Genomic DNA, 510,437 nt, shown 5'->3' on the forward strand with positions numbered 1-510,437 from the left:
ATTGGAGAGACCAAAGCGGCTTAGCTTCAGTGGCTCGGACACAGAGAGAATGGGAGAGGATCTTGCCGTGAAGAGAGCGTACTTGGGACAACGAAATGGGAGACACCCGATTGGACGTCCTAGGTACATCGTTGCGTCACCGTAGTAAGTATTGTTATGTCCAGAAAGGAAAATGGGGACTACCTACGTTTGTATAAAAAGGCGATATATGGGCGGTGGTCGTCCGAATTCGTCTTAAGGCGGAAATTAATCTACTGAACATTTTTGCTAACTGGACTGGGCTTATAAAAATAAATAATAATTTTAAAAAATACAATCTTGCCATCATTTTATCTTATCAAATGACATCATTTATTGAGAAATTTGCGAATTAATTTATCCAAATAACGGTTACAAATAAGAAGTCCCTATCACAGAGTTATGAACACTGGAAGGGTTGAATAGGTACATAATAATGTCGGTAATTAATGAAACATAAGACAAACTCTTTATTTCATTTACGCGAGCGGAGCCGCGGGCCCGCCTAGTAATAAATGATATTTGATTTGATTTGACTTGATACAACAAACGTATGGTTTCGATCGATGGCGCCATAACCTTTGGCCTACTATCGAGTAGATGGCGTTAATTTCAACATTTCACAAATTAACACATATCAGTGAAAGAATAAGGATCAAAGTCAAATGGAGTTGTAACAGTTTTCATCTTCTGTCGAAAGATGGCAGTAAATGTACTGTGGCTACATAATTTACCATGACAGTAACTCTCTATAGGTACACTTTATTCTGTTTGCTGTAAGTAGTAGCGGTAAAATGTCAAGGCAGAACCGGCTATGTAAGGTATGATGATTATCTAAACAACTCATACCTCACACATTTTCTTCCTAGCATTGTCGAGGATATCCTACGTGCAATGATTACATTACGGCGGCCGAGAAAGCTAAGTGTCTATTATGTTCGTTGCGTAATGAGTTTTCTTTCATACAGCCTCTTGTAGTACTTACTTAAGAGCCATCAACGTGCACACTAGCGCCACTGCATTTAAATTTAACGACAGGTATTCGAAAAAGGGGGGCGCTACGTACATTTTGTATTTAAGTACCTTTTGAATACATCATACTACTTTTTATGTTGCTGGATTCGTCAATCTATGCGTTCAAAGTTAAAACGGCCGTTTTTGTTATAAGTTCATAGATCTACGAATCCAGCAACATAAAAACTAGTTTGCTGTATTCAAAAGGTACTTAAATACAAAATACAGTACGTAGCGGCCCCCTTTTTTAAAATATCTTTCGTTAAATTTAAATAATCACGATTATTTAGCAGTGGCGCTAGTGTGCACGTTGATGGGCTCTTATCCACGGACCTAAAGAATAAACTTCATGCTCTCATCTTGGAGGTGGAGTAAACGTGTTTAATATGTATAGTACGCCTTCTATTCCGGCGTTCGCCAATCCTACCCCCATTAATCCGGCTATTAGCGACTCAGGTGATCCATTATTCACTATACAGGACAGGGTGGCTAAAAAATACTGCATTCGAGTTGCCAGCAGGCGTGGCTCACTCCGCGATTTCATCGCTTTGCTACAGGTAGCTAAAAGTACATCCGTTCCACACCAATTTTGGGGAAAGCCATAAGCCGCGCGTGGCGCTGTCGCCACCTAGCGGCCATATCTGTGCTGATCGTAACAGACGCGTTTTGTCAGAGAGTGAGTCTTCTGTACCTAGAACTATTATTTATTCTGTGTTGCCAGGGAGGTTTTGGGATTATACTGAGCAACTTATACGGACTAACCTCGAAATCGCGAAATTTGGCTGTTTCATACATTTTGGCTGGTCCACTTAAAGGGTAAATTTGTTTTTCGCGATTTCGGGGTTGGTCCCATAGTAAAAAATGCTCAGTATAATGCCAAAACCTCCCTGGCAACGGGAAAGCAGTTATTTTTTAGCCATCCTGTATAATACGACAGTTTACACGGCCGAATGCCGGATTACAGAGCTGCTGCGTTTAATATACTGTACAACCTTCAAATCAAGAGTGAACAAGCACCTACTGGGCGAGCTCGCTCCATCGTAGGCCACGTCTACGCCTCGGCTAGTCTATGGCCATGAGTAAGCCCATTCATAATAATAATAATAAAAAAGTTTTTATTTCCCATACAAACCCATATTGCAGCTCCAACGATCCGGTATGCGGGAAAATAACAGATCCGTAATCACCGAGCTCGTACTGTAATATTACTAGGTTGGTATATATATGTCTGCTTGAAAACAACAAAACATTTTTTTAACCCACTGCTGGGCTTAGGCTTCCCAGTTTTTATCCCACTGCTGGGCTTATCATTCACTCACTGCTGGGGCTCTATCATTCATTCGCGGGCGCTGGGCATTCTCGGCTCCGTTCGGCCCAGCATTGCTCCGAGCAATAATTAGGGTTAACACAACATGACGCCCCTTTGCGTGCACGGCCACAAGATAATGAATTCAATGTTGACAACCCTAAATAGCCGAAAGGGATAGTGCCATACATTAGAAAGGGGCAGCATGATTCGTCCCAGAATCGCTGTCAAACTTCGATTTTGTAGGAAGTGTCATTTCTGTACGGTAGTACCAGGGGTGCGAAACTCCTGACTTCGGCCAAACTCGGCTCCGCTCGGCTCAGCATTGCTCCGAGCAATTATTAGGGTTGGTACCACTTGACTTCCTTGTGCGTGCACGACCACAGATAAGATAATCACTTGAATTTTGACAACCCTAAATAGCCGAAAGGGATATTGCTATATATTAGAAAGGGATATAATGATTCGACCCTGAATTGCTGTCAAACTTCGGGTTTGTAGGAAGTGTCCTTTGTCGCTTAACTTCAAACTCGGGTAAATCCATTCGACTCTCTCAGCAAATGTCTACCCTATTACCTTTTCTTAATACCAAAATCGCATGATCTAACAGATGGATTTATCCGAGTTTGAAGTTAAGCGACTCATTTCTTCTGTGATGTCGCCCAATGGCGTAGGCATCATAGCGCCTGTGGAAATATTATATTATAGCAATGTCAAATATTGAGTTGAGTAAGTCGGACACCACAAACAAAAAGTCGGTTTTTTAACGAGAAACTAAATGTAAAGCAGCTTACACACCATCGCACCGCACCAAGGTCATTGTGCGACGCACCGATAAGTAAGAGCGAGAAAGAGATATCGCTTTCTCGCTCTTACTTATGGGTGCGTCGCACAATGACCTTGGTGCGGTGCGATAGTGTGTTACCACTTTAACAGTACATATAATACAAAATTAATAGTGCCATACATAAGAAAGGGACAGCATGATTCGTCCCAGAATCGCTGTCAAACTTCAGTTTTGTAGGAAGTGTCATTTCTGTACGGTAGTACTATTATTTATTCTGTCTCATTACAAAATTGGTAAACAATCTTTACATAAGTAACTAGTTTTATAAATTTAGACCAAGAAAAGTCTGCAACGATTTTGATAGCCCACGCAGTGCAAGTATTATTTATACGTCATAATTTCATAGAAGTTTGACGTTTAAAACAGGGATATTGTGGATATTCGCATCCGCATCCGCGAAACATCCGCATTATTTTCAACATCCGCATCCGCATGATGCGGATGTCGACCAAGTCGGTAACAGGAACGTATTAGCAGCGGCGCCGGCGGCGTAAGTGCTAGGTAATTTCGTCATTATATATAACGAAATCGTCTAGATCCCCAAAAGTCGGCCAAGTTACTGTTTATTAAATAAAACGCACCTATATTCTTGCTCAACTACTAAACGTTTCGTTTCTTTTTAAATAAAAAATGCTAAACATGTAATATTTGACGTTTTTTAAGTACCAAATCTTGACAACCGCGGATGTCAAAAAATCTGCATCCGCAACATCCCCTGGTTTAAAACAACACTCGCATTGCGATGGTATCAAAATCGCTGCAGACTTTTCTTGGTCTAACTCTATTATAACTTACTCCAACTCAGGATCAAGAAAAAAAAAACGCAATTTAAAATACCTAATAATTTATTCCACCATAAACTATAAAACCAAACAACACCATTATCTACACTCAGTAAATATACTTAAATAAAAACATTAATAAATGCCTTAAACAACCATTTCTCTATGACAATGCTTTGATTGTCTGTATGAATTCATCAGTACAATGGAGCCACAAATAGGGGATATTACTGCAATGTTCTGCCGCCAGAGTGCAGCACTACCGACTCAGTAAATTCATAGACTAACTTATACACACTATGCCTTAAACTGTTTTTTGACAAGTTTTCACAGACAATAAAATATGATATTGATGCATCAAGGCGGTTTGTTAACAAGGGCCTACCGGTAAACGAGAAAATCGAAATTTAGTTATCTGCCTCTTTATCACTCGAATATGCAAGAGTGATAAAGAGGTTAGATAACGAAATTTCGATTTTCTTGTTTCGCGGTAGGCCATGTGATTGACGTGACACATGTGTCAATGTGGTTTGTTTACTGTATGTGCCACAAAGGTGCCATTTACGCAGAGCTTTGCCTAATATTCCCTATTCATCAGTCATTTCTTCCCGGACGATAACTTGCAATGTGTAATGACATAGCACGAAAATGTGTAATGCTATTTTACGCACTATAGTGCGGGAAAATAGGACCATATGTACTGTAAATAATATTTTCAGTCATTTCCTCTCGATTGAGCCGCGAAAGTTGGTGCTCATGGACCTACATAATACAGAAAAAAAATGTAACAATAATTTCTTGTCAAATATGTCATTATGTTAGAATGAGGTAGAACCATCATGTTCTTGTCAACCTGCAGATATGTCGAATAGGGTATTTAACTACTAGTCAAATCAGTTTCTTTTTTCGAACTGTAAAACGATTTTGCTATGGAATTTATATGAAACACTAGCATGTGACGTCACGGTCAAATTACCTACTCTTTATAGTTTTATACGGGTTTTAAAATAGAAATTGTGTCTAAAAATAACTGCTGTCTACGTTTCTCTATTAATTTCTGATGCTCATGCATGTTGCAAAATAATTTATTTTAAACACAGTCAAATACCCTATTGTCGATACAGCAAAGTAATATGATATACATAGATTCTTCATGTGTGGTAACTTAAAAATATTTTTCTCAAAAATGGACGGCAAAGTCGACTTTGCCGTTTAAAAAATAGGTTGCGAAGCGCGTAGTTTATGGTCAGTCAAAAATTAAAAAGTTAAAAACATTGCAGTCTCGATTTTGGGACTGCAATGTTGCATACAAATTCCATTATTTGTCGAGTTCCAAACTTTTTAAAAGTTGAAATGGCCATATCAAATGAAGGCACAGGCCCATTAAACAGCCAAACAGATGTGTAGTACCGCGACTATTTAGCTGTCTCAAATAGGTTGGCGTATTTTCGGCAGAAAAATACACTTCTATTTTATTATTAAAAAAATAAAAAGGTGGCAAAGCTAATTTTTCAATTGTTTCTACTTTTTTCTGTGAAAATATATACGTAAGAAAGTTGCTTTTGTAAAATATTCTATGATATTTATATTTCTTGCACCATTTTTGAGAAAAGCACTATATATGACTCGGCTGGAAGGCTACTTGCTGGCTTCGGATTCAATTAAACGGACTCCCAAGGTCGTCCGTTTAAAACGAATCCTCAGCCTGCAAGTAGCTACTTCCGAGCCTCGACAATAATGTACTATTATTTATTTATTTAGGCAGTCAAGAAAGGCTTGTCTATGTCGGACCCGACTAATTGTGCGAAGAATTTCTTGGACATCTCGCATCTCTTGCTCACACAATGGGGACACCTGAAATAGAAACATATTTTACAGTTAACAAATATAATTTGAAAAATTAACAATTTTAAAACTTAGTTTCATATACAGGGTGGCTAAAAAAAGTGCATTCCCGGTGCCAGGGAGGTTTTGGGATTATACTGAGCAACTTTTACTATGGGACCAACCCCGAATTCACGAAAAAATATTTTGCAGTTTCATACATTTTGGTTGGTCCATTTTCTATGGGAGGGTAAATTTTTTTTCGCGATTTCGGGGTTGGTCCCATAGTGAAAGTGTGGTACTCTACTTGTCTCTTGTATGAGTACATTAACACCTGTTTAGGAATTGTTTAGAGACCCTAGGGCCAGATTTCATGTGTGACGACAACACGTCAGCTAGAGCCGATATGAAAGTCGGGTGCTCTACTTGTATCTTGTTTGACTACATTAATACCTGTTTAGGAACTGTTTAGAGACCCTAGGGCCAGATTTCATGTGTGACGACACCACGTCAGCTAGAGCCGATATGAAAGTCGGGTGCTCTACTTGTATCTTGTTTGACTACATTAATACCTGTTTAGGAACTGTTTAGAGACCCTAGGGCCAGATTTCATGTGTGACGACACCACGTCAGCTAGAGCCGATATGAAAGTCGGGTGCTCTACTTGTATCTTGTTTGACTACATTAATACCTGTTTAGGAACTGTTTAGAGACCCTAGGGCCAGATTTCATGTGTGACGACACCACGTCCGCTAGAGCCGATATGAAAGTCGGGTGCTCTACTTGTATCTTGTATATTAATACCTGTTTAGGAACTGTTTAGAGACCCTAGGGCCAGATTTCATGTGTGACGACACCACGTCCGCTAGAGCCGATATGAAAGTCGGGTGCTCTACTTGTATCTTGTATATTAATACCTGTTTAGGAACTGTTTAGAGACCCTAGGGCCAGATTTCATGTGTGACGACACCACGTCAGCTAGAGCCGATATGAAAGTCGGGTGCTCTACTTGTATCTTGTTTGACTACATTAATACCTGTTTAGGAACTGTTTAGAGACCCTAGGGCCAGATTTCATGTGTGACGACACCACGTCAGCTAGAGCCGATATGAAAGTCGGGTGCTCTACTTGTATCTTGTTTGACTACATTAATACCTGTTTAGGAACTGTTTAGAGACCCTAGGGCCAGATTTCATGTGTGACGACACCACGTCAGCTAGAGCCGATATGAAAGTCGGGTGCTCTACTTGTATCTTGTTTGACTACATTAATACCTGTTTAGGAACTGTTTAGAGACCCTAGGGCCAGATTTCATGTGTGACGACACCACGTCCGCTAGAGCCGATATGAAAGTCGGGTGCTCTACTTGTATCTTGTATATTAATACCTGTTTAGGAACTGTTTAGAGACCCTAGGGCCAGATTTCATGTGTGACGACACCACGTCCGCTAGAGCCGATATGAAAGTCGGGTGCTCTACTTGTATCTTGTATATTAATACCTGTTTAGGAACTGTTTAGAGACCCTAGGGCCAGATTTCATGTGCGAGGACACCACGTCAGCTAGAGCCGATATAAAAGTCGGGTGGTCGTTGGGTGCGCTCGCTCGCTCTATCTGTATCACGCCGGCCTGTCAACAAAAAACAATATCATAATAATTGACCGAGCTTTAGTGAAGGTCTCCGATTCAGCTTGGACAAAAAGACAAGCTAAAAGAGTACCAGGCTTGGAAGGGCAAAAAAATGTAGATTGCTCCAAAATTGATTGACACATTCAGAGCCAAGAACCCGACTGTCGGGTACACTGTTCGTAGCGACTACGCGCTCCATACCACAGAATAATTAATAGTACTACCGTACAAAAAGGACACTTCCTACAAACCCGAAGTTTGACAGCGGTTCAGGATCGAATCAAGCTATCCCTTTCTAATATATGGCACTATCTCTTTCGGCTATGTTCAGCAGTGGACGTCTTTTGGCTGAGATGATGATCTCTTTCGGCTATCTAGGGTTGTCAAAATTCAAGTGATTATCTTATCTGTGGTCGTGCACGCAAAAGGAGGTCAAGTGGTGCCAACCCTAATAATTGCTCGGAGCAATGCTGAGCCGAACGGAGCCGAGTTCGACCGAAGTGAGGAGTGTCTCCCACTGTCCATACGACAAAGACGTGGCTACGCGCTACGAGCGTAACCCGTAGCACTTAGTGGCAATTAATGTGTAATCACAAACGTCCCCCGTCTGAAGTCGGTTACTGCGAAATAACTCGCGCTTTGGCAAGAAAACTGTTGTATCGAGTTAACATTCTTTCTTTACTTATATTCTGACTTATATTACTCTAAAGCTCGGGAGGGTCCATGGGGTCCCGGACCTTTGGGAGGGGTGCGTGGGGTGGAAGCTAACAGCGCAGAGGCCCTTTAAGCCAAATTAATCTAAAAGCAAGCAAGGGATTATTATTTTTCTTCGTGTGCAATAAAGTTTAAAAAAAAAACCGGCCAAGTGCGAGTCGGTCTCGCCCACCGAGGGTTCCGAACTTTTTAGTATTTGTTGTTATAGCGGCAACAGAAATACATCATCTGTGAAAATTTCAACTGTCTAGCTATCACGGTTCATGAGATACAGCCTGGTGACAGACAGACGGACAAAGGAGTCTTAGTAATAGGGTCCCGTTTTTACTCTTTGGGTACGGAACCCTAAAAAAGCACCATAGAAAATTTTTAATAATAAATAGAATCATTTATTCCAGCCAACATCGATCCATAGAAGTACATTTACGATAAAAAAAAATTAGTAGTATATTAAAACAAAACAGGAAAAGTAACATTCGTCATTAGTACAAAGGCGAACTTATCCCTTTAAGGGATCTCTAGCAGTTAACCTTTGAGCAATTGAGGAAAAATTAGGATAATATAGGTATTTAGCACTCACCTCTTTGGCTAACTCGTCGCAGTACTCAATGTCCAACTCGTGCAAAGTTTCTATATGTTCGTTCACAAACGCTATGGGTACTAAGATGAGATGCTTCTTGCCCTGCTTAGAGTATGCCTGAAATTAAAAATTCAATCTATAGTTATTTGAGCGTTTCTTTTACTTTTGCCATTTTTATATATTGTGATTTTTTTGCCACTTTTGTGTTATTTCTACTCAGAATCACGAGCTCTTTCGATCCTCATGGGATAAAAAAATGTCCCAGAGTTTTTTTCCCTATTGTGTTACCATTTCCCCATATACTTTGTATGGCGGTAACAAAAAGGAAAGTTAGAAAAATGTATAGAAATTTTAGGACACTAATTTTCTCCTATAAGGAAAAGGGCTCGCGATCGCGGCGTGGGACTTTGTTTTATAAGGTGTATAGTTCGTTTTTTTTAGCATTAGAAAGAACTTGAAAGAAGGTAAGCGATCTTGACATGTCTTTTAATTGAAAAACGCTTTTTTTAAATCAGTAACTATTACTTATGAAAGCAGAAGAATATAAATGATCGTATTAGATTCATAGTTGTTACATATTTGCCGTAACTCATTTTTAAAATGTGTTTTTCAATTAAAAGACACATCAAGATTGTTTACCTTATTTCTAATGCTAAAAAAAACGAACTATAGTGATATACCTTGATGGCGTCATCAGTGTAGGGCTCGAGCCACGGCAGCGGGCCCACCTTGGACTGCCAGACGAGCCGGTGCGGGTTGGGGACTCGCAGCTTGGACATGGTGAGCGCCACCGTCGCGGCCACTTCGTGGGGGTACGTGTCGCCGCGGGATACCGCCTGTTATTAAAAAATTAAATGTGGCTTTCCACAGAGAAGGGTCCATATACTGCATGTGCAATAAGGACGGATGGAGGACTACAGACTTGTGTAGTGCATGCACTTAAATCAAAAAGACACTGTAGGGTATTTGACTGTATTTAAAATAAATTATTTTACACCACGCCAGGCGTGGCTTACTCCGCGATTTCGTCGCTTTGCTACAGGTAGCTAAAAGTACATCCGTTCCACACCAATTTTGGGGAAAGGCATAAGCCGAGCGTGGCGCTGTCGCCACCTAGCGGCCATATCTGTCCTGATCGTAACAGACGCGTTTTGTTAGAGAGTGAGTCTTCTGTACCTAGTACTGTTATTTATTCTGTGACCACGCATGAAATAAAGCACCAGAAGATTAATAGAGAAACATAGACAGCAGTTATTTTTAGACACAATTTATATTTTAAAACCCGTATAAAACTATATACATCACATGCTAGTGTTTCATATATATTCCATAGTATCAAAATCGTTTTGACAGATCGTAAAAAGAAAAAGATTTGACTAGTAGTCTACGTATACGTTACGATACATTTTTCTATTAATCTTCTGGTGCTTTATTTCATGCATGGGGGCTGTCCATAAATTACGTTATCTATTTTTGACGATTTAAGACCCCCCTCCCCCCTAAAATCATCCAAAAATCATGTTTCGAATGACCCCGTTTCCTCCTACGTCGACGTACGTCGTACGTAAAACGGGACCCTATTACTAAGACTCCGCTGTCCGTCCGTCCGTCAGTCTGTCCGTCCGTCCGTCCGTCCGTCCGTCTGTCACCAGGCTGTATCTCACGAACCGTGATAGCTAGACAGTTGAAATTTTCACAGATGATGTATTTCTGTTGCCGCTATAACAACAAATACTAAAAACTACGGAACCCTCGGTGGGCGAGTCCGACTCGCACTTGTCCGGTGTTTTCGCGATTTCGGGGTTAAAACACGGCTGTATTACCTTCAGAGGCAGGCTGTGTGCAGTGAACAGTATGAGCACATCGTCCCGTACCGTCTCGTTGAACTTGACCAGTTTCTCTCTGATTCTCTCCGCGAACACTTCGGCGAGCAGCGGGTGAGTCGCCCAGCGCTCGATCATACTAAATTCAATGTTTTTAGGGACCGATCTGAAATTAAAACAAACTTTTCCAGACTTGTTTTTACACAAGAAATTATAGTCTGTTTCTTTAGGTGTTTAAATAAAAGTAAACAATCAATTTGTACATTTTCGGATAGTTATAACATCTATTGGTTAACCAACCAAATACAAAACCGCCTGGGTCTGTCACTGAACGACCTGACTTTAACCTACATTATTTGGTCATGTAATGTTTTCATCTACCCTCAACTGGCTTAAGGAGTCATTTGAGGGTAGATTTTGTTTACTTTTATTTAAATACCTAAAGACACAGAGTATAAATTATTTTATTAAAATTTGTGTGATTTAAGTAATCATAGTCAAACTAATAAATTTAGACTGAAATAAATGTCATTATACTGAAGAAAAAGTCACTTTTTACAAGATTTTAATGAAGCTGAAAATGTAAGCTATTGGGTCATTCCAGGTGATTTCAACAAATCGAGTGTGCCCTATGATTTTTGATTTGAATAAAAAAAATTGAGGATATACTTCATGGTGGCAGAAGTGCTGAACCATCACCAGTTTTTTTTTTTATCTTTTATTTTCCAAGTTATGCCCATTCGAAGTTAACAGTGGGGTTAAATTCCTGCTTGTACAAAATCAGACCTAACTTTTTTTCTATAAAAGGTAACGAAATAACTATTACTTTTTTTGATTAGGTAAGAAATGTGGATATTATACTGTATGACAAAATGTATCTGAATTAACTACTAAAAAAATGGTGACCACCCGAAGTGTACACCTAATTGGTCAATTATTGCAATTTTAAATTGGTTCCTGTGCCAACCCTGGTGCATATCAAATATTACTTTTTTCTGGAATATAAAGTACTTGCCGTGTTCATCTTGTAAAATAAATATAATTGTGTAAGAGCAATAAATTCTAAAAGAAAAATATAAGTGAAAATTGAGAAATTCGAAAATTGCTCATGTTTGACTCTAAAAAAATCCATGTGGAACATAAAATAAAAAATTGATTTTAGTCAGCAAATATAGCTGATATCTTCGTTAATTAGATTTAGGAAAAACAATTTTGTTATTTTGCCTATTTTTTGAAATGTGATTTTTTTAAAACTGCACATCTCATACTATTTCGCTCTGCTGTTGTATTTATGCTGATTAAAGTACATATGACCTTAAACTTATAAATATTGGAAAAATATCAATTAAATCCAGACGATTGAAATTTACTTTATATATTTATACAAAAAAAAACATCATTTGCAAACCTTTGCTACTTCAAAATTTTCTCAAGTTGAATAACGTCGCACTTTTAATTCATTTTAATAAATGGGAACGAAGCTATGATAAGAACGTGTATTTTTTATGGTCCTTATATTTTTAAATCGCTCTGATAGATATACCTCAGCTTCTTCGACATCTGGTTTTGAGACGAAAAAGAACTTGATCCCATGAATTTTATTCACACAAAACTCGTAGCTTCAGGTGATAAAATGTTATAACTACCTGTGATGCGTTGCAGACTAGCTTTTCTAATCAACCGCTTAATCGTGCCGCCAGCACCATCACAGGGGGATTTGCCGTGAGAGGTGGCAAAAAAGTTCCACCCTGCTTTTAGTCCGAAGTCATCGTAAAGATGACACAAGTTTACAAAAGTCTTCTTGTTCTTATATTGTGCAGCTGCACCATCACTAAAATAATGTATCATTTCCAATTTGTCATATTATTGTTTTAGGCATTCAAGCAAAACCTTTTGGAAAGCGAAAAATGATACGGTGTTGTGAGTTAAACAATCGCTGATAATACAAAATGTTCTACACTGGATAACGTTATCCTTTTTAATGTAAATAACGAATGGATGCACCGTTGCTTGATCATTTGTCCAGTGAAATTGTCGAAGTAATTGAATTGTTAAATAAATACTTCTTCTTGTCAGTGATATATAACGAACAGTCAACTATTAATAACACAAGCACTTACTACAAAGAGTTTGCACCACTTCATTATCTCCTAGATAAATACGATTTCCTATAGAACTTCGATAAGGATTATTGGGCCGTTTACTTATGTTCGTAATTTAGCCATGTAACATGCAAATAAAGGTTGTTAACAAGTCAGGAGGCGTCGGTTATTCACTACACGGCTAAATTAAGGCGATATGATTCGACTCATCAACGAATCTGAGGGGGTGAGGTGCGCGGCAAACCGTGAAGCCCCGCCCGCGCGTCCCGCGACCCGTTCGCCGAGATCGTGAGCGCGCGCCGCGCACGGTAAACATAGCAGACGGGTCACAGTATAATGATCTTATGATGGCAGTATTTTAACTAGACCGGAAAATGGTCACGTTTTAGAGTTTTTATTGTATATGTACGTATGTATTTTTTGCATTACGTATTTCTGATCATTTCATGTAGAATTATTATTTGTATATAGACATATGTACTTATTATTGATCAGTAAAGAACGTTTTAATTTCATGGCAGCGTGTTCCTAGTTCCCAGTTAAAGTACCTAAAGGAAAGTAACAATTTTAAAGGAGACGGTCAATTAAGGGTTTCTATTTATAAAGAATATTAACCTACAATAATTTTACTTTACAGATTCCTTTAACTCAATAACGCTGCCGTAAAATTAAAACGTTGTTAGTGTTACTGATCAGTAGTACTTAAAAAAAAACAGTTTCAAAGTATATTTCTGATAACTTTTTGTCAGTGCAAGCCTTATGGTTTCGTCTTGGCAACATTTTACATGAAAATGTTTTTGGTGGGTCTCATTATCACAATTTCCAATACTTTTGTTGCCTAACTTAATAAATTATTGTTTACAATACCTATCGACTTTATACCTACTTTAATGATCACACAATTTTAACGAAACAATGTTTTCAAGAAAATAATTCAATTAAGTGCGAGTCAAACTCGCGCACCGATGGTACCTACATTTTATTAAGTACATTATATATATATTTTTTAATTAAGTTGTAACTGACTCATCATCATCATCTCAGCCATAAGACGTCCACTACTGAACATAGGCCTTCCCCTTGGACCTCCATTCCGGTCGGAAGCGACCCGCATCCAGCGTCTTCCGACGGCCTTAACAAGGTCGTCTGTCCATCTTGTGGGTGGACGTCCTACGCTGCGCTTGCTTGGTTATGTGAGGGTCGCAGTTCTAACCTAACCTAACCCACTTTTCTGGTAGCAGTCCGTTTCTGTGAGGGTCGCGGTTCTAACCTAACCTAACCTAACCCACTTTTCTGGTAGCAGTCCGTTTCTGTGAGGGTCGCATTTCTAACCTAACCTAACCCACATTTCTGGTAGCAGTCTGTTCCTGTGAGGGTCGCAGTTCTAACCTAACCTAACCCACATTGTTGGTAGCAGTCCATTCCTGCTGTTGTTATTGTTGTGTAGTAGTTTGTTTTCCAAAGGGAGAAATAAATAAAGTTGTACTTTTGATAGAAAGAAAAGATCCGCATGCGAGAACTTCATTCCCGCAGCTCGGCCTTCGGCCTCGCGTGCTTGGGAAATCGTAACTTTTCCTATTGGGTCGTGTTTCAGCTCCAACTTCCTCCTCACGTGTGACGCTTCGGGCCTTCGGCCCAACGCGGAGCTCGGCCTTCGGCCTTCGCGAGCCTTGACGCTTCGCTGTCGGGCCTTCGGCCCGCCGGCTCCGCTTATCAAGAAAGTTGACTTTGTAGGACGTTTGGAGGAACTGCATTCACGCAGCTCGGCTTTCGGCCTCGCGTTTTCGGAGTCGGGGTGGAGGCTCCGGGCCTTCGGCCATCCACTGGGGTCGGCCTTTGGCCTCCCTGCCTGAAGCTCGCCCTTCGGGCTCGCTTAACACACTTTTTGTATAGGATTTTGCTTTGTTCGTCATTCCCGCAGCTCGGCCTTCGGCCTCGCCCAAAATTACTGGGGGTGGAGCATGCTTGGACATTCGAGATAAAGCTCCGGGCCTGACGGCCCTCCGCGGGGTCGGCCTTCGGCCTCCCAGCCTGAAGCTCGCCCTTCGGGCTCGCCTAACCTACTTGGAAATTTGAATTTGGCCCGTGTCCGCCGCCATTTTGGATTTTTCCAAAAAATTTTTTTCACATGGTAATCTTGGGCCCCCAAGCTCGCCGCATGTCAAATCTCAGCGGGCTCGGAACAAATTGAAAAAAATTAAAAAAAAAGTCGGCCATTTTGAAAAATTTTAAATGCAGTTTGTTTTGTCTTGGGGCCCTCTATGACATTTGGTCGAGCACCCCCCACCCATCTCGCACCGTAATATGAATACTTTTTGAGATATTGGGGAAATTAAAGATCTCTACTTTTTCCCCCTTTTTTTGCTTATAACTTTTGATATTTTGTGTGTGCTACTACACGCTTCGAATGCATTTTTCTAGGCATTATGACGAATCTAATGAGGTATCACACGTATTTTTAGAAGTATTATCTCTATTTTTCACCGTGTTCAGTTTCTCGAACAAGACTAATACAACCAAGCGCAAGATGAACTGCCTGTACCTTGAACTCTCAATTCGGCATCCTCATACTAAAAGCGTAACACTATACATATATTGTAACATCCCCATACTGTATCAATCCAAATAAATAATTTCTGATTTTCAAAGGAGTCAAAGAGCACGAAGGAATGTAATCATTTTGCAGATCGGACGTAGGTATATCAGTAAAGGTGAAATACTGTAAATATATCATACTTACATACTCACAATTATATTATCTAGGAATATAATATTATTTACCTACATTGAAATTGGTTGCTGACCTAGTGAAAATACTGAAATATTTTAACTGTTGATGTAGGAAAGCTAGGCGCTTTCAAGCACCTCGTAAAGTATTAGATGCTTCTGTTATCAGAAAGTGTGTTTTTATAGCACTTAGTGACTTTTTCTTACGTTTCATATGCTTTGTTTCCCATTGTTTGTAAATGTTAAAATCACGTGACCGCGCGGAACACACTGACGCAGGTCCGTCCTCTACAAGCGCTGCCGCGCGACTGAAGAGGGCGTAAGTGCGTTCGCGAGTGATGGCGGTTGCGGATTTAGTAGGTATTGAAACATAGAAATTATTTTAATGATGTTACCGAGACAAAGTGATCCAAATCATCTAGATTATCTTATTACCTATACATTTATGTAAAAAACAAGTCAAAAAAGTTTGTATTGTAGCTCTGAGATTGATTTATTGTTAAAAAAAGGCGTAACTTTGGAATTTTTTTCTATCGAGCAAAGTTTATCTAATCATGTTTTTGAGATCCAAAACATATCTGCCAGATCCTTAAGTATAAGATATATTTTTTTCACAATTTTAAAACATTGTTTCTTATATTTCCGATGGATTCAAAAAACTGGTTCGCTTAGCTCGTACGGGAAAAGCACGCCTTAAGAAACATTCGCAAGTGATTCACAATCCTTGTCAGGTAACAGTGCATTGTCGAATTTCTACCCTCATTAAATTTACAAATGAAATTATTGTCATGTCAAAAAAATTATTTGAACATAAAAAACGTAAATAATATCCGTATGACCAATTACCGTCCCATTTTTATTAATTTATAACATAAAACATTTTGTATCGATAGTTGTAAAAAGTAGCATGTTAAAAAAATCATATTTCAAAAAATAGGCAAAATAACAAAACTTTCTTTTCTAAATCTAATTAACGAAATTATCAGCTATATTTTCGGACTACAATCAAATTTTTATTTTCTCTTCCACATGGATTTTTTTAGAGTCAAATACGAGCATTTTTCGAATTTCTCAATTTTTCACTTATATTTTTCTATTAGAAGTAATTGATCTAACACAATTATATTTATTTTACAAGATGAACACGGCAAGTACTTTATATTCCAGAAAAAAGTAATATTTGATATGCACCAGGGTTGGCACAGGAACCAATTTAAAATTGCAATAATTGACCAATTAGGTGTACACTTCGGGTGGTCACCATTTTTTTTGTAGTTAATTCAGATACATTTTGTCATACAGTATAATATCCACATTTCTTACCTAATCAAAAAAAGTAATAATTATTTCGTTACCTTTTATAGAAAAAAAGTTAGGTCTGATTTTGTACAAGCAGGAATTTAACCCCACTGTTAACTTCGAAGGGGCATAACTTGGAAAATAAAAGATAAAAAAAAAACTGGTGATGGTTCAGCACTTCTGCCACCATGAAATATATCCTCAATTTTTTTTATTCAAATCAAAAATCATGCGGCACACTTTTTAATTCAAATTTGTTGAAATCACATGGAATGACCCTATTATTTAACTTGCTATATCAATGTATGTTTGTATGGGTCAAATCTTACAAGTTAAATTTGACCCACTTCCCGACTTCCAATGAAGCTGAAAATTTGCATACTTATGTAAGTTGGGTGACAATGCGATATTATGGTACCATCGAGCTGATCTGATGATAGACAGGAGGTGGCCATAAGAACTCATTATCTCGATGTGTATTAGTTGCATGTGGAAAGAAAAGTACAGTCACCAAAAATGATTTTTTTGTATAAACTTATTTATATAAGTCACACACTGTCACACACAGAACACAATCAGTCAGAAACACTGTCAATTCGTTTTTTTTAATTATAGTGTATTTATTACGTTACCTATCTCTGTAGAAGTCTGCTATGGCGTTTAAACTGGATCCTGTGGTGGCACAGCTGTATTGAGGGTACTGCGAGAATATTACGGCGCGTTCTACTCCATCCCTGGAATAAATACATAATATAATAATTTAGCCTACGAGTATATACGTCCCACTGCTGGGCACAGGCCTCCTCTCAAGCACGAGAGGGTTTAGGCTATAGTCCCCACGCTGGCCCAATGCGGGTTGGGGACTTCACATACACCTTTGAATTTCTTCGCGGGTGTATGCAGGTTTCCTCATGATGTTTTCCTTCACCGAAAAGCTAGTGGTAAATCTCAAATGATATTCCGTACATAGCTTTCGAAAAACTCATTGGTACTGATATGTACGTAAAGGGCGATAGAAAGAAACACGAAGTGACTTCAATGGCGGTTTATTCTAAACTGAAAACATGGTCAAGCGCGAGCGGCCTACCCACATATTTATATCAATAACTTGTTAGTTATATCTACCTACATGTAGTATTGTGATGTATACTACACTACTTCCCCCCTTACCGATAGGTTCGATATTGTCCGTACCTATATGTACCTATAAGTATTGCATATAAGCATAATTAGGTCAGGCGAGCAACAGCTGTTATATGACTCATGTCGGACACTATAAGTAAGAAGGAACGTGGTGTTTACATAATTAGGCGTTAATTCTTACCTATTGACTAAAGTTATAACAAACGCAAAATAGTTTACCGGTTAAATCTAAAGATCGCTAGGGGTAAGTAACTGAAGTGACCAGTTGTACTGTATATACCTATTTACTCTCCTCTTAATCTATGTAGGTACAATAAAGAAAGAAAAAAAAATGATGACTTTAACTAGTGCTAATTATTAACAATAGAAAAATATCATAGTTTAAGCTCTTATGGAACACAATATTTATATGGTACTAATTATTAGTAACTAATATCTTTAATGTAATTTGAGTACCTGCTTTTCAATTGGAAAAGATTAGTGAAAACAATTTTTATTCGCGTGTTTACGGATACACTTCTTCAAAACCGTAACGCCTAACAGGCATGCGAGCGCGCGACGGTCTGGGGCTAGCGGCAGGTGGCGGTGGTGCATCCCTCGGGACCCCACAACCAGCCGCAGCCAGGGGAGCCACGCGAACGTCCGGGGTCACGTCATGGCGTGCCTCGCGCCGGCGACTGGAATCGTCCGTCGGCGCCGCACCAAAATCGTGGCGTGTGCGCAATTGATTTGTGTGCCGAGATATCATCACGCCTTCCTCTGTCTGAGCTTTAAAGTTGTTGTTACCTAATGTCTGTACAATCGTAGCCTCAATCCACTTATGACCCTTACGGAAGTCTCTAGCCCACACTAAATCCCCGACTTCAAAGGACCTACTGTTCTGGGGTCCACGAGCTATTTGTGTTTGCTTATTTTTTTCTACAGTGTCAAACAAACCGGTTTTGAGTAAGTCAAGTCTTGTTTTTAACTGACGCCCTAGCAATAAAGCAGCTGGTGAGTCGTCCGTGGTGCAGTGCTTAGTGTTTCTATAATCTAACAAAAAGCGTTGTAAAAATTGATTAGGGTTTGTGTTTTCTTTCGTTGCTTTCTTTAAACATTTTTTTATTGTGCGCACAGCTATTTCCGCTTCCCCATTAGACGCGGGGTGGTAAGGAGCTGACGTGACGTGTGTAACCCCATTTGTCAGTAAGAAATTTGCGAAATTTTCACTACTAAATGGGGGTCCATTATCTGAGACTAACTTGGATGGAATCCCAAATCTAGCAAATAACTCCCTCAACTTATCTGTGGTTGCTTCGGCCGTTGTGGTAGTCATAGGAAACACTTCTATCCATTTCGAATAACTATCTACGACTATAAGATATGTTTTCGCGTTGTATGACAAAAAATCTATGTGTATTCTATCGAATGCTTTTTTTGACGTAGTCCAAGGCACTATGGCTACTCGCGGGGGTGCGTCCGCTGTCTCCGCACAGACACGGCATGAGTTGCATAGCTGCTCGATGTCCAGATCTATCCGAGGCCACCAGACGTAGCTCCGCGCGATGCTCTTACACTTGACAATGCCCAGGTGTCCGCCGTGCACCTCGGCCAGCACTGCCGCCTGTAGTGCCACCGGTACCACGACGCGAGAGCCCCATATGAGACACCCACCTTCTATGTTGAGCTCATCTCGTCTTCTATAATAAGGGAGCAGGTCTGCTACCACTCCTGTCTTCGGCCAACCTGATTTGACATATTGCGACACTAGATTAAGCGTTTTATCGGAGGCAGTTTCCCTTTTGACGTCGAGCGCGCGAATCGGGAAATTATTTTCTATAAACTGTACAAAACTGCAATCATCGCTGGCGTCGCTTTGGTCAACTATGGGTAACGGTAAGCGAGACAATCCGTCTGCTAGGTTGTCTGCTGATTTTACGTACTCAATGTCATACTGGTAGCCCGACAACAGTAACGCCCACCTAATGAGCCGGCCAGCGGCGGTGGCTGGAATGTCTGCTTTGGACCCGAAAATGCTTACCAGCGGACGATGATCTGTGCGCAGGGTGAATCGCCGACCATATAAGTACGTATGAAATGTTTTTATGCCAAAGACTATACTAAGTGCTTCGCGGTGAATCTGGCTATAATTTCGCTCGGCCGCATTAAGCGCGCGCGATGCATATGCGATGGGCCGTTCACCCTCCGCCGTTCGGTGCAGTATGACGGCGCCAACCCCCGTCTGGCTCCCGTCACAACATAGAATCAGTGGCAGGCTCTCACTGTAATGAGTTAAGACTGGACTATTCGTTAAAGCGACTTTGATTTTGTTAAAGGCTTCTTTTTCCGGTTGGCCCCACTCCCACGTCTGTCCCTTTTTTAACAACCGGTATAATGGCGTCAAAATGTCTGTAAATCCTCTAATGAATTTCGAATAAAAATTAACCATGCCCAAAAAGGATTTCAGTGTAGACGTGTTTTCGGGTGCCGGAGCCTCCAATATGGGCTTAATTTTATCATTGTCCGTTCTTACCCCATTTTCGGAAATAATGAAGCCCAAATATTTAACTTCTTTGGCGAACAAGGTGCATTTCTCTTTGCGCAGTGTTAACCCCGCGGCTTCGAAGCGCTTTAGGACACTCTTTAAATTTTTAATGTGATCGGCTTCACTATTTCCCGTAATCAAAACGTCATCCTGATAAACTGTCACATTGGGAATTCCGGCCACTACCTGTTCTATGACGCGCTGAAATATTGACGCTGCCGACGCGACCCCATATACTAGTCTGTTATACATGTATAAACCGCGATGTGTGTTGACTACTGTGTACTTTTTAGACTCTTCGTTGAGTTCAATTTGCATATATGCTTCCTTCAAATCTAATTTAGAAAACAATTTTCCCCCATTAAGATTATTAAACAGCTGTTCGGCACGCGGAAGTGGATATCTGTCTACTTCTAACACGGGATTGAGGGTGGACTTATAATCCCCGCAAATTCTGAGGCTACCATTGTTTTTGACAACAACAACTGAACATGAAGCCCAGTCAGAGGAAGAAATCGGCGTAATTATACCTGCGCGCTCCATGCGCTCGAGTTCGGCGTCGACGGGCGCGCGCAGCGCCAGCGGTAGAGGGCGCGCGCGTCGGAACACGGGTTGTGCGTCCGGCCGCACGCGCAGCGTCGTGCGCGCGCTCGCATGCCTTCCTAGGGACTCGCTAAATACGCGGGGATGTTCGCGAATCAATGCTGACGTATCTAACACTTCACTGCACGTGTTATTACTATTGTCGATTTTTAACACTGAGTCTGTGACGATGATGCTCATGCCTAATGGTTTTATCCACTCCCGACCTAGTAGCGGTACACCACCGTTCACTATAATATAAAGGTTCAGTTCTTGTCTAATATTTAAATACTCCACGTTTACACGTATGAATCCAAGAGACTGGATCAGTACACGATTGTATCCACGTAACTTTGTTGAATCGTCTTTATGTAATGTGTGGTGTCCGAACAACTTTTTGTATAAATTTTCGTTAATACAAGCAACTGGTGAGCCCGTGTCAACATGCATGCACAGCTTCTTCCCGTCGACAATGATCTCGGCAACTACCGGCTCCCGTCCCGTCAGTTCCACATGGTACAGGCCCTCGAAGTCGCCACTCTGGCCTGGCTCCCAGTCCTCATCTGGATTGCTGCCTGAGCCGCTATCTTGTCCCCAATTATTTGTCGTGTGGGTGTGCGTAGTATAATTCATATCACGAATGTTGGGACACACTCTTTGTATATGGCCCTTTTTTAAACATATCTTGCAAACGTACTCCTTGAACTTGCATGTGGCTTGGTCGTGACCTTGGTCGCCACAGCAGACACACTGTTGCCGTGGTTGTCCTGGGCCCCACGAGCTCCGGGACGGCCGCGCCGCGCCCCCGCCGCGCCGAGCGAAGCGCGCGCCGCTGCCGGCGCCGCGCCCGTGTCCCGGCGCCCGCGCCGCGCCCCCGGCCCGCCGTGGCGGCCGCCGCGCCCCCGCCGCGCCGAGCGAAGCGCGCGCCGCTGCCGGCGCCGCGCCCGTGTCCCGGCGCCCGCGCCGCGCCCCCGGCCCGCCGTGGCGGCCGCCGCGCCCCCGCCGCGCCGAGCGAAGCGCGCGCCGCTGCCGGCGCCGCGCCCGTGTCCCGGCGCCCGCGCCGCGCCCCCGGCCCGCCGTGGCGGCCGCCGCGCCCCCGCCGCGCCGAGCGAAGCGCGCGCCGCTGCCGGCGCCGCGCCCGTGTCCCGGCGCCCGCGCCGCGCCCCCGGCCCGCCGTGGCGGCCGCCGCGCCCCCGCCGCGCCGAGCGAAGCGCGCGCCGCTGCCGGCGCCGCGCCCGTGTCCCGGCGCCCGCGCCGCGCCCCCGGCCCGCCGTGGCGGCCGCCGCGCCCCCGCCGCGCCGAGCGAAGCGCGCGCCGCTGCCGGCGCCGCGCCCGTGTCCCGGCGCCCGCGCCGCGCCCCCGGCCCGCCGTGGCGGCCGCCGCGCCCCCCGCCGCGCCGAGCGAAGCGCGCGCCGCTGCCGGCGCCGCGCCCGTGTCCCGGCGCCCGCGCCGCGCCCCCGGCCCGCCGTGGCGGCCGCCGCGCCCCCGCCGCGCCGAGCGAAGCGCGCGCCGCTGCCGGCGCCGCGCCCGTGTCCCGGCGCCCGCGCCGCGCCCCCGGCCCGCCGTGGCGGCCGCCGCGCCCCCGCCGCGCCGAGCGAAGCGCGCGCCGCTGCCGGCGCCGCGCCCGTGTCCCGGCGCCCGCGCCGCGCCCCCGGCCCGCCGTGGCGGCCGCCGCGCCCCCGCCGCGCCGAGCGAAGCGCGCGCCGCTGCCGGCGCCGCGCCCGTGTCCCGGCGCCCGCGCCGCGCCCCCGGCCCGCCGTGGCGGCCGCCGCGCCCCCGCCGCGCCGAGCGAAGCGCGCGCCGCTGCCGGCGCCGCGCCCGTGTCCCGGCGCCCGCGCCGCGCCCCCGGCCCGCCGTGGCGGCCGCCGCGCCCCCGCCGCGCCGAGCGAAGCGCGCGCCGCTGCCGGCGCCGCGCCCGTGTCCCGGCGCCCGCGCCGCGCCCCCGGCCCGCCGTGGCGGCCGCCGCGCCCCCGCCGCGCCGAGCGAAGCGCGCGCCGCTGCCGGCGCCGCGCCCGTGTCCCGGCGCCCGCGCCGCGCCCCCGGCCCGCCGTGGCGGCCGCCGCGCCCCCGCCGCGCCGAGCGAAGCGCGCGCCGCTGCCGGCGCCGCGCCCGTGTCCCGGCGCCCGCGCCGCGCCCCCGGCCCGCCGTGGCGGCCGCCGCGCCCCCGCCGCGCCGAGCGAAGCGCGCGCCGCTGCCGGCGCCGCGCCCGTGTCCCGGCGCCCGCGCCGCGCCCCCGGCCCGCCGTGGCGGCCGCCGCGCCCCCCGCCGCGCCGAGCGAAGCGCGCGCCGCTGCCGGCGCCGCGCCCGTGTCCCGGCGCCCGCGCCGCGCCCCCGGCCCGCCGTGGCGGCCGCCGCGCCCCCCGCCGCGCCGAGCGAAGCGCGCGCCGCTGCCGGCGCCGCGCCCGTGTCCCGGCGCCCGCGCCGCGCCCCCGGCCCGCCGTGGCGGCCGCCGCGCCCCCGCCGCGCCGAGCGAAGCGCGCGCCGCTGCCGGCGCCGCGCCCGTGTCCCGGCGCCCGCGCCGCGCCCCCGGCCCGCCGTGGCGGCCGCCGCGCCCCCGCCGCGCCGAGCGAAGCGCGCGCCGCTGCCGGCGCCGCGCCCGTGTCCCGGCGCCCGCGCCGGCGCCGCGTATACCGCATGAAGATCGTGCTCTTTGGAGCTAGAGGGTTTTTGTTCTACAACATTTGCGGCGTTTTTGGCCGCGGCCTCCAACGATACCGCCATTTTGTAGGCCTTTTTAAAGTCTAAGTCGTTTTCTTCACAAAACAAACGTTGACGAGTTGTTTCGTCTTTTAGGCCACATATGAACTGGTCCCTCAGGTTGTCATCTAAAGTGGTTTTGAAATCGCACGTTGTTGCTAGGTGCTTCAACGAGGCGGCAAACTGGGCAACCGATTCACCTTCGGTTTGTTTTGTTATGCGAAACTTGTACCGCTCGGCGAGATAAGATGGCTTCGGCTGAATGTGCGAGGCGACCAACGCGATCAAGTCGTCGTATTTAAAGTCCTTTGGTTTCTTTGGACTGCAAAGGTCTACCATTAACTCGTATGTGGCAGTGCCTACACACGCTATCAGTATAGGGACCTTCTTCGCGTCATTTACATCATTGGCTAAAAAGTATTGTTCCACAATCTCACAATATGTCGACCACTTTCCGTCATTAATATCAAATGCTTTTAACTTTCCCACAGACATATCCTTTCACTTGCACTATCCACTACACAAATACTTAGTAGATTCGCGACTGCGCCAAATGATATGTACGTAAAGGGCGATAGAAAGAAACACGAAGTGACTTCAATGGCGGTTTATTCTAAACTGAAAACATGGTCAAGCGCGAGCGGCCTACCCACATATTTATATCAATAACTTGTTAGTTATATCTACCTACATGTAGTATTGTGATGTATACTACAGGTACGAGCCAGGATTTAATTTGAATTTCGGATTTTTGATTGAAAGTCGGACATTAGATCCACTCGGCCACCACCGCGGCACCGCTTCAATTAAATACATATACATATCTATTTATATATTTCCTAAGGGGCTCAAACCACCCCCTGATTTTTATTTCGTTCGAGAGCACTTAAGAATATAATGTGAATTATTATTGTGGAACCATAGAGCTAGATGTCGACTACGAAATAACTCGCGTTTTGGTAAGAAAACTGATGTATGGAGTTACCACTCTTTGTTTACTTCTAAGGCCCAAGGCTTCTACCTATAGTACTTATTCAGTTCGATGCAATTTAAATCATATTCAATTGGAACAGAGTCGCATTTGTTGTTTCGTTCAATTTTCAAAAAAAAAAAAACAAAATCAACTCTATTCCCTGCACTAAAGGTTCAAATTTCTGTGGCAAATTATGGATTTTTCATTTGTATGGCTGGGCCTTAGGAGGATATTACTTTATGGTTTTTTTTATTTATTTATTATTTAACAGGACCTTTATACAATTGTACATATCGGCCCTATCACGTCCGCTTCTTAAATATAGCTTCAGAAACACAATTACATCCATATAAGTGAATATTTAAAATAAAAATAATTACAATCTATTTGTTAAGCATAACTTCAGCCAATCTATATACCATTTGTGCCGTGTCCGATATTGGGTTACTAAGAATGTGTATAAAGGCACCGATGTCATATGGCATTAGGTTGGCCGAAGTTATGAGCGCCTCCCTAAGGGCGCGATTTCTACTACACTCTACAAGTATGTGGTAGACATCTTCTACTGATCCACAGATATTGCAGTTAGGAGAGTCCAGTGACGAGTACGTGACCAGGCCCCAATTTCACCACGGTGACAGGTACGACAATTGTAAAATCACTGTTGCTGACGTCACAGGCATCCATGGGCTACGGTTACCACTTACCATCGGGCGGGCCGTATTCCTGTTTGCCACCATCATTGTATTATTTAAAAAAACTTAATTATATCGGAAAAAAACAGATATTTCTTTTGCGAAGTTTCTGACAATTGTCAAGATTTAGAAGAATTGTAGGTAATTCTTGACAGGTAATGAGTTATGTGTCGGAATTTCGTGACAATTGTAGTGTTTCTTGTGACAATTGTCATAAACTTAGTAAGAGAAATATCTGTTATTTTCCGATATAATAAAGTTTTTTTTAAATAAAACAATGATGGTGGCAAACAGAAATACGGCCCGCCCGATGGTAAGCGGTAACCGTAGCCCATGGATGCCTGTGACGTCAGCAACAGTGATATTTTACAATTGTCGCACCTGTCACCGTGGTGAAATTGGAGCCAGTTCGTAATCTATGCGCTGTTACAACAGTTTTTCGACCCATGTTAGCATTAAAGCACCAAGGAATTCGCGGAGGCTCACTTGCGATGGCCTTGTACCAAATCCCTTTTTCTTTAGAGTGTTCGTTAAAATATTCTTACGAGGTCGAGGTTATATTACTCTATGGTGGAACTGACTTTTCCAGCTGGCTAAAGGTGTCGGCGGTGAATGGGGGCACGTATCTGAACGCCACGTAGTGCTTATGCGGCGCTGTCTCTGGAGATAACTGGTCCAGTTTCTTTGTAAGCAGCTCACCTGGAAAATATAGCTAGGTAGGTGAGTATCGAGTTCATGGCGTTGTTATATTCTTGTCTAAAATTATCTAATTTAAAATATGGGGCATTATCTATGGTAAGCGCCATCGACAAGAAGGTCCCATTTCATAGATAACGTCACTTGGTTATACTTATAAGTTATAATTTGTTATGGTCAGTCAGCAACAGACTAAATGAAGGCTTGGCTGCTCAGCTACCATTTACCCATACAATTTACATAGCCATACAATTTTTAGCCACTTGATATAAGTGATAGGACTATTAGAATGTAATTTAGTGATATTCTCCAAATGTTTTATTATAATAAAATAAAGAACAATTTCTTCTGACAAAAAGTAAAAATTATACAAATAACAGTTTTTTGAGGGTACCCTTTTCCCTAAATTACGTCCAGTTATTAAGTTAAAAATAAGGTTAAAGGTGCCCCTTTAACCATCATTAGAAAGAGGCCTAAAAAAGACATTTGATAATAGAGAATAAAGTTTTACCTATAGTCTGTATCTTTAGGTATTTAAATAAAAGTAAACAAAATCTACCCTCAAATGGCTCCTTAAGCCAGTTGAGGGTAGATGAAAACATTACACGATCAAATAATGTAGGTTAAAGTCAGGTCGTTCAGTGACAGATCCAGGTGGTTTTGTATTTGGTTGGTTAACCAATAAATGTTATAACTACCCGAAAATGTACTAATTATTTGTTTACTTTTATTTAAATACCTAAAGATACAGAGTATAACTTATTTTGTAATTGTACCATTATACCAAAGATATATATAATTAATAATTAATTATACAGAGTATGACTACTAACCTTGTGTGTTAGTCCACTTGAGTATCGGTGAGCCGCCCCCGATCTCGCTGTATTTCTTCTGAACCTCCTCGGTCCGTCTCCTGGCTATCCAGGGGCCCAGCCTGCTCTGCACCGGCAGCTGGATCATGTCCCGGTCCGTCATGATGCGGAGGAGGTAGCCACCGACCTGCAGATTGCAATATTATAGTTGTTAAAACCAAAATATTATTTTGCTAATCCGCGAAAAGATAACGTGCTAGTCAATCAGTGCTAACCCGTTATACTTACTTGCGTATTTTTACATGCAATTAATATTCCCACCCTCCCACCGCAAAAATAAATACGCAAATAAATATAACAAACCACCACCAAAAGAATAAACCTCGACACGTGTTTCGCCTCTCTACGAGGCATCCTCAGGAGTCGTTGACGGTCTGACGCCCGGCAACGGAATGACCTGTCTAGAATGGTCGGCCATATTTATACCTTGACCACTCCCCCTACCGTGCAAGTGTGAGTGAGATGGAAAAATTCGTAATAACGGCGATGACGCAACATTCAATTGTTCGTTAAGAATCATGCCCCTATTGTTGTACCTAATTATTTCCAGTTGTTCCAGAACACCCAAACGCAATCCCTTTTCGCAAACATGTAAAATATCAAAAGAATGATTCTCAGATAAAGTGTGACCTGTATCTAATAAGTGCTTTGCAAAATTGGACTTCTCTGGATGGTTATGTCTATATGACGCAACATGCTCTTTATACCTAGTAGTGAAACTACGGCCCGTTTGCCCCACATACACTTTATTGCAATCGTCACAGGTAAGCTTATAAACTCCAGACTTTTTCCCATTCTCGATCTTATCTTTGCCATTGCAAAGCTTTGAGTGCAAAGTATTATTTGTCTTAAAGGCCACAGGAATGTCGTTAGACTTCAAAATTTTGTAAATTGCATCAGACAACTTGCCAACATAAGTTATGCTCGCTTTATATTTTTTAATCGGTTCAGAGGATCGTGCCGCATACAACATAGTGTTGACCATACTATTCCGCTTTTTCCTGATGATACCATCCACAACAGACTTATCGTAACCATTCGAAACTGCTAAGTGATAAATATTATTTAATTCAATCTGATAGTGTTCATCAGAAAGAGGCACAGTCAACATTCTATGCACATAACAATGAAAAGCAGCCAACTTATGCTGCCACGGATGCGTGGAAGAAGCCGGGATAACTGTATCGGTATGTGTAGGCTTACGGTAAATTTTGAACTGATGCCTGTTGTTTACTTTAGTGATTGTTAAATCTAGAAAATTCAATGAGTTGTCTTGCTCTAGTTCCTTTTTAAACTTAATTTTTGGATGCTTACCATTAATTTCAGCAATAAATGCATCCAGCAGGCCCATACTACCCGTCCAACAAATAATCAAATCATCCACGTATCTAAAATAGTATAATATATTATTGTTGCCCACAATATGCTGGTTCTCAAAATGGTCCATAAAAATATCAGCCATTAAAGGACTTAGTGGTGAACCCATAGCCAAACCATCACTTTGCAAATAATACTGTCCCCCAAATCTGAAATAATTTTGTTTCATACAAATCGCTGTTAGATCTATCAATTCATCTACTTCCCCTGGATGTAAACGTTGCCTTTCAAAAAGACCCTTAATAATCTCCAAAGTCTCTCCATATGGCACATTTGTAAACAAACTGTCTACATCCAATGAAAGAAGAACAGCATTATCTGGTATGTTAATGTCCTGGATCTTTTCTATTAACTGCAAGCTATTTTTCAAGCAATATTTCGGCTGGAACTGGGACTTGTCTCTTATAATGGAATTCAACCTTTTTGCCAGATTATAAGTTGGCGCACCCAAATATGAGACCACTGGACGAACTGGGATATTATCCTTATGAATTTTGGGAAGTCCATAAAGAATAGGAGCTCGTGGATTCATAGGCACAACCATACTCTTCTGATGTTCGGTTTCAAAAACAAACGAAGAATTCTTCACTGCTTGTCTAAGATCTTTCTGGAAACCTGGAGTTGGGTCTCTTTGCAATCTCGAAAATCCGTCACCTTGAATAAGGTCTAGCACTTTCTGATTATACTGTCCCTTCTCCATAATCACAATGCAGTTGCCTTTATCTGCCTTTGAAACCACCAAATCACTGTCTTGCACTTTCTGTTGTATAGATCTTAGCAGCAAAACATCAGAATCAACACACGCACTCTGTGCTGGACTAGTACTCTTGATAACATTAGCCACCATGGTCTTTGTATCTACATCACCACGGCCCCGCACTATTGCAACCTCAGAATCCACTGCCAAATTTTCTAATGTTCTATGAGTAATTTTTGTCTGGAAATTATACTTCAAACCTTTATCTAAAAGCCCAATTTCATTTTCTGAGAACTCCACATTAGTTAAATTCTTGACTCGAGGATGGAAAACATGGTGAGTTGTTACTTGCACATCCCTTCTCCTTAAAAATGAACCAGAACTCGACTCTGTTAACCTATGCAATTTGTTAAGCTGGGTAGTATACATCTGGTGTGCAAGTTCAGAAGCAAAGTATCTCGCCTTCTGGTCCAGAATATCGAATTCGAGATTATGCAACTTAAATGAAAGTTCTGAATATAACACCTTAAGATGCAATTTCAAATTATCCCTTACTGAAAACCAGTGGCGAGATTCTTCGTTCAACCATATTTTCTGAGCCCTATTAATAGCCAATTTAGCAGCCCTGGAAGTACTACTACAGCGGAAATGGATGTAATTAGGAACAACATTCAAACGCTTGCACTGTTGGTTAAACCAAACATTCTGGACAGCTGCACGATGTTGTTTGGTTAGTTTGACATAAAGTCGTGCCTGCTCGGCCACGCAAGCCGTTTTCAAATAGTGAATAGAATCAGGCGTTACTTTGCGGAAATCCATACTAATTAAAACCAAAATATTATTTTGCTAATCCGCGAAAAGATAACGTGCTAGTCAATCAGTGCTAACCCGTTATACTTACTTGCGTATTTTTACATGCAATTAATATTCCCACCCTCCCACCGCAAAAATAAATACGCAAATAAATATAACAAACCACCACCAAAAGAATAAACCTCGACACGTGTTTCGCCTCTCTACGAGGCATCCTCAGGACAGACAGACAGGTCATTCCGTTGCCGGGCGTCAGACCGTCAACGACTCCTGAGGATGCCTCGTAGAGAGGCGAAACACGTGTCGAGGTTTATTCTTTTGGTGGTGGTTTGTTATATTTATTTGCGTATTTATTTTTGCGGTGGGAGGGTGGGAATATTAATTGCATGTAAAAATACGCAAGTAAGTATAACGGGTTAGCACTGATTGACTAGCACGTTATCTTTTCGCGGATTAGCAAAATAATATTTTGGTTTTAATTAGTATGGATTTCCGCAAAGTAACGCCTGATTCTATTCACTATATTATAGTTGTACTAGCTTTTGCCTGCAACTTCGTCTGCGTGGTATTAGTGCCAGCAGTAAGATGTTGAGCATAATATGCTTAATTGCTTACACAAATTAACAGGCATATCATTAATTTTCTCATTTCCACCCCCATTTTCACCCTCTTTAGGGATGACTTCCGACATAAAAACTATCCTATGTTCTTCCCCGGAACTCAAACTATCTCTATGCCAAATTTAAATTAAATCTTTTTTGCAGTTTAAGCGTGAAGAGGTAACAGACAGACAGACACACTTTCGCATTTATAATATTAATAGTTATGGATTTGAAGTTAGCATAACTATTTGCATATAAACTGACGCGTGCGGCTCGTTCGTGCATTCCTACAAGGCCCAAGGTTCACGATGACGCGCCGCTCGCGCACAGGTGTGGCGTTCAAAGGCTTATGTATCTCAGACAAACATTAACATATATATCTAGGAACTGGCTTTACGGGCAATAATAATGAGGCATGACAGGGGCCAGTACAGCGGTGTGACACCGCTACAACGCGATTGGTTCGCATTCGCGAGTTCGCATTACGCGCGCTATTGGTCGCAACTAGTTGCGTTAGACTGCACGATTGGCTGGAATTCGTGAGTAACACTGCTGAACTAGTACCATTTTTAGTGCCCGTAACGCCCGTCCTTAGATATTATACGTCAATGCAGACAAACGGTTCGAATTTTCTTAAATCACCCGTAGCTGCTAAATGAGAGACGCGAAAATATTTCTCTTGACAAGACCTACATATACGAGTTGGACGGAATGCCTATTGGACAACATGTGTGTTGGACTAAATCCATGTTGGACGAAATACGTGTTGACGTAATACGCGTTGGACGAAATGCTGTTAGACGAAATGCATGTTGGACCAAATACTTGTTGGACGAAATTAAATTAAATTAAATTTATTTAAGACCAACAAAGGATCAATTTCGTTAGTGACACATTTTAATCTTACAACTAATGTTAGTAGGTACACACACAAACTTATTAACTAACTAACTAAATTACATTTACATATTTATTTATTTATGCACATGTGGACTGCACCACAGTGGTTCAAGTAGGCCCCATCTAACTTGTCGCGAAAAAATGCGAATTGAAATATCATTTCGACGAATTGGGTATTGGACGTACAGCTAACAAATCGTTTGTTAGGCCTTACAATGTTTGGCTGTGAAATATAACTAAGGATGGTATTCCACCTGAGTAATTTCTTTGTCCAATGAGTATTTGCGTGTCACATTTTGCTTTTCACATCACCTATTCGAAAAAGGGCTTTTTCTTCCCCGCTAGGAGGGATCAAAGTGGCACTTTTCTTCCCTGCTAGGAGGGATCAAAGTTGTGCTTTTCTGTTCTAGGAAACGATTTTTTCTTTCTTGCATATGTTAGAATATTGTTGTTCTATGTACAAATTGTATTACGTATGAAACTGACCTGTTTCTCTTTGACGTTCAATGTTAATAATATATTACACTATTTAAACACTTAACACAACATTACGTGAATTTTACAGAATTGGCTATTTATGTGGGTAGGTACGATAAGAAACCACCGTTGACAAGCGAAACAGTAAGTCTGTTAACTTACTACTTAAATTTGTAAACTACTTTGAAGTAATTATATTTTGAATTATTACTGATTAATAATTATGTATAACGGAGTTTATTGAAAATATATCCTAATAGTTTTATTCTGCATGATTCGATAAATGGACGAGGTACATGAGAAACTACTTCTGTGACGTCACTTATCGAATGACAAGTGGCATGATCAACCAGTTGCCAGGTAGAAATTGGTATAAAAGGGACCGACCCATCCATTACTGATCATTCTGCTTTGAGCATTCTGCTTTGAGCATTCTGCATTCTGCTTTGAGCATTCTGCATTCTGACTCTGCATTCTGCCTTGCCCTGCAGCACTGAGTTAATCATCGCCAAAGGAATATTGAAAGTTAAGTAAATACTATGTTGGTAATTATTGTAATAATTATGTACCTACTTGATTAATTAGATGGATTAATTAATTAATAATTAATTAAATAATATCTTACTGAATTATAAACTAATAGTGGTTGTATATAGTATTAGTTGTTGATGATAAGGTGAATAAATTGTATTATTCAATTTAATAAAACAGTTTTATTTTCAATTACATCTGTTTATTATTTTGTTTATCTTGCTTAAAACTTAAATAGTATCCATTGATTAAGCAGTTTAACATAATTATGAATCAAAGTAAATAAATAACATCCTGACAAGTTTTACCTTGAAAGTTAATATTGACTATCAATTTTGTGTTTATTTTTAATATTTAATATTTTAAAAATTAGTAATTTATCTAACACATACTATTTTTTTTTGTCAAATAATACATATTTTGGAACATAACAATTTCCTCATAGTTGATGTGAAAAGCAGTATGTGTCACACGGTATCAAAATTATTTCGTCTTGGGCGTTAACACTTGAATCCCTCATTACGCTCAAGATTCTACTATTGTAGAATCCATCGCTTCATTCAGGATTCAATGTACGCCCTTGACGGAAATATATCATATTGATCCCTTGTAACACAAACTATATACTATAGTGAGAGTGAGATGCAATACACATTGGACCAAGAAATTGGACAGGTCGAATCCAAACTTCATCAACAAGCCCCTGAGGTTGATACTTTATGTTTTCTGGCCAAAAACCATTATGTGTGTGCTAGTAGATGGGTGGTAGGGCGTGATATCCTGATTTCACAGTGCTTTCGTTTTAACTGTTATGGTTTGGATTACCAAACCGACTCAACCAAATCAACTTTTCCTTCAACTTGTTGGGTGAATCAACTTTCTTGTCACTAGTTGCCATGGTTACGGTCTCCTGGGTCACTCTTAAAATAGTTAAAAAAAGTAGTAGTAGTAGTCTTAAAATAGTTAGTTATTTCGTATTTAAATGATCTAAACTTGATTTTTTTGGTAGTTATAAGGCCTTTCCATAATGGGACATCTACTAAACACGTTTGTAGAACATGGTACAGCAGCTCTTCTAAGAAACTATGCTACTATTGTCTCCTGGCTGATGGGACAGAATAACAACAAGAAATACTTGATTGACCCATTTAATATGAATTATACACATATAACAGACACACACACACATACACATATTTATATATTAATATGATTTAAATAGCGAGTATGAATAAATAAAATATGAAATGAAGACCCATTGCATGGCATACACCTACAGTATTCCTGGACCGATACAACCTACAAACCTTCAAGAAAAGAGAGTACTCCCATCTTAAATGCTGGCAACGCACTTACAACCCCTCTGGTGTTGTGGGTGTCTGTGGGCGGTAATCGCTTACCATCAGCAGTCTTCAAAACACAATGCTTGCAAAAATCGTACAAAAAAGTAACATGCAAAGGGTAGGCTTCTCATTTATCTTCTAGCAGCCCAACAGTAGTTTGAATGCTCCATTCCATTTCATAATGATAGGAATTTCATTTCAGGGATGACGACCGATGGGGCCAGCGAGTACTGTTCTGGAGACCTCGACTGGGAAGCCGGAGGGACGGAAAACCACGAGCCAGATGGTCGGACGACATTAGAAAGACGGCAGGGCCAACCTGGCATAGACCCGCCGCATACAGAACAACATGGAAATCCATGAAAGAGGCATATGTTCAGCAGTGGACGCAAATATGCTGAGAAGAAGAAGAAGAAGGAATTTCATTGGTGGTAATCAGTATTAGTAATAGCACCTATAGATCAAGACGTAGCTATGTAGACCAAGTAACAAAAAAAGCTGGTGTCATATTGTATCAAGAGGTCAAGAATATGGCATATGAGAGGGAGAACTGGAAAATACTCCACCAAGGATACCTCTTAAATTGAAGAAGAGAAGAGAATAGGACCTTGGGACCCTAGAGGTTATATTATAAGTAGTATACCTGGTCCGTGGTCTCCGGGCCGCCCATATTCAACATTACTATGGCAGTCTTGGGCTTGGCACTGGTTGACATCCTCCGCGCCAGAGCTGCGCTTTTACCTGATCCAAAAATTTAAGTTTTTTACTAAAATAACAGGGAACGGTAAAGTAAACATAAATATTATGCATCTATACTGTAATACAAAGTTGTACACATATGAAGAGTAACTACAGCTAACAGACAGGCAGACGGATAGTAATAAGATTTCGCTTATCAACAAAACAATCAACAATTGTATTGTACTTATAATAATTTCCGATTTACATCTAATCCGGCATTCTAATTTTCTACTTTTATTACAGTACAATATTATATTACTATAAAAAGGTATGTAATATAATAAACAGCATTTTTTTTTTTTTTTTTTTTAAGCCTATAGGAGTGTCCCACTGCTGGGCAAAGGCCTCCCCTCTTTCCCGCCATTTGGTCCTATCCGATGCACACTCCCACCACTCTTTACAAAATGTGTCAAGGTCGTCCCGCCATCTCCGTTTTGGTCTTCCAACATAAACAGCATATATGTCTCTAATAAACGTACAACTTATTAACTTATAGCTTTCCGACTTACAAATTGAAGAAATCATTCTGTTATCTTCCAAACTTTATACAAGCCACAATATACAAACAAAATATATGGAATATATTGAGATCAACTAAAATTTCACTGTAAACTTGTTCATAAATGTTATCAAATGACGATTTTCATTAATAAAATAAAATTAAATACTATTTCACTTCATGACAAGTTAGTAAACCAAATTTTTGAATGATATGATTGTGATTGAATGTTGAATGAATGGTGAATGGTTAACACATAATTATTGTCATGTCATAATGACGTTTGCTTATATTTACATACGAATTTCTATTTATTTTCCTATTGAAATTTAAAAGGATTATTTAAATGAAAATACAGTGAAATGTATTTAAATCACATCATATTTTCATTTTCATCTAAATAAATGGTTCTCTATATGGCAATAACAAAGTGGTATTACATAGAAGGTAAGATCGTATAGAAGTGGTATACGCGTGCCTCCGTGAGGGACAAAACCATAGACTTATAATATATAAAGACGGTGTCTCAGCGAGCTGTCACTGTTGCCACTTTTGTTTAGTGTACGATTAACAATATGGCCCACCTTGCTGTAGCCATGTCGATAAAGTCATATCGATAAACTATCGACATTTCTTGCAATTTTAATTTTACTTCAAAGGCTTAACGATACCTAAAATGAACAAAACCGCTTTTATTCTTTATTGTGGTTATCGGATCACAATTTTATAGTCACGCCCCAGCAGGGAACCAAGGGAAAGTTCGGATATTTAATTAAAATACATAAATACCTCCTAAAATAGGTGTTCCGCAATAATTGAATTATATTATAATATATTCATTATCCATTAGCATTTCAATTATGTTTAACGAAGATATTGAAGCTTCAATTAATCTCTATTTCGTTCCGCTGTGTAGCGTCTATCGATATATAACATGATTAAAATCGACTTTTCACATCCCTAAAAGAGCACACATATACGCTTTTACGCACACATATACAGCCTGGGCGCATCAAGAAAGGCAACACTTGATTTGAAGTTCATCTTGTCAACAGTATGGTTGTCCCTTTTTGACAAACGGCATTTTTAAAAGAGCGAGGAGAGAGAAATGATACTAGTTGCTGCGCCGTGAAAGAGAACAGAAAACGTTGGGCCCTTGGGTATTACCATTATTACAAAACATAGAAGGTAGGATCGTATAGAAGTGGTATAAGCGTGCCTCCGTGAGGGACAAAACATACGCAAATGCGACACTGTGATTGGTCGAATCCATTTGTTGCCCACCATTATCCAATACTAAAAAAAAGGTGGGGAACAAATAAAATGTGAGACTGAGACAAGGACAAACAATAATAGCTCTTTCGCTGCTATCCTACTGAAAGTTACATAAGACTATCCCGTTCTGTCAGTTACCCCCACCACTCATGCCAGATCCAGGTATATCCTAGATTCATGTTACAAAACCATTCTTCTCTTCCATTTCCATTCACTCAACGCTCACCGATACATGATATTTGTGGATATTTATGACAGTCAACGTCAAAGTATTATTTTTGTGATTGTGAAGATAAAATTTCAACTATTCCGTTGTATTATTTATCTCCTAAATTTAGGATCAAATTAAAATGTCCTGCCGCAACGCTTCTCACGCTGGAAGCTGGTATACGGAGAATGGTATGTCACATTTCAGTATTATTAAATGTTGATTTGGTATTCTCAACGTAGAGGAGTTATACAATGATATTGTACATGCGTACATTGTTGTTTTCTTTAATGTGCTTTGTTTTTCCTGCAATACTGGATTCATCTTATTTTGATTGCTGTATTGTTAAATTTAATACAAGTTTTTTGTCTGAATGACTACGTAAGTCAAAAGTTCAGTGACCTTTTGTATGATTTGGTGGATTCGTCTCTTTGTTCTTTACCCCAGTCTGTCCTTCTATTTTAATAGAAACATTTTTTTTTACTCTTTTGGGATGTAATCTTACGCAGGAAGATGATAACGTAAATAAATACACATATTTTTAATTTTATTGTTAGCTTGACTGACTTCCGTTTAAAATTGCGTTCAGAAATTTGGTTTCATTGTTGATGTAAGGAGCACATTTCAAATTATTTGTTTTTGCTACTGTAATTTGAAAATAAGTTAGCAACTGATGATTTTATTAGTAGTTCGGCACGTATATTCTTAAGTTTTTCGGTATTCCTCTAAAATATAAAAAGTTGTGTGAAGTACGAATATACATTTCCGAACGAACCGGAAACGTCGGTTGCCATGACACTATTCAAACGAATGTCATTTTCTCGTAAACAAACGACCATTACACTCCATTTTATAAAAATAATCTCTAATAATGTCTGGAAAATCCAAATCGGTGTCGTCAACGGCCCCAAAAACGTACAAAAGTCGACCTTCTACCGTCGGGCCACCAACCACGCGCCGTTCCATCGTACCGTCGACCACAATGAAAGATCGCAACACGCGTCCCACGAAAATCAACAAAAACGCTACTTTGGTTAGCGAGGCCGATATAACAATGCGTCCGGAGTTCGCTATACCTGATTTCGAGACGGAAAACAAGCAAGTAGCGTACGGGAAGTTTCTGCGTTCGATGTTGGAAGACTGTTTGCTGGATGAGAAGATTGAAAGGGAGGAAACGGAAGTGGATAAAGAAATGGCGCTGTTGGCGGACAGGTTTCAGAAGACCATGTCGCAGTTGGACAAGACTAATCGGCGGCTGAAAGACATAACCTTTGTTCAGGAACAGGAGAGGTGAGTCACTTCTAGCAGTCCTCCTTTCGGGTAAACTCGCTCCGTTCGGCTCAGCATTGCTCCAAGCAACTATTATGGTTGGCACCACTTGACGTTCTTTTGCGTGCACGACCACGGATAAGATAATGCCTTGATTTTGACAACCCTTAATAGCCGAAGGCATAGTCCCATACATTCATAATCATATTCATAAGAAAGTGATAGCATGATTCATCCCTGAATTGCTGTCAAACTTCAGTTTTGTAGGAAGTGTCCTTTCTGTACGGTAGTACTATTATTTATTCCGTGATATAACACAGAATAAGTAATAGTACGCAAAGGGACGTTAAGTTGTGCCAACCCTAATAATTGCTCAGAGCAGTGCTGAGCCGAACTGAGCCGAGAATGCCCGGAAGGATCAGTTTCCCCTGGTGTCACAAGAAAACTGTGCAGAAATGTCTTGGCCTTGCCTAAGTAAACACATGCATGGTCAGAATTTTTCGCTGGAGGCATTAAATATTTTAAATTATCTATAATTAGTTCTTTGATGGCCTAGTCATAGTAATAGTAGTAGTAGTAGTAGTAGTGACCCTGCCCAGTGCCCACAAAGCAGGAGTTCCTGGGTTTGATTCCTGAAAAGGGTTTTCATTTGTGTGTTTGTGACAAATATTTTGTTCCTGACTTATGGATGTTTTCCATGTATACAAGTCGTTAGATGTAATTATAAATTATATTATCACCAAGTACCCTTGTGGGGACTGGTGTTGTCACCAGCCTTATTGAGCGTCCCGAAGGACTAGGTTGATCTGTGTCCTAATAATAGGCACAAATTTATTGGATTATTTATTTTTCAGACTAATCGAACTGCGCCACCAAGACAACGCTAAAATCTTTGAAGCAACTGCCAACAGCACTGCTCCGGAGATCCTGAACAGCCTGTCCAACACCGAGCAAGCTCATCTAGACAAGCTCGTTACAAAGAACGTTGATTTCGGCTACGACAAGAACAGCGGATACAAACAGCTACTAGACGCCGTACAAGATGCCATCGGAGGCTTCGAAGAAATCAAGAAGCATTCAAACCTAGATATGACCAAGTTTAAAGAATATGAGAATACGAAAACTATGTCCGAGCAGATGGAATTGAGTAAAATGGATCTGGAGATGCTGAAGACGGAGTTTGAGGTTAAGTTTCCGCAGTTTAGTGAGAAACTGTTGAAGGAGGCTTCGGAGAAGTTTGCTAAGATGGTAGAAGATGGAGAGGAATGAATTTGTATTGTATTGTATTTACAGTAGTACAGTACATATAGTGCTACTTTACCGCACTAGTGGGGTAATAAGGACTTTACGTGGCTATGTCGAAAATTTAAAGGCCTATATGTACATTGTACAGTCAGCAGCAGAAGTTACAAAGCGGCCGAGGTTTTCAAAATGATCTTGACGCGGCTTTATTGTTAAGAGAATAAGAGCGTGTCAAGGTAATTTTGAACATCTCGCCCGCTTAGCAACTTCTGCTGCTGACTGTACTGTAAAACGATGTACGATACACATGCGAATACGTAATTCGCAACTTGTGTCGATTTAAATCACTCCTTTTGGTTGTGTTAATTTATCGCCACTCGTTTCGAATGTCCTATTTTTAGCACTTGTATCGTAATGTACTATTACAGCACATATGGTGCTACTTTCCCGCACTAGTGACCAAAAACGGCACAAAAATGTGAAAAGAAATAAGTGTAAAGGCCTTTACAATAAATTCTGTAACATACCTTAATGTCTTATGTATTTTTATATCATGTATATTATATTTAGTTTGTTGAATACTTTTGTGGTTTTATTCATTTCCCTATAACTTTATATTATTATAAGTATGATGTGATCCCACAAAAATTTCCAACATTGTGAAAATTTCCACATGGAATAACCCAAAGGATAAAAACGGGACCCTATTACTAAGACTCCGCTGTCCGTCTGCCCGTCTGACCATCCGTCTGTCTGTCACCAGGCTGTATCTCATAAACCGTGATAGCTAGACAATTGAAATTTTCACAGATGATGTATTTATGTTGCCTTAATAACAACAAATACTAAAAAATACGGAACCTTCTATGCAGGGAGGATACCTTTTCTCTGGAGCTGTCTGTACCTTGGTCTGACTTCTGTTGCAGGTAACGAGCTGTCCCGACAGCTGGACCTCTGGCTGTCCAAAGCGGACCTCAGCCATGGACCCGCGCGGGCCATTATCGCCCCGTAAGTTTATATCATGTTTTTGAATTGAAAACTTCTTTAGCGGCGCTGTGCACTTTTTGTGATGGGGAAAAAATGTTAAACTCGCGACAGGTCATGTGACCTGATCGAAAAACTGTTACAATGTCATTGAGTTTTCACTTCTGCCGGCACTCCCGGAGTGCAACCCGTTGTTTTTTTTATTAGCCTGACACTAGAGTATTGTATTGTAGTTATTTTACTTATTTTTATATTTCCAGTCACGCGGGCTACTCGTACTGCGGTGCTTGCGCCGCCTTCGCGTACCGACAAGTCAGCCCTGTTGTTGTGTAAGTATGTTTACGAAATGAGGTACCTATATTTTTATCTTCAAATAGTAGTATTGGTATATCTTCATACCTCTATTTCTTCTCAAAAATACTTTCACAAAAAAAAACTAATCTATTTATACAAAATTCAGTATGACCGTTTCTAATTCAGAACATCACCAAAGAGAATTTGAAATAGAGAGTTACTGTCATGGTAAATTATGTGGCTACGATACATTTTCTGCCTTCTTTCAACAGACGACTAAAGCTGATAGAACGCCAATTGACTTTAATCCTTATTCTTTCACTGATATGTGTTAACTTGTTAAATATTAATTAATATTAACCCCATGTACTCGAGAGTAGGCTGAAGGTTATGGCGCCATCGCTCGAATGGATTGCACCATACCTTTGGCCTATAGTTAGTCGAATAAAAATAATATTTAATAAGTAACACATATCAGTGAAAGAATAACGATCAAAGTCAAATGGCGTTCTAACAGTTTTATCTTCTGTCGAAAGATGGCAGTAAATTTACAGTGACTACATAATTTACTTTGACAATCCGTCTCTATAATATTAGCTAAGTAATGTGGTGTGGTGTGGTGCGTCTATACTCTGTATCTTTAGGTATTTAAATAAAAGTAAACAAACAATTTGTACATTTTCGGGTAGTTATAACATTTATTGGTTAACCGACCAATTACAAAAGCGCCTGGATCAGTCATTGTACGACCTGACCTTAATCTACATTATTTGATCGTGTAATGTTTTCATCTACCCTCAACTGGCTTAAGGAGCCATTTGAGGGTAGATTTTGTTTACTTTTAAGCGGTATCCAGACGGGACTGATCAAATCGGTCGATTTGATCAGAAATGAAATTGGCGTCAATCTCCAATTTTAGATTTATGGTGATATTAGAGCCCTCTAAATTGAAAAAATGCCCCAGAACGAAAATACTGGCCTCACAAATTGGTATTCTTGCGTCCGCACCTCATTTTATCGGTAATATCGGTCATTATCAGCGGTTGAATTCGGCGAGCCAAATTGGCGTTTGCGTCCGCACGTCCTGATTCAATCGGGCAATTTAATAAGATTGGCGAAAAATTGATACGCCTTTATTTAAATACCTAAAGATACAGAGTGTAAGTACAAAAATAACTTGCATTATACTGAGTATATCTTTCATTTCAGCAAACGTATATTCATCCTGGGCCCCTCGCACCACGTGAGGCTGGGGGGCTGCGCGCTGTCGTCTCTCGACAAGTACCAAACACCTCTCTATGACCTCACCATAGACAAACAGAGTGAGTTTTGAATCTGAAACTATTTTGTCTATATTGAACCCTTCGTGCGCAAATCCGACTCGCACTTGGCCGGTTTTTGACTCGATCTGTCGAGGATCACTCCATTCGAGCGTCAAAATATCTCGTCAGAAATGGGAGACTCATCCCTTGGAGCTTTCCATGAAATTGTCTACCGTTTGTCCCGTACAAACGCGAATTTTCTGATGCAGGTATAAGAGTTTCCTTTTCTATGACAAATGGTTAAAAGTATGCACAGAAATATAAACGCCTGCTTTAAATGCCGAAAAAAAGTCGCAACACATGAAATAAAATCCGTTTGTACGGGACAGCCCGTGGAATGCTCCCCTTGGTTATTAATCTACTTTTTCACATCACCTATTCGGAAAAGGGCTTTTTCTTCCCCGCTAGGAGGGATCAAAGTGGCACTTTTCCTCCCTGCTAGGGGGGATCAAAGTGGCACTTTTCTGTTCTAGGACACTGTTTTTGTTATTTTTTGCATTCTTTTTTTAGCTTGAATAATATTTTGAAACAATAATTGTGTCAAGAGTAAGATTTTTTTATTGTCCTCATAGTTGATGTGAAAAGCAGTATGTGTCACACGGTATCAAAATTATTTCGTCTTGGGCGTTAACACTTGAATCCCTCATTACGCTCAGGATTCTACGTATTCTATGTATTGTAGAATCCATCACTTCATTCAGGATTCAATGTACGCCCTTATCGGAAATACATATATCATTTTGATCCCTTGTAACACAAACTACTATTTTTTTGTTTAGTTTACGTGGAGCTGGAGGCGACGCGGCAGTTCGAGTGGATGGACGTGCAGACCGACGAAGACGAGCATTCTATAGAAATGCACCTGCCGTATATAGCCAAGGTCATGGAAGAGTAAGTAGATAGATCACTACATGTAGACCGCGGGTCAGGAGCATATGTATATCGTCACTAGAGATTATAGATGCACCGGATATTCGGTTACTATCCGGTATCCGGCCATTATTTTATTATCCGGCCGGATACCGGATAGTAACATTGTTGATTTCGGAGTAAACAAATAGGATTTAAGAAACAGTTACGGTCTTAATCGTACTTATTTTAAAACAATTCAAACATTAGAAATGCAACGAATAGTTGTTTGGCCGGATACCGGATGTTCGGCCTGACCATCGGCCGAATATTCGGTATCCGGCCGCCGAATATTCGGCAGGCGGAACTATACCTACTTTTCGGTTTTTATACTATAAATCATAATTAGATTCCAAAAAAAGTAAGAAAATGTTGCCACTTCAATAATTTGTTTGTAAAATAGTAAATTCCTTTTTATAAATAAATACGCTAAGATAATTTATTTATTGGTAATTTTACTCCTACGATTTAAAAAAGTACTTTTATTTACTTATTTTTACATAAATACAAGACGCGCTAGTAAGAAGTGGCAACATTGTCTTACTTTTTTTGGAATCTAATTATGATTTAGAGTTTAGGTGCGCATTGTGCAGGTTTTGACCTGTGTCGTAGTGAACGTTCGCGCGGACTCTTTTCTAGGTACGAAATGAGTGCGCGTGCAAACGAGTGGAATGTTAAAATAATAAACGAGTACGATTATGACCGTGATGTTTCTTAAATCCAATTTGTTTACTCCGAAATCGAGCAAAGGTACTCACCGGTATCCGGCCGGATGTTAAAATAAGGGCTGGATAGTAACCGAATATCCGGTGCATCTCTAATCGTCAGTCATCGCCTCCCGGCTGATACTTTGTCAGACGATAGTTTAGATGCTATCGTGAATTAAAAAAATAGTCAGCCGGTTGCATCGCGGTGGAAAGACCGTCAGTTGATGACCTGAACATGTAAAAAAAATTGTTTTTCAGTCAACGCTCAATCCACCAACGGAGCGGCAGCTGACGTCCACGAGGATTCATCATAATCATCATACATAGCCGTTAACCAATATACGATTTTATCGCCCGGGAGGCGATTGGTCATGGAAACCTGTTCGTGGCTCGCGGTCTAATCTTGTAAAACAAAGTCCCCCGCCGCGTCTGTCTGTTTGTTCGCGATTAACTCAAAAACTACCGAACGGATTTTCATGCCGTTTTCACCTATCAATAGGCCCCGTGCATGAACTATAGGAGGCAGCATAGGAGCTGTCAGATTTTTTGGAGCGACGCGTATATGTGTGGTTTATGTTTCCGATGTAGCGCACTAGATGGCAGAACCTAATACTATGCACAAGGAAACGTACTGACGAGAACGGTAGATGGTAGCACTTGCTTTGGCAATGTCCATGTGCACATATGTTTCCGATTCAGGCCACAAGATGGCAGACCCTCCAACGCGCACGCTCCCTATAGAGTGAGCAAGGTTTAAATGTATAATTTGTTAACCCGTGCGAAGCCAAGAGTGGCGTTACCCACGTGTTTGACTTTTACGAGTGCTGTTAATATTTATTTTAATTTTTCAGATACAAAACCGGTTTCACGATCATACCAATACTCGTAGGATCGTTAACGCCTGAAAAAGAAGCCAAGTGAGTTAATTGTAGCCTTTTTTACACGCTTTTACAGTACATCTGGTGCTACATAAGCTACATTACGACACTTAGTGCTATAATAAGCACATTACGTAACTACGTCGAATTTAAAGGGCGATATGTACTGTGAAACGTTGTACGATACACGTGCGAACCTGATGACGATCTCCTATTTTTCGCACTTGTATTTACACATACAATATACATGACTGCATGTGAAGGGTGGTATTCCACCAGTCCAATTTCTTTGTACAATGTCATTAATCTCACTCTCTCATTAAGCAAAATGTGAGACGCAATACACATGGGACAAAGAAATTGGATAGATGGTTATTCCCAGTAGTTACCACCAAGTTGTTACCAGTGGTAACTGGATGATTAAATTTATCCTTACATTCACATTTTAGTTTTTGCACTTGTACCGGTTAAACTGTTTTAATATTTTTGATCACTTTTAAGGCAGTTTACTGAAACACTAATCGACTTATAATTATTTATTAAAAGCACTCTAAATTTATACAATACTATTTATTCTGTTTTTATTCATACTGAAATTTAACAAAATTTTGGTGGTAACTACTGGGAAAAAAATTCCCACCTTTTACCAAACCGAGTTGGTGGTAACTACTGGGATTTTTTTTCCAGTAGTTACCAGTGGTAAAAGGTGGGAAAAAAATTCCCAGTAGTTACCACTGGTAACAACTTGGTGGTAACTAGTGGGAATAACCCCATAGGTGGAATACCACCCTATAAGTCGGGTGACAATGCAATATAATGGTACCATCGAGCTGATCTGATGATGAAGGCAGAAGGCATGAGTATTAGTTGCCTGTGGAAAGCGAAGTACAGTCAGCGATAAAAACTTGTACCATAAATGACTTTTTTGCCAAATATTATTTTAACACATATTTATAGACCTGTCTATCTATCGCGAATTTATTTTATTACCTTTATTTACGGACGTTTCGATTCGACACAGGTTTCACTGGTCGTGGTCGCGACAGTATAGTTTTTATGTTGCTGGATTCGTCGATCTAGGAACTCAAAACAAAAACGGCCGTTTTAACTTTGGACGCATAGATTGACGAATCCAGCAACATAAAAACTAGTTTGATGTATTCAAAAGGTACTTAAATACACAATACAGTACGTAGCGGCCTCCTTTTTTAAATACCTGTCGTTAAATTTAAATAATCACGATTATTTGGCAGTGGCGCTAGTGTGCACGTTGATGGGCTCTTAATATGTGTTCAAAAGGCAAAAGTTTTAAATATTTTAAAAACTATTTTTATTTCTAGATATGGCGCAATTTTAGCCCCCTACCTCGCGGACCCTCAGAACCTGTTCGTGATATCATCAGACTTCTGTCACTGGGGCTCCCGGTTCCGCTACACCTGGCGGGACTCCTCCCGCGGACAGCTCTACCAGAGCATCGAGTGGCTCGACAAACAGGTGACACTCTACTTAAAGTTAGAGGTTTGATTCGATTTTGTCCTTTTAAAAGGACATCGGGATTTAGGTCCAGTTCAAAATTTGATTTGGTGTTGTGCTTCGAAAAGGACATCGTGACTTAGGAAGTCCCCCTCCTCCCCTCCTCGCGTCGGTTTCCTCAATGCTGAGGGTCGTGACCATCTCGTCGAAATAGTTTTGTGTGGACCACTCGGCGCCACACACTTCTATCTGCTGCCTCGTGAAGAGCGTCGTGTACGGTGGTGTCGAGGGTGGTGCGAACCTGGTCAGTCCAACGTATCGGGCTTCTGCCCCTAGGTCTGTTTCCTTCCACTTTGCCAGTTATTAGGTTTTGTTCCTTTAGAAGGACATTGCGGGACTTAGGAGAGGTAGTGTACGTGATATCATCAGACTTCTGTCACTGGGGCTCCCGGTTCCGCTACACCTGGCGGGACTCCTCCCGCGGACAGCTCTACCAGAGCATCGAGTGGCTCGACAAACAGGTAAAAAGGAATTCAAAATTGTATTGGGTGAATCAGCTTTTTAGGTTTACGTACCCAAAGGGTAAAAACGGGACCCTATTACTAAGACTCCGCTGTCCGTCTGTCACCAGGCTGTATCTCATGTACCGTTATAGCTAGGCAGTTGAAATTTTCACAGATGATTGCCGCTATAACAACAAATACTAAAAAGTACGGAACCCTCGGTGGGGGAGTCCGACTCGCACTTGTCCGGTTTTTTCTTTTCACTCGTTATCATGGTTACGTTACAGTGTAAAAAGTACCCGTAACAGTGGCCCGACGCCTAAGATGTATGCGTAAATGCACCGCACAAGAACACAGTAGGGTTGTCATAGACTTTTACACAACTGCCCAAGACTTACTATGAGACACGCTAGCCCTGTAAGTAGTACCGAGCAGGAATGTTGCGAATATTCGCATCCGCATCCGCGGAACTTCCGCATAATTTTCAACATCCGCATCCGCAATAAATCGATGCGGAGCTTATGCGGATGCGGATATCGAACAAGTCGGTACAGGAACGTCTTAGCGGCGGCGTAAGTGCTAGGTAATTTCGTCATTACCTATAACGAATTCGTCTAGATCCAGAAAAGTCGGCCAAGTTACTGTTTATTAAACATTCACACCTATATTCTTGCTCAAATACTAAACGTTTCGTTTTTTTTAATAAAAATTACGAAAAGTGTAATATTTGTCGTTTGTTAAGTACCTAATCTTGACATCCGCATCCGCGGAAGTGAGCCTTTAAATATCCGCATCCGCGGATGTCAAAAATCTGCATCCGCAACATCCCTGGTACCGAGCTACTAACAATGGCGATGTATGCAGCTCGGGTGTGCGCGACCCGCCCCGCGCACCCCGCACGACGACGAAGCCGTCGTCGAATGACTATTGTTTTATAGACGGTGGTTAAGTTCTCCTGCAACGGTAGCATGGTAGGATTTTTATCGCCTGTCACTATGCCTGTCACTTTCGCACTTACTTGTTAGAACGTGACCATGAATTTCACGGCGCTTACGACGTTTTGTTCGCGTGGTACAGGTTGCGATTACGACAATTTCATTGTTAGTATGGCTTGTCTATACAAAAAAAATATTATTTCTAACAAATGTTAGTCGTTTATTCAGTATAATTTGGATAAGTGATTATAAATATATACAGGGTGGAAAGGCACGACGATCCTTTCCGGAAATGGGAGATAGTTTAGCCTAAGCTCTATATTTTCTCCATAGAAACTATGTTAATATGGGCAACCGTTTCTAAATTATGACCTTTTAAACATCCACGCAAAAAACTACTTTGTTCTAACCCTAACAGGTGACAGGGTCAATGAACTTACTTGTAAACAATCAGTATTCGACAGGAAATTATGCTAATTTGTTGCCATCTAACCATTTTTAGGTCTGCTTACAGCACGGTAAGAATCATTGCAGGATTTTCGCTTTCTTAGTGGTTCCACTTGTTCAATACTTGAATGAAATAGTTATGTTATTCCTTAATATTAATAATACTAACCACAACATTGTTTACAACGACAGTTCAAATGGTGACATTGACAACCACTCAAAAGTACGCAATCGTCTTATAAATATCTCTGGTTTCCTTGACTGATAAAAAGGTTTTAGTTTCTTAACACGTTTCACAAAATTATTTTCGAATAATTGGAAACTATCTAAAATAATTAAAAATAACAAGTAGGTTGTGTTAGTTGCACCAAATGAACTTGCAAAAATTAAATACTAAGAATAAATCAAGAATAAATACTTCTTCAATACCAAACTAACAAACCTTCTTGCGTGGTAGGAAATAGACAAGACGTCTGATGTTTGAAATTAAATTTTCATTGAACTATACTTATTGAATGTCATATTCTTCAAATAAAAATGTTAGATGCTCGTGGCTATTTAAATTTGTGGGGCTGTGTAAAAGATATGGTGTACCAAACCAAACGGAATGTGAAACTGCGGACGAAATGAGACAAAGGCTAATTGGTGCTTTCTGCGGAGGATAAATGACGAAGAGCATACACTATATCGCATGTGCATCGACATACTCGGGTACGGGCTGCGGCGGCGTTGTAATACACGGAGGTACATTTGAACACCGTATGTGAAAAGAAGATAGTATTAAATATTGGAAAAAAGTAATTATCTAAGAAAGTAATAAAATTGTTTGTAATATTTTTGCATGCATTTGATTTATTTGACATTTATGCGTCATTCATACATCATTGCGATACTGTCAACGATCGGAAAAAAGTGTAAAGTCCCGAGCTTTCCCGACGGAGATCCTTAATCTAGCCGTCATGTGCACATGCTATAGGGTTATCACCACAGTTAAAAAGTAGTATTTTTGCAATTTTTATTTTTTACTCAATTAACGATTCTTACCATTACCAATAGTCTCTGTATCACTTAAACGACCTAATACTTCCGGGAAGGATCGTCGTGCCTTTCCACCCTGTATATAAATCTCATAATTTTTTAAATATATAATGTTTAAAATACTTGCGTATTTGTTTTTTTTAACCATACTTTGCTACCAATACAGCACGTTGATAACGATCACTAATAATAACCCAATGGATTTTACATGGAGCATAAGGACTAGGCTGGTTCACGTTTGTATGGGAAAAATTCAAACTCTAGTTAGAAGAAGCGGCACCCCCTCATTTTGTTACACTTGTTATGTTGACAAAATACGCCAAGTTTTGTAATCTTATCTCAACTACAAGGGGGTGCTCAAACAATTTGAAATTTTTCAAAGTTGTATGAAATCAATTTCAATTTCACACTATTTGCACATGTGATTTATAAGTTTTGAAGTAGAAAAACATTTTTATTTCTATTTTTTATTTATGATTTTTTTAGGTGTAATTCAAATAATCTTACTTTTGAAAAATTATAAATAATAGAAATAAAAATGTTTTTCTACTTCAAAACTTATAAATCACATGTGCAAATAGTGTGAAACCAGATACTTAAATAAAATTCTGAATAATAAATACTTTTTTTTTTTTGGATTTCGTACAACTTTGAAAAATTTCAAAGTGGTTGAGCACGGCTTGTAGTTGAGATAAAATTACGAAACTTGGTGTATTTTATCAGCATAATAAGTGTAACAAAATAAGGGGGTGCCCCGTCGGAAAATAAAAAAAAAATGATTTTTTAACCACCCTAATAAGGACCCCTTTCTGATGGACAGATGGTTTGTTCCAGGGTATGGACATCATAGAGACGATGGACCCCCGCTCGTTCACGGAGTACCTCAACAAATATGGCAACACCATATGCGGACGCCATCCCATAGGAGTCTTGCTACAGGTAATATATAACTACACTTTTAACCGACGCGACGCAATAAATAAGGTATCGTCTTGGGCGTCCCATTCGTTTTTCGTCAAGTTCTTAAATTAGTCCTATTCTGCTTTCGTCCCTCATTCTACATTGAAAGCCACCGACGATCACATACAAAACATCCTCCAGACTTAGCATAGTCGCGCTACCCCCTCTGCCACGCATACGGTAATTTTACTCCATGTTCGAGTCGAAAGTGTCTTTGTGTGACGTCCGTCTTTGAACGGACCAATCACGGCACGGGACTCGCTCACCTCGTCCCGCGCACCCCCGCATTTTTGGCATCATCGGTTGCATGAAATAATTGCTCTAAACTCGGTCCAGAGGATTCCTAGTCTATGCCGACGATTGTGACGAATGTAGAATGAGTGACGAAAGCAGAATAGGACTAATATAAGAACTTGACGAAAAACGAATGGGACGACCCAAGACGATACCATAAATAATAGTACTACCGTACAGAAAGGAACCCCGGCTCGTACCAATGAGTTTTTCGGAACTTATGTACGAAATACCATTTGATATTTACCAGTTTCTTTTCGGTGAAGGAAAATATCGTGAGGAAACCGGGCTAATCCCAATAAGGCCTAGTTTCCCCTCTGGGTTGGAAGGTCAGATGGCAGTCGCTGTCGTAAAAACTAGTGCCTACGTCAAATCATGGGATTAGTTGTCAAGCGGACCCCAGGCTCCCATGAGCCGTGGCAAAATGCCGGGACAACGCGAGGAAGAAGAAGACTACCGTACAGAAATGACACTTCCTCCAAAACCGAAGTTTGACAGCGATTCAGGGACGAATCATGCTGTCCCTTTCTAATGTATGGCACTATCACTTTCGGTTATGTAGGGTTGCCAAAACTCAAGTAATCACGTAAAGGGACGTCAAGTTGTGTCAACCCTAATAATTGCTCATGCTAGGAGCAATGCTGAGCCGAACGGAGCCGAGAATGCCCGAAAGGAGGAATGTCCCACTGGCGACGCAAAAATAGGGATGTTAAAAGTATGTGTCATTGTAGCTCCCAAACAGATGAACAGATTTAAGGGTTTTTTTTTAATGAAAAGTCTTGGGTTTCGAGATGGTTAGCCTTAAAGCTAGGGAATTGATTTGGAATAAGTTGTATCGGCGAATTAAAAGAATATTTATATTTGAATTTGAATTTATTTGAATAATATTTTTTACTTATTGTAAGTTGAAGTCGCAGCTATGATTTTAGTAAAGAGGAAACTGAACTACTTACATTATACTCGGTTTTAAATATGGAATTCGTTGAATAATTTTACGGTTTAGACTCACTTAAGTCACACGCGACAAGTGAGTCTAAAGCGTAAAATTATTCAATGTTCATGTCTCACAACAGTTTAAATTCGATTATGGAATTTGTTATAAAATATTTTCTTATGTGGTTGTTTTAAAATATTAACTGTTCCATCAACAGGCCGTATCGAAGCTGGCCAACTCCTCGAATGCGCCAAAGATGTCGCTAAAGTTCCTGAAGTACGCGCAGTCTTCGCAGTGCATGACGCCGCAGGACTCCTCCGTCTCGTACGCCAGCGCGTCGCTCGTCTTCGAGTAGGTACACGGGTATAGTGGGGTACACGCGTGTAGGGTACACGGGGTAGTACGCGCAGTTCACGCAGTGCATGCCGCTGCATGACTCCTCCGTCGCGTACGCCAGCGCGTCGCTCGTCTTCGAGTAGGTACACGGGTTTAGTGGGGTACATGCGTATAGGGTACACGGGGTAGTACGCGCAGGCCATGCAGTGCATTACGCTGCAGGATTCCTCCGTCTCGTCGCCAGCGCGTCGCTCGTCTTCGAATGGGTACACGGGTATAGTGGGGTAAATTACACGGGTATGTCGGGGTACATGTGTATCCGTACACGGGAAGTTTAAGGCTCTTGTCTACTTGTCACAGTTTTATTATTAGTAAATCTTACTGCAAGGAGATAGTCTTATTTAAGTCGGGTAATATTACGAAATACGCACAAACCTAGCAGTGCATGACGCCTCAGGACCTGGACGTCTCGTACGCCAGAGCGTCTCTTCGAGTAGACGGTTCATTGGGGTACACGCAGAGTTGTGCCGTTCTCGAGAACGTTTTCCATTTTGTATGGGAATTTTCTCGAGAACATGTCCCATAGTAAACGGAGAACGTTCTTACGCACAACTCTAGGTACACGGGTTTATCGAGGTACACGGGTATTTCATTGCGTAATCATAAACGCGATACAAGCTTCAATTACCGATTGACCGTGTTTGTCTTAATCTGTCTTAATGTATTTGTAAGAAAAGGATAAAACATAAATTAACCCTTTACCGCATACGAAGCAATATATGGCGGATATGATATTCAACTCTATTGACAGCTATTAAAGTTCAAATTTAAACAAATAATTTTTATTACATGCGGTAAGGGGTTAACTAATTGAGGCTTGTGAAGTTTTATGCAGAATGGGGTTAGTGTGTAAGTGTACTTTAAATACTCAGACGTCGCGTCACTCTCCCAACATACACGTAAAGCCTGACCATGAATATATGATCACGCGCCATGTTGCGGAATTTCACTGGAACTATTTTTTTCATTATATACCGAACTGTCACCCTATACATGAGAATAACAGCACAGAATAAGTAATAGTACTACCGTACAGACCGTACCGTACAGGGGCGGGAAGCGAGCCCGCAAACGCCCTGTACACACCTGGAGGCGCAGCGTAGAGAACGAGCTGACAGCCGTAGGACTGAGCTGGAACGAGGCCAAGACGGTTGCTCTAGACAGGAAGGCGTGGAAGGATCTTGTGGAGGCCCTATGCACCTCCGGGGTGCCCTAGGACAGTCAACAACAACTACCGTACAGAAAAGACACTTTCTACAAAATCGAAGTTTGACAGCGGTTCAGGGTCGAATCATGATATCCCTTTCTAACTTGGCATTATCCCTTTCGGCTTTTAGGGTTGTCAAAATTCAAGTAATTGTCTTATTTGTGACCACAAATTGTGTGCACGACCGGGCATGCAAAAGGACGTCAAGTTGTGTCAGCCCTAATAATTGCTTGGAGCAATGCTGACCCGAACGAAGCCGAGTTTGCCCGAAGTCAGGAGTGTCTCCCCACTGATAACAGCGGCCTCTTGACAATGATCATAGGTATATTACTGGTCAGGCTTTACATTCATAGACATAAAGGGGCCCACTGATTAACAGTCCGCTGGACGGTATCGGCCTGTCAGTTGTTCGGAACTGTCAAAATTTTGTTCTAACTGACAGGCCGATACCGTCCGGCGGACTGTTAATCAGTGGGCCCCTTTAAAGACCCTTTATAAGAGTACCCGTGTACGAACATACACGTGTAACCAAGTAGTCGGTGTCTATAAAATGTATGCAATCTATTTTGCAATATATGTACATATTTGGAGTCCGCCTACGCTGACTCTGCACCGATGTTGATAGAACAAAGTGTCATTATAAGCGTCATATTTTCATACAAATTTAACGTTTATAATGACATACACACAACTTGTTATTGCAAAGTCTGTGCAGATGCAGAGTTAGCTTGGTCCGATTCTACCTGTAGTATCTGTTTCTGTACGCTATTATTTTTTAAGTATGATAAATGGCCAAGTTCTTTAGGTAATAGTATTTTATACAATCGTGATATAATAGAGAGTTTTTCAGTCGAGTACCGTGTTTAGGCAACGAAGCTTGCTGAGTTGCCTAAGTAAGGTACGAGATTGAAAAGCTTGATTATATCACTATTGTATACAATACTTTTTCTACTAGTCAACAAAAATAATACTTTAAACTAGTAGAATCACACAAACAAACCATTAAGGGTGTCACATGCGCGTTTCTGAATTATGAACCAATTGTTTCTATTATACAACCTAAAATAATTAATTTGAGCTATGGTTTTGTTTCGTCCTCTTGATCGCGGCGAGCTGTGATTGGTCAATTTCATTATAGTGGACTAAACTGTATCGAAATGAATATTATAGTTGAGCTGGGAGCCCATACATTAAAAATACCCAATTGCAGTTTGGTATAAGAAATCTTAATTCAAGAATTACAGTCGGCTAGTAGAAAAAGTGTACTTATATTTACCCCATATAAGGGTAAAGAGATGTTTCCACTCCTCATTTTTAAACTTAGTCCCTTGTCCTAGGCCATTTATGTATAATTAAAATATAAGATAAGAAAGATGAATTTATATATAAGCTAGCATGGTAATATATTATATAGTGTTAAGAACTTATGTTTTTTTAATAAACACTCTTTAAAAAAAAAAAACAAAAAAAAAACACTCTTGTAATGAAATTATTAATCATAAATCGGTATCGTCACAAAATCGTTTCACACATTACTGAAATGTTAAACTATAGTTCGTTTTTTTAGCATTAGAAAAAAGGTGAACAATCATGAAGTGTCTTTTTATTGAAAAACACTTTTGAAAAATATGTCACGGCAAATATGTAACAATTATGAATCATATATGATTATTTACATTCTTTTGCTTTCATAAGTAATAATGACTGATTTTTAAAAAGCGTTTTTAAATTAAAAGACACGTCAAGTCTTTTTCTAATGCTAAAAAAACGAACTATAGGAATATTATCTACCTCTTACGTATATACCAAAGATTAATTGATTATATTGTATACGATGTGCAATGTCCCAAAGTCAAATTCATGCTTATTACAGCTAAGGGCCTATTTCAGTAATCTGGGGACCACGGTTTTTCTTAAGTTTTCCATCTATTTACATCTATTACAATCAATAACTCTTTGGTATGTATTAATGCCTTAAATCACTTTTCTATAACGTGCATTTACCGGATTGTTAAAAACCTCAATATAATTGTGTCTTTTTATATACTAGGCATAATGGCGGATGTAGCATATAGTAGTTATCATAAATTACATGTGTAAAAAAACCCATTCAGAATCTAACTATGCCTGAACGAGGTATGAATTCATATTAACTCACATTTATAGACGGGTCTAACGCGGATTTTATTCAATTACTTAATTGAGGTATGAATTGTTTTTAAACTGAAATAAATGTCATATACTAAGAAAAAGTGACCAAGGCCTCTAGTGCCCCAGGCTGGAATCGAACCAGCGTCCTCTGCTATCGCGGCAGGTGCCTAAACCACTCGGCCACCGGGCCACAGCGGCATAGGTCAAATTTTCCAAGTATATGCACTTCTTACTGAAGGCTTATGGCGCCCCCTGGCACCTGGTACTAGAGGCCTTGGTCACTTTTTCTTAGTATATGACATTTATTTCAGTTTATAATTTATATAGTAGTGTTTCTACTTGATAAAAACAAATTAAAATATTTTTCTGAAAAAAATTAATTTGTTCAAATACATTTGAATTGTTTTTATTGTCTAGATACTAAAATGACAGATGTACTGCTCTACTACCTAAACCTCTCGTCAAATGAAGGTCCCTATGCCATTATTGCCAGTAATAATCTAAATAATTAAGCGGTCATTTTAGAACAAAACCAGAGAGATTGGGCAATCGAACTGTAATTTTAGTAAAGATAATTTATTTTATTTTATCGAATCCACTACATCTTAGAACGATATTCAATGTTATTCCGGTGTATTCCCATCTATGCCCGCCCCCTGGATGAATCCTTCCCATTTGTACCCGCCGGGGACAAATGGGAATACACCGTTACGCCACACAAGTAGATAAGTTTTCTTTTGCATATGTATAGATGTCGGCGAACTCACTTTAAAGGTCTTTCTTCTTTGTATTTGTATATGTGGTGTTTCCATCGTAGGCCACGTCTACGCCTAGGCTAGTCTGTGGTCATGAGTAAGCCCATTTATTATAAAAAAAAAGGAAAACAATTATGCACTAACATCTGTACATAGATATTATTTAGGTAAGGGTAAGTCTCTGCGATAGATGAAATAAATACATTTCAATTGTATTTTTGTAATAAACATGTAAACCATAATTATGGTATTAAAATATGACTACTATTAAGTGCCAGTGCGTTCATCATAATTTATGGCAATGTATTTTTTTGTGAATTAGTATTCAAAATTTTCTCAGATGTATTTTTGGTCTCAAAAGCATTTATTTACATCTGAATATTGTGTCTCAATTATATTTAATTGCTAATAATGTGTTTTATTTGTTCCGCATCAGCCCTAATTAACTTTTTTGTTAAAAGTACTATGTTATTAGCTGGTATCGTCTTGGGTCGTCCCATTCGTTTTTCGTCAAGTTCTTAAATTAGTCCTATTCTGCTTTCGTCACTCATTCTACATTGAATGCCACCGACGATTGTGACGAATGTAGAATGAGTGACGAAAGCAGAATAGGACTAATTTAAGAACTTGACGAAAAACGAATGGGACGACCCAAGACGATACCTATTAGCTGAACTGTCGGCACAGAATAAGTAATAGTACTACCGTACAGAAAGGAAACTTCCTACAAAACCGATGTTTGACACAGGGCTCGGAACCGGTATTTTTTTAAAACCTCGAAATAGACCAATATTTTGAATTATTTTATGCTCTTTAAGTAGGACTGAATGATGTATTTAGGTAACGACTTTGTGTTATAAGATTGACCAATTAAAAATGAAATAATAAACCAAAGAACGAAAAAGAACGTAATAATACCGGTATTTTTGTATGGAGCAAATACCGGTTTCCGACCCCTAGTTTGACAGCGGTTCAGGGTCGAATCATGCTGTCTATTTCTAATGAATGACACTATCTCGGCTATTTAGGGTTGTCAAAATTCAAGCCATTATCTTATCTGTGGTCGTGCACGCAAAGGGACGTCAAGTTGTGTCAACCCTAATAATTGCTCGGAGCAATGCTGAGCCGAACGGAGCCGAGTTTGCCCGAAGTCAGGAGTTTCGCACCCCTGCTGTCGGCCCCTACAGGGCCGTCTATGCTGGGGCCCCTGGGCACATAAGAATTTGGAACCTATTTGGAAAGTAATGAAAGCGAATTATACTATCATTTTTCTACTATGATCTATTTATTATTGAGTAATCAAATTGTTACTGTCTCTCCTTCGGGCCCCCTGAGGATGGGGGCCCTGGGCACGGGCCCCGTGTGCCCTTATGATAAAGACGGTACCACAGAATAACTAATAGTACCACCCTACAGAAAATTCACTCCTTCACAAAAGTCAGATTTAGGTATAAAATAATACCTATACTCGCCGCCTGCAACAAAATTGAATCTTATAACCGCGCACGAACCGTGAATCTTGTTTGCGCGAGCGCCACGTGACACGACTATCGTGCGGTCGAGCGGCGCCCACTGCCATACGCCGGCCCGAGCGGCCCGCCGGCCAAATGTACCTAAACTGCGTACTGACACCCCCCTGACTGGGCTCCTATGATGATCTCGCTCTGCTTGTGCGTTCATTTGTGCGCGGACCGCTCGTGCGTCTTGAGCGCGGTGGCCTGCGCGAACGCCGCGGAGCAGCGCGCGCACGCGAACGGCCGCTCGCCCGTGTGCGTGCGGATGTGGTTGTCCAGGATGCGACGAGTCTGGAAGTAAAGGGAAAAATACATGAAAAAAAGGACAAGTGCGAGTGGGACTCGCCCACCGACAGTTCCGTACTTTTTAACCTTTTTAACGCCAAACGGCGCATCCATTTCCCGTGCCACTGACGCCACGGGGGTAAAATTTTGTTTTGTGAATAAATAATGCCAACCTAAAAGTGGGGTGTTTTTCAGTAGATTTTCATCAAAAAACGATCGACGTCAAATGCCGTCTTTGGCGTCGTTGTCACGATTTTGCGTTGACGTCGATTGCCGTCTGTGGCGTTCAAAAGGTTAAACGTGAATTCGACATAGGTAGGATATTATCAGATATTATAAGAATTATCGCAAACATAACTGACTTTGGAGTCAAATGGCTCTGTCTTAAAAAAACCAGCCAAGTGCGAGTCGGACTAGCGCACGAAGGCTTCCGTACCATTACGCAAAAAACGACAAAAATCGCAGTTGTTGTATGGGAGCCCCCCTTAAATATTTATTTTATTCTGTTTTTAGTATTTGCTGTTATAGCGGCCACAGAAATACATCATGTGTGAAAATTTCAACTATCACGGTTCTCGAGTTAGCCTGGTGACAGACAGACGGACAGCGGAGTCTTAGTAATAGGGTCCCGTTTTTACCCTTTGGGGTACGGAACCCTGATAAAAGCAGCTAGCTTTAGAGCATTTAGTAACTGGAGATGTCATCGCTGTCATTTTCTTTACGAAACAGTCTGCCGATTTTTGCGGGGGAGGGGACGTCAAATGTAATGCTATTTCTACATGATTTGTACGTAACGTACAGTCGCCATCAAATATATAGGAGCGGCCAAGGTGTTCACAATATCTGAACACGCGCTCTAACGCCCTGACAATAGAGGCGTGTTCCGATATTTGTGAGCACCTTGGCCGCTCCGATATATCTGATGGCGACTGTACAAATAGCCATGTCAGTCCATAAGCTCTTACAGGCGACTCCAGTTATTTAATGCTCTAAGCCGAACGGAGCCGAGAATGCCCGATAGGATCACATTCTCCGTCACTCTAATTACGTCTTAATGAGAGTAAAACAGAAAGATTTGCGAATTGGCTACTTTCCTACTAGTCAAATCAGCTTCTTTTTTAGAACTGTCAAAAGGATTTGCTAATATGGAATTTATATGAAAACTTGTGTAGTGACGTCACAGTCAACTCACCTACTTTTTATACTTCTATCCGATTTATTAAATATAAATTATGTTTAAAAATAACTGCTATCTATGTTTTTCTAATAATTATCTGGGGCTTTATTTCGTGCACGGTGTGAAATAATTTAAGTATAGGAAAGTACCCAATTTCAGTTTTCTCGGTAGACCCCCAGTTTCGTCCTGGTTAAAGCAGCTAGCATACGTACGTTGAAGCCCCTGCCGCAGTAACTGCATATGTGATTCTTGGGCTTGGGCGCCTTCTCGTGATAATACTTCAGGTGGTACCGCAGACGGAACCCGTTGAGGAATCTCTGGAAATAACCATTGAGTTACTTATACTGTAGTACAGTGTAAAGCCTATCCTAGCCTCCTAAATCAAACCACAAGATATTTTAAAAAATCGCTGAACAAATGTTGGTCAGTATGAGGAGTACAGCCTACAGTTTAATTTTTTGCTCATGTTACAGGCCACACCCGGTATAATAGCATTCCCAGACAAAGTAAATCAGAAGAAAATTATAATACATTTGTTAATAAATTGAAACAACTACTTATAAATAAAGATTACTATTCAATAGCCGAATTTGTGGAGGAATAACAATCTTATGTCCATACTTTCACAGACCTAGGTCCAGGGGCGTATTTTGAAATTTGGCGCCCCGGGCCAATACGTTTCGCCGCCCCTGAAGTCATATGCCGCCCCCGGGGGTTGGCGCCCCGGGCCATGGCCGCCGTATTTACCCGCCCCTGCCTAGGTCTATTTATCATAATCTTGCAAATACATCTAAACCTAATTAGAGTAATTGTTGGTTGATGTAATGTAAATTCTATACATTGTTATGTTTTTTGTATAAACTACGAGCATTTATTGTAATAAGACTTTAGTATAAGATTAATAGTATTTTGTGTTACAAGGGATCAAAATGATATATTTCCGTCAACGGCGTACATTGAATCCTGAATGAAGCGATGGATTCTACAATAGAATCCCGAACGTAGTGAGGGATTCTAAAGTAGAATCCTGAGCGTAATGAGGGATTCAAGATTTAACTCCCAAGACGAAATAGTTTTGATACCGTGTGACACATACCTACTGCTTTTCACATCAACTATGAGGAAAATATAAAAATCTTAATCTAAGAGGAAATTATTATGTTTTAAAATATTATTCAAGCTAAAAAAAGAATGCAAAAAATTACAAAAACAGTGTCCTAGAACAGAAAAGTGCCACTTTGATCCCCCCAGCAGGGAAGAAAAAGCCCTTTTCCGAATAGGTGATGTAAAAAACTAATTGCTATACCCTGTCCGGGTTCATGTGTATGTGTACCTTGTATACTTACAATGTTGTACATGATTGCAATGATTAAATGATAAATGATGATGATGAAGCCACCTTTTCAACGCCAAACGGCGCATTCATTTGCCGTGCCACTGACGCCACGGGGGTAAAATTTAGTTTTGTGAATAAATGATGCCAACCTAAAAGTGGGGTGTTTTTCAGTAGATTTTCATCAAAAAACGATCCACGTCAAATGCCGTCTTTGGCGTCGTTATCACGATTTTGCGTTAACGTCAATTGTCGTCTGGTTAAGAGGTTAATAAACGCAGTGTGACGCTGCCTTAACAAAATAGTCTATGACAGCTATGACATCTAGCCACGCCCCACTTTCGCTAATGCAAATAGAGTGTATAGAGGCGGATTGTGAAAGTAAATTATGTAGCCACAGTAAATTTACTGCCATCTTTCAACAGAAGATTAAAACTGTTAGAACGCCATTTGACTTTGATCCTTATTCTTTCACTGATATGTGTCAATTTATTAAATATTGAGATTAACGCCATCTACTCGACACTAGGCCAAAGGTTATGGCGCCATGAAGTGTTTACAAAGAGCACGACCACACATATGTACAATTTTACTTGTAAATTGCTGCGAATCCAGCAGCACAATGGAGTTGTATTCTACACTATTTTATACTACAATAACCCAAGAACACCCCTAAAGCTTAATAATCATAAATATTTCTAAAATACACGATTAGTGGTCCTGATTGTGGGCGCAACTGAAATAAGCGGTCGCTCTGCCATACTATATTTGTACGGGAGAGCATATATGTGGTCGATTGACTTATGTGCTCCGTCTAGTAGGAGCATTCCAGGAAATTGTCTACCGTTTGTCCCGTACAACCGCGAATATTCTCAAGATTTGCAGGTATAAGAGTTTCCTTTTCTATGTCAAATGGCCAAAAATATGCACAGAAAAATAATCGCCTGCATTAAATGCCATCGCCATTTTAATGCACTAGATTTAATAATAATTTGTATTTGGCTTAGATCCCCGCGTCACAGGCTAAGCCTAGTGTGGGGATCACTGTACTTCACCTACGTAACATCCAAGCTATGAAATAAATATGTTTTTAATTTGAATTAAATGCCAAAAAAAGTCGCAACAGGAAATTAAATGCGTTTGTACTGGACAGCCCGTAGAATGCTCCAGTAGTTGAGGTGGTCTGTGACAAGGACCCTTCTGTGTTGGAAAGGCACATGTCTCTTACCCTGTCGCAGACGGGGCAGACGAACTTGCTCTCCTTGAGGTGCTCCAGATTGAAATGGTTCATCATGTAGCACCGCTTGCTGTACGTCTTGTCGCACGATGGGCACGGCACTCTATAAACAAATTAATTAATTATAAAACTGTTACAAGGGATCAAAATTATATATTTCCGTCAAGGGCGTACATTGAATCCTGAGCGTAATGAGGGAAAAAAAAATAGTATGCAAGAAAGGAAAAGATCGTGTCCTAGAACAGAAAAGTGCAACTTTGATCCCTCCTAGCAGGGAAGAAAAGTGCCACTTTTATCCCTCCTAGCGGGGAAGAAGTGCCACTTTGATCCCTCCCAGCAGGGAAGAAAAGTGCCACTTTGATCCCTCCTAGCGGGGAAGAAAAAGCCCTTTTTCGAATAGGTGATGTAAAAACTGTATTACTATTTGGAAGTACCATGAATGAACTCGCCACTTAAATAGGAGCACAATAGGGTATTTGCACAGAATAAGTAATAGTACCACCGTACAGAAAGAACACTTCCTACAAAACCGAAGTTTGGCAGCGATTCAGGGTCGAATCATGATATCCCTTTCTAACTTATGGCACTATCCCTTTCGGCAATTTAGGGTTGTCAAAATTCAAGTAATTATCTTATCTGTGGTCGTGCACGCAAAGGGACGTCAAGTTGTGTCAACCCTAATAATTGCCCGGAGCAATACTGAGCCGAGAATGCCCGAAAGGGGGACTGTCGCTTACCTGGGTTTAATGCGGTGTTTCGTGCTCCGTTTCACGTGTTCATTGTACAGCAAACTGTAACAATATGTATAGGGTATAATATATAATTATCAATTACGTACACTAATATTCACAGAACACCGCCTCTAGAAACCTAATATTGGCCATTTTGTTCCCGACGCAAATCACCAAACTGTGAGGTGCGGGAGGGGTGCTCACGGCGTTGTGATTGGTCTTTTTAAACATGGCGCGCTGACACGTGTAAATGTAGGGATGGGACATGTTCATTACAGGTAGTGGGTACTGCTACCAGTGACATCGAAATTTATTGTGGTAAAATTGTTACCAATTTAGTATACTTAGAGTAAACTTACTTAATAATTATACTTATTGATTAATTGAATATATCATTAAGTAATTTAACAATGTACCTGAAATTTTTACTTAACATATTAGGGCATTTCTGTTTAAAGTACCCAGAACTTGAATTTTAAAGTTTAGAATTTTTATATTATTTCCACTCAGAATCGCAATCTCTTTCGATACGAGAAAAAAGTGTCGCCAAAATCTCATACAATTATTTTCTTTTGTCCGTTTTATTAAGGTCATAGAAGGTTGTATTGAAAACATATTCAAATGGACCAATAACATATGCCTATTACAAATCAACTCCGAGTTCTCTCGCACTTCTTTGAAGTTCATCATCAGGTCCATCTCGTGACATGAGACCTAACTGCTCACCTTTTTTTTTTTTTTTTTTTATTTTTTTTTTTATTGGGAGGAAAATCCGTTATGGATACCTCCGCACCGCAGGGACAGCGCGGAGGTTATGTCGGACTTTCACCGACTAAAAACCTCCCAGTAGTCTTCCTCGGCGCATTTCGGACGGCTCTGGGATCTCCAATGAACGCGCCAGTGCCGTCCTAGCGCTATGCCCCTTTGTGGGTCCCCTCTTTTTTCAGTCGCAGTCCCTAGCTGCGACCGTCTCCGACCCCGAGAACCCCTTTTAGTCGCCTTTTACGACAGGCAGGGGATACCGTAGCCGTATTCTTACGCCCGGGCTACAGGGCGCAGCGGCGACTTATTATCGTCGCCGTCTCCTCCTCCTAGCAGGATCGGAGCGCTCCCGTTCGCGCTCAGCAATCTCCTTTTGGACCATGACCGTCTCACAAAAGGTGACAGCTGCATCCCATGCTGAGGCACTTCTCAACATTGCTGCAATGAGGCAGGGTGGGGAGAGATCTTGCCCCACTTCTCTTACTAAGACCTGCCGCTCGGACTGCCACGCTGGGCATTCCTCGAGTGTGTGCTGCGCAGAGTCTAAGTCAGAACAGCAATGGTGACATCTTGCCGTCTGCTCCCGTTCTATTCTGTGTAGGTACTCACCGAAGCAGCCATGTCCGGTGAGTACCTGGGTCAGTCTATACGTCACGCGACCCTTCTTTTCCATCCATTGATTAAGGTGTGGCAGGATTGCAGTGACCACTCGCTGCCGCGTACATCTGGGTTCTTCCAGTTGCCCCCGCCAACGAGTGATGGCCTGTCTGTGGGCCCTCTCCCGAAGCACCTTAATATTTTCCGCTGCAGAGCTTCCAGCTTCTGCGCGCAAGGCGCTATAAACTCTGGCATCCATTTCCGCCATGATGTCTAGTGGCGGAGACCGTGCCAGGAGAGCAGCCGCCTCGTACGAAATTGTACGGTATCCACGAGCGACCCTAATAGATATCCGACGCTGAACGGCTAACACCTTCACTCGGCTTCGTCGGTTGCGAGTCAACCTTTCTGACCACACGGGTGCCCCGTATAGTGCAATGGACCGCACCACCCCTGCGTAAAGGCGACGTACCCCTTCCTCTGCCCCCCCGAGATTGGGCAGCAGTCTGTGCAATGCACCCGCTGTTCTTTGAATCCGAGGCACAAGCCGGTTAAAGTGCTCTTCAAAACTCCATCGACTGTCAAGCGTAAGGCCCAGGTATTTCATATACTGACCTACCCGGACTCTTACCTCTCCAACGCACACAGAGGTGGCTGAAGGTTCCCGGCCTCGTCGCAGTCCATGTAGCCAGATTGCCTCGGTCTTGTGTGGGGCAACCGTAAGACCCAAGCTGCGAATCTTATTTACAATAATTGCCACACCTAATTCCACTAGTCTGACGGTCCTTTTGAAATCTTCCCCTTCGGCAAGGACTAGGGTGTCATCAGCATAACAGACGAGGTTGACACCGGTGGGGAGTGCTGCTCGCAGCACTGCATCATATGCGAGATTCCACAAGAGAGGACCCAATACCGACCCCTGAGGCACCCCGCACTCGACCTCCCTCTGCATGATAACGCCATATCGACCAGGGTACCGGATGGTCCTGTCAGACAAGTACGCCTCGATCACGGTCCTCAGGTAAAGAGGCAGTTGATGGTAGACTAAAGCCTTCCGAATTGCACTCCAAGGAAGAGAGTTAAAAGCATTGACGATATCAAGGCTAATCGCCAACACTACTCTTCCTCGGGGAATTGCCTGCTCCGACAGCGCTCGAACGCGAAGGATCGCGTCCACTGTCGATCGACCTCTTCTCCTCCCCCCCTCCTCCTCCTCCTCCTCTTCTCCTCCTCTCGCACTTCTTTGAAGTTCATCATCAGGTCCAAAATCAGGTCTAAAATGGTACAATACGGTATGACGAAGCACGAAGTTTCCGCAACTGAAAAACCATCATCGTCACATCACTAGTCGAAAGGGAAAGGGATAGCGCATTGCATTTTCAAGTTGACGAAAAGGGACGGACATACTTCGCCTCTGCTTACTGACCAGTATAAAATGAACCCCGCGGACAAGAAACATTATTCAATGAAATAATGAATTTCGCTTTCCTGTGGGATGTTATTCCATCTGTTTTGTAAGTAGAAGTCTTAGATGACTTGCCACACCATTTTACGCTGCAATATCCCATGATTTCCCAATGAATTCAATAGTTTACGATTTATTTTCTTAGACTCGTGCACACTGCTAACAGGTCGTAACCTTGGGCGCAACTGATCGGAGCGGCGCGCGAACAATCTTATATTTGACCTATACACCATACGGGCGGTGACCGCGAGTCGTCCTATAAGCTCGGTCTATAGGGGTTGGTCTGTGCTAATATTACACTAGTATTAGCGTTCTTCCGAAATACATTTTGTTCTGATGGCGCCACTATAACAATCAATGACAGATATACATATAGAAATAAAGTGCGTGTGTCGCGCGTGTGAACCTACTGTACCGCACCGCGCACTGTATGCACCTGTTCGTGAACTGCAGGTCGCACTCGACGCAGTAGTTCCGCTCGCTGGTGTCGACGACGTGCTTGCGTCTGTTGTGCACGGTCAGCCCATGTCGCAGGGCTGCGTGTGTCGCGCGTGTGAACCTACTGTACCGCACTGTATGCACCTGTTCGTGAACTGCAGGTCGCACTCGACGCAGTAGTTCCGCTCGCTGGTGTCAACGACGTGCTTGCGTCTGTTGTGCACGGTCAGCCCATGTCGCAGGGCTGCGTGTGTCGCGCGTGTGAACCTACTGTACCGCACTGTATGCACCTGTTCGTGAACTGCAGAGCCTCTACCATCAGTTTTAACATTGACATAACGCTCACGTCTACGTAATTTACTTTCTGTACATCTCGCTTGCACTATTGCTCGCATATGCGAGTACGAGCGAGATGCATAGAAAGTAAGTTACGTAGACGTGAGCGTATATGTCAATGTCAAAACTGATGGTAGACGTACTGGTCGCACTCGACGCAGTAGTTCCGCTCGCTGGTGTCGACGACGTGCTTGCGTCTGTTGTGCACGGTCAGCCCATGTCGCAGGGCTGCGTGTGTCGCGCGTGTGAACCTACTGTACCGCACTGTATGCACCTGTTCGTGAACTGCAGGTCGCACTCGACGCAGTAGTTCCGCTCGCTGGTGTCGACGACGTGCTTGCGTCTGTTGTGCACGGTCAGAACCCATGTCGCGGCTGCGTGTGTCGCGCGTGTGAACCTACTGTACCGCACTGTATGCACCTGTTCGTGAACTGCAGGTCGCACTCGACGCAGTAGTTCCGCTCGCTGGTGTCAACGACGTGCTTGCGTCTGTTGTGCACGGTCAGCGCGTGGAACGAGCCCATGTCGCGGCTGCGTGTGTCGCGCGTGTGAACCTACTGTACCGCACTGTATGCACCTGTTCGTGAACTGCAGGTCGCACTCGACGCAGTAGTTCCGCTCGCTGGTGTCGACGACGTGCTTGCGTCTGTTGTGCACGGTCAGCCCATGTCGCAGGGCTGCGTGTGTCGCGCGTGTGAACCTACTGTACCGCACTGTATGCACCTGTTCGTGAACTGCAGGTCGCACTCGACGCAGTAGTTCCGCTCGCTGGTGTCGACGACGTGCTTGCGTCTGTTGTGCACGGTCAGCCCATGTCGCAGGGCTGCGTGTGTCGCGCGTGTGAACCTACTGTACCGCACTGTATGCACCTGTTCGTGAACTGCAGGTCGCACTCGACGCAGTAGTTCCGCTCGCTGGTGTCGACGACGTGCTTGCGTCTGTTGTGCACGGTCAGCGCGTGGAACGAGCTGAACCCCATGTCGCACGGCTTGCAGCGGAACTCAGAGTGCCGTATTCTGCAATTCGATAATTAAGATGAAATCTGCCAATTGCATAGTTTTCGATAAATTCTTATCGGATTTTGTGATTTATTCAATCGTGATTACTGACCGTGAAGTTCATTTCAAATGCATCTGACGGAATAACTGACAGGTGTAGAAATTGGTAGTGATATCTTGGACTATACGAAAAATCTAGGCAAGTAGACAAACGGGAAGGCTTTTCCAGATAAGATAAATAATAATTAGTATAGAAGACTTGTTTAAATTTGAACTTTATTAGCTGTCAATAGAGTTGAATATCATATCCGCCATATATGGCTCTGTATGCGGCAAGGAGTAAGGGACTATATTCTGTATCTTTAGGTATTTAAAAAAGAGTAAACAAAATCTACCCTCAAATGGCTTCTTAAGTAGATGGATGGAGGTAGATGAAAACATTACACGATCAAATAATGTAGGTTAAAGTCAGAGCGTTCAGTGACAGATCCAGGCGGAAAATTGTATTTGCTTGGTTAATCAATAAATGTCAACTCCCCGAAAATGTACCAATTATTTGTTTACTTTTATTTAAGTACCTAAAGATACAGAGTATACATGCAGAATCCATTTTTGGATTTGGAATTTTGAATAGTGCTTATCTTCTCACGCTAACAGGAATACGTCTCTTTGAGAAATTAACTTATTTTAAGACTTACAGTATGTGGTGCGCGAGCCTGCTCTTGGTGGTGCAGCGCATGCCGCAGTGGTCACACTGCGGGTGGCCGTGCATGTCGCGGTAGTGAGAGAAGAAATCGCGGGGTTTGTTACAACTGTAAAATAATAATATCGTTTATTGCTATACTTGGTCAAGCAAATCTTGTCAGTAGCAAAATCTTGCAGTAGTACAGCTTGGCAAAAAAGAGTAGAAATTGAAAAGTGGCAACACTGTAGTGTCGTCCCTTTTTCTTATATACATTGGTTTGAAAGGGACGACACTACAGTGTTGCCACTTTGTAATTTCTACTGTTTTTTGCCAAGCTGTACACACGATACTCACTCGAACCTCGCCCCGCACTTCTTGCACTCCATCTGCCGGCCGTGCGGGCCGTGCGCGAAGTGCACGTACAGCTGGTTCCTCGCGGGGAACTGTTGGCCACACATCTTGCAGTAGTACACGCACGATACTCACTCGAACCTCGCCCCGCACTTCTTGCACTCCATCTGCCGGCCGTGCGGGCCGTGCGCGAAGTGCACGTACAGCTGGTTCCTCGCGGGGAACTGTTGGCCACACATCTTGCAGTAGTACACGCACGATACTCACTCGAACCTCGCCCCGCACTTCTTGCACTCCATCTGCCGGCCGTGCGGGCCGTGCGCGAAGTGCACGTACAGCTGGTTCCTCGCGGGGAACTGTTGGCCACACATCTTGCAGTAGTACACGCACGATACTCACTCGAACCTCGCCCCGCACTTCTTGCACTCCATCTGCCGGCCGTGCGGGCCGTGCGCGAAGTGCACGTACAGCTGGTTCCTCGCGGGGAACTGTTGGCCACACATCTTGCAGTAGTACACGCACGATACTCACTCGAACCTCGCCCCGCACTTCTTGCACTCCATCTGCCGGCCGTGCGGGCCGTGCGCGAAGTGCACGTACAGCTGGTTCCTCGCGGGGAACTGTTGGCCACACATCTTGCAGTAGTACACGCACGATACTCACTCGAACCTCGCCCCGCACTTCTTGCACTCCATCTGCCGGCCGTGCGGGCCGTGCGCGAAGTGCACGTACAGCTGGTTCCTCGCGGGGAACTGTTGGCCACACATCTTGCAGTAGTACACGCACGATACTCACTCGAACCTCGCCCCGCACTTCTTGCACTCCATCTGCCGGCCGTGCGGGCCGTGCGCGAAGTGCACGTACAGCTGGTTCCTCGCGGGGAACTGTTGGCCACACATCTTGCAGTAGTACACGCACGATACTCACTCGAACCTCGCCCCGCACTTCTTGCACTCCATCTGCCGGCCGTGCGGGCCGTGCGCGAAGTGCACGTACAGCTGGTTCCTCGCGGGGAACTGCTGGTCGCACATCTTGCACGAATACTGCACGAAGTGCTCGTTGATGTGACGCTTCATGAGACGGCGGTACTTGAAACGGCACGCGCATATGTCGCATTCGAATTTGTTTTTCTGAAATTTAGGGAAAGAATTAAAGAAAGTCCCCTGACATGTTAATAGGTAGGATGTTTGGTCCTTTGACAGCATGAATAAATAAATAAATAAATATTAGGGGACATCTTACACAGATCAAACCTAGCCCCAAACTAAGCAAAACTTGTACTATGGGTGCTAGGCGACGATATACATACTTGTATAGCTAAATACATACTTATATACATAGAAAACAACCATGACTCAGGAACAAATATTAGTGTTCATCACACAAATAAATGCCCTTACTGGGATTCGAACCCAGGGCCATCGGCTTAGCAGACAGGGTCACTATCCACAAAGACATATGTAACTTCGTATAAGACGAATAAAGCCTAAGGAAAAAACGTGCCTCGGAATTCAAGTAAAAGTCATTCTCGAATAGGTGGCGCACACACCTTTAGCCCATCCTCGGCTAGATGGCGTGACGACACCGTTTCATATTTAACAATTTTAACACATAGATATCAGTGAATGAACATGGATCAAAATGATATAAAAATTATAAAATTATTTATCCATATATATACATTTTTTGATAACTTTATACGTTTTCATTTTGAGTTTTAGTCGTGTGTCGATAGATGGCAGTAAATTTACAGTGACTACAAAATTTACAATGACAGGACCCCTCTATACTATCTATTCTTTTTGCTATCCACTAGACCAGACCGGTCGTCGAATCTAGTATTTAACTGGATCAGGCATGAGGAGTTGGGGGGAAATGACCGAACGGGAGTCTTATGTATCCTTCAGTAGGAGTAGCAGCGAAAGCGCTATTATTGTTTGTCCTTGTCACAGTCTCACTTTTGTTTATTCCCCACCGTTAATTTATATGCAGAGTTACTGTCGTGGCAAATTATGTAGCCACAGTAACTTTACTGCCATATTTCGAGAGAAGATTAAAACTGTTAGAACACCATTTAACTTTGATCCTTTCTTTCACTGATATGTGTTAACTTGTTAAAAATTAATATTAACGCCATCGTTACCTGAGCGTGTAACAGGGTAAGGTGGCGATCGTAGAACTTCTGCTGTGAGAATCCGGCGTAACAGAGTTGACACTGGAATTTCTTGCTACTTGTGCGTTTCTTTTTCTTCTCGCGCCAGTGCAACACGGTCTCATGGTCTATCTTGACCTGAAATACATGAACAAATACAACTAATGTTACGTGGGGTAAGAGAAACTGTGGGACAAGAGGGACAAAAAAACAACACAACAAACAAATGAACGATGATGAAATGAATGATGATGAATGAATGAATGAAATGAATGAATGATGGAGTGAAAAAAAACAGTAAGAGATAATTAAGATTATTAAATACGAAATTAAATGATAATACTAAAAATAAACCGAATGCATAATTGACTTAAAAATACGTACAAGGAATTTTCTCATACGGTTTCCCGAGCAAAATAAAGTATGTTTCTCTAGCCACCTTAGGTGTAGATAAGTAGTTACAGAATTTGAGTGCTTAATAGACTCAACTCGATCTTTATTCTATCTTAAGTCTATCTATTTAGGTAAAAGGTATTTGTAATATAAACTTGAATAATATTGCCTTTACATAAACATAATTTATTTAAAAAAACTCGTATTTCATGGTTACATTCATATAAAACAAAGACTTGAAATAAAATTATATAAGTAGTCCGACAAGAAGTTGTAGAAAATTATTGAGGGCGCCACTTCCTACGTAACTAGGGTTACCAGATGACAGGAATTTTCCTGACATGTCAGGAATTTTGGCCTTTTGTCAGGAATGGGGGCGGAACACGAAAATGTCAGGAATTTTTAGACTTATTTATTTACTTAAATTAATCTAAAAACATTGTAAAAAAAAAATGAGATCCACTCAACGTTGTTATCAATAGCTTCGTAATTATTAATTAACAAATCTTTACTCAAGCATACATACATAGATGTAATGTAATAATACAATTGCACTTTTAGGGTCGTGTACCGCGTTGACGTGGCTATCGGCTCAATCGGGTGGCCATCGCTAACGGCTCTAGACCCCCCGGTCGTCGTAAAAAATATGAATGTCAGGAAAAATATTCGGAAATCAGGAATTTTGTCAGGAAATTCTAAATTTGTATCTGGCTGTCCCGTATCCTGCTTAGGGTTGAAGCACACCTATTTCGCATGATGGCATGGAATCCATCTATTCAATGTTTATATCAATCAGCAGTCAAACTTCATTGCCAATATTGTATATTTTTCTCATACACGAACATTATCTTTAATTTCCATTTGGTACATAAGAAAATATTTTAAACAACACTAATAACTAATACAAAAAAAAAACATTAAAAGTATCTATAAACTAAACATATTAAAACTAAACTAACATTAAAATAAAACTAATTAAAAATGACTTATTTTTCTCTACTTACTATATCATAATAATTCCTCTTATCCGGTATATCATCCAAAATAATAGTTCTATATTTCTGGTTCAACTCTGCCCGTCTCTTCCTTGGACGATCCACCTTTTTCTTTGTATTTTTGTCCAGCAAATCAATAGGAACTAATACTTCATCTAATTCTGTTATCTCATGATTATCATCAAAGCCTTCAAAGCCATCAATTTCATTTTTAACTTCCGCTTTGATTGCATCCAATTTTATATCATAAATATCATTATTTTTTATTACAATTTTGTTATACAAATCTTCGCTAGGTTCCTGCTTCACAGCAGGCACTTCTATTTCAGTTGCCGGAGTTATATTATTTTTTTCGTCTTCATATATTATTACTTGATAATCATCAATTTTCTTCGATGCAGTTAGGTTTGATAGGGAGTGCTGTGGCTGTAAATGTGTAAAAAGTATTTATTTATTTAGCCTTTATTGCACAATACAAGAAAGTACAAATGGCGGACTTAATGCCATAAGGCATTCTCTACCAGTCAACTTACAATTGGTGCAGAAAAGAAAATCAGTACAGAGAGATAAGTCACTATCTAAATACTACTTATTATTATCAATATACATACACAAATACATAGTATAAGTATCATTTATACTCTAAATTATAATTAGATTCCAAAAAAAGTAAGACAATGTTGCCACTTTTTACTAGCGCGTCTTGTATTTATGTAAAAATAAGTAAATAAAAGTACTTTTTTAAAATCGTAGGCGTAAAATTACTAATAAATAAACTATCTTAGCGTATTTATTTATAAAAAGGAATTTACTATTTTACAAACAAATTATTGCAGTGGCAACATTTTTTGGAATCTAATTATGATTTAGAGTTTAAGCTGCCCTCTCTCTCGATAGGCTCATAAAATGGTACCATTTGGGGAACTTTTGTGCTTGGGTAACATATATGGAATATTATGGAATGGGCCTAGATTTCGACCAAGATAAGTCTGCAACGATTTTAATAGCACATGCAGTGCAAATGTTATTTTAATCATCAAACATCTATGAAATTATGATCTCTAAATAACACTTTCACTGCGTGCGCTATCAAAATCGTTGCAGACTTGTCTTGGTCTAAGTCTATTATGTGATCATGTAACGTACACTTACCAAAGATTTATTGCTTAAAAGTTTCTGGGCTTGAGTTATCTTCATACGGAACGTCTGGATGTTTTTCAAGATTTGGTGGCATTCCCAACACATCATCAACTTCTTAGTCTGAAAAAGTATATAATGACTTATGAAATACAAATCTCGGATCCCAGTCTAAAATTATTTTGTACAGGTACGACAACAGTGTGTGTAGAGATCGAACAAATTAATAAATCTTACAGGAATACGTTTTGGTGGCGATTATTGATTTTTTACGTAGTTTTTTTTATAGCAGTGGATGATAACTTACTGTATGGTTTGATTTCTTCAACAGCAGTCGATTGTATAGTTTAGCGTGATCCTCAATTATATTTAACCGTCTTCCAACAGAAAGACAGCCATGACAACACTTTTTTGATGCCATTGTTGACTATTTAAATAATTACAATAATATTTGATGAAGTCGAATCTACAGTGTTGGCTCTCTGACAAGCAAATCTATAGCTGTCAAATGTGAATCCAAGATGGCAGCGCAGTTACGTTAGTTTGAGGCAATGTTTTAACCGTTGTAATGATGCGATATATAAGTCGAAGGTTTATCTGTGGACTTGATGGTTTTTGACATTGACAGATGGCGTGATGACGAAAATATCAAAATACTATGTTTTTGAGTTGGTTTTGTAGATATTTTACCAAAATGAGTGATAATACTAGCAATTTTTACATAAAATTCATTTGTGTAACATATTTAAGTCAAGACTGTAAGCCATTAGTTATGAGCGAGTAATAAACTGCGCGAAATTATTGCTAAGGACCCATGAGAATGACCTATGTTAAGTTTACAACGTATTATGTTCTTTTCTAGGGTTCCGTACCTAAAGGGTAAAAATGGGACCCTATTACTAAGACTCCACTATCAGTCTGTCTGTCACCAAGCTGTATCTCATGAACCGTGATAGCTAGACCACAGATCATAATAATACTAGGCCAAGGTGTACTGTACGGTGTAATAATGTAGGGGAAGATGGGGAGGATTCGTACACCGCACCGGGAGGCTACAAGCCAAAACACTAACTTTACATTTTGACCTGTTTTCCTCCCTTGGATAGAAGGTTAGGTCAGATTTAGATGTCACTTGCTTTCATAAAAAGTAGTGCCTGTGCCAATAGTTGGGATTAGGCTACCGAGTGGACCCCAGGCGCACCAAAAACTAGGAAGTAGCAACTTAGAAGCTTTTAGAAAACAAAACCCAATCTATTTTAACACATTCTGTGCCGAAAACCCGACTATCGGGTATTTTATTATGATTTCGTTCCAATGCAGGACGACCCAATAGTCGGAATCATGGAACTACTGCTTTATATGACGAAATTGTTGTGGCCTTTAGGTATTTGGATCAAAATCCTTTTTGTTGTCTTGTTTTTTCTCCCCAAAAAATATGACGGAGTGGAGCTTTTTGTTTTAGTATAATTTAGTTTTTAATTTTTCTCAAGTAAAATATAATCTACAGCTAGAAAGACATGCGAGAGCACTCTCTCTCTCTCTCTCTCTATCTTTAGCCTTTTTCTACCCTTCGGGTGTAGGCCTCCTTCATTTTACGCCATTCGTCATGGTCCTGTGCAACCTGGAGCCACTTCTTCTCTGCAGTCCTTTTGATGTCGTCGTCCCAACGCATCTTGGGTTTACTTTGAGGACGCTCTTCCCCCCTTGGTCGCCACTCGAGTAGTTGTTTACTCCACAAATCGGTCTTTCGTGCTATATGACCAGCCCATTCTCACTTTTTTTATTTATTCGATAAAAGACAGAAATACAAGCGTGACAGAGTGGTCAGAAACAAGACAACTAAAAGAATTTTGACCCATTTGAGTCATTAAATTCATTAAAATATACATCATACACTCCATTACACTGTTTTATTGAAAAACTGATCAATATCTATCTAGACTGCTCCTTTTTCCTCTTCCACTTGTTTTTCCTCCTCCACTCCTTTTTCCACTTTTTCTTCCTCTCCCTTTTTCGTTTTTATATTTTTCCACTTCATCTTGAGATGTTTGAGTCTGTTGTGGTTATAAAGCGCTGCGGAGTATGAGAATGTAGCGGGGCAGAGCTTGCACTGGAACGGCCGGATTCCTTGGTGGACCAGCAAATGCTCTTTCAGAGTTTTTGTGACCTGATAACAATGGCAGAAGGAATATACAGGTTGTAATCGTTAAGTGTAGCCAGGCTGTAATTCCGTAAATATAACAGATATCAGAAAACTTCAAATTGATATCGAAAGTGCGTTATCCAATGAGTAAAATTACATTAATAACTTTTTTTAAATAAAAGCAGAAATATCCCATTTATTTTACACAACTGACGATGACTACTTGGCCATTATTTTTGGCTGCTATTTAACTGATCACCAGATTTAGTAAATTTTATTTCTGTATCAGTCGCAGTTCTAACCTAACCTAACCCACTTTTCTAGTAGCATTTTGTTTCTGTAAGGGTCGCAGTTCAAACCTAACCTAACCCACTTTTCTAGTAGCATTTCTTTTCTGCAAGGGTCGCAGTTCAAACCTAACCTAACCCACTTTTCTAGTAGCATTTCGTTTCTGTATGGGTCGCAGTTCAAACCTAACCTAACCCACTTTTCTACATAGTAGCATTTATTTTCTGTAAGGGTCGCAGTTCAAACCTAACCTAACCCACTTTTCTAGTAGCGTTTCGTATCTGTATGGGTAGCAGTTGAAACTTAACCTAACCTACTTTTCTAGTACCATTTCGTTTCTGTAAGGGTCGCGGTGCTAACCTAACCTAACCCACTTAACTGATAGCAGTTTAACTTACTTTTCTAGTAGCATAACGAAATGCTACTAGAAAAGTAGATTAGGTTAGGTAGGTATGCGGTGCGGGCTACGGGGGGTTGAGCGGGAGGGGCTAGTAATTTTGGCATCAGTTTACTTTATTTGGTAATATGTATAAATTTTTTGGTAATCATAGTGGTTTATTTAGGTGAAAATATCGCATTAATTTGGTCTTCAAGATTTGGTGATCATTAATGATTTTTGGTGATCATTCAATATATTTGGTATTTGAATACAATTTGAAGTGCAGTCGTAATTAAAGTGGTGGTACTTTTGTATTTTTAGGCCTTATTTTTTTGGTGTTCAGTAATTTTTTTTGGTAAGCATGATTTTTTTATTTAGGGTACCAAAGTATTTTTTGGTGGTCATTATATTTGTAGCCATTATTTTTATACATAGCAGCAGCCATCGAATTGACTCCGAAGCTCGGGAGACGCTATAGTTCGTTTTTTTAGCATTAGAAAAAAGGTAAACAATCTCGACGTGTCTTTTTATTGAAAAAGTGAAAAATGAATTGTATACGATTATTTACTTTTGCTCTCATAAGTAATAGTTACTGATTTTAAAAAAGCGTTATTCAAGTCAAGATCGCGTAGTCTTTTTCTAATGCTAAAAAAACGAACTATAGTAGTATACCCTATAATGGACGTGGAACCGGTAATGGGACAAAAAACCACATATCCTCTAAAATAGGTATCTAAACACTGGCTATATTTTATCATAAATAAGAGATACTTAAATAAAAACAATAAAGACAATAGAAAATAGAAGAGGAGAACTAATTGGACATCTGCTACGACACGACATGTTCCTAAAGAACATCATAGAAGGAAAAATAGAGGGAAAGAGAGGAAGAGGAAGACCGAGAATCAATTATTTCAACCAAATAAAAGAAAAGGTTCAGGTCGTGTCATACCAGAAGGTTAAGGAGTTGGCAGAGGACCGGACGAGTTGGAGATAGCTCCACCGACAAGAGCACAGCTCTTAAATATAAAGAAGAGAAGAGAAGAGAAGAGATACTTACCGTGAATGACTTCCCGCAGAGGTGACAGACGTGCGGACGGCGTTTGGGGGCATGTTCGTGCGTGACTGCGACGTGACGCCGCAGCTGTGACGCCTTCGCGTACTGCTTGCCGCACGTCGTACATTTGTGCTGTTTCTGTAACAATAGCAACCCTTTAGGGCCACCTCACACTAGCGTCTCTCGAGCGTCGGCGTGTAGTCAACTCTATGCATAGAAGGTAGCATCCTATAGAAGTGGTATACGCGTGCCTCCGTTAGGGACAAAACATACGCAATGCTACAATATTAAAAACACGTTTTAACATTCCTGACAATATACCAAAAACAATCAACGGAATTCGGTCGGGTTATTTGTTGCCCACCATAAACCATACTAAATTTATGGTGGGGAACAAACAAAACGTGAGACTGTGACAAGGACAAGCAATAATACCGCTTTCTCTGCTACTCCTACTGAAAGTTCCATAAGTGCATCTCGTTCAGTCATTTGGCCCCTCCCCCGTTTCATCTCTATATTATTGTACCTCTATGACTCTATGGCTGCTGCTCGACGCAACGTCGTCAACGCAGAGACGCCATTTTTCATAGCGCTGAGTAGACGCTGCCGCTCAAAAGACGCTAGTGTGGGGTGGCACTTAAAACGCAAAAAATTGCCGAAGTAAGTTCATGCCTCCGCGAAGCTTGACTAATGATAATGATTCTAGTTAGGAAAAAATGCAAAAAGAGGGTCAAACGTTATGATAATAGGGGATATTACTGCAATGTTCTGCCGTCAGAGTGCAGCACTACCGACTCAGTAAATTCATAGACTAACTTATACATACTGTGGCTTAAACTGTTTTTTTGACAAGTTTTCACAGACAATAAAATATGACATTGATGCATCAAGGTGTTTTGTTAACAAGGGCCTACCGGTAAACGCGAAAATCGAAATTTAGTTATCTGCCTCCTTATCGCTCGAATATGCAAGAGTGATAGAGAGATTAGATAACGAAATTTCGATTTTCTTGTTTCGCGGTAAGCCATGTGATTGACGTGACGTGTGATGTGTCAATGTGGTTTGTTTACTGTATGTGCCACAAAGGTGCCACCTACGCAGAGCTTTGCCTAATATTCCCTATTAAATTCACAGTATTACATATTAAGACCCACCCCACACTAGCGTCTCTCGAGCGTCGTAGTCTAGTCAGCGCTATGGAATATAACGTCGCTGCGCAGTTGGTTGGTTGGTTCTACAGTGAACTAAACTAAGAAAAAATACCTACCATGGTATAATAATATACTCCGCCTGGTACTCCATTCCCGTCTTTTCTAGGTCACCTAACTGACACGGGCTTACGTCATCATGCGACAGCGCTATATGATAATATGCGATAGCGCTATATATAGCGGCCATGTTGTTGTGACGTAGCCCCGTGTCACTCTGGGAATGGAAGACCATGTTTTATTAGACTATGATACCTACCACATGAGTAGATACTTTTTCTCGGTTTCGTTAAACATAAATCTTCACTCCGCACTTCAAAATAGCGAGTCTATTTTACGAAATTTTGGAGCGCGTGGCTTTGACCGGTCGGATAGAAAATTTCAAAAAAATACACGTGAGGTTATGTCAATGTGGGGGAGGGGGGTAGCCAAAAACCTCCCCAAATATCACCAAGGGGGACATGGGGGTCAAAAAGTAAATAAATAATAAATAAGTAAATTAATAATAAATAAATAAATATAATATATAAATAACTCAGGAACAAATATTTGTGATAAAACACACAAATTAATGCCCTTACCAGGATTCGAACCCGGGACCTCCTGCTTCGTGGGCAGAGTCACTACCGACTAGGCTAGGAGGCCGGAGGCCTAGTAGCCGAAAATACCTCGCGTGATTTCTGCACAACCCCCAAACATCAAAGGCGTCGGTCCAGTGTTACTTTTTACACTGTGGTACCTTGTTGAGATGCACGACGTCGATGTGCAACTGCCGCCGCCTCTCGCTCGGGAACCTTCTATTGCACGTGTCACACACGAACCTGCAACAATCGAAATTGAACTTACTTTCATGGCAGTTAAGGTTCATTATTAACTGAGCTAGAGAGAATATATCCGTTTCAGAGGTATTGTCAAGTGACAATAGATGTACCTAGCACCGACCGGAAAGTCTTATGACGTTTGACTTTCCGGTCGGTGCTGCATCTACTGTCACTTGACAGGGTGGGGTACAGTGGCTCACGTGTATTGCTCCCGCGGTGTGTGCTTGAGACCCAATAGGTGCTGCTTGAGAGCGCTGCGTGAGGGGAGTAGGGTACAGTGGCTCACGTGTATTGCTCCCGCGGTGTGTGCTTGAGACCCAATAGGTGCTACTTCAGAGCGCTGCGTGAGGGGAGTAGGGTACAGTGGCTCACGTGTATTGCTCCCGCGGTGTGTGCTTGAGACCCAATAGGTGCTGCTTGAGAGCGCTGCGTGAGGGAAGTAGGGTACAGTGGCTCACGTGTATTGCTCCCGCGGTGTGTGCTTGAGACCCAATAGGTGCTACTTCAGAGCGCTGCGTGAGGGGAGTAGGGTACAGTGGCTCACGTGTATTGCTCCCGCGGTGTGTGCTTGAGACCCAATAGGTGCTGCTTGAGAGCGCTGCGTGAGGGAAGTAGGGTACAGTGGCTCACGTGTATTGCTCCCGCGGTGTGTGCTTGAGACCCAATAGGTGCTACTTCAGAGCGCTGCGTGAGGGGAGTAGGGTACAGTGGCTCACGTGTATTGCTCCCGCGGTGTGTGCTTGAGACCCAATAGGTGCTGCTTGAGAGCGCTGCGTGAGGGAAGTAGGGTACAGTGGCTCACGTGTATTGCTCCCGCGGTGTGTGCTTGAGACCCAATAGGTGCTACTTCAGAGCGCTGCGTGAGGGGAGTAGGGTACAGTGGCTCACGTGTATTGCTCCCGCGGTGTGTGCTTGAGACCCAATAGGTGCTACTTCAGAGCGCTGCGTGAGGGGAGTAGGGTACAGTGGCTCACGTGTATTGCTCCCGCGGTGTGTGCTTGAGACCCAATAGGTGCTGCTTGAGAGCGCTGTGTGAGGGGAGTAGGGTACAGTGGCTCACGTGTATTGCTCCCGCGGTGTGTGCTTGAGACCCAATAGGTGCTGCTTGAGAGCGCTGCGTGAGGGGAGTAGGGTACAGTGGCTCACGTGTATTGCTCCCGCGGTGTGTGCTTGAGACCCAATAGGTGCTACTTCAGAGCGCTGCGTGAGGGGAGTAGGGTACAGTGGCTCACGTGTATTGCTCCCGCGGTGTGTGCTTGAGACCCAATAGGTGCTACTTCAGAGCGCTGCGTGAGGGGAGTAGGGTACAGTGGCTCACGTGTATTGCTCCCGCGGTGTGTGCTTGAGACCCAATAAGTGCTGCTTGAGAGCGCTGCGTGAGGGGAGTAGGGTACAGTGGCCCACGTGTATTGCTCCCGCGGTGTGTGCTTGAGACCCAATAGGTGCTACTTCAGAGCGCTGCGTGAGGGGAGTAGGGTACAGTGGCTCACGTGTATTGCTCCCGCGGTGTGTGCTTGAGACCCAATAGGTGCTGCTTGAGAGCGCTACGTGAGGGGAGTAGGGTACAGTGGCTCACATGTATTGCTCCCGCGGTGTGTGCTTGAGACCCAATAGGTGCTGCTTGAGAGCGCTGCGTGAGGGGAGTAGGGTACAGTGGCTCACGTGTATTGCTCCCGCGGTGTGTGCTTGAGACCCAATAGGTGCTGCTTGAGAGTGCTGTGTGAGGAGAACTGTACTTCGCACTGCTTGCAATATAAATCCGGGTTCAAGTCATCCACAGTATTTATTTCCTATAACAATTAGATATGCGACGGATAGTTGTTTGGCCGGATACCGGATGTTCGGTCAGTAGCCAGTAGGTCACTATCCGGTATCCGGCCGGATGTTAAAATAACGGCCAGATAGGCCGGATACCGGATAGTAACCGAATATATCCGGTGTTACTCTAATAACAAATAACAATAGGCTGATTCAGTGTTGCCACATCAAGTATATTACCTATAGTGCGACATAAAATAGTAGAAATTAAATAAATAGGAATTAAAAAGATTTCATACTATATTGTTGCCATGTTTAAGCATTTTACGTCAAAAATGTGACAGTTAGGACGTGACGTAGGAAGTGGCGCCCTCAATAATTTGATTTTCCGTTATAATAAACAAGTTTAGTTGGTATTTTTATGAATTTTATGTCCCAATAAAGTAACCATTCATTATACTGCCCTCCTAAGCCGAATAGTGCTATCTCAAAAACGAATGATTTTGAAAATGGAATTCTCAGTTATATAAACTAAAGTATAAGTTAGCAATGAATTTTCTTTTGAGATAGCTCTATTTGGCTTACCAGGGCAGTATAATGTACCTCTTAAAAAAAATGTTTTACCTTTATAATAAATAATAAACAATATGTAAGTACCTTACTATGTTTGTTCTTGTGGTGCCACTTGAGGACGACATCGTTGCGACAAACTTTCCCGCAAATATTGCATGCGACAGGCTTGGCTTCACCGTGGATCCTGAAATGAAACCCTTTTCAATATCAGGGGACATCAGGGGGCATCTCACACAGATCAACCTAGGCCCAAACTAAGCAAAGCTTTTAATATGGGTTGCTAGGCGACGATATACATACTTATATACATAGATAAGTATATACTTATATACATAGAAAACACCCATGACTCAGGAACAAAAATTTGTGTTCACCACACAAATAAATGCCCTTACCGGGATTCGAACCCAGGACCATGGGCTTATAAAAATTATGTACTCTTTTCAATGGGTGGCTAAAAAATAAGTGCATTCCCGTTGCCAGGGAGGTTTTGGGATTATACTGGGCAACTTTTACTATGGGACCAACCCTGAAATCGCGAAAAACAATTTGTCTGTTTCATAAATTTTGGCTGGTCCCTTTTCTTTCTAGTAATTAAGTATGTATAGTAAAATTTGCACGCCATAAGTCGGCAGAATTGTGCTGGACTTATATTTCTATGTAACATCTGTGTTAACCATGATTCTAGCAAATAAATTACAAATTCTGTGGAAGGGTAAATTATTTTTACGCGATTGCGGGGTTGGTCCCATACTAAAAGTTGCTCAGTCCCAAAACCCCTGCCTCCCTGGAAACACTTATATTTCACATTTTACTTCATACTTCCTTCCGACATCCGATATCAGATAGGACAATGTGAAAACGTTCGTTATATAGTCCGTAGATTCGTAACAGGCCCCGAACTGCTAATTCTTTGTCTATTGTTAAGAAAAACCACACTTGCTACTTACCTGCAAAAAAGGGTCTTAATTATTCTATTTGGCACCTGAGCGCGGGCTAGTCCAACGCTCAAAAAAACAGTGTAGGTGCGCTCTCCGATAACGCGCCTTCGTTATGCATCTCGATGACACATTTTAGACTGGTTCGACTCGCCAGCACTCAGTAACCATAGAGAATTACACGACCCTTTTTTTACAGGTAGAGGCACGTGCGGTTTTACTTAACAATAGACAAAGGATTAGCGGCTCGGGGCCAGTTACAAATCTACAGACTATACATCAAACTCTAACAAAATCTGTCAAGTTTGTTTAAACATTAAGTTTGTTTGTCGTATGTAAACATTGTAAACAGTTTGCTAATCCGCGAAAAGATAACGTGCTAGTCAATCAGTGCTAACCCGTTATACTTACTTGCGTATTTTTACATGCAATTAATATTCCCTCACTCCCACCGCAAAAATAAATACGCAAATAAATATAACAAACCACCACCAAAAGAATAATCCTCGACACGTGTTTCGCCTCTCTACGAGGCATCCTCAGGAGTTGTTGACGGTCTGACGCCCGGCAACGGCCGTCAGACCGGATTCGCGCCGTTTTCGCGGATTAGCAAAGTAATATTTTCGTTTTAATTAATATGGATTTCCGCAAAGTAACGCCTGATTCTATTCACTATTGTAAACACATTATTTGCTATTCGTATTGAACTCCATTGTATTATTGTAATGCTTACATAGATATATTAGAAGCGCTGGTGGCCTAGCGGTAAGAGCGTGCGACTTGCAATCCGGAGGTCGCAGGTTCAAACCCCGGCTCGTACCAATGAGTTTTTCGGAACTTATGTACGAAATATCATTCGATATTTACCAGTCGCTTTTGGAAAACATCGTGATGAAACCGGACTAATCTCTATAAAGCCTAGTTTCCCCTCTGGGTTGGAAGGTCAGATGGCAGTCGCTTTGGTAAAAACTAGTGCCTACGTTAATTCATGGGATTAGTTGTCAAGCGGACCCCAGGCTCCCATGAGCCGTGGCGAAATGCCGGGATAACGCGGCAGAGGAGATGTATTAAACACATTATATTCTATTTGTATTGAACTCCATTATATTACTGTAAATGCTTACATAGATATATGTAATTTAAGGCCGTGTTTATCCTTCAAGGACTTGTGGCAGTGTGGGCAGGACACGCGCGGTCCCGCCTTCCTCTTATACTTCTTCTTTTTAGCCCTGAAAATTAATAGATTGTGTCACAAGAGAGTAAAATGACATAACTTTTTTTTAAACATGCAGATACGTCTGCGAGCGATATTCCAAACTTTATATTAAAGGAAAATATTGAAAAATTACGCTTCCGGCAGGACTTTTTTGGCATTTTTTCCTTTAATATAAAATTTGTAAAATTACATAATTTACGGCGATGGAGTATATTGAATACTGAACTAAGCGAAGGATTCTACACTATACTATACTATAGAATCTCGAGCGTAGCGAGGCATTTAAAAAAGAATCCTAAGCGTAGTGAGGGATTCAAGTGTTAACGCCCAAGGTGGAAATAGTTCTGCTACCATGTGACACATACTACTTTTCACATCACCTTTGAGGAAATTATTATGTTTCAAAATATTATTTAACCTAAAAAATATAACCTAACCTAGAACAGAAAAGTGCCATTTTGATCCCTCCTGGCGGGCAAGAAAAAACCCTTTTTCGAATAGGTGATGTGAAATAGTTAATTTTGCGTTGCAATTTTGCCTCGTTTGCAAATTGCGACAATATGCGGAGTCAAAGCCTTTTCCTTACTGCACACATTGCTGGACTCTAGTGTAATTAATTTTTCTGTCTGTGTGTATATAATTTCTCAGCTGTCTTTGCATAATTATTATTATTCTTTACTTATTTTTGATCATAAGTTAGGTTGTTTATAAAATGAATATAAAAGTAATATACAAAAGCATATAAAAAACAATAAAAAATACATATAAACACATTATACAAAAACCTAACCTAGGGTGCCGCCAGCAGCGGGGCTTGGCCCAAGCTGCCGGTGGTCAGGGCCGCAGAGTGAGGAACCGACGTACTATACGCGCCGTGTCCAAAATTACATAATTATTATTGTTATCCTTTTCTTTTACTTTGTTTTTCATATTTTTGTCCTGTGTATGTGTGCTTTATCGAATAAATGACTTTCTATTCTATATTCTATTCTAATTTCACGAAAAAGGGCTTTTTTTTTGTAAAGTGGCAGCTTGCAAAATTTGGCCAATACAAACATACAATAGCAAGTTAAATAAAATCTTGTAAAGCGCTGGAAGCCACCAGCAACATGCTGAGATGGGGCCATTTCGTGGCACTTTAATCTTATTTTGTGTTTTCTTTTATACAGGGTGGAAAGGCACGACGATCCTTTCCGGAAATGGGAGATAGTTTAGCCTAAGCTCTATATTTTCTCCATAGAAACTATGTTAATATGGGCAACCGTTTCTAAATTATGACCTTTTAAACATCCACGCAAAAAACTACTTTGTTCTAACCCTAACAGGTGACAGGGTCAATGAACTTACTTGTAAACAATCAGTATTCGACAGGAAATTATGCTAATTTGTTGCCATCTAACCATTTTTAGGTCTGCTTACAGCACGGTAAGAATCATTGCAGGATTTTCGCTTTCTTAGTGGTTCCACTTGTTCAATACTTGAATGAAATAGTTATGTTATTCCTTAATATTAATAATACTAACCACAACATTGTTTACAACGACAGTTCAAATGGTGACATTGACAACCACTCAAAAGTACGCAATCGTCTTATAAATATCTCTGGTTTCCTTGACTGATAAAAAGGTTTTAGTTTCTTAACACGTTTCACAAAATTATTTTCGAATAATTGGAAACTATCTAAAATAATTAAAAATAACAAGTAGGTTGTGTTAGTTGCACCAAATGAACTTGCAAAAATTAAATACTAAGAATAAACCAAGAATAAATACTTCTTCAATACCAAACTAACAAACCTTCTTGCGTGGTAGGAAATAGACAAGACGTCTGATGTTTGAAATTAAATTTTCATTGAACTATACTTATTGAATGTCATATTCTTCAAATAAAAATGTTAGATGCTCGTGGCTATTTAAATTTGTGGGGCTGTGTAAAAGATATGGTGTACCAAACCAAACGGAATGTGAAACTGCGGACGAAATGAGACAAAGGCTAATTGGTGCTTTCTGCGGAGGATAAATGACGAAGAGCATACACTATATCGCATGTGCATCGACATACTCGGGTACGGGCTGCGGCGGCGTTGTAATACACGGAGGTACATTTGAACACCGTATGTGAAAAGAAGATAGTATTAAATATTGGAAAAAAGTAATTATCTAAGAAAGTAATAAAATTGTTTGTAATATTTTTGCATGCATTTGATTTATTTGACATTTATGCGTCATTCATACATCATTGCGATACTGTCAACGATCGGAAAAAAGTGTAAAGTCCCGAGCTTTCCCGACGGAGATCCTTAATCTAGCCGTCATGTGCACATGCTATAGGGTTATCACCACAGTTAAAAAGAAGTATTTTTGCAATTTTTATTTTTTACTCATTTAACGATTCTTACCATTACCAATAGTCTCTGTATCACTTAAACGACCTAATACTTCCGGGAAGGATCGTCGTGCCTTTCCACCCTGTATAATGTATTAAATTGTACCGATTGTTTGTGCTTACGAATAAATCAATTCTATTCTATTCTATTCTAAAATAAAACAACTCACCGTTCTCTCTCCAACTTGTACTAATCAAGAGCGCGCGCAAACCCAGGGAATAATTCAAATCCACCCGCCCCTGCCTGAAACCACAGAATAAATAATAGTACTACCGTACAGAAAGGACACTTCCTACAAAACCGAAGTTTGACTGCGATTCGGGGACGAACCAATGCTGTCCCTCAACTCTGTATCTTTAGGTATTTAAATAAAAGTAAACAAATAATCAGTTAATTTTCGGGTAGTTATAATATAACATTTATTGATTAACCAACCATATACAAAACCGCCTGGATCAGTCACTGAACGACCTGACTTTATCCTACATTATTCGATAGCGTAATGTTTTCATCTACCCTCAACTGGCTTAAGGAGCCATTTGAGGGCAGATTTTGTTTACTCTTTTTTAAATACCTAAAGATACAGTCTATAATGTATGGCACTATCCCTTACGGCGATTTAGGGTTGTCAAAATTCAAGTCATTATCTGTGGTCGTGCACGCAAAGGGACGTCAAGTTCTACCAAAAATTGCTCCGAGCAATGCTGAGCCGAACGGAGCCGAGAATGCCCGAAAGGAGTGTCTCCCCACTGACGATACGCACACAATTTGTGGCTTTCCACCACAGAAGGGTCCTTATGTTTTAAGTGCAATAAGGACCTTTTTATCTGAAATAGCTAGCCTGTTGCTAGCCCTTAACATGCTAGCAACGAGAATTTAGTATAGAGGCGTATTGTCAAACTAAATTTTGTAGTCACAGTAAATTTACTGCCATCTTTCGACACAGGATTAAAACTTTTAGAACGCCATATGACTTTGATCTTTGTTCTTTCACTGATATGTGTTAAAATTGTAAAATATCAAACGGTGTCGCCATCTACACGAGTATATTTATTGGATAATCCATTATATTCTGTAAATGAATATATGGAAATGACATGTAACACAATAAACTGAATGTAATTAATTTTTCTTTGACCTATATTTCATTTTTATTTTAATTTGACGATCATTATGACATATCCATGCTTACTGTATTGACATTGTTTTTACATTTTATATTGTTTGACATTGTTAAAAAATTTAGTTAATTAATTGATTGCTTATAATAGTTATAATGGTTTTTAAATTGTGTACTTATTGCTTGACATTTGTATAATTATAATCAATTCTTATTTTCCTACTTGACGATCATAATATAAATTCGTATAGATTAGTGTAAAATAATTTATATTGTAATTTCATATTATGAAATAAATAAATCTAAATCTAAATCTATAGGCCAAAGGTATGGCGCCATCTTTTCGAGCATATTTTTTTCTTGATTTTCGGAGGCACGTTTTTTTCTCAGACTTTATTTATCTTATACGGTACGGAGTTATACAGGGTGGCTAAAAATAACTGCATTCCCGTTTTGGGATTATACTGAACACCGAAATTGCGAAAATAAAATTTACCAGCCAAAATGTATGACACAGCCAAATTTCTTTTTTCGCGATTTCGGTGTTAGTCCTATAGTGAAAATTACTCAGTATAATCCCAAGATCTCCCTGGCAACGGGAATGCAGTTATTTTTAAGCCACCCTGTATAGGTATATCTTTGATGCTAGCATGCGTGTTTACCTCAAAACTATCTCGTTTCGGCACTTTAGCTGCATTTTCCGCTATCATTCCCTTTGATATCGGACGCGTTATTGTGGCCACTTTTGCTGACGGTGGAACTTTTGCTGACCCTACATTCTTTGGTGGTACTATTATTACAACTTTTTTTATTTGTGGTTTTGGTTCCGGCTGAAAATATAAGTATAAAATGTTGTTTCAAAGAAAAATGTATAAGGTGTTACTTTATTAGTTGCTGATATTTTAACAGATGATAGTACTCGCTTCCTGGAGTATATTAAGTATGAAACATTATAGCTTTTACGCATAGTCTAATAAAACATGGTCTACTCTTCCCAGAGTGACACAAGCCTACGTCACAATAAGATTACCACTTTATATAGCGCTATCGCATATTATCATATAGCGCTGTCGCATGATGACGTAGGCTTGTGTCAGTCACGTGACCACGAAAAGACGGGAAGAGAGTACCAGGCGGAGTATATTATTATACCATGGCTTTTACGATGATTTTTTTGTGGAATAACAGGAACGCGTATTTGGCAGTCTGACGGCCTGACCGCGACATTGCGCGACTGGCTTCGGCTAAGGCGACAACCATAGGTTTTAGCGAGACAGCGATTGGACCTTTCCTTCCTATTGTTTTTGCCTTAGCGGAAGCCAGTCGCGCAATGTCGTGGCCAGACCGTTAGGGTTACAGGCTACAACTTACCTTTTTCGAAAACACTCTAACTTGACTATTTGAAGCATTTTGTGAAATAACCGGTAGTTTCTTTATTACATTTTGTGGAATAACCGGTACTTTCTTTATTACATTTTGCGATACAGGTACAGAAATAACTTTAATCGGTCTTAATATATTTTGTGACAGTGATGTAGATTCTCTTAATGGATCGGTAGACTCTTTCATGCCCAGGCGGGTTGTATCCGGATCCTGATGGCTGTCAGCATCACAACTCATGGTAGAATCTCTTTGGGAGTCATCTGTCTCAATTTTGATATTTACTTCTTTGTGCAGAAAGTTTCTCTGAAAAAAAGGGATGAATTGATCAGGTTCATATTGTTGATTTTTATAACATTTTATCAAAAACAATCTTGTATTGAAACTACATACATATATAAATGCAATATTTCACCGATAAAATCGCAATTTTCTTGTTTTCCATACTTCAAGATGCCTTCTCAGTGACCGTGACATCAAAAACATAGCTAAGAACAACCGCAACCGTACAAAAAAACCGGCATCGAAATCGGTCCATCCGTTGGAGAGCTACGATGCCACAGACAGACATTGGCGTCAAACATATAAAACCCCTCTTTTTGCGTCAGGGGTTAAAAATGGTCTAAGAAAAGTGTGAAAAATCAACTCACCTCTTCAGGTGCCAAAGAGCCCTCCAGATTGGTTGTGGGGTCAATTCCTGGTTCAATTTTGATTGTGACTGGCTCCGGTTTTGCTTCTAGAACCTAAAACAAAGTTGCTCATTTTATTATACCAATAATATTTGGGGTACAATCTGACAAAGATCAACTTAGCCGCAAACTAAGCAAAGCTTGTACTATGGGTGCTACTGCTAGGCGATGATATACATACATGTATATGTCGTAAGATCAGGCAGATCGTAATGTTCCTGTGTAATGTTTTGACGATAGTCACATTAACTCAATAGATAGGTAGGATAGGTTCGTTAGGTTGCTTCAGATGCCCGAAGGGCTCTGTCGACTCAGGGAAGGAGTCATAGATTTTCACGTTTCACGATATGCCTAGGAATTTCACGATATGCCTGATCTTATTACGATCGGCCGCCGACATATAGGTCAATCACGTCCCTTAGCCATGACGTTACGACAAGGAAGAAGACATAGATATCATACTAATATACATAGAAAAAACCCATGACTCAGGAACAAGTAGTTGTGTTCATCACACAAATAATAGTTATTTGTTTTACAAGGGGGCAAAGTTGTTGTTTAACCGCTCATGCTAATATTGATACCTAAGCAAGCGAAAGATTCCAAAATTGAACCACGAGCGTAGCGAGTGGTTCGAGAAATGGAATCTTGAGCGTTGCGAGGGTTTCAAAGCACGAGGGTTAAACAAAATTTGCCCCCTTGTAAAAACACAAAATTTTTCACTACACCAACCCGAAACCAATATTAAATGTAAAATATCAAACAAAATCAAACCAAATCAAATCCAAATGAACGTTATTAAATAATTATCATCCGAAATCATCATTTAAAAGTCAATTCTAACAAAAAACATAAGAAAACCTCCATGTGCTAGTAACGCTAGAAAACATTTCTTGCCGAATTGTGTGGTAAATGCGTGGAACTCTCTACCAGAAACTGTTGTTAGTGCACCGTCGGTCAACACTTTCAAAAATAGACTGGAAACATATTCTAGAACTTTAAAAAGTGCAAAATAAAATACAAGTGCTTTGATATACAAAGCGCTGCTAGTGTATCAAATAAAATAAAAAACAACTCAAAATTTGTATTTGATTACTTTGCCTCACATGTGCATAAAATGCAACTTTGCTATCAGTTTTTGAAGTGCAAAGTAAGCCTTTCCGAGCTGGTGTGGTGAAAATGCCCTTACCCGGATTCATGATGTAATTAATATCCTGGATATTCTTACCGGTGTTGCAAATGTAGTGTGTGCATAACTTTGTGTAGTCGCTAGTTTGTTGTGTTTACTCAGCAAATATTTAAAAGCCTTCACACCGTTGAACGCCCTTTGCTGAAGATTGTGAACTGCCCGCATCAACAACTCGCAATCGCTGCACTGCAGCCATTGGTAGCCTTTTAGCTCTGTCTGGAACATAAAAGGTAGGATCGTATAGAAGTGGTATACGCGTGCCTCCGTGAGGGACAAAACATACACAAATGCGACACTGTGATTGGTCGAATTCATTTGTTGCCCACCATAATCCATACAAAAAAACGGTGGGAAACAAATAAAATGTGAGACTGTGACAAGGACAAACAATAATAGCTCTTTTGCTGCTACTCCTACTGAAAGATACATAAAACTATCCTGTTCGGTCACTTCTCCCCACCCTCATGCCAGATCCAGTTTTAATACTAGGTTCATGGTCTGGAAGACATAAATTAAAAAAATATCTTAGGTAATCACGGTCCATATCCTGATCGATAAATCTAGTGAAACTAATCATGAATAATTCAAAAACCTACACAGAACCTAGCCCCAAAACTAAACAATGTTTGTACTATCGGTACAGTCATCTGTAAAAATATGGGTGCACAAATCATCTCAAAAATATGTCCCATAGCTCTTGTGTCAGCGAATTAAGAACTATGGGACATATTTTTGAATAAGTTGGCTACACCCATATTTTTAAAGTTGACATCATGAATCGTTCAAATTCCCACACAGAACAACCTAGCCTCAAACTAAACAAAGCTTGTACTATTGGTACTAGCCAATTATTTACATATACATAGATCAATACATACTTCTATACTTAGAAATCCATAACTCAGGAACAAATTTAATTATTATTTGTGAAGCAGGCAGGCAGTTGTAATAACTGATAATGCCTGTATCCAGAGCCATCAACCAAGTTTTCAGTGTTGAGTAGAGTTTGCATTCTATCTAGTTTATTCTTAAACTCATTGACACTTTGGGGCGATATTACGTCCTCTGGGAGTTTGTTCCAAGGTTTGACCACTCTGTTGCTAAAGAAGTGTCTATGTTCGTGATTACGCAAATCAATGCCTTGATCAGGATTCGAACCCAGGACCATCGGCTTCACATGCACGGTCACCACTAGGACAGACCGGTCGTCAGGAGTCATTTGAATCAATGGTATTAGAAAATAGAATTGAATTTAAAATCAATCCGTGGCACAATGCCGGGATAACGCGAGGATGAAGTTGATTGAATTGCAGCGGTTCAAATTGTTGATGGATTTCTAAATATTGCTTACCGTATTTGTTACTGGAGATACAATAAGTTCGAGTAACTGCCTGTGTTCGGCGCTCAGAGGTGTCAAAGGCGGTTGTTTGATCATGCAAATTATGCAGATGAACACCATCGTGCATTTTTTTAGATCTACAAATACCACGAGTAAATGGCTAAATGTTAATATAACAGAAGAAATACCATACACAAGGAAATTAAGGAAAATGAAACGAAACGAGGTTTTGACATGGTTTTGACGGAATGATGGACCGTTCAGATACTTAGGAGAGGTTGACAGGTAAGTCGAAGATAAACTTAGTAAAAAACTTTTCTTCCATTCCATTAATAAAAAAGGCTATATGAATCTGAATCTTTATTTATATTCAACTACAGGTTTTAACATTATAAATTGTTTTAAATAAAAAATTATAATGTATTTTTTTTTCATTCTAACATGAGTTAATATCGGAACGCACTTTCAGTCATGCAACATGACGCCATGACTGTCACTGTCAGCCAGTATCGCCAGTAGTATTGCCAGATCGTACCTTTTAGTACATATAGATGGTAGGATCCTTTAGACGTGCTATACCATAGATATAATATACATAAAGATTACGTCTAAGCAAGCTGTCACTGTAACCACTTATGTTTAGTGTACGATTATAGTCGCACCAATAAAAGTCTGCAGCGGATTTGATAGCCCACGCAGTGTAAGTGTTATTTATACGTCATAATTTCATAGAAGTTTGACGTTTAAAATGACACTTGCACTGCGTGGGCTATCAAAATCGCTGCATACTTTTACGGTCTAACTATAACAATGTAACCCCACCTTGCTGTAGCCCACCTTGCTGTAGCCATGTCGATAAAGTCATATCGATAAACTATCGACATTTCTTGCAATTTTAATTTTACTTCAACGATACCTAAAATGAACAAAAACGCTTTTATTCTTTATTGTGGTTATCAGATCACAATTTTATCGTCACGCCCCAGCAGGGAACGAAGGGAAAGTTCAGATATTTAATTAAAATACATAAATACCTACTAAAATATGTGTTCCGCAATAATTGAATTATTTTATTATATTCTAATATATTCATTATCCATTAGCATTTCAATTATGTTTATTACGGTGGGGAATAAAAAAAAGTGAGACTGTGACAAGGACAAAAAATAATAACGCTTTCTCTGCTACCCCATCTGACAGTTCCATAAGAGCATCTTTTCGATTATCTCCCGGCTCTACCATTTCATCTCTATACTCTATGCTTTTAGTACGATTTTTTACATGTAAGGTAAACGTACTAGTGCTCGACATGCTAATGCCCAATAGATGACACCTTGCTGTCACCTCTATTGACAATGACTTAAGTTTCAAGATGACATGTACTGGGACCGCGTAAATCGTACGCTGTCCTAAAACGTACTTTTTGATCAAATCGTATATTCCGACCGTCCGATTTTTGACTACCGGTCTGGCCTAGTGGGTAGAGTTAGACCAAGATAAGTCTGCAACGATTTTGATAGCACACGCAGTCCAAGTGTCATTTATACGTCATAATTTCATAGAAGTTAGCAGCGATTACGTGCGAACTATACATACAACGATTTTTGTATTTTCATCAACAAACTAAGCATTTACAGTTAAAAAGTGCCATTTGATAAAGTGAAACTGAAGTCGGTTTTACTTTTTTTTTAAGATTATTTTCACTCAAATTCAATGTTGACAATGGGGTTAGATCCATATAATAATTACGTATAACAATTAACATGTTCTGTAGGTCATAAAAAAAACTCATTATAGTGTTTAAATATATTGACTAGAATAAATGTGATAATGACTTGAATTTTGACAACCCTAAATAGCCGAAAGCGATAGTGCCATATATTAGAAAGCGACAGCATGATTCGTCCCTAAATCGCTGTCAAACTTCGGTTTTGTAGGAAGTGCCCGTTCTACGGTAGTACTATTATTTATTCTGTGGCAGTATCATATTTTGAAGTTGTAAATAGTAGAAATTACTCGTGTAGTTAACATCTGCTCGTTTCTGTATGAATACGTTTATGGTGTTTTAAGCTGCCCGAAGCTGCAAACACTTTGCTACAAATTTCGCACGAGTATGGTTTCTTGCCTGTGTGAATGCGCTCATGTTTCTTCAAATTGCCCGAATCTGAAAATACTCTTTTACAGACTTCACAGGAATACGGTTTTTCTTCTTTATGTACTCGTTCTTCGTGTCTCTTTAAATATACTAAACGGGCGAATTTTCTTTCACACGTTTCGCAATCGTAGGGCTTCTCACCGGTGTGGCATCGAATATGGTTATTCAATTGACATGATTGCTTGAATTTTTTTCTGCAAATATCACAGGAAAACCTCTTTTCATCTGTATGAACTTTTTCGTGTTCTTTCAACGTATCCAATTGTGCAAACTTTCTTATACATTTATCGCAATGATACGATTCTATAGTGTGGATATTACGTTTATGCAAATTCAACGCGCTCGATTGTGTAAAACGCTTTTGACATATATCACATACATAAGGTCTCTCACCAGAGTGTATTCTCTCGTGGGTCCTGAGATGGTCCGCTTGCGTGAATTGCTTATCACAGATTTTGCAGGAAAACGGTTTCTCGCCCGTGTGACTGCGTTCGTGTTTCTTCAGTTGGCACAATTGGGCAAACCGTTTGTCGCATATAGCGCAGGGGTAAGGTTTTTCACCGGTGTGAGTTCTCGTATGAAACTTTAAAGAGTTCAGGTGCGCAAACGTTTTTTGACAAATATCACATGTGTAGGGTTTCTCGCCACTATGAATACGCTGGTGTTTCTTCAGATCACCCGAAGACCAGAATTTCTTTTGACAGGCGCCACAATGGTGAGGTTTTTCTGCAGCTGCAGAGGTTTGAGCCTCACGATGGGGTTCTTTCTCTGAAATAACAGAAGTATAGAGAATTTAGTAAACACGCTCTAAAAAAACCATTTTGTAATACCTAATTTTCCAACTTAATAAAATCTAGAGATATGTATTAATATGGATTTTTAAAAGAAATAGTAACTTATTATTTAACAACTTTTATTAGAAAACAAAACATTTTGAGAACATTAAAATATACATATTAAATCTATAAAACAAGCATTGATTTCCTGAACTAGGAATATTTATGTTGCAAGAGTCCCTGTATAATAAATAAAACGTTAATATACATTAGATAAACTATTGATATGTTCGATAGTTAATGCACATGGACTCAATTATTGGTTTCAACTGCATGGGTCCGTGTATGTTTCTTCAAACTACCTAATTCTCTATACGCTTTCTTACAAATTTCACATGCATACGGTTTTTCACCAGTGTGAACCCTTTCGTGCTTTTTTAAATTTCCAGAATCCGTGAACTCCTTTTTACATACTCCGCAGGAATATCGTTTCTCACCCGTATGTATTCTTTCATGTCTCTTCAAAGCATCCATTCGTGGAAACTCCTTTTGACACGTTTTACACGTGTACGGCTTTTCCCCCGTGTGTACTCGTATATGCTGGCTGAGCGCGCCAGATTGCCTGAACTCTTTCCTACATATATCGCAAGAAAATCTTTTTTCACCAGTATGAATTTGCTCATGTTTTTTTAAAGTGCTCAATCGTGCAAACTCCTTTTTACACGTTTGACAGGAATAAGGTTTCTCACCCGTGTGCGTTCGTTCATGCTCTTTTAAAACTCTTAAATCTGCGAATCGCTTTTTACACGTTTCGCAGGTGTACGGTTTCTCCCCTGTGTGAGTTCTTTTATGTTGTTTTAGCGCAGCTAATTGTGCAAACCCTTTTTGGCAAATATCGCACCAATACGGCTTTTCCCCGGTGTGAACACGCTGATGTCTGGTTAATTCGCTCGGGGACGAAAATCGCTTATCACACACTTCGCAGGGAAGGGGAAGGGGAGTAGCGACGCTTTCTTCTAAATGAACTCGTTCATGTCTTTTCAAACCGATTAACTGTGTAAACGCTTTCTGACATATTTTGCACGAATACGGCTTTTCTCCCGTATGAAGACGTTCGTGTTTCTTCAAAGTACCCGAGAGCCTGAAACGCTTATCACAGTTTCCACATGCATATGGCTTCTCCCCAGTGTGAAGTCGCTCATGGTTCTTTAACGAGTTCTGTTTGGCGAAGCGCTGCTCGCACACATTGCAGGCGTACGGCTTCTCCCCGGTGTGTATTCGTCTATGCTCCTTTAAGTTGCTCAATTGCTTGAATTTTTTGCCACATTCGCATTTATATCGGTCCGAGTTGGAAGTGGCACGTTTATTTCTGACAGGGACCTCGGCAGAGCGGGAAACTTCCCCTGGAACAAAATACTGAAGTGACGCCAGGGTATTTCGTTTAATTTCTCATGTTTTGGACACAGTATAAATAGTAACAGTGGCCGAGGGCCTTTGACGTGTACCGAGCTACTAACAATGCGATGTATGCAGCTCCGGTACGCGCTGCCTCGTCGAACGACTGTATAGACTCTGTTTTGCAGATGGGCCAACGTATTTCTGGTGAAACTCACCTGAAACGTCGGAATTTAAGGTAAAAACAATGAAATTATATCGCGGTAGACCCGTTTGTGTAATTAAATATGCTTATAGACTGTATCAAACTGTACAACGGGACGTAATCGCGTATTTAAGTTTTAAGATTTACCTCTGACGTTTCGAGGACGGCGTTGTCCCCGTGGTCTCGGAGAAGACTGAAAAGACTGGAAAGTATTTCCGTGACCACAGCTGGTAAAACTCAGGTGAAACGTCGGAATTTAAGGTAAAAACAATGAAATTATATCGCGGTAGACCCGTGTGTGTCATTAAATATGGGCCGATCACTGTTTAACATCTGTTTCGTTAGTGATAGTGACAGACGTAGTAGTCTTTACCTAATGTGTTAGGTTTGTTTGTTATATATGGAAGCGTTGGTGGCCTAGCGACAAGACCGTGCGACTTTCAATCCGGAGGTCGCGGGTACAAACCCTGGCTCATACCAATGAGTTTTTCGGAACTTATATATACGATAGCTCATTTGATACTAAATAAATATGTGTCAGTGAAGAAACCAGACTGATCTCAATAAGGCCCAGTTTCGCATTTGGGTCGGAAGGTCAGAAGGCAGTCGTTTTCGTAAAAACTAGTGCCTACGCCAATTCTTGGGATTAGATGGGCGTTTCTTTTATTTTTTACCATTTTTATATATTGTGATCTTTTTTGCCACTTTTGTGTTATTTCTAGTCAGGATCGCGAGCCCTTTTCATCCTTATAGGAGAAAAAGTGTCCCAAAATTTCCATACATTTTTCAAACTTTCCTTTTTGTTACCGCCATACAAAGTATATGGGGAAATGGTAACACAATAGGAAAAAACTCTGGGATATTTTTTATCCCATTAGGATCGAAAGAGCTCGTGATTCTGAGTAGAAATAACATAAAAGTGGCAAAAAAGGTCACAATATATAAAAAAAGCAAAAAATAAAAGAAACGCTCAGTTCCCAAGCGGGCCCCAGGCTCCCATGAGCAAGATGTATGAACTCGTACTAAACACTAATCAATATGTAAACAGGCCCTAAGGCAAGTGTACACGCTCGTGGGGGCCTTGTCAGATAAAAATAAATTATAGATTATCTCCGAAATGTAGTTAATTAGAATACCGGTGTCTTTGAGAATCATGTAGGATAGCCAGAAGTCAGACCAAGATAGCCCTGCAGCGATTTTTAAGGCTCAGACGTGCAACAACAACAACGTTTTAATAACAAAACTTCTGTGAGACACAGACATATTAAATATATTAAAAACGGGTCACTCACGCATAGCGCGAGGCTGCGGCCCGCTGTCTGGGCCGGTCCGTCACCGTAAACGCAAGCTCCTGATGACACTACTCAGTACGGAGTGAAACATGTCGAGCGGTTTTCGACTTAAAATACGTGAGTGACCCGTTTTTAATATATTTAATATAACAACAACGTTATTTTAAAGTCACATTTTCATAGAAGTTAGATGTTTAAAATAACACTTGCACTTCTGAGCTGTAAAAATTGCTGCATAGTTATCTTGGTCTGACTCTACAATGCTTAGAAAAAGAGAGAGTTTGGACTACCTTGCGGTTCACCTTCCTCTGCCGTCTCGTTCTGGCATGGTCCTGCCTCTTTCTCGCAAAGATCTGCTGTCTCGTTTCCTCCTGCGCCCTCTCCCTCCTCGTCCTTTACAAACTCCGCTTCGACCTTGACGCACACTGGCAACAACAAGACTGTGTTATTGTTATTACGAGCCTATATTTAACTTGTAATGTTTGTTTGTTCAGGTCAAACCTTGCAAGTTTAGACCCACTTCACATAAAGCCAAATTAGACCCACTTCACATAAAGCTAAATTAGACCCACGTCACATAAAGCTAAATCAGACCCACTTCTCATAAAGCTATATTAGACCCACTTCACTTAAAGCTAAATTAGACCCACTTCACATAAAGCTAAATTAGACCCACTTCACGTAAAGTTATATTAGACCCACTTCACATAAAGCTAAATTAGACCCACTTCACATATAGCCATATTAGACCCACTTCACATTCACATGAAGCTAAATTAGACCCACTATCCATAAAGCTATATTAGATCCACTTCACATTAACATAAGGAAACAACTCAAAATTTGCATTAATATACTTTGCCACCCTTGTTGATAAAATACAACATTCTTATTCGTTTTTGTAGAATAAAGAGAACATTTACGAGCTGGCGTGGTGAGAAATCACTTACTGTGTTTTGTAAACACCAGGTCGTGGGGCTGCAGCACTCCGGGAACATTGGATTCGCTCAAGCCCCCCTCCATGGGTTCGAGTTTAACCACGGCAGACCCCGGAGGCTTGTCTTCTGTGACATCTGTTAACAAGCCAAAGTACACTGTAAGGGCCACTTGCATCTTTTCACTGACCTGGGGTTAACCATTTAAACCTAGAGTTACCATGGTTACCAGTATTGACACTGGGTTAACGGTTTAACTGGTTCAACAGGTTAACCCGCATTAGTGGGATGGTGCAAGTGGCGCTAAGAGTGTTAGTAGAAGTAGTAAACACTTTATTGCACAAAACAAGTATATAACACAGAGAGAATACAGTAAATGTGTACAAAGGTGAACTTATCCCATTAACCCATTGAAAGCCCACCATACAACAAATTGATGCAAAGCAATTTGACCCATATTGATATGTGGTAACACACGTCTGATACTGAGTTGCTACGACCAAAATTGAGTTAGTGTCACACATGTGATATTAGAGCGCTCCATGGGTTAAAGTTAAGTGTTTTCACACAGTTTTTATGTGAGTACTAACATAGGATGTAAGTTTTTCTGATTAACTAACAAAAATATGGATCAAATGGTCTGAAATAAACAAATTTTATTTTTATTTTATTTATTGTCTGAGCCGATATTGGATGTAAGAGCTTTTTATATTTATTTACTCATTATTTAAATGTGTTTTGTCCAAAAGATAACCAAAAATGAAGGACTTGATGGTTTTTTCCAAGGATCATCCAACATTGGACATTGGATTATACAATGTGAAAACGCTCTTATAGGCCCCCAGTACAAATCGTCTGCAAGGGAATATTATTGATTATAAGAAGTTAAATTTCTTCCTAGAAATACTACTTGGTCGAAACGCTAATTTCAGGGATCAATATAATGCATTTTGATAAATACACTATACCCGCGTGTTTCACCGTCCTTACATATCATCAAGTCGACATGCTTAGAATAAAAGACTTACCGTTCGCCTCCGTTTTCACCCACACGGTTTGCAGTTCACTAGACTCCATAACTTATTGACTTGCTCAAGTTGGCGGCCTATCTAATTATTTGGTTACTTTGAATTCTTTGAGAATTATTGGATTAAATAATAAAGATTAACATAACGTAAAACAGCTTTTTAACATCGATTTTTACTCTAATGCTCATAAAACCATAACATAACATAACACATCACGTGACCACGCTACATGACAGCTCTGACAGCTGACAGTGACGTTTAACAGTTCATTGCCAGCATAAAAAACTACTAACACTGCTAAATTAATAGGCCTGACACACTACCGCACCGGACCTCGACCTTCGTGCGCCGCACCCACAAGTGAGAGTGAGAAAGAGATATCTGTGACGGCTATAGCCTTCGAGTCTATTACATGTACTATAGACCGACCGCTTAAATGAGTACGGTACGGGGGTGACGGGGTAGGGCGACTAAGGGCGGCGCGGAAGGTGCGGGCGGCGGGGCAAGTCGCGCAGGCGAGGACTCATTTAAGCTGTCGGTCTATATAAGTTATTAATTCTGTCTATAGTTTGTCAAAGGAGTGTCTAATTTCAATCATAGACTCTTACACTAGTACTAGCACCCAAAAGAAAAGGATGAGTATAGTTTTCCCGGTTCTTACTGACTGACAAATTGGTTTGACCAACTATATGTTTGAAATGAGACAGACCTGTGCCAAACTATACATTGAATTCAAAACAAGGTATATTTGTCGATGGCAATTTTCTCACTCAACTGTCAGTGTACGACTGAAGGACTTGAATCCATGGTCATGAAATAAATAAAAAAAAAACTATAAGTGTCAGGTCAGCTGTCACTACACCTGTTACTGTTATTACTATTATCTTATTTATTGTATTGTAGTATTTGGTAGTGTTTGTACAATTAATATTGTAATATACCAAGTAATCGATCTGCAATGGATGCAGTGTATGTGAAGACAGAGCCTTTATGGGACGCGTCGGCCGCTTGCTCGCCATCCCCCCACGGTGAGCCGCACGCAGACCCTATAGCTGGTTTGTTAGTGCACACCGTTGTATGGGGACCTTGCACTTTGAGACTATGCGCTGAAACTTGGCACAGTTGGTACTTAGCTGGTCTTGAGCAGATACAGACCGGGAGACATCGGGAGCCACCTCTCATTTAGTGGGGGGGAGGGGGGAAGTTCGACGCTGCCGCGCTTCACTTGGAGCAACATTTCTCTAAAACTATACCTATTAGGGCATGTGATATATCATTTTCGGATAAATTAAGGATGAGGAATCTATTTTTAGAACAAAAACAATGCACTTTCTAACAAAAAAAAGCATAAAGTAGAAAAGACTAAAAACGTGTTTTTGATTTTTATATAATAACCATTAAAGCGTTGCAGGAACCTGAAAACAAAAAATATATTCGTAAAGCTACACTTATTAAGTTTAAAAAAATATGTGGTTTATTATACAAATCTGTTGATAAATGGGAGATAAAAAATTATATTAAGCGTGGGTCAGAGTGATCTCATATGAAGGTGGGAAGGTTACTTATAATTTGTTCTACAGTCGTTTATTTTTTTAGTTTTTCGTAAATAACTCTTAAACGGTAGCCCACAGCAAAAAAATATCTTTTACGTATATAATCTGTTTCAGATTTCTTATAATATAAGTGCTACTTTTTTTCGCTAGGATCAATGTTAAAAAAAATATTGAAGGGAGAAAATAAATTCTAAGTTCCCCTTTTTTAGTCATTCGTAAATAACTCGTAAACGATGGCCAAGAGCAAAAAATGTTTTATTACATGAATAATTTACATAAAATTTCCTACAAAAAAGGTCATTCAAACTTTTTCGCTACAATCAATATTTAAAAAGGGGACCTTAGAATTTATTTTCTCTCTTTAATATCGTTTTTAATATTGATCCTAGCAAAAAAGTTAGAATAACCTTTTTTGTAGGAAATTTTATGTTACCTAACTTTCCCACCGTAATAATATTTTGTATTGAGATCACTCTGACCCACGCTTAATATTATTTTTTATCTCCCATTTATCAACAGATATGTATAATAAACCATATATTTTTTTAAACGTAATAAGTGTAGCTTTACGAATATATTTTTTGTTTTCAGATTCCTGCTACACTTTAAAAAAAAATTGGTGATTAAAAATAAATCAAAAATACGTTTTTTTAGTCTTTTCTACTTTATTCGTTTTTTTTGTTAGAAAGTGCATTGTTTTTGTTCTAAAAATAGATTCCTCATCCTCCATTTATCCGAAAATGATATATTACATGCCCTAATAGGTATAGTTTTAGAGAAATGTTGCTCCAAGTGAAGCCCCGCAGCGTCGAATTTCCTCCCCTCCCCACCACTAAATGAGAGGTGGCTCTCGACGGCTCCCGGTCTGTATCTGCTCATGACCAGCTAAGAATCAACTGTGCCAAGTTTCAGCGCATAGTCACAAAATGCAAGGTGTCGTGCACTAACAAACCAGCTACTATGCATATCTATTATCAATTATTAATTTATTTTACCTACAAATATTTATTATTATTATTTCGTTTTAGACAGGCAGCTGATGCTGGTGCGTCTAAATCATAGTTCACTTAGCACGATTTCACTGTTTAGATAGTTTATCCAGTCTATTTTTAAATTGATTCACGCTTGTAGAGGTCACAACTTCAGAGGGTAATTTGTTCCAAGCATTTACTATTCGGTATTTATTGACTAAAATACGTACATGATACCTGGGTTCTGAGCTATGTGCCTAGTTTATCACCATTATTCCTACTCATATCAGGACCATCTCACCTGTTTCTTTTCAGGGCATATCTCTGAAGCTGAATTGCTGACGACCAATGCACCACGCATTATGGATGAGACTGATCAACGGGAACTTCATATTGACACGAAGCGAGAGGATATTCACATGAAGGAAGGAGACCTACCATTTGACGTGAAGCAAATCAAATATGAAGATGAAGTCAGTCAGATAAAGCAAGAGGTACGTATTTGCGGCGCTTGCTGTAGAAACTTAGGTCCTTGGGGGCCGTAGGTAGTGTTGGTTAAGACTCGAGTCCTTTGAGCCCTCTGCTTCAAGACTCGACTCAGTTATTGAGACTCTTATAATTAAGTCTAAACACGGGTTCTTTTCAACTTGTTAGAGACACGAGTCTTTTGCAGAGACTTGAGTACTTTTCAAGAACTCTTGTCTTTTACAAAAAAAATCAATAAAATAATGTGAATTTCGTGAATTAGGTACACAAATCATACAATAACGCCTAATTTCTTTACTGTTATTTAGGAAAAACCTATATAATTTTTGACAGAGTCTTTATTCAGAGCCTCGAGTCCTTATGAGTTGCTCTTAAAAAAGACTCAACTAAGGACTCGACTCGGGACTTAAAAGACTCAGAAGTTTTATAAGCGGCGAGTCTCGTAAAAACAAGCTGTGTTCTTCAAATTCAGACTCAGTGGACTCGAGTTCCTGCCAACACTAGCCGTAGGCACTGAAACTTGAAAAAAATTAAAATATCTTCTCATCAGTTTCACTAGTGACTGCAGGGCTGGCTTGTTCCTCGTTTAGTTCAGTTTTAATTGGTATAAGTATAATTGTGATTATTGAGATATTATATTTAAAAATGTATCTTCGAATAAACGTTTGGATGTTTTTTCAGGAAGATGACAATATGAAGAAAGAAGTCATCCCGAGTGATGAAGTTATCAACACAAAACTAATAACTGACACAGAGATAGAGGTCGCTCATGTAAAACAAGAGATCAACCTGTGTCATGATGTTAAACAAGATATTGAACTGCCAGATATAAATGTGAAGCAAGAAGTTATTGACCAAGATGTTATATATATAGACATGAAAAAGGAAGTAATTGATTTGCAAAAAGTTAAAGACACGAAGATTGATGTACATGAGAATGTCAATGATGCGAAGCAGATTGGCCTGCAGAAGGCGGTGTGGATGAAGAAGGAGGTAGAGGAGTTGTACTCGGGGCATGAGGTGCGGGAGGAGCTTGTGCTGGGTGCCGCTGGCGTGCAGACGCGCGCACAATCTAAAACTCAAGGTCAGTAACTAGAGAAAAAGGGACGGGACGGCCGCTTCTCCATACAAACGTAGTTGTTAGTGTTTGTTACAAGTTGACATTTTAGATATTTTTTTTTTTTTTTTTTCCCCTAGACTACTTTGGTGTCCCACTGCTGGGCAAAGGCCTCCCCTCGTTTTTTCCACTCGACCCTGTCATCGGCATTTTCCCACCATTTGGGGTAGAATGCGTCCAAGTCGTCCCGCCATCCCCTTTTCGGTCTGCCAAAACTCCGGCCTGCACCGTCTATTGTGTTCCGTGGGTTCCACTCAGTAACCCTTTTGGCCCACCTTTCTGGGTGCATGCGGCAGACATGTCCAGCCCAGTCCCACTTAAGCTTAGCGGTCTTGACGCCTACATCTACAACTCTAGTTCTGGAGCGTAGTTCCGTGTTTCTGATCCGATCAGTTCTGCGAACACCTAATATACTACGCTCCATCGCACGCTGGCAAACCTTGAGTTTCGATTTTAGAGCCTCAGTTAATGACCAAGTTTGTGCACCGTAGGTTAGGATGGGTAGGATGCACATGTCAAGGACATGATAATAATTTTTATAAAACAAATTTAATTAACACTATCATCACAATTGTAATAATATTTGACACAATTATTCAGGTATACCAACCAAAACTGTAATAATAATGTAATTGTTGCTTGCTCTTCTATACGGCCTTGTGGACCGTGAAGTGCCGTACTACAAGTACTCACCTGCACCAGTTCTTGAAAATGGTCGTGCCACGCTCTATTGGGATCGATCTGTCATCACTGACAGGACTATTGTCGCCAATAAGCCTGACATCGTGCTGATAGACGGATCGCAGCGCCGGGCCGTGCTCGCCGACGTCACCATCCCCCATGATGAGAATCTCGTGAAGGCCGAGAAGGACAAGTCCAGCAAGTACCTAGACTTAGCTCACGAGATTACCGCCATGTGGGACGATCATTGTTCCGATAGTCGTGTCAGCTAACGGTCTCATAGGGAAGAGTCTCGACCAACACCTAGAGAGACTCTCGCTGGGTGGTTGGATCAAGGGTCAGATGCAGAAGGCGGTAATTTTGGACACGGCGCGTATAGTACGTCGGTTCCTCACTCTGCGGCCCTGACCACCGGCAGCTTGGGCCAAGCCCCGCTGCCGGCGGCAATCTAGGTTAGGTTTTTTATAATGTGTTTATATGTATTTTTTATTGTTTGTAAGTGTTTTTATATTTTATTTTTATATTCATGTTATAATAAATAACCTAACTATTATTCTCCTTATTTAATAATAATAATGTACATAATTGTAAATAATGACGAAAAATAAATAAAGAGATAATAAATGTAATTGTAACATAATAACAATAAATGTAACTTAATTTATCTAATTTAATTTCCATTTTTGACGTGTAATATGTAATTATATTATAAATAAATGAGTATGAGTAGTTCCCAATTTTCCTCCCTGGATATTGACATTATGAAAAATATCAACCACAGCTATTCCCTTACGTTTGATTTTTTCGAATCTTTAGTTATTACAAAGAGAATAAAGTGTATAGAGGTGGATTGTCAAAGTAAATTATGTAGCCACTGTAAATTTACTGCCATCTTTAGACAGAAAATTAAAACTGTTAGAACGCTATTTGACTTTGATCCTTATTCTTTCACTGATATGTGTTAATTTGTTAAATATTCAAATTAACGCCATCTACTCGACTGTAGGCCAAATGTTATGGTTTAGTCTTCTGTCCAAAGATGGCAGTAAATGTACTGTAGCTACATAATTTACCATGTCAGTAACTCCCTATTTTAAATTCTCTATGGTTATTATAAAAGTTAAGAGCATTTAAAAATTTGTATTAATCTGTTTTTTAGCTCCTAAGTTTTACACAATTTAAAAAAATCGAATAAAGTCGAACATAGGGGCATAGCTATGGTTAATATACATCAAAATATGTTAAAATATTTTCCATAATGTCAATACCCAGAGCGGAAAATGGGAACTACGTTTGAATGGAGAAGCGGCCGAAGTGTTCCTCTTAATCTTCACAATAATGGTCACTTGATAAAATTACTTGTCCGCTATTTTTAAACGGGTTTTTAATTTCGTCACATTGCGTATATACTGTTTCTTTCTATCCCTCGCTAATTTACGCTTGTTGCAACTATTTGCTTAGCTTAGAGGCTAGATTGCAAATAGGCCTGACTTTCGTGTTTTGTTATAGAGACACACAGGAGAGGGACAACAGAAGACTTACTGGTCGTCGCGAGCGCGAGTAGAGCACCACGCGAATGCCGCATCTGCTCGAGAGTGTGCAAGCACCCGAGTGCCTTAAAGATACACATGCGAACACACACGAAGGAAAAACCTTTCTCATGCGAAACATGTAATAAACAATTTGCAGTACACGACACTTTAGTGAAACACGAGCGCGTCCATACCGGCACTAAACATTACTCGTGTAGCTCGTGTATCAAACAGTTTGCACACAAAAGCGGTTTAAAGATACATGAACGTATACACACAGGGGAGAAACCATACGCGTGCAAACTGTGTAACGAGAGCTTCACTAGTCTGAATAATTTGAAGAATCACAAACTAAAACATACCGGTGAAAAGCCTTATTTCTGTAGCGTGTGCGAAAAGAGGTTCACCAAGCGAAGTACATTAAACAGTCACGAAAAACTTCATACAGGAGAAAAACCACACTCGTGCAGTATATGTAATAAGGAGTTTTCAAAACTTAGTAATTTAAAAATACACGAGCGAAGTCACACAGGCGAAAAACCTTATTCCTGCGGAATGTGCGAAAAGAAGTTTGCACACCGCAGTCATTTGAAGACTCACGAGCGTACCCATACCGGTGAAAAGCCGTATTCTTGTCGAGTGTGTAACGAGACGTTTACTCAGCGCTCTACTTTAACAAATCATGAACGGATCCATACAGGGGAGAAGCCATACTCTTGTGGAACGTGCGACAAGAAGTTTGCTAACAGCAGCCATTTAAAGGTTCACGAGCGTATTCACAGCGGGGAGAAACCTTATTCCTGCGAAGTATGTACAGATAGGTTTATTGATAGGAGCTCTTTAAAGAGTCATGTACGGATTCACACCGGTGAAAAACCTTACTCTTGCGGTATATGTATGAAAGAGTTTTCACAGCTGACTGCTTTAAAGGTTCACGCACGCACTCACACAGGTGAGAGACCATTTTCATGCGGGACGTGTAAGAAGACATTCTCCCGCCGCTCCCTTTTACTTTGCCACGAGCGTATACACAGCGGGGACAAACCATATACCTGTGATGTATGTAAAAAGAGCTTTACGCAACGGAATACATTAATAATTCATGAAAGGACTCACACAGGTGAAAAACCATTCTCATGCGAGATGTGTGAGAAGAAGTTTACTAACCGTGGCGGTTTGAGGAGCCACAAGTGTGTATAATAGTCGTACGGTTTTTAAATGTCGGAATCCACTTGAGAGATTACCTGCCGATGAAATGCCATTCATCGTCTGGTAGTCTCTCAAGTGGATACCGACATTTTATAACCGTCCGACTATACACACCTGTTTAAAACATTTTTTTTGTGAATAATGTTAAGAAGGTATTAAAAAACGTCATCATCACCATTTTAGCCTCCTGTAGCCCACTGCTGAACATAGGCCTCTCTTAGTGTACGCCACTTATCCCGTAATTATACTCTGTATGTTTAGGTATTTAAATAAAAGTATTATGGTGTATTCGGGTAATACCAAATGTCGGACAATTCCGAAATTCAGATGAAAATCACCCTTAATTCCATAATAATAAAAGTCTCTTTTCTGAATTATCCGACAGTTTTCGACATTCGGAATTACCCGAGTAAACCTTAAACAAATACTACTCTACTACTTCTTTAATTTTCTGGTTCGAATTCATCTTTTTATATTATATATTGAGTACCTATTTATTTATGTTATATTTATATATGTATGCATTCTTGTATTGTTAGGTATATATCTATTTATGTATATTTGTAGTAATGTGTATTCAAAACTTGCATTTAATTGATTTTAATGATTGTACACTTTTGCTTATTGTTTGTCATTCATCGTTACTTCTGTCCTACTCATTTCCTCAAATGTTAACTGGAAGAGATCCCATACAGGGATATGTTCGCCTTTGTTGTATTTAATTCACTCTAACTGTGTTAGTCGTGTTTTTATTTCTGTGTACAATAAAGTATATACATACATACATACATACCTACAAATAATTTGTACATTTACGGGTAGTTATAACATTTATTGGTTAACCAACCAAATACAAAAGCACCTGGATCTGTCATTGAACGACCTGACTTCAACCTACATTATTAAATTTGATCATGTAATTTTTTCATCTACCCTCAACTGGCTTGAGGAGCCATTTGAAGGTAGATTTTGTTTACTTTTATCTGTTGTTACATATTCTTGTTTCGTACAATAGTGTTTAATTGTTTATTCGACGACCGGTCTGGCCTAGTGGGTAGTGACCCTGCCTATGAAGCCGATGGTCCCGGGTTCGAATCCTGGTAAGGGCATTTATTTGTATGACGATACAGATATTTGTTCCTGAGTCATGGTTGTTTTCTATGTATCTAAGTATTTATATATTATATATATCGTTGTCTGAGTACCCACAACACAAGCCTTCTTGAGCTTACCGTGGGGCTTAGTCAATTTGTGTAAGAATGTCCCTATAATATTTATTACTTACTTACCTTTAAAATTAAGTTACCGTGTGATTTTCTTCTAATAAATGTTTGAGAACAGCAAAGCTATTTATTTGGATTTGAATTATTATCAGTGTTATTTGTGGTAGGTACCTAGTTTGTTATTACGGTTCCAAATTTTAGGTATCTACGTCAAACGATCTCTGAGAAAAGCGCATTTTACCGATTTGTAAGACCGAAGTGATCCCTTAAGCCTTTTCCAGGCCGCACCAAACTACAAGGTTTTTCCAAAAACCACCACTTGCACCGTTAACCGGGTAAACCTGGAGTTGCCATGGTTACCGGTACGATTTGACAATGGGTTAACGGTTTAACCGCTTAACCCCGGGTTAGTGGGTTGGTGCAAGTGGGTCTAAGTGCTCCGTGAACAAAGTTTTGTATAGCACTAAAAGTAAAACAATCATATGTACTGTACATTTTATTTATCTTAATGAAATACATTTGTACTACCGTACATACAGACATCCACTTACCAAAGATCAATAAATAGTGGAGAAACAAGAAAATACTGAATTGCTAAACTTAAACTACAATTAAGGTTAAAGATATAAATAATGATAGTTAAATAAGTATGATCTGAGAAATCTCAGGCAGTTTACAAAGTTCTAAAGAAATAGAGCTCTTAAACGGTGGAGTTTTCTCAGATCTCCGATAGATGGCGTTATTATAAATAATTTAAATTAAATTCGTTACATTTAAAATCGTATGTTTCAAAAAAGATGCCGAATCAGTCTTTTAATTCCGACACCTTTTACGATTAGCGTTGCTCATTTCTAAATATATCCCTTACGGAAATAACAGTTTGTTAAATATTTTCTAAATAAATTACTTTTAAAAAGGGATATTTAGAAATCAGCAAATACAGATGGCATTTTAATATTCCAGTGAGCCTCTCGTGACGGTTAAACTAAACTAAACTAAAGTAAATCATTTAGAAAGGTATGACCAATTAGAAATACGTGACTTCATTCTGCCACTGAACCAAAAGTTATTTTCCGTGTTATGGCATCAAAATTACAATAAAGTGGTTCTATCTTTATGCGGACGTGATGTTATTATATTGTATTATATCGTATTTTATGGTCGATTACTATTTTGCTTATTTCATTAGCAAATAGTTCCTTTGTTTCTATGAAAGATTAACTTATGAATCCTTTGAACTCACTGTTTTACAGACTAGATTCTCCAAACATTTCCTACGATTCTTTCTTCTCAATTTTATCTCCGAACTCAGGCTCCTTTTCATAATCGCCTTCACTTATGCTCGTCGCTACTGAGATTTCAGTAACTTGCTCCTGTTTTTCAGTCACGTCGGTTTTCTCGTCGAAATAGATGGCTACATCGTTATCATCGATTTCTTCAACTGGCGCTACTTTATCCACGTTTGGCGGCGGCACCACAACGGTGTGAGTCACCGAGTTATCAGCTCTTAAATCGCATTCTGTGTGCGGAATGTCACCTCTGTGTCTGTGTATTATTTCACTGTTAAGTATCTGTTTGATATCTTTGTTAGTGCTTTGTATTTCTTGATCAATAGTTACGTGTTTCTCTTGAGTTTTCTCTTTTTCTTTGGTTCTATCGATAGGTTCGTAGCCGGCAGGCAAGATAAGGCCATCGGCGTCTAAGTTTGCCAAATCTAAAGTGCTGGCTTGTTCGAAATTTATGTTCTGATTTTGGACCTTCACTTGTCTCGGTTTCTGCGAAGGCTGCTCGATGGCTTGCAAGATACTTTGCAAAAGACCTTCAGATAGTAATTGCTCGTGAGGTATCGAAGGTTGTCCTTTGCCATTGTGGTCAGCGGAAGACTGTATTTGGTATGAATAGTTGTTGCCTCTGTTCTTCTCTCTCTGTCCGAATTGTGATATTTGTCCATTGACCTGGCTTAAGCTTTGGCTCGTCGATACAATTTTCTGCTGTAATTGTTTAGTCTCTTCACTCAAATTCCTGATTTTCTCAGAAGTTTGGAAGATCTGCTGCTGCAGACCTTCATTTTTGTAACTATGCTTTCCAGACTCGTCTTTTATCGATTTACCTTTCTGTATGCTCGTCTTTTCCGTCTTTTCGCTCTTTATGTTATTGGTTGGTAGAATAGTTTGAACTAATGTGTGAGAGGCAGTGTCTAGGTCTTTAGAATTGTATGATACTGACTCGCTTCCAGCTACAGGAGTGTTGAAGCTGTTCTGAGGCGATATTAAAGTCTGCTGGCTTTTAGATAAGGTTGAGCCTAAAGAGCTCAAGCTGGCGACGTAACTGGACGCTAACTCCGAAGGTATCTTCTCCCCCAATTGAGCCGCTTTAAGAATAGCTTCGTGATAAGGACAGTGTTTCAAAATGGCGGCCGCGTCCAAGTTCGAAAGATTGGCCAAGATCGTACCGTCTAAAGCAGCGGTTACTGAATTTGTATTAGAGCCTGAAGCTGTATGATCGGCTATAGTTCCGAGAGGTGCTGAGTAAGAGTCGATAGGAGAGCCGTATAAGCTGTTAGGTTGCTGTACTTGTTGGAAGTTGATAGGGTTGCCGGCGTGAGGCAGACTGAAAAGGCTCGAAGGCTCGATGGACAAAGCAAGGTTTCCAATGCCAAAGTTGCCGATCTGATGATTAGCGTCCTTCACTTCTCTGACAGGAGGAGGCAGATACGCCGGCCCTTGTTTGAGGTGATCAATGTTATGAGCATCCTTCACGCGCGTAGTTTGCCCGATGTTTTGGAACAATCCTTCAGGGACGGAATCCCTGAATTTAATTGGGTGACGAGGAGAACTGCCGCCTGAATGTCCACCGCCTGAGTGGCTTCCGTAAGGGATCGGGAGATTAGCTGGAGGTGGGCGTGGGGGGACTCCGTATTGGCTTCCAGGCGGGACTCCATAAACACCTGAAGGTGGAACTAAGCCTTTAGCGCCCTGTTGTCTAATAGACGTGGGATAGGATCCTCCTGATAGGGACTCCGCTGGCGGAGTGCCGTAAGTATCAAACGGCTTGGTCTGCGCTAGCGGCAGGCTCTGAACACCAAGATCTTGGTTCGGTTCCGTATAATGCGCTTCAAACACCGTCTTTGATTGATCAATATGATTAGAATCTCCACCAACGATAGCGTTTAAGTCAATATTTGCTAAGATATCCTGATGGACGTTGGAGTAGCCTGTAGATATTTGAGCTCCAGAGAAAGACGGTCCTACGTTCACGCTTGGTAGTGAATGACCATCTAAATTCAAATGAACTTCTTGGACGGGTGCCGGCGGAGGCGGGCCGTATTGGTCTCCGATATTACTGTCCAGGTTTTCAATTAGAGGCTTGGAGACTCCAGGGATCGGCTTCCATCCATCGTAGAGTACATGAGGGGGCGTGGGTGGGGCGGGGATACCTGGGTGCGGTGGCCTTGGGTTCGGATCAGGCTGTGGAGGACCATAATGCCCGATGTTACCGACATCTTGAACCACGACTTGCTCATTAGGTCCTATAGGGCCGATGGAGTGTCCAGGGGGTCCGTAAGTATCAGAAGGGATCGGGAAATTAGGTTTCAGGTCTAAAGGTAAGGATGGGATAGGGGTTCCGTAGATGGTCGCTGGTAAATCGATGTTTCCGATTCCTGTGCCAAAGTTCTGTGGTAAATTGATCGGTGGAAGCTCAGGTAAGGCCGGTAAGTGTATGCTGTTTACTGGGGCGCCATAATTAGTCTGTAATTTAGGCGGTCCATATATAGGTTTAGGGGGTCCGTACATTTGTTTCGGAACGCCATAAACTGGTTTAGGGAATTGAATTTTCGGTGGTTTGAAAGGTGCTCCATAGGTTTGTTTCGGGGGACCGTAAGTTTTCTTAGGGGGTCCGTAGATGGGTTTGGGGGGTCCGTATATTTGTTTAGGGGGTCCGTAGGTCTGCTTGGGGGGTCCGTAGATGGAGTGAGGCTTGCGTACGGGGGGTGGGGGGCCCTCGTAGCTCTGGCTGGGGAACACGATGGGCTGCGGGGGTCCATAGGCGCCAGGTGGGGTGTCGAAGATGTTGTTTTGGAAGTCCTGCTGCTGGAACACGGGCGCTGGGTGCTGGAGACCTGGAAACACGTAAAATAGGAGGTTTAATATAATATAATATTAACAACAAGCTCCTCTTCAACAAATCAAAGTGCTCTGTGATAACTTTTAGGCGTGCCAATAGTCCCATATTCGCTCAATACCTGCTAGGTCCTGATCCCATAACTCGTGTCGAGTCTATACGCGATTTGGGTGTTATCCTCGACACGCAGCTCAACTTTCATGAGCATATGAGAGCGTTGGCTACAAATTGCTATCGGAGGTTAGGGTTTGTGGTTCGGAATGCGCGAGATTTCGATGACGTCAGGGCTATTAAATTAGTGTACACTGCGTTAGTTCGGAGTAAACTTGAAGCCGCATCGGTCGTGTGGAACCCGCATGAGGACAAGTACGTCTTGCTTCTGAAAAAAATCCAGAAAGCCTTTTTGCGGGTCCTTTATAAAAAGATGCACGGTTATTACCCATACTTGTACCCTTCAAAGTTCCTGCTTGGCGTTTTAGGGTTTAATTCCTTAGAGGTAAGGCGTAACTAGGCTCTTGACTACAGTATGTAATGTCTTACGGGGGAACTCGGACTGCCCTGAACTGGTTGCACAGCTCGTACGCCTGTTCGTTCCATCTATGGCTAAGAAGGTCCAATTTAATTTTCGACCACGAAGTCATCACCTGTTAGATGTGCCTAAAACACGCACTATGTCCCATGGCAAATCACCACTTGTCCGCGCTCTACAATATATCAATGCGCTCCTCGCATCAGCACCGGAATGTGATGTATTTGCAAGTAGTTGGATGGATCTGTGATTCTGTGTAAAGAATGTATGAAGTTCTGTGAGGCGATGGATAAGCGTGAATCATCTGTCTTGTATTAGTTTTTCTTTCTGACATTTTGTTCTGTTTGTCCTTTTTAGACTGTATCACCTTGTTTGTATAAATACTGTCTATTTTAAATTTTACAGTGTATATTAGTCCGCTGTAATGCTGTGTAAATTTTATGAATCAATAAAATAAAAATAAAAATCGATTTTATTGGTGAAGTTAAAAATGACAGTAGGTAGTGAAAATAATTTGATTTGTGGGGGTACTCTGGGCTTGGTAACTTTTTCTTTGAGTAGGTGTATATTTATATGACATATGTATCTAACTATCTACTCTTATCTAATACCTTTAGGCCCCGTTCGCACGGCAGCTTTTTCAACGCGCGTTAAAAAAGCGTTTGAATGACGCAAATGGATAACCATGTATGTATTCACACGAAGGCGGTTTTTAAGCGCGGCGCTTTTTTATCGAGCACTGTTCGATTTTCGGCGTTGAGCGTTGGCGTCAAATTGAATAGAGCATACGGATCTCCGTGTATCTGTTCTCACAAGCGTTAAAAAAGCGCCGGTGCTGCTGTCAGTTGGCTGTCAAGTGTCAATTTTTGGTGTCAATCGTCAAGATTATTATTAGTTTCACCTTAAAAATGTCAACTTATGCTTACTAATTCAAGCTATATTCAAATAATACGTCGTAATAGCAAATAAAGTATGGCTTTGCTGAGATGCGTACGTGACAGTACAAGTGATTTTTAAGCGTTCGTATGAACACAAATATTGGAAACGGTAAAAAAGCGCCAACGTCGGGTTTTAACGCAACGCTTTTTAAGCTGTCGTGCGAATGGGGCCTTAAACGAGCAATTCTTGTTTATTTATATATATATTTCGGGGATCTCGGAAACGGCTCTCACGATTTCGATGAAATTTGCTATATGGGGGTTTTCGGGGGCGATAAATCGATTTAGCTAGGTCTTATCTATGGGAAAACGCGCATTATTGAGTTTTTATATGCTTTCCGAGCAAACCTCGGTCTCCCAGATGTTATTTCTTATAGTAAATATTTACCATTAGAGTTGTCTCTCGGGGGGCCGTACGCGTCGGACGGCAGCGGCTCTCCGTACGAGTTCGACAACGACGCCTCACGCTTCTGGGCTTGACCGCCTGAAAACGTGCGGAAAACTTTAGGAGCTGCCCCTCACAAATCAGGATGCTAGGAGTAAGTAATATTGAACAACATTTACACAGAAGACTGACATGATTACATACCTTGTCCGTGAAATAGGGAATTGCCAGCCTCGTTTTACTTAACGACCTCGCTTTGCTCACCCTCAACAATTCCCCATTTATCGGCCTGTGAAGTAAAGTTATTAAGAACTAGCTTCTAAATCAGTTTAAGCGTGAATAGGTAATGGAAGGTCAGATATACCTACTTTCGCATTTATAATATTAGCAGGGCTTGTAAGCCTAGAGCAGCGGTCGGCAACCTTTTAGCAGGCAAGGACCACATAGTATTTTGTTAACGAAGTTGACGCGGGCCGCACTTTGTTAATATGTGACATTTTCGTTTGTCAATATTACATACAAAATAGCCAGCCCGCGGGCCGCAAGTGAGAGGTTCGCGGGCCGCATGCTAGAGTAATAGCGAGAGCGAGGTCGTCATATATCACGAGGTTGGCAATCCATTTCCCTGTAGAAATGTTAAAGCAGTACCTGTGCATTTACCTGACTGCGTCGCTTCGGCCACGAGGTCCTGGTCGCTGTCCTTGGCCACCAGACCTGGTGGGGTGTCGTCTGCCAACGCCAGTCCGAGTATACACCATAGCAACAGCGTCTGGAACAGAACATCACAGGTTATATAAATACAAATGTAGGGTATAATTGTTTTCCTTCGTATTTTCTCGGAAACGTACGAACGTGTCTTGCTATTTCAGCCATTCTCGGTACAAAAAGTACTGAGGTTGACTGAAGTAGCATGACAAATACGAAAGTTTCCGAGAAAATACGATGGAAATCAATAGGGTATTTAATTACTAGTCAAATCAGTTTCTTTTTTCGATCTGTCAAAACGATTTTGCTACTATGGAATTTATATGAAACACTAGCACGTGACGTCATAATCAAATTACCTAATCTTTATAGTTGTATACGGGTTTTAAAATAGAAATTATGTCTAAAAATAACTGCTGTCTACGTTTCTCTATTAATCTTCTGGTGCTTTGTTTCATGCATGGTGTAAAATAATTTATTTTAAATACAGTCAAATACCCTATTATGTCAAACAAAGGGATGATCTTAGAGATCCGGTTTCAAAGATATATGTAAATAGAGCGTCTTCAGCTGTTTATCTTTTCATTATGGACGCAAACATCTCAACCAATCTCAACCTATCATTAAAAGCATTAAGCAGTCATCTGGCAGTAATTGTATTACCGTCTGACCATTTAAAGAATTATCTGAGGCACGGCTCGGAAACTAGAAATTATGAAGAGGACTTTCCTTTTTTATAGAGCACAATTCTGTTTATATTTGACTAGGTAGCTACGACTGCACGGGACGATGATGACGATTGATATAAATTTTTATAAATAAAATCATTTTTGGTACAAATTTTTACCGCTTTTCTTTCCACAGGCAACTAATACTTATCGAGACAATTATAACAACCCCAAACACAATTCGTTTGCGTTGTTTTATCACAGTTCCCATGGCCACCTCCTGTCTCCGTCAGCAGATCAGCTCCATGTCATAATAATATCACATTGTCATCCGATTTACACATGTATGCCAAATTACATGTCAATCGGAAACCGAGAAGTGGGTCAAATTTAGCTTCCAAGAATGGACCCACACTAACTAACACAGAGGTACCTACAAAGGGGAGAGTGGGGTTAAACGTGCCAATTTTCATAAAATACAAATTTAATCTATGAAACAGTATGAATAAGGTATGTTGCTTGCGCTATATTAAATAATGATTATTATTATCGTTTCTGAATAGTGATATTGTTTTGTGCATCGTTAAACTGTTTTTTTACCAGAATTTTTTTCATGAGATAGGTCGGAACGGAACAACTAATAACCCCGCTATGGGGCTGGTTGTTCCGTTGCTTAAAATTCTAACTTAGAGAGGTTTCGCACTACGTCCGATCCGAATCCGATCCGAACCCGTGAAAATATGGTCCTTAGTTCGTCAAATATTTTAATCTCGGTTCACACACGCTAAAATAGTACTTTGCAGTTCGTCGAAATATGTGATTATTTTTTGTGCACTATCAACAGTTAGCAAAAAAATCCAAAGCAAAAATGGAATTTTCCGTGGGGTTAGTTGTGCCCTCGTTTTTGATTTATTTTCCATAACTACTATTCTACTGTAATGGAAGGAACGAAAACGGCTCCTGCAATCGCATAGTGGTCTGATTTTTCGCGACAAACATCATACGAATCGCTCCATGGTTTACTTGCGTTCCTATTCCCATCGGAACAACTTACCCCCAGCAAGTTTAACCCCGCTCTCCCCTACATGACATCCGAACGTTACATTTTCGATACAGATGTAGTGCATAATTATTTTCCATCGTTTTTTCAAGGAAACGTACGACCGTGTCTCGCTGTTTCAGTCAGTCTCGGTACAAAAAGTACTGAGGTTGACTGAAGTTGACAAATACGAACGTTTCCGAGAAAATACGAAGGAAAACAGTACGGTACGATCCATAGTTTTCTAACTTACTTTAGTACTTTACTGTGCAAGATAAGGTCAGTGTATCGGCAATGACCCTGTATCATCTTAGACTAATGAGTAATCTCCATAGAGTACACTCTCGCCGCACAATGAGAACGTAAACTAGATTAGAGCGTAGTGCGGGGAAAAGTTGTCGATGGATGTTCATTTATTTACGTCACCCTAGGCCCGTAAGTGGGATTTTCTTCCCACGGGACGGGAAGAAAATCTCACTTCCTGGCCAAGGCAAGACGTAAAACTTTATGCAAACCACGGGCGGTAATTCGTAAAGCCCCAGATCGCATATTTATGGCCCTCACCTTCGGTTCGGGCCACAAACACCTGCGATCTGGAGCATTTACGAATTTACCTCCCTAGGTATGTAATGTACTACTACAGTACATATGGTACTACTTTACCGCCCTAGGGCGGGATTAAGGACAATACGTGCCTATGTCAAAAATTAAAAGGGCCATATGTACTGTAAAACGTTGTACAATAATACACGTGCGAAAAGGTAATTCGCAGTATTTCTACTTTTCGCACTTGTATCGTAATGTACTATTTCATCACACTTGCTCGTATGTGTTATTACACGTAGGATGTGCGGTCCTTAAATTTTATCCTAATTTAGACCTAGGGCTGTAATGTAATATAATGTAAATTTATTTATCATACTAAGCGATGGGGTCCGTAAATCCTAAATTTCGAGCTAAGACTGTAATGTAAGTAATTCAATTCAATTCAATATATATTTCTAAAAATATGGTACATACACATACAACGTTGTAGAAGGTTAAGGTCAGCATATTCTGCCGGCATGCATCGACCATAACGAAACGTACGAAATAAGTTTTTATAAATTTTATTTATTTCCTTTTTTTCCTCACAAGTGTGATGAAAAACATTATGTGTAGGTACCACGTGTGGTACAAGAATTACGAACTCATGTTAATAAAGCCCTCGCTTTCGGCTTCGGCCTTCAATTCACACTCGTTCGTAAATTCTTGTTTACGTTTCCGAATCAAAGTAACCCCAGTTCGCAGAGTTTTTTTCTTGGAAATTTATGTTGTTCAAGATTATTTTCTTTATCGATAGCTGCCATACACTACTGAGCGACAATGTACTTCCCTCTATTGTCTATTACGCCACAATAACCATAGACAATCGGACCCAATTAAAGACAAGCAGAGTTCCCGCGCTTTTTGCCGTCATGGGAAGTGTCGTGGCGGAAGTGAATGTAAGCATGCCTAGACTTAACATTTTTTTTGGGTTCCGTGCCCGAAGGATAAAAACGGGACCCTATTACTAAGACTCCTCTGTCCATCTGTCTGTCGGTCTAAAAATGAATGTTTGGTTATTAAGAATGCCTTAAAACCAGGGTTTTGATGGTTTTGAGAGAGACCCAGGCGACCGTATCCATGGCAAAGAACGAGTGACAAGAAAAAGTAACACTATATAAATGTCATTCATGTACTCGACCCATACTATACTCTAAATCATAATTAGATTCCAAAAAAAGTAAGACAATGTTGCCACTTTTTACTAGCGCGTCTTGTATTTATGTAAAAATAAGTAAATAAATAGTAGATTGTTAACCAAGGGTTGAAAGGCACCCATTTCTGTCGAGGTAGTTTGGCGCTCGAACGCAGTGAGAGCGCCAATAGTCCGAGACGGAAATGGTGCCTTTCACCCGAGTTAAACACTCTACTTTTCATATCGAATGCGAGGAAACCAAACAAGACAAGGCAATTTCGGAAAATCAGCAATTGAAGTACCTAATAGACCTACGGCCATGATTTTTTTCATTAGGACTTACTTGCAATCGGAGACTTTACAAGTGTAAAGATTAATAACCCCTAGCGAAAATCATTTAGATTGCAATATTTACGAAAATACACATTTTTTAACAAACTGCAGTAATTTTAAAATGGTTTGTACATTATAGTATGTAAATCAGCGGGATTGCCTCTTACTTTTTAATTTTATACTTTTTCGTTCTAAAAGCCGCAACAGGCTACCGGACCGCACCGCGACCTTGGTGCACCGCACCACGTAATAACATAATAAAAGTATTTTAAATATTAAATAACTATTTCATTAATAATATAACAAAATTTTTATCTTGTATTTTATTTTATTTTCATGAATATAGTGCTAAATAACTTTAAAAACCAATTTAATATCGTACAAAGGTTTAACTGTGGCTGTATAAGATTTTGCCTTTGCTAATTTACGCAAGTGTAAGGTTTAAAAAAATATTTTTGGTGTATTCCTGTTGGTTCCCGCCTTACGAAATCGAGTAAATAGAATTCAACGAAAGAAACAAGAAAAAATTGTTTTTAACAATTTACTTACATCATTTTTTATAAAAAAAGGATTAACGTAGGATTAGTAAAATTAAACAATTACCAATTGTTCCAAGCGAGGAAATAAAGACACTATTTTTCCATTTTGTTTCCACCCAGTTGTTCGTGGGACGGGGACGCAGAGGAGTACACTACTTTTCTGCGCTAGAGCATAAACGTATCACTTTCTGCGCACCTTTTAGAACAACAACGACCCACTTTCAGAGCATGAGATATGAAAAGTACTTTTTTAAATCGTAGGCGTAAAATTACCAATAAATAAATTATCTTAGCGTGTTTATTTATACAAATGAATTTACTATTTTACAAACAAATTATTGCAGTGGCAACATTTTTTGGAATCTAATTATGATTTAGAGTTTAGGGGATTTGCCAGAGTATAATAATACATTTTCGCCTTACTTCAAAAATTGAGGAGCACTGTGTGAGACATCGGGCTGTTAAGTTATTGTAACTAAGTGCATTTCAAACACAATCTTGTATCGTTGATGAATAAATATGATGATGATGGTATAATTGTACAGTCACCTGCAATAATATGTTACACGACGAAGGCCGCAAAAATATCTCGCACGATCTTATTTTGTAGAGCCATAAGAGCGTGTCACATATTTTTGCGGCCTTCGAAGTGTGACATATTATTGCAGGTGACTGTACAATGATAATGGCGGTCTTCCGAAAACGCTATAAGAAACTAATCTCGCCGATAATGGTTACATTTCCTTAGTTCAGTTGTTCTGCTAGTTTTCGCTTGTGAAGGGAAGTAATTAGTTCCGATTTATACAGTGTTGGAAAGATATTGATTTCCCATGCTGAAGATTTTAAGGATGACTCACGCTAGACCGGGCCGGGGCCGGGCCGGAGCTTCCGGCGCCTCGTTTTCTATGGAACGCACCACGTGATCACCGATCAGCTGTCATAGAAAATGACATGTCGGTCGCTTTGGCCTGGTCTAGCATGAGTCATCCTTAAGATATTATTTATGTAAGATTAATATTAATTATTGATTTAATAGGTACCTACATTCCTCCTTTTTAGGGTTCCGTACCTCAAAAGGAAAAAACGGAACCCTTATAGGATCAGTCGTGCGTCTGTCTGTCTGTCCGTCTGTCACAGCCTATTTTCTCGGAAACTACTGGACCAATTAAGTTGAAATTTGGTACACATATGTAAATTAGTGACCCAAAGATGGAAATGTTTTTTTATAATTTTAAAATACATAGGTTCGAAGTTATTTAAGAAAATAGCCAAAAAATTACCACCCTCCCCCCCCCCTTTATCTCCGAAACTACTGGGTCTAAAATTTTGAAAAAAATACACAAAATAGTGCTTTACCTATAGATGACACGAAAACCTATTAGAAATGTGCAGTCAAGCGTGAGTCGGACTTATGTACGGAACCCTAGAAACGCGAGTCCGACTCGCACTTGGCCGGTTTTTTTATATGTTAATAATAGTGACATAAAATATCTTGTTAGATTCAGGGACCGGAACCGGTTACCTTAACCGGGGTTTTTCATAGGGTTATTTTAAAAGTGGTTATAAAAACCCCTACCATAACGGTAACCGTCTGATAAGGTAACACTTTGATTCGGTAACCGTATCAGATCGAGTTAACCTCGGTTACCGGTAACCGAAATAAAAACCCAGTCGATTCAGTTACCTCATAATAAGGTTTTGAACCAGTTCAAACGATTGTAATCTTTACGCACACTTAAATTGAACTTATTATTGAATAACCGTGGTTGGCATGGGCGGTCTATTAAGTCTCCAGCACAAACATGTTTTTTTGTCGGTAACTTCGCTTATTGTCAATTCAAACAATATTGTACTTTGAGTCCTTAAGCTAAAATTGAAAACATTATTGAGCGATTACAGTATTACTTTGGAGCGACAGCCGCAGCGCGGCCATTCCTTTGTTTATCTTTATACCTGTGTGTTCTTATTGTTTTTGTTCATTTCGGAGCAATTCTAGTTTGGAATTTTTAGAAAAGGGCTTGCTGCAAGTAAACACCATCCTATCCTAGCAATATCTGCTATTATTTAGTTATATTTTTAATGCTACTTAGATATTATTTTTCTATTTTCGGGTTCGAACTTGGTATGTACATACAGAGTAAAGACTGATTTAAGGAAATATTTTAACCTAACTAGTAATTTTACTGGTAGGTATAGTTTATCTTTAGATAGAGTGATTAAAAAAATCACTTTGTGATAAAGATACATGCGTTAGCGGATTGTGGTAGTGTGGTAGATATTTAACCATTGTTGACAAATGACATAATAGGTAGTTATTATGGGCTTATTTTATAATAAGCAACTACTTTTAAACGTTTTCAGATGCGGTGAGTTGTGTCAGCTAAAAGTCGTAATTTACCTTGTTTTGCTTAATGCAGCGAGCAGAATATATATATATTATCTATAGCAGTGATAACCTTATTTTAATACTTCAAATCTTTCATTAATACCAGAATTCATTATATTTATTGAGTATCTGTAACATTGGTACCTAGGTGAAATAATTTTGATTAAATTAAATAGATACATACTTAGTAAGCAGTGTTGGGCATTCAAGAATAAAATCATTATTTGAATAAGAATTCCTAAGAATAAAATCATGTTGATTTTATTTCCGTCAAAATTATTCCAATAATTTTGATCGGAAATAATAAACGTATGTGAACAAATTTAATAAGAATAATCTCATTCTTAATCAAGTAAATGTAATCATGATTTTATATTCTTAATAATATTCCTGGATTAAAATGCAGTCTGGGTGCCGTATAGATAGAAGTAAATAATAATAGTTTCTTGTCTAATTTATACCTAATTTTATTACTTTAATTTACTGCCGCATAGTCTTTGTGTTGGTCGATACCCGTATTGCTTTTAATGTGATAACTAAATCATCAGGTACAATTCAGCTGATCTGACCGGATGGTGGATAGCGAAACACTTCAATGGCTCACTGTGCCTAATTTAATGTAAAAAATAAAATACCGGCCAAGTGCGAGTAGGACTAGCGCAGGAAGGGTTCTGTACCATTGCGCAAAAAACAGCAAAGAAATCACGTTTGTTGTATGGGAGCCCAACTTATATATTTATAATATTCTGTTTTTAGTATTTGTTGTAATAGCGGCAACAGCAATACATAATCTGTGAAAATGTCAACTGCCTAGCTATCACGGTTCATGAGATACAGCCTAGTGACAGACAGACGGACAGCCGAGTCTTAGTAATAGGATCCCGTTTTTACCCTTTGGCTACGGAACCCTAAAAAAGGTGTTTTTAAAGGTATGATAAGGAATAGCTCGATATGGTGTATTCCTATTTCTCTCCGCCGGGCACAGATGGGAATAGGCATTAGTATGTAGTTTCAGTGTCCGAGTTACTACCGAGACTCATTGTGTTTTTAAAAGTTCAGCTGATATTTAAAATTTGCATTAATTATTAGACGGAAATCAATAGGTATTAATATCGTTTCACACACCGCCTACCGCACGTGTCTCAAATCAAATGCTGTCAAAAAATTCACCACGCCACGATTAAATCTTATTGTTATTGCCAATGAGTAATAAATGACGGTCTCAAGTGGAAACACGCCAAATAATACAATACAATAATTCATGCTGCGATCTGCGACTTTCTGCAAATCTAGTGATAAGCGTAGGACTCTTTTCTTACCTGCTGTAATTTGCTATCTCATTCACTTTCCGTATGTGTGAAAGAGATAGCATACGTAAGACCTCAAGGCTGATAAGAATAATAAACAAAATACATACTTAATTGGCAAAGGAATATACATTGAACCATCATAATTATAATTTCGCAGTTTACTTTTTATGTAGCTTCATTATCAAATTATCATCACCGTTTCGAAAGCTCCTAAAAAAAATGTACCTACCTATCTATCACAATCACAACTTTTACGCTAAAAAAAATTCAAATCAATCCGACCATTGAAAAGAGAAGTGAAATTTATTTTACAAATTATATACATTGTACTACAAAAGTTCTATCACAATCACAACTTTTACGCTAAAAAAAATTCAAATCAATCCGACCATTGAAAAGAGAAGTGAAATTTATTTTACAAATTATATACATTGTACTACAAAAGTTAACTTAATTCAGAATAACATTCTAATTGAATATAATGCAGAAAGTCGCAGGTCGCAGTATGAATAACTGAAACCACATACTAAACAATACATGAAATGAATGAAATGAACGAAATAAACACAATAAATACAATAAACAAAATAATCAAAATAAATAAATAATATTAATCAAATAAATAACATTAATAAAATGAATATTATTAATAAAATAAATTACATTAATAAAATGAATATCATTGATAAAATAAATAACATTAATGAAATAAATGAATTATAGTAAATAAATAAACAAAAAAGTAAAAAAAACAAAATTAAGAAAGTTAACAATTAATAAAACAACTATTTTTTTTAGTATTCTACTGACGGCACATCACTAAATACGGATGTTGCAAACGTATAAGCAACCGATAATAAAGGTTACCATAACCGAATAAAAACCTGTTAAAAACCCCTAACAAAAACCCTATCGCGATGGGGTTTTGAATTAACTCGGTTAAAGGTTAAGGTTACCGTTTCAATAAGCTTACCATTACAATCAGGTAACAGTATGATAGGGTTACCGAATGATACGGTAACCGAATCGATTGGGTTACCGAATGGATAGGATTAACCGTAAAGAGGGGTTTTCCGGTCCTTGGTTAGATTAAAGTTTCCGACCTCAAAAGCCCACCAGGTTATTGTCAAATACTTGAAAAACATGAAATTGTTGTTTGGATTTTGAAAATGTTCCCTACCAAAGACTAACCTACATGTATATGTTGAGGCAAAAGTCACTAAAGAAGTTTTAAGACTCATGTTTTACATTATTAACTAGACTGTCATATACTCATGTATATGGCAGTCTAGTTAATAATGTAAAACATAGAAGATATTTCGATTAGTTGAAATTATCCCGCGTCACCTTATACATATGATACAAGATTAAACATAGTTTAGACCTGGCAACCAGTACCAAGTTTTTAATATTTTTGGGCATGGTATATACTTAAGTCTCTAAAACAGTTCCCAATAATTTAAATAGAGAAAATTACTAATTAATTATTAATTAGTAATTTAAAAAGAGAAAATTACTAATTAATTATTAATTAGTAGGTAAATAAATAATAAATAAATATTATGGGACATTTCTTACACAAATTGACTAAGCCCCACGGTAAGCTCAAGAAGGCTTGTGTTGTGGGTACTCAGACAACGATATGTGTGGAAAGATAAGTCAGGCCCTGGAGGGAAACTACCTTAAATCCTTAAGCTGGCTCATTTTGCTCAAAGGAGACATTCCTTTATTAAAAAAAAAAAAAGTGCATTGAAAGATTTTCTAAAACTCGCTTGCCTCGCCCGGGACTCGAACCGACTAAAAATTCCAAAAAATAATAACTCGCAATTTTATTCTACTAGTCGATACAGTTAATGTTAATGTTAACATTTCTCCAAGAAACTAATAGGTCTTACCACTCGTCCGTCGTACAAAATATCCATAAAATCTAATATTTAGTGCTCAATATATTTTTACACAATCCAAATTGAAGAAAAAAAAGAAAAACACTTTGAATGCAGTTTTGTTTCTTTTTAAAAACAAAGGAATGTCTCCTTTAAGTAAAATGAGCCAGCTTAAGGATTTAAGGTAGTTTCCCTCCAGGGCCCGACTTATCTTTCCACCCTCCCTGTATATAATATATAAATACTTTTTTAAATACATAGAAAACAACCATCAAAATGACAATCGTATGTGCCGTAGCGAACGCTCTCTCTCTCTCTCTCTGCTCTCTCTACTCTCTATCACTATAGTATGGAACAGCGATTGAGAGACATTATAGCCTTTCGTTAGCTATTGCGCAAACGATTGTCATCTTGGCTAGGCCCTCTGGCACCTTAATACATAGAATCTAAATTCCACTTTCTATATTTATGCATAAACATATAACAGTGGAACCTCGAGAGCACGAATTTCAAGGGAAACGCCAAAAACTTCGTGTTAACGAGGTTTCGCCTTATCGAGGGCATCGACTTAGGGAGGTTCTTATAGGCGTTTGTTCGTCTTAAAGAGGTTTCGAGTTACAGAGGTAAAACGCTTGAAAAAATCGTGTTAGAGAGGTAATCATACAAACGCAGAAAGTACAGTTTTTATTATCTGTTTCGAGCTACAGAAGTTTGTTAGTAAATAACTTCGACTTATAGAGGTGGTAAAACAATGTGACTATTTTTTCGAGTTGTAGAGGTCAAATTTCAGTTTTCGAGTTATAGAGGTAAAAAATGTACTGAATAGTCGTGAAGAGAATCGCTGCTTACCTCGTCTTAATGAGGTTGAATATTTCAAGTTATGGAGGTTTTGGGCTCTGAAGGGAAGGGAATAGTATTTCGTGTTAACGAGGATTTCGCCTTATCGAGGTACGAGTTAGCGAGGTTCCACTGTATATAATTTCTATATTATAATATCGTAGCTTTTATATCATACAAATGCAGACCAAAACGTTACCCATCTACGGCACTAAAAAGGCTATTATGTGTTTTCACTTTCTACATCACGACCAACTGCGCAGGCTAATTAAAGTCAGATAATAATCATTAAGATGATGATTTGATGATTCTTGGAATGATTTGTATTCATTAAGGTTTCGTTTTATATTTTTATGTAAATAATAGTCAAGTTGATGTCGCTAAAGATTCAACTAAAGTCTGTCAAGGCATTTCCGTCAGTACAGAAATGCGAAGGGTAATAGTTTGAATTTCGCGCCTTTTTCTATCTATCTATATATAATAGAGTATTTGACTACTAGTCAAATCATTTTCTTTTTTCGAACAGTCAAAACGATTTTGCTACTATGGAATTTATATGAAACACTAGCATGTGACGTCACAATCAAATTGTGAATTATGTAAATATGTATATATATTATACAGGGTGTTTGGTACATCGTTTGCCAAATTAAAACGGCAGACAGGTTGAGTCATTTGTTATCTACTCATGCCTAGAAAAAAAAATTGGCCATGGTTTTTTTTTACTACTGCTCAAGTAAAAATTTGAAAATTACGAAAAACTGGCATAGAGATGAAAAAAAACGTGCGCAAAATTAAAAATTTCTAGGCTTGGGAAGATAGCAAATGACTCAACCTATCTGCCGTTTTAATTTGGCAAACGATGTACCAAAATACTTGTATTTCCCATTTATTAATGTTAAAAAAATTGTTAACAATCCCGAAACCCCTGTACCTACCGTCAACGGTTCGTTTTGGCCTGTCCGGATTAAGAATGACTCACGCTAGACCGGGCCGTGCCCGGGCCGAGGCGTCCGACATGTCATTTTCTTGTGTGGTGTGTGGTGATCGCGTGGTGCTTTCCATAGAAAACAAAGCGCCGGAAGCTCCAGCCCGGCTCCGGCCCGGTCTAGCGTGAGTCATTCTTTATCCGGACAGGCCAAAACAAACCGTTGACGCTACAGGGGTTTCCAGATTGTTAACATTTTTTTTTAACATTAATTAATGGGAAATACAGGGTGTTTGGTACATCGTTTGCCAAATTAAAACGGCAGATAGGTTGAGTCATTTGCTATCTTCCCAGGCCTAGATTTTTTTAATTTTGCGCACGTTTTTTTTTAGCTCTATGCCAGTTTTTCGTAAATTTCAGCGCAGCTACATTTATTTGCGCAGTAGTAAAAAAAACATGGCCAGCGTCATCCTTTAGCGGGTCCTCCACTTGCCAATCGCAACCACAATCACTAAACAAGCAATCCGAAACCAATCATGTTTCGTTTACACTCGCAAGTTGGTTGCCCGCAACTTTCACTTATTACATTATACGTTACAAGTTATTATATTACCGATGGCTTTCCGTTCGTGAACTCGGGGTCAAATTACGATTCTACTCGGCAACTTTTTTTTATTAGGGGACATCTTACACAGATCGACCTAGCCCCAAACTAAGCAAAGCTTGTACTATGGGTGCTAGGCGACGATATACAGGGTGGCTAAAAAATAAGTGCATTCCCGTTGCCAGGGAGTTTTTACCCCGAACTCGCGAAAAAATAATTTACCCTCCAATAAAAAATAGACCAGCCCAAATGTTTGAAACAACCAATTTTTTTTTTCCCGATTTCGGTGTTGGTCCCATAGTAAAAGTTGCTCAGTATAATCCCAAAACCTCGCTGGCAACGGGAATGCACTTATTTTTTGGCCACCCTGTAAATACTTATATAGATAAATACATATTTATATACATAGAAAACTCCCATGCAGTCATGGAACAAATATTTGTGTTCATCACACAAAGAAATGCCCTTGCCAATTCAAACCCAAGGACCATCGGCTTCACAGGCAGAGTTCTACTTTAACTTTAACTTAATGGTTGAATTAAAACTTCTTATACCAAACAGAGTAATCGCATACTTTTCACTATGGGCTCCCGACTCGACTATAATGACTTATGGGCATTTTCACTTAACTGTGCACCTCTCGGAGTAATTAACAATGGAGCCGCCATTAACAGGCGTTCCCCTCTGTCGAAAATAGGCGGCCAATGGTCAACCACATGTCAACCACTGACGTTTATCTGACATGACGTACCCATACATTTGATGTGCCCCTCCCCCGCAAAAAACGGCAGACTATTTTGTACCGAAAATTTTAGACATGGCGTCTCCGTTGGTTATATCCTCTAAGGTGCATCCTTTAACGGCCGGTTAGCAATCGTTACAAAACTGACGGTCAATGTCAAATCCGTTTTTCAGTCATGTCAATTCCCGACATTTTGTCAGGAATGTAACGGTTAGACGTTACTGAAACACGACTTAAGTCGCGCTTTAAAGTACAAGTTAAATGAAAATGCCCTTATAACGAAACGCTTCAAACAAATTAACAAAAGACATCAACGGGCTACCTAATAATTTCGTTTAATTATTTAGGTACCATAGTATAGAAATAGTTATTTGTTTTACAAGGAGGCAAAGTTTCAAAGCACAAGGGTTAAACAAAATTTGCCCCCGAGTGAAACCAAAAATGTTCACCACACCAACCCGAAGCAAATATTAAATGCAAAATATCAAACAAAATCAAACCAAATCAAATCCAAAATAATGGTTAAAAATATTTATTATCCAAAATCATCATTTAAAAGTCAATTCTGGATTAATATCCGAAATAAAATGATTTTTATTTTTATTTAATTCTACCAGCAAACATAAGAAAACAACTCAAAATATGCATTTGATTACTTTGCCTCACATGTGAATAAAATACAACTTTGCTATCAGTTTTTGAAGTGCCAAGTAAGCCTTTCTGAGCTGGTGTGGTGAAAAAGTATTATTTTAGTCGAATCGTAGAAAAAGTATTGTATACAATAGTGATATACTTAATCAAGTTTTTTCATCGTACCTTTATTCACTCAGCACCTTTATTTCCTTCGCTTTTCGGTGAAGGAAAACATGAGGAAACCGGACTAATCCCAATAAGGCCTTACCCCTCTTGGTTGGAAGGTCAGATGGCAGTCGCTTTCGTAAAGACTAGTGCCTACGCCAATTCACGGGATTAGTTGCCAAGCGGACCCCAGGCTCCCACGGGCCGTGGCAAAAATGCCGGGATAACGCGAGGAAGATGATCACCTTTATGTGATAACAGCTGAAAATACACTCCGTATACTTTTCAATTTTCCACCCCGTATAAAAAGGTATTTATATAAGAGCATTTAGTAACCGGGGACGTCATGGTCATGGCTGTCATTTTCTGTACCTACGAAACAGTCTGCCGATTTTTGCGGGGGAGGGGACGTCAAATGATTGCTATTTCTACAAGATTTCTACGTAACGTGTCAGATGTCAGTCCATATAAAAGTTTGCACAATTGTGCAAGTTTTTCGGCAGAGGGGTAAGCTCTCAGGCGACTCCAGTTATTAAATGCTCTAAGGCAGCGGTCGGCAACCTTTTAGCAGCCAAGGGCCACATAGTATAGCGGGCCGCACTTTGTTAATATTTATCACTTTATCAGACATTGTTGTTTATCAATATTACATACATAATAGCCAGGGAGGCTCGCGGGCCGCAAGTGAGAGGTTCGCGGGCCGCTTGTTGCCGACCGCTGCTCTAAGGCAGTAACTTCAATCTCATCTCATAGAATATTCAAACGCCCGTGAACCTCAGGCCGTCGAACTCACCTGCGACCTCACGATACATTAGCATGTACCTATGTATACACGGAGAGAAAACGAAAGGCGACAACCATAACTAATCAATTTCAATTGGCGACTAGTGTAGGTACATAATTTATTGGTTAAGGTTATGTGGCATCACAAAAAATCCGGCCAAGTGCGAGTCGAGCTCGCCCACCGAGGGTTCCGTACTTTTTAGTATTTGTTGTTATAGCGGCAACAGAAATACATCATCTGTGAAAATATCAACTGTCTACCTGTCACGGTTCATGAGATACAGCCTGGTGACAGACAGTCGGACAGACAGACAGACGGACAGCGGAGTCTTAGTAATAGGGTCCCGTTTTTACCCTTTGGGTACAGAACCCTAAAAAATATTTTTCACCACACCAGCTAGAAAGGCTCTCTTGATTGAGCTGATAAGAAAGTTGCATTTTATTCACATGTGAGGCAAAGCAATCAAATGTAAATTTTGAGTTGTTTTCTAATGTAAAAATTGACTTTTAAATGATGATTTTGGATGATAAATATTTAATAACATCCATTGGAATTTGATTTTGTTTGATATTTTACATTTAATATTTGCTTCGGGGTGGTGTGGTGAAAAATTTTGTGTTTAGTGAAACACAAAATTTGCCCTCGAGTGCGAGGGCAAATTTTGTTTAACCCTCGTGCTTTGAAACCCTCGCAACGCTCAAGATTCCATTTTTCGAACCACTCGAGTGGTTCAATTTTGGAATCTTTCGCTTGCTCGGGTATCAATATTTAGCACGAGCGGTTAAACAACAAATTTGCCCCCTTGTAAAACAAATAACTATTATTTTAATACCTATATATTTCGGATAACATAAGATCCGTACATTGCAATAATTACATTACATACCTTACTAAGGTACCCTAAAACCTGTAACATGAACGAATCACGATCTTACGAGCGATGTAAAAGCGATCCTCGAGACACCCCGAGTCGTGAGTGAAAGAGAAAGCGTTATTTAATTTATGGCAGATAAGTATGGTAAACTGGTATTTGTTGACGTAACCGAGGTCACGGTGGAAAGTTTGAGAACCGGCTTTGGTTCGTCCTTAAAGTTGCTCAAACATTATACAGATCTGATGTAGGGGAGACCGAGGTGACTTGTGACAGAGGAGAGTTGTGACATCATCGATTTTTTGGAATCTAATAATTGTCAGCTAGCTCGCAACAGTGTGCGTTTGTTAGCTCGTAACTTGAACCAAAGACATATGTAACTTCGTATAAGACGAATAAAGTCTAAGGAAAAAACGTGCCTCGGAATTCAAGTAAAAGTCATTCTCGAATAGATGCCGCACACACCTTTAGCCTATCCTCGGCTAGATGGCGTGACGACACCGTTTCATATTTAACAATTTTAACACATAGATATCAGTGAATGAACATGGATCAAAATGATATAAAAATAATAAAATCATTTATCCATATATATACATTTTTTGATAACTTTATACGTTTTCATTTTGAGTTTTAGTCGTGTGTCGATAGATGGCAGTAAATTTACAGTGACTACAAAATTTACAATGACAGGACCCCTCTATACTATCTATTCTTTTTGCTTGAACTAACAAACGCGCATTATTGCGACCTAGTTTTTAGTTAATAGATTCCAAAAAAACGATGATGTCACAACTCTCCTCTGTCACAACTCACATCGGTCTCCGTCTTAGAGCGTTTAATAACCGGAGTCGCCTTTAAAGAGCTTACCCCTCTGCCGTAAACCTTACACAATTGTGCAAACTTTTGTATGGACTGACGTTTAACTGACATGGTTATTTGTACGTTACGTACAAAATAGCCATACATTTGACGTACCCCTCCCCCCCAAAAATAGGCAGACTGTTTTATATAGAAAATGACCGACAAGGCGTCTCCAGTTACTAAATGCTCTAAGGATGTAGTGCATAATTAATATAATTATTTTCCATCGTATTTTCACGGAAACGTATTACGAACGTGTCTTGCTATATCAGTCAGTCTCGGTACAGAAAGTACTGAGGTTGACTGAAGTAGCACGACAAATACGAACGTTTCCGAGAAAATACGATGGAAAATAATTATGCACTACATCCTGTACCGGCCAATAATATATCATAACCTTTGTGTTTTTTAGGGTTTCGTAGTCACCTAGAAACCCTTATAGTTTCGCCAGGTCTGTCTGTCTGTCTGTCTGTCTGTCTGTCTGTCTGTCCGAGGCTTTGCTCCGTGATCGTTAGTGCTAGAAAGCAGTAATTTGGCATGGATACATAAATCATGCATTGCGACAGAACAGTAAAATGAAAAGTGCAAAATATTTTTTTTTAGGGTACCTCACATACAAAAAGTGGTTCTTTGAAAATATTTCTTTGCTTTGTCCCGATAGTGTGGGGTATTGTTGGATAGGTCTTTCAAAATGAATAAGGGTCTCCTAAAACAATTTTTTGATATAATTAATATTTTCGGAAACATGCGCTCCGAAAGAAAAAAAATATGTGTCCCCCCCCCCCCCCCTCTAACTTTTGAACCACGGGTCCAATAAACATGAAAAAAATTGTGAAACAAGAGCTTAATAAATACTTTCAATGAAAACTATAGCGAATATGATCGGTCTAGTCGTTTGTGAGTTATTGCAAAAAATCTTCTTTTCTTAGTAAAAAGACGTAATGTACAAAGCGCTGCAAAGGTACTTATGAATCTTATGATACTTCTTATAGCCCCCGTTTGGCCTAATTTGACAGAATGATAACTACGAAACCGTACACTGAGCATGGCCCGACATGCTCTTGGTCGATTATTTTGTATTACCATTGTAATTTTTAGTTTTTGTTTTTACCATCTTACCGATCTCCGCCGCGTAATCTGAAACAAAATAAAAACCCATTATAAATAAAAGTAAATCCATACTTCCATACTATCCATACTAATATTATAAAGGCGAAAGTGTGTCTGTCAGTGGAATTAGTGACAGCAGCTAAAGTTGGTATAGCGCCTGGATAATGCTAATAGCAATCATTCAATTCGCGCATTGCTTACTTCAATTATTAGGCAATGCATTAACTCTTTCAATTACACCCCCCTTTGCACTCTCTTCAGGTATGATTTCCGACATAAAAACTATCCTATATCCTTCCCCGGGACTCGAACTATCTTTATACCAAATTTCAACTAAATCGGTTCAGCGGCTTGAGCGTGAAGAGGTAACAGACAGACAGACAGACAGACACACTTTCGCCTTTATAATATTAGTATGGATTAATAAACATGATAGTCTTACACAAATTGGCCTAGTCCCAAAGTACCTAAGAAGCTCAATAATTTTGCATTGTGGGTACCTAGTTACCTACTAGACAAAATAAAAGCTTTTATTGGTGTTCTGATACTTTAAATAAGATAATGTTGTTTTTATTTACGAAAATTATATACAAACACTAGTCCTAATGTAAGAAATACTGATTTCGGACAAACTCGGCTCCGTTCGGCTCAGCATTGCTCCGAGCAATTATTAGGGTTGCACGACCACAGATAAGATAATCACTTGCATTTTGACAACCCTAAATAGCCGAAAGGGATAGTGCCATACATTAGGGATATCATGATTCGTCCCTGAACCGCTGTCAAACTTCGGTTTTGTAGGAAGTGTCCTTTCTGTACGGTAGTACTATTACTTATTCTGTGATTTAAGTTCATAGCTCATAATAGCAGGCGTGGCTTACTCCGCGATTTCGTCGCTTTGCTACAGGTAGCTAAAAGTACATCCGTTCCACACCAATTTTGGGGAACGCCATAAGCCGCGCGTGGCGCTGTCGCCACCTAGCGGCCATATCTGTGCTGATCGTAACAGACGCGTTTTGTTAGAGAGTGAGTCTTCTGTACCTAGTACTATTATTTATTCTGTGATTATGATTATAGTCAATATTAGATGTCCAAAGTTCAAGCTAGAGCGGTCAAGCAGCATTCCGAGAGAGAAAGCGAACGAAAGTCGACAGCCAACCCATCCTTATTGATATTATATGAAAGCGAATGGACAAACCTGTGTTTTGGCCACGGTCACCTTACCGGTTTAGGAGTCGAAAAATAAGTGTCTAAAAAACTTAGACACTTATTTTTGGTAAGAACAGTAACACCACGACAAATTTTCCTGCCAAGTCTTAGAGCATTAAATATCTGGAGTCGCCTTTAAGACCTTATATACCCTCTGCCGAAAACCTTGCACAATTGTGCAAACTTTTGTATGGACTGACGTTTATCTGACGTGGCTATTTGTACGTTACGTACAAATAATGTAGAAATAGCAGTACATTTGACATTTCACGTGCCCCGCCCCCGCAAAAATCGGCAGACTGTTTTGTACAGAAAATGACAGCCATGGCGTCTCCAGTTACTAAATGCTCTAAGTCCCAAGTGCTACGTTTAGTATGGGATATTTATTGTTTTATGGTTCCATACCCTAAGGGTCAAAACGGGTTATAATCACACCTGTACAAAGATATTCGACTTCATTTTGGAACATAGTTGAGAGCTTTTAGACCAGTGGTGGGCAAACTTTCTTCATGGGGGGCCAGAAAGTTTAGATAATTTAAGTGGAGGACCAGAATTGTAGCCGAAATTTATTTTGATTTGTGATAAATTGATAATCGTGGGCCAATGCCATATACTAATTATTTCATAGGACCGCCGGCGGGCCGGATAAAATCCATTCGCGGGCCGGAGATGGCCCGCGGGCCGTACTTTGCCCACCACTGTTTTAGACTATAGTTGGGTGACAGTTTTGAATGATTCTCGGTTAGTTTCACTAGAATTATATCGACCGGGATATGAACCGTGATTACCTTTTGTATTGTTTTCGAGCTCCGGATATTTCGACGCAGTTACATATCTTGTTCACGGGGTAACTGATAATCTCTTTCTTCATCTTCCTCGCGTTGTCCCGGCATTTTGCCATGGCTCATGGGAGCCTGAGGTCCGCTTGGCAACTAATCCCAAGAATTGACGTAGGCACTAGTTTTTACGAAAGCGACTGCCATCTTCCAACTCAGAGGGGAAGCTAGAGGTCTTATTGAGATTAGTCCGATTTCCTCACGATGTTTTCCTTCACCGAAAAGACACTGGTAAATATCAAATTATATTTCGTACATAAGTTCCGAAAAACTCATTGGTACGAGCCGGGGTTTGAACCCGCGACCTACGGATTGAAAGTCGCACGCTCTTACCGCTAGCATACCAGCACGGGTAACTGATGATAGCGGGTGGGTGTCAAAGTTGTGTTGTGTAGTTGTGTAGGGATGTGTTGTGTAGTTGTGTTGTCTCGTTGTGTAGGGATGTGTTGTGTAGTTGTGTAGGGATGTGTTGTGTAGTTGTGTAGGGATGTGTTGTGTAGTTGTGTAGGGATGTGTTGTGTAGTTGTGTTGTGTAGTTGGGTAGGGATGTGTTGTGTAGTTGTGTTGTGTAGTTGTGCAGGGTTGTGTTGTGTAGTTGTGTAGGGATGTGTTGTGTAGTTGTGTTGTGTAGTTGTGCAGGGTTGTGTTGTGTAGTTGTGTAGGGATGTGTTGTGTAGTTGTGTTGTGTAGTTGTGTAGGGTTGTGTTGTGTAGTTGTGTAGGTAATCACGGTTCATATCCCGGTCGATATAAGTATAGTTGGGTGGTTAAGTATTACATAACACATTTACAATATTACCGCTCAATTTAACACAGAAATGCGTGAACTCAAAGTACCAAAAATACGTATCATTACACTCGTGCGCTCCCGAGTGTGACTTCTTCAAAATATTACGTAACATGGCAAGGGACCATATCCTACACACTTTAGTTTAAGCCCGATATAGTTCTCTACTAACTATTTTACTATTTTTTAGGGCTGTAGCCAAACAAAAACGTTATAGTTCTGTCATGTATGTCCGTTTGTCCGTCTGTCCGTCCTCCCGTTTGGCCGTTCGTCTAAGATATGTTAAGATGTGACGCTGATATATAATATCTAATGTGTCTAACGTAGGTACAGCTTCTTCCCTACCTGTCGTCTGTTACTGGATAAACAGTGTAAATTTCATTCGATAGCGTGACGTGATGTGCGCGTTTGCATCAAGTCATGGTCTAATAAAACATGGTCTTCCATTCCCAGAGTGACACGCGATTACGTCACAATAACATTGCCACTTTATTTCAACATAACATGTTACATGGGTACATTATACCTATGGTTAATAAGTTAAATATTTCTTTATAATTTTATAATTTTCATTTATATGTATTTTAGCTTAAATTTTACAATAACACGTCATTTTTAATTACTCGTTAGCAATATCTTCCGATTCACGAAAGAAATTTCAGACTTTCGGGTAATTCTGTTTATACTACTGGCAACACAGGATAGCGCTGTGGACATTTGACAATTCGGATCTAGATAACTTCATGCCCTGACCGTCATCCTTGTCGAACGCGTGTTAATTGTTATTTCCTTCTCGCTCAGTGTCAGCAGTCGCAGTGTTTTCCAAACTTTTCACGTCGTAAGCTTGGTAATTAATGTGTAACTGTGAATTAGTTTTTTAAACGTTTGTCTTGTATAGATAAATAAAGTTTAATTTAATACATTAGATTTGTTTTATTTTACTATGTTTCTACATGAATAACTTAAAATTAATGCCGTTAAAATAATTTTCACCGTTGGTTAAAATTCTCCCACATTTCAAAGTTTGAGAACCTGTAAACAGCATGATGACGTGCAGGCGCGTGTCAGTTAGGTCATACGCGAATCTCGGAATGGAGTACCAGGCGGAGTATATTATTATACCATGCATCATGTGTCATTTTGTATGGAATCATTCAAAATTCTACCAGACAATAAGTATAAGGAGACAACTCTAAATTTGCATTTGACTTCTTTGCCATACATGTGGTTAAAATGCAACTTTCTCATCAAATTTTGAATACCTAATCCAGCAAGAGAGCCTTTACCAGCTAATGTGGTGAAAAAATATTTCCCATAATGTCCAGAGGGAGGAACATGGTAACTACTTTTCTATGGAGAAGCGTTCTTCCCCTTTCCTCTTAAGATGACGTAAGCAGACGCAAGCCCGGGCGTGACTCCTTTTGTCCAATCCGTGACATTTTCGGCTCACTACTGTTGCTTCCGGTCTTTCGTACACGGAGGTCGCGGGTCATCGGCCGACAACGCTTTCACGAGCTTTGTACAGGAAATGTAGACTCTGTAATAAGCCTTCAACATCAATGACTTTTTTAAGTAATTCTTAAGAGCTGGAAAGGGTAATCTTAAAGCATCCTCAGGTAACTTGTTATAAAAATGAATGCATTGCCCAACGAATGACTTTTGCACTTTACGAACACGAAACTTTCTGATAGCAAGCTTATTTTTATTTCTAGTATTATAGTTATGGACATCAGAATTCTTAGTGAAGGAGTCTAGATTCTTAACAACTTACTTATGTTTACTATCATATATGTATTGGGAAGCTACAGTTAAAATATAAGTTAAAAAAAAAAAAAAAAAAAATGGGGCCAGTACAGCGGTGTGACGCTACAACGCGATTGGTTGATGAGTTCGCATCACGCGCGCGATGGTCGCAACTAGTTGCGTTAGGCTGCACGATTGGCTCGAATTCGTGAGTGACACCGGTGAACTAGTACCATTTTTAGGGTTCCGTACCCAAAGGGTAATTAGGGTTCCGTACCCAAAGGGTAAAACTGGACCCTATTACTAAGACTCCGCTGTCCGTCCGTCCGTCCGTCCGTCTGTCACCAGGCTGTATCTCGTGATCTGTGATGCGATGACAGCTGAAATTTTCACAGATGATGTATTTCTGTTGCCGCTATAACAATAAATACTAAAAACAGAATAAAATAAAGATTTAAGTGGGGCTCCCATACAACAAACGTGATTTTTGACCGAAGTTAAGCAACGTCGGGCGGGGTCAGTACTTGGATGGGTGACCGTTTTTATTATAGATAATGGTTCGGAAGTTCGGAACCCTTCGTGTGCGAGTCCGACTCGCACTTGCCCGGTTTTTAGTGTCCGTAAGGCCCGTCCTGAGATATACGACAATGTTGAGGTCTACAAAATTATCAAGAGAGTCGACCATAGTAGAAATCATCACATTGTCTAATCCGATATCGGATGGAAGAAAGTAAAATGTGGGTGAATATCCCAAGCAATAAAATTTGATGGCAAGACTGAAAACGCTGGTGCAGAAAGTCAAAATAGTCATATACTATTTTTTTTTGGAAACATCTCTTAGCTATCGACCTTGGGCAATAACTAATATTAAAATATGAAATAATTTAATCATTGAAAAAAAAAGATAAAGGCCCAATTTTTCATTCAGGTGGGTTGTCCGGAACCCAGTTATTCTTGTTTAATGCCGCATAACTCTAAAACTATACAAGATATCAAATTAGTTTTTAGTTCATTATAATACCATATCAATAAAGAACCCTTTAAAATATTACTTGCTTACTAACTCTTTAATAAACCCCCTTATTATGCGTAAAGAAATTTGTCCGGCAAAATAATCCTTATTACCGCGGACAAATTTCGTCGACGGTTATTGGCTAAGTTTGATTTCGTACGCCCCCCCGCCTCTTGCGCACTTTGAGAGTCAGTTGTGCCGCGGCTCTCACCGCAAGGAGACGTCGACGTGATGCCGAATAGATCCGCTACACACGTGAGTCATGTCATTTCGATGTTACGGGGACAAAAAAAATATCATTCCGGAGTTTACTATATGTTTTTTGTTTCATATTTGTTATTTTTCAAATATTTACAGATCGTGTATTTTGTACTTGTGAGTTTAAATGTCGCGATAGTTAAAGAATGTGGGATTTAGTTATTTTTTTATAATTTTATTTCACCTCGGTTTATCATTCCACCAATTTCATTCCGGTGATTTCGGTGTAGTAAAATGGCTTTAATACCCACCAGAATGAAAATAACACCGGAATGATATCAAAAGTAGCTTCACTTTTGTGTTTAAGTATTATTTGGGGGCACTGCCATGCCCCCGCCAAGTCCGGCAAAATAAGATTCCGGCTGTACCTTGGCGCCAAAAGTTCTGTGTCATCTTCTGTACTAACTGCCATCTGGTAAGTATATTGACTTTTTTGTGTTCGTAATTTAAGTCTGGTCTGGAACACTGACCAAGGGCTCACCCACTAAAAAATGTCCTGGCGTCAGTGGGACTCTTGTGGTACTGTCTATTTCACAAAGAGGACGACTATTTAGACATGCCTCGACCTGGGTCAACAGAGTCGCAAATTCTTCATAAGTCAGTTTAGTACCTATCCTTATTTACTCTGGCTAAATGTCGTTTGGCAGACTGAACTCCCGCTTCCCAGAGGCCTCCGTATGAAGGCATTCTTGAGGGTATGAAGTGCCACGTTGTCCCTTCAGTCGCTAGCAGTTCTGCCACCTCGCTGGCTAAATTGTTTTTCCCAGGTTCGAACATGTATTTCAACTCTTTAGCAGAACCAATAAAATTGGTACCATTATCGCTCCAAATATCTTTACAATGGCCTCTGCGCGCAACAAATCTTCTAAAAGCAGCTATGAAAGCTTGTGAAGTTAGATCCGATACAGCCTCAAGATGAATAGCTTTCGTAGCCATGCATACGATTCATACGAACAAACAAATGTATCCCTTGGTCGCATGATGTCCTCGGATTAGATATTCTCATTAAAATAGGTCCAGCATAGTCAACGCCACTATTTAAAAAGGGACGATTTTGGTTAACTGTGACTGTTGGCAGCTGGCCCATGAACTGATTCTTGACTTTAGCTTTGTCTACAACACAGGTCTTGCAATTGTAAATGCATTTTCGAATGGATGACTTTAAGCCGATAACCCAATATTTGGTTTTCACGTAAGTCATCATTAAACGGTTCCAACCATGAAGTGTTCTAGTGTGGGCCTCATTAACAATTAATTTTGTAATATGTTGGTTGCGTGGAATAATAATTGGATGCTTTGTCTCTTCAGACATTGAGGCATTTTGAAGACGTCCTCCCACTCTTAGCAAACCTTTCTCGTCTAAGAATGGTGCAAGTGTGATTAGGGTACTTCTTTTCTTAACTCTTCCATCTTTCTTCAAATCGTTTATATCTTTTCCATATACTAAATTTTGATAGAACCTTATACATTGTTCTTCCACTTTTTCCATTTCTTTAACTGTTATGTGTTTATTCTCTTCTAGTTCTCTTTTTATTTCGGTCAACATTCTTCTACAATAAGCTAGCACTCTCTTCATTCGTGACATTGTTGAAAATCTCTCCCATATAGGCTTTTCATCTACAAGTACATGACATGTCGTTTTTGATTCTAATTCTGTTTGTGCAATTTCTCTTTTTGCATATTCAACTTGATCTCTCTTAAGCCATTCTGGCCCACTCCACCACAGATCTTGTGTAGCTAATTCTTGAGCTTTGACTCCTCTTGTCGCGATGTCCGCAGGATTGTCAGCAGATTGCACATGTCTCCAACGATCATTATCTATCAATCGTGTAATATCTGCTGTCCTATTTGCTACAAATGTTTTCCAGCGACTAGGTTGAGATTGCAGCCAAGCTAGTACGACCATTGAGTCCGTCCAAACAAATATTTTATTTTTATGAATCTTCAGAATTTCTGCGACATCACTGTTCAATTCTGCTAATAAGGCTGCACAGAAAGCTCTAATTTTGGAACAGAAAGTTGCTTCAATGGTGCGACTTTAGTTATAGACGCGATCATAGAGACGTGTACTACACTACCTCTAACAACCTTCAAGTACGTCACGGCTGCATAAGCTTGAGTAGATGCATCTGAAAATCCGTGCAGCTCAATGTGATCATCTTCTCGTGTCATGTTTAACCAACGCTGAACCTTGACGTTTTGTAAATGTATCAGTTGTTCCCTATAGCAAATCCACTCGTCTGTCAAGTCCGATGGTAACTCATCATCCCAACCCAGATGACTCAACCATAACTTCTGAATTAAAACTTTAGCAGTTATTATTACAGGTGCTAGCCACCCAAAAGGGTCGAACAGACGAGCAACATCAGAAAGTACAGACCTCTTTGTTATAGGACTTCTCATCTCAGGTAAGTTTACTGTAATTTCAAACGTATGGTCTTGTATATTCCAGGTGAAACCAAGAATCTTTATTATTTTGTCCATTTTGATTTCTAGCGTGTCTCTTGTACTATTGTCTTCTTTCAAATATTCTAAAACTTCATCGGAATTACTAGACCATTTTTGCATTTGAAATCCTCCTCTTCTCATTATTTCTTTGATTTCTTGGCACATTTTCTTCGTTTCTTCTATGTTTTCATTTCTTACCATTAGATCATCCATGTAAAACGACTTCTTTATTACTGGCGCAGTTTCAGGAAATTCGTGAGCTTCATCGTCGTACTGTACTTTCTACTGTATTGCTTATTTCTATAGGCTTTGTATTGCGGTAACTCAAATGGAAATTCTAAAATTGTACCTATTAAATTTGTGGGACAATTTTTTCGTTTTTAAATTGAAAGAGCTTGTTATCTCGAGTAGAAGTACCATAAATTGTGCCCATAATTTAGTAAAAGTGGCACTTTTTAAAGAAATACTCGATATGCTAGATAGAACATGGGCATTCGAAATAAATTTTCGGTTAATTATTGAACTTGGCTGATTTAGGCAGTTCTTAGCATTTTTCTCATTTTAGTGTATAGATGTCATTCCTGTGTTTATTTTTTTCATTCCGTTGGGAAAAATGTCATTCAGGTGGAGTGTTATATCATTCCTTTGCATACTTATCATTCACGTGCGAGTCATTTTTTTCATTCCGGTGGAAAAATGTCATTCAGGTGGAGTGTTATATCATTCCTGTGTATACTTATCATTCACGTGCGAGTAATTTTTTTGAATCTCCGATAATTCTCAAAGGGCTTAAGATATCAAGTGCTCTGTAAGAGTAAGAGGCTTATCAAAGAACAGTCTGAGGTGTCGATTGACATTAAAAGAAACATCGAAGAAACGTAAATAAAGAATTACACCGGAATGACACAAAAAACTAGTACTGTTGAAATTGACCCATGTAAGAAATATGTGTTTCTCTGTATTTATTTATACATTTAATAAACCATTATTACTAAAAAACGATAGACAACACAAAAAAGTTGGACTTATAGCAATGGCTCTCCTGCAGCTGTTTTTGTCATAGGCGCCTTCCGACATCCGATATCGGTGCGGCGCAGTTCCGATAAATTCGGACCGATAATATTAGTTTGTGTGCGTATGTGTAGGCATAATGCTTGTTGTAGTGTGCGTGACCGCTATAAGGACGGCGTCCGGGCGCGATGTAGGATCCTACATCCGATATCGGATCGGACAATGTGAAAACGCTCTAAGAGGAAAGGAGACGGTCGCTTCTCCATACAAAACGTAGTCCCCATTTTGGCCATTTTCCTCTCTGGATATTGACATTATGGAAAATATTTTTACATAATTCCATGTATATTGACCATGTCTATGCCCCTAAGTTTGAATTTTTCAGATTTTTGATTATTGTAAAAATTTGGTGCGAAAAACTGTTTCCATACAAATTTTTAAATGCTGATTATTCTTATAATAATAAAAAAATCTAAAAAAATCATATCGATTTTTTGATTATTGTAAAAATTAGGTGCGAAAAAAGTGATTTCATACATTTTTTTCTTATTCTTATAAAAATAAAAAAAATCTAAATAAATAGCTGTGGCTGAAAAGCAATAAACTGTGTGTGAAATATTTTCAATAATGTTAATATTCAGAGAGGATAATGAGGACTACGTTACGACTAGCGAGCAATTTTTACTATGGCACCAACCCCGAAATCGCGAAAAAATATTTGGTTGTTTCATACATTTTGCTGGTCTGGCGTTGAAATTTCCTATGGGAGAGTTATTATAATAAAAGTAATAAACGATATATGTAAAAATAAAATGCATAATTTCATTAGTCATAACTTTCAATTAGTACCTATAATATTTATTTTGCATATCAATATTTGATTTAACACGGCTAATATTTTAGTTTTAGGTAATAAACGTCTATTTTCATAGCATACATTAAGTGTTATTTGGTGTTATGTTTTAATTACAACATGTAACGGTGTTTTATGTAATACAATGAATACCTTTAACTTCGGCGTACAGTCACCTGCAATAATATATTACCCAACGAAGGCAGCAAAAATATCCGACCCGAACTTATTTGTAGAGCCATAAGCGTGTCACATATTTTTGCGGCCTTCGAAGAGTAACATATTGTTGCAGGTGACTGTACATTTAAGAAAACTAAAGGGCATAAGGTGCAGGGGGCAAATTCGATTCGAATTGATAAAAGTCAATGTTTTACAAGTCAGTACAAATAAATTAGTAATAGTAGTAGCAAAAAGAATAGATAGTATAGAGGGGTCCTGTCATTGTAAATTTTGTAGTCACTGTAAATTTACTGCCATCTATCGACACACGACTAAAACTCAAAATGAAAACGTATAAAGTTATCAAAAAATGTATATATATATATGGATAAATGATTTTATTATTTTTATATCATTTTGATCTATGTTCATTCACTGATATCTATGTGTTAAAATTGTTAAATATGAAACGGTGTCGTCACGCCATCTAGCCGAGGATAGGCTAAAGGTGTGTGCGGCATCTATTCGAGAATGACTTTTACTTGAATTCCGAGGCACGTTTTTTCCTTAGACTTTATTCGTCTTATACGAAGTTACATATGTCTTTGGTAGTAGGTAGGTAGGTACAGCATTTGCACAGTAATTTTTATATTACTTATTAATCTATTAAATAAACAACGTGTTTTAAGCGAAACAAATCAAGTAAACAATCAGTAGTCAAATAGGGTCGCATATAGCTTAAACAAACATAAGTTATTAAATTATTGTGTATGTTTATCATTGTGTATGTAGGTATTTATTATTATTTATTATTTATTTCCAAATATGCAAGTTTACAGTTCTAGACCAAAGCACTTACATACTACAATAATTAACATTAAATTACATTATATTAATACATGCATGTCAAAGAATAATTCAAACCTTATTTCTAACATATATACAGCCATATTATTAAATTACATTATAAATAATTTACGAGTTAACATTATAAGAAATCATTAATTTTATTTTATATAAGTAAGTCAAATATAATACCATCATAATAATATATAAATCATGTCAAGTTTGAATTAATTGCCTACCTATATAGCTCTGCAATTGCCAAGATACAGCCTAACACGTCTCACGAAAACACCCATACTGTCGTGGAATATATCTGCATCAGCAACCTGCATGTACAGATTGTTCAGCAGCAGAAGTGCTCTACGCGTGGGAGCATTATCACCCCGTCGAGTGCGCGCAACGCTCCGCGCGAACGGGTGCGGGCGTCGCCGCGGCTCCACCGCAGCGCCACCTCCGCGCTTTAGAATGGGGACGTGCAGTCCTATCTGCCCCAACACACTCGGATTGTCAACTCTATAATTTAGAAGCTGGTAGTAGTGTACTATGAGCAGCAACTTCCTTCTCAATTCCAGAGTGTCCAACCTTACCATAGCCGAAACAAATAGTGACGGATACATATAGGGGTAGTATCCATATTTACGTCTGTATATAAACCTAGCAAATTTGCGTTGTATTTTCTCTATATTTAGGATATATTTTGATTCATGGGGATCCCAAACTATAGCGCCAAATTCCAGTCTGCTGCGAACGTATGCATTGTAAAGCCTTATGGCAACATTAGGATTAGGAAACTGGTATGCCATCCTCATGATAAATCCTAGTGTTTTGCTCGACTTCAGACATATGGTAGTGATATGTTGCCGGAAGTTAAGTTCCCTGTCAAGCGTTAGTCCAAGGTCACAAATCTCTGTGACGCGCTCCAATCGGATACCATGCAGAGTGTATGATGCATTTATCGGCTTGCGGATTCTGTTAAAAGTGATAGTTTTACATTTGTATAGTAGATTACAGTGTTGGCCGAAAGTTAATGTTGGCCATTAACCATCATAAATTGAATCGTAAACTGTAAGCGTCCGTTAGGGTTTAAGGTTCAATTTATAATGGTTAATGGCCAACATTTTCAATTTGGATTAACTTTCGGCCAACACTGGTAGATTACTTAGAGTCAGTGCACGTTTCGACAACTGCGGGATGATTTGATCTAATCGATCTAATCGAAATACCTTCCATGTTTTACATTATTAACGGCGGGGGACCGCCGCGTCTGAATGTGTGTACATATATGTTCGCGAAAAACTCAAAAACTACTAATCGAATTTTCATGCGGTTTTCACTTATAAATAGAGTGATTCTTGAGGTTTTAATTTGTTACGGACGTTAAGGTTTTGTGTAACCCGTGCGAGGCGGGGAGGGTCAGATAAAGATAAATGATCTTCAAAACGGAGCTAAAATAAGCATACCGGTGTGTTTCAGAAAATAACTTAATTTAAGCTCAGAAATGCATCACCCTTGAAATTAACGGAGTTAAAAAACCGACCAAGTGCGAGTTGGACTCGCCCACCGAGGGTTCCGTACTTTTTAGTATTAGTTGTTATAGCGGCAACAGAAATACATCATCTGTGAAAATTTCAACTGTCTATAGCTATTACGGTTCATGAGATACAGCCTGGTGACAGACAGACGGACAGACAGTGTGGAGTCTTAGTAGGTAATAGGGTCCCATTTTTACCATTTGGGTACGGAGCCCTAAAATACAGGTTATTTAAGGTATTACCTACCTATAGGTAGTACCTAGATTGTTACAAAATAAACTGCACATTGACTCGCCTGGTTTTATATAATTTGTAAATGGGTCAAACAGATCACTGTGTTATGTCTTTCCTGTAGACATACACAAGAGTTAAGGGCTATAAAGGTTAATTTTCTTATTTAACCCTTATCCACGTGAAAAGGTCCTCCTTTTATTTAGAGAACTATGATAAAATCATTGCTTACATGCCCACAAGCTGTTAACTATTGCCCACAGGAGAGAAAAATGTACTGTTCGCGATAACACACTAGTTTTCTCTCCTGTGGGCAATAGTTAACAGCTTGTGGGTATGTAAGTAATGACTTCATCATAGTTCTTTAAATAAAAGGAGGACCTTTTCACGTGGATAAGGGTTAAATAAGAAAATTAACCTTTATAGCCCTTAACTCTTGTGTATGTCTACAGGAAAGACATAACACAGTGATCTGTTTGACCAAAATATTAGCTATGTCACATTCCGCACTTGTGCATATTTGTTCTAATTATCTTTACGTAACTGTTTTGAGGTCACATATTTTACGATGTACGATGTACAGTCAGCGTCGTAGTAGGGTAGCATCCAAAGTATTCGAATAGTTCGGTACGCCATACAAATAATATGGTGTACCGAACTATTTGAATACTTTGGATGCTACCTACTACTATACTCTGTATCTTTAGGTATTTAAGAGCCAACAGGATTGGTCATTTCTCCATACAAACGTACTCCTCGTTTTCCTCCGTGGTTTTTGAAGCTAGAGCAATGTTTTTTTCAACACAGATTAATATTGTCAATATCTGTGTCGGACCGTTTTGCTTTTTTTGATATTTTTGTTTTTTAAGGCGCTAGAGCCCTTCAAAAATGGCCAAAATGGCCTAATTGACTATGCCGCAATGAGAAGCGTGGCATTCAAAACTGATATCAATTAGCCAAAACAGCAAAACGGTCCGACACAGATACTTTCATAATAATTTAGATTTCCAAATTTGGTTGCGATTGGTTAAGTTTTGGAGGAGGAAACAGAGGAGTACGAAACCTCGATTTTTGAGATTTTTACGCAGGATTTTTCGCCTTGTCCTTATCGCACTACTTTTAGGTGCCGCTTCCGTTAGCGAGACGGGTATATTTACCTAAAATATTTAAAACTCAGCTCCTGTTTCGTCTTAAATAACAGAAAACAAATAATTTGTACATTTCCGTAGTTATACAAGACGACCCTCAGCTATGAGGAATACGACTCAAGGAGGAGGAATGTTTTCATCTACCCTCAACTGGCTTAAGGAGCCATTTGAGTTTGATTAAAGATACTGACTTTTTTTTATATAAATCTGATACTGACTTAATATGACGCTGACTGTACACTGTAAACACACATATTTTGTCGTTTTCTCTTCCTATTGGTGACGTAAAGTAAGTTGACGCCAAACATGCGTTTGACATTATATAATGTAACTATTGTATTTCAATATTTCTTTAACTTTCGCTTTCTGTTTTCATAAATGTGTTTCATGCTCTTATGTTGAAATCTGATCCACTTTCTGGATGTTTTACATATGTATGTTACTCAAATGACAATGCAGTATTATGGAAGGTTTCATAATACATAGACTGGTTATATTTCAGCTAACCAGAGTGTAATATTGATAGAGTTGGACCAAGAAAAGTCTGGCATGAAGATGAAACCTGTCCCCGTACCCTTCGTGTTTCAAAAATAGGTACTTTAACGTGATATATCCTCTAGTCTTCACTGTGTCCACTTTAAACTTTCACCTTCAGCTTTCGCACGCTCCCGTGTTTGATTTGACACAGTCATGCCGATTTGACATATGCGTGACATATGCTCAATGACGTTTGACATTGCGTCACGAATGTTTGGAAAGTGATTGTTTTTGTTACGGAGGTTTTAAATAAACGTACAAAGCTGGTTTTCAATGAAATATTCTCAGAAAGCATCGCTTTTGTTCTTTTTTTAGGGTTCCGTACGCAAAGTAAAAACGGGACTCTATTTACTAAGACTCCACTGTCCGTTCGTCTGTCTGTTTATCACCAGGCTGTACCTCATAAACCGTGATAGCTAAACATGAGCTAGACATGAGCTAGACAGTTGAATTTTTCATAGATGATGTATTTCTGTTGCCGCTACTAAATACTAAAAACAGAATAAATTTTCCGTTTTTGCTTAATGGTACGGAACCCTTCGTGCGCGAGTCCGACTCGCAGTTGGCCGGTTTTTTTACTAGAATTTTAAATCAATCTTATAGCTTACTCGCTATTCCGCCCCGGGTTACACGGGTTACATTACCTTAGCGCCACTTGCACCATCCCACTAACCCGGGGTTAAGCGGTTAAACCGATACCCCAGTGTCAAATTGTATTGGTAACCATGGTAATTCCAGGTTTAACCGGTTAACCCCGGGTTAGTGAAATGGTGCAAGAGGGCCTTAATAAATTATACACCTAAACCTTCCTCAAGAATCACTCTATTGTAGGTGAAAACCGCATGAAAATCCGTTCGGTAGTTTTCGAGTTTATCGCGAACATACATACTAACACAAAAACAGACAGACGCGGCAGGGGACTATATTTTATATGGTGTAGTGATGGCAGACCGAGATTTGAAATATTTTACTCTGGCAGGCCACTGACGAGCCTTCCAAATGGATGCTGTTACAAGGCATTCATCCAAATGGACGGCATCCTAATATTAAACATTGTGATTGACACACGGACCGATTTTGGATTGCAGCCACGCTATTTGGACTGTTGGAAGGCTCGTCATTGGCTACCTAATTTGTGCCACAAAACAAGCGCGGACGTGGCAGACCCAGACGGAGATGGCGGGACGTATTGACATATAACAGATGTAGTGCATAATTATTTTCTATCGTATTCTCACGTAAACGTACGAACGTGTCTTGCTATTCCCGTCAGTCTCGGTACAAAAGGTACTCTGAGGTTGCCTGAAGTAGCATGACAAATACGAACGTTTCCGAGAAAATACGATGGAAAACAATTAGGTACAGATATAGTGCATAATTGTTTTCCATCGTACTTTCTATGGAAAATAATTATAACCTACGTATGCGGGCCATTTTATTTAAAGTTGTCCCCTACACTTTTTTTTTTATTTGTGAAATTTTATGTTATTTCTACTCAGAATCACGAGCTCTTTCTATCCTAATAGGAGAAAAAAAAGTGTCCCAAGGTTTTTATTTCCATTCCGTTACCATTTTTCATAGACTTTGTATGGCGGTCACGGAATGGAAAGATCGAAAATTGTATGGAAATTTTGGGACACTTTTTTTCTGCTTTTAGGATCAAAACAGCTCATGATTCTGAGTAGAAATAACATAAAAAATCCGAGATTTGAAATAAAAGTGTAGGGGACAACTTTAAATAAAATGGCCCATGCACTACTTTTTTTTTTTTTTCACACAGATGAAGCCGCGGGCAGATGTTAGTATTACATGTCTTAACATGGCTTACTTTCTTCCATCTTTGTTTTAACTTCGTGTATGACTGTGTCATAAGTGTCATAACCATAACGACCATAACCATTATTACTATCATTACTCACGTTCGGTAAAAACAAACTCATTTAAGTAGAATAAAACTCGTATTGTTGAAAGCCCGCTCAACACTCGTGCGCGTATCGCGCCGCGTTTCGCGCACGAGTGTGGAGCGGGCTTAAAACCGTTTTACAGTTTTTGAATGAATAGGTTAAATCACTATGACATAAGTTTTTGTGTTTTGTGTTACATTTATTACCCTACCCTATATCTAGCCTACGTGTAATAATATCTATCTTTAACGAGCAAGTTTAATGAAAAAATCTAGACGTCATTTATTTTGTCTGTATCGACGCGATAAGCTTGATTAATATTCCAGCAATTTGTTTCGATTTCGATTTTCATATAAGCTATCGTCAGCATATCGAATGGTTTCGAATTTTCGATACGCACCAGTTTATCTGGTTCGATTTCACTCGGAACGAATCGATTCGGCGCATATGTGACGTGGTCGCCAAACATATCGCTTTTTACTAATTAATATTGAGTCGTTGTCCAGCTACACTTGCTTAAATTTATAGAGTTAGACCACAGATCACTCTGCAACGATTTTGATAGCACTGACGGCTCCTCACTCTTCTGCGCTGCGTGATGGGCACCCTAGTCAGGGGCGTATTTACCCTAGGGCCAACCGGGCCATGGCCCGGGGCGCCAACCCCCAGGGGCGGCATGAGGCGGCATATGCCGCCCCTAGCGGATTGCATTTTGTTTTTCTTCCTTGACTTCTGGGGCGGCGCAACGTATTGGCCCGGGGCGCCAAATTTCAAAATACGCCCCTGACCCTAGTCTAATAAAAGGTCCAAGGGCGCCATATTTTGATGGGTATTTTTAACTTTTTAGCTTTAGTTAATTTTATTTTTATATTAATTTTATAGCACTTATTATATAATAACCGCGATATGATACATTCGGTAGAGAGACACTAGAAGAAAATGAACTAAGGGCCTCAAACTCAAAGATGTCCTTCTGTTCTGCAGGAAAACAAGAAGATTTGAGGAGAATAGTATGGGAATGCCGCCGGGACAGTAACCTGCAGCTCCAACTCCAGGGAACACGACAGGCGACACGCGATCTAGAGCCTGCCTGCTTCACGCCGGGCGTCCCTAGACCCGGGGGGGGGGTCACTACGCAGTTTAGGTACAGTTGACCGGCGCACCTCCCGGGCAAGGCAGGCGTATGGCAGTGGGCTGCCGCTCGACCGCACGTCTTGTCACGTGGCGCTTGCGCAAAGAAGATTCACCGTTCGTGTGCGGTTATAAGTTTCAATTTTGTTGCAGGCGGCGAGTATAGGTATAATTTTATACCTAAATCTGACTTTTGTGAAGGAGTGAATTTTCTGTACGGTAGTACTATTAGTTATTCTGTGCCTACACTACATCTACATCTACATAATAATTGAGTTTCAATCCCCATCGAAAACATAAAAGACGAATAGGACATTCAACTTTTAACGCATAGAGCGGTAGAAATTTTAAAGGTGTCGGTGAAATATCAAAAATATTCCAAATATTTCTCTTAAATAGTCAAGCTTTACTTAATCTGAACCCATACATACATACACAAATACATACATTTTCTTTAGAAATTCCCCAGCTACAAATTAGACATGACAATCTCAAACAAGTCCCATTAAGTTATTCAAATACTTTCGCTTAAAACTTGAATAGGTAGCCGAACGTCAAAAACATCTCAACACTTTTCCACCTAACTCGCTGGTATTAAGGCGGGAAATGTATAGTTATTTTTGACGTTGAATCAGTACAATCATTAATGCTTCGACCTTCACAATGAACTTGTGGGAACGATTGTTAACTCAAGTGTTTTGGACATGGTGATAATATGCAGTATAATAACTTGGCTCCGTCCGAAGTTATGGTTTCAGCTTGGGCACGGGCAGGTTACGACGCAACGGAGCCACGCTGTTACGTCATCGCCCAAATCTAATGTTTAGTTTTATTTTTTAATTTTTAACAAGCAGAAACGTCTGCGAACGATGCTATTAAGCTTAGAATAAATTTAAAAGTGGAAAAATTACTGTCTTGGGTGAGACTTGAACTCACCCAAGACAGTATTTTTTCCACTTTTAAATTTATTCTAAGCTAATGTTAGTTAATTAAATTTTTATGTGTATGGTTTTTCTTTGTCTTTTCTTTTATTTTGTAGTTTCACAGTGCCTTGGTTTTATACTGTAATGCTATGTTACTTAATTTGATCAATAAATAAATATAAACTTAAATAAAGATCATGTTTCGGCCTGTGTCCTACCTCCAGTGTCAGTTTGACGTGCTATTTTTGGGACATCCTGTATATCTATTAGGTAGGAAATTTTATACAGATTATTTACGTAACAGACTATTTTTTGCTATGGGCTACCGTTTACGAATTATTTACGAAAAACTATAAAAAGACATTTAGTCATTTAAACCCCGCCCTACCCGTTAGCTTCACCCCCAACCTCCGGTACTTTTAGTATGTTATTTAATACAACTATGCCAAAATACGCTTATACCTACACATATTATTTCCCCTGTTTTTCCTTCGTTTAGTGGCCTACTATTCTTGCGTCGGGGGTTAATGGGAGCGTAACTTCGATTGTATGGCGGCGGCTAATAAACTACACGTAAAGTGTAATAATAGTAGATTGTTAACCAAGGGATGAAATGATGCCTTTCACCCGAGTTAAACACTCTACTTTTCATTTCGAATACGGGGAAAGTAAAATGCATGTGTTTTTTTTAAAACACGACTAAGTATAATTTTTTACAGTGTTTTTTGAGGGTACTTTCAATTAACAATTCAGGCAAAAGTATCGTTATTTATGGAATGGGGAGTCAAATATCAGAATGGAAATTGTATAACAAATCCATTTATACCCAAATTTCAATTGCTTATCGTAAAAAAGTTAATAAAATCGTACTTGGAACCTAAAATGCTCTAGTGCAGAAACGTATCATTTTCTGCACACCTTTTAGAACAACAATGACCCTCTTTCAGAGAATGAGAAATGAAAATAAAATATATCCACTGTGATCTGAATACTGCCCATTACTTATACTGTGGCACAGTTAACCGGTTAGAAGCCTTTCTCGCGATAAGTTTCGAAACTTCCGGATCCGACTGATCTTATCTTATATACCTTATATTATTGAAATGACGCTTTTCTATTATATAGTTATTTAAAGTCGTACAATCTTCTTCCTCGCGTTATCCGATGTTGCCACAGCTCATGGGAGCCTACAACTAATCCCATGATTTGACGTAGGCACTAGTTTTTACGAAAGCGACTGCCATCTGACCTTCCAAACTAGAGGGGAAACTAGGCCTTATTGGGATTAGTCCGGTTTCCTCACGATGTTTTCCTTCACCGAAAAGCGACTGGTAAATATCAAATGATATTTCGTACATAAGTTCCGAAAAACTCATTGGTACGAGCCGGGGTTTGAGCCCGCGACATCCGGATTGAAACTATTGAAAGTCGCATACTCTTACCGCTAGGCCACCAGCGCTTGTTGTACACTAATCCGCCTATTCATGCATGCCCCTTCTGTTAACTTTTTAGGGTTCCGTACCCAAAGGGTAAAACGGGACCCTATTACTAAGACTCCGCTGTCCGTCCGTCCGTCCGTCCGTCCGTCTGTCACCAGGCTGTATCTCACGAACCGTGATAGCTAGGCAGTTGAAATTTTCACAGATGATGTATTTCTGTTGCCGCTATAACAACAAATACTAAAAACATAATAAAATAACGATTTAAGTGGGGCGCCCATACAACAAACGTGATTTTTGACCGAAGTTAAGCAACGTCGGGCGGGGTCAGTACTTGGATGGGTGACCGTTTTTTTTGCCGTTTTTGCATGATGGTACGGAACCCTTCGTGCGCGAGTCCGGCTCGCACTTGCCCGGTTTTTCTTCCGATTTTTCGATTATTATAAGAGTAAAGAGTGAAAAACAAATTCCATACACATTTGTAAATTACTGTAAATGCTTTGTGGTAAGCGGGGTTATGGCTGAATTAGAAAAAGATTTCCGTTTCTATATAAAATGACCCCTGAAGATCACAATGAAAACCACAAGTTATGAAATGGTTAGGTAAGTACCTACATCATTTACATTGTGTCAGTGGGGAGACACTCCTGACTTCGGGCAAACTCGGCTCCGTTCGGCCAGGGGTGTGAAACTCCTGACTTCGGGCAAACTCGGCTCCGTTCGGCTCGGCATTGCTCCGAGCAATTATTAGGGATGCCACAACTTGACGTCCCTTTGCGTGCACGACCACAGATAAGATAATGGCTTGAAATTTGTCAATTTTAGGGATAGTGCAATATTAATATCATGCCGAATTCGGCCCACAGCTGTCAAACTTCGGTTTTGTAGGAAGTTTCCTTTCTGTACGGTAGTACTAGGTATTATTTATTCTGTGGTTCGGCTCAGCATTGTTCCGAGCAATTGTTACGCCAAGCGCGCACCACGATTTTAGTTTTTGCGACACGATTTTAGAATCGCGCTGTAATATATCGCAGAAAATTCACTGCGCGCACTGCGATGAAAAAGTCGACGATTTGTTCATTCTCAACATGGATTTCGTACCAGTCGTTTGTCATGAAACGTTGTCTTTAATATGCGATCGCTGTGTGACTTTGAGTATTTATACCACAAAGGTGATCTTCTATTTCCATAATTAAATGGTCAACATCTAGCGTCTTCAGCAGCAGGTTCCGACATGTTGACGCTTGGAGAGCGAAATGCCGACTGAGGTCCGGGTGCGATTTTATTATCGCAGTGCGCGCGGGGCCATACAACTCCGTATGCTGCAATTCACTTTGCGACAATCGCGTCGCGAGCAGTCGCGGAAAAATGTGACAAATCACAATTTTAAAATCGCTGCGATTTTTTTGTCGCATATGCGCGCACTGCCGCATAAACTCATACGTTACATTTCTGCGACTAAATTATCGCGCGACAAAAAGTCGTGGTGCGCGCTTAGCCTTAGGGTTGGCACCATTTGACGTCCCTTTGCGTGCACGACCACAGATAAGATAATGACTTGAATTTTGACAACCATAAATAGCCGAAAGGGATAGTGCCATACATTAGAAAGGGATAGCATGATTCGTCCTGAATTCCTGTCAAACTTCGGTTTTGTAGGAAGTGTCCTTTCTGTACGGTAGTGCCTACTATTATTTATTCTGTGATTGTGTCAATTTGTGTCCGAAATTTGGATTGAAACCCGCAAGAGACAAGTGTGAGTCGTACTTTAAGTCCAATAATGAATGAAGAGATAAACCATTTTTAGGGTTCCATACCCAAAGAGTAAAAACGGGACCCTATTACTAAGACTCCACTGTCCGTCCGTCTGTCACCAGGCTGTATCTCATGAACCGTGATAGACAGTTGAATATTTCACAGATGATGTATTTCGTTTGCGTCTAACAACATGCGTATAACAACAAATACTAAAAAGGCCAGGCTTATCCTCTGGCCGAGGTCAGTCATTCCACTTGTGGTTGATATAAATTGAATTGCAATGGATACTATGCTACTTACAGTCCATATAAAAGTCACAATAAGTCACATATAAAATAATAGATTCTGCTCGCGACTTTGTCTGCTATGATGATGATTGATAAAAACTCTTAAAACTAAGGAAGAGGCTAGTTTAATTATACACGAGAAAACAGTAATTATTACGACAAAAGAACCGCGCTTAGAGTCCAATTTACATAAATTTAGACACAATGGTTTTAACTAGTTCTCACAACGCCGGTGATAAGTTCCGACTAGATGCTGTCTCGAAAGTTGATGGACATTTTTAACCAAATACTCGTATTAACCACGTACCGGAAGGCGCAGCGTGGGTAGACCCCCCACAAGGTGGACTGACGACCTGGTTAAGGTCGCAGGAGTCCGCTGGATGCGGGTGGCGCAAGACCGGTCATTGTGGCACTCTTTGGGGGAGGCCTATGTCCAGCAGTGGACGTCCTCTGGCTGATATGATGATGATGATGATGATGATGCTGATGATGCGGCCCGCGTCAACTTCAGTAACTACTATTTGGCCCTTGGCTGCTAAAAGGTTGCCGACCGCATGTTTAAAGGCTTGTAGGTACGAAATTCGTTAGTCATTTAGCGCCACTTGCACCATCCCACATACCCGGGGTTAACCGGTTAATCCTGGAATTACCATGGTTACCAGTACAGTTTGACACGGGGTAACAGTTTAACGGGTTAACCCCAAGGAGGTGCAAGTGGCCCTAAGTCGAGTAGCGACTGTTGTAATCACTACACCTTATAAAATAAAGTCCCCCGCCGCGTCTGTCTGTATACATATATGTATGTATCTTCGCGATAAACTCAAAAACTACTGTACAGATATTCATGCTGTTTTCACCTATCAATAGAGTGTTTCTTAAGGAAGGTTAAGGTGTACAAAAAGGTATTTCTTCACAACCTATATGGGTTGGATTCCTAATAGCCGGAGAGCTAGCCACGGATATAGGTATGCAATTTATAGAGCAACGAAATCCCTCTAGTTAGTGTGCCATACTATCATTATTAATGAATTCGGGCGCCTGGCAGCTGTTCAGTGGTGGGTGCGGGAGTGGATGGGCAACAAAGGGGTTGTAAAATCAATTGAAGGTGTGCAATTTATAGAACTCTTAGTTTGGTGTGATATAATAGCTGATTATGTATTTAATTCAAATATAACAATGCCAGGCGGGTATTTGGGGAAAAAGGAAGATCACGAGCAAATTGCACTGTCTGTATGTCTTCTACTTTTTCCTAACACTTACCTAGGCGTGATCTTCCTGCAGGCGCACAAGTGATTGTGTATTTTCATCACCAGGCACTACTTTTCCCCCAAATAAAACGCCTGGCATTGTTATATTTGTTATATTTGAATTAAATACATAATTAGCTATTATATCACACCAAACACAGAGCTCTATAAATTGCACACCTTCAATTGATTTTACAACCACTTTGTTGCTCATCCACTCCCACACCCACCGCTAAACAGCTGCCAGGCGCCCGGATTAATTAATAATGATAGTATGGCATACTAACTATAGCCAGACCGTAAAAAGTCTGCAGCGATTTTGATAGCCCACGCAGTGCAACTGTCATTTTAAACGTCAAACTTCTATGAAATTATGACGTATACATAACACTTAATTGCATACCTGTTGCCGTGGCTAGCTCTTAGACCATAATAATCCCTCTTGTGGTTCGCTACGGAGCGTAAACGACTGGCCTGTTGGCTACGCACCCTGGTCGCGTAGGTATTTCTGTATGAATGCTATTGACGGGCATAAGATAAGATAAGAAACATGATTAAATAAAGTTGGTACCATATGTTATTGTTAAGCATTCAATGAAGTCACTATGTCAAATTAAGTAAAGATGTCCCAAGCGACAACAAAGACCAGAATCACCTTCAATTGTCTATGGCAACAATGCGAAAATTGTCTTTGGAAATGCAACTTCCTGCCGAAACACGTCAATGTCATATTTTCGTCATGTCACTTTTGTATGTTAGAGGAAAGATCTTCGAGCAACACGGAAGGGTGGCGGCATTCGCACTATTTCCCCTCTGCCGAGGTACAAGATTAACGCGTCAATCTAATCTAGCGCGGGTAATAAAACTAGTTGCACTTGGATTTTTCACTAGACCGAGTCCAGACGCGCGCGTGAACACTGCTGCACAAAAATGCTTGTTTGCTCGGTTTTTTATTATAAAACGAGGTCGGGGACATCAAATATACAAAAAGAAAGTGTTACATTTTATATGTAATATTTTTTTTTACATATCATACGTTTAATTACATTCAAACACAATTATTATATTTTAGTCTCATGTAATTGTTGGATTTATCGATTTTGCTCGCTCAGTACAAATTGCGGATCGGTCGAGCGACAAATCCGACTTCTCATCTCACAGAATACAATAACATACTTCAACGAAAATGTGTTAGTGTGCGTGTTGTGACACTTGTCACTCGTCCGTACACAAAAAGAGATCGAGGTTTGCAAGATTTGTCTTTGACGTGTGTCATTTTCTATGTATTTGTGTCGTCATTACAGATTGGATTTTGTATGTAAGTGTGTGAGAAGTGCGACTGTGTGCACCTTTCCCCCCGCGAAAAATGGCAGAAAGATTTGTACGGTGAGATATCGCTTGGGCCCCTCCCTTCCGATGTGTCGGAAGCCGGTGTTGCTCGAAGGGAAAGATACATTGATTGAGTACTTCGAGCTCGAAGATTGAGTAAGATGCGTAAAATCTAAAACAATTTCGTGCTTCGAATTTGACAGGTAAACGAGATGACGCTGTACACTTCCATTCATTGTGCGGTAACTCTGATAGTCAAAAGTTGACGTTTGACAGTACTGTATTTAAAATAATTTATTTTACACCATGCATGAAATAAAGCACCAGATAATTAATAGAAAAACACAGATAGGAGTTATTTTTAAACACAATTACTATTTAATAAATCGGATAGAAAATAAAAAGTAGGTGAGTTCACCGTGACGTCACGATGAAATGTTTCATATAAATTCCATATTAGCCATAGAAGGTAGGATCGTATAGAAGTGGTATACGCGTGCCTCCGTGAGGGACAAAACATACGCAAATGCGACACTGTGATTGGTCGAATTCATTTGTTGCCCACCATTATCCATACTAAAAAAAGCTGGGAAACAAATAAAATGTGAGACTGTGACAAGGACAAACAATAATAGCTCTTTCGCTGCTACTCCTACTGAATGATACATAAGACTATCCCGTTCTGTCAGTTACCCCCACCACTCATGCCAGATCCAGGTATATCCTAGATTCATGCTTTTGTATGTTAGAGGAAAGATACATCGATTGAGTAAGATAGAGTAAGATGCGTAAAATCTAAAACAATTTCGTGCTTCGAATTTGACAGGTAAACGAGATGACGCTGTACACTTCCATTCATTGTGCGGTAACTCTGATAGTCAAAAGTTGACGTTTGACAATTCAGTGACCGCAAAACTATGGAAGGTAAAGGTAAGGAAAACAATCTCCATGTATCAAAAAGTGTCCGTTAAAAAACCTTAAATAGGTGGCGCTACAATACCTAGAATATTTGATAAAAAAAAAAAACAAATCATTGACAGCGCAGTTCACTCCGTCAATAACACCTACGTCCTTACCTACTCTAGCGCTACCGTACAGAAAGGAAACTTCCTACAAAACCGAAGTTTGACAGCGGTTCAGGGTAATCAGGGTCGAATCATGCTGTCCCTTTCTAATATATGGCACTATCCTTTTCGGCTTTTTAGGACGTCAAGTTGTGTCAACCCTAATAATTGCTCGGAGCAATGCTGAGCCGAACGGAGCCGAGTTTGCCCGAAGGGAGGAGTTTCGCACCCCTGGTTTAGGGTGCTAGGGGCAATGAGCGTTATTGGTACTTTTGGCAAGACTACTCGCGTAGCGGCCAAGAACAGCGGAAAACCGGACAAATGCGAGTCGGACTCGACCACCGAGGATTCCGTACTTAATACTTTTTAGTAGGTATTTGTTGTTATAGCGGCAACAGAAATACATCATCTGTGAAAATTCCAACTGTCTAGCTATCACGGTTTATGAGATACAGCCTGTTGACAGACAGACGGACGGACAGTGGAGTCTTAGTAATAGGGTCCCGTTTTTACCCTTTGGATACGGAACCCTAAAAATGTTTCATTTCCACCGTTTACCCGTACAAATAGAAAAGGTTTAATTATCGTTTCTTGCGACCTCCATGACGCGTCCGGATGTGGAGTGCGCGAGCAACTATCACTCGCTGTACCCAATAAACACGAATGTGACGACCGGGATGAATTAGTACATTGTGCAACATGGGGCGTAAGTTGAATATTGCAAACGAGAGTAAGTTAAATTTATGGGCCATTTTATTTAAAGTTGTCCCTTCACTTTTTTTTTCAAAATTAGGATTTTTTATGTTATTTCTACTCAGAATCATGAGCTCTTTTGATCCTAATAGGAGAAAAAAAGTGTTGCTATCAGTAGCAAAGTGCAACTTTGCTATCCGTTTTTGAAGTGCAAAGTAAGCCTTTCCGATCCGCATAGGATTCGCATATACATATATATAGTGTGATAAGTTGATAACCACTTTACACACGAAAATACGAAAGAAAATAATAGGTACCTACATAACTAATTCGCAAGCTGAAACTACAAAAAATGAGGATTTGACACGTACTACTAATTTCAACTTTCGCTGTATATTATTAATTTTTACTTAAGTCAAATTTTTTAGCAACCACACTCGATTTATGTATGTTTGAGTGTACCGTACGAAAGTTTTTGCTTGTTTTAAAAAATATCGCTTCCATCAAATTGATGATGATTTCGCCAATAGATGACCGGTCTGGCCTAGTGGGTAGAGTTAGACCAAGAAAAGTCTGCAGCGATTTTGATAACCCACGCAGTGCAAGTATTATTTTAAACGTCAAACTTCTATGAAATTAAATAATATAAAACGTATAAATAACACTTGCACTGCGTGGACTATCAAAATCACTGCAGACTTTTCTTGGTCTAACTTTAGTGACCCTGCCTGTGAAGCCGATGGTCCTTCGTTCGAATCCCGGCAAGAGCACTTATTTGTGTGACGAGCACCAATATTTATTCCTGAGTCATGGGTGTGATCCTCCACAGCCGGACCACCTCGCCTGATTGCGCTCAGTTTTTAATGGCGAAATGTACCTCTAATGTACTTCATGTACCTCGTCGGAAATTGAACGTACCTCTGTAGTTTGGCAGATATATGCGTTTAAAAGGGGTCCGGCTGGGGAGTAAAATCTGCAGCCGGACCACGCCTGGATCCGATGATATCTGTTATTTTGAGATATAATTTAAATAACAGATGAATGTACCTGTTACGTACCTCTGAATAAATCGTTTTTTTATTTAAAAAATGGTCTCATAAATGAATTTTCATACATTTAATTTTTTGAGTATACGCGTAAGCGCCTGTCAAAAAATAATAGCAACATAGTAGAAAACAAATGTATTCAATTCGGGCAAGTCATCTAACGTGTCAACTAGATACAAATGTGGGTGGTTATAGGGAGTATTTAAAACCGACACGAGTTGCGAATTACCTTTTCGCACGTGTATTGTACAACGTTTTACAGTCACAGTTGAAATTCTCAGAGATGTTGCCGCTATAACAACAAATACTAAAAAATAATAAAATAAATATTTACGAGGGGCTCCCATACAACAAACGTGATTTATTTTGCCGTTTTGTGCGTAATATATACATAAATATTAGGTATACGGACATTCTTATAGTAGACCAGCCAGCGAAAGAAAAGTCTTTTAGAAATCGATTTTCGCTCATGTCGTCCTGGATATGGGTGAATATGATATCGATGCATTCAGTGTAATGCCTTGAACCCAAATATATGAGATGACCAGCGCGCAAGTGGTGGGGATAGTTGCTGTGACGTCATAAAGTCGGCATTACGAACTTTTTTTTTTTTGTTTAAACATACCACGTGGGGTACCATATGAAGGGGCTTTGTGAGTAGATCACAAATATATAACATACTGTAACATTTTCAATACTTGGTCTAAAAAATTATTTGAAACGTTCAAAAATTTCACAATCCACAGTTAACTTCGAACTGCTATAAACTGAAAATGGCTGAATGGATTAGTCCAAAATACATACCAAGTGATTGTGAATTTCCTTTACATAATGTTAAAAAATAATTAACCAGATATATAACAACATAAGAAAAGTACATCAAGTTGAAAAAAAAAGTATAGGTTTCTGTTACATTACACTGCAACTATTATTAAAACAAACAAAAAAACCCAATGTTGACATATATTTTTGTTGTGGTCTTTTTACTAGCTTTCATTTGGTACCCATATTGCTATAGTAAGAAAAAAAACAAACCCCCCCTCCATTTTTTAATTTATTTACACAAAAGGTACATTCTCACAAACAAAATTTATAATATCGCGAAACTGTTACCAGTTTGCGGGCGTCATTTTCAAAATGTGTATAGCCTGATTAGCCTGTGTATATAATGTATTTTTATTTGACAAGCCCTACACCCCAAACGGCTGGACGATTTTTGATATATGAGGGGTGGTTGAATTCGTCAGAATTATGGTAGTCACACAGGCTATATACATTTTGAAAAAAAAAGCCCGCTAATGAAAAATGGAGGGGGGGGGGGAGATTTTTGTTTTCTTACTGCAGCAATATGGGTACCAAATGAAAGCTAGTAAAAAGACCACTACAAAAATATATTTCAACAGTCGGGTTGTTTTAAGGGGCTACTCCACGCCACTGACCTTCGATCTGAATCCCTTAGTTTTCTAATGTTTTTTGTAGCTTATTATATTAACAGCAACGGCTTTAAGCACTATCTATAGTATCCCATGTTTGCTTCAAAGTTCATTGTCTTCGAGATATTTGGCATCAAAGTTGAACAATTTTTGGCTAAAAAACTGGTTTCCTGGCCATAACTTTTGTGTTAATTAGTTTAAAATTAAAACCCTGGACACATTTTTCGACACGTCAAAGACGAACCCAAATACGTAGATTTCGTACATGTCAGATCCTTCACTGCAAATTAGATACGAAAAAAGTGTTTTTTTAGACAATGTTTAGAAAATTCATAAAAAATAAAGTACTTATTCATTTCTTTCAAAATCCGGTGGACAAGACCGGAGATAAAAGATTGAAAAACCGAATACCGTTTGTCTTGTAATTCTATCTGTAGTGCAAAAAAAGGAGATACGATTTCAAAACTTGTCAAAAATTGATGAAAACCTCGGGTAGCCCCTTAATAATAGTTGCAGTTTAATGTAACGGTTAATTATACTTTTTTTCAACTTGATGTACTTTTTTTATTTTTTGATATATCTGGTTAATCATTTTTTAACATTATGTAAAGGATATTCACAGTCACTTGGTATGTATTTTGGACAAATCCATTCAGCCATTTTCAATTTATAGCAGTTCGAAGTCAACTGTGGATTGTGAAATTTTTGAACGTTTTCTATTAATTTGTTAGACCAAGTATTGAAAATGTTACAGTATGTTACATATTTGTGATCTACTCACAAAGCCCCTTCATTTGGTACCCCACATGGTATGTTTAAACGAAAATTTAAAAAAAATTATACTGCCAAAATTATGACGTCACAGCAACTATCCCCACCACTTTCGCGCTTGTCATCTCATATATTTGGATTCAAGGCATTACACTGAATGTATCGATACCATATTCACCCATATCCTGGACGACATGAGAGAAAATCGATTTCTAGAAGACTTTTCTTTCGCTGGCTGGTCTACTATAAGAATGTCCGTATACCTAATATTTATGTATATATTACGCACAAAACGGCAAAATAAATCACGTTTGTTGTATGGGAGCCCCTCGTAAATATTTTTTATATTATTTTTTTTTTGTATTTGTTGTTATAGCGGCAACATCTCTGAGAATTTCAACTGTGACTGTAAAACGTTGTACAATACACGTGCGAAAAGGTAATTCGCAACTCGTGTCGGTTTTAAATACTCTCTATAACCACCCACATTTGTATCAAGTTGACACGTTAGATGACTTGCCCGAATTAAATACATTTGTTTTCTACTATGTTGCTATTATTTTTTGACAGGCGCTTACGCGTATACTCAAAAAATGAAATGTATGAAAATTCATTTATGAGACCATTTTTTTAATAAAAAAACGATTTATTCAGAGGTACGTAACAGGTACATTCATCTGTTATTTAAATTATATCTCAAAATAACAGATATCATCGGATCCAGGCGTGGTCCGGCTGCAGATTTTACTCCCCAGCCGGACCCCTTTTAAACGCATATATCTGCCAAACTACAGAGGTACGTTCAATTTCCGACGAGGTACATGAAGTACATTAGAGGTACATTTCGCCATTAAAAACTGAGCGCAATCAGGCGAGGTGGTCCGGCTGTGGAGGATCACACGAGTTCATGGGTGTTTTCTATGTAGGTAGGTATGTAAGTTGGGTCATGGGTGTTTATCGTCGCCTAGCACCCATAGTCCGAGCTTTGCTTAGTTTGGGGCTAGGTTGATCTGTGTAATAAGATGTCCCCTAATATTTATTTTATTTTAGGCACAATAAAAACTAGAGATAAAAAGCTATATTCCGATTTTTCAAATTCAGATCGTGTGGCATGGTTTAAAACTGTCTGATATTTTCGCGCGCTTTGGAGTGCAAAAAAATATGGTATACCATTATTTATTGTATTTACATACTGTACCCGCATATTAGTGACATAATGCAGCCTAGAATTCGAGTAACTTATACTCAGGTAAGTAATTCAGTAATATTGGTAACATATGTAAACTTCCTTTAATGTTGAATACTTATTAAGTAACAGTAGTTCACAAAACAAGTAGGTAGGTTGGTTAAATGTGTACAAAGGCGAACTTATCTCCTTAAGGGATCTCTTCCAGCAAACCTTTAACTTACTGAGAGAGATACATACGAAATGGTAGTCAAATTAAGATAATAACAGTTAGTCCCTCTAATCGGTCTAAACTAACTTTGCACCCGACTTCAACAGATTAAAGTGTGGGAATGTCATTATAAGCGTCATATTTTCATAGTAGTAGTAGTAGTAGTAGTAGTGGCTTTAATGATGACATTTCCTTTGTCATTGCAAACGCCAAGCAGATTTGGTTAAGGGTTAGCTTGTTCCAAGTCTACCAAATAAAAGCTTTATAAAAGTCTGAATCCCTAGTGTAAATTTCATTCGATCACGTGACGAGCGTTCGCGTTAGCGTTATGTCTATTTTTGTATGGGATTTTGAACAGCGCGCCAAGCGGGACGTTTTGGAAACTCAAAATTCCATACAAAATGAAACTTAACGCAAACGCGTACATCGTACGCTATCGAATGAAATTTACACTACAATATTTTTCAAATTTGATGGGTAGGATGACAGGTGTCATCTCCATATAATTTATAACCTAAAAACGCCAAATCTCGCAAAATTGTATTAAAATGATCCCTTTCATCCTGCCCATCGAGTGCGAAAAACGCTATAGGGGTACTGAATACAACTTATCAGACTTTCAACCGGAAAACTTGAGGAAATTCCAGGATAATGCATACGATGTTTTAATGAGTTAACCGTTAACTAATTAATTAATGATCATCGTTTACCATTGGCCGACACACCACATTGCATTTTAATTGCTGTGAGTGCTGTGACATCGTTTAGGCTGGGCTTGACCGACTTTTTAAGAAAAAAACGTCGCAAGCTCTATGACTTCCGGTAATGGAAAACTTTTTAAACAGGGCAGAAAATATTAAAAAAATGAAAAATATATTTATAGGTATTTGTTTTATTAATTATTTGTTGTTGTTTAGTAATTATTTAATGATAATGACTCACCATTTTTCCAATGAAAAGTATCCAAAATCCAGGCACAAAATGGTCTTAAAAAAAAACACCCACTAATGTCACACACTTTGGCGCGCTTGAACTTTTTTAAATGTTTTTTTTAACGCGACTGTCTGCCGCGTTCGAGTTCGAATCGAGACTGCGGTGTCAAGATCTCTGCCGAAGAAAGTGGGATGTTGTTTCCCATATGGCAGAGCGGTGTATGAAAACCTGTAGCCAATCTCTTATTAAGAAAATCCCAAGCTATTCTCGATCTTATTTCAAATGTATTAGGACATATTTTGTAATAATTTTGAGTCAACTTTGCTGTCAGTTGACATTAACACGTCAAGCGGTCAAATGTGAGTCCTAACCTCAAATCTTTAAAGTTTTAAATGTTTTGATTGTTATCTTCAGTTTGTTTTCGTGTAAAGCTTACGATCATCTTCGTCGATTTAAAAGCGATAACGAGTCTTAACTAAAGGTATTAAAGGCTTATTTGCTTTGGTTTGTAATAGTTGTAAACCAGGATATTTTATACGTACATTTTCTCTTTTATTTGTGAGCCGCGCCCGTGGCGGATCTGTGAAGAATTTTGCAAATTTACATAAGTGAGTATGAAAGTGAGTCGGTCGGGTTACGACATTTTTTAATTTGGGGCGCTGTTGTTGAATGCCGTGCTCTTTGATAAGGTTTCTAAATTAAAAAAGTGTGTTAATGTCAGTGGAATATTGACAATCGGTCGGTGATTGGATCGCTTTTCTTTCTAATAAAAACCGGCCAAGTGCGAATCGGACTCGCGCACGAAGGGTTCCGTATCATTACGCAAAAAACGGCAAAAAAAAACACGTTTGTTGTATGGGAGCCCCACTTATATTTTTTTTATCTTGTTTTTAGTATTTGTTGTTATAGCGGCAACAGAATGTCTAGCTTCATGAGATACAGCCTGGTGACAGACAGACGGACAGTGGAGTCTTAGTAATAGGGTCCCGTTTTTACCCTTTGGGTACGGACCCAAAAAAAAAATTAGATTTGGGATGTTGGTAGCAAGCTTACTGGATATTTGTATAAATGACTACTCCTTCTTTTCTTTGGGTATTTGACTAGAGTTAGACCAATATATATTGGTCTAACTCTGACTAGTCAAATCAGTTTCTTTTTTCGGACTGCTGAAACGATTTGCCACTATGGAATGGGGTTGGCAACTGTCAAAGGTTTGCATAGATGGCACCATCATAGCTTTCCCCTGTTTCTAGTTTAGTTCTATGAGATTTGGCTTAAAGCGCTGGCATCCAGGGCAAAAAAAAAACTTAAAAAGAAGGATTTGACACAATTGTAGGGATTGACTGCCATCTGCTAAATACTTCGACCCATGGTATAATAATATACTCCGTCTGGTACTCCATTCCCGTCTTTTCTAGGTCACCTAACTGACACGGGCCTACGTCATCATGCGACAGCGCTATATGATAATATGCGATAGCGCTATATATAGCGGCCATGTTGTTGTGACGTAGGCCCGTGTCACTCTGGGAATGGAAGACCATGTTTTATTAGACTATGCTTCGACCGGCCAACCCTTAATATGAAACACTAGCCAATGACGTCACGGTCAAGTTACCTACTCTTTATAGTTCTATACGATTTATAAAATAGAAATTGTGTCTAAAAATAACTGTTGTCTACGTTTCTCTATTAATATTCTGGTGCTTTATTTCATGCACGGTGTGAAATTAATATTTTATACAATCGTGATATAATAGAGAGTTTTTTAGTCGAGTACCGTGTTTAGGCCAAGAAGCTTGCTGAGTGGCCTAATAAAGGTAAGAGATTGAAAAGTTTGATTATATCACTATTGTATACAATAAATTTTCTACGAGCCATCTAAAATAATACTTTTCTACCTTAGAGGATATATACATGTCGTAGTCAGATCGTATAATCCGCCGTATTACATTACGGCTAGCCGTTATCAAAAACAGGGGCGTTTTGAAATGCGGCGGTTCGACGATTAGCCGGATTGTCATTGCGATACGTTCTTCAATAAGGCGGCCAACGTTTAGCCGCATCGTACTACTATTTTAGATTGTAGAGTGACCAGTTCTTTCGGTCGCCTACGTAACCGGAGTTTGACAATGTTTGCAATTTAATTTATTTTTACCATGGTCCCACCGCACTACATGTGTTTATTTTCCAAAACATTTCCTTCGCAACTTAAATAGACGGAGCCCCGCAAGCGGGGCTCCTATTTCTGGGCGGTTTGCCCTTCGGGCATCTGAAGCTACCTAACGAACCTAACCTACTTACCTACCTACGCTTTTTTCCCCAAAGTGTAATGTTTTCACGGACGTCTCACTAAATCAATAGGTAGGTAGGTTAGGTTCGTTAGGTAGCTTCAGATGCCCGAAGGGCAAACCGCTCAGAAATAGTAGCCCCGCGAAGCGGGGCTCCGTCTAGTTAAGCTGCGAAAGAAATGTTTTTTGAAAAGAAACAGTCCGACGAACTCCAGATTTGATGGACACCCCAGCGTTTGTCAGGCAGCGCCACGGGTGTTAAAAATGGGAACTAAAAACTGTCAAAGCGGCGGCTAATGACTCGCTGTATTACATTACGGCTAGCCGTGTTGAAGAACGTATGGCGCCGAATACATTCCGGCGGATTCTCATTCAGCCGCATTCAATCCGGCTAATCGTTAAACCGCCGCATTTCAAAACGCCCCTGTTTTTGAAAACGGCTAGCCGTAATGTAATACGGCGGATTATACGATCCGACTGCGACATACATATTACCAAACGGAGTAGCCATTAACAGGCGTTCCCCTCTGTCGAAAATAGGTGGCCAATGGTCATACACATTGTATGGACTGACGTTTATCTGACATGGCTATTTTTACGTTACGTATACATTTCACGTGCCCCTCCCCCGCAAAAATCAGCAGACTTTTGTACAGAAAATTACAAACAAGGCGTCTTTGTTTAGTTATATCCTCCAAATTTTCTACTATAAAACTTAAATAATTAAAGAAGATTAGGTAAGAAGTACAAAAGGCATCAACGCGTGCATGATGCATGATATATGAATAGGTATTACTTGGTATTACCTACTCATGAAGTCATCTCGCGTTGGTGTCTTTTCCACTGGACCGCGGCGCCACGTGATTGGTCAAATTCATTATAGTTGACTAATTAAACCGTTTCGAAATGAATATTAAAGTTAAAGAAAATTAGGTAAGAAGTACAAAACGCATCAACGCGTGCATGATATATGAATAGGTATTACCTACTTGGTATTACCTACTCATGAAGTCATGAAATAGTCTCGCGTTGGTGTCTTTTCCACTGGACCGCGGCGCCACGTGGTTGGTCAAATTCATTATAGTTGACTAAACCGTTTCGAAATGAATATTATAGTTGAGTTGGGAGCCCATACAAGAAAAGTACCCAATTACTGTTTGGTATACGAAATCTAAATTAAACCATTACAGTCGACGAGAAGAAAATTTTTTTTTACATAAGTACCTACAGTCTATATCCCTAATATTTGGCACAATAGAAAGTGGCTAATCATAGACAATCTACAGTGTGTCGAGAATGTGTCGAGTGTCGACCTGTCAATGAGATATGATCTAACATACAATTTGTTCTCTAACACCTGACATAAGAAAGGAGGCATTTTAACGTTATTAAATCCTAACAAAGATCCATTAAATTGATTCATTGATTGATTTGACGACCTGTCTGGCCTAGTGGATGGTGTAAGGGCATGATCCCGGGAATTCCCGAGACTGATTTTTCCCGAGAATTCCCGGGAACGGGCATTTTGAACTGGACCTGGTGAACAATACCCGGGAAATCACGAAATTTCGGGATTTTTTTAAATTTTATGTTATATCGCTAAACAATTATTAGCAAACCAGTAAGGAAGAGCGGTGTCTCTTGACACAGGTATCTTGTATACTTAAAAAGAGACACCAGCTTGCATATTGTTAAGCTATTAAGTTACTGAATAAATCATTTTTATTTATTATTTTTTATTATAGCTAATTTAGCTTATTATTATTTAGCTTAGTTACTTACTTGCATTGCATTTGATCGATCGATTGCAGTCAGTTTCATACGTTTTAAGCGTCCATAGGCTAGGGTGATCGCTTATCATCAGGCAGGCCATATGTTTTATTAACCACCAAAAGGTGGCAAACGTCACTCAATTTATCAAGGAAATTATAGCGCTGTATAATTTATATAAATAATTATATAAATTATACAGCGGTGACATTAACGCCGCCGCGGTAATGTCACAGAATAAGTAATAGTGCTACCGTACAGAAAAGAAACTTCCTACAATACCGAAGTTTGACAGAGTTTCAGGGACGAATCATGCTGTCCCTTTCTGATGAATGGCACTATCCTTTTCGGCTATTTAGGGTTGTCAAAATTCAAGTCATTATCTTATCTGTCGTCGTGCACGCAAAGGGACGTCAAGCTGTGCTAACCCTAATAATTGCTCGGAGCAATGCTGAGCCGAACGGAACCGAGAATGCCCGAAAGGGTCAGAATCGGCCCCCTGGTAATGTCGCAACATTACTTGTACTTGTATGTGTATATACTTGGATTTGACATACGAATGACAACTTTAAATGGAACGACACGTAACCTTCTTAATTCCGTAATTGTTTGCAGAACAGCTTTCTTTTAAAATAAATTTGGCAGTATGACGCAATTGTCACCGCCGTGCGCGCCAAAATATTATCAGATATTTTCTTTTCTTTCATTCACGCCTCATGACCTCAATTTATACAAAACAATAAGTAGGTACTTATTACATATAATATTGCACAATATTTTTAGGGTTCCGTACCCAAAGGGTAAAAACGGGACCCTATTACTAAGACTCCGCTGTCCGTCCGTCCGTCCGTCTGTCTGTCACCAGGCTGTATCTCATGAACCGTGATAGCTAGGCAGTTGAAATTTTCACAGATGATGTATTTCTGTTGCCGCTATAACAACAAATACTAAAAAGTACGGAACCCTCGGTGGGCGAGTCCGACTCGCACTTGTCCGATTTTTTTTCTTTAAGTGGGGGTTAACCTAACTTTAAAGATACGTAACTTTGACGACCTAGTGGGTCTTGTCTGGCCTAGTGGGTAGCTGGGTAGTGACCGTGCCTATGAAACCGATGGTCCCGGGTTCAAATCCTCACGGGCAAATACCATGAAAAATGCCTTAAAAGGTTAAAGTTGGCTCAATGGTAAAATAAGTTTTTTGTCAAGAATTTCATTTTTGAAACAAGCTTTTCGCTGACTTTATCTACTTTTCATTCAACAGGCAACTAATACCTACTTAATTTGTTTTTTTTTTAAGTTCTGGATTGTTATAACATCCCAATCGTTCAAGTTTCTTATTACAGCCGGTCAAACAACTTTGTCAGTAGAAAAAGGCACAAAATTAAAATTTTCTATGGGACGATAACCCTTTTTTCTACTGACGGAAACGGCTTGGCAGGCTATACTAATAAAAAACCTTTAGGAAGTATGTGTGAAAGCTATAAGCAAAGTTTAGCAAAAAAGGCAGCATGAGTGAACCTGTGATGACGAACTACCCACATCCTTTACGCGAAGCCGGCGGAAGTGAGTCAGTGAAATGCCTCTTTAATGTCGCATCCGTATCCGCCTGATTGGCTTAATTAGTCAAGCTATTTTTAGTTGCTTGGAATAATACGACATTTATATTTCGATTTGTAAAAAATCTATCTATCTATATGTACTAAAATAGGGTATTTATTTATTTATTTTAATCTTTATTGCACAATACACAAGTAAAAATTGCGGACTTAATGCCTTACTTGAGGCATTCTCTACCAGTCAACCAATGGGTCAAACCAGAAAGAATAAGTAGGTGCAGTGTCTTTTAAGTAAATGAATTTGTACACAAGACTATATATGAATATAAACTATGTTGATAAACTTACATATATAGAGGTATTTGACTGTATTTAAAATAAATTATTTCACACCATGCATGAAATAAAACACCAGATAAATTAGAAAACATAGATAGCAGTTATTTTTAAACACAAGTTCTATTTAATAAATCGAATAGATATATAAAAAGTAGGTGAGTTGACCGTGACGTCACGATGTAATGTTTCATATAAATTCCATATTAGATATTAGTAAATCGTTTTGACAGTTCTAAAAAAAAAGAAACTGACTAGTAGGAGAATACCCTATTGTTTTACAATAAATACCAGATTTAAAATGTAAAAAAAACCAATTGGTTAGTATAAAATAGCGCGAAATTAAAAACTATGGTAGATCGACCGGCCCACTTACGTATTTGCAACTTTTTATAGACAAAATTGGTTTGCCAGATTATTAATAAAGTCTGGCAAACACAACTTGTCCGTCAGTAAGAACCGGGTAAACTATACTCTTTTAGTGCTAGTACTAGCGTAAGACAAAGACAGTATGATTCTCTCTGTCTATGTTTGAAATGACAGTCCTGAGCCAAACTACCTATACCTATCTACAAACTAGGATTATTAAGAAGATGATCGAAAGATGTGATGTTATGTAAACGTCTGAATCGCCATATTGTTTTTAAATCTCACAAAACACGTAACATATCCGTCAGGTTGGCAGAATGCGGATCTGCTTTCTTTTTAAAAATATTTGGCAACGTGACGCAATTGTCTGTGGTACAATATGGCGTCGCGCGGCAAATGTCACGCATATTCGGCCCTTTGTTAATAAATTCCGCGTTTTGTAGGTTTGTATGTTTGTATATTTTAAGTTTGTGTTGGTTATTCAGTTTGGGGCTTTCGTTTTTATACAATGGTCTGAAATAAACGATTTTTTTAATAATACGTACGTGAGTACGTGAGTACCTATTGTATTCTTTGCTACGTACAGTCAGCAGCAGAAGTTGCTAAGCGGGCGAGATGTTCAAAATGATCTTGATGTGATTTTATTGTTAATTGAATAAGAGCGTGTCAAGGTAATTGTGAACACCTCGCCCGCTTAGCATCTTCTGCTGCTGGCTTTACCTACATCATATACAGGCTCTACCATTGCCGTATACACGCCGTATATCTCAGGACAGGCCTTACGGGTTACGGGCACTAAAAATGGTACTAGTTCAGCGGTGTCACTCACGAATTCGAGCAAATACTGCAGTCTAACGCAAGTATAACTATGTATCTTTAGGTAGGTACTTAAATAAACGTAAACAAATAATTTGTACATTTTCGGGTAATTATAACATTTATTGATTAACCAACCAAATATAAAACCACCTGGAACTGTCACTGAACGACCTGACCTGTACTGGCCCCATTCATGCTCCATTTTTAGTGCCCGTAAGGCCAGTCCTGAGATATACGCAATGGCCTCTACGGTTCCTGTTAGTACGGGGTATGAATTTAATTTCAGTCCCATTTCGTACAGTCGACGTCAAAGATATGTTTACACTTTTGCACCTTACTCCTTTGTAATAAGGCGAAAAGTGTAAACATATCTTTGACGTCGACTGTACCTTGTCACAGTGAGAATCATCACAATTATAGTTGCGCTCTCTCGAAAGGGTCTCCACGGAAGACCAGCGTCGGGGACCTCAAAGGTTCCTTGGCATTATGCTGAGTGGAGACCATTTCAGAAACGCTTTATAACCAATCTATGCCAGTATTAATTAAGTTTAAATTAAGCGTTTTTGAATAAAGCATCTTCTATAAGCATCTTCTAATCATCATGAAAGTCGCTACGCAAGGGAAGGGACCTCATTAATTGTAAGTATTGTGATTGTAACAAAGTACGAAATGGTACTGCAATTAAATTACTTCGCCTTACTTAAAGATTCAAAGAATAGGGTATTTGACTACTAGCAGAGCTACTAGTCAAATCAGTTTCTTTTTTCGAACTGTCAAAACGATTTTACTACTATGGAATTTATATGAAACACTAGCATGTCGTCACACTGACGTCACAATCAAATTACCTACTCTTTATAGTTTTATACGGGTTTTAAAATAGAAATTGTGTCTAAAAATAACTACTGTCTACGTTTTCTTATTAATCTTCTGGTGCTTTATTTCAAGCATGGTGAAAAATAATTAATTTTAAATACAGTGAAATTCTATTCTATTCTATTCTATTCTACTATTTGAACTACTACTATTTAATTAAGAAATTAATATGCCTTTTAGAAACGCCGTATGGCACGAATTTTGTAAACAACTCCTACAAACACAAGCAAATCACACAACTAAGTGGTTTGACTGCCTTTCGCAGTGAGAGTGGGATGAGCGAGCAAGTCACTTTTCAATTATGAATGGCATTGTGACTGAATTATGACACCTGCCTAATAGTACTAACAAGTTGGTGGGTGTATTGGGTTAAATATTCGAGTCACTTTTGCATCATACAATGTTTTTATAGCTTTCCAAAAGAAGAAACGACGACGCAAAAGGTTATGACATTTTTTTTTTTGGTGTTCATTAGGAATTCCACTTCACCAAATGTAAATGGTCCCATCCAATCCTGACCTGTGAAATACCTCCACTACCCAAAGATTGTCTGGAAGAGATCAATCTTATACACCTAAACCTTCCTTGATAGGTGAAAACCGCATGAAAATCCGTTCAGTAGTTTTTGAGTTCGCGAACATACTTACATACACACAAACAGACAGACGCGGCGCGGCGGGGGACTTTCAGCCGTATTCGAACAATGAGGTACGTCAAATACTAGATATTGAAACGATATGGATCGGATATTATGTCAGTGTGAAACAAACAAAAACGTCACTTTTGACACTTTGTTTGACATTGACATATCCGATCCATATCGTTTCAATATCTAGTATTTGACGTACCGCATTGTTCGAATACGGCTGTTTGTTTTATAAGGTGTAGGTATGTATGTTTTCGTGTTTTTTTTTTATCAAGCTAACTTTAAAAGCAAAAATTTGACACATTTCTAGGGATTGACCGGACAAGCTATGCTGGCGCCATCTGCTAAATACTTCAACCGCGGCCAACCCCATAAAAACGATAAAAACTACATTGCGTCAGCCCCCTCTTAAGCGTGGCGTCGAATTCTGGACATAAGTTGAACGCCGTACAGACGAGACGAAGTACAGAAAGGCCTTAGCGAACTCGGCGCCTGGACAGAAGCGGCTTTGGTCAGAGTATGGTATAATGGTATAATAATATACTCCGCCTGGTACTCTATTCCGAGATTCGCGTATGACCTAACTGACACGGGCCTACGTCATCATGCTGTTTACAGGTTCTCAAACTTTAAAAGGTGGGAGAATTTTAACCAACGGTAAAAATTATTTTAACGGCATTAATTTTAAGTTATTCATGTAGAAACATAGTAAAATAAAACAAATCTAATGTATTAAATTAAACTTTATTTATCTATACAAGACAAACGTATGAAAAACTAATTCACAGTTACACATTAATTACCAAGCTTACGACGTGAAAAGTTTGGAAAACACTGCGACTGCTGACACTGAGCGAGAAGGAAATAACAATTAACACGCGTTCGACAAGGATGACGGTCAGGGCATGAAGTTATCTAGATCCGAATTGTCAAATGTGACAGCGCTATCCTGTGTTGCCAGTAATGTAAACAGAATTACCCGAACGTCTGAAATTTCTTTCGTGAATCGGAAGATATTGCTAACGAATAATTAAAAATGACGTGTTATAGTAAAATTTAAGATAAAATACATATGAATGAAAATTATAAAGAAATATTTTAACTTATTAACCATAGGTATAATGTACCCATGTAACATGTTATGTTGAAATAAAGTGGCAATGTTATTGTGACGTAGGCCCGTGTCACTCTGGGAATAGAAGACCATGTTTTATTAGACCATGGTCAGAGTAGCATGGCGGTCTTTGGTGTCGGAGGCCAAGATCCACTTCGGGTCGTTGCGCCACAGCAGTAAAGTAAGTTGAACGCCCTATAATTGGTCCCATTTTTCGAGAATTCATTACGTAACTGATACCGTGGTATTACCATACCACGATTTATCAAGATTTAGAGTTCCCGGTTTGTTTCGAAACTTGAACAAAGTTATACTCTTTATTTGTTTTATGGTATTTCAAGTCCCGATTGCTCAATAAACTATCTACTTTAAACAGAATAATAAATTTTAAGACGTTAAATTTGGAGAAACTGGGGAGAGGCCTTTGCCCAGCAGTGGGCACAACATGTTCCAAATAATATTTTCTACGTGATATTATAGGCCAAATGGCTTCAACCTATAAGTCTGTATCTTAAGGTATTTAAAAAACCGGACAAGTGCGAGTCGGACTCGCCCACCGAGGGTTCCGTACTGTCGCGTTACGTGCTCTGCCAATGAGTTGGTAGAGCACGCAACTGAGCAGCTGGAAGGATGAAGGTTGGAGAAGGTGAGAAGTGATTAAAAGTAAGAACTCAGGGGTAGGTAACGTTTATTTTCCAGGTTTGTACGGGTGGGTCAATATGGCACTTCTGAGATTTCATCTTGCAAAATGTAAACAATGAAAGAATCCCGGAATTTTCACCATTAAAATTAATGAAATTCTCCTAAGATTACATAAAATAATTGGAAAAACCTAAAGGTATGTATTGAGGTGGCTTAGGGCCGCATTGCATATTGAAAGTCATAGAAATAATAGCCCAAAGTAAGCCAGGCAGAAGTCCCAGTCTTCCCATGTATCCCGAGGGTTGATAAGGACTTCGAGAGTCTTATTAACGTCTGTAAATTTCAGATATAATTCACGAAGTATCGTAATGTGATCGCAGACATAATAAGCAAGTCAGAATGATCGGATGTGGAAAGCTAATTGCTGGAATTGGAATATAGTACGCAGAAAAAGGAAGGAGGTATCCGAAGGTAATGCTACAGTACTTTTTAGTATTTGTTGTTATAACGGCACCAGAAATACATCATCTGTGAAAATTTCAACTGCCTAGCTATCACGGTTCATGAGATACAGCCTGGTGACAGACGGACGGACGTACGGACGGACGGACAGCGGAGTCTTAGTAATAGGGTCCCGTTTTTACCCTTTGGATACAGAACTCTAAAAAGAGTAAACAAAATCTTCCCGCAAATGGTTCCTTAAGTCAGTTGAGGGTAGATGAAAACATTACATGACCAAATAATGTAGGTTAAAGTCAGGTCATTCAGTGACAGATCCAGGCGCTTTTGTATTTGGTTGGTTCACCAATAAATGTTATAACTACCCGAAAATGTACAAATTATTTGTTTACTTTTATTTAAATACCTAAAGATACATACTATAGATGTCGACTACGAAATAACTCGCGTTTCAAACTGATGTATGGAGTTAGCACTCTTTTCTTACTTATATTTTTCTATGCTAGTATGGTTTTACTATAAATTTAAATATGTCCAACACCACAGGTGTCCAAAGATGGCAGATGATCCCGTGTGTGATTGGTTACGAGCCGCCATATTGTTTCTGCGTTTGGGCGAAAGCTTGCGTGGGCGCCGCTTTCACTGGTGCGAGAAAACGGACGGTGGCCACGAGAGAGGATGCTGCGGGACCGTCCCAACACCACAGAATAAATAATAGTACTACCGTACAGAAAGGAAACTTCCTACAAAACCGAAGTTTGACTGCGGTTCAGGGTCCAATCTTGATATCCCTGTCTAATATATGGCACTATCCCTTTCGACTATTTAGGGTTGTCAAAATTCAAGCCATTATCTTATCTGTGGTCGTGCACGCAAAGGGACGTGAAGTTGTGTCAACCGTAATAATTGCTCGGAGCAATGCTGGGTCGAACGGAGCCGACTTTGCCCGAAGTCAGGAGTTTCGCACCCCTGCCAACACTAATAGTTATTTACGATACAAGTGCGGAAAATTGAAAATTCAACGAGTGGCGAATTTTAAAACACGACTGAAGGGAATTCCCTATTTTTCGCACTTGTATCGTAAGTAACTATTACAGTACATTTGGTGCTCCATTACGACACCCAGTGCTATAAATAAGCACATTACGCAACTATGTCGAAAATTTAAATGACCATATGTACTGTAAAACGTTGTACGATACATTTGCGAAGGGTGTCATTCTGAATCCCTAACAACGTTTGTCCTAAAGTCACTTGCCCTAACTGGTTTGTCCTAATGGCAGGGGTGCGAAACTCCTGACTTCGGTCAAACTCGGCTCCGCTCGGCTCAGCATTGCTCCGAGCAATTATTAGGGTTGGCACCACTTGACTTCCTTTTGCGTGCACGACCACAGATAAGATAATCACTTGATTTATGACAACCCTAAATAGCCGAAAGGGATAGTGCCATATATTAGAAAGGGACAGCAAGATTCGACCCTGAACCGCTGTCAAACTTCGTTTTAGTAGGAAGTTTCCTTTCTGTACGGTAGTACTATTAATTATTCTGTGCTAATGGGCACATGCCCTAACGATCAATTGTCATAACGATTATTTTCCATAATGTAAGGTTCTGAAAAATGGTTAGGTTTTAGAACTTGCTGCCACAAAAGTGGGTTAGGTTAGGGTTAGAACTGCGACCCTCGCAAAACAGAAAATATGCTTAATAACATTAGGATAAGTAATCAATAATTAGGGAAAATAAAATTAGGGTTTTTAGTGTTAGGACAACTGATCATTATGACAAACAATATTAGGGAATGCAAAGATAGGAGAAAAGACTTTAGGGATTCAGATATAGATCCATTTGCGAATAGGTAATTCGCAACGAGTGGCGATAAATTAAAACACGACCGAAGGGAGTTCCAGTTCCAGAAAACAAACAAAACAAACAAAAATTTCAGTCCAGGTAGAGAGACCGAAGTTCCTATTTTTTGCACTTGTATCGTAAGTAACTATTCCAGTACATCTGGTACTCCATTACGACACCCTGTGTATAATAAGGACATTACGTAACTACGTCGAGAATTTAAAGGGCCATATATAGGTACAAACAGCAACTCTGCTAACTGTACATCAGTGAACCTTATGAAAAAAGGCATAAGGTCCACCGATGTACGGTTAGCAGTGTAGGTGATGGTACTTATTCATCATCATCATCATTTCAGCCTATATACGTCCCACTGCTCGGCACAGGCCTCCTCTCATGCGCGAGAGGGCTTGGGCTATAGTCCCCACGCTAGCCCAATGCGGATTGGGGACTTCACATACACCTTTGAATTTCTTCGCAGATATTATAGTATTTTTCAAACTGGAAGGGTACGCTGACAGGGGTCATTTCCGTACAATTTATAACCTAAAAATGCCAAATGTCGCAAAATTGCATTGAATTATGGGGACTCAACTATAATGGCTTCTTACGAAACTCTTTAGTCAACTGCAATGAAGTCGACCACGAAACACATGTCGCCAAAGGATAGAAAAAAATACTTTGATGTGTTTTGTACTTGTCATTTTAAATACTGAGATTCCTACCGACTATTGTTTTTTTTTTATTATTTTATTTTTTTATTCTCTTTTTTTTTTACATACAATACTATTGTTTAATTATTTATTTATGTTTAATAATTAAAGAAGTATTATTTTAGTTTTCATTGTTATTCACGACGACGGGATTTAATCGCGTAAAATTAGGTTTTAAATTTACCTCCAACGTTTCGATACCACGGGGACAACGAAGATTAATATTTTTTTAGCCTCGACGTGTGGACACCGCACTTTAATTACGTCAGCGCATACGCAACGCATTCCGCAGGTGAACGCCCATCCGACCTTCAGGCCTTTATTCGTTTATTAATTATTAATTAAAATCTTCTTATGTTATGTGTCAATTAAGAAGATGTAAACTTTTTTATGATATCGTTGGCTATGGGCCACTTACATCATTCACTAACCCGGGGTTAACCTGTTAAACCACGAGTTACCATCGTTAACAGTACAATTTGACACGGTTTAACCGAACAATGTAAATGAACCTGCTAAATCTGTAGCGATATGAATAACTAGACTTGTAATTATAATATAAGACTTTAATTTAAGAGATTATTCTAAGACCGAGACATGATATTAATAGACAAACATAGAGCATGCGTAATAGATATAAACTAGTAATCCATTTTTAAAGATGTTGTACCTACTTGTATATATAGTCGGTCAAGCAAATCTTGTCAGTAGAAAAAGGCGCGAAACTAAAATGTTCTATGGGACGATAACCCTTCGCGCCTACATTTTTTAAATTTGCCGCCTTTTTCTACTGACAAGATTTGCTTGACCAACTATAAGTATGTACAAGTTAAAAAATCAATCAATTTCAAAAATGGATTTAGCAGGTTACACTCTTAGCCGACGATATGTTAATCGCCTGTTGGAAAGCGATTACCGCCGCTCATGAACGACTGCAACAACAGAGAGGTTGTAAGTGCCTTGCCGGCCTTTGACATGGGAATACGCTTTTCTGGAAGGTTTGATTTTAATTGATAAATATACTTTGTTTAACCCCGCAACTCACGCAAGGGTTTGAAATCCTCGCGACGCTCAAGATTTCACTTTTGGAACTATATCGCTACGCTGTTTCAATTTTGGAATATCTTGCTTGCTCAGGTATCAGCACGAGGGGTTAAACAACAACTTTTCCCCTTATAATAGAAATAAATATTTTTAGGGTTCCGTACCCAAAGGGTAAAAACGGGACCCTATTACTTAGATTCCGCTGTCCGTCTGTCTGTCCGTCCGTCTGTCTGTCTGTCACCAGTTGAAATGTTTACAGATGATGTAGGTATTTATGTTGCCGCTATAACAACAAATATTAAAATCAAAATAAAATAAATATTTAAGTGGGGCTCCCATACAACAAACGTGATTTTTTTGCCGTTTTTTGCGTAATGGTACGGAACCCTTCGTGCGCGAGTTCGACTCGCACATGTCCGGTTTTTATTTCCTTCGTATGACATTTATTTCGGTTCGTAACCATTGTCATCTTGTTCTTGCCTAGGCCTCTTCATAACCCTAGTTTATTCTTATGCATAACTTTATTTCGCCAAACTGTAGGCTGTATAATGTAGTATAACCCCGCCTTTATTCTGTTTTCTCAACAACATATATGTACGTATGTGTGTCCGCCCGTATGTACAAAACCGGTGTGGTGACCGACGACCTTCCGTTTTCTATCCGGTTTCGCTTTCTTCCAACGAAAGGTTTAAGCGAATGGATTGGGCGCCATTTGTTATTTTATTTATTGGTCAGGTTTTCTAGCTTTGGATTCAGTAGTCGAGTGAATACCATTGAATTTATAGGAAAAAACTGAGGCGGTTGGTAATCAGTAAAAGCGTTTCCAAACGGGGACAATTTTTCACCAATCTGATTAAATTGTCCGATAAAATGGGGTGCGGACGCAAGAATTCCAATTTGTGAGTAGTATTCGCGTTTCGGGGCATTTTTTTAATTTAGAGCGCTCAAATATCACCATAAATTTAAAATTGGTGAAAGTGGCCAAATTGCGTCGCACGGCCTGATCGGACAATTGAATCAGATTCGCGAAAAATTGTCCCCGTCTGGACAGGCCTTATTTGTATTGTATAAGCAAGCCTGAGCTAGGCTAGAATATCTATAAACTAATACGGAAACAAATATTCCTAAAAATTTCACGACGAAGTTAAAAAATATTATTTAAATTAGCTTACTCAAATCATGAAATCCACATATCTCTGGCCCAATATTATTACAGGGTTCTATGTTACAATTTCAAGAAAGTTGAAATTCGACTTAATGTCACTATGACAATGTTCACAGTTCGATAAAGGTGAAACATAAAACCCTGTAATATTCGGGCAGCGATATTACGTCACGGCAACCAGTCATGCCAAGACGGGGGGTCTCATCCCGAAATAAGTATTAAGTATATTAAGAGCTGTGACAGTACAATATTAAATTAAATACCTATCTCTTTCCTATGAAAAAGTGTGACAAAGGAGATGATTCCGAACAGCTATAGGTACCATCGCGCATTTAAGGTCCGTCACCAAATAAGTGTATAGACTAGACATACGACTTGTCAAAACATAGGTATCGATCACAAGGTCTATGTTTAGGTTTATAAGGTTAATTTGAGGTACACTCAGGCGGACAGCGGCGGGTGTGGAGAGGGTTGAAGGATTAATAGATAGCGCCTGTTGAAATCTTAGCGGCAAATCCGCCGATCCTCCTGCGTATATATGTATCTCATGAACCGGGATAGCTAGACAGTAATTTTTTTCACAAATGATGTATTTCTGTTCCCGCTATAACAACAAATAAGTACTAAAAACAGAATAAAATTAATATTTAAATACAACAAACTTGACTTTTTCCGTTTTTTTGCGTAATGGCTCGGAACCCTTCGTGCGCGAGCCCGACTCGCATTTGGCCGGTTTTTATTTATTTATTTTTTGCATGCAAATACGCAAGTAAGTGTAAGTAACGGATTTTAGCACTGATTGACTAGCACGTTATTATTTCGCGGATTGGCATTGTAATATTTTATTTTTATTTTTATATTATATATAAACAAAGCGGCTCCACGCCTCCCTACCGACCTGTTGCATGCGCCACTGCTCACCCCGCCGCCATAATTAGGCGCCGCGATACGCTCACGAGCGACGCGGGGGCGGGAACACAGGCGGAAGCGAGTTTACAAATGCAGTAGGCTGGTATGCTGGTAATGATGTCGTTAACGCTCCGTAGCGTATCGTAGTCATCTATCTCTATCACTCTTCCACACTAGTGCGCCAGGGACAGTTGCGTTTCGTTCGCTACGGAGCGTTAACGATTGCACGTTGGCTACGCGGCCTGGTATCATGGGAGGCTACCGCGAAAACCAAAATTCGCAAATTGCGGGGATCTTTCTCTTTTACTCCAATGAAGGCTTAATTAGAGTGACAGAGAAAGATGCATGCAATTTGCGAACTTCGATTTTCGCGGTTATAGCCCTGGAGTCGTGAGTTCGTGTAGCTAAAGAATTATATACTTTTGAATTTCTTTCTTTATTTCCTTTTTCCGCCACTGAGATACTTTTGGCGTTATCATAAACGCGTTACTGGCCTGAATTAGCTATGAATCGTTTGTCTTTATCTGTCATTTTGACTTATGTATTCGTAAGAAAGGGATAAAACATAATTTAACTAAATCAGGCCCGTAAAGTTTTATGAATAAGGGGGTTAGTCTTTAGTTTTATATGACACTTACTTCAGTATATAATATAGCGAGATAAATAGGTAATATACAGGGCGATCTATCCAAATGGGTCCGTATGGAGAAGTCAGAAACTATGAGAGATATCGAAATCTGTTCTTAGGAACCATGGCTTCGATTTTAGATTTAATAATAATGGTATTCAATTTTTTTAGGGTTCCGTACCCAAAGGGTAAAACGTAATAGGGTCCATTACTAAGACTTCGCTGTCCGTCCGTCCGTCCGTCCGTCCGTCTGTCACCAGGCTGTATCTCACGAACCGTGATAGCTAGACAGTTGAAATTTTCACAGATGATGTATTTCTGTTGCCGCTATAACAACAAATACTAAAAACAGAATAAAATAAAGATTTAAATGGGGCTCCCATACAACAAACGTGATTTTTGACCAAAGTTAAGCAACGTCGGGAGTGGTCAGTACTTGGATGGGTGACCGTTTTTTTTTGCTTTTTTTTTTGTTTTTTTATTTTGCATTATGGTACGGAACGGAGTCCGACTCGCACTTGCCCGGTTTTTTTAACATAACCGGGAATCGGACCTGGTCGAAGTCTCTGTAAACAATGTTAGGTATACTTGCAGAATTTATACGGTACCTATAAATTCTGCAAGTATTTTCGTTGCTATTGTTGATGGTGCGAATCATAAGTCACAAGGAACACATTTTTACTATTGTTTAAGTAATTGAAAGAAAACTCAACAATGAGATAATTATTTTATTTTAGTAAATGTTCAAATTCATCCAAGAAATAATTGGCACGCTCGCTGAACGAATGCGTACTAATTTTAAACAAAACGCATTTTTAATGCATAATATCGATGCAGATAAGATATGCATAAGTGGTCTATTCAGATAAATGATTCATAATGATGACCGATTCATATTAATGACAACATTTAGCAAATTATTTAAATTGTGGGCATTTCAGTCTAATGTTTACACAAGATTTAGCAAAATTTTGTCCTTATACTTTCAGGATCAATTATACAAACGAATACTTCACGCGATTACATAAAGGATATTGACCAGGTTCGATTCCCGGTTATGTATGAGAGTTAAAAAAAAAGTTTGAATGTCATTATTATTAAATCTAAAATCGACGCCATTTAATTCCTAAGAACAGATTTACTGACCACTCCATACTGACTTACTGACCCATTTGGATTGATCGCCCTGTAAGTATACAGTAATATACTTAGATGCAGGGATGTTACGGAGCTCCGGTTCCGTTTCCGTTAAGGCGGAACTTCCGTTTGGTACTACACATCCGTTTCTGTTCCGGTTCCGTTATGTTTGAAACGGAAGTTATAACGGATGTCAATGCTTCGCGCGGCGGCGGCGTACATTTTATTCGTGTTATTAAAATAAAAATCGTATGTGTTCTGTTGTGTACTGACTACTGACAGTCAGTGTAGTGTGTGTGGTGAATTTTAGTGTGTAAAAAAACGCACAATGAAGCAGAAATCAAGTTCGATTTGGAACTATTTTGATGAAGTTAGTGGGGACACGGCTAAGTGTAAACTTTGTCTGAAGGTTTATTCTAGAAAGGGGAAAACGACTACATCGTTAAAAAGTCAGGCTCCGATTCTGGTTCCGGTTCCGTTTTCGTTTCCGTTTCTGTTTTCGGTTCCGTTTCCGTTTTCGGTTCCGTTTTCGGTTCCGTTAAAATAAATTGAAAACATCTGTTTCCGTTTTCGGTTCCGATAAAACCACATCCGTTACATCCCTGCTTAGATGTCATCAGCATCACAGTTACATATATATGTAGTGCATCATTATTTTCTATCGTATTTTCACGGAGACGTACCTACGATTGTGTCTTGCTATTTCAGTCAGGCTCGGTACAAAAAGTATCAGTATACTTTACAGGTTGACTGAAGTAGCATGACAAATACGAACATTTCCGAGAAAATACGATGGAAAACAATATTATTTTGCAATACACAAATGTCACAAATTACTAAAAACCGGGCAAGTGCGAGTCGGACTCGCGCACGAAGGGTTCCGTACCATAATGCAAAAAAAAAACAAAAAAAAAGCAAAAAAAAAAACGGTCACCCATCCAAATACTGACCACTCCCGACGTTGCTTAACTTTGGTCAAAAATCACGTTTGTTGTATGGGAGCCCCATTTAAATCTTTATTTTATTCTGTTTTTAGTATTTGTTGTTATAGCGGCAACAGAAATACATCATCTGTGAAAATTTCAACTGTCTAGCTATCACGGTTCGTGAGATACAGCCTGGTGACAGACGGACGGACGGACGGACGGACGGACGGGTCCCGGTTTTACCCTTTGGGTACGGAACCCTAAAAACTACCTTCAATCCTGAATCGCTACTCTCATGGCTCTGTCCACAGCCTTACCAATACTCATCCAAGCGTGTCGCGCCCCGCGCGCAGTGTAGCACCGCCCTTGCACAGCAGTTGACAGACATACATACATGTGAGTAAGATTTTGACTCCATATCATTTACTTTACCGGGACTCAATCGCCTATAGTACCGTACTTAAGCTTTAAAATTACCTCGGACGTTTCGTTGACGGCATAACCCCGTGGTCTCGGAGATATAAAATTTTCACTCTTAAAAACTGCACATGTACTATGTAGTGTATAATTATTTTCCTTCATATTTTCACGGAAACGTACGAAGGTGTCTTGCTATTTCAGTCAGTCTCGATACAAAAAGTACTGAAGTTGACTGAAGTAGCATGACAAATACGAACGTTTCCGACAAAATACGATGGAAAACAGTTATGCAATAAATCTGTGCTAGAACTGAATTGTCCTACCCTAAGCCTACACTATCCACAGCATTGCTCTATTATTATTTTTTGGCGTTTATTTACCTACTTAATTGCTAAACTAAGTCCAGGTTGAAGTTCTTTATATATTAGTAGTTGTAGTTTAGTCTCGTTTGTGGTGCGCGTGCCGCGGCCGCTGCTGGAAGCCATCGCGAGCACGGACTTCTGGCCGAAGGGTGTGATATTTCGGCGGTTCCGTGGGAATCTGCCGAATCCTACACCAGAGCAAGTGACGCCGCAACAGAAAACTGCGTCACGAAAATTATTTTTTAGTATTTAAGTTTTTTATCATTGTATATATATGTTAGTTTGTAAGGTATGTATCTATGGGCCTTAGTAGAGTAGCCTGAAAATAAATGCTTTAATTGATTGATTAGAGTGCAATTTTTAGGATTCCGATGCTCAAAAGACGCTTGTTTGAGTAGTTTGGGGTCTCTCTGAGGTTTTACTTTCCTTCTTTCTCCTTCTAGCATGCAGCGCAACGACCGCTGGCCGACGGACTACGACCCGGACCCGCGCTCGCGACGCGGCTCGGCGTCTTCTAGAGGCTCCAAGAAGAAGAAGTCCCCTCCTGCTTCCGCTACCTCTACCCCGAAGAAGGTTACCAAGCCGCAGAACTTGGACTTTGTTGTTACTGGGAAACAGCTGCTAAAGAAGTATGTATAATATATTAATTAGGTAGGTACAGATTTAGTGCATTATTGTTTTCCATCGTATTTTCTCGGAAACGTTCGTATTTGTCATGCTACTTCAGAATAGCGACTATGCCGCTTTGTTTTCCTTTTTTTTTATAAAAAAAATCCCAACGTATCTATTTAATCCATTTTGATAAAATATATCTAGAGCCAGTCCAAGCTAACTCGGCAGCGATTTTGATAGCACAAACTATGCTAGTGTTATTTTATTTTAAACGTCACAATTTCACAGAAATTTGACGGTTCATAAAAATCACGCGGCTGCTCGTATGTATCTAATGTATTGTGAATCTACACTATCGACAGCTTTGCTCTATTTTTTTGCTAGGCGTTTAGTTAAGTGATGGACTTAGTGTCTCTGTGACACCTCGTGGTAATGTGATAAAACACTTAATAAAATACTTGGATTTGTTTTCTAATTATATTTATGCGACAAAATATTTACAGGGCAATTTTTACACAAGATCGACCTAGTCCCACAGTTAAAGCTCAACAAGGCTTGTGTTGTTGTCAAGGGTTGTGTTGTGAATAAAACATTCTTTCTTTTTAGGGTTCCGTACCCAAAGGGTAAAAACGGGACCCTATTACTAAGACTCCACAGTCCGTCTGTCTGTCTGTCATCAGGCTGTGTCTCATGAACCGTGATAGACAAACTGTTAGACAGTTGAAATTTTCACAGATGATGTATTTCTGTTGCCGCTATAACAACAAATACTAAAAAGTACGGAACCCTCGTTGTGCGAGTCCGACTCGCACTTGACCGGTTTTTTATTTTATTTATGCAATAAAGTTGAATTATAAGTACTTCTTTCATTGACCAGGGGAGACCGCGCCAACTCCCTCCCGGGCTCGTACCGCCGCCGCCCCTCCCTCGACACCCCGAAGACCAGGAAACCCCCCTCGCCAAGGAGACTCAACGACTCCCAGTCATCCAAGAGCCGGGAGACTTCGCTGGAAGACGATGTGTCACTGGAGCTTAGTCAGGTAAGACTTGGACCTAGGATAAGGCATCACAATCAATTCACCACTTTTGAGACATTTTTACAAATCTGGCTAAATACTATTAGCCAGATTTGATTCTATCAAAGGAATCCAATCGGGGCAAATAATTATATTTCCCCCGATTGGCAATGTTTGGATTCACGAATGTGTACCTATAGCCAATTTTGGCATGGTTGTAGGGAATGGTGTATAGGGTATTTGACTACTAGTCAAATCAGTTTCTTTTTTCGAACAGTCAAAACGATTTTGCTACTATGGAATTTATATGAATCACTAGCATGTGACGTCCTGACGTCAGAATCAAATTACCTATACTCTTTATAGTTTTATCCGGGTTTTAAAATATAAATTCTGTCTAAAAATAACTGACGTTTACGTTTCTCTATTAATCTTCTGGTGCTTTATTTCATGCATGGTATAAAATAATTTATTTTAAATACAGTCAAATACCGTATTAAACAAGATACTAAAAGCACCGGGGGGTGGGGGTGAAGATAACGGGTACGGGGGTTATAAGGTCCCTTTTTCTAGTTTTTCGTAACTCTTAAACGGTGGCCATAGCAAAAAATGTTTTATTACATGAATAATTTACATAACCTACAAAAAAGGGCAATTCAAACTTTTTCGCTAGGATCAATATTTAAAAAGGGGACCTTAAAATTTATTTTCTCCCTTTAATATCTTTTAGTATACAGCGCGATTCGGGAAATGAATTAGAGATTCACTAGATATGAAATAGTAAAGATATGTGACGTTCCACGGCAAAAGGTACCCATACAACCATTTCCAGTCGCCGTTACGACGCGGTGTTGACACATCTTGTGTCGACACCGTCTGTTTCGGTCACAATTCCAGTCGCAGAGTCGTCGCCGTGTCGACACAGTTACCAGAAATGGGGAAGGGTCGACACATGACACAAAGTGACATAAAGTGTGGTCGCCGTGTGCACACATTGTTTCGGGTTTGCGACTACTTTATGCCAAAATCATTCGTTCATTCGTTCATTTTGTTCCTGTCAAATGGAAACTGTCAGATGGAAAAATACTTAAATAAAAATAAGTGACATTAATACGCCATCTCTAAAACGGATTACAAGACGTAATTATATATTGTTTGCATTTATATTACAATATGACTTAAATTATTATGGGGAATTAAACTGCTCGAGTGATTTGATAAACTAAGTGTAATATAATCAACGCGCCACCACATTGTTTTAGTTTAGCCGGAAATGAAATTGTTTACTTCTCAGTGCCTGTGTTCATAACTATATTATTTGAAGCATTTTTAGTACTTCGATGCGTATACTATACTTAAATAACAGAAATAACGCTTTACATACTACGAAACTTGTTAATTATGATGTATAAATATGGTTTAAGGCTGAGAAATATTGCAGTCACAAAGTAGTTGCAATGTTTCGACTTTGTGTCGACTCTGTGTTGACACATGACACGCGCTGTCAAAAGTAATAACAAAGTTACTGGTATGTTACTGGATTTGCAAAATGGCTCCTTGTGTTGATTTGTTTTCAGATATTCTCAAAGTGTAAAAATGCCGAGGTCAGAGATGGGCATTAATCGATTAACTGTTTATTCGACTAATTAATGGAATAAAAAAAGTTAATTCTCAAATTTTAATCGCGATTAGTTTAGTCGACCTAACATAGATTGAAATTGAATTAATCTGAATATTAATCGAATAAATTGTCGATTAAATCTCGATTGAAAGTTGACAGGGGGCCATTTTTGTACGTAAAAATAATAGAAATGTCTTGCATGCAGATGGTAGCAAAACACTTTGTCATAAAAGTCGAGATGGGTGTCGATATATAGGTTTTAGGGAGTGCCGATTTCGAAAATAATGACCATTTTGGAATCCGAAATGGCGGCCATGCACTTTGTCATAAAAGTCGAGATGGGTGTCGATATATAGGTTTTAGGGAGTGCCGATTTCGAAAATAATGACCATTTTGGAATCCGAAATGGCGGCCATGCACTGTGTCATAAAAGTCGTCATGGATGTCGTTTTATACGTTTTAGGAAGCCCCAATTTAGAAAATGATGACCATTTTGGAATCCAAGATGGCGGCCATGCACTATGTCATAAAAGTCGTCATGGATGTCGTTTTATAGGTTTTAGGGGGCCCCGATTTAGAAAATGATGACCATTTTGAAATCCAAAATGGCGGCCATGCACTATGTCATAAAAGTCGTCATGGGTGTCGTTTTATAGGTTTTGGGGGGCGCAGATTTAGGAAAATGATAACCATTTTGGATTCCAAAATGGCGGCCATGCACTATGTCATAAAAGTCGTCATGGGTGTCGTTTTATAGGTTTTAGGGGGCGCAGATTTCGAAAATGATGACCATTTTGGATTCCAAGATGGCGGCCATGCACTATGTCATAAAAGTCGTCATGTATGTCGTTTTATAGGTTTTAGGGGGCCCCGCTTTCGAAAATGATGAGTTGATGACCATTTTGGAATCCAAAATGCGACTCGCGCTTGACCGCACATTTCTAATAGGTTTTCCTGTCATCTATAGGTAAAGAACTATTTTGTGTATTCAGACGGACATACATACAGACGCACGAGTGATCCTATAAGGGTTCCGTTTTTTCCTTTTGAGGTACGGAACCCTAAAAAGATTTATTTTTATTTTGTGGAATGGTGTCAATGTGATATCTTAAATGGATTCAGCACCCCAGATTTATACGAAAACGATACCAAACACGGCCTAGCACCTTCACTGATATAGATATATCAAGATAAAATTGAGAGCCCTAAATAAACTTTCAAGAGCGGATATCTCAAAAACTATTCAACATATCGAAAAAATTGACTGAATAAACTTGTAACAAATTATATTAACTTTCATTTTGTATAAGTGGCCATGTCGCTGAGATGCATAGTTTCCGAGATATAATCGAAAAACGGGAAAATGGGACCTTCAAAGCCCCCTCTCTCCCCCCCGCTCAAGGGCTACGGCCGGGGACTTTTGATATGTTCACCTCCTAACTTGTCAAACCGAGTTACGGAGTCAAAAATTGTGTTCCGAGCATTTCCCTCTACAACTTTTGGAGCATTCGTTGCCTGACCTAAGTAGCTTATTGAATTTCTTTAAAAACTTTTCTGTAAAAGGTTGACGGGTGTTGGGTGTTTATATGGTTTCGGTCGATTATTATCATTTGCATTGCCCATGATGACTTACTAGAATTACGAGCACACGAGACACTAATAGTAGTTTGACAAACCTTGGTTTTCAAGAGGTATTTTATATTGACATTTGCTGTCACAAATTTGCTGTCAGATTTAGTCGCAAACCGCACGCAAAGTGCACACAAATGTGTCGACACCTTGTTACGGAAAAGTGTAGACACGGCGACGACACTTTGTTTCGAAACAATTCTAGACACATTGTGTGGACTCTGTTACGACACATCTGACATTTAGTTACCACTTTGTGATTCTGCGACTGGAATGGTTATATGGGTACCTTAAGGCGGCTGGCGCTTACGCTATTATTAACGCCGCTCCAATATTCAGCCGGGGCAAAGGTACCTTTTGCCGTGGAACGTCACATATCTTTACTATTTCATATCTAGTGAATCTCTAATTCAGTTCCCGAATGGCGCCGATAGTTATAGTCACCCACTTTCCATTTCACCTGTCATTCATTTCGCCTAGGTTTCCCTGGGGACCCCGAGGACCCAGAAACCATCTCCGAAGACCTTGTCCAACGAGTCCCGGTCTTCTAAGCGAGACACGTCGATGGAAGACATGACTTTGGAACTCAGTCAGGTACCTACACTTACATATGTGCAGTACATATGGTCAAGCAGATCTTGTCAGTAAAAAAAGGCGGCAAATTTGATAAATGTAGGCGCGGAGGGATATCGTCTCAAAGAAAATTTGAGTTTCGCGCCTTTTTCTACTGACAAGATTTGCTTGACCATCTATATATGCGGCAAGTTTAAAAAAGTTGGAAAAGTTCTCGGAAATTACAGGAAATTTTCGTAGGAAATTAAGGATACTTCCATTTTGGAAACGGAAAAATTTGGTACCTATACAAAATAGAGAGAAAAAATTTTCAATGTGGAAATTTCGCTATTTTTGAAACTTTCTAACCGCTTAACGGCCATAAGACGTGTTTGTAATTACGCAAAATTGAACACTATCATTATGTAATAAAGTTCAAAATCGTTGTGGGAAATATAATCCCTTATAGAAATTTAAGGCTGCCTTTCCACTGAGGCGGCGATGAGCGAAGATGAGTGGAGACGGGCGGTAACCAATAGCATTGAATTGGTTTTCTTCTCTACTCCGCTGGATTACAACTCACAACGGATGCTATACAGGGTGGCTAAAAAATAAGTGCATTCCCGTTGCCAGGGAGGTTTTGGGATTATACTGAGCAACTTTTACTATGGGACCAACCCCATAATGGCAAAAAAATTGGGCTATTTGATACATTTTAGCTGGTCTATTTTCTATGGGAGGGTACATTTGATTTTTTTCGTGAGTTGGTCCCATAGTAAAAGTGGCTCAGTATAATCCCATAACCTCCCTGGGAACGGGAATGCAGTTATTTTTTATCCACAGTTTATATATGTTGATTCCCGCACGCTCCTTTAAAAGGCAGCCTTAACGCATTCACTGCCAGGGGGCGTGGCCTAGGAACAAACATGTATGATGGTGGACGCACATGTGCGTCGGGGGCAGTGAATGTGTTAAGGTTGACGTTGACTCACGCTAGACCGGGCCGTGCCCGGGACGAGGCGTCCGACATGTCATTTTCTATGACGGCTGATCACGTGGTGCTTTCCATAGAAAACGAAGCTCCGAAAGCTCCGGCCCGGCCACGGCCCGGTCTAACGTGAGTCATCCTTTAACCAATCAATCAACCAAGCAAGATTCAATTAGGTTGGAGAAAAATGTATGAAAACGCGGACGCAGTCGCATGAAAAGCAGGGATGTTGCGGATGCAGATTTTTTGACCTCCGCGGATGCGGATGCGGATATTTAAAGCCTTACATCCGCGAATGCGGATGTCAAGATTTGGTACTTAAAAAACGTCAAATATTACATTTTTAGTAATTTTTATTTAAAAAATTAAACGTTTAGTATTTGAACTATTTGAGCAAGAATATAGGTGCGTTTTATTTAATAAACAGTAACTTAGCCGACTTTTCGGGATCTAGACGATTTCGTTATATAGGTATAATGACGAAATTACCTAGCACTTACGCCGCCGCTAAGACGTTCCTGTTACCGACTTGGTCGACATCCGCATCCGCATGAGCTCCGCATCGATTTCATGCGGATGCGGATGCAGATGCGGATGTTGAAAATATTGCGGATGTTCCGCGGATGCGGATGCGAATATTCGCAACATCCCTGATGAAAAAGGCTAGTCATTTTATAAATTATCATCTTTTCTGATTTCCAGGTATCAGATTTTGAAGACGCTAACTCAAAATACGGCGTAAATAAATTCAGCGCATTGGCAACATCCACCCCGAAGAAAAGAGCGTCTCTCCCGCAACCCTCCAAGTATAGTGGGCAGAGTGGGCAGGGTGGGCAGAAGACTGGGAGGAGCGTCAGCGTGGTTAGACCGCCTAGTGTCAGTTACAGGTGAGAGAACAGCTTGTGGGACCAGAGTGGGCAAAGTGGGCAGAGTTTGGGTGAAGTGTCAGCTCGTAACCGCCTAGTGTCTGTTTAAGGTAAGATCCCAGTAAATAGGACAAGAGTCCCATATATAATATTTTCGGAGTAATTGAGATAAAAGCTAATAATCACATTAAATACCTACAGAAAAAAAACCCCTTCGTTTGACTGTTATTTTTTTTGTAAGAATTATAGGAGCGAAACAGAAATTCTGTACAAATTTTGAAAAACTCCTAATTTTTATGATAATTTAAAATTTGAAAAAAAAAATAAACCATGGGGCATAGTAGCTGTGGTTCACATAACGACCTTCATCAAATTGTGTCGAAATATTTTCAATATGTTCTTAAAAACCGTAATATCCAGAAAGGAAACTACGTTTGTATGGAGAAGCATCGTCCCCTATCCTCTTAGGTTTATTGTATAATTCCACAGGCACGGACCGTCGACAGAGCCCGACTACTCCTCAGTGTCTCCCGAGTACTCTCAATCCTCGGTGGAGACCTCTCCAGCGCAGACCAAGATGGAGTGCAGTCAGGACTTGTCTAGGTAACCTTAAATCTATATCTATTAACAGGAGAGGCAGTTGAACTCCCTAAAGTTAGGGTTGCCATATGAAACAAAATATATCTTGACAAACTAGGATAAACTTAAGTTAAAGAATGTCATGTTATATGAACTTAGATATGTAACTTATACTAGTATCTAAAAATAGTTTAAATACCTAAATAAAGTAAAATAGCCTAAAAACAGTATGTAAAAAGAGGAGCCTATTTCTGCCAACAAACTGTTATACAGTTTGGCGGAGATTGTACCTATCATGTAAAAATATGCTGATCCGTGAATAAATGTTTTTTTTTACAAAAATGAGGACACTGCATAACGAAACTCTTGGCGTCTCTCTATCACTCTTCCATATTTGTGCGACATAGACAGTTGCGTTTCGATCGCTACGGAGCGTAAGCCATTGGCATGTTGGCTACGCGGCCTGGTACCTTCTTTACTCCTCCTAGTCCTCCTCAGCGCCAATTAATTCCCTTAATCCAAAACCCTTCGTGGCCCAGTTGGGCCACTAGCCTATGTTATGTAATAAATTTACGTCACTTTATTTTATTTACTCCAGTTGCTGCGTCAGCACCTGGCTAGAGGACTCGGACGACACGAGAGTGGAGGAGACCCGGCGGGCCGACGGCGAGTGGAACACATTCTGGGTCAACTATAACAACTCTATCGCTAAGGTAAGAAGGGGGTGTTAGTGGAGGGGACACGACACGAGAGTGGAGGAGACCCGGCGGGCCGACGGCGAGTGGAACACATTCTGGGTCAACTATAACAACTCTATCGCTAAGGTAAGAAGGGGGTGTTAGTGGAGGGGAGACGACACGAGAGCGGAGGAGACCCGGCGGGCCGACGGCGAGTGGAACACATTCTGGGTCAACTATAACAACTCTATCGCTAAGGTAAGAAGGGGGTGTTAGTGGAGGGGAGACGACACGAGAGCGGAGGAGACCCGGCGGGCCGACGGCGAGTGGAACACATTCTGGGTCAACTATAACAACTCTATCGCTAAGGTAAGAAGGGGGTGTTAGTGGAGGGGAGACGACACGAGAGCGGAGGAGACCCGGCGGGCCGACGGCGAGTGGAACACATTCTGGGTCAACTATAACAACTCTATCGCTAAGGTAAGAAGGGGGTGTTAGTGGAGGGGAGGAGAGGGGTCTATTAGGGGCGGGCCGACGGCGAGTGGAATACATTCTGGGTCAACTATAACAACTCTATCGCTAAGGTAAGAAGGGGGTGTTAGTGGAGGGGACACGACACGAGAGTGGAGGAGACCCGGCGGGCCGACGGCGAGTGGAACACATTCTGGGTCAACTATAACAACTCTATTGCTAAGGTAAGAAGGGGGTGTTAGTGGAGGGGACACGACACGAGAGTGGAGGAGTTAGAGGGAGCAAGTGATATTGCTATCTCATTCTACCGCATGGCTGCGTCCCTTGGAGTCCGCTGGCCCATCGTGTAGAGGAGCCATTATTAATTACACAAACGGGTCTACCGCGATATAATTTTACCCGTTTGTGTAATTAAATATGTGTACAAAACACGAGAGTTTAAAGAGTTATATGTATTGTTCTGGTCTTATTATTAAATTGTACAACGGTATTGTAGTACAATTGTACGACTTAATCGCGTATTTTAGTCACGCGGCTAGAAGATGTTGATGTCAACTTCAGCCAGTGTTCACTCTTCTCCGAGACCATGCGCGGGGACAACGCCGTCCTCGAAAAGTCAGAGGTAAATCTTAAAACTTAAATACGCGCCACTTGCACCATCCCACTAACCCGGGGTTAACCGCTTAAACCGTTAACCCAGTGTCAAATTGTACTGGTAACCATGGTAACTCCAGGTTTAACCGGTTAGGGGGGGGTGTCGTGGTGACGTGCTTGCGATTACACACCCCTCGCGGCATAGACGGAAACGCCGCAGGGGTTTTAGTGGGTATTCTTCTCCCCTCCCTCTGACTAGCAGAGGGAGTTACGGGAGGAGCGAGTCCCACATATCACCCCCCAATGGGCCTCCCCAGCCAGGGGGTGAATGCATAAATCCATTTCCCCTGCGTCAAAAAAAAAAGGTTTTACCTTGTTAACCCCGGGTTAGTGGGATGGTGCAAGTGGCCCTAAGTCCCGTTGTACAATTTAATAAATGTGTAACAATCGTGAAAGTTTAAATCAGTGTTTTGTTCTGGTTTGGTGGGGCTTTATAGGGGGGTGGGGAGGGTTTGGGGGGGCACTAGAGATGTACTAAAGTCCGTTTATATAGAGGCCACCTATCGCCAAAACTATTAATCTCAATCATTTGTTTCCAGGTTCCAATGAAGAGTTATTACGACCAGTGCCCGACGCCGTATCGAACGGAGAATATCGACTTGGCAGATTTAGGTAACCAACCACATTCACATTAAAAGGGCTCCGTAGGTAGGTACCCAAAGGGTAAAAACGGGACCCTATTACTATGACTCCGCTATCCGTCTGTCTGTCCGTCTGTCTGTCTGTCCATCTGTCTGTCTGTCACCAGGCTGTATCTCATGAACCGTGATAGATGATGTATTTCTGTTGCCGCTATAACAACAAATACTAAAAACAGAATATAATAAATATTTAAGTAGGGCTCCCATACAACAAACGTGATTTTTTTTGCTGTTTTTTGCGTAATGGTACGGAACCCTAGTACTATTCTTTAAGGATGACTCACGTTAGACCGGGCTGTGTCCGGGCCGGAACTTCCGGGTCTTACTTTTGAAATGAAATGAAATCGTTTATTCACAATGAGCATATGGTATTATAAGATCTTAAATTACAAGCATTGCGTCCCATGATACATTCAGTCTAGGCAGACGTGTGAAAACAGTTGTCAGTAAGATCGCTCTGTCATTTAAAGTTCATTATATTATATTTACAAGATTAATTATAATTTACCATCAACTAACAATATTTAAAACATGAAAATACTGAAATGAAAATGAAAATTTTAGTACAAAAAAAATACATTAAATAGGATAATTATAAAAGATCTTTAGATGTCAATTAACATTTTAAAACGTATGCAATAAAAATTCGTTTATACTGCAAAAACAATTGTCAATTAATATTTTATACAATGTCTTTTTGAAATCCTTAGTAGGCAATATCTTCATTTCAGCTGGTATTTTATTGAATATATTAATACACATACAATACGCGCTTTTTTTCTTGTTCTAACTTGCTAGTAGTTGGTAATGCTAACCTACAGCGTCTATGTGACCGTGTTGTTTCTTTGTCTAGGTACTATGAAGGTGAATAGTTCAATATTAAGTTTTACATGACAAGACAGGCGATCACGTGATGCTTTCCATAAAAACGATGCCCCGAAAGCTCCGGCTTGGACACGGCCCGGTCTAACGTGAGTCATCCTTTATTTTGTGTCTAAACCTAATACATTCCAGATTTCTCGGAAGCCCGCAAGCGCTCCCCGGAAGACCTGAAGAACGTGAACAGCATCATCCGGAACGAGGGTCTCCACCTCACCCCCCGGGAGACTCAGAACATCATCAAATGCGCTCATATCCTGGGCAACGTGCTGAGTACAGCCATAGAGAGGAGGTCCAGAGAGAAGGAAGAACCGGATAAAGTGCAAGAACTGCTCGTTGAGACTGAGGTATGTCTGTATAATTGTATATCGCTATTTTACATCCCCTTGGCTAGTCAAAATAAGAAGATACCTGTGAATATATATAGCAAGTAAGTTATAAATGTCTATAGAATCCCGCGAACACAGAAGATATACAGAGGCAGAATATGAAAATGTCCCCTTGAATAAAAAGATACTTAGATACCGATGTACATTATCTAGTAGCACAGTAGAGAACGTTTGTAAGTATTATAATTCTCCTAACTCCTTGAGAGACAGAGAACATCATAAAATGCGTTCATATATATAATATATATGTTCATATATGTATATATGTGGAAGCTTGTAATTTGCATATAGTAGTAGATAAGTCTATTAACCTATGTATAATTAGGCAGTAAGCATCCCGATTAAAATAAAAATAAAATAAAATAAAATATCCTGGAGAACGCACTTATACTCTGTATCTTCAGGTATTTAAATAAAAGTAAACAAAATCTACCCTCAAATGGCGCCTCAAGCCAGTTGAGGGTAGATGAAAACATTACATGATCAAATAATGTAGGTTAAAGTCAGGTCGTTCAGTGACTGATCCAGGCGGTTTTGTATTTGGTCGGTTAAAAGCAATCAATGTTATAACTACCCGAAAATTTACAAATTGTTTGTTTACTTTTATTTAAATACCTAAAGATACAGACTATACAGTACAGCCATAGAGAGGAGATCCAGAGCGAAGGAAGAACCGGATAAAGTGCAAGAACTGCACGTTGAGTCTGAGGTAAGTAAGATAAGATAACAGTTTATTCAGATAATGCACTCATTAGGTAGGTAGGTAGGTACACTAGGTACTTAAAGGAAAACATCGTGAGGAAACCGGAAAAATAACCAAATAGGTCTACTTTCCCCTGCAATGATAAAGACAAAGATAGTTTAGTAGGCATATTACAATGCGCTTATGAACGTAAAAATAAAGCTACACCGGCTCCAGCCCTACTCCTCTGCCTCGAGAAGATTTAAGTCCCCCCTCAATTGGAGAAGGGTATCCCAATATGAGACCGGCAACAAACTGAAACATACAAACAGCAACAAACAAAACAAAATGTGCCAATATTGCTGAAATGGTGACACTATTTGCAGCTACAAAGTGGGCAGTGCCTCTAAATATAATTTGTCGTTTAGACATGTGCACACTCTGCAGCTAAATTGGTGAAGACTTAGTTTTAACAAAATATTTAATCAAATTGTGCTCTCCTTGTTTCTTGTGTTGTTTGTTTGTTGTTTGTGTTCCTTGTTTGTTGTTGAGCTTACTGTGGGGCTAGGACGACTAGGTCGATCTGTGTAAAAATTGTCCTAATATTTATTTATTTATTTTATTTGTTTCAGGCTGACACAGAAAAAGGCCAAAGGAAAAAATCAATGACACTAAACCTGAAAGAGACAAACGTACCCGCCGAAGTTAAAGAGGCAAAGAGAAGCGAGACCGTCACCACACAGACGGATATTTCTCTACCGAACACGAAGAGTGCGCCGAGAATCTTCGAGAATATTCTCAGGCAGTTATCGAGAAGCTCCATAGACGAGGCGTCTTTGAGGAAGGCGAAGGAAAGTTTGGAAGTTGAGAAGAAGGAAGAGATTGATAAAAAGGAAGAGATTGTTAAAAAGGAAGAGATTGTTAAAAAGGAAGAGATTGATAAAAAGGAAGAGATTAATAAAAAGGAAGAGATTGATAAAAAGGTAGAAGAGTGAGACGAAGTAAAAGGTAATGGTAATACAATAGTTATTTGTTTCACTAGGGGGCAAAGTTGTTGTTTAACTGCTCGTGCTAATATTGATACCCGAGCGAGCGAAAGATTCCAAAATTGAACTATGAGCGTAGCGAGTGGTTCGAAAAGTGGAATCTTGAACGTTGCGAGTTGTCCAAGGCAAGGTTAAATAAATATTGCCACCGAGTGTTTTTTAAAATTTTCACCACGTCAACGCGAGGAAAATGTCACACGTCAAACTGTAAAACGTCAAACTCAAACAAAATCAAACCAAATCAAATCATTCAAAAAGTAAATTCTACCAACCAGCCAACATAGGAAACAACTTTGCATAAAATGACTGCCACTCTGTGGATAAAATGCAACTTTCTCATCAGTTTTTGAACAATAAAAAGAACCTTTACGCGTGTGGTGATAATTTTATGTATCTACAAGAGTCACAGTGTAAAAAGTAACAGTGGACCGACGCCTTTGATGTTTGCGTAAACAAATGCCGACACCGCACAAGAACAAAATAGGGTTGGCACAGACACAACTGCCCAAAAAACTGCACATTTCAAGTAATTGTAACACACGCCCTGTAAGTAGTACCGAGCTATTAACACTGGCGATGATGCAGGTCGGGTGCGCGCGACCCACCCCGCGCACCCCGCGCACTCGCACGATTGCCCTGCGACGACGGCTTCGTCGAATGACTGTATTGTTTTATATACTGTAGACTGTGACAGAGGCTAATTGAAATAAATAAATAAATAAATAAATATTATAGGACATTTTTACACAAATTGACTAAGCCCCACAGTAAGCTCAAGAAGGCTTGTGTTGTGGGTACTCAGACAACGATATATATAATGTATAAATACTTAAATACATAGAAAACAACCATGACTCAGGAACAAATATCTGTATCATCATACAAATAAATGCCCTTACCAGGATTCGGACCCGGGACCATCGGCTTCATAGGCAGGGTCACTACCCACTAGGCCAGACCGGTCGTAAAGAACTTAAGAAACACATTTAATAGTGCTTTCGTACTGTTCGTAGCTTATGTGGCTGTGGGAGACATATAAAACACTAGCGACCCGCCCCGGCTTCGCACGGGTTAACAAATTATACAGCTAAATCTTCCTCAAGAATCACTCTATTGATAGGTGAAAACCGCATGAAAATCCGTTCAGTACTTTTTGAGTTTATCGCGAACAAACACACAAACAGACAGATGCGGCGGGGGACTTTGTTTTATAAGGTGATGTAAAGCTAAGTACCTACTTACCTACCTACCTAGTAAAGGCGGGATTCCACCAGTGTGCGGTGCAATGGCTGCAGCACAAGCGTATTCAGTACAAAAATGCTTGTCGCGCACTCTGGTGGAATTCCGCCTTAACATTTTGGTTGACACAATGTGATGAGACTATAGTATTTAAGATAATTCCCTAGGTTAAAATTATATCTGTAATTTAATTTCAGTACCGTAAAATGGGGTGGGAAGGGATTGCGAGGAGAGTCGGATTATGAATGGGGAGAGAAGGGATGACAGGGGGTGAGATGGTTTTTAAAGGCTACTGCTCCCTAAATAACACATTCGGTGCGGTCGCGTAAAACCCAAACTTACTGCCAGTGCTATACGAGGCATATACTTCCCGTATTGAGAAAGCGAGATTTGCGGCACGACCTATATTTTCCCGTACCATGTCCTGACTTTAGAGGTCCTTACAGACCTGGAATATAATCGATTTGAACTAAATGTCTTTCTGATCAATAGACTATATCCTTGTGTATATACAGCTGCCGTCGCCCGCGGATCTGTATAAAATTCCAAAAGATATAGGCGTTTTTCAAAACCCTTAATTTTACGGGAATATACTTCCCTTGCCGCACAGGCCGTATATAACACCAGTGATGGGATACAAAAAATCGATAACGACTTTTATAATCGACAAAATATTTATTATCGTCATCGTGTCTGTACGTAATCAAAACAAATATTATTCATCCTCATATGATTATAAACAGGGGTTGGACTTTTAGAGTAGGTAATTTTCAATATAAAATCAAAAATCAAAATCAAAATATACTTTATTCATGTAGGCCTAGCAACAAGCTCTTATGAATCGTAATTAATCTTAAGCTAATCTTAGTCTTGCATTGTCGCATTGGGTCAAACAGATCACTGTGTTATGTCTTTCCTGTAGACATATACAAGAGTTAAGGGCTATAAAGGTTAATTTTCTTATTTAACCCTTATCCACGTGAAAAGGTCCTCCTTTTATTTAGAGAACTATGATAAAATCATGGCTTGCATGCCCACAAGCTGTTAACTATTGCCCACAGGAGAGAAAACTAGTGTGTTATCGCGAACAGCACATTTTTCTCTCCTGTGGGCTATAGTTAACAGCTTGTGGGCATGTAAGCAATGATTTTATCATAGTTCTCTAAATAAAAGGAGGACCTTTTCACGTGGATAAGGGTTAAATAAGAAAATTAACCTTTATAGCCCTTAAGTCTTGTGTATGTCTACAGGAAAGACATAACACAGTGATCTGTTTGACCCCATTATTAAAATGTCGTATCGACGTGGAAACGTGAACAATGCTCAGCACTATGACCAATCGGGGCGCTGCGTACCCGCCTTTCGGTGCGGTACGGGGTGATGGAGTACGGACAAATACTACCCGTGCCGCGTCAGAGAAAAAAAATACCTTTCAGTGCGTTACGCAAAAATACTTCCCGTACATTTTTTCTTTTGGAATAGAATATACTTGAAGTAAGAATATCGGGAGTATAGTCATCTTTCTCTTACTCACACGGGAACATAGAAAAACCACCGCCGCACCGGGGGTATGACAAGCGCAGATAGCTGCCGCACCGGCGGAAAGTCAAATACGGCCAAATGCTTCCCGTAACGCAGCGAATGTGATAATGTATTCCTATTACAAATATTCATAATAAAAAAAACGATTCAACAACGTTTCAAAATCACCTATTTGTATGAAATCCCATCTCACCCCAACTACGAGGGACGACGGGGTGAGGAGGGATTTTGTGTTTGTCGTTAAAGTTATGAAATGGAACTACCTAAAATCATAAAAAACTAAAATACAAACGGCCGGAACATTTATTAATAAAATTAAGTTTGCATAAAATGTAAAAATAAAATGTTATCGAGGTTTGTCCCTACTCACCCCATTTTACGGTATAGTTGAATCATCGAGAGCGTGGAATTGCATATGTAGTAGTATTGTTTGTTTACAGGCATTCTATATTTGAATTTTCTATTTTCTTGTACTATCAGCATACAACCACTACAAATGCAATTCCATCTTCTCGATAATTCAACTATACCTTGTCACAGTCACAGTGACAATAGTATGAGGTCCCTAGCGACGTAGCAGCCATAGTCTAATAAAACATGGTCTTCCATTCCCAGAGTGACACGGGGCTACGTCACAACAACATGGCCGCTATATATAGCGCTATCGCATATTATCATATAGCGCTGTCGCATGATGACGTAAGCCCGTGTCAGTTAGGTGACCTAGAAAAGACGGGAATGGAGTACCAGGCGGAGTATATTATTATACCATGGTAGCAGCGACTTTTATATTGTTTGTCACTGTGACAAGGTACGAAATGGTACTGGAACTAAATACTTTGACTGTATGTCAGTACAGTCAGCAGCAGAAGTTGCTAAGTGAGCGACGAGGTGTTCAAAATGACCTTGACACGCTCTCATTTTCTTAACAATAACGTCGCGTCAAGACATAGAAGGTAGGATCCTATAGAAGTGGTACACGCGTGCCTCTTTGAGGGACGAAACACACGCAATGCGACACTGTGATTGGTCGAATTTATTTGTTGCCCACCATAATCCATACTAAATTTACGGTGGGGAAAAAAAAAAAAAAAAAAAAAAAATATTATAGGACATGTTTACACAAATTGACTAAGCCCCACGGTAAGCTCAAGAAGGCTTGTGTTGTGGGTACTCAGCCAACGATATATATAATATATATACTTAAATACATAGAAAACAACCATGACTCAGGAAAATATGTGAGACTGTGACAAGGACAAACAATAAGCCAGTAAGCCACCATAAAAATATTTTTTCTAGTTTCTATTATTAAAATTATCACGAATAATATATAAATCAGTTACGCTGACAAAGTCGTAAAATATAAACTAAAAAAAAATATGGTGCCTGCCGTACATTAAAGTGGGGATGAAATTTATTTTCGCTTCAACCCTATAGTGTGGGGTGTCGTTGGATAGGTCTTTTAAAATGAATGAAGGTCTTTAAGGACCATTTTATGATCAACTTAATATTTTTAGAAATAATCGATTCGAAAGAAAAAAAGTTGTGTTTTTGACTTTAGTTCCCCTAACATTTGAACCATGGGTCCAAAAGAAATGAAAAAAGTCGTGAAAGTAAAACTTAGTAATGACTTTCAAGAAAAAATATAGCGTATATACCTAATCGGTGTATCAGTTTTTGAGTTTTTGCAAATAGTTTATTTTGACGGACGGGTAACTACGGAACCCTACACTGAGCATGGCCCGACATGCTCTTGGCCGGTTTTTTAATATTATATCAGCAGGTCGCTTACCTTGCTTATTCTAAACTATAATTTTTATTTATGATGAACAATTACGAAAAAACGACGTTTTCTTAAACCGTCTATTTTTTATCTCTTATTTAACTTTAACAGCCTGTAGCTCCTAAAGTATTGTACGCAGAGTAAAAATAAACATAACCAAATTTGTAGGAAACCCCCCTACACCCTCAGCACACCCCCTACCCTCGAGGACTTTTAGTATGTTTATCTGGACACCACAATTAGACCGGGAGATAGTGACACATTTTACTGGGTCATTTGTACCAGTATGGCGGTTCGTCAGGGGTCTAAGTGCGTAATGAAGGAAATAAAAAATATGGTCATAGCGCTGGTACCGGCGGCCCAATCGCGTGGGCGTTAGTCGAACGTGTCGGATAAAATACGAGTGTCGAACGATTTGTTCCACAAAAATCCTCGTATTTTCCGATAGTCCATAAAAAAGAAGTAGGCGGTAGCGTAATGCCATACTTCTCCGGTGTGACTTACAGCCCGCCATACTGAGGCGAACACATTAATTAAAAAAAAAAACAATTCAATCATTTGTGCCAAGCTAATTTTTGCACAGGTGATCATCGTCGAGCAGGACATCACCATGCCATACTTTTCGGATGGTTCCAAATGGCCGCCATGCCGCCGCAAGGGAGTTAATTTTTTTTATATTGCTAAACGATTTGTACCATTTTGAAATTTTTTTTCAACACTTTCTGTGTGATCATAAATGGAAATCTCATAATGCCATACCTGTAGGAGGTGGCAAATATGTACAATTATTATTTTTTATTTCAAGTATGGTGCCCCTTTTTCCCCCTATTAGAAGTATGGCAAATATAATAATGGTCACATTGCATCATATAATTTCCAAAAATCCAAATGCCATACTGGTACAAATCGTCAAAATTTTTTTTATTTATTTTAAGTCTTGGCTTAAGTCTCACAGTCGTCCGCCCCGTAGTTATAATCTGGAATATTTTTTTTAGGTATAATTGTATCCAAACAAACAGAATATGATGATGCCATGCTGTAAAACATTATTTTACGTATTGTATAGTCGTATTTTTGAAACGTAGCGATTAAATAAGTTTTTCAAGTATGGCAGCACTTTTTCCTCCTACTATAAGTATGGCAATTATAATAACGGTCACATTTTATCAAATACTCTCCAAAAATGTAAATGCAATACTGGTACAAATCGTTTATCAAAAAAAAAAAAAATTAACTCCCTTGCGGCGGTATGGCGGCCATTTGGAACCGTCCGAAGAGTATGGCATGGTGATGTCCATGAATGGCTGCTCGACGATGATCACCTGTGCAAAAATTAGCTTGGCACAAATGATTGAATTGTTTTCTTTTAAATTAATGTGTTCGCCTCAGTATGGCGGGCTGTAAGTCACACCGGAGAAATATGGCATTACGCTACCGCCTACTTCTTTTTTATGGACTATCGGAAAATACGAGGATTTTTGTGGAACAAATCGTTCGACACTCGTATTTTATCCGACACGTTCGACTAACGCCCACGCGATTGGGCCGCCGGTACCAGCGCTATGACCATCAGTTTTCTTTCCTTCATTACGTACTTAGACCCCTGACGAACCGCCATACTGGTACAAATGGCCCAGTAAAATGTGTCACTATCTCCCGGTCTAAATGTATATCTGTACCAATTTCCAAAACTACACGAATTATTTCCGCAGATTGCCCAAATTCGGCTTAATTTGACGTAGCTAGATTCATGCGTCAAGATCATTTTGAACAGCTCGCCCGCTTAGCAACTTCTGTTGCAGACTGTACCTACCTACGTACCATAAGCAAACTAATCTAGTCGCCATGAATAGTCATATTTTTTAAGCTTTTACCAGAATCGCTGTTGTATTTTACGTGTTTCAGTGTTGACATTTTTTGGAAATAAATATTTTATGCGTTTCAAAAATCTGTTTTTATTTATTCGCTATCGCTCGAAAAGATGGCGTCATACCTTTGGCCTATACTCGTGTAGATGGCGACACCGTTGCGTATTTAACCTTTTGGACGCCAATGACCGATATATCCGCACCGCAGGTTCAACGCCAAAGACTGATTAATCGGTCACAGACCACATAGCAACATAGACCTCCGTGCATATGCATAAAGTTCAATTTCAGTTTTGACACTTCGATGACGTGGCGTCCGTGTGACAGCTTTTGTGTTTGACACGGCGTCGAAAAGGTTAACAATTTTAACGCATATCAGTGAAAGAATAAGGATCAAATGGCGTTCTACAAGTTTTAAACCTGTGTCGAAAGATGGCAGTAAATTTACTGTGACTTATTTACTTTGACAATACGCCTCCAGGCGTGGCTCACTCCGCGATTTCATCGCTTTGCAACAGGTAGCTAAAAGTACATCCGTTCCACACCAACTTTGGCGGCTAGCCATAAGCCGCGCGTGGCGCTGTCGCCACCTAGCGGCCATACCCGTCCTGATCGTAATTAATAGACGCGTTTTGTTAGAGAGTGAGTCTTCTGTACTATTATTTATTCTGTGACGCCTCTACAGCGCCGTGCGTGAACTATACGATTTTTGGTAAGATATTTTTAATTGAATGAGCAATTTACAGCAATTTTAGGGGTAAATGTAAATAATACGACGTAATTATATTTTTATAATTTATTTAACTTAAACTATTCACAATTTATTTAATATATCGTGTTTATATTAAAGTCGCATGCAGTTAAAACCAAAAATCTCTTTCATTCAACACCTAAAATGTATGACAATTTATATGTATGTATGAAACGAAAAATCTAATAAACGAAATAAAAAGTAAGACTGTTGAAAAACCTATTTTCATTCAATTTGATATAATATTAACATAATTTAAATTCATATGTTTAAATTTTTTTTGTAACGAATGTTCACCTCTGAGCAGATCACTGGCATTTCGCAAAATTTTCAATAAACACAATCATACGTACAATCCAATCCGAAAATAATGATACAGACAAAATAGCCAAGAATATGTATTCATTAGCGTTCAGATATTTTTGTTGCTTTGCCAACGTATACATATTACGATTTTGATTAGTACTATTTTTATATGGTAGTAATATGTTTTTTTAAGAAAAATCAAGAATGGAGGTAAGTTTTATGTTATGACATAATATGTACAATACAAAAACTAATCGCAATTGACTGTTTATTGTTAAATAAAGGGCCCATTGACGAATAAAGCCCTTTCCTTTTTTTCATAAGGGGCTGTCCATAAATTACGTCATCGATTTTTGACGATTTTTGACCCCCCCCCCCTATAATCATCCAAAAATCATGCTTCAAATGACCCCATTTCCTCCTACTTTATGCTACCGTCATCCGATGTCCAGACCCCCCCCCCCTAATTTGAAATGACGTAATTTATGAATAGCCCCTAAGACATATGTGACGTTCCACTGGTAAAGGTACCTTACGGCGGTCGGCGCTTACGCTGTTAATAACGACACTTCAATACTAATGCGGTGTTAGAGTCAGATCAAGAAAAGTCTGAAGCGGATTTGATAGCCCACGCAGTGCAAGTGTTATTTGAAATGTCAAACTTCTATGAAATTATGACGTATAAATAACATTTGCACTGCGTGGGCTTTCAAATCCGCTACAGACTTTTCTTGGTCCGACTCTACACGACTTAAAGCGTAAGGTACCTTTACCGTGGAACGTCGCATATGCCCCAACTGACATTATGACAGGACAGTCACCTGCAATAATATGTTACACAACGAAGGCCGCAAAATATCTGACACGATCTTATTTGTAGAGTCATAAGAGCGTGTCACATATTTTTGCGGCCTTCGAAGAGTAACATATTATTGCAGGTGACTGTACATTTTGTCTCCTGGCCTTTTAGGAATACGTAGAATGCCTATAGCTATTACTTTTCGTACTGTACGATTTGACATATTAAAAAAAATGAACAGATATATGTAGATTCAATATGCAATACCCTTAACACATTCAATACCACTAAGTGCTACGGGTTACGCTCGTAGCGCGTAGCCACGGTTTCGTCGTATGTAGCGCGTAGTCGCTACGAACAGTGTACCCGACAGTCGGGTTCTTGGTGTTGAATGTGTTAAATGCATATGGTACGAAATGTATATCTATAAATTTGTTATACATACGAGCGATATTGAGTGATACCATGGATTTTAAGAGTTATTAGTGAATTAATTTTCCATAAAAGTAGTCGACAAAAATGAAAACGAATTATGTGAAATGAAATTATGCGAAATCGAAATTATAAAAACACAGATTTGAAAGTCCTGTTCAACATTAGGTAATTTATTAAAAACGAGAAGATATAAAATTTTATAATAACTTAATTTTTAACACCAGTTACAACAATACTATTGTCATATCGAAATCTTCTATCAATTTTTAACATACGTTTATTTCATAATAAAATAATTCTAGAATTATAATTATTATAAACAAATATTTACAAGTTAATAATAATTCTAGTAAGCGTACTTTCTCGAATTTTCATTTTATTCTCAGTCGAAGTATATGTATATGTGTCGTTTCACAGCAAAAGGTACCACATTGTCGCTTGCCATTAGGACGCTTTGACAGGTTATTCGTATAATGAAATAAGCAAATCTCGTCCTTACCGTAAGCGACCAACTGGGACCTTTCACTAGACTTCGACACATTTTACGAAATTTTACACAATTTTCATATGACAAAAAATACCTAATATGAATTTGATATAATAATAGTTTGTCATATTTTAGTTTTAATAAAAAACATAACTTCGACTTTGAATATATGTGACGTTCTCAATCAAAAGGTACCACATCGTCGCTTGCCTTAAGGACGCTATGACAGGTTATTTGTATAAAGATACAAGCGAATTTCGTCTTTATGGTAAGCGACAAAGTGGTACCTTTTGATTAGGAACGTCATATATTTGTGAACTTAAACGAGGTTGTCATAATCTCTTATTTTATCAATAATTATATATTCTTCTTTAACTTATGATATAAAGCGTATTTATTTAATAATATTGCCATGACGAACAATTTATTTACTTGTTTGCAACATTTATATTTGATTTAATCAAGCGTGAGTTAGACTCTTGTATTATTTAAATATTTTCGGATAAAAATAACTAAAAAAATATATCAACATTAAAAAATATACTGGAAATAAGGCCATCTAATAGTAGAAGATGGTAGAAGTATAACACTATTACGGTAGATGTCGCTAGGGCCCTAAGGCTCATATATGATGGAAAATATTCGCTGTAGGGGTAGGTCTTGGTAGCTCAGAAGAGCACCGGGTTAGCGATCGGTCGTGGGTTCAAATCCCACCCAAGTCAGTGAATATTTCCACGTTTTTGTTTCTAATAGCGTCAATTTTAAATAAATATAACTATTGCAAACAAGTTCTAGATAACTTATACTTAAAACACAAATAGCATAATTTCTAACTAGTTATATACAGTTTTTCTTTGTTTTTAAACGGCACATTTTTTTTATTAAAGCTTTTCACCTATACGAATATAAGGGAAGGGATGGGAGTTGGTATAACCAAAGAGAATAGTGTATAGAGAGTTACCATCTACTCGACAGTAGGCCAAAGGTTATGGCGGCATCGCTCGAAAAGATTGCACCATACCTTTGGTAGTGTCGAGTAGATGGCGTTAATTTCAATATTTAACAAATTAACACGTCAGTGAAAGAATAAGGATAAAAGTCAAATGGCGTTCTAACAGTTTCAATCTTCTGTTGAAAGATGGCATTAAATTTACTGTGGCTACATAATTTACTTTGACAATCCGCCTCTATTTCAAATTCTCTTTGGTATAACCTTGCGCAGAAAATTGTGTAATTTACCTAGCGTGTTCTTGGCAGTGAATGTTTTAAGGCCTGTGCACACCGGGTGCGTATGTGTGATGTAATATACAGATCCATATGAGAGACGGCACACCGCTTGCGTGACGTGCGTCTACGCACACGCAGTGTGTTCTGGCCTTTATAGTGGCTCTTCCACACATGTTAGACGGACTAATGTAACAATTCACACAACTTTCTATACAAGGTATATAACCAATTGAAAGGTTTTCATAGGACACTCAAATAAACAGTTCCGACAATTTGTATGTAACTTTCATACAAATAGGGAAGTTTAATGTGAATTGGATAGATTCCCGATTTTCCTAGACTATAACTATATTGCGTCAAATGAAAACTTACACTATGTAGTAACTAAGATAGGTGGGATATACTTTTTAAGCCTATTTTTGTACTAAAAACTTAGATTTTTTAACAATAATATGGCATTTTTCGTATTTACAAATTAGTAATTAAATTTAGTGTTAAACGGGTAAAAATTATTTTCGCTGTCTTGTTTCTGACGACTCTGTCACGCTTCTATTTTTGTCTTTTATCAAATAAATAGAAAAATTGAGTGCTATAGCATGTCTTTCTAGCTGTAGATTATAATTCTCTTAAGAAAAATTCAAGACTTAATTTCACTCCATACAAAAAGCTCCACTCCGTCACATTTTTGGGGGTCAAAAAACGAGACAACGAAAAGAATTTTGACCCATTATTAGAGGAGTCTTATTGCTTTATTTTAACCCAAATCTTTAAAAGACCATGGTCTACTGAAAAGACCAAGTAAACTGACGGTATATTCAGTAGACCAGTCTTTTCAATAGACCAAGCAACGAAAAGACCATGGTCTACTGAAAAGACCAAGTAAACTGACGGTCTATTCAGTAGACCAGTCTTTCCAATAGACCACGCGATGAGTACCTTAAAATCAGACCTTTTTCAATAATTTAGAATTGGTTTAGCGACAAAGGGGCCTAGTCAAGATTACAATTGTACATCGACCAACACCAAACGAATAGAAAAATGTATCGGGAGGATATTCTACGAAGTCACGTATTCCATACATTATTTAAGTATCGATTGGAGTTTTCCATCAATGATTGTCACCTTGGCTATGACCCCTGAACTCGTGATAGGAGTCGGACGTCTCATGCTACTAATAGACCTAAGGTCTTTCCAGTAGACCAACATCGTGTAGTATTTCAGATCATTCAGTAGTTAATGTTATGCAGTTGATCGTAGGTTTTTCAAGTAAACGAAGCTAGGAAAGCCAGTCTTTACGAAAGACCGTAGATTTTTTGAGTAGACTAAATCCAGAAACGCTAGTCTTAACAAAATCCCGTCGGTCTCTCTAGTAGACCATCGGTCTTTTCAGTAGACCATAGCTTTTTTCAGTAGACCATCGGTCTTTCCAGTAGACCAAATTTTTTTATCCTCTAAAACAGCAGCCGATTCCTCCTATGATGCGTAGAAGACGAGGGTTGCTGTACAGAGCGGTGCTGCCTCAGCAGATCCCTGTGTTTCGGATCCAACATGGCGGTGTATCCGGCCGGCGAGCAGAGCTCCGGATGTCGCTGGTAGAAGGCGCGGTAGCCCTCGTGGAGGAGGTAGACCTCGGGGTAGTGGAGGGAGGGGTAGTTCTCTTTATTCTTCTCGCGGTCGGAGGAGCGGAGGAAGCGAGAGCTGGAAAAAGAGAAAAGATTTCTAATACCTAGTACTTATATATTTTTAAACTATCAATAAATATAGTTTTCTTTTAAGCGGTTGTTGCGTAAGCATTTGCTAAAACAAGAGTTCGAATAATATCCATCATTATTATATTTATAATATGTATTGTATTAATATGTAGTAGTTTATATATATATGGAAGTAAACAAACAACACTAATTAAAAACTAAACTTAAATATAAATATAAACTAAATAATAATGACGAACAAAAATTAATTAAACTAATAACTAAAAATACTAAACTAAAACTACCTAAAAAATAAAAAACCTACAAATAAAAAATTGGCCCCAGGTCTGTGCCCTCCGGTAGGGTGCCCAGAAGTATCGATTGGAGTTTTCCATATATTATTATACTATTATATTATTATACTTAATATATTATTTATTTATGTAGTTTATACGTATAGTTTGCTTTTTTTTTATTCACTGAATAGGTATATTTCTCTCTCTGCACCAATTGTAGATGTCTGTTTGGCCCTATGGTTGACTGGTAGAGAATGCCATTTGGCATTAAGTCCGCCATTTGTACATTTTTGTATATATTTTGTGCAATGAAGTTTAAATAAATAAATAAATAAAACTTGGCAAAGGGTATAGAGCCTTCGACGGAGTAATAAAATGACATCAAATCACTTCGTGGTAAGTTATTACGTTACGTTACTACGTCCTTTTCGTATGACATATTGAGGAAAGAGATGCAAGTGTTCTTGTAAGAGGTATAATAATAAGATACTTAAAAGTCTTGAAACTGATAAAACAAAGACGCCTTTATCAAGAAAAACATGATAAATATAGAAATTTAAGAGAAATATGGTATTCGTTTTTATAAGGTCTTCTGAATAGACCAATGGTCTTTTGAGTAGACCACAGGTCTTTCGAGTAGACCGACCCAAAAATGCCTTGATTAAGGTCTACTTACAGCTTAGGCCCTCTCTCCAGGGAGAACTCGCAGTGGAAGACCAGCACCTTGCCCTGCGGCCTCGGTCCTTGGACGAGGGACAGGATCTGGGTGGGGGTGTACAGGTTCTGTGCTCCGGAGATGTGGCCACCTTCAAACTCGTAGGGGTATCGGCAGTCGATCACCTGCGGGAGGGGGGGGAGGGGTTATGGCGTGGAATAATAACGGCACAGATAAGGTGGTATGAGTAAATAATATTTAGTCGCTTCAATTCGTAAGAAATTGTTTTAACATACTTTTAAAGAGGTTTTTTTTCAAATAAACCGGCCAACTGCGAGTCGGACTCGCGTTCCAAGGGTTCCGTACATTAAGTCCGACTCACGCTTGACTGCACATTTCTATATCTATAGGTAAAGAGCTATTTGTGTATTTTTTTTTTAATTTTAAACCCAGTAGTTTCGAATATAAAGGGGGGGGGGCTTTACTGGTCTATATCTTTACTCTATGTCTTCTAAACTAATGGTCATTCATTTGTTTACGTTACATGTCCGTCTTTGGGTCACTAATTTACATATGTGTACCAAATTTCAACTTAATTGGTCCAGTAGTTTCCGAGAAAATAGGCTGTGACAGATGGACAGACAGACAGACGCACGAGTGATCCTATAAGGGTTCCGTTGTACCTTTTGAGGTAAGGAACCCTAAAAAACTCACGTAGTTAAAGTTTCTTAAACTTATATAAGTGAATTCTTTTTTTAGAAAACGTAATTGGGTTCGTTTAATATTTACCTGGAATTCGGTGACGTTATCAAAGTCGCCCCGTATGAGGCCGGCCAGGGTGTCACATGAGATGCTCTTCAAGTCTGAGTGGTTGCCTCTGGTCAGCGGCAGCGCAAAGGGCTGGCTGAAGTCTCCGATCAGGTCCGGGTTCACATCCGCTGTGGAACAGTACACTTATTAATAAAATCTGGCAGACCGAGCCATGCTCGGAAAACAAATAAAAACTCTAAAATGCGCGTTTTCCTAGAGATAACTTCGACTTCAACATTTATTCAGCAAATAGGCGACAAGGGCACTTTTACACGCCAACATTTAATTTACATAGAAGCAAAAATAATAACAATACATCAACAATTTTATAAAATACAACTAACTGCAACTACCAATTCAAACTAATGTATTACAATTACTTAGAGATGTAAGACCTAGGCTAGATCGATTTTTCGGCACCGAAAACCCCCATATAGCAAATTTCATCGACATCGTTAGAGCCGTTTCCGAGATCCCCGAAATATATAAATAAATATATATACAAGAATTTCTCGTTTAAAGGTATAAGATAAGAGCTTGGTTTTGGCAAAAAAATCATTTTTGGTATAAGTTTTTATCGCTGACTGTATTTTTCTTTCCACAGGCAACTAATACTCATCGAGACAATTCTAAAAACAATTAGGTTGCGATGTTTTATCACAGAGTTCCTATGGTCTCCATCATCAGATCAGCTCGATGGTACCATAATTACATATACCTCTTGTCTCCATCATCAGATCAGCTCGATGGTACCATAATTACATATACCTCTTGTCTCCATCATCAGATCAGCTCGATGGTACCATAATTACATATACCTCTTGTCTCCATCATCAGATCAGCTCGATGGTACCATAATTACATATGTATGCAAATTTTCACCTTCATCGGAAACCGGGAAGTGGGTCAAATTTAACTTACAAGATTTGATTATTATAGACTAAATAAAAGCTTGTAAATAATATATCACTAATTCACTATTAGTACTAATTAGTATCCTACCGATGTGGCAAATATTTTCTACTTAATAAAAAAAATACAAGTATACTCACATCGGTCCAAAGCTGACATAATCGAAGCGTTATTCTCAGAGAAGCACCGCTGCAGCACCGGCCTTATTTCCTCACACTTCCTCCTCTTACTCTCCCCCCCCTCCGCCGGCTCCGTCCTCTTCTGACTCCTCTTCTGCGGAGACTCCAATATGGACAGCAGAGACACCCTCGCTTTAGACTGGGCCGGGTTGAAACTTTTACTCCTATATAACGGCTGCTTAACATTACTTATAACGTTATTCTTAATCTGTCCCGATAGCAAATTATCAAAATTAGCTACTTTAGGAGAATTAGATTCTTCAATATCTAAAAGCTGGTCATCAAACTCGGATACAAAGCCGCTTTCCATTGAAGTAGTGCTTTCCGAAGTGAATAACCGCTTCATTGAGTCCTTCGTTGGTGTCTCGCTGAATTTGAGTGATTTTTTAACAGAGCCCGAGCTTGAGCTTTTCTTGATGACCGGTGAAGGGAATTCGAAGCTGTCCTCAAAGTTTAAGGCTCTCGCTGGCCGGTTGAAGGAGGTGGACTGTTCTGTGTCCGCTAAAGGTGCTCCGAAGACGAAGCTTCCATTAATTTTTCTGTTTGAAGGATTTCTGCCTCTAGATATGATATCCGGGCTGTCCGTGGAGATTATTTCATACTTGTTACATTGATCGAATGTGTCGTTATCAAATTCTTCCTCTAGGTCGTGGAGGGTGTCGAATTCTGGGTCCAATTCTTCTTTTTCTGGGACGAAAGTGTCTTCAGTCTTAAAATCTTCTTTGAATGACGTTTGGAGAACGTCGGTGAAGTCCAACTGGAAATGAAAAATATAAGTTGTATGTTATATTATAGTCAGATCGGGGAAATCCTGAAGAAAGGCCAACTCGAGCACCCTAAACCAGCGAGCGTGTATGAGGAATGTTATGAAAATGAAGGAAGCGAAAGAGGTATGTCAGGAGGTAGCAAGTGGAAATATGCATGTATGTATTATAGTTAGGTATGTTAATATATTATATAGTCTGAGAGGTCTAAAGGAAATGCAAAGTTTTACAGTAAATAAAATAAGATTTACAGTTAATTATTATAATCCATAATTACTTGATATAAAAATATTTATTATTAATGAGTTCATGTAATTATTGATTATAATAATGATAGAAAAGTATTCCAAATTGGAATATAATATAGTCTGTATCTTTAGGTATTTAAATAAAAGTAAACAAATAATTTGTAAATTTTCGGGTAGTTATAACATTTATTGGTTAACCAACCAAATACAAAACCGCCTGGATCTGTCACTGAACGACCTGACTTTAACCTACATTATTTGATCATGTAATGTTTTCATCTACCCTCAACTGGCTTACGGAGCCATTTGAGGGAAGATTTTGTTTACTTTCATTTAAATACCTAAAGATACAGAGTATAAAATGACATCTCACCTTAGTCGCAGTCCAGTTCTCCTGCTCAAACTGGAACGGAGCCCTAGTCTCCTCCTCAAACCTCTCACTCTCCATCTTGAAACGACTCCGCTCCTCGAAAATCCTGCTAATCTTCTTGAAGGACCGCTGGCTGCTCACCGGGGACTCAAACACTGGTGTATCTAGCAGCTTAAAGAGTGGAGAACGGGTGAGAGAGCTTAAGTCTTTCGGTGCCGGAGATGTTGGTGAGAAGTTCTGGAGTTCGCCGAGAACCTTCCTTGGTGTCGGATTGAATGGAGACTTTTGGTTCTGGAGTTCTCCAAGGACTTTTCTTGGTGTCGGATTGAACTGGGAGTTCTGGAGTTCTTCGAGAGCCTTCCTTGTGTTGAATGGGGAGTTCTGGAGTTCTCCGAGGACTTTTCTTGGTGTGGGATTGAATGGTGACTTTTGGTTCTCATATGTGTGTTGGCTTTTGAAAGGTTTCGGGGTGAGTGAGAAGTCTCTTGATTCTATCCTGTTCTCGTATGAGAGTCCTGGAACAAGGTATGGCAATGAATAACTTTGCCAAACGGTATGGTTACGTTAAATAGAATAATATTAAAATAAAACTTGACGACAAGGATAAGGTTTTACAGACTTAGCTCCACTTGCACCATCCTACTAACTCTGGGTTAACCGGTTAAACCGTTAACCCAGTGTCAAATTGTACTGGTAACCATGGTAACTCAAGGTTTAACCGGTTAACCCTAGGGTACTGAATGGTGCAAGTGACCCTAAAAGGTTTCCGTAGTGCGAGTGAGACATCGCTATGCATGTCTCGCTTGCACAGCAATTGGCTGTGCGAAAACTGCATAACTGCTGCTGCAGTGCCAGTTGTAATCAGCCATAGGCTACTTTACAGCTTCTATCATAGACACAGGCTTGATTACTCTGTAGTATTTTTTTATATCGAATTTCTATGAATTTTTAAAGTATTTTATTATTTCAATAAATATATTTAATTATTTAAATATGTACAGTCGACGTCATAAAATGTTTACACTTTTGCACTTGTCCTATGCAATAAGAAAAAATGTAAACATCATATATATAAAATTGAAAAACCAGAACGGGATAAAAAACGAGCGAAGAAGAGAGATGGCGCCTTACAAATTTCTAAAAAAGTTTTTGGACGTATCTCGAATACAACGCACGTATGATAAGAAAAAACTGTTTAAATCTATTATCTACATATGAGAATAAAACTAGAACATAAAAACTATCGCTTTCGATGCGTATTTAATTTACAATAAGGAAAAGAAATTTTCATAACAATCTTCATTTTACGACTTCGACCATTTCTCGGGAACTCTCGGTTGCTTTCGTTTGGCGGTGCTACAGATTAGACCAAATAATCCGTAAGTTAAAGTAAACTAAATTATGTTTGTCATGTTGATATACAGGTATTTCTGAGTTTTTTTACACGGAGTAAAATAAAAAGTGCTGCCAACCTCAACCTTAGTCCATAGCCCATTGGGGCTATTCATAAATTACGTCATTTCAAATTAGGGGGGGGGGGGGGGGGGGTGCTGACATCGGATGACGGTAGCATGAAGTAGGTGGAAATGGGGTCATTTGATGCATGATTTTTGGATGATTATAGGGGGGGGGGGTCCAAAATCGTCAAAAATCGATGACGTAATTTATGGACAGCCCCATACGAGTGAATTATGCCATTTATGACATATCAATCAAATTAATATTATCGTATGATTATCGTGTTAATAATTTGTATTTTATTGTTTTAAATTTCTTTATGAGTTATTATTATTCAGATTGATTTTCATGGCTCGGCAAACATTGTCATTCGTCCAGGGAAAGGGCTGCCGAGATGAACCAAAAATACAAAGTTATAGAATGGGAGACGAGCGTACTTGGGACAACAAAATGGGAGACGCCCGATGGCGAGAGCTATTGCAAGATCGCAAGAAACATAACGTGATCTGGTATCGGAGGCCAGGTGAGTCCTTTGGATCGTTGCGTCACCTTAGCCGTAGTAATGTTAAGATCCAGAAAGGGAAATGGGGACTACCTACGTTTGTATGAAAAGGCGATTTATGGGTGGTGGTCGTCCATATTCGTGGCTTAAAGCGGAAAATAAGTAATCTAATGAACGTTTTTGCAACTAGGCTTACAACAATAAGTAATAATTTTATGTTAAAACAAGTTTTAAATAAATACCTACGTACGTTATAAGAAATTTTCGAATTAAGTTATCCAAATAACGGCTACCTACTTGACAAATAAGAAATCCTTATCACAGTTATAAACCCTGGCAGGGATACATAATAATGTCGGTATTTAACTAAACATAAGACAAACTCTTTATTTCATTTACGCGAGCGGAGCTGCGGGCCCGTCTAGTATTATATGTAAATTTAAAAAATTTGAAAATTGTTATTGATGTTAGTGACCTTTGACGAACAGACGGACAGTGGAGTCTTAATAGGGTCCCGTTTTTACCCTTTGGGTACGGAACCCTAAAAAGAATCCTAACTCACCAACATTAGGCGAGCAGTTCTCCTTGGATCCCAACCTCCGTTTGGGCGGCGTCGGGGACTTGGGTGACAGGTTCAGGCTGTGCGGTGTCATCTTATTCTTGAAGCTGCTCAGGAGCGCCTCATCGCACCGGTTGCTGGCGCTGTTGGTTATCTCGTGAGCCAAGTCTAGGTACTGGACTTGTACTTTCACGAGATTCTCATCATGGATGGTGATTCTATTCATAACTCACCAACATTAGGCGAGCAGTTCTCCTTGGATCCCAACCTCCGTTTGGGCGGCGTCGGGGACTTGGGTGACAGGTTCAGGCTGTGCGGTGTCATCTTATTCTTGAAGCTGCTCAGGAGCGCCTCATCGCACCGGTTGCTGGCGCTGTTGGTTATCTCGTGAGCCAAGTCTAGGTACTGGACTTGTACTTTCACGAGATTCTCATCATGGATGGTGATTCTATTCATAACTCACCAACATTAGGCGAGCAGTTCTCCTTGGATCCCAACCTCCGTTTGGGCGGCGTCGGGGACTTGGGTGACAGGTTCAGGCTGTGCGGTGTCATCTTATTCTTGAAGCTGCTCAGGAGCGCCTCATCGCGCCGCCGCTTGCTGGCGCTGTTGCCGCTGTTGATGGTGAAGGTGTCTGTGATGAGGCTGGAATGATATAAATAAATATTAGGGGACATTAATCGAATTTAAACTGTTCTGAGACATAATAACAATAACATTGAACTGACGACCGGTCTGCCCTAGTGGGTAGTGACCCTGCCTGTGAAGCCGATGGTCCTGGGTTCAAATCCCGGTAAAGGCATTTATTTGTGTGGTGAGCTCAGATATTTGTTCCTGAGTCATGGATGTTAGCTATGCCAGACCGGTCACCGGATATGGTGGAAATTAAAGTGAGTTTCAAGGTTCCTAGTGTGACAAGACATAGAAAAGACTTTTTTATTTTATATAAAGTTAATAAAGTCATAAACTTATTATACAAATATTGACTTTATCAACTTTCGCTTAACATTAATTAATTACTATCTGTTAAAAAAATAAAACATTGATTTATAATATTCTCTCATACCTACTAGGGGGTCATCCATTAATTACGTCACACGTTTAGGGGGAGGGAGGGATCAAGAAAATGTAACATGTTGTGACATGGGGGAGGGGGGAGTCACTAACATTGTGACGTCACTTTAACTTCATCAGTAACCGAAAATTAATTTATATTTTTTAATGTGTTTTTGGAAGTAATTTTCGTTCCTAATTGGTTTTGTGTTATAAAATGACTTAAGTACTAATATTTCTTTTACCAAAAATATTTTTTTATTAAAAAAATTATGCCGAGTTAGTATTGCCGATTTCGTTGAAAACAAAATTGCCTAAAATGTGACATCACACCAGGTGGGGAGGGATTTGCAAAATGTGACCAAGTGTGACAAGGAGGGGGGGAGAGGTCAAAAAACCTAGAAATTCGTGTGACGTAATTAATGGATGATCCCTAGGGTATCTAGCTTCTAAAAATAAGGCTTCTTTGTTAGGAGTGGCAAATTACTACAGCAGTCACCCTATATACCTATACATACAAAACTGACATAATTATTATAACAAAACCGACTAAAGTATTATATAAGAACATTCAATAATTTAATAAAACACAAGTGAATATCAACCTTATTATTCAAGCTAGAAGATTCAAATTCCTTCATTAATTTGTTCCATTTAAAAATTGATAATTACTGTACCAGTGCATATAAAATGAATAATAAAATACATATAAATATTAATAAGATGTAGATAAATACAATATATTGTACAGTCAGCAGCAGAAGTTGCTAAGCGGGCGTGGTATTCAAAATGATCTTGACAAGCTCTTATTCTCTTAACAATAAAGTCGCGTCAAGATCATTTTGAACACCTCGCCCACTTAGCAACTGACTGTACTAACTTATGCTGTAAAAATTATACCTGCTTTTAACAATCCACAGATACGAAGAAACGTCACAAACCCTGTTTAATTCACAAAAAAATCCAAATAGCCTTCACCATTTTACCACCACGGGTGTAAATTTAAACAACGTGAAGTTTACAATAAAATTCCACCCTTAAGCTCATCGGGACCCTCAGCCATCAATATCCTATCAAGGGTCGTAAATAAATCGAAAAAAACCAGTTCCTTACCTCCTAAACCCTTCACTGTCCTAGCGTTATTGTGCACCTAAGATAACAAAAGAGTCAAAAGACATCGAAAGTTTTTAAGGTTATGAGAACTTTAAACCGAATTTTAAGGTCAATTTCTCGTGCGAACACTCGGTAATGATTGTTATACAAGTTATTTCACTGTAATACACGTTTTTTGAGTCGAACAGCGGGTTTTAAAGAGAATGTTTAAGGTAGACAGAGATTATGATATGAATCAGCTGAGCGAGATGCGATTCGCGCGCTTAATTTTTTTTTCGTCGAGCTGTCAAGTTGCGTTTCGTTCGGAAACGCGTTTTGTTGCGAAGTTATTTTATATTGATATTTTTCGTAAAACTTATGTTAATTAAAAATTATAACTTGGTCAAACCAAATTGTCAGTAAATAAGAACAAAAAAAACTATACTCATCTTTTTCTTTTGGGTGCTAGTACTAGTGTAAGACAAAGATAGTATGATTCTCTCTGTCTATGTTTGAAAAAAGACAGTCCTTTGACAAACTATAATAAATTATCCATAATGTTAAAATCAAATATGCTCTAATTAATAACGCAAATTAAAGCACATTTAAAATCGAAAGTTTTTGGATAGCCTACTGTACTCTCACGATTTTTTTTCTATTAAGTAATTTTTATAATAATCATAATTAATGCTATTTAATCGTTACTCATTTAGGTAGGTAAACGACTATCCAAACAGTACCTTACTTACTCAATTCTTTATCCATATCGCTGGAATTCTTTTAATATTAAAGGACTAGATATAAATATCATTAGCATAAATCAATGCCTCCCTTTATTAAGTAAAAGACGCTCAAAGAAATTAGCTTTTTATTGAATTATGTGCATTATTTACAATAGGTAATACGTTTAACAAGCAAATCGGTTACGCGACCAATATTTATCACACAAAATAGGGTTGGGGTGTCCCGCATTCATTAAGTATCGGTTTTTGAATAACCGTTTTGATTTTTTAACGGAAACTTTCTTGTTTATTTGCGGTTACGGATTTTCTTCAATTCAAAGGTTTTGAAACTTAATTTAACAATTAATTTTTGCAGTTACAGTATATTTAAGTGTAAAGACATTATTAACATCGATTTCATTTATAGACAGAAAGAAAAAAGTTAGTGTTGGACCAAGCTAAGTTGCCAGTGATTTTGATAGCCCGGACTGTACAAGTGTTATAGTATACGCCAAACTTCTAAGAAATTATGACGTTTAAATAACACTTGCGCTGTCTGGGCTATCAAAATCGCTGGCAACTTAGCTTGGTCTAACTCTAGAACTTATACATTTTTTTAAAGCTTTGCCTCATTAGCATAATCTGTCTGGTTGTGAACTAAAATGAAAGTTTGATTAGGTAATTTTTTTAAACCCTTGTATATTCGCCTTGTTCGTCTGTCTGTCTGTCTTTCCGAGGCTTTTTGCTCTGTGATGGTTATTACCTATACCAAAAATACTGAGATTCAAGAAACGATGAGACGACCTTACTTTGTTTTATTCAAGTCTGTGCAAAGTTAGAATTCTATGCAGTTCACTAGCGTAGATTGCTAATATGCATACAGTTCGATATAAGTCTAGTCTAGTATATCTAGGTTATCCAAGTGAAAGATAGCGTGAATTGATTTTTTTAAACGGCTTATCGTCTTCATTCAGCATTTCTCTTTGAGAAGTTATCAGTGTATAGAGTGGTCGACAATGAGTATAACATCAACGTCAACGGTTAGCGACACGAGGGTTGAACAGTCTGAGCAGGATTTCTGTCGTTGGACGGCTTTTAGGCCGATCTACAGTGACGGCGGGTTTATAAGCGAAAGCGATTTACCTTCAACTTTACAAAACTTACTTCACATTATAGAACGTGATCAACGATATTCATAGGATATAGAAGAATGCAAAGTGTTTTCGGTAAAACAAATGCAATAGGATATTTGACTGTATTTAAAATAAATTATTTCATACGATGCATGAAATAAAGTACCAGTTTATTATGAGAAAAACATAGATAGATAGCAGTTATTTTTAAACACAAGTTCTATTTAATAAGTCGGATAGAAATATAAAAATTGGCCAAGTGCGAGTCGGACTCGCACACGAAGGGTTCCCTACCATTATCTATAAAAACGGTCACCCATCCAAGTACTGACCCCGCCCGTCGTTGCTTAACTTCGGTGAAAAATCACATTTGTTATATGGGAGCCCCACTTAAATCTTTATTTTATTCTGTTTTTAGTATTTGTTGTTATAGCGGCAACAGAAATACATCATCTGTGAAAATTTCAACTGTCTAGCTATCACGGTTCGTGAGATACAGCCCGGTGACAGACGGACGGACGGACGGACGGACGGACAGCCTTAGTAATAGGGTCCCGTTTTACCCTTTGGGTACGGAACCCTAAAAAGTAGGTGAGTTGACCGTGACGTCATTGTGTAGGGCAAACCTTGGCTAATCGGTGATACTTGGTAATTCGGTGATACTCCGTTATAATCTTACACAGTTCTCACTATGAGGAAATGCGAGCTATAAAATCGTTGGCAGCTGTCAGTTTTGATGCTTGCAATCGGGTTGGCAGCAATTTAATTGCTTACATTTCAGCATTGTAAGCTCAGCCTAAGATAAAAACGCATTATCACCGAATTACCAAGTATCACCGATAAGCCAAGGTTTGCCCTACTGTTACATATAAATTCTATATTAGCAAATTGTTTTGACAGTTCTAAAAAAGAAACTGATTTGAGTAGTAGGAGAATACCCTATTATGATGATACGATTTATATAGTAATTAGTAATGAACAATCAAATCGGTGTAAAGTTAGCTTAGACGGACTCTTGTGTTTACACATCCACACCGAAATATAATAATAACATAGCCATGTAACAAGTAACTTCGTGGACCCCAGTGTCCGCTCCCGCTCCGCTCCCCGCTCCTCTCGCCAGCGCGCGCGCACCCTCACCCAACAATGGCTGCATTCGGTGCACTTACCGTTTTCTTATCACAAGGGTGGTTTTTTTAACGGCAAGGGGAGTTGCGGATTCTCAACGAATGCCGTTAAACTGTACTAACGGAATACATGAATGAATACAGTAGGACCAAGCTAACTCTGCACGCATCTGTAATAGTGTAGCAATGTTTCCATTAATGTCAATTTTTTTCGCGATTTCGGTTTTGGTGCATAGTAAAAGTTGCTCAGTACCTCAAAACCTCCCTGGCAACGGGAATGCAGTTTTTTTTACCCACCGAGTAGTATATTCTATTTTTTAAGCTTTCGCTCGGACCTTGTTTTTTTTATTAGGAATCTTCGGTTTCTAGTTTTTTTTTTTTTCAATATTTCTCTACAAAATGTCATTAATATAAATGTCTCTATTTTGTCGAGCTTAGAAAATACCAAGTCGAGTTTATATCTTGAAATTCTTGAAATAGGTTTATTACGAAAAGAATGTTGGATTCCTTAACTAACTAAAAAACTTATTTATACAGGTTCATTAAGTGTTCAATAAAAAACAAATTTAAAAATCAATACCCCATCCTATTGTTAACAAATCAATATACAAACCAGACCTAAAACCTATACTATTAAGGTTCTAAACCCTTTAAATCTCGTCGTTATTCAAATCAGAGTACGTTACGTCTTTTGTTTGTCTTCAGAATCAAGTGCATTCATAATTCAACTATAACGCATTAAGCGCTTTTGAACTACGCTGCATTTCCAACCTTATTACATGTAATTAGGGTTTAAAATTGTGTAAAAACTACCGGCGCTTACGCAGAAGCATGCGCGTGGGCAATATGGCGGTTGCAATGACATGACTTGTTGATAATGTTGATGCTTTCATGAACTTTAATTTCGCTCGGGTTCCGTAGTTTTTAGTGTTTGATGTTATAGCGGCAACAGAAATACATCATCTGTGAAAATTTCATCTGTCTAGCTATCACGGTTCGTAAGATACAGCCTGGTGACAGACGGACGGACGGACGAACAGCGGAGTCTTAGTAATAGGGTCCCGTTTTACCCTTTGGGTACGGAACCCTAAAAAGAGTGGTAATCGACATCTAGCGTCAAGTAGCAAAATTTATCAGTACTGCTAGTTGACAATGTCGCGGCGAACGAAAACTCTAAAGTTCAACAATTTTCAGCTAATATTATAACCGGATTAACCGGAACTTTATTTTCAACTCCTTCTGCTTATAATATTAGTTGTAAATTGTTTTAGCAGTAAGTACATTTTTCGTCAGTACCTACACTCAGTCAGCGACATTTGTGACAAAAGCGGTCTCGTATCAGTTAGGTAAATGTGGATTCAAAACGAGCCCTAAATCCTATAAATATAACTGAATGCGGTTGTCACATGATGAACGGCAAAAGATTCGGAAACCACATGTGTCAGCCAAATATAGATTCAAGGTTATAGGATATCGGCTCAAATGTTGCGTTGCTTCCTGTTTTTACCACATAAGAACACCTGCTGATCTGGAATTAACTGCCTATTTTGGTTTAACTACGAAAATAGTAGGCAAATCGAGTTTTACAACATTTTTGCGGTATGTAAAACATAACCATATAAAACATTGAATAGTATCGTACCAAGTATTCCTGTAGTAAGCTTAATAGCCTTGTGGTTTAAGTACTAGATGACGATATACAGACAAATACTAAAAAGGAGATACGGGTATGTACAGTAAGATGCAGAGATAACTGCCCCTCCTTGCATAGAAACTTGTTTGCAGGGGGGTCTGTTATCTCTGCAGCTACTGTACTTAGAAAACCACCATAATTCAGGAACATATAAAATTGTACCGAGATTTAAATTTAGGCACTACCACTACCGACTAGGCTACGGAAACCGATAAAATATCTTATAAAATTTATAGTTAATTTAAGTAAGATAACGGTAATTCCTTGTAGAATAAAGTTATATCGTACCTACTCTATTTATTGACATTAGTTAACTATACATTACAATATGTTCCTCATAGCAAAAACTATTAAGTAAAAACAAAAAGGGCATTTAAAGATGCTACTAATATCGTTAGTCAATTAGATGAAATCAACAAAAACTAAAGCATGATTAAATCAGATCCTATAATCCAGCCGAAACGCAATCAGATAAAACGTTGGGGAGAAAATCGATCGAAAAACCGTTACCGGCTGCACTGGTAATGCCCAACCCTAGTGCAACAGTAAAAAAAAGATTGTTTGCGATAATTATCGGGTGTTTTATTGGTCAATGTTTTAACGTGATTTACAGCCGTATTCGAACAATGAGATACGTCAAATACTAGATATTGAAACGATATGGATTGGATATGTCAGTGTCAAACCAGTGTCAAAAGTGACGTTTTTGTTTAAAGAAACGTCAATTCCTTCTGTAGAAATAAAATTCTGCAATCGTATTATGTTTTGAAATGAGTGCAAACTATTTCAGTGAACATACATAAAATTGCCAAAACCAAATACAGAACCTCCTTGGAATTGACGTCGCGCGCCAGTTAAAAAACGCAAAAAGTATAATTTAGATAAATGACATTGCTTAGTCATTAAGAACCTATAAAAATGATAATCAAGGTCAAAAAAAATACAATCGAATTTTAAGCTATAATTGATATCAACGCTACAATAAATAAGAAAAACAATTGGCCAACACCAATTTTATTACCACACGGCTATAAATTAAAAAAACCGAATCGATAAAATTCTAATCTACGCGAAACCCATCTGCTAAAGGTCATCGTTCCGCCAAAAAAAAATAGGGCAGAAAGTAACGCCTTCGTCTCAAGACGCAAAGGTGCGTTCGGCAGCTGGTACAGCTGCGTTCAGATTGAAAATTCACTTGTCGCATAATCTATGGTATTGTTACGTTAAGTTTGTAATGTTGGCAGATGTGGGCGCACGAGCCGTTACCTATGACCTGATAACGGAAGTCATTGTGAATTTGACGTCTTTTCATGGTTTTTATGGGTGCCGTAAGAATTATGTTTTTACTGTAAGGAGCTTGAGGGGTGTGCTGGACCTTTGGATACAGTAAGTCAATGATAAGAAAGAGCGTGACACCCACACACATTAGATATGCAGGAGATGTTATTTTTAGGGTTCCGTACCCAAAGGGTAAAACGGGACCCTATTACTAAGACTTCGCTGTCCGTCCGACCGTCCGTCCGTCCGTCCGTCCGTCCGTCTGTTTGTCACCAGGCTGTATCTCACGAACGGTGATAGCTAGACAGTTGAAATTTTCACAGATGATGTATTTCTGTTGCCGCTATAACAACAAATACTAAAAACAGAATAAAATAAAGATTTAAATGGGGCTCCCATACAACAAACGTGATTTTTTACCAAAGTTAAGCAACGTCGGGAGTGGTCAGTACTTGGATGGGTGACCGTTTTTTTTTGCTTCTTTTTCGTTTTTTTTGCTTCTTTTTCGTTTTTTTTTGCATTATGGTACGGAACCCTTCGTGCGCGAGTCCGACTCGCCGGTTTTTACTTACACCAAGGGCCTGTTGATTTAGATACATGTAATAGGGTATTTGACTACTATTTAGTCAAATCAGTTTCTTTTTTCGAACTGTCAAAATGATTTTGCTACTATGGAATTTATATGAAACACTAGCATGTGACGTCACGATCAAATGATCTACTCTTTATAGTTTTATACGGGTTTTAAAATAGAAATTGTGTCTAAAAATAAACTGCTGTCTAACGTTTCTCTATTAATCATCTGGTGCTTTATTTCATGCATGGTGTAAAATAATTTACTTTAAGTACAGTCAAATACCCGATTATTTTCTTATAATTATTAATCCCTGAAAAGAGGAGTCTTATAACTTTGGCAATATTTTGGACGAAAATACACTTAAGTACTTATAATTATTTTCATTAGAACAAGGGGTCATCCATTAATTACGTCACACGAATTTCTAGGTTTTTTTACCCCTCCCCCCCTCCTTGTCACACTTGGTCACATTTGGCAAACCCCTCCCCCCTGGTGTGACGTCACATTTCTTCAACGAAATCGACAAATATTTATTTACTATTTTATAAAAATATTTTTGACAAAAGAAATATTAGTAATTTTCTAACCCAAAACCGATTAAGAAATAAAATTAAACGAATAAAAACAATTATCGTTTCAAAACCTTGTTATTTAAATGATAATTAGCGTATAAAATAATTTAAATACATTTTCGGTTACTGATGAAGTTAAAGTGACATCACAAAGTTTATGACTCCCCCCTCCCCCTTGTCACAACATGTCACATTTTCTTGACCCCCTCCCTCCCCCTAAACGTGTGATGTAATTAATGGATGACCCCCAAGAAGAAGCTACTTTTTTATTGCTACTTATTCATAAAATCCTAATTTCTTTAAACTGCAGTTCAATAAGTCTAAATAAAGATTAAGTTTATTTATCAACCATGACTTTTCTATGTAACCTATTAATAATCCTTAATTAAGTAAGAAGACCGTTATTACAGAAGCAGATGATATTTCAAATAAGGAAGGAAGGAAAAGACGTTACGCATCAATATAAATCAGCATCTCCCAATATAACAATAAACACACATCAGGTCAAAGGTCTCACCAACGGTTTCCCTACATTACACCCTATTCTCAACTGCATTCAGTGCATTTTATCTTACAAGGGGAACGTTCGAATTTCAAAATCTCTTAAAGACTTTTATTAAGTTGAAAATCGAAGTTTTTTTAAACCATAGACAATCTTATTTGTAATCTTGGCGCGTGCGGGGGAGGCACATCTGCCAACGTAACAATAAGGTACAACAAGTGTATCGAGCAGCTGCTTGGCTGTATGATCACTGATCGGTGCCTACCGCGAAACCACGTTCGACGTGTTGCCTCTCTGTCGCACTTGTAAATTCGTACGTAAGTGTGACAGGGAGGCAACACGTCGAATGTGGTTAGCGGTAGGCTCTCTGTGCTTGATCCAAACACGTTAGGCTAAGCACGGACCACGATTTTAATTTTTGCGACACGATTTTAGAATCGCGCTGTAATATATCGCAGAAAATTCACTGCGCGCACTGCGATGAAAAAGTCGACGATTTGTTCATTCTCAACATGGATTTCGTACCAGTCGCTTGTCGTGAAACGTGTCTTCAATATGCAATCCCTGTATGACTCTGAGTATTTATACCCATTTTATACCACAAAGGTGATCTCCTTCTATTTCCATAATTAAACGGTCAACATCTAGCGTCTCATCTTGTGGTTCCATTGGAGAAGCAGGTTCCGATATGTTGACGCTTGGAGAGCCAAATGCCGACTGAGGTCCGGGGTGCGATTTTATAATCGCAGTGCGCGCGGGGCCATACAGCTCCGTATGCTGCAATTCACTTTACGACAATTGCGTCGCGAGCAGTCGCGGAAAAATGTGACAAATCACAATTTTAAAATCGCTGCGATTTTTTTGTCGCATATGCGCGCACTGCCATATAAACACATACGTTGCATTTCTGCGACAAAATTATCGCACGACAAAAAATCGTAGTGCGCGCTAGGCCTTATACCTATAATAACGTTACAATCTGAAAGGCATCTTATATTGTACAGTGCGCTTTCAAAAGACCATACAAGTCGCCCTAAGTAAAATTTTCTTAAATTGACATAGAATAGAATCGGACCAAGCTTTCACAGTGGCAAAGTGTGTCAGTGTCAGTGACAATTTTCTACTAAAATATGACGTTTGTTATGACACTGCCTCACTTTGTTATTTATTTATACATACTTTATTCCACAAAATACAAAAAAATACAAATGACGGGCTTAATGCCAAAAGACATTTGTTTTGTTCAAATCGGTGCAAGGTTCTTTAAATACCATTTTTTTACAAATACTTTTAAGTTAAAAGTACTAATAGACAAAAAAACTTTTTTTTTTAAACCGCAATTGAAAGCGAAAAAATGAGACCGGAAGAGCACGTGCGCTTCATTCAAATAATAGACGCATCCGATTCACTTTCAATGAATGTATGAAAGAGTTGTATGACAACAATAGTGTATGGTGACACTTGGTTATTGACACCTTTATAAGATAATTAGTTTCAGCCGTCAAATTAAGCATTTCGATTCATAGCCGTTGTCCAAGTATATCTAATACAATAAAAAAAACAGGACAAGTGCGAGTCGGACTCGACCACCGAGGGTTCCATACTTTTTAGTATTTGTTGTTATAGAGGCAACAGAAATACATCATCTGTGAAAATTTGAACTGTCTATGACGGTTCATGAGATACAGCCTGGTGACAGACAGACGGACAGTGGAGTCTTAATAATAGGGTCCCATTTTTACCCTTTGGGTATGTAAGCCTAAAACTATATAAAACCGTAAAATAAAATAAAATATATTTTGTTTAAATGAAAAACGAAAGAGTCGGTACAAAACAAACAACTTAAAAAATTTAAGTGCGTATGATAAAGTACCTTTTCAATCGAACATCTTATTGTTTCAACTGATTTCCGAACGAAACCAGAAACAATCCCGCCGCTTTTTTCTCATCCCCGCACCCGCGACCGTTAACGATCGATACCCGCCATTGTGCATTGTTCCCTATTCAAAATCGAGGGTGCATTATGATATTATGACGTATTGACTATCTGTGGTTCCACAAAGTTACATTTGCTGTTATGAGTTACTTTTTGTAACGAAGTGCGCGTGGGATTTGTATGAGGTTTAAGTTGGTTGGTAATTTGTTCGCTAGCAAGGATAAGTTGGTTTTATTGAACAAGTTGAGTTGATTGCGTTGGCCATTAATATTGTTTTTTTAGTACAATATTGTGGTTAATTGGATATCCTTAAACCATTGGTTATTCTTGTAATAACAACCGTTTTAGTCAAAACAATGACCCTCCTAAAAAACACTTTATTGTACAAAAAAGAAAAACAAAACCAGAAACGACACACATGAATAGTACAATGGCGAACTTATCCGTTTAAGGGGTCTCTTCCAGTTAACCTTTGAGCAATTGAGGGAGAATTGAAGACGTACTGTACAAATAGGCAAATAAAGTAGATACTCGTATCAGATAATGAAATAAAATTTAACTTCGCTATATTATTTTAAGTGTTCCATCTACCAAGAAAAGCTTAAAAACCGGAAAATATCACGCAATTTATAGGCGGAAATCTCCGTCCTGGTCGCAGCACACGGGGCAAGAAGCAAGCCAAGCTTGAATCCTGCGGTCGCCCACGACATCCGTTCTTGAGTACCCCCCCATTAACAACCTAAGTATCATAACTTTACTAAGGACATACGCCCTTTTTGAAACAAGCAACGGATTCATTCACTTCAAAACCATCTATGCCGTTTCTAGATCTATTAACTGACGTATCTTAAAGTTCGAATCGGGCAGTTAGTTCATTTACAGCAACAAAAACAATCTATACAACTTTGCCCCAACTCAAGTACCGCGTACTTAAAAACCCTTACCGGAAACTCAAAATCACCTGACATTTCTAAGAAGGCGTGTGTGGTCTTAAACCATAGACAAACACCATCCAGAATCCCGAACGAAAATCCAAATTGGTTCCAGAGCTGCAAACTTAACATCTGCTGTTGCTCAACTTAAATTTTGTATGAGAGAGTTCTAATTTTAAATTTTCCCGGCGACGCGTTAAGTTTGCGTTCCGTTTTTGAGCTTCGAACACGTGTTAGGTTTTTTATGGTGCACAGTTCAACGGCATTGATTAGAGCTTTTTTTTTAAACGTCTGAAGTCTGGCTACTGTTATTTTGAGTTAATGTTTTCAGTCATCGCACTCATCGCTAAAGATGCTACGTTATCATTTAAGAGATCTCTTCGAGATAACCTTTGCGGGAATTTAGATTTTAAACGACCGTTGGATCGTAAAATAAAATCAGTGATTTTGTGTTCAGTTAATCTTTGTCGCCATTTTAATGTTAGAGTCTAACCAATCTAATATTGCATGACATTAGTTATGTCAAAGAGTGGAAATGTCATCATTAATGTCAAATTTCTATGAAAATATGACGTCTATAATGACACTGTCTCACTTTGTTCTAACGAAGTCGGTGCAAAGTTAGGTTAGACGGACTCAAGTCATTTTAGTTTATGCAGATATCCTATTATCAGGGGAGACCGAGCTTTGCTCGGAAAACATATAAAAACTCAAAAATGTGCGTTTTCCCAGAGATAAGACCTAGCTAGATCGATTTATCGCCCCCGAAAACCCCCATATAGCAAATTTCATCGAAATCGTTAGAGCCGTTTCCGAGATCCCCGAAATATATAAATAAACAAGAACTGTTCGTTTAAATGTATTAGATAAAACATAAATGTATTGTCACACGCAAAGCGCTTATTCTAGTCTGGACGCCATATTGCATGTATGTATGTATGTATGTAAGAGACCTCCCACTCGCGCCCTCACGCGTGGCACATATGGCGTACGCAATGGAACATGAAATTTTGCATGTTTAGTCAAATATAGGCTTACACTAACGGCTATGAAGCCATACAGAGTTAATAACTTAGTCAAATGTTAAAATATACTCTGGTAAACACACTTTTTCAGTAGAAAAAGGCAAGAAATTAATAAGAAAGAAAATAATGGAAGTTATAAAATTTTCCCTCCGCGCCTAGAGTTAAGCCACGAAAAGTCTGCAGCGATTTTGATAGCCCTCGCTCGCAGTGTCAGTGTTATTTATACGTCATAATTTCATAGAAGTTTGACGTTTAAAATAATACTTGCACTGCGTGGGCTATTAAATCCGCTGCAGTCTTTTCTTGGTCTGACTCTATATCTTTTAAATTTGACGCCTTTTTCTACCGACGGAAATGGCTTGTCAAACTTTATTTTACAGTTGAACTATACAAAAAAAACATTGTCTATGGAGACTATCGAATGATTGGATTAGTGGAAATGTCATCAAAATAAAACTTTCTGAGAGACCGTTATCTTCCAAAAAAGGGATGTGATTTATTTTCAGATAACCTATTATGTTATTTAATGACCAGCCATATTAAAATTAAACAGTTAAAATGCACGGCCGTAATAACGTAAACGTTATTTAACTTAAATCATTATATAAATATTACAAAAAAAAATATTCAAAATCGTAAGCCGAATATGACAGGCCACAGATGAAAGACCATAAACAAGATAAATTCGTTCCCATTGTCCGTTGACCGGAAAGGATAAGGCGTTGATGCCACATCCGGTAAGTAATTGAGAACATGACTGGCTGATACGGAGATACAGAGGCTTCGTGAAGAACTTAATTATCTAAGGCCCGATGTCCTTTTAAAAGAACAAAATCAAATCGAATTTTGAAATATGGAATAAAAGAAGGTTCAAAATTCAAAACAGCAAAAATGACTTGATTACCGGACCGTTGGAAAATTGTAGCAGAAACTCATGAAAGACGCTATATCGTAAAAAAAAATCAATCTACCTAGACACACTACATCCAGAATAAAAAGACAACAATTTGAAAAAAACAAAGATTACGCATAGGTATCACCAGGAGAGATGAGGTGAATGATCATAGTCTAATAAAACATGGTCTTCTATTCCCAGAGTGACACAGGCCTACGTCACAATAACATGGCCGCTATATATAGCGCTATCGCATATTATCATATAGCGCTGTCGCATGATGACGTAGGCTTGTGTCAGTTAGGTGACCTAGAAAAGACGGGAATGGAGTACCAGGCGGAGTATATTATTATACCATGGTGAATGATTACACATACACGGCCCGATTCGAACTTTTAGATAAGTACGTCAATTAATATTGTTACGCCGTTTAGGGTTCTTGCTAAATCGAAAATTCTACAGCGTAAGTATTTAACAACCAATTTAGCTAGGACCCTAAATTGCGTGGCGCAACATTCGCGGAGACTGACGATACTATAGTATCGTACTTATAGGTATCGCTAATAGATTAAAGGTGAATGAATAATACACACACAGCTACACAGAGTACTAATCGCAAAAACAGTATTGAATGAATGAATGAGTGAAATCTTGCAGTTGGCGGTTCTACTTGGTATCGGTACAATCACCTGCAATGAGCCTGCAATATGTTACACAATATGCAATATGTTCAAAATATCTAACGATCTTATTTGTAGAGCCATGAGAGCGTGTCACATATTATTGCAGGTGACTGCAAGAATACTATTTAATTTCAAAAACACCCTGTCATTACATGGTGTTGTTGTTGTGTGCATGACATCTTGGATACTCCTGTAAGGCTAGTTTAATGAAACAACGACATCTTGGAAGTGTTCTTTATTCGTATAGCGCTATCTCTTTCTAACCTAAGTGTTTTTACATATGTCTATCCTTATTTCTCTAGTGTTGTTATTACCTATCGAATGAGAGTATTATGGTTCGACCTAAACATCGACTTTGCCCTTACATGCCCTTTGAAATTTAAATTGAAAATAATATTTGTATTGTTTTAATTTTAAATTTCACATTTATCTTACCCTTACACTACTTACACAATTACACATACACATTCTATAAAAACGAGAATTTTTATTGCTCTTTAATTGACACAACAGAATCGCATCTCATTTTAATAATGTGACCATACTTTGTTGGTGAAGCTGTATTTAATGAGGGCAACTTTGTAAGACAAATTGTATTTTAATGACATTTCTGGACTTTTTCTGCAATGAGCACATTTCATCTTTGAAGTAGGTACCATCAAACCTCCAAAAGCTCTTTAGACTCTATGATCTAAAATTAAGTTAAATATCTTCGTTAAGGTGTGACTTTCATCTAGACACGCGGTAGCGTGTCCAGCCAAGTTCAAAGAAAAAGGAACTGGCGACGCAGCAACCGTGTGTAATATTACACGAACCATTTCGAGCTACTTTTGACCCCTTCACAACTTGAAACCTACTTAACCTACACTAATGAAATCTGGCACATGTATTCAAGCCCCTTAGCTTGTCCAAAATACAAAATTTCATAAACGTAGCTCAAACAGTTACTGATAAATTAACGTTTAAAAACCGGCATTTTTGTGACTGACTGACATATAGATCATAAACCTAACCCACTTCCAGATGACCTAGAAACTTGAAATTTGGCATCAAGGTAGACTGTTAGGTGTATATAGAGAGAAAAATCTGAAAAGTGGAAATTATTGATATTTCGATGGAAAAAAAATAATTAATACTTATAGACCAAAAACCTAACCCACTTCTAGATCACTTAGAAACTTGATATTTGGCACCAAGGTAGACTATTAGGTGTATATAGAGGAAAAAATCTGAAAACTGGAAATTATTGATATTTCGAGGGAAAAAAAATAATTAATAGTTTTAGACCAAAAACCTAACCCACTTCTAGATCACTTAGAAACTTGATATTTGGCATCAAGGTAGACTATTAGGTGCATATAGAGGGAAAAATCTGAAAACTGGAAATTACTGAGATTTAGATGGAAAAAATAATAATTAATACTTATAGACCAAAAATCTAACCCACTTCTAGATCACTTAGAAACTGGATATTTGGCATCAAGGTAGACTATTATGTGTATATAGAGGGAAAAATCTGAAAAATGGAAATTATTGATATTTCGATGGAAAAAAAAGAATTAATACTTATAGACCAAAAATCTAACCCACTTCTAGATGACTTAGAAACTTGATATTTGGCATCAAGGTAGACTATTAGGTGTATATAGAGGGAAAAATCTGAAAACTGGAAATTATTGATATTTACATGTAAAAAAAATAATTAGGTAATACTTATAAACCAAAAACCTAACCCACTTCTAGATCACTTAGAAACTTGATATTTGGCATGAAGCTAGACTATTAGGCGTATAAAAAAGAAAAAAATCTGAAAACTGAAACTTTTTAACAATTGACCGCGCGTTAGCTAGGGTCTCCTTTTCAGCTTAGGCAAACTGCTTTTCTGATGAATACCTACTATAGTAATTTCTGTACAAAAAGTAATGATATCCCAACAAAAACATAAATGTGAAATGAGAGCCAAGTTCAATATTAAGAATATGTGTCGTTGTTGACTCGCTGACAAAAGAATTGAGATCTATATGGGTGCCAAGTTCTGTGTTGTGTAGAAAATCCTGAAATTATAAAGGAGTTGTCTTGGCTAGTTTTTACGTATAGGCTACTTTTCTAAAATTTGGTTTGTTGGTAAAAACTAGCCAAGTCAAATCCTTTATAATTTCAGGATTTTCTACACAACACAGAACTTGGCACCCATATAGATCTCAATTCTTTTGTCAGCGAGTCAACAACGACACATATTCTTAATATTGAACTTGGCTCTCATTTCACATTTATGTTTTTGTTGGGATTTGATATTCGAAGACATTTTTTTTTATAAATGGAAGAAGAAAAACCGAGATAAATCAATATGTAAATACTACTGATACTTAATTTCATATTAAACCTGTATGTTTACAATTCATTTTGTGTTTGACCAACATTTTCATCCCTGTAAACTAAAATTCTGAAAGCCGTTAAGACTGTCAAGAGATTATTAGTACCCGCAAAAACTACCATCACTCACGCAATAAAAAACCTTTTGCATATTTGCCGCCTTTTCAACTGACAAGACGCCATTTTGGAACCCATCCAAAACAGGATGCTCTCGAGACTCTTTGACTAATGTTTTAATTATGACTGGCTGAATGGCATCCTCGAAATTTGGCCAGTTTTTGTGACATTCCGAGGTACTTATTACTTTACAGGCAATTTTGCTTTAGAATCGCGGTTAAAGTACCCACCGAAAAAGAGTAATCAATGTTGAAATATATAAATAGACATATCAATATTTAATGCACATAATACGCATTATAACCTACCCGAATTTAGAAGAATAAATAGCGTTAAACCAAGAAAAGTCTGCAACGATTTTGATAGCACACGCAGTTATTTTAAACGTCAAACTTCTATAAAATTATGACGTACAAATAACACTTGCACTGCGTATGCTATCAAAATCGTTGTAGACTTTACTTGGTCCAACATTAATAATTTATCAAAATGAACTGTCACCCATTTTCTTATCTTGTCTATGGCATTGACAGCTTCCTTGGCCTAAATGTCAATTAAACTAAATGGGTCAGTATATCCGCTTATCAGTTGAGTAATTTGTTAGATCATAGGTTCATAGGCCAGCAACTGAACTTAGAAGCATTCTTTATTGCAATTGTCTATGAAATCGATTTAAAAAAGCAGAATAAAATAAGAACATTCCGCCCATCAAAATGTTTTTTACCTTAAATACTTAAGCAAGTGATCGTCCATACAAAAAGAGAAAACGTTTTTCCACTTCTAAATATTTTCCATTCTCCATGATTTAGAATGTTATTGACACAGTGAAAAACTAGGTTTATAGGTTTAATTTTTTTTTTCAAAATTTGCAATGCAAATATTCTTTTTTTTTTTGCTTTGCAAATTTAAAAAAGCGATACCTATAAACCTAGAATATATTATGCTGATCGACAACAAAATCAAAGTGATATTTTAAGATTTAGTTAGTGGAAAACGTTTTCTCAGGAAATGGAAATTGTATTAAAAAAAAAGCCATTTTGTCAGTACAAAGTTATACTTCCCTCAAGAATCTAAGTCCAAAATATAAAATGGGTTTTCTATTATTTTCCGAACTGTAGAAAGGACAACCACGCCTTAGCGCCCACATTTTTTTATTTGCCGCCAATTTGTTTTTCTTCTAACGGAAATGGCTTGCCAAACTTTAGAATACTTATTTTTAGTCTATGGACTTTAGCGTCGACCTCATTTCGAGTAGCTTCAGCGATAAAACTAATCACACTAAGTGCCCCAGTTAAACAAATATACAATGAGATCATTGTGACCATTTTAATATTTTTATTTCTACATCACAGAATAAATAATAGTACTACCGTATAGAAAGGACATTTCCTACAATGTAGACAATTTTAGGAAGTGTCTAAATTAATTAATTAATTAATTCTTTCTAGATTACATTAGACAATTTAGCGGCCTGCTTTCGCAGGCGGAGGTCATAGTCTAATAAAACATGGTCTTCTATTCCCAGAGTGACACAGGCCTACGTCACAATAACATGGCCGCTATATATAGCGCTATCGCATATTATCATATAGCGCTGTCGCATGATGACGTAGGCTTGTGTCAGTTAGGTGACCTAGAAAAGACGGGAATGGAGTACCAGGCGGAGTATATTATTATACCATGGCGGAGGTAAGCCAGCCGAAAAAGGTTCGCCAAGCACTATCAATATCTATTTAGAGTTGTCAAAATTCAAGTCATTATCTGTGGTCGTGCACGCAAAGGGACTTCAAGTAATGTCAACCCTAATAATTGCTCGGAGCAATGCTGAGCCGAACGAAGCCGAGAATGCCCGAAAGCAGGAGTGTCTCCCCAGTCCTTTATCCTTGATACTATCATGTCGGCGGGTGACAAGTAAAAGTCACTAACTAACACCATTGAAATTATTGGACAATAAACCGTGTTACAAGTGTAATAAAGTGCATTGTTACTTTAATTTTTTGATAGTACTTAGTGACTTTGGCTTGTCACCTGACGATGTATTATTTATGTTTATCTTTATATTATCATCAAACAATACTTTTTTGTTTACAAGGGGGCAAAGTTGTTCTGTAACTCCTCGTGCTAATATTGATATCCGAGCAAGCGAAATATCCCAATTCGAGCTACGAGCGTAGCGAGTGTTTCGAAAACTTAATAGCTACAGTCAAGTGTAAAAATATGGGTGCACACATCATACTCAAAAATGGGACATATTTTTGATATAGCTCGTATGTCAGCGAATTTTTTTATTTTTTTTTATTTTATTTATTTGGCTCACAAAACAAGTTACAGACATTTACAGGAATTTCATTAATAAGCTTACAGTTCAGATCTGGACTATAACTCCAAACATGTGTGCACAGAAGGATATGAACATTCAGTTAAAATATAACGCTAGAGGGATGAGATGTCAAAAAAAAATATATAAATTGTAGTAAGATTTACACATTACTTGAGTTATATAATTAATTATATTAGGTCTAAAAACTAAACAAGATAAGACTAATTAAACTAGGTCTAAAACTAAACAAGATAAAATATTTAAACATTTTAAACTAGACTAATAAGATGAGTGCGAGCGCAGCTTATGTACAGAAAGTCTTAAGTATTTTATTTAATTAAGAACTATGGGATATATTTTTTAAATAATTATATGCACCCATATTATTACACTTGACTGTACTTTTAAAACCTCTTAGATTTAATCCGAAACATAAACAAGTGACATTCTATTTATACTCATTCATCTTAAATTAACAACATCCATGATAAACCCAAAACATTCAAATATAAACTTTAACATTCTATAAATACAGTACTATTTCCAGGAACATATCGCACGGTTGGGGGTGCGGGCTATATCGTCGTCTCACTCGGGCCGCGTATATAGGAAAGAGACGGGAGACTCGAAACCGTTAGTGACGTCACCGCTGAAACGACTTAGTTTTAAACTTAGAACGACCGTTTGGGTTTACAGTTTGAAAATGGAATGTTTAGGCTTTATTATGAGTTATGACTGGCTAGGTTCATAAAGAGTACTTTATGCACGTGGTTTAAATAAGAAAACCTATAAGTACAGAATGTATACTTGAAATTGAAACAAAAAAAAATATTACACCGTCTTAAGGATTTATATTTTAGAAAATATTTATAGTGACTTTGAAAACTTTTTTTTAAAGCAACGCGCATGTTTCAATCAAAAAATTGCAATCGTCCATATACCTATGTACTACGATGTGCGCTTACCAAAAAGTGGACCCTATTTTTATGTATCCAGGTAATAATATTCGTTACTTATCTATGTATATTTTATTTTAGCCGAAAACAGAGTTATCTTACAGATGATTAGTCAAAATGAATTTAAACCTGTTTTGATATAATCACTAATAAAATATGTAAATCACCGATTCACCACATAACACTCCGTTCTCACGATTCCATACATACATGTTTATTTATTTATTCTCAATGGGACTTCGTAGAAATCGCTAATGATACTCTATAGGTCTCGTCACAATGAAAGATAGATTTATACATGCACTATGCACGAATGTACCTAGATCAAATGTCTAGACTTCAAAAAAATGTCTGTTACTCAAATATTTGAGCATTCTCTACCAATTAACAAAATAATATCTGCCTATAATAGATTTGATACAAATGAGACTCATACGAACTTATTTTCTACCAGTTACAGGTCTACTTATATTTTCTAGTATTTTTTAAACACGATGGGTACGGTGACAGGTGTCATCTTGTACCTATTAACACTAAGTACCTATCTTTCAGGTTAGAAATAAATAATTTAATTGAAAATTGTGTTGAGATTACACCTGTCACGTCGTGCCTTGTCGTCCCTTCGTCCGTGCTGCAGGTTTGGACCCTCAACCTCCTCAGTTAATGATGACTCACGTTAGACCGGGCCGGGTCCGGGCCGTAGCTTCTTTTTCTATAGAAAGAATCACGTGATCACCGGTCGTCTGTTATAGAAAAGTAAGCGCCGGAAGCTCCGGCCCGGACCCGGCCCGATTTAACCTGAGTCATCTTATAAACGGTAGACTTTTAAAACAAAGTAATATTTACATACGCATATTTATAATAATATGATGTTTTATAACTACAACAAAACAGGACGAAGATTACATAATCTAAACAAAACAGGGCGACCGTTATTTTATCGCAATAATTATAAACATGGCGGACCTTGTGATAAGGAACGGTCGACGAATGCAATATATGGGTCATTGGTGAATGACAAAACATACATTCAAATGTCAGTAAAATTATTACAAGTTTTTATTTACTAATTCACATTTATAGACGGGTCTATCGCGATTTATTTTATTACCTTTATTTACAGACGTTTCGACACAGGTTTCTCTGGTCGTGGTAAATAAAAACCGAATGACTTAATAAAATAAATTCGCGATAGACCCGTCTATAAATGTGAGTTAATATGTGTTCAAAACACGAAAGCTTTTATTGCTTTTATGCCTAATGCTAATCCTAATGCTAATGCTAACTTGCAAGGTTTGTAATATGTTTGTTTGGTTCAAATACTTCAAATCTTATGAGCTAAATTAGACCCACATCCCATTATTCGATTGAGCTGCAATATTATGGTACCATCGAGCTGATCTGATGATGGAGACAGGTGGCCATAGGAACTCTGTGATAAAACAACGCAACCTAATTGTGTTTGGGTTTGTTAGAATGGTCTCGATGAGTATTAGTTGCCTGTTGAAAGAAAAGTACAGTCAGCGATAAAAGTTAATATCAAAAATAAAAATAAAAACCGGCCAAGTGCGAGTTAGACTCGCGCACGAAGGGTTCCCCAAAAAACAGCAAAGAAAACATGTTTGTTGTATGGGAGCCCCACTTAAATATTTATTATATTCTGATTTTAGTATTTGTTGTTATAGCGGCAACAGAAATACATCATCTGTGAAAATTTCAACTGCCTAGCTATCACGGTTCATGAGATACAGTAAAGTAGATTTTTAACAGTTGAAATTAAATATCCCGACGAGCAAATTGATTGTATAAGTATAAGTAATGAATGAGTCTAAGTGCCACTTGCACCATACCACTAACCCGGGGTTAACCGGTTAAACCATTAACCTAGTGTCAAATTGTACTGGTAACCATGGTTACTCTAGGTTGAATCAGTTAACCCCGGGTTAGTGAATGGTGCAAGTGGCCCTAATGAGTTAAAATACTATTTTGCTCAACCCATGCCCCAAAAAAAAGTACGCAAAAAATGCTAATTATCCAGTCCCGTGAGAACTAGAAAAATATTTTAATGAATAAAAATGAATGTGTCAAACTAACCTGCTAGAAAGTTGTCTATTGTCCGCCTTCCTTAAAAAGGGTGCTCTATTGTCTATTCCGGACTCTATTGTGACGGTTTGTCTATGACAATAGAAACTAGTTTAGTTCAACGTTTTGCATATTTTTTATGCAATTTTTTTGTTGTAATTTTTTGCAAATTAAAGAGATTAGTTTTTTTTACATTAATATGATATACAGGGTGGCCTAAATAAACGTGATTTTTTTTTGTAATATTTTTCTTACATTAAAACCACAATTAAGTATTTAAGTGAAACATATCGTGTTATCTTCATAATGTTCTCCTGCAGCTTTGATACCTACACAAACGCAAACTTTTGTTAAAATTATCAACAATATGCCTCAGTAAAAAACCGGTCAAGTGCGAGTCGGACTCGCGTTCCAATGGTTCCATACATAAGTCCGACTCACGCTTGATTGCACCTTTTTAATAGGTTTTCCTGTCATCTATAGGTAAAGTACTATTTTGTGTATTTTTTTCAAAATTGTAGACCCAGTAGTTTCAGAGATAAAGGGAGGGAACGAGTGATCCTATAAGGGTTCCGTTTTTTCCTTTTGAGGTACGGAACCCTAAAAAATGACAACGTATTTTGGGCCAGCCTGTATAGAGAGTAAAGACAAAAATAAATTAAGGACCTTACACTTCTTGTTTTTTATTCAACCACGAAATAACAAACTCAGGATACGTTATCTAATAAAAAAAACTTTTCAACCGAAAGCGCTATTTGTATGGTGACATACCCGTACGTGTTGAAAGCTCAAATTAGCGGTCATTGACCCCGGTCTAACTTTATCAACGGCAGGATGTAGGCAATAAACATAACAAGCTTTGTTTTGTTTTAGGGCCGCCACACACTAGCGTCTTTTGAGCGTCGGCGTCTAATCATAGACTAGGAATCCTCTAGACTCTAGACGGAGTTTAGAGCAATTATTTCATGAAACCGATGCTGCCAAAAATACGGGGGTGCGGGGGACGAGGTGAGCGAGTCCCGTGCCGAGGATTGGTCCGTTCAAAGACACTGACGTCACACAAAGACACTTTGACTCGAAAATGGAGTAAAACTACCGTATATTTGTGGCAGAGGGGGTAGCGCTACTATGCTCAGTCTGGAGGATATCTTGTCTGTGCGTCTAATAGTCGACGCTATGGAGCGTCGCTGTACTTATTGCGCTTGCGCCTATGTTGCGTCGAGCAGCAGCCTAAGCTTTGCCGGTTCCATATTGGGATACCCTCCTCCAATTGAGGGGGGACTTAAATCTTCTCGAGGCAGAGGTGTAGGGTTGGAGCCGGTGTAGCTTTATTTGACGTTCATGAGTGCATTGTAATATGCCTACTTTAAAAAAAAGAGATAGATTAGATAGACTTGACTAGACGATGAAATGTTTTTTATGCCGAAATCGAAATTTCGGTAATAGGTACTTGTTTCAAGTTTCATTATAATATTGATAATATGCGCTGATAAACAATTGATTATTATGTCAGTAAGACATTATAATTAATAATAAATTTATATTATAAATAATTAATAAAAAATTATACGATTAGTTCCAAGTTCATTAAAAATGTAATTGTTTTTCTGATAATAAACAGTTTATATTTTAATTATAATTTTTTAATTAGCTAATTATCTTATTTACCATAAGACATTGCAAAATGAGTCATACAAAGGTGTAAAAACTATAATAAATAAGAAATCATTCCATTAAATTGTTTACTTTGACAGAACACTGACATCTGTCAAAAATTAGATCGAAAACATCTGTCCGAATCGAGATCTTGGTCAACCCTAACCCAGCTTCCTGGGAAGCTCTGACCATAGAGAATAGAAACAATTTCGCGCCTTTAAATTTATTGCCATTATCATAAAAACTTACGCAAACTTCGACCTTAAAGCTAAAGGAATACGAGTTATAATTGATTTAATCAAGAATGCCCCTAAATTTGCACAATGCGATGCGGAAGCTTGAGAAACGAAAAAAAAATAACAATAGACATATCAGATGATACAGATTCGCACGGGAAAGGTCGTGACCCCGGCGGTATAATGCCTTCGCCAAAAGCTGTCTACGGTTAGCCAAAAGTTCCCGCGCTCTGCGTTAGAAAAAATCAAAATGTCAATCATTAAAATATGGAGCGAGAAATGCAATAGCCTGTATTTAAAATAAATTAACTATATCACACATACACGAAAAACGTAGACAGCAGATATTTTCTTACACAATTTCTAATTAATAAATCGGATAGAACTAAAAAGAGTGGGTGATTTGACCGTGCCGTCACTTGTGCAGTTTTCATGAATAGAAATTCCATATAGGCAAATCGTTTCGACAGTCTGGAAAAAGAAACTGATTTGACTAATATTAAAGTACTCCACAGTAAAGTACAGATAGTATTGTAGCCAAATTATAAACCCTAAATGTTTGATGACTGACAATATACATATAAGTAAATAATAATAGGTCATTTATTTAAAATATACAGTCGTTATATAAACAGACTTTCTCTGAGTATGTCAATTTAAAAAGTATATATTTTCCGTCAAAATTAGAACTCAACAAAATTGACAGGTAAATAGTTACAAAACCCCAAATGGTGCCTTTTGTATCCTTTTCAAGAAAAATGTTACAACATTTTTTAACACTCGCCTCCCGTATTTGACACTTTAAAGTAACTTATTAAAAAAGTAAACGCTTTCGCCTTTCGAAATTCAAATCCCGTTCCTATTTCAAACGCCAACGTCTTAACTGCCTTCCTGTTCGAAGTTTGAATCCGTAGGGCCTTCACGCGTGATCTTTTAATGCGATTTCAACGCCTATCATTTGCTTTTTAATTAAGTTTTTAACCGATATCAGAAAGGCACGTTGTTATAAAATGTTCTTCTATTAGATACCCAATTGCCTTATCAACTAACGCTTGGCAAAAGCAGGAAATAATCACCATATCCTCGGTTTATTTATTTTTCAAATATCTACTAGGAAAAAGTAGTGTTCCTACGCTGTTTTAAACACTTAAAAAACAAGAGTTAATCTTAACTTAATCATATAAGGGCTAATTTTGACCTTAACACATAGTATAGTTCTCGATTCTAATTTTAGGTCTTTCACATGAATACTAGTATTTATACCTATCTCTATAAAAAATAATAAAAACTACAAACCAAAAGAAAACCACATAATTTTCATCCGATCACTTTGAACTCGCGCAACAGAGACGAAAGAATTAGAAAGAGATAGCGGACGACCGTTGAAGCCTGTTCCATAGAGCAGGTTGTTTTTTTCTAAGACACTGATTTTGTACTAGTCCTTTTCCCATATTCTTTTTTTAAAACGTGTTTAGACGTTACGCTGAGGCATTCAAATGAGTTCGCCCATCAGGATTGTTTAAAAAAAAGTTTTAATAGTAATAAAAGGTTATGAGACTCGCTGTGACTATTCGAGACGAGTTAGGAATATAAAAGTATTATTTTTATAGTTAGCAGAACTTAATAGTGATACAACATGGTTTTAAAACAGCGTAAGATAGACTGGACATGTGTCGAATGAATCAAATTTTGTCGAAAAATACAATAATTGACTGTATTTAATATAAATTATTTTAGACTATGCATAAAATAAAGCACCAGGATATTAATATAGAAACGTAGACAGCAGTTATTTTTAGACACAATTTCTATTTTAAAACCCGCATAAAACTATAAAGAGTAGGTAATTTGATTGAGACGTCACATGCTAGTGTTTCATATAAATTCCATAGTAGCAAAATCGTTTTGACAGTTCGAAAAAAGAAACTGATTTGACTAGTAGTCAAATACCCTATTATCAATATCATAATAGGTGTAGATCAAGACTGCAAAACTTTTAAAACAATTTTACCTTTTTTAACGTATTAATTAATATAGATGGTCAAGCAAATCTTGTCAGTAGAAAAAGGCGCGAAATTCAAATTTTCTATGAGACGATATCCCTTCGCGCCTACATTTTTCAAATTTGTCGCCTTTTTTTACTGACAAGATCTGCTTGACCAAGTATAATAATTGTTTGAGTCTTCATTTAGTTGAATGAAATGTATATCGGCACTACCCGTTCTATATTGTAAGTTCTTAGTTTCCTGCTACCCAAAGGTTGTCTGAAAGAGATCGCTTCTTAGCGATAAGACCTGTTGCTACGTAGCTTTTAACTGTATTTCATTTTCTGCGTATTTTAACACTAGGCTAGACCGGTCTAAGTATAAATATATCCTTGTGTATTTTACTAGCGGCATGGCTATGATGTAATAGGAAGTGACGTCACTACCCATACGAACGTGCTCGTCAAGTCAATTTGACTGTATAAGGTAATTTATTTGAAAAGGTTACCATTTCTTTGAATTTCCGCTTACAAAATAATCTATAAGTGTCTATGCCCTATGGAATAAGTCAATGCTTAAAGAAGTTGTTTTTCTTTTCTGGAAATTTAATATTCATGTCAAGTTTCATGTACTAAAAGCATCGTAATCTTCCTCGCGTTGTCCCGGCATTTAGCCACGATTCATGAGGAGCCTGGGGTCTACTTGGCAACTAATCCCAAGAATTGAAGTTATTACGAAAGCGACTGCCATGCCATCTCACCTTCCAACCCAGAGGGTAACTAGGCCTTATTGGGATTAGTCCGGTTTCCTCACGATGTTTTCCTTCACGGAAAAGCGACTGGTAAATATATCAAGTGATATTGGTACATAAGGTCCGAAAATCTCATTGGTACGAGCCGGGGTTCGAACCCGCGGTTTGTCTTTAGGTTTAGTCTCATCTAATCATACTCTCAACTACAGTTACATGGAACAACAATAACTTTTCCTTTCGATCCGACTTCACCCATATTCCCAATATGGCTACTTCCGCCAAATCATATCAATGTTATTGTGGCCTTGACACTATACAGGGAAACGGGAAGTGCATGTAATCTATCTAATTCTTGTTTATTTATATATTTCGGGGATCTCGGAAACGGCTCTAACGATCTCGATGAAATTTGCTATATATGTAGGGGTTTTCGGGAGCGATAAATCGATCTAGCTAGGTCTTATCTCTGGGAAAACGCGCATTTGGGATCTTGGAAACGGCTCTAACGATATCGATGAAATTTGCTATATGGGAGTTTTCGGGGGCGATAAATCGATCTATACTCTAAATCATAATTAGATTCCAAAAAAATAAGAAATTTTGCCACTTTTTACTAGCGCGTCTTGTATTTATGTGAAAATAAGTAAATAAAAGTACTTTTTTAAATCGTAGGCGTAAAATTACCCATAAATAAATTATCTTAGCGTATTTATTTATAAAAAGGAATTTACTATTTTACAAACAAATTATTGCAGTGGCAACATTTTTTGGAATCTAATTATTTAGAGTTTAGATAGGTCTTATCTCTGGGAAAACGCGCATTTATGAGTTTTTATATGTTTTGCGAGCAAAGCTCGGTCTCCTAGATATTATATAAATTATTATAAATGAACAAGAATTGCTCGTTTAAAGGTAATAAAGGTATTACATTAGATAGATAGATAAAATGTGTATGACCCTGATTTATTTTTTGCAACTACACATAAGCTTTTTTACACTTAAGACTTGAGTACATACATTTCCCATTCTTTTGACTGACGATTCTTAAACCTTAAATCAACTACATAAGGTCCTTTATTGATCAATCATTGCTTATACCACAGATAAAAAACAAAGATTACAAAAAGCTAGAACAGGCTTCATTCAGCCGTTATCTCGCGTCTCATCTTGCGTCTCTCTCTAAGTTTAACATTCCTGTTACATCATTGACGGCTTGAGCTTATAATATAATACTACAACATATACGACGACCGGTCTGACCTAGTGGGAAGTGACCCAGCCTGTGAAGCCGACGGTCCTGGGTTCGAATCCCGGTAAGGGCATTTATTTGTGTGATGAACACAAACCATTTGTTCCTAAGTCATGGGTGTTTTCTATGTATATAAGTATGTATTTATCTATATAAGTATATCGTCGCCTAGCACCCATAGTACAAGCTATGCTTAGTTTGGGGCTAGGTTGATCTGTGTAAGATGTCCCGCCTAATATTTTTATTATATTTATACTCGTACTACTAAAATTAGAGTATTAACTTATTGTAATGTTGGCAATAGTCTGACGTCATTGCTTATTCAAAACGAGATGTGACCATCGACCATCTAGGTTTTTTTTGTCGAAGTACTCAGTCCGGAATCTATACAGGTCCGTGGTCCATAGACAAAGGCTTGTTTTTTTTAGGTCCTTTATAGAGCCGCCTCACGACTCCCAATGCCCCCCATTATGGGAGATTACGTGATTGCCCCGAAGGGACCAGGGCTGCCAGTTACCAAAAAAATTTAACATGTGTAATATTTTTTTTTTTAGAATTTGTATCTTAATAATAACGTAAATATGTGTATTTAATAATTTTACATTAGGCTTAGCAATTTTATCTGTTTTGTAGTGATGTAAAGAAAAGTAAAAAAACACACACCACACACATAGTCACACATGTCACTCAGTGGCCGTATATGGGGCATTATCTATGAAAAGGGACCTTATTATCGATGGCGCTTACGCCGCACGGCATTGTATTTATATCGGAGCATCGTTAATAATGGCGTAAGCGCCGTCGACAATAAGGTCCCTTTTCATAGATAACGTCACATATATTTACTAAGGCACAGCATACACGCGATATTTTTTTTCAGAAATTCAAATCAAGTCTATAATATATGTTTTATGTTAGTTATTTCTTAAGGGGCCCACAGATTACCAGTTCGCCGGAGGATATCAGCCTGTCAGTTGTTCGGAGCTGTCACCTTTTGCGATTAACTGACAGGCCGATATCGTCCGGCGAACTGGTAACCTGTGGGCCCCTTAAGTTTTATGTGTATATTCTATACCCGATAACAAAGACATATGTAACTTCGTATAAGACGAATAAAGTCTAAGGAAAAAACGTGCCTCGGAATTGAAGCAAAAGTCATTCTCGAATAGATGGCACACACACCTTTAGCCTATCCTCGGCTAGATGGCGTGACGACACCGTTTCATATTTAACAATTTTAACACATAGATATCAGTGAATGAACATGGATCAAAATGATATAAAAATAATAAAATCATTTATTCATATATATACATGTTTTGATAACTTTATACGTTTTCATTTTGAGTTTTAGTCGTGTGTCGATAGATGGCAGTAAATTTACAGTGACTACAAAATTTACAATGACAGGACCCCTCTATACTATCTATTCTTTTTGCCGATAAGAACTATCTTATCGTATGGTCACGGTAAGGCACAGATTCCGTTTCTGAAACAAATGAGCTCGTGTTGATGTGCCATAAAGCATAACATAAAAACAAAGGCTCTGTGACAACCCTATCATGCGTGCGCGCAACCATTACGCCCTCCAGAGCCCTCAGCTCCGCTCGGAGTCCCCGTCCCATACACTTTGCCAGCCTCGGCATTCAACTCAAATCGTTAGATCCAAGATGGCGGACATTCAAAGGGATGAACGTAACATTCAAGTCCAAGCACAGAATAAATAATAGTACTACCGTACAGAAAGGACACTTCCTACTAAACCGAAGTTTGACAGCGATTCAGGGACGAATCATGATATCCCTTGCTAATGTATGGCACTATCCCTTTCGGTTATATAGGCTGGCCAAAATTTAAGTCATTATCTTATCTGTGGTCGTGCACGCAAAGCGACGTCAAGTTGTTTCAACCCTAATAATTGCTCGGAGCAATGCTGAGCCGAACGGAGCCGAGAATGCCCGAAAGGAGGAGTGTCGCCCCACTGGTCCGAGTTCAGATAAAGAAGCCTATAAAATAGGGTATTTGACTACATGTCAAATCAGTTTCTTTTTACAAGCTTTTATTTAGTTTCACCTGACCGTTGTCTGTCTGTCTGTAATCAAATCTTGCAAGTTAAATTTGATCCACTTCCCGGTTTCCGATTGAGCTGAAATTTTGCATGCAATATTATTGTACCATCGAGCTGATCTGATGATGGACCCAGGAGGTGGCCATAGGAACTCTGTGATGAAACAACGCAACCTAATTGTGTTGGGGTTTTTAGAATTGTCTCGATGAGTATTAGTTGTCTGTCGTAAGAAAAATACAGTCAGCGATAAAAGCATGTACCAAAAATGAAATTTTTGCCAAGAACTTATTTCGAACTGTAAAAACAATTTGCCATTTGAATGTACATAATATATGAAACATAATTATATGAAACACTAGCAAATGACGACACGGTCAAGTTACCTACTCTTTATAGTTATTTGGGCTAGAATCCGCCTAAGCGAACTTTGCACTAATTTGAACAGAACAAAGTGAGGTAGTGTCATTGTAAACGTCATATTTAACATATTTTCATAGAAATTTGACATTAACAATGATATGGCATATTTCGACTACATTTACTGATAGCATCACTATGGCACCATTATCTGGGGCAAATATATTGAAATAGATGCCATTTCAGTATACAAGGTGGCTAAAAAATAACCGCATTCCCGTTGCCAGGGAGGTTTTGGGATTATACTGAGCAACTTTTACTATGAAACCAACCTCGAAATCATGAAAAAAAACCCTCTACCCTCCCATAGAAAATAGACAAGCCAAAATGTATGAAACAGCCAAATTTTTTTTCACGATTTTGAGGTAGGTCTCATAGTAAAAGTTGGTCAGTATAATCCTAAAACCTCCCTGGCATCGGGAATGCACTTATTTTTAGCCACCTTGTATATGTAGGTATATACAAAAGCTGAGGTCATATTTTGATGTATACCCTACTTGTATTTGGGGAAGCGTTGGTATCGATCTAACAGCCCCTGGTCTACGACCCTGCGCGTGCGCCGTTCGTTCACCCCGACAGATGTACCCCTACCCCCGCCGTTATACTTAGCAGGGTGTGACGGAAAACTAGGAAAATAAACTATTGTTTCTTGGCCTTAGTAATTAGGTAAAATAATGTACTTACTTGCTAGTAAGGTTGGAAGAGATCGCTTCTATGGTATAAACTGATGACGATGACGATGATGATGATGATGATCCTTCCGGCCGATTTCGACCAAGGCGACCACTTCGTCTCCTATAGTTCGTTTTTTTAGCATTAGAAAGAAGGTAAGCGATCTTGACATGTCTTTTAATTGTAAAACGCTTTTTAAAAATCAGTAACTATTACTTATGAAAGCAGAAGAATATAAATGATCGTATTAGATTCATAGTTGTTACATATTTGCCGTGACTTATTTATAAAACGTGTTTTTCAATTAAAAGACACATCAAGATTGTTAACCTTATTTCTAATGCTAAAAAAAACGAACTATAGGAAAGGTTGGGACTTACGTAAAATTAACTATTGTAATTGTTGCAAGTAAGGTTGGAAGAGATCGCTTTTATGGTATAAACTGAAGTGTGTCTCAAATATACCAAAGTTGGAAGATCGTTTATGAAAGATATAAGAGCTACCCGCCGGGGGTTAGATGGCCTCCTAAGTCCAAGAGTCATTTTTGTACTAGAGTTAGACCAAGAAAAGTCTGCAGCAATTTTGATAGCCCACGCAGTGCAAGTGTTATTTATATTTCATAATTTCATAGAAGTTTGACGTTTAAAATAACAACTGCATTGCGTAGGCTAAAAAATAGCTGCAGACTTTTCTTGGTCTAACTCTATCAATTTGGAACGATCTTCTGTTTTATTATAGTTCAAAATTTGATTTGATTTTGTCCTTTTAAAAGGACGTCGAGACTTGCGAGGCTATAACAAGATCATTACTTTAAACCAGATTATAAACTGACCTACCCTATCCTTGTCTATTCCCACACTTCCTTCTAATCCAGCAACATTCCAGCCTCAAACCGGCCGCGGCCATTACCTCTATACTCTATGCCTTCCTTTTTTATTTTTTACAGAACGTGTTTTAGATTGTAACCAAACAGCCAAACGTAAACTCACACAGATCGATATTTGATGCAATAAATATAACAATAGCAATAAAAAGATAAATGTAAAACTATACCTAAATTAACTGTGATAAAGCACATTTTTCGGCTAACGGAAACACCCTTTGCGAAACGCAGGTGGTATCACCCTAAATAAAATTGGTGAATTTATTTAGCTAGCAACCCCGAGTGTGAATTGTTTCAAAGATATCGTATCTCATTTAATTTATCTCGAAACACATTACTGAAGGCGGCGCAGTAAAGAACCTTTTTAACTTTTTAAACCGCTTTCAAATTTCGAACAATAGCGAGCAATTTGGAATTCGAAATGTTGCACGCAATGTTGGCTAATAAGGAATACTTTCATTATACATATTTCGTACAAGTTTTTTAGTACAAAAGGAGTATTTGTAACGTGATTTTTGTAATGGCATCTCATACAAATGTAATAATATGTCTGGCTGTCTGTATGATGACACTTAAATGCTAAATGTACACTCGAATACCATGTGTGCACCGCATATGTCGATTAGGTTACAATGTATGGTGTATCATACGATATATCCAGATTGTTAGTTTAATCATCATCATCGGCTCAACATCGGCATATTTTATCAAGAGGATGCGTCATTAGCATTGAGGGATTTCAAACAACAAGCATCTTATTTTCTTAGCACATGTATTTTCACGATGTATTTATTTGTCGTAATTAGGCGACCACGCTAAAGTATCTGCTACAAACCAATCCATACTACTTAATATTATAAAGGCGAAAGTGTGTCTGTCTGTCTGTTACCTCTTCACGCTTAGGCCGCTGAGCCGATTTAGTTTGAAATTTGGTATAGAGATAGTTTGAGTCCCGCGGAAAGACATAGGATAGTTTTTAGTCGGAAATCATCCCTGAAAGAGTGCAAAGGGGTTGGAATTTAAAGAGTTAATGAATTGCCTAATGATTGAAGTAAGCAATGCGCGAATTGAATGATTGCTATTAAGCATTATCCAGGCGCTATACCTAATTTAGCTGCTGTCACTAATTCCACGCAGACGAAGTCGCGGGCATAAGCTAGTAGTTCTATAAAAATAGGCATATTTTAACTCACATTTATAGACGGGTCTATCGCAAATTTATTTCATTACCTTTATTTACCGACGTTTCGACACAGGTTTCACTCGTCGTGGTCGCGGCTAACTCGCTATAAAGTCGACTCGTCGGTAAATAAAGTTAATAAAATAAATTCGCGATAGACCCGTCTATAAATGTGAGTTAATAATTTAATATGTGTTCAAGAGCCATATTTTGTTTAATAAAGCTAATAAAGTATTTTTCAAACAGGGTACGGTGACAGATGTCATCCCCATACAATTTAAATAACCTTAGAAAGCAAAATTTCGAAAAGTTGTATTGAGATGGGCTCTGTCACCGTACCCTAAAAATACTATAAATACTTAACCTTTTCGACGCCGTGTCAAACACAAAAGCTGTCACGCGGACGCCACGTCACCGAAGTGTCAAAATTGAAATTGAACTTTATGCATATGCACTTAGGTCTATGTTGCTCTGTGGTCCGTGACCGACTAATCAAGTCTTTGGCGTTAAACCTGCGGTGCGTATATATCGGTCATTGGCGTCCAATAGGTTAAGAACGGTGACAGCACGAACCGGGATCGAACCCACACCATCACTAATGTTTATTAATGTTCAATTAAGTTAATATTCATCGCGGAAATAATTGAAGTAAACATTAAAGAAAAATCCGCAAAGAAAGGGCAAAAGTCGATGGCAACGGTTTGTTACGTCTAAATGGTTTGTGTATGGTCCGATTCATAAGTTAAGGGCGTCCGCTAGATGGCGCGATTGCACGGAGCGGGTTACCGAAAAATAGTAGACCAAGAAGTCTGCAATGATTTTGATAGCATACGCAGTGAAAGTGTTATTTTTACATCATAATTTCATAGAGATTTGACATTTAAAACAAGTAAAAGAACACTTGCACTGCGTGTGCTATCAAAATCGTTGCAGTCTTATCTTGGTCTAACTCTGTAAGGGCACAGAACAAATAATAGTACTAAGTACAGAAGACTCACTCTCTAACAAAACGCGTCTGTTACGATCAGGACAGATATGGCCGCTAGGTGGCGACAGCGCCACGCGCGGCTTATTGCTAGCCACTAAAATTGGTGTGGAACGGATGTACTTTTAGCTAGCAAAGCGACGAAATCGCGGAGTGAGCCACGCCTGGTAAGGGTTGCTAATTGGAGCGGACGCGGGCGACGCATTTTACCTACAATGGCGGGCGTGCGTGCGCAAAAGTCAACCCGCCCACGCGACGCGGACTCCCCAAAGCAATTAACGGTGAAAGTCAGAAAACCACTTTCTTTAGAGTGCATACAATATCAAAAACACGACCAGTAGAATATATTAATAACTCGTTACATTTTAAGAACTAATATAGGTTCATTCTTTCTCTCAAATACTGATGAAAAAATGCACATATTTTTGGTAAAACTACGTAGAAGGCGGTATTGGTCACTAAAAGTAAGTACCAAAAATAAAATTAGGCTCACATGTGTCAAATTGTCAATAAACCGGGGACAGAGGACATTACTTTTCTTCTGCCTAGCTAGTATTTATAGCCCAAGAAACTGCCCTGAATATGATTTTTAATTGATTTATAGTTATTTATCCTCAAAAGCGATTTAAATTCTCCCCGATTACACGAGTTAATTTCCCCAAACAAAAGCTTAGATTGCGTTCTGCATCGGCGCGCAATGAACCGCGTCCGCTACCGCTACCGCTTGTCGCTTGCGCACATGCGCCCGCGCACCGTGACGCGCCGTTAACGTACACGTTGTACGTTAGATAAACACATGTCATGCCGACTGTCAACAGTCAATCGACATTGACATTAGGCAATAGATGAAGTACCTAGGTTTGACATGAATTTGAAAACCATAGTAGTGCCATATGCCGAAATCTGCTTAAATCGAAACTTGAGAAACTTAGGTCGGCTACTAGGTACCTAAACAGCAGGGATGTTGCGAATATTCGCATCCGCATCCGCGGAACATCCGCATTATTTTCAACATCCGCATTATTTTCAACATCCGCATTCGCATAAAATCGTTGCGGAGCTCATGCGGATGCGGATGTCGACCAAGTCGGTAACAGGAACGTCTTAGCGGCGGCGTAAGTGCTAGGTAATTAAATTTCGTCATTATATATAACGAAATCGTCTAGATCCAGTAAAATCGGCCAAGTTACTGTTTATTAAATAAAACGCACCTATATTCTTGCTCAAATACTAAACGTTTCGTTTTTTTTTAATAAAAATACTAAAAATGTAATATTTGACGTTTTTCAAGTACCAAATCTTGAGATCCGCATCCGCATCCGCGGATGTGAGGCTTTAAATTTCCGCATCCGCATCCGCGGATGTCAAAAAATCTGCATCCGCATCATCCCTGCTAAACAGTACTTATTATAGGCCCCGTGCATGAACTATAGGGGACAGCATTGGAGACGTCAGATTTTTGGCGCGAGGCGTAAATGTGTCGTTTATGCTTCCGATGTAGCCCACTAGATGGCAGAGCCTACTATGCACAAGGAAACGTACCGACGAGAACGGTAGATGGTAGCACTTGCTGTGGCAATGTACATGTGCACATGTGTTTCCGATTCAGGCCACAAGATGGCAGACCCTGCAACGCGCACGGTCCCTATAATACCTATTTAATCCCTTTATTACGTACACAGTTAATAGACGTGTTGCATAGGGGCCCATTGTGGGCCCGTACCATAGACCACAGCCGTAAAAGTTTTGATGTCTATGGCTTTTTTTTAGTGGGGGTTGCAAGTGGTTATTTATATGGGTTATGTGTTTGTCATTGATTTGGATTTATAAAAGTAGGGTAGTTTAGCCGGTTTACCGGCCACCTCCGGTTCTCGGCCACTACGTTGTAAAACTGTAATAACATGACAACTTTACCGTATTTATTGAAAAAATGAGGGTAGTCGGATAAATTAAGTTGACATTGACATTTCCTAAATTTGTTAGCTTCATAACGTTTTGATTGGCTCGTCAGTGCACCAAAGCAATTTAGCAAGTGTGGATGTTGGACAAATTTGTAAAAAAAATTGTGATTCAATATGTTTTCAAGGTAAGTAAAAATATTGTTTTCGTGGGTGTAAGACCATTATTGATGTTAATGTGCATTGTGGATAAGTTGAATTTATGTTATTATGATTTAAATGTACGAATTTTTTTATATAAGTCAATTAAATTTGATGGTCGGGTAACTAAATGCAATTTCGCAAAGATATTTAGTTCTCGGCCGCCCGGCCGAGAACAGGATTGAGGCACGAAATTCTTAATTGATTATCTTCCCTATTAAAAGACAGCCAACAAAATAAATATTTCAAAGAATACTTATTTGTATCCAAGTAATTCATGTAGTTAGTTCTCGGCCGCATGCTTTTTAACAAATAATTGGTTAAAATCTGCTTTAAAATCTTTTATATTTGGCGGCCAAGAACAGGATTATAAAAAGTTAGTTTTCGGCCTAGCTAACTTATGACGGCCGAGAAACAAGTAAAATTTATTTTGTTTTCGGCCCTTGAAAAATAAATCATTTATACACTATTTTTATATTAACAAGATGCTTCAAAAAAAGAAGATGAGGTTTTGACTATCACAGCGACGAAGAATTTTCGTTATTTTAATGTAACGTCTTCATGATCTTCCTAGCGTTGTAACGACTCATAGGAGCCTAGTTTTTAGGAAAATGACTGCCATCTGACCTTCCACCTATGTGTCTATTGGAATTAATTCGATTTCTTCACGAAATTTTCCTTCACCGAAAAGAGAATGGTAAATTACTGCTGATAAGTAGTTACCGTAGCCTATGGATGCCTGTAACTTCAAGGATGTTACCGACCCATAAAAACCTCCAGACTTAGCACGCTGCTAGTTATGCTACAAAATGTCTTATTTTATAATATTTTGAGTATGTTTTGGAAAACTCTTTACGAGATGTAGGTACCATAAAAGTTCCCATTAACGTTCCTTAATGTAATACATTGTACCATTGAATATTTGTTGTTTTATTCAAAAATAATTCCTATTGATAGTGAAATAAGAGTCATTTAAAAACATAAATAACAGTGGCCGACAACTAGTTAACAAGCGGCCGAGAACCAAAAAAAGTGTCCGAGAACCAGCTAAATTGCTACTTTTTCATATTTTTAATGATATAAACAAAACGTTGTAATTAATAACGGATTTTGATACAAACATGGTAAGTGTATTATATTTTTAGTCTAAAAATCACAAAATGACCAAGATTGGTCGAATATATTGTTCATAAAATACATTTGAATTCGAAATTTTGCTTAACTGGCCGACAACCGGCTAAACTACCCTATATAATTGGTTCATTAAATATATAAGGAGCTTTCCATAAACTACGTCATCAATTTTTGACGATTTTTGACCCCCCCCCCCCTCCCAAATCATCCAAAAATCATGCTTCGAATGACCCCGTTTCCTCCTTCGTCATGCTACCATCATCCGATGTCCAGACCCCCCCCCCTAATTTGAAATGAAGTAATTTATGAATTAGCCCCTAAAGAAGCCCACTGATTAACAGTCCGCCGGACGGTATCGGCCTGTCAGTTGTTCGGAACTGTCAAAATTTTGTTCTAACTGACAGGCCGATACCGTCGGGCGGACTGTTAATCAGTGGGCTTCTTTATTCGAAGTTTGACCAAGCTAAGTTGGCAGCGATTTCTATAGGACAACCTGTTCAAGTGTTATTTTAAACGTCATATTTCATAGAAGTTTGACGTTTAAAATAACACTTGCACACGAGATTTTGCAACATTTTATGGAAATGACATGTTTCACCGTACCCATGCTCTTTGAAAATTACTATAAAAAACCGGACAAGTGCGAGTCGGACTCGCCCAACGAGGGTTCCGTACTTTTTAGTATTTGTTGTTATAGCGGCAACAGAAATACATAATCTGTAAAAATTTCAAGTCTAGCTATAACAGTTCATGAGTTACAGCCTGTTGACAGACAGACGGACAGTGGAGTCTTAATAGGGTCCCGTTTTTACCCTTTGGATACGGAACCCTAAAAAGAGGATACTATTGCCAACGTAACAGCTCAATGAAAGGCGAAAGTAAACTCTCGCTTTCTTCAACGAAACGGAAACATTTCTTTTAGCAAAGTTCAAGAACCTGCTCTATGGTCAAGATTACTAAAATGGCGGTGACGTAATGGCTGCTTATTATATAGCATGGTATAATAATATACTCCGCCTGGTACTCCATTCCCGTCTTTTCTAGGTCACCTAACTGACACGGGCCTACGTCATCATGCGACAGCGCTATATGATAATATGCGATAGCGCTATATATAGCGGCCATGTTGTTGTGACGTAGGCCCGTGTCACTCTGGGAATGGAAGACCATGTTTTATTAGACTATGATTATATAGCATTATTAGCGTTCCGTCAGTGGGGAGACACTCCTGACTTCGGGCAAACTCGGCTGCGTTCGGCTCAGCATTGCTCCGAGCAATTATTAGACTTGACACAATTTGACGTCCCTTTGCGTGCACGACCACAGATAAGATAATGACTTGAATTTTGACAACCCTAAATAGCTGAAAAGAATAGAATATGTTAGAAAGGGATAGCATGATTCGACACTGAATCGCCGATAAACTTCGGTTTTGTAGGAAGTGTCCTTTCTGTACGGTAGTACTATTACTTATTCTGTGCCAAAGGGTAAAAACGGGACCCTATTAGACTCCGCTGTCCGTCTGTCTGTCACCAGACTGTATCTAATGAACCGTTATCACGGTAGCTAAGCAGTTGACATTTTTACAGATGATTTATTTCAGTTGCCGCTGTAACATCAAAATAAGTACTAAAAACAGAATAATTATAGTAAATATTTAAATGGAGCTCCCATACAACAAAACGTTTGTGTTTTTTGCGTAATGGCACGGAACCCATCGTGCGCGAGTCCAACTCGCACTTGGCCGGTTTTACACGTGTATAACCAAATACTGAATTAAGATTGTTTTAAATTGTTTAAAGTTGAAAATCTAGGAATTTAACATAATGTAAATGTGGCCTAAGGAGTGCCACAGTATAAATTGTCTATTTCTGATGTAAGTGTGAAACAGATCTATAGATATCACCATGGTGAAGATAGGGTCATTGCGCTAGTTTTCGTCCACTTGACAGATTCGCAAATAATATATTTGATTTTTAATTTTCTAAATGCGAAATATCATTTTTATGTAGACAGATATATTGTTTTGACATTAAGGATTGCAATACGTACAAATTTGTACACTAATGTAGGTTTATATTCAAATTTCGTCAAGTGGACGAAAACTAGAGCTGGACGAAAACTAACACGCCTACCCTAGTTGTGATATAGGATAGGACCTAGTTTTTTAGGGTTCCGTCCCGGAGGGTAAAACCGGGACCCTATTACTAAGATTCCACTGTCCGTCTGTCTTCACCAGAGGTCACCAGACTGTATCTCATGAACCGTGAAGATACCTAGTTGAAATTTTGACAGATTATATCATTTCTGTTGCCGTAATGTATTTATGTTGCCGCTATAACAACAAATACTAAAAAGTACGGAATCCTCGGTGGGCGAGTCCGACTCGCACTTGTTTTTCATCCCTTCATGATTATTGATGAATAAAGTATGAAGATCATATAGTAGTTATTTACGATACATGTGCGAAAATTAGGAAATTCACACGTGTATCGTACAACGTTTTACAATACATACTTATGGCCCTTTAAATTTTCGACATAGTTACGTAATGTGCTTATTATAGCACAAGGTGTCGTAATTAATGGAGCACCTGATGTACTGTAATAATCTGTATTGCACGTTTTGTTAAAGGTATATTCGCATGGGGTTGGCCGGTGGAAGTTTTTAGCAGATGGCGCCATCATAGCTTGCCCCGTCAATCCCTAGAATTGTGTCAAATTTTTGTTTTTTTAATACCCTGGATGCCAGCTCTTTAAGCCAAATCTCATAGAAAAAGGGGCAAGCTATGATGGCGCCATCTAGGCAAACCTTTGACAGTTGCCAACCTCATTCGCAATAGGTCGGTCCTCAGCATAGGTAGCTACAGTCGACGTCAAAGATATGTTTACACTTTTCAATCAATCAATCAAATTTATTTCAGGCAAAAAATGTACCCATACAAAATATTATAATTAAAATTATTAAAACTACCTTTATAATTATTACAAAGGATTAAGGTGCAAAAATGTAAACTAATCTTTGACAGACAAATAAATCATTTGACATTTGACTTTGACGTCGACTGTACAAGATACGAATAACATAATACCTAGGAAATCAAATCCTAAAAAAAAACTGAATCATAATAATTGATCTACGTCCCGAGGAATTCCCACACTGATAATGTAATAAATGTAATAATGTGTGATTATAAAATACCTATTTAATAAAGTACACGTCAATATTCGTTATTCAAATTTATCGATATCAAAACGTCAACCGGCTATGTTTATATAGGTTTCTCTTTCACTCTCGCAACGACTAGCAAAGACCGAGCGAGACAGGTATGCAACCTTGGCGGGAACTTCACATAACCTTAAAAATGGTCTTTCAAAAACTGTTTTTCAACGTTCTTTTGTTTAATATTGATATGTATGCTTATATTTTTTAAGTTTTTTTAATATAATGTACATAAAAAAAGACCAATACCACCCACAATACATATATATATGTACCTAAAAGTCATGTAAATTGATAAAATGATGAATGAAAACTTATACATATCAATATGCATAAGCGATAATGTTATCAATGAGTCCTGGTTCACAAAAACCATTACGAGAATAACAATCGTGTCATTAAAAAAGTAGAACGAATTGATAAAATGTTAAAGCATGGCCTCCTAGTGTTGTTTTGACCAATTCATTACAAAATCGGCGATAACTTTTAATTTATAAACTTTAAGTATATCACAACAGGAACTTCAGGGGTCAATGTTTTTAATAAAAAAAAACTTTGTTGACGCGGATACAAAATTACAAGCCTATGTATATTTAAAAAGTTTAAAACATAAATTGACTTATCGTGTTAATATTTAGCATAGCATAGGGATATAAAGTTTAAAATAAACAGATAATATAATAGCATAGAGTAGTTTTTGAACCCATTAGTTGAGCCGGCGGCCGCGGCCCACAAACTTTCTTTTCTAAAGCTTTTAACTTACCCAGAGCACTGGCAGTTATTTTCACAACTCTGACTGCTTTCGCCCCACATTTTAATACACTTTAAAAGTTCTCACTACACAATTACAAGTCCATTATCAAATCAGTCTTTTTCTCTCTCACAGCTGATTTTTATTTTAGTAGCGCGTTGCGCCGTGACCCGACCCGAACCACGGTTGGCGAGCGACTAAGCGTAAGCGGCTGAACGAATTTGAATTCCCGTGCCTTCGGTTTTCGTCCTGTCTGCCACCCCTGCGATCTGGGAGCGACGTGGTAGAAAAAATATACCATTTTGGTAGCTTTTTGGATATGAGTAGTGGTAGAATCTTTAACAATTTTACTAATACGTTCATATTTTTTTAATAGGGTTTTGACGTGATAAAGTCTTCTTAATCGATGAACACCGGAAGCTTGCACGAAAAAGTGTCACGTTGTGGACAGATCTCCATGGTAACGTTGTGGCAGATCTCGATGGTAACGTTACGTAATGTAATGGTAATGTTTTCTTATGACGTTATCATGCAAAATTATCGTCCGTAAACCAACTTTACAGACAACCATTTTTTTTATTTACGAATATGATTATGATGATTTTATTTGATAAATTAAGTTTCTTCCTATTCCTGATTGGAAATAGATCGATAATGGTGTACTATTTTCACTTATGACTTAGGTACAAACAAAACGTCAAAATATTGCATTTTAAAAACATTATGACTATAAACGACTGCCATTTGTATTTACCCATGGGATTTTGATTTTAAGTGTTATATAGGAGTCGAAGTGGTTGCCATGGTCAAAATCGGCCGGAAGGAACATCAGTTAAGGGGCCCACTAATTAACAGTCCGTCGGACGGAATCGACCTGTCAGTTAGAACAAAAAGTTGTCAGATCCGAACAACTGACAGGCAGATACCATCCGGCGGACTGTTAATCAGTGGGCCCCTTTAGTTATTTTTATTGCACTTTAGAAATTCAGAACCAACCTGCATTATTGTAAGTAACAGAAAAATGTACTAACTTAACTAAAATGTAAATTTACTGAATCTATGTTTATTATGCAGATTTTTTCGTCCTGAGCAATAAAATGTTTATTGTCTATATAATTTCATTTATTTTAATTACGTACATTACCTACTTATTTATAATTATTATTTAATTAATTTTTACTTTCTTCTCTCTTAATAGTAGGGCCAATGTTATCACTTTATCAGTGACGAGAATTAAAATGATGTTTTAAATTATTTAAATCAAAAATATGTATTTTTCAACCAACCCATTCAAACCCAAAGCACTTAATATTTACACATAAAAAACTGAAATTCCATTTAATTATAAATTAAATCTTAATCTTATTAATAGTAACCAATATACTCTGAATTTAGGTGTAAAAACTGTTGAGATTCAAATATTTAGTAGTGATTTCGTTTTTGAAGCTGGCCACAAATCCTGCGCCTGGGCCCACCCGTCTGGCCTCACCACCTAACTAGATTGGCTATCTTGATCCTTTGTCACGCCAGTCGAAACCCTATTCGTATAGTCACAAAACCGAAACCATTGCCGTAATCATTGAAATGGAATGTCATACAAAAATCATATGGGAAACGAATCCTGTTTCCACTCACACAAAAACATGCCACGTTCATTAAACTGTTCCTTATGTCAATGAAGTAAAGTCTCTTTTTGAACAGAATGTGATTTTATCCCGCGCCGCACGCACACAATCTTACCGCATTCAAAGTTAAACGATAATGCGGCTCCTTCCACCAATTCAAACTAATTTAAACCTTAAAACAATGAGCACAAGGTATATAGTAATTCACAGAAACAGTAACCTAAGTCCATACATAATATACAAAGTTATTCTGCGAGCGATCAGCTGACAAGACAGCACTTACTGAAATGACGTAACGCACATTCTTGGTTTAACTTTATTTTGACAACTGCAAATGCTTTTTGGTTGTTCCTGAGAATTCCTGTCAAATCATATGGTTGTGCTAAGAGGAATGTCTCTGGTAAGGGCTTTATAGCGCCACAAATTTGGTTTTGCCGACAGTGAAAACTTTAGCTAACCATGCTTCGTTGTGTCTTCAATAATTCGCATCGGCTAAGCAACGGTTTTAGCCGCAGAGATAAAATTGTTAAAATAAGTATTGATGTTTTTGGACCACCAATGCTTCGAATTATGACATATGGACACATTAACACATTTAATGCCTAAACTAAAAATCTAGTTTAAAAGTTCAAGTCAAATATGTCGTTAATAATATTAAATAGGTAACTTTACAAGAGATTAGAAACCCGCTAGATAAACGTGCTAACGTGTTATCTAATAATCAGGTCCCCATGAAAAGAAAATCAAGGAAGAAGTTGCTATCTCAACTCCGAGGAAATAATTCGACAATATTCGGCTTAACCCAGCCAATACTGATATTATGTTAACTAAAATTAGACCTCCTCGATGCTTCATTAACCTTTTTAGCGATACTTCGTATAATTTTAGGTCTTATATGCGTTAAGGAAAGATTGAGACTTTTGATATCTAAATGCATGCCCAGTGAATGACCGTAAACTTATTCAAAATTGATCGCATAAAAAGAAGTGGTAGGTAAGGTGAAGGTCCCGGTGCTCGACATACTAATGCCCAATAGATGACACACTTTTGTTACCATGTCACATTGATTGATAACGGAGTAAGTTTTAGATGACATTTGATGACATGTAGGTGCTGTTGATCACACTGGTTACTTGCCAAAATATCAAATTCTAATTTTCCTAAGGGGCCATTCATAAATTACGTCATTTCAAATTGGGGGGGGGGGGGGGGGGTCTGGACATCGGATGACGGTAGCATGAAGTAGGAGGAAATGGGGTCATTTGAAGCATGATTTTTGGATGATTATAGGGGGGGGGGGGGGGGGGGTCAAAAATCGTCAAAAATCGATGACATAATTTATGGACAGCCCCTAAAAAACAGTCATAAAAATTGATTACTAGTATAGTCCGTAAACTAGACATACCTACAAAATACTTTACACGTGAATGTTCACTCTTTGTCAAATATACAAGTAATAATAAAAGTTATTTTATCACACATGGTAATAATAGCCAATCTCCATTTCGCTCTTGCTAAGTTATGCCGATAGCGTTGTCCGTTTTTTGTGACGGCCGCGGACGTAAGGAATAATACTAGATATCTTGGATTACCACGTTTTATCTATTTTAAGTAAGGTGTATTTGGGTAACTTTTCCAAAACGGTTATTGCTAAAATAAAGAACAGTATAACATCTGACAACATTTGCATATCATTAGGTACTAATGTAATTTTTATGCAATTTTTTGTATTTTACTTGCAAAAAAATTACATTACTACCTAATGGCCTCTCCAAACGTCAGCGATAAACGCATGTGATTTGCAATACATTACGACATTTGGTAGATTGATTGAATTCGATGCACCTTCTTATCCAGCAAGTATCTAAAATCGCATGGCATTTGTTGCAACGCCTATAGGAGCCTTAAAGCGTTACTGCAGAGTGCAGTGAGAGTATTCTGTTAAAACTTATTATTTAGATTAGATTTGTTATTTTCAAAATCACCCCGTTTTCGGACTTAACTCAACGTACACCTGTCGATATTATTAATATATAATATGCTCAGTTGTATTTAATTACCACTGATAGGCAAAGTCGGTGCCACACGGTCAAAATCACCGCGTTTTCGAACTTAACCCAACGTACACCTGACAATATTAGAAATAATCTATACTATATGCTGAGTTGTATTTATGTTGAGTTATATTAGTATTTTACAAATACTTTCATTTTGCTTGTTTACGACCAAGTACGGGTTTTATGCATAAATTAAGGAAAAACTGTCAAAAACTTCACCTAGAAAACAATTGTTCATTTATGCTACCTGCCCAGTAGTTTAAGAAGCAACAAAAAGATCAAATTACCTACAGGTAATCCAGATATTACGTGAGAACGCTTTAAAAGTCACCGAAAGATTAGCAGAGTTGTAAAAAACCTCAAATTGAATAAAAGGATAATACAACATTTTAGTTATGTTGCCTGTTATGTAATAAACTTATTAGTGTTACCTTTACATCTTCAATATAGCTGGCAGAAAGAACGCAGTATTAGCTAATTTTTTAATTTTTAATAAACGATGTTGGTAGTTTTTTGTTACTATATCGCTGGTAACACTTAATTTGTTTTTTTAGCGATGTCATTCGTTTTTTTTTAAGTTATATTTAACAGGTGTGCTTATGTTAGGCCTTTATCCGGGGAGCACGATTGATAATGATAGTTTATTATATGAAAAGTCCTATTATTGGCGGCTATTTTTTGGAGGTCTCTTAGGAATCTAATATCCCCCGAATATACAAGGTGTAACCTGTAGGTATATGGCGACTAACAAACAGACAGATTGTAAATTAATACATATACAGTATCTATAGTGTGTCAAAGGACTGTCTAATTTCAAACATAGATAGAGAGAATCATACTATCTTTGTCTTACACTAGTATTAGCACCCAAAAGAAAAGGATGGGTATAGTTTTGTTTGTTCCTATTTACTGACAAATTGGTTTGACCAGCTATACACACGATTAGGCTACATATCATAAACAACTACGTTTTGTTTTTTGATAGAAAATTAAATTAATTAAAACCCTTTTAATTAAATTTGTGAATCGTAAAGTAAGTTAAAGGTCAGTCAGCTATTTACTTAAGAAGCTTTTTATTTAACAATTAACGATAATTAATTACGATATCGTGATGTCGCAGCATCCACTGAGGGCCTACCGCGAACCACGTTCGAGAGTTGCCTCTTTATCGCACTTGTAAATTCGTACGTAAGTGTGACAGGGAGGCCTCTGTTTGTGTGTATCATCGCCCACACTGTTAACTGACAGTTCGTAGACCTTATTACAAAAGGCATTAGGTCCAGCATTGGTCATTATGTCACAGCACGTCATTATGTCAAAACCAGATGAAAATAACATATCTATTTCACATCGCAGGGCATAAGTGGCATAACAAAATAATGAGTTTTAACTCATTAACTTCTGGTGTTTAATAAAGCTAAAGAGCTATCGATGACCAAACGATGCTGATGATGATGATGACGATGATGATGATCAAACGATGACCGATCTGGCCTTGTCTGTGATAATCCTGCGTATAAAGCCTCTGGTCCTGGGTTCGAATACCGGTAAGAGCATTTACTTGTGTGATGGCACAGATATTAGTACCGAACCGACAACACAAGCCTTCTTCAGCGTACTGTGGGGCTTAGTCAATTTTTATTTATTTATTCAATAATATTTATGTATTTATTCATAAAGCGACCTCTTTATGTTATCGTATAAATTTTGAGCTACAGGACTAGGATTATTCAGAGGAAGTAGGAGGATTTTGAGTTAAGCAATACCAAAGCTAATAGTAACAAAAGAACCGACTTCATAAAAGATGAAATAACATAATTATCCATATAATGTTTGAAGTCGGGGCCAAACCACACCTTAAAAGAGTTAAAAGTGTCAACATCAAACCTCCTTTTTAACTGACTTCAAAAAAAGGAAGTTATCCATTTGACCGTTTCTTTTAATAAAAAAAAGGTCAACCTTTATAATTTTTGCCCTGTGACAATCCTCCCTCTGTATATTATATCGTAATAGAGCCTCGTGACACGTTTCCTGCACATATCCAGTTTTTGCTGACTAGCATCACATATATTTATAAATCTGTTCGAAACCAGTTCTAAATGAGTTTTTTAGTCCCAACAGCTGATTGCGTGGAGTAAATAAGCTTTTTATGATAATCGTGAGTTTACGCATTAATGAGTCTAGGTCTAGATAATTACGTCACATGTGAGGCCTTGTATCTCCTTAGCTGTAGGTATTTTAATAGCAGTTTATGTGTCTGCTACATAATGAAAGGCATTAAAAAAACCGGGCAAGTGCGAGTGGGACTCGCGCACGAAGGGTTCCGTACCATAATGCAAAAAAAAAAACAAAAAAAAAAAGCAAAAAAAAAACGGTCACCCATCCAAATACTGACCACTCCCGACGTTGCTTAACTTTGGTCAAAAATCACGTTTGTTGTATGGGAGCCCCATTTAAATCTTTATTTTATTCTGTTTTTAGTATTTGTTGTTATAGCGGCAACAGAAATACATCATCTGTGAAAATTTCAACTGTCTAGCTATCACGGTTCGTGAGATACAGCCTGGTGACAGACGGACGGACGGACAGCGAAGTCTTAGTAATAGGGTCCCGTTTTACCCTTTGGGTACGGAACCCTAAAAACGAGTATGGATTTAAACGAGTATAGAAAAAGAGCTTAGCTGTCTCTGAATAGTCACCGGACAACATCGAACGAATATCGGAGCGGCCAAGGTGCCCATAAATATCTGAACACGCCTCTATTGTCCACTATTTACAATCCTGCATCAAACTAACTGTCTCTGTTTAGCACAATGGTTGACTGGTAGAGAATGCCTCAAGGCGTTAAGTCCGTTGTATTCTTTTTGTGTAAATTTGTGCAATAAAGTTTAAATAAATAAATATTGTCAAGGCGCTGAAGTGCGTGTTAAGTCACTTATTTTTAGCACCTCGGCCGCTCCTATTTATCTGATGGCGATTGTATACCAACGGTATCGTACCGGGTACGGGTATCACGACATCCTAGCGTTCTTTATAAGTATCTTATTCTATTCTTAAGTATCCACCACTAAACGCCACAATGGCCCGTCCATGTCATTGTTAAGATGAACTGAGGTGTCAATTAATGGCCAGGGCCCACAGGAAGTTACAAACCTTGTAAACTTCTTGTAAACTTATTCAAGTGCTTTGAGTCCATTGTGTTTTAGAAAGTGTATATAAGCTGTTCGAAGACCGCTACTTCGGTTTTTGGAGTATTTTCAGTTTATGTTCTGTATTGTGCGCAAAGTGAACATAGAAATTAAAAAAATAACAATAAACATGGCGACGGGTGATCTTATCACTAGGTATAGTTGCATCTCTGGGACAACGTATGGATATACGTAATTATAACCACAAAAAAAGCATAACTATAGTCTGTATCTTTAGGTATTTAAGTAAAAGTAAACAAACAATTTGCACATTTTCGGGTAGTTATAACATTTATTGGTTAACCAACCAAATACAAAACCGCCTGGATCTGTCAATGAACGACCTGTCTTTAACCTACATTATTTGATCATGTAATGTTTTCATCTACCTTCAACTGGCTTAAGGAGCCACTTGAGGGTAGATTTTGTTTACTTTTATTTAAATACCTAAAGACATAGTCTAATAAAACATGGTCTTCTCTTCCCAGAGTGACACAGGCCTACGTCACAATAACATGGCCGCTATATATAGCGCTATCGCATATTATCATATAGCGCTGTCGCATGATGACGTAGGCTTGTGTCAGTCAGGTGACCTAGAAAAGACGGGAAGAGAGTACCAGGCGGAGTATATTATTATATACCATGACCTAAAGATATAGAGTATAAATTAAAAATAAACGTAGGTAACCAGTAACCACCTACATATGTATTTATAACACTGTATTACTATGTACTTACATTTATATGACTATTCTTGTCCGCTTTAATGCTTTGATATATGTATCTGACGGCGACTGTACGTAAACACAAACAGTACCTATTTAATACTAATTTTAACTCAAAGTTTCCCAAATAGGAAAATAAGCGTAGAAAACAGCTCACGTATGGCAGTTTAAACTATTTATATACTTCCTATACCTACTTGCAAAGTATTTATGCAATACTGTTACCATCTGGAGCGGTGTTCTAAGAATTCGTATTTGGTCATCGTTTTTATCTCGACGGAAATGCCTTTGAGAGTTTATTACTGTTAACACTACAGAAGCCTTTATGCCTTATGGACATTATATCCTTCCATAGACAGTCGTCATTGTGAATGGTTGGAAACAACACATATAGCCGTATATACACCTTAAAATTTCCTCAAGAATCACTTTATTGATAGGTGAAAAGTTGAAAACCACATGAAAATCCGTTCAGCAGTTTTTAGGGTTCCATACCCAAAGGGTAAAACGGGACCCTATTACTAAGACTCCACTGTCCTTCCGTCCGTCTGTCACCAGGCTGTATCTCACGAACCGTGAACCGAAATTTTCACAGATGATGTTTTTCTGTTGCCGCTATAACAACAAATACTAAAAAGTACGGAACCCTCGGTGGGCGAGTCCGACTCGCACTTGTCCGGTTTTTGAATTTATCGCGAACAATGCATCAGAGAGACGCGGGGGACTTTAGTGATGAAGAAATTAGCCACCGCCATACAATCAATGTTACGCTATGATGCATGAGGCTATGATTTTAAAAAGACATTACTTATGAATTTGAAAAACAAAATAAAAATGAGTTTAACATGATGATATGAACATTCAAGTAACATACATAATCCATGGATGCGGGTGGCGCAAGACCGGTCATTGTGGCACTCTTTGGGGGAGGCCTATGTCCAGCAGTGGACGTCCTCTGGCTAATATGATGATGATGATGATGACATAATCCATGTCTGGTTAATATACTAGTTATCGTTGCTAAGAATCTAAGATACAAAGTTTGACCATAGGCACCTATTGTGCTAATGTTGGTGCAAAGTTAGTAGACTAGCATATGTTTGACTTGATATCAGTCAGCCGTTACGTTATCAGTGACGTCACCACGGGGACAGGGACGTTCACCGGAAGTTTTGCGCGTGCACACCATGATGAATACAACACGTGTACTGAGGAATGCCTGAGATTTGAGATACCTATACTCTGTATCTTTAGGTACTTAAATAAAAGCAAACAAATAATTTGTACGTTTTCGGGTAGTTATAACATTTATTGATTAACCAACCAAATACAAAACCGCCTGGATCTGTCACTGAACGACCTGACTTTAACCTACATTATTTGATCATGTAATGTTTTCATCTACCCTCAACTGGCTTAAGAAACCATTTGAGGGTAGATTTTGTTTAACTCTTTTTTAAATACCTAAAGATACAGACTATAGTCCCTTACAAATAGAATAATATAGTTTGGCAAGCCATTTCCGAAGAAAAGGCGGCGAATTTAAAAAATGTAGGCGCGAAGGATTGTCCGTCTATAAACAATTTGAATTTCGCGCTTTTTTCTACTGACAAAGGTGGTTTTCCAGAGTATATCTTTTTAGCACACTAGCGCGTAAAGGCTATCTTTAGTCCTCAAAAACTGATGACAAAGTTACATTTTATCCATAAGACCATAAGAGTGGCAAAGTCATTTGATGCACATTTTGAGTTGTTTCATCGTGTTAGCTGGTCGAATTTTATTGGCTGTTTACATTTAATTGTTAAACATTTAAATAGATTTTTTATTTTATTTTATTGATACATAAAATTTACACAGCATTACAGCGGACTAATACACTGTGAAATTTATAATAGACAGTATTTATACAAACAAGGTACATGATACAGTCTAGAAAGGACAAACCGAACAAAATGTCAGAAAGAAAAACTAATACAAGACAGATGATTCACGCTTATCCATCGCCTATAATTTGTAATATTTGAAAATGTTTGAGTATCACTCGGCAGCAATATTTGTTTAACCCTCGTGCTCCATATTGATCCCATCGCAAAGCTAAAGATTCCACTTTTCGAACTACTCGCTACGCTCGTGGTTCAAATAACTACATATTGTGTTTCACTGGGTGGCAAAGGTGACTGACGGAAAGTTTTGTTTATAACAAATGCCAAAACTGTTTAACATTTTCTACTCGTACCTGTTAATGAATGGAAGCTGTAACTCGTCATAAAACGCCGTGCACCGTTTTGTGCCTGCTTATTATGTAAACAATATTTGCTGTAGGTTAAGCACTGTTAGTTTCTGAAAATCATTAAGCACTTAGGGGAAATTGGGGAAGACTCGTACGTGCATTCGTACAGTGGCTATATTCGTATTCGAGATTGTAATTCTATTAGAAGTATTAGAACAAATTAAATTATTTGCAGAAAATATTTTAATTTGTCGTTATTTCAAGTAGAAACACTACTATATAAATTATAAACTGAAATAAATGTCATATATGTACTAAGAAAAAGTGACCAAGGCCTCCAGTGCCCCAGGCTGGAATCGAACCAGCGTCCTCCCACAGCGTACCCTACAGGCACCTGCCGCGATAGCAGAGGACGCTGCACGCTGGTTCGATTCCAGCCTGGGGCACTAGAGGCCTTGGTCACTTTTCTTAGTACATGACATTTGTTTCAGATTGAGATTTTAATTATCTTGACGCCTTTTGTATTTGTATGGGAGACTCCCGCCCTACGCATAGGCTACCCACAGGAATGGGTAGTTCACCCACTGCTGGGCAAAGGCCTCATTTTCTCCACTCAACCCTGTTGTTGGTATTTTCCCACCATTTCGGGTATAGGAAATGCATCCAAGTCGTCCCGTCATCTCCTTTTGCGCTTAAGGCACAAGGGAAGGGAAGGTCATCCTTCATTCATGCTACTTTTGTATTGAAAGTCCTCGAGTAAAAAGTGTATGAATCCTCCCCACTTTCCCCTACATTTCGTTTTAGCGCAAAAACTTAATGCCGGAGAAATACGTGAGGTTGCATATATTGCCGTGCCACTTGTTAATTGAATTTATAGCTCTTAAAATATAAATTATTTTTATAAATAATGTTTAAATTGTACGCGCAATATATCTTTTTATATTTAATCACTAAGTAAAGTTTTTTATTCAGACATATTTGTTTAGCAATATGAATGAAAAGTTGAGAAGTCCCCAATCCGCATTAGTTCAGCGTGGACTCGTGGAGACTAAATCTCAAACCCGATGGCCGATACTGCTGATGATGATGATAAATGAGCGTTGAATTTATAAAAAAGTATAAGATTACTACCATAACGCGGTAATCATTTCCTAACACTAGTCATAAATCAAAATTATGTTGTATGTCATAAATATACTTGGTCAAGCAGATCTTGTCAGTAGAAAAAGGCGGCAAATTTGAAAAATGTAGGCGCGAAGGGATATCGTCTCATAGAAAATTTTAATTTCTCGCCTTTTTCTATTGACCAGATTTGCTTGACCATCTATATAGGTAGGTATCACTTTTTGTGTTCATATAATATTTTGTAGGTTATTGTTCTATCACAGTATATGGTAGAAAATGGTAGAAATAAAAAAATGTCGCAGTCAACCCTAAAAAGGTACTTTCAGGAGGCGTTAGCAAAAACAATTCAATTATTTATTAGTTTCATTACTAAATTATATGATTGTAAATAGGTTCTACTGATTATCATATGTAAATAGGTAAATACTTAATAAACACGAAGTTTTCCCTATGTAAAATATAAGTAACGAAGGAAAACAATATGTAATGGGCTATGCCTATTATTAAAAATAATACAAGGCCATTTGTTTTAAAAACCAATAACCAAATAGGCATACATAATTATAATAACAGTAGTTTTTCCTGTAATAATAGAATAATAATGTATCTATTAATTAAATAGTATTTAATAGTAGGGCATGTTTGCCTTTTAACATTCCGGCACAGATTTTGAAAACATTATTGCAAAGTAGGTACCTGTCTAAACGCATGGGCAAAAACGGATGTTCTTGTTAGAAAAAACACATGTTTCTCAGAAAAAAAAACTATCGCCTATAATCTGTTACGGTCATTGAAAAAAAGTATATCTGTCAAGTGGCTTAACAAAACGCTGTTCGAAAATCAACTGTAAATCTTGGAGATAGAGTGCATAATAAATCTTTACAGTTATCTCTGGTCGCGAAAAGCGCGCGAAACCGAATGGCCGTTGCGGTACCGTTGTAGGCGTTGACTTTCAAATCTGGAATGTGCAATCCTGAACTCTCCCGCCAAGTGTGACCACTGTATTCTATCAGCTCTTGAATTTTATTATCTTAAATTAAACTTTATTTATTATGTCTTAAGGTGTACTTTATGATCTGTTTGTAATATTAAGCGCATGTTTATCGTGGTTTTACTGAAATTGAGACAAATTTACTATTGCGTTTTGTTTATTAAACTCTGGTGCAATTTTGGTCCCTATTGCATCGTGTTTAAGTTCGATCGATTATTCTTATAGGTACTTTACATCTTAGCAAGGGGTCATTCAAAATGGTGGCAAAGATTAAGTGATTAGGAATATTTTCGAGAAATTATGGAAAACGTGTGTGGCAGCGGCAGCTATTCGATCACGTTTATTAATTAGTAATAATAATAAGGCCTACTTGCAAAAAAGTTACTGAATAAGGTTAATGTACCTACCCATATATCCATGGAACACAGCATGTCACTCCATGTGTCTTAGTCTTAAATCCTACCTCTAATAAATACATCATGGAATCAAGGAACCTAATAGGGTCATTGCGCTAGTTTTCGTCCGGCTCTAGTTTTCGTCCACCTGACGAAATATGAATATACTTAAACCTTCATTGCTGCACAAATTTGGACTTATTGCAATCCTTAATATCTAAACAATTTATATTATAATTAAAAATGAAATGTATTATTTGCTAATCCGTCAAGTGGACGGAAACTGATACTGGACGGTAAACTGACGCAATTACCCTATGTAATCTATGCATTATCAAGGACAGAAAGCACACGGGAAAGGGCTCTTTACCGTATTCTTATCTTATCTCGTACAAAACGGATCTATATTATTTATTACCGGTGCGTTATCGATTTTCAAGTTTAAAATGGTGGTTTCCGATATCATGTGTCTATTTTATAAAGATAGGCTAAGTAGGCGTTGTCCAGCTTTTCAGAGTCACATGAATCTAGCCGCAGCCACAGAATAAATAATAGTACTAGGTACAGAAGACTCACTCTCTAACAAAACGCGTCTGTTACGATCAGCACAGATACGGCCGCTAGGTGGCGACAGCGCCACGCGCGGTTTATGGCTTTCCCTAAAATTGGTGTGGAACGGATGTACTTTTAGCTACCTGTAGCAAAGCGACGAAATCGTGGAGTGAGCCACGCCTGCCGCCGCCATACAGATGTTACTCAGCCGTATTCGAACAATGAGAAATGTCAAATACTAGATATCGAAACATTGAAACGATATGGATCGGATATCGATACGTTACTTTTGACACTTGTTTGACACTGACATATCCGATCCATATCGTTTCAATATCTAGTATTTGACGTATCTCATTGTTCGAATACGGCTGACGCTCTCACTTTGAAACGTAATTCTCAAATATAACATGAAATGTGCAAGATGCAAGTGTTATTTTAAACCTATATACCTATAAGTACTTACCTAACACTTTCACTGCGTGTGCTATCAAAATCGTCTAACTCTACTCGCTCTATTTTCATACGTTAATCTTCATGCCAAGTTTCATGTAATAAGGTATTTGACTAGAATACTAGTCAAATCAGTTTCTTTTTCGAACTGTCAAAACGATTTAGCTACTATGGAATTTATATGAAACACTAGCATGTGACGTCACGATCAAATTGCCTACTCTTTATAGTTTTATACGGGTTTTAAAATATAAATTGTGTCTAAAAATAACTGCTCTCTACGTTTCTCTATTAATCTTACGGTGCTTTATTTCATGCATGGTGTAAAATAATTTATTTTTCATTTCTCATGCTCTGAAAGAGGGTCATTGTTGTTCTAAAAGGTGTGCAGAAAATGATACGTTTCTGCACTAGAGCATTTTAGGTTCCAAGTACGATTTTTTTTTTACGATAAGCAATTGAAATTTGGGTATAAATGGATTTGTTATATAATTTCAATTCTAATATTTGACTGCCCATTCCATAAATAACGATACTTTTGCCTAAATTGTATGCATTTTACTTTCCTCGTATTCGAGATGAAAAGTAGAGTGTTTAACTCGGGTGTAAGGCATCATTTCAGCCTCGGACTATTGTCGTTCTCACTGCGTTCGAGCGCCAAACTACCTCGGCAGAGATGAGTGCCTTTCATCCCCTGGTTAACAATCTACTATTAAATACCGTATTTAAGCATGTTGTTTTAAAACGAGAGCGTATTTAAATGGGTGAATCTAAAGTAAAGCACGCATCATTTCTGGCCGGGCCGACAAAGCCATACTTAGATTAGATGATTACCGATACCTTATCGTTTGTTTGTTCTGTTTGGGTAACTGTTAAAGATCTGGTTTTTAATGCAGGTGTTTTATTATAGTTACTGTTTTTCGTGGTCCTTTAGTTAGATAATATAACAATAGATTAGGACAAAAAGTACCTAGAGGCTAGCAGTATACCTGTACACATATAGGTACCTACTGATTACCTACCCAATTCCACACTTTTAGCTAACTTGTACTGGTTAGCTGGGTACGTAGCCAACATGCCAGTCGTTTACGCTCCGTAGCGAACGAAACGCCACTGTCATTGTCGCACTAATATGGAAGAGTGATAGAGAGACACAAAGCGTTTCGTTGTCTTAGCGCAAGCGATTGTCACGTTTGCTAGGCACCCTGAGGTTTCTGAAAAAACCCTGACACTCGCCAAGTTCCCCGCAATCCTGCCAAAGAACCAAAAATACTGACACGTCAGGGGAAATCCTGATGTATAGCAGAATCACAGAATAAGTAATAGTAAGTAAGCAAGTAACACTTTATTGTACGGAAGAGAGGAATACAGAACATAAATATAGTACAAGGGCGAACTTATCCCTATACCGTTACCAGTATAACTAAAAATCAAAATATCTCATAGTTTTCACATTATTTCTTTGATATTATAGAATAGTATTTAGGTAAGGATAACGATTGATCAGATTAGCTATATTAAGTTCAAAAATATGCATACGAGTAAACAACCAAGATACCGAAATTGAATACCGGTTAATTTGTATGAAAAATTCGGTCCCTGAGTATAGTACTACCGTACCTACAGAAAAGAAACTTCCTACAGAACCGAAGTTTGACACTGACAGGTTCAGAGACGAATCATGATCATGCTGTCCTTTTATAATGTATGGTATTATCCCTTTCCGCTATTTAGGGTTGTCAAAATTCAAATCATTATCTTATCTGTGGTCGTACACAGTCAAATAATTGCTCGGAGCAATGCTGAGCCGAACGGAGCCGAGAATCGGGCATTCTCGGCTCCGTTCGGCTCAGCATCAGTTTCGCCCCCCTGGCAGAATTAAGTAAGTACATAGATATATATCTCAAGTTTTAACTAGGTATTTGCGAATCCAAGATGGCGGGTTTAGCAAGAAGTCCCGTGCTAATGTGAACCCATACAACCATTTCCAGTCGCCGTTACGACGCGGTGTTGACACATCTTGTGTCGACACCATCTGTTTCGGTCACAATTCCAGTCGCAGAGTCGTCGCCGTGTCGACACAGTTACCAGAAATGGGGAAGGGTCGACACATGACACAAAGTGACATAAAGTGTGGTCGCCGTGTGCACACATTGTTTCGGGTTTGCGACTACTTTATGCCAAAATCATTCGTTCATTCGTTCATTTTGTTCCTGTCAAATGGAAACTGTCAGATGGAAAAATACTTAAATAAAAATAAGTGACATTAATACGCCATCTCTTAAACGGATTACAAGACGTAATTATATATTGTTTGCATTTATATTACAATATGACTTAAATTATTATGGGGAATTAAACTGCTCGAGTGATTTGATAAACTAAGTGTAATATAATCAACGCGCCACCCCATTGTTTTAGTTTAGCCGGAAATGAAATTGTTTACTTCTCAGTGCCTGTGTTCATAACTATATTATTTGAAGCATTTTTAGTACTTCGATGCGTATACTATACTTAAATAACAGAAATAACGCTTTACATACTACGAAACTTGTTAATTATGATGTATAAATATGGTTCAAGGCTGAGAAATATTGCAGTCACAAATGTTTCGACTTTGTGTCGACTCTGTGTTGACACATGACACGCGCTGTCAAAAGTAATAACAAAGTTACTGGTATGTTACTGGATTTGCAAAATGGCTCCTTGTGTTGATTTGTTTTCAGATATTCTCAAAGTGTAAAAATGCCGTGGTCAGAGATGGGCATTAATCGATTAACTGTTTATTCGACTAATTAATGGAATAAAAAAAGTTAATTCTCAAATTTTAATCGCGATTAGTTTAGTCGACCTAACATAGATTGAAATTGAATTAATCTGAATATTAATCGAATAAATTATCGATTAAATCTCGATTGAAAGTTGACAGGGGGCCATTTTTGTACGTAAAAATAATAGAAATGTCTTGCATGCAGATGGTAGCAAAACACTTTGTCATAAAAGTCGAGATGGGTGTCGATATATAGGTTTTAGGGAGTGCCGATTTCGAAAATAATGACCATTTTGGAATCCGAAATGGCGGCCATGCACTGTGTCATAAAAGTCGTCATGGATGTCGTTTTATACGTTTTAGGGGGCCCCAATTTTGAAAAAGATGACCATTTTGGAATCCAAAATGGCGGCCATGCACTATGCCATAAAAGTCGTCATGGGTGTCGTTTTATAGGTTTTAGGGGGCGCAGATTTCGAAAATGATAACCATTTTGTATTCCAAAATGGCGGCCATGCACTATGTCATAAAAGTCGTCATGGGTGTCGTTTTATAGGTTTTAGGGGGCGCAGATTTCGAAAATGATGACCATTTTGGATTCCAAGATGGCGGCCATGCACTATGTCATAAAAGTCGTCATGTATGTCGTTTTATAGGTTTTAGGGGGCCCCGCTTTCGAAAATGATGACCATTTTGGAATCCAAAATGGCGGCCATGCACTGTCATAAAAGTCGTCATGGGTGTCGTTTTATAGGTTTTGGGGGGCGCAGATTTCGAAAATGATGACTATTTTGGATTCCACTTTTATGACAAAATACGTAGCCGCCATCTTGGATTATAAAATGATCATCGTTTTCGAATTCTGCACTCCCTAAAACCTATAAATCGACATCCGTGACGACGCAAGTTATCTTTATTTTCAGATCTAACAAATTGCTACAGAATACAAAGGACAAAAAAGAAGCGAGGAGGTAATGAAACATGCAAAAATACAGATGATTCCTCGACGCAATTGGGTGATTCTTAAATTGTGTCCAGATTTTTATTGGCATAAAAGTTTATATTTTTCACATATTACTAAATCTATGGCAAAAGTTATAATATTGCAATGGATTCCATCGCATGTAGGTATAAGTGGCAATGAGACAGCTGATGCATTAGCAAAACAGGCATGCAGCGATGGCATTGAATTTCACTTGAAACATTATATGGGGGCAATAATGACTGTTTATATTTAGTCAAATTAAAGTGTCGCGAATTGTGGAAGGAATATTTCGACGAGAGATCTAGGGACAAAGGTATTTGGTATAAGACAATACAGCCACAACCCTTTAATTCTCCTTGGATTGATAATAGTGTGTTGTGTAGGCAGGATCTAGTTTTATTATTGAGATTGCGCTCTGGACACATTCCATTGAATAAGTTCGCCTACCTCATGCGTAAAGTGAATTCGGAATTATGCACCTTATGTAATCGCGTCGAGGATGTGTATCATATTTTAATGGAGTGTGTCCGAAATGAGCGACTTAGAAGACAGATATTTCATGACAATGACAGTTCCATTGGGTTATGTAATACCTACCTTTCGAACCCCATGTCTGAGGTTGTTGAAAAGGTACTAAATATTGTTAAGTGCGGTCTGAGGGACAGAAATGTGTGATGTAATTAAACTAGATGTAGCTATTTACTTTCTTTTAACTTTGTTAATTAAGTCTGTTTTTTATGGGGTGACATATTCGTTCAATCGAAAAAGCCCCTTAATAAAGGAAAAAAAAAAAAGTTCCGTGACATTTCGACCTTGTAATTTTTTAAGTAAATGTTTTTGTTTATCTATGAGGATCTCACTAGAATAGTATAATCAAGGTATGTTTATATTTGATGAATGAAATAGTAACGCAAAAAAAAAATATATTTGTGTCTTATATTCCTGCCGAAGACTTTTATTTTACCTTTTCCTTCTACACAAGTTTGGCCAAGTAATAAGAATTTAGGGCACTCAATTTTATTTTCACTTCTACAACAGTAAAGCTACGAGGCCATGTTTTGGTATCGTTTTCGTATAAATTCGCAGTACCAAATTTAGTTAAGGTATCACATTGACACCATTCCGAAGTAAAAACATATAAACTTATTAAAATACTTTCTTTTAAACTCCTCTTCACGCTTAAACTGCTGAACAGTTTTAATTTAAATTTGGTACACATATATTTTGAGTCCCGAGACAGGATATAATAAGTTATCTCAAAAATCACCCTTTAAAGGTGTGAAATGAGGTGTAGGGGGGAATTCAGAATTGACTTCTTGAAGTTAATACTGTTTAAGTTTAGGTTTGAAGTCATGTTTTTTCATCATTTTTAACTAAATCAAAGATGTAGACCGTCCCAAATTTCATATAAATCGGTTCAGCGGTTATTGATTTCCCGTTTTTTTTTTTTTTTCCCCGCCACTTTTCCCCGCCACTTTTCACACCTTCAAAAGATGATTTTGGTTATAAGATCTATCCTATGTCCTGTTCCGGGACGCAAACTATTTCTATACCAAATTTCAACGAAATCGGTTCAGCGGTTAAGCGTCAAGAAGAGTTTCAAAAAAACCGGCCAAGTGCGAGTCGGACTCGCGTATTAAGGGTTCCGTACATTAAGTCCGACTCGCGCTTAACTGCACATTTCTAATAGGTTTTCCTGTCATCTATAGGTAAAGAACTATTTTGTGTATTCAGACGGACATACATACAGACGCACGAGTGATCCTATAAGGGTTCCGTTTTTTCCTTTTGAGGTACGGAACCCTAAAAAGATTTATTTTTATTTTGTGGAATGGTGTCAATGTGATATCTTAAATGGATTCAGCACCCCAGATTTATACGAAAACGATACCAAACACGGCCTAGCACCTTCACTGATATAGATATATCAAGATAAAATTGAGAGCCCTAAATAAACTTTCAAGAGCGGATATCTCAAAAACTATTCAACATATCGAAAAAATTGACGGAATAAACTTGTAACAAATTAAATTACCTTTCATTTTGTATAAGTGGCCATGTCGCTGAGATGCATAGTTTCCGAGATATAATCGAAAAACGGGAAAATGGGACCTTCAAAGCCCCCTCTCTCCCCCCCGCTCAAGGGCTACGGCCGGGGACTTTTGATATGTTCACCTCCTAACTTGTCAAACCGAGTTACGGAGTCAAAAATTGTGTTCCGAGCATTTCCCTCTACAACTTTTGGAGCATTCGTTGCCTGACCTAAGTAGCTTATTATTGAATTTCTTTAAAAACTTTTCTGTAAAAGGTTGACGGGTGTTGGGTGTTTATATGGTTTCGGTCGATTATTATCATTTGCATTGCCCATGATGACTTACTAGAATTACGAGCACACGAGACACTAATAGTAGTTTGACAAACCTTGGTTTTCAAGAGGTATTTTATATTGACATTTGCTGTCACAAATTTGCTGTCAGATTTAGTCGCAAACCGCACGCAAAGTGCACACAAATGTGTCGACACCTTGTTACGGAAAAGTGTAGACACGGCGACGACACTTTGTTTCGAAACAATTCTAGACACATTGTGTGGACTCTGTTACGACACATCTGACATTTAGTTACCACTTTGTGATTCTGCGACTGGAATGGTTATATGGGAAACCTCAACGTCTGAAAGGATGTTACTGTTTGAACGCCCGGCCGTAGAACCTAAAGGTAAATAGGCCGAGGAAAAGTGTAAATAAACCGTCTTAGGTTTATGGGAACCAACTTGTATACTTACTTTTGGAATTTGCACTAACTAAGCGTCTACTAAAGTAAGGACGCAAAGCACAAAGAATTTCGTACATGGACCCGCCTGTTCCTATCTCCATCGCACGCGCATACTTTGCTGTCCCACTCGCAGAGTATCATTGAGCCGGCATCATGGGCAATAGAAATAGGAACAGGTGGGTGCAATGTACGGAATTCTTCGTCGTTAGCGTCCTTGCATTAGAGTCAGTATAGCCAAGTTAACTCTACACGAACTTTGAATCTTTCATACATTTTTCCCGCACTTTTGCGCATTTTTTGTGATACGGCAATATTCTTAAGATTTTCTCTTTAAGTACTGAAATTTAAGGCAACCTTAAAATTCTTAAAAGTGTAGTTAGGTACCTATCGGCATCAGTTATGCGGTGTCCGAAATGTCCGGATGCGGCGCCAATGTACAGTGTGATAATCGCATTAGACTCATTAGAGCCTCGTTTTTAGTCAAATGTACCTAAGTCTATTTATAATATAATTATTCCGGTTGTAGGTTTCTTAATAATCCTATGGTTTTCAAAGTACCTATGAATTTTCTTAAATTGAACATTTCCATACTAATTCTTTCGCCCAAATCTGTTAAAATACCGTTAATTCAAAATGAACTCTACGGCAAGCTAATAAAGTCAAAAATCGCTCGTATCAATCATTACAAGTACGGAGTTTTCCCGCGCTTTTTCAAGAGTTCATTGCCGGTCATGGAACAGGTATTTGGATTTAGCGCAATCCAATTTGAATCTTATTACAATGATTTTATAGTTGACATTTAATTGCGCTATCTTTTTCTCACGATCAGCATTCTGAATTCGAAAAGTACGAGTCCTTTGAGTTTTTTTAATTTTAAGAAGTGTTTTAGTTTTTGTCAAAAAATTTAAATATTTCTTAATTACTTCTTATTTACAAAAAATAAAATCCTCAATGCTTTCTCTCTATCGCTACACATCTATACACTGAAGTTAACAATATACCTAGTTTTTGTAATCATGAGCGTAGCGAGTGATCCTAATTAAGAAACCTGAGTATAGCGAGACTCAAGACTCAAATCAAAAGGCACAAAGGTGCAAATACATCTATCTATATGACTATGTAAGTTTATATAGACTTGTAGAGTCAGATTTGCGATATGATGATGATAGAGTTATATTTTGACCGCTGATTCTCATTTTTCAATTTAAAAATATTAAATTATCAACATGTAGTATGGTGGTATGGTAGTGGTGGGTACTTAATGTAAACTTGAATATGGTATTTAATCATGTCGAGCGATCTTTACGGATGCGACCATAAGTGTAGTTTACACCCAAATACCCAAAAACCATGAATCGCCAGTCAACCAATACATTTCACTTTAATTTCTACATTTAGTATCATTTTACATCAACACAACCAGAACGGGGCGTGTAAAGAAACGTCTTAAACGCCTTTATTTTAGTGGCTTAAATGACTCACATCCAGGCTATAATTGTTTAAAAAAAAACTTATTTCAGCACTGGCGGTTAAGGCGTTTTTAAAATTGAACTCGCGTGTTGAGCCTACGCCCACATACCTGTACCATAGCCATAAAGGTTGATTTTTTCCAATGAGGTTTCCTACGACTCTTCCCAGAAGTTGGAATAATGGAATGCGGCGCGACAAAGCCAACCTGTTCCGAAATTAAAAAAAATGGTCGTTGAAAAAAAGCGGGCTCAGCTGATTCGGCTTTGAGGCGCCCCTGTACCACGAAACGCTGGGACAGCGGTCTTATCGCAAAACTGTCGTTTTTCGATTTAATTTAAGGCTCAATAATTCAATTTTCTTAAGTTATTTCTGCTCTAGATTATTTCATTATCAATAGAAATTACTATAAACAGTTTATTAAAGTTTTTTTTGGTATTTTTCATTCATAAATCAACGCAAACATCTCGCAACGAAAAATGTACACTAAATGGATTTTAGGCGTTATTACTATGAATAGTGGTAATTACACAGTGAATTCTTGTAATTGACTAAGTTATAATAGTTTTAAAATGAAAGATACGACTTTATGTTTCATAATAAAGGCACCGGTCCAACTTGTTTTGCTGTCACAGCTGATTCCCGCCAAAAATATGGCGTCAGCCCGCCGGCGTCTGAAATACAATAAACCACTCTTTTATAATTGCTTTTGTTAGAAAATACATATCTCGTTAAATATCGTGTTTTGGTGTTAACAATGGACATTTAGGTCTCATTTTAGCGTTTCTCACGTAGCGGACGTCGATCAGCTGTTTTGGCGGGAGTCGCCATCTTGGATTCCGTTCAGACTGGTTTGTTGCCAGGCGATACGTAATATGTTTACTTATGAATTGGGGGGCTATTATCGAAGCGGCCGGAAAACAATATTGCACCTAAAATGAAGAGTCACATGAAGCCGCTCCCATACCGTAGAAGTTGCGCTTTTATTTTAAAACAAAACAACATGCTTTAATTATATGTAACTTGGCTTTAACAATTACTTATTTAAGAAAATAGAGATTTCTTTGTATGTACACACACACACACACAACACAAGCCTTCATGAGCTTACCTTGAGGCTTAGTCAATTCGTGTAAAAATGTCCTATAATATCTATTTATTTATTTATGTACAATATTACAATTCTAGCAATGAAAGTACCAGCCGCCGCCACACAAAAAAAATAAAAATATGCTCGCATTTTACAACGACAACCGATAATGTAAGTTTTTTATAATGTGTTTAGGGTATATGTATTTTTTACTGTTTGTTATGTGTTTTTGTATTTTACTTTTATATTCATATTATAAATGACCTACCTAGACTAAGAAGAAAAATGAATAAATGTGTATGTAAGTTTTTTTTTAATTAAGTACCTGTTTATTTTCAGACAAGTACAGTCCATAGTTGTTAGTAGATATTAACTTACAGGTATTAACTTTACTTACCTACATTAATTATATGTCAGGTAGAGCAAGTAGACGTTTTGTATGTAAAACTTCTACTCGCTCGAATTTCTTTGTATTATAATTTCTAGCAACGAAAACCAGTACCAGACATTATATATAGAGTTAGACCAAGCTAAATTGGCAGCGATTTTAATATCCCAGACTGTGAAAAGGGTTATTTTAAACGTCAAACTTCTATTAAATTATAATTTTATGACATTTAAATAACACTTGCACAGTATTGGCTATCAAAATCGCTGCCATTAGCTTGGTCTAACTCTATGATGTTATGAAAATGTTCATATAGGCTTGAATAGCCATAAGCGGAAATGCATTGGCCGTCTCAACCGCTCTTGACACAGCGTTGCAACAATCATCCGTCAGGCATGTAGTGGCTATTGATGAACTTCAATTGTATGGGAGCGGCGTTTTGCCAGCGAGTTCGTGTGACTCCTAAGCTGAAGTACCGTGTAGCGTAAAATGTATTAACTCTACTTCTTACCAATTTTTCTACAAATTTTGTACATTAGTGAAATCTAAACTGTGGACTCTTGGTGGACTCCTTTTAAAACACCACTAAAATAATTTAATACAATTGCACAATGCACTGTCCCTTTTAACGGTTATAACTGTTAAAACAAATTACTTTTCAGAAGCTTACTTGAGAAAGCCTTTGTCCCAAGCAACATTTAACTGGTCATAAGTGGACCTTATTTCTTAGCAATAAGGTTTAAGATGTCTCATTAACGGCATGGTCGACTACCGTAGCAGGTAATCCGCACTAATAACACAAATCCCTATTTTCGTTGGTCTGTCACGCTTGAAATGCGCTGGTGAAGTGACCACCCGGTATGGTTTAGTGTCACAAGGTCGATGTTTTTCCTATAATTATGGTCGTAATGAGGTCGTAACAATGTAGGTAAGCACGTTGCTATATTCTCATCCTAAGAACCTGAGTTATATACCCACCTCGATACTTCGTTTTTTAGCATTAACTTGTGGTTGCAAATCGTGCACTTTTTGCGGTAAAAATTGAAGTAAATTTTACAATTTACTTACGTATTGACCATGCTACATTAGATAATTCCATTATTATTAACAATTAAATAGCCTGATAGAAACTGCACGCTACCTTCTGTGGAGTTCTTTCTAATGCTAAAAAAAAAACGAAGTATAAAACACGCAAAAGATCCAGATAAAAGAACCACGAAAAAGATAGTCCGGATAAGCTAGAGTTAGACCAAGACAAGTCTGCAGCAATTTTGGTAGCCCACGCAGTGCAAGTGTTATTTTACGTCATAATTTCATAGAACTTTGACGCTTATAACACTTCCACTGTGTGGGCTATCAAAATCGCTGCAGACTTTTCTTGGCCTATCTCTAACTTACTTACAAGTTCTTGAATAGAACAAAGTGAGGGAAGTGTCATTAGACTCATTAGTAAACGGCATATTTTCATAGAAATTTGACATGGCGACACTTTGTCATTCATGCAAATGCCAATGACTCAGGAAAAAATATCTGTGACACAGATAAATTCGAATCCAGGCAGTGTCACTATCGACAGTAGATGAAAAAAATATCGATCGATAATACCGAGCGCTCAGCTAATAGGCCCCTCCGAGATTTAACATGGAGGTCATGTGCACTCATGACGTAACCGTGAGAAGGACGTAGGTATATCGCCGTCCTGCTTTATAACCTCCAAAATTCGCCGGTACACGTGTTTTAAAACATTTTCATTCACTAATAAATACAAAAATGTACAGTCACCTGGAATAATATTATACACAACGAAGGCTGCTAAAATATCTGCCACAATCTTATGGGGCTATTCATAAATTACGTCATTTCAAATTAGGGGGGGGGGGTCTGGACATCGGATGACGGTAGCATGAAGTAGGAGGAAATAGGGTCATTTGAAGCATGATTTTGGGATGATTATAGGGGGGGGGGGGGTCAAAAATTGTCAAAAATCGATGACGTAATTTATGGACAGCCCCTATGTGTAGGGCCATAAGAGCATGTCACATATTTTGCGGCCTTCGAAGAGTAACATTATTATTGGAGGTGTACTGTACATAGTTAAAATACAGTTATTTAAACAAGCAAAATGTTTATAAGTGTCATTTTGCATGGGATTTTGAGTTTCCAAAACGTCCCGCTTGGTGCGCTGTTCAAAATCGCACACAAAATTAGACAACGCAAACGCGAACGCACGAACGTTGGTCTAACCTAACTCTACTCTAGTAAAGTAAGCATTATTTTAGTCGCTTAACTTCAAACTCGGGTAAATTCATCTGTCATTATCATAGTCTAATAAAACATGGTCTTCCATTCCCAGAGTGACACGGGCCTACGTCACAACAACATGGCCGCTATATATAGCGCTATCGCATATTATCATATAGCGCTGTCGCATGATGACGTAGGCCCGTGTCAGTTAGGTGACCTAGAAAAGACGGGAATGGAGTACCAGGCGGAGTATATTATTATACCATGGTTTTAAGTATCCTCTTACACTTGCACAGGTATACCTACATTTATTTTATTTTTTATAATAAATAAATAAATATTTGGGGACAATCTTACACAGATCGACCTAGCCCCAAACCAAGCAAAGCTTGTACTATAGATAATAGGCGATGGTATAGACATAATATATACGTATATAAAGGTAAACACATACTTAATAAACATATAAAACTCTCATGACTCAGGAACAAATATCTGTGTTCATCACACAAATAATTGCCCTTACCGGGATTCGAAAACGGGACAATCGGTTTCATAGGCAGGGTCTCTATCTTCTAGGCGAGACCGCGCGGTCTTCTAACTTCTAAGAGTAGGAGTAGGTAGTAAGCAAAAGAAAAATGCTTATTTCAGTTAGGTTACCAACTCCAAAATTCGCACATTCCTCATATTTTTTGCAAAAAGGCCACACAACTCACACCCAAATCACGCGTCGGGAAAAAAAGTAACAAAGGAAATTGTCTATGGCCAAAACGATCGATATATGACCGCAATACATTTGATATTTCAGAATGGGTCGGTCATCGAGATGTTTAGAGATCCGTATTGACTTCAGTATTGAGTAGTAAAGTACTTACTTTTGAAAAAGTTTTTGTTATAAAGATATTTTCGACTCTCGTCTCGAGTGATCTCGGCTGAGTAGCAAATTTTACCGCGGACCAGACAGTAATCTAAGCCTTCTAAGGTAATTTATTTATAGTCTGGCAAGCAGCGTTGTAGTAAAATTACCAATAAATAATCATAATCATAATCATAATCATTTATTGCATCCATGGTTTACAAAGGTGTTAAAAAAATATATTGGGTACAGCATGGACCCTACAAGGGCGTGGCAACATATTATACGTAGTACTTAGGGTACATACTTTATATTCTATTGGGTAATTAAACTAACTAATTAAATTAAAATTAAATGATCTTATCTATTTAATTGTCCATAAACTCTTGCAGAGTGTATGGGCATTCGGTTAAAAGGTAAGTCTTCAGCTTATTTACAAAGCTATAATATTTATTTTCATTTTTTATACACTGGGGGATGTGGTTATATATTCGAATGGACATCGAGTAAGGACCTTTGTTGAAGAAATGTAGGTTGGCGGGAACTGCTTGTACAAGTTTATTGCGGATACGTAAGTTATGTAGTTGTGGTTTGGGATTTTGGGGTTTTACAAATAAGTTTTCGTGTTTTCGGACAAATTTGCAGGTTTCCATGATGTATAAGGATGTAAGGGTGAGAATATTTAATTTCGTAAAATGTGGTTTGCAACTTTCTTCATTACTTATCTTGGTTAGAACTCGTATGCATCTTTTTTGTAGTAAAAATAGGTCTTTAGCATTTACACTATTGCCCCATAAAATGATACCATATTGCAGCCATGACTGGGCAAAAGCATGATAAGCACATACAGCAGTTTTTAAGTTGGTATTTATTAATATTTGTTTGAGAGCATAAGCAAATCTGGATAATTTGACGGATATTTTATCAACGTGGGCTTTCCAGTTAAAGTTTTCGTCGATTGTCAGGCCAAGTAGTGGGCAAGTGTTGGTAAGTTCTAGATTTTGTGATAGGTATGAATAATTTATTTGTAAAGCCAATCTTTGGTAGGGTCTAAATTGAATTAAGTTCGTTTTCTGCAGATTTATAATTAGATTATGTTCTTCAAGCCAAGGTAAAATTGTATTAAATATTGTGTTTAAGGTGTTCGTAACTTCAGTGGTGTTCGCGCTGGGAAATATGATAGAAATATCATCGGCATAGAGTAGGGATTTGATATTAGTATTAAGTAATTTTGGCAAGTCATTAATATAGAGTATAAAAAAAATGCAGCCCAACACGCTACCTTGTGGGATAGAACAAGTTGTATTTATTGTGGAAGACCGAACTTTAGATAATGTTTTAGTATTGTCATTGTAGTATTCTATTTCGACTATTTGCTGGCGGTTCATTAGGTAAGAGGTAAACCATTTATGCGCAGTACCACGAATACCAATTCCGTATAGTTTATTTAGGAGTATGTCATGTCGAACTCGATCGTACGCTTTGCTCATGTCTAGGAGCAACCCGAACGCGTATTTCTTATTATCTATTAATTTTAACGCTTCTTGAACAAATTTATATACTGTTAGTGTGGTAGATAGCTAGCTAGCTACTTGTGCCGCTGATGATGATGAGGTCGAGAGTTTCTACCGCATCTTAGAAATTGCTATGAATGAGACACCTAATAGAGAACTACTTTTGGTATCAGGTGATTTCAACGCAAAAATAGGATCAACTTCAGCAGATGATGAACTGCGGGAGGTCGTGGGAAGATATGGCCTTGGGCAACGAAATGAGCGTGGCGTAAGACTTATACAGTTTGCTGCGGATAATGGTCTTACCATAACAAACAGCATGTTCAAACATCATCACAGGCGACTTTACACGTGGGTTTCACCGGATGGGAATTACCGGAATCAAATAGACTATATATTGATCAGATCCAGATGGAAGTCTTCAATTAAAAACACCGTAACTCGGCCGGGAGCGGATTGTGGCACAGACCACCAGTTGCTAGTGACAGAAGTAAAACTTAAACTAAAAACCGCGAGAACCACTACGAAACGCCCTCGAATAAGGGTCGATGACCGCGAAAAATTCTCTAAAAGGATAGAAGAACTGAGATGCAACTGGGCTGAGCTGAATTTTGATCAATATACAGTAGAAGAAACCTGGTCTCAAGCCAAATCGATTATAATAGATTCTGCGAAATCTGCAGAACGACCGAAAGATGCGACACAAAAACGCCAACGCTGGATGACGAATGAGACTCTCGCTATAATTGAAGAAAGACGTGTTTTAAAAGCTATTGGGGCTAGTACCACACAGCAGAATAATCTAAGCTCCCGCATTCAAGCTGCGTGCCGTCGTGATAAAAATATGTTTCTTCAAAATATATGCACAGAAATACAGAGACATGGCGAGAAGCACGAAACCAAAGACCTTCACAAGAAGATCCGTGAAATTACTAAAAAGTTTAGCTCTAAAACATGGACTATCGAAAACGCAGAAGGAAGGGTCGTTACAGAGCTGGAAAATATTCTGGAGGTCTGGAAGGATTACTGCCAGTCGCTCTTTTCTGACCCCAACTCGCACAACTATGTCTCTACCAATCCAGAAGAGCAAGACCTGGAACCTCATATAATAAGGGAGGAAGTTAAAGCTGCAATCAACCATCTAAAGGAAGGGAAGGCAGTTGGAAACGACTGTATTCCAATTGAAACAATCAAGTGCTGCGGAGATTTTGGCGTAGACATATTTCACACTATATGTAACAAGATCTGGAGGGGCGGGCTGTGGCCAAAGGAATGGACACACTCTGTGTTTATACCATTACATAAAAAAGGGTCTACGACAAAATGCAGTAACTATCGTCTTATAGCACTCATACCCCATGCTAGCAAAATTTTACTCCAAATAGTGAACGAAAGGTTGAAGGCTTATATTCAGAAGGAAATAGCACCAGAACAGGCCGGGTTCGTTAAGGGCAAAGGTACACGAGAACAGATCCTAATCGTGAGACAGATAATAGAGAAAGCAAAGGAATTTAACAGACCGACTTTTATATGCTTTGTTGATTTCCAAAAGGCATTTGATTCTGTTAGATGGCCACAATTGTGGAAGACCCTCATGGAAATGGGAGTACCGAAGCACTTGGTGCATATCCTCAGGTCCCTTTACGAGTATGGCTCTGCTTCAGTCAGAGTGGATAATGTCACTTCCCAACCTCTACATCCTTCGGCAGGAGTTAGGCAAGGTTGCATTTTGTCGCCTCTTCTGTTCAATATTTACACGGAACACATTATGAGAATAGCTCTGGAAGAGTGGACAGACGGTATTCCTATTGGCGGCAAAAACATTTCAAATCTCCGATACGCCGATGATACTACATTAATAGCAACGAGTAAAGAGAACATTGCGGAACTATTAAACCGTGTTGAACGCACCAGCCTCCAGTTTGGCCTTAAAATAAACCGGCAAAAAACAAAAATGATGATTGTCGATCGAAATCAAAACAATGCTCCAGATATAACCGAGATTGCAAATTGTGAAGTCGTACAGTCTTACATTTACTTAGGATCACTTGTAACTAATTCTGGAGGCTCTGCGGATGAAATTAAAAGACGAATTGCTATTACAAGATCTGCCATGGAGAAGTTGAAGAGGATATGGCAGGACAGAAATATCACCAAAGCCACCAAAGTCCAATTAGTGCGGTCTCTCGTATTCCCTATATTACTGTATGGTGCTGAGACTTGGACAGTGAAGGAGCGAGAGAGACAAAGAATCGACGCACTCGAAATGTGGTGTTGGAGACGAATGCTGCGAGTATCTTGGACACAACACCGTACAAACGTCTCCATACTTGAAGAACTTAAGGTGAAAGAGAGGCTCTCAGCTACGGTCAGAGCGCGTATCCTCAGATACTTCGGACATGTGACGCGACGTGGAGAGCAGGCCATGGAGAGACTTGTTGTCCAGGGACGGGTCAATGGCTGTAGGTCAAGAGGACGTTCCCCAATGCGTTGGACGGATCAGATAAAAGCCCTTACCAACACCCCACTTAACACATGTGCCAGAGAAGCATCTGCCAGGGAGAACTGGCGTAGAATCGTTCGTCGTTCAACGTGACCACGACTGCTCTGTCAAGAGTAATTCGACGGAGAAGAAGAGAGTGTGGTAGATCTTTGTTTCCTAAATCCGTATTGTCGGTCATCAAACACATTAAATTTGTTGCAAAAGGATGTAAGTCGGTTAGTCATAATGGATTCAAAGATCTTCGAAAAGGTATTGAGCAAAGCAATGGGTCGATAATTTTGGGTGTCTGAAAGGTCTCCCTTTTTAAATATCGGTTTTATTAGTGAGATTTTAAGGCTTTCTGGGAATATTCCTGAGGAAAAGGACTGGTTTATTAGGTCCGTGAGAGGATTTGTCAACTCAGTGGCACATAATTTGACAAGTGAGGGAGGAATTTCATCAATTCCATGACTAGTTTTATTCTTCAACTGTTTAATACATTTAAGCATCTCGCAGGGATCTACAGGCGACAAGAAAAATGTGTTGCTGGTTGGGTTAATGACAGGGCGGCCGCGCGGTATACTATTACTAGTGGTTGATCCTACGGAGGCAAAAAAGGTGTTGAAAGTATTTGTTACTAGTTGTGGATCGTTTGTAATACTACCATTTATGTTTAGGCTCATATTTTCGGTTTTTTTTGTCTTGGTTTTATTTGTTTGTTCATTCACGATTTGCCACACTGTTTTTATTTTGTTTTTAGATATGTTTATTTTATTAATGTTGTTAATTTTTTTGGAGATATATACAGATTGTTTAAGAATTTTATCATATGTTTTAGAATGTTTTTTTAAAACAGGGTCGTTAGTTTGAGCCATTAATATTTTTAGGTGGCGTTTGTGTTCAGATGAAATTTTTATTCCGCGAGTTAACCATTGTCTTTTTGGTTTGGGTTTCGGTTTAAACTGTATTTTTGGAATGCATCGATCAAGTATGTTTTTAACTTCAGTATGGAATCGGTCAAAATTTTCATTTATCGTGTTTTGAAGGTTAATCATAGATGTAAAGTCTGTATTTTGTAATTCGGTTTTGAAATGATATATGTTTCTTTGGTTATAAATACGGGTCATATAAGAGTATTGACTTCGTCCGCATTTTGTCTTATCTGTTATATTTTGTGAGGTCACTAAAACTCCTCTATGGTCCGAAAGGCCAAGTTCAACGACGTCAACACCTATATTATTGACATCAAAGTTCGTGAATAGAATATCTATACATGTCTTTGAATTCTGTGATATTCTAGTCGGTTCTTTTACGTGTTGATGAAAGTTTGCGTTTCTGAAAAGGTTTAACAAGTTTTGAGATAGAATTGTTGTTTTTAATACATCGACATTTAAGTCTCCACCAATAATCACGTTTTTTTTACTGTACTTTATGTTTACGATTTGAAGGAGCTTATCTAATTGTTCAAAAAATAAGTCAGGTCTTCGTGAGTTATTTGGCCAATAGATTACTATCAATATTAAATTTGGTTTACGAATCTTGATTGCACAAGTTTCAAAAATACATTCTATGGATAATTTATTTATATCTGTCAGCTCTAAGTATTCTATTGTATCTTTTAGGAATATACAAACTCCACCTCCTTCGTGGTTTGTCCTACAGTAATAACTCGCTAAATTGTATCCTTCTAGTTTTAACAAATCAAATTTAGACATTGAAATCCACGTTTCAGAAATACAAAGGGCTTCGATATACGGCTTATCATCTATAAGTGACTCAATTTGGTAAATTTTATTTCTAATACTACACATGTTTTGGTACAATATTGTTGATTGGGTCCGTTTAGGGACGAAAAGTTTTGACAGATGACGCTGGTGTCGGCGGATGGTTTCTTGATGACTTCTGTTGTGGTTCATCTCCGGTGAGGCGCCTAGGTAACGTTTCTGAGTTTAAGGTCGTTGCGGGTATAGTCTTGTTTCTATCTTCGTTATCGGGGTATACTTCTAGGAGGGGCATCTCTTTCCCATTTACAAATAACTTGTTATTGCGTATCACTGCGCTTTGTCCGGTTTCTCTAACCTCTCGTAGTTTCTCTCTGAGTAATTTTCTGGTTCGAAGGCTGTCACGATCAAGAAACTCTGACACAAAGACTCCTGTGTATTTACAGTATGAGGCGTTTTCTATAATATACTTCGTCATCCTCTTGCTTAGGAGTTCTATTACAATAGGGCGCTTGAAACCTCTACGCCCCATTCGCCAGATCTCCTCGATTTGCCCTGTTAGATCGATGTTATAGATGTCATAGAATAGACGAAGTACTTTATTTATCAGTACGGGTTCGGATTCACGGTCATATTCATTTAAACCATAGAGCACCAGCCTCCTCGTGTATTCAGCATGACTTGGTCCAGTGAAATTATGATTTGAGCTATCTCTTACATAGTTATTGTTGTTGTGTTGTTCGATTTTATTCGAAGGCACTATTCGGTCCGAGCCTGAGGATTTTAATTTAGTTTCTAATAATTGAGTTTGATATTTTAAGGCCGCCATTTCATGTTCAAGAGTTAAGATTTTCCTGTTTGTTTCGTCAATACGTTGGAAATTTGAGTTTGATGATCTTAAAATGTTATCTGTTTGTATATTTTTAGCATCGACTGTTAGCTTTATGTTATTTAATTCCGTTTTTAATGTAGCATATTTTTGAAAGAGGTCAGATATATTTGTTTCTATTTTATCAGCTAGGTTGGTAAAGCGTTGCTCTTGTTGTTCAAGCTGGAGGGTCATTTGAGATCTGAAGCTTCTTAATTCGGTAAGTATGATATCAGACAATACTTCATTGTTCTTTTTTAGACTTAGATCCGGGTCTTTACGGGAGATTATTAACAAACTGTCGTCAAGGCTGTGTAATGTGTGACCTTTATTCCGTATTGTTACATTGGAGTCATCTGAGTCTGTGTCTGGAAGTTGCTGCCAATCGTCCATTGACACGTAATTTTGTAATGTGTTTTTAATTGGCGCGCTTGTATTACCTGTTTTTGGAGCATTGCATCGACATAAATTGCAGGTCCAATTTGATTTTCTTTCAATTGACATTAAATCAAATAATCCATGATATACATTGGCACAGGGAAGGTCGTAAGTACGCGCACAGGCACAGCATGTGAGACGATCCCGTTTCGGTAGTGTCTTGTGGCATTTGGTGCATACATCCGCTGTGCTGCACGTTGCTACGTCGGTATGCAGGTCTGGAGGTTTCGTGGAGTCATCTTTCGGCATGGTGACAGGAAAATTAAAAAAATTTCACTCGCGCATTTAGCACACTCACTGTTTGCGGTTTATTGCGTTGATAAAAACGCTAGAGTATACTTCCCCGATGTTTTATTATTATTTTTGGTGATGTTGTAAACACTATTTGGCAATTTTATAATTAAATTATCTTAGCGTGTTTATTTATAAAAAGGAATTTACTATTTTACAAACAAATTATTGCAGTTGCAACATTGTCTTATTTTTTTTGGTCTTGAATTACGATTTTCAGTTTACATATATAACGAGACGAAATTCAATGAAAGTGAGTAGGTATCTGAAATACAGATACAAATGAAAGTGAGTAGGTATCTGAAATACAGATACAAAAAAGGAGAATGTTACTTTTCTGTGATGCCTACCTATAAAAATAAAGTTTAGCGTTAAGGGAGTTAAAAGTCAACTCGCCCTTAACCGGGACAAAAAGTCAAATCGTTTGATCAACAGGTAGGCCGGTCATTCAACAGATCTTTTAATTCTTGAAGCATTGTCAAACACTAATGGGCTTTTTTAGAAAAGCACAATTGAGGTTACTGTGAGAAGTTGCTCAAAATGCCCAACTCTGAAGGTTGGGATTGGATGGTTTTATAGAGTTATTATATATCGCTTTTATACTTTACCATAGAAGATTTCCGGTAAATCTTCAAAATGGCGGGATACGTCTCGAGAATATTTTTTGTTTTTGCTCATTAATATTGTTCAGAGTGTGTAGTGTATTGTGCATATTGATGCAGTGAACTAACCGTGGAAGCAGAGTTGGGCAAAAATGAACTTGAATAAGAATAAGAATAAAAACAGAAATTTTATTCTTATTCAAATCGATTTGAATTATTCTTGCACTAGTTATTTTAGAATAAAATTAAGGTGAATAAATCATGTGACTCTTATTTTAAATGCGGAATAAAAAACAGAATAATTATTCTAGAAGTGGGCCTATTCTAACTAAGGTTTTATTCAATTAAAATGTTATTTAGAATTAAGTTAATTTTTGTAGTACAATCGGTTATAAGTTGATTTTCACCCTTCTATTTAAAAGTCGGATTGATTTGATATTTGTTACTATAGTTTAGGTATAGTACACATTGAAGAGTTTCGCTATACACTATCTAGTTCTATCATCCGATCAGGGTGCTTAGCCAACATACCAAACGTTGACCCTCCGTAGAGTTGCGCATAGTCTCTCTCCATCACTCTTACATATTAGTGCGATAGAGAGACAGATAGCGTTTCGTTGTCGTAGCGCAAACGTTTGGCATGTTGGCTACGCTCCCAATGTGCCTAGCCAAGATGCCAATTTTTGTTTTTAATTTAATAACCAAATCATTAGGACAATTTAGCTGTTTTTAGCGCTTTCTTTCTCTATCACTCTTACATATTAGTGCGATAGAGAGACAAAGATAGCGTTTCGTTGTCGTAGCGCGAACGTTTGGTATGTTGGCTACTCTCCCAATGTGCCTAGCCAAAATGCCAATTTTTGTTTTTAATTTAATAACGAAATCATTAGGACAATTTAGCTGTTTTTAGCGCTTTCTGTCTCTATCACTCTTACATATTAGTGCGATAGAGAGACAGAGATAGCGTTTCGTTGTCGTAGCGCAAACGATTGGCATATTGGCTACGCACCCAAGGTGCCTAGCCTAGATGACAATTTTTGTTTTTAATTTAATAACCAAATCATTGAGTAAATTTAGCTGTTCTGGTTATTAAAATAAAAACAAAAATTGGCATCTTGGCTAGGCACATTGGGAGCGTAGCCAACATGCCAAACGTTCGCGCTACGACAATGAAACGCTATCTTTGTCTCTCTATCGCACTAATATGTAAGAGTGATAGAGAAAGAAAGCGATTCTTTGTTGGAGCCCAAGCGATTGGCATGTTGGCTAGACCCCCAGAACAGCTAAATTTACCTAATGATTTGGTTATAAAAATAAAAACAAAAATTGGCGTCTTGGGTAGGCACATTGGGAGCGTAGCCAACACGCCAAACGTTGGCGCTACGACAACGAAACGCTATTTCTGTCTCTCTATCGCACTAATATGAAAGAGTGATAGAGACAGAAAGCGCTTCGTTGTTGGAGCGCAAGCGATTGGCATGTTGGCTAGGCCCCCAGAACAGCTAAATTTACCTAATGATTCGGTTATTAAAATAAAAACAAAAATTGGCATCTTGGCTAGGCACATTGGGAGCGTAGCCAACATGCCAAACGTTCGCGCTACGACAACGAAACGCTATCCTTGTCTCTCTATCGCACTAATATGTAAGAGTGATAGAGAAAGAAAGCGCTTCGTTGTTGGAGCCCAAGCGATTGGCATGTTGGCTAGGCCCCCAGTACAGCTTAATTTACCTAATGATTTGGTTATAAAAATAAAAACAAAAATTGGCATCTTGGCTAGGCACATTGGGAGCGTAGCCAACACGCAAACGTTTGCGCTACGACATCGAAACGCTATCTTTGTCTCTCTATCGCACTAATATGTAAGAGTGATAGAGACAGAAAGCGCTTCGTTGTTGGAGCGCAAGCGATTGGCATGTTGGCTAGGCCCCCAGAACAGCTAAATTTACCTAATGATTCGGTTATTAAAATAAAAACAAAAATCGGCATCTTGGCTAGGCACATTGGGAGCGTAGCCAACATGCCAAACGTTTGCGCTACGACAACGAAACGCTATCTTTGTGTCTCTAATCTGTCTATCGCACTAATATGTAAGAGTGATAGAGACAGAAAGCGCTTCGTTGTTGGAGCGCAAGCGATTGGCATATTGGCTAGGCCTCCAGAACAACTAAATTTACCTAATGATTTTGTTATTAAAATAAAAACAAAAATTGTCATCTTGGCTAGGCACCTTGGGTTCGTAGCCAATATGCCAATCGTTTGCGCTACGTCAACGGAACGCTACCTCCGTCTCTCTATCGCACTAATATGTAAGAGTGATAGAGACAAAGCGCTTAGACCAGCTAAATTTAACCTAATGATTTGGTTAGTAAATTAAAAATAATACGGTTACTGAAACTATGCGTTATGCGACAGTCAATTTGTAAGATTTTATTCCATAAAATAGGTATAAATTAGACAAGAGACTAACTACTATTACATCTACCTAACTATACGTAATTAGTACCTATATGGTACCCGGACTACATTTTTATTCGTGGAATATTATTTCGATTAAAAATCATGATTATATTTATTTGATTAAGAATAAGTTATTCTCATTCAATTTTTTCTCATACGAATTATTCCCGACCAAAATTATTTGAATATTTTTGACGGGAATAAAATCGAGATGATTTTATTCCTACGAATTCTTATTCAAATAATGATTTTATTCTTGAATGCCCAACACTGCGTGGAAGTGTGCAGCTAAAGAAGAATTAGACTTGAAATTCGTTTTAATCATTATTTAGTCAATACCCGGCATTCCATCGTGGCTATTTGAAAGTATAGATATCACTTTACACAACAACAAAATAACAACTTCTTAATCATAAAACTCGTACTATGTTGAATATTAAATCTGATAACTCATGTATTGAATCTGGTGTGCCCCAAGGGAGCATACTGGGACCCATCTTGTTCCTTTTGTACGTAAATTACTTGCCACAGCCATTATCCAACAAAATAATTATGTTTGCTGACGACATTTCCATGTTATTTAAATTCAAGAAAAATGAAGCTGAAGGCCTTAATAGTTTAATTACAAATAACTTGTCTATTGTTGTAAATTAGTTAAGTATGCTCAATCTAACTACAAATATTAAAAAAACCAAATCTATGCACTTTAGAAAAATAAGAACTGGAAGTGTTAAGCCTCCTCCACAATCTTGCGCGAATCGCGGCGCGAAGCCGCGAACGCGAGTGTGGACTTGTGGAGTCGATTTTCGCAGACAGCGAAATCGACTCCACACTCGAGTTGGCGGCTTCGCCCGCGATTCACGCGCATAGTCTGGAGGGGGCTTTAGGCTAAACATAAAATCAAATAGCGTGTCTGTTCTGGCTGTAAATGAAACTAAATTTCTGGGTATATATGTGGATGAGAACTTAAATTGGAAAAAACATGTTGACTTTCTCTGCAACAAACTTAGTAGCTTCGCTTTTGCTCTGAAAGGCTTGAAAAGATTTCTACACAAAAAGCAGCTTTGCTGGCGTATCATGCGTTTTTCCAATTCAAATTCAAATTCAAATAATTTATTTCGGAAACATATGTCCATAGTTGTTAGTAACAAAAAATAACTTAAGAGCTAGCGTTAGTACAATTAATACACACATAAATATTATCACAGTCAAAACACAATCATACATAACCTAGTGAGCAATGCAAACGGTTCCAGTGCTCCTGGAAGCGCCCCTGCCATCTATCTGCAATGGTGTTTAGTATGCTGTTTGGGCTGCCACTCAACCTCTTCACTAAGGATGCCCCTCACACGCCCTCTATGGATTAGCCGTATGGGGTTGTACCGAAGTCCATCGTCTGTTTATACTACAAAAGACATGTGTACGTATTTTAGTTGGCAGCAAATCCAATCGAGAGTCGTGCAGAGCCTCTTTTAAAAAATTAGGTTTGCCCACTCTTCCTGCACTGTATATAATAGATCTCTGCAAACTAGTTCGCCGGCATGTAAATAAATTTCCTGCAAAAAATAACTTTAATAGCGACAGACTAAACTCAATGTTTGCTCACGACATCCGGGCTCCTGTTGCTACGACTACGACAGCAATCTACCAGCGTAGCACTATCTATGTTGCTGTTAAAGTGTTTAATACGTTGCTCGTAGAAATTAAGTCACTTAATGACTTGAAATTTGTGACAGCACTTAAAAAAATTGTCATTGAGTTATGCCCCTACAGCTTAAGTGAATTATAATATAAACGGTTAGTTAATAAGTAGGTATGTAAGTAAATATGGGATTCTCACTGTATTGCCTAACATCAACATGTACACATACAATTTATGGCTTATGAATAAATGAATAAAAAAAATAACGTCGTGCTCTACGAATCTACGATACAAGCACACTTTACACACAAATCCGTGTCAATTTTTATTTAAATAAATTTTATAATACATTTATTGATATGTATAAAAATATTTTTATTTATTAACTATCTTCCGTTAATATTGTTCTGAATATGTGCATTTCACTTTTTCAACAACTTCTTCGCAGCTTTATAAATATTGCGTTTCAACACTACCTCATCATCGTGATAACTTCTGGAGGTTCTGGACACATTTTAGTTATCAAAATAGTGTATATTCTTCTTTAATTATTTTTCTTCGTCACTGGAAACATTCGCGTCGAAAACATTCGTATTTAGCGCAAAAGCTTTTCTCAAAATACCAATATTACGTATAGTATAACTTTACTTAGCATTTATATCGCTTAATCCTATTGTGTATTCATATTCATCTAATATTTTTAGTTGACTGTCATTGTTATTGTCGACTTTTGCATCAGACTTGTTTAAGAACGACTTCACTTCTTTAAATCTAAGATTGCCATTCATTACTGGCGTAGTAACTACAGATGGACTATAATTTATTTCTAGTCTTTCTACAGCCGGTTTTTTACTGATATAAACGCTTTCCGGATACCAGATTTTCATATCTGTTTGTTTCATATCTATATCAATATCCTTTTTATTTTCTTCTGGCTCGCTGACATATAATCTCCTTTTGCCTTCTACATATTGTCTATGATATTGACATACGTGTTTTAGAAACCTAATGTCTATCCTATATGTCTAATTATCTTATGCATACTTCTAGTTAATTAAAGCCAATTTCCTTTGGTATTTCGTTTCTATGTATCAATTTAATTAACTAGAAAAATAATGACGGATCCGAAGAAAGAATCAGATGATAAGTCATCGCATTTATTATCGAGATATCTTCGACCGGAACGGTTTGACGTTGAACCTACGGCCCCCGCGGCTGGAGATAAGTGGCTGCATTGGCTGTACACCTTCACTAGCTTTCTCACCGAACATACTTCCACCGATGCTACGGATAATATAAAATTAAAACTGCTAGCGAACCATTTGTCATCTAGTATTTTCATCATCATCAAGGACTGTCAAACCTATGAATCTGCTATTGCTCTCTTAGACAAAGCCTACGTGAAACCCCAAAATGAAATATTGGCTCGCCACGTCCTCGGGACAAGAAAACAAAAGCAAGACGAAAGTATTTCTGAATATTGCCGCGCCTTGCATCTTCTGGCGCAAAAGTGCAATTTCAAGTTCGTCTCAGCTGAAGAACATAAAGAACAAGCTGTACGATACGCCTTTATATCTGGTATCCTGTCGCCTAAAATACGGGAACGTTTGTTAGAAAAATCATCTCTATCAATGGACGAAGCTTATAATCAGGCAGTAACCCTCGAAACAGCCGAAAAGGACTCCGAAACTATGGGTGTTAACATCCCAAGTACATTGAATGCCTTGTCAGTACTGCCTTCACAAGAAGCTACAAATACTCACAATGCTGCTGTCCCTGCTGTCCCTGTACCTCAACCACCAATACGGCGTTGTTTCTTTTGCGGTGGTAAGGTACACCAAAGAATAAAGTGTCCTGCTTTCCACGCTCACTGTCAACTATGTACCAAGAAGGGACACTTTGCGTCAGTCTGCCGGTCTCGTGGCTCTCCCTCCATGAGCAATGCCATCCCGAGTCCCATCGGAAGCTTACCATCTCAAGATTCCTACGAAACCGAATATTCTGCTGCAAGCCCGTCGAGCCTACGAAAAGCTACGGTCGCCATAACTATCAACGACATTCGCGCCGACGCTCTGATTGACACCGGGAGCTCCAAGAGCTACATTGATAGAAACATAGCACAATTAATGAAATTACAGCAATATCCGCACAAAGAAACGATTAATCTAGCATCTCTAAGCAACACGTCACAAGTAGAAAGCATTTGTTTTGCTACGCTCCAAATAGATAATCACACATATAAGCAACGCCTTCTACGCATAGTAACCAACCTATGCGCGGACGTCATCGTCGGCCATGACATACTCAAAACTCACTCCAAAGTCGAGCTCGATTTCGGAGGGACCAGAGAACCCTTACATATTTGCGTAATGGAAGCATCAGTACCGCCAGCATCTGTCTTTACGCACTTATCTGCTGATATTACGCCCATCGCTATTAAATCTAGACGTCACAACAAAGATGATGAAGAATTTATTCAAGCCGAGATATCTAAACTTTTAAAAGATGGGATTATCGAGCCAAGCGTCTCTCCTTGGCGCGCTCAAGTACTAGTTGCTGGAGGTGGATCTCATCGAAAAAGAATGGTCGTCGACTACTCTAGAACTATCAATAAGTTCACATATCTAGATGCGTATCCTCTGCCTCACATTGAGTCGATAGTTTCGAAAGTAGCGAAATTCAACCACTTTAGCCAGATTGATTTGAAGAGTGCATACCATCAAGTCCCTATACTTGAAAGAGAGAAAATATATACCGCATTTGAAGCTTGTGGTAAACTCTGGCAATTTAAACGTATTCCATTTGGCGTCACTAACGGAGTTGCGGCTTTTCAACGCACTCTCGAACACATAATTGAAAAAGAACATTTACAAGGCACCTTTACTTATCTTGATGACGTCACAGTCTGCGGTAAAAACAAAGAAGAGCACGATAAAAACTTACAACAATTCATGGCCGCTGCTAAGAAGTACAATCTCACACTAAACGAACAAAAATGTAATTTCACAAAAGTTCCATCAGCCTCCTTGGATACACTGTCAGGGACAACGTTATTGAACCAGATAAAGACCGACTGGAGCCTCTAATAAAACTACCGTTACCGCGCAATACTGCAGAATTGAAGAGAGCTCTAGGGCTATTTGCTCACTACGCTAAATGGGTTCATAACTTTTCGGAAAAGATTCAACCTTTGATTAACAATTCCAACTTCCCTTTAGACGTAAATGCACAGCGTAGTTTTCAACTTCTTAAATCTGATATTAAAAAGGCAGCATTGGTTGCTATTGACGACAAAGAAACCTTGACGGTGGAGACTGATGCATCAGATTATGCTCTAGCCGCGACATTATCACAAAATGGTCGACCGGTTGCGTTCTTCTCGAGAACTTTGTCGGACAGCGAGCGTAAACATGCTTCCGTCGAAAAGGAAGCCTGTGCTATCGTCGAATGCCTTAGAAAATGGCGCCACTACCTTATTCACAGACATTTTATCCTTATCACTGATCAGAAATCCGTAAGCTACATTTTCGACCAAAATCATACTAGCAAAATCAAAAACGACAAGATTGAAAGATGGAGGCTCGAACTGTCATGCTATAAGGTTGTATGATATTCTTTACAGACCAGGGGCTCAGAATACTGCTGCTGACGCTCTTTCAAGAGTTTGCGCGTTTATGAACCATAATAAGCTATACGAATTGCACGATGCGCTTTCTCACCCTGGGATTTCTAGAATGTATCACTGGATCAAGCTAAATAATTTACCATACAACTTAGACGATGTCAAAAAGATGACTGCTTCATGTCGCGTATGCGCAGAAATCAAACCACGCTTTGCCAAAGCAAATGGCACTTTGATTAAAGCTTTATCGCCCTTCGAACGCTTGAATGTAGATTTTAAAGGACCTTTGCCTTCGAACACAAACAACAAATATATTCTAACAATAATTGATGAATTCTCACGCTACCCTTTCGCATACGCATGTCCTGACACATCTTCGGCGACTGTCATCAAGTGCTTCAAAGAACTTTTCTTCGAATATGGCCAGCCCTTATATATACATAGTGACAGAGGATCCTGCTTCATGTCGGAAGAAATACAAAGTTTCCTCAAGAAATGTAACATTGCCACTTCTCGCACTACTCCCTACAACCCTCAGGGTAACGGGCAAGTGGAAAAGCTTAACGGCACCCTCTGGCGAACTATACAGCTGTCCTTAAAATCAAAGAACCTGCCCATCGAAAACTGGGAACAAGTCTTGAAACTTTCTCTCCACTGCGTACGATCGCTCCTTTGCACTTCGATAAATGCCACTCCACACGAGAAGCTATTTAATTTCCCTAGGAGGACACCAGTCGGCGAGTCGCTTCCATCATGGCTCGTTCCGGGACCTGTCTTACTTAAGAAATTTGTTCGATCGAAAACAGACCCCTACGTAGAAGAAGTCGAGTTACTACACAGTAATCCGAACTACTCGTATGTACGACGACGTAATGGCCAGGAGTCTACCGTATCTAACAGGCACTTAGCGCCTCTTCCCTTATCGGATGATGAAGGCTCTATACCCGACGGAACGGCTACTGATGGAGGATCTGATATTCCCACATTAGACGAAGAACAAAAAATCCTGTTGATGCAGGTACACTTAATAATGACCAAGAGATCTACAGTACTCCACCACAAGAAGCTCCGCCTTCACGGATCTTCCGTAGATCTACGAGGTCTAAGAAGATGCCTCAACATCTTAACGACTACATCCTGGATCCGAACGAAGAAATCATAGAGGGGGAGAATGACATATAATCTCCTTTTGCCTTCTACATATTGTCTATGATATTGACATACGTGTTTTAGAAACCTAATGTCTATCCTATATGTCTAATTATCTTATGCATACTTCTAGTTAATTAAAGCCAATTTCCTTTGGTATTTCGTTTCTATGTATCACTCGCTAAGATTATAATTTACTTCCTGTGCAGCTAATATATCTTTTAATCTTTCATATTTACGTTTTAAATTTTCATATTTTCTCTTCCCTTGTGAGTGTTTGTGTTTATGGCCTGTAAATGAAACATAAATAATTAAATATTGGAATATTTGCACTTGAAGTTTCGTTTAAATTTTAACTCGAAGCACAGAATAAATAATAGTATAGGTACTACCGTACAGAAATGACACTTCCTACAAAACCGAAGTTTGACAGCGACTGAGGGACGAATCATGCTATCCCTTTCTAATGTACGGCACTATCCCTTTCAGCTATTTAGGGTTGTCAAAATTCAAGTCTTTATCTTATCTGTGCGAAGTTGTGCCAACCCTAATAATTGCTCGGAGCAATTGCTGAGCCGAATGGAGCCGAGTTTGCCCGAAAGGAGGTGTGTCTCCCCAAGGCACTGATTGTTTTAAAGTTATGTCCAAGTATATTTTTTTACTTACCTTGTTTATGTCTGTGTCTTTTAGTTTTATGTTTATGTCTATGACGATGGTTTCTTAAATGTTTTTGATGCTTCATTCTTTTTTGTGAATGTCGCAAAGGAGATACTAACGTCTCGTCTATATTATCTTGATTCTCTCGAAACAGGTCCCCTAAATGAAATAGAAATTAAATTATGAAAGACCTCTAGGTTATGAAGTTTTATTTATTTATTGAATAAATCTTTTACGGCCACTTGCACCATACCACTAACCCGGGGTTAAGCGGTTAAATCTTTAACCCAGTGTTATATTGTACTGGTAACCATGGTAACTCCAGGTTTAACCGGTTAACCCCGGGTTAGTGGAATGGTGCAAGTAGCGCCTAGTGACTTAATTTTATGTAAGAACCTAACTTGGGTGACAGAACTGTAATGTTTATAAGTCTGTATATAAAATATAGGTAATTAAAATCTGTTAGCATTGATTGACGTGTCGATTAGATATTATTAGTGTTTGTCACTAAATAACCTATTCCCACTATCCCTCTCACTATCAGTTATAAAAATATTCTCTTCATCCTAGCCACTTTGAGCAAATATATATCGATCAATTAAATGTTTCAAAAAATCCGACGAAACCTAATGACTTTCTTGTTTTTTATTATTTTTATTGCCCACTATTATAATTATATTCTGATGACTTACTTTTTTTGTGTAATAACTAATATGTATGTTATCTGTCTTTTTCTTCACTTTCACTGTCTACACTTACTTATAATGAATAGAATCAGGCGTTACTTTGCGGAAACCCATATTTAGTAAAACCAAAATATTGCTTTCCTAATCCGCGAAAAGATGCTCTGCTTTTCGCGGATTAGCAAAGTAATGTTTTGGTGTTAATTATACTTACTTACCTAATTCGTCTTCTTTGGTTTCTGGTGACGATATTACGACTTTATCCCCAAATTTATGTATATCCTCTAAATTATTCCTTACTGTTTGGTATATTGCTTGTGACTTTATTATATTAGCTTCAGTTCTAGTCTTTTTGACACGCCGGTTATTTACTGGCATCTTTTTCCTGTGCCTTATTCTGTAAAATGTATCACTATTTGCTTTTTCATAATCTTTTAGATGTTCAGATATTTTTTTGAGGCTACGTCTGTCATATCTGTCCTTTCTGTTTTCTATTATGTCTGTTACCATTAGATACAGGGTTACACCTTTTGAGGTTCCATTTATTCGCCTTATTGCCGCTAAAATAACATTATCAAGTAAATCTGAAATAAGATTTTTTTTTAAAGTAGGTATCTACATATGAAGACATACCTAAATGAGAAAGCTTTCTATTAATAGTTCTAAAACCCCATTTTTGTGCTGTAGAAATTTTAGATACAAAACTATTACTCGGTCTGTTTTTGTCGGCCACTATTTCGCCCAGCGTATTAGTATCGCCATATAGCGGGCCAGCCTTCTGGGCACCTTGCCCGTTGACGACGATCTGGGCCAAATATTTTATTTGGGTTTTTAAGTAGCTTTATATTGTTATGTTTGTTTATTTCTTTCTTTGTTTTTATTAATAAAGCACCCCTATTATGGCTATTATAATCTCACCATGAGCAATCTCCTGGTTAGTTTTGTTTGAATTAGGGAACCGTTTAACGTGGTGCAGAGTACTCTGCATAACCTCCTTTTCAGTCTCGTCGAACGTGTCGTCTAGAATGTTCAGCAGGCCGAGGAGGTCGGTATCCAGTGCCACGTCGCGTATGGATAACTCGTTGTATATTTGGTAAACTCTTGCTGAAAATTATTCATTAGAAAATTTCAGGTACCGAAGAGCGTTTTTCACATTGACTCATATCCGATGATCCTTGGAGAAAGCTGCTGAAGAGTGCCCTGTGGCATCATATCCTTGTTTTTTTGTTTTAATGTTACTTTGCACTAATAAATAAATAAATATAAAAAGACGCTTTTATATTTTTCTTTCTTTGTGGTCGTATCCAACATCCACCCAAGACAGTGAATCTGTGGTGTGGTTAAATAATAAAAAGACAGTGAATACTTCCACTTTTAATTAGTTTCTAAGCTTTATAAGTACCTATAGTGCAAAAGCTCCCAACATTGTATCTCTTTTAAATAATAACATGAGCCATGAAATCGTATTTTTGCAGACATGTAAAAAAAAAACCGGGCAAGTGCGAGTCGGACTCGCGCACGAAGGGTTCCGTACCATAATGCAAAAAAAAAAAACAAAAAAAAAGCAAAAAAAAAAACGGTCACCCATCCAAATACTGACCACTCCCGACGTTGCTTAACTTTGGTCAAAAATCACGTTTGTTGTATGGGAGCCCCATTTAAATCTTTATTTTATTCTGTTTTTAGTATTTGTTGTTATAGCGGCAACAGAAATACATCATCTGTGAAAATTTCAACTGTCTAGCTATCACGGTTCGTGAGATACAGCCTGGTGACAGACGGACGGACGGACGGACGGACGGACGGACGGACGGACGGACGGACGGACAGCGAAGTCTTAGTAATAGGGTCCCGTTTTACCCTTTGGGTACGGAACCCTAAAAAACATAAAAAAATAATAAAAGAACAGTGTGGACGATGGTACATTAAACAATTACCTATACTTATAACTTTAAAATCTATTACAAATAAGGAAATCAACTCACCATGCAATACGTCAGGCGTAGTTGTCATTTTTATAATATTCCGAGCGGCCTTTTTTACAAATGGGATGATCACATCACCGAGATATTTTAATTCACCATCTGCTAATCTGTAAAAAATACTGTATAACTACCCGACTATACAATATATATATATAGTATAGTACACCTACTACATAGTCCATAAATAACTCAAATATCTTCATTTTGGGTGTAATTATAGGACGCAAAGTATATATATTAATTAATGAATACCATTTAGAATATGCCTACAGGGTGTTTGGTACATCGTTTGCCAAATTAAAACGGCAGATTGGTTGAGTCATTTGCTATCTTCCCATGCCTAGAAATTTTTAATTTTGCTAACTTTTTTTTTGTCAGCTCTATGCCAGTTTTTCGTAAATTTCAAATTTTTACTTGCGCTGTAGTAAAAAAAAAACCATGGCCAATTTTTTTTTCTAGGCATGAGAAGATAGCAAATGACTCAACCTATCTGCCGTTTTAATTTGGCAAACGATGTACCAAACACCCTGTATAAAGGTTTTAGAAAAAGGAATCATATTTCTACAAAAAACTCGGTTATCGAACACTTCAAAAAGAACTAGAGTTTCGACTTATAATATAAGAGTTTGGAAAACGGAGTCAAGCAGAGGACTGAATGGGGAATATTAGGCAAAGCTCTGCGTAGGTGGCACCACTAGCACATACAGTAAACAAACCTAATTGACACATCATGCGTCACTAGGTCAATCACATGGCCTACCGTGAAACACGTCAATCGAAAGTTCGGTTTCTGCCTCTCTATCACTCAACTTGCTTATTCGATCGATAGAGAGGCAGATAAAGAATTTTCAATTTTCGCGTTTCGCGATAGGCCACCTGTAAACAAATGTAAACAAAACAAATGTCATACTTAATGAAAACTTGTCAAAAATACTGTTTAAGGCCTAGTATGTATAAGTTACTCTATGGTTTACTAAACAAATGAGTGCTGCACTCTGGCGGCAGATAATTGCAGTAATACTCCCTCATTCGGAAGCTTCGGAAGCGTCACTTTTGTAATCCTCCTGACCCTGCAGGCCCATGTCAGGCAAGATTCCGATGAAAAAAGCTTTGTGATGAGGTTACGTACTCCTTGACATAAGTGACAAACGGCTCGACCAACGCCGGCAATTCGGGGAGGCTTTTGACTGACAATCTTCTGAATAGTTTCCTCAAAAACACTGAAAACGGAACTGTTGTCTCATCCTCGTCTGATTCACTTAGTTGGAATGTTGGTGGTATATATTGTGTTGTTATAGTTGATGCTATTGGTTCATTTGCTGTTGTATTAACCATTTCTACAGTCTGTAAAGTCTCATCAATTGTTTCTGATTTATCAGTTGGTTCACTTTCTGTTTTTGGAGATTCTACTAGAATTGTTGTTGCTGTTGTTGTTGTAGTAGTAGTATTAGTAGTAGTAGTATTAAATGGAGTTATACTTTCTGGTATAACATGTTTGATAGCTCCCGTATTATGAGTAGTACTTCTCATCCATGAGGGGAAAATATCACTAGCTTTAGTAGTTTGAGTAAAAACATATTGGAAGCCAGGTATGTATACTGGTCCATGGTTCCAGTAGTCGTCGACTTTATCGAAGTATTCTGTGGTTTTCCAGTAGTGTGTAATATGTGGTAGAGTCACTGTTGTGACAACATTGACAAATGTTGATTGAATAAGTAGTATAAATATGGCTAAATATAGCATGGCTAAAAACCTAGTACCTAAAACAATAATTCTTGAGTTAGAACATACTGTATGTAAAATAGCCCCACGGGAACTTAATACAAACCCAACTGGCGATGGCGACTGAGGTCATAATGCAATCTCTTTCACTCTTGGTTTGTCTTAACAAGGGTAAAGGAGATAGACCTCAGTCGCCAATCGGTATTGCGGTGGGTAAGTATGGACTTATAGAGCTCAAAAATGACTCCACGGGAATTGTGTCACGAGCCCCTCAACTACTGACTGTAGGTACTACGCGAATATTTACTACGCCAAATATTGTAACATGTTGAATTTATTTTAGGATTTCGTAAATTGTGCCTTATATTATTAAATCTTGTATTTTATTTTTAGACCTTGGTCAGACAATAATGCCACATTTTTTTTTATACACCATAGTGTGAATTGTTTGCACTAATTAACCTTTCATATAACCTTTCAAAAATCGTAGGTTCAAACTTTGGTTGTACTCTAACGGCAAAACATTTTTTTTTTTCAAAAAAATGCATAGATATGGCTATAAATGGGTCAGGAATTCAGGATCCTCTTTTTTGTATTGTCTGCCGTCTGCCTGTCTGCTTTTTCTCGAATAATAATAATAAAATAATATAAAACCAGCATCCTTGGTACAATGCCTCAAGGGCCTATTTTAGATTTAAGCTTAGTTTTTAATTTATTATAGCATTTGTGTTGTAGTACCTCTGTGTATTTAATTATGTAAATAAATAAATATCATCTGGTTTAAATACTTATTGAATATGAAATATACTTAATATGAATAGGATAAATATTGTTATATAAAATGACCTTAACACTGCAAACCATCATTGTCTCCAATAATTTCCATCAGTAGGCTCTACACAGTTGTAAGCTCAGTTTGTCCCTTTTTTTGTTCATTTCACTCACTACATAAAAAGATTTGCAATTGTAGTTTTATGTTCCCACGTATATTTTATATCCTATAGCACAATTTCAAATAAAAAGAGGATAGGGGCAAACCTAGACCCCATTTTCCTCTCGGGATATGAATAGGTATTATAGAAAGTATGTTTACACAATTTGATGTATATTGACCATAGATTGACTTTATTCGTTTTTTTTATTATTGTATGAGAAAACAAAACAACAAATCCTATGCAAAAAATACTCCTAACTCTTTAAAGAATTATAAAATCAATAAAATGATACAAGAAATTGTGTTAAAATATTTTCAATAATTATTGTTTATTTCCAGAGAGAAAATGAGGACTACGTTTGTATGGAATTGCGGTCGTCCACTTTCGACTTAATGTATGGAACTTTAATACATATTTAAATTTGCATACAAAAACTTAATCAGGTCAGTATTAAACTTGAGAACCATAGTTGTACTGGGCTATAGATTGGTGGCTTAAATACGCGAATACCTAACTGTATTTTATAAGGAAAATGCCATTGAAACCAATTCCTATAAAAATATGTCGACATTGTGTTGGTAATGAAATTGTAATATAATAAATAGGTACGTGGGAACATAAAACTGTATTTACTTTAGAATCTTTTTATGTAGTAAGTGAAATGAAAGAGAAATGGACAGACTGAACTTACAACGATGAAACTAAATTATAGGACACAAGGATGACTTGCAGTGTCAAGGTCGTCTTATTAATTACTACTTATTTGTGGCAAAGTTGTTGTTAATATTGATACCCAAGCAACCGAAAGATTACCAAATTCTACATCTATTGTCAAGTGTACTGATAAATCCACTACTCGACGCTAAAGGGTCAATATATGGAACTTGCTAACTACGTAAACAAACCGCCATATTGAAATTGTCAAAGAATGATGAATTTACTAGTGACTTTTGTTTGTTACATAGTTAGCAAGTTCCATAGAATGACACTTTAGATGTCGACTACGAAAATAGCCCGCGTTTTTATAAGAAAACTGATGTATGGAGTTAGCATCCTATCCTTACTTATTTGTCTAATATAATACAAAGTAAATTTAGTAACTACCTACGTAAAAAATCTTGTTGTGAAACGTTCCTGTGAGACTACTTTAGAATATTTTTTTTTGTAACTCAAGGCCTATTGTTGTAGGTACTAGGCTCTTAGACATGTTGTGTTTAGCCATATTCATATTACTACAATCATCACTGACATACACATCAGTGACGCAACCACATGTTACATACTTTTGGAAGACCACAGAAGAATTCGATAAAGTCTACGACTACTGGAACCATGGACCAATACAAATCCCTGGTCTACAAAATATTTTTACAGTCACCACTAAAGCCTTGGATAAGATCCCGCCATGGCTGACTATAAGTACAGAAACACGAGGATATGCTACACCAGCAAGTGTAACTCCATTTACTACTACTACTACAACAACAACAACAACAACAACAACTCCAGTAGAATCAAGTGATGAATCAGAAACAATTGAAGAGACTGTAATAGAGACTGTAGAAAAGGATAAGACTACAGCAGAAACTAAAACAATAGCAACAACTATAACAATAACAACGCAACATAAACCACCAACAATCCAAATAAGTGAATCAGAAGAGGATGAGACAACAGATCCGTTTTCGGTATTTTTGAGCAAACTATTCAGAAGTTTGTCAGTTAAAAGCCTCCCTGAATTGCCGGCGTTGGTTGGGCCGTTTGTCACCCATCTCGAGGAGTACGTAACCTAATCAGAATTCAAAGCTTTGTTCATCGGAACCTTGCCTGATATGGTCCTGGTCACGAGGATTACAAAAGTGACGCTTCCGAACTATAGTTCGTTTTTTTAGCATTAGAAAAAGACTACGCGATCCTGACGTGTCTTTGAATTGAAAAACGCTTTTTAAAAATGGATGGAATGGATGGCAGATATGGTTAAAAATCAGTAACTACTACTTATGAAAGCAAAAGAATAATTGTTACATATTTGCCGTGACTTATTTTTCAAAAGTGTTTTTCAATATAAACAGACACGTCAAGATTGTTTAACCTTTTTTCTAATGCTAAAAAAACGAACTGTAATGTTGATAAAACACTCTAGTCCATTGAGTCCTGTGCTTGAAGACTCGACTCCGTTTTCCAAACTTTTTTATTATAGTCGAAACTAGAGTTGTTTTTGACGTGCTAGATAACTGAGTCTTTTGTAGAATCTTGAGTCCTTTTCAGAGAACTCTCAACTTTTTTTACAATATTTCTAAATGCATAATCTTCTTGTATTCATGGGTAAGGTAAATGATCAACTAAAATTTAAAACTTATATTTATTTTATTTCATATTAATTTAATAATCTCTTATATTTATTTATTTATTACTATGATTATGTTACAGATTAGCAAATGATCAGCTAAAATTTTACATTCTCGGAGATGTGATCATCCCATTTATAAAAAAGTTTGCACGGGATATAAGAAATATGATAACGCCTAATGACCCTGAGGTGCTGCATGGTGAGTTGATTTCCTTATTTACAACTAGCGACCCGCCCCGACTTCGCACGGGTTAACAAATTATACACCTAAACCTTCCTCAAGAATTACTCTATTGATCGATGAAAACCGCATAAAAATCCATTCAGAACAGTCGTTTTTTGAGTTTATCGCGAACAGACATACAAACACACAAACACACGCGGCGGGGGACTTTGTTTTATAAGGTTGGGATTCAGGATTTGATGCCATAGGGTGCTCTAATAGCTTTCTCCAAGAATCATCAGATATTGGATTTTCTAATGAATGATTTTCAGCAAAAGTTTACCAAGTGTACACCGCGCTAGCCAACCGCAGCACGGCGCTGGACGCCGACGTCCGCGGCCTGCTGGACACTTTAGACGACACGTTTGACGAGGCTGAAGAGGAGTTTATGCAGAGTACTCTGCACGACGTTAAACTGTTCCCTAATTCAAATAAAACTGGCCAGGAGATTGCTCATGGTGAGATTATAAATAAGCTTATATCTTCCTCGCGTTGTCTCGGCTTTTTGCCACGGCTCACGAGAGCCTGGGTATGTACCACTTGGCAACAAGGTAATTCAAAAAATTGGGACAGGTTCTAAGTAAAATTGGATTGGTTCAGGTTGAAGGTTTTGGCCGAAGGGGTGGAAGGGGGAAGGGGCTCCCTGACACTGCGGGGTTGCGTAATACATCGCAACCTTCATGTTTTGTAGTTTTTAGTTTTAAAATATATTTTTTGTAATATGTATGCTTGTTTTAAGGTATTTTATAAGGGCCATTAGTTGCCTGAAATAAACTTTTTCATTTTCTTTTAATTTCTACATATTACGAAAGCGACTACGATCTGACCTTCCTGTCTAGAGGGAAAACTAGGCCTCATTAGGATTAATTTATACAATATCAGCATAAAATTTGAGCTGTTCATGCTGCTAATCTTTGTCATATGTCTTTATAAGTAGTATATATAGGCCTACTTAAATAAAATTTCATATTCCAGGTTTACTTGATAATATTATTTTAGCAGCTATAAAGAGAATAGCTGGAACCTCACAAAGTCAAACTCTGCTTCTAATGGTAACTGACATCATAGAAAAAAGAAAGTCAGATGTTAGGCGAAACCTTAAAAAAATATCTAGACACCTAAGAGTTTATGACAAAGCAAGTAGTGATATAGGTGACGTAAACCGTCCAATTCACATATTTAATATTTCGGCATCAAATATTAGAAATTACGGACACAGGATAAAGAAATCAGTAAACTGGAGTAACAAAAATACTCAAACTGATGCTAATATAATGTACACGAAAGCGAGATACCAAGAAGTAAAGAATAATTCAAAGTATATAGGTTATCTTTTGGATAAAGTTGATAGATCGTCATCGGAAACCAACGAATACGAATTGAGTGTAGACAGTGAAAGTGAAGATAAAGTTAAAAGTGCACCAGAACAGACAGATATGGTTCACTTTCGAGTAAACAAAGAAAGCGAGTCATCAGAATATAGTGATTCTGAAGAATTACATAAAATGAGCAATAAAAAAAGTCCTAAATATCAAGGAACACAAAAGGATTCGTCAGGAAATTTCAAACATTCAATTGAACGAAATAGCTATGACAGAGGCTATGATTTTGTGGGATTGGAGGAAAGGATTAAATTTAAAGAGGACAAGAATAATAAAGAAACAATCTTAGTTCCGCAATGGTCATTGACTAAACTTATAAAAGGTCAAGTAGTCAAATTCGACGATTCCATAAACACGAGTAGGTATGTTACATCTCGAACTACTTATTTCAAAGAAAACAAGAATAAAACCATTACCAAGCCCATGACACTAAGCCCGGGAGAAGGCAAGATGAGTCGCTACATTAAAAATGCTATTCCAAGAAAAAATAAACTTACAACTAAATCTTCCCAGTCACACCTAACAAATACTTATAAAAAAATAAATATAAAAATAAAGAAACCGTCCGTCCGTACTTATCCGTCACGTAATCAATCTAAACTTGTCTCTGTGACTACCACTGAGAAAACTAAAATATTAAATAAAAAAAGAAAGCCTGATTATCCAAAAGTTGACAAACACTTAGAGCCAACACAGTTATACAAAGGCAAACCAGTAGCACAAACGAAACATACAAATAACACAAAACAACTTACAAACGGCAAAACTAAAACCTCAGGTGTGGAAAAAAGTGTAAATAAAATAGAAAAGGATGACAGTGATAAAGAATTTATAAGTGATGGAGAAACACCGAAAGAATCTAAAGACAGCATTTCGGATACGGATAGTTCTGAAGATACAGGTAAAATTAATACTCTAAATACTTTGACAGGCAACACATATAATGAACTTGAATTGAAACCCTATGAGTATGCAAATTTAATTCTAAATAAGTAGAATACAACATGACTTTTTACAGTAATTAGTGACAAATACTAAACTAATAAGACATCGATAATAAGCTTCATGACATGACCTAGAGATCTTTCATAATTTAATTTTTATTTAGGGGAAGAGTTTCAAGAAAGTCAAGAAAATATAAAAGAGACAGTAATATCTCCTTTGCGACAAGAAAGAGCGAAGCATCAAAAACATTTAAGAAGCCATCGTCATAGACATAAAAAACGCGGACATAAACACAGTGAGTAAAAAAATATACCTAGACATATTTTTAGGGTTCCGTACCTCAAAAGGAAAAAAACGGAACCCTTATAGGATCACTCGTGCGTCTGTCCGTCTGTCCGACTATCCCCCCCGCCCCTTTATCTCTGAAACTACTGGGCCTAAAATTTTGAAATAATACACTAAATAGTACTTTACCTATACGAGTAGATGACAGGAAAACCTATTAGAAATGTGCAGTCAAGCGTGAGTTGGAGTTATGAACGGGACCCTTGGGAACGCGAGTTTTTTAAATATATTTTTTGTCTTGAGTTAAAGAAGGAAAAGCTTAATAGTTGTCATGCCGACCCCAGGCTCCCATGAGCCGTGGGAAAATGCCGGGACAACGCGAGGAAGAAGCTTCTTGAGTTAAAGAAAACATCAAGTGAGATAAAAAATAGAATATTGAGTTAGGTACTAGTTTCGCTATGAGAATAAGTATTACTTAATCATGAAAATTTTATTTTTATGTACAGTCAAACCCCCTTATTCATAAACGTTTCCATCATACCAATACGTCGGAAAGGGACAAACGATTATTATCGGCTTGTCAACTTTAGCAGACGTTTATGAATAAAGGGGTAAGAATTTAATTTCCGAGCCATTTTGTACTTTGTCACATTGACAATAGTATTAGGTCTTTAGCAAGTTTCATATTGATTGTCACTGTAACAAAGTACGAAATGGGTCGAAAAGTAAATTCTTTAACTGTACTGTAATATTTTTATGTAAATTTACAGGTCATAAACAATCGCATCATAGTAAAAGAAAATACGAAAGTCTTAAACGTAAATATAAAAGATTAAAAGATATATTGGCTGCACAGAAAGTAAATTATGATCGTAGCAGGCAATTAGAAATTAAAAAGCAAATTGATATAAATGTGAAGAACGCAGATATGAAACTCAAACACCCGAAAAGCTTTGATATCAGTAAAAACCCGGCTGCAGAAATAAATGATAGCTCATTTAAATTTAAAATTGAAATTACAACGCCAGCAGTGAAAGAAAATCTTAGATTTAATCGAATCAATTTGTTCTTAGACGACTATGATACTAAAGACGAAATTACTAAGGAAAGCTATATTATCCGTAATAATGGGAATTATAGAAAAGCTTTTCCGCAAAATACTATAGTTGTATTCGACGCGGATGATTCCAGTGACGCAGAAAAAGAATTAAAGGAGAATATACACGATACGATTAGACATATGGATTTTTATAATAACAATGTGTCCAGAAGTTATCACGATGATAATACGTCTACAGTCCGCATCTTAGAATCACCGGAAACGGATGTTGAGGCAGTATTGAAGAGCAACATCTATAAAGCTGTGAAGAAATTGTTGAAAAAGTGAAATGAGCAGAAGATATTTTTGAAGTTGTACAGAATGCTCATAGCCCAAGACAGTTAATTAATAAACATATTTTTATAGCAATAAATAAATAGTTTTGCCGATTGCCTGTACAATTTAAGTAGGTCGCCATGTCATTTGCCTCATTAATATACATTGAAAATACTAGAAAATGTAGCAGAGTTCAAAAAGTAAGAGGTAAGGACTAAAAATACTTAAAAAGAATGATACGCCTCCAGTGTCAGTGATTTTGCACCCTAATTAAGTTGACCCTGAGATCATCTATAGAGAATTTGACTTATAATAGTTATAACACTATTAATACAGATAACAGACACTATAAGTGTTTTCTTTATTAAATAAATGTGCAGATGTAGTGCATAATTATTGTCCATCGTATTTTCACGGAAACGTACGAACGTGTCTTGCTATTTCAGTCAGTCTCGGTACAAAAAGTACTACTGAGATTGTCTGAAGTAGCAAGACAAATACAAACGTTTCCGAGATAATACGATGGAAAACGATTATGCACTACATCTGTACATTATTTTGTAGTATTTTATTCGTCTACTACAATATTTCACTTAAAGTTCGAAAATAAGTTTTTGGCAAAATTTTCATTTTTGGTACAAGCTTTTATCGCTGACTGTACTTTTCTTACGACAGACAACTAATACTCATCGAGACAATTCTAAAAACCCCTAACACAATTTGCGTTGTTTCATCACAGAGTTCCTATGGCCACCTCCTGTCTCCATCATCAGATCAGCTCGATGGTACCATAATATTGCATTGTCATCCGATTTATACATGCATGCAAAATTTCAGCTTAATGGGAAACCGGGAAGTGGGAAATTTAACTTGCAAGATTTGATTACAGACCGACAAACAGACAGACAACGGTCAGGTGAAACTAAATAAAAGCTTGTAATATATAATTGTTTACATGGTGATTTGTTATTACCACGTATTAACGTAATTACTAAGCACATTAAATGTCATTACCATGACACTTTAAGATTATTAAGGACAACATCTTGGAAGAACAGTCTCACCTCACGGGACTACGTATTGCTGACAGCACTGATATCACTCACAGAAACCACCAACGTGTTGCACATCATTAAATGGGTCTTTAAAAATAACTTGAATGTTTCTAAGAATATTTTTGGATAAATTGAATATTTTTGGAAAAAAACCGTTTCGAAAGAAAAAATAATGTTTATCTCTCTATAACTTTAGAACCAAATTTCAGAAAAAGTATGATTTAAAACATATCGGGAGATTAGCCGTATAATAGAGTACAAAAAACAATATTTTGAACATCATTGGTTGAGGCATTTTAGAGTTTAAAAAAAAAAAAAACCCTTAATAAAAGGTCGTAAGTGCCGCGTAAACACGCACCCTTGCGCGACATGTAGTTATCTAGAATATCGATAGAATTTAAGTACCATAGTTTTAAAGTAAAGTAAATACCTTCTTATTTAAAACAAAATTGTTAACAATGCATTAAATTATCACAATTTGCCTCTCACTAATAATTAACTTTTTTTCCTAAATTAAGCGTCCTATATGCTTTTTATTTTTACACGTTAGCACTCTTCAATAAAAGAAGCAATCGTTTTTACCCACCTAAATGAGTAAATACGGGTATTTATCGGGTGCTTTGAGTAAATACCGAGTAAATACTCAGTATTTACTCACCCCTACCCATCTCTAATTGCTGTATTGCAATTGCATAATCCCTTGCATCCTAAACATTCCATTATGCAAAATAAAATACCCATGATTTTATTATATTTTTACCGTGGACCTGCGAATTTACACCAATACCAAATCAAATAGGTAATCTAATGTTATTTCTTGCACATACATTTACAAAACTTGTTTTGGTTAGTATATAAAATAAAATAGTCTTGTGAAATATGTATCGTATCGTAATCTGAAATAACTTTAAAAAATGTCTATTTCAGCATAGGTAGTAAAGTTTTAAAACCTCGATAAAGTGAATAGTGATGCTGTGTGAAGCTACTCTGAGTGTATTTGAAGCTAGCTGATGGATACTTTATAATGAAAAACCGTAACGTTTATGATTGTAATAACCTTTAAGTAGGTAAGTATTTAATATTGTATAATATACGTCTACGTACGTTGTAGATGGGACTTTTTTTTGTTGATTTTTGACGTGATAACGTCTTATAAATCGACGAACACCGATAGCATGCACGAAAAAGTGTCACGTTGTGGACATATCTCCATGGTAACGTTGTGGACGGATCTCCATGGTAACGTTACGGCCACGTTTTCTTATGACGTTATCACGCAAAATTATCGTCCGTAAACCTACTTTACAGACAACCATATTTTTTTGGTCATATTTCGATTCTATTTGGTGGAAGTATTCCCTATTCCGTACAAGCATAAGCACAATTTCACAGTATGTCCTAAAAGTCATCTAGTATCTACGAATTACGTACGCTTTGTTTAGATTATCGTAACTCTAATTTTGTCTAAAATCGGATTTTCGTATTTATTCCACCCAGAATGAGAAGCCCTTAAAACCAGTCAAATTTTATCCAAATTTAACAAAAAAATCGACTACAATCTTGACCGCAAACAATTAGAGCTAGACCAAGATAAGTCTGCAACGATTTTGATAGCATACGTAGTGAAAGTGTTATTTATACGTCATAATTTCATAGAAGATTGACGTTTCAAATTACACTTGCACTGCGTGTGCTATCAAAATCGTTGCAGACTTATTTTGGTCTAACTTTAGTGACTTTTAAACTGTTTTGACTTCAGGTCATGCAGACATGAATTGGTCCTAAACCTCGAGTAATGTTAAGTCTAACCTACACATTACTGTTGTTACAATTGATACCCAAGAGCGCGCCGCAGACAAAATTGTTAGACATAGAAAGCTACTGGAAAACAACGTATGTGACCGACGACGTGCCAGACTATTGGGATCATGGGCCGATTTATCTTCCTAGACTACCGTTTGTAAAGACACCAGACATCTTTCCAGCTTGGTTACCTAAAAAAGAAACAATTACTACAGAAACTAAACCTATGGAAGATGATACCGAAACTCAAGTAGCAGAAACTACATCTCCAGAAACTGATATAACTATTATTACAACACCTCCAACACAAGAAGAATATACAACAATACCAGAAGAAACTGCAATTGATATAACAACAGCGCCTGGCAAAGAACTTGATTCAACGCGTATTGAAACAACCACAGCACAATCAACTGTTGCATTGGAAACAACATTTTATGATGAAAACAAAAAAATAGAGCAAACAACAGAATCAACACCAACGACTACAAATTCATCATCAGAAAGAGCATACCTTAAAGAAATCGAGCCAGTTATTAGAGCGCTTGACCGGGAATCGACAACGGATCCTTTTTCCGTGTTTTTGCGGCAATTTTTAACAATTTTGACTACTAAAAGGAATGAAGATTTGCCATTACTGATTAATCACTTCAGAGAATATGTCTCGATGTACGTATTGCAACAACGATTACAACATATCCATTAAATTAAGACAAAGACTTGCTGACCATTCTGGACTCTTGGTTACATTTTGGCTGTAGATTTTGTGGTCATAGCTGGTTATTAAGCTTTAACTCTCTATAGAGCAGAAGTCTAAAAAAAAACCGGGCAAGTGCGAGTCGGACTCGCGCACGAAGGGTTCCGTACCATAATGCAAAAAAAAAAAACAAAAAAAAAGCAAAAAAAAAAAACGGTCACCCATCCAAATACTGACCACTCCCGACGTTGCTTAACTTTGGTCAAAAATCACGTTTGTTGTATGGGAGCCCCATTTAAATCTTTATTTTATTCTGTTTTTAGTATTTGTTGTTATAGCGGCAACAGAAATACATCATCTGTGAAAATTACAACTGTCTAGCTATCACGGTTCGTGAGATACAGCCTGGTGACAGACGGACGGACGGACGGACGGACGGACGGACAGCGAAGTCTTAGTAATAGGGTCCCGTTTTACCCTTTGGGTACGGAACCCTAAAAAACCACCTTGGGCAGATTTTTTAAGGACTGTAGGTAGGAATGCCGGACGACTTGTGGGCCAAGGTAACCACAGAGTGGGAGCCCCACGAGTCTAACCGGGGAGCCGGCAGGCCTCGTCGGCGATGGCGGGATAACTTGAACTCCTTCTTGAGAGGCTGGCCAGATATAGCACTAATAATAATAATAAAGTAGATTGGGTATGAGGCTTGAATAGAGGATTTTTGCGGAAGCTTGGACTGATTCTAATGAGCTTGTTTCATCAAATTGACAATTATCATTTGACTTGACATGTTCTGCAGGCTGCTGACTGGCGGGCAGCTAGAACCGTTGGGCGCAGAGACTAATACTTACATCGCAACGAGACTTCTTATATTGGAGAAGTATCCAATGCAAGCGCTGCATGGTAATGGCCTCTACTTCTGTTGCTGTTTTCTTTTGTACTTATTGTTTTTTTTTTATCGATGTGTGCAATAAAGAGGACTTGTATTGTACTGTGCAAGTCAAGAATATTGCGCTTTACTGTGATACCCAGTAAGGGGATAAATATTAGCGCATTAACGGTCGAGAAACGCGATCAGTAGGTGCAAATGGATGCAAGAAAAATAAGTTTTTGTTTGCCAATTTTTGGTGCAAGCTTTTATCGCTGACTGTACTTTTCTTACGACAGACAACTAATACTCATCGATACAATTCTAAAAACCCCTAACACAATTAGGTTGCGTTGTTTCATCACAGAGTTCCTATGGCCACCTCCTGTCTCCATCATCAGATCAGCTCGATGGTACCATAATATTGCATTGTCATCCGATTTAAACATGCATGCAAAATTTCAGCTAAATCGGAAACCGGGAAGTGGATCAAATTTAACTTGCAAGATTTGATTACAGACCGACAGACAGACAACGGTCAGGTGAAACTAAATAAAAGCTTATAAAATAAAAAGAAAAGTACTTCGAGAAGCAGAATTAAAATCGTGATAGCTAAAATGTTTGTTTGTCTTGTAGATTTCTTCGATGTACTCCAAAAAAAGCTGGCTCAAAGAACCATGAAATTATCCAAAGAGGTGAACGATATTTTGGACTATATGGATGATACATACAATGAGGCGGAAGAAGAAGCCATGCAAGCAGTTTTGCGTGAAACTTACTCGTATCCCAATACTAAAAACTACAATAAGATTGCTCAAGGTATGAAACAAATAAATAAAAATAAATAGGTATTATTAGACAATTTTACACAAATCGACCTAGTCCCACAGTAAGCTCAATAAGGCTTGTGTTGTGAGTACTAGACGACGATATATATAAATACTTATTTATATATTTAGTAAGCTCAATAAGGCTTGTGTTGTGGGTACTAGACAACGATATATATAAACACTTATTTATATACATAGCTAACATCCATAACTCTGAAACAAATACTTGTGATAAACACACAAATAAATGCCACCAGGATTCGAACCCGGGACCTACCGACTAGGCTATGGGGGTTGTTATATATCTATTTTTATTCTTTATATAAAAGATGTGGATATAGTTTAGCAGGCCATTTCCGTCAGTAGAATTTTCCTATGAATTATTGTCGCTATAGGGTATTTTCCTACTAGTCAAATCAGTTACTTTTTTAGAACTGTCAAAACGATTTGCTAATAAGGAATTTATATGAAACATTACATCGTGACGTCACGGTCAACTCACCTACTTTTTATATTTCTATCCGATTTATTAAATAGAACTTGTGTTTAAAAATAACTCCTATCTGTGTTTTTCTAATAATTATCTGGTGCTTTATTTCATGCACGGTGTAAAATAATTTATTTTAAATACAGTATAATACCCTATTGGCGACATGTTTCGAGCCCATCAGGGTCCTTCTTCAGGCTCGAAACGGCTGCACTCCGATGGGCCCGAAACATGTCGCCAATAGCATATGTCAGCATGGCCTGAAGGCGAAACTGTTCAAAAGTCACTAGAGTTAGACCAAGATAAGTCTGCGACGATTTTGATAGCACACGCAGAACCAGTGTTTATACGTCATAATTTCATAGAAGTTTGACGTTTAATATAACACCTTCACTGCGTGTGCTGTCAAAATCTTTGCAGACTTTTCTTGGTTTAACTCTAGCCATAAAGACAAAACTGCCTTTATATAAGTATTTTATAATATTTTACTTTTTTAGGATTCGTAGATTATGTGTTTCTAAAGCCATTGATAAGAGTGGCGGGGACCTCAAGAGGCAACGTTTTATTTAAAATGATAAATGACGCTATAATAAAATTTGCGAAGCCCGGTGATATTAGGTTATCACCAGCGTTTCATAAAAATCTACGTAAATCCTTTAAGAAAAGACAAAAAGTCAGACACGAGTCTTCTAGCACGGACACTGAAGAAAATATATCAAGTAAAGGAAGTAAAGAAAGTATAGATTTAAGCGACATAAGTGAAAGTCTAAGTGAAAGTTCCAACACAATAACAAGTTCCGATGAGGAAAATGAGAGCAGTAACGAAGAAACACGTAAAAATTACCAATTTAAGAATAATAAATTTGTAAAAACTGAGAATTTTAAGAAACAAAACATATTTAGAAATAGAATAAAATCGAGGAAGATAAAATCATATGAAGTATTAAGCAAATTAAGGCCCATACAGAGAAAACATTATGGTGATTTTGATAATAACGAAGAAATTCACCGAAATTCTTATCAACATTTTCTATCAAGTTCATCGACAACTAATAATGCCAATGTTATCAAAGATACTGAGTATAGTGATATTGAAAAGGTACTTAAATCGAAAATCTATGATAGTTTTAGACGTATGGATAATATAAACTATAATACATATACAACATTGAAACAAAAACTCACATCTCAAGTCAATGAGCATGAGAAATCTAGTGAAACTGACTATGAGAGAGAATTGAAGAGAAATATTTATAAAGCGGTTATTAAATTGTTGAACAAATAGCGTGTTATATTAGTTGACAAAGACATTATAATTATATTTCAGTTTGCGATAAATAATAAATGAAAAATATTTAATTACTATTAAAAGTTTTATTATCTAATGTAGAGGTGCTGAACTAGAGCAGAATATCGAACATTATTCGCAGTATTAAAGAAGATTCGGTGAATTTTTCGACGAACGCTAGTACGTTCTTCTGTTCGCGAGAATGCTTAAGCTCAATCGCTCAATACAAGTGCATGTCTCAAGTCTATCAGTACCTAAACCACACTTATTAACGTATCATTGTCTTAATTATATATGTTTACAATGCCGATAAAGTGTCTGTATTACAATCCATTGTAAAAATAAATCTCCAAAAAATATAATTAAGTATACTTTTTATTCTATCTTATCCTTAATCAATACAAATGATAATGTACAAACAAAAATTAGTTCATAAATCATCATCATCATTGGCCACAGCATTTTGGCAGGTGATTGTTGAAGCGACAGTTTATTAAGAAAGTCTGTGCGCCGCCGGAGATCGGAGGTGAGGCACACCATTTCCTGTGGCTGTAAACTCCAATCGCAGCACGGCACTTCCTAAGAGTTCAGTTCATAAACATTAAACATTACACTTATATCAATGACATGCATTAGAAACAATATATTGTACGCCAAATACGACACACTTTATGTAACATTAAATATCATTTCCATTACTCACTTTCTGACAATAAATGATTTGTATTAGTATTAAATAGACATTCACTTAATAATACTTCATTCTTGGTAATTAGCTTTCATTGTTATAATTACACCTTTGTTGTTACCCCCTTCTTTTTTTATCACTTCAGTAGTAGTTGGCTCATCAACAATCATTCCTAAAAAATCGATACCGATTAAAGAGTCCCAGTTCATTAAGAACTGCCCATTCCGCGTAGCCTTGCCTTCTGGAGTAATCTTCTCGTTAATTTCCTTGGCGAGGTTTCCAATATTTATTAATCTTTCTAAAGTGTTACTGATATTGGACTGTCCCCTAGCATACGTTGGTTTAGATTCTAATGGAAGACTTTGTATTTTATCAGTTTTAGTACTATGGCCACCTCGAAATATGCCTTTAATTTTTTTATCGGTTGTAGAAGTTTCAAAACTTTTTGCTATATGTTCTTCCGTGCTACCATTTGTCCTCACATTGATGTTTTTATCCAACGTCGTCTCTTTATCGCCTTTCGACTCAGCTGAATTCAAGCTTTCATCACGTATTTCTCTTGAATTAGCTCTCATGCTATACTCATTTTCACCTAAATGTACATTCCCACGAGACTCACTTTTATCGCTAAAACGCAATGCTAGTGGTCTTCCTGCATTTACTTTATTGAATCTCCTTTTTTTATAAAATTGTTCAGTATCCTTTTCATAGATAAACGGCGTTACGAACGATAATGAATATATATTGGAGCCATTTTTACGCTTACCTACGTGAGACATATATTGTCTCCAATAATGTTTAATCATTTTAATTAACTCATGTCTAACGATATCGTCGAGGTTACAATAATGATCAATCAAAAAGTACTGTAATGCACCCATTAATATGTCAGCTAAATCTACGTCATCTGACATCCTTCTATGAACCAGGGCCAGTAAAACTTCAACGAATTTGTCACTTTCTCCAACATACAAGGAATTGACATAATCAACCAAGTCCTGTATTTCTCCGAATTCTTTATTTGTTAATACATTTATTACATAATCTAAATGCTGACGAAGCGTTTCAGCAGGTGCATCTTTAAGTAGTGCTAATTTAGCAGATGCGTATTTTCTGATATCAGGTAACTCGTAAGAATTGCACCCTTTATAAACACCTTTCCATTCATCAACTATTATCGCAAATGCTTGCTCAAGAAGGTTGTTTTTATAACTTTTTAATACTTTAGCAGCTTCTTTAACAAAATCAGTAAATTTTAATTCCTCATTGGTTTCCATTCTTATATCGACATCGTCTTTTTTAGTATCGTTTATATCTATTGGATTTAGTTCCCTTTCTATTTGAGGGTTGTCATTGTCAGTTTCAGTTCTCGGATCTTCTGTGTTATCACTTTCATCCGAGTGTGCAAGGAAGCGTCGATTTATTGGTATGCGATAAATTCCTTTTACTGTGTTTACTACAAGAATAATAATAACACACATAAAAATTAGGTATCGTCTTGGGTCGTCCCATTCGTTTTTAGTCAAGTTCTTAAATTAGTCCTATTCTGCTTTCGTCACTCATTCTACATTCGTCACAATCGTGGGTGGCTTTCAATGTCTTGACGAAAAACGAATGGGACGACCCAAGACGATACCAAAAATTATTATATACCTTCAAAATATAGATTTACATGTAAATAATATACTTACTAGAAACACTGAGCAACACCATACACACGATTGCATTCATATTAATAATAAAATTGCGTTTCAAATTTATTTTCAATAAAATATATAGAAAGCAATTTTGCTCAACCTAATATTTGCTTCAATATAAAATAAAGACATAAAATTTATAGGTAGTCAAATTCGTCTTATTTGTACTTATCCACATTTTAAACTTAGCTATAGCTGACAGTGACCGGGTGCCAGACATCACCACTGCTATAGGCCTTTAGACAATTTGACATAAACATTTCAGTAATATACTAGATGCAGTGCATAGTTGTTTTTCTCGGTATTTAACGAACGTTTCCGAGAGATGATTTGTCATGCTATCCTCAACTAGTCAACTCAGTACTTTTTATACGGAGACTGACTGAAATAGCAAGACACGTTTTTACGTTTCCGTGAAAATACGAAGGGAAATAATTATGCACTACATCTGTATATCTATGTCTAGTACTAGTTTTCGTTGCTAGAAATTGTAATAAGAACAATAAAATTAAATCGAGTAAAAGTTTTACATACAAAACTTCTTTCTGTATTTTCTTTATATTACAATTTTTATTTCAGACAATTATACCGTCGGGTGACAAGCAAAAAGTCACTAACACCATTTAAATTATTGGACAATAAACCGTGTTACAAGTGTAATAAAGTGCATTGTTACTTTAATTTTTTGATAGTACTTAGTGACTTTTGCTTGTCACCCGACGATACTATACCTATGTTACTCTAATAATGCTCATGTCAAATATCATGTAATTTCAGAATGTTGTTTTAAATTGAGAACGTTACTTCGATTGTATGGCGGTGGCTAGGTTCATGTGACCTAAGTGCGAAAGTTTTTAAGTGTTTCAAGATTCCACAACTTAACTCTACATGTAATTCTTCTACAATGATACTCTCATACATTATCATATTATGTTTGTTACAAGCAAAGTTATCTACATCAACAACAACTTTAAAGCAATTATCCCAAATCACGAATGGACCAAACTGGAGACACATTCATCACATGAAAAAATCCGGTAAACCTAGGCTACAGAAACATAAGACGACAAACAAACAAACAAACAGACACGACAGAAACAGAGTATCGAATATACGAAGATGTCACAGACGTGGCAGAAACGGTGTATAAGTTATACGAAGATATCGAAGATAGAAATGATAAGGAAACTACAATATCAAATGATAAAAAAGAACATAATGTTGGTCTTATAGCAGGAGTAGCACTCACACAGAAACAACCAGACACGACAGAAACGGAGTATCAAATATACGAAGATGTCAAAGATAGAAATGATAATGAAACTTTAACATCAAATGACAAAAAACAACATAATGATGGTCTTATACCAGGAATACCACTCACACAGAAACAACCAGACACGACAGAAACGGTGTATCAAATATACGAAGATGAAAAAGAAAGCACAACATCAAATGACGAAGAACGTCCTATTATGAGAACAATAGCAACTGTCACTGCGAGGTTTATTTATGTTCTGAATTTAAATGCTTCGAAAGTGTTCAAGCATTATGAAAATTAGAAAATCGTTGATGTTTCGTTAAAACAACGAATTAGAATAAATATAGAAGTCTGACTGCTTTGGTTTCATTACATCTAAATACTTATATTGCATTAGTAATTAACATTGAACTTGTATGCTTTTATGGAGCAACACTGTTCAACAGTAAGTAACTATAAGGTGTTGGGGGTCAATTTAGACTTTGGAGAAATTTCAATTAATCTAAATATCTTCCACGTTTTACATTATTAACTAGAGCACACTAGAGTGGCATATATAATGTTTGTGGTGGTTTTAATAACCCGAATATAATTAATCAACATTTTCTAAATCTACCTACTGATAATAATAATAGAAATTTAATGTTTGTAATGTCCAAGATCACCGCCTTCTGCATCTGACCCTTGATCCAACCACCTAGCGAGAGTATCTCAAAAAAAAAAAGAAAAAAACCGCTCTGACAATGACAGACGTCTCGTAAATCTTATTTGCTATAATTATATTTTTATACGTTTTTATTGTTAAATCTATTGTGTATTTTGCCATCAAATGAACCCTTGACCTGGCTAAATATGTGGAAACGTAAAATATCGACTATAATACGTGTGACTCAAATTCCATACACACGCCACGGATACCTATGACATTTGTTTGACAAAACGGTCAACACAAGATTACGGCAAAACGATAAATAACGTGTCAAAAGAATGATTACGAGAAGTCAAAGACGAGCAGCGGAGTTGACCAACAACGCACGACCACCACCCCCGCCCGCTCCGCCCAGTTCCTCGTCCACAACGTCGTCAGGCGACGAGTTCGCAACGGCGCCTGACACAGACGGGTCCAGTGACGAGAGCGGGCCGCCGCCACCGCCGCCACGACCACCTGCGCGACGAGGGCGGCCACCGCTGCCGGCACGCTTGGGGCCTGCGGGACATCCTGCCCCGCCCACGGCTCCCGCTGCCGGTGGTATAGTGCGACGCATGAGATGGACTCGAAACATGAACGAGAATGTCATGCGCGCCTATTATGGGGCTACAGAGGGGGGAACACAGCTATCCGCCTATCGTTCGAGAATACTGCCTCTGTTTCAGGCTCTTGAACCTACCATCAACGTGTCGGAGCAGCGATTATCGGATCAGGTGCGCGTCATTCAGCGGCTAAAACGCTTGGATGACGCGACACTTGATCGGCTTCGCCAGGAGGCTCTCTCTGCTCGCGCGGACTCCACCTCGGTGCGAGATCTGCCCGCCACGTCGCCGGATCCGGTGCCCGCACCTGACCTGGCACCGGGGGCGCCGCGGGTTGATTTCTATACCGACGAGGGGGACTTCGCGAGTCAGAATGTGAATACAACTGCTAATGAGCAACTGAGGAGGACTTTGGAAGAGGCGATTACGCAGTATCGCGTCATAACCAACTCTAGGCCCCGATTACCACGTCTGCCTATGAATAGACGCAATCTAGCGCTAATGGGAGCCCTAAACGCTTTACTAGAACCACATTTGCGGACTAGTAAAGATTTAGATGATACGCACTCGATCATGTACTGCGGAGCCATCGCGGCGTGCCGTGTTGCTCGCGTCAAGTTCCCGGACACTGAACGTGCACCTAGGACCGTCGGAGGAGTCCCTGCATGGCAAGCGCGGATCGAGCGACGTATCGGCTCGTTTAGGACTCTCATCGCAAAACTAATCTGCTTCAGGGGGGGCAACAATCGCCCCCGAGTAATGCGCTTTGTGAACCAGGCGTTCGCGGGGACGGATATCAGGCCCCGCGACTACATGGCCAATGTCACAGAGCGCATCGACTTTCTAAAGCAGAAAGTCTATGCATGGGCAAACCGTATTCGCCGCTACAGAGAGCGTGTGGATCGATTTCAGCAGAATCGCCTTTTTCAAAGTGACCAAAGGAAGGTGTACCGAAAGTGGGAGGAAGCCAACCTTCGTGCGCCCGACACGCAGCCGCCGGATGCTACTGCCATGACCGACTTCTGGCGTAGCATCTGGTCGGTGCCTGTCGGACACACCGAGGGGGGTTGGATGAGTGTTGTCGAGCGTGAGTGCGAGTCCATCGAACCTATGGGGGCAGTCACCATCAGCCCCGATGACGTCAGTTGTGCCATCCGCACGGCCCAGAACTGGAAAAGTCCTGGGCCGGATGGATTGCACAACTTCTGGCTAAAGTGGTTCCGATGATCTCACTCGCGCTTGGCAGTACAATTTCAACAAGCCCTCGAGCTTGGTTCTCTCCCACCTTCCTTAACAACTGGTGTCACCTTCCTGCTCTATAAGTCCGGTAGTACCACGGAAGCGAAGAACTATAGACCCATCACATGCTTGCCTACACTCTACAAGCATTTGCCAACAAATCCGGCGGAACAAGCGTGCCCTCTCAGCCGCTTGGATTGACTACAAGAAGGCCTATGATTCGGTGCCTCATTCATGGTTGGGGAAGGTCTTAGAGTTGTATAAAGTTGATGCAGCTTTGAGAGCCTTCCTAAGCGCGTGTATGAGACAGTGGACCACAGTCCTTCGTCAACCAGGAGGCGGGGGTGACCGCTCTGGCCCGCAGGATTTTATAAGGATTGAGCGAGGAATCTTTCAGGGCGACAGTCTGAGTCCCCTGTGGTTCTGCCTAGCTTTGAATCCCCTCAGCACCCTGCTGAAGGATTTGGGACTAGGTTGCCGGCTTCGGAGAGAGGGTGAAGTCATTTCTCACCTTCTGTACATGGATGACCTCAAATTATTTGCACCAAATAGCCAAGACTTGTTGGAGCTACTGAAAACCACCGAAGTCTTCAGTAGTGCCATCCACATGGAGTTTGGTGTCGATAAATGTGCGGTTATGCATGTACAGCGGGGGAGGGTTGTAAATTCAACAAATTTACAACTTTCTGAGACAATGTCTTTCAGATCTATCTCTGAATCAGAAACCTATAAATACCTTGGTATGTCACAGTCGTTGGGTATTGAGGACGAGGGTATTAGACGGTCGGTGAAGGAGCGCTTTTTCAGTCGGCTCACAAAAGTCCTTAACAGTCTTTTGTCAGGAGGCAACAAAGTGCGCGCCTTCAACGCCTGGGTAATGCCCCTACTCACATACTCCTTTCGCATACTAAGGTGGACTCAGACCGAGCTGGACGCCCTGGATCGGAGGGTCCGATCACTGCTCACCGCACATCGCATGCTACACCCACGCTCGTCAGTTATGAGATTGTACATCCCACGGAAGTGTGGAGGCCGAGGCTTCCTAAACGCCAAGGATCTCCACAACCACGAGGTGTACAATCTCAGGAACTATTTCCTTAACAACGAGTGTGGGATGCATCGTGATGTGGTGGCAGTAGATAGGAACCTCACGCCGCTTTCCTTGGCAAACGAGAACTGGCGCAAACCTGTGGTACTAAGTACTGCGGATCGCAAGGCGGCATGGGAGAGTAAGGTGCTACACGGGCGGTTCTACAAGGCCCTCACGGGACCCGATGTGGACCTGCTCGCGTCGGTGAACTGGTTACGATTCGGGGACCTCTTCGGAGAAACCGAGGGTTTTGCCTGTGCAATTGCGGACGAAGTGATGATGACGAACAACTATCGGAAATATATCCTGAAGGACGGTACGGTCGACATCTGTCGGGCATGCCGCCGTCCCGGAGAGTCACTCAGGCATATCATTTCCGGTTGCTCTCATCTTGCTAACGGCGAGTACTTGCACAGACATAATCTCGTAGCCAGGATTATTCACCAGCAACTTGCTCTTCTATATGACCTTGTGGACCGCGAAGTACCGTACTACAAGTACTTACCTGCGCCTGTTCTCGAGAATGGTCGTGCCACGCTCTATTGGGATCGATCTATCATCACTGACAGGACTATTGTAGCCAATAAGCCTGATATTGTGATAATAGATCGATCGCAACGTCGGGCCGTGCTCGTTGACATCACCATCCCCCATGATGAGAATCTCGTGAAGGCCGAGAAGGACAAGTCCAGTAAGTACCTAGACTTGGCTCAGGAGATAACCGCCATGTGGGATGTTGATTCGACGATCATTGTCCCGATAGTCGTTTCAGTAAACGGTCTAATAGCGAAGAGTCTCGACCAACACCTTGAGAGACTCTCGCTAGGTGGTTGGATCAAGGGTCAGATGCAGAAGGCGGTGATCTTGGACACGGCGCGGATAGTCCGCCGGTTCCTCTCTCTGCAGCCCTGACCACCGGTAGCTTGGGCCTTGCCCCGCTGCTGGCGGCACCCTAGGTTAGGTTTTTTATAATGTGTTTATATTAATTTTTATGGTTTTGTAAGTGTTTTTATATTTTACTTTTATATTCATATTATAAAATAACCTAACTTAAGATGAGAAATGAATAAAGAGAATAATAGAAATTTCCACACTAACATTCTTCGAATTCAATCGCTTTATGGTTCATCATTGTTTTCGCTATGGACAGTGTCAGAAACACAGGTACTTAAAACTATCAGATCCCTTAGGTCCAATGCTAGAGGTATTGGTGGTATGACATTAGATATGATACTGAATTACTGATCACCCTTCCGCATACACTGAAAGCCATAACTGCTATTATTAATACTTCTATTGTCACACTCTCTTTTCCCGATGTGTGGAAATCAGCTTTGATTCGTCCTATCCCTAAAGTGAATGATCCCCAAAAACTCAAAGATCTTAGGCCAATCAGTATACTGCTATGCCTGTCAAAAGTCCTTGAAAAAATAGTGTGTACTCAGATAACAGAGTTTTTGGAGACAAATGATATTCTACCAGCACAGCAATCGGGTTTTCGAAGACACCGAAGTACCGCAACAGCATTACTTGACGTGACAGACAATGTCCTAGCCGCCCAAGACAAAGGAAAAGGAACCATACTTGCTCTACTCGATTTTTCTAGGGCGTTTGATACAATAAATGTATGCCTCTTACTGTCCAAGCTAGCATACTACGGATTTGACAATGGTACCGTAAAATGGTTTGCCAGCTACCTAAGAGGTCGAAAGCAGCTAGTAGAACTGCAGCGACCTGATGGAGTAAGCATGGCATCAGAAATAATGCCAGTGTCAAGAGGGGTTCCTCAGGGCTCTATTCTTGGTCCTATATTGTTTATTCTATACTGTAGTGATATTACTAATGCTATAAAACACTGTCAATATCATATGTATGCAGACGACCTGCAGTTGTATATACCGTGTAGCATGCACGACATTACTGTACAGGTCATCATCATCATTATTCTTAAGAGCCTAGCTCTTGTCGGTGGAGTAATCGCCATTCCGTTCTTCTCTCTGCCACTGTTTTGAGCTCCTGATACGTCACTACGTTAATTTTCTCTTTGGCCTGGTCAATATATGCACGTCTCGGTCTTCCTCTGCCTCTCTGTTTTTGTATTCTGCCTTCAATTATAGACTTTATGTATGTATCGTGACGTATCAGGTACCCTAACATGTTTCCCCTTCTGTTTTCAATTGTTCTTAGCAGAGATCTCTTCTCACCTACCAAATTTAATACTTCCGTATTTGTTTTCCTCTCTTTCCAGCTTATACCTTCCATTATTCTCCATGTCCACATTTCAAAAGCGCTCAATCTGTCTCTATCACGCTGGGTTAATGTCCACGTCTCGCTTACATATAACGCTATACTCCAGACGTAGGTTTTGATAAATCGCACAAGCACAGTACAGGTAAACAAGCTAAATGATGATCTAGAACGTGTCACCAAGAACTCACTCTCCCTAAACCCAATAAAATCAAAATACCTAATTCTTGGATCAAAAAACCAAATCGAAAAAAAATCTAAATCCAATATTAAAATCCAAATAAACAATGCAGATTTAGAACGAGTGCAAGAAGTTAGGAATTTAGGTCTTATCATGGACGGAAAATTGCGCTACGAAACCCACAACCAAAATGCTGTACGTAACTGCTTCTACAGACTCAAATTATAATACAAAATTCGCGATTTCGTTGACATTGGTCTAAGAATTAGGCTATGTGATGCACTTGTCCTCTCCAGGTTGAACTATTGTGACACCGTATACGGACCGCGATTATTGGCACGAACTCAGAAACTCATTCAGCGCGTGCAAAACGCCTGCGCACGTTTCTGCTTCCATATTCCCCCGCGAGCACATGTAGCGCCATTTCTGAACCTAAATAAAATTGTACGGATGTCAATGCGTCAGAAATTACACCTATCCACTCTTATGTTCGGTATTGTAAACAGACAAATGCCCTCGTACCTTTACGACAAGTTGACTTGGCTGCAAAGTGCAAAGCTCCAGGTCTGTGGACATTATCGACCAGTCGCTTGCGATCGTAGAGATCGAATCGATACGGAGCGAATGTAATTCGGCTACGCCCCCAGGCCCTCCAAGACTCTACTGCTTGTCTGCCCTATGCATCATTCAACCGCTTTTCGCGGTAGTTTTCGATATGCCGCTACCAAATGCTGGAATGACATACCTCCATGTCGAATGCTACTATTTAACTCTCAAAACATTTAGCGGCAGCATCAATATCTTAAATCCCTCCTTTTCTTTCTTTAATTATCCTCGTTTTTCTTTCTTACTTTTTTACATTGGGCAAAATTTAAATATTTAACTTTCTTACGTTTAATATCTTCAACTTTATGTTTTGTTTTATGGCGGTAGGCCTCATAATTTGTTATTTTTTTAGTTACTGCTATGTTTATTTTTTTCCTCTCTATGTGTTGTCTGTTTTTAATTTTGTTATTGTCTGTATTCCCTACTAGCTTTAAGTTAATTATAAGGTAGGTCCCCACTGAAAATCAGCGCTGCGGCTTGCCGTAGTATTAATCCTTTTAACGTCCATCTTTTAACGTCCATCTGACCTATATATGTCCAGATAGCGAAAAATATGTGTTGTGTGTGACTCTAGTTAATAATGTAAAACATGGAAGATATTTCGATTAGTTGAAATTATCCCGCAGTCGAAATTGCCCCCTGCACCTTTTAACCAATTTAACACATATCAGTAAAAGAATAAGGATCAAAGTCAAATGGCGTTCTAAAAGTTTTAATCATGTGTCGAAAGATGGCAGTAAATTGACTGTGACTACGAATTTTACTTTGACAATACGCCTCTATACTAAATTCTCTTTGCTCTAGGTTACTAATTTTGTAATATGCGATGTAGTAGGCACCTCGTAGCCCTCGTAGGTAGATAGGCAAAGAGAATTAAATCACTACGTGGTATAGGTACGACGCGACGTACGACTGTGTGTGTGTGTACTAGGGTACCTATCGATTTAATGATATGAAATGAACGGGTCCACACGTCTACACGATATAATTACATTGTTTTTACCTTAAATCCGACGTTTCAGCTGGGTTGCATCAGCAGTGGTCACTAAAAGGTCAATGAAGAGGTAAACAATATTAAACTACCCGAAATTTGTTTATAAAAATGTTCGAGGTAGTGAAAAAAATTTAAACTACCCGTTTAATGTTTTTTGTCTACGTCACGACACACAACAGTCTCAATATCCGTTCATTTTCATTAAAATCAATGATCTTTTATAAAAATAAGGATAATGAATGTAATAGCTGGGATCCACTAGCAGTTTATTTTGATAATGGGTCACACGGCTCCTTGATGATTCCGTGAAAACTAAAAATAATGTATAAAAACAACAACAAATACAACACAATAAAGCCATTGTCAATTTGAACGATCCTTGAAATTTGAAACTAAATTCCAACGTCAAACACGATCTGTCAATATTTTGGCGCCAACGTAAACGGATGCGTTCACAATCGCGGCAAACTTTTTTTTAACAGCCGATCGCGCTAAAAAAAAGTTTTATTACATATAATATAATGCATTAGCATATAATATAATATAATATATTACATAAGGCATTAGCTCAAATTTTAGCCACCACATTGTATTGGACAGTAGAAATTCCGAATACTTGAATGAAGGCGTAAGTATTATTTGTATTGTACTTGTATTTTATTATGTTATTGTATCGATGTCGGTGCACACAAACGGCGTTTAGTGGAATTCTATTCGCTTTTTTTTTCAAGTGTTATACTCGTTTTATGAATGGAATTCCGGATGCCATGCGTGGTTGCCTAATTCGGCGTGAAATCCTCAGTAAGTGAAATCACAGGGAAATTGAGATTGGCAGAAAAAAGGCCGCACCTATGGGCCGCACTCGATTTTTATGGAATTCGTAGTAGATATTCGTAGTAGTTGTCACGCCCGTGTTATTTTCGCGATTCTCACGGGAATCATATAGATAGCCTAGCCGGAAGAGCGTGCGACTTGCAATCCGGAGGTGGCGGGTTCTTACCCCGGCTCTTACCAATGAGTTTTTCGAAACTTATGTACGAGAATTATCATTTGATATTTACCAGTCGCTTTTCGGTGAAGGAAAACATCGTGAGGAAACCGGACTAATCCCAATAAGGCCTAGTTTACCCTCTGGGTCGGAAGGTCAGATGGCAGTCGCTTTCGTAAAAACTAGTGCCCACGCCTATTACTGGGATTAGTAGCCAAAGCGGACCCAACGAAGTTTTAATACTTTTAATCTATGAAGAATAATTTAGTAGATTTTAGGTTTCATCCGCTCATTCGTAAAAAGAAAATATTTTAAAATCCGGGAAGGTTCGGTAGCTCAGAGTAGAGCGGTCACCTGAACAGAGGGCCTACCGCGAACCACGTTCGATGTATTGTCTCGCTGTCACACTTACGTACGAATTTACAAGTGCGACAGAGAGGTAACACGTCGAACGTGGCTCGCGGTAGGCCCTCAGTTTGTTCCATTGAAGTCTAGCCGACGGACTCAAGGATTTACGAAAACTCTCCCTGTCCCTCTCTCTGAACGCCCTCTGTGGGAAGTTCCCACAAATACGAATTATAAGAAGTGTACTCAAGCTGCTTAAGTCACAAACTACTAAGAAGATACTACGTATGCTTAAGTCATGAAGTTATATTTTTTAAACTGGAGCGAGCTGTCACTTTTTTTGCCATACTAAATTGAACCTTATCACTGAGCCAGAAAGTTGTTCGTACCAGACTAGAGAAAACGATCCACATGAGATAGAAAAACCAGAGCCCCGTGTCTCACTCGCACATGTTGCCAATGTAAAAAAGATACCATTGTGGCAGTATTTATATCAATATACTACTGAAAATAATTACCTTCTTATACTATTTTAGTGCTATATTCCGATTACAGTTCTGATAATTTCTTAATTATTATGATGTCAATATTATTAACTGATTAAACCAAGCATCTGCACAACAAAAAAAAACATTAAATTGAATATGGTAGAAATTGTAGTAACTTTGAATATTAATTGGTATCCCCAACTCGATGACATATTTTTCGTGTATTTTCAAAAGGCACGTATAATTTAACCGGTCAACTAATTAATCGAAATTGAGTAAACTGCAAAACGTAATTCAAGACCAAAAAAAGTAAGACAATGTTGCCACTGCAATAATTTGTTTGTAAAATAGTAAATTCCTTTTGATAAATAATCACGCTAAGATAATTTATTTATTAGTAATTTTACTCCTACGATTTAAAAAAGTACTTTTATTTACTTATTTTTACATAAATACAAGACGCGCTAGTAAAAAGTGTTAACATTTTCTTACTTTTTTTGGTCTTGAATTACGTTTTGCAGTAAAGTTTAAAAAAATAGATATGGGTACTAAAATTAATAGATTGGCACCAAAAAGGGAGCCTTAAAATATATCAATATGAGTTGTATTTTAATGCCGTTACAGCTTCTGATAATTTTTAGGCAGGTACCAAGTATTTATTTGGCAACTGAATTATTATATTGGAGACCATTTATGAAGCACATTTTAAAAAGAAAACGGCTATCTATTAATTCAAAAATGAAGTTCTTTTAAAATATTTTGTTTGGTCACTACACGGTCAACCTAACACGCTCCTCCTCGCTTCGCTCGTCGTCGCACCTATGTTTTGACTCTGGCAGAACACAGTGGTAACTACTGAAATTAGTAATTAAAAATTGAAAGATCTAATGGTATAATGGCCATTAGGTGTTTCATGATTAGGAATTTCGACTATAAGTATACTGACCATTGCGCATTGGTAAATTAATTTGAGGTGTTTTGTGTAAATAGTGACCAATATTCATTAAATTTAACTGCTTTCGTATTAAAATACTACCTGAAACGATATGCTCAATATGATTAGGTACTTAGATGTGAACAACTAGATGACAAGCAAATTTTATGATCGCTTTTCAATATTAGTTGCCAACTTATTATTTTAGACGCCAACTTATCACTTCAAGTTTCCTATAAATTATTTGGGTGGCTTGATTTTGCTGCCAGTTTTTGAATAATATGATATGATGTTTATATTTGCGGCTAATATAAATTTATTGGTGTTAAAATATTAATGCACAGCCAAATTATATTATTATATGCCCAATGAAAGTTCCTGTTTAATATTTTAGTTGCCCGGTTAGTAATAAGCCTTTTCAAAATGGCGCCGCTTAGCTTTTATTCGTAAAATATTTAAAAAAATGGTTAAAAAATGTTGTGTGGGGGGTTGTAGAAGTGAAAGCTACGCTGATTGTGGAATATCTTTTCACAGGTAGATCACAATTATTCAATTTTACGATAAAAATACAAGAAAACATTGTCAAACTGATTAGGGTGACTAATGACTATGATGTCGGTACGATTTGGATCGGTCTTACAGAATTGTTATTACGTACTTAATGTAAAAATAAGTTTACCTAAATAGTATACTAATAAATAAATAAAGATATACTTATTTCGGCATGTTTAATTATTCGGATCACGTAATGAGAGCTCTATAATTGCCAAAAATTAAATCCAAAGTCCTTAAGGCCCCTGTACACAATGGGCCAGCGCCGGCCACTCCAAGGGACGCATTTATGCGTTAGAGGGAGCAAGTGATATTGCTATCTCATTCCACCGCATGGCTGCGTTCCTTGGAGTGGCCGGCGCTGGCCCATTGTGTACAGGGCCCTTTAGACATTACAGACTCATAATATATTTATAGATAATATTTAATTACTGAAACGTTAATTCTAACTATTTATATATATGTAATCAATTATATATAGGTTGGACACACATTTCCGTCAGTATTCAAAGGCGGCAAATTTGAAAATTTTGTTGCAATCACAGATCTACGATGACGCTTACGCTTAAAGAATAGCTAGAGTCTGTGCGGAAGGAGAAGAGTCGTAGAATGTATGGGCTCTCTTACATTCCACGACTCTTCTCTTTCCGCACAGACTCTAAAGCAGCGGTTGGCAACCAGCGACCCGCGGGCCGCATGCGGCCCGCGAACCTCTCACTTGCGGCCCGCGAGCCTCCCTGGCTATTTTGTATGTAATATTGACAAATGATAATGTCTGATAAAGTCATAAATATTAACAAAGTGCGGCCCGCGTCCACTTCGTTAACTGCTATGTGGCCCTTGGTTGCTAAATGGTTGCCGACCGCTGCTCTAAAGTATGCAAAAGGGAAGTCATCACGTATATGAACACACCATGAGTATGATATTGATAGTGATAGGTAATATTTTGTTAAATTATGAAGAGCATAAATAGTGTAAGATGCCGGTTTACACAGTTAAATGTAAGTTTTTATTTCGTTGTGTGCTAATTCACACTAATTTATTAATTTTATCATTTTAGTCAATTAATCAAGATAATTTCGTGTAAAACATAAATTGTTACGCTACGCTAGGGCTTGACAAAATGACTGGTATCGAAAACCAGTCGGTATAGTATATGTCGGAACCTGACACCAGAAAGACGAATTGCAGCGTTATAGTTCATTATTTTAGACGCCTGTATAAAATCGATTAGCAATGTTGAGCTACGTATTATTTGGTTGTAACAAAATAAATAAAGTTGTGTAGAGAGTAATTCCGTCTATTGGCGCATTGTTGAAATAAAGTTGCGTAGAGAGTAACGCCATCTATTGGCGTGTTGTTGAACTGAGATGACAGGTAGAAGGCTTTGGAACGTCGAGAGGTTTCTCTCGAGTGAGCGTAGGCACGAGTTGGCATTTTTGTCGGTATGTTGGTAGACTGGTCGAGCAGGTTTGCCAACTTGACTTTGAGGCGGGAGCAGAGAGGCTCCGCCGCTGGTACCTAGTTCTTCTTGATCGGACCGCGCTAGAGATCGGACGTACTCGTTAGCCAACCTCGTGCCTAACTCGCTACGTTCCTGAAGGTTTATACCTGAAGGATTATTCTGATAGCTTATAGAATCCCGCGTTTTTTACCATTTAGCTAAGTGTTTTATTTCAAGTGTTATTTTGATTTCTTATGTTTCATTAGAAGCTTACTTTTGTGAAATAAAGAAATGATGTTTTATGTGTTGTTTTAACTTGTTTTGAAAAGATTTGTCCCTCTGAGTTTGTTGCCGGTCCCATATAGGGCTAAATCTTCTCAGGTCAGATATGTAGGGTTGAAGCCGGCCTAGTTTGACTTGAATAAAGATTTAAACGGTTTCTTTTTACTTTCATATCGCTCCCTTGAGTTAAAAATAGCAATTAGTTCTTTTAAACATTTAGTACTGAAGTATAGTAGGCACTAGTATGGTTAACGAGTCCTAATGTTTATTTCATGCACTGGTAGCAATGGTAGCATACTGGTTTAGCTGTGAAGTAATACATTATCGTACTACCCCCACGCGCCCACCGCCTTTGAGACCATCGGTATTCGACATATATATTAATATATATTATTTGCGATACAAGTGTTGAAAGTAGGAATTAAATTCGCAACGAGTGGTGATAAATTAAACCGAAGGCAGTGTTTTTAATTGACACGATTTGCGAATTACCTAGTAGAACGTTTTACCCGACTTTGGATATCTGTTGTTTTATTTGTAAAGGAAAGACTTGGATATTAATTGGAGTTCTTTATTTTTAGGAAGCCATCTTCGATAACATTCTATTCCAAATTCTAAAACATATTCTAAACATAGACAATATATAAAAACTATAACACCATAGACAATATGGCCAGTATGAATCATGCCCCTTTTTTAATAAAAAATAAAACGCCTCATTGACGTTGACGTGACAGGTGACATCTGACATGACTGGTCATACTGTAACAAATTTACAAGTTATTTTTAATCGAAACAATCTTTATAATTAAATACATCTGTGAATAAATGTTAACACAAGTTAAGTTAAATATGACATCAGTGAAAAAGTGATAAGTGTAAATTATACCATTGATATTGGACGACAAAGCAATGTTATAAGATGTACGGATTATAGAGTAACCCTGTATGGTTGTAATTCCTATTAAAGTTATAAATCTAATCGTTTTGGTTTAATTATTTGCCTTCCTGTTCTAGTAGTATAGTTTCCAGTAGGCACTCTACGTATAACAGTGTCAGTTATAGGAATATGAGGAATATTGGGACTATTGGCACAATTAGGAATATTGGGACTGTTAGGTGCACAATCAGGTGGTGAAGATTGAAATGAATGTTGATTTTTGGAACTATTGGCGTTTGGTGTTGAACATAAAAACGAATGTTGATTTTGATCGGAATTAAAAGCATAAGAATCATGGTTATTATTTTCAAGATCTTTAGTATTATTGTAACTTATACACTCACTGTCAGAATCAAAAGGATAAGAATCATAGTTATCATCATTATTTTCAAAATCTCTAGTATTAGTGCGAGTTACACTTTGACTGTTCTGTGGACAATAAATATGTTGCTGATTGCGTCTATATAAAACATTATCACTATCTTTTATGACATATGAACGAGGATGATCAGCCTTAGATACTATTCTACCTTTATGCCATTTATTATCAGAAGGTTTTTTCTTGAAATAGACAAAATCATTATCATTCAAAGCAACAGACATCCTAGCATGTTGATTGTAGTAAGATCTCGTTTTATCTAAATTTACCTTCTTATGTTCCAAATGTTCTTTAAAGTTTACTATTTTAGGCTTTAAAATGGTGGCTTTAGCCGGTAGCTTTGTTCTTAATTGCCGCGACATTAGTAATTGAGCAGGAGAACTAAGATTTCCTCTCGGGGAATTCCTATACTGTAGTAAACCAATATAGGGATCTGTTCCTGATTCATCACATTTTCTGAATATATTTTTGACAATCCTAACACTAACTTCAGCGAGACCATTAGATCTTGGCAAGTATGGACTTGAGGTAATATGTTCAAATTCCCAATTGATTGAAAAAGCTTTGAAAGCTTGAGAGTTGAATGGTGGACCATTATCGGTAAGAAGTTGTAATGGAACACCATGGCGAGCAAAGATAGACTTTAAGTTAGTAATAACAATGTTACTATCACTGCCTTTCTGTAAATGAGCGACTTCAATGTAATTGGAGTAAAAATCCACAACAAGTAAGTACTTTTTGGACTTATAGTCAAAGAAATCTGCAGCTACCTTTTCCCAAGGATATATAGGTTGTTCATGCGACATCATTGGATCTTTAGGCTTATTATTCATGAACATAAGGCAATGTTCACATTGTTTTATCTTGGACTCTATATCACTATTGATGTTAGGCCAGTAGACTGTACCTCTAGCCTGACCTTTGGTTTTCTCAATACCTAAATGACCTTCATGTAAAATAGAGAGCATTTCAGATCTCAAAGACATGGGAATGACAACACTTTGACCTTTAAAAACTAAGTTATTAATGACATGAATCTCATCTCTGATGTTCCAATATGGGGAGACAATAGGATCAATTTCCTTTTTAGAATTAGGCCATCCATTTTTGAAATAAAGTTTCAGTTTTTGTAAAGATTCATCTTTATTAGTGTGTTCAAGGATTTTATTCAACTTGTCTTTAGTAATAGCCAAATGAGAAGTTAATAAATTGACATGAATTTCTACATCTTTTTCTAAATCATTGAAATTGAATTCACAATTAGACTCATCTTGTACCGGAGCTCGAGATAAGGTATCAGAGATATACATTTCTGACCCTTTAGTATAAGAAACTACTAAATGATATGCTTGTAAGGCAATCATCATGCGTTGTAGTCTAGCAGGAACCTCGGCTAATGGTTTTTTGAATAAGGTCACCAGCGGTTGGTGATCAGTCTCTACATGAACAATGTTACCATACAAATACTGATGGAATTTCTTAGCACCAAATAAGATAGCAAAAAGTTCTTTTTCTATTTGTGCATAGTTTTCTTGAGACTTGGTAAGGGACTTAGACGCATAAGCTATTGGATTTCTCCCATGAAAAATCACAGCACCGACGGCAGACTTTGAAGCATCAACTGACATTCTTATGGGCTTCTTTAAATCAAAATGAGTGAGGACTGGTGCTTTACAAATTAATGACTTTAGCTTACCAAATTGTTTTTCATGAGATTGTGACCATTGCCAAATATTTTCTTTCTTTACCAAATCTCTAAGAATACTAGTTTCCTCAGCTAAATTTGGAATGTATTGACCTAAGTAATTTACCATTCCTAGGAATCGTTGCAGTTCCTTGACATTTGTTGGACTAGGCATTTCGGTAATGGCTTTTATTTTTGACTTATCAGGAGAAATGCCATGTTTGTTAAACATATGACCCACATAATACACTTCAGACATATTAAATTGACATTTTGACCTATTGAACTTGATGTTCACTTCCTGTGCTCTTTTTAAAAGATTGGCTAATCGTTCGTCATGTTCAGCTTGCGTTTTACCAAAAACTAATAAATCATCTATGAATATCTGAACACCAGGTAAGTCACCAAATAATTGGACCATAGTTCTATGAAAGATTTCAGAACTTGAATTAATTCCGAAAGGTAAACGAAGGAATTTGTACCTGCCAAATGGGGTATTGAATGTACATAAATCGCTACTTTCCTCGTCTAAAGGTATCGTCCAGAATCCTGAGCTAGCATCTAACTTGCTGAAAACTGTCGCTCCAGCTATATTTGATCGCAAATCGTTAAAAGTAGGAAACGTATAGTGAGGTCTTTTTATAGCCTCATTCAAGCTACGTGGATCTAAACAGACACGAAGGGTACCATTTGCTTTTTCGACTACGACAATAGAGTTGACCCAATCAGTGGGCTTTTCGATTTTTTCAATGACATTTAATTTTTCCATTTTATTTAATTCATCTTTTAGACGCGTTTGCAAAGCAAAAGGTATTCTTCTAGTGGCACTAATCTTGGGTTTGACACTAGGATCCACATCCAAATGAGCTTTTACGGGTAGACAACCTAAACCTTCAAATAAATTTGGATATTTATCAACGACATTGGGTACTGACCTTGATTTTGAAGATTTTAGACATGACTTTTTAGGATTTTGACCGACCTTTTGTTCTTCAATGTTTAATACCCTTTTGACTATCCCAAATTCATCAATGGTTTGTTGTCCAATAATGGTTCGACTTACAATATCTGCTACCACAAAATAGACCGTTGCTGTTTCATTGTTGGAAAATGTGCATTTTAAGTAGCATCCTCCAACAATGGGTATTTTGTTACCTGTGTAAGAATAAAGTTTATGATTAGCACTAATGATAGGTACATTTTTATCCAAGTCTTCTAGTACAAATCTGGAAATAACATTGATTTCAGCACCTGTGTCAATCTTACATGGCACAGTTTTGTTGTTTACTTTTAAGTTCATTGTCCATTTACTTTTATAGGAAGGGTTATCAATGCTTGCTATGATATAAATATCATTATCCCTGCGGATGCTTACCATGTTGACATTCTTGTTGAAGAAACAGCATTTTTCGTAGTGGTTACTTCGCTTGCAAATTCTGCAAGTGACTCCTTTGGCTGGACACCTAAAACGATGTATTTGCCCACAGCGTGTGCATGTGCTCGTACGCGAGTTGCTGGGACTTCTGTTTTCACGACGGTAGTTGTTGCTGGGACTTCTGTTATCACGACGGTAGTTGTTGCCGTTTGACGTTGACGTTCTTCGAGACTGTGACATGCTTCTTCCAGTTGAGCTATTACGACGATGCTGCTGACGGTATGATTTTGAAACTGCATCAACTGTTTGATTTTCATAACTGTTTATCTTAGATGATCGTTCTTGTGATAATTTCATACTCTTTGCAATTTTGAGGCATTTTTCGATTGTTAAGTTGTCTTCTTGTAGCAGTCTTTGTTTTACTTTTTTATCCGATATCCCAATTACAAATTTGTCTTTTATGAGACTATCTTTTAATCTGTCAAATTCACAATAATTACTCAAGTTGGTTATTACCGTGACATACTCTTCGAAATCCTCATCGGAATTTTGCTGTCGTGAGAAGAAGTTATATCTTTCCACGGTTAGGTTTTTAAGAGGATTAAATTTGGCGTCGAATTTTTCTATCACTTCTTTTAGAGTGGCTGTTTTTCTATCTATGGAGAAAGAATTAAATATAGTGAGTCCTTCATCTCCAAGTAGGTTGAGTAATATGGCTACTTTTCTATTTTCTGGGAAGTCGTCGAGCTTGTTTGCTTCCGTGTAAATTTCAAATTTTTGTTTCCATATTCTCCATCTTTCCGGGACTTGACTGTCGATTTTCAAAGGTTTTATTGATCCAATTATTGAAATATCTTTGGCATGGCGTTCATCTTCTTCATTATCCGACTTCTCATCTTCTGACACCATGTTTTATTTGTAAAGGAAAGACTTGGATATTAATTGGAGTTCTTTATTTTTAGGAAGCCATCTTCGATAACATTCTATTCCAAATTCTAAAACATATTCTAAACATAGACAATATATAAAAACTATAACACCATAGACAATATGGCCAGTATGAATCATCTGTCTCGCTCTCTCTTAAAGCTGTGTTTTTAATGGACGTACGGTGGACCACCTCCCTCACAATCGACCATGATCGCGATCCAATACGCCCATCCTATCTGTAACAGCTTTTATAACGACTAAATTAAGTAAGCTTGTGTGTAGCGTTTTACAGAAGAGAAAAAAAAAACTATATCCATCTCTTTTCTGGGGCAATTATACTAGCATAGGGAAAATACAGTATGATTCTCTCTGATTATGCACGAATGAGAAAAGATCCTGGCCAAACTATACATTCCATCTTATGCTAATATCCCACATTCATATGACTAATTAGAAAGAGATGCAGGGCTCAGGTTGACCTCTCATGTGGACACACTTTTTGGCCAGTGTACTCGATCCGGCGTATTAATTCTAGATCCGTGGCTTAAGTAAGCTCGAAAAAAATTATTGTTTTTTAAACAACGAATTTTATTTTTTTGTTATTCGTAAAGCTAATTTTTAAAATAAAATAAATAATATAACAAGTGAAAAGTGCTAATATTTTTCATGCGGTATACTTATATCCATCTGACATATACGTACATTTTTTTACACTAGTAACACTTTCGTACTGTTTTTTGACACGCCTTCTCGATAATCGTTTAATTTTTAATTAAATTGTGTGTGATTTTGTGTGTTATTCATCATTATTTGAGTGAGTACTTACTTATTATATACTAAAATATCATAATACTAATAAATACCTCGAAATAACTGTGATAATAAGCTAAAATTACAATGAGAATGTTGTCAATAATGCAACCGACCAAATTGACAAGCCTAGTTTTCTTAAACATTTCGCTGCATTCATTGTTTATTAACATTGGTAGTGTAATACATTTGGTAGATTGTATTGTACTTTGTTTATTTGTATAACAATTACCTCGTTTAAAAGGCAACTTAGTTGTTTTCTAAGAAAAGTTATCAGTTGCATCCACCGCAGATCGACCGCAGAGAGATCGTGGTATTTAGTTAACCTTATAAGCCTATCGTCGGGCTGTTGAGATACTGGTACGGGAACCAAACTAACTGCGTTAGGTGGGGCGACGCGACGTCTAGTGAATATAGACTAGACTGCGGTGTACGTCAGGGTGGTTTGACCTCTCCGGACCTGTTTAACCTCTATGTGAATGATCTGATAGTCGAGCTGAGCAGCGCCAGGATCGGCTGTCATATCGGGGATGTTTGTCTAAACAATCTCAGCTATGCGGACGATATGGTGCTGCTGAGTCCGTCTATCAGTGGTCTTCAGACGCTACTCTCGGTCTGTGAACGGTATGCGGCGGCTCATGGTCTAAAATATAACGTTCAGAAGACCGAGATGATGGTCTTTAGGGCTGGCAGAGGTCCGGACAGGATACCTAAACTAGTTCTGAATGGCTCACCGGTGCAGGTAGTGAATAAGTTTAAATACCTTGGACACGTCTTGTGCAGTGACTTAAAAGATGACCTTGATATGGAACGAGAAAGGCGGGCTCTGTCCATCAGGTGTAACATGCTCGCGCGCAAATTTGCGAGGTGTACAAATGATGTCAAAGTGACTCTGTTCAGAGCATTTTGTCAGTGTTTGTATACCTGTCAACTTTGGGTTAACTTCAGTAGAAAAGCATTTTCAACTCTGCGGGTTCAATACAATGACGCTTTCCGCATTCTACTGAGGTTACCCAGGTTTTGTAGCGCATCGAGCATGTTCGCAGAGGCGGGGGTGCCCGACTTCTTCGCCATCATCAGAAGTAGGATAGCAGGTTTCTGGGAGAGATTGAGAAACTCAGACAATCGAATACTTAAGACCGTCTCCGAGAGCCTGTACAGCCCCATTTTTCGTTACTGGTCATCCGTTCACCACAGCGAGAACAAAAAGTGACAGTACCTATAGTACCTATGTTGTAAAATTAATATAAAATATTTTATAAGACTAGTCATGTGGCGACTGAAGCAACTCTTAGTTTAAGTTCTTAGTTTATATTAGGATTAGCATAATTTTTATATGGACATGTGTCTGAAATAAAGTGATTTTTTTTTTTTTTTTTTTTTATTTATAACTGTTGATTCTGTTTGTATGACTCAGAAGTCTCGGACATTCACTAACTGATAACTCTCATGGTATAATAATATAACTCTCACTTGCAACAGACTAGTACTATTAGTACTAACTAGTAATAGAAAGTATGTAAGTGTTTTATTTGTAAATACAGGTAAAACTACAGTGGTGCTGGTGGTCAATTTATATATGTACAGTATGTCTATATTTTGCCAAAATGCATATTAAAACATAACTTAATACTTAAAACAGACTTAACTATCATATCACCAAATATGGGTTACAATTTATTTTTATCAAATTTTTATAAAAATAAATTGTAATCCTACAGCTATAATAGGACAATTTTACACAGATCAACCTAGTCCCACAGTAAGTTCAATAAGGCTTGTATTGTGAATACCAGTATAATATATCACTATATAGAAATACTTATAGACTAACCCCTTTATTCATAAAACTTTACGGCTTGATTTAGTTAAATCATGTTATATCCTTTCTTACAAATACACAAGTCAAAATAACAGATAAGGACAAATGATTATTAACTAATTGAGGTTTGTAGCACAGTTATGAATAGGGAGGACAGAAAACAATACAATACTATTGCACACCTCACATAGTAACACCAATAACATCAATTGCATAGAAAACATCAATAACTCGGGAACAAATATTTTTGTTATTCTTCTATTTCTGGCCCCCACACTCTGACAACACTGATTGTCGTCTGTGTGGTGAAGAGAAAGAGACAGTATAACACCTAATGTGTGAATGTCACCCTTGCCAGACAAAGAATGAAGGACTTTGGAGCAGGATACCTGAAACCAAAGGATTTTAATATGCTAGCCATGAGCTCCATCATCCGACACATGTATATGGTGAGAAAAGCTCTTGATTGGTTGACAGATCTTTTCTAGGGGGTAATTGCACAAAAGATCCCTATGAGTCGAAGTGTATCTGCAAGGGCCCATGAAAACAATAAGATAAGATGAGATAACATATTCTTCATCTTCAGTCGGTCCCTCAATGCTGAGGATCGTGACATCATGTCCTTCTGTTGAAGACCAGGTTCCTCCATAGGCTTCTATTATTCGCCAAGCGCATGGCCTCATGCAGCTTTAATTGAAAAGTTTGTGTTATAAATAAATGCCCTTACCAGGATTTCAACTCATGACCTTCTGCATCATAGTTGGTAGACTAGGCTAGAAAGCTGACTAAATCACACGATCTTAATGTACCTAATTCCACAGCACCATGACGGACACCTACGGAACCCTGCCTACCGGGGGCATAACCCTCAAATGGGACCCCAAGAACCTGGAGATCCGCACCACGTCGGTGGAGCGGACCCTGGAGCCCCTAGTGCTCCAGGTCACCACGCTCGTGAATAGCAAGGACAAGCAGGCTAAGAAGAAGAGACGTGAGTATACAGATTCCCAGTGGATTTGCCCTAAGGCCCAGTGGGGCCCAGGCCTAGGGCAGCAAGATATTAGGAGGGGTGGCAAATTGTATCAAAAAATTCACTGATGATAACAAGGAATAACTCAAAATGTAGTCAATATGATGGGTGCTGAGATAGGGGCGGCTACAGGGCCTGGGGCCTAGAGCGGCAAAAATTGCAAATCCGCCACTGGAGATTCCAGATTGATGATGATTTAGGTTAGTTCCCGATTCGCTGGATTCTTGTTTCGCCGGATTCCTGTTTTGGCGGATTTAGTATTTACGTAACAAGAATCCGGCGAATTGGGAACTAACCATGATTTATGAATTATATGATCAAAATATTATTATTTATTTTTTTACAGTACATATGGTGCTGTGCTAGTTTCCCTCACTAGTGCGGGAATAAGCACTTTTTGTGCCTATGTCAAAAATTTAAAGGGTGCGAATAGGTAATTCGCAACTCGTGTCAATTTAAAACACTCCTTCAGTTTATCACCACTCATTGCGAATTTCCTACTTTCCGCACTTGTATCGTAAATAACTATTCCAGTACATATGGTGCTTGTTTCATGCACTAGTGTGGGAATAAGCATTTTCTGTCCCTACACGGTGCTACAATAAAAGTCATATTGATGAAAACCATTTGAAACCTCAGTGGTAAAAAAAACTTACTATTATTTCAGCCGGCAAGTCCAAGCGCGCGAGCGCTCTAGTGGCCACCGTGGAGCGAGCCACCGAGATCTTCATAGAGCGGGGGCAGACCATCGCCTACGAGAACCCTGAGATCACCAGGGAGATGCTGGCTGCCGTGGAAGAAGTCAGGAAGGCTGGTGAGTCCACTTGTAACCATCACTTCAGCCAGTCCAAGCTCTAGTGGCCACCGTCGAGCGAGCCACCGAGATCTTCATAGAGCGGGGGCAGACCATCGCCTACGAGAACCCTGAGATCACCAGGGAGATGCTGGCTGCCGTGGAAGAAGTCAGGAAGGCTGGTGAGTCCACTTGTAACCATCACTTCAGCCAGTCCAAGCTCTAGTGGCCACCGTGGAGCGAGCCACCGAGATCTTCATAGAGCGGGGGCAGACCATCGCCTACGAGAACCCTGAGATCACCAGGGAGATGCTGGCTGCCGTGGAAGAAGTCAGGAAGGCTGGTGAGTCCACTTGTAACCATCACTTCAGCCAGTCCAAGCTCTAGTGGCCACCGTGGAGCGAGCCACCGAGATCTTCATAGAGCGGGGGCAGACCATCGCCTACGAAAACCCTGAGATCACCAGGGAGATGCTGGCTGCCGTGGAAGAAGTCAGGAAGGCTGGTGAGTCCACTTGCAACCATCACTTCAGCCAGTCCAAGCTCTAGTAGCCACCGTGGAGCGAGCCACCGAGATCTTCATAGAGCGGGGGCAGACCATCGCCTACGAGAACCCTGAGATCACCAGGGAGATGCTGGCTGCCGTGAAAGAAGTCAGGAAGGCTGGTGAGTCCACTTGTAACCATCACTTCAGCCAGTCCAAGCTCTAGTGGCCACCGTGGAGCGAGCCACCGAGATCTTCATAGAGCGGGGGCAGACCATCGCCTACGAGAACCCTGAGATCACCAGGGAGATGCTGGCTGCCGTGGAAGAAGTCAGGAAGGCTGGTGAGTCCACTTGTAACCATCACTTCAGCCAGTCCAAGCTCTAGTGGCCACCGTGGAGCGAGCCACCGAGATCTTCATAGAGCGGGGGCAGACCATCGCCTACGAGAACCCTGAGATCACCAGGGAGATGCTGGCTGCCGTGGAAGAAGTCAGGAAGGCTGGTGAGTCCACTTGCAACCATCACTTCAGCCAGTCCAAGCTCTAGTAGCCACCGTGGAACGAGCCACCGAGATCTTCATAGAGCGGGGGCAGACCATCGCCTACGAGAACCCTGAGATCACCAGGGAGATGCTGGCTGCCGTGGAAGAAGTCAGGAAGGCTGGTGAGTCCACTTGCAACCATCACTTCAGCCAGTCCAAGCTCTAGTAGCCACCGTGGAGCGAGCCACCGAGATCTTCATAGAGCGGGGGCAGACCATCGCCTACGAGAACCCTGAGATCACCAGGGAGATGCTGGCTGCCGTGGAAGAAGTCAGGAAGGCTGGTGAGTCCACTTGCAACCATCACTTCAGCCAGTCCAAGCTCTAGTAGCCACCGTGGAGCGAGCCACCGAGATCTTCATAGAGCGGGGGCAGACCATCGCCTACGAGAACCCTGAGATCACCAGGGAGATGCTGGCTGCCGTGGAAGAAGTCAGGAAGGCTGGTGAGTCCACTTGCAACCATCACTTCAGCCAGTCCAAGCTCTAGTAGCCACCGTGGAGCGAGCCACCGAGATCTTCATAGAGCGGGGGCAGACCATCGCCTACGAGAACCCTGAGATCACCAGGGAGATGCTGGCTGCCGTGGAAGAAGACAGGAAGGCTGGTGAGTCCACTTGTAACCATCACTTCAGCCAGTCCAAGCCCTAGTGGCCACCGTGGAGCGAGCCACCGAGATCTCCATAGAGCGGGGGCAGACCATCGCCTACGAGAACCCTGAGATCACCAGGGAGATGCTGGCTGCCGTGGAAGAAGTCAGGAAGGCTGGTGAGTCCACTTGTAACCATCACTTCAGCCAGTCCAAGCTCTAGTGGCCACCGTGGAGCGAGCCACCGAGATCTTCATAGAGCAGGGGCAGACCATCGCCTACGAGAACCCTGAGATTACCAGGGAGATGCTGGCTGCCGTGGAAGAAGTCAGGAAGGCTGGTCAGTCTACTTGTAACCATCACTTCAGCCAGTCCAAGCTCTAGTGGCCACCGTGGAGCGAGCCACCGAGATCTTCATAGAGCGGAGGCAGACCATCGCCTACGAGAACCCTGAGATTACGAGGGAGATGCTGGCTGCCGTGGAAGAAGTCAGGAAGGCTGGTGAGTCCACTTGTAACCATCACTTCAGTCAGTCCAAGTTCTAGTGGCCACCGTGAAGCGAGCCACCGAGATCTTCATAGAGCGGGGGCAGACCATCGCCTACGAGAACCCTGAGATCACCAGGGAGATGCTGGCTGCGGTGAAAGAAGTCAGGAAGGCTGGTGAGTCCACTTGTAACCATCACTTCAGCCAGTCCAAGCTCTAGTGGCCACCGTGGAGCGAGCCACCGAGATCTTCATAGAGCGGGGGCAGACCATCGCCTACGAGAACCCTGAGATCACCAGGGAGATGCTGGCTGCCGTGGAAGAAGTCAGGAAGGCTGGTGAGTCCACTTGTAACCATCACTTCAGCCAGTCCAAGCTCTAGTGGCCACCGTGGAGCGAGCCACCGAGATCTTCATAGAGCGGGGGCAGACCATCGCCTACGAGAACCCTGAGATCACCAGGGAGATGCTGGCTGCCGTGGAAGAAGTCAGGAAGGCTGGTGAGTCCACTTGTAACCATCACTTCAGCCAGTCTCTAGTGGCCACCGAGATAAATTATTGAGAAATAGTTATTTGTTTTACGTTTTATATTAGAGGAAATATGAAACAAGTTATGTTAAGTGGTTAAAGTTGGTAGTTCAATTGGTTAAGAGCTACGCACGGATTGCGGAGGTTGCGGGTTCAAGTCCCGCCGGAAGCGTAACTTTTAATTTTTTCCTGTAATATATAGAATTTGGAATATCGCTCGCGACGTATCTGCTTGTTTAAAAATTGGTTTATGATATCCGCGGTTCCGAGCACGCACATCCACCTCGCTCACGCTCAGTGAGAGTAAGAGATGAACACGAACCTACTGGGCCTTAAGTCGATGCATCTATTTATTCCAGGTGCGGCCATGAGTCTCGCAGCGCGCGAGTTCTCTGAGGAGCCCTGCGCCTCGGCGGTCCGCTCCTCCATGGTCCGCGCAGCCCGCAACCTGCTGTCAGCTGTGACCCGTCTCCTGATCCTGGCTGATTGTGTGGATGTCCACCAGCTACTGTCCCGCCACCGAGCCGTGAGTACCTACACTAAGAATCTATCAGGATTGGCAGTCTTCAACTGTGCGTTTTTGCAGAAATTGCATCGCAAATAGGGGGTATTACTGCAATTTTCTGCCGTCAGAGTGCAGCACTAAGCTAGCTAGTAATCCATAGAGTAACTTGTACATACTGTGCCTTAAACTGTTTTTTGACAAGTTTTCACAGACAATAAAATATGACATTGATGCATCAAGGCGGTTTGTTAACAAGGGCCTACCGGGAAAAGCGAAAATCGGAATTTGGTTACCCGCCTCTTTATTGCTCAAATGTGCAAGAGTGATAGAGAGGTTAGATAACAAAATTTCGATTTTCTTGTTTCTCGGTAGACCCTCAGATTGTGATGGATTGTTGTAGTGGCGCCCCCTACGCAAACTTTCGCGTAATATTCCCTATTGCACGGCTAAACTGTGGAATGAACTTATTTCCGGAGCGATACAACTTTCAAACCTTCAAAGAGCGTAAAAAAGAGCGTGTTCTCATTTACAATCACTCTGGCGTTGTAGATGTTCATAGGGGCTTGTGCACAAATCACGCGAGATTCGATAGAGGGAGGAGGGGTCTCGAAAAAATCACGATAGATCACGTTGGAGGGGGGTATAAGGAAACCTCACGTGTATTTTTCTACAGTGAACGAAACTAAGAAAAAAGACCTGCCACATAAGTAGATACTTTTCTCGGTTTCGTTAAACATAAATCTTCACCCTGCACTTCAAAATAGCGAGTCTATTTAACGAAAATAGAAAAATAAACAAGATTTTCTATATACAATACTTAAAATTAGGTCGAATGAAAAAGTTTCAAAAAAATACACGTGAGGTTGTGTGGGGGGAGGGGGTAGCCAAAAACCTCACCAAATATCACCAAGGGGGAGGGGGGTCAAAAAGTAGCCGAAAATACCTCGCGTGATTTGTGCACAACCCCTAGGTCACGTTATGCCATGCCATGCCATTTGCCTGCTAATCCTCCTATATCATAAAAATAGTACCTAATTAAAACCAAAATATTACTTTGTTAATCGAAAAGATAACGTGCTAGTCAGTCAGTGCTAACCCGTTATCTTTTCGCGGATTAGCAAAGTAATATTTTGGTTTTAAAGTATGGATTTCCGCAAAGTAACGTCCGATTCTATTCAATATATAAAAATAGTAGCCTAAAAGTAGATAAATACTAGTTACAAAAGAGTTTGGCAAATCCTTAATATATTTGTTTATCGACAGGTGGAAACGGACCTGGACAAGCTGAAGTCGGCCTCCTCGCAGTCCGAGCTGGTGGAGTGCTCGCGGCAGCTGGGCCGCTCCGCCGCCGAGCTGGCCGCGGCGGCGGCGCGGCGCCAGCACGAGCTGAAGGAGCCGCGCATGAAGGACGAGCTGGCGGCCGCCCGCGCGGTGCTCAAGAAGCATTCCACCATGCTGCTCACCGCTTCCAAGGTCAGTTCATCATCTTCCTCGCGTTGTCCCGGCACTTTGCCGCGGCTCATGAGAGCCCAGAGTCCGCTTGGCAAGTGGGCACTAGTTTTTACGAAAGCGACTGCCATCTGATCTTCCAACCCGGAGGGTAAACTAGGCCTTGTTGGGATTAGTCCGGTTTCCTCACGATGTTTTCCTTCACGGAAAAGCGAATGGTATATTATGTGGCTTCCGAGATCAGATAGCCACCGAAACTCTTGGCTGCTGGTTTCTATGAAAATACATAGTGGACTGAGGCATACTTGAGTGCTACTAGTAAAATGTCACACTGTCCAGTTCGGAGGATATTAGATTTCTTCCTGTCAAATACAATTCTCCATAGCGTCGTATATCATCACTATTTTTTTAATTAATGTTAATAAAACAGTAGTTAAACTTAGAAGTAAAATGAACGACATATTATTTGACAGGTGTACGTCCGCCACCCGGAGCTGGCGGCCGCCAAGGCCAACCGCGACTACGTGCTGCGCGCCGTGTGCTCCGCCGTCGACACTATAGCCTGCGTCGCCCAAGGCAGAGCCCTACCCAACGCTACACCTGCTGGAGGTAACCCTATACCATTAAAATGAATATATAGTTGTCTGTAAAGTCGGTTTACGGAGGATAATTTTGCGTGATAACGTCATAAGAAAACATTACCATTACATTACGTAACGTTACCATGGAGATCTGTCCACAGCGTTACCATGGAGATCAATCCACAATGTGACACTTTTTCGTGCATGCTACCGGTGTTCATCGATTTATAAGACGTTATTACGTCAAAAAGTTAACAATTTGATCACCGTCCGAAGTAAAAACGGCCGTTTATGTTTTGAGTTCATAGATCGACGAATCCAGCAACATAAAAACTAGTTTGATGTATTCAAAAGGTACTTATTTACACAATACAGTACGTAGCGGCCCCCCTTTTTTTTTAATATCTTTCGTTAAATTTAAATAATCACGATTATTTAGCAGTGGCGCTAGTGTGCACGTTGATGGGCTCTTAACCTGCGCGCCATACGTAAGGGTGGTATTCCATTTGTCCAATATCTTTGGTCCAATGTTATAGCGTCTGGACTCTCATTAAGCAAAATGTGAGACAAAATACACATTGGACAAAGAAGTAGGACAGTCTTCTAAGTGCGAAGTTATTGACGTTTTCGAAGTGTAATGCTTCTTTGGAGATGTCGCTAGGAGTGATTGACCGAAGCGTAGCGAAGGTCTACGTTTTGACTCGGGCATTTTGCTTTTGTATGTCCGGATGTTCTCCTCTACGGGTCGCAATTCTTAACCGATTCTCGTGAAATTTTGTAACCGAATTCTATGATTCGATAAAAAAAAATTGTCGAGCCGGTTTTAGGATTTTTTTTTAAATGGAAATGTTGTGACAGTTCGCGCTTAAACAAATAGTCGTATCGGTATCATAAGAGTGTATTCTTTTTGAGACATGTTTACTGATTAAATGGCCAAAAATTCAAAACAAATATTTCGCTGGTTTTGGAGGTATTAAGATATTTTAGTTTGTATGTCCGGATGTTCTCCTCTACAGGTCGCAATTATTAACCGATTCTCGTGAAATTTTGTAACCGAATTCTATGATTCGATAAAAAAAAATTGTCGAGCCAGTTTTTGGAAATTTTTCAAAATAGAAGAGTTGTGATAGCTCGCGCTTAAACAAATAGTCGTATCGGTATCATAAGATTCTATTCTTTTTGAGACAGGTTTACAGATTAAATGGCCAAAACTTCTGAAATTTTATTTCGCTGGTTTTGGAGGTATTAAGATATTTAGTTTTTACTTGAGAATGAGTAGCTAAATTTCGTCACCTTAAGTAAGAACCATCATTGCGTATTTTGCAAACGTTCGCTTTTTTGTTTGCACAGAAGGTCTGGGTTCGATCCCCAGTAATTATATGCTGGGATATAACTTTTCTTTTTATATTTTTTTTGCACTTTTCGTAGTTTTTTTTTTACTATATATTATTTTCATCGTGTCCAATAAGATATGCTCGCGAGGTCTACAGCTCACAGAGCCACTAGTATAGTGAATTATTCCATTTTTCAATGATTTCTAAGCTTTGTGGTATCGATCGTTTTCTGCTTGATACAAAAAAAGAAACGCAATGATTTTTTGAATGAAACAAATATCACAAAAAATTTAACATTTAAATACTTATATTTTTTCCAGGCAACGCCCGCCCACCAGTCGAAGGCCCCGGCGAGCTCGCGCAAGCCCTGGACGACTTCGACGAGCGCATGGTCATGGAGCCCCTCGCCTACTCCGAGCTGCGGACCAGACCCTCGCTGGAGGAGCGGCTCGAGTCCATCATCTCCGGAGCGGCCCTCATGGCGGACAGCTCCTGCACCAGGTACACACGGACATGCCATGGAGCCCTCGCCTACTCCGAGCTGCGGACCAGACCCTCGCTGGAGGAGCGGCTCGAGTCCATCATCTCCGGAGCGGCCCTCATGGCGGACAGCTCCTGCACCAGGTACACACGGACATGCCATGGAGCCCTCGCCTACTCCGAGCTGCGGACCAGACCCTCGCTGGAGGAGCGGCTCGAGTCCATCATCTCCGGAGCGGCCCTCATGGCGGACAGCTCCTGCACCAGGTACACACGGACATGCCATGGAGCCCTCGCCTACTCCGAGCTGCGGACCAGACCCTCGCTGGAGGAGCGGCTCGAGTCCATCATCTCCGGAGCGGCCCTCATGGCGGACAGCTCCTGCACCAGGTACACACGGACATGCCATGGAGCCCTCGCCTACTCCGAGCTGCGGACCAGACCCTCGCTGGAGGAGCGGCTCGAGTCCATCATCTCCGGAGCGGCCCTCATGGCGGACAGCTCCTGCACCAGGTACACACGGACATGCCATGGAGCCCTCGCCTACTCCGAGCTGCGGACCAGACCCTCGCTGGAGGAGCGGCTCGAGTCCATCATCTCCGGAGCGGCCCTCATGGCGGACAGCTCCTGCACCAGGTACACACGGACATGCCATGGAGCCCTCGCCTACTCCGAGCTGCGGACCAGACCCTCGCTGGAGGAGCGGCTCGAGTCCATCATCTCCGGAGCGGCCCTCATGGCGGACAGCTCCTGCACCAGGTACACACGGACATGCCATGGAGCCCTCCCCTACTCCGAGCTGCGGACCAGACCCTCGCTGGAGGAGCGGCTCGAGTCCATCATCTCCGGAGCGGCCCTCATGGCGGACAGCTCCTGCACCAGGTACACACGGACATGCCATGGAGCCCTCGCCTACTCCGAGCTGCGGACCAGACCCTCGCTGGAGGAGCGGCTCGAGTCCATCATCTCCGGAGCGGCCCTCATGGCGGACAGCTCCTGCACCAGGTACACACGGACATGCCATGGAGCCCTCGCCTACTCCGAGCTGCGGACCAGACCCTCGCTGGAGGAGATTGGTGACGTGAAATTGATTTCGTGACATTAGTTTTATCATCAGTTTCACGTGTAATTAAATAGTTTCGTAATGCATGATGCATTCATTTCATGAAATTCAAATCAATTTCGTGTCCTGCGCGATTTTTTGGTGAAATTAGTGTCATGCAACTAATTTCGTAGTGTAAATGCGACGTGAAAACTTAGTGTCGCTAAAGTGTCTGCGCTGTGCGGACGTGTAGCTTCGATGCTGATGGGGCCATGGTCACTGCGATACTGTGAATTTCATTACACTAATTATATCACGAAAGTAGTTTCGCATACATAGAAACTACTTTCGTGAAACTGATTTCAACATGGCTGACAACAATTTCGTAATGTAAATCCCGCTTTAACATCTACTAGCGACCCGCACCGGTTTCGCACGGGTAGAACCCTAACAAATAATACACCATAACCTTCCTCAAGGATCACTCTATTGATAGGTGAAAACCGCATGAAAATACGTTTGGAGTTGAACCAAGAGAAGACTGCAACGATTTTGATAGCACACGCGGTGCAAGTGTTATTTTAAACGTGAAACTTCTATGAAATTATGACGTATTTATAAATGACTACGTCTGCTATCAAAATCGTTGCAGACTTCTTTTGGTCTGACTCTAGTAGTTTTTGAGTTTATCGCGAACATACAGACAGACAGACGCGGCGGGGGACTTTGTTTTATAAGGCGTAGTGATTTGATTGTGTGTTGCAGGGACGAGCGTCGCGAGCGCATCGTGGCGGAGTGCAATGCGGTGCGTCAGGCGCTGCAGGATTTACTACACGAGTACATGACCAACGTATGTATATTATGTACTAACCCCGTTATCCCGGTGTACGAATCCTCCCCATCTTCCCCTACATTATTACACCGTACAGTACACAGTGGCTAAGTCCCCACTGTCCCCAGTAATTTTCATAACCTCGCCAAAGGCTTCACGAACGAAAATAATCCAGACTCTTCCTCGCGTTGTCCCGGCATTTTGCCACGGCTCATGGGAGCCTGGGGTCCGCTTGACAACTAATCCCAAGAATTGGCGCAAGCACTAGTTTTTGCGAAAGCGACTGCCATCTGACCTTCCAACCCAGAGGGGAAACTAGGCCTTATTGGGATTAGTCCGGTTTCCTCACGATGTTTTCCTTCACCGAAACACGACTGGTAGGTAAATATCAAATGATATTTCGTACTTAAGTTCCGAAAATCTCATTGGTACGAGCCGGGGTTCGAACCCGCGACCTCCGGATTGAAAGTCGCACGCTCTTACTACTAGGCCACCAGCGCATTACTATTTTATAAAAAAAAATTTGTGTGTACAGGCTGGAAAGCCGGAGCAGTCCTCAGGCCTCGAGCGCGCCATTGAAAACATGTGCCGCAAGACCCGCGATCTTCGTCGGCAGCTACGCAAGGCTGTCGTCGACCACGTGTCCGACAGGTAACACATGCGAGACCCACCGAGGCCTATAGTACACACCCGAGGCCTAGAGAATACATATGTGCCGAAAGACCCGCGAGCTACGTCCTCAACAGGAAACTGCCACTGCTCTTACCAGTGCCTGAAAATCGTCCGCCGGTGGTTGTATCGCGGTGGAAAGACCGTCGGCTGGTCACATGACATTGTAAAAACAATTTTTTTAGTCATTGCGTTCCAATCTAGACTTTGTAAATGTCATATACTAAGAAAAAGAGACCAAGGCCTCCAGTGCCGAAGGCTGGAATCAAACCAGCGTCCTCTGCTATTGCGGCAGGTGCCTGTGCCATTCGGCCACCGGGCCACAGCGGTTTATGCTTCCGATGTAGCCCACAAGATGACGGAACCTACTATGCACAGTATGCACAAGGAAACGCACCGACGAGAACGCTAGATGGTAGCACTTGTTTTGGCAATGTGCACATATGTTTCTGATTCGGGCCACAAGATGGCAGACCCTCCAACGCGCACGGTCCATAGGGACTTCTATTTTACAATAGAATTAATCAAAACGAAATAACTCGATAGGATTTATATGTGATTATGATATTTGTACAGTTTTCTGGAGAGCAATGTGCCCCTCCTGGTGCTGATGGAGGCTGCACGCAACGGCCATGAGAAGGAAGTCGAGGAATACGCCATCGTCTTCACCGAACACGCCAACAAACTGGTCGAGGTAACAAACTCGAGACAACGAGAAACTCGCGTTTTGGCAAGAAAACTGATGTATTGAGTTACCACACTTTCTTTATAGCGATAGCGGTACAACCTGAAATTCGGGAATCAACTGCAAATGGTGTTAAAGGTATGAAAATCGGCACGATTAATCTTTAGGCCATTTGAATCAATTTGATCCGTAGCACCAAAAAATAAAAACAAACGGAAAGGAGTTATGACGTCATCTTTTTTTTGTATGGAAAATATAAAAAAATTGTTCAGAAACCTATCGTGTGTGGTATTAAATGAAAGGGCATTTTGAGCCGGTTCTAAAAATATATCACATTATTATATTTCCGTCACTTGCATTCAATTAAAATTAAAATAATTTTCAAAACATACCAAGTTTGGGCACCTCCAGATACGAAACCGTTAAATTATTTTTTGTAAAATATACCTCAAGTAATACCCAATATCCCCATATCTAACCCCAAGAAATTAATTTCGTAAATATTTAGTTTAAGTATTTTTTTTTTATTTTTTTATTATTACAAACTGTGATCTATCAATCTATCAATGAATCGGCCTCCTAGCCTAGTCGATAGTGACCCTGCCAATGAAGCAGGAGGTCCCAGGTTCGAATCCTGGTATGGGCATTTATTTGTGTGTTCATCATCATCATCACACAAATAAATGCCCTTACCAGGGCTTGTATATATGTGTATATGGATTAAAGATTAATCGTGCCGATTTTCATACCTTTAACACCATTTGCAGCTGATTTTGGTCAACCGCTAGTACTATTACTTATATTACTCTATGGTTAGAGAAAAGTACCGATGTACCGGGATTTTCATTACCAGAAACGGTACCTGAAATATTGAAATTTCCCGTGATTTACCGGTACTTTCAGTACCGGGAATTCCCGGGAGCATTCCCTAGTACACGTAGTGCAGGTGTTATTTTAATCGTCAAACTTCTATTATGACGTATAAATAACACTTGCACTACGTGTGCTGTCAAAATCTCTGCAGACTTTTCTTGGTCTAACTCTAACTGAATTTTTAATTACAGGTGGCTAATCTGGTGTGCTCGATGTCGAACAATGAAGATGGCGTCAAGATGGTGCGCCATGCCGCCGGACAGATCGAGGCGCTCTGCCCGCAGGTAATTATTAAATAGGCGCCCCACAGAGCGAGCCGCCTCGCGGGGAAATTGCCTCGCAAAGTTCGGTCGGTGGAGACGTACCTCACCCGAGGCAAATGCGGTCGCGAGTGTTTACTTCGCCAGAGGCACGTCTACACGGACCAAGCTGCTTTGCGCGGCAATTTCCTCGCGAGGCGGCTCGATCTGTGTGGACCCACCTAATGGATTTGTGAACTGTAGACTTCGCGAATTCCCTTAAATTCGGTTTTTGAAAATGTACAACTTGCAACTTTCTCTGTTTTTGACGAACGTGTGGTGAAAAAACCGGACAAGTGCGAGTAGGACTCGTCCACCGAGGGTTCCGTAATTTTTAGTATTTGTCGTTATAGCGGCAACAGAAATAAATCATCTGTGAAAATTTCAACTGTCTATTACGGTTCATGAGATACAGCCTGGTGACAGACAGACGGACGGTGGAGTCTTAGTAATAGGGTCTCGTTTTTACCCTTTGGGTACGGAACCCTAACAACAATTATTCTGTTTGTTCAGGTGATCAACGCGGCCCGCGTGCTCGGCGCCCGGCCGCGCTCCCGCGTGGCGCAGGAGAACGCCACCGCCTTCGCGCGCGCCTGGGAGCAGGCGGTGAGGCTGCTCACCGAGGCCGTGGACGATATCACTACTATCGACGACTTCCTGGCCGTCAGCGGTGAGGGTCCTAACTTGTCTTATGTCATGCTTCGTGTATGGAGGTTTTTAGAAAAAATTGTACCATTTACTTGTTTTACGAAAATCATCAACTTTTGGGTTAATTTAGACTTAGAATCACGAGACAAAGAAAAATGTGTCCCCGGATTTTCATACTTTTGGGTGTCAGCTTTGTGACGGACCATACAAAATGTATGTGAAAATGCGTCTAAAAACAGTAATTTTTTTGGGACACATTTTTTTCTTTTCAAATCGATAGTCCTCGTGATTCTGAGTAGAAATAATCCAAATGTTAATGGATTTTCGAAAATAAAAAACAAATTGTACACTTTTAAGTGAAAATGCCCGTATTCCAAGAAGGTTACATATATAGGAATGGCGTTCAAACTATTTATAACCAGTATATTTTGTTCCCAGAGAACCACATCCTAGAGGACGTGAACAAATGTGTGGTCGCGCTGCAGGAGGGAGACCCGGACTCGCTCGAGCGCACCGCCGGCGCCATCCGCGGCCGCGCCGCCAGGTGAGACACAACTACCAGGTTGCCTAGCCAAGGTGACAATCGCTTGCGCTACGACAACGAAACGCTTTGTGTCTCTATCACTCTTCCACAGTGACAGTTACGTTTCGTTCGCTACAGAGCGTAAACTATTAGCATGTTGGCTACGCACCCTGTTACGTTTGCTCGGTGGAAACATGAAGGATATTTATCAATAGGCCCATACAGAACAAGCCACCGAAAATGCCTCGCGAAGTAACTGTGAAGACGTTCTCGCCCGGGGCATGGTGGCCGTCGTGCGTGCTTTTCTAAGCGAGGTCCCCACTGACCCAGCTGCCTCACGAGGCAATTTCCTCGCGAGGCAACTGGACCCACCTATTACTGATTTTCTTGGCAAAGGGAGCAAAAATTACCTAAAAAACAACACAATTGAAACTAACTAGATCAAAATCAGTCAATATCTGTTTTTTTAGTATCTAACCTCGTAAAGCTTCATTTACATATTCGTCACACGAATTAGAATCTGTCATGAACCAAATAAAGTAGCATTTATTTTGTTTTATTGCTTTTTAAAACAAACTATATTCATATTAGGTTCAATTTAAAAATAGGAAGACTTTGGTGGGCCTTACGAGGCTAAATATTCCCTTGTCTATGTCTATGCCCCAAAATACCAGTCTTTAATTCCACTTCCATTCGCCTCGCAAATTACGAGACCCTAAACTGTCGTTTTGCCAACAGGGTGTGCTCCGTGGTGACCCAAGAGATGGACAACTACGAGCCGTGCATCTACACCAAGCGCGTTCTAGAAGCGGTCACCGTGCTCAGAGACCAAGGTTAGTGCCTCATTTGTTACGTATAGGTCTCAACCGATTGGTAAACTTGTAAGATGCCCTAGTACAATGGTACTCAAACTTTTTTCGTGACGGAACTCTTTTGGAAAGCGAAATATTTGACGGAGCCCAAAATTAAAAACTTTCGTTTCTTCGCCATTAAGCTGTGGACCACAGACATAGAAGAGCTGGTTTTTAATTTTTTCTCGCGAGCCCCTACGGAGGCTTTGCCGAGCCCTAGGGCTCCGTGGAGCACACTTTGAGAATGGCTGCCCTAGTAGGAGGGAACTGACGTTTTCCACTGCATGTGTTTTTTGGTAACCCAAGAGATGGACAACTACGAACCGTGCATCTACACGAAGCGCGTGCTAGACGCCGTCACCGTGGTCAGAGACCAAGGTTAGTGCCTCATTTGTGACCTAGATCTTCGCTTCGGTCAAATATCACGTCCGATATTGAAATCTCAACCCCACATTTTTAATAAAAAGTGTACTTCTAAAACACATTCGTGCTTCGAGCAACACGGAAGGAAGGCGGCATTCGCACTATTTCCCCTCTGCCGAGGTACAAGATTAGCGCGTCAATCTAATCTAGCGCGGGTAATAAAACTAGTTGAACTTGGATTTTTCACTAGACCGAGTCCAGACGCGCGCGTGAACACTGCTGCACAAAAATGCCTGTTTGCTCTGTTTTTTGTTTTAAAAAGAGGTCGGGGACATCAAATTTACAAAAAGAAAGTGTTACATTTCACATGTAATATTTTTTTTTACATATCATACGTTTAATTACATTCAAACACAATTATTATATTTTAGTCTCATGTAATTGTTGGATTTATCGATTTTGCTCGCTCAGTACAAATTGCGGATCGGTCGAGCGACAAATCCGACTTCTCATCTCTCAGAATACAATAACATACTTCAACGAAAATGTGTTAGTGTGCGTGTTGTGACACTTGTCACTCGTCCGTACACAAAAAGAGATCGAGGTTTGCAAGATTTGTCTTTGACGTGTGTCATTTTCTATGTATTTGTGTCGTCATTACAGATTGGATTTTGTATGTAAGTGTGTGAGAAGTGCGACTGTGTGCACCTTTCCCCCCGCGAAAAATGGCAGAAAGATTTGTACGGTGAGATATCGCTTGGGCCCCTCCCTTCCGATGTGTCGGAAGCCGGTGTTGCTCGAAGCATTCGTGCTTCGAATTTGACAGATTACGGTGAATATATATAGATGGCGCCAGCATAGGTTTTACATGTCTCTAGTTTAATGAGATTTGGCTTAAAATAAATAATGATTTTACACTATTCGTAGGATTTACAGTACCGAGGGTAATTCGCCAGTAACTGGCCACCCTAAACTAAAAATGAATTCTATACACCTATAAACATAATTATTTTAGTATAAGGTGGCTACTTAGGGGCTATTCATAAATTACGTCATTTCAAATTAGGGGGGGGGGGTCTGGACATCGGATGACGGCAGCATGAAGTAGGAGGAAATGGGGTCATTTGAAGCATGATTTTTAGATGATTATAGGGGTGGGGGGGGGGGGGGTCAAAAATCGTCAAAAATCGATGACGTAATTTATGGACAGCCCCTATTGAAGGCTGGCCAGTTATTGATACTGGCGAATTACCCTATATACCTTAGGTAAATAATAGAAGATATTTATAAAATAAATTTATTAAAAAAAAATCCAGGTATCATCACTATGTACAAGGATCCAATGGCAGTTGAGTTGTATTATCTACATAGAAATGACCTTTCGTCTTAAAGATATAGAAGTGCAAAGAAAATATGTGCAATAGAAAAATATGACTAGAAGGTGAAATCAAGTTTGAGCATAAACTCAAACAAAAGCTAGAAAATCCAACCAAAAATCACTGGAAACTCTTCAAAATGTAGTAAAGACGTAGTGCTTAATTGTTTTCCATCGTATTTTCTCGGAAACGTTCGTATTTGTCATGCTACTTCAGTCAACGTCAGTACTTTTTGTACCACAATACGAAGGAAAATAAATATGCAGTACATCTGTATCTCAGTATTCATATCATACTGACATACGAGCTTTTAAAAGTGATTTTTAACTGTTAAGGCGGTTCGTTCAGGTTGCTTAAGCTGTTGCCTCGTTCGGTCCCCGCAAAGTAGCCTCACGAGGCAACCTCGCAGTAAGAGAGACGCGGTCACTTCACTTAGTTGTTAACTTAGTTTTCTGGTGCTGGGGGGTGCGCCCTGATGTACTCGAGGGCGCGGAGGATAGCCTCCGGGATTGGGGGAGGGGTGGGGAGGTGAGAGCCCTGTGAACAAAAGAGAATTATAAAAAAACGTTACAAGAGAGATATTAACTTTTACAAAAAAACAGTTTTAAATGACTGATAGAGATTGCTTTAAAGCATGAATTCGGCCATTTTTACTTAATTTTAAAAACAAGTATAATTTTTTTCTTATGTTGGTTCCCGAGACCATATATATTTTTCTTTCATTTATTCACGCAGTGGTTATTGTTAGCATACTTCTAAAAAGACTGATAGCAATATATCCGACCGGTCTGTTACTGAAGTCCCAAAATTGGTACAAAAACAAAATGATTGCATAGTAACGGCTCGGTCACGACACTGAGCGACTTGCGACGGCGGCAGCGATAACCATAGGTTAGAGTGAGACAGCGATTCGGACTTTTCGTTCCCACCTATGGTTGTCGCTGCCGCCGTCGCAAGTGCTCAATGTCGTGGTCGATTCAATCAATACAATTCAAAGTTAATTCAATCGCTCTGTAACATAAAAACAGTGAAGGAAACAGGGCAGGCCTTTACCCAGCAGTGGGACACAATAAATGCTATTAACCCTTTGAATGCACGACAATAGCAAAATTATCAGTCAAAAACCTAGAAATTCGTGTGATATAATTAATGGATGACCCATAATACTGGTCTATGCTTGGAACATACCTGAGGCTGGTAGCCGTTCTCGTTGGCGACGTACTGGAGCTGAACCTGCTCACCCTCGGGGGTCTTCCAGCCGTTCTCACCTTGGATCTCCAGGGCGGCGTCCTCCTGTCAATCAATTAATCAATCAATCAGTCGTTTATTGATAATACAGAACACCTAGTTTCAAAAGAAGTAGTATAGAGCAATTTTTTCATGAAACCGATGCTGCCAAAAATACAGGGGAGCGGGGACGAGGTGAGCGAGTCCCGTGCCGTGATTGGTCCATTCAAAGACGAGTGGAGTAAAACTACCGTATTTGTGGCAGAGGGGGTAACGCGAGTAGGTATTAGGCAATGCTATGTCTGGAGGATGTCTTGTCTGTGATTGATAACAAGCGTTACACATTTAACATTTTCTGTTTAGCACACTTTTAATTTCTATTTGATAATAAACTAATCGGCGATTGGCTCTAGTGACACCTGATGGAAAGTGAAGACAGAGCCTAAGATGGAGCTCACCGGTTCAGTAATAGCTCTTGCTTTAAAGAGACAGAGGTCATATTTCTCAGGGAATATAGATGACGGGAGCGCATTCCATTCCTTAGTCGTCTTTACCAAAAAAGACGAGGCAAATGGAATATTAACAACATATCAAGAAAGATTATAATTATAAATATGTTCATAAATAAATAAATACGAGTAATCTGTCTGTCATCAGTAATAAATATATCGGATGGAACAGAAGGAGGGACTTTTATGCAAACGGGGAATTGTTTAGGCTACGTAGTTTATTTTTCACTTATTAATCACATTAATAATTCTAACCGTTTTAGAGATACAGTTTGTTAAACATTCCTGCAAAAATCTGTTTGTTTCAACCCTAGCAAAAAGAGCCTATTAATGACATGACATGTGTCAACTTAAAATGTAAATAACTTTCTAGGGTTGTCACGGACATAACAATATTTCATTTTAATGATTTTGTTTTACTGTTTAATCCAGCTTTACTATTATAATCACTCGGTAGATCACTTAGATAACACTATCCTTTCAGCTCAGTCCCTAGAAATGTTCCACCCTGATGATACGATTGGAAGTTTCTGAACTGATGCAGTTTTCATTCGTACCAGAAGTTGTCCTCCTGCTATGGTATCTGCTGTGCTCACAAAACCACCTCTATCTGCGAGGACTTGCGAGGCATCTCGAACGAGGCAATCTCGCGAGGCAGCTCATTCTAGATTACTTACACCAGCGCCTTTGAGCTGTCCCTGCGCCTGCCCCTGAATGCCGTTGTCAGTCTCGTACGCGTACTGGAAGTTGCCTTCGGGGCTGATGTCGGACTCCTGTCTCAGGATCTGGGCGTCGGCCTCGCCGCCAGCCTGCTTGAGGTGGGACACGTCCGCCGCCGCGAGCGCCACTAGGCAGGATACGATTAGGAGTTTCTGTAACACGTAAAAAAAATATTATAGGACAATTTCAATTTGGTTTATACAAGCATTTAGCTGTATACAAGGTTGTTAACAAAAATTGCGACATTAAAACCTGTTCGGTTAAAGAGGCTCAATATAAAGTCAAAATATGGTTAAGCACTCTGAATTATAGTGAAACAGAAAAAATATTAACATATTAATAAACTCTCTCTCACACACACACACACACACACACACACACACACACCGACTCATAAGTACCTCCTCCTTCCTTGCCTAGTTCTTGTAGTTTATTAGCTTCAAGTTTTTAATTTTAATTTTATTAAAGTTGGTGTCATAGTAGACACAAAAATTGTAGTATACTTAGTACTCTTAGTAGTAGACTGTAGGGTAGCATGCATTTTGTTAATTTAGCTGATAGTAGTGAATTCTTTAGCGCCTAATGTAATCAATAAAAACTGGCAAACTAGGAAAAGTGCCATCCTGCGAGACAGGCATAGCCTAGTGCAGGTGTCACGGGCAATTTTCATATCTTGCAACAACTTTAGCAGTGTTTAACTAGAATAAGTTTACCTAACCTTGTTTAATCATAAGTTTCACTGTATCAATACTATTTTGATTTTTGAATTTTACACAGATCAATCTAGTCCCACGGTAAGCTCAATAAAGCTTGTGTTGTGGGTACTAGACGACGATATGTATAATGTATAATTGTATATAAATACTTATATACATAGAAAACATCCATAACTCAGGAACAAATATTTGTGGTAAACACACAAATAAATGCCCTTACCAGGATTCGAACCCGGGACCTCCTGCTTCGTAGGCAGGGTCACTACCGACTAGGCTAGGAGGCCATAAAAGTTAAGTTTTGGTATAAATTGACTTGATATTGATGTAAGTGCGCAAAATATGGCAATTAATCAGTGGGGAGACACTCCTGACTCGGCTCCGTTCGGCTCCGCATTGCTCCGAGCAATTATTAGGGTTGACACGATTGACGTCCCTTTGCACGACCATAGATAAGATAATGATTTTAATTTTGCCAACCCTAAATAGCGGAAAGGGATAGTGCCATATATTAGAAAGGGACAGCATGATTCGACCCTGAACCGCTGTCAAACTTCGGGTTTGTAGGAAGTGTCCTTTCTGTACGGTAGTATATACTATTACTTATTCTGTGATTTAATACGAAAGCTGAGATGAATATCACCGAGTTTCTAACCCTGAATGAAATTCTAAACATGCCTAACGGTCGCCTAACATTGTACTAATATATATACACTAATATTTTGATACAAATGCGGAAATTTTCCCTTTTAGTGTATTATAATAATCATGCGTAATAAAACGCGACCTTATACATCATAACCGTCACGTGACCTCACCGGGATCCGAACCCTGAAGGCCTACCGCGAACCACGTTCGACGTGTTGCCTCCCTGTCACACTTACGTACGAATTTACAAGTGCGAGAGAGAGGCCACACGTCGAACGTGGTTCGCGGTAGGCCCCCCGTAACATTTTGACGGAGAGCAGTCAGCCTCAACGATATTCATGAGTTAGGATTTACGGATCGCGTCGACTAGCAAGTGTGATGAAAAAATACATTACTGCCCTAGGTAGAAATTTAGGATTTACGGAGCGCGTCGCCTAGCAAGTGTGATGAAAAAATACATTACTGCCCTAGGTAGAAATTTAGGATTTACGGACCGCGTCGCCTACTCGTAATGCCTTTTAAAACTCATTCAATGAAGGACACTTTCGCTTTCAGTGTATTAAAATCATATCCAAATGCGTAATAAATAAATTAAAACCGGCCAAGTGCGAGTCGGACTCGCGCACGAAGGGTTCCGTACCATTACGCAAAAAATGGCATAAAAATCACGTTTGTTGTATGGGAGCCCCGCTTAAATATCTATTTTATTCTGTTTTTAGTATTTGTTCAATGTTCATCTGTGAAAATTTCAACTATCATGGTTCATGAGATACAGCCTGGTGACAGACGGACGGACGGACGGACAGCGGAGTCTTAGTAATAGGGTCCCGTTTTACCCTTTGGGTACGGAACCCTAAACACGGCCTTATACATCATAATACTCGTATTCATAATTGTCATGTGACCTCACCGGGATTCGAACCCCGTAACCTTTTGACGGAGAGCGGTCAGCCTCAGGCATATTCATGAGTTATCTTAATGCCGAGTTACGACACCGCTTCTGCGGATGAACTTAGGGTCGGGTTATGTTGACAGGCGGTAGCGAGAGCGATTTAAGTGAGCGGGCAATACGGAACCTTATAACATTCATCATCATCATGTCAGCCAGAGGACGTCCACTGCTGGACATAGGCCATAACATTCATGAAATTCATATATTTAATAGTAGTCGTAGCGTAACGATTTATTTTTTGCTTGAAGCTAGACTTAATTAAATTGATGGTCAAAAGCGATCGATATTTAATCACTACACCTTATAAAACAAAGTCCCCCCGCCTCGTCTGTCTGTTTGTATGTTCGCGATAAACTCAAAAACTCCTGATTTCATTTTCACGCGGTTGTCACCTATCGATAGAGTGATTTTTGAGGAAATATAATTAACGTATAATTACGTAACGTATTAGCGTATAATTTGTTAACCCGTGCGAAGCCGGGGCGGGTCGCTAGTAATAAATAGGAACTTACGTTTATTTATATCTAACTACCGAGTCTAGCGTCAAGTACTGGAAATATCAGTACCGCTACTTGACACCAGATGTCTCATGGCTCCACCTCACGTTGGGCCAACGCCAACGCCAACGAGGGACGCAGCCATGCGGTAGAATGAGATAGCAATATCACTTGCTCCCTCTAACGCATAAATGCGTCCCTCGTTGGCGTTGGCGTTGGCCCAACGTGAAGAGGAGCCATCAAATGGCGCTACTCACGCTACTGACGAAAAATATACAGCTAAAACAATTTACAACTAGTATTACAAGTAGAAGGAGTTGAAAATAGAGTTCCGATTAATCCGGTTATAGTTAATATTAGCTGAAAATTGTTGAGCATTATACTTTTCGGTCGTCGCGACATCTATTGTCAATTAGCAGTACTGATAAATTCCGCTACTTGCCGCTAGATGTCGACTACGAAATAACTCGCGTTTTGGTAAGAAAACTAACGTATGGAGTTACCACTCTTTCCTTAAGGGGCCCACTGATTAACAGTCAGCCGGACGGTATCGGCCTGTCAGTTGTTCGGAACTGTCAAAATTTTGTTCTAACTGACAGGCCGATACCGTCCGGCGGACTGTTAATCAGTGGGCCCCTTTATGACTGGCGAAAATGTGCCATGAATACATGTGGCTCTCAAGACCGACTTCTTGTATTTTAAGAGCAGTTCATTTGCCCTGGCCATCGAGAAATATAGTACGACAAAAGTGCTCACTCCATACATCAGTTTTGGTACCAAAAATATAAGTATTTTCATAGTCGACATCTAGCATCGAGTAGCGGAATTATCAGTACTTTAAGCAGCAGTAGTAGTACTGTCAAGTGACAATAGATGTAGCACCGACCGGAAACTCTAATCTCAACAACATAAGACTTTCCGGTCGGTGCTACATCTATTGTCACTTGACAGTACTACTACTGCTACTTACAGTACTGATAATTCCGCTACTCGATGCTAGATGTCGACTACGAAAATACTAATATTTTTGGTACCAAAACTGATGTATGGAGTGAGCACTCTTGTCTTACTATATTTCTCTATACCCTGGCTGACATTGAGGAATTCGGTAAGCAGACGTTTCTAAATCGCTTCCGCTCCGCTCGTCACAATATTACGGTCGCGCGCGGAGGCGTTTTGACCCGCCAGTTATGCGCTATGACGTCTCAAGGACTAGGTTTGATTCTCGGTGAAACTGTTACTATATTTACCGAACACGCTTTAAATAAACTGTTTAATTACCTAAATACTATGTAAAATCATTTTTTTTTAATGAAATCGCATAAAAAATAACAATCAACAAACAGATTAGATTTCTCTTCTTTCTACCGTACAAATGTTTTTAAATACGTTTAAAATTGTATTATTTAATGTAATAAATGTGTTATCATCAATAAACAATTAAATAAATTTAATGTCTGTTAAAATAGTCATCTTCGATACAATACTTTTTGGCGGTAGAGAATACTTTTTGGCATTAAGCTCGCCTGTGCATAATTGTATATCTTTTTGCAATAAATTTTAAATAAATAAAACCAAAATATTGTCTTCGGTTACCGCGATAGTTACTCATGAAATAAAACTATTGAATTGAAACGGATTATATCGCGTATATTGAATTCATACTACATCCCGACGTTTCGAGCCCTTTACAGCGTTCGTCACCCGTCACCCGTTGACCACGAACGCAGTAAAGGGTTCGAAACGTCGGGATGTAGTATGAATTCAATATACGCAATATGATCCGTTTCATTTATTTCATAAATAAATCAAATATCACACAGAACAACATTATTTCTTATTTGTTTAAAATCTAAAAATAAATTCGTATTCCGTCTAAAAATATAACATGTTGTTTGATTGCATAATCCTAATATATAATCAAATTAAAGATGTTTTGATGTCCGCGTCCTTGTCACGATCAAGGTTTCATAAATCGGTTATTTATTCTAAATAATACTGGTTTTAATAATGACGTGGAGTTGGTAGTGACCCTGTCAGAGTTAGAGGTCGATAGGTTCGATTCTAAGCATAGGTTTTTTAGGGATCCGTGACCCTATTATTAAGACTCCACTGACCGTCTGTCTGTCTGTATATCTGTCACCAGGCTGTATTTCAGGAACCGTGATAGCTAGACAGTTGAAATTTTCACAGATGATGTATTTCTGTTGCCGCTATAACAACAAATACTAAAATTTGTTTATTTTACAACTGTTTTGTATTAAAGGAAATTTATGTATGTTGTTTTGATTAAGATTATTACATTGATTACGTACCTAATTAAAATACTTAATTAATATCGAACAACACATTTATAATCAACTACTAAGTAAAAAACCGATTTTTAAAATCTTTAAACGTCCCATCACTTCAAAAAATTTTTTTTTACTTTTTCTACTAAAATTGTTTTTTATTTACTATTCTGCCCTGCTAAGCGAAATAGCGCTATCCCAAAAGAAAAATCATTGCAAACTTAAGTTTCGATTACTGAGAATTCCATTTGTTTTTGATATAGCTATTCGGCTTAGGAGGGCAGAATTAATATTGACCTCAATAAAGCGGTGCACTCACCATGTTTAAGCCGTGTGCACACTTGAACTGTGCCCCGTCGGTGTGCTTGCGCCTTATATAGCGGAGATGCGTACGCGCCGAGGTCACGGGCAATGAAGATTGGGATGGGACTTTGTCGGTGTGAACTTTATATGGATAGACACTATATACTCTGTATCTGAGCTTTTCTTTTATTTTTTGCCATTTTATATATTGTGACCTTTTTTGGCATTTTGTGTTATTTCTAGTCAGGATCGCGAGCCCTTTTCATCCTTATAGGAGAAAAAAGTGTCCTAAAATTTCCATACATTTCTCAAACTTTCAATTTTTTTTACCGCCATACAAAGTGTATGGGGAAATGGTAATATAGGGAAAAAACTCTGGGACATTTTTTTATCCCATTAGGATCGAAAGAGCTCGTGCTTCTAAGTAGAAATAACACAAAAGTGGCAAAAAAAACACAATTTATAAAAATGGCAAAAAATAAAAGAAACGCTCATCTTTAGGTACTTAAATAAAAGTAAACAAATAATTTGTACATTTTCGGGTAGTAATAACATTTATTGATTAACCAACCAAATACAAAACCACCTGGATCAGTCACTGAACGGCCTGACTTTAACCTACATTATTTGATCATGTAATGTTTTCATCTACCCTCAACTAGCTTAAGGAGCCATTTGAGGGTAGATTTTGTTTACTCTTTTTTAAATACCTAAAGATACAGACTATAGGATATAATACAAATAGGGTATTTGACTGTATTTAAAATGAATTATTTTACAACATGCATGAAATAAAGCATCAGAAGATTAATAGAGAAACGTAGACAGCAGTTATTTTTAGACACAATTTCTATTTTATAACCCGTATAAAACTATAAAGAGTAGGTAATTTGATTGTGACGTCACATGCTAGTGTTTCATATAAATTCCATAGTAGCAAAATCGTTTTGACAGTTCGAAAAAAGAGACTGATTTGACTATAGACTAGTAGTCAAATACCCTATTATGCTAATTGGGATTTTAATTTTCATTTCAAACATTAGACAGAGAGCATCATATGTGACGTTCCACGGGAAAAGGTACCTTATGAGGGTTTCTAGTTTCGGAGATATTAAATGTTTTGTAAAGAGGTGAAAAAATGCTCATTTTTTTTTTATTGTGTGATCTGAAACCTTAATGCGTAACGTTTGTTTACCTGTTTTTATTTTTGTTATAAGTTAGTTATAAGCCTAGTAATGTCGTCTCAGAGTTTAGTAGAAAAGGTACCTTATGGAAAAAAGATTGAAAATTCCCAAAAAAACTAGTCAATACGGGAAAAGAAGTTTGGTAGAGAACTGTATTAGCATTCTGCAAAACTAATTTGATAATTTCAGTTCTGGTTGGGGCGCCTCGCAAATATTATAACCGTACATAGACCGACATCACAAATCCAAGTAGACTGCTATTATACCAAAGTTACTCTCGTCAAGTCTTTCTTAACTAGAATAATCTTCATTTGGTTTGGTCGCATGCAGTAAATCAGCCATTGGTTTGCTGAAAAATGCCAATACCCGACGCATTACCTTATGGAATATCTGAGGTCATTGAACCTCAATGCCGCTTATCTTCAATAGCAACCGAAATATATTATTGATAAGAAATAGACGATTTATACCATCTTAACCCCAAAATATTATTAGTTTATCCTAACTGTTCCATCATCATCATGCCTCATCATGTAACTTGACCACAAGGTACCTTTTCATTACATACAAATTATTGGTCTTTTTTAAGATTATTATGACGAAGAACTAATTAAATTGGGGGCAGTTTAATGTAAATTAATATTTTCTATTCATAAAAGATAAACTATAATATGATTGATATTTTGTAGTGATGTATTATTAGATTTATTTTCATAAGGTACCTTTTCGTAAATGTATGGAGCAAATACTGTTATTGTTATGTAAGTTTAAAGTGGCATAAGGGGTTAAATATAGTATTTAGTTGGATTTATTTCATTTGAATGACAGAATTTCTTTCATATGTGCTCAGAAAAATTGATTCTGTGTCACATTAAAAGTAAAAATATTCAATTTTGTGATTTTATATGAAAAAGTCAGAAAATACATTTTCACCTCTAAATCGGTATTGTTTTTTGCTTAAACTGTCTGTCAGTGTCGTTTTCTAATAGATAAAATTTAAATCTTGAGAGCTCATTGCAATCAATCGTGAAAATGAAATAAAACTTTATTTTCAAGAGATTGGTTAGTATACACATAAATCAGTCGATATCAAAAGTTTCTATTTGCATTACAGAACAAGTCGCAATATTTTTTTAATCTCAGATATATAAGGCATTATTATTTGTAGTCAACTATGTAACTTACTTCAGGAACATAGTTTTTTAGGCGGCTAAACTTAAAACTTCTCTATCGTAAAGTTGCTCATTTCACAACATTATTTTCAAAAAATCATATCTCTGTAACTACGCAACCTAGAAGGTTGATCTTTTGTGTTATCGATAGCTTATTTATTGTAGATTACTGGGGTATACATAACTCCATACCCGCCATAAGGTACCTTTGACCGTGGGACGTCACATATTATCTTTGTTTTACGCTAGTACTAGCAAACAAGAGAAAGGGATGAGTATATAATTTTCCTGTTGTTACTGACTGAGATGTTGTGTTTGCCAGACTATACCTACAAATAAACTGAAATAAATGTCATATACCAAAAAAAAGTGACCAAGGCCTCCAGTGCCCCAGGCTGGAACCGAACTAGCGTCTTCTGCCATCGCGGCAGGTGCCTGTGCCATTCGGCCACCGGGCCACAGCGGCACAGGTCGAATTCTTCAATACAAATATTCAATAAAATAATAATAATAATATTCTTGCAATATTTCACCTAGCGTTTAGTGCTTTTTGAACTCACCTGTGGCAACTGTAACGAAAAACTAACATGAACCATGAGACCCCCCCATTCTTTCTTTCTTCACCGAGATGTAGGATAATAAATGTTAGGGGACACCTTAGGGGTTGTGCACAAATCACGCGAGGTGTTTTCGGCAATTTTTTGACCCCCCCTCCCCCCACACAACCTCACGTGTATTTTTTTGAATTTTTTTCATTCGACCTAATTTTAAGATAAATAGTATTGTATATAGAAAATCTAGTTTATTTCTCTATTTTCGTTAAATAGACTCGCTATTTTGAAGTGCAGAGTGAAAATTTATGTTTAACGAAACCGAGAAAAAGTATCTACTCATGTGGTAGGTTTTTTTTCTTAGTTTCGTTCATTGTAGAAAAATACACGTGTGGTTTCCTTATACCCCCTCCCCCAACGTGATTAATCGTGATTTTTTTTCCTTTTTCCCCCTGTTGAACATCGCGTGATTTGTGCACTAGCCCTTAGTCACCTTACACAGATCAACCTAACCCCAAAAAAAGCAAAGCTTGTACTAGGGGTTCTAGGCGACGATATACATACAGGGTGGCTAAAAAATAAGTGCATTCCCGTTGCCAGGGAGGTTTTTTCGGGATTTCGGGGTTGGTCCGATAGTAAAAGTTGTTAAATATAATCCCAAAACCTCCCTGGCAACGGGAAGGCAGTTATTTTTAAGCCATCCTGTATACAATATAAATACATCCTCATATAGGTACATAGAAAACACCCACGACACGGGAACAAATATTTGTATTCATCACACAAATAAATGCCCTTACCGGGATTCGAACCCGGGACCATCGGCTTCACAGGCAGGGTCACTACCCACTAGGCCAGACCGGTCGTCTGTCGTTGGGTAGTAAATGGGACACATAATATGAGTTATTAAGCAATGCTCCCTTATGGTGTGGTCTTTCGTCCTTGCCCATCTTTCTCGTTGGAGGAAAGTGGCCACTTTTGTATTGTTTACGGACTCATTGGGCCCGACCTTGGCCACCGTATAAGTGATTACCTAACCCGTCACCTGCCGATAAGGAATCAATTGTTCATCGGAGATAACCCGTTTTATGCTGATCCGATTGGCTGGCGAGTCGAGTGCTCAGCCACGCCAGCTTTCTAAGACGGGCATACGCAAAATTGTATAACACGGTCAAGTAATGTAGGTTAAAGTCAGGCCGTTCAGTGACTGATCCAGGCGGTTTTGTATTTGGTTGGTTAACCAATAAATGTTAGAACTACCCGAAAATGTACAAATTGTTTGTGTACTCTTATTTAAATACCTAACAAAACCTTAAAATTGAAAGTTAGCTCGATAAGAAAAAAAAACACGAAAACATGCCTATATAAGTTCAGTTGTACACCGTTACTTTGCATACCCAGCATACCATAGCAGTAATGATTTGGAAATTTTCTGTTTTTGGTCAAAAGTATGTAGTTCCTGGGGTCCTATTTTTGTGAAAGGGTTTCTGATGTTGGGATCCCTGAGGAATTAAAGGAACTTCAATCTTATTGGCAAGGCTCGGAACCGGTTTTTACTTCATACAAAAAATACCGGTATTATTACGTTCTTTCTTTATTTATTATTAAATTTTTTATGGGACAATCTAATAATACAAAGTTGTTAACTAAATACATGATTCAGTTTTGCGTAAAGAGCATAAAATAATTTAAAATATTGGGCTATTTCGGGTTTTACAAAACACCCGGTTCCGAGCCCCGCTTAGTGGCATACATATAGCGATTTTTGTACTTTCGCCAACAAATCAAGCATTTTCATTACAAAAGGTTTTATTTTTACAGGACTGTTATAGTGTTTATATTATAAGTTATGTTCTAGCTACACCGTTTCACCGAATCGTTGGACTCCATTCGCAACGAGAATATCATATCATTATACGGTTTCTTCATCGGCACGCTACCATAAATACGGCGGTTAAGGCGCTGTCGGTGCGAGTCTCTTTCGATGAGTTATGTTGCCATGACACAAGTAAACTCATCAACATATTCCAAGCGGTGTCCCGGCTTTTTGCCACAAAGTTTCCTAAAAGTTCTCGAAAATTTCACATGATATATTCCTGGAAATTTCGCAATCCACACAAAACTACTTACCTATTACTTAGAAGTTTCCGAAATTATAAAATGTAGAATTTTCTCAGTTTTGGAAACTTTCCCGACGGCACCTTATGATCCGCTTGGCAACTAATCCCAAAAATTGGCGTGGGCACTAGTTTTTACGAAACCGACTGCTATATGACCTTCCAACTCGGAGGGGAAACTCCCTCACCGAAAAATAGTACATACATAACTTCCTAACAAAATCATTGGTACGAGCCAGGGATTGAACCCGCGACCAACGGATCGAAAGTCGCACGAAACAATGTAACAAGTAAACTTTATTAATTTAAATATACATAATTATGATAACAGTCTTGAATGACTCACGGTTGGTATCAGTAGACTTATATCGATCGGGATATGAACCGTGATTATCTTTTGTATTGTTTTCAAGCTCCCGATATTTCGACGCAGTTACCTACTGCATCTTGTTCACGGGTAACTGATGATAGCGGGTGGGTGTCAAAGTTGTGTAGACCGCGCTCATCTACCCTCATTCGTGAACGTCGGCTGTTCGCTTTCAACGTTACCACCGGACGCGTTCACACTCGTTGGTCTGTCACATCAGGATTATGATGATGATGATCGTGTAGGTACTTTGGAAACCTATGCGCCTTAAACGGCATTTTCATCTCTCCTGTTCGGAAAGTTCACCTTTCATAGGCTGATAACCAAATTGCAAAAAATTGTGGAAAATTGCATTTCCCACCCTAGGGTAGAAAGTAATTTTTTTGTTAATTTTTACTTCGAGCAACGGCTAACAGCCATATATTATATGCCATATAATTCAGTTAAAAGCTCTCATATTAGCTTCCGCATGACTGAAATTGGCGCCGTTTACATTGTGATCGGAAAAAAAAAATTGTTCTAAATAAATATACTTACCAATCATTAACCTACATTTCTCGTGTTTGACTTTCCTCATAGTCGAAATGAAAAGTAGAGTGTTTAACTCGGGTAAAAATATGACATTTATGTATTTTTAAATGGTAGGGATTAATTTAGCGTATATTCTGACAGCCTTATGACTTATGAAGGGTTAAGCCGGTTAAAAACCGGGCAAGTGCGAGTCGGACTCGCGCACGAAGGGTTCCGTACCATAATGCAAAAAAAAAACGGTCACCCATCCAAGTACTGACCACTCCCGACGTTGCTTAACTTTGGTCAAAAATCACGTTTGTTGTATGGGAGCCCCATTTAAATCTTTATTTTATTCTGTTTTTAGTATTTGTTGTTATAGCGGCAACAGAAATACATCATCTGTGAAAATTTCAACTGTCTAGCTATCACGGTTCGTGAGATACAGTCTGGTGACAGACGGACGGACGGACGGACAGCGAAGTCTTAGTAATAGGGTCCCGTTTTACCCTTTGGGTACGGAACCCTAAAAATGCAACTTATAATCAGCATATGTAGACAATGAATGACTCATTTTATGCAATAAGTTGTCTCAAAACGCGACCTTTTAAAAATGACGGATGATACCTCGTTACATAACCGTTGCCAAAGAGGTAAACACGTTACGAGTACCTCATAACTCATGAGCCTGTGAGGCAATTGTAGGCCCTTAATAAACCTTGTGTTACATCCCAGAGACCACAACACAAGTATAGTACATTGTGCAACGAGGGGGGTAAGCGAGATTTTGTAAACGAGGTCTATAACTCCCGACAGCCGCAGGATTGTCATCCAATTTACGTATGCACATTTTAACTTCACCGGAAACCAGGAGGTGGGTCAAATTTAACTTGCAACATTTGACCCGTACAAACATACATAGTTACATGCATTGCAAGTTTAATAAAGGCTTGTAATAAAAACTGCATTCTAATCTTATCCATCCAAATAATGGAGACACGAACGAATAAGGACTTGTGCACAAATTACGCGAGGACCTCGCGGCGAGGTTCGATGGGGGGGAGGGAGGGGTTCACGAAAAAAATCACGACAGATCACGTTATGTATAAGGAGACCTCACGTGTATTTTTCTACAGTGAACGAAACTAAGAAAAAATACCTACCACATGCGTAGATATTTTTAGCGAGTCTATTTTACGAAATTTTGGAGCGCGTGGCCTTGCCTTGTCGGATGGAAATATTTCAAAAAAATACGTGTGAGGTTATGTGGGGGAGGAAGGGTAGCCAAAAACCTCACCAAATATCACCAAGGGGGAGGGGGGTTCAAAAAGTAGCCGAAAACACCTCGCGTGATTTGTGCACAACCCCTAAAGCATACAATAAAATGTGTATTTATTTATTTATTTAAAATTTAAGTCAGGAAATAAGGCCCATATTACAAATACCTTACAGACTAACATAAATATGTATTTTATAAACTTATAAACTAAACACTATTTATGCGACAAAACGGCGTGGCTCCGTTGAATGTGTGTGTGTCCGTTGTTGTGTGTTGAATGTGTATGATCCTATTACATAATGTACAATATTTAAAACATTACATTATGTAAAAATCCAGTTCTGAGATCACACGACAAGACATGTTTACTGGATCTGTTTGTCAACATTATTTATAAGGCCTTCCGCGCGCATTAATAATAATATTTGACCTTTTGTATCGAAATTGGTTTATTACTCGGATGTCAGTTTCCTGAGTGATGTAACTTTGTACAGTCACCTGCAATAGTATGTTACACAACGAAGGCAGCAAAAATATCTGACACGATCTTATTTGTAGAGCGATAGGAGCGCGTCACATATTTTTGCGGCCTTCGAAGAGTAACATATTATCGCAGGTGACTGTACACGTCTTGCCTAGATCCTAGTTTAAATAAGTTTTTGTCAAAATTTTCATTTTGAAGTTGAAGTATGCATCTCGCTTCGTACTCGCGTTTTAGTGCAAGCGAGATGTGTAGGAAGCAGTAGGTGTATATTGGGCATTCTAGATCATTTAACCCTTTCCTGCCTTAACGAGACAGAAACCAAGCTGTTCATAAGATCACTTTCAACAAAAACTTTCGTGTAACCGCATTTGGCCGCTCACTGCGTTCGCTCTATGCGTTTTACGAAAGTTTTTGTTGTAAGTGACCTTATAAACAGCTTGGTTTCTGTCTCGTTAAGGCAAGAAAGGGTTAAATGATCTAAAATACCCAATATGCACCACGAAAGATTTAGCAGTTTGCGTTTAGACACCTAGTGATCTCGATTCGTGTTTTAAAACACCCAATGCAACGTTATAAACAGTTATAATTGAATATCAGTTTCATTACACGAAAAAACGTTACATAGTGTAGACGTTACTAAATTGACAAGATATGAAGTTTATTAAGCAAGCACAGTCACTTGATTTACACAAAGACTATTTGATTTCTAATAAAACACATTTACGTCATGGTAAACTTTTACCAAGCACCATTCGTTGTCTCATTTGCGGTCCATCTAACTGTGGAAAAACTAATTTAGTTATAGGTCTTCTTATGCACGAAAACGGATTAAGATTTAGAAATGTGTATGTTTATTCCAAAACTTTATTCCAACCTAAATACTTATTTCTAGAAAAAGTACTTCGACAGGTGTCTGGAGTATCATTTTATAAATATAATGAAAACGAACAAGTCTTAAATCCAAATCAAGCAAAACCAGATTCAGTCATGGTATTTGATGATATAGCATGTGAAAAGCAAAACAACGTTAGAGATTACTTTTCTATGGGCCGACATTCCAAAATAGATTGTTTTTATCTTAACCAAACATACACAAAAATTCCCAAGCAATTAATAAGAGATAATGCTAATCTTATTATACTTTTTAAACAAGACGAACATAATTTACGTCATGTATATAACGAACATGTAAATACAGATATGTCTTGGCAGCAATTTAAAGAAATGTGCGCTAAAATTTGGTGTGCACCATATAATTATTTAGTAATAAATAAAGATTGTGAAAGAAATAAAGGATGCTACAGAAAGAACTTTGACACTTTTGTTATTCTTACTGAATAAAGACATATAAGAATAAACACAAAGTGTTGCTTATCATTTCAAATATTATCGTCTACAAAGTAAGGTCTTTATTCGCAGTAACTATGGAAAAAATGACTAAACAAGAAATTGTAAAATCAGCAAAGGCTGTTAAGCGAAAACTAAAATTGATGCGTGATATGACAAGTGAAAACCAAACATTCCTAGAGTCAGTTCTTAAGCCAATCACGCAGCCTCTCAATGAAATCGCAGAACGAAGCGGTATAAACGAAAAAACGAAAAATGAGTATGAAAAGAGTCCTGATTACCACAGTACACCAAAAAAACTGAAGTTGAATTATAGTGATACTAAACCAAGTTCATCTCATGATGAAACGGTTTTCGAACTAAATCGATCGAGCACAAAATCTAAAGAACATCGTTTAGAAGGAAAAGATGTAAAAAAAAATGAATCAGATTTTGAAGAAGAAAGTGAATTAGAGGAAGATTATTCCAACAGCGACAGTGTTGCAACAGATGAGGAGACTTTCGAGAGTGTTTCCAGTTTAGATAGAAACTTTTCGTCTCCACTATCATTTTCTGCAAAGGCATTTGAAGATGTACCTTATGGAGTCAGACTAGACAGAGGAAAACTTATGATGGGGTTGCAGAGGGTTTACGTGGCAGATAAAACTATTACTATTAATGGACATGCTTTTCAAAAAACTCAAGGGCTTGTTCAATTGTTATTTAAGAAAATTCCGAATTTAAATTTAGTAACCGAAGACGATAAAGAAAACTACAAATTAATGTTACATCAGACTAATGCACACCACCGAGATTTTGACTCCACAAAACCTATCAAAAGTAATAGAGGAAGCAAGTATTTGCAAGTAATCAAGCCGTTATTTAAACATACAAGAGTTAGCAACAGTACAGATAATCTTGCAGTTGGTGACGGCTTAAATTTATTAAAGAAAGTTCAGTCTAATACCGGTTACGTTTACTGGGATGATCCAAACGAGCTAGTTGATAGGCTAAAGTTACTAATCGCTTCTCGCGACGCTGGTAACACTGGTCTTGAAAATGAAATAATATCGATTGTTGAAGAATTACGTGAAGCTGGCATTATTCAATAAAACCATTCATCTCGTTTATAAGCACATCAGTTCACAGTGACAATTGAACAAATGCACACGGACAATGAATATTGACAAATTTGGTCACCACGTACATAAACGTTTACGTATTGATCAAAACTATGATGATGCACTACAAAAAACTGATAACGGTGATTACAATTTGAGGTCATCAAGGCTAAAAGGTTTAAAATCCCCTCTATCAAACGATGAAGCGGTTAATAAGGAGTATGTTGATCATATAAATAAAACAGTTCAGACTAATATGGCTAACATAATAATTCGTCTCCAACACATAAACTCAATCTTAGACGAATTTGACAAAAAGTTTTGCACCAAAGCAGATGTTATTAAAATCGCAAAGGAGAAATAAAAATGAGCAAACAAGAAATTGTAAACGAAATTCATAGGGATGCAAGAAAAAATTTTAAACGTTGCGCGGTTGTACTAAAAGGAATTAATGATTTATGGCAAGCTGATTTAATCGATATGATTAAATTTGGTTCAGTGAATAATGGATATAAATACATATTGGTTGTTATAGATTGTTTTTCTAAATATGCGTGGGCAATACCTTTAAAAACGAAAAATAAAATAGAAACCACCCAAGCATTCCAAAACATCTTGGATTCTAATCACGTACCTAGCAATTTACAAACAGATATGGGCAAAGAGTTTTATAACGATGTATTTCAACAGTTGATAAAACTAAAAAATATAAACCACTACTCTACATACTCTACCAAAAAAGCTTCTATAGTAGAAAGATTAATTAGAACACTTAAAGCAAAATTATATAAACATTTTAGTTTATATGGAAATTACAAATGGATTGGGAATCCTTTAAATAACATAATTAAAACATATAACGCAACTAAACATAGAACAACTAAATTTAGACCAACTGATGTTAATTCCACAAATGAGCAAATTGTGAGAAAGAATATCTTAAATAGTAAAAAAAAGCAATCTCTAAAGAAACCAAAGTTTAAAATAGGAGACTACGTACGAATTAGTAAGTATAAATCAGCTTTCAAGAAAGGTTTTACTCCGAATTGGTCTACAGAACTATTTTGTATTATCAAAGTGAAGAAAACCAATCCTGTAACGTATAACATTGAAGATTCTCATAAAAATATTATCCTCGGCTCGTTTTACGAACAAGAATTACAAAAAACAGTTTATCCAAATGTGTATCTTGTTGAAAAAGTTATAAAAAAAAGAGGTAACCTACTATTTGTCAAATGGTTAGGTCTGAGCGAAGCCGAAAATAGCTGGATACACAAAAAAGATATAGTTTAAATATAAATAATAGTCATACTATATTTCTTCACATAACATAACAAGTAATGCAAGGAAGAGGACTAGTTAATAGTGTGATAAATAACCTACCTTTTGAGTTACATTTGCCTGGTTATAATTATTGTGGTCCAGGTACAAAACTTAAGGAAAGGTTGTTAAGAGGAGACCGTGGTATTAATCCATTGGACGAAGCCTGCAAGCAACACGATATTGCATACAGCAATTATTCAGACATACCTCACCGTCATAAAGCTGATAGCGAGTTAATAAACATGGCCAAACAAAGAATTAAATCGACAAATGCTAGCAAAGGTGAAAAATTAGCTTCATGGTTAGTTAAGAAAGTTATGAAAGGTAAATTGCGAGCTGGCGCTGGAATGAAATCTTTTAAAACTGTTATTTCCAAGATTCGAAAACATATTAAAATGCGAAAACCTAAAGGTCGATCATCAACAATTAAATGTGCATATAAAGCAGCAAAAAAGTTACTTCATAAAAATATACCTATTCGTTTACCACGCATTATTCCAATTCCAAAAACTGGCGGTATTTTGCCCTTGATACCTATTTTTGCTGGTTTGTCAGCATTGGGCTCATTAGCTGGCGGAGCAGCTGGTATTGCAAAAGCTGTAAATGATTATAAATCAGCCCAAAAAAACCTGCAGGAGTCAGAACGTCATAATAAAATGATGGAATCGATTGCGATTGGCAAAGGCTTGTACATAAAACCTTATAAGAAGGGTAATGGTTTGTTTTTAAATGCATCAAAAAACTAAATAGAAGGCTGCCTAGAAGAGCTCTCACAAACTTAGATTTAATAAAATTCGGAGGTGATATACCATATTTCAGAGGTGTATTTATGCGCGACAATTTACCAAAGCGACCTCGACGGATGGAATGTGCAATTGTTAATTTAGATATTTCTAAGAATATGGGGACTCATTGGGTAGCCTATGTGAAATTGAACACGTATTGCGAGTATTTTAATAGTTACGGAGATATAAAACCTCCTGTAGAACTAATATCATATTTAAAGAAATATAACATTTTTTATAACTATTGTACCTATCAAAAAATGAATACTGTAAACTGCGGTCATCTATGTTTAAAATACTTACGAAACTTTTGGCAAAAAAAAAATATAAATTAAGACACAGTTCGTGAATATTACCAGTTCCCAAAATGTCGTTTACCATATCTGTTACCGGATTAACTTCTACGCTTACCACTAATTATACCCCTCCTTTGTAACTTGAAGGAAGTTATGAGTGTGGGCTTCTATATTTTTCTACGTTTAATTCAATACCTAATATTGATAGCAAAAATAACCAATTCTGCTATGGTAATAATGAGTGTATTGAAATACCTGAAGGATCCTATGAACTTGAAGATATTGGTGATTATATAAAAGAAAATGTGAAAGATTGTACATTTAAACTAATTTGTAATAACAATACCCTAAAAACTAAAATATACTGTTCAAAAGATATTCACTTTGAAAAGAAAAATTCTATTGCGAAAACTTTAGGCTTTGGAAATGAGATCTTAAAGGCGAATATAAAAAACTGTTCACAATTCCCTGTCAACATTATATCAACGACTGTTATCAGGATAGAATGTGATATTGTGAGCGGATCATTTGTTAACGGAAAACCTAGTCATATAATTCATGAATTTGTTCCTAACGTACCGCCTGGATATCGAATCATAGAAGTTCCAAGAAATCTTATATATTTTCCTGTAAATCAAGATACCATAAGTTCAATTAATGTACGGATACTTGACGCAAAAAATCAACTAATTAATTTAAGAGGAGAAGATATTCAGTTATATTTCCACCTCAGAAAAAAGGTATAATGATAGACTTTAATAAAAAGTCTATGCAACTTCCTAAAAAAATCAGTTTAGATACTACTGTGAAAAGGAAAACACCTATCAAATTAACAAAGGAAAACGTAAAGTTTTTAAAACTTGTAGGATTATTAAAATGAGTGAAATACTCAGTGTGACAGAGTCTTTTGCTGAAGACAATGCAATTGAAAGCTTTGAAGTTCATTCTTATAGACCATATGTAACAACGTTTAATAAAAACGATGAAATTCGAATACCCATTAATCAACAAGACCTATATATTTTACCGTCCGCTAGTACTTTATACTTAGAAGGCACCGTCAAGGTTATTAACAGGGAATCAAATTCAGAAGTGCAAAGCATTCAATTTACAAACAATTCATTTCTATTCCTGTTTCAAGATATTCGTTACGAATTGAATGGAGTTGAGATTGACAAAGTTAAAAATGTAGGTATCACTACCACTATTAAATCTTTGTTATCTATGAATAGTAATGAATCATCGATGTCAAAAGCATGGGGATGGGATTTGAACGGTACAAAAAATACTCAAGGTGGACGTTTTGCTGTATCTTTACCTTTAAACAAAATTTTAGGATTTGCTGAAGATTTCAACAAAATAATAATAAATTGTAAACATGAATTGATTTTATTGCGAAGCAATACTAATTTAAATGCAGTAAAACTGAATACAAACGAAGTGTTGGAAGATATTGTTATTGACAAAATCGTATGGAGAGTGCCACATATCAAGGTATCTGACCGTCAACGAATACAAATGTTAAAGTTGTTAGAAAAAGACCGTCCTCTGAACTTGGCTTTTAGAAATTGGGATTTATACGAGTATCCACTTCTACCTAAAACAACTAAACATACATGGGCAATCAAAACATCATCTCAGTTAGAAAAACCTCGGTTTGTAGTGTTAGCTTTGTCTACCGAAAGAAAAAATAAATCCGAAACCGATTTTTCTTGTTTTGATCATTGCAACTTGCGTGAAGTGCGTGTTTTTTTAAACTCCACTTATTTTCCATATGAAAGTTTAAACGTTAAATTCGATCACGACAATTATGCAATATTATATGAACAATATACAAGATTTCAACAGTCATATCATGGACGTCGTGCTGAACCAATGTTAAATATACACGACTTTAAAAAATGTACTTTATATGTCTTGGACACTTCTAGACAAAACGATCGTTTGAAGTCAGGACCTATAGACGTAAGAATAGAAATTGAGAGTGATAAAGAAATTCCTGACAATACATCTGCATTTTGTTTAATATTTAACGATTGTATTGTGGAATATAAACCTTTAAGTAGTATTGTAAAAAAAATATCATGAACTTAGATTATTATATTGCGGACATACAAGGCTTTAAAGATGCTCAGAATACATTCATTATTAAAGAGTTAGCTTTGGCTGCTGATGACTTTACTCTGGTATTTTCAATAAAGCCGCCATTTCCTTATTCACGATTATCGCATGAAGAACGTAAACATGTGCGCTGGATTGAAAATAACTTCGGTTTTCGTTGGAGTGATGGACATATAAGTTATAGTCATTTCCAGAATATTATAATTCCCTATCTCGAAAATAAAAAAATATATGTGAAAGGTCTAGAAAAAACGAAATGGGTGCAAAATTTATGTGAAAACTGTTACGTTACTGATATTACAGAAAATGGCTGTCCGAATTTTGTAATACTTTATAATAAGTTTCTTAAGGAAAAAAGTAAAAGTACTTTATATCATGTTATCAATAAACACTACTCATTAAGAAATGTCATTTGTATCAAGAAATGGTATGATAATAATTGTACAATTAACATGAACTAATTATATTGTTTTATGATTGTTGATATATTTATATATTTCTTAGTTTAAGGATTTAGTTATAATAAAACATTTTTTTCATAACATGCTTTTATTTATAAAATTGTTATTTGCGATTACAATCCCCGTTTATTAATTTCCTTAGATATCTTATTGATAATATTTTCCGTGGAGTCTAAAATTTCATCGACAGGGTTTTTAACAACATATTGTGCACTCATACTTAAAAACTCACTATCACTATCGTCCGATGAAAAATCAACTTGTTCTGTCATGCTCTCCATGAAGTCATAAATCTTGATTTTTATTAAACGCTGACCCCTTTGAAACTCTTTGCAAATTACGTACGATGTTCGAGCCTGGTCTTTAAGTTTTTTTTTAGATAATGATTCTCGTTTTTTGTTTTTGGGTTTAGTATTTTTTGAATCTGCATTTTTTAAATCTTCATTTTTCCAATCTTCCATTCGTTGTGTAAACCCTTCCAAAGGGTCTTGCGCGTACACATTCGTATCGATGTCCTAAAGAATAAGACGAAATATATTAATTTATTAGTTGCCTACTTGTTTTATACTATGTAAGAAAAGATAAATAATAAATGGTCATCATAATACATAAGTACAATATAAATAGTACAAAGATAAAGATTAAGAAAATAAATAAAAACAGGAAAGGCCTACCAGTACACGATAACTGTTACTATCAGTTACACAAAAAAAAAGTCAGATATAATTAAAACTTACATGATATAAAGGAAAACTATCCATTGCAACGACCAGCAGATTGAAGAATGTGGCTTCAAATGAAACTTCTAAACGGTAGTAGGAAATAGCACACCCATCATTTTTTGCGCTATGATGTTAATGATTTATTTAGGTAGTATTAATATATTATATACCTATGCGGTAACAAAAGTCGAGGTCAACGAAATAATGTACCTACTACTCATCTTTCAAAGAAATAAAAATAATAATGGTTCCGTCTGACATCTCCATTGTAAGCTGTTCAATATTATATCAAACTGAATTATTTAACAATTTGACATGATTTGATTTGCAAGGAAAAAATTGGTAAAAAAAAAATGTTTATCGTTTATTTTACCCTTTATTAAACCCTTTTATATTAATTACATACATACGGTAAACATAAAAACCTCACATACATTATTGTTTTACATATACACTTAAAAAAAAATTACAAATATTGATACATGTTATAAAATATATGTTGAAAGTTATTTACTTGCACAGTGCTGTATTATTACATTTGAAGCATCTTATGCCCCCATGATAAAGTAGACATTTTGTCTGTATTAATGAACCTTTTATCATCCTTGTTACATAATGCCACTTTATTTACAAACTGCGTAAATATTTCATGTTTAATTGACTTAAACAGCGCTTGTTTTTTGCGTATTATTTGATCTAAAAATAGTGCATCCGTATACTCAGAAATTTTAAGATCACGTACAACAGATTTTTTAACGCCTTTTGCCTTTTTCACCGTATAGGGTTTTTTGGTACAGTCGGTATCCTGGGGTGTTGTCGTGATACAATATAATTTTGATCGCAACCCAACAAAACTCGTTATAACTTTACCCTTGAGCTCGTCTTTAAATAACCCTGGAATCTTTTTATTAATTAATGGAATATTAAACTGGTTTTTTGGTTCCAAATTGCTGGTGTCAAAGTGGTCTAAAAAGCACAACCGCAAGTCTTTGTAAAAATCTTGCGTTTTGATGGAATAAACGAATGAATCGGTATCTGTATATAAAAGACTTACACGATCAGAATAATGTGGTTTAATAACCGAGTAGTGAAAGTCGTACATGTGGCTTTTCGATAGTTCTAGTACTGTGAAACCAATATAAATTGGTTTGTTAAGTTCTACACATTCTGGTTTCATCTGAATTGTAACTAAATTATCTGATAAAATTGAAATACGATGAAAATTAGGTTTGTTTATTAAATCACACGCTCCGGTTTTCTTTTTAGAAATATTATTACGATCAATCCAAGTATTGATAAATTTTACATTTACTCTATTTTCAGTATTTTCCAACGTTTTACCGAAAACACTATTATTTAGTAATTTAAAGAAGTCTTGTTCGAATTCGGACTCTGCTTTTTTTCTTAATTCTGTGTTTAAATCAATATATTCTTTAAGAAATTTGCTTTGCCGGAATTTGATAATACGATGGATTTTTTTTAATTTAAGACCATGACTAAGACAAGTTTTAAGGTGAACGTAATGTATGACATAATTGTATTTGTCATATAAGTTTGGTATCAATTTCTCCATCATTCCACCAGGAGGAATCATTTTCTCTGCACAAAACGGCAAGTCGTTGTGTGTGTCATGAAGATAATTAGGATACTGGATATCTACTTCTAAAATATAACCGAAAGTCCCTTCATCAGATAATTTCATAACTTCAAATGTCTCAATTTCATTTTTGTTCAACCACTGAAACTCAGCATAAGGCATGTACTGACACATACTATAACCATACAGGTTATTACAATCTATATACACAATATATGAGTCTTGTTTATTTTTGTCATAATTTTCAATATAAATATTATTAGCTTCAGCATATCTATTCGAACACAAACATATGCCTCCTCGAATACCGCTTTGAATCATTCGAATCATTTCAAAATCGTGTATAAGCTCTAGAGTGACTCCGGTTTTAAGCAACATTGCATCATATGATAGACTAGGCGCTGAGAAATAAAATGCTGGATCTAATCGATAATGTGTGTTGCTCGTTTTTCGGAAATGCTCAAATATGTCAGTAAGAAGCAGTACATCAGTTTTTAAGTAAAGATCGGTATATTGGCCCATATCCTTGATTTTAAACATCTCCCACACCAACTTAGCATGATTATATTGTTCATCTGTTACCGTTTGGTTAGTTAGTGAACTAAAAAACTCATTCTGTTGGGGTAACTCTTTTTCTTCATACGATTGCCATGTTTTCATATGTTCATAAGGATAAATTCCTTTTGTTAATAATAACTCAAATTTATTCATATCCGGAAAACTTTTTTGTAAATGATAAAAACAGGATCTATCCATGCTTTTTGCGAGGTCGTCCAAACTAGAGCTTAAAAATTTAAAAGAATCAACAAAGCGGAGCGGAAAACATTGTTCTTCATCTTTCAAGACGACATATTTTGTAAACGAAATGTATTTTTCCATAGACTTTGGAATCAATTTAACTTCACCAGGAGATTTACACAATTCTTTGATAAATAAGTGACAATCGTAACCTGACAGATTATGAAAGAAAACTGGTAGAAATCGAGGCACCTGAAGTTTCAAGTTACATTGCGAATGAGCTGCGCCGCGGTATTGACCGGATAAATGGCAATGATCACGAACTTTATTTTCGTCCCATAAGAGACCTTGACAAATATAGCAAACTATAGCGTTAGAAAATGCTTCGCGATCTGAATCTGTAAATACTATAGGCCTAGTTTTTCCTAGAATATTCGATATATCTTTAACTTTTTTGTAGAGTGACTCAACAAAAACTTGTACACAGTCGGGACCCCTATATGAAACATAATCATTTAAACTTTCATCATACGAGCACACAAGTTTAAAAGCAAATGCTACTGGTATGTGTTTTTGAAATACAAATGTATCTGATACTGTAGGATCATTGTCACACCCTTGATAAGTTTCTAATAATGTTTCGGCATCAGCGTAAACAACGAAAGGAACTGATTGTGTTCGTTCATAGTGATTAAACTTGATAGTACTACCTGATTTTGGTAACACTGTAGCTACACCTGCACAATTATGTTTACTTAACTGAGCATTACTATTGAAAAACAATAGGCAATCATCGCAAAAATGCAGTGCACTATGATGTTTCGTTATTTGATTCCTAACAAGTCGAGACAAGTTACTTATTAAGCAATAGTGTGTCTGGTCGTTTTTTTCTAGTAAGAGTAAGTTTATTTTATTTTCTCTTTTAAATGATGATTTGTAAAGAGGTCCAACCACATTTGTGCCTTTTAATCCGTAAACATTTATACTAATGTTATTATTGTTGCGTTCAAACACTGAAATGTCCTGAAAAGTTACCGGAGATGATAAATCTTCTACATTTAAAACATTTTTGAAATGTGGGTAAGAGGTAGTACGATTTACGTTTCGTTTAGCAGGATATAAACCTGCAACGACACTCCAAAGAAAACAAAAATCATCCTTATTTTTTATATTTATACAAGCTTTTTTGTTTTTAATAAATGCAGGTAACTCTATATAACAAGAACCTCGCATCGGTTCGTATTTATTTATGTTTACTTCGACATGAGAATTACTTAAAAACGACCAACCACTGTCTCTATGCTGGAAACTCTCTATTTTGCGCAACAAATTTGCGATGACTGTTGCATATATTGTTTCGAAATCAAAATGTGTATGTATTATTATATTTTTAGTACCAAATGATTTAATTTCTTGTGTGTCATTTTTGCATAAGTAAAATAAACTATAGAGTTCAAAATTGACTTTAACCGAAGTATGTGTTTGAATTGCTTCATTTATCAGGTGTCGCACTTTATTAGAAATTGATTTTAAAAAGTCTGCAGGTAACAAATTTATTTTATCATCATTGCTATAATTTTATATGTAGCAATTCTAGATCGAAACGCAGACGATATTCTAAAAACATCTTTTATATGTTCTTCGGAAGAATTTTTTTTATGAAGATTGCTGCGCAGATGGCCAACCCATTTACGATTTTCAATAGTAATCGAGCAACTTGAACAAAATGGCATTTTGATGTATTTTATTTGAATTTATTAGACCTTGATGTGTCTATAACATATACGACTCAAAAAAAAAATAAGGGTCACTGATATTTGTATCGTCACTAAAAATATATATATATATATATAAAATATTAAATTATGATGTGTATTTTGTTAAAAAATCGCAAAACATAACTTTCGTTATAATTTAGGTAAATATTCTAAAATAAAACTTGTTCCAAATGAAGTTATTAATTTTGTGCCCCTATTTTCATTTGATTTGTATAAAATTAGCCTTTCCACTGTGCAAATAAATTAACCTTATATTACATTATAAAAATTAACTAATTAAAATTAATTATTTTTATGTGCGTAAAACACTGATTCCGTATCATTAAACAGTTTACGAGCACTTTTGAAAAAACCTTGAAGCTTTTTCCACTCGTCTCCGTTGGCATTAATTTGGATTTTTAATGAATTTAGAGCTTTTTGCCAACGATCTTCGCGACCAACGGAAATCGCATCTGCCGTCTTATATACCTTTATTTCAACGTAAAAATCGCCGTCAAGGTGTTTCCGACGAATCACTGACCCATTGGCCACACGCGAACTCAGTACCGACGGCAGAACAACTGAAGCCTCCTTCTGTCCCGCTGTAGTTGCCTCCTCTTTTGTCAGCAGCCCGAACAAGTCGAAAGATTCATTCCACGGTGATGGCTCCTCATTTCGTTTCACAGATCTATGTAAGAAATAGTATAAAATAAATAAATTGTCCCAAAATAAAATAATGGGTTCTTGAATTGTAGTCCCAAACGACCTTCATAGCTCCATCATTTTTTTTTTAATAAAAAAGTGACTAGATAAAAACTAGGTACTTAACGCCAACCAATTTTTTGAGCAACAAAATTTCTCAAGAATCGAATGAAAAATGCTGAATTTTATACTAAATATTTCAAACAATGCTTACGTTTTAGAAGTAGACGCCTTCTGCTTTTTATTGTTAGAAGCTTTCGTGTCCCCCTCCGCAGATCTGAAAAATATAAATATTAGTTAATAATAGTTCGTGATAATTTAACTACCTTTGTATATCGAAATCAGATATATTATTTTTTCATTTACATGAAACACAAAGTTTAAATCACCTTTTCTGTGCAGGAGTCTTCTGTTTCTTTCCAGTCTGCTCGTTAAAAACCTCCTTTTCCTCTGAGTCCGATCTAAAGAATAAATAATATAAGAATTAATTATCACTCATAGAAAGAATATTTTTAATAGGAAACAAATGAAATTGTAACAATAATCATAATTACCTCTGTGCAAGGTCCTTAGTCTTGGAATTCTTCTTGCTTGTCATACAGGACATGTATTCGCAGGTTGAGTCATATTCTGAGTCCGACCTGATAAAAAAACAAAATTGTTATTTAAACTACCTATATTTGCATATACTTTGCAAAAATACAGTATTCAATAATTTAAAAAGAAGTTATGTAAAACTAAATGGTTAACTTACTTACATGGTTATTAAATTATTTGCACTGGAATAGTCTTCAAATTTAATCTTGATAGTTCTTCACCTCAGGATTGTCACAACAATAATGAATTATTTAAATTAAATTATAAAAAAATTAACCTTGCCGTCAAACGCTAGGGTTGTCACAGTTATTTTAAGCCTTAACTTTACTGCATTTAGTTTTCTTATTTCATACTTCTTTTAAAGTATTTTTAATTTATAAAGACTTGTTTGAAATTTTATGAAATGGTTTAATAGTCTTTGGAAGAAAAAAAAAATCATTTTTAAAATTAAAAAAAATCGGGCTTATTGCTAGATCGCCTGTTGTTTACCTCTAAGTTAATCAATTTTATTCTCTGTACTAGTTTATATAGAGTGTTCCGTAAAAAGTATTTGTATTGTATTGTATTGTAATAATAGGTGCTAATACTTTTGGACAAGGCTGTATAATTTACCTGTTGGTCCACTTCCCTGCTTGACCAAAATCTAGGTATAGCACGTAGATAATAACATCTCTGTAAGATCAAAATTGATGAAATATTGTGTTTAGTTTATAGTTCTAGTATTATTACGAGTTCAGTTTAACAATACAAAACCTTTTTTTTTTTTAATAGAAAAACATTATGGGTTTCAAATTTATAATTATAGACACTTTTTTTTTAAATTTATTATATAGACTTCCAGTTTGCATTCACAAAGGAAAGATAGACAAACATACATTCGTAATAAATGCTTCATGTACAACCCTATTCCCACATTGCATCACACTAAAGTTTCATGTTAACAACTCGTGTAAGTAATAAGAGTCTCAATCGCGGACCGACTCAAATGCATGCTCAGCGGTATGCACACCGGCAGGTTAAAGGTTCGAAATGTAATAGAGTAGAATTCCACTCACATATAATAATATAACTTTTTTTTTTACCTTTTACATTGAAATTAAATAGTATTCGATTTTCTTATTGTAATTTAATTAAATTAATATTATATTATAATAATATAACTTTTTTTTATTACTATTGTAATAAATTTTACTGTATAAATTCATATTAATATGTAATAATCTGTATCACTTAAAATGCAATAATCTAACTTTTTAATTCGAAAATCATCATCATCAGCAGTAGCATTATATTATCCTAAATGTCTTTATTATCAAAATAGAATAAAAATTATAAAAATATTGTTCAATTATTCTTTATATAATGTAATTTAGTTTTATACTTAATTACATAAAATATTATTTTATAGGGTAAGGTAAGCTCTACAAATTATAGAGAAATCGATGATGAAATTTTAAATAATGTTTTAAAATAAGTCTCTATTTGTTTTGTCAATTTTATTATTATTTATTTATAAAGGCTTCTAATAGTTTTTCATAAAATAATAGAGAAATGTAAGACCGTAAAGTAAATATTATATAGTTGTAATATCGACTCCATGGATCTAAACAACAATCTTTTACCGAGTAACTCAAATGCGTGCTCAGCAGACCTACAGGTTCGAAATGTAGAAGAGTAGACATTCCTCTCTCATAAATTTATTTTTACTCTTTGTATCTAAATAGAAAATAATATGGTATTCGATTTTCTTTATTTTTTAATAAATATGTTTTATTGCTAAAATAATCTGATTTAATTTTTTTAAATTCGAAAATGATAATTATCGTCTTATCATTTATATAATATGTTTATATTTATAATATAATAAAATCAAATTATAATGAGTGTAATCTACCATTGTAATTTGATTTTGTTTTATATTTCATTACATAAAAAAATATCTTCAAATCACAGAGAAATTAATTTTATAATTTGATATAGTGTTTGTTTTAAGTTTGTCTTTTAAATAGTGTTTTGTAGTAAATTCTTATCTATTTGTTGAAAACCTCTCTTTTTTCAAAAATTAAAGAAATATAAGTCTGTAAAAATATATACATATAATTGTAACGTCGACTCCATGGATCTAAACAACAATCCTTTATTGACGTCATACATAAATTAATTGAGTTTACCAATCAGAAGCTCTGTCCTACATCGCGCTTTTAAAGTTTTTGCAACTAACTGCATATATACATTTTTCAATTATGATTTGTCGGAGATCCCGCTGCTGTCAACCGGAGCTAGCTGGGTGATCCTAGCACACAAGTTTCTGCCGGGGACTACCTCCCTGGGACTTGCGTCTTGACATGAAGGCTGGCCACCTTTGTGTTGAGCTGTGCTATTAACCAAACATGCAATCGAACGAACAGGAGAATCCATCACTATGCCGGTTGATAGTGTAAGGAGGACCCTAAGCAAAGTACGTCAAACGCGGCTTTCTGCCGGGGACCGCCTCCCTGGGAGCTGCATCATGTCATGAGATTGGCCAACTCTATGATGTGTTGTACTTTATCACACACGGCAATCTAAAGTCTAATTTGTACTATAGACTGAAGAATGCTGTCAGATCCTCTGCCAGGGCTCATACGCCTTGGGGGTCTACGTGTTCACAGGGACTGATCAGCTCTGTGACATGGTGTGTTTTGTTGCTTTTAACAATTGGTAAGTCTTATTTAGAAATTAAGTTCAGTAAAAAAAAAAAAAATATCAATATCAAGATTTGTAATAATCACGTTTTATGATCATAGATTATTCTGATTCGGCTGTAATGCGTATTATCTAAGCATGTGACGTTTGTTTTCGTCAAAGTAAAGAGTGTTTTTGTTAAGTAACGTTAAAAATTGATAAGTGTAATTGAGAAATTAATTTCAGTAAGTAATAAATACATCAATTGAGATTTTATAAATAAAAATTATTTACACAGATCATACTGATTCGATTGTAAAGCGTATTCTGATTTAGTATCTAAGCGTTTGACGTTTGGTTTAGACAAACCATGTTAAGGCATTACAATTATAAAATATTTAATGTCAACGTTTAGGTTTTAAGCCTTCAGTACAACCTGTGTCCTTAAGGCTCATACCCTAGTCCAACAGAGGACTGATGTACCTTACATCCTGTACTTCGATTAAATATTTAAGTTTAAATGCTTTGACATTTTGTGTCTGTAAACTGCTACTTGACTTAAACATTCCTTATTTAAAACAATTTAAACGCGAATCGAGATCTCTAGGTGTCTAAGGGCAAACTGCTAAATCTTTCGTGGTGCATATTGGGTATTTTAGATCATTTAACCCTTTCTTGCCTTAACGAGACAGAAACCAAGCTGTTTATAAGGTCACTTACAACAAAAACTTTCGTAAAACGCATAGAGCGAACGCAGTGAGCGGCCAAATGCGGTTACACGAAAGTTTTTGTTGAAAGTGATCTTATGAACAGCTTGGTTTCTGTCTCGTTAAGGCAGGAAAGGGTTAAATGATCTAGAATGCCCAATATACACCTACTGGAAGCTTAGAGCATTTAATAACTGGAGTCGCCTTTAAGAGCTTACTCCTCTGCCGAAACAATTGTGCAAACTTTGGTATAGACTGACATGGCTATTTGTACGTTACGTACAAATCATGTAGAAATAGCAATACATTCGACGTCCCCTCCCCCGCGAAAATCGGCAGACTGTTTCGTACAGAAAAAAAGAATAGATAGTATAGAGGGGTCCTGTCATTGTAAATTTTGTAGTCACAGTAAATTTACTGCCATCTATCAACACACGACTAAAACTCAAAATGAAAACGTATAGAGTTATCAAAAAATGTATATATATGGATAAATGATTTTATTATTTTTATATCATTTTGATCCATGTTCATTCACTGATATCTATGTGTTAAAATTGTTAAATATGAAACGGTGTCGTCACGCCATCTAGCCGAGGATAGACTAAAGGTGTGTGCGCCATCTATTCGAGAATGACTTTTACTTGAATTCCGAGGCGTTTTTTCCTTAGACTTTATTCGTCTTATACGAAGTTACATATGTCTTTGGTACAGATAATGACAGCCATGACGTCTCCAGTTACTAAATGCTCTAAGGTAGAAAGTAAATTACGTAGACGTTAGCGTATAATGTCAGTTTTGACAGTCAGTGACTCATGTTACAGTCAACTGTAAAAATATGTGACGTTATCTATGAAAAGGGACCTTATTGTCGACGGCGCTTACGCCATTATTAGCGATGTTCCGATATAAATACAATGCCGCGCGACGCTATGTGGCGTAAGCGCCATCGACATAGATAATGCCCCATATGGGTGCACAAATCATCTCAAAAATATGTCCCATAGCTAATTTATGTCAGCGAATTAAGAACTATGGGACATAAACTGAAATAAATGTCATATACTAAGAAAAGGTGACCAAGGCCTCTTGAGGCCAGGGGGCGCCATAAGCCTTCAGTAAGAAGTGCATATACTTGGAAATATTTGACCTATGCCGCTGTGACCCGGTGGCCGAGTGGCTTAGGCAACTGCCGCGATAGCAGAGGACGCTGGTTCGATTCCAGCCTGGGGCACTAGAGGCCTTGGTCACTTTTTCTTAGTATGTGACATTTATTTCAGTTTATAATTTATATAGTAGTGTTTCTACTTGATAAAAACAAATTAAAATATTTTTCTGAAATAATTTAATTTGTTGAAATACTTTGTATGGGACATATTTTTGAACAAGTTGGCTACACCCATATTTTTACAGTTCACTGTACGGGTGCTTGTATTAAAAACAATTACCAATTCTTGCATAATTTTATTAACCAGATCATCGCTGCTTCATTCAAATTTTATTCATACAAATAAACCTGCATCCAAATTTCAGTATCCTGGGGGCTTAGAGCATTTAGTAACTAAGCCCCCAGGACACAAAAGCTGTAAGCTTCGTTGCCTAAACACGTTACTCGACTGAAAAGCTCTCTATTATATCACGATTGTATAAAATACTAATTTATAAACAGCTTTTGTAAATAATCACTAAACTGACTATAGTATCCTTTTTCCGTTTTGTCTTCGTTCAATTGTTTTTTCATAGAGCAGGCATCGTCCATCCACGGGTACATGCTCGTCGCTGGTATCTCGGAGCACTTCACGATTTCATTTCTGTAATCAAAAGTTAATAACTGAGTCAGTGTAGCATGAAGTGTAGCCCGCATACCGCATGTAACACCCCTGGAAATATTCATAGGCTACGGTGACCGGTTATCCCTGCCCTTTCTACCTATGCCCTTTCTCGGGGCCAAAACTATCTCCATACCAAGTTTTGTCCAAATCGGTTCAGCGGTTTAAGCTTCAAGAGGTAACAGACAGACACACTTTTGCATTTATAATATTAGTAGGGATTCCGTGCAATAAAGTGTAAAAAAATAATATACCCTGGGCTTGGCACCAAGAAGGAGTACGGCTGTATACTGTCTACTCCCTCTCCGTGGTCGCATAGCAACCGCGACATCCGGGAGTTTCGGATTTCGAACAGTTGCTCTGAAACATCAACAATAGTTATTTGTTTTACAAGGGGGCCAAGTTGTTTTTTAACCGCTCGTGCTAAAATTGAAAACTGTTCTAAAACTGGAATCTTAGCGTTGCGAGGGTTTCATTTTCATTCAAGGCCCGAGGGTTAAACAAATTTTGCCACCGAGTGAAACACAACATTTTTCACCACACCAATGCGAGGAAAACAATAATTGTAAAACATCAAACGAAATCAAATCCAAATGAAATTAAATATTTATTATTCAAATTCATCATTTAAAAGTCACTTCTACCAGCCTACATAAAGGAATCAACTTAAAATTTGCATCAAAAATTACTTTACACATATGTGAATAAAATGCAACTTTCTGATCAGTTTTTGAACAATCAAGAGAGCCTTTAAAGGTGTGGTGAAAAAGAATTATAATTACTCATTTTTGTTCTGATTGTTAAAAATTGATGTCTGAGGATCCGAAAGACTCATTGATATGACACTGTAGTCAATTTTGTAAAATAAAACCGGCCAAGTGCGAGTCGCACTCGCAAACGAAGGGTTCCGTACCATTATCTATAAAAACGGTCACCCATCCAAGTACTGACCTCGCCCGACGTTGCTTAACTTCGGTCAAAAATCACGTTTGTTGTATGGGAGCCCCAGTTAAATCTTTATTTTATTCTGTTTTTAGTATTTGTTGTTATAGCGGCACCAGAAATACATCATCTGTGAAAATTTCAACTGTCTAGCTATCACGGTTCGTGAGATACAGCCTGGTGACAGACATACGGACGGACAGCGGAGTCTTAGTAATAGGGTACCGTTTTACCCTTTGGGTACGGAAACCTAAAAATGGCTGCCATCTTGATTTTCTTCAATTTTGACCCGAAATTAATATCTGAGGATCCGAAACGCTCTTTAACAGAAATAAATAAATGAAATTGAAAAAAAAAACTGCAGCCGTCTTGAATTTATATTTATACATTATTTATTCCATCGCATCTAAAATTTAATTAAATTTATATTATATTACTTAATGAGCATACCTTCTGTGAATGATCCGGGATGCACCGAGTTCTCGTACCAGAACCGGTCTGAAGTCCGCCACCGTTTCATCTATAAACAATTATTTTCTTAATACTACAGATAAACTTTATTACATAAGCTAGAAATCTGATTCTAGCGGGCAAAACTTAATGACAGGTAGGGAGTACCATTATAGCAAAAAGAATAGATAGTATAGAGGGGTCCTGTCATTGTAAATTTTGTAGTCACTGTAAATTTACTGCCATCTATCGACACACGACTAAAACTCAAAATGAAAACGTATAAAGTTATCAAAAAATGTATATATATGGATAAATGATTTTATCATTTTTATATCATTTTGATCCATGTTCATTCACTGATATCTATGTGTTAAAATTGTTAAATATGAAACGGTGTCGTCACGCCATCTAGCCGAGGATAGGCTAAAGGTGTGTGCGCCATCTATTCGAGAATGACTTTTGCTTCAATTCCGAGGCACGTTTTTTCCTTAGACTTTATTCGTCTTATACGAAGTTACATATGTCTTTGATTATAGGAACCGTGCGCGTTGGAGGGTCTGCCATCTTGTGGCCTGAATCGGAAACTATAGTCTGTATCTTTAGGTATTTAAATAAAAGTAAACAAACAATTTTTACATTTTAACATTTATAGGTCCTAGCGGTAAGAGCGTGCGACTTTCAATCCGGAGGTCGCGGGTCCAAACCCCGGCTCGTACCAATGAGGTTTTCGGAACTTATGTACGAAATATCATTTGATATTTGCCAGTCGCTTTTCGGTGAAGGAAAACATCGTGAGGAAACCGGACTAATTCCCAATAAGGCCTAGTTTCCCCTCTGGGTTGGAAGGTCAGATGGCAGTCGCTTTCGTAAAAACTAGTGCCTACGTCAAATCATGGGATTAGTTGTCAAGCGGACCCCAGGCTCCCATGAGCCGTGGCAAAATGCCGGGATAACGCGAGGAAGAAGAAGATAGGTTAACCAACCAAATACAATACCGCCTATACTGTGTATCTTTAGGTATTTAAATAAAAGTAAACAAATAATTTGTACATTTTCGGGTAGTTATAACATTTATTGGTTAACCAACCAAATACAAAACCGCCTGGATCTGTCACTGAACGACCTGACTTTAACCTACATTATTTGATCATGTAATGTTTTCATCTACCCTCAACTGGCTTAAGGAGCCATTTGAGGGTAGATTTTGTTTAATTTTATTTAAATACCTAAAGATACAGAGTATAGCTATGCCAATAACATAAAATACTAGACCTGTAACACCAGGATGCAGGCCAGAGTGGGCCCGACGGCGGCGCCAGGCATGGCCTGCTCTGCGATCATGCCCGCGTGCAGATCTATGTCATCCACGTCGCGGTACGATGTTTGTAGCGATGACACTTGCTGAAATATTACACTATATTGACACTTGCTCAAATACTAGACCTGCAAGACCAGGATGCAGGCCAGAGTGGGCCCGACGGCGGCGCCAGGCATGGCCTGCTCTGCGATCATGCCCGCGTGCAGATCTATGTCATCCACGTCGCGGTACGATGTTTGTAGCGATGACACTTGCTGAAATATTACACTATATTGACACTTGCTCAAATACTAGACCTGCAAGACCAGGATGCAGGCCAGAGTGGGCCCGACGGCGGCGCCAGGCATGGCCTGCTCTGCGATCATGCCCGCGTGCAGATCTATGTCATCCACGTCGCGGTACGATGTTTGTAGCGATGACACTTGCTGAAATATTACACTATATTGACACTTGCTCAAATACTAGACCTGCAAGACCAGGATGCAGGCCAGAGTGGGCCCGACGGCGGCGCCAGGCATGGCCTGCTCTGCGATCATGCCCGCGTGCAGATCTATGTCATCCACGTGGCGGTACGATGTTTGTAGCGATGACACTTGCTGAAATAAAAGCATCAATCATTCATTCAAATATTACATTATATGTTAGTACAGATGCAGTAAATAATTATTTTCCATCGTATTTTCACGAGAACGAACTAGAATGTCTAGAATACAGATGTAGTGTACAATAATTTTGCATCGTATTTTCACGGAAACGTACGAACGTGTCTCGCTATTTCAGTGCGTCTCGGTGCAAAAAGTGTTGAGGTTGACTGAAGTAGCATGACGTGATTGTTTTCCATCGTATTTTCTCGGAAACGTTCGTATTTTGTCGTGCTAATTCAGTCAACCTCGATACTTTTTGTACCGAAACCGACTGTAATAGCAAGACACGTTCGTACGTTTCCGTGAAAAAACGATGGAAAATAATTGTCCACTACATACATTCTAGTTCGTTCTCATGGGTTCGAACTCTGACTCGCACCGATGATTTTCTCGGAACTTGTCAGAAATGTACCTTCGTAGTTGAAAAGACCCATACATATGTATGTAATTGGATTATAATTATAATATCTGGGATACCGAGCTTTGCTCGGGAAACATATAAAAACTCAAAAATGCGCGTTTTCCCAGAGATAAGACCTAGCTAGATCGATAGCAAATTTCATCGAAATCATTAGAGCCGTTTCCGAGATCCCCGAAATATATAAATAAACAAGAATTGCTCGTTTAAAGGTATAAATAATATATATAAAGTATACCAAATTATATAAGCACACGTTAAGGTCAGCTATATTTACGGAAGCTGTCCCAATAAAATTGAACACTAGCAATTATGCGCCAGTAAGCAAATCACAATATTATGCTAATTGGGATAAGAGCGTTTTCACACTGTCCGATCCGATATCGGATGTAGTGTAGTGATCCTACACCCACAATGCCCTGGCGTGTACTTGCAATGGCGCCCCGCGCCTAGGGTTACCAGATGTCAGGAATTTTGGCCGTTTGTCAGGAATGCGGCCGGAATACGAAAATTTCAGGAATTTTAGTGAAAAGTCACAAAATACAAGCGTCACGGAGTGGTCAGAAACAAGACAACGAAAAGGATTTCACCCCTTTAAGCAGAGGTGTGGTCGAACCTTAAATGCCTTTACTGGGATTCGAAGACGGGACCTCCTGTTTCGTAGGCAGGGTCACTACCGACAACAATAGTCTGACCGTTAATTTATTTATAAAAATCACAAGTTCTTGCAGCATGGCGCCGTCGGTCGGCATTTCATAAACAAACCTGACATTTAAAAGACATCACGCGATTTCATACCAAATTAATATTGTTAGGTAGTTTTTTTGTGTACATATTTTTATTTTTTTGTTCTAAAAAGTCAAGGTGATTCTGAATCTATACCTTCTCTTAAGGGGCCCACTGATTAACAGTCCGCCGGACGGTATCGCCCTGTCAGTTAGAACAAAATTTTGACAGCTCCGAACAACTCACAGGCCGATACCGTCCGGCGGACTGTTAATCAGTGGGCCCCTTTAAACTTTATCTGTTAAAGCAGCTTTAGACATTACTAAAGATAAACTGAAATAAATGTCATATACTAAGAAAAAGTGACCAAGGCCTCCAAATATTTTCTGAAAAATAATTTAATTTGTTCAAATACTTCATAGTATTACTAAAGATGTAGTGCATAATTGTGTTCCATCGTATTTTCTCGGAAACGTTCGTATTTGTCATTCTACTTCAGTCAACGTCAGTACTTTTTGTACCGAGACCGACTGAAATAGCAAGACACGTTCGTACGTTTCCGTTAAAATACGATGGAAAATAATAATGCACTACGCTCATTTTGGCTCATTCATGTAACATGTGTCTTTGTTTGTTTGAAAAGCAAATTACTATTGTACAGTGCTCACAAATATCTGAACACGCCTCTATTGTCATGGCGTTAGAGTGCGCGTTCAGATGTTTTTGAGCACTTCGGCAGCTCCGATATATCCGATGGCAACTGTGCTATCGAGTGCGTTCACGGTGTTCCACATATGAACATTTTTGCCTCAATCCTTACAACGAGCTCAACTCCGCCCCCCTCATACAAATTCCCAATTACGATCATCATCATCATCCTGGCGTCAATCCCGGCTGTGCCCCCGCGCGGGGCGCGAGGACCCGGGGTCCGCCTAGGAATTCCCAATTACGATGCATTTAGAATAGAATAGAATAGAATAGAAATGTTTATTAGGTCTTAATCTTAACGTTACAGTTTTAGATTCAGTATTCAGTTCAGGTTTATTTAGCTTATTAATAAAGTACCTCCTCCTTCATCCAATGTCTCAAGTCATCGAAATCCTTAGCAGTGTGCAGCCCGCAAAGCCGGCGGTACTCGTTGTAAGGGTACTCTGGGTAGCCCCAAGGCGCGCGGCCTTTCATTATGTCGGTACACTACTAAATCTAACTTTAAACTGTCGTGAATCATACTGCCGATTACATTAAGCTGATTTTACGGTTTCATTCACTCACGCAACATGTTTCGGAGAACTTAGGTCTCCATTTTCGGTCAGTAACAGTCAGCAGCGGTCACGATAGTCGCGCGCCGCGTACTGTCGCTCGCCGCGCAGCACACTGGGCGCGCGATGTGATATCCGGCGACGACATAACGCGAGTGACTGAAAATACTTGCAATAAATCTTAAAATTAGCTTAATACCTACTACTAAATCTATATACCTCCTCATTCATCCAATGTCTCAAGTCATCGAAGTCCTTAGCAGTGTGCAGACCGCAAAGCCGACGGTACTCGTTGTAACTGGGTAGCCCCAAGGCGCGGCCTTTCATTACGTCGGAGGATACTACGTCGGACGCGAATTGGAGGTCCCCGAGGATTCTTTCACCCACCTTGAAATAAGTTAAAGTTGGTGTTTACAAACTTGGATAATATATTATTGATACAAGGACCGAGCCAAACGAAAACAAAAGTAAGTAAGCTTAACGGCCTGGTCACGACATTGCGCGACTGGCTTTGGCTAAGGCGACAACCATAGGAGCGAGACCCAGCGATCGGCCCTTTCGTTTCCACCTATGGCTTTCGCCTTAGTCGAAGCCAGTCGCGCAATGTCGTGGCCAGGCCGAAAGGATCGACCCAAATGAAAGCTTGCAGCGTATACCCAGTGACGTAGATAATGTCTTGCGATTTGTCATTCATCTTGCTGCGACAACAGTGTGTCAGTGATCATCGTTTTAAGCAGCAGTGTGACCTATCCTTTAATCGATAAGCTTAAAAAACGATTCAAGTTTCCTACGCTCTTAAAATTATTGTGATATTTTCTACTCACGGTCCTCCTATGTAGATTAAGGGACCCTTTCGTCTTTCTTTTTCTTTCGTTTTCGATTCGGCAACGAGAACCCGAATAGATTTCTAGCTTCCTTTTCGCGAGGCGGATCATAGGGCCAAAACATGCATCGTGCCAAGACACGACATAGCAAGTGTCGCAACATGACACGGCGTCGTATCGTATAATTGTGTTTTTGCTCTTGCATCCTTTGGGTCTCCCGCTTCTTTTCCGCCAGCGAAAAGTGTGTGTGTGTGTGTGTGTGTGTGTGTTTAGATAAAAAGGTTTTTATTTTAATGACCATAAATGCTAATCTTACATCAGGATCCACCATATAATCCGCGGCGGCGGCGGGCTGCCTGAAGGCACCCTGCGTGACCTTTTCTATAGTATCGTTCACCGGCAGAGCGCCCGTCCTCAGAGTATAGTCTACTATGTTCCTCTCGTCCACTATCCTCCCGTTGTTGTCGTACATCCTGTGAATAAGGGAAATGTGTATTCGAAACTATTTCTTGATAGAGTCTGTGCGGAAACAGAAGAGTCCTGGAATGTATGAGGCCCAATACATTTCACGACTATTCTCTTTCCGCACAGACTCTAGAAGAAAGATGCGATCGGTAGGGATTCGCTTAGACCAAGAACCTATAGATCAAACTAGACAGAATTAAACCAAGAAAAGTCTGCAGAGATTTTGACAGCACACGCAGTACCAGTGTTATTTATACGTCATAATTTCATAGAGCCCCCCTAGAAAGGCGCCCTGTGTGACCTTTTCTATAGTATCGTTCACCGGCAGAGCGCCCGTCCTCAAAGTATAGTCTACTATGTTCCTCTCGTCTACTATTCTCCCGTTGTTGTCGTACATTCTGTGAATAAGGGATGTAAGTGGCATTCCATCACAGAAGGCTTATGTATTGCTTAAATCCGTTGCTGTTAATATAATAAGCTACAAAAAACATTAGAAAACTAAGGGATTCAGATTGAAGGTCATTGGAGTGGGGTAGCCCATTATTACCTGAGCCTCCCCTCTTGCATGGTGTGGAACCATCGGTACGCCATCACAAACTCTATGCTCAATCCTGGTTCCAACTCCTCGTCATAGTCGTCAACATGTCCGTACGTGTTGAAGATCACACCCTGCTTCAGCAAGAAGTCGTATCCTGGAACATTAGGAATTGGGAATGTGTGTAATTCTTTTGGAGATGAGATGACGTTTTAATAGGATATCGCAAAACTTCTACAAAAAAATTGAGATTAAAATTTCGTCTTTGGAGGCCAAGACTCATTTTGGGTCATCGCGCCAACCAAGTAAGTAGAGTCGGACCAAGTAAAGTCTGCAGCGGATTTGATAGCCCACGCAGTGCAAGTGTTATTGTAAACGTCAAACTTTATGAAATTATGACGTATAAATAACACTTGCTCTGCGTGGGCTATCAAATCCGCTGCAGACTTTTCTTGGTCCGACTCTGAGTAAATTTCGTCTGATTTTCAAAGTAACACTTTCGCTTTCACAATTAATTATTGCACAATGTCATCATGCGTCCAGTTTTTTTGTAAACTACAGAAATAAGAGATTTTCTTTTCTTAATCTAAGGCTGCCTTTCCACTGAGAGGAGAGAAATGAAAGGAGGCATGCGGGAATCAGCCAATAGCACTGATTTTCTTTTCCGCTCCACTGGAATACAACCAGTGCCAGTCTCCCTCTCATCTCCGCTCATCTGTCTCAGCGATAAGGGAGTTTTTAGCAAATCATTCCGCAAAAGACAGCATTAGGCTCCAGGTGTAAACCACTCACCCATGAGAGAAGGCATGAGCTCATAGAAATTATCTGCTGCCATACAGCGATGTTCAGGTCTCTTGCTTCAGCGAACAGCTGGTCATCGCTCCAGCAGGGATTTAGCTGTTCCAGGCGTCTGCACTAGGCTCCAGGTGTAACCAACTCACCCAAAAGAGAAGGCATGAGCTCATAGAAAATGATCTGCTACCATACAGCTATGTTCACGTCGCTCGCTTCAGCAAATAGCTGGTCGTCGCTCCAGCAGGGATTTCTTTTCCAGGCTTTTGCATTAGGCTCCAGGTGTAACCAACTTACCCATGAGAGAAGGCATGAGCTCATAGAAAATGATCTGCTGCCATACAGCGATATTCACGTCTCTTGTTTCCGCAAACAGCGAGTCATTGCTTCAGCAGGGATTCAGCTGTTCCAGGCGCCTGCATTAGGCTCCAGGTGTAACCAACTTACCCAAGAGAGAAGGCATGAGCTCATACAAAATGATCTGCTGCCACACAGCGAACATCTCTGGTTTCCGCAAACAGCTGGTCATTGCTTCAGCACGGATTCAGCTGTTCCAGGCGTCTGCATTAGGCTCCAGGTGTAACCAACTTACCCATGAGAGAAGGCATGAGCTCATAGAAAATGATCTGCTGCCACACAGCGATGTTCACGTCTCTTGCTTCAGCGAACAGCTGGTCATCGCTCCAGCAGGGATTCAGCTTTTCCAGACGCCTGGCGATCTGATTGTGGTTGCGTATGAACCAGAGGCCGAAGAGATTCACGCCCAGGATCGCGTTGATGCCTAGGTTGGCTGGGATAAACAAATATTGTTATAGTATACCTGTAACTATATATTTAATATTTATTGCACAAAATAAAACTAGTGTCCAAACGAAGTTTCGGTGCCGATTTGGCCAGGTTTCGGTATAAAAATCATGTTTCGGTCGAAGGTCCGGTTTCGGCGATAGACAATAATGGTTTTCGTAAAGACTTGAGTAGTGGAAGACTTCTTTCATACCGAAGGTCGTGTTTTTTAACCCCGACCGACGTTACCATGTTCGAAATATCATTCGATATTTATCAGGCCTAGTTTCCCCTCAGGTCAGATATAATACCAGTCGCATCATATCTAGTGCCTGCGAAATCGTAGCAACAATTGTCCCGGAGATTAGATGGAAAATAAATACCCGAGTTATGGCACCTAGTCTCTCCCAGCTGTGGCTTGTTGAGCAAGCATACGGGGGCCCCGCTGGGGGGCCACTCCTTGCCCCTCAGGAGCTCCGTTTGTATTCGGCCCCCGACCCCCGCCTTGCCCTTGCGCATATCCGCTTCGTTGTTGCCATACATTATGGAGAGGTCTATCAATGGAGGGGATGTGTTGATCTGGAACATGTTACAATTGGAACATTATAACAGGTATTCACCATCAAACATACTACACACACATGCAATTCATTTTCACAGCCCCCCCTAAACTAAGCGTCTCCCGAGCGTCAGCGTTTAGTCGTCTCTATGGCTGCTGCTCGACGCAACGTTGGCGACGCCATTTTCCATAGCGCTGACTAGACGCCGACGGTCAAAAGTCACTAGCGTAAGGTGGCTCTTAGACTTCATAGTTCGTGAAGGATAGTGTGTTGTTCTCCTAACAACAGACCCATCCATACTTTCTCCAGTTGACGCCGTACACAAAACGTAATGACGTCAACAGGAGAGCAAGGATTTACCTAAACTCTGCATATCTTTATCTCTTTATTATGATGTCTCATCCCAGATGTTAAATACACGGTTCGATTAGCCTAATAGAAGACGAAGACACCCAGTTTATGGAATCTCAAAGAGCTGCAAATGCTGTTTTCAGTGATCGATATTAAACTTTCATGAGACATATTTTAAATTGTTTATATACGACAACGGTTTCACTCACTTGAATTTTTAGTCGCTATTGGCGACATGTTTCGGGCCCGTCGGGGGTCCTTCCTCAGGCTCGAGTGCTCGCGCAGTTTTCAGTGGTATAAGAACATTTAAGTATTAATCTTCTGGGTGGCTGGAAAAGCCGTAGTTGTACTATAAAAGCGGCGGATGCAGCTCGCAAGCCGTGGTTTACTGACTCCTGGATTAGCCCATCTACTACCAGATCGGTCTAGGTTTTAACAGCTGTATTGGACAGGTTGGGTAAAAACGGTGGGTAAATTTATACAAGAACATTGTAAACTTAAGTACCTACCCTAGAAGGTGGCAAGCTCGCTGGCGCACATCCTAACATCTGGTACGTGATGGGTGCGGTCAGATTCAGACAACGGACGTTGCTTCTTCGCAAATGTACGTCGTCGTTCGCCACTCTGAAATAACGAGTGATTACCAGACATCGGATTTACGGGGGCAAAAGAGTTCCTATATCGATACACTCAATGGGGTTGGCCGGTCGAAGTATTTAGCAGATGGCGCCAGCATATGTAGCTTGCCCTGTCAATCCCTAGAATTGCGTCCTATTCTTGTTTTATTAATAGAATGTTATGCCCTGGATGCCAGCCCTTTAAGCCAAATCTCATAGAACTCAACTAGAGAAAGGGGCAAGCTATGATGGCGCCATCTATGCAAACCTTTGACAGTTGCCAACCCCATTATGATACTTCTCTCATATGCTAGAGAGCAGAGACCAATCCAAAATTTATTTTAAAAATTGTATCTGTGGTATCCCCTTTGTTACCGGAACGGTATACACCTCGGATCAACTACTCCCGCTGCCGTACCTCCGTAAGTCCGTAGTGAATATAACTTAGTTGACGGTATAATACAGAGACGACACGTGTGCGTACCTGATCGGGATACACCTCGGGTCTACCGCTCCCGCTGGCGTACAACAGTCCGTAGTGAATATAACTTAGTTGACGGTATAATACAGAGACGACACGTATGCGTACCTGATCGGGATACACCTCGGGTCTACCGCTCCCGCTGGCGTACAACAGTCCGTAGTGAATATAACTTAGTTGACGGTATAATACAGAGACGACACGTATGCGTACCTGATCGGGATACACCTCGGGTCTACCGCTCCCGCTAGCGTACAACAGTCCGTAGTGAATATAACTTAGTTGACGGTATAATACAGAGACGACACGTATGCGTACCTGATCGGGATACACCTCGGGTCTACCGCTCCCGCTGGCGTACAACAGTCCGTAGTGAATATAACTTAGTTGACGGTATAATACAGAGACGACACGTATGCGTACCTGATCGGGATACACCTCGGGTCTACCGCTCCCGCTGGCGTACAACAGTCCGTAGTGAATATGACATAGTTGACGGTGTCGTGTAGAGAAGTCACGTCGCCGGTGAGGAATACGCCCAAATGCGAGGTGAGCTGCGTGTAGTGCTCGCTGGAGCGACGCCCGTCGGACATTATCGCCACCCTGAAAACAGAACATTCATCATCAGAGACTAGCTTAATATGTCAGGGTGAATGCTGGGTGTGATGTGGTCTCAGCCTGCTTATAGAAAACTGACAATGTTTATATTTCAGGGTGAATCAACTTTTATGTCACTAGTTCCTGTCTCCTGGGTCACTCTTAAAATACTAGTTATTTCGTATTTAAATGAACCAAACTTGAATTTTTAGGTAGTTATAAGGCCTTTTCATAATAGGACATCTACTAAGCACGTTTGTAGAACATGGTACAGCAGCTCTTCTAAGAAACTATGCTACTATTGTCTCCTGGCTGATGGGACAGAATAACAACAAGAAATAGCTGTTGATGATTCAACGTAACGTTCTTGGAATTCCAATTCAAGTTCAAGTGCACTAAAATATTCTTCACGCAAATGTTCCATTATGATTCCTATAACACTTTAAACTCTCGCGTTTTATTTATTTATTTATTTGTACACATATTTAATTACACAAACTGGTCTACCGCGATATCATTTCATTGTTTTTACCTTAGATTCCGACGTTTCAGCTGAGTTGCACCAGCTGTGGTCACGGAAAAACAATAAGTACTTATTGCTATATAAGCTGAAACGTCGGAATTTAAGGTAAAAACAATGAAATGATATCGTGGTAGACCAGTTTGTGTATTTAAATACATTATGATTCCTGCCGAATAAGAGCAATGTTCTTAGCGAGCTCATACTTTTAGAAAGGGCTCGTCCGGAAATCATGTGATCAAATTTGACCTACTTTTGACCCTGTGATGATATTTGGTGATTGTAACGGAGATAGCCGCCACCAGTGGGGAGACACTCCTGACTTCGGGCAAACTCGGTTCCGTTCGGCTCAGCATTGCTCCGAGCAATTATTAGGGTTGACACAACTTGACGTCCCTTTGCGTGCACGACCATAGATAAGATAATGACTTGGATTTTGACAACCCTAAATAGCCGAAAGGGATAGAGCCATAAGTTAGAAAGGGATATCATGGTTCGACCCTGAATCGCTGTCAAACTTCGGTTTTGTAGAACGTGTCCCTTCTTTACGGTAGTACTATTTCTTATTCTGTGGCGCCACTACACCCTCAACTGGATGAGGGGAGTAAGATGATGAGCTCACACGGAGTATGTGTGTCATACCTACTAAAGGTTTTATTATAACCTTACTAGCTTTTGCCCGCGACTTCGTCTGCGTGGAATTAGTGACAGCAGCTAAAGTAGGTATAGCGCCTGGATAATGCTAATAGCAATCATTCAATTCGCGCATTGCTTACTTCAATTATTAGGCAATTCATTAACTCTTTCAATTCCACCCCCTTTGCACTCTCTTCAGGGATGATTTCCGACATAAAAACTATCCTATGTCCTTCCCCGGGACTCGAACTATCTCTATACCAAATTTCAACTAAATCGGTTCAGCGGCTTAAGCGTGAAGAGGTAACAGACAGACAGACACACTTTCGCCTTTATAATATTAAATATGGATACCTGATGTCTCTAACATGAGGCAGATCTGCCCCGTCCTTCGCAGGACGGGCCGTATAGTTCCTCCCAAACACAGGGGGTAGTAGACGGTAGTAGGGGGTGAGGGTGGCCCCTCGAGGGGGGTAGCGGGGGTTGTTGCACGAATAATCCATGCGCCGGCGCTCGTCGGACTGACAGTCGGCTACTTCTAAGGCGCACCAACTGTAATAAAGATGTTAATACGTAATTTTATAACATAATAGACCTTGGTACATAGTAGGGCTTCCAATACCGGGATCCCGTCTGTTTAAGCGCATTTTTCATTACCGGTTTTTTTAATCCATTATCTGGCATCATGGGAGGGTTAAATGATAGTTATTGCAAATGGCGATTATTGTTTAATATGTTACAGTGAGCTTTTTTTATCATAAAACTCAAAAAATGTATGCGTTTTATAGTCAATACCGAGATCCCGGTATTGATGAAGACAGTTTCGGTATTAATACCGGTATTGAAAGAAGTCCGGTACTTGGAAGCCCTAGACTACATAGCCATCGCATTCTATAGTTCGTTTTTTTTTAGCATTAGAAAGAACTTGAAAGAAGGTAAGCGATCTTGACATGTCTTTTAATTGAAAAACGCATTTCAAAAATCAGTAACTATTACTTATGAAAGCAGAAGAATATAAATGATCGTATTAGATTCATAATTGTTACGTATTTGCCGTAACTTATTTTTAAAATGTGTTTTTCAATTAAAAGACTCATCAAGATTGTTTACCTTATTTCTAATGCTAAAAAAAACGAACTATAACGCCTTGACAATAGAGGCGTGTTCAGATATTTGTGAGCACGTTGGCCGCTCCGATATATCTGACGGCGACTGTACTAAATGCTTCATTTATATCTTACCATGCTCATAAGTTTGTAAAGAAAGCTGTTTGTAACTTTATAAACGTCAGCTGTCGCTCCGTTGATGGACTGAGGACCGGTCGGTCGGTTTAAATTTCAAGCTTTTGTATTGCTTTTGACATTTGGCCCTAATAATAGATAATAAATAAATAAATATTATAAGGGTATTCTTACACAAATTGACTAAGTCCCACGGTAAGCTCAAGAAGGCTTGTGTTGTGGGTACCCACTTAAATACATAGAACACATCCATGACTCAGGAACAAATATGTGTGCTCATCACACAAATAAATGCCCTTGCCGGGCTTGAACCCAGGACCATCGGCTTCACAGGCAGGCTCACTGCCCATTAGGTCAGTCACCGGTCGTCAGATAGACACTATAAAAATGTTTTCACCACACCAGCTCGGAAAGGCTTACTTTGCACTTCAAAAACTGATAGCAAAGTTGCATTTTGTTCACATGTGAGGCAAAGTAATCAAATGCAAATTTCGAGTTGTTTTCTTATGTTTGCTGGTAGAATTGACTTTTAAATGATGATTTTGGATGATAAATATTTAATAACATTCATTTGGATTTGATTTGGTTTGATTTTGTTTGATATTTTACATTTAATATTTGCTTTGGGTTGGTGTGGTGAAAAATTTTGTGTTTCACTCGGGGGCAAATTTTGTTTAACCCTCGTGCTTTGAAACCCTCGCAACGCTCAAGATTTTATTTTTCGAACCACTCGCTTCGCATTCAATTTTGGAATTTTTCGCTTGCTCGGGTATCAATATTAGCACGAGCGGTTAAACAACTTTGCCCCCTTGTAAAACAAATAACTATTAAGTTTCTTTTAAACCGACAAATATGATTACGGTTGATTCGCTATAACCTTTATTACTTACGGTATAAGGTTCAATCTCCTCACATCCGCCTCTCTCTGCGGCGTCACTCGCTCCCCAGTGAATGTGTCATACAACGCTCCTTCTATCACTCTCACTATCATTATGAATATTATCATTAATAACATCATCTTCAGTTAATTTGATGTTTCGATTACATACAATAATTGTATTAATTCATCTTGGCTAGGCCTATACTCTGTATCTTTAGGTATTTAAATAAAAGTAAACGAAATGTACCCTCAAATGGCTCCTTAAACCAGTTGAGGGTAGATGAAAACATTACACGGTCAAATAATGCATGGTATAATAATATACTCCGCCTGGTACTCCATTCCCGTCTTTTCTAGGTCACCTAACTGACACGGGCCTACGTCATCATGCGACAGCGCTATATGATAATATGCGATAGCGCTATATATAGCGGCCATGTTGTTGTGACGTAGGCCCGTGTCACTCTGGGAATGGAAGACCATGTTTTATTAGACTATGAATGTAGGTTAAAGTCAGGTCGTTCAGTGACAGATCCAGGCGGTTTTGTATTTGGTTGACGGTTGGTTAACCAATAAATGTTATAACTACCCGAAACCCACTGATCAGAGCAATCGAACAGGGCTATAACCGCGAAAATCGAAGTTCGCAAATTGCGGGGATTTTTCTCTGTCACTCTAATTACGCCTTCATTGGAGTAAAAGAGAAAGATCCCCGCAATTTGCGAATTTCGGTTTTCGCGGTGGCCGCTCAGGATGCGTAGCCAACGTAACAAGTGTTAACGCTCTGTAGCGAACGAAACGCAACTCTCACTGTAGGGTCAGACCAAGAAAAGTCTGCAACGATTTTGATAGCACACGCAGTGCAAGTGTTACTTATACGTCATAATTTCATTGAAGTTTGACGTTTAAAATAACACTTGCACTGCGTGTGCTATCAAAATCGTTGCAGACTTTTCTTGGTCTATCTCTAGCACTAGTGTGGAAGAGTGATAGAAAGAGGTGACTATATACGTAGCGCTAACGATTGGCACGTTGGCTACGCGCTCTGTTATTTTAAAAACAAAGTTTAAGTTTGATTATTCAATAAAGTCCGGTTACAGTAACAAAATAGCCTGTTCTGATCACTAGTAACGTCTTGCACGTACTGCATGACTGTAAAGGAAATCTCATCCAACGAAGGTTCCATAATTGCCCGCTGTTTCCTTTTCACAGAATGGTAATTAGGAGTTTATAATTGTAACTACATATTAGACTCGTTAGCGTTGGTAGCTTAGCGGTAAGAGCGTGCGACTTTCAATCCGGAGGTCGCATGTTCAAACCCCGGCTCCTACCAATGAGTTTTTTGGAACTTAATGTACGATATATCATTTCATATTTACCAGTCGCTTTTCGGTGAAGGAAAACATCGTGAGGAAGAAAAAGCCCCTTTCCGAATAGAAAAAAGGGTTTATTATTAGTAAACAAAAACAAGCTGACATTTCCTTGTATATCGTAAACCATTGATTAATAACCGTATTTCTAACTGATATTTAATATTTACACAATAAGTAGCCATTGTACGTAGTTAAATACAAATGTGCACCTTATTCAGTCGTAATAAGGTCACTTATATATTACACGCAACTATTGCCAAAGAAGTGAACGCGATGACAGCTATTCATTAGAACGTTTTACTTCTCTCTCGTTTATACGCGACGACACGGGGACGACACGATAAAAAAACGGACAAGTGCGAGCCGGACTCGCCCACCGAGGGTTCCGTACTTTTAGTACTTGTTATAGCGGCATCAGTAATACATAGGGTCCCGTTTTTACCCTTTGGGTACGAAACCCTATAAATGTGTACATATTTATGAACTCGACTGTACCATCGCCCACTGTTAACTGTACATCGCTGGACCTTATGCCTTTTTTAAAAAGGTCCACTGATGTACAGTTAGGAGTGTTAAGCTTAGAAAAAAAAAGTGGAATAATTACTGTCTTGGGTGAGACTTGAACTCACAGCCTCTGGATCGCTACTCCAGCGCTCTGCCATCTGAGCCACCAAGACCTCATCCATAGCCAGCAAATCTTTCCACCATATTGTGGGTCAAGGGGACTCTAGCGACATCTACCGTAAGAGATAATTTTAGAGGTAATTTATTCTAAGATCCGGTATCCGGCCTAACCGGCCATTAATTTAACATCCGGCCGGATACCGGGTAGTGACCTACTATCCGGCCGGATACCGGATAGTATCATTGCTCGATTTCGTAGTAAACAAAAAAATTGGAATAAGAAACAGTCACGGTCATAATCGTACTCGTTTATTATTTTAAATCCATTTAAACATTCCACTCACTTGCACGCGCACTCATTTCGAACCTAGAAATGAGTCCGCGCGAATTTTCACTACGAAACAGGTCAAAACCTGCATAATGCGGACCTGAAAAACCGAAATGTAGGTATAGTTCCGCCGGCCGAATATTCGGCGGCCGGATACCGAATATTCGGCCGATGGTCAGGCCGAATATCTGGTATCCGGTATCCGGCCAAACAACTATCCGTTGCATCTCTAGTTAGGAGTGTTGCTGGTTGTACAGGCCGGGGTTCGAACCCGCGATCTTTCCATTTCTATCGTATAGATACATATCTGTAAGTCAAAACAGCCTCGTGCTTATTACGTTCTTCGCTTATTTCGATTTGATAAATGTCAGAACATATTACACAATATGGCGTATGGCGTGTCAATGGTTACTCTTGACCACTAATTACTTATATTAATATATAATTATTTACAACATAATAATTATTTATAAGCGGTGGTGGCCGAGTGGATCTGACGTCAGACTTTCAATCCGGAGGTCGTGGGTTAAAAGCCTGGCTCGTACCAATGAGTTTTTCGGAACTTATGTACGGAATATCATTTGATATTTACCACTAGCTTTTCGATGAAAGAAAACATCGTGAGGAAACCTGCATACATCCGCGAAGAAATTCAAAGGTGTATGTGAAGTCTCCAACCCACATTGGGGCAGCGTGGGGTCAATAGCCTAAACCCTCTCGTACTTGAGAGGAGGCCGGTGCCCAGCAGTGCGGACGTATATGTATAGGCTAAATTATTATTATTATTTATTATTATTTACAACATACCAATAGTACATTATTGTCGAGGTTCGGAAGTAGCTACTTGCAGGCTGAGGATTCGTTTTAAACGGACGACCTTGGGAGTCCGTTTAATTGAATCCGAAGCCAGCAAGTAGCCTTCCAGCCGAGTCATATATAGTGCTTTTCTCAAAAATGGTGCAAGAAATATAAATATCATAGAAATATTTTACAAAAGCAACGTTCTTACGTATATATTTTCACAGAAAAAAGTAGAAACAATTGAAAAATTAGCTTTGCCGCCTTTTTATTTTTTTAATAAAAAAATAGAAGTGTATTTTTCTGCCGAAAATACGTCAACCTATTTGAGACAGCTAAATAGTCGCGGTACTAATCATCTGTTTGGCTGTTTAATGGGCCTGTGCCTTCATTTGATATGGCCATTTCAAGTTTTAAAAAGTTTGGAACTCTACAAATAATGGAATTTGTATGCAACATTGCAGTCCCAAAATCGAGACTGCAATGTTTTTAACTTTTTAATTTTTGACTGACCATAAACTACGCGCTTCGCGACCTATTTTTTAAACGGCAAAGTCGACTTTGCCGTCCATTTTTGAGAAAAGATAATTTAGTATGTAGGCGGATAGGTAGGATTGTCAAACTAATTTTGGGAGCCACAGTAAATTTACTGCCATCTTTCGACAGATGATTAAAACTTTTAGAACGCCATTTGACTTAGATCCTTGTTCTTTCACTGATACTGTGATTCTGTTAAATGTCTAAAAGTGTCGTAGTATACATTTAATTCGATAGCTTGACGAGCGTTCGCGTTTGCGTTAATATCTATTTTTGTATGGGATTTTGAACAGCGGCAGCGCGCCGAGCGCGTTTTGGAAACTCAAAATCCCATACAAAATGACACTTAATGCAAACGTGTACGTCACGTCACTCTACCAAATGAAGTACAGTCGCCATCAGATATATCGGAGCGGCCAAGGTGTTCATAATATCTGAACACGCGCCCTAATGCCTTGACAATAGAGGCGTGTTCAGATATTTGTGAGCGCCTTGGTCGTTCTGATATATCTGATGGCGACTGTACCTACTGAATTTCGACGCAAAGAGCAAGATTCGAACCTGCGATCCAGCAAAAGTATATGTCGGAAAATCGTGGGCGTATCATACTATCGGATGCACATCAGAACCTTCAATCGTGGATGACGAGGGCTTGCAATGAAATACGTTATTGAACTCACAGTCTACTGGACAAGACTGATTACAAATCATAGCACACGTTACATTTCTTATCTTAAGCAAACCAGTGGATTAGACCCAGGAACCGCTACAGACGTCATCTTCTCCCGTTCGTTCTCTCCTGAAGATTTATTGACAGCATAACTTCAATTGTTCTGGATTTCATTTGTTTTGACAGCGCACTCTATGACGCCTTGAGAGCGCTGGTGGCCTAGCGGTAAGAGCGTGCGACGTTCAATCGAGAGGTCGCGGGTTCAAACCCCGGCTCGTACCAATGAGTTCTTCGGAACTTATGTACGAAATATCATTTGATATTTACCAGTCGCTTTTCGGCGAAGGAAAACATCGTGAGGAAACCGGACTAATCCCAATAAGGCCTAGTTTACCCTCTGGGTTGGAAGGTCAGATGGCAATCGCTTTCGTAAAAACTAGTGCCTACGCCAATTCTTGGGATCAGTTGTCAAGCGGATTCCAGGCTCCCATGAGCCGTGGCATAATGCCGGGATAACGCGAGGAAGATGATTCAGAATGATAGTGAGAGTGATAGAACAGTTGCAATGCGTGGGCTATCAAAATCGCTGCAGACTTTTCTTGGTCTAACTCTATAAAATTACATAGCCACGGTCATTACTGTCATGTTACCCATAACGGATGTGAACTTTAGTGCTGCCTTGACCTGACAGTGGCATTTGTGCTGACCCCACACTGCGTGTAACAAATGCCTACTGACGTTTCACACTTGTATTTTATGCTTTAATAAAAATCTTTAGCCAAATATTTTTTTATCAAATGCTACGAGCTTTACAGGGTGGAACATTTCTAGGGACTGAGCTAAAAGGATAGTGTTATCTAAATGATCTACAATCGAGTTATTATAATCGTAAAGCTGGATTAGAATGTAAGTCAAAATCATTTAAATGAAATATTTTTATATCAGTGACAACCCTACAAAGTTATTTACATTTTAAATTGATACATGGCATGTTATTAATGGGATCTACTTGCTAGGGTTGAAACATGCAGATCTTTGCACTAATGTTTAACAAACTGTATCTCAAAAACGATTAGAAATATGAACGTAATGAATAAGTGAAAAATAAAGTACGTGGCCTAAACAATTCCCCGTTTGCGTAAAAGTCTCTCGTTCTGTACGGTTACCATCAGTACGGTTACCATCAGTTTGTCACTGACATAAACGCCGTCGAAAACGTAATTTACTTTGTATACATCCCGTTTGCACTAATATGCGAGTGCGAGCGAGATGTATAGAAAGTAAATTACGTTCTCGACAGCGTTTATGTCAGTGACAAACTGATGGTAACCGTACAGTTTGTCACTGACATAAACGCCGTCGAGAACGTAATTTACTTTCTATACATCTCGCTCGCACTCGCATATTAGTGCAAACGGGATGTATAGAAAGTAAATTACGTTCTCGACGGCGTTTATGTCAGTGAAAAACTGATGGTAACCGTACTGTTCCACCCGATATACTATTCACGAGTCCCTGTGGGTTTTAAAGGACATCTGGCAGTCGCTTTCAAAAAAAAATCGGGCAAGTGCGAGTCGGACTCGCGCACGAAGGGTTCCGTACCATATAAAAAAAAAAACATAAAAAAAAGCAAAAAAAAAAACGGTCACCCATCCAAGTACTGACCACTCCCGACGTTGCTTAACTTTGGTCAAAACTCACGTTTGTTGTATGGGAGCCCCATTTAAATCTTTATTTTATTCTGTTTTTAGTATTTGTTGTTATAGCGGCAACAGAAATACATCATCTGTGAAAATTTCAACTGTCTAGCTATCACGGTTCGTGAGATACAGCCTGGTGACAGACGGACGGACGGACGGACGGACGGACGGACGGACAGCGAAGTCTTAGTAATAGGGTCCCGTTTTACCCTTTGGGTACGGAACCCTAACTAGTGCTTTCTCCAGTACTTGAGCAAATTACAGTACTTGTACAGATAGTGCATAATTATTTTCCTTCGTATTTTCACGGAAACGTACGAACGTGTCTTGCTACTTCAGTCAGTCTCGGAACAAAAAGTACTGACGTTGACTGAAGCAGCATGCCAAATACGAACGTTTCCGAGAAAATACGATGGAAAACAATTATGCACTACATCTACAGTATTCATATTCATATTCATATTTATTATTAATAATGTACACATACATTACACGTCAAATAAGTACTAGTTGAGTTGAGTAAAGGACATACAGGGTGGCATATTGTTGATTATATTTTAACAAACGCAATTTATCAATGCCAAGGATGATATAATTGAAGATAACTAATACATTTAGTTTCAGTTCATGGTTATGTTGTGTTGATTATAGTTTTAATTTTTAGTGACATTTTGTAAAATAACGAAGAAAAATATTCCCGAAATGTTTTTTCATCCTTGTACAAAATATATTTTTTATAACCTCCTCCTTATTTGAAGTCGGTTAAAAAGGAAAAGTGAACGTTACATGAAGTATATTTTTTAAAAGGAAAATTGATGAATACATGAAAATACACAGGAAAAACTAGTTAGAACTGATTGAATACGCATCATTCTTGCGAAAATGGACCAAAGTCACGCAATGCGTCAATTATAACCTCGCGTGTATGTATGTGCGTCTGCCGTGTCACGGTTCAAGGACGAACAGCCTAAACAGAAGAAACTATTGAGAAAGGTCAGGTCAGGGCGAACGCTTTCCCGGCTACATTCTAAAGCAGGGGTCACTAATTAGTTTCTTCAGGGGTCCAATGTTTCAAAATAATATGACCATCGCGGTCCGTGTCTATTTCAGTTCATTAAATAAGTATTAAAATAATATAGGTCGGCGGTCCGCAGTCGGACCGCGGTCCGCCATTTGGTGACCCCTGTTCTAAAGGATACAGTACAGGCACAGAATAAGTAACAGTACTACCGTATAGAAAGGAAACTTTCTACAAAACCGAAGTTTGACAGCGGTTCAGGGACGAATCATGCTGTCCCTTTCTAATATATGGCACTATCCCGTTCGGTTATTTAGGGTTGTCAAAATTCAAGCCATTATCTTATCTGTGGTCGTGCACGCAAAGGGACGTCAAGTTGTGTCAACCCTAATAATTGGTCGGAGCAATGCTGAGCCGAACCACAGATTAATAAATAGTTACTACGTAACAGATACTTCATTCCCAAACAAAAGCGAAAATACCTACGCTATAATAGCCTACAAAACCTTAATAATAATACCTGCTGCTCAGGACAAGAAGAAATGTACCATAAGTACGCGCACAAAGAGTCGAGACTGTGTTGCCCGCCGTGCGAGTCACGTGCCAACGCGTCATCGTAAGAATGCGCTAGGGTTGTAGGTTTATACCTATGATGATTATTGTAATAAAACGAATGTTGCGGATCAACCATATTTTTTATTAGTCAATCAAATATGTTTTAGTTTTATATAATGATTTATATTTTTTTTCCTTCTCGGAATTCTCTGTTATTAAATTTTATAGTTGTAAATATCCTAAATTGCGTAAATAATTTTAATAAATACTCAGGAGCAAAGCAACGGAAAATCAACGGTTTTTAAAGTTGTAATACGGTGCTACCAGGCCGATTAATTATTACGTCGTCAAAATTATTTAAAAATACTTTTTCTAACCCTTCAATATAATTCTTAAACGTTTCAGGTGGGACCTTTAGCCCGCCATAAAAAGATCAATCTTTATTATAGGCTTTTTCCTTTGTTTTTTGACTTTTACACCCATTTACTGCACAATAATTACGTGGTTTCGGCATTTCGAAGCGTAAGCGCGGGAAACGTGCGGTGCGAGCGTTGAGGCGGGCGTTCGGCGGCCCTCTGTCGGTTGTATCGTCGACGATACGCCGAGCGGTAGGCATATAGCGCGTGGCCTTGAGCGTGTGACGGAGGCCTGGCCGAACGGAGCCGAGTTTGCCCGAAGTCAGCAGTTTCGCACCGCTGGGTGCTTTTGTTATCACTGGCCAAACTCATTTGCTTCGGAAATACTACGGAAAGTACTTCGAAAATACTCACAATATTCCTGAAAAATACTCTGGATATACAGGGTGGCTACAAAATAAGTGCATTCCCGTTGCGAGGGGGGTTTTGGGATTATACTGAGCAACTTTTACTATGGGACCAACCCCGACATCGTCGAAAGTTTTTTAAGCGCTGAGTCGCATTCAAATTTAGACTCAAAGACTCGAGGTCCTACCAACACTATCTCCGGCAGGAACCTTAGTCGATGTAAAAAAATATTGCTTGTTGAAAATGAAGTATTCTTTTGTGTAAATCAAACTATATCTAACCTAAAATCTTTGTTCTAGTGATGTCAAAGTTCGCCGTCCGCGTGGACGCGGCGGTGTCGGCGCTGGGCGGCGGCGCCGGGCTCGACGAGAATGAGTTCATCGACGCCTCGCGGCTCGTGTACGACGGCGTGCGCGAGATACGCCGCGCCGTGCTTATGAACCGGGTGAGTGGGGGGGATACTAGGAAATACTGGGTAAAAATACTTGGGGAATACTTGGGGAATACTCGGAGAAATACTGGGTAAAAATACTTGGGAAATACTAGTGAAAAATACTTCGGAAATACTATAAAAATGCTTAGGGAATACCAGGAAAAATACTCTGAGAAATACTGGGTAAAAATACTTAGGAAATACTAAGAAAAATTTAATAATACTAGAAGAAAAATACTTGGTACCAGGAATAACACTTACAGTATGGATTTCTGATTCAAAACGTTTTAATAGCTATTAAACCTGAGCGGAGTCATTTGATTATTACTTAGAGCATTTAATAATCGGGGTCGCCTTTAAGAGCTTAGCCCTCTGCCGAAAACCTTGCACAATTGTGCAAACTTTTGTATGGACTGACGATTATCTGACATGGCTATTTGTACGTTACGTACAAATCATGTAGAAATAGCAATATCTTTGACGTGCCCCTCCCCCACAAAAATCGGCAGACGGGCTGTCATTTTCTGTACAAAACAGTTTGTACAGAAAATGACAGCCCGTCTCCAGTTACTAAATGCCCTAAGGATTATAAGATTCGAAGTTATAGTGTTTAGCTTCTATCAGAAAGAAAAGAAATTACAGTTTCAAGACTTAAATTACTCTCAGTAATGTTATTGCTAAATATAGGAGGAGGAAGATCTAGACCCTGAGGACGTGGAGCTAGATGAGCATTACACTCTGGAGACTAGGAGCAAATGTAAGCTCGCCTGTTAGGTACTCTGTGTTAGAGCAAGTCATCATTTCATATCAATGTATTTGTGTGTGTTCACAGGGTCGGTCATTCAGAATTCATGAACAATGTGACGTTCCACGGCAACAGGTACCTTATGGCGGCTGGCGCTTATGTCGCATAGCGCCGCAATAATATTGGAGCGGCGTTAATAATAGAATAGCGTAAGCACCAACCGCCATAAGGTACCTTTACCCGTGGGACGTCACAAATATTTTTTTATAACATCTTGAGATTTTTAAAGCCACCCTACACTAGCGTCTCACGAGCGTCGGCGTCTATGCCTAGTTCGTTTTTTTTAGCATTAGAAAAATACTACGCGATCTTGACGTGTCTTTTATTTGAAAAACGCTTTTTAAAAATCAGTAACTATTACTTATGAAAGCAAAATAATGTAAATAATCGTATAGGTATGATTCATAATTGTTACATATTTGCCGTGACTTATTTTTCAAAAGTGTTTTTCAATAAAAAGACACGTCAAGATTGTTTACCTTTTTTCTTATGCTAAAAAAACCGGGCAAGTGCGAGTCGGACTCGCGCACGAAGGGTTCCGTACCATAATGCAAAAAACGGCAAAAAAAAAACGGTCACCCATCCAAGTACTGACCCCGCCCGACGTTGCTTAACTTCGGTCAAAAATCACGTTTGTTGTATGGGAGCCCCACTTAAATCTTTATTTTATTCTATTTATAGTATTTGTTGTTATAGCGGCAACAGAAATACATCATCTGTGTAAATTTCAACTGTCTAGCTATCACGGTTCGTGAGATACAGCCTGGTGACAGACGAACGGACGGACGGACGGACGGACGGACGGACGGACAGCGGAGTCTTAGTAATAGGGTCCCGTTTTACCCTTTGGGTACGGAACCCTAAAAACTAATTATAGTCAAGTCCTTGGCTGCTGCTCGACGCAACGTTGGCGCAACTGCGCAGCGACGCCATTTTCCATAGCGCTGACTAGACGCCTACGCTCAAAAGACGCTAGTATGTGGTGGCCCTAACATGCATTATCTTAAATACTAGCATTTACATTGCTGATCTCATGATTCCTGAATTCTGAATTACTATTTTTCATGAGTCATGTGTTGTGATTGGTATCATTGTGTTTGGATTGTTTCACACTTTACTTCAGTAGACTTTGAAAACGTGGACCTATTAGCAACTTCGTCGACAGGCAAACATTTGGAACGGGGACGCAAAATGGAACTCTAGTGCCCACGCCAAGCCAAGTAAACTTATAGGCACATTGGGACGGTTTTTGGAGTGAAAACTTCTTTAGTTGCGTTGGGCATTTTGTTGATATGGGATCCATTGAACTCGCGACACTGTAACGGTAACCAACACCGACAATTGTTCAAGTTTTCACTTCTGTTCCCTTCTGTCGGCACCCCCGGAGTGCCACTGCTTTTTTTTACTTTAACGCGCTAGGGCACGAAAATGGCAGGGTCGCCATGTAACGTCAGGACGTTCGTGTGACTTTTGAGCCAGTTACTGTTATCTTACACCTTATAAAACTAAAGTCCCTCGCCGCGTCTGTCTGTATGTTCGCGACAAACTCAAAAACTACTGAACGGATTTTCATGCGGTTTTCACCTATCAATAAAGGGATTTTTGTGGATTGTTTAGATGTATAATTTCAATAATTTGTTAAGGTTTTGTGTAGCCCGTGCGAAGCTAGCGCTAGTCATTATTAAAGTAAAGTGTGAAACGTCCAGTTAACATCATCGCATGCTTGTGCCATTGTCCATGTAACGCATGTTCTAGACGAGCGACGACCTTGACACAGACACCGAGTTTGAGCCGGTCGAAGACATGACCATGGAGACCAGGAGCCGATGTAAGTACCTTCCATTCTTAGGGCGTCCGCGGTCGCGTAGCTAGGCGTGGGCGAATGGGTCCTACGCCCACGGCGTCGTACTTAAGGGGGCCTCGCAAAACCAGAGCCAACCTTTTTATTACCTTGAGACACATTGAAAAGGGCCTAGCAGATGTGGTTTTCGCCCACGGCTAGATTGGTTGGTTCTGGTCCGCTAGCGTGGGCGGGTACACGGAGCAGGAGCACGTACGCGGGTGGGTCAAATTCTTTTCGTTGTCTTGTTTTTTGTCCCCCAAAAATATGACGGAGTGGAGCTTTTTGTATGATGTGAAATTTAGTTTTTAATTTCTCAAGAGAATTATAATCTACAGCTAGAAAGACATGCTATAGCACTCAACTTTTTTTATTTATTTGATAAAAGACAAAAATAGAAGCGTGTCAGAGTGGTCAGAGACAAGACAACGAAAATAATTTTTACTCGGGTGCCATATTGTAGGTAAAGTCCGTCGCACGCGTCCGCGCCAGTCAGCAACGCTCATACTATTCTTCGTTAACCCGCTCCGTGCAACCGCGCCATCTAGCGGACACCCTTAAGTTAATGTAAGCAACTCTTGCACACATGCCTACAATTAATGTCTACATTCTACAAAAGCACCAAAGTTGTTGCTACCAAAAATAAATAAATGATTTCTTCACGACGCTCTGCTAGCCAAAAGGTAGACGTCGCGGTCAGAAGACCTGATAGCCCGACAGTGTCCCTTAACCTTGAACTGGAATTTTAGTTACCAATTTAGCCGTAACAGATACAGCAGCGAACATATCGGGTCTCAAACTACTCAAACGGCGTGAGAAGGTATTGGCATGGGGTTGTCCGTTTGGTGTTTAATACTTGGTCATTGTTGGTTGTGATGACTTTTGTCTGTTTTGTGGTAGATTCATGTTGGTGGTTCTAACTTATACTCTGTATCTTTAGGTATTTAAATAAAAGTAAACAAAATCTACCCTCAAATAGCTGGCTCAAATTACACGATCAAAATAATGTAGGTTAAAGTCAGGTCGTTCAGTGACAGATCCAGGCGGGTTTGTATTTGGTTGGTTAACCAATAAATGTTATAACTACCCGAAAATGTACAAATTATTTGTTTACTTACTTTTATTGAAATACCCAAAGATACAGAGTTATAACTAATGCCATTTTCTTCACTGATCCATTGGCTGTATGTATATGTGGACTCACATTAGACTTAAGTATATTACCCGTTTAAAGGCAATAGTGTTGGACCAATCTAACTTTGCCAGATTTTGCAGTGACAGAAAGTGAAATACGCCACGTGTAAGAGAAGTGAGAAGTGCCATCAGAAAGATCAAATTCATATGAAAGTAATTATGGCAATTCCACACCTTGTTACTGCAAAGTCTGGACAAAAAATGGCTTCGTCTAACTACAAATTGGGTTTAGAGTTTTAGACCAAAAGAACCCGGATCAATTAGGAAATAGAATCTTAAGAATCGAAGGAATAACTAATACAATCCATCTAAGTCCTGATGTCCTTCGAAAAGGACACAATCAAATCGAATTTTTAACGATAATGGAACAAGTAACCGTCAAAAATATTTATTGATACACTCTTTTAATGCCGACTGTACTTTCTCTCCTTGGCATGTCTATCAAGTACTTCTCGAGACCTTTCAAATGAGCCTAAACTTAATGTGTTTATGTTTTTCCATCGAAGAGTTCCTTTGGCTACCTTCCTACTGCATCATCAGATCAGATCAGCTCCATGTCAGCGTATTATTGCATTGTCATCGGAAATATGGAAGTATGCGAAATTTCAGCTCAATCAGACACCCGGAAGTGGTTCAAATTTAAGTTACAAGATTTGAAGCACCATATACAGGGTGTCCCAAGACTATGGGACATCAAGGGAAAGTACCTTAAATATCGTAGATAGGATATTTTACTGAAAGAAGACATTATTTTAATTTCAAAAACAATTTAAACTGCATTCATAGATTTTTAAATAATTACACGGTTAAACAGGGAATCGAACCCGCTACACGAAAAAAAAAATTATCCTGTAGATTTATCATACCAATCGAAAGGCTTCATCATAAGGATTATTTTTTGCTAAATAACATAGTGTCAGAAATAAAAGGAATTAATTTATCAAATGCTCAAAATGAGTCCCATTCTGTTGAATACAAAGTCGCACTCTTTTGATTATTTCGCTAAATTTCACATGAAATGTTAAAATTCATTTTCTTCCTTTTATTTCTGACACTAGCTTTCGATCGGTATGATAAAGCTACAGGGTAATATTTTTTCTCGTGTAGCGGGTTCGATTCCCGGTTCAACCATGTAATTATTTAAAAATCTATGAATGCAGTTTAAATTGTTTTTTAAATTAAAATAATGTCTTCTTTCAGCAAAATATCCTATCTACGATATTTAAGGTACCTACTTTCCCTTGATGTGCCATAGACTTGGGACGCCCTGTATACAAAGAGATATAGGTAATACGCAGTGAAGCTAAATAAAAGTGTGTAAAAAAAAAGGTTCCAAATTCAAAACAACAATAATGACTCTGGGTATTAGGAGGATAGAGTATCGGTTCGTTTGGTCTAAACCCACTATTCCTGTCGACAAGCGTAATGTTGAAATGTATATGTTTTGTAGCGAGCGCGCACACCGGCGAACACGGTGTGGACGAGTACCCTGACATAAGCGGCATCACCAACGCCAGGGTGAGTACCATACTACCATTAGCTATTAGCTCTCCATGCCCATAGAGAAAAAAAACCGGACAAGTGCGAGTCGGACTCGCCCACCGAGGGTTCCGTACTTTTTAGTATTTGTTGTTATAGCGGCAACAGAAATACATCATCTGTGAAAATTTCAACTGCCTAGCTATCACGGTTCATGAGATACAGCCTGGTGACAGACGGACGGAAGGACGGACAGCGGAGTCTTAGTAATAGGGTCCCGTTTTTACCCTTTGGGTACGGAACCCTAAAAAATACATAGAGTGCTCACTCCATACATCAGTTTTAGTACCAAAACGACTATTATTTTCGTAGTCGACATCCAGCATGGAGTAGCGGAATTATCAATACTGCTACTTGACAACAGATGTTCCGACGACTGAAAAGTCTAATGCTCAACAATTTTCAGATAATATTATAACCGGATTAACCGGAACTCCATTTTCAACGACATCTGCTTTTAATATTAGTTGTACATTGTTGTTCAGTCAGCCGCAGAAGTTGCTAAGCGGGCGAGGTGTTCAAAATAACCTTGACACGCTCTTATTCTCTTCACAATAAAGTCACATCAAGATCATTTTGAACACCTCACCCGCTTAGCAACTTCTGCTGCTGACTGTTCAATACAATTTTCGTTAGTATCGACAATAGAGAATTCTAGCATCAAGTAGCGGTACTGATAATTCCGCTACTCGATGCTAGATGTCGACTGCGAAAATAATAGTCGTTTAGGTACTAAAACTGATGTATGGAGTGAGCACTCTATTCTTACTATATTTCTCTATGTCCATAACGGATCACGGCATTATATCTCTCTTGATAGAAATGCTTCATATTAAACAGCCGTTAACCGACCGGTCATTGACGACCGGTCTGGCCTAGCGGGTAGTGACTCTGCCTGCGAAGCCGATGGTCCTGATGGGTTCGAATCCCGGTAAGGGCATTTATTCGTGCGATGAACACGTTTGTTTCTGAATCATGGGTGTTTTCTATGTATTTAAGTATTTGTATATTATAGATGGTCAAGCAAATCTTGACGATATCCCTACGCGCCTACATTTTTCAAATTTGCCGCCTTTTTCTACTGACAAGATCTGCTTGACCAACTATATATATATCGTTGTCTGAGTAACCACAACACAAGCCTTCTTGAGCTTACCGTGGGACTTCGTCAAGTTTGTGTAAGAATGTCCCTATAATATTTATTTATTAACCACTAACATTATCTTACAGGAAGCCATGCGCAAGATGACAGAAGAGGACAAGCGCAAGATCCTGCAGCAGGTGGAGCTGTTCCGCCGCGAGAAGATGACGTTCGACAACGAGGTCGGCAAGTGGGACGACGCGGGCAACGACATCATCACGCTCGCCAAGCACATGTGCATGATCATGCTCGAGATGACGGACTTCACCAGGTGAGGGTGGGGAGGGGGGGATACTTGGGAAAATACTAGGTAGAATATTAGGGAAAATACTTGTAAAATACTGGGTAAAATACTTCATAAATACTTGGTAAAATACTTGCAAAATTCTAGGCAGAACATTAGGGAAAATACTTGTAAAATACTAGGTAAAGTACTCGTCGTATACTGGGTTCCCCTCTTCTGGCATAATATTGTTTGTCAGAAATACACTTCGCATAACATGTATCGCAGAAACACTTTTAGTAGAATGATAATTAGGCATAAATATTACTTTGCATTATTATTACTAAGCATAAAATACATTTTGCAGCATATTATTTAGCAGAAGATTACTTTTGCAGACTTTGGTTTAGCATAATTGTATGTACCATAATCATCCTGCAGCATACTTTCATTATGGCATAATGTTTTTGTACTTGCAGAAAAGTAGCAGTTAAGTAAGAACTGTGACCCCCAAACAAAATTGAACCTGTGCCAGATAAGAAGATTATGTTAGGTTGTAACTGCGGCTTCCTGTATAAAACGAACGGCTCCCAGAAAAGTGGGTTAGGTTAGGTTAGAACTGCGACCTCATACAAAACGAACGGCCGCCAGAAAAGTGGGTTAGGTTAGGTTAGAACTACGACCTCATACAATACGAACGGCCACCAGAAAAGTGGGTTAGGTTAGGTTAGAACTGCGACCTCATACAATACGAACGGCCACCAGAAAAGTGGGTTAGGTTAGGTTAGAACTGCGACCTCATACAATACGAACGGCCACCAGAAAAGTGGGTTAGGTTAGGTTATCTGGTTAACTTTAATGCATCTTGATAACTTTATGCTACCTAAATATTATGCAATACATTTATCTGCGAAATTAATACTCGTTTAAAAGACTATTATGATCATCAACAGTATGTCAAAATATGGTTCTGGATTTTAAAACTCTGCGAAATGATTGTATGCTAAATGATATATGGGAAAGGTAATTCTGCCAAACGACGTTTCTGCCAAGTAACATTATGCAATACAAAAATATGTCAAAAATCTTTCTGCAACACATTAGTAAACCTCGTATACTAGGTAAAGTACTCGTCGTATACTAGGTAAAATACTCTCGAAATATTAGAGCCAATATTCGTGGCACTCTTGCGTTGTTGGAACAACACGCTCACATAGTCCTACCAGCAGGTATGCTTGTTTACAATTTTACATGATAAGACACGTAAGGATGAATACACTTAATATCCTGATATCACCTGTAAACTGGCATGTTTGTTACAGAGGCCGCGGTCCTCTCAAGACCACGATGGACGTCATCAATGCCGCCAAGAAAATCTCCGAAGCCGGCACCAAGCTGGACAAACTCACGAGGGAGATCGCCGAACAGGTATACACTTGTAACACTCTCTCATTCACTCGCGTGTTTTGTACGGATATTTAGTAATTTAAAAATAAAAATAAACTCCTATGCCAATGAACTGAGCCAATATCATAATTAGATTTTTTTAAGCCTATAAAGTGTCCCACTGCTGGGCAAAGGCCTCCCCCTAGACTTCCAATCTTCCCGATTAACAGCAGCAATCCGTCCAGTTGCTGAAAAATGCGTGCTGCTCTAACAAAAGCTGTTAAAAAGGGACTTCCACTTGTATTACAAGTTACAACTACAAGCTTTTGATAAACAGGGCACAGGTCTTCCCACCATCTCCTCTTAGGCCGACCATGCCGGCGTTTACATTGTGGCACCCACACAAAATATGTATCTTGTGTGAATTACGCTACGTCTTACGTAAGCCAACAACTCGCGAACGCGACGCGGCGCGGCGGGCCCAAGGCGTTCGCGTTCGCAACGAGATCGCCCACGTGGGACACTTCTATTGGTATCAAAGGATTGATTCACCCCGCGCCGCATCGTTTCGTTTCGCGTTCGCGTGTTGTTCGCCTATGTAGTACGCTGCGTTAGAAATATGTAGCAAAAAATATATAATTCGTGCTACCAGCTGACGGTCTTTCCATCGCGGCACAACCGGCTGACGATATTTTTTGTTCATAATAACAAATGTCTTAACTATCATCTGACAAAGTTCCAATCGGGAGGCGATGACTAATTCTGTTTTACGTATTGGGGTGGCTACCGTACCATAACCCACCAACGGAGCGGCAGCTGACGTCTACTAGGGTTCATTGCACATCGCCTGACTGACTGGCAAAAGTTACGCCTGACCCGCGCTCTATAGCGTTTCTAATGAGTTTACTTTTAATTACAGTGTCCAGAATCTTCGACCAAGCAAGACTTGCTTGCATACCTCCAGCGCATCGCCCTGTACTGCCACCAGATACAGATCACCAGCAAAGTGAAGGCCGACGTCCAGAACATCTCCGGAGAGCTTATTGTCAGCGGGGTGAGTACTCGACCGTGTGTGTATAATTACAGTGTCCAGAACCAAGCAAGACTTGCTTGCATACCTCCAGCGCATCGCCCTGTACTGCCACCAGATACAGATCACCAGCAAAATGAAGGCCGACGTCCAGAACATCTCCGGAGAGCTTATTGTCAGCGGGGTGAGTAACTCATAGACTAGGAATACTCTAGACGGAGCTTAGAGCAATTATTTCATGAAACCGTAGCTGCCAAAAATACAGGGGTGTGGGGGACGAGGTGAGCGAGTCCCGTGCCGTGATTGGTCCGTTCCGTTTTCACCAAAGGTCGATCAACTACTGACGCCGGTGCGGTACTTCTAAAACACATCTTTGATGCCCGGGAAAAAGCTCAAGATGCTGTTGGAATTTTCTGTGATCTGTCAAAGGCATTTGATTGCGTTGATCACGAAAATTTAAAGAGAAAATTAAGCCGCTATGGGATAAAAGCTAGTGCCCTTGACCTGGTCTCATCGTACCTTTCGGATAGAACTCAGCGAGTAGTTATTAATGGAACTCAATCGGCGGGGTCCCCGGTAGCCCTCGGAGTGCCTCAAGGTTCAATTCTTGGTCCCTTCCTGTTTTTGGTATACATTAATGACTTACCAAAAGTTGTGCAAGATAGACATGATATAGTGTTATTTGCAGATGACACTTCCCTTATATTTAAAGTGGACAGAAAGGAAAATAGCTTCGAGAGCATTAATGACGCGCTATCAACCATAGTAAACTGGTTTACGGCAAACAATTTGCTTTTGAACGCCAAGAAAACCAAATGCATCAAGTTTACGCTACCTAACGTCAAGCAGGTAAATAACAGCAAGATTAAAATAAAAGGTGATACGCTGGAATTTGAGGATCGAACTGTTTTCCTGGGAGTCACTCTAGACTCCAAACTGCAATGGCATGCACATATAGGCACTCTAGCCGGAAAACTTAGTTCAGCAGCCTATGCAGTGAGGAGAATCAAACAGCTAACAAACGTAGAGACGGCCAGGCTGGTATACTTTAGTTACTTCCATAGTGTTATGTCTTATGGAATTCTGTTGTGGGGAAAAGCGGCAGATATTCAGACAATATTTGTGCTGCAAAAACGAGCTGTACGTTCCATCTATGGACTGGGCGCTCGAGTATCCCTAAGAGAGAAATTCAAAGAAGTTAACATTCTTACCGTTGCATCTCAATACATACTAGAGAATATTATGTATGTTCGGAAAAACATCCACGAATTCAAGGTTAACAGTGATATCCATAACTATAACACTAGAAACAAACATAAGCTTGCTGTGCCCGCCCACCGCCTCCGTAAGGTTAGTACGTCTTTCGTCGGGAACTGTACACGTTTTTATAACAAAGTCCCCACTGATGTAGTGAATTTACCACTTCACAAATTTAAGTCGCACATTAAGCGCTCCTTGTTAAGTAAGGCGTACTACACTGTAAATGATTTTATAAACGATAGAGATGCCTTTAAGCAGGTAGCTTAATTTCATTAGTATAATAAGAGCTAAATAAATATTGTTTTTTTTTACATTGTGAATTAAATATGCTAGTGTCCAGTAGAATTGACACATGAGACAATGATGTTCTCGCTTGATTAAATTGTTTAATTTAATTTTAGTTTTGGACACTTGGAGACCTTATACATCTCTAAGTATTTATTTATTTATTTTATTTTTATTTTTGATTGTACATACCTATATTTTTAATGTTTCTGACACTTAGAGACCTTTACATCTCTAAGTCAACTTAGGCTTGTAATTATGTGAAGCTATACTGTCTTTTTATGTAACATACGAGCACAAAATGCCGTGTCTTACTGTTACATGTTATTACTATTTTAATATTATTATAGGCCGGAAGCTTGAACATGTCATGCTCGCTTAAAAGTCTTTACTTACGGTGGCGTCGTTAATCGGGTCGCCACTTTCCCGAATGAAGGTTGAGGGAGGCGATGGCTGAGATACGCGTCATACTCGTGAACGGGTGCTGTTTGTGGAGACTGGTCTGTTTAAGCTAACACAAGCTATTATACTTAGTAACTTTATTTTTATTAATTAATTACAGTGAGACGCCTCATTCTGCTCTCGTATGTTTCTTTTCTCTTAATGAATGTATTAATTATACAGGATATTGACTCTTGGAGACCCTATACATCTCTAAGGATAACTTGATAAACTATATAATCTTATAGTTCTGACACCTAGAGACATTTACACCTCTAAATATTATAGATTTTTTTTTGTGTTTTGTATCTGTATTTTTTATGTAATTCGACATTAAGAGACCATATACATCTCTTAGTAATTGTAATACGTTAGATTGAATTGTTAGTTTTATTTTATAAAATTGTTGATGTTATTATTTTTGCTTATATGTAAATTCAATGATGACGTGTAAAAGTGCCCTTGTGGCCTATTTGCTGAATAAATGTTGATGTTTGATGTTTGATGTTTGACACGGACGTCACACAAAGACACTTTGACTCGAAAATGGAGTAAAACTACCGTATATTTGTGGCAGAGGGGGTAGAGCTACTATGCTCAGTCTGGAGGATGTCTTGTCTGTGGAGTATATCGACCATGAAGGGTTTATACTCGCTACGCTCGTGGTTCAATTTTGTAATCTTTCGCTTGCTCGGGTATCAACTTTGCCCCTTGTAAAACAAATAACTGTTTCGTTTTTTTTTGTATTGATGTTTACCGTCTCCAATTCTCCCTCAATTGCTCAAAGGTTAACTGGAAGTTACCTCTGAAAAGGATAAGTTCGCCTTTGTACTAATGACGAATAGTTTTCTTTAGCAGATGGCACTATTAACCTTTTCGACGCCGTGTCAAACACAAAAGCTGTCACTCGGACGCCACGTCACCCAAGTGTAAAACTGAAATTGAACTTTATGCATATGCACGTAGGTCCATGTTGCTCTGTGGTTTGAGGCCGATTAATCAGTCTTTAGCGTTGAACCTGCGGTGCGGATATATAGGTCATTGGCGTCCAAAAGGTTAAAAAATCATTTCCATATTTAAAATAAGGTTAAAATATTAAAGGTTAAATATTGTCCACGTTTTCTACTCTTTCATTGTTATTTTTCCTGTTATGTTTACATTTTTCTACAATAAAGTGTTTCACTATTACTTACTAGTATTCGTTTTCAGCTCGACAGCGCGACGTCGCTCATCCAAGCGGCCAAGAATCTTATGAACGCCGTGGTGCTCACGGTGAAGGCGTCCTATGTGGCCTCGACCAAGTACACCAGACAGGGAACCATTGCTGTAAGTACCGAGCATTTTATACCTTATTATGTTTAAGATCAAACAACTCATCTGATCCTTTAGCGTTAGTACAGTCACCTACAATAATATGTTACACAACGAAGGCCGCAAAAATATCTGACACGATCATATTTGTAGAGCCATAAGAGCGAGTCACACTTTTTGCGGCCTTCGGAGAGTAACATATTATTGCAGGTGACTGTACTTAGCGAGACGCAACTCATGCTAAGCTGTCTGAATGGCTAAGGCTGCCTTTCCACTAAGGCGGAAATGAGAGATATCAACCATTAGCATTGCATCTCATCTCCTCCTCAGTAGAAAGGCAACCTAAAGAACTGATCCGGAAAGAATTGTCGATCCAAAGAAGAATCTTCACAGACTTCGCAGTGAGAAAGTCAATTCGGTTTTAATTCTACAAAACTGATTTTCGTCCTGTTATCTGTAAAGAGACTGTTTCTCAACTATGCGGGTTCGACCCTGCAATAGGTACCTATACATAGTTATAAATCTCTTAAAACAACCCAACTATTATGCTCCAGAATCTCCCAATCCCAACTAAGGGGTCATCCATTAATTACATCACACGTTTAGGGGGAGGGAGGGGGTCAAGAAAATGTGACATGTTGTGACAAGGGGGAGGAGGAGTCACAAACTTTGTGACGTCACTTTAACTTCATCAGTAACCGAAAAAAAATTTAAATTATTTTATACGGTAATATACATTTAAATAACAAGTTTTTGAAACGATAACATTTTTATTCGTTTAATTTAATTTCTTAATCAGTTTTGGGTTATAAAATTACTAATATTTCTTTTGTCAAAAATATTTTGATAAAATATTAAATAAATATTTGCCGATTTCGTTGAAGAAATGTGACGTCACACCAGGGGGGGGGGGGGTTTGCCAAATGTGACCAAGTGTGACAAGGAGGGGGGGAGGGGTAAAAAACCTAGAAATTCGTGTGACGTAATTAATGGATGAAGGTCCAAAAATCCAAAATTAACTTGAATATCTTTGTGTAGGCGGGACTATTATTTAAACGATGCAGTTCCGAGCTTCTGAGGCAGGATATTAAAAAAAAACCGGACAAGTGCGAGTCGGACTCGCCCACCGAGGGTTCCGTACTTTTTAGTATTTGTTGTTATAGCGGCAACAGAAATACATCATCTGTGAAAATTTCAACTGTATAGCTATCACGGTTCATGGGATACAGCCTGCGGAACCCTAAAAATGAGAGAAAACTTCATAGTTGTTATTGTCACGACGGTACGATGTTACGACGGTAGATTAAGCATGATAAGGGATAAGGTGGTGGTACTAGTGCTCGACATGCTAATGCCCAATAGATGACACCCAGCTGTCACCTCTATTGACAATGACTTAAGTTTCAAGATGACATGTACTGGGACCGCATCGAGCACCAGTACATACGTGTACCAAATATTTTTATTGGCAATTTGAAATGATTGAAGCTTCAAGTTTTCGCAATGCGAGCTGAAATTAACAAATGTAACCAATGCTTTGGACGCTTTGATGAATGAAGCTTAAGAATGGTAAAAAAGGTCCTTGCAAACTTATGAAGAATTAATATTCTAATTAACCCGCTTAAGATATTAGTTATTTAAATGTACGGTGAAAGAGTAGAAAACGTCGACAGTATTTGATCTTTTTAACCACTGTTTATATTTTAACCTTATTTTAAAGAATGCAATGATTTTGTAACCACCCTGTGGGCGCGCTAGCGAAATTACATTTATGCATTTATTAGCTTTATGAATAAGGAGGGAGGGAGGGGGGGGGGGTACTAGTTTATTAATGGACACTAAGCGTTAGCGAAGGTCTCTGTTTCGGCTTGGGAAAAATGCGAGCAGATGCCAGGGTTAAATAGTTTTTTGTCGATTTAATTTTTTGGAAATTTGTCAAAATGGCGGAGAATTTCTTCAGTTTTAAGACTTTTAAGCTATACGCGCGAGGTTTAGAGGCCCTAGTAAAAAAAAATTACAAAGATTTTATTAATGAAAATGTACGTTTTCTACTCTTTTGACCTGTAAGTTTTAAGCGTACGCATACCTAAGTATCTAATGAATTGACGCTTCCCCGCCTCCGGAACAGAACTATGTAAGTCGTAGACGCTTTACACGTTTATCCGTTCATATCGTTTACACATTTCAATTTAAATCACACCCGCCGCCGAAAAGCCGCTTCCATACAATCGATATTACGTTTTCGTCTTAAAACGACACAATTCAATTAAATTTGGCATGAACTTACGTAACGTATGTCTATGTCTGGCACTTTAGTTCGTTTTTTTTTTAGCATTAGTAAGAACTGGAAAGAAGGTAAGCGATCTTGATAAGTCTTTTAATTGAAAAACGCTTTTCAAAAATCAGTAACTATTACTTATGAAAGCAGAAGAATATAAATGATCGTATTAGATTCATATTTGTTACATAAGTATTTGCCGTAACTTATTTTTTAAATGTGTTTTTCAATTAAAAGACACATCAAGATTGTTTACCTTATTTCTAATGCTAAAAAAACGAACTATAGTTATCGTTGGTAAAAATTGTTATACAAAGAAAATATTAAGTAGATATACAAAATAACATTTTCTTATTTTATTGCTGAATGCAATTGTTCTGCATGTTGTATCTTTGTCTTTTTTATTGATTGGTCAATTCACAAATAAGCTTACAATCTAGATCAAGGCGCTTAAAGAATAGTTACTGCATGGTTTTATCGAGTGTCCTTTTGTTTTAGAATGTATTTACATAGGGGACTATAGCCCAAGCCCTCTCGCACATGAGAGGAGGCCTGTGCCCAGCAGTGGGACGTATATAGGCTATTTTTTTACTGTCAATGATTGATTTTGTTCATAGTACAAAACAAATCATTTTAACGTTTTATTAACACAAGCCTATTCTTTGGGTCTATTGTTTTCCAAATAGTTTTAAGTCATAATGTATTGTTTGTCCGAATTTTCGTTAGTCATAATTGGTTTTTTCTCAGAAACGCGTATCTTTTCAGGATTGCAATAAAACAAACCTAACCTAACCTATCTCTATAGATAACCTTGCGAAAATCCTGTAAAGTTAACGGTTTCTGAATTATGACTAATGATAGTAATGATAATCAGACAATCATTATGACTTTCAATAATTATGTCAAACAAAGTGACCCCCACAAACCGTATTGTAAGTGAAACCTCGTTCCAGTCCCCGATAGTGGTGTGGCGCATGAAGGCGCCGGAGAAGAAGCCCCTCGTGCGGCCGGAGAAGCCCGAGGAGGTGCGCGCCAAGGTGCGCCGCGGCTCGCAGAAGAAGCAGCCCAGCCCCGTGCACGCGCTCGCAGAGTTCCAGTCCCCCGCCGACAGCGTCTAGTGTGAGCTCTTATCATTTAGTCGGGTGACAAGCAAAAGTCACTAACTAACATCATTGAACAATAAACCGTGTTACAAGTGTAATAAAGTGCATTGTTACTTTAATTTTTTGATAGTACTTAGTGAGTTTTGCTTGTCACCCGACGATTTAGAATAGAGATGGGCCGAATATTCGGTAACGGTATTCGGCATATTTTTCAATGTTCGTATTCGACCGAATAGTTTAGTCCGAACTGCCGAATATCTACCGATTTTGATAGGCCACACTGTGCAAGTGTTCTTTTAAACGTCATTCTATGAGATTATGACGTTTAAATAACACTTGCACCGTCTGGGTTATCAGAATCGTTGCCAACTTAGCTTGGTCTAACTCTATTGGATTGTATTAGCCACGCGGGTCAATTTCTTTGGTGGTCAAAAGGTTAAAATCTATTGGACTGTAGCAGCGCGCGTCAATTTCTTTGGTGGTCAAAAGGTTAAAATCTATTGGCCTGTAGCAGCGCACGTCAATTTACTTGGTAGTCAAAAGGTTAAAATCTATTGGACTGTAGCAACGCGCGACAATTTCTTTGGTGGTCAAAAGGTTAAAATCTATTGGACTGCAGCAGCGCGCGTCAATTTATTTGGTGGTCAAAAGGTTAAAATCTATTGGACTGTAGCAGAGCGCGGCAATTTCTTTGGTGGTCTTTTGACCACCGGTGGTTTTTTGACTGTAGTCAAATTCTTTGGTGGTCTTTTGACCACCGGTGGTTTTTTTGATAGATTTTAACCTTTTGGTTAAAATCTATTGTACTGTAGCCGCGCGCGTCAATTTCTTTGGTGGTCTAAAGGTTAAAATCTATTGGACTGTAGTCGCGCGCGTCAGTTTCTTTGGTGTTCAAAAGGTTAATCATTGAGAATTTGTGTCTAATTACTACAATTTCGTCTATTCTAGGTGGAGAAGCTGATAACCAGCACACATCAGCATCACGAAGTAGAGAATTATAAGCATTTGTTCAATTCTAAGCTCATATTTATATTCCAAAAGTGTGATTTTCTTTTAATGTATTGGAAAGATATTTTTTATAATTTTTATTCAAATTATTTAATCTTATTTCGATGAGAAATATGTAATCACATAGTGTGTGACTTTTATATATGTTGTCTATTAAGACCACATATAGCCAATGCGAATTATACGACTTGCTATTTTAAATGACTATTATATATAACAAGATTTACAAGCATCACATATCCAGCTAAAAAAAAACGCCGGTAGCCTAGCGATTCGAGCGTGCGACTTTCAATCCGAAGGTCGCGGGTTCAAACCCCGGCTCGTACCAATGAGTTTTTCGGAACTTATGTATCATTTGATATTTACCAGTTGCTTTTCGGTGAAGGAAAACATCGTGAGGAAACCGGACTAATCCCAATAAAGCCTAGTTTCCCCTCTGGGCTGGAAGGTCAGACGGCAGTCGCCTTCGTAAAAACTAGTGCCTACGTCAATCCTTGGGATTAGTTGCCAAGCGGACCCCAGGCTTCCATGAGCCGTGGCAAAATGCCGGGATAACACGAGGAAGAAGGCATATGCAGCTTAATCTAAAAATATATAAAATGGTACTAGTTTTAACAGTATTATTTGACAATAATATGACTTACTATTAATATTATACTTTATTGACATTTGTATCGGCCATCTGTGCCTGAATCATTAAAAAATAAAAACAATAATACAGCAAACAAATCAGGATGACTTTAACATTAGGTTAAAAGGTTAAATAGTATTAAAGTTTATGTTTTTCAATCCGATTAATTTTGTATTAAGCAGAGGCGTCTACTAACGATACCACAACGAGGAAAATAAATACTACCTCGGGCGAGACACGAACCCGCGACTGCGGGATAAAAGCCCGCTCTACCAACTATGCTACCGAGACTCGCCTTTAAGTATTTTTGTAATTTTTACTTTTATGCCTACATTTTCATATAGATTTGGTTATATATTTCTCATCCTTTAGTTTAAGTATGATTTGCGTTTTGGTGTAACAAATACAAGGAAGCTATCAATGATTGTGTGACGCCTAACGTACAATAAGGCAGCCAAATTTTGTATCCGTAGGTAAAATTATACTTTACACCGTCACATCAAACACTATAAAGGGGGTAATTTATTACCACACAATTAAATAAACATAGAACACTAATTAAGTTTAAAAATAATAATAATATCTATAAATAAACTTAAAATAAAGGCCCAATAAATAAAACACATCCTCCAAGTCACTGCCGATTAGGGTTACCAGATACAAATTTAGATTTCCTGACAAAATTCCTGATTTCCGAATATTTTTCCTGACATTCATTATACATTTAAGTTTTATAAAAAAAAAATATTTGTATTAATTTAAGTAAATAAAAAGGTCTATCAATTCAAATAATTCCTGACATTTTCGTGTTCCGTCCCCATTCCTGACAAAAGGCCACAATTTCTGACATGTCAGGAAAATTCCTGTCATCTGATAACCCTACTGCCGATGGGCAGTGTGCCCAGAAGGCTGGCCACGTTGTATGGCAATGCTAATGCGTTGAGCAAAATACTGACCAGCCCTCTGGTCCCTTGTGGCGTCTATACAATCTATAAATCATAGTTATACATTCTATAAAGTGGAAAAGTTGAGGTTGAGGCCAAAATAGCAAACGAATTTTTAGAATTTTTAATTATAGTTAAATTCAAATAAATTTTAAATTAATATTTGGGGACAATCTTACACAGATCGACCTAGCCCCAAACTAGGCAAAGCTGGTCCTATGAGTACTAGGCGACGATATACTTACGTATATAAATAAATACATACTTATATACAAAGAAAATAGCCATGACGCCCATGACTCAGGAACAAATATCTGTGTTCATCACAAAAATAAATGCCCTTACCGGGATTCGAACCCGGGACCATCGGCTTCATAGACAGGGTCAAGATAATACTCGTAAAAATAACTTTATTTACGACTAAAAAACAATGTAAACCCTGAAAACGGGACAGTTTTTATTGAAATAGCCATACATGGTGATCCGTTTCGAATGCTTTTACGTGTAGTTTGTTTTAACGGTGTAAAGTTTGTAGCATATTTAACATAACTATGAATTAACGAATGTAACGAAAAGTATTAAAATTTATATTAAGGTTAAAAAAGAGCTGTTCGTTTAATTGTTATTACAATTTATTTATATTTTATGGTTAAGTTACTTAAGCAATATTACTAAATGTTTAATTTTTCTTTTAATTTCACGTTTATTATTTCAAGCAGAACACTTAACACTTTTGCTGCGGCAATTTGTTATGTAAAAAATGATTTTGTTCGGGTTTTTTTTCTGACATGAAGGTTTAGTATGTTTTCTATGGAAATAGGTTAGTGTTGACTTCTTAAACCAATTTTCATTTTTGAACAGTTGGTAACGTTTATTATGGAAGGCCCCTAAACTCAGTTAAACATACTGCATCGGACAGAATCGGCCCGTCGCAGCAAACGTGTTAACCTAGGCTTAACTAGCTTAGTGGTCTGTGCCCTAAAGTATTTTTTTGTACTGGTAACTATGGTAACTCTAGGTTTAACCGGTTAACCCCGGGTTAGTGGAATGGTGCAAGTAGCCCTTAGTTTAACCCTTTTCCAGGCATAGTGCACCTAGCGACCACATACTCGCCAATAGAATTTCAACCTTAGGAATCCGATTTAAGGTTCATATTCGATTATTCTTCCGGGAAAAGTTACTTAGTTACTTATCATTAAATGAATAATTAAAGCTGCATACATTTTAATATACATATTTGCATTTTTTGGAAAAACCTTGTAGTTTGGTGCGGCCTGGAAAAGGGTTAATAAAACTCCCAAAACCCGATTTGAATATAAAGTTTTTTATAACGAATCCGAAATTTTAGAAGGAAGGAAGGAGAGCGTCAAATACATGACAAAGAATTGAAAAGTTTACCGGTATGTTTATTAATGCATTGCATTAACAACTTACATTGACAGCTGATGTAGATGGCGCTATACGACTCCGTACATAATGCGGTAACTGGCTTTCAAAAGTTGACTGGTTGACAATCCAGTGACACACAGCCCACAAAACATGACGCAGTACAGCGCCATTTATTTCAGCTGATAAACTAGGGGCACGATATTTTCTTAGACTCTTAACTCAATAATGTAGATGGAAAGAGACAGGATATATTTCTGTACTTTACCACACACTTTTTTATATAACTGTCTCATTTCAAACATAGACAAAGATAATCATACTATCTTTGTCTTACACTAGTACTAGCACCCAAAAGAAAAGGATGAGTATAGTTTTTTTTGTTCTTATTTACTGACAAATTTGGTTTGACAGATTATATTTCATGAGATTTTTCATTGACAATACTCTAATAATAATGCTACACATTTAAGTAGTGATATAATCATTTTTAATTGTTTAGTTCTAAGAGCAGCTCTCAAAATTCACTATCAGAATTTAGATATATGTATTATTAAGATATACATAGCAATACTTTATATTGACCGTGTACTTTATGTAACCGCATATTGTTTTATGTTTTGAAGTCATTGACTAGCTTTACGGGCAATAATAATGAGGCATGAATGGCGCCAGTACAGCGGTGTGACACCGCTACAACGCGATTGGTTGATGAGTTCGCATCACGCGCGCTATTGGTCGCAAATAAGTTGCGTTAGACTACACGATTGGCTGGAATTCATAAGTGACACCGCTTAACTAGTACCATTTTTAGTGCCCGTAAGGCCATTCCTTAGATATATACGTCAATGTTTGAAGTACATTTTTAACCTTTTTTTAAAGAAAAACATAGGTGTAAGTAGTTAAAATCAGTACTTACCGGGAGACTAAATAATGAAATGCCTATTTTTATTTTTCTTAAATATAATATTCAATTTGTGTTTCATACCATAATGATCCAAAAAACTTCATACATTATAATTTACAAAAAGGTTAAATTTGTACATTAATCAATAGTTTTTGTAATTTTTACTCAAAAGACGTCCGAATATATAACCGAAATAATATTTTTTGCCATTTTGTTAGTTATTCCTTACAATAGCTCACTCACAGTTTATTATGAAAACAGTATTAAATATGTATTCTTGCCACAATATTGAAATGTGTGACGTTCTACGACGAAAGGTACCTTATTGCGGTCTGCGCCCCAATACTAATGTAAGCGCCGACCAAGGTATCTTTCGTCGTGGAACGTCACATCACATAATTATCTTTATCGGACGTCATCATAAAAATATTGTGATTATTTAAAATACTTTAACAATAGATTATTATCACTATTAGATATAAACAATATACTCTCTGTATTTTATCCCAAAAACAAGTACGTGCGAGTTTTGAAGAGATATTTTTTTATGATATATGTCGCAAACAAGCATACGAATCGCCTGATGGTAAGCGACAACAATTTTTTTTTCATACAAATTTTGGGTGTCAGTTTGTTACGGTCCATACAAAATATATGTGAAAATGCGTTACAAAACTGACATATTCTTTGGGACACATTTTTTCGTTTTAAATCGATAGTGCTCGTGATTCTGAGTAGAAATAACCCAAAAGTTAATGGATTTTCGGAAAAAAAGTAAATAGTACACTTTTAAGTGAAAATGCCCATAAGTAGGTATATTTATTGTTCAGAGAGTTAAACATCGGATCAAAACTCGCATGTATAATTAAAGGCCAATAATTCACATGGCGCGAGTTTCTCGTAAGATTTGTGGGTGAAAAATCGTGTCACATTATTGTAAACGATTAAACGGTATCCAGACGGGATGATCAAATCGACCGATCTGGTCAGAAATGAAATTGGCGTCAATCTCCAATTTAATCACCGATTTTAGATTTATGGTGATATTAGAGCCCTCGAAATTGAAAAAATGCCCCAGAACGAAAATACTGACGTCACAAATTGGTATTCTTGCGTCCTCACCTCATTTTATCGGTAATTATCGGCGGTTGAATTCGGCGAGCCAAATTGGCGTTTGCGTCCGCACGTCCTGATTCGATCGGGCAATTTAATCAGATTGGCGAAAAAATTACTAGTCTGGATACGCCTTTATCTTACAAAACTCCGTGCGAGAAATAAAAGTTATGGCTAAAATCGCCTTCGATTATATCTTACACTTATAAGGCGAATATAAATAATTGGGGGTCAGAATTCTTTTTGTTGTCTTGTTTCTTACCACTCTGTCACGCTTCTTTTTTTGTTTTAATCAAATAAATAAAAAAAGATGCGTGGTATCGCATGTTTTTTAGCTGTAGATTATAATTTTCTTGGGAAAATTAATACCTAAACTTCACCCCATACAAAAATCTCCACTCCGTCACATGCATTTTTGGGGACAATAAAAAAATTTTGCTCTTCTATTTTACATATTACTTGTGTTAAGATAACTGCTCAAAGCGAGAAACTCGTATCTTGTGCATGGGCCTAGGGCTAATTTAGACGATGCGAGAACTCGCATGCGAGTTTTATTACATTGCGGGTTTTGATCGGTCGGTTAAATTGGACGTAACCCACAGTCCGTAATGTAACTAAAATCGCATGCGAGTTCGCGCGCCGTCTAAATCAGCCCTACTCTGTATCTTCAGGTATTTAAATAAAAGTAAACAAAATCTACCCTCAAATGGCTCCTTAAGTCAGTTGAGGGTAGATGAAAACATTACATGATCAAATAATGTAGGTTAAAGTCAGGTCGTTCAGTGACTGATCCAAGCGGTTTTGTATTTGGTTGGTTAACCAATAAATGTTATAACTACCCGAAAATGTAAAATATGTTTGTTTACTTTTATTTAAATACCTAAACAGAGTATAGTGTTTTGACAGCAATATACATGTCATTAAATATAATCACATTAAGATAACTGTCTCAGTAGCGGTAATCAATGAATTAGATGATATTACTTTTGAAAAGTCATACTCTGGAGGCCACTGCCACAGAGTAAGTAATAGTACTACCGTACAGAAAGGACACTTCCTACAAAACCGAAGTTTGACAGCGGTTCAGGGACGAATCATGCTGTCCCTTATGTATAGTATACTATCCCTTTCGGCTATTTAGAGTTGTTAAAATTCAAGTGATTATCTTATCTGTGGTCGTGCACGCAAAGGGACGTCAAGTTGTGGCAACCCTAATAATTGCTCGAGGAGCAATGCTGGGCCGAACGGAGCCGAATTTACCCGAAGTCAGAATTGTCTCCCCACTGCCGGTACTGGATGAAAGTGCCCGTTCCCGGGAATTCTCGGAGCATGCCTTAACTGTTACGCTAGGTATGAACGCAGATTTCATTGGAATATCAGATTCCACATTGTCGCTGCTGAGACAGGAGCCTAATAAGATAAGAAATGCATTAAAATATAAATAGTGTTAACGTTTTACCCGACATTTTGTAAGGTTTTGCAGTTTTTACCATTTTTCTACAACATTTTACGATTGAACTAGTAGTACAATAAAATATGTAATCTGAAACTTGTTTTATTTGAAATATCTTTAAATCCTTATGTGTACAGCCACAGAATAAATGGATGCTGTTAAGCAATAATGTGTCAACCCACATTAAATTTTCAATAAGATGTGAACTCAAAAAATTGACGCTTAAAGTTGACATTTTATTGCAAAATGGATGTGGGATGACTCATTTTTGCTAATAGTAGAAGAGCTGACCGCAAATTTTCTAACCGACTTGGTACTACGATGAAATGCACAATGGTTTCCCATAAAAGTGATGCTAAGTCCGAATTCGATAGTCTGCCACGGCGGAACTTGCCGAAAGTACGAAAAAGAAGGCCACTTCCGGTGCGAAAAAAGGGCTGATTAAACCCATCTGATACCGAAATAATAGTTATGGCAGCAGTTAGAAATTTACATGTAGACACAGAAAAGCCCTGGCAGACATATATTCCTGAAATGAGGGTTCATACCTACCGACTGGAATTGATTTCATCGTGGTATCAGATGGGTTAGTGTACGGTAACCGATGGTCATCTTGCTTATAATCCCGTCTGCCAAGGTGTTTCGGCAGGAAAAGCCCTGGCAGACTTATATATTCCTGAAATGAGGGTTCATACCTACCGACTGGAATTGGTTTCATGGTGGTATCAGATGGGTTAAATTAGGGGTCCCGGTGGCCACCATTGAGAGCGTCTGCCAAGCACTTACGGCAAAAAAAATACTGGCAGACTTCGCTTTTGTGTCTACATGTAAATTTCTAACTGCTGCCATAACTATTATTTCGGTATCAGATGGGTTAAATCAGCCCCCTTTTTTCGCACCGGGAGTGGCCTTCTTTTTCGTACTTTCGGAAAGTTCCGCCGTGGCAGACTATCGAATTCGGACTTAGCATCACTTTTATGGGAAACCATTGTGCATTTCATCGTGGTATCAAGTCGGTTAGAAAATTTGCGGCCGGCTCTTCTACTATAAACACCATCACCATCCAAATTATAGTACTAGGTGTAGGTACAGAAGGTTCACTCTCTAACAAAATGCGTCTATCACGACACATATGACCGCTAGGTGGCGCAAGCGCGAGCGGGCGTCCGTTCCGTAGCGGTGCGCGGCAACTACTATGGCGAGTGGCGAGACATTAAAATTGGTGTGGGCCGCATGTACTTGTAGCGACGCGACGAAATCTCGGAGTGAGCCACGCCTGGTATAGCATAGTATACTACACGGTTCCAGGCTACACAACTCTGGTCTGGTTGTAATGTATGGTACTGTATGTCAGCTGTCACATCGCTTGCGTTGCCTGTAGAGCTGAAGCAATGCTGCATTATGTTCTAGTGTGGTTTGGCCTTTATCTTGGTTAGAAATAAAACTACATATACTGGAAGTTCATACATTTTATTTCGTACATTTCAGTCCATATGTGAAACTTAACAAAAGTAAGCAAGTTAATAATAGTTTCTTATATAATCAATCACTTAGAATTACGGTAATTAAATCTAATTATAGTACTAAAATAAAAAAATGAAATAAACAAAGGTCCTTAGGTAATACAGTTAGACCAAGAAAAGTCTGCAACGATTTTGATAGCATACGCAGTGCAAGTGTTATTTATACGTCATAATTTCATAGAAGTTTGACGTTTAAAATAACACATGCACTGCATGTGCTATCAAAATCGTTGCACACTTGCCTTGGTCTAGCTCTATGTATTATATTTTGTACTGCACCAGTCAGATTTTGTTAAATTATAACTATCCTATCAATTAACTTTAACCCTTTTGCTAGCATGTTCCGACTCCTCCCCAAAAGTAATTTCTTCCAGTTCCCGTTTAGCTGAGTTTCGTCTCTCTACATTGCTGTCAATATTCTCTTTGCCCTTAGTTTTCTTGCCCTTACCCTTGCCCTTTGGCCCTGTGGGGTAATATTCCTCTATTTTGTGGCTGTCTTCCCCTGTAACAATTATGCACACATAATTAGTCAGGTCCACACAGAGCGCGAGGCAATTTGCTTGCTGTGTAGACCCGACGAATGTACCGTTTTCAACCCCAAAAGGGTACTCATTGTCGGTTGTCAATATCCCTATTAGCTTCAATTTGAAATTCAACCTTATCGACAACCGACAATGCGGTACCTTTTAGTTGAAATCGTCACAAATATTGAATTAATTACGTAAAAAACCGGACATTTGCGAGTGGGACTCGCCCACGGAGGGCTCCGTACTTTTTAGTGTTTGTCATAGCGGCAACAGAAACACATTATCTGTGAAAATTTCAACTTTCTAGCTATCGCGGTTCATGAGATACAGCCTGGTGACAGACAGACAGGCATAATAATACGGACGGGTAATGGGGTCCCGTTTTTACCCTTTCACGGAACCATAAAAAAGAGGTATGTATGTCGTGGCCAGATTTAAAATTGATCATTTCACGATGTGGCAATCATTTTGTTAAATCATCATTAAAAAGTGAAACCTAACTTAAGCATATCATGAAGCAATCAATCCTAAAATGGCATTTCACGACATGTACAAAACAAATAGAAGACTTGAATTCTTATCCATGTCTCTGTCTACCATATGTATTTATTTATTTATTTATTTATTTATTCATTGTATAATCATGTACATAAACGCAAACAGGTGTAAATAATTAAATAAAGTCAGCCCATGATGCCCTGCTAGGGCACACAACATAGGTACTTAAAACTAATTTATATGAATTTTTTATTTTTTTTTATTTAGATGAATGAATGGACAGAGACGGATGGAGAGATGTCTTAGATGTAATAAAGTAAGTTCTAAAATAAGTATGAGTATTTAGTACGAGTACCTAGTACTATTATTTATTATGGTTTTATTTACATACCTGTTAAGGGCTCCAGTTCAATACTCTCGTCCAGTTCTTTGTTTTTCGGTTTCTCCTCAACCTGCTGTTCCTCATCCGACTCTACAATTGGTTTCCGAGCTCCTGGCTTAGAACTAGATGCTAAAAAAATATATGGAATTTGAAATCATGTAGGAAATATTTTTGATTCTAATATAGCCAAAAATATCAATATACCAATATTTTTTTAACCTTGTGTGTAGATTAGGGTGACTTTTGTTTGTTTTAGAAAACAAAGGAAATGCTACCTTATGTAGTTCCAGAAAGGTTCAAATTAGATTGAATCAGAGTGTACATTGTAATGCACATTGGGCCTTACGAGGTTAAATAAAATTAAATAGTTTTTTTTCTAATAGAAAAGAAAGAAAAGAAATACATTTATTTAACACAACATACACATGCAGAAAATGAAAAACAACATATAAACAAAAAAACGCTGGATGCAAAATTAGGATTCGTACTACTAATAAGCATACCTTCAACCCCTTCATCCTCATTATCAGAGCTCCGATCAGGTTCTTTGCATATGAAGAAATTAGTGATGGGTCTCTGCCACTTGGGGGTCTCCCGTGGACACACCGAATTGCCTCCACCGCCGCCGCCACTCCGTCCTGCCCGCTCACTGCTGCCTGCACAATAATACCATATTAGTAACCTCAAACTTCTAAAAACGGCAATATTTGTAAATAAATTTGGACCAACCTGAAGATCCTGACGAGCTAGCGGGTATTGCTACGCTACATCTTGCTTTACTACTTTTTCCGGACGCCACTAAAACAATACAGATTACATTATGGGCATCACAAGATAAATAAGAAAATTGATCGAAATTACAAGTGAAAAAGCAGAGTAGTGTTACCTTTGGCACCGGCAGATGCTTTTGTTCTCGCCATGTTTCAATAGTAGGAAATAAGATAGAAAGTAATGTAATATGGAACACACTAGTCACTAAATGACTTTTATAAACAAATTATCAATCCATTAGTTTTCTACGAATACTGTAAACAACTGTAAATATTAAATAATAAAAAAAGTTTGATACGATTGACAAAGACAAACCAATATGTGACATTAGAAAAGGCGCCAAAAGCCAATATGTTTGAGATCATCTTTTGAACGCGTCCAACTATAAAATCTTACTAGTTATACTAAATTAATTTTGATGAAATTTTTCACTTAGACTCATATCCCTAAAATAAAAATAACATAGGTATGGCTAAGACTTTGTTTAAATGTTAAGTAATAAAGCGTTTAATTTTGCGAGCCTTTATTGGACATCAATACGGACATCAACGTCAATCAACCCTTAAAAAAAACTTGTGTGTGTACCCTTCTCGGATTTTTCGGAACCTTTTTCATGATAATTATTTCGGTTAAATTGAATAGCGGGGCTTTTATCATTGAAATATCCTTAACATAGATACGTGATGGTGCCCGTGTTACTAACGTCGTTAGTACCATAACATCAACAGCTAATTTACTAGTGTGAGTTTATCAGTTTATATTATAACCAAACTTTCGTTAGGATCGGAAGATATCAACAATTGGTTTTATTAGAAACCCTGATTAGTAATTCAACTCCTACAGCTTGATAAAGCATGGGAGAACTCCATACCAAGACCGGATTTAACAAACAAAAATTGTCAATACGACGTATGATGTTCGAAACAAGAACTCTTATCGAAAACAGTCAGTAAACGCTTAATAATTCATTTTGCAAGCTAGGTAATGTAACAGGATCCGTGTATTATTTAAAGAATTTGTCAAAGCAGTAATTTTAATTAGGACACGGTGGGTATACACCGTGATACTCGAGAATGTGTAATGTTAAGCAATGAGGACACTTTCGCTATCGCTGTTATGTTTACTAAACTCGCTTGAGCGGTGAGCGTAAGTAATATTTTTAAGAAGATTAGTGCTAAAGTTAGGTACCTAATATTTTTGTTCTAGTTTGGTTGAGATGTAATTCAATTTTAAACTCTTTACTGTATTTACCTCTTGTATGATAAGGATATTTTAAACATCTTTTTTTTTATTGGAAAAAGGTAAACATTTGACCAGAGTCTCACCTGCCAATGCCAATGCAGTCTAGGATGATTTTGAATTTGTTTCAAGACTGATTTTTTCTTCTCTATGCAGCACTGCCAAGGAACCCTTGATTTTTCACCACCACAAACATATGAATTTATTTTGATTTTACGGGATTTCATTAGTTAAAAAACTATTTTTACCACCAGGGACTGAATACCAGTATATTTTTCATATGAATTAACCGGTACTCAATTTCGGTGTCATGGCTGTTTATGTATATTTTTGCACTTAATTTAGCTAATGTGATCAATCATTATGCTTACCTAATTACTATTCTACATATAATATCAAAAAAATACTGTGAATGCTATGAGATATTTTGATTTTTAGTTATACCCGTAATTATGTGTTTACTGATTACCAATGTGCTTGTTATGTCAAGTAACAATTACAACATCTAAAGCAGAATGAACATTATTTAGGGCATACTGAAAATTGCTGAACTGGCCACTTAGAAAAGATAAGTTGTCTCATATATCAGAATCCAGAAACTTTCAGTATGGCCCACTCTTTTACACCTCGCCCATCCAATGATGGTCCATATGACATTTCATTTTTATATGCGGCAACTGTCATGTAATAATTTTTGTAGACATGTTTTGGAAGTAAAACACATTCATCATCTTCATCATCTTCCTCGCGTTATCCCGGCATATTGCCACGGCTCATGGGAGCCTGGGGTCCGCTTGACAACTAATCCCAAGAATTGACATAGGCACTAGTTTTTACGAAAGCGACTGCCATCTGACCTTCCAACCCAGAGGGGAAACTAGGCCTTATTAGGATTAGTCCGGTTTCCTCACAATGTTTTCCTTCATCGAAAAGCGACTGGTAAATATCAAATGATATTTCGTACATAAGTTCCGAAAAATCATTGGTACGAGCCGAGGTTTGAACCCGCGACCTCCGGATTTAAAGTCGCACGGGTATTTAAAAATGTAATATTTAAGCAATAAAAATATGGTGAAAACATATTTCTTCAATTATTAATTAAATTAAGCCTATTAAGCATGGCCTCGTGCAGTTTGAATTGCATAGATTCATTTAAGCACACCATCTAGTAGTAAATGTTCACATAGGCTCTTGATAAAATGATCTTTCATTTTGACAGTTAACAACAATGGCGGACGACATAGACATCGAGGAGCATGACGTGCTGGAGAGTCTGCGCCGGCGCCACGAGCTGCCAGACGCCTCCGTCCAGCCTGACTCCTTCATCGTCAAGTCTGAGCCTCTGGAGGTTGAGTATGAAGGTATGCATTAGTAGTCCATCTAAGCGCCACTTGCACCATTCCACTAATCCGGGGTTAACCAGTTAAACCGTTAACTCAGTGTCAAATTGTACTGGTAACCATGGTAAGTCCAGGTTTAACCGGTTTACCGCTACTTAGTGATTGGTGCAAGTGGCCCTAGGCTGACACTGCACAAACTGCATTTGCACCTATAGAGGATGGAAGTGCCGCTGTTAATGGCATATTATGATTTTTTTTGTTTATGGTGTGCCACTCCAGTCTGTCACTGTCAAAACAAAATCGAACTATCGGAAAGTTTCATCGTTTAAATTGCTTTTTATTGAGATGAGTATGTATGTTTTTTAACTTGAGGAAACTGATTTAAATAAATTAACCGCATTGATACAGTAACAATCTGATAATATCGATAAAAAGCATTGCTCTCTCCCTAAAATCTGTCAATAGCCCAAGATAATTATCTTTTGCTGACTTTGACTGATGACATGTAATGTACCTTATGACTTTCAATTATGTATGTACTGACTGCGTTTTTTCGCGATTTAAAATATGTCCCACAGTGGATGTTCAGAGTGGCCGAATTGGTCAAATCTTGAAAGACCAATAATTATATTGCATTTTTCAATAAGTAATAGCAAAGTTAATTATGTTCCAGAGTCAAATTATGAAGACCCCAACCACGAGAACCAGTGGACGTGGGACCAAGACAAAGTGGAAATAAAGATAGAACCCCAAGAAGAGATAGTCAATGCAGACGAGTTCAGATTCGGCAAAATTATACTCGGCAGCAAACCGGCCCAGCTACCTCAAGAGGACCAGGAAACTCCGAGCGGCAGCCAAGTAAGGGAAGTGGAATATAATTACAATATGTCACTAGTTTTGGACGATTGGGGACCCATCCTGGGCAGAAGCGATTGCTATTGCAAAATATGTGAAACTCTCTTCGCTACGGTTAACGCATTAGATGCCCATAAAATGATCGCCCATTCCTTCCTTGTAGTTACGGATAAACAGCCAAGTCCAGAGAGAAATAAGGCATTCAAGAGCACAGCTAAACCTAGTAACATAGTAATAGTAACTAATGATAGCACTTGTAAAATATGCCATTTCCAATTCAAAGGTACTGTTGGCAAATCTAACCTATTAAGACATTACAGAAACATCCATCGGGTTGATCCGAAAACTATGAACTCTAGTGACTTCAAAAGTTGGAGAGTCTGCAACCATTGCAATATGTATTTTCCGAATGATACATCTTTAGTAAAACATTTGTATGAATTGCTGCCGTTGAATGATAAAACGCCAACTAAAGATGACAGGACTATTGTACCGGCAGCGAAACCTAAACCGGTGTTAAATGTTGTCAAAAATATACCAAAAGCTGTCAAATCTACTAGTAAGAATTCAAATGTTACACTTGGTAAAGCTGTCAAATCTACAACTAGTAAAATTTCAAATGTTACTGTTAACTCTCCAAATAAAGTGGTAACATCAGTTCCAGTACCAAACCGAATTATATTAGGATCAAAACCTGCCATTAAAAGTGAAAACCTGAAGCAGCCTAATAAGATCAAGTTGACGGATACAAAAGTTAGGTTCAAATGTTTGTTGTGTAATGAGATTTTCACAACTGAGTGGGGAGTAAAGAAACATAGGCAGAAACATCCAACCAGGATGAAAAGGAAACGGATTTTCGTCAAATTAGTTAACAAAACAAACAAAGTTATAGTAAATCCTGACTTGGAGAAGATACCTGTAACAGTGAAGCAATACTTGATAAAATCGAAAGCTATCGTTAAAAAAGAGATTGTTGATGAAGACAGACCTGTATTAGTTTCCAAGTCAACATTATTTAAATGCAATAGATGTTCCGTGCACTTTTTGACTTGCACCGGGGCTTGCAAACACTCCATCGTGTGTGAAACATCCTCAAACATTCGGGACTGGGCCTGCCCGCTCTGCCAGCGAGTTTTCAAGAGTGCAGAGAAATCAGCACACGAGTATCAACACAAAATGCTAAATGCCCACAACTTTAAAGTGTATGTAGTGTATTTAGAAATGATTGTCCGGATCCTTTGCCAGTGTCCGAATTGCTTTGTCTGTTTTGAGGAAGACAAATTCTGGAGGCATGTTAACGGTGGATGCAGTGATGCCGCTTCATATTATTGCAATGAATGTAGATTGCCAATTGACATACAGTCCAAAGCCAATCACGACAGCAAACACAAGCAAGGAGACTTCACTAGAGATGACTTTATCAAAATAGATTATATCTCTTCCAAGGCAGTCGGTCCGAAGAAAATCAAAACTGAAGTTGTTGAAGAAATAAGAAGCCCCGTGAAAGTTAAGATTGAGAGTGAGACCCCGAGAAAAGGATTGAAAAGAAAATTGGAATTGCCAGCGGTTCCACTAAAGAGAAGGAAGGGAAATTGGGATAATCTCATATTGTACTATTGTCAGTTTTGCAAAGCATATTTGGGGAACAAATCTGTAGTACACACAAGTGGAAGCTGCAAAGAAAGGTCAAAAGGGAGTATCGCATTTTGTAAAATTTGTGGAATATATTTGAAAGCAGCATATCATACAACCCATATGTCCTTGCACGTTAAAATTCCAAATCTGTCAATTGCCGACATCACTTTTGTTAAGCTCTCGGACTCGAAGAAAATAAAACCAGTGCAGACACTCCATCCGTGCAAGACTTGCAAAGTGAACTTCTTGACTAAGGTGGCCAAGCGTGTTCATAAATGCAAAGAAACAGACAGCACTACCTGTCAGTCATGTCAGAAGAAAATACAGACAGATCTGTTTGACACACATTTACGAATACATGACTACGTTATCCCCCGTCAGGTTAAAAATATCAGTGATATGTTACAGGTACCAAGTACATCTCAAAATGACACAAAGTCACCAATGCAAAAATTTACCAAAAAGGAGGCTAAATCACCTCTAACCAAGTTACCAGATTTGCTGATGAAATACCAGTCGCTCACTGCTCTATGGAATATACTCTACCTCTGCGCTATTTGCGACACGTTTACAGATTCATACGATAAAGTCGTGGAGCACTGTCAAAACCACCTCACCAACATGGAAAACTACGGTGTGGTCATAAGGAAATGCGAGAAATGCGACATGAAATTCGACAGCGAGTGTTACAAGCGCCATTTAGAACTGCACGCCGAAAACAAGGTCAGCAAGAAAACCTTCCAGGTCTTGAAATACGAACATTACAACCTGTTTTCCGATAAGTGGTTTGACTTTATAGATTTGCCCGAAGAGCGGAAGTCACAGATTGTCAACCGGAGTATATACGGCGGTAATAGATGCGTAAAAATGAAGCTGATCCAACAAGGACCACCGGAATACACCCTGTATAAATGCGAGAAGTGTCAAAATTGTGTGGTTGCTGATACTATAGTCTACCACGTCAAACTCGCAAACTGCTGTAAAGCGCACAAAATCCCTTGCTCCGTTTGTGAGATGACTTTTGCTATAAGACGCGATTGCGAAGAACATGAAAGGATCCATGAGACTACTGGTCTCGGAGTACAATCCTTCAGAATCGTCTCTTTCAATGACGCAAATGACGCTGAAGCGAATAAAACGATCATGTCATATGACACTGAAAACCATGGGAGTAAGAATAAGATATCATTCATAGATGACGAAATTGCACCTACAGCTCCTAAATTGAGTCAGAATAGTGCGCCTCTTAAGTCGTTTGTGTTCTATAAGTGCGCTGAATGTCAGGTGTGTGTTGCCCATATGAGAAATTTTCCGAAACACGCGTGCAATAACTTACCTAAGAGACAGTGCACCGAATGTGGCGTCTTTCATAGTGCAAGGCATTTTGCAAACCATAAAATGCTTCATAACAAGTACACGTTCTCGAGAAATAATGTGATAACTAAAACTGTCAATAAAGATGGTAAAGTGATTAATATCAAAAAGCAAAGTCCAGTGAAGAAAGGAAAAGGTGTTGTAGACAATACGCAAAACAAAAACGATAGTACAGATCTAAGACCGAAACTGTATAAATGCTTTTGCGGTTTACATTTCACATCCCTGAAAGCTATCGAGAGACATTACAAAGCTAAAAATTGCAGCACCGTTATACGGGAGAAATGCAGCCAATGCGCTTTGGTTTTCGACCCCATAGAGGTCGTCAACCATCTTTGCAAGCACCACGCTCAAAATCTTGATATCAATACCGGAACATTCAACATTATCACGCCGAACAAAAAGACATTGTACAAGTGCGGTTTATGTCACGTTTTGTTCTACCACAAGACAGCAGCGTTCCCCCACAAAGCCAAATGTACCGGGACATTCTGTGGGAAGAAATGTGTCAAGTGCGGCCTGGCCTTCGACACAACTAGCCTGGCGACCCACATGGTCGACCACGAGCGCAACAATAAGCTTAAAACCGACTGCTACGTAATAGTTAAAATTCCTGATGAGACAATTCCTGAAACCGAACACGGTCTACATCCGAATATTCTTTACAAGTGTAAGTCGTGCGACATTCATTTCTTAAGACGATCTAGTGCTCGAAATCATATAACGAAGCGCACAGACTGCGGCACTACGGTAACGGAGACTTGCAAGATATGTAAACGTAAGTTCCCGGTTAAATCCATCATGAGACACGTGGCCTGGCAGCATAAGAAACTGAAGATCAAGGAATTTAACATTAGAGAACTAATTTTTGGTGTTAACAGTAAATTTCCTAAACCCGTTCAAAAAGAAGAAATGGTAAAACCTAAAGTGAAGAAAGAAGAAGTGGTGATTCCGAAAGTGCCGGTGGCAGTTACAGTATATAGGTGCGTAAAGTGTATGGTACTTTTTACTGATGAGAGTACCCTGCTAACGCACCTTGAAGACAGATGCAGTAAGGAGCTTACTGAAGAATGTGAGGAATGCAATGTTAAATTCGCTTCTAAAAATTTCAGGGAACATAATAGACAACATGGTCATGGGGTGGCTTTGTCCATGACTATCGTAGAAGATGTACAAGCACCTCAAACCCCTGACAATAAAACAGAAAGAAAATTAAGCCCAACTCCATTTGATCCAAAGGAACACCCATTGTACAAATGCACAAGCTGCAATTTGCATTACTTAAATAGGAAAACGCTACTGAGCCATGACTGCAAACCTACCGAGGCATTCAAATGTGAGATATGTGATCTTAGCTTCACCAAAAAAAGTCTGTGTCGTCACAAGGCAATCCACGAGAAACATAATTTCAAAAAAGAAGATGTCGTCATTTTAACTTTGTCTGACTGTGTCAAAAAACCTGAAAGTCCTGACACTATAACAATTTTAGACAATAGAACAGAAACCCCAGACTACGAAACTCCGCCTAAACCGAAGAATCCGAAGAAACATATACTAGATAGATATGATAATAAACTGTACAAATGTACAGTTTGCAATGTGCATTACCTAACCCAGGCCACCTTGGAGAAACATAAAGAATGCATTCCTGACGCCGATTCGAAATGCGAAGTATGCGACATTGCTTTCACCAGTTACAGTCTGAAACGTCACAAATTAATTCACGAGAAATACAATTTCAAAAAGGAAGATTTTGTTATTTTAACCCTGACTGATTTAGACCCCAATTGGATTCAACGCAAAGTACAAATCAAAAAGGAAATTAAGAAAGATACTTCTTTAGAGTCTAGTTCTAAACTAGTACCTAAAGAAGTACTAGATTCTAGTTCTAAACTAGAACCTGAGGAAGTACTAGATGCTAGTTCTAAACTAGAACCCAAGGAAGTACTAGATTCTAGTTCTAAAGTTGAACCTAAAGAATTACTAGATTCTAACTCTAAACTAGAATCTAAAGAAGCAACTGGGTCTACAGAAAAGATCGAACCTAAAAAAGCTCACAAGGAAGAACCGAAAAAAGACACACACGCTTCAAATATCACACACGCATTATACAAATGTGCTGAATGCAATGTATACTTTAATACACGAATAACATGCCACAAACATATAGTAAAACACACTCCGTTAGACCCAAAAGAATATATCGAGTGCAAACTCTGTGGCTTTCAATTTACGTTAATGGGTTTACCGTCTCACATTAAGAAAAACCACGCAAAGTCGTTTAATTTACAAGAAGTGCTAGTAGAAGAATATCAACCCAACGATGTCAAAACGCACGAAACTTATTACGCCAGCGAAAAAGATCAGTCTACATTGGTGAGCACGAGTGAGGATGTAAAAAATGATTCTAATTTAAGAAAAGAAAATGATTGTGAGGTTTCAAGCTGTAATGAAATAGCGGAGAATGTTGACTCTTCAAATAACAGTAGTAAACAAGATAATATAGATATTACAAGCCAAAGTCAAAGCAGCAATGATTTGGAAGAAATGACTGAACCAAATTCAAGTAAAGTTAATGTAACAGTCGATTCATCAGATACAATGATGAATACAGATCTTGTCGATGACAAAACTAAAGTAAATGGTCGAGTTGGCAATAATTTTAAAGACATTATTGAACCTAATTCGAAAAGTAATGGACGAGTTGAATCTTCTGACAGTAATAGCACACAAAAGTTGGATGCTGACGATGAGACAAAAGTTATTGAAATTAGTAATGATTTAAACGAAATTACTGAATCTAACGCAATTGAAGACAAACTTACAGTTGATTCGTCAGATAAAAATATTGTACAAGTCGAATCTTCAGACAATAATAGCACTCAAGTCAATATAGACGCTGAAGATAAGACAAAAGTTATTGATCGAGATAGTGATTTTAAAGATATTACTGGATCTAATTCAAGTGAAGGCAAAGTAACTGTTGATTCATCTGATAAAAATAATGTACTTGTTAATACTAGAGATGATAACACGATAAATAAAGTAAATAATCAATGCGGTGACGAAAGTGAAATTGCTGAATCCATTTCATGATGGTAATATTAAAACATTTTGCGCACTGCACATTTTGTGGTTTAGCAGGACACTGTATTGAATCGCACTTGTTTCGAATGATACAGGCCAATTCGAGTTTTAGTTATGCGATTTGTTTCCGATATGATACTGATTTGATTGACGTTTCTTCAACCGAACACGTCACTTGACCAAGTAATAAGTAATAGTACTACCGTACAGAAAGGACCCTTCCTATAAAACCGAAGTTTGACAGCGATTCAGGGTCGAATCATGATATCCCTTTCTAACTTATGGCGTTGTCCCTTTCGACTATTTAGGGTTGTCAAAATACAAGTAATTATCTTATCTGTGGTCGTGCACGCAAAGGGACGTCAAGTTGAGACAACCCTAATAATTGCTCGGAGCAATGCTGAGCCGAACGCAGCCGAGTTTGCCCGAAGTCAGGAGTGTCTCCCCACTGACTTCACACTAACAGATCAGTTAGATCAGTATCATATCGGAATCAGATCGAATAATTAAACTCAAATAGGCCTGTAAATGATGTCTAAATGTTGAAGACTGAACGTTTTTATAAAAAAATGTTTAATAAAAGTATGTGATGAATGATGATGAATAATGATGAATGATTACCTCATCAACTTTTGTTAAGTATAGATAATTAATCTGTATAATAATTGTAATTAATTATTTATATTAATTTACGATTTCACGATACAATGTTCACAGATATCTGAACACGCCTCTATTGTTAAGGCGTTAGAGTGCATATTCCGATATTTTTGATCACCTCAGCCTCTTTGATATATCTACGACTGTACTCTTATCTTAAGTCCCAAAGTCATTTTTGCAGTTCTGAATTTGGAAACTTTCATTCCATTATAGTTTAAAATCCGATTTTTGTTCTTTTAATACGACATCGGGACTGAGAAGGATTAAACACTGTATTTTATACCGACTATTCACTTTCTCAAGACCTTATTCGTACAAAGATATTGTTGAGTTAGACCAAGATAAGTCTGCAGCGATTTCGATAGCTAACGCAGTGCAAGTGTTATTTTAAACGTCAAACTTCTACGAAATTATTACGTATAAATTACAATATCTTGGTCTAACTCTATTTTAATGGGGCCTGTACAATGCGAGTTTGTGAAAATAATACTTTTCTGGTTTTTTTTTAAACAAAAATAAGAAACTTTTGGGTTAAGCGTTTGTTTACAGAATCAGGAATGCTCTTGATTTAAAAAAGAAAGTGGTGTCTAAACTTTTCTTACTAATTTGATTCGTTTTGGTGACGACGTGAGAAAGCCTCACCAAATTTAAACAATAGAAACAAAAGTATTCCTGAGTTCCAAAAGAAAATGTACAGAATGTAGTGCATAATTATTTTCCATCGTATTTTCACGGAAACGTACGAACGTGAACTGTTTCAGTCAGTCTCGGTACAAAAAATCCTGACGTTGACTGAAGTAGCATGACAAATACGAACGTTTCCGAGAACATACGATGGAAAACAATTATGCACTATATCTCATGTAATGTGTATTTTAATATTTTCTAAAAACCAGATTTCAGAATGACTTCTGCTACTCTGCTAGTCAGATTTTGATACAGATCGCATAAGAGGGCCTACCGCGAACCACGACGTGTGGCCTCTCTGTCCCACTTGTAAATCTTTACTTAAGTGTGACAGGGAGGCAACACGTCCAACGTGGTTCCCGGTAGGCCCTTTTCTCAGTTTCGTTTGATCTACTGTTTGAAGTGTTATAAAATTAAGAATAATTGTAGGTTTTAATTGTTGCTTACTAAGAGTATTGATAAATTTAATTTAAGGATGCAGTTTGTTAATTGTTTAATAAACGGATGATTTTTCTATTTTTGTATTTGATTTACCAGGGGTGCGAAACTCCTCCGTTCGGACCCAAAACGTCCCGCTTGGCGCGCTGTTCAAAATCCCATACAAAATGAGACGCAAACTCGTACGTCACGTCACGTTATCTGCCAGACTCGATAGGCGAGTGCGGACACGAAGCTGTGAAAGGATCGATACATTGGTGCGCATGGCGGTCCAGGGTATCCTCAACATACGCCTCCAGCACCACATCTCGAATGCATCGATCCTTTGCCTTTCTCGGGCTCGTATCGTCCACTTTGGGGCTATCCATAAATTACGTCATTTCAAATTAGGGAGGGGGAGTCTGGACATTGGTAGCATGACGTAGGAGGAAACGGGGTCATTCGAAGCATGATTTTTGGATGATTGGGGGGGGGGGGGGTCAAATATCGTAAAAAAATCGATGACGTAATTTATGGACAGCTCCTTTAAGGCTGATTTAGACGGCGCGCGAACTCGCATGCGATTTCAGTTACATTGCGGACTGTTGGTTACGTCCAATTCAACCGACCGATCAAAACCCGCAATGTAATGAAACTCGCATGCGAGTTCTCGTATCGTCTAAATGGTCAGTCTTTTTAGGCTGCGTTCCCACCAGAGATGTGCGAAGTATGTGTTTGTTAATTCTTCATTTGCCTATTTATTTGTATTTTTCGCTCAGCGCAGCTCTAATGGTCAATATTCTGGAGTTAGACCACTTACTCGTACTCTATTGGTTTTTAACAAGCACATTTCTCGTTCCTTAGCCCACCAATGAAGCGGCAACTGACTTTCACTAGGGATCATGATATGTCTCCTTTAACCCTTTTCCAGGCCGCACCAATCTACAAGGTTTCCCCAAAAAATCCAGCTTTGATGATTCATTTGAAGGCAATTCACAATTCCCGAGAGCGCAATCTAATTTGAACCTTAAATCGGAATGCTAAAGTTTAAATTCTTATGGCGCGAATGTGGTCGATATATCGTACTATGCCTGGAAAAGGGACCACCACACACACACTTCGGAGTTATCGTCCGGAAAGAAATAACTATTATAACGCAATTTGTACCTACCTGGCGTGTGATGGACGTAGAGGTAGAGGTATACCTACTAGCGCCCATGTTAAATAATGGGTAATGTCCCAAAGTTTTCCCAAAGATCAAAAAATAAAAAATAAAATCAGTTATTATTTTTATTAGAGTCAAAAGTGTGCTTATGTTACAACGTGTGTGCTTTACATTGAATTAGTATCTTACTATCACAAATATGTTCGTCTGTCTACTTATTATGCATAAGTACAGTGTACAATCAGCTTCAAATAGATAGTAACGGCGAAAGTGGCCAAATATGTCGGGAGACATCCTTATTTCTACGGCAACAAGTTGTCTTACGATCTTAAGGCACTCCAGACGGGGGCAATTTTTCGCCAATCTGATTAAATTGTCCGATCAAATCAGGCCGTGCGACGCAAACGCCAATTTGGCTCGCCGAGTTCTGCCGCCGATTATGACCGATATTACCGATAAAATGTGGTGCACACCACCAATTTGTGGCGCTAGTATTCGCGTTTGGGGGCATTTTTTTTTTATTTAGAGCGCTCAAATATCACCATAAATTTAAAATTGGTGAGTGGCCAAATTTGCGCTTTTGTCCGCACGACCCGATTTGATCGGACAATTGTCCGATTGTCAATTGATGTTTGTTATTGTGTGGTTGCATGAATTGTCTGACTAAATTTAGTCAGATTGGCGAAAAATTGTTCCCGTCTGGACAGGCCTTTACGACATATTTGGCCACTCGTGTGTGGTAAGTCTTTTATTTATAAAATAATCCACCATCCGCTGTAGACATTGTTTTGCGCTCCATCTCTTAGGGCCGGTACAGACGCGCGAACGGACTGCAACTTGTATGGAAACGGAGGTTCTACCGCGAACGTTCGACGTGTTGCCTCCCTGTCACACTTACGTACGAATTTACAAGTGCGACAGAAAGGCAACACGTCGAACGTGATTCGCGGTAGGTGCAGTCGGCGTGCAGTTCCCATACAAATTGCGGTCAGGTTGCAGTGCGTCTCTATCGCCCTTAATTTGTTGCTAATAATTAAAAAACCTATATTTTTGATAGTTAATTACCTATTGGGTTGCACAGTCAGCGTCATAGTAGGTAGCAATAGGTAGGTGGTAGGTAGGATGATACAAATTGGGTCTTTATTGTTTCGCAAATAGTTTTAAGTCATAATGTATCGTTTGTCCGAATTTTCGTTAGTCATAATTGGTTTTTCTCAGAAACGCGTAACTTTTCAGGATTGCCATAAAACAAACCTAACCTAATCTATCTATAGAATAACCTCACGAAAAGTTAACGGTTTCAGTTTTATGACAAACAATACATTATGACTTAAAACTTTATGGGAAACAAAGGGACCCCTACAAATTATATGGTGTACCGAACTATTTGAATACTTTGGATGCTACCTACTATACGACGCTGAATGTACATAGGTTTAGGTATAATCAGATTATTTAATACAATAAATCACATACAAACACAAATAATCATGCTAACGAGTCATTGAATCGCGTTTTCGACTCTGAATCATAGAAATTAAAGACCTACTATAAGCATAGAGAAATAGTAAGCATAGAGTGCTCACTCCATACATCAGTTTTGTTACTTATGGACATCGGATGGTAGCATGACGTAGGAGGAAACGGAAAATCGTCAAAAATCGATGACGTAATTTATTGACAGCCCCTTAACCCGTCGAACGTCCATCATACAACAAATTGATGCGAAGCAATTTGACCCATATTGAGCTGTAGCAACACACTGATACTGACTCGCTACGACCCAAATTTAGTTAGTATCACATGTGTGATACTAGGGCGCTCCGCGGGTTAACCTGGTAAGACCCAGGGCAATATTGGCGCTTTTGTATTTGGAACTTTCTTTTATTTCTATCTGAGTTCAAACCTCGAATTTAATTTGTACTTGTTCAAATACACGGCGGCGACTTATGAGGTTAATATTAAGTTGTATGGGAGGTATGATAAAACGTATTGCTAATAAGTTTAAAACTTGCTTAAAACTTAATACTTATTAACCTTATATTTTAATATTAAATAAGTTTTCGCAAAGCTCACTTAAAACTTCTTATTAATAGGTTTTTATCTTTGTATGGAGTGAGCACTGTAGTCTATGCTATAAGGTAGTATTGTAAAAACCCTATTATCAAGGAGATATATTAAATTATTTACTCCTGTCTAGTATTTTAAGTGTATGTATGAACGAGGTAGGTATACCGGGTGTGGCCTGTAATATGAGCAAAAAATTAAACTGTAGACTGTACTCCTCATACTGACCAACATTCGTTCAGCGACTTTTAAAAATAACTTGTGGTTTGATTTTTAATACACTTTAAAGTTTATTTTAAGACGCAATGTATTGCGAATTTTGTTATGTTTAAGGCGTGACAAGCAACGGCAATCACAATGATAATATGGCGTGGCGATGGCGTCCATTGAAGATAATATTTATTTTGTATGCAAAATAGGTAGTCTAAATACTTCATAATTTTTAAAAGTTGTTGAACAAAAGTGTCACCGTTTGAGGAGTACAATCTATGTTTCAATTATTTGCTCGTGTTACAGGCCACACCCGGTAAACATATGAATTTTGGCTAAGCTAAAACTTCTGTTGACTAGGTAGAGTTAGACCAAGCTAAGTCGCCAGCGATTTTGATAGCCCAGACTGCAAATGTCATTTACTTTTTTCAATAACCATCAACTTCTGGGTTATTTAGACTCAGAAATCTCAGCATCACGAGTACTATTGAATGAGACAAAGAAAAAAAGTGTCCCCTGTTTTTCATACAAATTTTGGGTGTCAGTTTTGTAACGGTCTATACAAAATGTACGTGAAAATGCGTTACAAAACTGACATTTTTTTGTGACACATTTTTTTTCTTTTTAAATTCGATAGTCCTCGTGCTTCTGAGTAGAAAGAACCCAAAAGTTGATGGATTTTCGAAAAAAAGTAAAATTGGTACACTTTTAACTCAAGATGCCCTTAAACGGGGTGTGTAATGCTTAATATAATTATAAAAAAACTATCATACATTTGTTATAACGCTACTTGATATATTATTATATGTTATAATGTAATTTTTACTATACGTTTCCTTTATTATATTGTGATTTCATCTAAACTGTCATTGATATAATGCCTAAAGTAATATAATTTTCAAATAGTATATAGACATATTTTATAATGACATTTGTTATATTATATTTTTGTATAACGTAATACTTCATACAATTTTATCAAGTATAATTACATATGTTGTATAACATTTTTTGTCATATTTCATTTACTGATAACGTAAAGTTTTACATACTTTTTATAACTAGTACGCAGACCTACTGCTTTTGCTAGCTATTTTATTCTAGGGAGGTCGCAGTTCTAACCTAACCTAACCAATTTTTTCACGGTTTTCGTTCTGCGGGGGCCGCAGTTCAAACCTAACCTAAACCACTTTTTTTCCTAGAGTATTTTATTCTACGGAGGGTCAAAGTTCTAACCTAACCTAACCCTCCTTTTGTTAGGTAGTTATTCGTTTATGCGGAGTCACAGTTCCAACCTAACCTAACCCATTTATGTCATGCAACTATTATGCCACATAAATAATTATGTGATGTCACTTGTTATAACAAATAATATGCTTTAGAGTATGTAATAATTATGGCAATGTTTATTAGACGAAGTGTAAATATACCTTATGACCATTATACCAATAATAACATTATGAAAACCGTTAATTAGGTATTACGGCAGTATGCCATTTATTACGTTATTCAAAATAACGATATATCAAACTATAATATATGAAAAGTAATTATAACAAATGTAATGCACCCCCTTAAACGTCATAATTTCATAGAAGTTTGACGTTCACAATAACACTTGCACAGTCAGGGCCAGTGGTGGGCAAACTTTCTTCATAAGGGACCAAAACTTGAAGGAATTTCAGAGGAGGGCCAGATTTACAGCAAAAATGTATTTTTATTATATTGCCGGCCATATTATACATTTTTTAAATAACCTGCGGCGGGCCGGACCTGGCCCGCGGGCCGTACTTTGCCCACCACTGGTCTGGGCTATCATAATCGCTGACAACTTAGCTTGGTCTAACTCTTTATGAAAGTATTGGAAGACATTCCATGTGATTTATACATATATACAAAAGAAAACTAACAAATAGACAAGTTTCTATTCTCGTTTTAAGGAAAAGGTACCTTTTCGGTTACAATTATAAATATGTGCCATTCTCAAACAAAAGGGTACTTATTATCGGTTGTCAACAAGGCGCTATTTCCATATAGCTTCAATTTGAAATCAACCTTATCGTCAACCGACAATGTGGTACCTTTTGGTTGAAAACGTCGCATATTATGTTATTACTTATTAGAAAAGATATAACAAAAAAAATGTAAATCATCTTTAAATATATTAAAATGAGTCACTCATTTATTTTAAGGTCGACTTTAAAATATGGGGGTGACTCGTTTTAATAAATGTGTTTCACGGAGAAGTGGTACCTTTAGCTTAACAACGTCACATTTATTCAGTAGGCGATTTAGATTAACTCTTAATGGTCCTTTGGAAAAAAAATGTCCAAACGCGTATGCATTTATGTAATACATACAAATACATAGGGTGATTCGCCAGTAACTGGCCACTTTTAGTAACTGGCCAGTTATTGAAACCTTATACTAAAATGAATTCTGTTTATAGGCGAACAGAATTTATTTTTAGTTTAGGGCGGCCAGTTACTGGCGATTTACCCTACATGCCAATATATATGTAGATATTTCGATTTCTTACCTACTGAGGTAAATACGAGTAATTGTCACTACAAATATAAATTTGAAATAAGTATTCTAGTGCTCAAAATCAATTTTAACCTTCTCACCACAGCCACGCATCACAGTCAAAAGGTTAAAACAAGAAATCACTACCTAGCGACTAGAAAAAAAAACTATTTTTCTAATAAATTCAAGCATCGAACTCTTTATAACTAAAAATTACTTATACAATTATTTGTTATAATATTCTAATGATTAATTAATAATTAAGAATTAAGTATCAATTTAAAAAAAAATCAGCAAAGATCTTTAGTTGTATGTTTAAAGCGAAATATACCTTAATATATAAAATGAAAATGAAATTTAATTTAATTTGATAATTTAATTTTTATGTGAAATTAAATTAACTCTATAAGCGGTATCGTCTTGGGTAGTCCCATTCGTTTTTCGTCAAGTTCTTAAATAAGTCCTATTCTGCTTTCGTCACCCATTCTACATTCGTCACAATCGTCGGTGGCTTTCAATGTAGAATGAGTGACGAAAGCAGAATAGGACTAATTTAAGAACTTGACGAAAAACGAATGGGACGACCCAAGACGATACCCTATAAGCGCCACTTGCACCATTTCACCAACCCGGGGTTAACCGCTTAAACCTGGAGTTGCCATGGTTACCAGTAATGGTACCATGGTTAACGGTTTAACCGCTTAACCTCGGGGTAGTGGAATGGTGCAAGTGGGCTTAAGTAATGTTTATAGGAACTAGCATATACAGGGTGGCCAAAAACTAAGTGCATTCCCGTGGCCAGGGAGGTTTTGGGATTATACTGAGCAACCTTTACTATGGGACCAACCCCGAAATCGCAAAAAAAAAATTGTCTGTTTCATACATTTTGGCTGGTCCATTTTCTATGGGAGGGTAAATTTTTCTTCGCGTTTTCGGGGTTGGTCCCATAATAAAAGTTGCTCATTATAATCCCAAAACCTCCCTGGCAACGGGAATGTACTTAGTTTTTGGCCACCGTGTAATTATAGGGGAGACTGGAGAACTTGAACCTAGGGGAGACTTGGTATGAGTTGACATTTGACACTCTCCCCTACATTGTTACAAATCTATATTGTACTAAACTAATACATTTAAAATACTGCCTTTGTAAACTGACAAACGTGACTACACCTAAACAAAGGTCACGTCTAAAAATATCGATACGGAAAAACTTCCAAACATATGTATACACCGCCTCAATATATGGGCAATAAGGTCGTGTATACATATTTTTATCCTCTGGCTGATATGATGATGATGATACATATTTTTGGCACTTATTCCGTGTCGATATTTTTAGACGTGACTGTACAACAGCGAATGTATTTAATCTTAAAAGCAAACATTATTAAAATCTACTTATGTAACATTAATATAGTGAGTTATGTACTTTTTACTATGGCCTATAACTAAAAATCAGAAAAAAAAGTTTTTTACCACTTATAATACAATCACTGGTTTCTATGAAATCAAACAAATAATCTTAAATTCTCTTCCTATCGATTATTAATCTAAAATAAATTTATACCTTGGACGGTACTTGTAGAACCCTTAGCTACGCTCTGGGTTCCATAATCCGCAAACATATAACATTTTAATGTAGTCATGTTAGTTACACGAGTATTTATAAGTAACTGTCACATTATTAAGCAACTAAAATATAGATTAATTAGTAAAAAAAATATTAAACAAAATTCAACCTTATTTGATTACTAATATGATTCACTGTGGCTATGAACATGTGGTGGTAATTAGTGACTTTTGGTTTCCATCTGACGAAATTTTGTTTGACATAATGTAAATGTCAAATTAACTCATTTTGCCAATTGATAACTACGTAATCTTCACGTTTTCATGTGTTTTTGTTTTTGGAGGTTTTCAGAATAAACGGGTTACTTAGAACTGGGTTATTTAGACTCAGAATCACGGATATATTGAATGAGACAAAGAAAAAAGTGTCCCCAGTTTTTCATAAAAATTTTGGGTGTCAGTTTTGTAACGGTCCATACAAAATGTATGTTACAAAACTGACATTTTTTGGGACACATTTTTTTTTCTTTTTAAATTGATGGTCCTAGTGAGTGAGATTTAGTGAAGTAGAAATAACCCAAAAGTTGATGGATTTTAGAAAAAAGTAAATGGTACACTTTTAAGTGAACGTCCTTTTATGTTTCGCTTTTCACTGGGTTATTAGTAAAGCCAATGTGGCTAATTCCGTCATAGGGACTATTCCGTCTACGAGAGTATGTTTCTTTGATTTTCAATCGTAGGAAAAAAAAACCGGGCAAGTGCGAGTCGGACTCGCGCACGAAGGGTTCCGTACCATAATGCAAAAAAAAAACAAAAAAAAAATACGCAAAAAAAAAACGGTCACCCATCCAAGTACTGACCACTCCCGACGTTGCTTAACTTTGGTCAAAAATCACGTTTGTTGTATGGGAGCCCCATTTAAATCTTTATTTTATTCTGTTTTTAGTATTTGTTGTTATAGCGGCAACAGAAATACATCATCTGTGAAAATTTCAACTGTCTAGCTATCACGGTTCGTGAGATACAGCCTGGTGACAGACGGACGGACGGACGGACGGACGGACGGACGGACGGACGGACGGACGGACGGACAGCGAAGTCTTAGTAATAGGGTCCCGTTTTACCCTTTGGGTACGGAACCCTAAAAATTGCCTTTGACAGCTGAAACTAAGAGCAATCACTGCTTTGTCGACGAAATTATCAATGTTATTCATTGTTCGAGAAAAACTCTAGTGGACGGAATAAATAGTCCCTATGACGGAATTAGCCATACTGACCTTATAGTGACATTAGTGACCGATGTTTTTTATTTAATAAACAACAAACTAGTTTTTTAACACTAATGTATATGTCTGTATCTTTAGGTATTTAAATAAAAGTAAACAAAATCAAATGGCTCCTCAAGCCAGTTGAGGGTAGATGAAAACATTACACGATCAAATAATGTAGGTTAAAGTCAGGTCGTTCAGTGACTGATCCAGGCGGTTTTGTATTTGGTTGGTTAACCAATAAATGTTATAACTACCCGAAAATGTACAAATTATTTGTTAACTTTTATTTAAATACCTATAAATATAGTTGTAGTAGTATAAGCACATAGTTCGTGTCTAGGCCAATAGGAATAGGGTGGTTTACTCTAAGATTCCTTTTAAAAGGTTTTAGGCCAGTGCACACCGGCTGCGTGTGCGCAGACGTGCACACGCAAGCGGTGTGCCGTCTCTTATACTAAACTGTATATTACAACGCGCACGTGGACATATACGCGCACGCACCCGGTGTGCACAGGACTTTAATATTTTCACTAGTAACCAAGGCTCGGAACCGGTTTTTTTCAAAACCCGAAAAAAAAATATTTTATGCTTTTTACGTAGGAATGAATCATGTACTTAGGTAACAACTACCTATTATTAAATTGTTCCATTAAAAATGAAATAATAAAACAAAGAACGAAAAAGAACGTAATAATATCGGTATTTTTTGTATGAAGAAAGAACCGGTTCCGAGCAATGCTAGTAACAAAACTGAGATACAGTCTGTCAAGCCATTTCCGTCAGTAGAAAAGAGCGGTAAAATTTAAGAAAATTTAATTTTAATTATTTTTTTAATTTAATTTAAGAAATGTAGGCGCGAATGGTTATCGTTCCATATAATGAATTTCGCGCCTTTTTCTACTGACAAAGTTGTTTGACGGACTATAATTTAAGTGTCATCACTGAATGGTCATATTTATTAACCACTTGGATTATATCCGAATAAGGAGAGATGTAGTTCACGGTACGTAGGGGAAGATCTGCGTGACGCGACCGATCGCCCTGAAATAGAAAAATCTATGTTAAACACTTATACAAACTCTACATTCTAACCCCAATTCATAAACGTTTACTAAAGTTGACAAGCCGATAATAATCGTTTGTCCCTTTCCGACGTATTGGTATGATGGAAAGGGACAAAGGGACTCTAGCGGTTTGTACACAACGCTGCGCTGAAACGTCGGAATTTGAGGTAAATACAATGAAATTATATCGCGGTAGACCCGTTTGTGTTATTAAAATCTACATTCTACTCTCACTTGTTCTTCCTCGCGTTATCCCGGTATTTTTACCACGGCTTATGGGAGCCTAGGGTCCGCTTGACAACTAATTCCAAGAATTGACATAGGCACTAGTTTTTACGAAAGCGTCTGCCGTCTGTCCTCCCAACCCAGAGGGTAAACTAGACCTTATTGGGATTTGTCCGGTTTCCTCGCGATGTTTTCCTTCACCGAAAAACGTAAAATATACCAAAAAATAAGTTCCGAATAACTCATTGGTACAAGCCGGGGTTTGAACCCGCGACATCCACACCTGAAAGTCGCACGCTCTTACCGCTAGGCCACCAGCGCTTTAGACGTGACTGTACAAAATTAATACAAAAACGGTTGGGTTAGGCGGTAATTTGGCCAATATAATTATAATTTAAATATCTAGGATTATAGAGCCACAGGGCGGGTGTCACACCTGGTGCCGCCGCCGGCCGCCAGCAACAGCCGCCGACCGCGCACGAGGTGCTCCGGGCAGCGCAGGAACCGGAACAGCGCCGGCGCAGACTCGCCGCAGCGGAGCGCCGCGTCGTGCGACATTATGCCCTGAACACACAACAAATAGGTATTAATTTCGTGGACCATAGTCACAGTGTAAAAAGTAACAGTGGACCGACGCCTCTAATGTTTGCGTAAATGCCGACACCGCACAAGAACACAGTAGGATTGTCACAAACTTTTACACAACTGCCCAAGACTTACACTTGACTTACTATAGGACACGCTAGCCCTGTAAGTAGCAAGGCTCGGAACCGGTTTTTTCTTCATACAAAAAATACCGGTATTATTACGTTCTTTTTCGTTCTTTGCTTTATTATTTCACTTTGAATGGGACAATCTAATAATACGAAGTTGTTACCTAAATACATGATTCAGGCCTACGTAAAAAAACATAAAATAATTAAAAAAAAATTGGGCTATTTTGGGATTAAAAAAAACCGGTTCCGAGCCCTGGTAAGTAGTACTGAGCTACTAACAATGGCGATATATGCAGCTCAGGTGCGCGCGATCCACCCCTCGCCCCTCGCACGATTGTCCTGTCTAGGCGGCTTCGTCAAATGACTGTATTATTTTATAGACTGTATCATAGTTGTCATATAATTTTTCTCAAAAATGGACGGCAAAGTCGACTTTGCCGTTTAAAAAATAGGTCGCGATGCGCGTAGTTTATGGTCAGTCAAAAATTAAAAAGTAAAAAACATTGCAGTCTCGATTTTGGGACTGCAATGTTGCATACAAATTCCATTATTTGTCGAGTTCCAAACTTTTTAAAAGTTGAAATGGCCATATCAAATGAAGTCACAGGCCCATTAAACAGCCAAACAGATGATTAGTACCGCGACTATTTAGCTGCCTCAAATAGGTTGGCGTATTTTCGGCAGAAAAATTCACTTCTATTTTTTTATTAAAAAAATAAAATGGCGGCAAAGCTAATTTTTTCAATTGTTTCTACTTTTTTCTGTGAAAATATATACGTAAGAAAGTTGCTTTTGTAAAATATATCTATGATATTTATATTTCTTGCACCATTTTTGAGAAAAGCACTATATATGACTCGGCTGGAAGGCTACTTGCTGGCTTCGGATTCAATTAAACGGACTCCCAAGGTCGTCCGTTTAAAACGAATCCTCAGCCTGCAAGTAGCTACTTCCGAGCCTCGACAATAATGTACTAATAATTACTATCATAGTTGTACCTGCAATAATATGTGTAGCGAAACGCTACTGGCCGTTTGTAAAAAAATAAAATGCATATTTGCGCTTATTATGAATTTAAATTTTGATGGAATGTTCGAGAAAGAAAAGATTGAATTTGTTTTTAGGCAGATGGTTGGTGAATTTTGAAGGGAAATGTCCTTTGAGAGTCCGGGTTATTTTTTTAACCAGTTTGATATTTAATACAAAGTTTTTAAAGTGCGCGTAAATCCGCGGGCGGAAAGGCTCCTCGTAAACAGTTGGCCACCAAGGCCGTGCGTGGATCGGCGTCAGGGAGGAGACTCTCCTCGTAGACAGTTGGCCACCAAGGCCGTGCGTGTATCGGCGCCGGGCACTGATGAAGTGAGGTGGCCCCATCGTTACCGCCCCGTCTACTGCCGCCATCAGCGCTCTCCAGGAGGCGAGTGAGGTTCGCCTCGTCAGGCCCCTTTGAGGACACCAACTTGTGCGCCATCCATGCTATATGCAACTGGATTTGGATCCAGCTGCCGGCACCCTTGCGTGTGCTTCCACGTTTGTCCCCTTTACCCTTTATCCCCTTTCCTAACTGAAATTCAAGACCGCATTATCTTAAAATTTTAGCGATAGTTTTTCCAATCCCAAATTTTTTATAACCTGCTAATTATTTGTTGTGTTTTGTGCCGTATTTTTGTTTTGCCATTTATCATTTGTTGAATATCTGTTATCCGCATAATACAAATCCTCAAAATTCATATAACCTCATTTGACGGGCGGTATAAATATCCGGTTTAAAATGTAGGTATCGTTCACCCAACATGTCAACCATCATCGTCCATACTATCCGCCACATTAACCTGTCCTCTCCCACGGGCTCAAATATGGGTCAAAAAGGATAGGCCAATACATACATTATTAAAGCAACTTTCATTTAAGTCAATGCTCGTGGGACAGGACAGGTTAATACATTTTTCTTTCCAGCTAAATTTTCAACCGTATTATTTTTTTTACCTTCATGTTTACCCCTGAATGCCCCTTATGCGGAAGGCAGACTAATAATACCGTGTTTTAAATAAGTTTAAACAATCAAAATAGTGTTTTTGGTGAATTTTATAAATTTAAAAATGTATACAGGGTGTGACCGCTAACTCATTTTTTTTGTAAAAAGTTGATAAAAGTTTTTTGCATAGTAAAATTTTTCGAGGCGACTAAAGCATAGTGATCTAAATTCTTGCGGAACCCCTGTAGGGGTGTCGCGGAACCCTAGGGTTCCGCGGAACACACTTAGAGTATGGCTGTAATAATTAAACTAAATGAGCCCCGATGTATATGTTTTCGTCTAGTCAGACCGTTTTTTGAGGTTCTCGCGTTTGTACAAATAATAATGTTTTAGTTTAAAAATCACTAATATTTAATGCTTATACTAATGTAGTTTAATTTTATATGGTAATATTCTACAATAACTAAAACCAAATACAAGAAATACCGTTTGTACTGAAAAAAAAAAAATAACGACTTTTTATTTTTTACTTGACGGGTAGGAATATAACAGATGTGTGCTGTAGGAGAGGACAATATGATTTGGACAACGTTTTTGAAAAGTACATTTCTTCAGCAATAAAAGTCTCATGCAATTATATTATACGATCAATATAAACTAGATTAAATATTACTATTATGGTTCCCTTTACTGGGTCACTTTATGTTCATGTGGAAAAATTATTAGAATAAACATAATTGTTCTGTGGAACTAGGCGAACTAATTTGCATCGGGGCTCGTAGTTGGGTGGTTATACGGTACCTCGATGATGGCGGTCTGGCGCACGTTCCCGACGTGCACGGTGCACTGGAACCCGGGCGAGATGGCTGTAGAGTGCCGCAGCACGTGTATGGTGGCCTGGGAACAATATACACTCAAGTAAAGTGCAGGAGTCTCTATTGTTTCCCAGAAAGTTTTAACTTTTAAGTCATAACGTATTGTTTGTCCGAATTTTCGTTAGTCATAATTTGGTTTTTCTCAGAAACGCGTAATCTTTCAGGATTGCCATAAAACAAACCTAACCGAACCTATCTATAGGATAACCTTGCGAAAATCCTGTAAAGTTTACTGTTTCAGAATTATGACTAATGATAATCTGACAATCATTACATTATGACTTTCAATAATTATGTCAAACAAAGGGATCCGAAAGTCCAGTTCCACCAATCACAAGTGACAGACTTATTAAGGCCACTCAGCAGTGAACCATGAAATTTCTCATATTATAAAATTAAGAAAACGCTTCAATCCTGACGGACTGTTTTGGTGCTATCGACCCTAAAACTCAGTTTGATGTAGGTAGAGTTAGACCAAGAAAAGTCTGCAGCGATTTTGATACCATACGCAGTGCAAGTGTTATTTTAAACGTCAAACTTCTATGAAATTATGACGTATAAATAACATTTGCACTGCGTATGGTATCAAAATCGCTGCAGACTTTTCTTGGTCTAACAATACTTAAGATTTAGGTTTGATTGCAATCGCTTTTAGAATAAGAATTAAGACACTTATTCGTGACAATCACAAACATGTACGAACACGTATAGACAACAAAAGATATCACTACACCTTATAAAACAGTCCCCCACCGCGTCTGTCTGTTGTCTGTCTGTATGTCTATCTGTCTGGTCTGTTTGTTCTGTTTGTGTGTATTCGCGATAAACTCAAAAACCGGCCAAGTGCGAGTCGGACTCGAGCACGAAGGGTTCCGTACCATAATGAAAAAAAAAAACGGAAAAAAATGCAAAAAAAAAACGGTCACCCATCCAAGTACTGACCACGCCCGACGTTGCTTAACTTTGGTCAAAAATCACGTTTGTTGTATGGCCCCATTTAAATCTTTATTTTATTCTCTTTTTAGTATTTGTTGTTATAGCGGCAACAGAAATACATCATCTGTGAAAATTTCAACTGTCTAGCTATCACGGTTCGTGAGATACAGCCTGGTGACAGACAGACGGACGGACGGACAGCGAAGTCTTAGTAATAGGGTCCCGTTTTACCTTTTGGGTACGGAACCCTAAAAATTAAAGACACTTATTCGTGACAATCACAAACATGTACGAACATGAACAACAAAAGATATCACTTCCCTTACAAAACAGTCCCCCCCCCCCCCGCGTCTGTCTGTATGTTCTGTTTGTGTGTATTCGCGATAAAGTCAAAAACTACTTTTACAGTACATATGGTCCTATTTTCCCGCACTAGTGCGTAAAATAGCACTTTTCGTGCGTATGTCAAAAGTTTAAAGGGCCATATGTACTGTAAAACGTTGTACGATACACGTGCGAATAGGTAATTTGAATTTCCTCTTTTCCGCACTTGTATCGTAAATAACTATTCGGAACTAAAAACGGATTTTCATGCAGTTTTCACCTATCAATAGAGTGATTCTTGAGGGTTTAAGTGTATAATTTGCTAACCCGTGCGAAGCCGGGTCGCTAGTTTGATATAATACGGAAATACAAGCGTGACAGTGGTCAGAAACAAGACAACGAAACCACACCATAATCATAATTTTGACCCACAGGTCCTCAGTATAGGCCTCACCTGGAAGTACATGCAGCCCCGGGGGTCGCTGGGGTCCTCGAGCAGCACCTCATCGCGGCACGTGCACTCCTCGTCGGACACGTACATGTCCTGTGTATAGGACATATTGTCCTGTGTGTAGGACGCGTCCTTCGTGAGGGACAGCTCGACGTTGGCGAGCTCTTGGTAGAGGTTGCGGTTTTTATGCTTCTTGTGTTTCGGCTGGTTTTGTAGGATCTCGTTGACCTGTGGATTAAGAATTTATTACACTGATTTAAACTTTCACGATTATTGAACATTATTAAATTGGACGACGGAACTTAATCGCGTATTTAAGTTTTAAGATTTACCTCCGACGTTTCGAGGACGGCGTTGTCCCAGTGGTCTCGGAGAAGAATTTATTAGTTGCAGAGTTTATAAATGGGCCGACTTTTTTTGTTTGAAGAATTTTTATCGTTAGATCCCATAGAACCGGCAAACAGAACCAGTATTTAGCGCCATGAGATATGAGATGTTGTTTATTGTATGTTGATTATAATCGATGATCAACGGTTATTTAGATTCGATAGTCGTTTATAAATAACCTCATATTGTTAGACCGAGACAAGTCTGCAACGATTTTGAAAGCACACGCAGGACTGAAAGTCAAACTTCTATGAAATTATGACGGGGTCCCTTTGTTTGACATAATTATTGAAAGTCATAATGTAATGATTGTCCGATTATCATTAGTCCTAAAACTGATACCGTTAACTTTTCAGGATTTTCGTAAGGTAATTCTATAGATAGGTTAGGTTAGGTTTTTTTTATGGCAATCCTGAAAAGTTACGCGTTTCTGAGAAAAACCAAATTATGACTAACGAAAATGCGGACATTCAATACATTATGATTTAAAACTTTATGGGAAACAATAGGTAGAGACCCAATTATGACGTATAAATAACACTTGCACTGCGTGTGCTACCAAAATCGTTGCAGACTTTTCTTGGGCTAACTCTAAGACTATCGGTCGCAACTGAAAACTTACCTTTTTACTCCTTTTACACTTCCCCGGCGGGCACCCGCCGAACGTCGGCCTCTGGCCTTGCCTCGGCTCGGGGGCCGCGAGCAGCACCATGCCGGGGCGGAGGCCGGGCGTGAGGCCCGCGAGGCCGAGCGAGGCCGACTGCCCGGCGCGCACGCGGCCGCACGGCACGCGGTTCCGGTAGATGCTCTTCACGGAGATGGGCACGAACTCGCCCGTGTCCAGGGGGCCTGGGGTACACGAAACAGGTAATAGAGAATATTTGGAATAATAGTTTAACACCTTTTTATTATAATCTTATTTTTAGAAGACGGTAAAAATGTTGCCTGATCATAAAGAAGCCGGCTAAATCATGTTTGTGGGAGCCCCACTTAAATATTTAATTTATTCTGTTTTTGGTATTTGTTGTTACAGCGGCAATAGAAATAAATCATCTGTGAAAATTCCAACTCTCTAGCTATCACGGTTCATGAGATACAGACAGATAGGCGGACAGAGGAGTCTTAGTAATAGGGTCCCGTTTTTACCCTTCGGGTACGGAACCCTAAAAAGGATAATTTTAATTATTTAACCTTTCTTATGTCCGGAACATGGCTCCTTTTAGTAACAACGCTCACACTATTTTTCGTCAACCCCGCTCATCCGCTCCGTGCAACTACGCCAGCTAGCGGACGCCCTTACGCCAGAAATATAGTCTGGTAAATCAATTTTGTGACTAAAAATCCAGCAAATTATAAGTTATAGGTTAGCAATACTATTTAAATATTAGAAAAATCAGAGCTATTCGTATTCACAATGTTTCACGCATCTCATGACTTATACATTAATGTGCATACCTATGATGAGGTTGTCCCCCTCGTACAGCGTGCCGCGCGCCAGCAGCCCGCCCACGACGGGCCCCAGCGAGTCGCCCACGTGGAAGATCTCGTCGATTTGGAATTCGCACGTCTCCTGTAAGAGGGGAGGGTGTTACAATTGGTGCCGTGACCAGGATTACCACTTACAATAATTTAATACATTTATTACACATTTATCAGCATTTTTATTTCAATTATAGACATTCATAATCGCGAGGGTGTCCGCTAGCGTGGGTGCCATTGTAGGTAAAACACGTCGCACGCGTCCTCGTCAGTTAGCAACGCTCATACTACTTTTTGTACACCCACTCCGTGTAACCGCGCCAGCTAACGGACGCCCTGATGAATCACAATTTTCTTAACGTAAAATAGACTGTGGGGAGACATTCCTCCTTTCGGGCAAACTCGGCTCCGTTTGGCTCAGCATTGCTTCGAGCAATTATTAGGGTTGGCACCAATTGACGTCCTTTTGCTTGCGCGACCACAGATAAGATAATGACCTGAATTTTGACAAACCTAATTAGCCGAAAGGGATAAAGCCATACATTAGAAAGGGATATCATGATTCGTCTCTGAATCGCTGTCAAACTTCGGTTTTGTAGGAAGTGTCCTTTCTGTACGGTAGTAGTATTATTTATTGTGCTACAGAGGAGAGTACACGTACGTGGTCGGGGGGAGGCAGGTCGGTGGCGGGCGGCTGCAGCGCGAGCAGGTAGGCGTGCAGCGCGTTCAGCCCCGCGCCCCTCACGCAGCTCACCGGGAACACCGGGATCTGCTCCGTCGTCGGCCTGCACACGTAATAAATCGCCGCTATACTTACTCAACCTCGTATCTGCAACACTCATTTGATGACAAAAACACCCGTATTCCGAATGAAAGAAAAGAGACATTTCCATCAAATGATTGTTGCAGATATGAGGTTGAGTAAGTATAGCGACGAAATGCAAAATATCTTCTTCTTCCTCGCGTTATCCCGGCATTATGCCACGGCTCATGGAAGCCTGGGGTCCGCTTGACAACTAATCCCAAGAATTGACGTAGGCACTAGTTTTTACGGTAGCGACTGCCACCTGATCTTCCAACCCAGAGGGTATACTAGGCCTTATTGGGACGAGTCCGGTTTCCTACACCGAAAAGCGACTGGTAAATATTAAATGATATTTCGTACGTAAGTTCCGAAAAACTCATTGGTACGAGCCGGGCTTTGAACCAGCGACCTCCGGATTGAAAGTCGCACGCTCTTACCGCTAGGCCACCACCAGCGCTTAACTGCAATCAAGTATCGTCAAAGAGTAAATAATACAGTTAGAGAGACCAGCGCCAGCCAAGAACTTACTCATCGTCGTTGTCGTCCGGGTGGTCAATACCGTCGATGGTGTCAAGTATCAGCTTCTGCGGCCCCACGCAGTTGCGGGCCATGTTCTCATCAGTAATCAGGAGTGGTTTCTGTAAAGATAAGTAAATATTATTTTCATCACACTCGCTCAGTAAATGTGGAATTGCACGCAGGTTTATCAGGAGTTATAGAAAAAACGTTCTCCCTAGGGAGTTATGAAGTTTCTAGTGCCATTATTACCAGTTTTTTGTCTTTATACTTAATTTTTGTATCGCAAGTGTGATCAAAACCATTGTGTGTAACTCTGGGCGTAATAATATTGCAAACTCGAGTCTATAAATCGCTCCGGCAAGCCGTCGCGATATAACTTACTCTCGTTTGCAATATTCAACTTACGCCCCATGTTGCACAATGTACTATTACAGTACACATGGTGCTACTATACCGCCCTAGGGCGGGATTAAGAGCAAAACGTGCCTATGTCAAAAATTTAAAGGGCCATATGTAAAACGTTGTACAATACACGTGCGAAAAGGTAATTCGCAACTCGTGTCGATTTAAAACACTGCTTGGTCGTGTTTCAATTTATCGCCACTCGTTGCAAATTCCCTACTTTTCGCACGTGTATCGAAATGTACAGTGGCGTTCAAAAGTGCATGGATAGATGTCGACCGTAATGCTTTAATATTACGGTTGAAACATCTCCATGCATTTTTAAAAGCCAGTGTACTATTACAGTACATCTGGCGCTCCATTACGGACCAGGTGCTATAATAAGCACATTACGTAACTACATCACAAATTTAACTTGTAATGTAAAACGTTGTACGATACACGTGCGAATAGGTAATTCGCAACTGCATGGCCGCCAGCTCGCACTTGCTGACCACGCAGCAGAACGGCAGCGCGAGCCCTATGTGCTGCCGCTGCCCGGTGCCGCCGTCCCTGTCACACAGTAGTACCTTGTTGACGGCGGCCAGTATGCCCTGCAGGCGCGTCAGCAGGGGCTGCACGGCCGCCAGCTCGCACTTGCTGACCACGCAGCAGAACGGCAGCGCGAGCCCTATGTGCTGCCCGGTGCCGCCGTCCCTGTCACACAGTAGTACCTTGTTGACGGCGGCCAGTATGCCCTGCAGGCGCGTCAGCAGGGGCTGCACGGCCGCCAGCTCGCACTTGCTGACCACGCAGCAGAACGGCAGCGCGAGCCCTATGTGCTGCCCGGTGCCGCCGTCCCTGTCACACAGTAGTACCTTGTTGACGGCGGCCAGTATGCCCTGCAGGCGCGTCAGCAGGGGCTGCACGGCCGCCAGCTCGCACTTGCTGACCCCGCAGCAGAACGGCAGCGCGAGCCCTATGTGCTGCCCGGTGCCGCCGTCCCTGTCACACAGTAGTACCTTGTTGACGGCGGCCAGTATGCCCTGCAGGCGCGTCAGCAGGGGCTGCACGGCCGCCAGCTCGCACTTGCTGACCACGCAGCAGAACGGCAGCGCGAGCCCTATGTGCTGCCCGGTGCCGCCGTCCCTGTCACACAGTAGTACCTTGTTGACGGCGGCCAGTATGCCCTGCAGGCGCGTCAGCAGGGGCTGCACGGCCGCCAGCTCGCACTTGCTGACCACGCAGCAGAACGGCAGCGCGAGCCCTATGTGCTGCCCGGTGCCGCCGTCCCTGTCACACAGTAGTACCTTGTTGACGGCGGACAGTATGCCCTGCAGGCGCGTCAGCAGGGGCTGCACGGCCGCCAGCTCGCACTTGCTGACCACGCAGCAGAACGGCAGCGCGAGCCCTATGTGCTGTCCGGTGCCGCCGTCCCTGTCACACAGTAGTACCTTGTTGACGGCGGCCAGTATGCCCTGCAGGCGCGTCAGCAGGGGCTGCACGGCCGCCAGCTCGCACTTGCTGACCACGCAGAAGAACGGCAGGGCGAGCGCCAGCAGCAGCCCTATGTGCTCCTCGGTGATGCGGGTGATGCCGGCCGTCGCTGAGATCTGACAAAAATTTAATATAAAAATAAGTCTAGCTACCATACTTATTATTTTTCAAATTTGTTTAAAGGCAAGATTGTTTACCTTTTTTCTAATGCTAAAAAAATCGAGGTTTTTCTTTGTTTTCCTCAGTATTCCAGGGAATGCCGGTGTAATACCGGCACGGGCCGAGGCCAAGTGCATCTTATATTAATCAACCCGTGAATTTTAGCCATCTTCGGCTCAGTTGTAGCTTGGGTCATTGGGTGATTAATTATTGTCTGTCTTTTACAAATTCTCAGGCCCGTCGGGTCCCGGACATTTGGGAGGCGTGCGTGGGCCGAAGCCAACACGTGGAGGCCTCATGTAATTATTATTATACTCACAACGAGCATGGCGTAGTGCGGGCAGTAGCCGGTCAGGCCATGTAGCGTGGTGCGCTGGTACTTGCTGTGCCCGGCGAGGTCGAGGAACGACACCAGCTTGGCGCTGCGCTCGCCTATCCTTTCTGCTGTCATTAGTTCCGAGCAGCCGTAGTTTACCACGTTGCCCTGTATAATAACAATAGTACATTACAATATAAGTGCGAAAAATAGGAAATTCGAAACGAGTGGCGATAAATTTAAACACGAGCTCGTGACTCTGCGAGTCCCGTCGTTGAGTTCGTTTAGCAAGTCGAGGCAGGCCATCCTCCCACCGAGTTAAACCAGATTACGTGTTCACCTGAGCATTGAAACCCCATCGTCGAGTTCGTAAAGTGAGACGAAGCAGGCAACCCTCCCACTGAATTATATATCAGGTGTGTTCACCTGAGCATCCAACTTGAGTATCTCGTGGCTCTGTGAGTTCCGTCAAGTACGTTTATCGAGACGAGGCAGGCAACCCTCCCACCGAATTATACATCAGGTGTACCTGAGCTCGAACCCCAGTATCTATAGTTCGTTTTTTTAGCATTAGAAAAAAGGTAAACAATCTTGATGTCTTTTAATTGAAAAACACGTTTTCAAAATAAGTCACGGGTAATATGTAACAATTATGAATCTAATACGATCATTTATATTCTTCTGCTTTCATAAGTAATAGTTACTGATTTTTAAAAAGCGTTTTTCAATAAAAAGACATGTCAAGCTCGCTTATCTTCTTTCAAGTTCTTTCTAATGCTAAAAAAAACGAACTATAGTGCCTCAGTGAGTCCCGTTATCGAGTTCGTTTAGCGAGACGAGGCAGGCAACCCTCCCACCGAGTTATATTATGAGATGTGTTTACCTGAGCATCGAACCCCAGTATCTCGTGGCTCAGTGACGAAGTCCGGCCACTTTTCACTTCGTGTAGATGGCGGAACATGTTGAGACGCGCGCTCCCCCGCCCGTTGTCGAGTTCACCTGGTAAACAGAAATCATTTCAAAATAGTACGCTATTTAATTACACTGGATACTAAATTGATAGTCCGATTGGCAACTTTACACAAATCAAGGCATGTTGGGTAGTAGATCTGAATTAAACTGTCATTACAAGCTTTTACTCAACTTGCATTGTATGTACCTATGTATGTTTGTATGGATCAAAACTTGCAAGTTAAATTTGACCCACTTTCCCGTTTCCCATGAAGCTGAAATTTTGCATACATATGTAAGTCGGGTGACAATGCAATATTATGATACCATTGGGCTGATCTGATGATGGAGACAGGAGGTGGTCGTAGGAACTCTGTATAAAACTATAAAACAACGCAACCTAATTCTGTTTAGGGTTTTTAGAATTGTCTCGATGAGTATTAGTTGCCTGTGGAAAGAAAAGTAGTCAGCGATTAAAGCTTGTACCAAAAATGAAATTTTTTCCTAAAACTTATTTTTAAACTGGGATATAAAATCACAATATAGTCATATGGTAACAGTCCAACTAAACTATTGTCACAGAATAAGTAATAGTACTACTGTACAGAAAGGAAACTTCCTACTAAACCGAAGTTTGACAGCGATTCAGAGTCGAATCATGATATCCCTGGCACTATCCCTTTCGGCTATTTAGGGTTGTCAAAATTTAAGTCATTATCCTATATGTGGTCGTGCACGCAAAGGGACGGCAAGTGGTGCCAACCCTAATAATTGCTTGGAGCAATGCTGAGCCGAACTGAGCCGAATTTGTCCGAAGTCAGGAGTGTCTCCCCACTACTATTGTCGTACCTTGAGTGAGGACCCCTATTAATGTAGACTTGCCGGCCTCGTTGGCGCCCATCACCGCTACTCGCAGCTCCACACTTTGCTGTGTATCCGCTAACTGAAAATATTTAAAATATTAAAACCAATTTGACGACCGGTCTGGCCTAGTGGGTAGTGACCCTGCCTATGAAGCCGATGGTCCCGGGTTCGAATCCTGGTAAGGGCATTTATTTGTATGATGATATAGATATTTGTTCCTGAGTCATGGTTGTTTTCTATGTATTTAAGTATTTATATAACTATTATATATATCGTTGTCTGAGTACCCACAACACAAGCCTTGAGCTTACCGTGGGGCTTAGTCAATTTGTGTAAGAAATGTCCTATATATTTATTTTTTATTTTTTTTATTTATTTAATTTTTTATATGATACCGCATTAATATAAAAGGTTTAAAAATGTTACAACTAGATGGCGCCATTAAATTAGAATACGCTTAAAATTCTTTTATTATAAGTCAGAAACGCGCATGTGACACCCTTAAAATAGCAGTATCCATAGATAACGAGACCGCTTAGCGTTGCTTGCTCCATAGGCTACGGTGGCCAAAATCAAAATTTAGCGCGGAGCAAGTACCAGGGCCTCATGAGTTACGAGATGGTGTCGTTGACCGGCCGCTGCAACGTATTAAGGAGGCGCGGCTGGTCGCGTATCTTGGCTTTTTTTTAAATACTACGTCGGTGCCAAACAAGCATACGGCCCGTCTGATGGTAAGCAGTTTCCGTAGCTTATGGACGCCTGCAATTCCAGAGCTGCATACTTTTTGCCTTATGTATTTTTTTATTTCCTCGCAAATGTGATGAAAAACATTGGGTGTATCACGGACAGTAATTACAAACTCGAGTCATTAAAAGTCGTCTTCGGCGTCGGGCTTCTAATAGACCCTCGCTCTTGAGGCGCAACGTTTATCACAGAATAAATAATAGTACTAGGTACAGAAGGTTCACTCTCTTACAAAACGCGTCTATTACGACAGATATGACCGCTAGGTGGCGCAAGCGCGAACATGCGCCCATTCCCTAGCGGAGCGCGGCAACTACTACTGCTAGACACCAAAATTGGTGTGGGCCGCATGTACTTGTATCGACGCGACGAAATCGCGGAGTGAGCCACACCTGGCGTAGATTATCAATTAACGATAAGCTATCTAGGGTTCGATAAAGTATAACAATAGTCGGATAGATGGCGCCGTTAACGCAAAATAACAATAGTTTTCGAGCAAAATTCCGTTTCTGCCTTTTCGGTTGCGGAACCCCGTCTCGTGTGTTTCCGATCTCACCTTCCTGATGTAGACCTCGGCGACGGCCCGGTGCTGGCGCACTTGGCGGGCGGTGACGTGGTGCAGCGAGGCCCCCAGCGCGGCGGCCATGCGGCGCAGCGTGTGCAGCGAGCCGCGCAGCGCGCGCGCGCGCAGCCCGCGCAGCGCGCCGCAGTCGCGCACGCCCACCAGGTACACCGCCGCGCCGCCACCGGAACGGAGGCGCCACGCCAGCTGCCCCCACATCATATTTCAGATATAGTTCGTTTTTTTAGCATTAGGAAAAAGGTAAACAATCTTGATGTGCGCGAGGAGTTCCGAGGTGCGCGAGCGCGGTGGTGGGGTCGGTTTTTATGTTAGAAATGGTATCCAGGCTCGGACGCAGCCACATCCGCCTACTAGCGCTGACATAGAACAAATGTGGATCTCCGTTAACATAAAATCAAGGCGCTTCATTATCGGCACAGCTTATCGTCCTCCTTGGGTGAATTTAGATTTGTTTATCGATGCACTTATGGAATCAATCTTATGTTTCGTTCAATACGATCAAATTATTCTTTTAGGTGATTTTAATGTAAACTTATTAAATAGTAAGGATGCGGCAGCCGTCAAGTTCCTTAATTTCCTTCAATGCGTTAGTCTTCGAAACCACGTCACACAACCGACTCATTTCACGCAAATTAGCTCAACTCTCATTGATTTGTTTTGTACGAACACCACAATTTCGAGCATTGACGTGAAGCACATACCGAATCTTGGAGCTCATGCCGTTGTAACAGCCGAGTTAAAAATAAAAAAAAATAAACAAACCCCTAATGTCCTCCAATATAGACCGCTTAAGGACATGGACCTGGCTGGTTTTAACGCTGAGCTCTCTGCTTTCAACTGGAACAGCTTAGCGTCTATATCTGAAGTGAGTGATATGGTCGTTGCTTTTAATTCCCGCATTATTGAACTTTTCGATACATACGCTGCGGTAAAAACAATTACGATTTGGCATAAACCTACACCATGGTTTACTAGTAATTTGCAATACATAAAAAAATTGAGAGATCATGCTCATGCTCGATATAGCAAATCAAATAAAGAAGCTCATAGAGAACAATACGAGTCTTTGAGAAGTCTCTTTAATACCAGTCTTTACTTTGAGAAGCGAGCCTTCTATGAACAACATGTAAATAGACATTTAAAAGATTCTAAAAGTCTCTGGTCGAATCTCAAGAGCTTTGTGCTCGCTAGTAAGAAAGATACAGTGAACCTCCCTGATCATTTAAATGATCCGGAACAAATAAACAATCATTTTCTTGACATCCCGGGTTCAAACAGCCAAGACATTTCACTATTGACTTTTTACGAATTTCATAGGCACAGCACTGCAGTTTTTAGGTTGAGCACGGTCAATGAGTCTGTAATATCCAAAATTATCATGGGTTTTAAATCAAATGCTATGGGTATTGATCGCATATCATTGGATATGATAATCCTTACTTTGCCAGAAACGTTGCCCGCTATCACAGCAATCATTAACAGAGCTATTTTGACATCAACTTTCCCTGATATCTGGAAAACTGCAGTGATTCGGCCAATACCCAAAAGTAATAGTCCCTCCAATGTTCGCGACTTACGACCGATCAGTCTGTTACCTTTGTTGTCTAAAGTCCTGGAGAAGGCTGTGTACGATCAGGTACTTCAATACTGCGAACTCTTTTCTCTACTGCCAGTAATGCAATCGGGCTTTAGGAAGCAGCTTAGCACAAGCACGGCTCTTCTGGATGTCGTGAATAATATCCTTGCGTCTCAAGACGAAGGCTGTGGGACGATTTTGACGCTGCTTGATTTTTCTCGTGCTTTTGACTCCATTAATATTACACTCTTGCTGTCAAAGCTAGCCTATTACGGTTTTGATAATTCGGCTTTAAAGTTCTTTAATAGTTATCTTTCCAATCGCCAGCAACTTGTAGAGATTATGAAGTCCAATGGGTTGGTCGTGCATTCCGACGCCCACCCTGTTAGAAGAGGCGTGCCCCAAGGATCCATTCTTGGCCCATTGTTGTTCATATTGTACTCGGCGGACATTGTTAAAAACATCAAAAACAGTAAATTTCATTTATACGCTGATGATTTGCAGTTGATGGTCCCTTTTCATAAACACGACGCCGGGAACGCAATCCATCGTATGAATGAAGACCTCTCGAGGATTGCTGAATGGTCTGTGAAAAATTCCCTAGCCTTGAACCCAGCTAAATCCAAATTCCTCGTCCTTGGAAGTAAAAAACAAATTTCTAGTTTTATGCAGTGTGACGATAATGTTCAAATTGCTGGTATTCCAATTGAGCGAGTATATAAAGCTCGTAACCTTGGTATTTTAATGGATTGTCACCTTAGTTTCGAGGAGCATGTTATGGACACGGTCCGCAACTGTTTCTATAGGCTGAAAGTGCTTTACGGGATGCGTCAATTTATTTCTGTAGACCTGAGAATAAAACTTTGTGAAGCTCTGGTACTGTCCAAATTTAATTACTGTGACACAGTTATCGGCCCGTGTTTGTACAAGAAAACTCAAAAGCTGATCCAAAGGGTTCAAAATGCCTGTGCCCGTTATTGTTTCAACATACTTCCTCGAACATCGGTTTCACCTTACCTATCGAGTGCAAGACTGCTTAAGATGGAACATAGGCGACACCTTCACTTAGCTTCTCTTCTGTTTGGTGTAATTAAATGCGGCAAGCCCACCTATCTTTCGGAGAAATTACGTTGGCGACAACAAAGGCGGACCGAACGTAATACAGCTAATCTGAAGCCGCTCATTGCCCCGAAATATAAATGTGCTGCATTCCGTGGCAGCTTCCGGTTTCAAGCTACCAAGTGCTGGAATGACTTGCCACCTCCTATTAGAAACTGTGGTTCCAAATTCGGTTTCAAACGGAAACTGCGTGAAATACTTATTAACACTCAAATTGAATCTGGAGTTCTGGACCCGCTGCACATTAGTTATTTGTATTTTTATTTTTTATTTCTTATCAAAATATCGGTAAATAAATCATAAAAAATTTAATTCTTTATTTTTATGACGCTTTCGTTTTTTCTTTACGCCATATTTTTCTTTTATGCTGCTTTTAAACTCAAAATAACTATTAATTTATTTTTCACTTAGGTACTTTATTATTATGTTTTTTTTTCTATATATATATATATATATATATATGTCGGAACCTGACACCAGAAAGACGTATTGCAGCGTTATAGTTCATTATTTTAGACGCCTGTATAAAATCGATTAGCAATGTTGAGCTACGTATTATTTGGTTGTAACAAAATAAATAAAGTTGTGTAGACAGTAACTCCGTCTATTGGCGCATTGTTGAAATAAAGTTGCGTAGAGAGTAACGCCATCTATTGGCGTGTTGTTGAACTGAGATGACAGGTAGAAGGCTTTGGAACGTCGAGAGGTTTCTCTCGAGTGAGCGTAGGCACGAGTTGGCGTTTTTGTCGGTATGTTGGTAGACTGGTCGAGCAGGTTTGCCAACTTGACTTTGAGGCGGGAGCAGAGAGGCTCCGCCGCTGGTAGTTCTTCTTGATCGGACCGCGCTAGAGATCGGACGTACTCGTTAGCCAACCTCGTGCCTAACTCGCTACGTTCCTGAAGGTTTATACCTGAAGGATTATTCTGATAGCTTATAGAATCCCGCGTTCTTTAACCATTTAGCTAAGTGTTTTATTTCAAGTGTTATTTTGATTTCTTATGTTTCATTAGAAGCTTACTTTTGTGAAATAAAGAAATGATGTGTTATGTGTTGTTTTAACTTGTTTTGAAAAGATTTGTCCCTCTGAGTTTGTTGCCGGTCCCATATAGGGCTAAATCTTCGCATGTTAGAGGCGTAGGGTTGGAGCACTTGGAGCCGGCCTAGCTTGACTTGAATAAAGATTTGAACGGTTTCATGTGATCTTTTCATTCTCAATTTAACCAGTCAACATTCTAATAGCAATTAGTTCTTTTCATCATTTAGTTCTGAAATATAGTAGGCACTAGTATGGTTAACGAGTCCTAAGGTTTATTTCATGCACTGGTAGCAATGGTAGCATACTGGTTTAGCTGTGAAGTAATACATTATCGTGCTGCCCCCACGCGCCCACCGCCTTTGAGACCATCGGTACTCGACATATATATTTATATTTTACTAATATTTAATGTCACTCCCTAAGGCCTTGGCAGAATAACAGCGTTGGAATTTGCCTCGTTTGCAAATTGCAACAATATGCTGAGACAGGGCCTTTTCCCTACGGCACACATTGCTGGACCCAAGTGTGTATTCTTTTCTCTGTTTTTTTTTTTAATGTGTACATAATTTCTTTGTTTTGTTGTTCTAATTATCTTATTTCTTTCATCTTATTGTCCTGTGTATGTGTGTTTTATGGAATAAATGTCTTTTTTCTTCTTCTTCTTCTGATGTGTCTTTTAATTGAAAAACACGTTTTAAAAATAAGTCACGGCAAATATGTAACAATTATAAATCTAATACGATCATTTATATTCTTCTGCTTTCATAAGTAATAGTTACTGATTTTTAAAAAGCGTTTTTCAATTAAAAGATATGTCAAGATCGCTTACCTTCTTTCTAATGCTAAAAAAACGAACTATAGGGTATAATGTACACAAACGGGTCTACCGCGATATAATTTCATTGTTTTTACCTTAAATTCCGACGTTTCAGCTGAATTGCACCAGCTGTGGTCACGGAAAGACTGACGTCCCGGCAAATGTCAATGGAGATATAAATAAAACAACACTGAACTACCCGAAATTAGTTTATAAAAATGTTCGGGGTAGACAAAGATATTGCAGCTACCCGTTAAAGTTTAATGTTTATTAAACAATAAAATTATATCGCGGTAGACCCGTTTGTGTAATTAAAACAACAAATGTGTACAAAACGCGAGAGTTTAAAGTGTTTCATAAATAAAGTTAAATATGACAGCACCAGGCCCCTGTTTCACCAACGTGACAGGTGCGACGAATTGTAAAATCACTGTTGCTGACGTCACAGGCATCCATGGGCTACGGTTACCGCTTACCATCGGGCGGGCCGTATTCCTGTTTGCCACCATCATTGTATTATTAAAATAAACTTTATGATATCGGAAAAAAACAGATATTTCTCTTGCTAAGTTTATGACAATTGTCACAAGAAACACTAAAATTGTCACGAAATTCCGACATATAACTCATTACCTGTCAAGAATTACCTACAATTCTTCTAAATCTTTGACAATTGTCAGAAACTTCGCAGGAGAAATATCTGTTTTTATCCGATATCATAAAGTTTATTTAAATAATACAATGATGGTTGCAAACAGAAGTACGGCCCGCCCGATGGTAAGTGGTAATCGTAGCCCATGGATGCCTGTGACGTCAGCAACAGTGATTTTACAATTCGCCGCACCTGTCACCGATGTGAAATTGGGGCCAGCTGTTATCTCATACAGAACCACGCGTATAAATCGTAACGCAATATAGTATTTTAGCGCGGAGCAAGTACCAGGGCCTCATGAGTTACGAGAAGGTGTCGTTGACCAACCCGCCAGGCCGCGGCCGGAGAGCTACGAGTATGAAGGTATCGCGGCTGCTCGCGTATCTTAGCTGTATACTTTTGGTTTGTTTACCTATATGATTCTACTAGTTTATAGTATTACTTTTGTTGATTCGTAGAAAAAGTATTGTATGCAATAGTGACATAATCAAGCTTTTCAATCTCGTATCCAATAAGGCCACTAAGCAAGCTTGGTGGCCTTAACACGGTACTCGACTGAAATGCTCTCCATTATATCACGATTATACAAAATTCTATTACACAATCGTGATATAATAGAGAGCTTTTCAGACGAGTACCGTGTATAAAACTGCTGAATGGCCTAAGTAAGGTACGAGATTGAAAATGGCGAAGCCTTGGTGAGTAGCGAGGTGTACAGCTCACGAAGCCACTAGTAATTATTTTAGCCAGTAGTATTAGGATTGTACCTGCGTGACTAGATGCTGGAAGCGCCGCTCGCAGGGCGCCACTAGCTGCAGTTTGTACTCCACGTTGCCGAAGCGGGGCTCCGGGGGCAGGCTGCCGTGCGCTTCGCTCCCGCTGTCTTCGGACTCCGAATTACTATGAAACAAAATTAATGTTAGGGCTGATTTAGACGGCGCGCGAACTCGCATGCGGTTTTAGTTACATTGCGGACTGTTGGTTACGTCCAATTCAACCGACCGATCAAAACCCGCATTGTAATTAGGGCATGCTCCCGGGAATTCCCGGTTCTGAATTTCCCGGGAATTTTACAGTGTCAAAAGAACCGGTACTAAAGACCCGGTACCGGTACTTCCCGGTTCTCATCATATGATTATTTATTGCCATTTCAATATAGACCGGGAGATAGTGACACATTTTACTGGGTCATTTGTACCAGTATGGCGGTTCGTCAGGGGTCTAAGCATGTAATGAAGGAAAGAAAATGCTATGACCATAGCGCTGGTACCGGCGGCCCAATCGCGTGGGCGTTAGTCGAACGTGTCGGATAAAATACGAGTGTCGAACGATTTGTACCACAAAAATCCTCGTATTATTCGATAGTCCATAAAAAAGAAGTAGGCGGTAGCGTAATGCCATACTTCTCCGGTGTGACTTACAGCCCGCCATACTGAGGCGAACACGTTAATTAAAAAAAAACAATTCAACCATTTGTACCAAGCTAATTTTTGCACAGGTGATCATCGTCGAGCAGCCATTCATGGACATCACCATGCCATACTTTTCGGATGGTTCCAAATGCCCGCCATACCGCCGCAAGGGCGTTAATTTTTTTTTTATTGCTAAACGATTTGTACCATCTTGAATTTTTTTTTCAACACTTTCTGTGTGATCATAAATGGAAATCTCATAATGCCATACCTGTAGGAGGTGGCAAATGTGTACAATATTTTTTTTTTATTTCAAGTATGGTGCCCCTTTTTCCCCCTATTAGAAGTATGGCAAATATAATAATGGTCACATTGCATCATATAATTTCCAAAAATCCAAATGCCATACTGGTACAAATCGTCAAAAAATTGTTTTTTGTTTTAAGTCTTGGCTTAAGTCTCACAGTCGTCCGCCCCGTAGTTATAATCTGAAATATATTTTTTTAGGTACAATTGTATCCAAACAAACAGAATATGATGATGCCATGCTGTAAAAAATTATTTTACGTATACATAGTCGTATTTTTGAAACGTGTCGATTAAATAAGTTTTTCAAGTATGGCAGCACTTTATCCCCCTACTATAAGTATGGCAATTATAATAACGGTCACATTTTATCAAATACTCTCCAAAAATTTAAATGCAATACTGGTACAAATCGTTTAGCAAAAAAAAAAAATTAACTTCCTTGCGGCGGTATGGCGGGCATTTGGAACCATCCGAAAAGTATGGCATGGTGATGTCCATGAATGGCTGCTCGACGATGATCACCTGTGCAAAAATTAGCTTGGTACAAATGGTTGAATTGTTTTTTTTTAATTAACGTGTTCGCCTCAGTATGGCGGGCTGTAAGTCACACCGGAGAAGTATGGCATTACGCTACCGCCTACTTCTTTTTTATGGACTATCGAATAATACGAGGATTTTTGTGGTACAAATCGTTCGACACTCGTATTTTATCCGACACGTTCGACTAACGCCCACGCGATTGGGCCGCCGGTACCAGCGCTATGGTCATAGCATTTTCTTTCCTTCATTACATGCTTAGACCCCTGACGAACCGCCATACTGGTACAAATGACCCAGTAAAATGTGTCACTATCTCCCGGTCTAATAGTAGTATTGTTTTAAATAACATTTAATAATGGTGCTATGAAACGGGGGACTCAAATAACCCGACAAACTAACCTAGTAAACTAGGCATTCCAATATTTCCAATCGATATTACGGATATTGTAAAAATTCACCCAATTTTCTATTTCAATTTTGTTTTTATCTGAAACATCGCTCAGTACTTTTAAGCCGGTTACATAAAGGACTATGATATTAGTAATCTATGTATCTTTAAACAACTTTTAAATCTCAAGTAGGATATTACCTATATTCGAATAATCTTCTTCTAGTAATGGTTTTATATGAAAATATTCCGTTCTCGGGTCAAATTTTTAACTTCTGTATGCCGTACCGTCATAGTGCTGAGTGCATCGACTACGCTACGGCCGTGTACAGGCGCAGGCAAAGTGTGCCGGTTAATTTCGTAAAATAGATTGGAACGCCGGAAGTGTTTTTTTTTTAATAAAATTGGTCATTTATTAATACTTATGCAATAATTTATATGAAAATAAGTAATTCATAACATAAAGATTGTACGCTAACACAATTTTTTTTATAATCATAAGATGCGTTGAGAACCGGGAAGAACCGGGAATCCCGGTTCCGGTCATACCCAGAACCGGGAAATGAAATTCTTGGTACCGGGACCGGTACTGCATGCCCTAATTGTAATGAAACTCGCATGCGAGTTCTCGCATCGTCTACATGAGCCCTTATTATTCTGGTAATTGAATTTAAAGCAGAGACGCTAACCAGATATATTTTCGTACATTGACCGGCCTGTTGCTATCTCTATTGCACTCGCAAATGCTGTCCCGCCCATGATGCCGGTTGTCAATGTCACTGTGCAAGCTTGACAACAATATAATTAACAGATGTAGTGCATAATTGTTTTCCATCGTATTTATCTCGGAAACGTTCGTATTTGTCATGCTACTTCAGTCAACCTCAGTACTTTTTGTACCGAGTCTGACTGAAATAGCGAGACACGTTCGTACATTTCCGTGAAAATACGAAGGAAAATAATTATGCAGTACATCTGTACATAAAAATTAATTAATTATTTATATCGCCGCCTTATTGAGCTTACTGTGGGGTGTAGAGTTAGACCAAGAAAAGTCTGCAACGATTTTGATAGGACACGCAGAGCAAGTGTTATTTATACGTCAAACATCAACATTTATTCAGCAAATAGGCCACAAGGGCACTTTTACACGTCATCATTGAATTTACATACAAGCAAAAATAATAAAATTACAATACATCCACATTTTTATAAAATAAAACTAACATTTCAAACTAATGGATTACAATTACTTAGAGATGTATATGGTCTCTTAATGTCGAATTACATAAAAAACATAAAAATCGTGTCGTATTAATATAAAAAAAAATACAGACAAAAACACAAAAAAAAAATCTATAACATTTAGAGGTGTAAATGTCTCTAGGTGTCAGAACTATAAGATTATATAGTTTATCAAATTATCCTTAGAGATGTATAGGGTCTCCAAGAGTCAAAATCCTGTATAATTATAACACATTCATTGAAAGAAAACAAACATACGAGAGCAGAATGAGGCGTCTCACTCTTTTTAAACTCAAAAATAAAGTTACTAGGTATAATAGCTCGTGTTAGCTTAAACAGACCAGTCTCCACAAACAGCACCCGTTCACGAGTATGACGTGTATCTTAAAACGACGTGTGTTTAAAATAACACCTGCACTGCGTGTGCTGTCAAAATCGTTGCAGACTTTTCTTGGTCGAACTCTACATATGCTACGTATAATTAATGTATTTAACTCACGTGTCGTCATCGAGGCTCTCGTCGAAGTCGTCGGAGCTGTACCACGCCTCGTTGTGGAGGTCCTCCGCGTTGAACTCCCCCGCCAGGTACGTGTCATCCTTCAGGATCACCTGATGACAAACAGATAATAGTAGTTTATGTGACTGCTATATTACGAAACTCGCTTTTAGCTCATTTCATAACGCACTCGTATTTTAATGCCTAATTACTAATAAATAAATATTATAGGGACATTTTTACACAAAATTGACCAAGCCCCACGGCATGGTATAATAATATACTCCGCCTGGTACTCCATTCCGAGATTCGCGTATGACCTAACTGACACGCGCCTACGTCATCATGCTGTTTACAGGTTCTCAAACTTTGAAATGTGGGAGAATTTTAACCAACGGTGAAAATTATTTTAACGGCATTAATTTTAAGTTATTCATGTAGAAACATAGTAAAATAAAACAAATCTAATGTATTAAATTAAACTTTATTTATCTATACAAGACAAACGTTTAAAAAACTAATTCACAGTTACACATTAATTACCAAGCTTACGACGTGAAAAGTTTGGAAAACACTGCGACTGCTGACACTGAGCGAGAAGGAAATAACAATTAACACGCGTTCGACAAGGATGACGGTCAGGGCATGAAGTTATCTAGATCCGAATTGTCAAATGTCCACAGCGCTATCCTGTGTTGCCAGTAGTATAAACAGAATTACCCGAAAGTCTGAAATTTCTTTCGTGAATCGGAAGATATTGCTAACGAGTAATTAAAAATGACGTGTTATTGTAAAATTTAAGCTAAAATACATATAAATGAAAATTATAAAATTATAAAGAAATATTTTAACTTATTAACCATAGGTATAATGTACCCATGTAACATGTTATGTTGAAATAAAGTGGCAATGTTATTGTGACGTAATCGCGTGTCACTCTGGGAATGGAAGACCATGTTTTATTAGACCATGCCCCACGGTAAGCTCAAGAAGGCTTGTGTTGTGGGTACTCAGACAACGATGTATAATATAATATATAATTACCTAAATACATAGAAAACAACCATGACTCAGGAACAAAATATCTGTATCATCATACAAATAAATGCCCTTACCGGGATTCGAACCCGAGACCATCGGCTTCATAGGCAGGGTCACTATCCACTACGCCAGATCGGCCGTCAAAATTATGTACAGTAACTTTAATTTCGATATTTGAAGTTACACACTACGCCTACCTTCTCCCGACCCCCTACCTTCCCCCCCCCCCCCCCCTTCCCTACCCTTCTTCTACCTTCTTCTTCGGTCTTCTTGCCGACGTCGTTAGCTACTCCGCCTACCTTCATCTAATCTAATACCTTTAAACGAGCAAATCTTGTTTATTTTTTTATATACATATTTCGGGGATCGCGGAAACGGCTCTAACGATTTCGATAAAATTTGGTATGCGGGGGTTTTCGGGGCCGAAAAATCAATCTAGCTAGGTCTTATCTCTGGGAAAACGCGCATATTTGAATGTTTATATGTTTTCCGAGCAAAGCTCGGTCTTCCAGATATTCTTCTTGAGCTCGATGTAGCTCCCGAAGTACCTGCTGTTCTTTATGAGGTCGAAATTGAAAAAAAACGGACAAGTGCGAGTCGGACTCGCCCACCGAGGGTTCCGTACTTTTTAGTATTTGTTGTTATAGCGGCGACAGAAATACATCATCTGTGAAAATTCACTATCACGGTTCATGAGATAGCCTGGTGACAGACAGACGGACGGATAGTGGAGTCTTAGTAATAGGGTCCCGTTTTTAGGATTCCGTACCTCAAAAGGAAAAAACCGGAACCCTTATAGGATCACTCGTGCGTCTGTCTGTCTGTCTGTTCGACCGTTCCCCCCTTTTATCTCCGAAACTACTCTAATCTAGATCTAAAATTTTGAAAATAATACACAATATAGTTCTTTAAGTACCTATAGATGACAGGAAAACCTATTAGAAATGTACAGTCAAGCGTGAGTCGGACTTAATTACTTAGTTTTTGATCCGACCTCTACGGGTTTTTTAAAGACATTTCATTCACATTCCACATAAAAACATACACATAAAATACATTGATAAAAAATTGAGTAATGTACGGAACTCTTGGAACGCGAGTCCGACTCGCACTTGGCCGGTTTTTACCCTTTGGGTACGGAACCCTAGAAACTACGCGTACCTTCTCCAGCTTGTCGATGACGCCGTGCACGCCGCCGCCGTAGTCGCCCGGGTCGTTGGCGTTGTCGGCGTCGGCGCTCGCGGGCGGCGCGGACGTCGTGCTGTTCCACGACAGCTCCTCTTTGGTTGGCGACACCTGACAATAAAAGGCAGCTGTCAGCAGCAGAAGTTGCTAAGCGGGCAAGGTGTTCAAAATAATCTTAACCCGACTTTATTGTTAAGAGAATAAGAGCGTGTCAAGGTAATTTTGAACACCACGCCCACTTTGAAACGTTTACTGCTGACTGTACAGGTTGGCCAAAAAATAAGTGCATTCCCGTTGCCAGGGAGGTATTGGGATTATACTGAGCAACTTTTACTATGGGACCAACCCCGAAATCGCGAAAAAACATTTGGCTGTTCCTAACACTAAATAAAAAATTGGATGATGCAGCCCATGTATTCTTCATTTTAGAAAATATCACTTTAAAGTAAGCATTCATACATGTTTTCGTAAAAAAAATTATAGCGCGTGGCGGTGACGATTTCCATACAAATGGAACTAGGGGGCTGTCCATAAATTACGTCATCGTTTTTTGACGATTTTGACCCCCCCCCCCCTAAAATCATCCAAAAATCATGCTTCGAATGACCCCGTTTCCTCCTACGACATGCTACCGTCATCCGATGTCCAGACCCCCCCCCCCCCCTAATTTGAAATGACGTAATTTATGGATAGCCCCTAGGCCCAAAGTCAAAGATTAAAAATGTTTACAAAAACACTGAATTTGGCATTTTAAAAGTATAAATATAATGTTTTAACGATTTTCCATGCATTTTTGCAACTTTTATCTATTACTTATTCTGTGGTTTGGGTGCACTGGGTGCAGTATGGACTTGCAGGTCTATGACGCCGTTACGTAGAACTTGACGACCGGTCTGGCCTAGTGGGTAGTGACCCTGTCTGTGAAGCCGATGGTCCTGGGTTCGAATCCCAGTAAAGGCATTTATTTGTGTGATGACACAGATATTTGTTCCTGAGTCATGGTTGTTTTCTATGTATCTAAGTATTTATATATGGGGTCATCCATTAATTACGTCACACGAATTTCTAGGTTTTTTTACCCCTCCCCCCCCCCCTTGTCACATTTGGTCACATTTGGCAAACCCCTCCCCCCTAGTGTGACGTCACATTTTTTCTACGAAATCGCCAAATCGAATTAAGTAAGTACCTAAGTATTATTAATATTTTATCAAAATATTTTTGACGATATAAATATTAGTAATTTTATAACCCAAAACTGCTTAGGAAAGAAAATTAAAGGAATAAAAACGATTATCGTTTTAAAAACTTGTTATTTAAATGTACAGCGAATAAAATAATAAAAAAAAAATTTCGGTTACTGATGAAGTTAAAGTGACGTCACAAAGTTTGTGTCTCCCCCCTCCCCCATGTCACAATATGTCACATTTTCTTGACCCCCTCCCTCCCCCTAAACGTGTGACGTAATGAATGGATGACCCCTATTATATATATCGTTGTCTGAGTACCCACAACACAAGCCTTCTTGAGCTTACTGTTGGACTTAGTCAATCTGTGTAAGAATGTCCTATAATACCTTTTTCCGTCTGCGATTCTTGCGGCCCGAGTTGCGTCGCTTCGGCTTCTTGTCGTCCCCTTTAGGATCTGCAACGATACAAACATTCCGCATTTTGTGAAACCCGCATTTTGGCAACGTCCGCATTTTATGATATACCTTCTTTTTTAATTTATTATAATAAGAACGTAACATCGATTGTGTGACTCATAAAATGTTTATTTAATTACACAAACGGATCTACCGTGGTCTTGCACCACCTGTGGTCTTTCCGTGACCGCAGCTGGTACAACTCAGCTGAAACGTCGGAATTTAAGCTAAAAACTAAAAACAATGAAATTATATCGCGGTAGACCCGTTTGTGTAATTAAATATGTGTACAAAACGCGAGAGTTTAAAGGGTCATAAAATGTAACTAGAGTTAGACCAAAACAAGTCTGCAACGGTTTTGATAGCACACGCAGTGCAAGTGTTATTTTAAACGTCAATTATGACGTATAAATAACACTTGCACAGCGTATGCTATCAAAATCGTTGCAGACTTTTCTTGGTCTAACTCTATTACTTGTTCATCCGAATTTTGAAAGCAACCCTACTTGCATTACCTTCCTTCTTGAGCTCGATGTAGCTCTCGAAGTAGCTGCCATCCTTCATGAGGAGCTCCGCGCTCAGCTCGGGCTCACAGAGGAATGAGGACTCCTCGGGCAGCGTCTAATTCTTGCCCTGTGTCTCCTGAACAACACTCACCTTCCTTCTTGAGCTCGATGTAGCTCTCGAAGTAGCTGCCCTCCTTCATGAGGAGCTCCGCGCTCAGCTCGGGCTCGCAGAGGAATGAAGACTCCTCGGGCAGCGTCTCATTCTTGCCCTGTGCCTTCCTGCCTCTTCGCCTGCCTGAACAGACAATTCATGTATTAATAAAAAACCGGACGAGTGCGTGTCGGACTCGCCTACCGAGGGCTCCGCATTTTTTATTTGTTGTTATAGCGGCAACAGAAACACATCTATGAAAATTTCAACTAGCTATCACGGTGACAGACAAACGGACATTGGAGTAATAGGGTCCCGTTTTTACCCATTGGGTACGGAACCCTAAAAATGAGACCACGCGTGACTAGGAGGAAAAGCGCAAGAGCCGGATTAGCAAGATTGTACTGTATTTCACGGTACAAATGGTGCTAAATTACCGCCCTAGTGCGGTAATTGGCTACTTTCCTACTAGTCAAATCAGCTTCTTTTTTAGCACTGTCAAAACGATTTGCTAATATGGAATTTATATGAAAACGTGTGTAGTGACGTCACAGTCAACTCACCTACTTTTTATACTTCCATCCGATTTATTAAATTGAAATTGTGTTTAAAAATAACTGCTATCTATGTTTTTCTAATAATGATTTGGCGCTTTATTTCGTGCGCGGTGTGAAATAATTTATTTTAAGTAGAGGAATGTACCCAATGGGCACAATACTTGGGTATGTCAAAAATTTAAAGGGCCATATGTACTGTAAAACGTTGTACAATACACGTGCGAAAAGATAATTCGTGTCACTCGTGCCACTCGTTGCGAATTTCCTACTTTCCGCACTTGTATCGTATACGTACTATTAATGTTCTTACCCTTGGGCGGGTCAAGTTTCTTCTTGACATTGTCCTGGTCTGGTTTGAGCTGTTTCCTCTTGGTCTTGCTCTGGTTACCGTCCGACGGGTCGAACAGGCTGAAGAACGAATCCATGGTGACTGCTGTAACAAATGGATAATAAATAAATTTGTGGCGTCTCCTCTAGCTGTCACTGTCGACGTCGTGCCACAGTAATCAACAGATGGCGTTAGGGAGTTAGAACGCAATTACTTAGAAACCTACATCGCGCTTACGGAATTTCAAATGTCACTTACTACATATTCTGACTACCTCTCCGTGGACTTCGGTCCCCAGGCAAAAGTGAATATTGCCAATATGTTTTTTTTTATAAAAACGTTATTGGATTTTGATTTTAATTTTTGCCCTATAAGTATGAACAAACGTGATGAGTGGCGGAAGAAAGGGGAGGCCTTTGCCCAGCAGTGGGACACAAAATAGGCTATAAAAAATAAAAAATAAAGTATGAACAAAGTTTCTTTTGAAAAAAATATCGCCTTCGTGACTCCTCTGGTGTTGCGGGTGTCCATGGGCTACGGTAATCGCTTACCATCAGACGTTTGCCTCCTTTCATAAAAAAACTTATAAATATCAAATATAAAATCTTCAGATAAAGTTTAGGGGCATTGACATACAAATGATATTGATGTATTTGTTTTTCACCTCAGCAGCTCGAACAAGGGTACTTTGCTTCTTAAAAACAGTGAGCAAAATGCGATTTTGCTCACTAAGTCATTTTGTCTCACTCAGTGAGCAAAATCGCATTTTGCTCACCGAGTGAGACAACATGAGTGAGCAAAATCGCATTTTGCTCACTGAGTGAGACATGTCATTCAAGTGATCTTTATAGTCAAATGTCATTTCAACATGCGGGGTCTAATACAAGTTCGATATACTTGGGTTCTATTATCTCTGTCCCTCTAGGTATGTTCTCACTGCTTAGGGTGAAAAATTTTGTGTACTACACGAGATCAAAGTTATTTACATCTCGTGCGCTTTTGAATCCCTTACTACGCTCAAGATTCTAAATTAGATTCACTCGCTACGCTCGTGAATCTATTATAGAATCTTTCGCTTGCACGGGACTCAAAATAAGCACTCGAAGAAATATCAAACTTTGATCTCTTGTTGTACAAATAACTATTGCAGGTATAGTAGGTATTTATAGATAAGTATAAGTGTCATTATCAAGGGTGCAGGCTTCATAATTGGTGATTTAGTGACGTCATGTAGATGATAGTGTTTAGAACAATATATATAATTTACAATATAGGTACTATTTATATTTATAGTCTGTATATTTAGGTATTTAAAAGAAAGTAAACAAACAATTTGTACATTTTCGGGTAGTTATAACATTTATCAGTTAAGCAACCAAATACAAAACCGCCTGGATCAGTCACTGAACGACCTGACATTAACCTACATTATTTGATCATGTAATGTTTTCATTTGAGGGTAGATTTTGTTTACTTTTATTTAAATACCTAAAGATACAGAGTATAGACTATCTTTTGCCTGTGGCTTTATCTGCATGGAATAATGATGATAACTGATAAAAAATATTCTATATGTCCTTCCCCGGGCCTCATACTAAATCCTTAACAAATTTCATTTTAATCAGCTCAGCGGTTTAAGCGTGAAAAGGTAACAGACAGACAGTTACATTCATATTCATAATAAATATTATAATATGACGTTTATAAAGACACAATTTTTTTTTTTCTAAAATGAGATGGGAGGACGATTTCCCCCCAAAGTGGATAAGAACCGCTCAAAACAGAGAAGACTGGAAAGCTTTAGAGTAGGCCTTTGTCGGAAACCCTGTTAGCCTAGTTTGAATCAGCCATTTTTGATAGAAATATTCCCAAGCCAAAATCTTGGCATCACATCAAACGGGTTTTGGCATTGATTCTATTTGGCCAGACTGCTATCTTCGTAGGTAAACAAAAAAAAGGTTTATAAATAATGTTGTTGTCATTCGGGTGTAGTGAGTTTATGTCCTTTCTGATTGTTGCTGAGCACTGGTGGCCTAGCGGTAAGAGCGTGCAACTTTCAATCCGGAGGTCGCGGGTTCAAACCCCGGCTCGTACGAATGAGCTTTTCGGAACTTATGTACGAAATATCATTTGATATTTGCGTCTCTATTCGGTGAAGGAAAACATTGTGAGAAAACCGGACTAATCCTAATAAGGCCTAGTTTCCTCTGGGTTGGAAGGTCAGATGGCAGTCGCTTTCGTAAAAACTTAATGCTTACGTCAAATCATGGGATTAGTAGTTGTCAAGCGGACCCTAGGCTCCCATGAGCCATTCACGTGGTTGAATGCTGATAGCGACCCTGCGGCACCCCATCTAAAGTAGAGTTGGCACTCGTTGGTGGTAAGCTGAGCACTGAGCGGACGGCCGTGCGTGCCCGGGATTGTGGATAATCATTGTTATTGAATATTAATTTAATAAAACAAGGAATCTGATCAAAAATACCATTACACATTTTTAGAAGCAATTTTGTTCAAAAATAGTTACAAATTTTTAATTGGACTAGAATAATTATATGTAGGACAAAGTGGAAAGTGAAAAACCTCTATTTTCTATACTTTTAGTCAATTTAGTTACTCCTAATAATACTATTTTGTATACACCATGTTTTTTTTTATTTCAACTGTTAATTTCAAGGGTGCATTCTTGAGCTTAAATCAAGTGACTATGTATATAGTTTATGCTGTAAATATAATGTAGTATCAGTTTGCCATGAATAAATGAAATTATTCTTATTCTTAACTTTCTGAAAGACACCAGTATTCTAATTAACTCCATTTGGGAGATAATCAATAATTTGTTTTTTTTTTTTCTGATAATGCCCCTACGAGCGTGTACACTTGCCTTACATATTGATTAGTGTTTAGTACGAAGTCATACATTTGGTATTATACTTAAGTACTATCTCGGACGATTGATGTTCGAAATGTCATTAATATGTCACAGTTATCAATTGTTTGTGTGAGTTAAATGCCTTTGTTACAACAACGCTATATGCAACATTTAATTACTTTTGATAAGAAAAAAAAAACAAAAAATTAGAAAAAAAAAATTTCGAAAATTAACCATGCCATTTAGTTTTCTTAAACGTACTTAACCATACCCCAATAAAACGATTAACATACAAAGAATTACAATTTTGGTTCATGACGACAGATGAAGGGTTAAGCAATGTATTGTTAAAAAACTAACATAGGGAAATAGTATCCATTACGAATATGAATCATTTGCATAAGTTTAGTAAGAATCATGTTAGAACATAGCTATTAGCAATAACACAAATTGTTGCGAAATTGAAAGTTGAAAGGGTCCCATGATTTATTAAAATTTGCCACTAACTACTCGAACTGGATCTTACATAGATAGTATCGAATCAAAATCGATTAAAAAATCACGAACATGATTTAAAAACTATATTTTTTTTAATTTATTATCAGCACAAGGATATACTTACAAACAGCTGTTGTAGGTTCAAGGTCGAAGCCGTCCCCAGTCACTAGCTCGGCGATTCAAGCGCTTGTGAGTCAACAAAAACGTAACACAACAAGGGAACACTGCCAAATTATTTACTATGACGTAAATAACGATAACAATAATATTTTCAGCAACTGTTCAAACAGTCTCGGCGCTACGATAATCGTGCTGGATTAAGCGTATGCAATAAATGGTAACGTCACGGTGTTACGCTTGGAATAACATATTGATAAGAATATAGTAACTGGAACTGTGACTAATTAAATTTTACAACTATTGTGAAATATAAAGCAACATAATTATAAATTTGGACCGTTTGACATTTTGCGAAAAGGTTTTTTTGACTTGGAAATGAAAATATTTTTGATATGGCAATGCGCGCATGCCTTGTTCGGAAACTATAATACGTTTTCATATTTGACTCGTATGTTACGTCCAGCATATGAAGAAAAGACCTGTTAACTAAGTTATAAATAATACAATAAAAAAACTAAAATTATTTTGATTAACTGAAGTGGCTATCAACTCTACAAAATTAAAGTTTCATTTGAAAATAGCATCAATAGTGAGACTTCAGAACGCCTCGGTGATACCGGAAAAAAAAAAGTTTATGGAGCTTACTAAACACAAAAATTGTTTAATCAAATAACGGAATCAACCTCATTCTTCAGTTTATTCGATAAAGAAATAACTAAATGTAAATTAACATCATATTGATTTTGAACTCATTTAAAATAATTTTCTACATAAACCTCGCTTTTATCCAGTTTTTCAGGTTAAGTAGAAAACAATAGAATACCTTATAAACGTCATAACTGCTGTCACTTATACATTTTGCGGGAATCTGCATAACCTTAAAATATCACCCAAACCAAAATAAGTAAACGCAATGTCGATTCACGTAGAAAACACATTACAAAAAACAAATAAAGAAGCTTTCGAGCAGCGTGCACATTACGTGCCGTGTAAAGTGGAAGAAGATGGTCCCGCTAATGTAGAGAAATATTTCGAGCCGTATGTCGTTGAAGAAAATGGAGGTGAGATTACGAACAATTGTTTATTTTATTTTATTAATGAACTTCATGATTCGCAAATAAGTAAATAAATCATCAAAGGCTTCATTATAACTATTCGTTACCAAGCAGTGGAAAACTGTCGTTAAACAATACACTTTTGGACAATATTATTATTTGCTAAATTGGTTTTAATACTTTTAATTGTAGAATTAACGGCGTCCTTCCGTGGACACCCTCTAGATGGCACCAAGATGAGTTTCCCTGAGGGCTACCGAGCTGTTGTGGCCACTGAGGCGAAGAGACCACTCTCGGAAGACGCTGATCGCAAATTCCATGTAAGTAGTAGGCTTGAGTCGGTCCTGAACTAAGAACTATTAAGAATGAAATCCCATCAAGGACCGAAAGGAACTAAATCTTTTTGTACGCTCTTAATCGGTCTTTAGGTCCTTTAGTTCAGTGGGATTGGTGAGCGCTTGACATGAGTGTAACAGAAAATAGACTGAACGAAATGGTTCACAATGACGCTGGCACGAGTGCGAACGAGAAAAAAGAGTGACAAACAGTCCTAAACCTGAAAAGTATGAAGAAAAATGAAATATTTTTTTCTGTATTTTTTATATTATTTTATTATGTCTAGCTTTTTGATGTTTAATCGTCATATAGTATCGTACAACTTGAATCGTAATTCAGTTGCCAAAGATTTAGGAAAAAACTACTGTAAAATCGATTCATACATTCCCAGCTCTCAAAGACGGAACTGAACTAAAGGAACTAAAAGACCGAACTAGTTCGTTTGACCGATTGACCGAGAGCGGAGCGCTCTCTGTAGTGACCGAGCAGGCACAAGCCTAGTAAGTAGTAGGTACATATTATAAAAAAATAGCCTATGTGTATATCCCTGTGCTGAGCAAAATCCCGCCAATCCCGCTGGACCGCATCCAAGTTGTCCCCGTCATCTCTTTCTCGCCCAAATAGCCACTAGCTGGCATCCCCAGTGTAGTTGTGGCAGAGGCAGTCCGAGAAAGATATTATCAAAATTAACTGTTTTTAATATTGTTATTTTATAAACAACAATTTCGTACTGTAATTTCAGGTAATAGGAGGCTTCAAAGAGTTTATATACTGGAATTGGGACAAGAAACCGTCTAAGAATGACAACATGGTCAAAGCACTGGATTGGATAGACATTGCTGATGCGGTATGGTTAAAATTAAGTTTTTGAAATGTGAATTACTTTGGGTAAATCAATGGGGTTGGCCGTCAAAGTATTTAGCAGATGGCGCCAGCATAGCTTGCCATGTTAATCCCTAGAATTGCGTCAATTTTTTTTTAAATGGAATTTTATGTCCTGGATGCCAGCCCTTTAAGCCAAATCTCATAGAACTAGTGAAAGGGGCAAACTATGTTAGCGCCATCTATGCAAACCTTTGACAAATTGCCAACACCCAGGGACATCTTAAACTATGCTTAGTGAGGGAAGTAGTGTCACCCAATGTATGGGACTTGCAAATTTTGGTATCGGATGAATTCACTTGGCACAAATGTTGTATACGTAAAGCTAAGCCAATCCAGCCCAGTAGCCATCCGCCACACCCTGGTGGGTAGGCAGGGGGCATCCAAAGTTACACGCCGGCGTGCTTTAGGTAAAAAATCATATCGGCTTCTATTTCCCTACCACCTCGAGTTTGGTATCATTTCCAGATAAATCGGGCATGAGGAATTCATTTTTGAGACATTTAACGTACAGTTTAATAGAAAAAAAATAAAAATATTGACGAACAAATCAAAATTGCTATTGTTTTTATTCAACTATTACTATTATCAGCTGAAACTACAAATGCTAGAAAGTTGAAATTTGCACACCAGGTTACATTTATAATGTGTACAAGAGATAAGAAACGATTTTGAAAAATTCGACCCCTAAGGGGTTAAAAAGGGGATCAAAGTTTGTATGGGGTTCATGTTTTATTTTAAGCTAGGAATTTTAAACTTCGTTAAAAGATATATTATTAAAATACAAGAAAACTAATTTCAGCGTTTTTGAAAATTCATTCCCTAAGGTGGCGAAATAGGGGTTGAAAATTTGTATGGAGATCAAAATTTTTTTCGAGTGTGGGGCTTAAAACTTTTTATATGCGCATATTATTATAAAACAAGAAAAGTAATTTCAGCGTTTTTAAAAATTCATCCTCTAACGGGGTTAAAAAGGAGTTGAAAGCTTGAATCCATTACAAATTACTTTGACTGCCCCCCCTGCCTACCTGCCAGGGGGTGGCGGATGGCTACCGGGCTCAATTAGCTTAGCTTTACGTATATTACATCTGTGCTAAGTGAATTCATCCGATACCAACATTTGCACCTTATGACACTACTTCCCGGGCTATGCTGGGGCCCTTGGGCACATAAGAATTTGGAACCCTTTTGGGCAGTAAAGAAAGATCGATACTATGATCTTCTATTTATTATGAGTAATCACTAATCAAATATACTGTTACTGTCCGTCCTTCGGGGCCCTTATGGTAAAGACGGTACTGCCAACCCCGTTATTTCAATGTCACGTATTGGGACTGTGCGCGTTGGAGGGTCTGCCATCTTGTGGCCTGAATCGGAGACATATATAGGTTATAGGTTATCGCGGGCTTGTTTTCCGCAACTCGACGTCTATTATTGCGCCTATTTTGCGTGATGGGATGGCGGCACTATTCCTGCCAACCCAACTCCACCAAGAAGCCTAGCAGACCCTTTATGTTGCCGACGACTTCTGGGAGAGACCCCGGTGAGCCGAGGTGTTGTGCCCGGTATTTTGCCACCCCTGGGCATTCGAGAATGACGTGGGCGGCTGTCTCCTCTGCCTCCATGCATGCTCTGCAGAGGGGGCTATCTGTAACACGTAGGGTTAATAGGTGTTTGTTAAATGAGGCGTGTCCAGTTATTGCCCCAGCTAAAAGCCGGAGCTGTGGTCTCTTCAGCTGTCGAAGCCTCCGCGACAGATTGGGGTTGAGTGTCGGGAGGGCTTCCTTCGCCTGCCTGCATGTGCCTAGGTTAGACCAATATTGCTGGTGTTTTACCTTGGTGCTGTGTCGCAGCGTGTTCCGGAGCCAGGCATATGGCAGAGGTAGGATTGGCTCAGGTCCTGCCACCTTCAGTTCCGAGCCTCCTCTCGCCAGGATGTCGGCTGCATCGTTACCTCGTGAGTTGCTGTGTCCTTTGATCCACTGCAGAGTTATGCCATTGGTGGTACATACCTCTGACAGAGCTTTGTGACATTCGTAAATTAGCCCTGAAGTGAAAGTATAACTTTGTAGAGCTTGTAGTACTGACCGACTATCAGAGAGTATGCGGATGGGGTAGTCCATTGCTTCCCTTGATACGATTGCGTGTGCTGCCATTATAATGCCCATACATTCCGCCTGGAAGACTGTGTTATGGGCACCAAGTGGTGTCGAGATGTGTATGTTTAGGTCCTCTGAGAAAACCCCAGCGCCAGTGCCTGACCTTGTTTTTGATCCGTCCGTGAAGATTCTCAGCTCCCTTGGGTTGAGTCCTTCATGGGGTTCTTCGTGTAATTGTATTTTGTATTTTTTGTCGAAGACGAACTGCTTGGGTATCCTGTCAGTCACCGCTTCTATAAGCGGTTCCTTACCTATGGCCTCGTGGAGGATTTCGGTGTGTGGCACCCTAGGCGGTCTCCAGAGATTAGATTTTTTGAGACGTACCGCCGCAGCCAGCGCTTCTTGTTGTATGAAGAGGTGCAGCGGCGGCAGGCCCAGTAAGGCTTCCAGGGCCGCGGTTGGTGTTGTCCTCATGCAGCCCGTTGTCGCCATACAGGCCAACCTCTGGAGTCGTTGTAGTCTAGCCTCAACAGTGGATAGTTTGGTGCGTGGCCACCATACTATCGCGCCGTAGCTTATTATTGGTCTTATCACTGCCTGGTAAAGCCATAGAGTTAGCCTAGGAGTTAATCCCCAGGTTCTACCCACCATTCTACGACATTGCCAGAACGCGATTGTAGCTTTATCAATTTTGCCATTTAGGTGATTACTCCAATTCAGTTTGTTGTCAAGTATTACCCCTAGATACTTTACCTCTGCCGATAGTTGGAGTTCTGTATTGAACAGTTTGGGAAGGTGGTAGTTTCCCAAGTTGCGTTTGTTGGTGAACATTACCAGCTCCGTCTTGCGGGGATTGACTGTGAGTTCGTTGTTAACGCACCAGCGCTCCACGATGGCTAGTGCAGAGCGGGTAACATCGCATACCGTACCTGAGTGGTTGCCGCTTGTTAGTATCACTATGTCGTCAGCATAGCCGATTGTGTAATAGTGATTGTTGTTTAATGTTGTTATGAGGTCGTTCACCACTAGGTTCCATAGAAGTGGCGATAGAACTCCCCCTTGGGGGCATCCCTTTGCCACTACTGCCTGCTGTGTCTCGCCTGTCCCAAGTCTTATGACCCTCTGGCTCAACATGTTGTTTATCCATTTGGTCATGACTGCATTCGCACCATGTCTTACCAGTGCTGCTGCAATGCTGCTGAACCTAGTCCTGTCGAAGGCTCCTTCTATGTCTATAAAGGTTCCTAAGCACATGGACCTGTTTTTAATCGCTACCTCAATTTTGCTTACCACTGCATGAAGTGCCGATTCTGTAGACTTGCCAGGGCTGTAGGCATGTTGGTTGGGATGCAGGGGCACGTTACTCAGCACTCTCTCCCTCAGATGCCTATCGCACAACCTCTCCAAGGTTTTAAGCATGAATGAGGTCAGGCTGATGGGCCTGAAGGATTTGGGATCTGAGTAATCGCTTTTACCTGGTTTCGGTATGAAGATGACTTTGACCTCTCTCCACCGCTTCGGCACGTACCTGTGAGCCAGACAGGCGCGCAGAATGGTGGTCAGCTTCAAAGTGAGATGCCTCCCGCCCCACTTAAGTAGCGCAGGGAAGATCCCGTCCATTCCTGGAGATTTGAAGGAGTCAAAACTGTTTATGGCCCATTGCGTGCGCTGCGGGCTGATTACCTCATGTGTCTGCTGCCACTCGTCCTCCGACGGAGTGGTCTCCTCCTCCTCCCAACTTACTGGGTGCGATATCACGCAGTCCGGGAAGTGTGTTTGCACCAGGACCCGTTCCGCCTCCTCCGGTGAGTTGGTGAGAGAGTTGTCAGGCTTACGTAGGGATCCCAAGGTTATGGTTGAGTTGTTGGAGAGAACCTTCCTTACCCTATTAGCCTGCATGGTGGTCTCAATGTCTGTACAGAATTTGCGCCATGAGTTTGTGCTTCTGTACCTGAGTCGTTTTTTGTACTTGGCCTTGGTGGACTTGTAGTTATCCCAGTCCTCGTCAGTGCCAGTGTTCATAGCTCTGTTTAGTTGTCTCCTCATCTTGCCCCTGAGTCTCTCCAGCTCAGGTCCCCACCAGTTGTTCTTCCTTCCACTTCTTGTTGATGGGGTAGCTAAGGGACATGCCTGATGGTAGCAATCCAGGATGGTGTTTGTAAGGGTGCTTACCTGTTCTTCTATCTCAGCTATGCCTACTATCTTCAGGGGACCCTCCTGCTGTTCCAGTACTGTGTTTAGACGCAGGGTGTAGAGGTCGCGATTAGTCCTGCGTGGGTCCCTTCTAGGCACTGCTGTGAATGTTTTTACCTGAATGTCGAATCGAATCCATCTGTGGTCTGAACATGACACCTCCTCCGATACATGCCAGCCTGAGATGTGTTTCGATGCTTCTTCAGATGCTAGGGTCAGGTCAATGATTGTTCTGCTGCGTCTGTTTATGAATGTTGGTTTCGAACCTGTGTTAAGGAGGTTGAGGTTCGTGGTAAATAGGTACTCGACAAGCTTCTTACCTCTCTCGTTACCTGTATCCATGCCCCATAGGGGGTGGTGTGCGTTCGAGTCGGTTGCCACGATGAGTTCGAGCCCCGCCTCTTCGCAGTAGTTGACCAGCCTTGTCATGTCGTGCGGTGGTGGGTCGTCCGCCTCCGGCATGTACACAGAGGCTACGACCATCTCCTGCATGCTGGTGTCTTGCGCCCCGCGCAGCCTTATGGCGCACACGTCTCTAGAACAGAAGCTCGTTAGAGGTTGCACATGTATATCTTTAGTTGTGTATATGCAGGCCCGGGGATTATCCGGACCCGAGTAGACTGTTAGCTTACCTCCTATGTTACGGAGACCGCAAACAGAGCCCCTTCTGACCCACGGCTCCTGGATCAGAATTACGGCTGTTGTGTTGACCTCCAACCACTTCCGGATCTGAGCCGTTGCGGTTTCGCTGTGGTGGAGGTTGGCTTGGAGGAATTTACCAATGGGCGAAGGGGGTTCCTCCACCAGGATCGCCCTCCTCCGCCGACATCGGCTCCTCCTCCTCCTTGCCGATGGCCAGCTTGCCCAGCCCCTGCGCGCATTCCCCTTCACTCCCCGAGGAGTCACGAAGAAGTTCTTCTTCGTCCTTCTCGGGGACGGAAGGAGACTGCGCTGGGGCCTGCAACTCAGGCTCCTGGACTTCGTCAACAGGTGCCTGCGTCGTCACGCAAGTGTCCATGGGCTCGGCAGGTGCCTCAGCTGCGCCATCTATGGCGACAGTGCTGCTAGGGGGCGGTTGTTCCCTGAATTTGCCCCGTGACCCCTCAAACTTCACGTACACCGAACCCAGCATAAAGCCGAGCCGGCGTCCGCGGTTCACAAGGGGCTGCACGACTGTCTCCGGCACACTGACCACAGCGAACGTCTCCGTTCCCTGCACCTCTCGCCGGTTGAGCAGCCAGCGGTCTATTTCCGCCCACGGGTTCTGGTAGCGGAGGGCTCGGCCTACTTCGCCAAAGTCCTCCCAGACACCCGGGAACAGGATGCCGCAGCGTACTCGCTTGGGTACCTCGCTCTGGCGCTTGACTACCACCTTCTCCCCCTCATCGAGGGTGATGGTAGCCACACTGCGCTTGAGCCATGCTAGCGTAGCCTGGTTCTCGCACCACAATCTGAGGGAGCCATTCGCCCATACGGGCTTGCCCCTGAAGAGTGGACCTGCGGGAAGGCTTGAGGTGGGCTGTCTAGCTTCCTGCGAGAGCAGGGCTAGCAGCTGCCTCTGGACCTCATCCGATTGTTGCGAGGTCAGGTGTCCCGAGGTGGCAGTAGTTACCGCCACCAGCAGGTCAGCCTTTGCCGCCTCTGCATAATCGGCATGGGGGGTTTCACCAGGCGGTCCAGTCCTCTGCCTCTTAGGCTCTCCTCTGGGAGATATTGTCTCATCCAGTCGGGCCCTCTTGGCAGAAGACCGGGCACCCTGGTTACTTTCCTTCTTGGCCCTGGTCCCCTTCGCCCTCTTTTCCTGGGGAGGGGCACGGTTCGCTGCTGGTGGACCAGCTGCAGCTTGCGCCTGACCCTTCCCAGAGACGCTCTGTTGAGGCGCCGGGGCGGTGTTGAGAGCTGCTAGTCTCTCTCTGCGCTTCCTTCTCTGCTTCTTGTTCAGCTTATGCGGCTTAGCCGCAGCTGTAACAGGGGGAGGCGGGGGCACGGGAGTTTCCACCCGTTTATTGGGCTTCCACCTCCGCGCCTTCCTGGACACCTGGACGGTCCCATAAATCGGAGACATAAACATGTAAAACGTACGTAAATTACATTGCCAAAGCAAGTGCTGCCATCTACCGTTTTCGTACGTTTTCTGTGCATAGTAGGTTCTGTTATCTTTTGGGCTAAAAATCTGACGGCTCCTGTGTTGTCTCCTATAGTTCATGCACGCACCCCATTGATTGTATCACGCACGTCGGTTGCGGAAACTTGCCTGTGCTACAGGGATGTTGCGAACATCCGCATCCGCAACCGCGGAACTTCCGCATTATTTTCAACATCCGCATCCGCATAAAATCGATGCGGAGCTTATGCGGATGCGGATGTAGAACAAGTCGGTACAGGAGCGGCGGCGTAAGTGCTAGGTAATTTCTTCATTACCTATACTATAACGAAATCGTCTACATCCAGAAAAGTCGGCCAAGTTACTGTTTATTAAATATAACGCACCTATATTCTTGCTCAAATACTAAACGTTTTGTTTTTTTTTTATTAAAAATATGTAATGTTTGACGTTTTCTAAGTAGGTACCTAATCTTGACATCCGCATCCGCGGATGTGAGCCTTTAAATATCCGCATCCGCATCCGCGGATGTCAAAAACTCTGCATCCGCAACATCCCTGTTACAATAGAATGTGTGTATCTTTTTCAGATCCACGGCGATTGATCTTCGAATAGACATAAGGAGTAACAGCGAAAGATGTTCAGCTCATTCGGCGCCACCTCACTAACTTCAACAACTTTGCTGCGGCAATTTGTTATAACACAGTTTACACAGTTAAACATGGTCCAGAAACTTCCTGCCTATAGTTCGTTTTTTTAGCATTAGAAAAAGACTAGGCGATCTTGTCTTTTAAATGAAAAACGATTTTTTTTAATCAGTAACTATTACCAGCTATTATTATATATAAAATTGAAAAACCAGAACGGGATAAAAAACGAGGGAAGAAGCGAGATGGCGCCTTACAAATTTCTAAAAAAGTTTTTGACACGTTTCTCGAATACGACGCACGTATGATAAGAAAAACCTGTTCAAATCAATTATCTACATATGGGAATAGAACTAGACCATAAAAACTATCGCTTCCGATGCGTATTTAATTTACAATAAGGAAAAGAAATTTTCATAACAATCTTCATCGGCCATTTCTCGGCAACTCTCGGTTGCTTTCGTTTGGCGGTGCTACAGATTAGACCAAATAATCCGTAAGTTAAAGTAAACTAAATTATGTTTGTCATGTTGGTATACAGGTATTTCTGAGTTTTTTTACGCGAAGTAAAATAAAAAGTGCTGCCAACCTCAACCTTAGTCTATAGAGCCCATACGAGTGATTTATGTCATATATGACTTATCATTCTTATCAATCAAAGTAATTACTATATTATTATTATCAATTTGTATTTTGTTGTTTTAAATTTATTTTTGAGTTATATTATTCAGATTGACTTTCACGGCTTCGGCAAACATTGCCATTCGTCCGGGAAACGGGCTAAGAATGCTGAGATGGGCCAAAAATACAAAGTTGATAGTAAGTTATGTAGGTAGATTAAAGTGCATGTTCAGATGTTATTGAGCGACCTGATAAAAATAAGCAAATGTACAGTCAGCAGTCGGCCAAATATCGTAATATAATTTTGTTGCCATAGAAATAAGGATGTGGTCCGATATAGTGGCGAAATATTGAGAGACAAAAGCGGCTACATTCAGTGGTGGCTCGGACACTTAGAGAGAATGGGAGAGGATCGTGCCGTAAAGAGAGCGCAGGTACTTGGGACAACAAAATGGGAGACGCCCGAGTGGACGTCCTAGGTACCGCTGAAACGACGTAGTTGCTCAAGACCTGCTCAACCTCGGCCTGCTCGGCCATGGCGACTGGCGAGAGCTATCGCAAGACCGAGAGGACTAGACTACCTATGTTTGTATGAAAAGGCGATTTAAGGGCGGTGGTCGTCCATATTCGTCTTAAGGCGAAAATTAATCTAATGAACGTTTTTGCAACTAGGCTTATAAGAACAAATAATAATTTTATCTTGAAACAAGTTTTAAATAAATACGTGTAGATGAAAAAATACAATCTTCCCTTTTATCAAATCACATCATTTTTGACAAATTTGCGAATTGAGTTATCCAAATAACGGCTACAAATAACCCAAGTAGCATTGCAAGCTGT

The 510,437-nt window shown here is 39.0% G+C and overlaps 23 protein-coding genes, 3 long non-coding RNA genes and 2 other non-coding genes across 38 annotated transcripts; 10 read left to right on the forward strand and 18 right to left on the reverse strand.

Annotated features, from left to right (window-relative positions):
* Positions 1 to 5,525: 5,525 nt before the first annotated feature.
* Positions 5,526 to 34,988, reverse strand: LOC134802201 (ferrochelatase, mitochondrial). Its single transcript, XM_063774794.1, has 10 exons — positions 34,837 to 34,988; positions 34,230 to 34,327; positions 26,808 to 26,973; positions 25,860 to 25,977; positions 17,297 to 17,398; positions 10,537 to 10,702; positions 9,394 to 9,549; positions 8,714 to 8,830; positions 7,292 to 7,419; positions 5,526 to 5,821 (listed from the first exon to the last, which is right to left on the reverse strand). The coding sequence occupies exons 1-10, from the start codon at positions 34,850 to 34,852 to the stop codon at positions 5,725 to 5,727; spliced, it is 1,164 nt and encodes a 387-aa protein (XP_063630864.1). The 5' UTR covers positions 34,853 to 34,988; the 3' UTR covers positions 5,526 to 5,724.
* A 1,364-nt stretch (positions 34,989 to 36,352) lies between these two features.
* LOC134802509 (protein MEMO1) lies at positions 36,353 to 52,408 on the forward strand. The gene is made up of 9 exons (XM_063775189.1): positions 36,353 to 36,500; positions 39,747 to 39,828; positions 40,065 to 40,133; positions 41,308 to 41,420; positions 42,200 to 42,311; positions 43,888 to 43,953; positions 45,255 to 45,408; positions 49,145 to 49,249; positions 50,716 to 52,408. The coding sequence occupies exons 1-9, from the start codon at positions 36,452 to 36,454 to the stop codon at positions 50,851 to 50,853; spliced, it is 888 nt and encodes a 295-aa protein (XP_063631259.1). The 5' UTR covers positions 36,353 to 36,451; the 3' UTR covers positions 50,854 to 52,408.
* LOC134802433 (uncharacterized) lies at positions 37,120 to 39,401 on the forward strand. Its single transcript, XM_063775094.1, has 2 exons — positions 37,120 to 37,599; positions 38,433 to 39,401. Exons 1-2 carry the CDS (start codon positions 37,181 to 37,183, stop codon positions 38,845 to 38,847), a joined length of 834 nt encoding a protein of 277 aa, XP_063631164.1. The 5' UTR covers positions 37,120 to 37,180; the 3' UTR covers positions 38,848 to 39,401.
* Positions 52,409 to 54,370: 1,962 nt separating the features above from the next.
* Trnas-cga (transfer RNA serine (anticodon CGA)) lies at positions 54,371 to 54,442 on the reverse strand. The gene has a single exon. It is a non-coding gene; the product is annotated as a tRNA-Ser (tRNA).
* Positions 54,443 to 56,455: 2,013 nt separating this feature from the next.
* Positions 56,456 to 65,406, reverse strand: LOC134802126 (gastrula zinc finger protein XlCGF26.1-like). The gene is made up of 6 exons (XM_063774719.1): positions 65,284 to 65,406; positions 64,545 to 64,735; positions 61,291 to 61,344; positions 60,545 to 60,656; positions 58,196 to 58,300; positions 56,456 to 56,812 (listed from the first exon to the last, which is right to left on the reverse strand). The coding sequence occupies exons 1-6, from the start codon at positions 65,404 to 65,406 to the stop codon at positions 56,684 to 56,686; spliced, it is 714 nt and encodes a 237-aa protein (XP_063630789.1). The 3' UTR covers positions 56,456 to 56,683.
* Positions 65,407 to 65,684: 278 nt separating this feature from the next.
* Positions 65,685 to 67,137, reverse strand: LOC134802466 (gastrula zinc finger protein XlCGF32.1-like). Its single transcript, XM_063775145.1, has 3 exons — positions 66,920 to 67,137; positions 66,579 to 66,692; positions 65,685 to 65,898 (listed from the first exon to the last, which is right to left on the reverse strand). The coding sequence occupies exons 1-3, from the start codon at positions 67,021 to 67,023 to the stop codon at positions 65,688 to 65,690; spliced, it is 429 nt and encodes a 142-aa protein (XP_063631215.1). The 5' UTR covers positions 67,024 to 67,137; the 3' UTR covers positions 65,685 to 65,687.
* A 662-nt stretch (positions 67,138 to 67,799) lies between these two features.
* On the reverse strand, positions 67,800 to 72,105 carry LOC134802421 (zinc finger and SCAN domain-containing protein 31-like). Its single transcript, XM_063775082.1, has 5 exons — positions 71,901 to 72,105; positions 71,609 to 71,716; positions 70,466 to 70,882; positions 69,060 to 69,206; positions 67,800 to 68,046 (listed from the first exon to the last, which is right to left on the reverse strand). Exons 1-5 carry the CDS (start codon positions 72,012 to 72,014, stop codon positions 67,840 to 67,842), a joined length of 993 nt encoding a protein of 330 aa, XP_063631152.1. The 5' UTR covers positions 72,015 to 72,105; the 3' UTR covers positions 67,800 to 67,839.
* Positions 72,106 to 75,540: 3,435 nt separating this feature from the next.
* LOC134802536 (uncharacterized) lies at positions 75,541 to 77,740 on the reverse strand. The gene is made up of 3 exons (XR_010145859.1): positions 77,690 to 77,740; positions 77,408 to 77,489; positions 75,541 to 75,598 (listed from the first exon to the last, which is right to left on the reverse strand). It is a non-coding gene; the product is annotated as an uncharacterized LOC134802536 (long non-coding RNA).
* Positions 77,741 to 79,973: 2,233 nt separating this feature from the next.
* Positions 79,974 to 90,305, reverse strand: LOC134802430 (uncharacterized). Its single transcript, XM_063775091.1, has 8 exons — positions 90,090 to 90,305; positions 88,778 to 88,954; positions 87,511 to 87,603; positions 86,852 to 87,166; positions 86,143 to 86,310; positions 84,530 to 84,603; positions 81,883 to 81,987; positions 79,974 to 80,004 (listed from the first exon to the last, which is right to left on the reverse strand). Exons 1-6 carry the CDS (start codon positions 90,195 to 90,197, stop codon positions 84,550 to 84,552), a joined length of 915 nt encoding a protein of 304 aa, XP_063631161.1. The 5' UTR covers positions 90,198 to 90,305; the 3' UTR covers positions 79,974 to 80,004; positions 81,883 to 81,987; positions 84,530 to 84,549.
* Positions 90,306 to 92,043: 1,738 nt separating this feature from the next.
* Positions 92,044 to 98,010, reverse strand: LOC134802385 (zinc finger protein 501-like). 2 transcript variants are annotated; one of them, XM_063775022.1, is made up of 4 exons: positions 97,864 to 98,010; positions 96,851 to 96,973; positions 96,191 to 96,325; positions 92,044 to 93,000 (listed from the first exon to the last, which is right to left on the reverse strand). In XM_063775022.1, the coding sequence occupies exons 1-4, from the start codon at positions 97,910 to 97,912 to the stop codon at positions 92,102 to 92,104; spliced, it is 1,206 nt and encodes a 401-aa protein (XP_063631092.1). In that variant the 5' UTR covers positions 97,913 to 98,010; the 3' UTR covers positions 92,044 to 92,101. The 2 variants fall into 2 exon arrangements, with proteins under 2 accessions (XP_063631092.1, XP_063631091.1); XM_063775021.1 differs by lacking the exon at positions 92,044 to 93,000 and adding an exon at positions 93,196 to 94,411 and having other exon boundaries at positions 97,864 to 97,990.
* A 3,548-nt stretch (positions 98,011 to 101,558) lies between these two features.
* Positions 101,559 to 105,458, forward strand: LOC134802369 (zinc finger protein OZF-like). Of its 2 annotated transcripts, none has more exons than XM_063775001.1 (2): positions 101,559 to 101,957; positions 104,181 to 105,458. In XM_063775001.1, exons 1-2 carry the CDS (start codon positions 101,567 to 101,569, stop codon positions 105,401 to 105,403), a joined length of 1,614 nt encoding a protein of 537 aa, XP_063631071.1. In that variant the 5' UTR covers positions 101,559 to 101,566; the 3' UTR covers positions 105,404 to 105,458. The 2 variants fall into 2 exon arrangements, with proteins under 2 accessions (XP_063631071.1, XP_063631072.1); XM_063775002.1 differs by having other exon boundaries at positions 104,196 to 105,458.
* A 1,660-nt stretch (positions 105,459 to 107,118) lies between these two features.
* On the reverse strand, positions 107,119 to 163,139 carry LOC134802317 (uncharacterized). Of its 6 annotated transcripts, none has more exons than XM_063774911.1 (5): positions 162,704 to 163,138; positions 130,740 to 130,757; positions 113,270 to 113,378; positions 112,613 to 112,708; positions 107,119 to 110,755 (listed from the first exon to the last, which is right to left on the reverse strand). In XM_063774911.1, the coding sequence occupies exons 1-5, from the start codon at positions 162,704 to 162,706 to the stop codon at positions 107,910 to 107,912; spliced, it is 3,072 nt and encodes a 1,023-aa protein (XP_063630981.1). In that variant the 5' UTR covers positions 162,707 to 163,138; the 3' UTR covers positions 107,119 to 107,909. The 6 variants fall into 6 exon arrangements, with proteins under 6 accessions (XP_063630981.1, XP_063630980.1, XP_063630984.1 ...); XM_063774910.1 differs by having other exon boundaries at positions 113,258 to 113,378; XM_063774914.1 differs by lacking the exon at positions 112,613 to 112,708 and having other exon boundaries at positions 162,704 to 163,139.
* A 20,028-nt stretch (positions 163,140 to 183,167) lies between these two features.
* On the forward strand, positions 183,168 to 195,975 carry LOC134802128 (uncharacterized). The gene is made up of 9 exons (XM_063774720.1): positions 183,168 to 183,353; positions 184,214 to 184,376; positions 188,083 to 188,196; positions 189,845 to 190,029; positions 190,498 to 190,611; positions 191,186 to 191,300; positions 192,929 to 193,001; positions 194,045 to 194,256; positions 195,613 to 195,975. Exons 1-9 carry the CDS (start codon positions 183,169 to 183,171, stop codon positions 195,973 to 195,975), a joined length of 1,524 nt encoding a protein of 507 aa, XP_063630790.1. The 5' UTR covers position 183,168.
* An 11,702-nt stretch (positions 195,976 to 207,677) lies between these two features.
* LOC134802129 (M-phase inducer phosphatase 2-like) lies at positions 207,678 to 257,447 on the reverse strand. Its single transcript, XM_063774721.1, has 8 exons — positions 257,279 to 257,447; positions 215,374 to 215,555; positions 215,144 to 215,326; positions 212,395 to 212,597; positions 210,971 to 211,766; positions 209,898 to 210,046; positions 209,130 to 209,293; positions 207,678 to 208,164 (listed from the first exon to the last, which is right to left on the reverse strand). The coding sequence occupies exons 1-8, from the start codon at positions 257,326 to 257,328 to the stop codon at positions 207,918 to 207,920; spliced, it is 1,974 nt and encodes a 657-aa protein (XP_063630791.1). The 5' UTR covers positions 257,329 to 257,447; the 3' UTR covers positions 207,678 to 207,917.
* On the reverse strand, positions 212,612 to 215,037 carry LOC134802520 (uncharacterized). The gene is made up of 4 exons (XR_010145843.1): positions 214,914 to 215,037; positions 212,791 to 212,906; positions 212,701 to 212,748; positions 212,612 to 212,646 (listed from the first exon to the last, which is right to left on the reverse strand). It is a non-coding gene; the product is annotated as an uncharacterized LOC134802520 (long non-coding RNA).
* Positions 257,448 to 300,147: 42,700 nt separating the features above from the next.
* LOC134802130 (uncharacterized) lies at positions 300,148 to 306,439 on the reverse strand. Its single transcript, XM_063774722.1, has 7 exons — positions 305,867 to 306,439; positions 304,428 to 305,058; positions 303,299 to 303,405; positions 302,232 to 302,417; positions 301,532 to 301,897; positions 300,640 to 300,789; positions 300,148 to 300,263 (listed from the first exon to the last, which is right to left on the reverse strand). Exons 2-7 carry the CDS (start codon positions 305,039 to 305,041, stop codon positions 300,148 to 300,150), a joined length of 1,539 nt encoding a protein of 512 aa, XP_063630792.1. The 5' UTR covers positions 305,042 to 305,058; positions 305,867 to 306,439.
* Positions 306,440 to 306,565: 126 nt separating this feature from the next.
* LOC134802220 (uncharacterized) lies at positions 306,566 to 312,793 on the forward strand. 2 transcript variants are annotated; one of them, XM_063774810.1, is made up of 7 exons: positions 306,566 to 306,694; positions 307,144 to 307,735; positions 308,386 to 308,504; positions 308,801 to 308,986; positions 309,504 to 310,811; positions 311,019 to 311,150; positions 311,911 to 312,793. In XM_063774810.1, the coding sequence occupies exons 2-7, from the start codon at positions 307,161 to 307,163 to the stop codon at positions 312,525 to 312,527; spliced, it is 2,937 nt and encodes a 978-aa protein (XP_063630880.1). In that variant the 5' UTR covers positions 306,566 to 306,694; positions 307,144 to 307,160; the 3' UTR covers positions 312,528 to 312,793. The 2 variants fall into 2 exon arrangements, with proteins under 2 accessions (XP_063630880.1, XP_063630881.1); XM_063774811.1 differs by lacking the exons at positions 309,504 to 310,811; positions 311,019 to 311,150.
* Positions 312,794 to 314,499: 1,706 nt separating this feature from the next.
* LOC134802246 (uncharacterized) lies at positions 314,500 to 319,540 on the forward strand. 2 transcript variants are annotated; one of them, XM_063774833.1, is made up of 5 exons: positions 314,500 to 314,637; positions 315,330 to 316,042; positions 316,870 to 316,973; positions 317,575 to 317,757; positions 318,753 to 319,540. In XM_063774833.1, exons 2-5 carry the CDS (start codon positions 315,366 to 315,368, stop codon positions 319,538 to 319,540), a joined length of 1,752 nt encoding a protein of 583 aa, XP_063630903.1. In that variant the 5' UTR covers positions 314,500 to 314,637; positions 315,330 to 315,365. The 2 variants fall into 2 exon arrangements, with proteins under 2 accessions (XP_063630903.1, XP_063630904.1); XM_063774834.1 differs by having other exon boundaries at positions 314,536 to 314,633.
* Positions 319,541 to 319,701: 161 nt separating this feature from the next.
* LOC134802247 (uncharacterized) lies at positions 319,702 to 322,048 on the reverse strand. Its single transcript, XM_063774836.1, has 2 exons — positions 321,923 to 322,048; positions 319,702 to 321,687 (listed from the first exon to the last, which is right to left on the reverse strand). The coding sequence occupies exons 1-2, from the start codon at positions 321,960 to 321,962 to the stop codon at positions 320,303 to 320,305; spliced, it is 1,425 nt and encodes a 474-aa protein (XP_063630906.1). The 5' UTR covers positions 321,963 to 322,048; the 3' UTR covers positions 319,702 to 320,302.
* A 36-nt stretch (positions 322,049 to 322,084) lies between these two features.
* On the forward strand, positions 322,085 to 323,544 carry LOC134802248 (uncharacterized). Its single transcript, XR_010145818.1, has 2 exons — positions 322,085 to 322,192; positions 322,706 to 323,544. It is a non-coding gene; the product is annotated as an uncharacterized LOC134802248 (long non-coding RNA).
* An 18,314-nt stretch (positions 323,545 to 341,858) lies between these two features.
* LOC134802477 (catenin alpha) lies at positions 341,859 to 442,214 on the forward strand. The gene is made up of 24 exons (XM_063775156.1): positions 341,859 to 341,952; positions 344,592 to 344,761; positions 345,468 to 345,614; positions 348,578 to 348,744; positions 349,987 to 350,196; positions 350,646 to 350,781; positions 352,408 to 352,588; positions 354,375 to 354,459; positions 354,977 to 355,092; positions 355,687 to 355,804; positions 356,860 to 356,952; positions 357,481 to 357,637; positions 358,054 to 358,159; positions 358,877 to 358,971; positions 418,707 to 418,852; positions 419,528 to 419,597; positions 424,130 to 424,197; positions 425,449 to 425,630; positions 426,905 to 427,010; positions 427,888 to 428,022; positions 428,141 to 428,182; positions 431,194 to 431,310; positions 434,527 to 434,692; positions 435,625 to 442,214. The coding sequence occupies exons 2-23, from the start codon at positions 344,596 to 344,598 to the stop codon at positions 434,689 to 434,691; spliced, it is 2,808 nt and encodes a 935-aa protein (XP_063631226.1). The 5' UTR covers positions 341,859 to 341,952; positions 344,592 to 344,595; the 3' UTR covers position 434,692; positions 435,625 to 442,214.
* On the reverse strand, positions 361,164 to 368,735 carry LOC134802468 (larval cuticle protein LCP-17-like). Its single transcript, XM_063775147.1, has 4 exons — positions 368,605 to 368,735; positions 363,142 to 363,336; positions 361,917 to 362,021; positions 361,164 to 361,265 (listed from the first exon to the last, which is right to left on the reverse strand). Exons 1-4 carry the CDS (start codon positions 368,605 to 368,607, stop codon positions 361,173 to 361,175), a joined length of 396 nt encoding a protein of 131 aa, XP_063631217.1. The 5' UTR covers positions 368,608 to 368,735; the 3' UTR covers positions 361,164 to 361,172.
* On the reverse strand, positions 389,412 to 410,175 carry LOC134802131 (peroxidase-like). Its single transcript, XM_063774724.1, has 17 exons — positions 410,051 to 410,175; positions 408,274 to 408,471; positions 406,590 to 406,769; positions 405,578 to 405,692; positions 404,541 to 404,736; positions 403,967 to 404,164; positions 402,595 to 402,739; positions 401,899 to 402,055; positions 400,978 to 401,145; positions 398,008 to 398,136; positions 396,391 to 396,460; positions 395,253 to 395,358; positions 394,865 to 394,980; positions 390,411 to 390,468; positions 389,756 to 389,842; positions 389,591 to 389,662; positions 389,412 to 389,478 (listed from the first exon to the last, which is right to left on the reverse strand). The coding sequence occupies exons 1-17, from the start codon at positions 410,173 to 410,175 to the stop codon at positions 389,412 to 389,414; spliced, it is 2,187 nt and encodes a 728-aa protein (XP_063630794.1).
* Positions 412,018 to 412,090, reverse strand: Trnaa-agc (transfer RNA alanine (anticodon AGC)). The gene has a single exon. It is a non-coding gene; the product is annotated as a tRNA-Ala (tRNA).
* A 1,544-nt stretch (positions 442,215 to 443,758) lies between the features above and the next one.
* On the reverse strand, positions 443,759 to 446,078 carry LOC134802231 (PCNA-associated factor-like). Of its 2 annotated transcripts, none has more exons than XM_063774822.1 (5): positions 445,935 to 446,078; positions 445,774 to 445,846; positions 445,552 to 445,700; positions 445,058 to 445,177; positions 443,759 to 444,143 (listed from the first exon to the last, which is right to left on the reverse strand). In XM_063774822.1, exons 1-5 carry the CDS (start codon positions 445,966 to 445,968, stop codon positions 443,953 to 443,955), a joined length of 567 nt encoding a protein of 188 aa, XP_063630892.1. In that variant the 5' UTR covers positions 445,969 to 446,078; the 3' UTR covers positions 443,759 to 443,952. The 2 variants fall into 2 exon arrangements, with proteins under 2 accessions (XP_063630892.1, XP_063630891.1); XM_063774821.1 differs by having other exon boundaries at positions 443,760 to 444,143; positions 445,552 to 445,704; positions 445,778 to 445,846.
* Positions 446,079 to 448,284: 2,206 nt separating this feature from the next.
* On the forward strand, positions 448,285 to 456,689 carry LOC134802228 (uncharacterized). Its single transcript, XM_063774818.1, has 2 exons — positions 448,285 to 448,419; positions 449,072 to 456,689. The coding sequence occupies exons 1-2, from the start codon at positions 448,287 to 448,289 to the stop codon at positions 455,356 to 455,358; spliced, it is 6,420 nt and encodes a 2,139-aa protein (XP_063630888.1). The 5' UTR covers positions 448,285 to 448,286; the 3' UTR covers positions 455,359 to 456,689.
* Positions 456,690 to 466,058: 9,369 nt separating this feature from the next.
* On the reverse strand, positions 466,059 to 500,022 carry LOC134802479 (GTP-binding protein 2-like). The gene is made up of 20 exons (XM_063775158.1): positions 499,665 to 500,022; positions 496,156 to 496,275; positions 495,289 to 495,432; positions 494,563 to 494,630; positions 492,966 to 493,100; positions 490,767 to 490,876; positions 487,141 to 487,273; positions 481,146 to 481,358; positions 479,831 to 479,924; positions 478,914 to 479,029; positions 478,034 to 478,198; positions 477,513 to 477,671; positions 475,687 to 475,796; positions 475,015 to 475,138; positions 474,330 to 474,444; positions 473,497 to 473,723; positions 472,491 to 472,715; positions 470,703 to 470,798; positions 467,647 to 467,774; positions 466,059 to 466,962 (listed from the first exon to the last, which is right to left on the reverse strand). The coding sequence occupies exons 2-20, from the start codon at positions 496,268 to 496,270 to the stop codon at positions 466,920 to 466,922; spliced, it is 2,520 nt and encodes an 839-aa protein (XP_063631228.1). The 5' UTR covers positions 496,271 to 496,275; positions 499,665 to 500,022; the 3' UTR covers positions 466,059 to 466,919.
* Positions 500,023 to 500,510: 488 nt separating this feature from the next.
* On the forward strand, positions 500,511 to 509,082 carry LOC134802234 (ribonuclease H2 subunit C). The gene is made up of 4 exons (XM_063774824.1): positions 500,511 to 500,721; positions 500,908 to 501,035; positions 501,794 to 501,898; positions 508,919 to 509,082. Exons 1-4 carry the CDS (start codon positions 500,574 to 500,576, stop codon positions 508,931 to 508,933), a joined length of 396 nt encoding a protein of 131 aa, XP_063630894.1. The 5' UTR covers positions 500,511 to 500,573; the 3' UTR covers positions 508,934 to 509,082.
* The last annotated feature ends 1,355 nt before the right edge of the window (positions 509,083 to 510,437 follow it).

The sequence above is a fragment of the Cydia splendana genome, chromosome 24 (genome assembly GCF_910591565.1).
Source record: "Cydia splendana chromosome 24, ilCydSple1.2, whole genome shotgun sequence".
NCBI classification, from domain to species: Eukaryota; Metazoa; Arthropoda; class Insecta; order Lepidoptera; family Tortricidae; genus Cydia; species Cydia splendana.

Excerpts from the sequence above, each read along its gene's own strand:
- LOC134802201 (XM_063774794.1), bottom strand. Across the intron at positions 10,703-17,296 it reads GCAGACTTCTACAGAGATAG|ATCGGTCCCTAAAAACATTG; the intron begins GTAACGTAATAA and ends TTTTAATTTCAG. Across the intron at positions 5,822-7,291 it reads TCTAAACAGTTCCTAAACAG|GTGTCCCCATTGTGTGAGCA; the intron begins GTATTAATATAC and ends TTTCTATTTCAG.
- LOC134802509 (XM_063775189.1), top strand. The coding sequence starts at position 36,452 with ATGTCCTGCCGCAACGCTTCTCACGCTGGAAGCTGGTATACGGAGAAT. Across the intron at positions 41,421-42,199 it reads CCTCACCATAGACAAACAGA|TTTACGTGGAGCTGGAGGCG; the intron begins GTGAGTTTTGAA and ends TTTTTTGTTTAG. Across the intron at positions 49,250-50,715 it reads CCATAGGAGTCTTGCTACAG|GCCGTATCGAAGCTGGCCAA; the intron begins GTAATATATAAC and ends TTCCATCAACAG.
- LOC134802433 (XM_063775094.1), top strand. The coding sequence starts at position 37,181 with ATGTCTGGAAAATCCAAATCGGTGTCGTCAACGGCCCCAAAAACGTAC. Across the intron at positions 37,600-38,432 it reads TTTGTTCAGGAACAGGAGAG|ACTAATCGAACTGCGCCACC; the intron begins GTGAGTCACTTC and ends TTTATTTTTCAG.
- LOC134802126 (XM_063774719.1), bottom strand. The coding sequence starts at position 65,406 with ATGGGCTCGTTCCACGCGCTGACCGTGCACAACAGACGCAAGCACGTC. Across the intron at positions 61,345-64,544 it reads GACCTGCAGTTCACGAACAG|TTTGCTGTACAATGAACACG; the intron begins GTGCATACAGTG and ends ATATTGTTACAG. Across the intron at positions 58,301-60,544 it reads TCTGCCCCGTCTGCGACAGG|AGATTCCTCAACGGGTTCCG; the intron begins GTAAGAGACATG and ends GGTTATTTCCAG.
- LOC134802466 (XM_063775145.1), bottom strand. The coding sequence starts at position 67,023 with ATGTGTGGCCAACAGTTCCCCGCGAGGAACCAGCTGTACGTGCACTTC. Across the intron at positions 66,693-66,919 it reads AAGTGCGGGGCGAGGTTCGA|TTGTAACAAACCCCGCGATT; the intron begins GTGAGTATCGTG and ends ATTATTTTACAG. Across the intron at positions 65,899-66,578 it reads AGGCTCGCGCACCACATACT|AATACGGCACTCTGAGTTCC; the intron begins GTAAGTCTTAAA and ends ATCGAATTGCAG.
- LOC134802421 (XM_063775082.1), bottom strand. The coding sequence starts at position 72,014 with ATGGCATCAAAAAAGTGTTGTCATGGCTGTCTTTCTGTTGGAAGACGG. Across the intron at positions 69,207-70,465 it reads AGAGGAATTATTATGATATA|GTCAAGATAGACCATGAGAC; the intron begins GTAAGTAGAGAA and ends CATGTATTTCAG. Across the intron at positions 68,047-69,059 it reads TTACCCTGTTACACGCTCAG|AAAAACAAATTCGAATGCGA; the intron begins GTAACGATGGCG and ends CCTAAATTTCAG.
- LOC134802430 (XM_063775091.1), bottom strand. The coding sequence starts at position 90,197 with ATGGTGTTCATCTGCATAATTTGCATGATCAAACAACCGCCTTTGACA. Across the intron at positions 87,167-87,510 it reads GCTCTTTGGCACCTGAAGAG|AGAAACTTTCTGCACAAAGA; the intron begins GTGAGTTGATTT and ends CCTTTTTTTCAG. Across the intron at positions 86,311-86,851 it reads TTAGAGTGTTTTCGAAAAAG|CCGGAACCAAAACCACAAAT; the intron begins GTAAGTTGTAGC and ends TTATATTTTCAG.
- LOC134802385 (XM_063775021.1), bottom strand. The coding sequence starts at position 97,912 with ATGGAGTCTAGTGAACTGCAAACCGTGTGGGTGAAAACGGAGGCGAAC. Across the intron at positions 96,974-97,863 it reads GGTGAAAACGGAGGCGAACG|ATGTCACAGAAGACAAGCCT; the intron begins GTAAGTCTTTTA and ends GCTTGTTAACAG. Across the intron at positions 96,326-96,850 it reads CCTGGTGTTTACAAAACACA|TGTGCGTCAAGGTCGAAGCG; the intron begins GTAAGTGATTTC and ends TGTTGTTGCCAG.
- LOC134802369 (XM_063775001.1), top strand. The coding sequence starts at position 101,567 with ATGAAGAAAGAAGTCATCCCGAGTGATGAAGTTATCAACACAAAACTA. Across the intron at positions 101,958-104,180 it reads CGCACAATCTAAAACTCAAG|AGACACACAGGAGAGGGACA; the intron begins GTCAGTAACTAG and ends GTTTTGTTATAG.
- LOC134802317 (XM_063774910.1), bottom strand. Across the intron at positions 112,709-113,257 it reads GCAGTCAGGTAAATGCACAG|GCGGTCAAGCCCAGAAGCGT; the intron begins GTACTGCTTTAA and ends GCACGTTTTCAG. Across the intron at positions 110,756-112,612 it reads CCCGAGAGACAACTCTAATG|GTCTCCAGCACCCAGCGCCC; the intron begins GTAAATATTTAC and ends ACGTGTTTCCAG.
- LOC134802128 (XM_063774720.1), top strand. The coding sequence starts at position 183,169 with ATGCAGCGCAACGACCGCTGGCCGACGGACTACGACCCGGACCCGCGC. Across the intron at positions 184,377-188,082 it reads TGTCACTGGAGCTTAGTCAG|GTTTCCCTGGGGACCCCGAG; the intron begins GTAAGACTTGGA and ends CATTTCGCCTAG. Across the intron at positions 193,002-194,044 it reads TATCGACTTGGCAGATTTAG|ATTTCTCGGAAGCCCGCAAG; the intron begins GTAACCAACCAC and ends AATACATTCCAG.
- LOC134802129 (XM_063774721.1), bottom strand. The coding sequence starts at position 257,328 with ATGTGGGGCGAAAGCAGTCAGAGTTGTGAAAATAACTGCCAGTGCTCT. Across the intron at positions 212,598-215,143 it reads GAACTGCTCGCCTAATGTTG|ACTTAAGCTCTCTCACCCGT; the intron begins GTGAGTTATGAA and ends CGGCACCGAAAG. Across the intron at positions 210,047-210,970 it reads TATGTCAGCTTTGGACCGAT|CGGATGTGAACCCGGACCTG; the intron begins GTGAGTATACTT and ends ACTGTTCCACAG.
- LOC134802130 (XM_063774722.1), bottom strand. The coding sequence starts at position 305,041 with ATGCTATATTTAGCCATATTTATACTACTTATTCAATCAACATTTGTC. Across the intron at positions 303,406-304,427 it reads TTTGTCACTTATGTCAAGGA|ATTAGCAGATGGTGAATTAA; the intron begins GTACGTAACCTC and ends TATTTTTTACAG. Across the intron at positions 302,418-303,298 it reads TACGCCTGACGTATTGCATG|CAAGAGTTTACCAAATATAC; the intron begins GTGAGTTGATTT and ends AATAATTTTCAG.
- LOC134802220 (XM_063774810.1), top strand. The coding sequence starts at position 307,161 with ATGTTGTGTTTAGCCATATTCATATTACTACAATCATCACTGACATAC. Across the intron at positions 307,736-308,385 it reads TTTGTCACCCATCTCGAGGA|ATTAGCAAATGATCAGCTAA; the intron begins GTACGTAACCTA and ends ATTATGTTACAG. Across the intron at positions 310,812-311,018 it reads GGATAGTTCTGAAGATACAG|GGGAAGAGTTTCAAGAAAGT; the intron begins GTAAAATTAATA and ends ATTTTTATTTAG.
- LOC134802246 (XM_063774833.1), top strand. The coding sequence starts at position 315,366 with ATGTTAAGTCTAACCTACACATTACTGTTGTTACAATTGATACCCAAG. Across the intron at positions 316,043-316,869 it reads TTCAGAGAATATGTCTCGAT|GCTGCTGACTGGCGGGCAGC; the intron begins GTACGTATTGCA and ends CATGTTCTGCAG. Across the intron at positions 316,974-317,574 it reads TCCAATGCAAGCGCTGCATG|ATTTCTTCGATGTACTCCAA; the intron begins GTAATGGCCTCT and ends TTTGTCTTGTAG.
- LOC134802247 (XM_063774836.1), bottom strand. The coding sequence starts at position 321,962 with ATGAATGCAATCGTGTGTATGGTGTTGCTCAGTGTTTCTA. Across the intron at positions 321,688-321,922 it reads GGTGTTGCTCAGTGTTTCTA|TAAACACAGTAAAAGGAATT; the intron begins GTAAGTATATTA and ends TTATTCTTGTAG.
- LOC134802477 (XM_063775156.1), top strand. The coding sequence starts at position 344,596 with ATGACGGACACCTACGGAACCCTGCCTACCGGGGGCATAACCCTCAAA. Across the intron at positions 355,093-355,686 it reads GTCGACCACGTGTCCGACAG|TTTTCTGGAGAGCAATGTGC; the intron begins GTAACACATGCG and ends ATATTTGTACAG. Across the intron at positions 427,011-427,887 it reads CGAGGGAGATCGCCGAACAG|TGTCCAGAATCTTCGACCAA; the intron begins GTATACACTTGT and ends TTTTAATTACAG.
- LOC134802468 (XM_063775147.1), bottom strand. Across the intron at positions 362,022-363,141 it reads GACAGCTCAAAGGCGCTGGT|GAGGACGCCGCCCTGGAGAT; the intron begins GTAAGTAATCTA and ends ATTGATTGACAG. Across the intron at positions 361,266-361,916 it reads AGAACGGCTACCAGCCTCAG|GGCTCTCACCTCCCCACCCC; the intron begins GTATGTTCCAAG and ends TTTTGTTCACAG.
- LOC134802131 (XM_063774724.1), bottom strand. The coding sequence starts at position 410,175 with ATGTTATTAATGATAATATTCATAATGATAGTGAGAGTGATAGAAGGA. Across the intron at positions 401,146-401,898 it reads ATTATATGGTGGATCCTGAT|GTGGGTGAAAGAATCCTCGG; the intron begins GTAAGATTAGCA and ends ACTTATTTCAAG. Across the intron at positions 396,461-398,007 it reads CCTGCATCCTGGTCTTGCAG|ATGAAACGGTGGCGGACTTC; the intron begins GTCTAGTATTTG and ends AATTGTTTATAG.
- LOC134802231 (XM_063774822.1), bottom strand. The coding sequence starts at position 445,968 with ATGGCGAGAACAAAAGCATCTGCCGGTGCCAAAG. Across the intron at positions 445,178-445,551 it reads TGAGGATGAAGGGGTTGAAG|CATCTAGTTCTAAGCCAGGA; the intron begins GTATGCTTATTA and ends ATATTTTTTTAG. Across the intron at positions 444,144-445,057 it reads TGAACTGGAGCCCTTAACAG|GGGAAGACAGCCACAAAATA; the intron begins GTATGTAAATAA and ends TAATTGTTACAG.
- LOC134802228 (XM_063774818.1), top strand. The coding sequence starts at position 448,287 with ATGGCGGACGACATAGACATCGAGGAGCATGACGTGCTGGAGAGTCTG. Across the intron at positions 448,420-449,071 it reads TCTGGAGGTTGAGTATGAAG|AGTCAAATTATGAAGACCCC; the intron begins GTATGCATTAGT and ends ATTATGTTCCAG.
- LOC134802479 (XM_063775158.1), bottom strand. The coding sequence starts at position 496,270 with ATGGATTCGTTCTTCAGCCTGTTCGACCCGTCGGACGGTAACCAGAGC. Across the intron at positions 490,877-492,965 it reads TCATCGACAAGCTGGAGAAG|GTGATCCTGAAGGATGACAC; the intron begins GTACGCGTAGTT and ends GTTTGTCATCAG. Across the intron at positions 479,925-481,145 it reads CCGAGGTCTACATCAGGAAG|TTAGCGGATACACAGCAAAG; the intron begins GTGAGATCGGAA and ends AAATATTTTCAG.
- LOC134802234 (XM_063774824.1), top strand. The coding sequence starts at position 500,574 with ATGTCGATTCACGTAGAAAACACATTACAAAAAACAAATAAAGAAGCT. Across the intron at positions 500,722-500,907 it reads TGTCGTTGAAGAAAATGGAG|AATTAACGGCGTCCTTCCGT; the intron begins GTGAGATTACGA and ends TTTTAATTGTAG. Across the intron at positions 501,036-501,793 it reads ACGCTGATCGCAAATTCCAT|GTAATAGGAGGCTTCAAAGA; the intron begins GTAAGTAGTAGG and ends CTGTAATTTCAG.